Below are 576,716 nucleotides of genomic sequence, written 5' to 3'. Positions count from 1 at the left end.
ATGTGCCATTTTGAAGCAGGCACTTCGAGACCCTTCTGTGTTGCTCCACTGTTTCTCTTTTCCCCATGCTGTAAGACCTGCACGCCCAGGACTTGGCATGCTCCTGGATGCTCCTTCCACCTTGGTCCTGAAGTGAAGAGGTCGTGGAGCAGAGGGTGATGACCAACCTGTGATGGTCATGAAGGTGAGTAAGAAGTGAGCCTTTGCTGTTGGAAGCCTCTGAGGCTTGGGGTCCCCTCTCCCTGCAGCATCCTCAGCCTGCACTGTGACCCTCTATTTGCTTCTGTCTTCTGCCCTAGACTATGGGCAACTTGGTAGCAGGGACTGGGCCTTTCATTTATTCAACAGCTTCTTCTTTGGTGATCTCTATGTGATGAGCACTGTGCTAGACCTTGAGGATAAAGACATGAAGAGATTGGTCCATGACCTTGAACCTCCCAGTCCGATGGGAACCCAGGCACATGGCAGTGATAAGAGCCTAAAAGAAATGTGCCTCAGGGGCTGCAGGAGTCAGAGAAGGGGATCCTCACCTGCTGGGGATGGGAGGGCCAGGGCAGGTGGCACATAAAGGAGGTGAATATGTCTCTATTTGTCAATTAATATGTAAGTTTGGGCCATCCCTCATTCCAGAAAGGTCTTGAAGGCGAGGAAGCCTTTGGGTCTGTGCCTGTGGCCGTATTGTCAAAGAGAAAGGTGGCACGTTAAGTCCCTCTGGGCATGTTTGTCAAATGTCGAATGTCCCAGCTTTGTTCCTTTTCTGTTCTCTTCCTTCCTCTGTCGCAAACCCATCCTCCTGCCCTCGTCCTTCCTGTGTCCCAAGGATTTACGCTTCTTCCCCACCTCCCCAACCCCCACACCAAGCGGACGACTTTCCTCATACACATTAACACCTACAAGCAGAGTCACTGGCCTGGAATATAAAGAAGGTGCTGTTTGATGTAAATGGTATTCCGGAACACATATTTAGGATCTTCAGAAAATCCTCATCCACCTTTCAGCTTCAATACCTTAGATTGAAGGTGCAAGAAAAACAATGTGTAAACGGCATTTAGAGGTAAATTATTAACATTAAGACCCTCTTTATTAGACAGTCGTACACAAAGGAATTTTATTTCTGATCCTCTGACACATGACAAATGGCTGCTTCAGACAGAAGTAAACTGCGTTCTCTGGCAAGCAGAACCGAGGGCTGTATCAGCTGGGGGAAGAAAATCCAATTTGCTTTTAAATGCCATTTGCAGACTGCTTCTTTCATACTAACAACCTAAGTTATTGAAGTTGAGAATGTAAAAATTTAGACATTCAGAAACTTTACACAGATCCTGTCTGGGCAAGGAGGTCCCTTCTCAAACCTAGGTGGAGACAATGTCAGGGTATTTGGGCAAAGAGCAGCCCCATTTTTCATGCATGCTCTTTCCCCCTGTATGCCAGGGGTTTGTGGAATAAACTGCTTTGCCAGACAGTGAGCAGAACATGAAATCCACCGAATTACATCCTACTTAGGAGTTTCCAAAAGGCGGCTTTGAAACAAATTCCCGAGGATAAGTAGGATAGGCGATCGTGTAGCCAATATGTGTGCACACATACAGTGAGCAAAGCCTGTCTTCTAACTGTTTAAATAGCCAGATGTGGGAAGAGAAATGGAATTCGTAGTCAATAGCCCATTGTTCTGCTGGTTCTTTTTCGCCCCTCCTGCCCCTCCCTGTGGTGACTGGTGTGCTAGTTGCTGGGTCATAGGTGAGGTGGGGAGTGGGCTGGCAGAGGGGTGCCATGCTGGATGGAGGGCTATGTGGAGTGTGCAGGCTGGATGGGGAGTTGGAGCTGAGGGTGTCAAGGAAAGCCTGGGAGCAAGGTGGAGTGGCCACTGGAGAGGGCCAGAGGGACAAGGACCTGGGAGTCAGCAGGCAAGACACAGCTAGGGTGCTCTGAAGCCCAGGAGGGCTGATGGGGCTGGTGAACGCATAGCAGTGAGAGAGAGCAGGGTTTTGTAGGGGTGATGTGGTAATGGTGGGATTCAGTGGCAGGGATGGTGGTGGGCGCTGCTGGGGGAGGTGGACATAAAGGGGGGATAAATAGAACAGAGGTTTGGGGGCAATGTGAGACAAGACCCATAATAAAAAAAAAAACAGAGAGCACACAGACTCCTGACATCAGGGCATGGGCTCAAAAACCAGGCAGGCAGTCTCAGCAGTTGCCATAAGACCAGAAAATGGGCTCATGCCAGCTCAGCTTCAAAAGCACTGTCTGAATTCTGTTACTGGCAAGAATCAATATGAGGACATGTAAGCCTGGCTCTGCAAGTGGGAACAGGTTTAACACAATAACAGGTTGTGTCTGGTGACTGTGGTATTGGGGTCAGGAAGATCATGACAGGACAGGAAGGGAAATGGACAGAGATTCAACCAAGGTGGGTGAGAACTGAGTGGTCCAACTTGTGAGACCTGTGGAAAGGCATCTTGCTATATCAAGGCGAGGGAATTGCAAGGGGTTGATACGATGGTTGCTATAAAATATTCCCATTCCCCACTCAAACTCCTTCAGAGTCCAAATCCAAGAATTCAGTTTCTTCAAATCTGTCAGAAAATACTATGGCATGGATGAACTGGCCATGATCCCGATATGAGAGTGGGCAGTAGAGTTAGTGAAGAGGAGAGGTGGCACCCAGTCCTGCCCAGGACCCTCACAGAACTCTCTTCACCCCCAGTATGGTTGAGACTCTCTATGAAAGTCTTTGTTGCATGGGCTCAGGGAGTGGCCCCAGGCTCCACTTCCCAAGCCTTCTCTTTGTCTCTCTTGACTACTGTAGCTAAAGCATCAACTTGGATTAGGGTCTGCCTGTCTACCTGTGGCTAACCAACTATTAGGATGTGTGTGTGCGTGCGTGTGTGTGTATAAAACATACATCTTGATATATAAAACATGTAATATAACACATGTATGAAGAATTGGCTCACATTGATTATGGAGGCTGAAAAATCCCATGAGCTGCCATCTGCAAGCTGGAGACCCAGGAAAGCTGGTGATGTAGTTCCACTGGGAATCTGAAGGTCTGAGAATCGGAAGGGCTTGTGCCAACCCATGCCGGGGAGGGCAATCTGCTCAGTGTAGTCCACTGATTCAAATGATAATCTTGTCCAAAAGACTTCCACGGACACACCCAGAATTTTTTTTTTTTTTGAGACAGGGTCTCACTTTGTCATCAAGGATGGAGTGCAGTGGCATGATCTCAGCTCACTGCAACCTCCACCTCCTGAGCTCAAGCGATCCTCCCACCTCACCCTCCCAAGTAGCTGGGACTATAGGCATGAGCCACCATGCCCAGCTAAACACCCAGAAACATTTAACAAGATACCTGAACATCCTGTGGCCCAGCCAAGCTGATGTGTAAAATTAACTGTCACCCCAATTGCCCCTCATTTCCCAAAGCTGCTGTCACCAAAGATATGGACTCGAGTGCTCTGTCTTCCATTCCCACAGCAAAGAACCAGGCCCCGCTTCCCAGCATCCCAGCCTGTGCTGGAGTCTCTCTCCTTGCCTGCCTGGGTGAGAGATTAGTTGGCTGGACACAAGGGAAATGGAGACCCTGGTTGGTTGACATTTCTGGCCCTTGCACACCCAGATATCTACCTTTATTATGACAATGACCACACTCTGTGGCAATAATGATATTGTGGACAGGCATGCAGATACAATGTGGAGCCCTAGCATGCACTGACACATAATAACCATGGGGTGGGAAGGTAGCTGGACACCTTTGGGAGCTGGGAGTCATGTCATGGGAGCTGGGACTGAGGGTTAGGGGAATCTGGATAAACCCTCAAGGGCTGGAGCCATAGGTTCAGCACAACCTGACCCACATCTGTGCTAAGTTGTCCAGCCCCCATACACTCCATACCCTAGTCCCATCCTCTCGTGTCCTTGTCCCCTCCCAGTTCAGTTCAGTAAACATCTGTTATCTCCAATTGGACATCCATTTGAGACACGAAAGCAGTGATGAAGAAGGCATGGGGGCTTTCTATGGGCAACATCTCTGCCAGATTCTCAGCATTGGGTTTTCTGGAAGTCTCCATGCATGGGGACAAGGTGTGGATATGTTTTGGAGAAATGTACTGAGTGGCAGGGGTAAGTTGAGAGCATGTGGGTCACATTCCTTTCCATGGAGCTTCCCAGAGCCTCCGGGAGTCTTTGGTTGAGGTTGATTGGGCCTCTTTACCTTCACGTGTCCTCCTGCAAGTTTCTGTCCTGGGGTAATTTCGAACCTGTGATGCAAGATCTGGCTCTTTAGTGATTTGGGGGAGCTCTGGTCTTCCACAAAAGGTGAAAAGCCACTGGGGAGCAACACACCACTGGAGACTTGGCCTGGTTAGAAGGGGAGTCAACCAAGAATCCATGTGGTAATTTCTTTCTATTTCCAAGTGAGTCCAGGACTGCCTCCTCCAGGCAGCCACTCCTGCCTACAGGCCTCTCCTTCATTTCAAGCTCAGCCAGCATTTCCTTCACCTTTTCATTAGGAGATATTTGTGTGATGGCTTCAAGTCCCTTTCAAATGCCTCTGATTGTACTTTCATCTAGATTGTTAGTTCTCAGTGGACTTCAGAGTCCAAGATCCTTTCTTCTTTCCAGACTCTTACCAGTCACCCCAAAACTACTAATAATTACATGAGAATATTATAATTATACAATTATTATTATAATAAAGGACTTACCAAAGGGAAAAAACATCAAATGGTCCCACCCACTGCACAATCATTACTACGTGCTTTCATTTTTCTAGTTGCCATTTAATTTTTGTCCTATTCATGCTTACCTTTTGTAATTATAATCATCGTGGGGTCAAGGTTTATGTCCATTTTAAACATTGAAATATCCTTTAAATATGTCATTGAGAGTATTTTTTCCATATTGTGTCACGGAGGCCACCTCTATTCCCCTTCCTCAGTAACGCCAGAGATCCTGTCTTCTTCTTCCTCTTCCATGGCCACAGTCTGTAAAACTGATAGGGGCCGGGGAGTGGAATGTCTACTGGAGATGTGTGAAATCACTCAGTAAACTCTTGGAGGAGACAGGTACAGTGGCTGCACTTGGTTTCCCCTCTCCAGACCTCCCTCTCCCTCCCCCTTCCTCCCCTGTCTGTCCCCTACAAGCTGTTGTTTGGTTAAACACGGTTTTGCTTTGGTTGTTTCTTCCTGCATGCTAAGGCTTGGGGAATAACTACATTAGAAACTACCAAGCAGAGGCTGAAATCCACGCATTACATCCTACTTAGGAATTTCCAAAGGCGGCTTTGAGATAGATTTCCAGGGATAAATAAGATAAAAAATACGCTAGGTAATGTCTGTACACACACAGAGCGAGCAAAGCCTTCCAGACTCGTTAACAGGGGAAGGTGGGGAGGGGAGTGCTTGCTGTAGGCTGGGGCTTGCAGGGCCATCTCGCCCTGGCATGGAGTGAGGAGAAGCTGCTCTGGAATGGAGTTGGCCCTGGGCTCCTTCAGGACCTGGTTTGGCATTGGATGGTACCATTTCTTGGAGTCTATGGCCATGTTGCTGAAAAATGTGTTCCCTGGGGGTACTGTTGGAGGCTGGCTCTCATCAGCCGCTGAGGGGGTAAGGCTTAAAATTGAGGTCTGATGTCATGAGCTGCCTTGACACCTGCTGTAACCAGGAAGGCCTGAATGGCCTACAGGCATGTTCCCTTCCCCATTCTGCTCTCACGGACAAGGCCACCTAGCCAAAGAGACCTTCGCATCAGGGGGGCCAGGCACAGTTCTTTCTTATCCTCAAGCAGTGGGTTTCAGTTTGCTGCTAGCCACAGAAATGTTCAGACAAGCCAGCTGCATTCGCCTGTGGGACTCAGTGATCACTTCACCCTCTCGGTACTACAAAGCTGCATGCCATGTCCCTGGTTGTTCACTCTGTTCCTTTAACAACCCCATGTGGCCCTCTGTGGTGTGCTGGACGCTCTTCCCTGGAATGTGAGTCTATCTGACTCATACACTGCTGTTGATCTCATCTTTCCAGTGTCAGGCATCAAGTGTTTGGTCACCCCCATATCCCCAGGGGGGAATCCCACCCTCTCCGACAGGGTGAATAGGAGGTGATGAAAATAGCCTCAGAGACACCAAGGGGGCGGTAGAGGCTGAGAGTCTACATGCACAGGCGGTGTGACCTCAGACCAGGCACTGAGACCTTTAGGACCTCATTTTCCTCACCTGTCCATTGGGATAATAATTTCTGCCCTTCCTAAAGGGATCACCAGGAGTAGTCTGTGAAACTAAAGATGCCAGGGCAGAGTCAGCTGTGGGGTGCTTTTCAATGTAAAAGTGATGGAATTACTACTGCTGCCCTGACAAGGGGTCTGAGCCACTGGGCAGGAGGCATGATGAGGGCTGAGGGATGACAGGTGCTCGTGTGCATAAAGTATTATCATCACGGTGATCATTGCTCAGTTGGATTCCCTTCTCCTGCTTTATTTTCATTGTTTATCTTTTTCCACTGGAAGCAGCTAGAGACGTTGTGTTTGTAGGTTTCTTTGTCAAGGCTCCCAGCTTCTCCATCGAGGAGTCGATGATCTGTAAACAAACGTTTCGATGCACAGGCGAGCTCCCTTGTTTAAAGGCACCTTGGGGGGAACCCTTTTACAATGAGAATGATTGCCATGCAACGTCTGTATTTGTGAATTTGGAGTTTTGCTTAGCAAGTTACTTTAAAATGAATATCCTGGGCATGACAGACTAGGAACAGTGTGGAGAAGACTTTCAAGTCCTGTGAAATGGTGCCAGATACAGAGGCAGCCAGGCAGGGTTTGCTCCTGTTAGGAAGTTTGCTTTGAGGGACTCAGAGGCTGATGAAGGATGAAGCTGGGGGAAATGGTGCAATGCATCAGAAAAAGCCTCAGCCTCTGCACATTTCTAAGTATGTGATCATGGCAGCCTTCCTTAGTCTTCCCACCTGTTAAATGGAGATAGTAATGGTAGCTTAAGTGTTGTTCTGATGATGAAGTGAAATGTCGCATGTGACATACATGGGATCTGCAAACCCAGGGTGCTGTCCGGGCTCTGAGCACACCGTCTTTCCACCTCGACAATCCCCGACAGAGAGCAGGAAAGGCTGGTTGACTCTGCCATGGTCTCACCCTTTAGCCTAATTGTTGGTGGACTTTTGCAGGAGCCTCTGCTGTCATCCCTGAAGCTGGGGGTTGCAGTAGGAATGCCTTGCAGTTGTCAAAGTCCTTCCTGGGGTGAGTGCAAAGGACCTCACTTTTCGCCAATGGCTCTAATGCTTTTTCTTCTGAGTCCTCACTCTCATCTCCCTCATTTCTTGTCTCCTGCCCCCTAATTCAGGGGCCCCACCTCTCTCTTTCCTCCATCTATTTGCTTCTTCTTCCTTCTTTGCCGCTACCTTCCCTTTGTCCCCCCACCGTTCCCTTCCTCCCTCTCCTGCTTTGTGTCCCCCCATTTCCACCCTGAGCCCCACAATCTGTGTCACAAAGTTGGAGAGGCAGATCCGGTGGCCTCTACAGCCATAGCCCCCTCCCTCAGTGCCACCATACAGAATTGCCTGCGGTCCTGTCCCATTTTACCCTTCTCCTGTGGCTAGGATTTGCACAAATGAACCCGGGCCCAGCATAGGGGCCAGGGCCACTGAGCTCTGGAGGGCAGGCTCTCAGCCCAGCCCGGCTGCCCCCTGGAAACAAGCTGCTCCCTTGCCCAAGTGACCAAAATAAGAGAAAGAAAGGAGCAAAGGCCTGCACAGGCAGGCCCAGTAGCACTGAGTGAGACCACACCAGCCTGCGCAGGAGCCTCAGTGAGCTGGGCTAATTAGAGGGGCCTTGCAGTCCCCATGGTAATTTGCTTAAATGGAAGAAGTTGCTTTTCTTTCCTTTTTCTGTTCTCAGGAATTCCAGTTTTAGGCTCTGGCAGTCTCTAACCACCCTTGGCCCTCTGGGGAAGTGTTTGCTATGGAAATATGCAATTAATATTGCAGCGATCATAATTGCTAATTATTAAAACAATGCTACCCCCTTTTCCTGGCCTAGTTTCATGTTTAAAACCATTTAAATAACAGGGAGGAAGAAAAAAAAATGGAAAAAAGTTAAACACCAGTGCTGAACTTGTGCAGAGCCAAATGAGATGGTCCCTGGGCTACCCAAGATTTGTCCTGGTGTTCGGAAGGACAGAGTTCTCCAAAGCCTCCGGTCTAGGCTCCCCTGGAGCCATGTGCTAGATAAAAGCGAGGTACAAATTGCGTTTTTTGTCACTGGAATCCTATTTCCACAGTGACACGGAGCTATTTTCTTTTCTTTCTGATTGATCTCCAGTAGGATCCTAGACCATTAGGACTTACAGTGTCCTGTCTGTCTCAACCCATTCCTGTTCGCTTCCTTGGAGTCAGGGCAAGAATTTTCTGGAAATAAACAGTTCAGTGTACTGGTGCTTGGCCACTCTGAGGGTAAAGTGGAGGAATGTCTCTAATGAATGACTGTAGCCATTTCTAGGGGTTCTTTCAGCAAGGAGGTTTCAAAGCATCAGTAGCAATGGCTGCTTGGTCACTACCCCGTAAGTACAGTTTGCGTCATGCCTCCCCACAACAAGAACCTTTCAGTGTCATCTCCATGCTCAGCCTATAGGTTTGAGCCCTAATCCTAAACTTGGCATTCAAATCTTTCATGACCCAGGCTCAGCGCATTTGTCAGGCTTTATCTGCCACTACCTCCCACTCCAGCCAGTCTGGCCATTCCCGAGATGTGCCCCATGCTCCCATGCTTCTGTGGTTACATGGAATGTGCTTCTCAGCTTTACTAAGCAAAATCAATTCCATCCTTAAAGATCCACCCCAAATCTCCCACCTTCCCAGGACATCACCCTCTACCCTCTGAACTCTCCTACCAAGTACTTTATCTCCCTTAGGGCCTCATTACGCGCTTCTTTGTACTTGATCCATCTCCATACATACCCTCTAGTCATGAATAAATGCTAAACTTCTTGAGGATGTTGATTTGTAGTTACAGACTTCAGTCATCTTTGCCTGTCCAGGGCCTAGCCCTACACTTTGCCCATAGTAGGGGCTCAAAGATGATTGAGGAAATAATGGATAAAATCCAAGAAACGTTTCAAAAAAAAAAAAAAAAGGACATGGACATTATGTTCATTTCCTACAGCTACTGAACAAAGTGCCACAAACTCCGTGCCTTAAAACAACAGAAATGTACTTTCTTGCAGTTCTGGAGGCTAGGCATCTGAAACCAAGGTGTTGATGGGGCCACGTTCCCTCTGAAAGCTCTAGAGAGGATCCTTTCTTGCCTCTTCCAGCTTCTAGTAGTTGCTGGCAATTCTTGGCGTTCCTTGGCTTATAGATGTGTCACTCCAATCTGTCTCCATTGTCACATGGTGTTCTCTCTCCGTGTGTCTATGCCTAAATTTACCAGTTTCTAATAAGGACACTAGTCAGTGGATTAGGACACACCCAAATCCAGTATGACCTCATCTTAAGTAAATTACAACTGTAAAGGCCCTATTTCCAAATAAGGTCAGATTCTGAGGTTCTGCATGGACCTAAATCTTTGGGAACACGATTCAATTCAGGGCAGTCACCAACAGGTAATGGAGATGCATTTGAGGTCTTCGCATTTTTAAAGCCCAAGTAACTTGAATCACGATGGGGCCATAGACAAAGAATGGAACTTTTACAGGGTCCTCTGCTTTTTGCCTTGTGACAGGTAGGGGTATTTATCTCGAAGCTGGAGTTATACTGGGATAGAACTGACAAAGATAACCACTTGACAGTTATCAACATAGACGTTAGAGGTGACAATTTCAGCACAATCGAAGTTTCAGCAGAATCCAAGTTTTATACTTTATTCCACCAAACATTTTTCAATAAAACATATTTCTTCCAACTTAAAATATGCACTATGATGATAGCAGAGAAATTAAGAAGGTGTTGTCACAAGTGTGAAGAAAACAGGGGAGGAGACAGCAGGGCATGGAGGATTTTAACAATGTTTTGGGAGACGGAGAGGGAATTGAGGCATACGTTTGAGATAGTGGAGTGGCAGATATTACACTCTAAGGATCTGCAGAGGGGAAGGCTCAGGAGAAGTGAGCAGTTTGTCCTGCAGGACCTCTGAGGACCCTGGCATGGAGGCCCCAAGTTATCCCAAAGGATGAGAATGAGGCATGAGGCTGCATCTGGTGGACTGGTTGAACATTTGCTTAAAACTAGTTGGAATCTCCAGGCTCCTCCCCTCCTCATGCAAACAGACATCACTGTCTTTCCCCATGACTTCCCTTTCATAGAGGTATTTTGTTTTCTGGACAAAGGAGGCTCCGTGCTTCACTCTGTCAGTAGAGGGAGGGGTAAAGCACTCAGCTGAGTAACAGGGATTCTGCTTCCCCCTCACCCCACTTTTATCCAAGTCATATACATGTTGAGGGCTACTGGAAAATCTGTGCCAGATGTATGGGGAGAAGTCCTAGGCTTACATTTGACTTTGCCTCTTAATAACATGTCACACTATGCTAGCCAGTTGGCCTTCCTGAGCCTCTGTTTTTTTTCTCATCTGAAAAATGGGGCTATTTGATAATGCCTACCTCCACGGGAATGGGATGGGGGTGTGTTGTACATGAGAATGCTGCATCAGATGAGAGGGTTGCAAACTGTAGAAATGTGCATAGTCTAGCAAAGGCTGAGCCTCCAAGTCAGAGTGGGGCCAGGTCCTGGAGTCAGGGCAGGGTTGGGATGGACCAGACATTTTGAGCATAGGGTTCATGTTTCCAAAGCAACGGCATGCCTCCCCCACCCTCCAGTTTCCCAGGAAGTGTCTATCCCACCCTATTATTGCATCAGTTTCCAAACCTTCACTTTTTGATGAAGCATTCTTGGGTTCCTTTGCTCATGCAACAGTCGGATTCTGAGCACCTATCACATTCCAGGTGCTATGCTACTGAGGATATCATGAGTGGAACAGTCATGGTACTTGCCCTCATGGAGCTTACAGTCTATAGGAAGGTAGATTGTAACCAATCATCAAACAACGAAGTCAGATGACAGTGGTGGTGATTGTTACAAGGGCGAGGCAGGAGGCACTATGAGAGTGTGCAGAAGGGAGAACCGGCCTTTGTCTGGGGCTCAGAGAAAGCTTCCCTCAGGGGCATGTAACAGAGCTGTGACCTGAAGGCAAAAGTTAGGGTGTCACCCAGGAGCAGAGGGCAGGCAGGAACCAGATACAGGACAGAGCATGCTGTGGGAGGAACCAAAGGACCCTGGGTGGGGCTAGGGTCCCCTGAGCAAGGGTCCATGTGTATAAGGAGGCTGGAGGGGGCAGGGCCTTGCTATGCAGGACCTTATGGGCTGTGCAAGGATGATGGTCTTGATCCTGAGAGCCAGGGATCCACTGAAAGGCCTTCAGCAGAAAGATGTGGGATTGACTTTGTCTTCTGCAAGCCTGCTTTGGCTGCAGTGAAGGGAAAGCTCACTGCTCTCTTCTGCTTCTTCCAGTCTGGACACAGAACCAGTGGTGCCACTGTTCTTGATCTGGGTCCAATTCTGCATTATCCTTGTCCCCTCTCTCTAAGATGCTTCAGCTGCAGTTTTTATTTTTGGAGGCTCTTGTAGACAAGCCCAGTTCTTCACTTACCCTTGCTGGAAATACGACCCTGTTCTACTGAGAAGGTCATTTACTTAGTCCAGGCTCGTAGTTTCTGGAGGTACCAAGTGTGGTACTGGAGTAGCCAGCTAGCTGATTGGTCAGGGTGACTGGGGCTGATACATGGTCCTTTCAGGTCCCCCTGCTATTGGAGGCAGTGTGGTGATGTGAAAGGAGTTTGGGTTTCGGACACTGGGGTTTAAATTTCCCCTCGGCCACTTAGTAGTTGTGTCACTGGGGCAGGTGACGTGCCATGCAGGAGACCCAAGTATGAGCTTCAGAAGCTTTTGAAATGGATCATACATGATATGCAAAAAGGCAGGCCTTGCATACACCTATTGTTTCATAAAGGTTGAGCAGCTGCACTGCTGCCAATGTGATGAGGCTTACCAAGGGCCTCGCTTGTCATGGTGCAGGAGTGGGAGGCTGCAGGGACTGGCCCAGCTACAGAAGATGGCCCCTGAAAACCACCCAGCAGGAGCTGCAGTGCCCCAGCAGTTCTGCTCTGAAAATTCAAGTCTCATAAAGGCTTGAGCATGGAAGAAGCTTCCTGGCAGGGGCAATTCTCCACACCGAGTTTTGGAGGGAGCTGTCCAGCCGTGACAGGAACCTGGCTGGTGGTTGTGGCTGGGGGTGTGGTCTAGGGAGCAGGACAAAAGCTGGGCCTGGTGTCTCCTCTGAGCCTAGGCTGTAGTCCAACAGGGGTGGGAGGACACAGCAGGCAAGTGCAGTGCACAAGCCCCTCCTGCTCCTCTGGCTGGAGCAGAAGGACAGGAGCAGGCTGGAAATTCTGACACTCTTGGGCCCCTGGGGGGTGAAGGGTGTTTTAATCCCCAGTACGTGTCCGAGTTTGAGCAGGATGGTGGATTCCAGGCCACTGCCGGCCGGTGGGGTCAAGGCTGCCGGTCCTCTGCCAGCAGAGCTGTGGGTGGACTCCATGTCCAGGCTGGGAGAGGCAGGGGAAGATGGGGTGTGGGAGTGATGGGAGCCCTGATTTATGACTGCCTTTGCTGGTTTGTCCACTCTGAGACACTGGCCACACTGGGAATGTGTTGTGGGGGCTGCTCTGCTCTTGGGGTGGCAGCTAAGTGTACAAGCGTGGGGAGCAGGGGCTACATGGCTGTGTTCACACAGGGTCTCACCCTGGGCTGGATGTGATTGAGATCTTCATGTTTCTGGATGATACTGGGGGAGAGAAAGTGACCGCTGTCTTCTCCACCTTCCTTGAACCTGAATCCACAAACCCGAGGCAGGGGGTTTGCTTTCTACAAAGCTGCCCTTCAATAAGTAAAAGTGTGTCTGTGAATGCCCCTTCTAGAACCAAGGGTCCATTTTCTTCCCCACATAAAAGGAAATGAAATGTGCAGGGCTCTAATAAAACATGAAAGGCTTAGGTGTAAGCCGGGAAGCAGGGCTTTGAATGGGATTCGGTGGTCTCAGCTGCTTGGAGGTGTATCTATTATATGTCAAGCAATTAGAAACAGGTTTCTATTAACTGGCTGACTTTGTTTGCAGCTACCAGTGAAATGGACCGCTCTCCCAGTGGCATCTGCCAACCCTTGCACACCTTGGAATCAGTTACAGGTGTTCAGGGTTGTAGGTCTTATATCTATATGTTGAATATGCACATGGTTTTTGCAAAGGCACTGGGACCTTAGTTATAATACTGATACCAGATTGATTGATTTATTCATTCATTTATTCAGCCATGCATGTTCATAAATACCGCATGACCATGTGTGTGCAAATGACATCAAGTAATTCAATAATAGGAGGAAGTAGATAATAATTGTCACCTGTGTGGAACTGATAACTGCCATGGGAGTTTGAAACTGGAGGATTGTTTCTGGGGGGGCGCCATGGAGAAGGAGGATGGAGCTGGATGTTGGGGCTGAGTGAGATGGAGTGAGGCAGGTGGGTCAGAAAATGGCATGAGCCAAAGGGCAGACACAGTCTAGCGGGGACCATGAGGAGGCTGATCTGGCTGAAGGGACAAATGAGGGAGGGTGAGAGAAGGCAGTTTCCATGGGAGGCTGTGGAGGAAGAGCAAATCCAGAGATCCTAATACCTCCTGCTCTCTTCTTATGTTACTGCCACACCCTATTGTGCATGGCCTGACAATGGTTTCTGGCTGGCCTCACTGAAACCAGCCCTGGGGTCACACATGGGAGTGCGCAGTCCCCAAGCTAAGCCTCTGAAGCATATCCCAGGATCCTCCACACTGGTGCATTTGGAAGTCTGTTGAGGAGTCTGCAGGTGGCTGGAGCTCTAGAATCCTCGGTCCACCCCTGAAGAGCTAGGGCAGGGCCTGGTTGCTGAATGTCAGCTCAGCCTAGGAGGAGCTTCTCCATAGCAGAGTGGGTGTGTTTTTTGGTGTGCCCAGGTAGGAACTGGGAGATCCTCTCTTGTGTGGAGGCACTTGTCACGCTGGCTGGACAGTGAGACTAGAGGAAAATCTGGGTTTTCCTTGACTTTCCTGCCAGTGCCTTTGTCTTGTAGAAGAAGCACCATGAAAGGTGCTTGAATGCCAAGCAAAGGGAGGGAAGTTCTGGCAGAGACTGAGAACAGGGTTGCCCTATGCAGCTGCACAGGTTGTCTACTGCACAACCCCAGCAATGCCTTTCATGTAGAACAGAGCCCGTGGGGCTGTGCAGGATGTAATCCCAGCATCCTTGCATGGCAGCCCTGGCCTGGGCGAGGAAGGCTCAACTGGTGGAAGAAGAAATGCCCCTTTAAGAGCATACAGGCCCAAGGGGTAAACTCACCAGCTGTTCAGACACAACTCTCCCTCTTTAGGTTCCCCTTAATGGCATTTGGCATCCCATGGGTCATGGCCAGTCTGTTTCCAAGTTTTACTGAAAGAAAACTTGTGGCTTTGACTGGGATTATCTCTGAAACCCTTCCTCTACCTGCAGAGGTGTGATATCTGGCCTGGCCTGGGGAAGAGACAGTGATGGGGTTTGGGGGAACAGCAGATGGCCCAGCAAACTAGACAGTTAATCCAACCAAATTATGGCAACAGATGTTTGAAGATGTTTGCATTCAAATTCAAACTGTTAGGCCTCTTGGAAGAGCCAACCAGAATGGGGAAGTTTGATCTCCTTCTTAATTAAAGCAAAACAAAACTAAACAATAATTTTTAAAAACCAAGCCCTGATACCAAGTTGTCAGAGATCATCCACCAGCAATGGTGGAGACTCTGGCTGCCTGCCTGGGGGTTGGGGTCCCGCCCTCAGAAGAGAAGCTTGCTGCAGGAGGGGGACGTCGGAGGAGGGTGGTCAGCGGCCCGGCAGGTGGGGTGAAGGATTGGAGGACGGTAATGATGTGCGGCCGGGAATGCCCACCAGCAATGGCCGGCCCTGCATTGCTCGTTCAGCGTGGGGGACGCGCATCTCGAAGAGGGAGCATTATTGATGCTCTTGCCTCGGGGAGGGAGAGCCGATAATGGATGGTGGAAGGGGGATAAGCTTTGTCATCAAACAAGGGGCCTGAAAGATGGTCTGCTGGAATGTTATCAGTCATGCCTTGATCAAGATGTAAGACTCTCAAGGTCTTCTGTCTCCTCTCTCCTCCCTTCCTGCTGCTCCCCTCTGCTGTCCTTCCTCTTGCCCCTCCCCGAGCTCTCCGTCCTCATCTGCCAGGCCCCACACTCTCCTCTTCCTCCTCTCCCACCTCTTCTTTTCATCCTCTTTCCTTCCTTTTATTCTGTCTCTTCCTTGTCTTTCTCCTTTTCTCACTTTTCTCTCCCTCCCTCTCTCTCTCCCTCCCTCCCTTCCTTTTTCTCTCCTCTTCCCTTCCTTCTTTCCTTCCCTCCATCCTCCCTGTCTTCCTCCCTGTCTTCCTCCCTGTCCTCCTCTCTACCTCCTTCCTTCGCTTTTCCTTCTCTCTTTCTTTGTCTCTTTTACCCTTTTTTTCTCCTTCCCTGTTTTTCCTTTATTTTCGTCTCTTCTTTCTTCCTCTTCATCTCCTCCTCCTATTCTCCCTCATCACTCTCCTTTTGTCTTGTATTTTCTCTAATCCAGGGTCCATCTCCTTATCACTTCCCGGGCCTAGGCTGGCCCATGCGTTGCCTGGGTAAGATTTTTATTTCAAACCAAACTACTAAGTGATGCTTTTATTCTCAGTAGTTACTACCTGCTCTCCTGCCTCTCCCCTCCCCCATCGATGTTACTAAAAGTGATCTTTGAAGTGATGATATGAGTCTAGGAATTCAAACAAATCTTTTCTATTCTCAGCTTCCAGCAGCTCTGGGCCTTGGGGATGACCCAAACCAAGGCCTCTTTACAGGCCCTGCTGGTCTGGGCCTGGCTTCCAGCTGTGGAGGTCACTGCGTCCAGAGCCACTGCTGTCAACTGCCCCAGACTTGAGTGCTCCTCAAATAACAAAGGCATGGGGAGCTGCTGCCATCCCCTTCCATCCAGACCAGGGCTTGTCTGAGTAAAACCAGGACACCATTAGGTTTGTCCAGAGGCCTCCTTCTCCCTGGGCTCACCTTTCTGTGCACACTGCCCCTCATATTCAGTGCCCTCCTTTGGCCAGCAAGCGTCAGGTGACATTAGTCTCTTTCACCCGATGCTTTCATCTTGATGCTCACCCACTCTGAGGAAGGAGTGCATGATGACAGCCCAGTGTTGGGATGAAGCTGCCATGCTGGGATTTTAGGTGTCTTTGAGCAGGTGTGAAAGGTATTATTTGAGTCAAGAGATCTTCTTTGTGCCCCTAAAATCACAAAATGTAGAAGACTCTGTCTATATGTGGGGCTGATATTTTTGTGTTTGCAGATTAGACATAGCAGTACTTTTCCAACCTTAAGGCAAAGAACCGATCCCAGTCCAATTCTTAAGAAGCATGGAAAGGGCCAGGGACTGTGCCAGGTGCAGTGTCCCTGTCAGCATTTCCTTGAGGGTCCTCATATCTTAGAAGCATGCTCTCTGGGTCTCAGTCCCCACTGCTGGCTATGTGTATTGAGTGCTGATTCTGACCGGTGCTGTGCTAAGTGCCTCACATACAGGATCTCATGTAATCCTCATGTTTCTCATGTAAATGATATCAACCTCATTTTACCGATAAGGAGACTGAGGTCTGACAATGTTCAGCAACTTCCCCAAACCCATCTACCTTATTTCAATGACACAGCTGGGATTTCACCCCAGATCAGATTGACTCAAAAGGCCGTATCTTAACACTCCCCCTGGCTTGGAAGAGAGCCCTGCCTTCATGATAGGGGTGACACTGTAATGGAGGGAACAATGCCAGGCTGTGGAGAAGCCATGTTGGGGCAAGTGGGTCTCTTCAGCACTGTTTTTGTGGGGGCGTGCTGGAGCTGGCTCCATGGCACTCTTTAATCCATTAGTAACTTGAAATTGGCCACAGTGAGGGTATTTACACCATGGAAATTGGCAAACACTCCTATTCAGGGCTTCTCCCCTAGGAGCTGGTTGTTAAATATTTACACACCACTGATCCTGATCCATGCATGGGTGAAGTTTGGGTGGCTGCCTGGATCCATGTCCCAGCCTTTGCAAGGTGGGGAGTGGGAGAGTTGGAGTGGCCCATCAGTTCAGGAAATTCACTCTTTGGGAGAGGGCAGCAGGAGCCTGGTGTGGAAATGGAGTTGGAGAGGTGGTAGGGAGGGCCCAGGGAACTGGCTTCCAGAAAGAACAGGTGCATTAGCATTCCCCATGGAGCCACAAGGATGGCTAATGCCTGTACCTAATGCCTGATGGAGCAGCCGCCTAGGCCTCCTGGCCCTGGCTTACGTAGGTAGGATGAGAAGGAGCCAGGGGTATTGGTGATTACAAAATCAATGTGGACATGAGGGGGTAGGAGGTGGGTCAGATTAGCCAGAGGAGCTAAGGGAGGGACCAGGCTGGCCCCTTGCCCACCACCTCTCTACATCTGACCTTTCTGACTTTGAGCTGGCAAGTGCTGAGGTTGTATGGGCACCTGGTCTGCACTGTGCCCTGTGTGGAAAAGTGGTGCCTGGGAGCCCTCCTTCAAAAGGCACACCTACATGGACTTGGGTTGAGAGTGAGCACAGGGTGGTGTCTCATTGGGTGCAGGCTGTGTGGCCAGCAGGGGGAGGTGGCTGAGGGCTGGAGTCGGGCACCTGCCAGACCACTTCAACGGCCTCCTTCCCCTGAAATGCCCCAGCCCATGGCCCAGTCGTGTGGCCTTCCTCTGAACTTCCACAGCATCCCCCCATCCTTCCCTAAAAACTTGCCGGTTACTCACTGCTCCTCCCACTGTGACGAAAGTCCTAGGGTTTACTCCCTGTGTCCCCAGGTCCTGCTGCTGCACATCCTCATTGCCTAATGAGTACCTGGTGAGGAATGCTGAGCAGAGGAAGCAAGATGTGGATGAGGAGTGGTAGGGGGGCAGTGTGGCTCAGTGAGGTACCAAGGAGGGGTGAGCCTCTCCTGCAGGCCGTGAGGGAGGAGATGGCTGAGGCTGGGATGGTGTAGGAGGTGGGTGGGGAAAGGGAATGGCAGGTCCAGGCAGGAGAATTCCCTGCTCCCCAGTGAAAAAGACCTGACATCAGGGTGGGAGCAAGACTTCCTGGTCAGAGAGGTGGGTCTGGCTTGGAGTACAAAGCTGTGACTTTACTGCAGGGGGCCCTGGAACCTGCAGGCTCTTCTCAGGCCACCAGCCACATGTGGGCCACAAGACATCTCTGCAGCAGATGGAATAGTGGTCCCCCAGAGATGTCCATGCCCAAATCCCCAGGATCTGTGAATACTTTGCCTTCTATTGCAAAAGAGATTTTGCAGCTATGATAAAGTCAAGAGTCTTGAGATAAGATGTTTTTCTGGATTATCTGGGTCAGCCTGATGCAATCACAGGGTTCTTATAAGAGCGGGGCAGAAAGTCCAGGGTCCAAGAAGAAGGCAATGCCATGATGGAAGCAGGAATTGGAGTGGTTTGGCAGGAGCCAGGGAATGCTGGCAGCCTCTCGCAGCTGGAAGAGATTCTCCCCCATGCCCCCAGAAGGAACCAGCCCAGCCAGCACTTTGATATTAGCTCCTTAATACTCACAGGGGACTTCTGACATCTAAACTGGGAGAGAATACATTCTTGCTGTTTTAAGCCACTAGGTTTGTGGTGATTTGTTGCAGCAGCAACAGGGCACTACTACAATCACAAAGATCAGGTGAGAGCAGCACAATGCTGTGTGGTGCAGCAGGTGGACCTACTCCATCCCAACTCTAAGCCATTGGCTCAGGCCCTTCCTCTTTGTCTCCCACCACTTGGGCTCCTCTGCACTTTCGTGGACCTGCAGAACTCTCACCCACCTCAGGGACTTGCTGTTGCCTGGAACACCTCTTGTTTGACTATTTGCACATCTGGCTCCTTCTCAATCTTCAGTCCTTGCCTAAATGTCATTTCTAAGTGACATTCCCATCGTTCTCTGCCTTAGCACCCTATTTACACACACACACACACACACACACACACAATTTATCTGCTCGTGGTTCATTGTCCATTTCCTTGTCATTAGCGTGCAAGTCCCTTGAAAGCAGCATGTTCTCATCATGCTACCCCTGACTCCACTTTATCTTTCTTTATAGCCCATACACCCTCAACCTTATGCATGGATCACCTCCTTTTCTCACTAGCCTGTGAGCTCCAGCAGGCAGGGGCTTAGTGTTTGCTCATCACGATGGCCTGGCACAGTGCCTGGCACAGAGCAGGTGCTCATGCATGTCATTGGATGGATGATGGATAGATGGATGCTCTCAGAAAATGTCCTGAGAGCTATTGGTGACACCTGAGTATGGATGTCAGGGCTTGGGTTCTCTTTCAGGGGAAGTTGTACCTCCACTCTCCCGACACATCCAACGTCTTGAGCAGTTTCCTGGGGCCAGGTCCTCCCAACAAGCCAAACATGTGGGCATCATTATCTCTGTTTTACAGGATAAGGAAGCTGAGGTGTGGTGAGATGGGAGATTTGTTCAAGGTCACACAGTTGGAGGGCAGTAGGAGCTAGTTTCAGACCAAAAGGCAGCTACTGCCCTAGGCCACAGGCCTCAGGGTCAGAAAGCTAGGCCCATAGGAAAGGGATTTTAAACATCCTAGGACAGGATGATGGGGGGATCTCTGGGGTTTCTCAGGGGCCTTCGTAATCATACCTAGAGAGTTCCATCTTTTGAGGAGCTCTCCAAGCCTATGTCCAGAATCCAACATGCTCAGAAAGACTCCTTTACACACCTGCCCCTTCCCCCTGCAGCTGATCCATCATGTGCCTTAATTTGGAAGCCCCCCCGGACAAAGGGCTGGTGAATTCACTTCTATAACCCCTTTCCAGCACCTTGGTCAAACGGCTGTGTGGTTTTATGGTTTGATAAGCCATAAAACACCCTTGGTACAGCACATCTTTTATTGACTCTTCAAATTGCCTGTTGTCATCGAAGGTGGGGGATCATAAAATGCCAGCCTTATTAGTTTTCCTGCAGTGGAAGCTGCTCAGAGAGAGGTGTGGGTGTCAGCTGGGAAAAAAGGAGGCAGAGATCCCCACTCTCCACCCTCCCAGACTCAAGGAACACCTTCTGAGTGTGGGGTTAGAGACGGCTGGGTCTGTCTTCATCTTCCCATCTCGGCTGCTCAGTGAGGACAGGTGGCCAGACCCTTCAGGCCCCGAGTTCTCTGGGCTCTTTCTCTGAAAGGAAGAATGACAGAAATCACCCAATACACCCCCTTCTTTAGAGACTGGAGACAGGGGGTCAAACCAAGCATTTTGCCCAGGAACCCCCAGTGAGGAGATGGCAAAGGCAAGACTAGAACTCAGGTTTCCTCACTCCTAGGGCTTTTTTTTTTTTTTTTTTTTTTCTGGAAAGGCAGAACAACATATTAGCTAAGTCTAGAGGCTCTGGAGCCATACAGCCTGGCTTTGAAGGTTCGCTCTGCCACTCAAGAGCTGTGCAACTTCAGGTGAGTTACTCAGCTTTTCTGTGCTGCAGTTTCCTCATCTGAAAATGTCAAGTAATAATAATACCTACCTCCTGGGTTACTGTGAGCAGTAAGTGAAGTAATACATTCAAAGTGCGTGGAAGAGTGCCTGGTTCATATAGCTCACACTGGAAGGGCTAGAAAATATTTGTTGAGTGAACAAATAAATGAATGATCAAATGATTGAATGGTCAAGTGTGAGCTGAACCCTACAGCCTGATCAGGAGTAGGAACTGGCCTTTCAAAGATCTGGACCCTTCCAATATTCAGATCTGTTACTTACTCTCCCAGGCCTGAGTTTCTTCCTCTATATAATGGAGACCCACGGTCTGAGTCCCTGGACTTGCTCAATTCCAGCCCCCTACTGTGGCCTTACCTCTTGTCTTCTCCTTCCCATCACCTGTTCTCTCAACTCCCTCCTTGTCATCAGTTTTCCATTCTGTGCTAGCTCATGTGCAAGCCTCCCCTACCCAAAAGCAAAAAGCCCCTCCCTTAGCTCCAGTGCCCTGCAGTTCCTGCCTGATCTCTTCCCTTCTCTCCCATCCCACACTTCCTACTTCCTCTCCGCAACTTCCGTCCACTTCTGAACCATGCACTCTCCTCAGCTGTGCCTGCCCACAGCCATGGTTCAGTTCTCCAGTGACCTTCTCCCCCCCACTGTCAAGCCAATGAGCTTCTTCAGCTCAAATATATGGGGCCTTTCTTCACTGGACGCCATTGGCTCCAACTCTGCCTGGAAACCTTCCTTTGCCTTAAAGATCTGGTTTGGTGCCTCTTCTAACAGATATTCTTTAGACATTTGGATGACATTCATTAAGAGAAGGGGACTGAGTGGCTTGTGGGGGAAATGGGGGATGGAGGAAGGTCCTGGTGTGTTTCTCTGTGGATGCTCTGCTCTGGCCCCAGATTTTCAGACCCCACTCAGGTGCAGAGTCCCAGCAGTAACCAGCCCCACCAGCCTACAGTCAGCTTTGAGATCTGCTGTTGCTTCTCTAGGTTGGCCTCCTGTGGCTCCCAGCCCTCTCTAAGCATGCCTCTCCTAAAAAACTTGTTCTCATCTCTTTCATGTCAGTGATATTTTAGTGACCTGTGACCTAGTGGTTTGTCTCCTGCAGATGCCTGGCTGTTGACCCCACCCTGGAATCCTTGGTCTCTGTTATCTCACATGCTCTAGGCTTTTCCTAAACTTTTGGGACTGCCATTGCCATGTTCCTTGGTGAGTCTCTCTCCTTCTATCCGGTCCTTAACTGTTGGGGAATTCTCCGTATTTGACCACCTGCTCTTCTCATGCTATGACTCTCCAGGGATCTCAGCCACTCCCATGTGTCAACTCACACAGTGTACTGATGATACCCCATATGACTATCTCCAGCCCAGACCTCTGCTCAGACTCAGTTGTCCAACTTTCTGCCTGCAATCTTCACCAGATGTCTTGGATTCTTCAAACTCTATGCATACAACCGTATTCCCCAACCTGCTCTTCCTCTTGATGTCTCTCCAGCTAGCCAGAGGGTGGGGGCTCCTCCCTCAGCTCCACTGCTCCCATCAAGCTTTCATCAAGTTTTTCTTACTCCATAGCTAAGTAATGGTGATAGCTGACATATATTGGGCACTTGGTGTACATCAAGTACTTCTCTAAGCTCCCTGAAGACTTCGACTCCCATAATCTGGACAACACCCTTACAAAGTAGGGAACGTTAGTAGCATCCCCATTTCGCAGACAAGAAAGCTGAGGCCTGGAGCCACATAGGTAGGAAATAGCAGAACCAGGACATGAACCAGGTGCTCTGGTTTCAGAGTGTATGTGGTTATTTGCCACCCTCTCACCTGTCCAATAATCTCTCCAACTCACTCTTTTCATTCTGACCTACACTGTCACTTGCTTGGACTACAGTCTCTATGGAGTTCCCTGTTTCCACTGGGTCTTCCTCAAGGCCACTGCTGAGCAGCCACCATAGCAATCTATTAAAAATGCTCATCTACAAGTCTCCTCCACTGACAATGCCAAAATGCATTGCCACCTGACGTATTATGTATTTTGTATTTATTAGTGTATGTGTTTTAATATACTTTCTCTATCTATTAGAATGAAGGTTCCGGGAGGGCAGGCACTATCTGTTTTGGGCACTGCTGTATCCATCCCTGACATCAGGTATCTGACCCCTGCCTTCTACCTCAAGCTCAGCTCTCACCACTCCCTGCCTAGAAAGCCAAGCTCCAGCCAGTGGTCCCCCAATGTCATGGTGCTTCTCTTCTTCCTGGCTTGCTCCTGTACTGCTCCCTCTGCCTGGAAAACCCCATCCCTTATGACTGGGAAATTATAGTCTATATTTTAAGACTTAGCCCAGGTGTCTCCTCCTCTGAGAAGCCTTCCTGAGACTCCCTGTCTAGGGTATTCTCTTTCTTTGTTTCCTGCAGTCTGTCATAGCTCTCTCATGTCTCCAACACCCCTCCATACTGTGAGAGTGTTTTTTTTTTTTTTTTGAAACAGGATGTTGCTCTGATGCCCAGGCTGGAGGGCAGTGATGCCATTGTGGCTCACTGCAGCCTCTAACTCCTGGGCTCAAGTGATCCTCCCAGTTCAGCCTCCTGAGTAGCTGGGACTACAGGCACACACCACCACACTTGACTAATTTTTAAATTTTCGTGTAGAGACATGGGTCTCTGTTTGTTGCACAGACTGGTTTCAAACTTCTGGCCTTAAGCAATCCTCCTGCCTCAGTCTCTCTAAGTGCTGGGATTACAGGCATGAGCCATGGCACCTGGCCTCAGACTGAGTTCTTTTTTTTTTTTTTTTTTTTTGAGATGGATTTTCACTCTTGTCACCCAGGCTAGTGTGCAATGGCGAGATCTCGGCTTACTGCAACCTTCACCTCTCTGGTTCAAGTGATTCTCCTGTTTCAGCCTCCTGCATAGCTAGGATTACAGGTGCCTGCTAGCACACCTGGCTAATTTTTGTATTTTTAGTAGAGACGGGGTTTCACCATGTGGGCCAGGCTGGTCTCAAACTCCTGACCTCAGGTGATCCGCCTGCCTCAGCTTCCCAAAGTGCTGGGATTACAGGTGTGAGCCACTGCACCCGTCCCAGACTGAATTCTTTAAGGGAAGGCCTTTTGTCTTATTTATCTTGGTAACACAGTAGGTGCTCAAAGTTTGTCTCATGACAAACAGAGGCAACAAGTGCCTGGGGATGAGACTACCTACCAGGAAATACATAATCTAAGATGGGGAGGCTACCTTTAGAAACCATGGAAACAAAGCTTACATAGGATACAGACACTAGCACTCACACAGACATTGTGAAGACAGGGGCTGAGCAGGACATGAAAGGTGCTCAGTAAATATGGAGTGAGTGAATGAATGAATGGTGATGGGCTGGGTACAGCTCACTAGGGACTGTCTTCTGAAGGAGGAAATGTTGGTTGGTTCTAAGGGAGGAATGGAGCAAAGCTTATAAGAGTGGGAAAATGAGGCAGTCCAGGTCTCTCACATTTTCCCTTACAGCAATAATGGAGACTTCAACTTTCATTTGTGGCTGCCTTTTGTCTTGTTCAGTGCCTCAGTTTTCCTGAGCTGCAGAGTGGAAGCTCTTAGACCCGGTCCATGTTTAGTGAGGTTGCTGTAGAGTTGAAATAGGGAGAATGGCTGGCAGTCTGGAGTGGTGACAAGATGTCAGGCTAGTGTCTTAGATGCTATTCTTCCAGCACAGTGATGACCCAGTGGGCACTGGACACCATGGCGGGCCAAACTGACAAAGCTCAGTAGCATGCAGGCTTCAGCAGTCCTGTCCTCAGCAAGGTTGTTGGGCCAGGGAATATGTCCAAAACACCTCCTGCCCCCTCCTGTGCTCTTCCACAGCCCATCCAGGTCATCTGAGAGCTGCGACCCCAGCCAGGCTGTCATCTGGGTAGCAGTGAACAGGATGCAGAGGGGTGGAGATGGCTCCCTTCTGACCAAGACTAGACCGTGGTGGCCGCTGCCCCTTAGTGCTACATGGAGAGGGGACATTTTCCAAAAGGACTTTAAAAGCATCTTTGACATTTGAGTATTCCATCTTTGAGGGTATTCAAAGCTCCTTCCTTCCTAAGGTTCTTTGGGTCTCGAAGGTACAAAATCAGAAACTGATGACATTTCACTGCCCCTTGGGGCTGTGGCTTATGAACGTAAGAAATCTCTGTCTCCTGTTTGAATGGAAGAGCTTTACAATGAACTAGCCAGGCTGAAAAGTCTTCTTCCTCCGTCCAGAGCTTCATACCTAGGGATTTGGGAAGGAACCATGATGGGTTTTAGAAGACCTGTAAACCTTCTGAATCCATGTGATACTTTGTGTTTGTGGGCATTTGTGCACACGTGCAATAGTCTTGCCCAACAAGCAAAGAGTTTCTGTGGCCAAAGCAACAACAGAGAGTATGAGAACTGTCATTTTAAGCCTAACAGAGCACTTGTATGTGGCAGGTACTGCTGCTCACCAGGATCTCACAGTTCAGAGGAGGTGATGCCCCTAAGACATGGTTAATGGTGTAAAGTTATGGGCTGGAGAAGGCCACTAACAGGAAAGACCTGTGGCCTGGGGACCTGGGGAAGGCAGAGGTAGGAACCTGAAGGATGGGCAGAAGTCATCTATTTGGGGGCAATTACTCTACCAGGTAAGGTAGTGAGCCAAGACCAGGAGGTGAGAATGTATAAGCCACACTGTGGAGAATGGGTTGTGAGATTTAGGCAGCACTCATTTCAACTGCTGGTCTGTAAGGGGCTGTGGGAGGCTTTGTTTAAGCTTCTCCCTCAACATCCCTTCCCTGATCAGTTACAATGAAGCCCCACCAGACTCACTGTTTAAACCAGGCTGTGGGTGGTGGCAGAGAACACACCGAGGCCTTGGAAGCCTCTGTTTCATTCACTGCCTTCACTTGTTTAACTGACCCCACAAGTTCCCCATGACCTTCTTCCCCTCCCTTAGTCCACTCCTTGCTATCCCAGAGTATTAAAAGGATTTCAGAATGCCGAATGATTATTGATATCCTAATGAGTCTGTCCAATGGCCATTAGCCTGCAGACTACTTGGATATTTTTAAACTACTAAAATCAAATCTTACAACATCCATTATGCCCTGGATGGTGCATTGCTGTTGAGGCCCTAACATGCATAAACGCAACTGAGCCTGCATTATCAAACATTTAAGCCCTTAAAAATTGCCCAACCTCTAAAATCTCCTCTTAGGACCCCGTTCTGGCATTGCTTGGGCAGACACTAATCCCCATTAAGACCTCTCCACCTATTCGCTGCTCAGGGCCTGGGGTCTGCTTTAGACAGAAGCAACAGCTTTTAGGCACATTAAAGGATCAGGCTGGAGCAAAGATGATCTTCTTCTCTCTTTGAGGGGAGGCGGGCTGAGGGGGCAAACCAACCAATCACTTTTGAGGATAAGAACACTATTGAAAATAATTCTGAATATGTCTGTATGTATTTGAGGTGGGGTTGGGGGCGGGGTGTATTACAGAGCTATTGTGCCCAGGTCCAGGTGGTTGCTTCTCTAGCCCATGAAGAAGCTGGGAGATCTTCATGGAAAGCAGACAGGGTTTAGTCTAAGCAAGTTTGACCTCAGTGCCACCTAGGCCCTCTTCCCTTTGGTTAGTGAGCTGTCCACTTTGTAGGGGGAGCTGTTCTATAGTTCCTACCTGGGCCATAAAATAGCAACACCCACCATTTGGGAAGTATGGGGGGAAGGATCTCAGTGTGTGGGGCTGCTCTAGCTTGTGGCTCTGCTACTTCCTTGATGGGGCAGTCTAACCTGTTCCTCCATGTGGTGAATTTCTAGAGGCAGGCTCTGCTGCTGTGGGGGAGAGGCTATGTGTCTAATTCAGGAGTTAAGTATCAGGAAGCTCAAACCGTATTTCCCAAGGCAGCTTTATCAATACAGCTGTTACTTTGGCTTCCCTCTGTCTGACTCTTGCGTCTTATTTCTCAGTCAATTCAGAAATTGATGGGACAAATTGGGTATTTCCTATTGACTTTCTGACCTTGCAGTACCTTCCTAGGGCCCAACACCCTCTAGCTGCCTACTGAACAGCCTCTCATGTCTTCCCTTGAGTACTGACTGCATCATGATACAACTCTTCTTATACCTTCAAAAACCCCACCCGTCATCAGCCCCTTTCCCTAGATGCTAAAATCACAGCTAAGCTGACAAAGTGACTCCACTTTAGCCCTGTATTGGCTCCACCTCTGATGCTCATGTGGCTTTGAGCTAGCAATTTAATATTTAACTTATCCAAGCCTCATTTTTTTTTGTTCTTTTAGGGTTATAGTGAAGATAATCCACAAAAAGCACCTGGCACATAGTAGAGATTCAATAAATGTCGATTTCCTTCCTTTCTCCTCTCTTTACTAACTAGGTGACTTTGAGAAATGACATAGGCACTCTGAGTCTCAGTTACCATCTCTGTAGTCAGTAATGTTGAGATGAAGCAATGTTCACTGTACTGGTGATGGTTTTGAGATGATGGGATGGCAGAAGTCTGAGCTGCAGCAGACAGATGAGGCCAGGGAGTTCATTCAAGGCCACAGGGCCAATGGGACTGAGGTTGGGCTCAACCCCAGGTGTCCTGACTGCATTCTGCAATCTCACCTTTGCTTCCCTTCTGACACTAACTGTGAGGTTCAAGACAGGACACCTGGGAAGCCCAGCTCAGACGTGCTTGGCTCAGGACCGAGTTCTGCCCGCTCCTGGCTGGGGCCCAGACTTCCTGTCTGATGCCCCTGACTTCAATTTCTCCCTTCTCTTTGACACTCAGTCCCCTAGAAGGAGTGCTCTCTCGCCCTTGCTGCCTGATTGGTTAGAATTAATCTTTTCCACTGGGACCTCACTCTATGACTGATTCTCCCTGCAAGTTCTAGAGCCCTGAGTCCACATGACTGATGATAACTGCTGTTCCTCTGACTCCTCCATCCAGAGTTCCGCAGTCTCCTTCTCCTCTTTTCCGCCTGTCGAGTCTTTATACTGTGAAAGTCCTGACATAAAACTCTTGGTGTATCTTTGTTCATCTATAGACTTTCCTGTTCCTCTTCATCACTGTAGGGAGAGGAGGACTTCTTTGGTTGCTGATTTGAAATCCTTTTCAGGCCTGAAATGCAGACTTTTCTGCCCTTTCTTTTCCTGCTGCAACACTGAGTCATTTGCAGAGGGAGGATAGCAGCAGAGGAGGAAAGAAAGCAAGCAGGAGTTGAAAGTCCTGTCGTCTTGTCTACAGATACCCCGGATTTAGATAACCTGGGACGTGGGTAATTTGAAAGCGACAAATCTGCCTTTTGGAAGTGGGAAGTTGGCAGGGTGGAGTCCCTCTTCCTGTGGCTCTAGAATCCCACAGTTCTGTCCATTGCTACTCTGGACAGATGGGAGGCTGGGTACTCACTATTCTTATCTCAGTCAAGCCTGTCTGTTTGGTACATGCAAAACCCCTTTGATTTGCTCTTATCTAGACTAAGGGCAGGGGAGGGATTGGGGGCTAGATAAAGCAAAATCTGTGCTTGGTGGGAAGCAGCCCCCATGGACCTTAGGGGCAGACACTTTCCAGGGGGCATGGCATGCTCCCTGTCCCAGCTTCCTGCCAAGTTTTTCATCATCATTTTTCATTGCTCAGGCCTCAAGCTGGAGTTAAGCCGGGGCTGATACTCCCCACCACCTAGCAGTGTGACATCTGTGAATGGATTTCTAATTACACATATAAATCAGCATGATTGGAAATTCTTGAAATTTTATTGGGAAGGAAATTTATAGTGATTAAAACCAATTAATTTGGGCCTCCTATTAATCCATGTGGCAGGGTTGATGCTGCCATGCTGCTGTGCCTCCTGAAAGCCATTGGGTGGGGTTGGGCTCAGTCTGGGGGCCACTGGGGGCGTGTGCTCATTTTTCAGGTTACAAATGCTCATCCTATGTTTTAAATTACACCTCTGCCCCCGGCCACATATCTTGTTTTGTGGCTAAAAATAGAGTTCTGGGCTTTCACTAAAGATTCAGAAACACTAAAAGGAATCTTTTTAATCAAAATAAAGAACCCTTTTTAATTACTCAGCCTCTCTCACAGTTGGAGGTAATAATTGTCGAGTGCTCTTAAGTAGGGCTGTTATTAGATTTCCCTAGGGCTCCTCTATTTTCTAGAAGTTTGCAATGCTGGCTGTTGAATGCCAGAGAAGGAGTCAACTCTTGTCTCTTTAAGTCTTTAATGTCAAGGCTTAAAGACCTGGTCACATGTAAACAGGGAGAAAGGGAGTGAGCTATGGCAGATACCAGGTCCACGCGGGGAAGAGCCTCCCAGTGGCTTCACACTGCAGGTGAAATCAAGTTTAGATCCCTCTGTGTTAGGCAGGGTTATCCAGAGAAACACAATGAATAGGATATAGATACATATGTAGGGAGGAATTTATTATAAGGAATTGGTCCATGTGATTATGGAGGCTAAGAAGTCCCACAATGTACTGTATGTAAGTTGGAGGCCCAGAAAAGCAGCTCATGTAGTTCCAGTCCAAATCCGAAGGCCTGAGAGCTGGAAGAGCCAGTGGTGTAAGGTCCCATCTGTGTCTGAAGGCCCAAGAGCCAGGAGTGCCAATGTCCAAGGACAAGAGAAGATGGACAATCCAGCTCAAACAGAGAGGGCAAATTCTTCTTTCCTCTGCCTTTTTGTTCCATTCAAGCCCTCAGTGGATTGGATGATGACCACCCACGCTGGTGAGGGCAGATCTTCTTTACTCAGTCCACTGATTCAAATGCTGCTCTCTTCTGGTAACACCCTCACAGACACACCCAGAAACACACCCAGTATTACCAGCCTCTGGGCATCCCTTAGCCCACCCAAGTTGACACATAAAATTAACCATCACACTTCCTTATTGAATGTCTCCTTTCCAAGACTCTAACCAACATCACCTCCTGTTACATCCAGGCCAGGGGCTTTCCTGGCTTTTGTGTTTTTTGTTTTGTTTTGTTTTGAGACAGGGTCTCACTCTGACACCCAGGCTGGAGTGCACTGGTGTGATCATGGCTCACTGCAGCCTCAACTTCCCAGGCCCAAGTGATTCTTTCTCCTTAGCTTCCTGAGTAGTTGGGACAGGAGCATACCACCATACCCAGCTAAGTTTTGTATTTTTTGTAGAGATGGCATTTCACCACATTGCCCAGGCTGGTCTTGAACTCCTGAGCTCAAGCAATCCGCCTGTCTCGGCCTCCCAAAGTCTTGGGATTACAGGCATGAGCTGCCACACCCAGCCTTTCCTGGCCTTTATTCCTGCCAGCTTACCCTCAGTTCTGTGTAGGTGAGAATGCGCCTGGGTCCATGCCTTGGGGCTGCTGTGAGAAAGTGTCATGAACTGGGTAATGTAAAACAACACAAATGTATTGTCTCAAGTTCTGGAGGCCATTAGTCTGAAATCAAGGTGTTGGTAAGGTCATGCTCTTGCTGAAACCTGTATGAGAGAATTCTTTCAAGTCTTTTCTGGATTCTGGTGTTTGCTGGCAATCCTTGTCATTCTCTAGTTAATAGATACATCACTCTGATCTCTGCTTTTTTCATCACATGGCCATCTTCTCCATCTTCTCATACATCATTATGACCATATACTCTGCTGGGTCAAAGAGGGCCCAGGATTATGTTTCTCTTGGCTGGTGTTGAGATCACATGGATTCTCCATCAGTGCATTAAAATTGTGCTACATGTTATATCACTTCTTATTTGCAGCCTTACTGTCTGGTACAGTTTTCCCTGAAGTTTCTAATTACTGTCTTTCATTTTTATGATAAAACATGGCTTTCTCATATTCTTGACCACTAAAACTATTCTTAATTACACAATCTATGGCAACCTATTTCTCCACTTTACCCCCAGGTTTCCCTCCCAGGAGCTACTCTGACCTGAAAACTGGTCCTCTCAGTTGCTATTCAGCCATCTAGAGCTGGAGGGTTCCAATCCCTGTTCCCTGGACACCACACTTTTTCCTCTCTAGGTTTATTTCACTGTTGTGTTTGAATACAACCTCAAGCTACAACTTTTCATTTTTAAGGAACCTCTTTAGGAAGGATATTTGGGGGGCAGGTGATATAGTTGTGATATGTGTCCCTGCTCAAATCTCATGTTGAATTGTAATCCCCAGTGCTGGAGGCAGGGCCTGGTGGGAGGTGTTTGGGTCATGGGCGTGAATCCCTTATGGCTTGGTGCTGTTTTTTTTTTTTTTTTTTTTTTTTTTTTTTTTTTTTTATTATACTTTAAGTTTTAGGGTATATGTGCACATTGTGCAGGTTAGTTACATATGTATACATGTGCCATGCTGGGGTGCTGCACCCACTAACTCGTCATCTAGCATTAGGTATATCTCCCAGTGCTATCCCTCCCCCCCCCACCCCACAACAGTCCCCAGAGTGTGATATTCCCCTTCCTGTGTCCATGTGATCTCATTGTTCAATTCCCACCCATGAGTGAGAATATGCAGTGTTTGGTTTTTTGTTCTTGCGATAGTTTACTGAGAATGATGATTTCCAATTTCATCCATGTCCCTACAAAGGACATGAAGTGAATTCTTGTGAGATTTGGTCATTTAAAAGTGTATGGCATCTCTCTGTCTCTCTCTCTCCTGCCATGTGATGTGCCTGCTTCCCCCTTGCCTTCCACCATGATTAGAAGCTTCCTGAGGGCAGATGCCCACGTTATACTTTTTGTACAGCCTGCAGAACTGCAAGCCAATGAAACCTCTTTTCTTTATAAATTATCTAGTCCCAGGTGTTTCTTTGTCATAATGTAAGAACGGCCTAACACAGTAGGTTTTCTGAGTCCTTTCTTGTCTGGAAATGTCTTTATTCTGCCCTCACTATGAATTGATAGATGTTTGAGTATAAAACTCTAGATTTGAAATTATTTACCTTCTGAACATTGTCCACCTTGCTCTAATATCTCTCCACATACAGTGGCATTTGAGTCTACTGCTTTTGTTTTCTCTTTTCTGTAAGCTCTCAGAATGTTTTCTTGTCCTGGGTGTTCTGAAATTCCACATATATAAGTAGGTGTCTCTTTTCATTCAGTATTCTGAACAAGGGTGTTCTGTTTCAGTTCTGGAAAATAGTCTTGGATTATTTCTCTGATAATTTTCTCTCCTCCACATTCTGTGTTGTGTTTTTCTGAGATACTTATTAGGCAAATATTGGACCTCCTGGATTAGTCCTCTAAGTCTCTTATTATTTTGTTAATATTTTCTATCTCTGTGTTTCTTTTGAGGAGGGGGAGAATCTACATTCTGAGAAATTTCTTTAATGCGATTTATTTTGTGGCTGGCTTTCTACTTTTTAAAAAAACACAAATGACATTATTTATCTTTGTAAGACATCTTTTCTTTCTTTATTTTTTTAAAAAGTTCTTCCTTTTTTATAGCACTCTGTTCCTGTTAAATAAATACAGTGTTCTCTCAAATTCCCCGATCCTTTTTTAAATTGAAAAAGTTAAAAGCTTTCTGAATCATCTTGATTTTCTCAGGGAACCAGTGTTTTTGCTTTCTTTTCCTTATCCATACTGGTGATCCTTCTTGTTGGCCTGGTGCTTCTGGGCCATCCATTCATATTATAGAGGGAAGATTGGTATGGGATTCCTTTACTGGGCATAGGTCTCTTATTCTCACTCCCAACGTCTCTCCCTTGAGTGGGACATGTGCCTTGGAGCTCCTTGGTATGTCCACTCAGCTGACACACTTTAATTTAAAATGCATGAGATGCAACACATCAATCAGGCCACCCATCTCAGATATGTGCATGTGCGTGCACACACACACACACAGTGGCAGAACAGTTTTACCTTGTGGTCCTTACAAGCATGCCTGAAACCTTGGTAGTCTCCAGTCAGTTCATTCAATGCTTGTAGAAAGGAGCAGCTACTTTTTGTTGGCATAAGGGTTCTTACTGGGCCACCCATTCAGGAGGCAAGATGGAGGTGGTGGGGAATATAGAGAGAAGGGGTGCCAAGTGGTACTCCTTGGTATTTATTTTCTAGGTATAGACTTTCAATCAGTCTCCCAGTTTTCAACCCGAAGTCTCATTCCTGCTGTCACTGTCAGTCTTCCTAGGCCAGCTAGAATTTGCTCCTACAGTCTCTTTATACTATTATGACCTGTAAGTCAACATGCCGCATCCACTTTATGTCTTCTAAAAACCTATTGAACTTTCTCACTTGTCACCCCTGCCTCCACTCATCTTATTTCTTCATTGTTATAGGTTTGCTTCTTTTTATTCTTCTATACTTTAATTTCAGTGAGATTTCAGGTCGGCAGGGAAATAAATATATGTGCTCAGAATGCCATCTTAAATCAGAAGCAAAATATTTTCTTATGTGAATTAACAGAGTAGATGTGTTTCCTGAAAGCAAAAGAGCTTAGTAATTACCAAACCTCTTGCTTTACAGGTGAGAAAACAGAGGCCCAAGTGGGTGAACTGCTGAGGTCACACCTCTGCTTCCCATCTGGAATCCTGGTCTCCTGAGGCAGGGCTACATTGCAAGTGGAGGAAATGATCTGGATAAGAAAAACTTTGAATCAGAAAACAAGTTTGAAGGAAATGTAGTAGGACTATTTTCATCTGTGCCTTAGTTCACCTAAATCTATCTATCCATCTATCTGTCTGTCTGTCTATCTATCTATCTATCTATCTATCTATCTATCTATCTATCTATCTAGGTTAAAACACCTTTAATGAGAGGTAGAAAGACACTAATAGCTCCCCTGTCTGCTCTTGACATTTTACTATGTTAGGAAGCTCTGGAGCCTACAGCTTGAGGAGAAACCGTGATTCAAGTCAGTCAACAGCAAAGCCCTCATTCTGTCCTCCTCAGAACTCCTGTTCCAAATGATCCTATGTTACAAGTAAATACTGCATCTCATTACAAGATGGAGAGGCAGGGAGGACACTACCTGGAGCTGGCCTCCCAAAGCCTGGGACTCTAGGAACAAGACAATAGCAAAGACACAAGCCCCAGCCCATGGATAAACAAAATGGGGAGGACAGAGGCCTTGAAAGAGGAAGATGAGGAAAATACAAGGGCTCAGGGAATAAAGGAGGGAGTTATCTAAAACTAGAAGCATACTAATGCTAGGAAATCCCCTATGATCCCTGGTGCACCTGTGCACACACCTGTGTCACTATTAGCCCAAAGGAATATTTACCAGAATGTGCACATTCACAAGAATTTGAGGTCCTTTCCCTTACATCATGTCCCTTTCTTAGTCACATCAGTACCCAGCAAGCCCAAGCAAATCCATAAAGGGTTCTGATTCTTTGGGGGACCTGCCATGAGGCAAACCTGTAAAAACCAGAATAATGTGGAATAACTACCCATGCATTTCTGCAGGTATATAAAAGCTTTCGGTGTGCTTTAAGGCATTTCATTCTCTTAGCTCACTTAAACTGCCCCATACAATCTTGCTTATATCATTTCCTTAGCACAGTTGAACATAAGGTATCTTATCACCATCCTACCCAGACTTCCAATGGATGAATGTAGACCTGTGTTATTTCAGCCTATTTGTGAAACCCCAAGGTTAGCAAGGCAGGAAGAAGGCCATGGGTTTGCAGAAGTCTAAGACAGACTTCCCACTACAGCCCAAGAGAGCAGGGAAAGCAGAAATGGGGACAGCCTCCCATAAAGAGATGATTTTTCTTTCCATCATCTCCCATTTTAGTGCATTTCAGAAGCCCCCCTTTCCCAATCTCAGCCTCTTTCATCCTGTTGCCCTATAACTGGGATACATTTATTCACCCTGAAGTATTAAGGGCTATTGTCCTACCTTCCCTGCTCCCCCAGGGGATATGCAAGGAAAGTGTAATGTTTCACAGAAATGAGTTGAGGAAGGTGAAAATTTCAGGCCCCAGTGAGGGAGAGAATATGGATGTAGGTGGCTTCCCAAACCATGCATGCTGTATCCCCTGCCAGTGGGCAAAGCCTGTTCTCTTGCATATTTGAGTCTACTCTTGATTTCCCCCTAATTAGATGGTACCTTTCCTACCTCTGCACCCCTGACCAATTAGTAGTACATCTTTCATCAAACTCTTCTTGAATTCAGTCCTCTGGGTACTTGGCTTGGAAGGGTCCAGGAGGATGGGAGCCCTGTGTTCTTTATCCATGTATTCCCTACAGTGTGTGTATGAGAGGAGGAAAGAGCCTGTTCTGAAGCCCTCACTATGCCAGACTTTGTGCTGGGTACTCTATGTATGTTATTTAAACTTCCTGACAAGGAAGTGGATATTTTCCCATTTTCCAGATGATCACACTGAGGTTCAGAGTTAAATAAGTCATCCAAAGTCACAAAGGGCTCAGGATTTAAGTTCATTCTAGCTTCAAAGATAGTGCCTTGCCTTCCCTTGCCTTCCCTCACCTTGCCTTGCCTCATCTTCCTCATCTTACCTCATCTTACCTCGTCTTGCCTCGCCTTGCCACGCCTTGCCTCGCCTTGCCTCACTGTGCTTCACTTTGCTTTGCCTTGCCTCCCCTTCCCTCCCTGTTCCTTCCCTTCCCTTCCCTTCTTTTTTCTTTCTCTTTTCTTTTTTTTTTTTTTTTGAGGCAGAGTCTCACTCTGTCTCCCAGGCTGGAGTGCAATGGTGCCATTTGGCTCACTGCAACCTCTGCCTCCTGGGTTCAGCAGTTCTCCTGCCTCAGCCTCCTGAGTAGCTGGGATTACAGGTGTGCGCCACCACACCTGGTAAATTTTTGTATTATTAGTAGAGGTGAGGTTTCACCATGTTGGCCAGGCTGGTCTGGAATTCCTGGCCTCAAGCAATCCACTGACCTTGGCCTCCCAAAGATAATGCTCTTTCTAACATACCTTACACATAGTAGCTTCTCACGATAATTTTACTGAACTAAATCCAACCAACCATTTCACAAGCCCTTGTGAGTGAGGATCCCTCAATCCTGATTCCCTGGCATCCGAGTCCCTTTAAATCAGGCTGGTAATTGCTCTGGGCTCTCTGCGACGCAGTGCATTTAGCAAAACAAACATAGGTTCCATTTCATACGCAAGTAAATATTTTCCCAAAGCGATTAGCACCCAGACAGCTAATAATTACTGCACGTGACACTTTTAAAAGCTGACTATGCATATTTATGGAAAATGATTATTATCACAATATTAGGAGCTCATTAATCCACAAGAGCACATGTGAAAACATTCCAAAGTCAATGTGACATTTGTGTGCAGTAAATACCCATCTGCTTTGAAAACTGGTGTGGTAAGTGCTTGAGCATTCCAAAGGTAGGGAAGCCCTTTGAGTGAGGACTGAAACTGTGCACTCTTGTTTGGGGTATGGTTTTGAACACCCCAGTTCTTTCCAAACACAGCACCTGTGCACACGCATGCTCGCGCGCATGCACACACACACATCTCCCAGTAGGATTTAAGAAGGAGTAAAGAGTCTTACCTTTCTCCCAAATCTGCTTCCGGCAGCCAGTGTTCCTCATTTGGTCCATTGGGTGGGCTCTTTCTGCCCTTCCCGCTTGCAGTATCCCCTCCCCCATGCCGCTTCCCTGCATTGCCCCCGCAGTGTGGGGTTGTTTGATGGTTTGTTTTCAATTTAGAATTCTAATAATGAAGTCACTCCTTGCTGAAAATCTTTCTGTAATGGATTTCTATTTTGTTTTTGTTTTTGCCACTCTGCGTCACCTCAGCTTAAACAAATCACCTCATTTCACTCACCTGGCCACAGTGGTTGTCCAGGGATGGGTAATTCAAGCCCAGTCCAGCCCAAGGCTTTAGCTTGAATCACCTGAGAAAGGATTTGCTGTTTTTTTTTTTTTTGGAGTCTTGCTCTGTTGCCCAGGCTGGAGTGCAATGGTGCAATATCGGCTCACTGCAACCTTTGCCTCCTGGGTTCAAGTGATTCTCCTGCCTCAGCCTCCCAGGTAGCTGGGATTATAGGCACATGCCATCATGCCTGGCTAATTTTTGTTTTTTTTTTTCAGTAGAGACAGGGTTTCACCATGTTGGCCAGGCCTCGGCCTCCCAAAGTGTGGGATTATAGGCATAAGGCACTGCACCTGGCCCGATTTACTATTCTTGAACCTCAGAGGACGTGAGGCTGGAGCAGCTGTGGCCTCCACGTGGTGCTGAAGGAAAAAATCGGCTCCTGGAGGAGAGCAGAGCTGAGTTTAGAAATGGCAAGGCCGGATCCTGACGGCTTGGTCTGAGGCCCTAATTCTGTCGCTACCTAAAGCCAGCCTGACCACTGCAGTTTTCAATTCCAGGTACCAATAATTATCTCTTTGCTAAGCTAACAAGTTTGGGATTTCCTCCATTTGCTTTTGATATACATTCAGTGTTCCTCCATTGCTTTTGAGATAGAGTCCAAATTCCTTATCAAGGTTTGCAAGACCCTCTGGTGCCTGACTTTATTTCCCTTCAGCCTCATCTCTCCTCGCTATCTGCCTCACACACTTGATGTTCCAACTAAATGGAACTTCTTCCAGTTCCCTGAACGCACTTCACCACTTTATTGTAATTGCTTTTAATTGTCCATCTCCTCCGGGAGACTGTTGATGCCACAGAGATAGGGCTGGGTTTATTTTATTCACTGTTGTAGCCCCAGCACCTAGAAGGATGCATGGAATGTTGTTGCTGCTTCATAAATATTTGTCAGATCTATGAATGGATATTGGTTTGTACTTGCATGAGATGCCATTTGGTGGATTAATTTGTTCTTGGACTAAATCTCATTTTATGCACTCATTTGTTCAATAAATATTTAACTCAACAGCTACTGTGTCAGAAGCCAACAAAGATTAAAAAAAATAGTCTTGGACTTCAATCAGCTTATAGTCAGTGGGAAAAAAAGGTATAGAAACAATCATAATATATGATATGACAACTATATCTTTTTTTTTTTTTTGAGACGGAGTCATGCACTGTTGCCTGGGCTGGAGTGCAATGCCGCTATCTCGGCTCACTGCAACCTCTGCCTCCCGGGTTCACGCAATTCTCCTGCCTCAGCTTCCCAACAAATATATCTTTTGCTGTAATTGAGATGTGTACAATATATAAGGAAAGCAAGGGAAAAAGCTCTCTTAAAATTTCCTGGGGATGTCAAGGATGTTAGGAGAGACTTCAGAGGGGAGGTGATGCTTCAGAGGGGAGGCAATGCTGGAGATAACTGTGACAATAACAATACTGCCAACAATGGCAATGGCGTGGGACAGGCGCTGTGTTCACATTCGATAGTCATTCTTATCTCTTTTAATCCTCAAAACCACATGTGAGATTATTATCCTCATCTGCAGATGGGGAATATAAAGATCAAAGAAGTAAAGTGCCATTTGCAATGCCACTCGGCAAGTAGGTGAGATGTATCCGGTCAGGGGTGCTTTGCCAGGCAGAGAAGGTAGGGAGAGAGAGTGTCATAGGAGTGGCAAGATTCCACACAAAACTCAGAGAAGTGCTGGCCCTGTCTTTACTATTCTGATACTTTGTTCATCATGCATTGTATTTTGATTAATTTTGATTTTTTAAAATATTGCATTAAAATATTATCTATATTGATTACTGAGCTTTTTGGTGTCCCCTAAAATTTTGCTGATTACCTCACTTGCCTCACCTTATTCCTGACTTTGAGTGAGAGGTGCTGTGTGTTTGGGAAGCTGCAATTGTACAGGTGCATTGAGTTAGCCCAGGTGGTAGCGGGAACTGAGTGATGAGTGTAGATAGCGAGGTAGGCAAGGGCCAGGTGGTGGTAGCCTGTGCTCATGTTATGGTATAGAAATATTATCTTATAGGCCATAGGCCAGACATTCTCAACCTTAAACAATGTGTAAGCTCTTTTAAAGGAAAAAATAATTCCCAATGACCCCACTCCCCCATGTTTCTTTTATTATTTTTCCATATTTATTGTATATATTGACAAACAAATGTCAGTTATGCGTATGTATAAACTTAACACATTTACAAATAAAAACAAACAAAATGCAAAACTAACAACATTCAAATTAACAACTTAAATGGATGATGTTGGTTTGTTGAAACTGAGCTACTGCTTTGGTGTGAATAAGGCGTTGACCACCAGCACAATTTATTTCAAATGCTGCAATTACCTCTGCTAGGTAGGGTGCCCATCACTGTTCTTCATTTTAACTTTTGCAAAAGCTTCTTTCCTAATGTGGGTCTTCATTTGGCTGGGAATGAAGACTTGACATTTTACTTCGCCTCTATTTCTCATTAGTTGCTACAAGTAAAGTGGGTCATCTTTGTTCCAATGTGATGGTCAATACAAAAGCAAATGTAGGTGTGGAGTTAGAAGCCTTTTAGCCATCCAAATGATCTAAAATATGTAAGTAGAAATTTAAGCGTCCCATTGAGAAGACTCAAATTTTGGAGAATCTGTAGGTGGACCACGGTTTGAAAAATATTGCTGTAGACCAGGGGGTAAGGTGGGGAGGGATGTTGAGAGATTTTGAGCAGATCTGCATGTTGGAATGACTGCTCTTTTCGCAGCGTGGGTGGCTAGAGGCATGAATCCAGGTGAGCAATGACAAGGGTAAGGACCTGGGCAATGGAGAGGGGATAGGAATGGGGGCAGCCTGAGAATTGTTGAGGAGGACCTCAACAATTAAATTGTTTTGAATTGTTGATAGGACCTAGGGACTGAGGGAACGTGAGGGCTGAGGAGGAGGGAGGATTGTGAAAGACTGCCAGGTGTTTGCCTTGAATGCTTAGCAGATAATGATAGCATCATGAGGGGGAATTCCAGAAGAGGAGTGGGTTCTGTGGGGGCTAATGGCTTTAGCCTTGGACATTCTGAACTTAGATGTCCATGGGGTAACTAGGAGAAGCCTCCCGGTAAACTGTAGGATCTAGAAATCAGGAGGGGACATCAGATCTGGAGTGACCAGAGGAATTTGAGTGTGCACACACATAAACCAGATGTTCTTGGTTCCCCAAAGGTGAAAGCATGGGCCTTAGGAGGTTGTTGAATCCCTTGATATTTATGCAGAAATTTGAGTATGGTTAGTGTATTTTTCTGGGGAGAGGGTCCTCAGCTTTCATCCAATTCTCCAAATGGTGTATGGTCATTTGAAAGGAGGAAGGCTGAAGAAAGAGGCCTGGGGAACAGCAGCACATCTGGGGAAGAGCAGCAATTGGAGCCTCTGCAGATGGCAGGAGGGTGTGAGCAGTGGTTGGGGAGGTAGGCACTAGGAGAGCAACAGGAACCTTGCAGAGGAGAGGGCAGACAGGACACAGAGGTGAGGGTCAAGAGGAAGGGTGGGCAGGGAGCAGAGGAGAGGGCAGACAGGGCACAGAGAAGAGGGTGGGCAGGGCGCAGAGGAGAGGGCGGAGAGGGTGCAGAAGAGAGGGCACACAGAATGCAGAGGAGAGGGCAGGCAGGGCGCAGAGGAGAGGGCGGGCAGGGCACATAGGACAGGGCAGAGAGAGCGTAGAGGAAAGGGCAGACAGGACGCAGAGGAGAGGGCGGGCAGGACGCAGAGGAGGGGTGGGCAGGGTGCCGAGGAGAGGGTGGGCAGGGCACAGAGGAGAGGGCAGACAGGGCAAAGAGGAGGGGGTGGGTGGGGTGCTAAGGAGAGGGTGGGCAGGGTGCCAAGGAGAGGGTGGGCAGGGCACAGAGGAGACAGTGAAGAGGAGTGGGTGGACAGTGGTGTCATATGCAGTGGCCTGGTCCAGTGAGCTGGAGATGTGCCATATGGTTTAGCCATAAAGAATCAGTGCCTTTTGCCAGGACAGTTCTAGTGGAGCAGAGGTTGGAGGGGCTGGATGACTGAATGGAGGAGGAGGCAGACAGTACACACAAGCCTTTGGGAAACTTGATTGGAAAGGGCAGGGGAGATAGGAGTGAGCAGAGGTTAAAATGTTCTAAATGCAGGGGAGCAACCTGAGCATGTTTGTGTCCTGGGGAACAGCAGAGAGAGAGGCAGAACATACGCGTGGGGAGAAGGTACTGAGGCATCTGTCAGACAGGGAGGGGTGGTGGTGGTTTAAAATACAGTGTAGTAAGAGAAAATTTGAGGTGTAGTAAGGCCAACAGATCAGGAGGTGATTGTCATTGAGAAGACAATTTGTTACCCAATATTCCCAAGAGGAGAGGGGGCATGGCATGCCACAGAGGCCCCAGGGTTGGTCAGGAGGCAGAGGGAAAGAGGGAGTTGGGGGGACTGTGTGCAAGAGCCTTTGTTGCAGTTTCTGCAGGAACAAACAGGTGAGACAGGGTGTGCCCGGTTAGGATTGGGTAGTTTGAATCTCGGTGGGCTCTGGGACATTGACAATAACAGCTTTTTCAAAATGTAACAAGCAGGTGTCTTTTGAACACCCACTGCATGCTGGACGTTGTGTAGCGGGGTTTATGTTTGAATAAAATATAACCTCAGGAATCAAGAACAAAGATTCTCACATTCTATGTCTCACATTAAATCTCTGATAGGCTTAAGATGCACCTGGAGGAGTATTGTTATTGTTTTTGTTTTAATGCACTCTCCTGGGCCATATCTCAGGCATTCAGATTCTGAAAGTCTGGGATGAGACCCAGGAATCTGCATTTATCACAAGCATCCAGATAGGAAACATTTTAGACTTTGCTTGTGAGAGTCTCTAAAGCAGCTATTCAATTCTGCTATTGTAGCCTGAAAGCAGCTGTAGATGACTATTTGTAAAGGAATGGGTGTGGCTATGTTCCATTAAAACTTTATTTACAAAAATAAGTGCTGGACATTATTCATAGTAGCCAAGATATGACAAAAACCTAAATGTCCATGAATGGCTGAATGAGTAAATAAAATATACAAATATACTTTCAATGCAATATTATCTAGTCTTAAAAAAGAAGGCCGGGAGCAGTGGCTCACACCTGTAATCCCAGCACTTTGGGAGGCCAAGGCGGGTGGATGACATGAGGTTGGGAGTTCGAGACCATCCTGGCCAACATGGTGAAACCCATCTCTACCAAAAATATAAAAATTAGCTGGGCATGGTGGTGGGTGCCTATAATCCCAGCTACTCAGGAGGCTGAGGCAGGAGAATCGCTTGAACCCGGGAGGCGGAGGTTGCAGTGAGCACCACCCCCCCAACAAAAAAAAAAGAAGAAGAAAATCATGACATATGTGACAACATGGGGGGACTCTGGAGGACATTATGCTAAGTGAAATAAGCAGACTAGAAAAACAAGTACTGCATAATCCTACTTATGTTAGGTATCTAAAATAGCCAAATTCATAGAAGCAGAGAGTAGAATGGTGGTTACCACAGAATGGGGAAAGAGAAGCAAACAGCTGCTGTTCAATGGGTATAAAGTCTCAGTTATGCAAGATGAGTAAGTTCTAGGGATCTGCTGTAGAGCAATGTGCCTCTAGGTAACCAGACTATTGTGCACTTAAAAGATTAAGAGGGTAATCTCTTGATAAATGCTCTTACCACAAAAACAAAAACAACAATAAAGGGGCACAAGGAAACTTTTGGAGGTGCTGGATATGTTTATTACATTGATTGTGGTGATAGTTTCACGGCTGTATGCATGTACCCAACTCATCACATTGTATACATTAAATGTGTGCAATTTTTTTGTATGTCAAATGTACCCCAATCAAGCCTTTTTTTTTTTTTTTTTTTTTTTTTGTTGTTGTTGTGGCTGGAGGGATTTGGCCCCTGGCTGTAGTTCTCTTATTCCCAGTCTACATTCTGAGTCCTCAGTCTCTAGCTCTGGGTTCTGTGAAGGTTGTCATTCTCCAGTCCCTGAAGGAAGGACTTGCTCTTCTCCCTGAACAGGAATTCAGGGGATGCGAGGTTGCCAGTAATCTAAGAGGGTAAGGTGAAGTCCTGTGAAATGTACAGATCACAGACATTATCGGAGTTCCTGAACAACACTTTGTACATATGAGGCATGAACTCAACACCATGGATTAGAAAATGGCTATGACAAGGTCAGACACCTCTGACTAAGAAATCTCTAGTAACAACAATAGCTTCTGCTTATTGAATTACTTGCTGTGCTGTAGACACAGCACCAAATACTTTCATGCTGTATCTCAGTTCATCCTCTCACCAACCTTATCAGATAGATATTACTATTATCATCATTCTTAGATGAAAAAACTGGGGCTCAAAGAGATGAAATAACTTGCTCAAGATACACAGCTAGTAAGTGGTAGAGCTAAGACTCAAACCCAGGAGGACCAACTCCAGAATCCTGCCCCTACCATAGCATAACCATGTAGGATGCAAATCAACTAATGTTATAGTTAAACTACAGGCTACATATAGACTCCAGGAGGGCTAAGTGTACTCACCTCCTGTTGCTTTGGAAACTCATGATGACAAAGGTGACTGTGATGGAGGAGTGGTGTCTAAGGCTATTATAAATTATGCTTACCCATGGAAAGTCTTGGCTTGCTGGAATTACCAAGGTCCAATCAGAAAGTGCTTGTTAAAGTAATCAGAGAGGTAGAGATAGAAACAGGAATTCGAAGTTGCCCCTGGATCATTTGTCAAGAGATTGACTTATCATTTTCCAAGAACTTCTGGAGTCTTTGACTTTATACCTCTGCCTTCAACTGAGAGATGCTGCGGCTTTAATCTGAAAGAAAAAAAATTGATTCTGCCTCTGGGTTTTATTCTGCTGGCCAAGCTATCCAGGGGCAACTTCCAATCTGCATTTCTGTCTCTGCTTTGCTAAGCCTGATTAAGTTCATGAGTGTTCACTGGTTTTCAAAACTACCTCTAGCTTCTTATAATTTCAAATCAAACTTTGTTTTGGAAATAGTCATTTCTTGTTTCTCTGGGGACTTCTGAAAGCCTTTCTCTTTTTTTCTCCTGTGAGGTTTCAGGGAAATATTTAATTTTTCTTTCCAGATTTATTTGGCTTCGCTAAAGACATCAGAGGCAAGGCAAAAATGTCCACTTTTATCCCACCTCTTCCAAAGTACACTGACGGTTTGTTGAGTGTTCATACCACCTTCCTGGTTTAAGACGAAGGCTAATGGAGGCAGATATTAGAAACAAGCTTCTAGGAGTCAGGACTTAAGCTCTTTGTAGTTCTACTTTATATCCTTTGAATCTGTGGCAGAAGGCTAAGGTGTCCACCTGAAGTTTGAAGTCTTGTTTTTTAAATTACAAAAAGTTGTATCTCATTTTCTCTTCCAAGACACATCTGTTTTCTCTTTGTAGGAAAATGATTTCTCCTGCTGTCTGCCTTTCTGTGTCCATGTTTGAGCAGAGTTTACACTCTGGGAAGACACAGACATACCAGGTGTTTGTGGGTCCATGTTACCCCTAACATATCTGCCCTGTTTGAAAATTGCAGGAAAGGTAACCACCTAGTTATACTTAAGTGGGGAAATCCCACAATGACAGATTTCTCACAGCATGAGAAGTGATGGAATAAGTCTGTCCTAGGCCATTGGGTAGATCTTTGGAGTGGAGATGCCTCTTCTCTCAGAGAGTTTATAGCTGTCTCCTTGGATTCTAGTCCAGGAGTCATTAAGAATGCAGGCCTTGAGATCAGATCTACCTGAAGTTGAGTTTATGTCCTGCCTTAGCCAGCTACTAGCCGAGTGATCTGTAATATATCTGAGTGGGGAGGTCAGGTAGGCAGTTGTATATGTGATTCTGGCTGGAGCTCAGGGAGAGGTTTGGGTGGGAGAACTATATAAAGGCATTGGTAAATGCATGGTGTGTAAACCATGGGACTGCAGGAGCACACATGGATAGAGGGAAGAATGGGGCTTAGGACTGAGCCCTGGGGTGCACCAGTACTCGACAGAGTGGTAGAAGGAGAGGGCAGTGGGTGAACTATGGCAGGAGCAGCCAAAAAGAGGAGAAGATGCTGGCGGAGGAGGTGCCAAGGAAGCCCAGGGACCTTATGCTTCTAGGAGAGGCTCAGTACAAGAGACCGAAAAATGGCCTTTGTATCTTGCAACATGGGAGTTTTTGGTGACACTGACAAGAGTGGTTTTGGTGACATGTGCAGCCAATGCCCTAGTGGAGTGGACTGTGGAGAGAGTGTAAAGTGGGGAGGTACAGATGGTGATGACAAGTCAACTTGTCCCCAGGTTGGCTGGGAAAGGGGATTGATAACACAGGGCTGTGGGTGGAGGGGCGAGATGATGGAAGAGAGTGTTTGATGGTTGCCCAAATGCCAAAGTTAGCACTAAATGCTAAAAAAGCAGTAGTTACTATTATCACCTGGATTTCAGTCCTCAGAAATGCCCTCTGCATGGGAGTTTGCCTTTGAGGGAGCTCCCAGAGATCAGAAGGCCCCCACACACAAGAGAATGAATCACTAGAGGTTAAACTTAGGCGAACTGTGAAGTTTCTCTTTGGAGGCATGGGCTTGTTCTTTTCCCCGTTCTATGGACAGGGTTGCCCTTGAGAAATCTGCAAAATTCCTGAGAGCTTCTGGAATCCACAGGTCATCTGCCCTGGTGTGGAGTCCTGCACTCTCTGGCTTATGATCCTCACTTGAAAGTTGAATTTTCTGATGATCTGTCTGCAGGCTGGGGTTGCAGAAAACCAGAGAGAGAGAGAGACAGAGAGAGAGAGAGAGAGAGTTGAGGATGAGTGCATGATCTTTTTTAAAGAGCAGAGTAAATCTTACACAAATCTGATAATCGTCTCAGCAACTCTGGGCCTTGCCATTTACATTCCCCAACTTAGTCTCCCTTCAACATCAAGGACAAAAATAACGGCTTGTGAGGACTTAACGGCTTAAGGATGGAAAACTTAAAACTGGTCGGATTCTGCCCAAATCCTATCAGATTTTCTTGCTTCTCATAAACCTTTAATCAGCATCAATGGTGTGTGAGTGTGTGGGTGTGTGTGCACTCACATACACACGCACTCTGCTCCTCTCCCCTTAGTCAACTTAAATGACAAAGCAACAGTGTGAACGGGTGATACACACACCAACAACTGGAATTGTGGCAGAAATGGGATCCAATATTGGCTGCCACTGGTGTGTCTGAAGGCAGAACTTACCCTTGGGTCAGGGCTAGGGATGAAATAGAGGGTGCCAGGCACCCTGACTCTCACATGCCAAGGTCCCTGCGTAAGACAATTGAGGCAAATTTGAAACTTATTGCTAAAAATAATATTGTAAAGAGTTTTTAACCAATGATTTCTTGCAGTTGTCATATATGCTAGGTAGGCAATTGCTTCTGATTACTTTATTTTTTATTTTTATTTTTGAGACAGAGTCTCAGTCTGTCACCCAGTTTGGAGTGCAGTGGCACGACCTCGGCTCACTGCAATCTCCGCCTCCCGGGTTCAAGTGATTCTCGTGCCTCAGCCTCCTGAGTAGCTGAGATTACAGGCATGTGCCACCAGGACTGGCTGATTTTTTTTTTTTTTGTATTTTTAGTAGAGATGGGATTTTACCATGTTGGCCAGGCTGGTCTCAAACTGCTGACCTCAAGTGATCTGCCCACATCCCACTCCCAAAGTGCTGGGATTACAGGCATGAGCCACTGCACCTGGCCTGCTTCTGACTTATTGTGAGACATACAAGAAGACCCATTAAACAGGTATTCTGTTAACTTGCTGCTGAACGGAAGCCCATAATGATGCCCCAGTTTCTTGCTTTCATGGATGGGGCTACAGGCCTTCGGGAGTGGGGAGGTAAATACAACACAAAAATAAAATCCCATACATGACTCCACACTGTCAAAACTTTGATTTCATTTGAATGCATCCTATAGCACTGCAGGGTGCACATGCTCTGTCTGGTTGAGGCATGGCTGCATGTACTTGTCTTGTATTTAGTTTGCCTTTGCAGATGGCAAACGTTAATGGTAGGAAGAATTTCTGTGTAGGGACCTTGATCTTTATGATGATTAATGTCGAAAACAGAATTCCAATATGGAAAAATTCAGTTTGCTTTTTAGGAGAGTTGATTTTTATCTCACAATGCTGGAAACAGAGTGAACTGTCAGAGCTGCTCTTAGAGAATGGGGCAGGTGGTCACACTGAGCTGTGTGGTCCAGTGTCAGGCTAGCTTCTCATGTCCTAGGAGGAGCTGGGTGGTCCTAGCTGCATCCTCTGCCTCCTCTCTGAGGTTGTTATTGCTGTTAAAGTCAGGCTGGCCTCTTTCCCTTTTCCCTTCTCTTTTTTTTCAGTAATATTCACTGCTCTTCCTCTCCGTGTTGGCAACCAGGCTAGTACCAGGACATGACAGCACATCAAAACAGCCTCTGACTTTTCAGAGCCTACATTCTAATGGGAAGAGAGAAATGAAGCAAATATTTCTAAGAATCACTGTATAAGTATTAGCTGTGCTGAGGGAAGTTATACAAAGCTGGGAAAGATAAAGGAGGCAACTGGTCTAATCCAGGGGTTTGGCAAAGCTTATCATGGGGAGCAGTGCTCCTCACATGGCCAGGCGTCTCTTATTGTCCTCCTCCTTCAGAGGTTACTGTAGTGTCCCCCAGTTTGCTTAGGGGACTTTAAGTGGACTCTGTTCCTTGCAGCCAAGGACAAAGGTTAAAAAACAAAGCAAAAACTCTCCTTAATTCAAAGGAATCCAAATCTAATGGAGAAATTCCAGGCACCAGGAAGGGACATAGTAGGGGATGTTTTTGAGGGGGAGGGGGCCAGTCATTATTTTTCAGATAATATTGCCACATCTAAGGCTGTCTCTGAGTAAGGAGCTGCTGTGAAACTTGCGCAGTGGAGCAGTGGCCCCTTTGGTTGGCAGGAGGGCTGCCCATGGTGGAGGAGAGCCTTCCTGCAGTTTCCTGGCCCAGAAAAAAATGATGGCATTAATTCCAGGCCTGGAGAAGAACAGAAAGCCCTGGAGCCTAGGCACAGCCCTCTGATTTTCCTGGGAGTTTCCCTGAGTTAAAATGCATTGGCTGTGAGTCAACATTTTCCTCGCAGTGGGGGGCTCTGTGCCTGAGTTCCTTGGCCTCATTTCCTTACCAGGACCCGGATGACTGACAGGCAGCCGTGAATGACAAGCCCCCAAAATAAGGGAGGGGTGTTGGCAGGGGGAAAACAGCCCTGACTTGGCAACAAAGCTCTTTGCTTTGGGGCCTTGTGAATAGCATCCAGCCTCATCCAGAAAATGTATCTAGAAAGTGCATCTCTGGGTGGGTGCAGGAGTGCAGCTTGCAGGTCCAGGCAAAGTGGAGCTGGTGAAAGTGGCCATGAAAGCAGAGGGAGGCTCACACCATCCATGAGGAAGAGCAAGACTAGCCAATGTGTCCTGGAGGACTTTGAAGTATGCATTGACAGTTCTCTATCTCTCAGGACAGATGGGTGACCAGGATACCACCTCACAGTCTACTCTGCACATGAGCTCCTGTGAATTTACTCTGATCCCTGGGCTGGGAATTTGAAGAGCTGGGTCCCACTTCCAACTCTATGCCAATCTGCTGTGTGACCCTGAGCTCTCTAAGCCTCAGTCCCTTCAGAGAAAAAAAGAGGGTCAGGCCCAAGAAGTCAAAGGTCTCTTCCAGTTCTATTGGGATCTTACTAGAAGTTCTTTTTTCTTATGCGTTTTAACCACCATTGAATCACCTTCATCTGTGTCTTTATGATATCACATACGAGGTGGAAAACAAGCCCATTTGCTATGTGGTTGGCAGGCTTCCACGGAATGAGTTAGCTCTACATTTTGGGGTAGTTTATGATCATAGATTCAGATTCTTCTTTCTACCCTCTCATATGAAAACCAAAATGTAATTATAGCTTAGCGTCACAAGAGCCATCAGCCAGGTGGGCAGAATTTGCTAAACCATGGGGAAATGTAGTTGGGAACAAAGACTTCTATTCAGATTGGATTCTGTGACAGTTTGCTAAAAGCTTGTGAGATCTCCGCAGTTTCAATATTTTTTTGTGACATTTTGAAAATGTCGTTTTAAACCTTTTTATTTTCATAGAGCCCGAATAAACTAAAATGTTGTAAAGATAGTATGGAGGTATACCTTCACCCAATTTTATCCAGTGTTTTACCTAATGTTAACATCTTATGTAACTATAGAACATTTATCAAAACTGAGAAGAAATTAACATTTATGCAATACTATTAACTACACTGTGATCTTTATTTGGATTTCCCTAATTTTTCCACAAATAATCTTTTTCAGTCCTGAGATCCAACCAGGATGCCATTCGTGCCTTTAGTTGTCCTGTCTCCATAGTGTTCTCTGACCTGTGACAGTTCCTGTCTTTTATTTTTCTCCTCCATGATCTTGACACTTTTGAATAGTTCTGGTCAAGTATTTTGAAGAATGTTCCTCAGCTTGGATTTGTCTGGTACTTTCTCATGATTAGACTGGGGTTTTGAACTCAGAGGAAGAATGCCACAGAAATGAAGTACTCTTTCATCTTATGAGGTCAAGGGTACATGATATCAACATGACTTGCCACTGGTGATATTAACTTTGTTCACTTGGTGAAGGTTTTTCCATTGTAAAGTTATTAGTGTCCCCTTTCCTTTGTTAGAAGTGAGTATAAGTATTTTTATGCTCTAAATTTGTGTGGGGATATTATTTCCAAGTTCAGGCCCTAGTCAAAAAAGTCCTCCTGTCCCAATTAATATGATTCTCTGAGATTAAAATGTAATGCTTATAAAAGTGCTTTTGGTGGTACTGAGGAGGTATCAGCAGGTTAAATAAAAGTGGGTCTCTAGCTGAGGTTTCGGGTAAGTCAGACAGTGGGCTTGGGGCAGCAGGAGGTGAGGAGGAAGGAGCAAGAGGACAGAGTGGGCGATTGATAGAGAACAACTGCCCTTGGCTGGCACAGAGGAGCAGGCTTCGCAGGGAGCTAAAAGAGTGGCAGGTTAAATGCGACCTGTGGCAAATTAGGGGAAGAGGGAATGCTGTGTGAGTGGATGTTCTCCCACATAATTTCTCACCTAATTCCATGAGGCACTCACTCAGGTTAGGGACGTGGTCTGTGACCATGAAATGGAGGTTGACTGACTGGCCGGCATGGCTCTCAGACCCGTACCTTTGACCTCTAGGGTCAGCATCATGGCCCTAGATGGATGAGAACCCCATTTGGGCAACTGTCAAACTGTGAGGGGTCTGCTTAGGGGGATATGCATGTCTGGCCATGCTTGCCTGGGGTCTAGGAATATCAGCACTTGCCATTGATCAGAAGGTAATTTCACATCCTCAGCAAGCAAGGGGCCTGAGGACATCAAGTTCCCAGTGCCTGTCCCAATGCCTGCTGGGTATGGGTTTGTAGAATAATTTTTGGGGGGCTCATCCTGGTATTGCCCCACTCTGTTCACAAGGGACAAGTCATCAAGCTATTTTTTCAAGACTTTGGGCCATTTTTGCAGCCTTCTTCAAGTCACAATGACTTTTAACAGGCAACATCTGACAGTGCGGGAGCCCCTTGCAGCCCTGGGTGAAATTATGATAACAAGAGAAAAAAGCTATTACTGCCACCATGCTTTCATTATGCAAATTATATTAAGATAGGCTGTGTGGATCGCCCCTGGCTATGCTATAATCTCCATGCAGTGATTATAATGTGTCAAACTTAGTCATTTTGATTATGACATGTTAATTACATGCCATCCTCATGTAGACATGAATATTACTCCCAGTCAGACAAAACACAAATTGGGGCCATTGTTAGTGGGTTAGTTGTGTGTATGTGTCTTAACTTTTTTTTATTAAATGGATTAAAAGATTTAACAGATATGTAATATTGCAAACTAATTAAATACCAGCCAGGTCCTCTGTGTTCCAGTGGGTGGAGAGAGGGGATGAGACTCATTTGGGCTGCTTGGGTTGCATGTTTGTGCTCTGGGCACTGTTGGCAAAACAGGGTTTCCTGGGAAACAAGAAGCTGGGGTTGCTGGAGATGGAGGTGGGAGGGGGTGTGAGCTGGGGTGGGAGGGAGTGGGTAAAAGGTTGGTAGGGTGGGATGTAAGGGAGCATCTGAAAGTTCCAGGCCCGATGTAGATTGGGAGAGTGGAGAAGAGTGATAGGGATGGCTGAGCCAGAAGGGCCCCTGCCAATCCTGAAGCCTGCCTCTCCTTTCACAGAGGGGGAGACTCAGGACCCAGAGAGGTGAAGGAACTTGTCTAGGGTCACCTAGCTTGTCTGAGAAGGAGCTCTGACACAGCAGTGCATGACACCACTGTGACTTAAGACTGCCATTTCCCTGTGGCAGTGGAAGAGTTGACCTAAACTTAATGGAAACCCCCATGACACTTCCAAGGGATCACTGAGAGTCGGCTCATTGGTCCATACATTCATGAATCAGTCACACCCACACCTCTTAGCTTGGCATCCATGGTCTTCCATAATCAGGCTTGATTCTCTCAGTTTTTGGGGGTTGTCTGCTAGTCCTGTCTACTGTAACTCTTTTACTTCTATAAGAATGTTCTCTACTGCATTGTCCTCCAAATGCACCCTGAATCTTTAATCCTTTGGGCTTCCACAAAATCTGAAATAATAATAAGACCTGGTATTCATCTAGTATATTTTATAGGTATTTATTTACTATGTTCCGGGCACCATCCCCTCAAAATTTATTTGTATTAATTCATTTAGCTTCACAGCAACGCTGTCTAATATGTTTTATTCATATTCTCATATAACAGATGAGAAAACTGAGGGACAGAGAGCTTAATCCAGGCAGTCTGCTTCTGGAACCTGCACTTCTAATCATTAGAATATGCTGCCTTTCTGGACTGATGTTTTCTTTCAAATGTATTCATCTTGCAAGACCCATGTCACATTGTTTCTTCCCCAGGAAGCTTTCCCTGCTGTAGGAGATTGTATTATTATTCTCAGATACTTTCTGTTCTTTCCTGAGGATAATTATATCTCCCTGTTCCATCAATGGTTGGCTTGGGCATGTGACTTGCTTTGGTCATAACATGAGTGGAATGACACTCAGTGTGAATCTCATTCCATGAACTGTGAGGGGACATGACAAGTATTACAGTCCAAGGAGAAGCTTTACCAACTGGTTTTCTCTTTTCTCTCTATCATGACAAATAGAAATGTCCTGGATAGAGACTGCTCCATCAGCCTGGGTTCAAACGAAAACGATGGAACAGAGCATAGCTTGTTCATGTGCAGTGAGCTGGAAATCAATCTGATACAGACTGTTGCTGTTGTCAGCCACAGACAGTTTGGAGTCATTGGTTACTGCAGCATAACCTAGCCTATTCTGACTTACACACCTGCTCTTGTATCCCCATAGATCCCTTGCCCCAGCAGTCACTCCTGTTCCTGCTGGAAGTTCCTGACTTACATGATTTGCTAACTTGTCAAATCTTTTTCTCCCCTACAGGCTTGTCAATGCCTCCAGGGCAAGCTACATGCCTTACGCTTGTTTGCTTCCCCACTCCTTCCCCACACTTAGAACAGTCTAGGTACATAGTAGGCTCTTAGTATGTGAGTAACTATTGAGTTCTTGATATATATATATATAAAAATATATAAAATATATATAATATATATAAAATATATATATAAAATATATAATAGATAATATATATAAAATATATATAATAGATAATATATATAAAATATATATATAATATATTAAATATATATTATATATAAAATATATATTATATATAAAATATATATTTTATATATTATATATATAATATATATAATATATATAATATATATAAAATATATAAAATATATATAATATATAATATATATAAAATATATATAATATATATAATATATATAAAATATATATAATATATATAAAATATATATATATAAAATATATATATTATATATATTTTTTTTTTATGAAGGAGGACATTTCACAGAGATCCCATGGGGCCAGGCCACAGGTTCTGGTGACCCTTTCCCACTTCTCCTTATCGCTTTCTTTAACCAATCTTCTCTCAAAGCCATCCTCTGTGCTTTCCTCCCTTTGTCCATGTGCTGGAGACCTAGAAGAATAGTGAGGAGTCTTGCCTCACTATAGGTCTTCTCAGGGCTCTCTCTCTCTCTCTCTGTGTGTGTGTGTGTGTGTGTGTGTGTGTGTGTGTGTGTGTGTGTGTGTGGTGTGATCAAAGAGCAAAGAGCCCAGCCACCAATCCCATTCCTAAGTCCCCCATCTTCCTCCATGGCACCCCATCCAGGTCTAGGTCCAGCCTTAACACCTTGGGTCCTTGCTGCCTCACCTCTGAACACTGGGGGCTGAGTCAGAGGAGCTCTCCAAGTTCCTTGCAGGCCTAAGAGCCATGAGTTCAGGCTCATGTTTATGGCAGAGGAATAACTAGTGAGGAGAGGGAATGGGGCTGATATCTCTGCCACCTTCCTAGGGTGCAGATTTGAGAAGGAACTCACTGTCAGAGGCATGCAAATGCCAGCTCTACACTTTCTTCAATTTTGCTCCCTAGGAGCCTCACTCACCTCACCTAGTCACCCTAAATAAAACAGGATAATAGGAAATTGAGTATGAATTGAGGGATGAAGCTAGGCCTTCCTGTCCAAACTCCTCCCTCAGCACTGTGGTGAGTCACTGGCCACTTAACTTCAGCTCAACTTGTTTGGCTGATGCTGGTTTAAGAGTCTGTAGCCCCCTATGAGAATGCAAACATTCCAGGACTTATGTGTAGTAGCCATCAGCCAGCACTTCATGGAGTGTAGTCAACCAAGGGTTTTGAGTAATAGGGCACAGTCTTAGGCTCCTTAGAGGAGTTCTGTGGAATAAGAGAGATCCTGAAAGGTAGAGGTATTTGAAAGAACAAATATGATGACTTAGAAATTGGGGGCCAGGCTTGGGTTCCAGGTCATTGGCCACCTCTCTCCAGTATAGGTTTCCAAGGGGTACATCCTGATCTAGAGAGAGACAACAGAAGGCAGATCTCGCACAGTTACTAGGAGAACTCCTGACCCTAACAGCAGGCCACTCCTGGCCCCTGGGATGGTCATTTCTCAGTGTGCCACAGCCACTGGGAGTTAAGCTTTCTGGGAGCAGGTACTCACTCCACTCTTTCTGAGCTCTGCCTTCAGGGACTGACTCAGTCCTCTGCACTCAGACCAAGAGAGAGTAAACTTCCTCCAGCCCCCTCTGGAGCCCCTACACATCCATTTGTCTTATCAAGTTGAGACAGGGAAGGGAGAAGGAGAGAAAAGTTAATTTAAGGGGGGAAATTATCTCTGTTCTCTGCTAATGGAACCTGTAAATTAGGGCATTTAATTACCAAAGACAATTTGTTCATTTTGGATGCTAATATTTACATTAGCAACTGCTTTGAAAGCATGAAATCTGATGAATTGTCAAAACACTTTTACTCCTTTTCCCCAAATTAATCAAACGAGCTGCGATCGGGCTATTTATAAGTCTAGTTAAGTATATCTCCCTAGTGAGGAATTTTTCCTCCCACCTCTTTCACATTTGGTGAGCTCTCACAGCTACTCAGCTTCTCACCTAGATACTTGGTGCCAGAGGATCTCAGTGGGAAGGTGCTTGATCTATTTCTATATTTAATGACACATTTCATCATAGTGGAACAGAGCATTGTACCACCTTTGTTGAAATTATATTTCAGTGATAATCCCTTCCATCTGTATAACCCCTGGTGACTTCCAAAGTGTTCTTACAGAGAAGAGCTCACCTCCCATGCCTGCTGGCGAAAGCTTCAGACTCAGATGCTGACGGCTGACAGGTTTAGATGGGGCTCTTGCCCTAAAAGAGCCCAGGTCTATAAGAAAACATTAATTTGGGAGAGGAAGGTGCCAATGAATGGGCCCAGAATGGACACCTAAGACCATCTTCAGAGCAAGGACTCTCCAGAAGCCACCACCTCCTGTTGCTAGCCATTCTGATCTCAGATGAGATTCTTGCTCTTGCAATTGACCTTGATGGTAATCTGCCCTATTCTGACAACTACCCACACTCACTCAAATTCTCAAGGGATCTCTCTTCCACTGTCTAGTGGCATTGTGGCAGGTGGTAGAGATATCAGCCCCATTCCTCCTTCTCACTTGTTATTCCTCTGGTATAAACATGAGCCTGGACTCATGGATTTTAGGGCTGGAAGGAAACTGGAGAGCTCCTCTGGCTCAGCCCCCTGACATTTGGAGATGAGGCGGTGAAGGCCTAAGATGTTAAGACACTTGGTTAATTTCCTACATCTGAATGGGGCTGGGGGAAGGAGTCTGAGCTGTGGTGTCTGGCTCGCAGGAATACTACTAGCTCCCTTCACAACAATAAGCCTGTATCCTGTGAGATGAGCACAGGGAAAGGATGTCTATGCAGAGAGGGTGGCTGAGGCTTATTCCATGCTGTGGTCTGAATGTTTATGCCTCCTCAAAATTCATATGTTGAAATCCTAACCCCCAAAGGGATAGTGTTAGGAGGTGGGGTCTTTGGGAGGCCGTTAGGTCATGATGGTGGAGCCCATGAATGAGATTCATGCCCTATAAAAGAGGCCCCAGGAAGCTCATTCACCTCTTCTGCCATGTAAGAACACAGCAAAAAGACTACCATCAATGAATCAGGAAATCAACACCACATTTGCTGGCACCTTGGCCTTGGACTTCCCAGCCACCGGAATTGTGGGAAATAAATTTCTGTTGTTTATAAGTCAACCATCCTTTTTAAAGTATTTTTGTTATTGCAGCCTGAGAAGACTAAGACATTCCCCAAGGTTTACTTCCTCTTGGGAATCTTTCACTATAATTACTGCTGTCACCATCATGTTTCCCTTTTTATGCTTTGCCCCTAATTTGGCCATAAAAATCTCCTCTTAATTCCAGCTGAGTTCAGCTGAAATATTTAGATGAGATTTTATCAAAGGTGTGGGGATAGCAACAGGTAAAGAAGGAAACAGGAATGAGATCATGCAAATAAGACTTGGCTCATTCATCTTCAATTGGGATCCCCTAAAGAGGATCATTTGCTGTCCCCTCAGCCACCTCAATGGTACAGAAGTTATCTTTAACCTCTGTCATCTGGAAGCTCCTTTGAGCACATCTAGATTCCTCTAATTTTACATCTAGAAGAGAAAGAAGCTCAGCCATGGTGTTAGGAGCTTGCCCTCTGCCTTAGAAATGGTTAATCTGTATTAAGTATTAATCCAACCTCTTTGTAATGTGCCTTTCTGAATTTCAGAGTCTGGAAATCTAAAAGTTACTGACTCCCTGGCCTCTAGAGTTCTGGTTGAGAATGGAATTCTGTCCATTAAATATACTTGTGTGAGATTTGGAAGCTGGGACTAATGCCAGGGCAATTTTCCTGAGAGTTTGGCTAATGGCATGGACACCTTAGGCTGCTAAGCAGAGCTGCAGGTGCAAACACTAAGCTCTGAGGATATTGAAGGGAGCTGCTGCAAAAGCAGCAATGACCTCCCCAGATTGCAGATTACATCACTAGGTCCACTGGGGCCTCCTGATTTCCACCTTTCATGGTTGGTCAGTTGGGCATAGTGCATGCTCAGGATATCATTCCCAGAGATCCAGCCTAAAGGAAGCTCTTCCAGCCCTTTCACTAATTTTCTAAGCACCGGTTTCTCATATTAAATCATTTTCTGCTTAACACAAATTAAATGATTTGTTTCCTGCATGAAGAACTCTGGCTGATACTCTCATTTATTTGGCTAGCCTGCTTTCCTGTCTCAGGTCACTTGTCTCCTTGTATCTAGTTAAGGAAAATGTCATCTTCAGAAGAGCGCCTCTCCCATCTATAGGGTTTGCTTTACTTAATCTGAAATAGCAGCAAAAGACAGCAGTGGGTGGGGATCTTCCTTGCAGGGTTTCTGTTCCTTCTTGCCCCAACTCTAATTCTTCAGAGATGTGCACACAATGTCAAAGGCCCAGCAGCCTCACTGTGCTAAGAAGTGAGAGATCTTCTGGGCCCCAGGGTCTTTCCTGTTCAGACAGCTGAGGGCCTAAAAAGGCATCAGGTTTAAAGCTGCCATATGGGCTGGGCCCCCACAGCCTTAATGGGATAAACACCCACAAATAACACCAATGAAAAGCAAAGAGGCTAGCTTTGATAAGCTTCCTAGAAGCCTAAGCCCTGAGCAGAATTTTCAGGAAGAGGGGAGAAGTAGAGGTTAAAGGGTGTAATCGCTCTGAGATATGAGAGGGCAGAAATGACCCACTGTGACCATCCAATTATTCCTTATACCATGTCTGTACATTTGTGTTCCCATTCATATTTTACTATTCTGAATTATTTACAGATTGTTGTGTCACACAACACTTCAAAATTTAGTGGCTTATAATAACAAGCATTTTTACAGCACACAGTTCCTGATGGTGAGGAATCTAGGAACAGCTTAGTTGGGTGGTTCTAGCTCAGTGTTTCGTGAGGTTGAAGTCAAGGTATTAGCCAGGGTTGTAGCCATTGTACAGCCATTGACTGGGCTAGAAGATCTTCTAATTTCTAAGTTCACACATGTGGCTGTGGGCAGGAGGCTTCAGTTCCTCACCACATGGGCCTCTCATGCCTGCTGGCTTTCTCCAGAGCAAATGATCTGAGAAACAGAGAGGGAGAGGGGAGAGAGACAGAGACTGTAGTGTTTGTATAACCCAACCTCAAAAATACCATACCATCACTTCTGCCATATTCTGTTGGTCATGTAGAACAAATCTGATATAATATAGGAGGGGACTACACAGGGTACGAAGATCAGGAGGCGGGATCACTGGGGGCCATCTTGGAGGCTGGCGACACTTTATCTTTCTTCCCATGCTATTATACACATTTTACACATTGTAGATGCTAGTGGACAGTGCACCTTACCCAGAACTCTCCTGACCCCTAAGCTAACAGTGTGGACTGACCAATAGATCCAAATGTAGAATTTGTAGCTTGATGTCTAAAGAAGTTAGAGATATTTTTATTCCTTACAGATTATAAATTGGGTATTTTAATTGCATTGGTGATAGAAATTTTTTTTCTAAATCTGAGATAATATTTTAAATACATTCTTGAGCCCAGGGAGTGAACTGCTTACTCCTGGCTTGACCACGGTGGGTGCTGACTGTGACCTCTTTGTTCTGTGTCCTTGCATCTTTTTCAACCTGCTCATCAGATCAACTGTGCCCTCTCCTTTAGCTTCTCCGGGAGACAAAGCGCAAGCTATCAGCCCATTAAGATAACTTTGAAACCACTTAAGATGGGCTATTTCAAAAGGTACCAAATTCCCTGATCTTATAACTGAACCATTTAACTAGATCATCCTGTAAAGAGAAAATGCGTTAAAAATACCAGTTAATTACTTTTTTTTTAATTCCCAAGGCACAAATAAGTCCTAGTTAACTGTCTTTGCACATTTATATATTTAGACATCAGGATGTGACTCTATTGCAGTCACAGCAGCCAGCAGGCACAGGAGTCGAGGATGGCTGGCTCAAAAGTCGTGAGACTGGCTTTCTCAATTACATAGGGATGTACTCAACAGAATGTATTGCCTCATACCATCAGGTACTTATGGTGAAAAGCCCTAGGAATAAAATCCTTGAACCAAGGCCTTATTAGCAATTCTTTTTTTGGAGAATACCCATTGTTGGCCAAAGCAATATGGTGTACCTTAAGTATCAATACTGAGAAATGTTAATTAAGCCTCAGTCCTGCCTTGATGTGCCAGATGAGTAAAATTCAAAAGTGGGTTCAATTTACTCTTTGGAACCAATTAGCATAAAAAAATCTGAGGCCTAAAGACTTTAATAAAACCATACAATCTTTGAGCTAAAAAATTCATCTACATTTTAGAGCAGACAGTAGAATAAAGGACCTATATTGGAAAGGCCACTGAAAACCTATTCACGTCAGGTCAAGCATGTCAGAACTGGTTTTATGGGCTAGGCTAGCCCCCATTTCACTTTTTTGAAATCTAGCTATCTAGTGGTCCAAATGCTTGGAACCAAATAAGTATTGAATAAATGAATGAATGGTAAGTCCAAGTCAAAATAGGTTTCACCTCTTGATACACTGAAATTCAAGCCCTTTGCCAATGGGAGAGACTCTTTGGTGCTGTCTCAGAGTCTGGGTACCTTTACTTTTTGTACCACCTAAGGAAGATTGATTATCTGGTTTCTGGTTAATCAACATATTGGAATTGGTGAAATGAAAAGAGAAGTTGCTTCCATAGGCAGGCACAGAGAGTAGTAAATCATGGCAGGTGAAACCTCAGAGAAGGAAGAGACAGGACACTCACAGAAAGCAGACATCTGCTGAAGGAGTCATGGTCATCTGTGGTTGGAGAGAGGAGCAAATAGCCTTAACCACTTTCTTAGCTTTTAAAGGAATTAGTGTGTTACAGCTCAGTACTAATTCATTTACGCATTCTTTCATTCAAAGAACACTTGTTACCCAGGTGCCAGCAATGAGGAAATGAAACACTGTGTTGGGTGAAATCTAAGGTCTTCTAGCTCTAGGGTTCTGCAAAACTTGAGCATCTACGTGGAAAGCCGATTAATATGGTTTGAATGTGTCCCCTCCAAAATTCATGTTGAAACCTAATCCCTATTGTGGTAATATTAAGGGGTGGGGCCTTTAGGAGGTGATTAGGCCATGAAGGCTCTGCTCTTATGAATGGATTTGTCCCTTATAAAAGGGTTTGAAGGGACAAGTTCCACCCTTCTACCATGTGAGGACACAGGATTCATCTTCTTTTGACCCTTCTGCCTTCTACTAGGTGAAGATGGCACTGTGAGATGAGGCCCATTGATGGAGCAGGCCCTCACCAGACATTAAACCTGCTGGCACCTTAATCTTAGACTTTCTGGCCTCAAGGACTGTGAGAAAATAAATCTTGCTCGTGATAAGTTACCCAGTCTCAGATCTTTTGTTACAGCAGCACAAATGGACTAAGACATCTATGCTGGGCCTTCTACATTCTCTGAGTCTATTTCCAGGTGCCACTAAATAAAAAGCCTAACTCATATTCATACTACTCCGTAAAAAAGGCAAGGAAGCTTAATCTGCTTTAGGAAGATTTTCATCTCCATAGGTTTAACCAAGTGAGTGTTGGTGCTCATCTGGGCCCACAGCCTGGTGGAGCAGCATCTTCTCGGAGAGGCAGGAAATGAGGCATCACCGCCTATGTCTGTGGCACATGTCAAGGAGTAAAAGCTGAGGCATCGTGTTGCTGTTTTAGGATTGCGGCACAGGTAGACAGTGGGAGAGGCAGAGCCTCCTGGAAAGACTGGTGAGAGCATCCCAGAACTCCATTGGTCCCAAAGTCAAGCACTTGGTTACAGTTTTGGTGAAATCAAGAAAGGGGCAGCACGGCCGGGCACAGTGGCTCATGCCTATAACACCAGCACTTTGGGAGGCCTAGGCAGGTGGACCACTAGCAGTCAGGAGTTTGAAACCAGCCTGGCCAACATGGTGAAACTTTGTCTCTACTAAAAATACAAAAATCAGGTGGGCTTGGTGGTGGGAACCTGTGATCCCAGCTACTTGGGTTACTGAGGCAGAAGACTCACTTGAACCTGGTAGGTGGAGGTTGCAGTGAGCAGAGATTGCACCACTGCACTCCAACCTGGGTAACAGAGTGAGACTCCATCTCAAAAAACAAAACAAAACAAAAAAAAACGGGCAGCCTATGGGTATGGAAACATCAAAAGGGACACTCCCTTCTAGTGTTAGTGAGGGTGCAGGACCACTTTCTATGTAATAATCTAATTCTGTTATACCCTGTAGCATAATTGACCTGCAGAACCTTGTATAATTGTAAATCATGTGGTCCTGGTATTCTCTTAAAGTGTCTAGGTTACTGAATGCAATTTGGGTTTACTAAAAGATTTCTTTATGCCCCCTTCCTCGGGTCTTCCAAAAATGCCAGTCTTCTCCTAGATTTACAAAATCTGTAAATTGGAAGAGACTGCAATAAGTCCATTTCACCAAAAATGATTTGGGGCCCCTGTGTGTGCTAGTTGTTTAGAGTGCCTCCAAGGGCAGACACATGGGTACGGTGCCTTTCCTCTTAGCCAGGCATAATGAGACCTCAAGCTGCACCAAGTGATGGGCTGGACAATCTAGGGTGCTATGGCCAATGGCAATGTCAACACACAACATAAAGGAGGAGGAAACCAACAAGCCGAACAATGCCTTGTTTTTCTTCATTTCACACAAAATGGAGGGTGTTAGTATGGAGAGGACTATTGGAGGCCAAATGTCATCATTTTGAAGCTGAGGACAGGAGAACTGACAAAGTTCAAGAATGTTTCCTGGGCATATTGGCAGTCATAGGCAAAGCCAGACCCGGGTCTTGGATCTCCTCTTTCTTAAGCCACACTCTTCCCCACTGGCTGTCAGTCTAAGCCTGCTGACAACCACTCTTACATAGGGCAGGTAAGATGATTCTCATTTCCTGGGTTGGTAAGTAAGACTTAGAAAGGCTAATGACTCATCTAAGGACATACACATATGATGGATATTTAGTCTTCTAAAGAATAATTTTCTAGTGCTAAATGTGGAATCAAGAGCTGGTTCTTTTCCTCCAGTTAAATGAGCCCTTCCATAGAGAACCCAATTCACCTGGAAGTAAAAGCAAGTTTTGATGCCTTTTCTTATGAGTCTAGACCCTTTTAGAGGAGAAAGAGGCCATATCAGGTATAGTTCAGAGCACAGACGCTGGAACTAGATGGCCACTCATAAGCCACGTATCCTGGGATAAATTAATCTAATTTCTGTGTGCTTTAATTTTCTCAACCAGAGAACAGGACCAGTAATAGAATCAATTCCATGAAGGTGTTGAGAGGATTACATGAGTTAATACATGTAAAATGCTTTAATATAGTGCTTGGCACAGAGTTAAATGTTAGCTGTCAAGCTGTCACTCAGCCAAGGGGAGAGTAAGAGTTATTACATTCTTGGCCTTCTATGGAGGATATGGCGGCCTTTTTGCTTCTCACTGTAGGGTAGAAAAGGAAGCACAAATCCATCTCCATCTGGATGTCTACTGTCTAAAAATCTTCATAAAAGTCACTGAAAATTGAGAAATAAGCAGGACTAGCAAGCTGCTGTTAGTCACTTGAATTCAAGTTCAAAACAATTGACTTTACTTTGGCCAATGAATCAAGCCTTTAATGTCATCAGGTATTGACCTCATAGCTGAGTCCTGCTAACATAGGGTACATTTCTTCTAGTGGCACTGGTTTCATAGGCTACACTAATCTACACTTGACCATGGCAGAGATGAGTGTCAAATTAAGGAAAATGCATTTGAGAGCTCCATCTTGTTTGTTAAAGGCACAATATCTTCCCTCCAAGATGTAAAGCATATCCCAGGGCCAGGACCTGATTCATGATTCATATCCCATTCAGATGATTTGCTGGATGTTCTTTTTTTTAATTTCTTCACCAATTTTTACTCCTTTGCAAATCAATCTGCCTGTGATCAAATCTGTACTTAGTTCAGTTAAGCAAATATTTTCTGAGAGCTGCTGTATATCAGACACATTGCTAGACCTTGGGGACTCAGAGATGACTAAGATACACACTTCCTGCCTCCCAGGAGCTTGCAGCCTGCTTGGGAAGGCATACACACAAAGGTCAGGGTGTAAACCCAGAGGAGGGGCACCTAACCAGCCAGAGAAACAGAGGAGCTTCTGAGACCCCGACTCCTTCCACTTTCCCCTCCATCAACTGCCCCACCTCTCTCTTTCTCTTTTTAGCAAAACCCTTCAGAAGGCTTCTCTACATATGCTGTTTCCAATTTCTCTCCTCCCATTCTCACTTGAACTTGCCCGTTTAGGCTCTTGCCCTGTCCTCTCCACTGACTGTTCTTATCAAGTCATCATGTTTCTAGATCTAATTGCGAGTTCTTGGTCCTTATTTATTTGAACTATCAATAGCATTGGACACAGTCAATCACTCTTTCTCCTAAAAACACTTTCTTCACTTGGCTTCCGAGATATCCCATACTCCTATTTTTCCTCCTGCTTCACTGACTGCTGCTTCTCAGTCACCTCATCAACTTGACCACTTGATGTTGGTCCCCCACAGCTCAGTCCTTGGGATACTCCTTTTCTATTATTCTTGAGTGGTCTCAACTAGTCTCAACTACATGCTGATGACTCTAAAAACTTTAATCTGAACTGCTCTCCCAAATTCAAGATTCATATAGTCAACTACCTACTAGACATCTGTACTTGGATGTTTAATAAGCACTTAAATCCATGTTCCATACTGAGGCATTGATCTTCTTATCCTCAAACCTGCTTTCCCTGCCATCTTACTATTTATTTAGTTAATGGTAACATTATCCTTTCTGGAGCTTAGGTCAAATAACTTTTGAATCACCTTTAATTCTTCTCATTCTTTCATAATTTACATCCAATTCATTGGTATTTACACTTTACCTGAAAAAGTACATCTGGAACGTGACTTCTTCTTATCACCTGCACTACCATTACCAACCCATTGTCATTTCTTGCTCAGAATCTTTCTATAGCCTCTTCTCCATTGATGTCTCTGCTTCTATCCTTGCCCCTCGTTGATCTATTCATAACATAGAAGTCTATTAAAAGATGGTCAGATCATGTCACACCCCATTTCCTCACCTCCACGACTCCCATCCTAAAGTCTAAGTCAAAGTCCTTATGGTGGTCTACTGAACAGTATTCCATTGCATGGCTATACCACATTTTGTTTATTCATTCATCTATTGATGGGCACTTGAGTATTTCCATCTTTTGGCTATTATGAATAATGGTGCTAAGAATGTTGGTGTACAGGTATCTGTTTAAGTCCCTGATTTCAGTTCCTTTGGGTAGATACCTAGAAATGGAATTACTGGGTCATTTGGTAATTTTATGTTTAACTTTTTGAGGAGTTAGCAAACTTTTTTTCACAACAGCTTCCCATTTTACATTTCCACCAACAGTGCACAAAGGTTCCAAATCTCCAGATTTTTGCCAACATTTGTTATTTTCTGTTTTTGACAGCTGCTCTGCTTCTTGCTCTTCCTTGAAGGGGTCAACCATCCTCTGGTCTTGGTACCTTGCACTCCCTGTTCCCTTTACTTGGAATACTGTCACAAATCTGCATGGTTCACTCTCCCATTCCCTCCAAGTCCTTTCTCAAAGGCTTCATTAACCACTCTATTAAAATTGTACCTCTTCCCTGCTTTAATGTTTATCCATAGCACTGACAGCTTTCTAACTTATTTGATAACTTGCTATTTCTTTGTTATCTGTCCTTTCACCTTCCCCACTCTGTGATGGCAACGATTTTTTTTTTTTCAATCTGTTTTGTCGCTTCTATACCCCAGTGCCCAGAATAATGCCTGGTCTTTTAGGGATGGGCACTATTGTCAAAAGTTATTATAAAATGAAAAAATGATGCCTGATTTGAGACTTAATGGATGTACTGACTAAGGCAGACAGTGCAAGGGTAAGAAAGAGGTTTTCTATGCTGAGGGAGCACATGGATCACCATGAATTGGATCTGCTTAATGAAATGGATGAGAGTCTTCTGGAAGCAGAGACCCTATAGTTACCAAATGTATCATGAGATTGTCTTTGCTCACTGTCAGTTACCATTTTTCTCCCCTGCAAGCAATAAGATATGCTTATATGCTGATGAGTGACCACTAGATTCTGCTGAGTTATAACAATGTGGACGTCGACAGCCATACATACCCTAGCAATCTTGTGAGAGAGGAGAAAGTCTATGATCTATACCTAGAAATAGACCTGCAAGATCAGTACCTTGATATTGTTGTTGTTATTAATATTTTTGTGTGGTACTTGCAACGGTCATTCTCTGAGTCACCCATCACACATTCTATATTTGTCAGTACTTAATGCAGGAAGTTTTAACTCAAGGCTCTTACAAAATGCTGCTATCTCCTGCTGCCCTCTAGTCAAATTAAAGTGAGCTGGACCCCGCCCCCCGTCCCCATCTCCATCAGCACAGGAATTTCCACCAGACCATGATGGTGCCTGTCTGTGGCTAAGTCTACCCTGCTCAGCTGCTCCCAAGAAATGTAGAGCATCAGAAAGAGGCATGTGAAAATGCAATAATGTGAGTCAGGGTCAGAGTAAACTGGTGCTGATGCCAAGTGCTAAGTTTTCCTCCTCTCTCCTTATACCCTTTGCTTCCTGCACCACAAAGTAGCAGTCTGGGGACCTGGTCAAACTTCATGGCAAGTGGAAATTAGGAGAGGAAGGGAGAAAACAACTAATATCTCCTGTGTGTTTTCTAGATCCAAACCCTGCTGGAGGGGCCCTCTGGGCTCAAAAGCTGCTACCTGCCTGTGCTTTCTGCGGGTAGAGAAGGCGCTCTTCCTACCCCAAAGATAGCCCTTTGCTCGCTTCTCATACCTCCACAGACAGGGAAAACATGGATCTGAATGAGTTATTTTGCAGCAACCCACAGCCACCCCTACTTCTGGCCTGACCCATTTCTCCAACTATAATGTGACTCTAATAATCCCTGCTCTGCTCTCCATCTTGCCTAGAGGCTACGAGAGTTCATTAGATTAAAAAAATCTATAAGCTACTTTGAGCACCTTGGAGGTAAGTGCTCTATAAGTACAATGTAATAATAATAATGCTACAATAATTACCTTGACTAATTTATGCATAAGACAGAAAAAAAGATTCTTAATTAAGAAACATTTCAACAGTGTGAACACAGGCCCCATATATTGGAAAGTAATACTACCATCAGGGATTCTAACTCTGGGGCAGATCGACAAAGATAATGAGCCACCCATCCTCATTCTGAGTGCCCTCTGAGTGTTGTGGGTTATGGGGAGGATGACAATGCTCTGTGGCCAACATACTGGAAAGGCAGACGATGAAAGAGAGGAGTTTGGTATTGTAATTACATAAAACAGAAACTAAGTTAACCTGATGATACCCTTATCGGACTGCAAGTAATTAAGAACCATGGTAAGCTAGTCAGTGACATCAATACAATGAATCAGTTTAAAAAAAAAGAATTAAAAAGACACAGTCAAAACAAACAAATATGGAATCACCTGTGGGTGAGTATAGAGCTGGAAGCAAACTTTTGTGATCCTCCCTCTCTCTACCATTCAGGTTCTTAAGGGCTGCTAGGGAAGAGATGTGTGCCTCCAGTGTTACAGGTATACTGCAAGGTTACACTGAAATGTGGAGTGGATCAGGATATGTTCTCATCAGCCATAAAATTGTCCCAGGATGCAGCTCTTCTAAAACAAAGATGTGCAACATTTTTTATAGGGAAATGAAAAAGTAGGATAAGGACAACCACCACAAATCCTGTGACTCATCTTCTCTTTGTTCGGCCAACATTTAGTCTTCCCAAACAGAGGATTTTGGTGGCCAATTTGCAGCATTCAGTATGAAGTGCCTGTGCATGGTAGAATATAAGCCAGGTTACCTTAGTGGCACCCTGGTGTCTGGGTCATTTGTAGTTGCTTCAGGTTATGCACTGGACCTGGATTAGATTTGCTACGGCTGGAGTAGCACGGGTGATTTAACCAACAAAGCGCCCTGTAGGAGATCTAATGCCTTGTTTTGTGGGAAGAAACTGGCTGGTGGGCCACCTTTTTTGAAGGTGACCACGAATGTAGCAGGCTAAACTCCCTGTTATCCTGTACAATTTATAGACCCATTCTCTGGGGAAAGCTGGAGGATCATTAGGAGGTTAAGATAAGACGTGATATTCCTCTTCTAACTGCTAAGCAGAAATAGGAAAGTCTGTCTACAGTGGGTCAGACATGGCTGGAGCAGGGGAAAAGAAGTGTGCGTGTGTGTGTGTGTGTGTGTGTGTGTGTGTGTGTATGTATGTGTGCATGGTCTGGTAGGTGGGATGGGGAGAAGGTAAGCATAAAGCTGTAAGACTTTAAAGCTGTAAGTCAGCTGGCCTCCAGAGGAGCAGCCCCAGTTGAGACCAGAAGAATCATTCAACCAGGTCCAGCCTAAAATCTTTGACCTGCAGACTCAAGAGCTAAAGGAATGCTTGTTGTTTCAAGTCACTAAGTTTTGAGATGGTTTGTCACAGTATGTTCATGGCAATCGATACAAATATGAAAGGATACCTAAGGATACCCGTGAGTCTGTAAAAACTGCCAAAGATCACTGCACTACTAGAAAGAGGGAGCCGGTTCTGGTCCAGCTCTAACTTGATGACCTTGGGATTTTACTCTTCTGCTTTAGATCCTCTTCTCTGCAGAATGAAAGGATTGGGCTAGCTCTTACTAACTGGGGTTCAAGGATTGGTTCTGCAGTGGAGGGGAGTAGGAGAGGGTCTTTGAAGCTTGTGAAATTATATGTGTATTTCACAGGTGCATGTTTTTCATGGGAGAGGGTTGGTTCATACTTTTCACTAGATCCTTAAAGGAAGTATGACCTCAAAAATAAGAATTCCTGGAGGAGAAGCTTTCTGAAGTCTCTCAGGCTCTGACTGTCCATGCTGGGCTTCTGTGTTGATTAAACAGCACACGAGTTAGGACTGAGTTGCCCTGTGAATGGAGGAAGGCAGGGAATGCTTCCTACCCACTGGCCTGCGGTCTGGACTTTGGTCACTGTGGGTAGAGTCTGAGTCTTGGCCTATGACCCACATAACACTTTAACTCAGAAGGAGACCCTGTGACTGGTGGGATATTTTGGAGTAGCCTTGGTGAGCTGTGGGTCCTCTCCATTGTTCTCCTCACTGTTCCCTCTGCCCACCCCTGTCGGACCAGTCTTGGATGTCCTTTTCTCCAGTTGGCCTCTTCTCCCTAGAGCCTTTCCCACCAGTGCAGTTAGTCTGATTTCTTCTTTGAGTCTCCATGCTGCTCTGAGTCTCCATGCCCTTCGAGTTCCTACTGAATGTTGTAATGTCTCATAGCCTCAGCTGGACAATAAGCTCTGGAAAGCAGGAGTCATTTCTTCTGCTTCTCAGAGGCCCTCACAGCCCTGAGCAGAATACATCAGCTGACATGGCCCCTGGACAATGCTGGTGCCAAGGCCAGTCCTTGGAACACTCTGAGTGAAGTAAGCAACTTATTTTCAGGATTCCCCTCTCCACTGCCCAGACTTCCACTGACCCTAGTTGTCACTCCAGACTGGCGGCCCTTCCTTTCCTGAATGACAGCTGAGGTCTGTCTTATGCCTTTCTCCTCTTCTAGTGGAAATTTATGTATCTTTCCAGATCCTGTTAGATGACAAATGAATCGAACTGAATTCTAGCTAAAAGTGAAATTTAGCTAGAAATGAGTTCTAGCTAAAGAGTTAAGGCTAATAACAGCAATGTCTCCCTTGGGTATTAATTCTACATTTGAACTCAATTTTTTTTTAACATTCTTATCCATAGGAGCAATTTTACATCATGATTCCAGATACAAGCTGGTGGGGATGAAATTTTTAGAGCATGTAGTTCATGGCACTCCTCAGATCACACTGCCCATGCCATCTGGCATTCTGGGCTGTTCTACCAGTGGTCTTGGAGAGACTGACAGGACAGGCACATGGCTTTCTAGCAGGACCACCTCAGGCTATGGTTCATGTTTAGCCCTCACATTTTCTAAGTCACCTATAATAAGCAAGTCTGTTAAAGGGATCTTGACTTCAGAGCTGGTGTGTGTGTGTGTGCGTGTATGTGTGTGTGCGTGTATGTGTGTGTGCACATACTAAAACTGAATCACATTCTATGTCTTTAGCTTGCTGTCATGTTTGTTATAATGTAATATAATCAAATCATGTAGCCTGAGGAATCTCCCCAAATCATTTGCTCCGGGGGCCTGCCTTTGGTCTACAAGTTATTGTTATCACTCTCACCATTTTAAAGATGAGTGATGCTCAGCTTCCACCTTTGGTAAGCGAAAGAACTGGGACCAGAACCCAGGACTCCCACCTTCTGTCACAGGGCTCTTCTCTATCACAGATAAATTGTATGAAAGACCAACTCATTCTTTCTCCCTCTCAGCTTTAAATCATTAGTAGTTACCATTGTCCATGAATTATAATATACCAGCCATGTTGAAGCCTATCACTAGGCAGGCACACCCAGGTGTGGATGGTTTTACGCAGTAGGGTGTTGTAAAGAGAGTTATATACAAGCTGCATCTTTATAACCTGCATTTTATCTACACAACTGAGAGAAGACATCTAAAGAAATCCTTTGATGACAATGACAACCCTAGTATTCTCATGTCTGTACAGTTTGGAGTGGTTATAAGAAGCATATTGTACCTTAACCCACACGCGCAGTTTCAGGCAGACTCACCCGTGCAGCACGTGCACGAACACCAGGATGCACAGGGCACAGGAGCTAAGAGTCTGTTGGTGTCGGCTCCACCCTTGGCAAAGGGAGCATGGTGACCCAGGAATCAGAACTCCTGGGTTTTCATCGCACCTCTGACACTGATCTGTGATTTACCCCTTCCTGGGCCAGCGAAAGGGCAGCAGGGATTACTTTCTAGGTCTTAGTTCCCATTCTGACATCACAGGTCTCTATGCATATTCATGCGCACAAAATAGCCCTCAGCCACAGGGAAGTCCGACTCTGCCTGAGGAGATTTGCATGGAACAGAAATCAAAGCCTTAGGCCTCAGAGAGGAAGCTCCAGTGGTGGAATTTTCGGTGTTATCATTATGAGAAGGATGGGGACAGCGTTTGGGGGTCGAGAGAGCCAGGCCCTGGCGGGGATTACCCCCCAAGGGGTGCCGGATCTGCGCGGGGCTTAGGCACTCTGATTGCGCACATGGGCGTCTGCGCACCCGGGAAACCACAGTCGCCCAGCACCCACCTCGGGCTCCAGGTATAAACGTAGGGAGTCTGCGGGCTTGCTTTTCGTTGGCTACTTAGTTTTAATGCCCCAAACCAATTTTAAATAAAATAAAGGAATGCCCCTAAATATTCTATATGGGGTTTTCGTCTCTTTTTTAAGAGGGACATTTCAAGACTAGTTTCCCATAGGTTTAGCCAAAAGGGAAATTAAACTCCACATTTAAATGGAGATTACGCACAAAGGAATCCATTAGTTTCAATATTTTTCAGCAGGAGGGCGCAGAGTTATTTAAATAAGTTTAGATATTAAACCTAAAGTAGCCATTAAAGCAATGTGGATTTGTCTGTTTTTTTCCCCCAGAAATCTTTTTTTTTCCAGCTGACTGAAAAAATCTATTGCTTAACCGATATTTGAATGCATTAAACAAAAAATCCAGGGACTTATTAATATAGCACTTCCTTTGGATTTTTAAGTACCATATTACAGCGTACTTATTATAGCCAAGTGTCATCTTTTGGACAGATTAAACTCTCAGCGTTTTCCCTTCCCCGCCCCCGCCCCCGGCAGAGCAGCGCTAATATAAAGCCCGACATTAAACCGCATTGGCTATGGAAGAGTCTTTGATTGTCATTGAGATTATTTTAAAAGTTATTTAGGTCCCCCTGTTAACATCTCTGCAAACCACTGAGAAAATGTTGTGCTGGGTTTCTCTTTGCGACATTTCTTTGGGGATTCATAAATATTGATTGTACCGTAAAAAATTGATGGAATCTTGAAACAGACTGCAGTTGAGGCAGCTGGGGAATTTACTCAATTTTTCTCAATCGCTGCAGTCTATAAAAAGAGGAGATTTTGCAAATTGTTTCTCACCTTGTCTTTTTAGTATTTAATAGCTCTCAATTCTATAGCCTTCTGAACCACGCACTGGGCATGTTTTCTATCAAAATGGAATCAGGCCTATTCAATGGGAATTAAAAGGTGCGAGCAGGTTATGAAGGGGTTAAACTCTGTTCTGTTCACTCTCTCTTTTCCTCCTCTCTTCCCACTTTCCGTTTTCAGTGTCCTGCTGTTTTGGTCATATTAATTCTACACCTGTCCACAGCTGCCCATAGATGCCCAGGAGAACCGCTTTCCTCACTTCCCAGTGCCATGATGGAGAGAAGGTCAAAGAAATAAATGACAACATCCAGGATTTTTTTTTTTTTTTTTGACGGAGGCTTGCTCTGTTTCCCAGGTACTGCACTGTCCCTCGGCTCACTGAAACCTTCGCCTCCCAGATTCAAGGGATTCTGCTGCCTCAGCCTCCTGAGTAGCTGGGGCTACAGGTGTGCACCACCACGCCCAGCTAATTTTTGTATTTTTAGTAGAGACAGGGTTTCACCATATTGGGCAGGCTGGTCTCAAACTCTTTTTTTTTTTTTTTTTTTTTATTTATTTTTATTTTTTTTATTATACTCTAAGTTTTAGGGTACATGTGCACATTGTGCAGGTTAGTTACATATGTATACATGTGCCATGCTGGTGCGCTGCACCCACTAATGTGTCATCTAGCATTAGGTATATCTCCCAATGCTATCCCTCCCCCCTCCCCCGACCCCACCACAGTCCCCAGAGTGTGATATTCCCCTTCCTGTGTCCATGTGATCTCATTGTTCAATTCCCACCTATGAGTGAGAATATGCGGTGTTTGGTTTTTTGTTCTTGCGATAGTTTACTGAGAATGATGGTTTCCAATTTCATCCATGTCCCTACAAAGGATATGAACTCATCATTTTTTATGGCTGCATAGTATTCCATGGTGTATATGTGCCACATTTTCTTAATCCAGTCTATCATTGTTGGACATTTGGGTTGGTTCCAAGTCTTTGCTATTGTGAATAGTGCCGCAATAAACATACGTGTGCATGTGTCTTTATAGCAGCATGATTTATAGTCCTTTGGGTACATACCCAGTAATGGGATGGCTGGGTCAAATGGTATTTCTAGTTCTAGATCCCTGAGGAATCGCCACACTGACTTCCACAATGGTTGAACTAGTTTACAGTCCCACCAACAGTGTAAAAGTGTTCCTATTTCTCCACATCCTCTCCAGCACCTGTTGTTTCCTGACTTTTTAATGATTGCCATTCTAACTGGTGTGAGATGATATCTCATAGTGGTTTTGATTTGCATTTCTCTGATGGCCAGTGATGATGAGCATTTCTTCATGTGTTTTTTGGCTGCATAAATGTCTTCTTTTGAGAAGTGTCTGTTCATGTCCTTCGCCCACTTTTTGATGGGGTTGTTTGTTTTTTTCTTGTAAATTTGTTTGAGTTCATTGTAGATTCTGGATATTAGCCCTTTGTCAGATGAGTAGGTTGCAAAAATTTTCTCCCATGTTGTAGGTTGCCTGTTCACTCTGATGGTAGTTTCTTTTGCTGTGCAGAAGCTCTTTAGTTTAATTAGATCCCATTTGTCAATTTTGGCTTTTGTTGCCATTGCTTTTGGTGTTTTAGACCTGAAGTCCTTGCCCACGCCTATGTCCTGAATGGTAATGCCTAGGTTTTCTTCTAGGGTTTTTATGGTTTTAGGTCTAATGTTTAAATCTTTAATCCATCTTGAATTGATTTTTGTATAAGGTGTAAGGAAGGGATCCAGTTTCAGCTTTCTCCATATGGCTAGCCAGTTTTCCCAGCACCATTTATTAAATAGGGAATCCTTTCCCCATTGCTTGTTTTTCTCAGGTTTGTCAAAGATCAGATAGTTGTAGATATGCGGCATTATTTCTGAGGGCTCTGTTCTGTTGCATTGATCTATATCTCTGTTTTGGTACCAGTACCATGCTGTTTTGGTTACTGTAGCCTTGTAGTATAGTTTGAAGTCAGGTAGTGTGATGCCTCCAGCTTTGTTCTTTTGGCTTAGGATTGACTTGGCGATGTGGGCTCTTTTTTGGTTCCATATGAACTTTAAAGTAGTTTTTTCCAATTCTGTGAAGAAAGTCATTGGTAGCTTGATGGGGATGGCATTGAATCTCTAAATTACCTTGGGCAGTATGGCCATTTTCACGATATTGATTCTTCCTACCCATGAGCATGGAATGTTCTTCCATTTGTTTGTGTCCTCTTTTATTTCATTGAGCAGTGGTTTGTAGTTCTCCTTGAAGAGGTCCTTCACATCCCTTGTAAGTTGGATTCCTAGGTATTTTATTCTCTTTGAAGCAGTTGTGAATGGGAGTTCACCCATGATTTGGCTCTCTGTTTGTCTGTTGTTGGTGTATAAGAATGCTTGTGATTTTTGTACATTGATTTTGTATCCTGAGACTTTGCTGAAGTTGCTTATCAGCTTAAGGAGATTTTGGGCTGAGACGATGGGGTTTTCTAGATAAACAATCATGTCGTCTGCAAACAGGGACAATTTGACTTCCTCTTTTCCTAATTGAATACCCTTTATTTCCTTCTCCTGCCTGATTGCCCTGGCCAGAACTTCCAACACTATGTTGAATAGGAGCGGTGAGAGAGGGCATCCCTGTCTTGTGCCAGTTTTCAAAGGGAATGCTTCCAGTTTTTGCCCATTCAGTATGATATTGGCTGTGGGTTTGTCATAGATAGCTCTTATTATTTTGAGATACGTCCCATCAATACCTAATTTATTGAGAGTTTTTAGCATGAAGGGTTGTTGAATTTTGTCAAAGGCTTTTTCTGCATCTATTGAGATAATCATGTGGTTTTTGTCTTTGGCTCTGTTTATATGCTGGATTACATTTATTGATTTGCGTATATTGAACCAGCCTTGCATCCCAGGGATGAAGCCCACTTGATCATGGTGGATAAGCTTTTTGATGTGCTGCTGGATTCGGTTTGCCAGTATTTTATTGAGGATTTTTGCATCAATGTTCATCAAGGATATTGGTCTAAAATTCTCTTTTTTGGTTGTGTCTCTGCCCGGCTTTGGTATCAGAATGATGCTGGCCTCATAAAATGAGTTAGGGAGGATTCCCTCTTTTTCTATTGATTGGAATAGTTTCAGAAGGAATGGTACCAGTTCCTCCTTGTACCTCTGGTAGAATTCGGCTGTGAATCCATCTGGTCCTGGACTCTTTTTGGTTGGTAAACTATTGATTATTGCTACAATTTCAGAGCCTGTTATTGGTCTATTCAGAGATTCAACTTCTTCCTGGTTTAGTCTTGGGAGAGTGTATGTGTCCAGGAATTTATCCATTTCTTCTAGATTTTCTAGTTTATTTGCGTAGAGGTGTTTGTAGTATTCTCTGATGGTAGTTTGTATTTCTGTGGGATCGGTGGTGATATCCCCTTTATCATTTTTTATTGTGTCTATTTGATTCTTCTCTCTTTTTTTCTTTATTAGTCTTGCTAGCGGTCTATCAATTTTGTTGATCCTTTCAAAAAACCAGCTCCTGGATTCATTGATTTTTTGAAGGGTTTTTTGTGTCTCTATTTCCTTCAGTTCTGCTCTGATTTTAGTTATTTCTTGCCTTCTGCTAGCTTTTGAATGTGTTTGCTCTCACTTTTCTAGTTCTTCTAATTGTGATGTTAGGGTGTCAATTTTGGATCTTTCCTGCTTTCTCTTGTGGGCATTTAGTGCTATAAATTTCCCTGTACACACTGCTTTGAATGTGTCCCAGAGATTCTGGTATGTGGTGTCTTTGTTCTCGTTGGTTTCAAAGAACATCTTTATTTATGCCTTCATTTCGTTATGTACCCAGTAGTCATTCAGGAGCAGGTTGTTCAGTTTCCATGTAGTTGAGCGGCTTTGAGTGAGATTCTTAATCCTGAGTTCTAGTTTGATTGCACTGTGGTCTGAGAGATAGTTTGTTACAATTTCTGTTCTTTTACATTTGCTGAGGAGAGCTTTACTTCCAAGTATGTGGTCAATTTTGGAATAGGTGTGGTGTGGTGCTGAAAAAAATGTATATTCTGTTGATTTGGGGTGGAGAGTTCTGTAGATGTCTATTAGGTCTGCTTGGTGCAGAGCTGAGTTCAATTCCTGGGTATCCTTGTTGACTTTCTGTCTCGTTGATCTGTCTAATGTTGACAGTGGGGTGTTAAAGTCTCCCATTATTAATGTGTGGGAGTCTAAGTCTCTTTGTAGGTCACTGAGGACTTGCTTTATGAATCTGGGTGCTCCTGTATTGGGTGCATAAATATTTAGGATAGTTAGCTCCTCTTGTTGAATTGATCCCTTTACCATTATGTAATGGCCTTCTTTGTCTCTTTTGTTCTTTGTTGGTTTAAAGTCTGTTTTATCAGAGACTAGGATTGCAACCCCTGCCTTTTTTTGTTTTCCATTGGCTTGGTAGATCTTCCTCCATCCTTTTATTTTGAGCCTATGTGTGTCTCTGCACGTGAGATGGGTTTCCTGAATACAGCACACTGATGGGTCTTGACTCTTTATCCAACTTGCCAGTCTGTGTCTTTTAATTGCAGAATTTAGTCCATTTATATTTAAAGTTAATATTGTTATGTGTGAATTTGATCCTGTCATTATGATGTTAGCTGGTGATTTTGCTCATTAGTTGATGCAGTTTCTTCCTAGTCTCGATGGTCTTTACATTTTGGCATGATTTTGCAGCGGCTGGTACTGGTTGTTCCTTTCCATGTTTAGCGCTTCCTTCAGGAGCTCTTTTAGGGCAGGCCTGGTGGTGACAAAATCTCTCAGCATTTGCTTGTCTATAAAGTATTTTATTTCTCCTTCACTTATGAAGCTTAGTTTGGCTGGATATGAAATTCTGGGTTGAAAATTCTTTTCTTTAAGAATGTTGAATATTGGCCCCCACTCTCTTCTGGCTTGTAGGGTTTCTGCTGAGAGATCCGCTGTTAGTCTGATGGGCTTTCCTTTGAGGGTAACCCGACCTTTCTCTCTGGCTGCCCTTAACATTTTTTCCTTCATTTCAACTTTGGTGAATCTGACAATTATGTGTCTTGGAGTTGCTCTTCTCGAGGAGTATCTTTCTGGTGTTCTCTGTATTTCCTGAATCTGAACGTTGGCCTGCCTTGCTAGATTGGGGAAGTTCTCCTGGATAATATCCTGCAGAGTGTTTTCCAACTTGGTTCCATTCTCCACATCACTTTCAGGTACACCAATCAGACGTAGATTTGGTCTTTTCACATAGTCCCATATTTCTTGGAGGCTTTGCTCATTTCTTTTTATTCTTTTTTGTCTAAACTTCCCTTCTCGCTTCATTTCATTCATTTCATCTTCCATTGCTGATACCCTTTCTTCCAGTTGATCGCATCGGCTCCTGAGGCTTCTGCATTCTTCACGTAGTTCTCGAGCCTTGGTTTTCAGCTCCATCAGCTCCTTTAAGCACTTCTCTGTATTGGTTATTCTAGTTATACATTCTTCTAAATTTTTTTCAAAGTTTTCAACTTCTTTGCCTTTGGTTTGAATGTCCTCCCGTAGCTCAGAGTAATTTGATCGTCTGAAGCCTTCTTCTCTCAGCTCGTCAAAATCATTCTCCATCCAGCTTTGTTCCATTGCTGGTGAGGAACTGCGTTCCTTTGGACGAGGAGAGGCACTCTGCGTTTTAGAGTTTCCAGTTTTTCTGTTCTGTTTTTTCCCCATCTTTGTGGTTTTATCTACTTCTGGTCTTTGATGATGGTGATGTACAGATGGGTTTTCGGTGTAGATGTCCTTTCTGGTTGTTAGTTTTCCTTCTAACAGACAGGACCCTCAGCTGCAGGTCTGTTGGAATACCCTGCCGTGTGAGGTGTCAGTGTGCCCCTGCTGGGGGGTGCCTCCCAGTTAGGCTGCTCGGGGGTCAGGGGTCAGGGACCCACTTGAGGAGGCAGTCTGCCCATTCTCAGATCTCCAGCTGCGTGCTGGGAGAACCACTGCTCTCTTCAAAGCTGTCAGACAGGGACACTTAAGTCTGCAGAGGTTACTGCTGTCTTTTTGTTTGTCTGTGCCCTGCCCCCAGAGGTGGAGCCTACAGAGGCAGGCAGGCCTCCTTGAGCTGTGGTGGGCTCCACCCAGTTCGAGCTTCCTGGCTGCTTTGTTTACCTAAGCAAGCCTGGGCAATGGCGGGCGCCCCTCCCCCAGCCTGGTTGCCGCCTTGCAGTTTGATCTCAGACTGCTGTGCTAGCAATCAGCGAGATTCCGTGGGCGTAGGACCCTCTGAGCCAGGTGTGGGATATAGTCTCGTGGTGCGCCGTTTCTTAAGCCAGTCTGAAAAGCGCAATATTCGGGTGGGAGTGACCCGATTTTCCAGGTGCGTCAGTCACCCCTTTCTTTGACTCGGAAAGGGAACTCCCTGACCCCTTGCGCTTCCCAGGTGAGGCAATGCCTCGCCCTGCTTCGGCTCGCGCACGGTGCGCACACACACTGGCCTGCGCCCACTGTCTGGCACTCCCTAGTGAGATGAACCCGGTACCTCAGATGGAAATGCAGAAATCACCCGTCTTCTGCGTCGCTCACGCTGGGAGCTGTAGACCGGAGCTGTTCCTATTCGGCCATCTTGGCTCCTCCTCTGGTCTCGAACTCTTGACCTCATGATCTGCCCGCCTCAACCTCCCAAAGTGCTAGGATTACAGGCATGAGCCACCGCACCTGGCCCATCCAGGCAACTTTTATACCACAGTCCCAGCAAGGGACACCCTGTTTCCTCTTGTTTATACAACAGAGCCCTACACCATCCTGGCATTCAAAGCCCTTTGCCCACCATCTGACTCTAAACTATGTCTTCAGCCTTATTTTCATGATTCTCCTTCTGAAACTCTGATTTCTTCTTATGGACTTTGGCTCATACTTCTCTGTCATACTTCTCCTTCTTGTCTGGAAGGTTCTCCTTACTGTCTCCTTCTATGGTAGGCAGAATATCCACCTGCCCCCACTACACAGAGAGGTCTATGTTCTAACTGTCAGAACCTGTGAATATGTTAGGTTATATGGCAGAGGGGAATTAAGGTTGCTAGTCAGCTGATCTTAAGATAGGGAGATTCTTGGACATTGTCCTGTGGGCCCAGTGTAATCACCTGGGTCCTTAAAAGTGGAAAAGGGAATTGGAAGGGAGAATACAAGAGATGGCAGCATGAGAAGGACTTGGCCCAAGGATGGGGCCAACAGCCAAGGAAGACAGGTGGCCATTAGAAGCTGAAAAGGAAGCTGAAAAAGGCAGGAAACAGGCCCTCCCCTAGAGCCTCCCAAAGGAACTCAGACCTGCCAGCACCTTGACCTTACCCGGTGAGACCCATGTTGGATATCTGTCCTACAAAACTTTAAGGTAATGTATCTGTGTTGTTTGAAGCTACTAAGTTTGTGGTAATCACCCTCAAGGTAATCACACTTAATCACAACTGTTAAGCCCCTTTTGCCATATAAGGTAACATTCACAGGTTCCAGAAATTAGTACTTGGATATCTTTGGGGGCCATTATTCAGTCTAGCATACCTGGTAACAAGAAGGAGGTGGCCCTGCAAGATAGGGCCTCAGGCTGAGAGGGAATGAGCCCAGTGTCAACTGACATCAAAATCATTGTTAGAGTCAATGTTGGGATTTCTCTGTGGGGACAAAGAATATGGCATTGATCTTATTGATCTTGTATTGATCATCCATGGAATCAAGTGAAAACTTTTTGTCTTGGTCATCTAATTTTTTTTCTTTTTATAATGAGATTTTTTTTCTTTTGTAATGAGATAACTGAGGTCCCGTGACTTGCCCAAGATTATATATGGCCAGTTTATACATCACAAGTGGCTGGAAATCACATGAATAAGCTGGAAAAATGATCACATCACTTTGATTCTCTTTGGAGAGGAGTGTTTGTGGCCTCAGGTGCCCTCACAGATAGGAGCCAATCCTTGGTGACAATCTCCATCCCATTTCATTAGACCATTCAAAAGATCCACTGTATGGGTGATATAGTTTGGTACAGGGAGAAGTCCTTTTTTTTTTTTTTTTTTTTTTTTTAGAAAGAGAGAGGGTTTAGATTCCTAAAGGAGTCCGTATCCCAAAAGTCAAGTCTGAGGTCCAGGTCCTCTCTGAGGCTGGTGAAGATAAAGGAAGAGGTGGAAGAGGAGGAGGAAAAGGAGGAGGAGAAATCTTGACCAGTCCATTACAAAGATAACTGGAAAAATGGCTTCATTCAGTCATTCAACATGTACTTTAGTTTTTGAGACAGGGTCTCACTCTGTCATCCAGGCTGGAGTGCAGTGGCGCCATCTAGGCTCACTGCAGCCTCCACCTCCCAGGCTCAAGTGATCCTCCCACCTCAGCTTCCCAAGTAGCTGGGACTGCAAGTGTGCACCACCATGCCCAGCTAACTTTTTGTATTTTTGGTGGAGACAGGATTTCGCCATGTTGCCTAGGCTGCTCTCAAACTCCTATGCTCAAGTGATCCACCTGCCTTGGCCTCCCAAAGTGCTGGGATTGCAGGTGTGAGCCACTGCACCTGGTCTCAACATGTACTTTCTATGAGCAAGGCTCTAGGGAGTGAGGAGGCTGGAAGTTGGGAGATGAAAGAGAAGACAAGACCTCTGCCTTCAAGAACTGAGGATCTACATTTGCCCTGACCTTGAGTGCTCAGATATTTGCCTCTTGAGAATGCCACAGTCATTATCTCTCTCCTCACTCAAAGTATCATGTTCAGGTGTGTGTTAGGTGTAGACCCCTGTTCTGGTGCTGGCCTGTGCCCTCAAGGAGCTTACAGTCTGGTAGGGTAATTGGGAACTGTTCAAGATGGGATTGAGTGCCAATCATACAAGGGAGTTTGTGACCAATGGCAAGTGGTCTGAGGGTGTCAAGGAGGGAGGGCTCTGTGCAGATTCCTTCATGATAGTGGGTAGGGCTTGTAGGAGAAATAATGAATAGCTAGAGAGAGGAGAGGTGGTTTAAGAAGATATTCCAGGCAGGAAGAGAAGAATAATAAGCAAAGAAGCATGCTTATGGGAGAGGCCATGAGTTCAGTCTCAGGTAAGAGGTGGGGTTCCAGGTCTCTGGATTTTCCTTAATTGTGGTCTCCCAAAACTGGCTTAGGTGTGACCCATCTCTGCCCTCAACCCTTCTTTTGTGTTCCCAGCTCTGACTCTGACCCTGACCTTCACTCTCTCATTAAGCCAGTACAGCTACATAACTTCTGAGGCCATCCAGAACCAAAGTCATCCCCCTGAGCTCCATGGAAAGCTGGGCAGGACAGAGGGCAGGGATCCAGCCCCACTCTGACCCAGGCTGCAGCATCCAGCATTATCTCAAGCATCTGTTCTGCAGAGGAAGTGTAGCAGGGAGCTCTGGTGAAGGATTTGCTTGAGAGGAAAAGAGACCATGAGATCAAGACCTCCCTCGCCCACCCAAATTTCCATCAGAAGTCCTGCTGTATTCTCTGGTCCCAAGCAGCAGCCGTTGGTGCAAAGCCCCATTCTCAGACTCCTGCAGGCTGGGAAGTCAGCTGACCTCTCCAAATTCCCTCTCTTTCCAGAATCTGAGCCTCTCCAGTTCCCATTTCCTCAGCACATCTTCGATGACTTCAAATGAATGATTTCTCTATTTCATCTGGCCCTGCTAGTGTTTCTTGGCAGGGAGACTGGTGTGCCTTAAGCTACTGTATCCCACCAGGAAGCAGAAAACTCTTTTCCATCTTTGTTTTTGAAGGATATAGTCATTGTAGGAATTTTGTGTTGGCAGTTGTTTTCTTTGAGGACTTTGAATCTATCATTCTCTATCTTCTGGCTTCCATTATTTCTGTCGAGAAGTTGGCTATAAGTCTTACTGCTGCTCTTTGAAGGTAATATTTCTTCTTTTCTCTTGCTGCTTTAAAGATTTTCTGCGCTCTGGTATTCCAGTTACAGTGAAGTTAATTTTGTCACCATGTCCCAAGGGGCTCCTGCATGCTTCTCTGTATTTTCCATCCTTCTGTCTTTCTATGCTATCTTCTGACCTATAACCAGGCTCTTGGGCCTTCGCCTGCTCAGGTCCTCATGACCCTCAGTTGGATCACTGCTCAGCCCTTCCTCCTGTCTCCCTGCTTCAAAGCCTGCTTCCCTCTAATCCTTTCCCCCATCCTCTAGGCCTAAAGAGCTTTCTAACACCAAATCTGACCATGCCATTCCTCTGCTTAAAGTATGGAGCAATTCCCCATTTCCCATGAGTAAGTAAATTCCCAGCTTCTTAATATGTGACTTAGGACACTACTTAGCTTTGGACTGATCTGTCATTATTTTCTGCCTTTAACGTTAGGCTCTAAAAATTCTTGATGGGATTATAATTCTCTCATGTCCATGCACACACAAACATGCACTCCCCAAGTTGTTCCCCTCCCACAAGCCTCTGTTCATGCTGCTCCTTCTGTCTGGGGAGCTCTTCTATCCCCTTTTGTCTGACTAAGCCACATATATTTCCACCACATCTCAGTCATCTTCACCTCCAGGGAGACTTCCCATCTTGTCTCTGCTCCCCACCTCCCTCCTGTTTGCTCCCATAATGACTTTTGCATATGTCTATTATCACACAGACTCTCTTTAAGTGTCTACAGTCTCCCTTTTTAGATTGCAAGTTCTTTGAGTAACTGTGTCTTATTTATCTTCATAACCCTAGGTTCAATACTTTGTCTGGGGCATAGAAGATACTCAATAAATGTTTAAATGATTGAAAATGAATAAGTAAATTTGTATAATTTTTTTTTTGAGGTAGAGTCTTGCTCTGTCACCCAGGCTGGAATGCAGTGGCGTGATCTCAGCTCTCTGCAACCTCCGCCTCCTGGGTTCAAGTGATTCTCCTGTCTCAGCCTCCTGAATAGCTGAGATACAGGTATGCGCCATCACATCCCACTAATTTTTGTATTTTTAGCTAGAGACGGAGTTTTGTCATGTTGGCTAAGCTGGTCTCAAACCCCTGACCGCAGGTGATCCACCTGCCTTGGCCTCCCAAAGTGCTAGGATTACTGCGCCCGGCCAAAAATTTCTTTGGTTTCATATCCTCATACGAATCAATCATGTCAGTCCTATTTTAGGTAAGAAAAAGAAATAGACTAAATACCCTGTCTCTAATTGCACAGATAGTAAAAGCTAGAGCCCCAAAGATCTCTTAAACTGCATCTGTCCGATGAAGCCCACGCTGACTTTCCTCTTCCTTCTCTTAATTCTTTGCCTATCAGAGTCCTTTACACATGATCTAGCCTTCGATCGTATGTGACCTTCTATTGTTCTCTAATTGTAACAGAGGCGGAAAAAAATCAATGGGCCAAGTGTTTTCTATGACATTTTTCATTAGTTTAGTTCAATACTATAGACTTATTGATTGATGGCATAGAAATTGGTCATTAGAAAACACTGTTTTGACTAAATATTATTGCCCAGTTGGTCGTCTGGACTAGGTGGAGTCAGGAGTCAGGGAGGTTGAAACTTACATCTCCCTAGGGAGAGGCTCTGTGGGTGGGGATTGGACACCAGTTGCAGCCAATGAGAAGAAGACAGTGTCAAGAACACATAAGGAAGAGCAATAGGCCAGCCTGCACCAGGACAGCCAGGGGATGAGGGGAGGGAATGCTGGAGCTGGCTTACACAGCAGCTGAGCAACAGGAGATGCAGAAGGAGGCATTGACAGGAATCCCTCCTTATAAATAGCAGGGCCCTGAATGCTAACTGAGGTCCAGGCCCCACAGTGGAGCTGTCCTAGGGGCATCTGGACTTCTTAGTGAATGCATTACTGAGAGGACAGCCTTGCTTGAGGTTGAGCATGTGTGGCAGGAAAGGGAGGGGTGCTGTCAAGTGACTGAGCTAGAGGATCCAGGCAGGATGTGACTGCTCCTGGCAGACACTAACCACAGCAAATCCAGGGGCAGGAGGTTGTAAAAGCAGGTGAGAAGCCAGGAAAAAAAGAGATGGAAGAAGGCTGAAAGCCCAGAGTAGGAGGTCAAGATGAGAGTGAGATGGGGCTGGGAGGCTGGTAGCTGAGGCAGTGCTGAGGGCTTTGGACCAGGTGACTAGGAAGTGAGTCAGATTCCAGGCAGTCAAGCCAGGCACTAACGCCCATTGTAGACCATAAGACCAAGGTGCCAGGAGGTAGAGTGGGCATAAAGGCTCAGAGAGTCGTATGTCGTGAATGGACATCAGAAGGGGACTGAGTAGGGGTGGGATTTACATGCAGGCTGTGGTCAGGCTCCCAGGAATTCCTAGGGAGCAAGGGAGAGGCAGGTGAAAGTTGTATTTAGGGTTCAGGTAAAATGGGGGGTCAGGAAGCTCATAAGATGGTCAGATCCAGGGAAGCCACAGAAATCAAACAGGCAAGATAGTAACAGACAAATGGGCTTCGTAGAGGCACCTAGCCCTTACTAACAGAGGCAGCTCTGCCTCATGCCCAGAGCTCCCCATTTACCTCTAGAGTTGCAGAGACCAGGTCCAGGGTGGCTTTTCAAGGTCCTCCTTCCAGATGGCAGCAAGCAATCCGAAGCAAATGGCATCTGGATGAGGGGAAGCAGGACAGATCTCTGCTCCCTGCCTATGGCTCAGGGATACCCCAGTGCAGTCTCCTTGGAAATCTATAGCTGGTGTTGAAGTCTATAGTCTTCACTCTGGCTGGTTGGGGGCCGCAAGCCATCCTGCAGCCCAGGGATCAGGAAATCCAGTGCTTTGGGGGTAGTATCTCTTGCTGATGAACGATTAGAAGTGTGGCTTCTTGATTACATCTTAGTTGAAGTCATCCTGCACATCTGACCAATTTGCTAATTCCTGGCCTCCAATTGGAAAGCTTCCAGCTCATTTTCATGCTACACTGCACAGTTCTGCCTTCTTAATGTAGTTTTAAAGTTGTATTAAATAAACAATGGGAATAAAATAAAATTAATTATTGGACACTGCCTGCTACTTAATTTTAAGGCTCCCATTTTGCCAGTATTTCTTCTGAGGACAACAAGGTGTGGAGTGCCAGGCATCTGGACTGGCCCTTCTTGGGCATTCCTGTGTAGGAGAATGAAGAGGAAAAGGAATAGAATTAAGAAAACCCAAAGAGAAATGTTGGTGGAGAGAATCATGCTCTTTACTATGGGGAAATGGCTTTTGATCCAATTTCTTGGGTTCCCCCAATTATCTGGACAGCCAAGTGGGAAGAGGACAAATTGTTCAGGAAAAAAAAATCAGATGAATTATCAGGTATTCCCTCTCAAGAATCTTTGGATTGTATGTGCTAACATTTCTTTCCTAAACAGGCAAGATCTGGGCTCTTACCATTTGCATCCTATCCTAACTCTTCCCCAGTTCCCAGGTTCATTCTTTGGTCTTTTTCATTGATTGAGTGCCTCTCTGTGCTATGCTGGGCAGGCTCCCTGGGCAGACAGACCCAATCCCTGCTTTCTGACTCTCCAGACCAAGTTGGATATGCCCGTCAGAGCCTTGGCCCTCATCTTCATAGCACTGATCCTATTTGTGATTTCATGTTTATTTATCTGAGGATTTAATTAATGTCTGCCTCCGCCCACTGAGCTGCAGCTTTATGAGGGTAGAGGCCATTTCTCTTTTTACTCACTGTTGTGCTCCTGGCCCCTAGTATGTGGCCTGGAATGTAATGGACACATAGTAATTATTGGATGGGTGGAAGGAAGGGTGAATGAAGTCAATAGGGAAGAAGGGAAGAAAAGGGCCTTTCTCAGTTGCCCGGTGGGTTGTAGCCCTGGGGGACCTCAGCCTCATTAGAATCCCGAACTTGGCCTCTGGTATTCTATAGGAGCATAGCAAAGCTTTCCCCAGGAGGAGTCTGGAGAGCACTTGGGCCCCTCTCCCCATGGCCCACCATTTCCAGCATTTGCCTGTACGTGCCTGGTTTCCTGTGGACCCTGATCTGGCTCACTCCCTGCCTCCCTAATAGTGTCTCTGCACGCAGCATGGCTCCGTCTTTATTCCACAAGGTTCTAAGCTCCAGGGACAGGAATTGTACCTCATCTTACATCTGAAGCTCCCACAGGTGCGAATCTCTCTCGTGTATATTGCTCCTTCTGTTCTTCCACTTGGAGAGCCCTCTCTCTCCCCCATCCAAATCCTCCCATCCTCAAAGGCCCGGTTTAAGCTCCATCTCCCCCTTGAAGTTTTCCCAAGACACTACAGCCAACACTGCTCCTTTTTTTTTTTTTTTTTTTTTTTATAACTGCACAGAGAGCTTCAACAAGAGCTTTCTACTTCCTCTTACCTTTGATTTTAGGCCAATTACCTGTCTCTGCTTCCTGAAGTCAGGTGTCTTCCCTGTCTGAAGTGACCAACTCTTCCTAGTTTCCCTGGGACTTTCCCAACATGAGCATTGGAAATCTCACATCCTAAGAACTCTCCTAGTCCTGGGCAAACCAGGACAGCTGGTCACCCTAACACTTCCTCCAGCCTAGCCTGACTACTCAAAGCTATCAACTTGAAAGTCAACTTGAAAAGACTCAACTCAAGAATCACTTTCTCTGGAGCGATGCTCCCGGCTAGGTGCAGCACAGGTCCACTCCGCCAAAGCAATCACTGTCCTGCTGTGTTTTTCCACAACTGTGGGTCTCCCTGGGTCATGTGTTCATCATCCCAGTGCCCAGCATAGCATCTGACACAGCAGGTGCTCAAGAAGGAAGGGTTTATCAAATGAGCAGTAATACAAGGTGTTCTGGCTTGAATAATGTCCCCCAAAAGATGTTGAAGTCTTAACCCCAATACTTACGAATGTAATCTTATTTGGAAATGAAGCCTTTGCAGATGTAATCAAGTTAAAATGAGGACATTAGGGTGACCCCTACTATAATCTGACAGTATCTTTATGAAAAGGGCAAATTTAGACACAGAGAGACACATACAGAGGAAGATACTGTGAAGAGGCACAGAGAGAAGACATCCAGTCACAAGCCAGGGAACTCCTAAGGACTCCAGGAGCGAGGAGAGAGGCCTGGGTCAGATCCTTCCCTAGTGCTTTCAGAGGGCCATGGCCCTGTTTGCACCTTAATTTTGGACTTCCGGCCTCCAGAACTGTGAGACAGTGTTTCTTGCTTAAGCCCCCCAGTCTTAGGACTTTGTTACAGTAGCCCCAGGAAACAAGTTCACTAGGCTTCGACTAGGAAATAGCTGTATTCTCCAACCCAACCCATCAGAAGAGTAATCTCATGGGGTAATTAAAATGTCCAGGAAACGACTGTTTAAATACTCGATCCCGCTTCCCCTCCTATAGCCCAGGTGGCTTTGGCAGCCTGGACTGGCTGGGACACGTTGGGGGTTTGTGGTCAGCTGCTCTTCCCGGCCCCCCACCTGGTCCTAGAGGCACTTCCTGATCCCTAGAAGGCTGGAGAGGGAAGGGGAGGTCTTGCCTATCTGGAACCAGGGTAACCTGGCTTTGCTGTTTTGCTCTCGGGAAACCGTTTCATATGGACCGTCTCTGAGTTGGCCAATGTTCTGAACTCATTATTCCTTTCAGGGACACTTTCATGAAGGTCCCACAGGGAACCCTTGACTGCACTTCCTATGAAGGGTGATACATTTGATCAGGTGACCAAGTTGGCCGTGTACACCTTCCCCATGGTGCTAGGGGAAGGGTCTCCACAGCCCCTGCTCCCTGCTGGGCTGTCTCGTCCCTCTGGGCAGTCCCGTCCCTCTGGGCAGTCCTCTGGGGCATGAATAAAAAAGACCTCAGGGCTTCTCTCTCCTGCAGGGCCCACACCTGGCCCAGGAGAAAACTGCAGACAGGTGATCTTCTCACCTCCCCATTACCCTGGGCCAGAGCCTTCTCACCTCCCCATTACCCTGGCCTCTTGTCTGTGATTGCTCGAGCCCAGTGTGCCCCTAGCTCCTGGGGGCAGCACACCTCCCACCTGCCTGTGGGTGTAGGACTCATAGCACAGCCACAGCTCTCACTTTCCAGAAACATCCTTGGTCACTTTGACTTCAACCCCTTTACATCCTGTGGCATGTGAGGCTGAGTCCTACAGGCGATCCACATCTCACTCCTAAATGTGCAGTGACAGCTCCTATGCAAGTTGTTTTGCTTTTGACCCAGTAAAGGAGCCAGGGCTGGGGTGTGGAGGGAATGGATGTATCAGATAAGCCTGGAACATCTCGTTGTGCAGGGATGTAAGGTAAAGCTCCAAGAATCTAGGAGGCCTGTGAGGAGATGCAGGGGCCAGCTCAAGGCTCCCAGGGACCACCTCTGGGACAACGTGAACATCAAAATCATAGTGAGAAGAATCACTTATAACCCACACAGTAGAAAAAACTCTTGGTTCTATGCTTAAACTAAGAAAATAAAACAATTCTAGAAATCAGAAGTGTGTCTGCAGTATTTTACTCTTCCGCCAAATGCCTTCCCAGAGAGCAAGTCTCACTTGACCTCATTCTTCCCATTTTTCAGGTGGAGATATGGAAACCTGGAAAGATATAGTGACTTTTCTAGAATTGCTTAGTGGTCTGGTCAATGAGAAATCTAGGACCAGACCCCAGGTCTTTTGAGCCCAGTCCAGTGTTCATGATTCCCTTAAGCTGGGTGGGGGTGACAGCTGTGAGCAGCCTCCACTGCCCAGTGCTCCAGGGTTTGCCTCTGCCCTGCTAGGGTGGCCCCAGCTTCTCCCTTGAGTCTGACCAGCTCTTTATTCTCCTGGGTAGAATGAATGTCCTTGGATCGACCCTCAGAGGATCCGACCACTCTCCCAACTCCTGGCCCCGATGCCAAAAACTTATTAAGCGGCCGCCTGTCACCTCCACCTTAATAAATAAGAATCTCTTTTCAGTTTCTTTGTCTCCCTCACCTCGGGGCCTACCTCCTGTAACCACACTGTCAATTACACCTCATGTCTAGCAAGGCCAGAGCTAATGAAAAGCAATAGAGAATTCACTGCCTTTTAATGATGGAAACATGGCTTTTTACAGGGAACAATTTATTGGGCCAATTCCCCCCGTCCATCACCCAGGGGAGCTGCTGCCTTTTTGTACCCTGCGTTTGTTACTGTGTCAGGCACTGTGTAAAATTGCCAGCCAAGCACCGAGGCGAAGGCTCTGACTCAATTTACAGGGTGACATCTCTAATCTCCCTTCTCGGATCAGTAAGTGATCCTGGCAATGATATGCATAGAAATTAATTACTCTGTCCCTCCTACTCCCGTTGGGCAGCCAGGAGTGGGGCAACCTCCCTGGCCAGAACAGCTGGGCCAACTGTCCACTGATCTTCACCAGCCCTAGCTGCTTGCACTGGCAGGAGTATGCAGTGGGTCAGAGGACCATGCTGCCCAGAAAAGGCAGGGAAAAAATGCACGGGAGGAAAGCATCTTGTGCTGTTAAGCTCTATTGAAGGTCAAGGGCAAGTACCAGGTCCATCACCATTTTCGAGAGAGAGATGGAGGCAGGGGATACAGGAAGAACACCCTGGGAGATTCAGGAGATATCTCATTCTGCCACTAATTTTTTCTGTGGCCTTGGACATGGACCCGCATTACTAAAGTGTTTCAAACAGAGTGATTGTTTTGATGTTCTGCAAAAATAGAACTCCCCTCCATATCTTCCCCTGCCCACCACCCCATCTCATCTTCTCTGGATAATGTACTAAATACTTCAGTCACTTGATTTTAGGCTTGGTTGAAGTATGTGGGCTTAGGCAAGTCTCTTTAATTTTCTGTACTCTAGAGTCACATGGTTCACGATCTACCCACTTCCAAAGATAGCTATGGGAGTCAAATGAAATAAAGTTCTTTTAAAATATGAGAATATATCATTTAAACTCCAAACCTAGGGTTATCTTGGAGGAAGGATATTAATGGCTCAATTTACTGGGCCATTAGGGAAAATTGGACTTTCCGTTAGAGAAAATGACCATTACGAAGAGGACTGGTCAAGAGTTCCTGCCTCAAAGTATTTTCCAAACTTCTCATCACATCTGAAGCCCTGCCATTAGAGATTCGTCTATTTGAGTCTTCAGGTTTATTAATAATAAGTTACTGCTTACTTACTCAGTTTTAAGTACCATACTTAGATAGATAATCATGGCAAATCTGCAAGTAAATACTTATGGAATTGTCATCTTATGAAATTAAGATTCTGAGGGATAAATCAGCTGCTCTAGGCCTCTCTGTAAACAAAGAGGACAGAATTTTTAAAAATCAACTTCACTGTGATATAATTTGCAAAGAATAAAATGCACACATTTTAGATGTACAGTATGATGAGTTTTGAAAAATGCGTACATCCATGTAACTATCACCATAATCAAGATATTTACCCATGACTCCAAAGGTTTCCTGATGTTTCTATCCAGTTGATTTTCACTGCATCCTCAGGCAAATCCTGATCTGCTTTATTCACTGTTGATTAGGTTTGTCTTACTTAGTATTTCATAAAAGGAAAAGCATACAACATATTTTCTTCTGTCTCTAGTTTTTTTCACTCAGCATGTGGTCTTTAAAATTTTGTCTATGTTTTTGCATGTATCAATTATTTGTCTCTTTTTACTGTTTTGTTCGTCTTTTCACCCATTGATGGACATTTAGTTTTTTCAGTTTTTGGCAATTTTGAAAAAAGTTATCATAAACATTTGTGTACAAGTTTTTGTGTGGATGTATGTAGCTTTTAGATAGATTTCTTAGGATTTTCTAAGTCCATGGTCATGTTCTATGCACATAAAGGCACTTTTGCTTATTTGTTTCTTATTTTAACACTTTTATTTCTTTTTCTTGCCTTATTGCTCTAGCTTTGACCCCCAAATACAAGGTTAAATAGGGGTGATAAGAAAGAATATCTTTGCAATGTTTCCAATATTTGGAGAAAAGCATACGATATTTTACTATCAAGTATGATGTTAGTTCTAAATTTTTCACAGATGCTGTTTACCAGGTTAAGGTATTTCCCTTTTATTTCTAGTTTGCTGGTAATTTTTCTAAAAAATCATGAATTGGTGTTGAATTTTATCAAATGCATTTTCTGGATCTGTTTAGATAGACATATGGTATTCTTTATTCCGTTAATATGATAAATTATATTGATTTTTTTTTTTTTTGAGATGGAGTCTCGCTCTGTCACCCAGGCTGGAGTGCAGCGATGCGTTCTTGGCTCACTGCAACCTCTGCCTCCCGAGTTCAAGCAATTCTCCCTGCCTCAGCCTCCCAAGTAGCTGGAATTACAGATACCCACCACCACACCCAGCTAATTTTTGTATTTTTATTAGAGATGGGGTTTCACCATGTTGGCCAGGCTAGTCTTGAACTCCTGACCTCAGGTGATCTGCCCCCCTTGGCCTTCCAAAGTGCTGGGATTACAGGCATGAGCCACCGTGCCCAGCCTGATTTTTGAATATTAAGCCAACCTTGTATTTCTGATATAAACCCCACTTGGCCATGGTATATTAGCCTTTTTATATGTTGCTGTATGCTATTTACTAATTATTTGTTAAGGATTTTTGTGACTATTTTCATAAGAGATAGACTGCAGTTTTCTTATGTTTTTGGTTCAAGAGGTAATGTGCTCTCATAAAATGGTTTCAGAAGCATTACTTCCTCTTTATTTTCTGAAAGAGTTTTTGATGGACTGGTGTTATTTCTTTCTGGTATTTTCTTTGTGGCAAATTTTTGTTTGTTTATTACTAATTCCATTTCTTTAACAGATATAGGACTCTAGATTTTTCTCCCTCTTTTTCAGCCAGTTTTTGTTATTTGTGTCTTTTAGACAATCTGTATATTTCACCTAAGTTGTTGAATTTATTGATAAAGTTTCTTGTAATATTCTCTTATTATTCTATTGATATCTGTAGTATTGGAGTCAAGATTTTAATCCTGTCTGACTACAAAGTTATGCCCTTTCTCCTGTGTAGTCCTATTCTTTCTATGAAATGCAGTCTCTGGGAGGGGTCATAGATGAAGTCCTAAGGAAGAAATACCTTAACAGCAATTTAAAGCCAGGTGGGATCAGGTTTGCTAGAAGGAAGTTCATGTATATGTGCATAAACCTGGGGTCAAGGAGGCCAGGGAGTTGAGCTGAGGAGCTCAGGAAAGGCAGGAGGAAGAAGGCAGACACAATTTGTTTCTTTAAGGTGATTGAGTCATAGACTTGAACTGCCTAAGCATGCCAGGGTCTGACATGGCATCAAAGGGTGGGTCTGTGGGTTTGGGGACAGGGGTAAAGTAGAGGAGATGCTACTTTACTGAACCTATGCACAGTGTTTTGAGTTAGGTTTGCTTATAGCAACATGTCTTGAATGATGACTGAATTTCTTTCACCGTTTTCTCTACTTATTCCACTGCAAAACTGTCACTTTTTTTCAGTAGATATTGACAACACATAGCTTTAACTTAGGACAAATGCGTCATTTACTTACCCAGAAGTCATCCGTCTCTCCTTCTTTCAAGTGGGCAGAGTTCACCTTCTATCTTAGAGGCAAAGGATGCCAGACATTGGCTTTCCCAGCTTCCTTTGCATCTGGGAGTGGCCTTGTGACCTGTTTGAGTATAAAGAAAAGTCTGACTGGGAAACCTCTGGGCAGAGATTTCCTTTTTTCTTTCTGATGAGCTTTCTCACAGTCCTGTCCTGGCTTCTTGCCCTTTAACTTTCTTGTATGAGTATCGCATGCCTGGGACATGCACAGTTCTCTTGCAACTGTGAGGAAACAAAGCTGAGTTTGCAAAGCCAACATGCATCAGATGGCAGAACAGAAGGATAGAAAGAACCTGGGTCCTTGATGATATCATTGAATCACTGAACCAGCTCTGGAACCATCTACTTCCAGGATTATTGATATAAGATAGTAAGTGTCTTTTTTAAAAGCCACTGTTAGATGGGCATTCTGTTATTAGAGACTTAATATCTTAACTGATGAACCCATTAGGTCCATCTCTGTTCAGTGGTCTCACTTGGTACCAAGATGATTGTAAGATCAGAAATATAGGCAATCTAATAACACAGCAGTACTAAAAATGAGGATGGTCCAGAAAATGCTTAATATAATATAAATTTAAGATTATGAGCAAAATGAAAACACAAATTTAATTTTTCCCCTAGAGAACTTTAGAACCTTGTAAGAACATAACAATTGTTCTGGTCCAGAGATCCCAGTAGGGGAAACCTTCTCCAGAAGTGTAGGTTTTAAAAGTAAGAATTTTGTAAGATTGTGGGACACTCATAACATTCTTCTCTTTGTTATTTATATAATCTCTTGCCACTTTCTCCAGAGCAATTGGCAGCATAACCCTTAAGTCACAGGGGACTTGGCACTTGCAAAAGGGTAGTAAGAAAGAATAATAACCCTCTCTTGCAAAGGCAGCCTTCTTAAGAGAAGATGAGCCCAGAGGGATAGAGGATTCTTGAGATGAAAAGGGAGAACTGCTGCTATCTAGAGGAGAGAACTTGAGCAGCCAATCAACCTATGAAAAGAAGGTCAGTCTCTCTAGTAATCAGAGTAATCAAGGAAATACAGAGAAATAAAAATCCAAACTATAATATGATACTATTTTAAAATTTATTCAAGGTACTACTACCGAAAGAAATAAATCTGAACACACCATGGTTGGTAAGGATATGAAGCAATTCTAACTCACATACTGTGCTGGTGAGAGGGTAAATTGCTAAAACCATTCTGGAGAACAATAGCAATACCTGGTAAAGTTGAAGATATGCAAACACTTCTACCCAGCCACCCCACTTCTGGGTCTGTACTCTACATAAGAAGGTTCATAAGAGCACTGTTTGTAATTGCTCACAAACAGTGAGAAATATTCTCATTATTCATCAGGATGGGGGAATGGATCAATTAACTGCTGTGTATTCACACAGTGCAATACTACATAGCACTAAACATGAATGAGTCAGGGCTTCTCTGGTTGAGTGTGGGGAGTTGCAGAAGATTGTACACAGCATAACATCATTTATACAAGTTTAAAAGCCTGCTAAACCGGACTGTGTGCCCTTTGTGGGTACATCTAGCACCTTAGTAGTATGAAGAGTTACACAAAAATTACAAAACCTAGTTCAGGTAGTAGTTAGTTCCTACCTCTCTGGAGGTGGGAGGCAAATGGTATTGGGAAATGATATGCAGGGGACTGTGGATGAATTTGTCAAGCTGGATGGTGGTATATGGGCCTTCATGGTCTCTACATTTTTTCATATAAACATACCATCTGAAAATTTTCATTCATACTGTCTTAAAAGCAATGGGAAGCAGAGAAACAAAGGAGATTTGCATGGGATAAGTCTTGAGGGCTTGATGGTAGAAAGGTCAGTGGTGAAGGCGGGAGCCTCCAAATCAGAGACCTGCATCTGAATCCTAGCTCTCCTGCTCACCCACTGTGGTGTGGTTTGAGGGGCAAGTTAATTAACCTCTTGTGAACCTGATTTTCCCAGGTGCAAAATAAGAATAATGATATTTACTCTTACATGAACATGGTCAGTTCAGTAATTAAATAAAATATTGTAAGTTCCTAGCTGCCTTAGTCTGTTTGTGTTGCTATAAAGGAATACCCAAGGCTGAGTATTTAAAAAGAAAAAAAATTTATTTGGCTTATGATTCTGATGGCTGAAAAGTTCAAGATTGGGCATCTGTGTCTGATGAAAGCCTCAGGCTGTACATGCCATCTCCCCTTCGCCTTCCACCATGAGTGCACCTGCATCTCCCCTTCACCCTCCACCATGAGTACACCTGCATCTCCCCTTCACCTTCCACCATGAATACACCTGCAACTTCCCTTCACCTTCCACCATGAATGCACCAACCACCTTCCCTTCACCCTCCACCATGAGTGCACCTGCATCTCCCCTTCACCTTCCACCATGAGTGCACCTGCATCTCCCCTTACCTTCCACCGTGAGTACACCTGTCAACTCCCCTTCACCCTCCACCATGAGTGCACATGTCATCTCCCCTTCACCTTCCACCATGAGTGCATCTGCATCTGCCCTTCACCTTCCACCATGAGTGTACCTGCATCTCCCCTTCGCCTTCCACCATGAGCGCACCTGCCATCTCCCATCTCCCTTTTACCTTCTACTCATGGAGATGGCAAATGCAGAGATCACATAGTGAGAGAAGAAGCAAGACAGGGGAGGTGCCAGATCTTTTTCACAACCAGCTCTTGTGGGAACTAATAGAGTGAGAACTCACTTACCCTCAGGGAGGGTGCTAATCTATTCATGAGGGATCTACCCCCCATGACCCAAACACTTCCCATTAGGCCCCACCTCTAACATTGGGATCAAATTTCAACAAGAGGTTTGGAGGGGACAAACATCTAAGCCATGGCACAAGTACATTGCCTGAAACATTTTTAGGGAGACTATGCATTCTGGTTTATCTGGGACAGTCTTGGTTTATATCTTCCAATCCCAAAAGTGTCCTGATTGGAAGATAAATAATACACATTGAAAATACTCCATGTAATTAATGTTAATCCCTTTTTTGGTTTTCAAGTCCTTGGAAACAGTAAGCAACAGCCCTTCCTCTCTTTCCAAATGTATTTATTTTATTTTATTTTATTATTATTTAAGTTTTAGGGTACATGTGCACAATGTGCAGGTTAGTTACATATGTATACATGTGCCATACTGGTGTGCTGCACCCATTAACTCGTCATTTAGCATTAGGTATATCTCCTAATGCTATCCCTCCCCCCTCCCCCCACCCCACAACAGGCCCCAGAGTGTGATGTTCCCCTTCCTGTGTCCATGTGTTCTCATTGTTCAATTCCCACCTATGAGTGAGAATATGCGGTGTTTGGTTTTTTGTTCTTGCGATAGTTTACTGAGAATGATGATTTCCAATTTCATCCATGTCCCTACAAAGGACATGAACTCATCATTTTTTATGGCTGCATAGTTTTCCATGGTGTATATGTGCCACATTTTCTTAATCCAGTCTATCATTGTTGGACATTTGGGTTGGTTCCAAGTCTTTGCTATTGTGAATAGTGCTGCAATAAACATACGTGTGCATGTGTCTTTATAGCAGCATGATTTATAGTCCTTTGGGTATATACCCAGTAATGGGATGGCTGGGTCAAATGGTATTTCTAGTTCTAGATCCCTGAGGAATTGCCACACTGACTTCCACAATGGTTGAACTAGTTTACAGTCCCACCAACAGTGTAAAAGTGTTCCTATTTCTCCACATCCTCTCCAGCACCTGTTGTTTCCTGACTTTTTAATGATTGCCATTCTAACTGGTGTGAGATGGTATCTCATTGTGGTTTTGATTTGCATTTCTCTTACGGCCAGTGATGGTGAGCATTTTTTCATGTGTTTTTTGGCTGCATAAATGTCTTCTTTTGAGAAGTGTCTGTTCATGTCTTTCGCCCACTTTTTGATAGGGTTGTTTGTTTTTTTCTTGTAAATTTGTTTGAGTTCATTGTAGATTCTGGATATTAGCCCTTTGTCAGATGAGTAGGTTGCAAAAATTTTCTCCCATTTTGTAGGTTGCCTGTTCATTCTGATGGTAGTTTCTTTTGCTGTGCAGAAGCTCTTTAGTTTAATTAGATCCCATTTGTCAATTTTGGCTTTTGTTGCCATTGCTTTTGGTGTTTTAGACATGAAGTCCTTGCCCACGCCTATGTCCTGAATGGTAATGCCTAGGTTTTCTTCTAGGGTTTTTATGGTTTTAGGTCTAACATTTAAGTCTTTAATCCATCTTGAATTAATTTTTGTATAAGGTGTAAGGAAGGGATCCAGTTTCAGCTTTCTCCATATGGCTAGCCAGTTTTCCCAGCACCATTTATTAAATAGGGAATCCTTTCCCCATTGCTTGTTTTTCTCAGGTTTGTCAAAGGTCAGATATTTGTAGATATGCGGCATTATTTCTGAGGGCTCTGTTCTGTTCCATTGATCTATATCTCTGTTTTGGTACCAGTACCATGCTGTTTTGGTTACTGTAGCCTTGTAGTATAGTTTGAAGTCAGGTAGCGTGATGCCTCCAGCTTTGTTCTTTTGGCTTAGGATTGACTTGGCGATGCGGGCTCTTTTTTGGTTCCATATGAACTTTAAAGTAGTTTTTTCCAATTCTGTGAAGAAAGTCATTGGTAGCTTGATGGGGATGGCAATGAATCTATAAATTACCTTGGGCAGTATGGCCATTTTCATGATATTGATTCTTCCTACCCATGAGCATGGAATGTTCTTCCATTTGTTTGTACCTCTTTTATTTCATTGAGCAGTGGTTTGTAGTTCTCCTTGAAGAGGTCCTTCACGTCCCTTGTAAGTTGGATTCCTAGGTATTTTTTCTCTTTGAAGCAATTGTGAATGGGAGTTCACTCATGATTTGGCTCTCTGTTTGTCTGTTATTGGTATATAAGAATGCTTGTGATTTTTGTACATTAATTTTGTATCCTGAGACTTTGCTGAAGTTGCTTATCAGCTTAAGGAGATTTTGGGCTGAGACAATGGGGTTTTCTAGATTTACAATCATGTCATCTGCAAACAGGGACAATTTGACTCCCTCTTTTCCTGCTTGAATACCCTTTATTTCCTTCTCCTGCCTAATTGCCCTGGCCAGAACTTCCAACACTATGTTGAATAGGAGTGGTGAGAGAGGGCCTCCCTGTCTTGTGCCAGTTTTCAAAGGGAATGCTTCCAGTTTTTGCCCATTCAGTATGATATTGGCTGTGGGTTTGTTATAGATAGCTCTTATTATTTTGAGATACGTCCCATCAATACCTAATTTATTGAGAGTTTTTAGCATGAAGTGTTGTTGAATTTTGTCAAAGGCCTTTTCTGCATCTATTGAGATAGTCCTGTGGTTTTTGTCTTTGGTTCTGTTTATATGCTGGATTACATTTATTGATTTGCATATATTAAACTAGCCTTGCATCCCAGGGATGAAGCCCACTTGATCATGGTGGATAAGCTTTTTGATGTGCTGCTGGATTCGGTTTGCCAGTATTTTATTGAGGATTTTTGCATCAATGTTCATCAAGGATATTGGTCTAAAATTCTCTTTTTTGGTTGTGTCTCTGCCCGGCTTTGGTATCAGGATGATGCTGGCCTCATAAAATGAGTTAGGGAGGATTCCCTCTTTTTCTATTGATTGGAATAGTTTCAGAGGGAATGGTACCAGTTCCTCCTTGTACCTCTGGTGGAATTCGGCTGTGAATCCATCTGGTCCTGGACTCTTTTTGGTTGGTAAGCTATTGATTATTGCCACAATTTCAGAGCCCGTTATTGGTCTATTCAGAGATTCGACTTCTTCCTGGTTTAGTCTTGGGAGGGTGTATGTGTCGAGGAATTTATCCATTTCTTCTAGATTTTCTAGTTTATTTGCGTAGAGGTGTTTGTAGTATTCTCTGATGGTAATTTGTATTTCTGTGGGATCAGTGGTGATATCCCCTTTATAATTTTTTATTGCATCTCTTTAATTCTTCTCTCTTTTTTTCTTTATTAGTCTTGCTAGCAGTCTATCAATTTTGTTGATCCTTTCAAAAAACCAGCTCCTGGATTCATTAATTTTTTGAAGGGTTTTTTGTGTCTCTATTTCCTTCAGTTCTGCTCTGATTTTAGTTATTTCTTGCCTTCTGCTAGCTTTTGAATGTGTTTGCTCTCACTTTTCTAGTTCTTCTAATTGTGATGTTAGGGTGTCAATTTTGGATCTTTCCTGCTTTCTCTTGTGGGCATTTAGTGCTACAAATTTCCCTCTACACACTGCTTTGAATGTGTCCCAGAGATTCTGGTATGTTGTGTCTTTGTTCTCGTTGGTTTCAAAGAACATCTTTATTTCTGCCTTCATTTCGTTATGTACCCAGTAGTCATTCAGGAGCAGATTGTTCAGTTTCCATGTAGTTGAGCGATTTTGAGTGAGTTTCTTAATCCTGAGTTCTAGTTTGATTGCACTGTGGTCTGAGAGACAGTTTGTTATAATTTCTGTTCTTTTACATTTGCTGAGGAGAGCTTTACTTCCAAGTATGTGGTCAATTTTGGAATAGGTGTGGTGTGGTGCTGAAAAAAATGTATATTCTGTTGATTTGGGGTGGAGAGTTCTGTAGATGTCTATTAGGTCCGCTTGGTGCAGAGCTGAATTCAATTCCTGGGTATCCGTGTTAACTTTCTGTTTCATTGATCTGTCTAATGTTGACAGTGGGGTGTTAAAGTCTCCCATTATTATTGTGTGGGAGTCTAAGTCTCTTTGTAGGTCACTCAGGACTTGCTTTATGAATCTGGGTGCTCCTGTATTGGGTGCATATATATTTAGGATAGTTAGCTCTTCTTGTTGAATTGATCCCTTTACCATTATGTAATGGCCTCCTTTGTCTCTTTTGATTTTTGTTGGTTTAAAGTCTGTTTTATCAGGGACTAGGATTGCAACCCCTGCCTTTTTTTGTTTTCCATTTTCTTGGTAGATCTTCCTCCATCCTTTTATTTTGAGCCTATGTGTGTCTCTGCACGTGAGATGGGTTTCCTGAATACAGCACACTGATGGGTCTTGACTCTTTATCCAATTTGCCAGTCTGTGTCTTTTTATTGGAGCATTTAGTCCATTTACATTTAAAGTTAATATTGTTATGTGTGAATTTGATCCTGTGGTTATGATGTTAGCTGGTGATTTTGCTCATTAGTTGATGCAGTTTCTTCCCAGCCTCGATGGTCTTTACACTTTGGCATGATTTTTGCAGTGGCTGGTACTGGTTGTTCCTTTCCATGTTTAGTGCTTCCTTCAGGAGCTCTTTTAGGGCAGGCCTGGTGGTGACAAAATCTCTCAGCATTTGCCTGTCTGTAAAGTATTTTATTTCTCCTTCACTTATGAAGCTTAATTTGGCTGGATATGAAATTCTGGGTTGAAAATTCTTTTCTTTAAGAATGTCGAATATTGGCCCCCACTCTTCTGGCTTGTAGAGTTTCTGCCGAGAGATCAGCTGTTAGTCTGATGGGCTTCCCTTTGTGGGTAACCCGACCTTTCTCTCTGGCTGCCCTTAACATTTTTTCCTCATTTCAACTTTGGTGAATCTGACAATTATGTGTCTTGGAGTTGTTCTTCTCAAGGAGTATCTTTGTGGCATTCTCTGTATTTCCTGAATCTGAATGTTGGCCTGCCTTGCTACATTGGGGAAGTTCTCCTGGATAATATCCTGCAGAGTGTTTTCCAACTTGGTTCCATTCTCTCCGTCACTTTCAGGTACACCAATCAGACGTAGATTTGGTCTTTTCACATAGTCCCATATTTCTTGGAGGCTTTGTTTGTTTCTTTTTATTCTTTTTTGTCTAAACTTCCCTTCTCGCTTCATTTCATTCATTTCATCTTCCATCACTGATACCCTTTCTTCCATTTGATCGCATTGGCTCCTGAGGCTTCTGCATTCTTCATGTAGTTCTCAAGCCTTGGCTTTCAGCTCCATCAGCTCCTTTAAGCACTTCTCTGTATTGGTTATTCTAGTTATACATTCGTCTAAATTTTTTTCAAAGTTTTTAACTTCTTTGCCTTTGGTTTGAATTTCCTCCTGTAGCTTGGAGTAGTTTGATCGTCTGAAGGCTTCTTCTCTCAACTCGTCAAAGTCATTCTCCATCCAGCTTTGTTCCATTGCTGGTGAGGAACTGCGTTCCTTTGGAGGAGGAGAGGTGCTCTGCTTTTTAGAGTTTCCATTTTTTCTGCTCTGTTTTTTCCCCATCTTTGTGGTTTTATCTACTTTTGGTCTTTGATGATGGTGATGTACAGATGGGTTTTTGGTGTGGATGTCCTTTCTGTTTGTTAGTTTTCTTTCTAACAGACAGGACCCTCAGCTGCAGGTCTGTTGGAGTTTGCTAGAGGTCCACTCCAGACCCTGTTTGCCTGGGTATCAGCAGCAGTAGCTGCAGAAGAGCAGATTTTCGTGAACCGCAAATGCTGCTGTCTGGTCGTTCCTCTGGAAGTTTTGTCTAAGAGGAGTACCCAGCTGTGTGACGTGTCAGTCTGCCCCTACTGGGGGGTGCCTCCCAGTTAGGCTGTTTGGGGGTCAGGGGTCAGGGACCCACTTGAGGAGGCAGTCTGCCCGTTCTCAGATCTCCAGCTGCGTGCTGGGAGAACCACTGCTCTCTTCAAAGCTGTCAGACAGGGACATTTAAGTCTACAGAGGTTACTGCTGTCTTTTTGTTTGTCTGTGCCCTGCCCCCAGAGGTGGAGCCTACAGAGGCAGGCAGGCCTCCTTGAGCTGTGGTGGGCTCCACCCAGTTCGAGCTTCCTGGCTGCTTTGTTTACCTATGCCAGCCTGGGCAATGGCGGGCGCCCCTCCCCTAGCTTCGCTGCGGCCTTGCAGTTTGATCTCAGACTGCTGTGCTAGCAATCAGCAAGACTCCATGGGCGTAGGACCCTCCGAGCCAGGTGTGGGATATAATCTCCTGGTGCACTGTTTTTTTAAGCCCATGGGAACAGCGCAGTATTAGGGTGGGAGTGACCCGATTTTCCAGGGGCCGTCTGTCACCCCTTTCTTTGACTAGGTAAGGGAACTCCCTGACCCCTTGGGCATCCCGAGTGAGGCAATGCCTCGCCCTGCTTCGGCTTGTGCACGGTGAGCTGCACCCACTGTCCTGCGCCCACTGTCTGGCACTCCCTAGTGAGATGAACCCAGTACCTCAGATGGAAGTGCAGAAATCACCCTTCTTCTGCGTCGCTTATGCTGGGAGCTGTAGACCAGAGCTGTTCCTATTCGGCCATCTTGGCTTGACCTCCCCATTTCCAAATGTATTTCATACCCTATCTATGCAGTGAAAGGTTTACACATTTCTCCATGCTATAAGCTTGGAGTACCTAATCCAGTGGATTGAATAACTACAGGATTCTTGCTCAAATTTCATTAAGCTCTAGAACCAGAATAAGCTGAGGAGTTCAGAATTGTTAAGAGTATAATGGGACAAAAAGTGTTAATGACAAAGAGCAAAAAAGTTGCTGAAGACATATGATGAAAACTTGTGTTGAGTACTTAGTATGTGCCAGGTATTTTCTGAGTCCTTCATGTATAGTAACTCATTTAATCTGAATAGACGAGGAAACTGAGGTTGAAGAATTAGTAAGTGCTATGAACCAAGGCAAACTGACCCCAGACTCTATTAATTACCATTTTCTATTGCCAAAGAGTCTGCTATGAGGTAACAGGATTGAGTTTTAAAAACAATTAGTTCAAAACACCATGCTCAGATGAATGTTGTCTCTTCAGGAGAGACAACAAAGTCCTTCAAAGTAGCTTGTTGGAAGGCTGTCTGTGGGTTTTCACTATGTGGACTTTGCTGAGCATAACTAGAATCATCTTTGGGAATTTCCATCACAATCTTGGCATAAGCCCTCAAATATCTTCATATGTTTTTAATCGTTTAAGGTGGATGTAATTTTTCTAAAAGAGTCAAAAGTTGCTTAGAAATTGGGTGCAGTGGCTCATGCCTGTAATCCCAGCACTTTGGGAGGCTAAGGCAGGCGGGTCATGAGGTCAGGAGTTGGAGACCAGCCTGGCCAACATAGTGAAACCCTGTCTCTACTAAAAATACAAAAATTAGTCGGGCATGGTGGCGCATGCCTGTAGTCCCAGCTACTTGGGAGGCTAAGGCAGGAGAGTCACTTGAACCCAGGAGGTGGAGGTTGTGGTGAGCCGAGATTGTGCCACTGCACTCTAGCCTGGGTGACAGAGTGAGACTGTCTCAAAAAAAAAAAAAAAAAAAAAAAGAAAAGAAAAAGAAATGCAAATTAAAACCATAACAAGATCCACTACAAACACACTAGAATGGCTAAATTATACCAAGTATTGATGAGGATGTGCAGCTACCGAATCACTCATACATTACTGATTGGAATGCAGAATGGGCCAGGCTCTTTGGAAAACACTTTGACAGTTTCTTATTTAATTAAGTATACACTTGCCATATGACAGAAAAGGAAAATAAAAAAAGCATGTCCACACAAATGCCTGTATATGTTTATAGTAGCTTTACTGATAATAGCTTCAAACAGGAAATAACCCAAGTGTCCATCAACAGGTAAGAAAATAAATAATTTTTGATATATTCATACACTGGAATACTACTCAGCAATAAAAAGGAATGAATGACTTGTACATGCAACAACATGGATATGTCTCAAAAGTATTTGCCGAGTGAAGGAAGCCAGACACAGAAAGCTTCAAATTATCTCATTTGATCTTTCCCCACACTGTTATCATCCTTATTTTAAAGGTGAAGAAACTGAGCATAGAGCAGTTAAGTTTAAGTCACATAGGCAGTAAGTTTTATAGAGCCCGACATTGAAGGGTGTGTTCTTAGTCGTTGTGTTACTCTGAAGGCTTCTGCCAACCACAGCCCCTGTGATAAACACTCAGACACTTTCCCAACCAGCCCTGAGACACTTGGGCCGGTTGTAACAGAAATGGAATCAGCTGTCAGAAGGGTGTGACAACACCCCCAAAGTGTAGTGCCACTCTGATAAAGCCCATGCCAATTGCTAGGGACGCAGCCTGCCCTGCAGCTCAGCTCACCCAGGTTATACATCTCCACTTCTAAAAAATAAATTAGGCAGGTAATAAGGATTATCTCTTTTAAAATTTGAGTTCCCATTGAAAAGACAATTGGATACGAGTGGAGGCTTGGGTTCGAATCATTGTTGTCCTCCTGCCTCCAAGAAGCTTTCAATTCCAACGCCCCCAGGCCCAGGCCAGGTACCCTTCCCCATGACACCACAGTGTCCCACACTTGTCTCTGTCTCAACTTGTCTTTGACCTAGTGCTTCTTTATGTGTCTATTTTCCCCACAAGAGCATGAGTGGCTTGGTGGCAAAGAGGGCTCTTACCCCAGTGCCTGGCACATCACAAATGCTCAAGAAGTGTTTACAAAATAAAAGGAATTAATATTTACTTACTATGTAAATTGGCCACCCAGTTAATAAACAGACATTTATTGATTATTTATGATTGGGCAGTTCCGTGGAGGATACATGTAAGAAACTGTTCTTGTTCATGGAATTTACTCACAAATTTTATTATTAAGAAATAAAAACAAGTATGTGAGGCAGAGCATATAACAGGTACTAAAAGAGTGGCCCCGACAGTAAGTTCTGGCAAAGGAGGGAGGGACCATGCAGGTTGAGGGATCCAGGAGGTTTCTGATCTGTACATGTCTGTGTCCCAGGTACTTAGGGTGGGACATGGAAGTAATTGGGGGAGTAGTTTTGTCATTTCCATGGCTGGAAGAAGTCACCTCTAAGTAGAAGAAGGGAAGCTTGTGAGCATCTTCAGTTTCACTGAGCTCCCATAATAGTAGAAATTGCAAGTTCAGGACTCTGGTCAGACCACATGGGGAGTTTTATATCTTTGCCCAGGAAGATTTACAAATGCATGCAGTTTCAAAGTAGAGTGACCATGTATTAACCAGGGAAGCCCAGGCTGGGGTATCTGCCTACTCCTGTGGCCACCGATTATCCTCCAGCATTCCTCGTCCTGCATATAAGCCCCTCCCCTTCTCCTGGAGAGATAACCCAAAGTCCCCTCTAGTTACTGAATCTAGACCCAAGGCCAGCACCTTTGGGTGATGGACAGTCCTTGCCACATGTCTGGATATGATTATGTTGGGGCTGATAACAAGTCACCTCTTCTCCCCACTTTCACACACACTGGCAGTGTATAGAGATGAGCAGGACAAGGCAAGCAGAATAGTGACTTCTATGAGTGGCAAGGAGAATTGGCAGAACATGGCAGTCCTGGGTCTCTGGCAATGATGAATCCTGCTCAGCTGGCCTGGACAAGAGCCCCTGCCCCTGTCCTGAAGGAATTTCCCTGACTAGACCTTGATTTTTCTCCAAGGGAAGAGCCCTTTGTCCATTGACCTCCATGGCCCCTGACTTTACTTTGTAAGATGCTCCTCTGCATTCATTATCCTTCACACCCCCTCTGCCGTGGGCATGGCGGTGTGTGCATACTTTGGGTGCTGTCCAACTTTCATAGCTTTTTTTTTTTTCTGCTCATGCAAGTGTAGAGACCTGGAGTCATTTTAGGATTCATACAGTCAGTGGCCTTTCTAACTGTATAATTCTCTCAAAAATTTCTGGCCTGTTTACTTCTAGTCAACCTCCCATGCTCAGAATCACATCCAAACTTCTATGCTGGACATAGTTCTCAGAACTGGGTTCACGCCTCTCTTTTGCAAGTTGGTAGAGGCTACACTGAGGACATCTCAAACAACAGGCTGGAGCAGGATGGCAGAAGCCTCATCTCCTGCTTGTTCTGGCTCAGGAGCAATTTACTTTTCGAATGAGGTAAACTCTCTAACTTCTGGGCGTGTTCTCTTCCCTTTCATTCCTACTCTTGAATGCCAGAGCTCATATCTCTTATTACTTATATATATGAAACCCATCTTTCTGGCTCTTGTTCAGATTCTTTCCTTACAGCTGGACATTCTGTAAGTACTTTGTTGGCTTCCATGTTAGAGAATGTGACAGGTCTATCATAGATTTTGCAACTGCTTGACATGGATCTCCTTCTTTCCTGCCTCCAGTGTCTTTCTCTGCTGCTCATCACCAGACTCCTAAGCCAGTGCCACATATTTTAGATTTTTGAACCTACTTCAAAATGTCAAGCACAACGGAAGTTTATTTTTGCTTAAGTAACAGTGCAATTTTGATTTACTGACCACTGGGCAGCTCTTTTCTACATAGTGACTCAAGTATCCAGCTTCCTTCCCTCTTGAGAGTCTATGAAACCCTTGACCTTGGGTTATAAACTATACCAACTGGTATCAGAGGACAGAAGGCATGTTGGAGAGGAAGCATATCTTTTATCTTAAAAATCTACAAGTGGAATACATCAACATCCTCTCACATTTCATCAGATAAAAATTCCATATGGCCATACCTAATTACAAAGACTGGGAAATGTAATCAGCCATGTGCCTAAAAAGAAGACAGGGAAGGGGATTTGGGTGAATAGCTAGTGATTTCTGCCACAGGAAATGGTTGGGCCACATAGGAAGTTTCGTATTCTGGTCTGGTTGGGTCTTTTTGCAAGGGGGCATTGTGTGTACATGATACAAACAAGAGCATGTCCAGAGACATGTCTGGGACCAGAATACCATCAAGGTCATTGTGATTGAGCTTCCCATCTGGAATGGACTTCCTAAAGGGCTCCAAAGTTTATTATGCAAGCTTATTAAAACTTGCTGCTCATAGCTATGCCTTGCCCAAGATACTGTAGCGAATGCTGATTTTATGGGTCCTTTTCTTTCTTCCCTTTGGGTAATCCTGTTCTGATCCAAATGAGTAAGCTCCCAGCACTTGACACATGTTTTTTGTCCCCAGTTGTGGTCTGTATGCTCCTATTTAGCTCAGGCTGGCTTATTTCATTTTTAAAAAGTCTCATGCAAAATCTCTTGGAGACAGGACATTTTAAAATATAATATTGGGGGAGTTTGGAATCAAAGGCTTTATAACAATGATAATATCTACTATTTACTGACTGCTTACTATATGCCAGGCATTGAATAGACATCTAACTTAATACTTGAAATAATCTCATAAGGTAGATAAGCAATTAGATGAATGGTTGAAACAAAATAGAAAATATAAGTCTATCTGGCAACTGTTTTTAAATAACTAAAGGACTATCATGTGGGAGTGAGATAAATATTTATTCTGCATTGTGTCTCAAAACAAAACTGGGACCTCAGACATTATAAGCCACTGGCAGACTTAGGCTTAATGTAAGGAAGAACTTTCTAACAGTTACAGCTGACTGAACTGGTCCAGGCTAACACACAAGATACTAATCTCATTGCCTTCAAGAGTAAAAGATCCCATTTTGATACTTGGAGGGTGGAAGTTGAGGAAACTCAGCCATCTGTTCATCCATCTCTTCATCGATCTGTCAATCCATCCATCTACCTGTTTCTGTTTGCATGCATTCACCAGTTATTTATTAAGGCCCAGGAACTGTGCAGGGTGTTAGTTGGGGAAGTCCATCCCTGAGATCCTATGAGTCTCTGACTCTCGGCCTGTAATATGGCCCTCAACACGGGGATTCCCTGTCACAATCTTCAAAGTACATAATCTAGAAGTCTATTGTGAGCTATCTTCTTAAAGAAAGTCACAATTTAAGGCTCATCTGACTTAGAAAAAGTAAGTTCTGTTAACCAGTATACTTCATCCACTTGCAATAACTTGGAAAACAGTAATCTAAACAAAATCAGAAAAGCAAATTGTTTTTTTTTTGTTTTTTTGTTTGTTTGTTTTAAACTTAAAGAAAAATTTATTCTTAGAATTTGGGAATGTTTGTTCCATATAGATTGTTTAATTAAAATTTATTTGTTTCTTGATTCTGTTACAGATTGTTTAATTAAAATTTGTTTCTTGATTCTGTTACATATATGGAGAAACCATGTGAAAAGGGATGCTAGGATCTGAGTAAAAGACAAGGGTTTATAGTAAAAACTAATCTTTTATATAACTTTTGGGACCACCTTGAACCCTACTGAAGTGTTATATTTTTTTCAACAATTCTAAATTTCATAAAGAATGTCAGGCCAGGCACAGTGGCTCACGCCTGTAATCCCAGCACTTTGGGAGGCTGAGGTGGGTAGATCACCTGAGGTCTGGAGTTCGAGACCAGCCTGACCAACATGGTGAAACCCTGTCTCTACTAAAAATACAAAAAATTAGCTGGGCATGGTGGCGCACACCTGTAATCTCAGCTACTTGGGAGGCTGAGGCAGGAGAATCACTTGAACCTGGGAGGCAGAGGTTGCAGTGAGCTGAGATTGTGCCATTGCACTCCAGGTTGGGCAACGAGAACGAAACTCCATCTCAAAAAAATAAAATAAATGCCAGTTTTTCTGTGTGTATTATGTTTAATATGCATTGCATTTTAAAATATTTTTTTAATTGTACAGGTAACACACACTGATTGATAAAATATCTTGCAATCTGTAAGACACACAGGCATAATCTTTCACATCATAATCTCCTCTCCAAAGGAGCTACTTGAAAAGTTTAGTTACATCTTTTTCTCCTAAAACTTTTTTAGAAAAAGTAAACAGCTTTACTAAAAAGCCATTTTTAGTATAGATCTATCATGTGATTTATAAACAATTTAAAAAATTCATCCATTACATTTTCAGGCTTTAGCATAATTTTCAATTCCTCAAAAACATGTCAATGTGATTTTATCTATGTCTCATTTACTTTTCTGTAAGTAGATATAACTTTTCAGAAAGATAGTCAATCCCCCAATTTTTATGTCATTCTTCAAAAGCATCAACCTTCTCAAGACAATGTATATTGCATATTTTACCAAACAACCTTTCAATTTCAGCATGTGGAACATAAAATGGTGGACCTGGATGTTTAGTTGGATCGTAAGAAAGACACACAGGAGATATTGAAACTTCTTTCCCAGGAGGGATAACATTATATCCGCATAGCATTTGCGATCACCTGGATTAATGGCAACTAATGCTCCTCTATCCCAAATCATGTCAAATGTGCCAATATTTGTCCTGGGAAGATCAAAAATACTGCAACAGTATGATGAAATGTTCCCCGAAGAACTCTTAAATGCTTTGGTTCCAGGAATTTCGGTGATTGGTTCTTCTGAGTAAGATAGATTCTGCTCTGTAAAAAATTCTCGTATCCCAAGTTCACTGATTTCCACACCAACTACGCTGTGTCCCCGGTCTGCAAACCATTTCATCTCAACCTCTTTTCTGCAAAGAGGAAAAAATACCCTCAGTCCACTCTCTCCTTTAAGAAAAGTATCTAAATGTTTCTTTAATAGCTGAGGTCCTTGTTCCTGATGAAAAGCAGTGTTGCCGTTCACCCACTTGTCTTGCCATTCTTCCAGAGTTAGTACTTGGTTTTTCTGTACCTCAGTATTGGAGTACTCTTCAATGTCAAGTGAAGTTCTTGTACCATCCATAGTTTCATAGACACCTTTTTCTCACAAGCATATGTCTTCCATGCCTCGCTTACAGAGGGTTGCTGGCCATTGCCTCCGCCACTAGTGTCATCCCAAGCAAATTGTTTTTAAGGGCATTAATGGGACTAAAGATGATATCAAGTGGAGGTCCTCAGGGATCTGATTTAATAAATTTATAAAGTTCTTTGTAGCACTTCCTCACAATGGCCAATGCTGATTTATATATGGATGTCCCTGATAGGGGTGAGCACAGAGCAGATTCACAAACAGGCTTAGACAGCTCCAGTCCTATCTGTAGGATTTCCCTCATTCAGGAAACCAAGATTCTACAACAGTTTCTTTTTTGCCATGTCCTTGTACACTTGGGAGTGCCATGCATCCCTTCTGACCTGTTTCTCATCTGCAGTGTAAGGGGACTGAGGGAAAGGATCTCTAGAGACCTTTCCAGTTTGAGCAGTCCATGATCTTATGATTCTTTTTATTCATTCAGCAAATCCTGAAAACTATGGTTTATTCTGGGTCATAGTTTCTAGCTTTGGGGAGGTCTATAATCACATAAGCATATTATCTTAGAGACAGTCCCCTGAGAAGGATGATGTGCATTTTGAGGAAATGCATTGGAAGAAGCCAGTCTTTGGTCAAAGGTTTGCCTTGGGGGTCAGGCCATGGCTGGCCACCTCAGTCAGATTTAATGCCCCAAATGGACGTGCCTTAGACAACTTCTGTCTTTTTCAGCAAATGGCATTGCATGGAGAAGAGCAGAAATGGAAGATGCTCATGAGAACTTGAAAGAGATGCCATGAAAAAGCTGAACACATGGACAAGAAGAAAGGCTGAGACAGAAAGATGGGCTCTGGTTACTTCTTCTCTACCCCCTAGGAGCCTTCACTCTGGCTGTATAACAATCACACTATTTTTTAATTTGTTCTCCCAAAAGATCCACTGTCTGAGAGGAAATCTACAGCCCCATGTCCACTGGAGCGTCGCGTGTACATGATTCAATTAACCTTTAAGGTGGCTCGGGAAGTTTGTGCAATAGGAGAGCCATGCCTTAATTGGCAGCCTGACACAGACAATAAAGTTTGATCAGATGTAGAGGGCATCAGAGACATCATTAGCATCCTCTACTGAAGACTACGTGGGGTGTAAAAGTTGTTTAATTTCTGCTGGAGAAGTAAGGGAAGAGGAAACCTGGTTCACATTTCCTGCATGTTTTGTTTAGTAAAGATCACCTTTCCCTACTACAAATATCAAGCAGGCCCAGTATTTTGGTGTGTGTACAGCTTCCAACCTAGCTTTTACTGCTCTACAATCCACCAAATGATCATTTCTCTGTTATTAAAACTTTGCATTTCACAAGAGCTGTTTTGGAAAAACAAACATAAATAGAGGCAGATGGGGTGATTCCTTCTCAAGAGTTTCAAATGGAAGAAATGGATGGGGCAGAGGGTAAGTGAGACAGTGTGCTAGAGAAAGCCTGGAGGAGGGTGGCTGTGTGTGTGTGTGTGTCTGTGTGTGTGTTTTAACTTTCACAAGAGTAGCAGTTGGGGAGAGGGACTCTGGAAACCATGGAAATGAGTACAAGGTCAATGTCTGGATACTCTCTTATTATTCAGAAGAGTTATAAATCTTAGCCCTTCCAGGAAGTCTTGCCCAAATGAGAAGGGAAGAGAAGGGAAAACTAACATTTACAGAATGCCTTTTGTGTGCTAGGCACAGCCCAGATGCTCTCCCTGCTTCTCACAGGCAGCCCTAGGAATGAAGTTTTATTATGCTGCTTTTCTAGATGAGGAAATTGAGACAGAAAGTTTGCAAAAGTTGTTGAGAGGGCCAGCCAGTAGGTAACAGGGCATGAATTCCATTTCAACTCTGCCTTTCTCCCCTACCCCATTAGAAGGAAAAGTAATAGACTTCTTCAAATAGAATCTGACAAAAAATCTTCTCTCTACTAAGTGGATCATCTTCCCATTTTCCTGCAACAGATAAAAAATGCCTACCAACTGAATTTATTTACTAACTGATGTGCATTTAAAAGAGCTTTGAAATGTGCAATACTAAAAATGAGCAATTAATTTTCACTTATACAAAGACACTTAAAATTAAATAGAGCTAGACCAATGTAGGTATGATTGTCACTGCTTTGTTGTAAATTCTTTTGAAATCAACAAATTGTCATCAAACATAGAGCAAATGCTCACTCTGAACAAAATACTGAGGATAGTGGGGAAAAAAAAAGAAGTAGAAAAAGACTCGGTGCTTTTGAGGAAAGGAGGCAAGGAAAGAGAACCAAAGGTGGATACTACAAGTACCATGTTTACACCATGCACACACACACACATCCAAACATGCAATGTATACACTCACACACACATATACCACAGAATTACACATTACTCCAGGCACTAGGGATATATGCTAAACCAGATAGACACAATATCTGCACTTACGGAGCTTACAGACTTGAAGGGAAGAGATCCCCTGAATAAGTAATTACAAGTTTGAAGAGGAGGGAGAAGTCGGATCAGGAGGGCCTTATTGAAAGAGGAAGGACTTGGGAACACTTTAGAATCCTGGCTCTGTGTGTCCCTGGGCAACAACTCATTGGCTCCATTTAAGCCTCTAACACCAGGATCGAATTTGATGCTCTCCAAGGCCCTCTCTTGCAGCTCCATTACACACTGTGACTGTGAATGTCATGGGACGCCACTGTCCCAGACAGAAGGTGGGATGAGACAAACTTTATATGTAGAATGCTTTCCCCTGGGGGCCACCGTCCTATATCCTTCCCCTGCTTCACCACCCAGCACCCTTTGCCTGCTGGACCATGGTCCTGGCACTTTGGACAGCTCCCCCAGCACTCCTCTGACCTCATTGTCATCAGTGCGCCTTGGGTCACTTCTCCCCTTCAGTATCCCCTGCTACCCTGGGCCAGGCCTTTGGTGTCCCCCTGACACTTGTGCCAACAGGGCAGAAGGCTGAAGGTACTCTCACCTAATCTTTGACCATTTTAGCTGCAGCCTCTGGAGATAGTGCATTAGTGGAAAATACCCATGCTTGATGGAAAAGATGAGAATTTGAAGGCAGAAGGAGAAAGAACAGCATCAATGCAGGTGTCTGGGAATTTGGGGGAAGGGAGGGCATTGAAGGCTGGACTGGAAGGGAGGGGGACCTTTATCCCACTTTCATGTTAGGCCTCCCTCAGTGTTGAATAGACCCAGGGCAGAAATGGAAAGTTTGAGGGGCGATGTGATACTTAAGCATGGAAAGCTCCCACCCCATCCTTAGATGCATGTCTCTCCTAATTCCTTAATTTCCAGGTTTCATTCAGGCTGTTTCTCCCCTGATTGAAGATATAGGAGTAGTCTGATGAAGCAGTAACTCAGCAGAAATAATGATGATGGTGATGATGGTGATAATAACAATGATAATAACTGAGGAAAGAATCATTTATAGATCTTTTTATTTTCCATTTTTGTTTTTGTTCTGTCTCAGATGAGCATCAGCTAATTGATCTTTCTGGCATCTCTGTGGAGTAGGTAAGAATTAGAATTCCTTTCAAGAAATACCCAGCTTATTAATAACCAAGGAGGGGGTTGATACACTGTTTAACTGACTGGCTTGTCCCATCTGAAGCTTCGAAGCTCAGCTCTGTTCATGGAGCTTTCACGATCACCCATGAGCAAGCAAACAAAAAACGCTTCCAGAATGTTGAGATTGCTCCCAGCTGTTACAACTTCATAGACATTGACATTGGCAGACTAGGATCTTACTAAAGGTTAGTTCTTATTAGCTTTGAGGCCTTGAATATGTCCCTTAGTCTTTCTGGCTTCAGTTTCTCCATCAGTGAAATGGGAATATGAATACTATGTTGTAGGAATATTGTTTGAATCAATAACAAATGTGCAGTTTTGAGTTTTTGACAAGCCCATAAAAAGAACAAAAATAGAACCCAAGGTCTAGAGGAGAATAACAGGTAAAGTACAAGATCCTCAGAAGCTTGGAAAATCTTCAGGGTCTGCCCTACTTAGGAGGCACCTTATTCCAGACTGCCTCACCTCTCTTCTACCCTCATCAAATCTCAGCTGGACAATGCTCCTTTTCTCAAGAACCATCTTTTCTTTCAAATAATATGATTAACTAGTCATGGACTAAGCAATGAATGGCTATAAGCAATGTAAAATATGATATAGTTCTTCTAAGTAACCATTTATGTTTAAACACTGATTTTCCAAGCAGTCCGATTTTTAAAAAAAATTCTATATTTTCATAATGTTAGATACTGTTCTATTTGCATGTGTTAATTTTAATTTTACTTATTCTTACTTTACATAAAGTAAAATGCATTCTTCTTGGTGTATAGTTCTGAGGTTTTACAAATGCCTAGAGTTAGGTAACCACAACAAAGATAGAAAACATGGCTATCACATCTCCAAAATTTTCCTTTGGCGTCAACTGCTTTCCCACCTCCAGGCCCTGGCAACCTCCAGTCTGTTTTTACAGCCTGGTTTTCTCCAGAATGTCATATGAGTGGAATTGTAGAATATGCAGCCTTTTGAGTCTATCTTCCCTCACTTGACAGAGTGCATTTGAGCTTTATTCATGTTGATTCCTGTATTAATAATGTATTCCTCTTTACTGCTGAGTAGTATCCCATTGTATGGATGTTTCACAATTTGTTTATCCATTCATTACTTAAAGGCTTGCTTTTAGGTTTGGGTATTAATTATGAGCAAAGCCATTACAAACATTCACATACATGTTTTTCTGTGAACCAATGTTCCTATTTCTGTTGGATAAATAACTGATTGTTGAGTTGTATGATAAGTGTATGGCTAACTTTATTTTTTTTTAAGCTACCAAACTCTTTATCAGATGGGATATATCATTTTGCATTCTCATAAGCAATGGTTAAGAATTTCAGGAGTTCCACATCTTCACAAGCACTTAGTATTGCAAGTTCCCTTTATTTTAGCATATAATGGGTATATAGCAGTATCACCTTGTAGAGTTGCCCTTTATCAAGTTAAGAAAGTTCTCTTCTTTTGTCAGATGCTTTTCCTACACCTATTGGGATGATCATGTTTTTTTCTTTCATTTATTAATATGGTGAGTTACATTAATTGACTTTCAAATGTTGGCTTAGACTTGCATTCTAGGGATAAATACTACTTATTCATAATGTATTATTATTATCATTCTTTGAGACAGAGTCTCACTCTGTAGCCCAGGCTGGAGTGCAGTGGTGCGATATTGACTTGCTGCAACCTCCATCTCCTGGGTTCAAGTGATTTTCCTGCCTCAGCCTCCTGAGTAGCTGGGATTACAGGTGTGTGTCACCACATCTGGCTAATTTTTGTATTTTTAGTAGAATTTTGGGGTTTCACTATGTTGGCCAGGCTGGTCTTGAACTCCTGAACTCAAGTGATCCACCCGCCTCAACCTCCCAAAGTGCTGGAATTACAGGCGTGAGCCATCGTGCCCAGCCTTATTGCTGGACTTCGATTTGACAAATTTTGTTTAGAATTTTGGTTGTTTGTAGGCATTGGTCTATAGTTTTCTTGTCTTGTAGTGTCTTTGTCTGGTTTTGATATTAGGGTAATGCTGGCCTCTTAGAAATAAAGGAGCCATAGACAATAAGTAAGCGAATGGGCATAGCTATATTCCAGTAAAACTTTATTTATAAAAAGAGGTGATAGGTTGGAGCCCACAGGCTGTAGTTTGCCAACCACTGGCTTAGACTATTGATTTGAGACCCCTTTTTGTTTCTAAACATTTAATGATATACATTTTCCTCTAAGCACTGTCTAGCTGCACTTCACAAATTTTAAAATGTTGTATTTTCATTTCCTCCAGTTTGAAATAATTTCTAATTTTCCTTGACACCTCTGCTTTGACCCATGGGTTACTTTAAAGTGTGTTGTTTAATTTTTAAATATTTGGGGATTTTCCAGATATTTTCCTATGACTAATTTCTGGTTTAATTCCACTATGGTCAAAGAACATACTTTGTAGGATTTCAATTCTTTTAAATTTGTTAAAATTTATTTTACTATCCGAGGAACCATCAATATTGGAGAACGTTTCATGTACACTTGAAAAGAATGTATATTCTGTTATTTTTTTTTAATGAGCTGTTCTATTAATATCAACTAGGTCAAGTTGGTTAACAGAGTTCTTTAGTTCTTCCATATTGTTGATGACTTTCTATTTACTTGCTTGTAGATTACTGAAAGAAATATTAAAGTCTTCAAATATACCTTTGAATTTGTCTGCTTATTTTTAATCTCTGTCAGTTCTTGCTTCATGTATTTTGAAGCTCTGCCGTTAGGTGTACATACATTTAGGATATACATTTTCTTGACAATGGCCCTTTTGTAATTATGTAATATTCCTCTTCATCCCTGGAAATTTTACTATTCTGAAGTCTTTTTTAGTGTGATTCAAATGTAGCCACTCTATCTTTCTTTTGATTAGTATTCATATGGTATAGATTTTCCCATACTTTTATTTTTAACCTATTTATTTTTTTTGTTTAAATTGGTTTCTTTTGGACAGCATTTAGTTGTGTCTTCATTTTTTATCCAATTTGATGATGGCTGTCTTTTAATTCATTTACATTTCATCTAATTATTGAAGTGACTGACTTTAAGTCTACAGTTTATTATTTGTTCTCTCTCTTTGTTTCTTTGTTCCTTTCTTCTGCTTTTTCTACCTCCTTTGAAGTGATTTGAATATCTTTGGCATTCCATTTTGGCTTATCTATTGCCTTTTAGACTGTATCTCTTTGCATTCTTTTTGTTTAGTGTTGTCTTGGGGGTTACTATATTGATATCATTTCACAGTCTGTACAGAGTGAACATATTATAACATCAAATAAAATATAGAACTCTTACAACCACATAGATATTTTTACTTTTTCCACCTTTAACATATGCTTGTCATGTGCTACAGGTGCATATGTTGAAAACCTACCAGGCAATGTTATGCTCTGTGCTTAATAATCATACATATTTTAAATAACCTAAGGGAAATAAAATAATCTATTATATTTACCCAAACATTTTCCATTTCTGTTGCTCTTCCTTCATTTCTGAAGTTCCGTGTTTCCCTCTAGTATTATTTCCCTTCAGCCTGAACAACTTTCTTGTTTTTAAGCATTTCTTTTTGAGTAAGTCTGCTGATAATGAATTCACTTAACAGATTTCCCTTTGTCTGCAAATATATTTATTTCACCATCATTCCTGAAGGATGCTTTCAGTGAGAATTCTGAGTTGACAGTTCTTTTCTTTCGGTACTTTAAATATGTTGTTTCACTGTTTTCTGACTTCCATAGTTTCTAATGGAAATTTGTACTTATTCAAATTCTGCTTCCCCTACATGTAATGTACCATGATTCTGTGGCTGTTTTCAGAATTTTTGTTCTTTATCTCTGGTTTTCCATAGTTTGATTATGATATGTTTGGTGTGGTTATCTTTGATTTTATCCTGTTTGGGGGGTTCACTGAATTTGAATCTATAAATTTATGTCTTTCATCAAATTTGGGCAGTTTTCAAACATTATTTCTTCAAATAGTCTTTTTCTGCTACAATCTTGTTCTACTTCTTTTCTTGTAGGACTCTAATAACACAAATGTCAACAATTTGATAGTGTTCTGGAGGTTCCTGAGGCTTTGTTCATTTTTTTGTCAATTATTTTTCTTTCTGTTCTTCAGATTGGATAATTTCTATTCATTTGTCTTCAAGTTCTCTGATTCCTTCCTCTCTCATCTCTATTTTGCAATTGAACCCACACAGTGGGTTGTTCATTTCAGATATTGTGTTACACAGTCCTAAGATTTTCATTTGGCTTTTAAAAATAGTTTTCTGTATTGATAACTTTTCTCTTTCTATTCTTTCAAGAGCGTGATTATAATAGCTACTTTCAAGTTTCTGTCGGATAGTTCCAACATTTGTGTATCTTGTCATTGGTGTGTGTTAACTATCTTTCCCTTGAGAATTGATCACATTGTCCTGGTTTTCCCTATGTTAAGTAATTCTGGTTTTGGGTTTTTATGGTGTGACTCTGGGTCATGTTAAAAATCCTCTGGAGAACCTTGAGTTTTCTTGTCTTGGCAGTCAATCAAACCAGTTAGGTTCATTCCATAAGTTCTGTCTCACTTTCTGTGGGAGGAAGTGCTGATGTCAGTTTGGTTCTCACATCTGCCTTAGGTCTTCCTCATGTGTGAGCTTCTTGGGGGTTAGTCTGGGACTTGGTGTTGGCCTATATTCAGTTCTGACATTCTTTGTTATCTTGCTTTTGTTTTCTTCTGTACCTGTGCAGCTTATGGTGAAGTCCAAGACTTTTATCAGTTTAGACACATAATTGGTGGCGTTCTTTTATTCAGCTCTCTCTGCTGTGGAGCTTCCACCATATCCTCCTGCTTCCTCCAAGTGGCCACTTTTCCCACCCCTCTGGCTAGAGGGACACAGAATGTCTCAGAGCTTCATCTGCTCCATGATACTACACAGTTCTCTGAAACAAGATGCCCTTGGGGCAAGAAGAGATAAAGGAATGGGATTTTCTTTATGCTTTTTAGAATACAGGACCATAGTCTCCCTGTTCTCCTTACCAGAAGGATTTTCTTTTGGAATTTTAGATACTCAAGCTGCCACCACCTTGCAGTACAGTTCTGAGACAACGGCTGTCCTTAGGGTGAGGGGCCAGGAGAGGAAAAAAAGAAACAAAGGGAATTCTCCCATGCCCTCCAGCTCTCTGGGGCCCTTTTCCTAATCATCTGACCAGAAAGACAGTAGCACCTCTTCCAGAGTTCTGCTGCCTACACTGCAGTACAGCAGCACTGGAAACACCCACAGATCAAAGCCAGTTCATAAGACAGGGGAATAAATGGTATTCACCCCTGTTACAAGTCATTTATCAAGATTTGGTTCCTCCTTTTCCCAAGCCTCCTGATGTTGTGTTTCCAGAATTATCAGGTAGTAGTTGCTTTTTGTATTTTGTCCAGTGTTCTTGCTGCATTTAGTGGGAGAGATTGGCTGTAGTGGACTTCTTCCATCTTGGCTAGTGACAGAAGTGTTCCTATAATGTTTTAATTCAAACGGTTGCTTTTAGTGTTGGAAGCACCAGTGTAGTAATAGTTTGCAGATACTTTTTACCTTATCATGTTATACTAAGTCTACTCTACCTGTATCCTGAGCAGGCTGTGGAAATAGCCAGAAAGTCAGGCCAGGGCATATTAACCTGCTGTTCATGTAGTGTAAACACTTTGGGCTCTTCATCTCTCCCAGAATGGAAGTCTCATCAGTAAAGACAGAAATTAAATGTATGTTAAACCATGAAACATCTATTATGGGTTTAATTTTGTCCCCCACCAAGGATATGTTGAAGTCTTAGCCCCTAATACCTGTGAATGTCACTTTATTTGGAAATAGGATCATTGCAGTTGTCATTAAAGTTGCAATCTGGTTATACTGGAGTAGGGTGGGTCCTTAATCCTATATGACTGGTGTCCTGATAAGAAGAGGAGATTCAGACACAGAGAAACAGATGGAAGATGACCATGTGATAATGGAGGCAGAGGCTGGAGTTTTACTGCCACAGCTGAGGAATACCTGGGGCTACCAGAAGTGGAAGAGGTAAGGAAAGGTCCATCTCTAGAGCCTTTGGAGGGAGCATGGCCCTGCCAACACTTTGATTTCAGGCTGCTGGCCTCTAGACTGTGAGAGAGTAAATTTCTGTAGTTTTAAGCCACTCAGTTTTTGCTACTTATTATGGCAGCCCTTGGAAACTAGCACATCCCATCTGGGGAAAGTGTATTGTGCAAATGAATAACTGAGTAGAGTAAGCAGCCCCTGGGAGTTTCTAAGTGATTTGGGGCAGCCCTGGAGACTGGCAGAACCGGCGACATTCTCCAGAGAGTAGAGGACAGTGATTGGCGATTGCTCCAAAACAGGGCCTGTGCCTTTGGCTGGTTCCCTACTATGGCCAAGCATTTCTCACTGGAAAGGGCTGCCCAGCTGGCCTCTTGCACACTAGCACTACCCACCCCACTCTACTCACATAGGCACTCTGACTGCTGCCCTGGAGTTGGCTAAGGGACCACAGGGAAGCCACATCAGCTGTTTATGGCTAGACCACAGAATCTAAGGTCTCCCCTGCTCAAAAGCCTGCATGGGCTCCCTCTTGCCATCCTCATTCCCCTGCTGAATCCTGACTCTTCACTCAGCACTCAGGGCCTCCAAGACCTGGTACCACACTCCTGTCCCATCTACCATAGCTCCCCATAGCATCACCCTCCTCTCTAACAAGGGGTCTTGTGGAAGTCCTGAGGGCTGAAGCTCCCCAAACCTACTCTCATCTGAGACCCTTGGGAACAGATTACAAAAACAGATCTCCATAGCCACCACAAGACATTCTAATTCTTAAATGACAGCAAGGAACCTGTATTCTTAACAAGTTCCCGGAATGATTCAGATGGGACCTCCAGCATTGCCCCTCTTTATAGTAGTTTTCCCATAAACTTGTGGGAGGAGGGGTAGGGCAGCACCCCAAGGAAGGGTGCAACCAGGGCAGAAAGAAACAGTTTTGCAGGGGAAGGAAGACTTATGGGATTGGGATCTGAGGAAGAAGCTGCCCAGGGGGAGGGAGAAATGCAGGTGAAAGGAAGAAGATGGAAGTCATAGTTCTGCAGAAACAACAAGGGCACGGGAGGATGGCCTGCAAGGAGAGGAGGTGGGGCTCATCTGGGACTTGAGGGGAGGCAGGGAGGGTGGGAGAACTGGAGGCAAAGGTGTAGAACACCTCCTTTCTCTTGGCTATGGCTTGCATTAGAGTTAGTGGAGGAAAATTTCAACACATAGGTAACACGGAGCTGAATTGGTGGCCAGAGGAACACAAAATGGCCCTGGGGTGGGCATCTTATGGGACCAAATAAAAGGAAAATGCAAACTTGCCTGAGGGAGAAGCTGAGGGCTGCAGGAGGATCTGTGAGAAGATGAGGGTGATGGCCTTGGGCCTGGACTGACAAGGGGAACAAATGAGGCAGGGGAGAGATGGGCTGGGAAGGCCCGGGAAGGCCAAAGAGACAGAAAGTGCCGAAGGTGAGGGTCTGGCTGGGGGAGACCTGGGTTCCCTTGCAGAACCTATCACCCTCTTGTGGTGTGATTTTGGAAAAGCCACATAACGCTCTGGCCTAAGTCTTCTCATACTCTAAATGATAACTCAGCTGTATAGGTATCCCAAGAGGATCAGATAGGAAAATAGGTTAAAAAATGTTTTTTATTTTATTTTATTTATTTTTATTTTTAAAAAAGTCTACAGATAAAAAGGTTAATGACTGCTATCTTTATGATTAGTATTCCAAGAAATCAGATATTGTCTTCTAATGAACATGGCTATTCAACCACTCTAGGACAGTGAGAAATCATTGAGCCATCATGTCATAAGAATCAATTCAACATGTAGTCTTCCTAAGGCAGATTATATTGTGATAGAATTTAAGGGTATTTATCAGCGTTGAATAGACACTTCTTATAAACCCAGTTGGGAAAAACGTGCTGCAGAAACATCAGAGACTGAGTAATACCTCTCAATCAATGTCATGGTTTTCAATAATTGACATAAAGTTTCTGATTATTGTTTCATAGTACTTTGCATGCTACCCCCCATTACCAACTTGTTTTATGATGATGTTAATATACAGATGTTACTTTAACCTGTTTTTTAATTTATCTCCGCTATCCCACAAGTACATTTTCAAGTGATTTGTTTATTTAGTAGCACCTCATTTATTGTGAAAGTATTTTCATTTATCACTGTGAAAGTGCTAGTGAAATTTACATGTGGCTTCTCTTTCATTTCTAAATTCACCCAGAGCCAAAGAGTATTTGCTGTTCTTCTCCTCAGGGCCAAGATCACATTCCTATCTTTTGTGGTTGGATTGCCTGTTGTCATTCTGCACCAACCACATGCTGGAATGTGTCTCTCCTTTGTCTCTTCCTTTTTGTCAAAAGTATGAATACCGAGACCAGACTGGGTTCACTATCGGATGAGGGTCACCTCCTCATCACCCATCAAGCATTTTTCCAGTAAAACTTGACTCTACCTTTTAGTCCATCTCTACCTCTGAGAATGTTTGTTGAAAAATTGTGAAGTTGACTTTACACTGGAGTGCAGGTCTACATCTGGGATCAGAGTATTTTTGGTGTATCTATTCCTAAGGGGTCTTAGAGATTGGCTCAGGGAAGGCAGGGTGGGCTTCGTTCTAGACAGTCACTTCTGGCTCTGGTCCACTCCTCAGCTCCACGGTGAAATTTCCAGTTGTACCTGGGCATCTTCCCATAGTTCTCAGCCAGCTCAAGCTCATATATTCCAACAAGAAGGCATAATCTTTCTCCCAAACTGGCTTTTCCTCCAAGACTCCCAATAATCTTGATGACTGTCTTGGTCTGTTTTGTGCTGTTATAACTGAATACCATAGACTGGGTAATTTATAATGAACAAAAGTTTATTGTCTCACAATTATAGAGGCTGGAAAGTCCAAGATTGAGGGGTCAGCATCTGCTGAGGGCCTTCATGCTGTGTCATCTCATGGTGGAAGGCAGAGGAGCAAGGGACAGCAAGAGGGGCCCAAACTCATCCATTTATAAGGAACCTACTCCTGCAATAACAAACCAGCTTCTGTGATAACGGCATTAATCCATTTATGAGGGCAGAGCCATTGTGGCCTAATCACCTATCATTAGGCCCCATGTCCCAGCACTGTTGCACTGGGGATTAATTTTCCAATACATAATGTCTTGAGGAACACATTCAAGCCACAGCAATGGCCCTCCAGGCTTTCCCTCATCCTCCACATCCTGTCAGACACCATGCTCTGCAGACCCTTCCTGCTCAGTCTTGGCTATCTCATCTTTCAAGCCCATTTCTCCCGTCATCTCTGTCCAGGCCTCCTCCTTCCCCCTTGCATGACAGTGATAGCTTCCTACTACTCTAGCACCTCTAGCCACCAGCCTTGCTCCCTCTAATCCCTTTCACAGGCCAGGGTGCAGCTTTGATGGAACACTAGGTCCCTCTCTTGCTCAACAGACTGCAGCAACCCATTTTTCTTATAAGAAAGTAACAAATTCTTTAATCTTCCATTTCAGGCCCCTAAACAGAGCAGCCTTACCTTCTTTCTCCTCCAGCTTTATACTTTATCAAGATTGGTTCAGTGCTTCCACAAGCATAAAAGTTAGTAGCTTAGGCCAGTAAAAGCGTATTTGTTGTTCAGGTCACAGTGAGTCAGTAGGTGATGGTAGTGGGGAGGGAGAGATTTTCTGCTCTGCCCAGTCCTCAGGACTCTAGCTCATTCCACCTGTGGCTTCTTATTCCTCCAGGCTATCAGTCTTCTATTCAGCCTCCTGAAGAGGAAATAGAATGTGAATCACTTGGGAGATCAATGGTCCAGTCCTAGAAGTGGCAACTTATGCCTTCTGCCATATCCCATTGGTCAGGACCAGCCACATGACCACCCTAACACACCGTCCACTAGAAAGTGTAACCTAGGCCCAGGCTGACCAGGAGAATACAGACATGGTGAGCAGCGGTGCCTCAGCACACTTCCCATGCTTCCCTACTTAGGTCGCTCACCTGCTGTCTTCTATCTGGAGATTCTGGAGCTTTTCTGTTGCTAAGAAATGAACGCAGTGGGTTGACAGAGACTGAGAATAGACCCCTGAAGGCAGAAGAGCAAAATGAGACATGGAGAGCTGACCTCAGGCCTCTGGCAAGACCAGACAGGCTGAAGATGCTGGGTGCTCAGGCCTACTTCTATCCTCTCCTCATTTCTAGCTGTCTAACCAGTTCCCTGACACAGAATGAATGTCCCACAGGATGCATGGCCTCCCATATGAACCAAGGCAGAGCTCTTCAGAAAGGCACAGACTCATATCAGAGCAGCAAAGTGCCCAGTGCATCAGGCACAGTGCTTGATAGATGTCAATGGACTGAATGACATCCAGAGTTTAAAATAACAAAATGGCAAAGCCAAGCCAGAAATGGCTTTATAAGCCTGGACCAGGTTGGAAGTATTCAAAGTGAAAAATGCCACATTGGGGTCCCCACCTCACCCCTATTTTGGCTTCAGAAACCTTTAATGACATGCTTTCTCCAATGACCAGAGTGCTGACCTCATCTTTATCATTTCCTATTAATCTGGCTGCTCCAAGACAAACTCATGGTGGTTGCGGGGAGGGGGCATTTCTCTGCTCTGCCCAATCTTCAGAACTCTGGCTCATTCTCATCTGTATGCTACTTTCTTCCATGGTAGTTTGTTTGCTTCAAATTCTTCCGGCCTTCCTTTCCCCCTTGGGAAGGAAGAAAAATCATGAAAGCATGTGTGCAGCAGTGTTTATTTTTGCAAGTGTTATTTTTGCAACTCAGGTTCAAGCCACGCTATCCAACTCCTTTTTCTAACCCTCTTCCTTGTTAAGCAATACCTAAGTCATCAGGAATACCTCATGACTCTTCACATGTGGCCTAAAGATCCCCAGGGTCCTTTCCCTAATGACCACATTGGGGGTACCTTTAACAGGCACAGAGCAGTAGGCCAGAGGGTATGTGCTGTTGCTAACAAACGGTGTGTCTTCTTGGAACTTGTATTAGTATCTTCCTTTTGCAACCTCCCCCATGTCCCTATCCATTTCCTACTCTTCTCTGCCCTGTTCTGTGTTGTCGTGGGCTGTCTCTTACAGAAGGCATTACCCAGTTCACAGGTGGATTTGGACAATGGGGAGCATCTTCAGGAGATCAAGGGTGAGAGGAGAGAGAGGTTGGGGTATTTCCTCCCTTGCTCCCTCTGTGCCTCAGGGTCATATTTCGGCAGTGGGTGTAGCCCTCTACACTGCAGCCCCATAGGAAGTAGCCTCCACACCTCTGTAGGCTCCCATTAAACCATTTCTACCTCTTGTTCTGGCAGACCTAAAAGTGGTGGCAATGATTTCTTGATATTGCAAGTCTTTTGTTAGCCTTGGCATTCTTTGGTGATTGCTTTAACCCTGCTCATATTAATGTAAATAGTCTCTTCATTAAATTCCCCTCAAAATCCCAGCTGAGAGTCCCCTCTGTTTACTGCCAGGAACCTGACTAAGACAGTTTAAGATCTCTGGTGATGGAAGATGTAAAGAAATTGAAGTGTTTCAAATACTGTACTAGATTGGTTCCCTGAGAACAGGCTCTGAGAAAGAGTTTTCCTGGGGAGTGCGCTCAGGAGATACCTCTATAATGAAGTGAAGAAGGCAGGATTGGGGAGGAAAGTGGACCTGCTGTGTAGTTGCAACTGAGACATGGTGGGCTGAGCAATCAACCTCTGAAGTTCTTCTACTCTTAGGATTCATTCTGTGCTTGCTCCTCTGTTCTGTCTATGGGAGCTTTTGGATTCCTTAATGCTGCCCAGAAGGCCCTCTAGTTTTCACATTTTGCTTGAGGTTGGTGATTGATCACCCTGAGCCTGCCATTATCTCTCTTCGATAGGTCAATGGTGCTTAGCAATAGCCACCCAATTCCATAGTCCTTGTAGTTACGTTTATTCTCCCTCTCAAGCATCAGATGTTACTCTTGCCTATGTATCCCCTTCCAAGGGGATCTCATACCAATTCATCACTGCCACATGCTTTAGCAAAAATTGTGCTGTTACCTCTATCCAGACTCTACTGATCAGCAGTCACGGGATCCTTGTTGCCAGCCAGCCAGCCAGCCAATGACACATCCAGCTCCAAAACCCCATTTTAGAGTCTAAATCTGAGGATTATAGCTGCTACCCCATCTTAGAGTGGGGAACTATACTCTGAGACAGAGAGCAATGTGCAGAAGCTGACTGGGGAGTACTCTTGGGAGAAGTGGGAAAGGCAGGATGGGCAGAGGGAGAAGCTGGCCACAATGCAATGTGGTGGCAGTGAAGGAAGGTCTCAGCTTATGCTAGGAGACAGCCCTTTAGAGTTGTCCCAAGTTGGGGTGAGGGGGCTGGACTTCCATATTAGCCAGTCATTAGCCACAGGCCCTCTCCCAGGAGGAGGCTGATCCCTGGGCAGTTAACCTTAGGCATGGCAGTTCCCTGTGGCCTAGGTTGATACACAGTGAGTGCCACAGCTGTGACCATCAGCAGCTGCTATTCCTGACAGCTGGGTAATGGGTATGTTGGGCCTGTAAAGAGGATCCAGGTGAAACACCAAAGGGGACACTACAAACACTTTCATGTTAAAACAAACGTGGGTATATGATGAAATAGAGTCCAATATTTGCAGAAAATTTGAAGATAAAACATGAGACTTCATGGACATTTTCTACCTATTGCAGCCTCTCTGGGGAAGCCTGCAGACCCTGTGGAATGGGCTAATCCTTCCATGCTGCTGACAAAAGGCCACTTTGGTGAAATGTGTGAGGAGCACTACCTGCTCCCAGAAAGGCTCAGAGACACCCACTGAGACATCCAAGCCAATGTGAGACCTTGGGATTCCTCTCCCTAGAGAGTTTGCAACTTAAAGCTCATTTCCCAGTATGGAAAGAAAGACAGTACTACCTGACAAAGGGATTCCAAGCATCATTAAGCAGGTGTGTGAGGGTTGCAGGGGGATATAGGGGGTTGAGTGCCTTCCCAGTGCTTCTGAGATCACTCCGTCTGCACCACCTAAGCAGAAAGCCAGTCTAGCAGACAAGGCTGAAACAGGCCCAGGCTACATTCAGGGTTTGAAGCTCTGGGTATGTTAAAAAATGAAGGCATGCCAAAACATGGTTACAGAAACTCTTTGCATTAAACAAATTAGTCCCTTTCACACACACACACCTACAAACACAAATATGATGACTTTGTATATGATCACATTTGGAAATATTGTGAAAAGCCAAAATTTGAGTTTGTGTGAGAATATAAGTTCTAGGGTCAAACTAAGTCCTGTTCATATTCAAAGAAGTCAAAGATCAAGTCAGTGGCTTCAAGCTCAAATGGGACACAGAGAAGTCCCATTTAAGCACCACCATTTCTAGAATTGTTTTCTTCTTGCTGTACATATGTCCAACTCTTTCTCCTTCCCCTTTCCCACAAATAAACAAAAGCTTAGCCCTGTACATTTTTTATCATGGGAAGGCTGAATACAAGCCCTATTCCCTAATAAAAACAAAAGCCAGAGGGTTATTTGGTATGGCCTTGATCTCACTGTTGCTGATATCTTCCAAATGTATTTGCTATTTGCTCCCGTGTCCCTGAAAACCCCCACTGTTCTCAATTGTCCATTGCCTATTAGAAATGGTTCCAGCCAAGGTATTTTTTCCCTATTTATTTGCTTCTTTTTCCCTGGGAACTTTACTATGCATGAGTAACTGGCCTGTGATGCTGCTTTTGTTTGACATTTTGCATTCGTTAAAAACCAGTCATCTGCATGTTTTATAAACCCGTAGGGGTCTCTCTCCCCTTGATCAATGCTGGAAGTACTCATTAACATCTGGGGAAGTTATGGCCCCAGACAGGGGGGATACGCAACCTACTGAGTATGGTTTTAGGGAATTTGTCTTAAAAAATAAAGAAACACCAAAGCACTTTATATTCATTGCCACGGTTGTTCACTAATAGAAATGAGCCTGCCTGCCTTTAGGACCTCAGTGTATTCCCTTTCCCCAGCCTGGAATGTATTTTCCCCTCCACTCTGCTTGTCTAAGGTGATTTCTCCTCTGGGAAGCCCTTCCTGGTCATCTCAGCCAACTCAGATTCCCTCTTTCTCTGAAAACCACCAGTTAGTCCATTTAACCCACCTTCATTGGGCACCTCCTATGTGAAAAGTACATGCAAGGCATTTCTAGGATTTCATACAAATAAGAAAAGTCCTCCGCTCTCAGGTGCTAATGAGAAAAGCAGATACACAAATAAATGATCAGGACTAAATGCAGTGAGAATTTGGAGGACATTGTGCAGAAAGATTAGAGGCAGGAAGGCGGCAAGGGCCAACCTCTGCCCTCATTGTTAAGGGTTTCGAAGAGGAATCAGTCACATATGTCATGAAAGGACTTGTGGTCATTTAGGTGAAAATTAAATTCTGCCCTAATGGTCACCACGTATTCCACATGGACCAGCCACACCAGAATTGCACAAGCTGGTTATTAAAATGCAGTTTCCTGAGATGCACACCAGACCACTGTTTCATGGGGTATGCATTTTCTCCAGTATAATGGGTAATTTTAATGCACCCTGCAGTTTGAGAAACACTGTGGCAGGTGAAAGCCATTGAAGGGTTTGCTTTGACGTTTCAATGATATATGTTTATTGTTAATCTGTAATGCATGCACGTGATAAGTCTCTTTCAACTCTAGTTTCTCAGCCCATCAATCCTCCACCTCTTCCTATCCCAGAAGCAACCACAATAATGACTAGTTTCTTAGGTGTCTTTCCAAGTAGCCTAGTGTCCTGTCATTTGCTTACTTGGTCTCAGATTCACTCCCTGCCTTCCTCTGCTTTTCCCTGGTTCCCTTGGCCACTGACTCTCTGGTAAGTTTGGTCAATAGGAGGCATTGGAGAGTAGTGGAGGGCAGGAGGAGCAGAGAAGTCAGGCAATAGGGCTACACTCTCCATCCTCCACCTTTGAGCAGCATCCCGGGCACTCTGTGGCTTTGTGGTCCCAGCTTCTGCTGGGCAAGCTCCAGGCAGGTGGCCTTGGCCCCTGAGCCTTGATACTTCCTTTCCTTCCTCTGTTTCTCTAAATCTGAAGCTCTTGATCTCTAAATCTCCTCACTGCCCTCTCTTTGCTCTTTTAGCTCAATCAACACATTCGACGTGAGTTTCCTATAGTACGTTTTCTTTATTAAATTGTCTAGCTTGGGATGTTTTAACTGACTGGATTCTGCCTTTGCTTTTCTTTTTTCCACTTAAAAAATATCTGGAGGATGGGCACTAAGCTATTTTCAACTGACTTTTCCTCTGAGAACTAGAAAAGCCAAACAAAATTTAAAAAACAAAACAAAAACCAAAGCAAAAAAAATATTTTGAAGGTTTTGGAGTGATTTCAAGGTCCTGAGGAATTCCAAAGCCAAGATTTAGGAGATGAGGGAAGACCAGAGAAAGAGACTGAAGTAAGTGAAGCTGGAGGCCAAGAAGCTGACTGGAAAGGCAAGATAAACAACAGACACTAGAAATAGACCCAGGGGGTTCAGTTATCAAACTTGGACTTTAAATCACTATGGATAATATGTTCAAAGAATTAAAATAAAAGATTGATCATTTCAGTAGAGAACTAAAGAATCAAATAAAAATTCTAAAACTGAAAAAATATATATTAACTAAAATTAAGAACTCAGTGAATTATACATACTGAAGAGAACAACTAGTGAACTAGAAAATAGATTACATGTAAATATCCACATTGAAGCAGAGAGAAAAAAATCACAGCTATACATATGTATATATATGTGTATATATACACATATATATTCATAATGGACAAATTACTAAACTCTAATGTGCCTCAGTCTCCTCATCTATAACACGGGAATAATAATAATAATAATTCATATGTTATAAGGTTGTTGTAATCACTAAATGAGTTAAATATATAGAAATATGCTATTAATATAAAACTATACATAAATATATAAAGCTTCTAGAATAATGCCTGACATATAGTAGATGCTATATAATATTTCTTTTATTGCTAGTATTTTATCTTGGAGATTGTTCCATAGTAAGCATGTAGCACTACCTCATTCTTTTTTCCGCTTTATTCTTTTTAATAGTTATAGAGCATTCTATACTACACATAAACTATGATTATTTAATCAGTTCTCTGTTTGACATTTGAGATATTTTTAGTGAATGCTCTTACATGTAATTTTGTGCTCACATATATGTAACTATATCTGGGTTTATGAAATAATTTTATACATACATAATTTCAAACAATATGTTCTTTGAATATATTTGTCAAAGAATATATTTAATACAATATTTTAAAAAGACAGATATTTGCAGTTTCCAAATCCTAGTACATTCCCATCAATAGCATTTGAAAGTGTCTGTCTCTACAAACTTATCAATTAAGTGTATTATCAAATGTTTTGATGTGGTTAATCTGTTAGTTTCTAATTTTAGAAAAATTGGCATTGTTCTTATTGTGAGTTAGACTTTCTTTTTATATGTATAAAAACTATCTATATTTTATTTTCTCTTCATGTTCCCTTGCCAATTTTTGTATTGGATAGTTAAGTTTTTCTCTTATTGATCTGTAGACACCATCTATATATTTAGGTTATTAGCACCATGTCATTTATATTGCAAATATTTTTTTTCTTAGTTTGTTGTCTTTTGACTTTGTTTATGGCATTCTTTTCCGAGTAGAAAATTTTAATTTTAATGTATTCAAATTTATCATTCTTTTCTTTTATGGACTGTTTGTTTTACGTCCTGTTTAGAAAGGGCTTCCCTCCTATATTTAAAATGTTCTCTCTATGCTTTATTGAATTATTTGAAGTTGAGTAGTGTTAAGATGAGATTAAAGTTAGAGAAATGCTGCTCTCTGGCTATCATTTAAAGAACAGATGGAAGGGGAACAAGACCAGAGACAGGGAACTGGCTCGGAGGCTTTCATACTGATTAAAATGAGACTATGAAAGGCCGAGCTTAAGCAGGAGGAAAAGCAGAATCCAGAGTGTTTAGAAGATATCATCAAAAGGACTTAGTGATATGAAGGTAAGAGGCAAGGAGACATCTACACCACACCCAGGCTTCTGGCTTGGGCCAGACTGGCTTCTTCTTTGGCCCTTGTGTTATTGCATTTCTCTTGACTCTTGTGTCCTGGCTTCCCATGATACCTGGCATCTCTCAAGTTTAGGAGCACCTCAGAGATCTCTCTGGTTCTCTGTAGAACCTAGGCTAGTGAACACACCAAAGAGGGCTGTGAAACATTTGTGTCTGAGCCACACTAGAGTGTCTTCAGAGGAGGAGGTCATATTTGCTGTTGCCTGTGATAAACTGGTGAGTAACAATATGTTCTCCTGACTTCTTGAATGGGCAGGAAGGTATTCTTAGTCCAGCTTGCAATGCGCTTGGGAAGGGGGCAGGAGGTTCTAGTGCCCTAAGCTCATGACCTGCCTACAGGACTTCTTCACCCATGTAGCCCACTGGCACATAAAACTCTGTGTTATCACCCCTGCCCTATAAGTCTCCACTGAATTAATGGAACCATCATCCATCCAGGCTCCTAAGCTAGAAATCTCCACCATCCCTAACCTCTCCTTCTTCCTTATACACCTCAGCACAGAAATCTTCAAATCCTGGCAATTATTCCTCCAAAGTAGCTTCAAACCCTCTATTCATCTCCATGGTTGCTGCCTCAGTTCAGACTTTGTCTCCTACTTTGTGGACTCTAGTGGCCTCCTAATCAGTCTCCCTGCCTCACTTCCTTCTATTTCCTCTCTATCTCATTGGCTACAGTGATTGCTCAGAAAATGGAGGTGACAAGGTCACTCATCTACTTAAATGCCATAGTGATTAATGAATAAGTAATGTAGGCCAGGTGCAGTAGGTCACGCCCATAATCCTAGCACGCTGGGAGTCCAAGGTGGGTGGATCCCTTGAGCCCAGGAGTTTGAGACCAGCCTGGGCAACATGGCAAAATCCCATCTCTACAAAAAATACAAAAATTAACCAGGTGTGGTGGTGTGCACCTGTGGCCCCAGCTACTTGGGAGGCTAAGGTGGGAGGATCACCTGAGCCCAGGAGGCAAGGTTTTGGTGAGCCATGATTACACCACTGCACTGCAGCCTGGGTGACAGAGTGAGACCCTGTTTCAAAAAAAAAAAAAAAAAGAAAGAAAAAGAAGAATAAGTAATGTACTTGGTATACAAGAACTTTTATAACCTGGTTCTTCCTCTGTCAACACCCCATGTTGCCCCTGAACCCTTCTCTGTTCCCAGACAGAATAAGTCCTCACACATCTCTGTGCCTTTGACCTTGCTATAGGAGGAAGAATAATGGTTCCTCAAAGATGTTCATGTTTGAATTCCTGGAATCTGTGAATCTGCTACTTTTTATGGTAAAGGTGAATTAAGCTTGTTAATCAGTTGACCAGTTGAACATACAATAGGGAGATTATCCTGGAGTATCAAAGTGGGCCCAATGCCATCACAAGGTGCTTAAAGTTGGAGAAGGGAGACAGACGAGGAGGTCAGAGTGATGCCATGTGTGAAAGACTCAACTTGCTGTTGTTGGCTTTGAAGATGGGAAGAAGGGGCTGTGAACCAAGGAATGTGGGCAATCACTAGAAGCCAGAAAAAGTAGGGGAATGGATCCTCCTCCAGAGCCTCCAGAAAAGAATGCAGTCCTATTGACACCTTGACTTAAACTCAGTAAGACCCATGTGAGACTTCTGACCTACAGAACTGTGAGATAATACATTGCACTGCCTTCAGCCACTAAATTTGTGATAATTTGTTACAGCAGGAATAGAAAACTAACATGTTTGCTATATTCTCTGCCTGGAAGGCTTTTTTTAAATTGCTTTGTCCAATTTAATGTTGCCCCTTTCAGAAATTTTTGTTTCTGCAGCCAGCAGGAGTGGCTATGGTATCCACGGGTTTCCATATCATATATTTTTTGCTCAACTGTTTGCAGCAACAGACTGCCCTGTAATTTCTAGTATTCCACATCTATCTTTCCCACTAACTAGAAACTTGTTTATTAGGATTGGGATGGATTACCTTTGATTTATTTTTCTTTCCCCAGGAATTAAGACAAGACCTGGCACTTCATGTGAAAAGAATGACAGATGATAAGAAAATAGGCCAAGTGAGATTATTACTCACCCAAGGATCCACAGCTGGTGCTAGTACCAGAGCCCTGGCCAGCCTTACCATCATAGGTTGACTCAGGGAAAACAAGGTCCTTCATGGAATAAATAGCTTTGCAGTCAGGTCTTCCCGCATTTCTCTTGTATGCCTTCCTGGTCCCAGAGCCCATTTTTCTTTGGCCAACTGGAGAAATATGTCAGCTGTAAAATATTAGTCCCTGTCTGTTTGTTGCTTAGGTGTTTAGACCAAATTGCAAGCCCTGGGCTTGTCAGTGCATTGGCAAATATATGTTAAGCATCCATCTGTACTCAGCACAATTTTAGTCTGTGAAAGGGAGAGAGATAAAGTCTTGGCCTTTAGTGATAGACTTTGTTCTCCAGCTAGAGAAATGTAGTACAATCAGATGAAAAGCGTGTGGCAAAGCAGGAGGTAAATGACATCATGGGTCTATAAGACGGAGGTAGGAGTCAAACGAATGTTCCAGTCACATGAGATTAGAGTCCAGGGGAGGGGCTTCTGAGGGCTGGGACCCTCTAAGAGCTGGGCCTAGCCAAATTTTCCTGAGGGCTCAGTGGAGAGTGCCTTTGCTAGAGATCTTGAGCACTACGGATTTCATTTAGGCTATGGCTGGGGAGACAAGGTGTCTGATTCTGCAGCCAAGTGCATTCACCCCATCAAAAAAAAATTACAGGAGCCCCTACTGTGTCTAGGAATGGGCAGTGGATATAAAACGGGAGCACAAAGCTGAAAGGTACTGAATAGCCACTCTTGTGGCACTCACATTTGTAATCCAATCTGGTTATCATCGAAATCAAATTCTACCCTAGGTGTTTGATAAGTAAATGTCTATGGCTGGTTGAAGAGTGAGAGATTACTCCCAGCCAGGATGGATCAAGGAAAGGTTTCTTGGAACAAGAGACTTCCTAACTTGGCCTTAAAGGATAGTCAGGCTAGTGAGGACTAAGGTCTAATATTTTTATCTTGCCCAAATTCCTATCTAAGGGGTCTGGGGAGTCATGCCCTACAAACTACAAATTCTCATCAGATGGGTTTTATTTGACCCTGTATGTTGTGACTTACTTTCCAATCTGACTGGCATAACATTATAAGACAAGAAAAACAAATCAAAGTATTTAACCCCCAAATATATTTCCTTGCCACGCCTTGAAGTTGCCCTGCAAAGTCTCTTGTGGGAAAAATCCACATTCTATAGAGAATTCCCTTTCCCCTTTGTTTTCCTTCCTTCCTTTCCAGATTCAGGAGATAATCAACTAAGAGCCAGGCACCCTTTTAGGTCTGATAAGAAACATTTTACAACCTGCTCTCTCTCTGAAGTCTGCTATCTGAGAGCTTCCTCTGCACAATAAAACTTGGTCTCCACAATCTTAACCTGAACATTTCCTGTTCCTGTTATTGATCCCAGGTCTTCAGATAAACTCAACCAATTGTCAACCAGAAAATGTTTAAATTTACCTATAGCCTGGAAGCCCCCCTCCCCCCAGCTTTGAGTTGTCCTACCTTTCTGAACCAAACCAATGAATTTCTTAAATGTATTTGATGTCTCATGCCTCCCTAAAATATATAAAACCACGCTGTACCACGACCACCTTTGGCACATGTTCTCCTTGCTGGAATTTTATACTGTTTATCCTGAGGGCTGTGTCATGGGCCATGGTCACTCATATTTGGCTCAGAATAAATCCCTAAAAATACTTTACAGAGTTTGACTCTTTTAGTCAACACTAGTGACAGGCAGAGAAGGGGAGGAGCAGCTTGCAGTTCTCTGCAGTTTGGTTTGAGAACTCAGCACTTTAAGGTGCATATATTTTAATAGGGATTTATTTTCTGCATTGTTAAAGCTTAATGGTTCCATCAAATCATACTGACACAAAGGCAAGGCAGAGCAGTTCACCAAACAGCAGATTTTGCCCTGAGCAAGGCACTTCTTCATGCATGGAGCAGTCCCCCACTGTTTCCTGTAAGAGCCTGTGCCCGGCTTCAGAAATCAAACAGGAGCCCTTCAACAAAGTACTTCCTTTCCAGCAAAAGAATAGCTAAGAGCTGGGTTACCCCAGGACAACACTTGCAGGAATATTATGCTAATGGAAGCTCTGGGAAGCCAGCTTGGCTCCACTCAAGGTGAGCACTCAAGGCCAAGGTGGGTCTTAATTACATTTGTATTTCTCACCCAATATCCAGTAAGCCAAATATGTGCTTACTTACTTTCTTACTTGTGGGATGGAATAAACAGACTGTTTAAATAAAAAGATGGATTAACACCTTTCTGTGTGTTGCTAGTGAGTGACTGGAGTATCATAGGCTTCCTGAACGCTCAGTTCATCTTCTACTGGGGGAGGCGTGGCTGTGGTCGTCTTCACCACATGATATGTGGATGCTTGTGTAGGTCACTTGTTTGTCAGTCTCATGGGGAATTCTTAGGAGGACATGGAATACTAGAATGCTAGAGTGGTCTGAAGTTCGGGGTTCCTAAGTTCAACTCCCTCAGTTTGTGAATGGGAACGCCAATGTCAAGGAACATGCCCAAGGTGGCATGTGGCTCCTCTCCCGGAGGTTGATTTCTCAAAGGGCTACTGCCTGCCTTCAGGACTGGTGTTTGTTGATGTGCAACCTCTGCATTGTCTGTTTTGGTCAAAGGTCAGGTGGTTTGAGGCTCTTTCCAGTGAGGGCAGTAGACAGGCATCAGTTTAATGATAACTTATAAAACAAAACAATATGAACAGATTAACTTGAGAGCTCAAGTACTGTCACTGTGAAATAACATTGGCAGGAGTGTGAGGACTTAGAAATCCAAGCTCCCCTCACCTATACCAGTGACTCCAGAAGTCCTGCCTTCCCAGCCCTGAGGCTATAGGAAGGGGGAAGCCACCAGGATCTCTCTGCAGGGCTCTCAGTAGGAACAGTCTCATTTCCAAGCCTCCTCTGATCTAACCCTGGAGGGTTAGGGGTGCAGGGAGACAAAAAGGAGGCGGCTTTTCTGTTCTGAAGGATCCTCTAGCACTTCCCCAATGCAGGCGATGAGGTCCTGGCCCAGTTCCAATTTGGGTAATTGTATTTTCCCTATGCAAATTGCTCCCTTGCATTTGCATAGAGGAGCTGGTGGAGGCCCAAAGGCCTTGGCAGCCTCCGCAGGCTCATGCCAAGCCCACGTTCATTCTCCTTCTTGGCTGCTCTGAGGGAGGCCTAGTTCCCAGCTGGCATCACGAGCTACTTGCCCATCATGGCCCTAATGTTTGTGGTCTTTCTGCTCATTTAGGTAGGTTTTTAATCTGTTTAAGATCTTTCGATCAGGGTGAGATGGCATCAAAGAAAGACCAGAGTGTCTGCAAGGAGACCCAGGTCATGGCCACACACTAAGTCTCCCACCTGGAATGGATTCCTTCCTGTCATTCCACCTCTGCTTCTTCCTCTCTAAACTGTAGGATAGACTAAATCAGTGGTTTCCACATCCTTTTTAAGCAACACTTCCATGTTTTTTTCAATAAATGATTTTTGTTTTGTTTTAGAAAGCCACAGCTCTTCTTAGACAGTGATGCCTATGTCCCCTGCAGCCCCCTAGGAACCTCTGCAGGTGTCCCCTGGCTACGTGAGAACTTAGTAGTAGAATTTGAAGGCAGGATTCGTGGGTTCAAATTGTAGTCCCTCCATTTATCATCTGTGTGTTCTTGCAAAGGTTAATTAACCTGTCTGTCCCTCAGTTTCCTCATCTGTGAAATCGGTATATACCTATATCAAAAGGTTACAGTGGGGATTAAATAAATTCATACATCTAAAGTGACTTAGGACAGTAATAATGGCTAGCACTAGCTCTATGCCTGGCACTGTTCTATGTACTTTGTCTATAATCACTCATTTAAGCCTCACCACAACCCGAAGAGATAGGTGTAATTGCTATCCCCATTTAACAGAGGAGGAAACAGAACAGAGAGGTTAAGTAACTTTCTAACAGTCACACAGCTAACAGGGGGCAGAGCCACACTTAATTCCAGGCAATCTGGTGCCAGAGCTCAGGATGTCAATTATAACACTGCCTGCCCTGCCCCATCCTGTAATAATTGCTCAGAATAATTAAAAGTCCTTTTTCAGCATCAGCTTCCTGGAATTTTATACCATTTAAATGAAATTATAAAGGTAAAGTACTCAGTGTGGTGTCTGTCATAGGCAGGTGACTTAAAGAATTTAATCCTGTTCCCCCTTCTCATCTGTGCTCATCTTAGTCTCCATGAGTGTTCACCCCTGTCAAAGACAATCATGGCATACCTTTTCCAAAAAATACACATTGATAACCTAAAAGACATTATCTTAAAGATATATTTGCCTAGGAGCCATTTTTCCCTCCACCTACCTCTCTCAATTCTCCCCAACTCCATCTGGAAAATTTGAAAGATCACATTATGTTGGAATCACCGATTTTCCAGTCTGTGCCCCCCAAAGACTGTGTTTGTCTTGAGCACAGCCCCCGCTGCTGGGCCCTTGAGACCCAACGTGCACAGGATGCACCCTGTGGCCAGGCATAGGCCACCATCTTTCCAAGTCAGGAGCTGCAGGGGATGACCTCTTACTGCACAGGTGCCCGAGGTGGAGTGAACAGGGCACCACACCCATTAGAACGGGGCCCTGCCTACTGCTTCCGTCTCAGCTTCCTTCATTTGCCGTGGTACTGCCCTCCTTCTGTAAGTCCCACTGTGTCCCTGGATTTGGCCCTGCACTTCTTGGGTCTGGGGTGCCCTGGCCTGACTCCAATGACTGTTGGCTCCCTCAGGCCAAGTTCATAGCCCCGACTTCCTGACCCACTGCTCCCTGACTCCACCCTGAACCAGGAAGCTCCCAGGGAGCCAGAAGGCCTTGGCAGGGGATGCGGCAGCACCAGCCCAGGGTCTGGCCCACAGGGGCTGCTCCAAAATCAGACCGAGGCCAGGAATTCCTACCATGTGATGGTGCCCCACTGTCCTGCCCATGCCTGCTCAGCCTCACAAATGGCCCGTTTCCTCCCATTAGTAATGGGAGAAAATAATTGGGGAGATGACTCCTGCTCTCCTTGCAGAGGCTTTTGCATCCTAGCAGCAAGGCTACTCCAATGTCGCCCGTGTGTGGCTCGTGTGTATGTGGTGTGTCATTGTGCACGCGCGTGCCTATGCTTTCTGCATGAGCCAACCACTCAGAATCTGTTTATTTCCCTTTTATGATCACTTTCTCTCTCTCTGTAAAGCACCAGGACGGGCCTGGCATTCCAGGAATGGCTTGCAAGTGGTCCTCCAAGCCTCAAAGCCGGCCTCTGCTGTCCCCATGCAGTGTGCATAATGGGTCCTCCCAGGGACAATTTGCATAAAGGATAAATAAGAGAAACACAATGTGAAGTTTATTCATTTTTAAATCCTGCAGCGTTTGTGATTGAAGGCCCAAGCTCAGATGTTTGCAGGATGCGTCCCATTAAGACTTGGGGCTTTGTCTAATGTCTGCTCTGTTCCTGCAGGGGGGTGTAATGTGCACTCCTTCTCCACACTGGAGTGCTGTTTCCAGAGCCTCCTGCTCGACAAGGGACGGGGAACTGCGGGCTGTGTTCCCTTCCACCAGGCCCCCTTGCTTTAATTTGCTGTAACAGAGCCAGCACATTAAATACAAAACATATTGATGTTCTTGAGAACCCTGGAGGGTCTTTACCCTTCCTTGTCAGAGGAGCCTGGCATGCTGGGAGGGAGAGGAGATGGTATTTGGCACACACGTGGAGTGGTGCCTCTGGCAGGTCACAACCAATTGTCTGCCAAGAGCTGTGCCCTCCCAAAGGACAGAGCATAGGCAAAGGGGCAGAGGTGCCATTGTGCATGCCTCAGAGCGTGTAGACAGGGAGGGTACCCTCGAGTCCTAGGCCCTTGTGGACACAGCAGTGGTTTAGGGACTAATGACAAGGGATGGGAAGAGAAAGGGAAGGGAGGAGGGAGGAATAGAGGGAGGGAGGCAGAATGTCTCCCAACAATAGTGCTTGACTGGGCCTGGCCACTCCTAGGTCAATGTCAGTCAGCAAGTTCCCAAGATGGTACAAGAGTTAGAGGAAGCTAGATGGGATTCTAACTTTTGGCATCTCTTTATTCTAAATGACCTGGGATCCAGGAATTTGGCAGGGTAGATCTGGCTGTCATTTTATGCACATTTGCTACAACAAGTGATGCAAGAAGAATAGAGGCATCTCCTCTAGCAGATTCACCACTTTCTTAACAGTGTGTCTCCCAGGGTTGGAGAAAACAGAACCAGAGAGTAAACAAAGCAGTTGGCACACTCTAGGACAGGGTGCGGCTGAAGCTCCAGACCTCCTGACACACCAACTTCACACTCTTTTCTCAAGGTGGCAGAGAGTCCCCAGGACTCTGGGGTGAGAATTTTCCTCTTTTCCCTGAAATGACTAACTGTTGATCAATTAATTTAACCTTCTCTTGACAAATGTACCCTTTTAATAGTAGCTACCATAGATGTGGGAGCTGCTCTGTGCTTTTGTACATATATTGTTTCTAATCCACACATCTCTAGGAATGTTATTATCATGAATCTAAGATTCAGAGAATTTAAATAAGTTTTAGATAGTCGTAGGGCTAATAACTGACTGGACTCTAATTCAAACCCAGTCCTGGGTTCGGTGGTGGTGATTATGTTGTCATTGGTGGTGGTAGTGAAAGTGGTGCTGGTGATGGTTGTGGTGACAGTGGCAGTGGTGGTGTTGGTGGTCGTGGTGATAAGGGTGGTTGTGGTGATGGTGGTTTTGGTGCTTGTGCCGGTACTGATAGTGGTTGTAGTGATTATCTGAATGCTTCTGGAGAAAACAATAAGAACTTTAAAGTAGTTTGTTGTAAAATTCCCAGACTGTTAGCTTTAGCCCTTGCACCTGGCCTTTAAGGGGAGAGCAGGGAACTCATCATGCACTGGAAGGGAGTCAGGAGACCTGAGCTTGTTTTGGAATCCAGGTGAACTGGGAGTCTGGGCATTTGGGATGTGGTCATCTGCAGTGCCACTCAGGGGTTCTCAGAGCTTTGTGAGCAAGGTCTGGCCAAGCAGATGGCATCTTTCACTGAGGGACTTGAGAAGTGATAGGCGAGACCCTACCTCCTGAGTCTGGCCTTACCCAGGACCCAAGTGTTGTCTATCTGCTAAGGCTTCCTGGAAATCCACTGTTAGCTTCTCATTTTAGGTGCTTAAGCATTTCATTTTCCCTGTTTGAAGTGTGAATTTCCTACTTTTGAAAATTCTTTAGGGGGATTGATGATCCTGGGAGGCTCCTAGCAAATTCTCTGTTCCTGATCAAAGTCTGTGTCAATTCTGATTAGGAAAAGCCCCTAACTGGAGCAATCCTGATCCATATCTCTCAGAGGGGGCAGCGGATTAAGTCCTGCCCTCCTTTACATGGATGGATTCCTCACATCTGGTGAGATTAGGAAGATAGGACACATAGGGGTGCTGGGGACAGGGAGGAGAGATGAGGTGAAGACAGGGCAGGAGAGGAGTAGGTCCTGTAGACACGTCACCTGCCAAGGTGAGCCAACTGGGAGACTGCTGGACTACACACACACAGTGTCCAGGATGAAGCCTCCTGGCCTATTTCGTCTGCTTTGATTTCCTTACCTTGCTGCCTTAATTAGCCAAGGCCTTTGATATCAGAACCTCCTCCAGAAGAGCAGGCAGACCACCCCCCAGAAACCAGCAATACATAATAATAATCACAATCTTGTTACACACTACAAACAGGGGCTTTGTATTGCACTCCACAGTTCATAGGCACTTTCTTACCAATGCTTTGATTCAATTAATTTAATTTTTGCAAGAGTCCCGAAAATAAGGTATTATTATATTTCCCATTTTGCAGACTTGGAAATTGAGACTCTGGGCTTGCCCATGGTGATGCAGATAGTAAGTAGTAAAGCCAGAATTACACACTAAATGGTATATTTATTTATTCACCAGCGAATTAATGCTCACCTGCTCTGTCCCAGGCACCATGGTAGGCACTGAATAATACCAAAAGCAAGAAAAGATGTGACCTGGGTTCATGGTCTTTCTGGTCTGGGGATTCCTAAGGATTCTATTCTTTTTTTTAATGTCACTGTACTTCATAACAGCAAAAAGTAACAAGTGAAAGTGTGGCAGTAGGTAAAGAAATAGGATTATTTAGATCAGACCCAAGAACACTAGAATGTTAGCAGTCTGGGGCTATTCAGTATGTGGATAAATAGCTTCAAATACCTCAATATAATTTTTTTCTGACCCAGCACATTAATGCACAATCAAATTGATGATAATTGTAGTTAAAAAAAAGGTTAAATTATGCTTGGCAAATGTTATTTGTATGACAAAGGAATGCGTAATAAATTTTGAAAAGACTTTTTATCAATGATTATTGGAAAATATATCAGAGTTGAAATATCAGTCCTTGAGAAAACTCATTTGTGCACCTGAGGCATTGCTGTATGACTGGGGCCCAGCCCCACATACAGTCCAGGCACCTTCACTCTGGAAAATGATGCAGTTGGGCTGGCTGGTATATTCAGTTGTCCCCGCATCATCCTTCCGTGAGCCAACCCTTCCCAGACCTCCAGAGCCAGGGGCTGAAGGCACACAGATCATGCAGGAAGAGCTGGCTCTAAAGCTCCCTTCCTCCTGTCTCTGGGCCTCCACACAGTAAGTCAACCTGGGACATGGAAGAAGTGCAAATATGCCTCCTGTTGAAGGGGTCAGAGTGAGACCATTTTTCTTCCCTTGGTAAAAAGGTGTTTTTAACTCCCTATCAAGGGTAACTCATCAATCCTTGTATGAGATGAGAGAGCTTCATTAAAAATACAATTTCAATTAATTTTGTATGTATGCTTTTCTGACTCAGAACTGGGCTGGTTTTGACTTTTCATGGGCAAGGTGATGTGGGAATGGTCACACACATTGCTGGCCCGTCACCCAGGGTGAGCTGTTAAATTGAGTGTGTGTGTGGTTCCATCCCGAGGACTGGCAAGGGGGATTGCAAAGTTGATTGAAATACTAACATGAAAGCACTTAGAAAGATGAGCATCTGTGTCTTCCTAGGCACATTCCAAGTGATTTCTTTGAGCCTCTTCATTGACTCCCTCAGGCTCCTGAAACCATTTTCCTCATTGACAGCTGTAGGGATGGGAAAAGGAGAGTTGTGTATAGACTTGGGATATGCTAGCTGAGAGTCATGGAAGGTTCCATTGACCCTGACCAAGAGTCTTCTTTTCACACAACTTGCTAATTCTAGACATGAAATTCCTGGATTCCCTCATGAAGGGTGGGCAAGAATTTAGCCAATGATGACTCAATTTGACACTTCCCAGGAACTCTGCACCCTCAAATGAGCTTCTGGGAATGGGAAACACATCAAAGCAGAGGCGAGGGATGGGAATGAGTGGCACCAGACCACTACAAAGCCTTTTCTGAGACATATTGATGACTTGGTGTAGCACCTCTCAAATGCCTTGGCCGGGGTGAGATCTCCATCACAGCAGGTATTTAAGAAGAAGTGGAATGACCCACCAGCTATGTACAGTGAGATTTTCTATGCTATATGGACCACTGAATACATGACCTTGAAGACTTCATGACCCTCGTAATACATCACAAAAATACATATCTATAAGTATCTGAGAGATAGAAAATTAGATAGAGATTGAGTCAATACTTAAAGCCCACTGGACACTTAATGTCTGTTATTTAACAACAAACATTTGAAGATATCAGTTTCCACCCTGCTTTCCAAAAGTCTGGGCACCTGACTTCTAATCTCTGTTCTATCTCTAATAATCACATAACCTTAAACAAATTTCTTCACCCCTGGATCCTTGGCTTGCTCATCTTTAAAATGGAGACAATGGTACCTTTAGTGTTGGCTAGATTGCTGGGCTTATGGTCCTCTTGAGGTTAGGGACAAAGGCCGCTTGCTTCCCCACTTCTCCAGATTCTCATAGGGATGAAGGAACAGTGTGGATTCTTGATAGTGAGGACACCAACATAACTACCCATTGGTACCCATGGATTCTTGATAGTGAGCTGAAATATGGTCATGAATGGGAGTGTGCTGAAGAGAGGGGAACAATGAGAAAAGCTTCTACAGAAAGATGCTTCTGTAGGAAGGAAAAGCTTCTATAGGAAGATGGATCAATTATCAGGTCCCTTCTAGATTTAAAGACCTACAATGCTGCGTTGGAAGGGGAGTATGGGGGCAGGTATTGCAGTAAGACTGAGTTCATTTGCCTCATCATTGCCACCCTCAACTGTTACTGAGTAACCTTTGTTGAATCCTTGTGCTTGTTGGGACAAGATTTTGTGCTTTATCTACCTTCCAGAATGAATTAAAGAATCAAATGAAACTGTGTGCACAACACTTTTCAAATGCAGACATCAACAGTTGATTAATACTCTGAATTTAATCTCTGGGGTAGTTTTTTGGTTGACTGCAAAAGATTTACCAGTCTCCAAAATGATTTTCTTCAGCTGCTTTTTCTACACCCAGCAAGTCACACAGTCTGTATTAGCTATATCAGTGGTTCTCAAACTCGAACGTGCATCAGATTCTGGAGAGCTTGTTGAGAACAGATTGCTGGTTCCCATCCTCAGAGTTTCTGATTCAGTAGGTTGGGTGTGGGTCCCAGGAATTTGCATTTCTAAGTTCCCAGGTGATGCTGCTGTTCATGATGGCTCTAGGGCTATACTCTGAGAACTAATGGTCGAATTCTTTGATGCATTTAATATTTATATTGACTTTTCATGTCTTGATTACTTCCAAGATATCTCATAGTATGTCTGTGAAATGAGCAGAAGTCAGGCAGTCTTAGGGATATTCTATAACTATACAGACTAAGGCCCAAAGACTGGAAGTGATGAGGACTGGAGGACCTCACAGTGAATCAATAGTCAAGTGGTAATAAAACCAGGATTTTTCTGGACATCCATTTCAGCCTCCTTTCCCATTGGGCTGGACTGCCCCCTACTGGCCGGTCAATCGTGGTCACTAACTACCCCTCTAATCCCCCCCAAACTTAGGCTGGTGACAGGCTGCAAGGCTGCCCTTGCAGTTCAGTGTCATGAGTGTCTTCTGGTGCCTGGTGCTTGTGAGGCATCTGTTTCTTTTGGTGGAAGGTGTGAATTGAAGAATGAATTCTCACTTTCTCAGATTCTTCAGTTGGAAACTATCCCATCTGTCCCTCTGCAATCAGTAAGCACTGTGCTGGCAGCACTCTGCAGGGAAGACAGTGCCACCACCCACATGGCTTTTCCAGACCAAACTGGAGTCAGGCTCCTTTGAGTCCTTTTCTCCACTAAGCTTTATTCTTGGCCTGCAGAGCCAGCTTTAGCAAAGAATCCTGCTAAGCCAGTTTATCAAGAATTCCCCTACCCTTGATATCCAATCAAACTCTTCTTCCTCCATCCTTGTTCTCTAATCAGGTTCCTCTTCCCCCTCACCCTTGACACTCAACCAAGTCCCTCTTAGTAATTTTTCATCCTCTCTCACCCTGCCCGCTGGCTGTAAATCTCCACTGGTCCCTGTGTATGGGGAGTTGAGTTCAATCTCTCTCCTATTGCAATAGTCCTGAATAAAATGTTTTGCCGCTTTTAACACATGTCCAGTGAATTATTATTATTATTTCTAACACTAAGAATATACTTGAGGTTCCTCTTTCTGTGCCAAGGTATTCCTTTTTCTGGGTACCAATGGGTAGTTATATTGGTGTCCTCAAAATTGCCCTGAAAACGGAATGATTTGTCACTCCAGCTATGAAGCCTCAGCCCTTGAGTTGATAGGGAATTTATTCACATCCTTCTAAAACTGCTTTTGCCAACACCCACATCTGGAGGCCCTGCTGGCCGTGGGTAAGGGGACAGTAATGTTTCAACCTTCTGCCCATTTACCCCTTCTCACACTCTATGAAGACCCCCATTCTTTTCCACCTGCTGAGGCCAGGGGTCTTGTGGATCCCAGGTGAGGCTAGAGGGGGACTGGCAGTGCCGACAGCCTGGAGGAGGTGAGTTGGGATAGTGCTGAATCCTTCTAAGCTGCCCAGCCAAGAAGGGTAGGAGGTGTCAGGAATGAAAACCAACCAGTGAGCGCTAAAAACCCAACAACAAGCACTTAGTCCTGCGAAGCGGCAGAGAAAGGCTCAGTCTTTTGGCAGTATTTTTTTTCTTCCTCCCTTCTCCCTTTCCGGATTCACAGCAATCTTCTCTGGGCTGAGCAGGTTTGTCTGCTGCTGTTACTATGGCTGCTGCTGCTCTTGGATGCCCGTGTGTGTGTGCATGTGTGTGTGCGCGCACACGCGGGCGAGAGCGTGTGTATGAGAGCATGCGTGCGTGTTTTCTCCAGAGTGACTGGTTTGTGCTGTCATCAGCCGTTGTTTTGGTAAATGGCGAGTTAAACAGATATATCCAAGCGTAAAATCTAAAAAATGTTCCCTCTGGGCGCCTGGGGGGTGTTGTTTGAAATCAACTACATATCAATTGAGCGGCGGCGAGCGGATCCGATGATAAATTCCAGTCCACAGACGCCTTATAAATTACATTTTTTTGTTCGCGATCTTGCCTCATCTCAGCTCCCCAGAGGCCCTTAGACTGAGAACTATGATTGTGTTGGAGAAACGTTTGCTCAGCTTGAGTGAGGCCATTAGCATTGCATGTGCCAGTCCGTCCCTGCGCTCCCCCCACCTCCCCCTGGCCCCCCCACCCGCCCCTTTAACAAAATACAATATGTGCCTGGTAATTTTTCTGTTCATTATCTCATTGTTTTCTGTAAGTACAAGGTTAGATTGAATTACTGCGGGCTCCGCCGTCTATTTGTAATTCTCCTTCCATGCCGAGCTGCTAATGAATGGGCAATTTAGTCAATTCTTTGTAACGGCTTCTTCTGTGCGTCAGCCACTTAATTACTCTGAGCCTTTCTCACTGCTGCTTTATTGCACGGAAAGTCGGGGCTGCTTTGAGGGCTTGGCATAGGGATCTCCAGCTTCCAAAAAGGAAAAAAAAAAAAAAAAAAGAGGAAAAATTGTCAGAGGCAACCAGGATTCGGTATTCTTGCTGCTTCCTGCGGTGGCTGGAGAAACATTCTGTGCCCTCAGCCCACACAGCCCCCGTTCTGTCTGCACACAGGGTTTATCTTCCTCCTTCTTTGCTGACAGTTGGCTTAATCCTGGCTGTGGCAGTCACTGTCGGGTGGCAGAAAGGCTCAGGCTCCTGCACAGAGAACAGTATCCTAGGGGAAGGTCCTGGTGTTTTAAAACATTATTATTAGCCTGATTGGTATGCCACCTATCCCTCTTATCAGTATCTCCAAATCATAGCCAGAGGTCCCATTCTGTGACATCCAATGTTTCCTCTTTGCCTTAATACAGAGCACCTCACCCTTGTGACATCGGGAACTGGGCGGGGTGTTTATTATCCCCATTTAACAAAGGGAAATAGCAAGTCCGGGCAGGTGAAGGGACTTACTCGGGTCAATGAACCAGGAATGTCAGAACCAGGACTTGCATCCAGATAACCCAAGACACCTGTCCTCTTCCCATGCCATCCTGCTGCCCAAGGGAAGACTTAAGAATATTGTCCTGTCACTGAACTCAAGTGTCCCAAGGTGGAAATAGAGTAAGTTGGCTTTAAAGGGACCGGGACAATTCTGGAAAGGGAGGAGACTTTCCGGTAGTGGCTGAGGGGCTAAAAACCCCCAAGGAACTGGGAACTCATTAAATAGAACATCCGTTTTCAATGTGGCACGTTTGGATACATCTGTCATGCTACCAGGATATTTCTGTGTGGCCCAGAGTTATTACAGATGCACGTATAATTTATCGTCCAAACTGGGACATGTCTGAAAGTGAAATGAGGCAGGATCATGCTGGAGCCACAGGAGTGAACTGGGACTGTCCGGAGCAAGCTGGGTCGTATGGTCACCCGACCCAGGTAATGAGAATGTGTAAATGCTGTGCAGATAGCGTGTCTTCAGACCGGACTTACTCTGATGATAATACTTAGAGGGAGTCCCACCAGCTGGATCTACCCTGAGTTTACAGACATTCCCTGTGTTGCACATTGCAGTGATGTATATGAGCTACAGGGCATCTTTACCCAAATCCAGAAAGTGATGGATTCCACAAACACTGAGTGAGCACCCAGCTAGGTAATAGAGACATAAGAATGAGAAGACAAGGTTTCTGGCATTTTGATCCGACTGCTCTACCAGAAGGAAGGTAAATGGTTGTCTAAATGTCGCTAATCTCCCCAGATAGCCTCCTGAATGCGCCGGGCCTTGCTTAAAAAGCTATTGTTTTCCTCTGGATTCTGGCTCACTCCTCTTCATCCTTTGGATGTCAGCATAAATGTTGCCTCCTTCAGGAAGCCTTCCCTGATCTCCAAGATTATATTAGGACCCCTTTTATTCTATTTCATGGCATCGTATACTTTTTGTCTTCATTACTTACCACAACTGTAACTAAATTATTTATGTAGTTATGTGTTCAATGTCTTTCTTTCCCCTCCCCCACTCAACCTTGACCTGTCTGTAAAAGTACAGAGCCTGGCACATAGATCTAGAAAAGTGTGTTAAACTGAACAGAGCCAACCACTTTTCTGGGTCAAGCTCTAGTTGCTTCCTCTGCCGAAAGCCTTCCTGGGTTGCTGCAGCCTGTTCTAATCTCTCTCTTCTCTGAGTTCCATGTAGCTCACACAATCTGCAAAGCATCACGACATTCTCTATTCTATCCTGGCTGTGCCCATTTTCTATAACTTCAGGGTTCTGAAATCAATTTAGTAGGCTGAGACCAGGAGGATGAGGAGGAGTGGGGAGGAGAGGAATAGAAGCAAATGGTGGAAAATACTGGGATGCATCACGCTTGGTAAGGTGAAGGATTGTGTCAGGAAACTCATTTCAGTTATGTCTGTGTACACACATAACACACACATGCACACACACACATGCACACATACATATGTGAGGTTGGTCACAGTGTGAGAAGTGTGTCTTAAACTGAGGCGCAGTCCAGAAAGTTTTGCCAACCCTGCCCAAGGGTGGCGCCTGCTCAAGGGTTGCATTTGTGTGAGTTTGTCAGGAGGAGCTAAGTGGGCCTCTGATGCAGTGGTTGCTCATCCCTACCAGACTTTCCTTGCTCAAAGATCTAGGTGGAATAAGGTATTGTACCTGCCGCTCACCTGTGTACACCTCCAGAGAAACTGAGGGTTTTAAGTGCCAAGGTTCCCCAGGTGGCCTCTCATGCCTATTTCTCTGGTGCTTGTCCATGCCTTGAGTTTCCAGGGCAGATAGAGCTGCCACATCCTCTCCTGTGGGCTTCTTCAGTAGTGCAGGTCTCTGCTCCACCTCTGGCAGGGTCTCTCCTCCAGCAGGCAGCAGGTCCCCCACCTCTCCCTTTGGTTTCTGGTGTCCTGCTGTGGGCCAGACAAGCCATTTTCTCTTTCCTTCTCTCTCCTGTCTGCCGTAGGGGAGCACTTACTGACATATTAAGGCTTGCTGTTATTTCACCACCCTGAGCCTCAGTTTTCTCATCTGTCACTGCATCCTCGTAAGATCTTGGAGATAATTCAGTAGCAGAAAACACATGTGAAGGGACTGGCACAAAGAAAGCACTCAGCAAGTCCTCCCTGCCTCCACCCTGCTTCCTTCTCTCCCTTCCACCACAGCAGGGCTGGGGCAGGAAGTGGGCTGAAGGGTTAATGTGGGGCAGGGCTGGGGTTGCTCTAATGCCTTCTGCCATCACAGTCTAATTCTATGTGTGCTCAGTGTCCTCCTAGGACAGGGCCGTGGGCTCTGCATGGATGTGGTGGACTCTGAACACTGCTGGAGAAAATAACATAGGATCTTCGCTTTTAATACACATGGGTTCAATTTCTATTTCACAGGAAGTGGCACCAGGGGCTCTCCCAAGTCAAGGGGCTATCATATCCTGCCCTTGAGTGTTTATCATCTAAGCAGGCTCCATGACCATGGAAATGGAAGGTTGAGCACAAACCCCTGTCCTCTTGGAGATTTCATCCTGCAGGTAACAATGGTGATAGAGCACTCCTGTGCGCCGGGCTTTGTTCTAAGCCCTACTTATAAAATAACTCATTTCATCCTCACGACAAGTCTGCAAGGTGGGTGTTGCTTAATCTGAACTCATTTCAACCTCACAACAACTCTAAAAGTTGAATGTATTAGTCTGTTTTGTGACACTATAAAGAAATACCTGAGGCTGGGTAATTTATAAAGAAAAGATGTTTGATTGGCTCACAGTTCTGCAGGCTGTACAGGAAGCATGGTGCCAGCATCTGCTTGGCTTCTGGTGAGGCCTCAGGAAGCTTAAGATTATGGCAGGAGGTGAAGGGGGAGCCAGCGCATTAAATGGTGAGAAACGGAGCAGGAGAGCAGGGGGGGAGGCCCCAGACTCTTAACCAGATCTCTCTTGAGCTAATTGAGCAAGAACTCACTCATCACCAAGGGAATGGCTCTAAGCCATTCATAAGGGATCCATCCCCATGATCCAAACACCTCCTACCAGGCCCCACCTCCAACACTGGAGGTCACATTTCAACATGAAATTTGGAGGAGATAAACATCCCAACCATACAGTGAGTGTTGGTGAATGCCCATTTTACACATGAGGAAAGTTGTTATAGTTCAGAACTCCTGTAACTTTCCCACGGTCACCTAGGGAATAAGGCAGCAAAACTCAGGTTCAAACCTGGGCAGCCTGGCTCCAACACAGAGCCCAAAGGGAAGACACGAACTCCTTCACCTTTCAGACAGAATGCAACACTTCAGCGCAAGTTTTTTTGGAAAACACCCTGGCAAAAAGTAGCATGTATCCTGGTTTTTAAAAAGTTCATTCCCTTTGATGCAATATTGGGACTCTAAGAAGTTGAATCAAGACCACATATTATAGAGGGAAACAGAGAAAACTTATCTACCGGCAAAAAGGTGCTCAGGTGTCATTCTGAACACCAGTCAGCCTGAGGTGGCCCTTCTCCCAGGCCCTACCCACTTTGGATACGTTTCCTCTGTAATAATGAGTATACGGTCTGTCTGTCTGCCTCCCCACTAGATACTCTGATTAATGAGGGTGGGGACTCTGTTTTATCAACAACTGAATCCCTATAGTTAACAAGAGACCAGCTTAAATTGAACCCTTAATAAATATCTATAGAAAGAAGAGGTGATAATGGCTGAGTCTACATGGTGGATACATGGTGTTGCCTGTAAAATCCATTTTTTTTTTTTTGAGACAGAGTCTCACTCTGTCACCAGGCTGGAGTGCACTGGTGTCATCTCAGCTCACTGCAACCTCTGCCGCCTGGGTTCAAGTGGTTCTCCTGCCTCAGCCTCCCGAGTAGCTGGGACTACAGGTGCGCACCACCACGCCCAGCTAATTTTTGTATTTTTAGTAGAGATAAGGTTTCACTATGTTGGCCAGGATGGTCTCGATCTCTTGACCTCATGATCCACCCCCTCCTCAGCCTCCCAAAGTGCTGGGATTACAGGCGTGAGCCACCGTGACAGTCGCCTGTAAAATTCTTTTACCATTGCTGCATGTTTACAATTTTTCAAAGTAAAATGTTGGGGGAAAAAGACAGTAAACAAAAGAAATGTATAAGCATATTATAATAATTTAAAATATGTTTATGCATGTGACAAAATGGCAGGAAACTAAGATGACATCTGCAAAAATGTATGTGGAAAAAATGGTAGAAGAAAATATTAGGTTTTGCGAGTTTGCCGTAACTTTTAATTAGAGTCCCAATATTGCATCAAAGGGAATAAACTTTTAATTTGCCATTAAAAGTAATGGTAAAACTGCAGTTACTTTTGCACGAACATAACACATAGAATCTTAGTAAGAGTTTGGGATGGCACTGTGCATGATTTTAACATTTCACTTTTCTTGTATTTTCTATATCCTTTGCAATGGACATGTTTTACTTTGATAATGAAATAAGTTTATTTTTATCTGCTGTGAGTCCTTAGCCCAGGTTTCTATAACAAAACAATAGGTCCCACTTTTAGCAAACCCATTGCATGAAAACTTGGACAAACTTGGACTCCATGGCAGAAGTCTGTGCTTTACAGCAGGATTTCCAGCAGTGCTGCTTTCCAAGGCCAGTCCTCTGAAGACATGACAGAACAAACCGGTCCCCATGGCTGATGTCAGGTGGTGGCAGCCCCAGCCTCCTTGAATTAGAAGAAGTTGGTTCCTCACCAAGAGGGAGTCAGCCTTCCCCTCTTTGTCTCCCAGGTTTGGAGGCTGCAGAGGCCCTGTGGCCACTCAGCTGCCTCTCACACAAGGGCATAATGCCCTGAGCAAACAGGTGATGGATAGCCCAGGTCTTTCCCCACAGAGGTCAGCTCTCACATCCCCTAGGAGAGGTGCATGCCAAGAGACCTCATCCAAGTTGACCTGGCCCATCAACAATGCCACACACCTCTGCCCTGCCTGTCTAACCCAACCTCAAGCCACCCTCATCTCCCCAGCTTGGCCACAGTGATGGAGTCTGCTGAAGACTCCCAAAACAGTGATTTCTGTGACTACTCCCATGCAACTACCACTCTCCAAGTACTCTGCCCACCAGCCTCTCCACATTGCCCATATCCCTAGTACCCAGGCATGGGCCTCAGACATGTGTCAATGAATGAGACCAATGCTGATGTCCTGCCAGGAGGGACTTTGCAACGCTGCTAGAAGCTTCTGAACTGCTGTTTCTGACCCAGCTCTCACCAGCAGTGCTCTTGAGCAAGTTTTAAAATCTCCATGGGTGGCAACTTCTATCTTTCAAAAGGAACTAACATTTATTAAGCACCTATAATCAGTCAGAGGCTATGCTGTGAGCCCAGTTAATTCTCACCTGATATTTTGGGGTCTAATTATGATCTTCATTTTCCCAGTGAGGTAACTGAGGCTCAGGGAGGTTAAATAACTTTAATAAGGTCAAAGCTCCTAAGTGACTAAACCCAGATTTGAGCAAAACTTCTATAATTGTCAAACAAATGAAAGGAATTACGAACATTTTGAACCTCCAGGCACTCTCTTTGACGATACAATTGGAGAGCTAGTTGTCAGTGATTCACATCTTACTGGGAATTAATAAGAAGGATTTCTTCCTTGACCACTGTCCAGGACTCAGTTATCACAAGAGGGAACTTTGCAGTCATTTACATTATAGTATTAGTTAATCAGAAGGCTTTCCACTTGACAGCTGTCCAAGACCCAGGTACCTAGAGAAGGGGATTTTGGTTAATGGGAGGTGAATGATAGAAGGAATGATCTTGGACAGGTGACAGACATGAGGAGGGCAGGCCCTGTTTTCTCCTAAGGGAATGCAAAGGGCTGAACCTTTGGAGAGGATAACTAGGAACAAAACACACTTCCACTAACTTCTCTTTGTGACTAAGGAGTGGATTTCTGCATGTGATTTCAGATCACTGAGAGAACCAGGTGTGTTGACTTTCCATCCAGTGGGACTAGGAACTGGAAAATTGCCTGGAATTCAACCTTTAATTCCAGTATGGAGCAGAGAAAGCAGCCGTGGCTCCCTGCCAGGAGCCCTGGGCTGTGTGACTTTGGGCAGGCCTTTCTTCCACGCTGAACTCCAGTGTCCTCTCAAATGAAACCTGGGGGTTCCTCCAGTGTCAACTCTATGGTTCCATATGTTAGTGCTGGTACTGGGCTCATCTCAAAGGTAAGGGTTTCCACCATGCCCTTAAGAAGAATTTCAGATGTAGGATGGCGTTGCGGGGCAGAAGGGTAGGTCATCTCCTCACCCTGAACTTAGGGATGACCTGAAGGAGAGATTCAAAAGTGCTGTCACTCACTCATTACTGACATTGGTTACAGCCAGTCCCTCCTTGCTCTGAAATTAGCTATCTCCCTGTCTCCTGCATGAGACCCTGAGCTTTTGAAAGCAGAGACTGCATTTTGTCACCTCCAAACCCTCAGCTTCTTTCATCATGCCTGGCACCATGATGCTGCAGTTGCTCATTGCAGGTTTGGTGAATAAATGAACAAAATAATGGAATGTGTGCCTATGAGAATTAATTTCATAAGGCTTTATCTTAATAAGAAGATGACATTCTGGAAGCCAAAAGACACAACTTACATTTGACCCGGGCTCTCATTTTCTACCCCTTCCCTTCAATTATTTACAAGAGGCAACTCCCACTTAATAGACAGAAAAGCTGAGACCTAGATAGGACACATGACTTGGAATTTTACTTATGCAAAGCAGAGATTCTCTATCATCTTTTAGATTCCTTAATATTAGACATGAGGAAATTGAGGCCCAAGAAGTGAGGCAATGATGACATGAGGTCCCACAGCTCAGCAGTGGTAGGGTGGAGACAAGATTCCAGCTCCCAAATCATAGTCTAGAGCCACTTAACACAGAGCTCAGGCAGCCCTGGTATCCAGCTCCAGGTTCCCATGGCAACTATGTGGAACAAACCATCTTCTTTGGGTAGCATTGATTAATTCTTTATATTGCTTTTCTCTTTCTTTGAGGGGAAGTGTACTCTTCACTCTCCCTTCCTTTCATTTATGAAAGGAAGAGACTAGGATGCCTTCCAGAAACAGGTATCCAGACAATAAATGAAGATCCTGGCTGATATAGGCCTGAGAAGGTCTCAGGATTCGCCAGTGCCTGTAAGTAGAATTAATGACATGGAAAAAAACATTCTGGAATCTGTTTGGAATTCCTTGGCTTATCATTGACACCCATTTCTGCACATCTCTTTCTGAGTAGTAACAGCCTTTAACCACATGAAAATATGTGACAGGCCCCTGGCAATTCATGCTTTCCAAGAGGTTTTTATCGTATTTATTTCATTTGATTCTGTGGCATAGACAGGGCAGGTATTGCCATTTTACACATGAGGAAACTGAGGCCCAGAGAGGTTAAGTTCACAGCACTAGTGTAGAATTCCTCAGCAGATAGAATTCTCCTTGTCTGAAAAGAGGCCAAAGAGTCAGCACCTGTGAGGTGTCAGACACTTGCGAGATCCCTAGATACCTCAGCGAGGGCTCAGCCATGCAGAGATGGATAGGGGGCCTGTGAGGGGGCAGACAACAAACAACTCACTAAACTGAGATCCCCACACGTTGTTGTAACTTCCATGGAGGAAATACATGTAGGAACACCTTCAAGATGGCTGGGAATGTAACTCTCAGAGGCCAGCATGTCATTTGAAAACCAAGTGGTAGGAAAGGGGCAGTACAGGAGACGAGAAAGAGACATTGCTTGGTGGAAGCAGCAAGCCCTGAAGTATCAGCGTCCTGAGAGGACATGGTTTGTATCCTCAGGCAAGAGGAAGGAACCCAGTGAGGGACCAGCGTGGAGTAGGGAGGGGAGGAGAGACTGGTTGAGTAGACAGGGGCCAGAGTATTTCAGGCCTTCTAGGCCAGGTAAGATATATGCATACTATCAAATGCACCTTTACACCCATATACACAAACATGGGCATCTGCACACCCAACCACACATACGCACACATGTGTGTGCTTAACATGTTCACATGTGCACTGACACACATACATAAACTTACCTGAAAATGCATGTACACACAGAAGCACAAATACACAACTCTCTTACACACATTATCATCTGCACTTAAACACACTTGCTCACCTATCCACACTGATTGCACCCACATGCACATTCATATCTGCACAAAAGCACTCACACACACTCTCCTGCACATGTGTGCTTTGTTTCACAGATGCACACATTTCTACATGCATGCACACTTGCCCACTCACACATAGCTACTCACATGTGCATGTGTACAGCCTACAACAAGCCCAGCTCAGATAAGCTCTCAGCCACAGATAAACTTCTCTGCTGGTTGGTTATAATCTTTCATTGGAACTGACACGTTGATAGCCCCAGTTTTTCTAGGAAGTGACCTTCATGCCAGCTATTGATTTCTAGTGACTATCAGGCGCCTGCCACTGGAGTGACAGGCCCGGTCAGAGGTCAGCCCTTAAATAAAGCTTCTGGATTACTAAGCACCAGCCACTCTAATGAAAATGGAAATTGGCATCCCTGGCTCCCTTTTATGTGGAGTGTTTCCGCTGATGGGGTTTCAGCTCCGAGTGACCACCTGCACCCCCTCTCCCAGACCCAGGGTGCTGTGGGTGCCCACAGGTGTGTGTTTTACCAGGGAGCTGGACCAAAGGCTATAGGTGGTGACAGCTACCACGGCCTGAAGCTTCCTGGATTCTGCCTTCTAGCAACATCCGGGGCTGTCCCTATAAGCTTGACATTCAAGTAACAGACAATTGCTACAGGCCCCAAGACCCACAGGTGACCGGCTTTGTGGTCTTGGGCAGGTGGTGTCATCTCTCTGAGCTTTGGTTACTTCCACCCTTTCTGCCTCATCCACACATACTTGTTCATCTCCTCCCATTTCACAAGGCTGGGATCCAAATAAATGAAGAGGAAGTGTACCAAGTTGTATACAAAACAGCACAAGATGATGCTACTAGTATCCCTGTTTTAAAAACATCACAATTATGAATTATAAAATTCTACTTAATTAAATCACATGTTTATTTGATGATCCAGTAGCCTTTCTTGTTGCTGCAGCATCTTGGGGTCTTGTGGCAAGCAAAAGTTATGGGATGGGAAGGAGCTGAAGGAAGCTTTGCCTTTTGCTTCTCCTGCCAGGAACACAGAGTTCCCACTGCCTCACCTGGTATTCCGGACTTGTGACAGCCTTCCAGCTGATCACAATCAAACCTATCAGCCAAACACCATCTCTGAAACATGCCCTGTGTTTCTACTCCCATTAGTACCTACGCCCCCCACCAACACCGTCCACCCCCGTGGCTTCGCCCTGAATGCACCTTCTCTCCCCTCTATCTGTGTGAGCACACCACCCCCAGACTAGCCTACAATCCTCCTCCTCCTTGCAGCCTGCCCAGATCACATAGCTCATACAATCCAGGAATCCACGAATAGTCCTTTCTCCTCTTTGGCTTCAGGAAGTGCATTCAGCCTTCCTTCTGAATAATTTTCACCTCAAATATAGATTTACCACAACAAAAAACCTTGTCTTGAATAATGTGGATTGGAAAAAGCAGAAAAGGCTGCCAGCCGCCAGCTTCCTAGTATCCCTCCAGTGCAAACATCTGTCCCTTCCTGACTCTACCTGTACATCTAATGACCTTTCTGGCCTGTGTGTTCCTTTGGAACAGGGGTCATAAAATGAAGTTTGCATGTCCTGAAGGGAAGATAAGCAGAAATTAGAAATGTCATCAAATTAATTATTTGGCAAAGGAAGTGATTTGTTTAACAACATCAGGGAAGCAAGAGTTGCTGGTGGACCCTGAAACTCAGATAAATCACCCATGTTGAAGGGAAGAAGCCCAAGCAATCTAGGTGAGTCCATCGGCCAGACCCTTGGCCACAACTTGCACCAGACCAGAACCAACTGGGGACCTCCTGGCCTGCAAGACAGCAAGGGGGCATGCAATTCAGGGAAAGGGGTCAAGAAGAGTTCAGGCTGTACAATTTATATGTGTGGTTGGACCGCTTTACTGGCTTATATATAACTTAATGCCTACTCCAGATTCTATAAAACAAATCTGGGGACAGGCACTCTGGAAATAGGTTTGTTTTACTTAATAAGCACAAAAGATGTTCACAAATTTGCCACTTACTTCTAGAGAGGGTTTAAGGCAAGTTGTAATTAAAGACTTACATGCAATTGTTAAAATAGCAGTAGCAACCACTTGACCACTTTCCTATATTCTAAAATTCAAATATTTCATTTTTATAGAGATGGAATCTCCTAGCTTATAGACTGATTTAAAGGGCTCTACAATACCCTGCCCCGTGAGTTCTACACCAACCTAGTAAAGTGACTGAAATATCACAGAGTGCACTGCTTTGGTTTTTCTCCCCAGGGATCTTTTACAATGTAAGCATCCCTGGGAGGGGTTCTAACTTTCTCTCACCACCCTGGGTCCTGTGGGTCAAATGTTGTTATGGTGCAAAGGGGTTGCTCCAGGGCACAGAAAGGGGAGCTCTGGGGGAGATGGGCTGTGGGGAAAAAGAGGCCCTGTGTAACATAGTGGAAACAGCGCGAGGACACAAAATGAGCATCCTCTGCCGCAGGCCAAGTATGCAATCATAGAACATTCAGGGCCCCACATGCCATGTTTGCCAAGCCCTTACACTGAGAACAAGGACACAAGGCTGCAGCAATGTGCAGGAGGCTTCCAAAAAAAAACTGGATTTTAAACCCAGCTTAACTCTCACTTCTCAGGCCTCAAGAAAATCACTTTCCCTCTCTAAACTTCAGTTTCCTCATCTGCAAAGTGGGGTCAGGAATTCCAACGATACAATAAATGGTTGCAATGATTAGGCAACACGGTGTTCATAAAATATTTGCCATCTGTTTATGCTGTCCCAGAAATGGTTTTTGTTCGGGGAACATGCATGCCTGCCACGGTCATAGCTCAGTAACTCACTGCCCAATTTGTCTTACCTTTAGAGCTGCCCAGCAGTTCTCAAAGGGGTTGATTTTTCTCCTCCTCCAGGGGACAATTCAGCAATGTCTGACATCATTTTTGGTTGTCACATCTGGGACAGGGGTGCCACTGGCATCTAGAGGGAGGAGGCCAGGGATGCTGCTCAACATCTTACCATACATAGGACAGCCTCAGGCAACAAAGAATTATCTCGCCCCAAATGGCAGCAGTGCCAAGGGTGAGAAACCCTAAATACAGAGAAGCCCTAAATAATCTCTTGAAGAGATTATTTTCCAGTTCTGTCTTCCCCTTAGTAGATGAGCACAACAGTTCTGAAACACTTCCATGTCCTGAATGCCACAAAGACTTGGGGGCTGCATGAGGAGCTGCTGCCTGCCTCTCCTCACCCCGAGGCCACTCAGCCAGATGGCAGAGGGGTCAGTGGCAACCAAACATCTAATGATGTGTGACAAGTCTGGCCAGACAGCAGGCCCAGGCTGGGCCCCTTCGAGGCCACTCATTGGGCAAGGGGGACTCATAAATAACAGCACAGTGACAGCCCAAGTCTTGCTCAGTGGGAGGGATGAAGCTCTGCCTGGCTCCCAGCCCCTGGGGCAGGCCTTTGTGGGACAGGGCTCCAGCGGGAGGGACTGAGACAGGGCTGAGGATCCCATGCAGAGTGAATGTGCTGGTGAGACATTGAGTAGCCTGTCATTGGGGTGTCTGTCCTGACGGTGACTGCCTTGGCCACATTAGCTCTATTCCTGATGGTGAACTATTCCTAATTTCTGACCTGGTGCAATTTTGGGCTTCAAAGCATTTGCCCAACAAAGCATGTGTGATAAGAGGCAGAGTGGTAAGGTGGCAAGCTTGTTGAAAATCCAAATTTCAGTCCCAAGACCCCCTCATTTTGCTATATGCACTTGAGCCTCCATCTCCTCATCTGTTAAATGGGGATGCTTGAGCAGAAAATGTGCTAATTCATGAGACATTATGTGAGAAGCAATACATTAGTGGAAGGAATGATGATGATGATAATGACTATGATTATGCTTTTTCAACCATTTGGGAAAGAAGAATTTATACTGGGGAAAAAAAAGCATACCTTCTGATGCTCTAAAAATATTAATCAGTCTTAAGGTTTTCAGGCAGTTCCAAATAGGCTCTTTGCAATAATAATAGTAATAATGATACCCATATTAAACGGCGCTTTTATTTTCACATTTATTTTTCTCAAGCCTCATGTGGCTCAAAATGGGACCTGTTTCCAATGATGCGTATTCTTCTAAAATAAAAGTAAAAAAAAAATCGAAACAAGCGGCTGGTACACAGACCTACTTTGCTTTTTTGTTTATTGAAGTCCCGGTTTAGATGGCACGCTAGGGCGGGATGGCCACTGAACTGAGGCTGGTGCCTCTAAGCACAGCATTCAGCTGATTGGGTCTCAGTTTTGTCACAAAACAGGGATACTAATTTCTTCCCAACTGTCTCAGGGCTGCTGTATTAGTGTGACCATGTATGTGGGTGCTTCATGATAAAGTTAAAGCATCATCCCATAAGAAAGTCTTACTACCACGATCATTATCTTCATTATTATTGTTAATTATTCTTCATAATGATGTTTGCAAGATGGAGTTACTCCAAAGCACCATTTCTGTGAACAGTTTTTAGATACTTTCACAAAAAAGTCTCTGCATGCATATGATGAAGAAACTGACCCTTTAAGAACTCCTTCTGAAATCCAGGCTGATGTTTTTGAATTCTAAACAACTCCCCACCCCCTTCTTTTTATTTCTAGCTGGAAAACCGGACTCAAGAAAGGGACCTCCCTCCTGGCCCCTGCCTTATAACTCTTCTATAGAAATGGCTCTGTTGGCCCAAGACCTCGGATGCCAGTTTTCAGCCAGGAGCACATTTTTGCAGGGAGGGTTATAAATCAAAGCCTGGGTTCTAATGAAACCACTGACACAACTTTAACTGTAACAGAGCGCACCCAGGCACCACTCGAGAGAAATTAGAGGCGCAGAGCAAGTATTCCAGGCACTAGGGCACCTAGGGGGCCTTCCCCCTCCCTTTTTTCTCTCCTTCTCCTTTTCTTCCTCCTCTCTCCCACATTGCTGCTTTTTCCCTGTATAATTCCTATAGCGTCTCTAACTACCGGCTTATTCCGCAGCATCTTTGGGACTCAGCCTCATGGCCAAGCTGCAGACTCTGCCATCACAGCTCCCCCAGGGAGGCCCCCTTCCTGGCCCTCTCAGGGGGCAAGGGGGCAGAGCCTGCACTGCTGTAGGCAGCAGAGGATGGTGAAGGGCGAAGCCCTGGATTCAGGCAGGACACTGTCCTAGTCCTGGCTCAGACACTTACTGATCGATTATGCATGCTTTTGGGTGAGAGTTGTAACCTCTCTAAGACTCAGTATTTATAACTGTAAAATGGGGATAACAACAGCACCTCCCTCAAAAGGCTATTGAGAGGATTAAATGAGATAGGTAAGGAATGGGAGGAGAGGGGAACAAAGGGACAGTTGTGGCTTCAGCTGCTGAGGACCTTTCCGGTCACTTCTAGGAGCCAGCCCCTATCCAGACTGGTTTTTGTTTGTTTGTTTTTTGAGACAGAGTCTAGCTCACGCGATCTTGGCTCACTGCAACCTCTGCCTCCCGGATTCAAGTGATTCTCCTGCTTCAGCCTCCTGAGTAGCTGGGGTTACAGGCATGCGTCACCATACCTGGCTAATTTATTAATTTTTTTTTGTATTTTTAGTAGAGACGGAGTTTCACCATTTGACCAGGCTGGTCTCGAACTCCTGATCTCCAGTGATCCGTCTGCCTCGGCCTCCCAAAGTGCTGGGATTACAGGTGTGAGCCACTGCGCCCAATCAGACTGGTTTTATACAGAACCATAGACCGTTACTCCCACAATTTGATTTCAGAAGACTGAAAAGGGCACATCATCTATTTCAAATATCTATTACAATTGATGTCATCGATTCACCATTATCAAGTTATCTGAAAGAAAAGTTATTTAAGGCCTGGCACAATGCTAGGTGCATGGAATGTGCTCTCTCATTAGCTCACCCCTAAATGAGGGAATTAGAATTAAGAGCTTGAGGAATAGGCGGGGCTCGGTGGCTCACACCTGTAATCCCAGCACTTTGGGAGGCCGAGGTGGGCAGATCACTTGAGTCCAGGAATTCGAGACAAGCCTGGCCAACATGGCAAAACCCCGTCTCTACTAAAAATACAAAAATTAGCCAGGCTTGATGGTGCACGCCTGTAGTCCCAGCTACTCAGAAGGCTGAGGCAGGAGAATCGCCTTAACCTGGGTAGCGGAGGTTGCAGTGAGCCAAGATGTTGCCATTGCACTCCAGCCTGGGTGATACAGACTCTCAAAAAAAAAAAAAGAGCTTGAGGAATACCCAAGCTCTTAATCCCTCAACATGAAGAGCTGAGCCCACAACAGCAGGCCTGTCCTGCAGGTGGATGAAGTTTCTGAGTCTCATCCAGTTTGAGTTAATGCTCTAAAAGTTCTTCCTGAATCACCCAGCTCCTCCTCCTCTCCCTCCTTTGAGCTCCTGAAGCATTTACTATTTTCACCATGTTTTTGGCACTGGACAGGTTCTCCTCAATTAGACTGTAAGCTTCCTGAGGTCACACAGTGTGCTCAGAATTTCTTGAAATTTCCTGGAGAACCTTCTTTCATCAGCTTAGTCTAATTATGATGATCTGAGTGTTTCTAGTAACAGAGGTTTCACTGCTACTAAAACTCACTAATAACAGGTTTTTTTTGTTCATTTGTTTGTTTTTTGAGACAGTCTCACTCTGTCTCCCAGGCTGGAGTGCAGTGGTGTGATCACAGCTCATTGCAACCTCCGCCTCCTGCGTTCAAGCGATTCTCCTGCCTCTCCTGCCTCCTGAGTAGCTGCGATTACAGGCCGCACCACCACGCCCAGCTAATTTTTGTTGTTTTAGTAGAGTCAGGGTTTTGCATGTTAGCCAGGCTGGTCTTGAAATCCTGACCTCAAGTGATCCACCTCCCTCAGCCTCCCAAAGTGCTGGGATTACAGGCATGAGCCACCACACCTGACCTCTAATAACAGAGGTTTCTTACTCATGTGGGTGAGATGCCCATGGAATCTCAGCCATTGATCTGCACTTTGCCACTTCTGCTCACATTTCGTGGCCAGAGCAGGTCACATGGTCGACGGGGACAAGGACGTATAATCCTCCCACATAAGGCAGACTAACGGTGGGGAGGGGGGCGGCAGTAAATATTTTGAACAATAATATAACCTATCGCAGACCTAGAATATTATTTCTACAAAACTGTTACTCAGTAAATATTCAATCGGAATGATGAGACAAATATCCTAAGACACAAATATTTGAACACACTTTTCTGGTCTACGCTAACCAATGAAATGTTGGGGTACTGATTTTCATGGCTAAGTGATAAACTGAAACCAAATCAGCCCTCTGGCTGGAGTGTGGTTGAGGCAGATGAGACAGGCCCAAGGTCACCTAGGAAAATGCTGCCGTAAGGGGCTAGGACTCGGCTCACTCACTCTCCCTCTGGAAGGCAGGCTGGCATCCGAAGAGGAGCTGGGGTTCCAGGATGGAAAACTTGAGCTTAATAGATGAAGACATTTCCCAGGCTGAGAGACTCCCATATCTGCAGTACCTACTCTGGGTGAATTGAAGGCAGGGGCTGCTGTCTTTGGGGATGTTATGCAGGGGATTCCAGCAGTGAAGAGAAAATTGGTCTAGAGACCCCAGGACTGACTCTTCTAGCTTTAAAAGTCTGTCCCAAACCTCAAAGGAACCTGCGTTTCAATTGTGAGGCCAATACTCACTCTCCAGAACACGCAGGAGTAAGGAGAGATTAAACGTGTCAAAGATCCCAAATAACACGCTGTGAGGGACCAGGGAAACGGGACAGGCCACACGGCTTCCTGGGACTTAAGTGGGTCCCAAAGGCCAGGATTCATAGGAGTTACAGGTCAGATCAGAGGGCGGGAATTTGAATGTGCAAGACAAAAGCCTGGGTTAGTGCAGGGACACCTCAGGTGGTGCCCCTTCCCTTCTCTTCCCCCTCCCTCCAGTACACAGGGTCCCAGGAAGTGAAAGAAATACAATCTGCACGTGACTCAAAGGAGCTGCGGCTGCTGCCACCACCGCCTTTCAGGCACTTTCTCCAATTCAGGTTTGCATCTTATTGTCCTGCTAAGGCTTTTTTCCTTCCCTTTGCCACTCTGGCTTTTGTTGATATAACCTCAATTTCTTGCTGCCTTTCAAAGCCTTTATTCCCCAAATTGAGGGAAGGAATTTTTAATGTCACGCTAGGTCTCTAGCCAGGCCAGTTGTCTTTTTCCAAATCAGTCAGGTGCTCAGGGCAGCTAAGGTTAGAAAGAGGCTTGGCAGAGAGAGGGAGAGAATCAATAGCAAGGAGGAAAACAGCAACTGCGACTGATGAAGGTCCCCGAGGTGATTTGCAAATCTGCTGAAATCCTGAACAAGCTTTGATTTAACCCAAGCTTGAAATGGCTTTTATTTACTGTCTATTGTGGAATAAATGACATCTCATAAACAGGCTTTATCCATTACCCCAGAATGAAGAGCATGCTGTTAGGGACATTTTATCCTCTTGATATCAAAGGAGATATGCCAGGGTGTGTTATTACAAATAGAAAAATCAATGCTGAGACACACACATCTGAAATTTCATTTTCGTCCAACCACATTTTCAAAGCTAAAAAAAAAAAAAAAAAAAAAAGGCAATCGCTAATAAAAATGACTTCAGAACTGAGGATTTACCAAGCCTGAGCAAAGGACCGGCTGGGACCAAGCCCAGACAGTGAATAAATCTGGCTCTGCCATGGGGCCATTTCCTGCTCTGCCTCCCAGACAACCCAGCCTGCCCAGGGCCACCCAAAGCACAGCCTTCTCTCCCCGGTCCCCAGCCTCCTTGGTCTCCACTCTAGACCATGCGCAAACACTGTTTATGCCCTCCAGATGCCACCTCTCTAGCTGTACTCAGTCCGACCACACACTACATTTGGCAGCAGACCACATGGAACATGCCAGAAATGTCCAGAGGCCATTGCTATTTCTCCCAGGTCCCTCCTACCTGAAGGGCAGGGGCTCCTGAATCTTTCAGGTATGGTGTGAAAGTGAAAAGGCCCCCATGGAGTGAGGAGGGAAGGTTGGCCATTCTCCAAGAGGCTCAGTCCTGCCTCTCACTGACCTTAATGCCATTTCTGCCAACCACAACCCCTCTTTCCGAGATAAGTATGGGAGAGAAATACTTTTAGCTTTTCATAAAATTTTCTGAAAGCCACCATCCCAGGGCTCTATCACATTGTGTGACCTTGTGTTGGGGTGAATTTCTGGTTTAGAACCTTGTTTTTGCATGAGGCTGTAAGCTCAAGGAGTCCTGATGTTTTTCTCTATATTTCTAGTCCTGAGTACAGTGTGTGGCATAGAGTAGCTGCCTGATAAATGCTAGTTGAATCCAAGAGATGTGCAGGCTGGTTGTGGGGACAAGAATGGCTGGCTAGACACCATGGAGATGCTAGAAGCCAATCTCAGCCATCTGAAAAGGAGTACTCCAGCTCTTAGCAGCAGCTCTTGCCTTGAGGCCTGAACTATATGGAGTTTGCTGGTTTCACGCAGTCAGTCACATTTGACGCAGGAATGGCTTACTGAGTTACCTGAGGAAAATGGACCAGTAGAATTTGCTTGGTTTTAAGACCTCATACAAGAAATACTGACCTGCCTCCCTCCCGGAAAAAAAAAAAAAAAAAAAAAAGTATTGGTAAGATGGTGAATAGGAATGGACAGCTGGGCACAAACGTATGCCCACTCCTAGAGAAAGAACTTGGCATTTCAAAATAGGCAAAGCATCAGGGTTCATTTAATCTAATGCAGTCTCTTTAGAGGTGGGAAAACTGAGACCCAGAAAGGGGGGCTTGATTCATCCAAAGTCACACAGAAAACTGTGGCCATGTGTGGACCAGCGTTTGAAATCCCTGATCCCATTCCTGAGGCCTTTGCTATGCCTGAAAAGAATCCAGAGAGAGAACATAAGCACGAGGGGACCAACATAGCAATCATTGCAAAGGCAACCACAGTGTTGGTCTCTTTTATCACGGTGGTTGTTTCATTTAAATAGTCACATAATGATGAACGTGCTGAAAAGCATCCACACTGCACAAATGGTATTTTTGCTGTTTTAAAGAGGTACTGCTCTTGTTTTCTCTACAATCTTTACTTGTTTGAAGGCCACTGATCAGAACTGGGACAGGCTGACTACTGACGCATTTTGGGAAGAAAATTCCCTGAGAGGTGTGTCCCCTGCTCCCACAGAGACATGGTTATTTCTTTTTCGAGTGTTTATTTCATAAAGCTTTGAGAGAATAGCCTAAGCCAGCCAATACGATGGCAATTCTGCCCAAGATAGGCGGCAGTATTTAAATAAGGTTTCAATAGGAAGAACGGTCTCTTTGGACTCGGTCTGTGATGTAGTTATCAGGAGGGGAAATTTGTAGAACCCATTACCTGCCACTCCTTCCCCCAGGAAATCCCTTGTTTGCGGAGCATGAATCCCTCTGGCTTTGGCTGGCTTTTACTCTCTGGATTGTCCTGGGTAAACATCTGTCTCACAGTGTGTGTTTATAAAAAGAGGCATTTGTGCCTTTGATTGTTTCAAGGTTTCTGCAGCACAAGTGCGTTCTTTCTCTCCTCCTGTCTTCCCCTCCCCAGCCCACCCGCTCCTCCTGAGCAAACAACTCCCCATGTTGATTTTGGCCCTTTTGGTATCATAGTACTTTGCTTTGTCCAGAACAAGGAAAACACATACCACAACTCACCTGCTCCACCTTGGGATAGAGTTTTTCATACCGAGGGCAGTATATCTTAACTGGATTAGTATTATTATTTATCACACAAAAAATTTTCAAACACTTCCTCTAAGCAGAGCATTGAGGTAGATGTGATACACTGCACAGAGACCCAATTCCTTTCTCAAGGAGCTCACGGTCTTATTGAAGAGTCAGCTTGCAAACATTCAGCATGAGGACTCTACCTGCATAAGGACCACAGAGCTTGGGCCGGGCAGGGAATTTGTCACTGTTCTTGTTGTTAGTGAAACTGAGCCGCTCATCTTCAGTCCTGAGGTGGTTCAAACCCATCCATGAGCCAGGCCTCTCAATTGTCTGCTCCTGGAAAAGAATATGGCAAACAGTTTCCTTTTATTCTCACACCTGTCTTTGTAGGGCTTCCTTCCATGGCTGAGTCAGACCACTGGTGAGTATCATTCCAGTAGAAACTCTACAAACTAGAACTCAACAATATTCCTGATGGTTAGGAAAATATACGTATATATTTGCATCACTTCAATTTAGATCAGAAACAAATTACAAGAAAATAATGTCATCAAACACTTAGTAAGAATTTCTTTTTAAAAGAAGATGTAAACAAAGCTTGGCTCCGATGTAGTCGAAGCTCCTTCACCTCCAGTTACAGATTAGACAGTGAGCACTGCTGTCTTCAGAGAAATGGCTAGAAGCTCCATCATTAGCCAAGAAAGACGTGTGATGTCAAGCAGTAGGGACTTCCTGTCAAGGGAAGTGGACCCAGATATTTGAAAAATGTTTCTTAACAACCTGAAAGGGCTTTCTGCTTTACCTTCCACTCCTAGGAAGCTCAATCCCCAGTTCCACTCACTTATCCTGGAAAGTCTAGCGTGAAGCGTATCATGATTCAGATGATTCACACGGCTGGCAACTGAGCTCACCTTGAATTCAGTGCTTGATGGGAGACCCAGGTGCAGTCCAGGCTCTGACATACCTGGCTGGTGACTTCATATCAGTCACTCAGCCTCTCTGGCCTCCATTGTAACTGATTTCTAATGGCCTTTCCACAACTAAGGTCAATGATTCCATAAAGTAATTGGGCCATGCTAGATTGCAGCTACTTTTTTTTTTTTTTTTTTTTTTTGAGACGGAGTCTCGCTCTGTCGCCCAGGCTGGAGTGCAGTGGCGCGATCTCGACTCACTGCAAGCTCCGCCTCCCGGGTTCACGCCATTCTCCTGCCTCAGCCTCCTGTGTAGCTGGGACTACAGGCACGCGCCACCATGCCCGGCTAATTTTTGTATTTTTAGTAGAGATGGGGTTTCACCGTGTTAGCCAGGATGGTCTCGATCTCCTGACCTCGTGATCCGCCCGTCTCGGCCTCCCAAAGTGCTGGGATTACAGGCGTGAGCCACCGCGCCCGGCCTGCAGCTACTTTTTATATCTGCTTTTTCTTGGAGGTATGTGCTCATGAGAATCTCTGCTATACCCTCTGGGGCCTGGTGTCAGCTAAGTGGCTGACCTTATAGTTGTCATTTGAGGATACACTAATACCTTGCTGCAGAAATACAGCTGAGCACCTGGGAGTGGAGTGAGCTGGCCAGCAATTAAAAGACAGCTCTAGCTTTATCTGTAATGCCCTCATTACTTTATTTAATGAGAAACAAACAGGACAACTTGTTAACAATGATCAATGCTATACAACTGTACACAGGTGTTTGTTAGGAATTCTTGGTACTTTCTGAATTTTTATAATTTCTCAAAATAAAAATTATAATTTAATAAGGGCAGGGCAAATTCAGATGGCAATTGCCTCTGGTAAGGGATGGAGAGAGGTGTGGTCAGAGAGGGGAACACAGTCCTTCAAATATGTTGGGTTTTTCTGTTGCTTAAACTGGATGGTGGAAGGTGATCACTTCACTATATATTAAATTGCACTATATGTTATATATACTTCTTGTATTTATATATTTCATTATAAAACCATGTTAGAATGACAAGGTAGAAACATTGATCTTAGTTTGGTGTCTCCCCTTGAATAATGAAACGACCCATATGGTGTTCAATAGAAATATAATTTGAGCCATGTGTAATTTTAGATTTTCTTCATAGTCCCATTTTAAAAGGCAAAACAAAACAGATGAGATTTTAATACTGTATTTTATTTAACCCAATATATCCAACTTATTGTCATTTCAACATGTAATCAACATTTCAAAATTATTATTTTACTTTTTCTGCACTAAGTCTTGGAAACTCTCCATATGTATTTTACCTTTGCTGCACATCTCAATTCTGACTAGCCAGTGAACTAGGACAGGCAAACCCCTGGGTTCCAGACTCCCTTCCCTGGCAGGCCCCATGGGCTGAGAACACTGGGCTCTCTTACTGTACCACTTATGAAAGATAGCCCCAGAAAAACCTCACATTCTCCCCATCTGGGCTCTCCTTTCTACTCTGAGATGGGGACCCTAACTCACAGGGAGGAGCCACCCACCCCAACAGCAAAGAGCCAAGGAAGAAGAATGTAGAGCTGCCATTGTCTCCAAATTCCAGGCAGTGTATGCTTTCTGCAGGCAGAGAAACAGCCTTTGCTCATGGGATGCTTTGCCTTTTCCACCAAGGAAGACCCACAGGGCAGTTTGCTGTTAGAGGGATGAGGTGTTAACAGTCTGGGAGAAAATGACAAGCAATAAGAAACAGTGTTTGTGACAGAAAGAGCCAGCTCCATAAACCCCCTTGCTGGCTCTTTGGTTCAGAAGTGGCCTCATAAAACACTGGTGGACGGTGATTGATGCCCCGGGACCTGCTGGCCAACCAAGGCCCTGGGAAGCAGGGGGCCCTGGCCAGGGAGCAGAAGGTGGAGATCAAATCCCACCCAGGAAGGGGCTTGCTCCCTTGTCACGCTGACAAATCCATATCCTTGGAAGTGAAATCAAGTCCAGGAGAGGCTGGTTTCTTCTGGGCAGGGTCAGAAAAATATTCTTAATCAGATTTGAAATACATCACTCCTAGAGGAGGACTGGGACTCTTTGGACCCTGGAGAGGCACATATCTCAGGGGACTCAGGGGGACTCAGGGACTCAGGGGCAGGATCTGGACACCTCCTTCCCCCTGCTCCAGATCCTACCCTGCCCTAGCTATTTACAAGAGGTGATGTTTGTACAGGAGACTTGTGCCTTAAACCAAAACCACAGTGAAACCGGATGGCAAAAGTGCTGTTCGGGGTTTCTAAGGATGGACACTTTTCCTTTCTCCATATATATGTATGAAAGGGAACATGTGGCATATATATAGGATATATATGAATAGGATATATTTCTCCTGTTAGAAAGAAAGGTCAGGCTACATTTGCAACAAGCAAAGTTTCCCAGTCCACACAAGCATGAAGCCCTGCTTGGAGGCTGGTGGAAAAGATGTAATTTACCTTTGGGTGCTGAGGCTGGGATTCCCATTTAAAAGTCTAAGCTGGCTGATTATTTATTGATGTCTCTCTCTCCATAGCTGTCTGACTCTTACTGGTTGGAAGAAGCTCCTTTGTGCCTAAAGCATTTTTTGAATTAAGTTCTTTTCAGTCATTTCCCCTCAGGTGTTAACCAATGAGACTGTACTTTGACAAAAGTCCGCTTCCCCCCACCTCACTGCCCTCCTTATTTTATGTCGTGAAATGAAATTAAGTATCAGGAGAGAGGCCATCAAACAACTGGGCCTGATGTGGTTATTTGGCATGTATTTTTTATTTACAGAAACAGTGAGAACAATGTGCTGGAACCATTCATATTTTACAGTGTATCTGCCTCCAAATCCTACTGGGACAAAAATCCAGGCAATTTAATGAATAAACAGGGCTTGTTCTCTATGTCTCTGTCCAGTGCTCTGGCCGCTAGCCCAGAAGTGGTCCTTGAAGCTGCACGTTTTCCTCAATTCCCTGAGGTCAGGATGGTCTGGCCTCCCTACCTCAGTGGGTTCATCTGTGAAATGGAATGAGAGTGAAATGGAATGACACTCACCACAGAGCAGGGAACCGAGGTCTCTTCCGGTGGTAACAGTCATGGTTCCATGAGCTGAAACCTTCTTTTCAAAGAAAGTTTTCCCTTCTGGGAAGAGGGTACCCGGATCCTGACCCCAAGCCCAGATATGTGCCTCCCCAGGGTCCAAAGAATCCCAGTCCTCCTCTAGGAGTGATGTATTTCAAATCTGATTAAGAATATTTTTCAAAGATTTTCCTACAAGTAACCTCATCCAGAGCAGCCCAGTTGACTATTTTGGCAAGAACCACCCTCTCCTTCACATCTACCCTCACTTCTACCCAACCCCACCTAGGGAGAAACGGCTGCCAAATGCATCTTCTGGAAGTGAGAGACTGATGAATGGGGAGCGCTTGGAAAGGCTGGCTGAGCAGAACCGGGAGCCAGCAAGGACCTTCCTTGAGGGTCTTGGCGCCTCCTGAACTGAAGGCTGGCATGGAAGCCTAGCTGGAACAGCACTGAGAGGCAACCCCACAGAGTATACCCCAGCCAGGGGATCTGCTCCAGCCAGGCCACCCCAGGCAAGTTTGCGCAAGACTTATTACCGAGGATGGATTTAGGGTGACAGTGGAGAGGTGTCTGTTGCTGATAAGCATGACTTGATAGCATATTCTCACCCAGCCAGTCCTGTCCTGGACCCTTTTGTAGGTCTTGGAGTCTGGCAAAATGGGTTCAAATCCCAGCCCCTTGGGATGCTATTTAACCCCTCTGAGCCTTAGTTTCCTCATCTGAAAAATGGGATAATATTACTTACTCAAGCAGTTGTGAAGATTAAAAAGATAACATATGTGGAAAGCCAATGTCTGGTACACAGTAGGAGCCAGTATGACCTTTTTAGTTTAATAAAACAGGCCCTGCACTTAAAAAGCTGTTGGAGCTAAATCACATTCTCAGAAAAATTAATAACAGAAGCATGTGATTCAAAGTCACCCAAGGAAGTGTTTCGTGTAAGTTTTTGAAACTGAGTCGCACTGAGTCGTTCCTGTCTTAGCATGGCCACCCTCCAGATTCCCTGGGACCTTCCCTAATTTTAGCACATGGTCACCCTAGCCCCACACTCACAGGATGCTTTGCCCTCTGCCATCAGCCTGGCACACTGCCATATCCCAGGCCTCATCTCCCTGGCTTCCTCCACTTCCCCTGCCTCTCTTCTACCCAGCTCCCACCATTCAGATGGGTCATTCTGGATCAATAGTGTACATGCTAGGACCTATCCTTCTGGCAGTGAGGAGGGTTGATCCTATATCACCCCATTCTCTGGTAGGACTGTCTCCCCAGACAAGCAGAGATAGGCTTCTGTGGCAGAATTTCTGTATGGAGAGGCCTAAAAGTCACTGACCAGGAGACACTACTTTTCATTCAGTTGTGCTGGAGAAACAGAGGCAACCCTCACAGAACTTTCTGTCTAGCACAGGAGACAGATGCTGTCAACAATCACACACAAATCACATAGCTACGGCCCATGACAAGAGCTGCGAGGGGTGGGCACACTGTGGAACGGGTGTAAATGGCACCCTGCACTGGGGAGGGAAGCACAATGACTTCCCTCCCTAGTATGTGCCAGTGGCTGGGTGTTGATGGGGGCTGGAAGAGATCACAGGGAGGACTCACAACAGCTGAAGGAGGAGAAGGACTGGGAATTTCAGGGAGAGGATTTTAAAATCCAGTTTCTGGACTGGCCAATCTTTTTCTGGACTTTGGAGTAAAACCAACAAAAAAAAAATTGTTAAAACCTGAAACTAGTTCAAATCCCAAAACCCCAGGCAAGCTCCTTCACTTCTCTGTGCCCTTATCTTCTCATTTGAAAAATGGAGACACAGCTGACTGGTCATCTCCTGCCCTACTTTCTCTAATGGCCAAACAGCCTGACTCTAGGACACAGCTGGCCATGGCTAGAGCCTGGAAGGTCCAGGAACAGAGGTACTATGGCCTCAGAGCCCTGGGACTGTCTGCTAAGCCTGAGCCTGGAGGCTACATTCTCTCAGGGATCTATCCTCACATGTACAGCCCTTTCCCATCCAGGGTGTTTTCTTACCTCTCTCTCTCTCTCTCTCTCTCTGTGTGTGTGTGTGTGTCTGTGTATGTGTATGTGTGTCTAGGATATTTGCCAAAGTTACCGAGGTCAGTGCTTCTGGTAAAAAGGGTAGAATCAACTCCAACCGGGGATGGTGTTATGACCATTTTTGTGGGCAGGGAAGATAAAATATAATACCCGCTATTTGTAGAGCACTTTCAGTTGCTCTTTAAGGCAAACATCTTTTCCTTAGAATCCTCTGAAAAGTCCTCTATGATTTCCTCTTGCTGAAGCAATTTGTCCCTTCTTGGAACACTCTCCACGCTGCAGTGCATGCTGCTCTTAGGACACTTAACATGTTCTCCCTTGTGTTATGACTGTTTGTGCTCTTGTCCAACTAGACTTGCAGATCAAGCAATATTATTCCTTTTATATCCCTGCATAATCCCTAAAATTGGGTTAGAACATCCTAAGAATCAAATAAATGCTTGTTGGATGAATGAATGATGTGTGCTGGAATGAATGCACAACATAAATGCAAGAGGCTTTTCCCAGAGCCCTTTAACCCACTCTACTTAGCCCAGAACTCGTTTCACTACACAGACTTTTGACCCTAACCTCTCTCCCATCCCCTCTCTGCTTCCCAATCCTAACAGGTCCCTAGTCTTCACATCTTATTTGGCTGCTTCTATGGTTGAACAATAGTGATATTGTTATTGAAATAGCTTAGATGAGCCCAGTCACCTTGTATCAGTGACAATATTAATAGTGACAGGTTCCAGGGCCCACCTTATGTGCTGGATATGGCCATTTGGTTGCCAAAATGGAAGGTTAATAGGTAGACACCCACCCAGTTTGACCCTGTTACTGACACTACACACATCCTGAATCTCTTTAAGCCCCGTGAGATTAGTGCCTCCACTGAAAGGCTGAGGGATGTGTAGCTACACTTAGAAAAATACAACCAATAATTGAATTGGTGGCTCCACTGGAATATTAAGCAATGATTGTAACAATGCGTACTCAAAAGCAGCCATCTACATCCACTGAGACACTAGGACACATATTTTGTGCACTCCCAGAGAGTTGGATCAGCTGAGGAAGTCTCCTGCCCACCAATGAGGATGTTGAACACAGGAATCCACTGTGCCCTGGGTTCTAGGAAGGGAGAAAGACAGAAAATGCTCTGGGCTGACAATTCTTTATGCCCTTCACCCACAGTTGAAGTCTATGGACAATCAGGAGAATCAACTGAAGCCAGAGGTTCATTCCCCCAGAGGCTCTCAAGCCTTGTTCGTCCACAGCCTAGGACTCCCTGCTGCTCCACAGCCCCATGCACGTAAATCTTACAAACAAGTTGCTGTTCACAGTGAAGATGGGCTGAGAATGAGGATGGTTCACGAAAATGCAGCTTCACCATTGATAAATTCAACTGAAATTAATATACCCAGCAAAGTACCACTGTCTCTGGTGGGGATGAGGGGCACAGGGTGGTGGTAGTACAGAATTAGGCACACCAGTCTCTGTCTGCAGGAGGCTCACATTCAGGGGAAATGCAACCAAACATGAGACATGTTTTCCTGTTGGTAGGTCACAAGCATCATAGCTATATAGGACAGCAGAGCCGAAATCCTCCAGTCACCTTAAAGAATCAAAGTGTCTGTGCGTGCCGTGAACCTAGCAATAGAGGGCTCCTGGGACCACATGGTTCACAGGAAACAGCCTGGACTTTGGAGACAGACCCACCTGGTTTCAAATAGCAGCCTCACCACTGACTACGGAATATCCTTGGTCAGATTGCTTACTCTAAGTCTGTGTTCTCCCATCTATTAAACAGGGCTAAAAATGCCTTCTTTGATTTAATAACATAATAATTTAATAACAATTTATATATTAAAAATTTAAATATATAATTTAAATATATTATAAAATATAATAATAATTTATATTATATTATTATGTTACACAGAGAACTGAGCCTCTGTGTAAGAAGTTCCACTGCTCTGAGGCTGCCACATTGTAAGGAAGCCCAAATAATAAATAAACATCAAATAATGAACATCAAATGCCTAGTAAAGTAACTGACATTTAGATGATACTCAGTGAATCTCTTTACTGCTTAAGGTTCTCTTATTCACCTTCATATCCTCTGTATCTATAACTGGGCTCGGCAATATTGCATGCGTGGATGGATGGATGGATGGATGGATGGGTTGATGGGTGGCTAGATGGACAGATAGACAGATGGATTTCCACTATTGGGACACTTTTTTGCATCCCTATTTTACAATTAGGAAGCAAAAAGAGGTCAAACACTCTTGTAAGGTGCTGGTGTCCTTATTGTCTCAGGAACTTGTCACCTCATCCCAGTCTCTGTCTTCCTGTAGGTCAGTCTGTGTTACCCAGAAGTTCTGCCTCTTTCCCTCCTGTCTATCCTAAATCCTTCAAGATTCGATTCAAGTCCCACTTCCTCTGCAAAGCCTCCTCTGACCAGATAAGCTTACTCTCCTCTCTCCTTTTCCTGAACTTGCCAATAGTGAATCTCTGTCACATCATTTGACTTTTGGTTGATAACTATGTTATGTATGCATCTTATTTCCCCAGTCTGATAACAGAGAATGGGTTCTAGGCTTCCCTTACACCCCCAAGCATGAAGCTGGGCACATATGCCTACCATGCAAAGAATGCAGAAAATACTTTTTACTCCTAATGACAAACATTAGTTGCTAATGTTACTTCTAATAATAAAAGTTGAGATTTATTGAGTGGTGCCAGGCACTGCACTGAGCACTTGAAATACCTTATCTCATGTAAGCCTTATAATAACCTTAGAAGATAGGCATGATTATCTCCACTTTACAGATAAGAAAACTGAGTTTGAGAGGAGTTGCAATGCTTTTAAAACATAGACCCTAAATTCTTTAATGCTCCTCTCATTGACAGGTGGGGCTCTACATCCTCTCCCTTCGAATCTGGGTGGGCTTCTGACTGCATCTACTAATAGAGTATGGCAAAAAGTGATGCTCTGTGACTTCTGAGGCTGGGCTATAAAAGACCAGGCAACTTCTACTTTGTTCACTGGAACCCAAGGGCTTGGAGAACTGAGCCTCTGTGTAAGAAGTTCCACTGCTCTGAGGCTGCCATGTTGTAAGGAAGCCCAAGCCCCATGGAGAAGCCACAGACAGATGCTCTAGTCACAGATCATAGTCTTTGAGTCATTCTAGTCCAGGAGCCAGACATGTGAGTGAAAGAGCTTAGATGATTCCAGCCCCAGTCTTTGAGATATTCCCAGGTTTCAAGTCTTCCCAGTGAGGCCTCAGATGTATGGAGTAGACACAAACCATACCTACCACAACCTGTTCAAATTCCTAACTTGCAAAATTCATGAGTACAATACAGTAGTTATTTCAAGCTGCTAAATTTTGAGGTGATTTGCTATGCATCAATAATAACTAGAAGTTCATTTGACTTGCCCAAGGTTACCCAGCTAGTAAGTGGCAAAGGTGGGATTCAAGCTCATGTGGTCTGACTTCAGAGCTCATGTTCTGGAACTGCATAACAAGCCTCCCAATACATCCTTGAGTTAAGCTGGCATGCAGTGCCCCATGTGGCTGATCTCAGATTCTGGAAAGTGGAAGATGGCCCTGAAGAAATAAAGCTGGGGCAGGGGCCCCGGTGGGTCTCTGGAGAAGAAGAAGGTGGCATGTAGCAGGTGTGACATGAGGCTTTGCCTCAAATACAAGATTTTGTAAGTCCTGGGCATCAAAAGGCAACAAGAGGGCACCTGATTGGGAAAGAAAGTAAAAGCATCAATGCAGTATGTGCATGAGGTACGGGCATGGAGTGGAGAATGGTAACAGGGAGCTGGTGAGCCCTTGGGACTCATGGATTTGATGTAAGAGAGAAGGCTGGGCAGGACAGCTCCATGGCAAAGAGCTGAAGGAAAAGGATGTCTGAATGCAGACAACAGAGATGACCCCCTCTGTCCTCTGCCCATCAGGACCCTCCACAGAATCTGGCTGCTTCTTTGGGTGTGGGCTGAGCTTTCTCCAGCCTTAGATGAAGGCTCAGGCAGAGCCCCACTGCAATCCTGCAGATCTCCCATTCACTGACAACTCCCGTTCTCTGCCCAGCCTCCTTCCAACTTAGGGATAGCATCATCCTTTTATTCTTTCCTTCGTTCAACATTTAGGACCTGCTTCCTATAGGGTAGGCTCTGTTCTAGATGCTGGGAACAGAGACCAAAGTAAAAATAATGAGCTCTTTCCATTGAGTTACCAGGCAACAAGGTAAGGGCTGTGATGGAGGTGTTTTGTGGACAGGGAAACAGGGATTCCCCACCCCTGTGAAGCTGATGTCTTGACACCTTCTTCCAGCTACTGCCATTTTCATTTTCCAAGTACTTTCAATTTGATGATGCCTGTAGCCTTTTCTTTTCTTTTCTTTGGGCTTTTAGAATGACACGATGCAGAATTTCTGTAAAGTTGTCTTCAGTCAAAAGCTTAAAATATTAGCTCCACTCTCTTGGGTAGTGATGAAAAATCAGGGAGACATTTGCTCAGATACAAACACTATGACCCCTGGATCATAACCCACAGCCATGTGTTTCTACAGTCAATAATAGTACAAATGCAATAAAACTTCACATTTTACATATTGCTGTATAATTTTAAGGTTCTTCCACAATCATCATCATTATTTGATCCTGACTTCCCCAAATGAAAGGTGGAATAGGTGCTGTTTCCTGAGTGACTTAGTCCATTCAGGCTCCCGTAACAGAATACCATAGATTGGGTAGCTTTTAAACAATGGGAATTTATTGCTCACACTTCTGGAGGCTGGGTAGTCCAGATCAAGGTGTTGGCAGATTGAGTGCCCAGTGACCTGCTTCCTGGTTCATAGATGGCTGTCATCTTTTTGTGTCTTCACATGGCAGAAGGGGTGAGGGAGCACCCTGGAGTCTCTTTTATGGTACTAATCCCATTCATGAAGGCTTTACCCTCCCAAAGGCCCCAGCTCCAAATTCCATCACCTTGGGGCTTAGATTTCAACATGTGAATTTTGGAGGGACATAAATATTCAGTCCATAGCACTGGGTTTACAGCTTGTGAAACTCCGCATGCAGAAGTTAAGCAACCGATTCAAGGTTCACACACTGGGCAGTGGTGGAGACATGGTTGGGATCTGGCTGGAGACTGGACATCCTGAGTTTCTGCTGCACACACAGCCCTTCTGAACAGAATGATGGCTCCTTCCCCAGGCCGCTGTGCTTCATGCCTCTGGATCAGCTATCTCAGGCCAACAGATCTGCCAACTGTTCTTTCCATAGTGCAAGGCTGCAGCGGGAGGAAGCTAGCTTCCTGACAAGGGCGTTTATGAAGTTCACTGGTCAGTAACACACCTGGTAAAATGCCAAAGCCTGGGCACCGACATGAGATCAGAAGGGAACCTAGGGGAACTCTGCTGGGGTTACCCGAAAAAGGGCAATCCTATGCCTTCATGTATCTTGAACATAAATGAACATGAACAAGAGGCAGACAGAAGCAGGGTGAAGGGCACGGACTCTAAGCCTGGCTGCTGGATTCAAAGCCTGCTTTGCCACCTACCAGCTGTAAGGCCTTGGGCAATCACTTAAACCTCATCTGTTTCCTTATTTGTGAAACAGGGGTTGTGACAACATCCACCTCATAGAGTTGTTATGAGGATTAAGTGAGTTAATACTTATTAAATGCTGAGGGCAGTTCTTGGCATGTGGTAAGTTATTTATAAATGTTAAATAATGATGGACCCTCTAAGGCAGCGATCCCCAACCTTTTGGCACCAGGAGCCAGTTTCATGGAAGAGAGTTTTTCCATGGACAGAGGGTAGGGGATGGTTTCAGGATGAAGCTGTTCCACCTCAGATCATCAGGCATTAGATTCTCATAAGGATCACACAACCTAGATCCCTCACATGTGCAGTTCTCATAGGACTCCCATGAGAATCTATTGCCACCACCAATCTGCCAGGAGGCAGAGCTCAGGCTGTAATGCTGTCTTGCCCACCCCTCACCTCCTGCTTTGTGGCCCAGTTCCTGACAGGCCTAGACCAGTACCAGTCCATGGCCCAGGGGTTGGGGACCCCTGCTGTAAAGGCCAGGCACTGTACTGGTACCATGGCAAATGGAGGGCCAGGACATGCCACTGACCCCAGGGAGCCTACAACCTGCCCACTGCCTGTGTCCATGTGAGATCATGGCCATATCTTCCACTGGACTCTCCATGTCAAATATTTACTGTGACATCTCCTTTAACAACAAAGTATTTAACAACTGGTAGTATGAATGAGAGTTAAATAACCTTAATGTCAGGGATTAGGAGGATGGGAGTAAGGAAGGATAGGATGAGGTACCTATCTATGGATGTCAGCAATGAAACCCAGACTGAGCACTGTTAGTCTCTGTCTCTATCCCTTCCAGCAGGACAGCCACTAGGCACCTGTGGCTATTGAGTACTTGGAATGTGGCCAGTCCAAACTGAAATGTGCAGTAAGACTAGAACCAAAACAGAAAGCATGCCAAATATCTACTTAGTAAATTTTCATATGTATTCTATGTTGAAATGATAGTATTTTCAATACTTTGGGTTAAATAAAATATACTATTAAAATTAAGTTCACTTGCTTCTTTTTACTTTTTAAAATATGGCTACTAGAAAAGTTTAAATTGCATCTGTAGTTGTGTTTGCAGCTCATTTTATTAGCCAAGTGCTGAATGACATGGGTCGCAGCAGATGAGTGAGCTGGGAAAGGAAATATTCAACTTCCCTTAGGAAGACACTCACAGAGAAGGTGAGAGTTTGGTGCAGGTCCCAGGGAGATGCTCTTTCCTGTGTATCCAGTGCCTGACCAAGGTCCCATTCTTACTGGGTGCTCATCTTTGATTTGTTGAATTATTGCCAAAATGTGACCTGGCTGTGTGGTGGGAGAGAGAACAGGAAAGCAAGGAGGCCTAGGACAGATGCTCTGAATTTTAATTACATCCCTTATACACCTGAAGATACTAAAATAGCCAGCTGGAGCCCATTTCTTACCAGGTGCAGCCAATGGCTGTCCATCTGGGGCTTTCTATTTTGTTGAGTTGGCCTCCACTGAATCAAATTCTTTGAAGGACTCTGCTGATGCCAGCGTTGGTGCTTCCATTTTAAAGTGCTGCGTGAAGAAAGATTTGGACTTCATTGCCTCCTTTTCTTGGTGGCTGAATTGAGCCAGTTCCCACCTTCCCCGGACCACATCCCTACACCATCCGTGGGAGAAAATTTAGGAAAAGTTGAGTCTCTGCAAATGGCTTTAGGGGAGGGAGGGGGAGGATTCAGTAAGACCGGGCTGGTGGCCGACCTCGGAAAGCCAAGACTAATTCTGCAGTCCAGTCACTCCGTCAAACATTTAGTGTATCCGGGTGATTGTTCCCTGGTAGGCTGAGATGGTCTATCTGCTGGGCCTTTTGTCATGTTAACTGCAGCCGATCAATGGATTGAGGTCAGGACTTCTGATGTAGGTGCAAGCTTAGAGGGAAAAAAAGTCTCAAAGATTCATTTTTTCTCGTCTGGTAACACTCCGGTCACTTATTTTTTCTCAGTTAGCCTCTGCCGCTCTAAAGTGGATATTGATCAGTGCTTTAATGCAAACCTGTCAAATTAATTTTGCAGACCTGGGATATGACTGGCCTAAAATTGCTTCTGCATCTGTTCTCTGCAGCAAGCCTATGAATTTTAATCACGGCCAGAATGGGTTGGTGGCTTTTTTTGTTAGAAACTTGAATAGGAAAGGTTTAAACTGTAAATGCCAGGGAATGATGCTGTTTTGTTCTTTTCAGAAACTCATGTGGTGGAGGTCAAAGAAATTATTATGTCGGGTGTATTCTTGGCAGATGCTGTGGGAAGCTTTGTGGGCTGGCTTTCTCCAGAGCTGCTCCCGGGTAGCAGTGGTGACTCCGTAAACACATGCAGTTGCAGAGCCACAGCTCTGGGGGGCTGGCGGGCACTGGGATGCCTGCATAGTTTGCCACCCCAGCCTGTGGCGCTATCCCTGCCTTCTGTTTTTTGTTACCCAAGACAGCTTTACCTCCTGGGGGTGAAGGAGGCTTAGATTTCACTTTGTCTTGAAGATTTAGGTTCCAGACCTGGCTCTGCCTCACCCTCCCATGTACTGTGGGTAAGGTGGATGTCTTTTTGAGACTCAGGTAATCATAGAAAATATTTAATGTCAAGAAATATCCTAAGGCCAGGCTTCTCCAGACAGGGCCATGCTATGTCAGCTCCCTACGCCCAGGAGTCCTGCAAGGGCAGGGTGGTCCTTAGCCACTGCCAATGGAATTCTCACTGTGTCCCCTGCAGCTGCTGTCCTGAGTCCTTGTGGGAGGCTCCCCACCCCTCCACACCTCAGATCCTGGGCATGGAGACAGAGCTGACACCCCCACTGTCATGCCCACTTCTGGCCACCACTACCACTGCCACCAGAGTGTCTTCCTGCTGCTTGCACTCCCTGGGCACTTTCCCCAACTGGACTACTGCGGCCAGATGGCCCTTTTGCAGGGAAAGGTGTTCCTGGCATCCCCACTTCTCTGGAGAGGGTGGCACATCTGCCCCAGCCACCCAGGGGCTCTGTCCCTCCCTTCTGATGGCAGCTCCCCTCCCCACAGACAGTCATGGCAAGTTCACTCGGCACAGAATCAACCAACTACAACCCTAACCGTATTTGCCCTTCACTGCACATCATCATCATGTATGTATTGAGTAGCTGTTATGTGCCAAGATCTGTTCTCAGTGCTTTTCATACATTACCTAACTTAATGCTCACAAAAAAAGATGCGAGGGACTTGCTGTTATCACCCCTGTTACTGGGAAGGCGACTGAGGCACACAGGTGAGATGATCTCACCCAACTTGCACAGTTCACTCGTGGCAATGCTAGGCTTGAACTCAGGCCACCTGGCTCTAGCACCCACCTTGTGATCTGCACTGTCTGTCTATCTGCCATGTGCAGGGAAGCACACGATGCGGTGTCACCTTATCTGGGTACGTGATTGTTGTATCTGTGTTATTTTTACTTCCCCAATAAAACTCCAAACTTGAGGATGTCAACCCTCCTATTAATACTCAAATAGATAAATGAAGGTGAAGAACCACATGATCACAGAGAACAGGCCAGGGAAGTGTTTGGGGACAGCCTTGAAGGCAACTCTGATGAATTCAGCTTTACAAAGTAAGGGGGCGAGATGGGTGAGGGATAGAAAAGAGAGAAGTGAGAAAAAGGGGAGACAGGAGAAGGGGAAGGGGAAGGGGAAGAGGAAGGGGAAGGAGAAAGGGGAAGGGGAAGGGAAGGGAAGGGAATAATTTCATTTCACATGGGTGTATCTTGTCTCTCCAACTGTAAGGTCCCAGCAGTGGGAGGTTGGGAGGTGAACCCCCTCTTTCCTCTGGGAGTAACGAGCTGGAGGGGCTGGAAGACATGGAACTCAGAGCCAGCTGACACTCCCAGGTCAGAGAAATGGGCAGTGAGAGACCCCTCAGGAGCCCATGGGAACTCACATGAGGGCCCACGAGAGAGCAGCATCTGGAAGGTTGTGGCTGAGGCATTATCGGCCTGCCAGGGGTCAACAGAGAAACAGCAGAGCCAACAGAGAGAGGACTCCCCAGCACCTGTAGTACCCAAGGGACACTTGTCTCCCTCCCTGGGACCTTCCTGGAGGAGCTGGACACTGAGGAGGGAAGGGATCTGGGTTGTCTCAGAGCCTGGCCAGCCTCCTCCCCAATCCCATACCCCTATCATCCTTGCCCCAGACAACCCTCAAGAGAGTTGGGGACCCTCTCAGACTGCACTGGGGAGAAGCAAACAGATGCTGTTCAAACTGAACTTGAAGTTATACTTTGAACTGAACAGGATTGTCCTCACTGAAAGTGATCAGAAAGTTGTGGAATTTAAGTTGTCATTGAAGCATGGAGGTAGGAGACTGAGCATAGTAGGTTTGTAATCATGCTCCCTCCTTTTCAGTGAGCACAGCCACTCCCCAGCCCAGAAACAGAGCTCCCTGTCTCATATATGGGTTTTAAATCTGAGAAAGGATCCTGATTGCACAGGTTTGGGTCAATCTTCAGTCCCTCCCTGTGAACTGGCCACTGTGGGGGAAGTTCTGTAGGTAGAGAAGCTCAGTCCATCCCCAGAGGGCCGGGGAGTGGGGTATGGGAAGGGGTTCTCTTATTAGAGAAGACAGCAGCAGGGAGCTTGGGGGTAGTTACCTGCATGGAGGGAGTCAATCCCAGTGTGAGTGTTTTGTGGCTGTGCACAGCTTTGTGCTGAGTTCCTCCATTCATCTGAAAGGAGTCAATGCCTCTCCTGCCAGAATGGGGTCTCCAATCCTACCTCATCGCCTCTCATATGTGAGTTGGGTCTCCCATGTGTGAGAACAGGCTCCTGTGAGGCCCCTGCCTCCTTCTCTAGCATCCTCCTCTACGCCAAACAGAAAGCCAAGGAGGTGGGAGGTGCTCAGTGAATGCCTCGTGAATGAGTGTCTGCCTGAGTGAATGAATGACTCTGTGAATGAAAGGAAAGGAAATGAAGAGCAATTAGACACACACATACCCAGAGCTCACCTAACCACACAGCTTCCTGCCCTCCACTCATCTGCTAAAAGCTTTGTGCCCATAATATCAGGTTTGGGCTCCTCAGTCCCTGAGGGGAGGGCAAGAGGCTGCTGCTCTGTGGTCTGCAGGAGAAGGCACCAGGCTAGGGACCAGGGGAGTTGTCCTGCTGTTAATTACTTGTGTGACCTTGGGCAAGCCACTTAACCTGCCTTTGCTTCAGTTTCATCGTCCATCAAATGGGGCTAATGCTCTCTGTGTGTTTACCCCACAACAGGCATGAGGAAAACAGACAAGATGGCAAAGTTAACAGCACTTAGACAAATCTAAAAGAAAAACAGTGAGGGAGAAGGAAGGCATTCTTATGACCCTGGGCCTCCCTCGGGGGTGCATTTGATTACACAGCTGGATGTTAGCGTGGTGTGTGGGGAAGGCAGGAAGGCCCTCCACACCGAGAAGCTCGCACTTTCAGAGAAAATCCCCCAATATCCAGATGGGGTCCTGTCGTGTGCCCAGCCCTGAGAGGGGAGAATTTAAAAATGAAAGAATCCCGCCTGCCCTTAAGAAAAGATACACACCTGTAAACAATTGGATCTGCAAAAAGGGTTCAGTCATGTGTCACAGAAAATCAGTCAGTCCATAGATATTTGTTGAGCAACTACTATGTACTGGGTGCTGTTCTAGAAGTTCAGGATAGGAGGCGGACAGAGTCCTGCCCAAAGAGCTACACACCAGGGAGTGAATGAACAATAAACAAGCAGGCAGTAAATGAATGGGATGGCATCAGAGCCTGGTAAATGCTGTTTTAAAAAAATGAATAGGGTAACGCCATAAAGAGCAGCTGCGGTGGAGTAGGAGGCTGCTTTAGTGGAATGATCACAGAAAGGGTCTGGAAGGTGATGACATTAGAGCCGAGGCACACAGATGACAGCCAGAGGGCAGCGGAGGGAGGGCCCGGAAACGGGCAGGGTACCGCAAGCACAGGGAACACAGGATAAGGTGGGCTGGGCCTGGCAACATCCACCTTTACTGGCTATGAGGAGGAGGGCAAGGCAGTGGGAACCCACTGGAGGCTTAAGTAGGGGTGGACATGATCTGAGAGAGAGAGAGTGACCAAGCAAATGTGGCACAGTGTTGATGATGGATGGATATGGGTGATGAAGGCGTGACAATTCTCGTATTTTTCTTGCAGGTTTTCTACTTGGTTGAAATTATTTCAAAATAAGAAGATGAAAAACAAAAGACCACTTAGGCTTCTGGTGGACAGCTGATTGCAGGGATTGGGGGAGGAAGGACGCCTGAGGAGGCTCTTGCAGGAGTCTAGGTGACTTGGACTAGGGGGAAGATGGAAGAGAGAGGTCATTTCCAGGTCATATTTAAGGAAGTTGTGTTTGTTTTGTATTGCTCCTATAACAAGTTACCACAAACATGGTGGTTATCAAAAACACAAATTTGTCATCTTATAGTTCTGTAGGCTAGAAATCCAACACAAGTGTCACTGGGCTAAAATCACGATGTCGAGCTGTGCTCCTTTCTGGGGGCCCCAGGAGAGAATCCATTTTCTTGCCTCTCCAGCTTCCAGAGGCTTCTTTCCAGCTCTTGCACAGAACCTCCTGCTTACAGAACCAGAAAGGGTATTGAATCCTTCTCATGCTGTCATCTCTGTCTGACCACAGCCTAGAAAAGTCCTTGCTTTTAAGGACTTATGTGATTGCATCGGGCCCACCCAAGTAATCCAGAATAATCTTTCCATCTCAAGATACACAAATCTTAATCACATCTACAGAGACCCTTTTGCCATGTAAAGGAACATATTCACAGGTTCATGGAGATCAAAGCGTGGACATCTTTGGGGGCCACAATTCTGCCTATGAAAAGGTGGAACCATTAGAGTGAATTGGACTGGATTTGGGTGTGAGGGAAAGAAATGAACCAAGGATGACTGCAGGGTTTCTCACCTGAGCCACTGAGTGAAGGATGGAGCCATTGCTCCAGAGAGCAAGCCCTTTAGGAGGAGTGGGCTGGTGAGGTGGGGAGAGCCAGGGAATCAATTGCTCTGCTGGAAGTGTGCTAAGTTTGGGCTGGCACAGGGCAGAGTAATTGGGGGGGGCCTCATGCTGGTGCCAAAGGGAAGAGAGGAGCATAAGCAAAGATGGGGCCTGAGAGTGGCACTCATGGGGGTCACCATGCATACCTCCTCAGTACATAAGCAAGTACTGAGCCCCTGATAGTCACTGGGCCTGAAGATACAAATACCTTCATAAATAAAAGATGTTCCAGAAGGAAATGGAAGGCCAGACGCAGACATGGTTGGACAGACAGGTTGGGGTCTGGTTTACAAGGCCTTGGGTGCTAGGTCATCAGGTGTGGGCATGAGGCAGGAACAAGGGGCGGCCCCTGTAGGGCCTTAAGGAGACAAATGGCACAACACAGGAAAAAAGACATGACAACATATGCAGTCTCTAAACAGGCACCAAACTGGCTGAGTGTGGGCACATGCAGACAAGCTGGAGACATGGGGCAAGGCTGCTCTAGCCCAGCCAGGGAATCCTGGCTTGGGCCTGTCCCTTCCTGCCTCTCCTGGCTTGAAGGGATGTTCGTGGCACTGCAGGGTGGGGGATGTGTGGAAGGAAAGGGAGAGGCATCTCTTCCTCTTTCTGAACTGCCACTCTTAAATCAAACAATTCAATCCAGGTGGAAGAGGCTTGGCAGCTGGGAGGGAAGAAGAAGGAGAAGCAGACGATAAAAAAAAAAAAAAAAATCAATAACGCTTCCCCATAAAATAAATTGAGATTTGTGGAATTCACTTCCACTTGACATCGAAGATGCCGATTTGGTGAATTCGTTTAAGGCCAAATTGAAAACGTATCATTTTAATCCGGGTCCCCAGGCTGCCCCAGGCTCCATGGCAAGAGCCCTGGGGACTGAGTTTACTGCAGCTCCCGATGCTCATTTGGGGCAGATTGATCTCCATGGCTTTGGAGAAGCAGTGCTGTGGGTGGCAGGAGAGGTGGGTAGTTCCCCACCCCCTCCTCAGGCCAAGGTCCCTCCAGCTAGGATGCCGCCAGGAACCACTGATGTTGCCATGCTTGGCTGCCTGAGAAGTGGCTTTAAGAGGCAGACACAACGCTGGCTAGTCAGAACCTCAGGCATCATGCAGCTCTTTCCACCCCACCAGGCCTTCCTGTTTCCTCCTGTAACCTAGTGTGCAATAAACTACAAGATATGTCATAGAGTGGATCCACTGTGGTTCTGGATCCCCTGTCCCTAGGGCATGAGTATGACGTGAATGGTGGTGTGGAAGGTGAGGGAAGAGGGCCGCTAAATATTAAGAAAACAAGGCAAACACATGACAAATGAGCACCCCGAGGGTTTCCTTGGCCTGGGCTTCAAAGAAAAGAGGACAGCTCTAAAAAGCATTGGGTGAGGCTCTGGAACACATCTTCACTAAAGTTAAGATCCAGTATGAGGGGCTTCCCTCGTCCGAGATGTGGACACAAGGGCAGGAGAGTCTCCAGGCTGGCGGGTTAAGATGATGCCAGCCCTAGACTTTGAAGAAGCCATTTCTAACTAGACAGGAATGGCCAGGCTTGGGGTGGTGTGGCTAGGACAGCTCAGAAGTGTGGGCAGACAGTGTGGTCCAAAGTGCAGAGTGCTGGTCACCAATAAATATCCTAGGTGAGCATGTCCGGGCTGCACGAATTCGAGCAACTGAACCTCTCTGTGCCTCTGAGTTCTTATCTATAAAATGTAGGGGTGGGGGGTGGGCACGGTGGCTTACACCTGTAATCCCAGCACTTTGGGAGGCCGATGGGGGAGGATTGCTTGAGCCCAGGAGTTTAAGACCAGCCTGGGAAACATGGCAAAACCCTGTCTCTACAAAAACATATATGTATTAATAATAAAAATAATAATATAAAGTGAAAAAGGGTAATAATGGCCTTACCACAGAGGATTACCTCGGACCCTTCTTTTTTTTGGACAGAGTCTCACTCCGTCACCTAGGCTGGAGTGCTGTGGCACAATCTTGTCTCACTGCAACCTCTGCCTCTTGGATTCAAGCTATTCTCCTGCCTCAGCCTCTCGAGTAGCTGGGACTACAGGCATGCACCGCCACACGAGGCTGATTTTTGTATATTTAGTAGACATGGGGTTTCACTATGTTGGCCAGGTTGGTCTCGATCTCCTGACCTCAAGTAATCCACCCACCTCCCTTCCCAAAGTGCTGGGATTACAGGCGTGAGCCACCATGCCCAGCCTACCTAGGACCCTTCTATGAGAAAACATAAAGTACTCAGAATCATGCTTGGCAGATTGCTGACACTCCATAAATGTTACTATTTTGATGATTACAGTGACCAGTGGGGGGCCTTTGGTCACACCATTGAGCCCTTACCCAGTGTCCGCTCTGTAAAGTGAATGAGTGGAAAGAGATGCTCTCTGTGGTCCACAGCCTGGGCTTGCCTGAGTCTTTGCTTCTGTGGATCCTTCTTCTCACCCATCTGACTGCACAGCCAAGCAAGGGCTGTTCACCCCAGGGCTTCTAGTCTCAGCAGTTTCCAGCCCTAAACCCTTGGAAGCTTGGACAGAGACATTTGAGCATTTGCAAGAGCCCCAAGAAAGTCAGCCCAGAGGGAGGCCCAGGAAAGGTGGCAAGGACTAAAGCAAGACTAAATCCATGGTCAAATCCATCCCAGAGCCAACTTGGACTTGCTGCGACCAGGCTTTGGGCTTCAGGACTTGAGCTTGATTTGACCTCCTCAAATTGAATGCTCACTTTAGCCTAGATTTGCAAAGCAATTTGTTAATGCTTCTGTGCAGGGGCTGTTATCTCTAGGGTTTTAAAGAAAAAACTCATTTCAATGTAAAATTCATAGCACCAAATTGAAATGTATTCTGAGCAGAGTAAGCGGTTCAGAATTTCCAGACCCTGGCGATCAGCAGCACGTCACATTGTAATTACACCTTTCTTTGTGCGTCAGCTGCAGGCCTGGCGAGGAAAATAGAAGATAATGCTGCCACTTTTCAGCAGAGAAAGAACTTTTGTGACTGTTCCCTTTCAGAGAGAGCTCTCCCAAGATGACAGGAGAGAGGGACACCTGAATCAATCTATCAAGGGGAACAAAACCATTCGTATCTTTAGCCTCCCTAGCCAAGACAGATTCTGCTCAACAGTTGCTGGAGTTTGGCTCTTATTTCTTCACATGCATTAGGCAAAAAAATAATAATAAAGCATCTTCTTTCTGGCACATCTTGGTTCGTTTTGCTCAAACAGGATCCCTAGCATCTCCTTCCTCAATACACACATGCACACACACACATGCATGTACACATACAAGCACATGTACACATCACACATGTGGACACAAAACACTGCTCACACACATATATGCATGTATGCATTCATACTTATACACGTCACACACAAACATACATGAGCACTATACACACACACATTTCATAAGCTTAGTGACAGATATACACACACTTCTCTCCATTAAAAACAATACTAGCAGACCCATAATTGGATCATACTTCTAAAAATAGAGAAATCTGGATAAGGCCTGGTTTAGATGATACTAGGGAATTCTTGTTAATTTTCTTAGGCATAATGATGATCTCACGATTAAGTAGGAGAATGTCTTCATTCTCAGGAGATATAGGTTGAAGCTATATAGTGTCAACATATCTGCAACTTGTTTTCAAATGATTACCAGAAAGAGAGAGAGGAAGTAAATATGGTAACCTGTTAACAGTTGTTGGAACTGGGTATCTGGGTGTAGGGCAGAGGCGTATTCTTTGTATTATTCTTTCAATAGTTTGTGTGTTTGAAATTTTTGTCCTAATTAGAAATTAAGCAAATCAAAATCAGTGAGAACATTTCCAAATTGTATGCAGTTGTCAATTTCTTTGAAATCTTCCCTTTGTATCCCTTCTGTGTATGCTAATTGTACAAGGACTTCAAATTTTGATAACCCCCACACTGATCTAATTTTGCAAGCAAGCATTAGGGTTTTTTATAGTGTCTGGAAAACAGAGAAGCTCTGAAAGGGCAGGAAAGAAGGAGAGCAAAAGGTTTTCTTAGGTCAGGTGAAAATTTGCAACTCTCTTACTTTAATCTTGGTTAATCAGGTCTTTAGTCTTTAATAATATTTACTGTAGGGGTCATAGCTCTAATCACTTAAACTAATGAGCTTCTCTAATTAATATTAGTAGATTACCAATTAGATCTGTAGAGTTACCTACAAACTCAACTTTGTAGGTAAAAGGAAGGTCCATGAATGTCACTTGGCAGTTGAGGCAAAGATGGTATGTGGGCTAATTTTCAGGTAATTGGAAGCTGTGGGCCTTTTGCCTTCTATTTAGAAGCAACTGTCAGCTACAGTTTATGGGAAAAAAATTTAAATCCACACAACGAAATTGCCACTTGCTTCCTCATTAGAATCCTCATGATAATGCATCTCCACTCCCTTCTCAGCCCTTAACAACAATAACAGCTAACAATTACAGAGGGCTGTCCACATGCCAGCATGAATAACTTATTTAACCCTATGGAATATTTACAATTATTATCCCCACTTCACAGGTGAGAGAACTGAGGCAAGGTGAGCAGCAGAAAGCGAAGACAGGCCGTGTGTCCAGGCAGTCTGACCCCAGAGTCTGTGCTTTTAAGGATTCTGATAAACCACCAGTACCCATCACACTCAATGCCCCTGCCAAAGATGTCCCTCTGAGGCTAGCCACATCCCTCCAGCAGGCCCCCAAGGACATATTTTTGGTCACGGCATCTTGAAACATTTTCTGGACCTGATCTTTCTACAGTAATGCCTCCATTAACTGAGTGAGAAACTATGCCAATAATACCTTGCTTTGTCTGAACCTCTGGGTTAAAATAACGGCTGCTTGTTGCCTGGCAGCCAGGCCTTTCTCCACTGGTCCTGATCATCATTCAGGTTTCTCCTGTTTGCCCCCACCCAATGCACACCTGTGCTACAGCCACAGCAGCTTCTGTTTCTGTGCAAAGCAGCTCCCCACAGGGTTATTCGTGCTATTTCCTCCACTTAGAAGAAATGTCCTATTCCCTGCCCCCAAAAAGAAGTCAGAACATGTGCTCTCGGACAGGTCAAATCAGATCACCTCCCCTACTGACCCTGGCAGGGAGAATTCCATGTTCCTGCTCTGTGGGTTGGTGGAACAGCATTGCTGGTACTTTCCAGCATTTCATCCATACTCCCTGCCTTCTCTGGGCACATGTCTATTTTGTTCAGGTGGTCACTCCTCCCCCTTGGGACTTAGAGGTAAGTCTTGGTTGGTCTAAGCTAGTTCTGCTTATTACATTCTCTTCAGTTAGAAGCTGGTTCAGGGATGCATGCAGGACCCTACATGCCCATATCAGGCCAACAAGCCACGCTTGGGGACTTCTGAAGCAGGTTTCCTCACTGATAAACAGAGGCCCCACCTGGCAGGCAGTGATGTGCCTGCTTCTTTCCTGGACTTTGCTGGGAAGTGATGCCTGGAGCTGCTGTAGCCTTGAGGATCATCAAAACCCTGGCACATGGGTGGGGGGCAGGGGGCCAAGAAAAAGCACAAAAGTGGGTTCACACTGTGCCTGGAGCTGCCTGGCCTCAGGACTTCCCATTATGGGAGATTATAAATCCCCACTTTGAGTTACGTTTACTGTTACTTGCAACCAAAAGCACCCTGATCGATAAGATCCACATCACTTAGTACTTTGCAGTTTGGATTACAGGCAGCTGTGTAGGGTCCCTCTTCCTGCTTTTGTTCTGTTTAGGCTAGTTTTGTTCCCTGAGGACAGATATCTTGTTTTATTCATCCTGTACTTTTCACATCCAGGTCAGTGACTGACTAATACATAGTAAAAAGTAATTTGTTAACCAGGATGTTGATGGATCCCAGTGTTTCCTGGGGAGCTTCCTCTTAGAAATTATCCAAAGGGATTTATCCATCTCATATTCTTTCTGGAATAAGATAGGGTATAAATATGCAAGTGGGATGGAAGGAAGGAAAGAAGGAAGGAAGGGAGGTAGGCAGGAAGGAAGGAAGGGAGGGAGGGAGTGAGGGAGGGTTAAATGTGTTTATTAAGAATATTGTTACTTCTAGAAAGGGTTTCTGTGACAACCTCCATGGGAGAGGCCCCATCTCCAAGGGCAGTGTGAGATTAAGGTGTGGGAATAGTTATGTTTTTCAACCTTTTCTTCATCCATCTCTCCTTTGATACTTTAACATTCTCCTGTGTCCTCCAGAGAATTTTATAAGATCCCTGGGGGAGAAGGGCATCTTCTCTGGGAATTTCTGTCTTCAACAATTTCCCATCATTCAGAAAGATTTTTCTCAAGCATTAATTTCTGTAGTTTACATTTTTAGAAATTAGGTTTTAGCCGGGCGTGATGGCTCATGCCTGTAATCCCAACACTTTGGGAGGCCAAGGCAGGTGGATCACTTGAGGTCAGGAGTTTGAGACCAGCCTGACCAACACGGAGGAACACCATTTCTACTAAAAATACAAAAATTAGCCAGTCATGGTGGCAGGCTCCTGTAATCCCAGCTACTCAGGAGGCTGAGGCAGTGGAATCACTTGAACCGGGGGGACAGAGGTTGCAGTGAACCGAGATCATGCCACTTCACTCCAGCCTGGGCAAAAGAGCAAAACTCTGTCTCAAAAAAAAAAAAAAAAAAACGAAAAGAAAAGAAAAAGAAAAGATATTAGGTTTTAATAATATCCCCCAAATAAAATAAAATTATTTATTTTATTTATGGTTGTTTTCAAACATATATGTTTTATTTTATTTATGGTTATTTTATTTATGGTTGTTTTCAAACCTTTTCCCCCATCCCCAAGCCCCTAGAGATTCTAACATGGCCCTCCACCTGGAGACCACTAGTCCAAAGCCCCATATGGTCACATGCAAAGACCAGGCAAGGGCAAACCCCTGGCACTGGGCTTGTGTTGCTACATCAGCACTTGACTTAATTGCATACTTTGTTAACTGGTGATTATAAATAGTGAAACACCACACTGTGCCTGCCTTTTTTTTTTAATCTTTGGGGCCAAGGTTAATTGTGTTTGCGAGTTGTTTCAATGCCCTTTGATAGTTGAGAGGTGTTCATAATGGCCTCAGCCCTTAATTAAATGAACCAAATGTTAGGATAGAGAACTAAAACTTCACAGCAGCTTTACAGTCTGCCAAAAGCTGAGTGTCTCGCCAGTTCACAAATTATATGGAAGGTTTCTCTCAGGCAGGAAATATGGTTGGGCAAAGCTGGGAAACAGGAAGACAAAAAAGCCCAGGCCAAGAGCTCAGACAGAGGTGTACCTGCAGGGCAGAGGCAAACCCCAGATGGCCAGTAGTTCTCCAAACAGATCACTGTCCTTGCCATGGGGCACAGTTCAGAACTTTGTGGAGTCCTGTTTCTAGCCTCTCCTCTTTCAATCCACCCTGCTAGTTGGCAGACCCTCCAAAAATACTGTTCACTACATCACTCCCTGCTTAGAAATCTTTAGTTCACCATTCTACAAAAATTGACTGGACACTTTCTGCTAAATACACCCAGCACTGTGCAAGGTGCTTTGGGGATGCAAAGATGAAAAGCTAGTGTTTTCCCCTTGAAGGGGGAGATGAGGCATGAACGGTAACAGCATGTATGTATGCTCTGCTGTACAGCACCAGTGTACTTGGCTGTCATCATCAGAGATATACCCTAATGCACCGTAATGCATGCACACATAGAAAAGATACAAAGTACCATAACGGAGGCCCCACATTTGCCAGGAGAGATAAGAAAAAGGAGCCTCACTGTGCCTCAGTTTCTATATCTGCAAAATGAAGATAATGTTAGAATCCTCCTCAAAGAGCTATAGGGATGATTATATTAAGTGAATTAATACCTGTAAAGTGCTTTGGATGATGCCTGGAACTTAGGAAGTGCTATAGAAATTTTTGCTACTATTATTACTATTTACAGCTAACACAAAAAGTAGGGTGGGGTTTGTGGCCAAGTAGGTGTTTAAAAAAAACTAAAAAAAACTAATAGAAGTCATGAGGCTGAGACTGTCCCAATGCTAGGTAAGCAAAACAAAGCCCAACTCAGTGTAAACAGTAAAACAAAACTTAAGCTTAACCAATCAGAAACCACCAAAATAACCTCTAACTAGAAGCTTTCCACTTTAACCTATTGAATGTATTTTCTTTCTCTTGCTTCTGTGAACACCTTATAAAAGTTTCCCTTCCTGTCCCCCAGGTGAAGCCCAATCACTTGGAGTCCAGTGCTGCCCAATTCATGAATCACTGTCTGCTCAAATAAACTCATTACAATTTCAGTGTGCCTAAGTTTATCTTTTAACATAGGGAATAAGAAACCTAACAGAGTGTTTGGACACTTTAACCCGGTCTTCAATGTCCAGATCTCTGAGTTCACCCTTCTTGGTCACCACTTCCAGGTTGGGACCTGGTCACAGCCAACGAGGTTCATCTCCACCTTGCCCTCTAAACCCGCCAGGTGCACTCCCTTTTCTGCTCACGCTTTCACCTCTTCAGGTTACACATCCAAAACACACAGACAGTGCGGGTCTCCCAGGGCTAGAAGTTCTGGAGTGGCTGCACTCTGCCCACATGATGTGGAAGTGCATATATCACACCATGGGCATCTGGGGCCGGAAGTTCCCATTCCCCTGAATTAGTTCAGTGTCCAGATCATCTCATCTTCCCAAGGAGCTGCCCTTAGGAGGCTATGCATATAACCAGATGAGGGACACCGTTCCTTTTTCAATGTGCAGATGCCTATACAGGACATATTCTAAAATAACAGCCCACCTTACCAGGCATCCAGGTATGCAGCAGCTACACTGGAGGTGTAGAGAGACAGAGGCAGGTTGCATGTGGCAAACTTTTTTTTTTGAGACAGTCTCACTCCAGTTGCCCAGGCTACAGTGCAGCGGTGTGATCTCAGCTCACTGCAGCCTTGACTTCCTAGGCTCAGGTGATTCTCCCATCTCAGCCTCCCGAGTAGCTGGAACTATAGACCATCTTGCATCTAATTCCCCATTCTTCACCACACCTCCAGGAGGAGTAGTCACTGGCCACTTCAAGATTCTGGCCCCTCTCCCTACACTCTCCTCCTCCCTCCATGTTGCCCTCCAAATTCCTCTCCCTCTAGTATTCCTATTTCTCTAGGTCCTAGTCCCAAACCTAGTTTGCACGTCCAAATGCATTAAGACACTTAGTGAAACCAAAGGACTTTTCCTTAAGCAGGTTCCATTCTCCTTGGGAGGCAATGATGGCCATGAATAGCAATACTGTCCTCCTTTATGCATTTGAATCTCTTCCTCCTTCAAGGTGAATCCTCAGGCTACTTGAGGTGGCAGGTGGGCATCATTCCCTTAGTCTCCCCAGTTGCCCCTTTACTCAGGGACCACCCCTTCCTTCAGTCTGAATTTGAGGGGTCTGTTAAGTTGTCCTGACTCAGTAGGAAGGCCCTGACCCAGCCCGCCCCAGCACACCCCAGCACATGACTCACAGCCTCTCCTGTCCAGTTGGCAAGAGCTTTCTCTTCCGTTGCCGACTTCTTTTCACCCTTCCTCTCTCCATCATTCATTCTCACAGCTGGACCCCTGTCCTGGGCATTCACCTGTGCTTTAATCTAACTCTGTGGATGCGAGTGACCCTTGTCCCTCCTGGTTGGCCATGTGCTCCTCTGGTACCTCTGATGAGAGGTGTGACCTACACCTGGCCAATCCAATGCCTGCCTCTTCCAGCCAAGATTTGGGCTCTAGAGGGGCTAAACCATGGGTCGTTCTCAGTGGCTGTGGCAGAGCCAAGGTTTCGGTAGAGGGTGGTGATGACCATACTGGTCACAGGGTTCCAAGCAGACTGTCCTGCTGGCTTGATCTTTACTGAGCTGTGCCACCTTTTGTTCCCTAACCATTTCTTCCCCCACCCCCACCCCGAACCTTTTGAGCTACCTGTTGTCTTTCCAGAAAATTCTTTTCTCCTTTAGTCAATCAGAGTTTTTGCAGGAAAGAACCCAGACTTTCTCACTGCCGGCAGCCAACAGATGCCCCGTAAACACTGGGGGCTGGCCACAGGGCTGTCTGACTTAAGGCAAGTAGAGCTGCCAGGATCAGGCTTTTTCATTGATCCCTGTGTGCAGGCCTGGCCCAGAAGAGGGGCCCTGTCGTCTCACAGTGGATGAATATTAAGTAGGACTAGGCAGGCCCATTACCAAAGAGATCTCTTTAGGCGTAAACAACCTTAAGCTGACTTTGAAATAAAGATAGTGATGCCTGTTTAAGGGTAAAGGACTGCGCCAGGTGCATTTCTCAACACTAGTATCTAGGAATTGATGCTATGACCAGAGAAGAAGGGCTATTTCCTCACCAAGAGGACTAAACCTGAGCATGTAAGGAAGCTCCTCTGTGCCACCTGCTGTACTCCTTGCTCTTCCCATAGACACCCGACTTCACCTTGCTCCCTCCACTGGTAACACCACCTCTTTACATCCAACTCGCACTCAGCCATCAAGCCCAGCTCAAATACCACCTCTGCCAGGCAGCCATCCCTAATCAGCTCCACCCCATCTCAATCTCCCTCCTTGGTCCTTTACTCAAATCGCTTGGGTGGGTGGGCAAGAGTTACATAAGTGCATGGCTTCCTTCTTCTACCGTCAGCTCCTCGAGGGCAGAGTCTCTCCTCGGATTCCTCTGTGTACCACCAGTTCTCAGTGCAGGGAATAGGTGCTCAGTGAGAATCAATGAATGAATGAACTCTTGTCATCCAAATGAATGTATATGAATGCAGCATCTCTCTCAGGGTACACCTAGATTCTCCCACTGGGTTGTCAGCTTGGTGGAAGTAGACCTTTTCTGCTGGGATATGCTGCAGAGTAATCATTTGAAGAAGAGATAGACAATTGGTGATTAAACGCATACATCCTTTCTGATCTAGTGGATAAGAGTTAAAACTTTGGGCAGAATTGGCAGAGGATCAAATATTATTCAACATAAAGAACTTTGTGGCAATTAAACATGACTTACAATAGATCAGGCTTCCTTGTGATCTGTGTACTCCCTGTTTGGGGGATTCTTCCAGCAATGACTGTCAGGGATGCAGTGTTTCCCATATACGTGTCTTGTTTGTGGAGGACCTGCTCCAGAATTCTCCAGAAAACTTGTTTATAATACAGGTCTCCGAACACTACCCCCAGAAATCTGACTCAATAGGCAGAGGTGAGCCTGGAAACCTGAGTAGCTTGCACAATGCTCCCCAGCAGATTCCCTAGCACAGTCAAGTCTTGGAAGCCACATCTCGGGGGGTCTCCACCTGGAGTGGGATATGGGACCAGATGATGCCCAGGAATGCCTGCAGCTCAGAAGGAGTGTTCCTCCAGGTTGGATTAGGATACCATCCTGATTCCTGACCTTCCCTTCAGCTTTTAGTGTGTTTTGTCTTTGCGTTTTTTTTTTTTTCCAATAGGGTTATTTACCTACCTGTTGCTTTCTTTAGACAAATTCAGGAAGCATGATGCTATGGGCTAAATGTTTGTGTCTCCCCAAAATCCATATATTGAAGTCCTAACCCCTAGTGTGATGGTGTTTAGGAGATAGGGCCTTAGGGAGGTGGTGATTAAGTTTAGATGAGATCATGAGAGCTGAGCCCTGTGATGGAATCAGTGCTCTTTAAGAAAGATGCCAGAACACACACACACTCTCTCTCTCTCTCTCCCCTCCACCCCCAACATCTCTGCCATATGGGGAGACAGCAAGAATGGGGACATCTGCAAAGCAAGAAGAGGGCCCTCACCGGACACTGCATCTTGATCTTGGACTTCCAGTCTCCAGAACTGTGAGAAATAAATGTCTTGTTTAAGCCACCCAATCTATGATATTTTGTTATAGCAGCCCCAATTGACTGAGACACTTGCTCAGCACCAAAGAATACTCTCCAAGATGTCTTTGAGAGCAGGAGGCAATTGGCAACGATTCTGATAGAGTTACTCTAACTGTATTCAGAGAGCTTCATGATATCAGCAGCCTGGGCCATGAGGGGTCTCCCCACTCCTTCCTTCTTTAACAAGGTACTGCAGCATCACAGTCATTTGGGGCTCTTGGCCCTTGTAAATGGTCACATTCTGTTTCAAGTGACCTCATGATTGAATCTAAGAGACAAAGTGCAATGGGCACTGATGCACCTGCTGCAGCCTGTTGGACACTAACCTGTCTGATAAGTGGTTAAATGGCAATCAAATACATTTATGTGTACCCATCGTTTCACTGCAGACAAGTTGGTGTATGGCTGTCATTTGCACAGGACTATGCAGCAACTGATTTTACTCCTGAGGCCCAGGGCTCAGGAGAGGTTGTATGCAGGCAGGCAGGCAGGCAGGCTTGCTTAGGTCCGAGGCAGCCCAAACCAACTCCCACCCCTTCTTTCTCAAGTTTGAACTTTGAGAAGGAGACTTGAAACCTTGGAACACAAGTGAATTCTTGTTCTCTTTTCCTCCATATCTGGAAAGTTGGTTGAGGTAGGGGTGTGGTGGAAATGAACTTTCAATAGCTTGAATCAGGGTCAGCTCAGAGCAAAACCACAACACACAACAAATACAAAAACCTTGTCTTGACTTCTGTTCCACGTCCCTTCTCAGGGTCCCACTTTCCCCTAACTGTCTCTTCCCCCTCTCCTCTGCCCCAGTGCCACCCGCTGAGACCTTGCTCTCAGCTGCCAGATAAGCAGATCTCTGCTGATAGAATGTGCTGTGGTTTGCCCCCCATATGCTGAGATGCACAGCCAGCCACGAAAGAGCCCTCATGAAGAGTGGGCTCGAGACTCAGGGTTCCAGCTCTCCTGACACTCCTTAAGTCACCCTGGCTGGGTGGTCACAAGTACTCCCAACTCATGCAGTCCCTGGTATGGGCTTTGCCTGCTACAGAGTTGTTTTTTTCTTCTTCTGACAGTGCAATATTGCATATAATAACAATTACCAATGACCTCCAGTGGGTTGTCCAATCTCATTATTGCCGATGCATTTGGTACCTGCCACTGCCAATTTGCCTCAGCTGAGGTTTTATTCAGTGGGATATGATAGAGCTGTACAGCAATCTTTTTCCATTTAAATAGTTTAATTGAGGAAAGCTATCAGATGTTTCCAAATTTAATGTACACAACAATTTGCTTTTTCCTATCTCTTTTCAGAGTCGAGTTGGAAGAAAATGACATCTGATTCTTATAGAAGGAAAGCAATTACATTTTGGCGTCTGCCTTCCCCAGCTTGCATATGTTTTTAAACATAAAAAGAAATTCTTAATATGTAATTGTCAGGTAATAAAAAGGGAAAAATATTTTACTTTGTGTTTATGAAGTAATTTTTCAAAAGCATAAGGGAATTACATGTTAATGTTTTATGTTTATGATTGCACTCTAATACTGCACTGTTTCTTCAAGTTTGGAATCTTTTTTTCCCCTCTCCGAAGATAAGAGCTGAGATGATCAGGCCTAGCTTAAACCCTGCCTCCCTGCCAGAGCTGTGCTTCTGTACACAGAGCTTCCTTCTCAGAGCTCCCTCCTCATAGCTCCTGATCTCTGCACATGATTTAGCACTTGTATTCTACACTGAGTTATTACAATGTGAGACTGAATGGCCTTCCCGTCTACATTATAAGCTACTTGAGAATGAAGAGAATTCATTTTGCATTTGTATGTTCTCCACAATCCTCAGCAAAGGGCTGAGCTCAAAATAGTGGATGCTCAACAAACACTTGTTGAACAAATTTATTCACTGAATTGCCAAATAACTAATCATCGAAGAATGAGAATGCTGTTATTTTAACATCCAGTACATGATTTAGAAGAGTCCATTAAATGGAATGGGATGGAGGGATAGGTGGATGGGTGGGTAGGTGGATGGGTGGGTGGGTGGATAAACCCCACACAACTCATTTGAGATTGTGCTGATATTTTGACCAGTTGTATTAGATCTTATAGTTCCCCAAGCTTCTTCTTAGCTGCAAGACTTATTGACACCATGGATAATAAGATCATGGGTTTTAAAGCATTTTCCAGAAAGGATTGAGGGGTTACTCACAGAGTCATAGGGTATGAGGAGGGCCTGGGTCTTACTATCTCCGTTTCTCAGGAAAGAAATTGCTGGCCTCCAAGTTCATTACAGTATTTACTGAGATTTTATGATTACAAACTTCAACCCAACACTGCCCAGCAATTCTATTTCTCTTTAAGTACACTTACCTTCTCCTTTATATCCCATATAGCCCATATATTTATATCTCAAATATCCCATATCCCTTCTCAGCTGTTGAACTCATCTAATACGTGAAGGCGAAAAGCGAAGCAGGTGATGGGAATTCCCTCATCCTTCCTCCACCTAATCTTCAGTCTGACCTGCACCTGTGCCATCTTCTCTCTTTCCTCCTGTCTTCATGGAAGAACTGCCTCCCCCATTAAAGCTGTCACTCTTCTTGCACAGGCTGGAGAGCAGTGGTGCGATCTCGGCTCACTGCAACCTCCGCCTCCCAGGTTCAAGCGATTCTCCTGCCTCAACCGCCTGAGTAGCTGGGATTACAGGCATGTGCCACCACGCCTGGCTAATTTTGTATTTTTAGTAGAAACGGGGTTTCCCCATGTTGGTCAGGTTGTCTCAAACTCCTGAACTCAGGTGATCCACCCACCTTGGCCTCCCAAAGTGCTGGGATTACAGGCATGTGCCACCACTCCTGGCTAATTTTGTATTTTTAGTAGAAACGGGGTTTCCCCACGTTGGTCAGGCTGTCTCAAACTCCTGAACTCAGGTGATCCACCCACCTTGGCCTCCCAAAGTGCTGGGATTACAGGCATGAGCCACTGCGCCCGGCCAGAAAACACTGTTTTCTTAATGTTGCCTTCTTCTCCAGCCTCCACCTGATATTTCTGTTTTCTTTCCAGAAAAGCTTCTGAACTGTCTATGTGGACCATGGCCACTTCATTACCCCCTGTGTTTTCCACCGTGCACCCCAGTTGGCTTCTGTCCTCACATTGCCTTAAAATTGCTCTTGTTGAACATCGATGCAAAAATCCTCAATAAAATACTAGCAAACCGAATCCAGCAGCACATCAAAAAGCTTATCCACCACGATCAAGTCGGCTTCAACCCTGGGATGCAAGGCTGGTTCAACATAAGCAAATCAATAAATGTAATCCATCACATAAGCAGAACCAATGACAAAAACCACATGATTATCTCAATAGATACAGAAAAGAACTTTGACAAAATTCAACAGCCCTTCACGCTAAAAACTCTCAATAAACTAGGTATTGACGGAACGTATCTCAAAATAATAAGAGCTGTTTATGACAAACCCACAGCCAGTATCATACTGAATGGGCAAAAACTGGAAACATTCCCGTTGAAAACTGGCAAGACAGGGATGCCCTCTCTCACCACTCCTATTCAACATAGTGACGAAAGTTCTGGCCAGGGCAATCAGGCAAGAGAAATAAATAAAGGGTATTCAAGTAGGAAAAGAGGAAGTCAAATTGTCCCTGTTTGCAGATGACATGATTGTATATTTAGAAAACCCCATTGTCTCAGCCCAAAATCTCCTTAAGCTGATAAGCAACTTCAGCAAAGTCTCAGGATACAAAATGAATGTGCAAAAATCACAAGCATTCCTATACACCATTAACGGACAAACAGAGAGCCAAATTATGAGTGAACTCACATTCACAATTGTTACAAAGAGAATAAAATACCTAGGAATCCAACTTACAAGGGATGTGAAGGACCTCTTCAAGGAGAACTACAAACCGCTGCTCAAGGAAATAAAAGAGGACACAAACAAATGGAAGTATATTCCATGCTCATGGATAGGAAGAATCAATATCGTGAAAATGGCCGTGTTGCCCAAAGTAATTTATAGATTCAATGCCATCCCCATCAAGCTACCAATGACTTTCTTCACAGAATTGGAAAAAACTACTTTAAAGTTCGTATGGAACCAAAAAAGAGCCCGCACTGCCAAGATAATCCTAAGCAAAAAGAACAAAGCTGGAGGCATCACTCTACCTGACTTCAAACGATACTACAAGGCTACAGCAACCAAAACAACACGGTACTGGTACCAAAACAGAGAGATAGACCAATGGAACAGAACAGAGGCCTCAGAAATAACACCACACATCTACAACCAGCCAATCTTTGACAAACCTGACAAAAACAAGATATGGGGAAAGCATTCCTTATTTAATAAATTGTGCTGGGAAAACTGGCTAGCCATATGTAGAAAGCTGAAACTGGATCGCTTCCTTACACCTATACAAGAATTAATTCAAGCTGGATTAAAGACTTAAATGTTAGACCTAAAACCATAAAAACTCTAGAAGAAAACCTAGGCAATACCATTCAGGACATAGGCATGGGCAAGGACTTCATGACTAAAACACTAAAAGCAATGGAAACAAAAGCTGAAATAGACAAATGGGATCTAATTAAACTAAAGAGCTTCTGCACGGCAAAAGAAACTACCATCAGAGTGAACAGACAACCTACAAAATGGGAGAAAATTTTTGCAATCTACCCATCTGACAAAGGGCTAATATCTAGAATCTACAAAGAACTTAAATTTACAAGAAAAAAACAAACCCATCAAAAAGCTGGCAAAGGATATGAACAGACATTTCTCAAAAGAAGACTTCTATGCAGCCAACAGACACATGAAAAAATACTCATCATCTCTGGCCATTGGAGAAATGCAAATCAAAATCACAATGAGACACCACCTCATGCCAGTTAGAATGGCAATCATTAAAAAGTCAGGAAACAACAGATGCTGGAGAGGATGTGGAGAAATAGGAATGCTTTTACATTGTTTGTGGGAGTGTAAATTAGTTCAACCATTGTGGAAGACAGTGTGGCGATTCCTCAAGGATGTAGAACTAGAATTGCCATCTGACCCAGCAATCCCATTACTGGGTGTATACCCAAAGGATTATAAATCATGCTACTATAAAGACACATGCACACGTATGTTTATTGTGGCACTATTCACAATAGCAAAGACTTGGAACCAACCCAAATGTCCACCAATGATAGACTGGATTAAGAAACTGTGGCACATATACACTATGGAATACTATGCAGCCATAAAAAAGGATGAGTTCATGTCCTTTGCAGGGACATGGATGAAGCTGGAAACCATCATTCTCAGCAAACTATCACAAGGACAGAAAACCAAACAACGCATGTTCTCACTCATAGGTGGGAACTGAACAATGAGATCACTTGGACACGGGGCAGGGAACATCACACACTGTGGCCTGTCAGTGGGTAGGGGGCTGAGGGAGGGATAGCATTAGAAGAAACACCTAATGTGAATGATTAGTTGATGGGTGCAGCAAGCCAACATGGCACATGTATACCTATGTATCAAACCTATACATTGTGCACATGTACCCTAGAACTTAAAGTATTAAAAAAAAAACAAAACTGTTCTTCTCCAGGTCCCCAGTTTTACCTTCCTGCTGCCAAGTCTTACAGGGAATTTTTGGTTCTTATCCTGCCCTCTTAGCTAGAATTTAGCACAGGACATATTCTCAATCTGTTACATACTCATTTATTTATCTGTCTGTTGCCTGTCTCCCACCCTGAAATGTAAACTTCCCGTGGGTGGGATGTTTGTGTATTTAAATTACTGGTGTATCCCTGGTGCCCACTCTGGCACCTGCCACATGGTAGATGTTGGATAGATGTTGGCATTGCCCAATGCACTTCCCTCCAACAATCTCAAATCTACCCCACATCACTAAGACACACAGTCATAAAATTTCAGATTTGAGGGAAACCTTTGACATGGTTAGATCAGTGTTGCTGTCCTAAAGGTGATGTTACCAACCTGATGTTCCACTGCTGGAAGCTTCTGGAAGAGCTAGCACTTGAGCCAAGTCCTCTTGGTTTTCTGCTGAGGCTCTTTCCATAACCTGTGACCCTATGCTTGTGTGACTTAGCCTGGGTGCTATAGAGTCCACTCATGGCAGGAGCAGAGGTTTGAGAGTGTGACCTCTCAAGACCAAACTGGATTCAATAACCCAGCAGGGGAGAAAAGTGTGCACATGGCAATTTATGATCTTTTTTAAAAAAACTAATTTTGTGAAAGAGTATCTAGCTTTAGTTCAACTAGTTAAATGAACATATTTGTGTTTCTGAAATATATTTGGCTCTCTTTGTATATAAATTGCTTTATGATTTTCTGGATCATATTAAACAATACAGGTGTACTGTAAATCATTCAAGAAAGTAAAAGGTACCTGAAATCTCATCACCTAAAGTAAATGCCATTAAAATTATTTTTCCCTGTTTAGTGAAGTACAACACAAATACAGAAGGTTGCACAAATCATACACATGCAGCCCAAAGAATTATTAAAAAATGAATACCCAAGCATCCATCACCCAGGACAAGAAAGAGAATGTGAGCAGCTCCCTACAGGTCCTCCTGCCACCTCCCAGTGCCTCTCCCAGTCCTCCTCAGTCGTTATTACTGTCCTGGTTGTGTGTGTGTGTGTGTGTGTGTGTGTGTGTGTGTGTGTGTGTGACGGAGTCTCACTCTGTCGCCCAGGCTAGAGTGCAATAGCACAATCTCGGCTCACTGCAACCTCTGCCTCCCAGGTTCAAGTGATTCTCCTGCCTCAGCCTCCCAAGTAGCTGAGATTATAGGCTTGTGCCACCACACCCAGCTAATTTTTGTGTTTTTAGTAGAGATGGGGGTTTCACCATATTGGCCAAGCTGGTCTCGAACTCCTGACCTCGTGATCCACCCACATCGGCCTCCCAAAATGCTAGGATTACAGGCGTGAGCCACTGTGCCTGGCCTGTCCTGGCTTTTAACACCATAAATTAGTTTTACTTGCTCACCTTTATATAAATGAAATAATTCAGATTATTTCTTTATGTTTAGCTTTTTTTTTTGCTAAACATTATATGGAGATTCATTCATGTTGAGGTATATAGCTGTCATTTGTTCATTTTCACTCCTGTAAATATGCCATTGTAGGAATATACTATTATTTATTTATCCATTCTACTATTGTTGGGCATTTTGTGTTTTTGGTTTGGGATTATTACAAATTGCTTCCATGAACATTCTTGTACATGATTTTTACTTCACGTGTGCCCACACTCTAAGTGAACATCTAGCAATAGAATTGCTCCTTCATCATGTATATGTACATTGAACATTTAATTAGTTTTCCAAAGTGATTACATCAATTTATATTATCACCAGCAGTTTTTGAGCACTCCTTCCTTTCTACATCCTTACCTACACTTCTTCATTTTAGCCAAAGGGGATGTATATCTCATGAAATTTTAAAATTACTAATACAATTGAGCACATTTTCATATGTTTATTGGCCATTGGTATATCCTCTTTTGTAAAATTCCTGTTCAGCCCTCTTGTCATTTTTCTATTAGGTTGTTGGTCTTTGCTTACTGATTCCTAGTTCTTTGTGCATTCTGGGTGTGAATTCTTTGTTACTTTTTACATATTGCAAATTTCTTCTTTTAGTGGTTTCTTTTGATGAACTGAGGTTCATAATTTTGATGTAGCCCAATGTATTAATTTCTTCCTTTATGATTAGTGGGTTTTGTATCAGATTTAAGAATTATTTTCCTATTCCATGTTTGAGAAAAAAATTCTCCTATATTATCTTCTAGAAGCTTTATTGATCTACCTTTAACATTGACAGCCAAAATCCACTTGGAATTCATTTTTCTGTATGGTGTGAGATAGGAGTCAAATTTCATTTTTCTACATTCAGATATTCAATAGACTTAATATCATTTATTGAAAAGAAACCCTTCCCTAATACTCTGCAGTTCACCTTTGTCATAAATAAAGTTTCCACATGCCTGTTTCTGGACACTGATTCAACTGCATTGGGGTATTCATCTGTCTTTGCACCAATGTTGTATTGTCTTAGTTTCTGTAGCTTCATAAGTCTTAAGTACTGGCTGGGTAAGGTGGGTCATGCCTGTAATCCCAGCACTTTGGGAGACTGAGGCCAACATGGTAGAACCCTATCTCTACAAAAAAATACAAAAAAATTAGCTGGGTGTGGTGGCACGCACCTGTGCCTGTGGTCCCAGGTACCTGGGAAATTGAGGTGGGAGGATCACTGGAGCCCAGCAAGCTGAGGCTGCAGTGAGCCATGATCATACCACTACACTCCAGCCTGGGTGAATGAGCAAGACACTGTCTCAAAAAAATAAATAAATAAATGCTTTTTTAAAGTCTTGATATTTGATAGTGTAAGATACCCTCCTGCCCTCCTCTATGCATCTTGTTTTTCTTTTTCAAGAATGTCTTAGCCATTCTTTGCCCTTTGCATTTTTAATACATTTTATAATTAGCTTGTCAATGTACACATATGCATGTATACATTTGGATGCACATAAAAACCTGCTGAGATTTTTACTAGGATTGTATTGAATCTATAGATTAATTTGAGGATAACTGGTAGAGACCAATATTCAATCCGTGAATACATCATTAATATTTAGTGAATATTCTTTCAAATTTCTCTCTCCATGTATAGTTATATACATATAGTTTTACATAAATTCATATTGATTTTATCTTTTTTAACCTCTCTGATTCCCTGAACACACACACACCATACCTCACCCCCATCATTCCTCTCTCATGTTTGCTGGCATCACTTGTTTTGAAACTTTCCATAATATTTGTATGCTAATATAGTCATTTACATACATAAACATATGTATGTAATTTATGGAAGGTCATCACTATAAAACAGGTCATATACGTATACATTTCTCTGCATTTGGCTTTTCTCACTTAAAAATATATCATAATACCCCTCAAAGTTAACAGGAAGTTATATCTAATACAGTGTTTTTAAGAGCTGTGCAATATTCCATGGAATAATTGTCCTATAATTTATTCAATTATTCCTCTGCCAACGGGATTTATTTTGTTTCCAAATTTGTGCAGTTTTAAACAATGCTGATGTGAACATCCTTGACTTTGAACAGATACTTTCTTACTGGAATTTTGTTTTTAAAGAACAAATTCCTAGGAGTGAGATTGCTAGGTTGAAGGGTCTGTGTAACTCACATTTACCATAATCATTGAGCAGTTGCTTTCTAAAAACATATAATGACTGACATTTCCCCTAATCATATATAAGAGAAACCTTTTCCCCAACATTTCTGTCAGTGGGAGGGATTATCACTCTTTTTAACTTACCAACTTTGTGGTGGAAATGATGTCTCATTGTTACTTCCATTTGTGTTTATCTGACTACTAGAGAAGCTAAACATATTTTCATATATGTATTGACATTTGAGTTTGATCTTCTCTAAACTCTTTGTTCATATCCTTTGCCCATCTTCCTGTTTATTGTTTGCCATTTTAATTTGTTAGAATCTTTTTGTATATCTCAGATATTAACATTTTATCAATCGTCTGCATTGAAACTGTTCCTCAAGCTATTATTTGCCTTTGTTTATTGCATCCTTCACCATTCTAATATTATATTAACTTTTACATAATTGAATATGCCTATCATTTTCTTTATACATTCTAAGTTTTCTGACTTGGCAAAAACCATTTCTTTCCCTCAACCATGACCCTTTGGAGATCTATCTATCTATCTATCTATCTATCTATCTATCTATCTATCTCATATGTGTGTATGTGTGTAAGTGATTTTCTTATAATAAGATGATGGTTTTATTTACTTTACATTTAAACACTTACTCCAGATGGATTTTTAAAAATTTGATATGAGGCAGGGAATTCAACTTTATTTTCTACTAAATGGATTATTAATACCATTTATTAAACAGACCACCTTTGTCCACTGAGGTCTTTCTGGGTTTTCCTTTCTATTCCTATGTCAGTCCCATGCCTTATATGTTATATTTTTATATTTAGTAAGAAATCAAGCTACCCTCCCCAACTATTCTTTAAAAGTTTTTCTTGGCCTTTCTCAGACATTTACATCAATTTTTAGGTAATTTAATACCGTAAAAATCCATTTGAATTCCAATTATAATTTCATTATATTTATAAAGTAATTTTGGGGGAAATTGAAATATTATAAGTTCCCCCATCCAAGAATGTGGTATGTTTTTGACTTGTACAGATACTGTTTTATTTCTTTCAAAAATATATAAATATTTTTATATTGGTTGAATTCTATGTTTAAATTTCCATTTGTGTTGCCTTTACCATCAAAGGAGTTAGGCTCAGACAAGTATCACAGACTAAACTTGCTGACTAAGACAGAAGACCTTAATTAAATCAGCAATCTGTAAAAATAAAAACAAGCCCACTGGCAATTTTTTAGGGCCAGTATGTCCTACTGACTTTGTAGTCAAATAGATTCAGTTCAAATTTTGTTTACTGAATGAGCCCCAGCTGCTTCATCTATGTTAACCATAATATACCTACCTCACTGGGTAGGAGCAAGAATTAAGAAAGATATGGTTTGCCGAGCAGGTGACAGAGTTTTGGTGCATAGCAGGTGGTCACTAAGTGTGGTCACTAAGTGCTTAGGGAAGGTTTTCTCTCTCTCTCTCTCTGGTCATTTAAAAGAGGAAAAAGTCTCCATTCATTGCATATAACTCACCTGGATATATACAATTTCTATGCAATATATATCATCTCCATTCATATAAACCTCCATTCATTGCATATAACACACTTGGAAAACTGCACACGGCCTTTGGTCTTCCAACCTGGGCTCACAGTTATGCACCCCCAACCTCTACCCAAGGGGTCTTCTACCTCCCGGGCTCTATATCCCTCCACATTGGGACCTGGGGCCCCCTAGGGACTGTGATCAGCAAAGTTTCTCACTGCAGCTGCATCTTGGGCTATGAGTTATATGGATATAATTTTGTGTGACATTTTTGCTGTTTTTTAACATCTTATTGTTCCCACTTCGGGTCTTTTGCAGACACTGAGACCCAGAAAGGCAAAAACAATGGTTCTCAACTCTAAAAGACCTCAAACCCCTTTCAAAAAATCATCACAATTTCTTAGTATAATTATAAACAGAAATAAAACGAAAGCAATTTATAATAAAATAGTGTGCATTTCTCTATGTAAATTCAAGCATATTTTCACTAGAAGACAGTGAGTCTCATACCTACTCAGAATAAATAAGTTTGTATTTAAGATACACACAGGTGTGTGTAGCATGTGTATATGTAAGTATATTTATCCACATATGTCTAGGTGTGTGTATATATATGTATATAGATGTGTAGATAGGCAGACAGTGTTGGGGCTCAGAACATGATACCCCCAAAATATAGCACCTTCGCAACTGAGGAAAATCACTGAAACAAGGTCATTCCCTGACCTTCTCCCACGTTTTTGTGTGAAAGTTGGCAATAAAGGAATTCTCTGTCTACCTCCCCTGAATATAGGTCATAAGACATACATGTGACAGGTGTCTGGCCCATACCTAGAGGAAAGGAATGCTGCATGGAGAAGCCAGGAAGAATCTGAACAAATAAGCTGAGTTCCTCCCAGTTATACCATTAAATTATACCCTTTTTTGTCCAATCACATTTCTACATGACTGTCCATTCTTCTTCAAACCTAAGCATAAGAATATACAGTTTTCCCTGGGTATTTGGGTCTTCATTTCTGAATGCTCCTGTGCCATGTAAAACTTTGGTTAAATAAATTTATTATGCTTTTCTCTTGTTAATGCAATTTTGTATGAGGTGTCAGCCATGGACCTTGTGAGGAAACGTTAATACTTTTTCTCCCATACAATGGATCCATCGTTAGATAGATAGACAGACAGACAGACAGACAGACAGACAGACAGACAGATAGATAACAGACACAGAGAGATGTGTTATATTGCCATTGCTCAAGTATTATAATGTGCCTAAATGGTAAACATGTCTTAATGAGATGAACTGGAAAAAGAGCCCTGTCTCCTTTGATTTACGTGGTAGTTGCCTTCTTGGAAACACCAGAGTATATTATAACGGTGCAAAAATACTTCGATTTATATGTGAAACAGAGTCTCAGCTCAGATAATTGTAAGCAGGCTGTTCATCTCTGCAGGCCTGCTGGTCGTGCTGGGCAAATGAGGGCTTGTCCTGCACGGGGCAGGATGTCCCCGATCCCAGGCTTATCCCCACCCAACGCGCAGTAGCACCCCCATTTGTAGTGCCAATCAACAAGCCCCCCCACGAAATGTCCAAAATGCCCCTTAGGGGGCAGTGTCAGCCCCGCTGCGAGCTTCCAAGCAGCCGGTGATCCAGCAGGGCCGCCTTCCAGGGGGCTGCCCCGACGCCCACCCTGGCTGGGCACCTGGCGCGGCCAAGAGCGCGGGCGGCCGGAAGATGGATGCGGCGTGCGTGCAGCTCTGGTGCCCAGCCAGGATTTCCCCCGACCTCCGCAGCCCGAGTGTTGGCGCAGAGAGCAACAAGCTCCCAGGCTTACGGGGGAGGTCAGGGGAAAGTGATTTCAATTAGAAGGGGATCACCGGGGTCTCAAGCCAGCACAGACAAGTTGTGCAACACCAGCGGCGCGGAGACCGGAGTCATTTATCCTTCCCGGAGCCAGTCAGCCTGGGCTTTGCAGGAAGCCCCTGTGCCCCCTCCCACCCCCATCTTCCTTCTCTTTCTGGCTTTTGAAAGAAAAGGGAAAGAACAGGAAAACAGAAAGAGTGGCCTGCCGCTAAATTTCTCATCTCTGGCGGCTGAGGACAAAGACGACTACACGCAGAAGAGAAGGCACCCAAGGATTGCCAGAGGTTCCGCCTCTTGCCTCCAGGCCCAGACAGGTCTGGAAGGTTTCAAGGTTGGAAGCAGAAAAAGGAAAATGAGGAGAGGCAGGCTAGCAGCCTGGGAGCCTTCTGCTCTTCCTTTTCTTTTTGTCTGAACTCTTCCCATCCTCAGAGCCCATCTCCAGGCCTCCGCCTCCTCCATGCAGTGGCCCTGGCTTTGCCTTCTCTGGGTATTCAGAGCATTGTTCTATCCTGCCCTGCCTTGGTCTCCCAGTAGTTCTTGAGTTTGGTCTGTTTCTCCAACCACTGGTTTTGGCTACCGGTTTGTTTGGCCACTGGTTAGTTGGCTGCCTTTTGGCTTTGCTCCTTTCTAATTTCATGCTAATTTCTGGGTACCAAGGATAGACACTGGCAAGTGGGGCATGTGCAGCAAAAGTGAAGAAGGCAGGGGTATAGGGAAGCAGGATGGTTTGATGAACAGGTGAAAGGACCCGGGAAGCTGGTGCAGAAGAGAAGAGGCAGGGAGGCCAGGAAAGCTGACAGCAGGTCCTTGAAGCCTGCTCATGTCACTGGGATAGCAACACCTCCATGTAGGACTGTGGTGAGGGCCAAATGACCTTCTAGGGGCAGCCGTTCCAGCAGTGACTGGCATGTGATAGGTGTTTGGGAAAGTGGCAGCTAATCCATTCACATTTGTATCGACACACAGTAAGCAGGCCAATTTTGGAAGTCTGAACTAGGCTGATGAGTGGCAATTATGAGGCTTTGCCTTATAAATTTGTTTGATCCTAAAAAGTCCTCCACCTCTAATAGAAGGGGTTTCTGGAAATGCACAAGAGTCTTGGCAACCCTGGAAAGGAAGGAATAGACTCAACTTGACAAGTAACTATTTTTTTAATGGAGGATTCATAGAGGTGTAAAACACAGTCCTTGGCCTCAAGGATTTGCAATTAAGTTGAAGAGTAGCCTTGTGAAAAAATGCTATAAAATCCAAATTTTGCGTGTGTGTGTGTGTGTGCGCACGTGTGCGCGCATGCAGGTGCATGGGGGTGTGTGTGTGTGTGACACTGGCATCCAGAGGACCAGACTCTAGACTGGCCCTGCTGCTAAAATATAAAACCTCAGTAAAGCCATTTAACCTCTGGCAAATGGGGCCTCAATATCTTTCCAACTCACCTCACCCGGGTATTGTGAGGATCAACTGAGATAATGGATGTGGAAATACTTTGAAAGAGAAGAACGTGCCTCAGATGCCAGGAAGAGTATGATTTTGGGAAGGACTTCCCTCTGACAGGATGGATGGTTTGCAAACTTAAATAAAATAATCTCACCAGTTATATGCCCTCTACTGCTATTCAAGTTTCCACCCAGCTGTTTTAATTGTTTTAAAATTATGTGTACACCACAGAGAACAGTGGGTAGTGGAGATCTAAACTATGCCTGAAATTTTTTTTCTTTCACTTAGGAGAATGAATTCAGGGCTTGTCCAGCCATGTTGCCTGGAGCAGTGGTCTACACTCATCCCTTTAAGGGAAAGCCCTTTAGGTGTGCCCCTTCTTTGCCTCTGAGCACTACCCCTCTGCTGCAAGCCACAAGCAATACTCATCCTCAGCCTGGGTTTCTCAAGCTCAGTGCCTCCTGCAATGCCCATGCCTATCCAACTCCAGATACCCAGCTCTGGAACTACCTCCCACCTGCCCTCCCCTGCCCACTGCCCACCTCAGAAAATTACCCCATGTCCTATTTTATAGAAACTATTAATATCTTCTTTACAGAGAAATGACAAGTGAATTTATACTCAGATGGAAAGAAGATAACACTTTATTATCTTGCTCCTTCTGTGATTATGAAAGTTCTAATGCATAGGAGGGATTTCAGTAGTGGAACTCACATGATGATAGGTGTATCAGAAGACAACATTCACAAAGCACCAAACTCAGAAAAGCATAAAGGTGGCCCCATAACTACTATTTGCATGTATTGTGCCCATTAGAACTAAGCTATCTAGATGGTTTTGTTGAGATGCCCAAGCCATTCTCCGACCTTCACTATCAGTGAATGATACACTTGTGTAGTATGTGTGTGTACTGGATACATGGATATTCAATAAGGATGAGGCTGGCAAATTATAAACACACACACACACACACACACACACACACACACACACACACACACACATATGCCAAGGCCCAGAGTTAAAAAAGAAGGTTGGTCTGTGGTATACACATTTTTACAATAACCAAAGTCTAATGAACAGATTCTATCCATAGCTCAGACACAAGTCTACTATTCAAGAATTATTCTCTCATTTATCCTCCTTCTCCAAGATCAACAATTTAAAATTCTTCTTCTTGTAAACATTAGTAAATGAAAGTGGGTTTATATTTCTGATACGAAAGCCAGCGCACCAAAACCATGATATGTTTGTATCTCTGATTAAAGTAGGCTGCTTTGGTGCAGTACGCTTTGTAAACAGAGGTGTATATAGAAGCACAAATATAATCCATTCCACACTCAATGTGTTTTTAAAAGAAATTATCTAATTAAAATCAACCATTATGAGTAATATAAATTGATATAACCATAAATCTAAAACTATGCATTCCCTAGCATAGCATAATTCCTCTTAAACTCTCATACATGTGTGCAAGGAGTCATGTAGAAGATGTTTACTGCAACAGTATTATTGTAGAAAAAAAATGTGCAGTTTTCATGTGACAGAATGCCACATTGCAGGTAAAAAGAACACTATTCCACCAACACACAATTCAATACAAAATAAATAAACAAAAACAAACTTGCAGAGCAATACGTTCAATATGACACCATTTACATTCATTTAAACATACACACAAACACTGCTAGTATTTGTTCATAGGCACACAGTTCATTGTAAAAGTATATTAAAAGTATATACACCAAATCCATGATGATGGTAGCCTGGTCATGGGACACAGGAGGGATTGGCAAGACAGGAAGTGGGGAGAGAAAAAAAGGGGAAGTAAATTCCACTCAAACAACTCCATTTCTCTTACTCAACACAATGCTGGAGATTTGACACAATATTAATAACTGTCACTTCTGGGTGGTGGACACACCAGCCTCTGTTGTATTATTCTCTTTATATTTCCATATTTCTTAATTTCAGAAAATAAAAAAAGTGGATGAACACAAATAAATAATTACCTAGAAGCACATATGCCATTTGCTCATCTACCTATCCAATTACCACATATCCTTTAAGGATTAATCAAATCCTATCTTGCCCATAAACCCCATCCTGCTAACCCACCCACAGAGATTTCTCCTCTGAATGTCTATAATGCCGTCATTTGGCCCCTAGATTATACTGGGTTTGGCACCTGGTCATTCTTTCCCTCATGACATTTTTTCTGTTGTTAGCGTATTTGAGTCTTATCTCCTGGAGGTATGAACATCCTTTTTATCTCTCCTCTGAGCACAGGCAAGGCTCAGAGGACTCTCTCCAGAAACACTAAGGACCTTTTCATGTGGGGGGATGCCTTTTCATGTAAATTTCAAGGACTCCGCTTGAGAATAGCATCGATCAACTGAGAAAATTGAGAATGATCAAATTTTTTAAGAATGTGATAATGCCTTTAAATGCATTTGTATGTTTATCAATCACACACACCCATAAGTATGTGAAAAATGCTGTCTTCATGTGAAAAGACATTTTTCCTTTCAGGCTCCTGATAATGCTGGGCAACCAAATGGATCACCAACCCTCTTGCAGCCAATGCTCATATCCCTTACCTCAGGGCTTCTACTGGTGCTGCCCCCTGACCCAGGTCACCTGCCCCATCACCTTGGCACCTGCATTGTGGACCTTTTTCCAGTTACTGTCCACAATACATACTTGACTTTGTCCCAGCTTCTGCTTTGACTCACCTCTCTGCAAAAGTGTCTCCAGGCTCCGTTCCCAGAGCCCCATCTCCTCCACCTAAACCCAGCTCAGTCTCCTCCTCCATCAAACCTTCCCTGTGACCATCTCCTATTTCCATGGCCCATTGCCTGTACCTGTTAGGGCTCCAAAACTTTCCACCACCTCCTATAGTTATGGGCCTAGGTATTACATTTCTTTGAGGATATGAACTCCTTGAAGACAAAAGTTGCTTGGAGATAGCTGTTGGATAACCAGGAAGCCTAGAGTTTTCAGCTGTAGCCTATGCCAACTGTGACCCATGAAAAACTGCACATCGAGATGCAGAGTCACATTCTAGTGTCCCCTGCCAGGCAGAAATGGGTTCTCCCCAAAATACCAGACAGCACAGCCCTATTTATCAACGTAAGTCTTAAACTGAGCCTTCCTGCCTCTCACTGGCATGGCCCACACAGTGGAGGCTTCTGGACTAATCTTTACTGCTGTTATCTGATTTTAGATCCTCAGCTCCCCAGAGGATGCTGGGAGTTAATTTCTTTCCTGTTGAGCTGGTACCTGTGCCTCTAGGCTTTGGCAAACTACTGGAGAGTAGTTTGGAGGGTAGCTGGCTGACTCCCTCAATCTTCCATAATCTTGACCCTAGCTGCAATGCCAACCCTGAGCCAGGAGTCTGGGGGCCTGGGCTCTTTCCTCTCTGGGCAGGCCATCTATAAAATGGGCTGGTGACACTTTGTCAAGCCCCTTCTGAAGTTCCCTAGGTCCCTTTCACTCAGGATGGCAATTTGTAAAACAAACCAAAACAGCAACCACACCCCCCCCCCCCCCCGCGAAAAACAAACAAACAAAAAACACCCAACAAAACTGGCCACCAGTGATCATAAGAAAATTCCAAAATGGTTTTAGCACTCAGGCTATGGGATTATGGGTGAGTTTTTAAATGGGGCTGCTCTATTATCTTTTCTATTTAAAAGGGAGTGAAATGGTTTACAGAGGTGCCACCTCCAGATGTGCAGTTCCCAACCACTTGGAAATCCGGGTGGCTCCCATTAAGCTCCGTTGTGGGCGCCTCCCTCTCCCCGCGCAGTAGAGAGGCCCCTGTCACTGGTAGGTGCATTTTGATCCCATCCTGGGGGCAGCAGCCACCCAGGCCCCACGACCCGAAAAAACCAGCACCTTCCCCTCGGCCTGCTAACTGCCACCGCCTCCGCTCCCCGCTAGCCTGGGCTCCGCGTGGTTGAGGGCCGGCCTGCAGCGCGGGGACCCTCACCTCTAGGAACGCTGGGCCACGGCGGCCAAGGGGGCGGGGGACTGGGAGGGGTCGGGGCTCCATCACGCCGTCGAGAACATTAAGCCTTTGCACTCCCACCCCCCACAACATTGCTGATCAAAAAAAGGAGGCAAACAAAGGCGGGTGAATGGGAATCAAATTGAGTTGGGGCAGCGGACAGATGGGGCCTGCCAGGCGCCCACAGCCCGTCCTATTCATTAAAAAAAAAAAAAGAAAAAAGAAAAAAAAGATAATCCACCTCCTCCCCGCGGCTTTGCAAGAGGTGGGATGTACAGGATGGGGGTGGGGCGCTGGACCAGGGGGCCCAGATATTTTCTAAACCACAGGATCCCAGCCCGCCCTTGGTAACCTCGCCCCGCAGGTTAATTGTCTCGCTTGTGTTTGGGACTTCTGCTTTTGTATATTAGGTTTTCTTGAACGGGGCATCCCTGTACTGAAAGGCTGAGGGGAGGGGTGGGGCGGCGACTGTGGGTAGCCACAGGCAAGTGTGTGGCCCGAGGTTACATGCGAAAAGATTTGCAATCTAAGTAACATGTTGGTAGCTTTCCTGTAAAAAGAATGTTCCTTCCATGATCTCATTTATTCCCATCAACAAACATGCAAAATGCATAGGTTTGGTTAGCTGTACCAGTCTACAGATGAGGAAAATTAAGTGACTGCTTGGAGTCACATGGTTACGTGGTCACAGACTCTGGCAAAGCATTGTCTAGTACACATGCAAATGCACTAATTTGTGTCACACATGTAAACACATGCACCAACATTTATCTGCTCGTGCCTCTGCATACCCACCACTAGGCACATGGGCTACATATAGTGCCACGTATGTCCATGCAGAGAGAATCCTTCCCATTTGTGGCACATTTCACTGCTAACACACATCTCTACCTACACTCTCTTCTTGTACCCATGCTCACATGTGCTGGGCACACGCTGACCTTTGCTCTGCACCTACGTCCCATTCTTCAAGGGGCCAAACCAAATGAACCCTGAGATACTATCTTAATCTCCATAATATTTCTCAGAATCGGATTATAAATTTGTTCTTAGAAAGTTGTCTGCCAGGCAGGAGAAGGCTTCCCCATTAATGGGGAGGAGGAATCAAGAGAGTAGCCTGAGAACTCAGGTGTCAAGCTGACCTTTTGGAGAGAGCCAAGTACTCATTCTTACTATTGATTCCTTTCAAGGAAGACAGGAGGCACTTTATCTCCCAGCTGTTGAGCTAAAGGCAGGGCCAGTAACATGGGGAAGCAAACATAACCATCTTCTGTGCCTCAAAAACACAGGGCAAAGAGCCCTAGACCCATATCTTTTCAACATAAGTCACGGGACTTGCAATTGGACTACTGGAGATTTATTCCTTTAGGATAAGCATTGCCCATCATAATCTTTAGAAATGGAAAATCTTGCTTTATCCTACCTGGGAAATACATTAGATCTTATGCATAGTAGTTCTTGACTTTAGTTGCCGAATGTATTTTAAATACGGATTCCCAAACTCCACTCCCAGAGATAATCATGCATTCATTTATTCATTCATTGAACAAATATGCACTAAATACACAATTTCCACATGCCAGATGCTAATCTAGATATTAGGGATATGGCAGAAAATTATATAGACAAGGTCCCTGCCTCCTGGGAGCTTATATTCTAGTAAGGGGGATAGAGACAGTAAGTAAACATATGAATAAGCATAAAAAATGCCAGATAATCACAAGTGATATGCAGAGACTTGGGAAGATGCAAAAGACAATTTTAGTTTGATGGCCAGGGAAGGCATTTCAGAGAATATAACACTAAAGCAAAGCCCACCATGTGAAGGTCTGGAAGAATGGTCAAAGGTCCAGGTCAAAAATGGTTTGGCCCAAGTGAAAGACAAAGTCAAAGATGGAGGCAGAGGCTGGTTCAGGTCACCCATTGAAAACCATGCTAAGGATTGTGAATTTTATTCTAAGAGTTAAGGGATACCATGTTGTTAAGCAGAGAAGTGACTTGATCTGATTTGTAGTTGTGGGAAAATGGATTGGAAGGGCAAGAGAGGAAGCAGGAAGTCCAGTCTGGAGGATATTGAAGTGGAGGTGGAGGCTGAGAGTAAACTAGCACTAGATGAACTTGGAGGCCTTTCTGATGGTCAGGATGTGGAGATGAGGGAGAGCGAGGAATCAGACACAACTTCTAGGTCTTTGATGTGAAGCACGGAGTGGACAGTAATTTATGCACTGAGATGGGGAGGACTAGGGAGCAGCTTAAGGGAGAAAATCAAGGGTTCTTCTTTGGCCCATGTAAAATTCAAGATGACTGCTAGCTATTCATCTAGAAAGAAGGGGCCGGGCACAGTGGCTCACACCTGTAATCCCAGCACTTTGGGAGGCTGAGGCAGGGGGATCGCGAGGTCAGGAGTTCAAGACCAGCCTGGCCAACATGGTGAAACCCCGTGTCTACTAAAAATACAAAAATTAGCTGGGCATGGTGGCACGTGCCTGTAATCCCAGCTACTCGAGAGGCTGAGGGAGGAGAATTGCTTGAACTGGGACCCAAGAGGCGGAGGTTGCAGTGAGCTGAGGTTGTGCCACTGCACTCCAGCCTGGGCTACAGAGTGAGACTCCATCAAAAAAGAAAGAAAGAAAGAAAGAAAGAAAAAGAAAAGAAAAGAAGAAAAGAGAAGGTTGAGATGAAAGAGTGCAAGAGTCTGGGGTGAATTCTCCCACTGCAGATATAGATTCAGTAGCCATTGAGTACAGTAGGTACTTAAAGCCATCGAACTGAGTGAGAGAAAGTGGATAAAGGAGAGAAGAGGGCCAAGGACTGAGTCCCAAAGCACTCTAACTTTTGGAGTCAGTACAAAAGAGGAGGAGGAGTTAGCATAGAAAGGCGGCAGGGTAGACAGCAGGAACACCTGGAAGGTGTGATATTTGGGAAGCCAAGAGAAACAGATGTTTAAAGAAGGAAGAAGTGATTATATTTTAAACGCCACTGAAAAGTCAGGAAAGGTAAGAACAGAGCAAGGACTTTTGGATTTGGCCAGTGAAAGTAACTGGTGACTCTGGCAAGAATAGTCTCAGTCATGAGGTGGCACTGAAGAGAGAATATGGGGTGGGGAGGTAGAGACACAGGCTTCAACAACTCCTACAAAAAGTTTTCCTACCAAGAAAGGAAGGCAGGGTAGAGCTACAGAGAAATGGCAGTCAGTAGAGAATTTGGTGTCCTTTATTTGAAGATAAGGAAAGAAGACCCCTAAGACCAGAGAGACCCATTCTGCTCTAGAGCTGGGAGATATTGTCTACTCTTGCTCACTCATTTCAAAGGTGAGCAATTGAGGTCCAGAGACTCAGAGTCACTGCTGGAAGGCAGAGACTGGTCTGCATCCAAGACTAGACCACAGAATTCCTACTCCTCAAATGGAATTTGGAGAGGGTGGGCCGGCTCATGAGGCTCTCAGATGAGCCACCAGGGCAGCCTGCCCCTTATGCACTGGTGTCACACTCCTGTTTTTCTGCCCTGGTACACCTGCCCTTTCTCAGAAGCCTTTGTGGGTTCTGTAGGGGATAAAAAAAATATATCTTTTCACCCATCGCTAGGTTTATGACTGAGGCTTCTATAAAAAAAACACAGACTAACAAGAGAAAACCATACAGATTTACTTAATGTAAATTTTACATGGCATGGGAGCCTTCAGAAATGAAGACCCAAAGAAACAAGGAAACCTGTGTATTTTTATACAGTCATGCGTCACTCAAGGATGGGGCTATGTTCTGAGAAATGCATTATCAGGTGATTTCATCATTGTGCAAACATCAGAGTGTAGTTCCCCAAACCTGGATGGTACAGCCTACTACACATCTAGAATACAGGATAGGCCTATTGCTCCCAGGCTACAACCCTGTATAGCAAGTTGCATTACTAAATATTGTAGACAGTTGTAACAGTGGTATCTGTGTGTCTAAACATAGAAAAGGCACAGTAAAAATATAGCAGATTTTAAATGGTACACCTCTCTAGGGCTCCATTATAATCTTACAGGGCCACTATTGTATATGTGGTTCATCATTGACTGAAAAGTCATTACTCAGCCCATGACTCTACTTAGGTTTGATGACGAGCAGACAGTTGTGTAGAAGTGTGATTGGACAAAGCGGGTATGATCTTATGGTAATAAACTAAAAGGAATTTAGCAAGGCCTACTTGTTCAGATTCTTCTCTGCAACCTTGTGTCTTCAGATATTAGGATATTTCTTTTCTTTAGATACAGGGAGGGTGCCTCTCAAATGGGGGTCTTATGACCTACTTTGGAGGAGGGATTTCTTTTATGGCCTGCCTTAAGGAAGAAGGTTAGAGAGGCCTTCCTGCCTCTGCTGTTTTCTCAAATCCCGAGAAAAATTTTCTCAAAATACCTCATATTTTGGGGTAGTGTGTCCTGAATCCCATCAACTCCCTGTCAGGGCCTGAGCAGACAGGCCTCTGATGTTAACACTTTGGTGTTTTAGTTCACATCTTGCCCTTCCCTTCTTGGGGGTCCTCCAGGGGGTTACAACCAATGGCTGGTTACTTAGGACCAGAGAGGGTGTCTCCAGGTGAGAAGAGACAGGTGGCTCACTCCCCTCTACAGCTTAAATAGGTGGTATGGGCTGACACGACCTTGTGGAGTCACCCTGGCCCTGAATCATGAATGATCATATGGCAGGAGCCCTGGATGGGATTGAAGAGATCTGAATTGTAGTCCTGGCTCTGTTGGTACTGAGTCATGTGGCCTAAGTCTCTTTTCTCTCTGATCCTTAATTTATCCTTTGTATAAATAAAGGAGACCAGACTGCTTGTTTTCACTGCTTCCTTCCAGCAGGGTGGTTTTAGAATAAATGGGTACCCTCCTGTAAGTTCCCAAGGAAGGAATGCCTCCATCACAGCCCCCAAGACCAGGTAACCTGCACCTATGTGCAGGACCAGTTCCTCCATGATGCCACTGCCACTGCCACTGCCGCTGCCCACTGGAAATCATTGTATTATACTCCTGGATGATTCTTCCCAAGATACTTGTATTCCACTTCTCTCCCTTTGGAGTCTGTTTATCTTTCCAGTGTTCCCCCTTTCTTTTTTTTTTCTGAGACAGAGTCTCGCTCTGTCACCCAGCAGGCTGGAGTGCAGTGGTGCCACCTCGGCTCACTGCAACCTCTGCCTCCCGGGTTCAAGCGATTATCCTGCCTCAGCCTCTCAAGTAGTTGGGACTACAGGTGCCCGCCACCATGCCCAGCTAATTTTTGTATTTTTATTAGAGACAGGGTTTCACCATATTGGCCAGGCTGGTCTCAAACTCTTGACCTTATGATCCACCTGCCTCGGCCTCCCAAAGTGCTGGGATTACAGGCGTGAGCCACTGTGTCCTGCTTGTTTCCCCTCTTTCTAAGCAAAGCCACTTTCTAGCCCAGGGATTCACTTCCTTCTACTTGTGCTCGTGAGGTCTAGAGAAACCCTTGTCTTCTCTCCGGGCCTCTTGCTCTCATGGACCAATGGATTGGAGACCAAGACTCAGGATGATATGGTCGTTTAATTTCTCAAAAGTATTATCTGAACCCAGCACGCAGGCTCTTTCTTCTACTCCGACAGAACCTGCAATTGTTATTTTACTTGTTTTTGCTTTAGCTTTTTTTATATTTTATATATATATAGGGGAGGGCAAAGGTCTTTTCCATTTCTCCTCCTAAAGCAAACCAAATAATATAATCAATTTGGCTGGCGCAGGACTGATCCCAAGCGTTAAAGCAGGTATTTGTGGCTGATATGACAGGGGAATAAAGTGCATGTGAAAACCAACTGATTAGTTCAGCAGCTGGGAATGAATCTGCGTCCGTGTTCATCGATCTTTCCTAATCTTTGTCAACACCTATGTGTCCCACTTCTATGCCACTGCTGGGCAGCATTGGGCCCTGAGACAGGCAATGGAGTGGGCACTGCGGGGGGGGGGGGGGTTCTCTGAGGTGCTGGGCCAGGGGGCTGCTTACCACTTAAAGGGACAGGCCCAGTCAAAACGTGGGTGCAGTAGTCAAAACGTGGGTGCAGTAGGCAAACCGCCTTAGAGGAGAAATTCTACGGCCCAGGAGCGACTCCATGTTCCCCCAAATGCCTCTCCATCTGTTCCCAGACAGTGCCTACAAAGCAGGGACTCTCATCCAATATGCTGCCTCGGGCAACATGATGCCTTGGGCTGAATGAAGTGCTTTGCGAGAGCCTGTAAAATTATTTTTGCAAACTTGAAAAAAAAAGGTTCTAAAATAAGAAAATTGCAAAATCAAAATTAATTAAACTTCAATCAAATGTTTGCAGAGTGTATTGTTTTGCCAACTATTCAACCACAACTCAACTCAGATAGTTAAATATAAATGAGATTCCATGTATTTGTGTACCAATGAGTTCATTTGTAATCTTTGATATGATGTGGGATGCAGTCATCCAAAGTAAGGAGGCACTATGCCAGGGAGGAAAATACACTGGCTTAAACTGAGCCCCTCCCTGCAGTGTCACCCCACATCCAGAACCCTCAGGTCACCAGGGACATGTCAAGGAGCAGGTTGAGGAACCCCTGGAGCCCCTGAGAAAGAGCTATAGAAGGAAGATACACCAATAGAAATTGCCCCTACTTTATGGTTTTCACCACTTAACATTTAGACACATCTACCGTGTCCAAGTGACTGAGTTGACACATTGGGGCATAGTCCTTCCACTTAAAGACTTTATAATCAAAGAGAAAAAAAAAATGTGTGCTCAGATATTTGCAATACAGGCACAGTCAGTGATGTGTGCCTGTGAGTGGCTGAAATATAGAGGAACAGTTTGCTTTAGGCGACAGAGATCAGGAGGTCAGCCAAAGCTAGTCTAAACTCGCCAACCAGTGGCGGCCTGGACAATGCCCATCCCATGACCTCTCTATTGCTCCCAGGGAAGTCCAATGGCTAGAAAACTCTGAAGCTGATGCTGATTCTTTAGTACCAGCTGATTCTTTAGTACACAGCCTGTCAGATCTTTAGATACACTTTGCGCTGAACCCTCCACCCACCCACCCTAGTTCCTTTCTTGTCTTTTATATTCATTCATTTTTTGATTGGTATAACTCATTTATCATAAAAATCACCCCTTTAAAGTGTAGAATTCACTGGTTTTTAGTATGTTCAAGTAGTGCAACTATTAACACTATCTGATTTCAGAACATTTCCATCACTCCAAAAAGAAACCCTGTACCCACAGAATCATTCCTTTTGCCACACTGTCCTCAGTTCCTGGCAACCACTCGTCTACTTTCTGTCTCTATACATTCACCTATTTTGAATATTTTATATAAATGCAATCACATAATATGTGGTCTTTGTGAGCAGTGTCTTTCACTTTGCATAATGTTTTCAAGGTTCATCCATGTTGTGGCATGTATCAGAACCATATTCCCTTTTTATTGACAAATAATATTCCTTTATGTGCATATACTAAATTTTGTTTACCCACTCATCTATTGATAGAGTTTGGGTTGTTTCCAGTTTTTAGCTATTATAAATAATGCTGCTATAAACATTCATGTATAAGTTTTGTGTGGACATATGTTTTCAGTTCTCTTTGAGTGGAATTGCTGGGTCATATGGTAACTCCACATTTAATCTTTGAAGAACTGCCCAACTTTTCCAAAGTGGCTGCACTATTTTACATTCCCACCAGCAATGTATGAGGATTCCCAATTTCTCCACATTTTCACCAGTAATTGTTCGTATCCATTGCTTTTATTAGAGCTATTTAGTGGATGTGAAGTTAGACCTCATTGTAGTTTGACTTGCATTTTCCTAATGACTAATGATCCTGATCATCTTGTCATGTTTATTTACCATTTGAATATCTTCTTTGGATAAATGTCTATTCAGATTCTTTGTCCACTTTAAAATTTGATTATTTGTACTTTTATTGTTGAGTTGTAAGAGTTCTTTATATATATTACAGAATCAAATTCCTTATGAAATACACAATCTGTCAATATTTTCTTCCATTCTGTGGGTTGTATTTTTACTTTCATGATGGTGTTCTTTGAAGCACAAAATTTTTCAATTTTGATGAAGTCCAATGTATCTATTTTTCCTTTCGTTGTTGTACTTTTGGAGTTATATCTAAGAAGCCATTGACTAATACAAGGTCTGAAAGATTTGCACCTATATTTGCTTCTAAGAATTTTATGTTAATGGTTAGCTCTAACATTTAGGCCTTTCATCCCTTTTGAGCTGATTTTTGCCTACGATGTGAGGTAGGGGACTAACTTCATTCTTTTGCTTGTGGGTACCCATTTGTCCCAGCACTATTTTTAATTTTTATTTTAATTAATTAATTTATTTAATTTTGAGGCAGGGTCTCACTCCTGTCATCAAGGCTGGAGTGTATTGGCATGATCTTAGCTCACTGTAGGCTCTGCTTCTGGAGCTCAGGTGATCCTCCCACCTCAGCCTCCCAAGTAGTTGGGACCATAGGTGTGTGCCATCACGCTTGGCTAATTTTTTGTATTTTTAGTAGAGACGGAATTTCACCATGTTGCCCAGGCTGGTCTTGAACTCCTGGACTCAAGCAATCTGCCTGCTTCAACCTCCCAAATTGCTGGGATTGCAGGTGTGTGCCACTGCGTCAGGACATCCAGCACCATTTTTTAAAAGACTATTCTTTCCCCATTGAATCTTGCCACCCCTGTTGAAAATCAACTGACCATAAATGTAAAGGCTGATTTTTGAACTCTCAATTTTATTCTGTTGATACATAGAGCAATGGGCTAGTATCACAGTCTTGATTATCATAGCTTGTAATATGTTTTGAAATTAGAAAGTATGGGTTCTCCAACTTTGTTCTTTTTCATGCTTTGGTTATTCTGGGTCCCTTGCATTTCCATATAAGTTTTAGAATCAGATTGTTGATTTATGCAAAAATATAGCTAGTATTTGGATGGAGACTGTGCTGTATCTGTAGGTTAATGTGGAGAATACTGACATCTTAAAAAGAAGTCTCCTGATCTATGAATATTGGATCTTCCCATTGATTTAGATCTTCTTTAATTTTCTACATTTGTCTTTCACTTTTTTTGGTTAAATTTATTCCTGGGTATTTTATTCTTTTTGATGCTATTGCAAATGGAATTGTTTTCTCAGTATCATTTTTTGATTGTTTATTGCCAGTGTATAGAAATAGAATTTATTTTTATATATTGATTTTGTATTCTACAACTTTACTGAACTCTTTTATTAGTTCTCATAGGGGTTTTTGTAGTTTTATTTTTAGGATTATTATCTATGTACAAAATCATGTCACATGCAAACAGAGATAATTTTAATTCTTTCTTTTCAATCTGATAACTTTTACTTCTTTTCCTTGCCTAACTGCCCTAGCTAGAACCTCTGGTATAACGTGGAATAGAATTGGCAAGAGTAGACATTTTTACTGTATTCCTGATCAGTTTTTTACCATTAAATATAATGTTAACTGTGAGTATTTTGTAGATGCTGTTTATCAGGTTGAGGAAGTTCTAAGTATATTGAGTGTTTCTATCATGAAAGGGTGTTGGATTTTTTGTCAAATGCATCTTCTATAGCTATTGAGATGAGCATGTAGGTTTGGTCCTTTATTCTTTCAATATGGTATACTACATTGATATATTTTCATATGTTTAACCAATCTTGCATATCTGAGATAAATTCCACTTCCAAGTCTTTTTTTTTCCAATGAAATGCATACGGTTCCTTTACTACTTATTGCTAATTTGAGAGCTAGAGTCAGGTCAGGTGAAAAGTAGAGCTCTTTAAAAAATCCAAAGAGAGGTAGAGCCAATGGGAGAGTAGCCTCCTGGTTCTGAGATTTTATTTTGCAAAGGATTTTCACATTGCTAGCTTCTGCTCAGTGGCTCTTTGAATAGAAGTATTATACATATTTAGACAAATGTGCCCCTACTCGTGGATTATTCCTCCCTTATGACAGCAACAGACATACAGATTATATATATATTAATAATATATTTATATAATTTGTTTTTCAAAGTTACGTTGGAAAATCTGAAAATGGAGAAAAGAATCACCCATAATAATCTTACTGTTTCACCAGAACTATGGATAGCTTTCTGGGGTATGGCAGCCAGGTTAGGAGGTATAACTTATGTACAGAAAAACATCACCTTTTTCGAGGAATACGGTTCTATGAATTTTAATAAATTCAGAGTCATGTAGCCAACTCCACAATCAAGAGACAGAACAGCCTCGTCAAAAATGTTTCCTTTTGTGCTCCTTTGCAGTCAATCTTCTTTCTCCACATAAAGCTCCTGACAACACCTTATCTGTCCTCTGTCTCTATAATTTTGCATTTTCCAAAATGTCATATAAATATTTAGAATAATGTAGTATGTAGCCTCTCATGTCCGGCTTCTTTCACTTAGCATAATGCTTTTGGGGTTTATCTATGATGCACGTATCAGTAGTTCATTCCTTTTTATTGCTGACTAACATTCCACCGTATGGATGTACCACAGTTTGATTATCCATTCTTCAGTGGATGAACATTCGAGTTATTTTCATTTTTTGGCAATTATGATTAAGGTGCTATAAGCAGCTTTACACATACACATACAGCCTTTTGGTTGCATGTGAATATTCTCTTTGATAATATTCTCTTTCATGTCTCTTGGGTAAATACTCAGGAGTGGGACTGCTAGGTCATATGGTAAGTTTATGTTTAGCTTCATAGGAAACTGCCCAGTTGCTTTCTGAAGTGGCTGCACCACTTTGTCGTAGTAGCATCATCCCACCAGCAATGCATGGGGCTTCCAGTTGCTCACAAACTTGTGAGTACTTGGTGAGGTCAGTATGTTTCTTTGTTTTTAAAAATTGCATTCATTCTGGTAGATGCACAGTGATCTCAAAGTATTTTTGATGTGTTTCTATTTTTTTTCATATTTGCATGTTTTTCACTGGAAATCCAAGTTTACATCCAATTTTGTATACTAAATTTTCATCTAATAGTAAATGGAGCCCTTTTCCACATGGTCATCATTTTAAGATTGACTAATATTCCACTGAATGGATGTGAGACAAGCACCTCTTGTTGGTGTTGGGTTGTTTCTGATTTTTGTTGCTATAAGCCACACTGCAATAAAAACATTAACTTGTTTTTTTTTTTTTTTTTTTTTTTTATCTTTTAGAGTAGTTCCACAGATTAGAGTCCCAGAAGTGGGATTCCTGGGTCAAAGGGTATAAACATTTTTATGACTTTGGATTGCTTTCTGAAAGGGTCTTATCTTTTTACAAGATCACCAGGAATATTCAACAAATATTCAGGACACTCTTGTTAATATTAAGAATTTTCATTTAAAAAGATTTTTAAAAAAATACACAGAAGGATTACTTCTTTAAATTTTCATTTATTTGTTTAATTTACATTTATTTGATTTCTAGTGAAGCTGAACATCTTTCAATATTTTTGTTTACTGGTTGTGTTTTCTATAAATTATGTTGATGTTCTTAGCTTATTATTGGAACTTGATATTTTCTTGTAAATTAGTATGATCATCTTAAATAACAAAGATTTTAACTCTTTGTCATAGTAGCTACTAATATTTTTTCAATCTCTTGGTTGCCTTTTTTTTTAACATGCAGAAGTGTTTTGTTCTTCTATATTGTCAAATTTGTCACTCTTTTCCTCTGAGGGTTTCTATATTGCTTCTAAGCTTAGAAAAATCATTTTCATCCCTCTCCTGAGGCTTGATAAACGGTCAATTTAATTTTCTTCTAGATTTTCTTGAGGTTTAAAAATAATTATCTCTGTATCATATAGAGTTTATATTGATATATAATGGGATATAAGACCCTAAGAAATATATTTTTCAACATGATATCATAATTTTTTTTTTTTTGAGATGGAGTTTCACTCTTGTTGCCCAGGCTAGAGTGCAATGGTGCCATCTCGGCTCACTGCAATCTCTGCCTCCCAGGTTCAAGCGATTCTCCTGCCTCAGCCTCCCAAGTAGCTGGAATTACAGGCACCCGCCACCAAGCCCAGCTAATTTTTGTATTCTTAGTAGAGACGGAGGCTTCACCATGTTGGCCAGGCTGGTCTCAAACTGTTGACCTCAGGTGATCCACCTGCCTCGGCCTCCCAAAGTGCTGGGATCACAGGCGTGAGCCACTGTGCCTGGCCCATGATATCATAATTTAAGTAAAATAGTCTATAAAGGCACTAAAAGATTGAGCCTAAATTCATCTTAATGTGATGACATGTTAATTTTGTGTTGTTTCCTCTCTCTCAGATATTAGGTGTGCATTTAACAGGGCTTATTAATAAACAATGGCTGAACTCTAAACGTTGACACGGGGGAGGGATATGCAGGAGGCCGATGGGATAACCACAAACCAGGAGGCTAAACAGGTCCCCATTCCAAATCAGGGGCCAAGGGTCACATACTTCTTCCCCTCTCCCTGAGTGTCTATTCCATTTGGCCACATTTTCAAAGCTCCTATCCTCCTCAGTTGTGGACAATTGCAGGCCTGCATCAGCAACTTCTCAGGGAACAGAAAGTTGCTCCTTCTGCACCCAGCTGGAACTCACTTTGGGAACCCTAGTGTTCAGGTTCCCAGTCTGTTAGATCAACCCATAAGGCTGTCAGGGGCAGCCTCCCTGATCTGTTTGGCTCCATAATACACCATAATCTAATCCATTTTTTGATGATGTCAAAAACAGATTATAACTCTCCTGCCTCACATTAATCCAGCAGAGGTAAGCCTTTCCAAATACTGTGCAATTTTATAATTGACTATATCCTTCTTCCACTCTTTAGCAAGATATTGGCAAATAAAACAAATTTTTAAAAACAAAACAAAACAAAAAGCCCATTCCTCAGACAGAGGCCTTCTGAATGACGAGGAGCCTGGCTATTGCCCCCATTTTTGAACAGATAGAAAAAATGTTTCATTTTTCACAGTTATGCTGGGGCGAAGCCATCGAGCAGGAAATCCACTTGGAAGCCCCAGAGAGCATGGGAGTGAGACAGCAGCTCACTGAGCTGAAGCTTCTCTCACCCAGGTCCCAATCAATACGAACATTGGCGGGGCCTCGATCCATGGCTGATGCCCTCATCTCCTCCCTGAGGGTTGAGGCGTGGGCTATGAGGGCAGGGGTGGAAGAGGCCGGGCTCCTCTGTCTAAATGAGGCAGGCTGTCCTCAGGGTCTGTCAGAACACTCTGTGTTTAGTTAAAAACTCTCTCCAAAAGAAAGAGCGTTAAGACGGAGAGCTTGAAGTGGATCCCGAGTAATTAAGTGTATAAATTAATTCTTCCCCTAAGAAATGTTCCTCTTCTATTATTAGATTTGACTCTCAGAGGAGCTACATCCAAGTAGTGGTTTTCCAGTTGTGTGTGTGTGTGTGTGTGTAAGTGTGTGTGTGTGTGTGTGTGCACATGAGCGCACATTTCTGGGCTTTGCTGCCTGAAGCCTACAATTAAAATAAGTGACATGAATGTGTCTTTAAAAGAGAGATCTGTGGAAAACTAACGGATTGTCTGTCAGCAGAAGAAAAAAAATGAAATATGGCTGCCTCCACCAGTGAATGGATGAATAGGAAAGTACTTGTCCATCCAAGTACCCAAAGGGATAAAACCCAATGATAGCCTTCTCAACTGCTTAGCGCATAATGCATGTGCTGTTTGGATGCTAGTAATGTGTTTTTTACTTCTTCCTATCTAAAAGGAATGAATCAAATATGAGGAGATCTGGGACATGATTTTCAACCCATTGCTTTTGATTAAGTGCCCGAACAGGCAGGTCCTGGGACTTGCAGTAATACTAATGGGGCATAAAGTGCTATAAAAAGGACGGGCCCTACTTTTGTCCAAATGCCATTATACTGGAATCAGAGACCCTGGCTGTAATATGTCCACAGTTAACCTTTTTTCTGACAGGAAATTTTCTCCATCCACTCACACCATCAATTATGCTGCATTTGGCCAGAGTGGTGACTGATCACTTTATTTCAAACAAAAGAGGCACACGTGCCAGGCTCCCAAATCTGGAACGTTGACTGCCGACGGCACTGGCCAGGAGAGGGGCTGGCAAGAGGACAGTGTTGACTGCAGGCTGGCAGGGCTTGGACAAAATTGTTCTTTTGTTTTAGGCTGGCTTTTCCGTGTAATCACTCATTTGCTTATTTTTGAAGGAGAGACGAAGTAACTGAAAACAAACTAATTATTATTTTGATCCTAAAAATAGTTAACTGATTGAGACTTTGGCTACCCAAACAGAGCCAATAGCTAACCACTAACCTGGTGAATATGACTGGCAGAAAGAATCTCAGTTGTTGGGATCTGCAACACGCAAGGAGAAGAGCAAAGAGAAGTGGGTTTACCTTTTGGGCTGATCTACCCAGGGGAAGGCTATTTGTTCACTGTCCTCAGGAAGCCAGGCCCACGGCTCTTGTCCCAGCCCTGCTCCAAGGACACCATTTCCCCAGAGCTCCCCTAGCTGCCACTGCACCATTCCAAACATTGTGATACATTTTTTGCAATCAGCAAGTTGCAGATTGTCCAACTGTTCTGTCATTTATTGTAAATGGCTGCAAAAAGAAAAAAAAAAAAAAGAAAAGAAAAAGGAAAAGGAAAAGAAAAAAATTCCACGATGCTATAACATAGTCCTGAGTGTAAATCAAACATTCCCTGTCATGTTGATAGCTTGTGTTAGTCTAATGTATTTTATATTACTCAAAAGCTTTGAAACCCTGCAGCTTTCTTCATATAGGCCATTATGCGGTTATCATTAGATTGTCTTGCAAAGAACATTATCGGTAATTATAGCAGACACTAAAATCAAATGATCAGAGTGGGACCTTTAACACCAAGAGGAACCATTAGAAGTTAATCAAATAAAAGGATGAGAATAATTATGTTAGGATTAAGCAGTAATATGCCAGAAGTTATATAGTTTGCTGACTATATATCTTTACTCCCAGCTTCCTGAATTTCCTTTTCGTTGATGTGTTTTTATATAATACTTTGGCACAGAATGTAAACGACAATATTTTTGTCATGGCACAATTGGGCTTGAAGGTTCATAGGCGGTTCATATCTAAATGCCATCAGAGGCATGGAGGTAATGATGAAGATAGAAATAATAGTAATAAAAAAGTGCAAAGCTGGAAAAAAATCCATCGGTCAATGGAGCGTGGCAAAATGATAAAAATGGTTGCAACAGGCACAGGTGCAAGGAAAGTCGTTATTGGCTGGTTGCTCTGTCTTGGAGCATAAGGATTTCTCCTGCAGGCCTTGCTGCAAACCAGCATTAAAAAGCCAGCATCTTGCAGGCTCTCAAACTGCCCCTGCCAGAGCAGATATGTAGGATTATTCATGAGATGGGGACACTCACGGTGCCAGGCAGGAGAGGTGCTTGGTTCTCTCAGGCTGAGGGGGCCACTCCTGTCCCTCTCCAATCCCCCAAAACACACACCTCTGGCACCTTGCAGATATCCATGTGTACATTGCAATGGGTTGGCAGGAACACGTGGCCTAGAGGACTGAGAGTGGTGGCTCTAGCGGAAAAGAGGGTGACTCTCCCAAGGCGTGACTCATCTTATCTTCCAAATTAAACCTGAGCCACGGCTGGGCGCTGTGGCTCACACCTGTAATCTTAGCACTTTGGGAGGCCGAGGAGGGTGGATCACCTGAAGTCAGAAGTTTGAGACCAGCCTAGCCAACATGGCGAAACCCCATCTCTACTAAAAATACAAAAAAATTAGCCAGGTGTGGTGGTGATGCTTGCCTGTAATCCCAGCTACTCGGGAGGCTGAGGCAGGAGAATTGCTTGAACCCAGGAGGCAGAGGTTGCAGTGAGCCGAGATCGCACCACTGCACTCCAGCCTAGGCAACAAGAGCAAAACTCTGTCTCAAACAACAACAACAACAACAACAACAACAACAACAACAACAAAAACCTGAGCCACAGGACAAACGATGCCATTGTAAGAAGCTGGGAGGCAGAGAGAGTCTCTATGGTATGACCTTTTAAAAAAATTAAAATGTCCACTCCACTTTTTCCCCTTTCCCTTATAAATAAAGACCAGTTCAAAATAACAGGTTTGCCTTTGTGTCCCAGATTTGTGCTGGGGACTGGAGTACATGGATGAATAAGAACATAAAACTTTTTGCTTGAAATACTGCTCTTATGGCATACAAATACAAACAGCAAAATAATTTAAATGGTAGTACCTAGGCTAAACATTTCTATACTTTTCATGGTTTAATAATTTTGGGCACTTCATGATATTTAAAAATAAAGGCATTTCTCTGTTTCACTGAGGTCAAAACTGAGGCCCATCAGAAGTGAGGGAAGTTGAGGGGTAGAAGTCAGAACAGGCCTCTTTTGAATGTCCAGATGGCCTCCTCTGCTACTCTCACAGTGGCCCTGCTGGGGCATCAATTCCCATTGTCTTTCCCCTGGACTAACATGTTACCATCCATACCTCATAAGGAAACGAAGAAGCGATAAGGTCAAGGGTATGGAAAGGCTTTGAAAGGTTAAAAGTAGGCTTACAGAGCACAACTGGGGCTGCTTTTCCCCTGGCGAAAATTGTCTTTTATTGCTTCATGTGTTTTCAGATGGTAAAGACTTGCCTCCATTTGGGGACTTGGAAGGGGTCCCTCCAGGACAGAAGGCAGAGCCTGCGCTAAGTGATAAAGCAGAGGATAAACCTTGGGAGATGAATGGCTGGTGAACCCTAAACAGGCAGGGTTTGGGCTCAAAATATGTTAATTATTATCTGCTTGTCCAGTGAGCTCTAAACAGAAGGCCTCTCAGACCAGAAATAGGAACTTGAGAGAGATTTTGAAAGCAGAAGAGGCAGCTATCTGTTAGAGCTGGTTAAGAGCCCCAGGTCACATAGACAAGCCTGAGGAAGATGGCACACTCCCTCTCCCCCATCAGACCACATGGCTCCTAGAAAGACCAGGTCTAGAAGCCCATTTAGGTCCATGGGTCCAAAAAGCCAGGCTTCACCTACAGGTAGAAACAGTCCTAACAACAAGCTTGTTAATACACTTTAAATACAACTAAACCAACAAACCAACCAACCAAGCAAGCAAACAAACAAAAAAAACCAGTCTGGAGAGGATATCTTTTTCAGGGATTATAATTATGGGGCAAGAGGAAGAGTCTTGGGGGGACTGCACAAATACTAAATTGGACAGCAGGGCTCAGAAAAGACTGAGAATCTCTCCAGCCCTAGCAGCTATTCCAAACTAATTCCACCACTAACCTCAATCTGAGCATTGAATCTACTCAGAACTGAGAGGGCAGATCTGCGAGGCAAGAACATGAGAATTCACAGGCCCAGGGAAAGAGTGGCCAGGGAGGAGGCAATGAAAAGGTTGGCCTGGCCCCACTGAACAGATCCAAACAGATAAGGGACAATTTCAGCTAGGACATGTCATTTGAATTTTGTTGTTTGTTTTCGTCTTGTTTTTGTTGTGCTATTTTGTTGTTTTCTTGGTGACTCGCAATTAAATTCCCATTTCTGTGTTTGTTGAAGAGGATGCAAAGATGGTGACTGGGAAAATGGCAAGCACTTCTTGAAAGAAAGAAAAGAAACCCCAGAGAGGAAGTGAAGCCCACAGTGGGGCAGGATTGGGGGATGGGAACAAATAAGCAAGTTTCCTGGAACCTAGGGGACAAAAGAGAATCCTGCTTGAGGATTGGTTTTACATAAAGATCTGTGCCTTGGGACTTGGTTGGGAAAAACCAGTGTTTTCCCTCTCCACACTGTTAGTGAGTTCCTGTAACTGAAACCAGAAGAGAGGGAGGTAAAGATCAACCATAGTATCTTACAAAGCTCAATAAATGTTTGTGGATTGATTGATGTGGGCGTGTCCTTAAGATATTAGGAGAGAACATCTCAACTTCCATGTCATGATTTGGAACCTCCCCTTCTACTTGGCAGATGGGATGAACACAGTTGATATTCTCCCTATATACCTACTTTTACACTTACACAGTGTTTTACAAAAAAAAAGTTTCTGTTCCATTATTTCACCTGTGATTTCCAATAACCATGTTGGATAGAAACAGTGACATTTTTATCCCATTTTATTGATGAAGAAACCAAACTTAGTGAGGTAGGGGGTCTTTCTCAAGGTGACAGCTAATTGCAACAAAACAGGGACTGAATTCAGCCCTTCTAACCTGACTCTGACCACCAGCTCTGTCTTCAGTGTGCACACTCCTTTGGGGACAGTCCAAACAGGGACCAGCTTTGGGCATGTCATGAATTTTTGGAGTTTTTTCAAATGTAAAGCAGTCTTAAGCCTTTTTCTGATAATGAATGCATAGGTGTGGATGTGTGTGCCTTTGACCACCAAAGACAGAAGCAATCTTAGGAGACATTTGGCTAGCCACAAACCTCTGGCTATTTCCCAGGACTAATAGTGAGGTGACACGTAAGTCTGGTTGCGCAGTGAACATGTCACCCCCTCCTTGTGTTGTTTTCAAGGACAGACTGGATGAGTCTCGGAATAACTGCCCTGTTATTCAGCAGGCTTTAGAGGCAAGCAAGGTCTCCAGCAAATGTGGTCAAGCAGTGTCAGCCATGAGGGAGGGATGGAGCCAGAGGAATCCTTTCACACCCCCTCCCCACCCTCCTTCTATAGAGCTCTTAAATTAGCCCTGAAAACCCAGGTGTCAGCCATCCCCACCCCCGCCCTAAACAACCCAGATGAGCCACTAAAAATGCCAAGTAGAAATGAATGCCTAAATCACCCTGTCTCTCCGAAGGTAGAGTCTTGCCTAATCACACGTCAAATCATATTTTTTCTTCTGCAGACTTCTTTCAAAGTCTGATGGTCACAGAGACAAAGGTATCGCTTCAGCCTTAAGTAACTATTGAAGTTTTACCCCGATAGATTATTTGCTAGGAGTAACTAATGTAAAAAATGCCCTGTCAGACAACAGCTTGCTTTCATTTTTTTAAAGGGTAATATTTGGTTTCATCTTGCAACTACTTGGGAAAATTTAGCACTGAGTCAGAAAGGTTGGCCAACAAGTAGCACTTCATAAATTGCTGGAGCCCTAATCAATACATATTGTCATCCACTCTAGTCCTTCGGGCAGATTTCTCTCTGCCTTGAGTCGTTGGTGTATTTTATGAGGTTGTTACAGGCTGGGCTTGCATGGCCTGGGCCTAATGAACCTGTCACCGCTGCTATTGATTGACATGCCAGTGTAAGTGAGACAGGCGATTCCGATTGACTTCCTAATTACTGCTGCTGGGCTGCCTCGCCAACTGCTCAGGCTAGAGGTTAATAGTTTTGATGTTCAGCTGCTCCTAGCTGTGGAGGCCAGAGTGAAACTGGCTCCTCAGAAGTCAATACCTGAATCAAGTTCTCAAGGCTACTGCCGTGCCTGATCAATTAAGGCCTTCGTGTTCCTACTGGTGGTGGCTGACAAGAGGCTGATGAGTGGAGTTCAAAAGCAAATGGTTTAAGGGAGTTTAGGAGGCTCTAAAAGCACTACCCCATGGTCAAGGATTGTCAATGAAGAAGAATGGAATTGTGGGGGAGGAACACTGCACTAGGGTGTTGGCGATTGGTTTGGTTTTGGTTTTCTATCCTGACAATTGAAAATTGTTTCTTTTATTCCTCCAATGTCCAGAATTCTGCCACATGCTATGGACTCTGGAGAGTGTCTTAGTCTGTTTGGGCTTCTATAACAAAATACTCTAAACTAGGTAGCTTATAAGCAAGAGAAATCTATTTCTCACCGTTCTAGAAGCTGGGAAGTCCAAGATTAAGGCACTGTCAGATTCCTTGTCAGGTGAGGGCCTGCTTTCATTCATAGATGGTGCCTTCTAGCTGTGTCCTCATATGGTGGAAGGGGGAAGACAGCTCTGTGGAGACTCTTTTATAAGGGCACTAATCCCTTCCATGAGGGTGGAACCTAATAACCTAATGACCTAATAACCTCCCAAAGGCCCCATCTAACATTATGACATTGGTGATTAGGTTTCAACATATAGATTTTGGGAGTACAAAAACCATAGCAGAGAAAAGAATGAGATCACTTGCATTGATTTATCTATTCAGCGGAAACTAACAGAATGTTTACCTTATCCAAGGCATGGTATGAGTGTATGGATTTATGGTCATCTTTCATTGAGATTATGCCTTAAGAGTTGGGAATATTTTCACACCCATCATTTTATTTGAATCTCACAATACACTATGAAGTAGGTGGGGGATGATCACTATATCCATTCTCAATGAGAAAACTAAGGAGTACTCAACAAAGACAATTGACTCCCCTAATGCCATACAGCCAGGAAGTAGAGAAACAGAGCTTCAAAGACAGATGTTCTGGTTCTTAGTCTGATATTCTTGTCAGGATGCTGAGATGCCTGATGCTCGCAGTGCAAAAGCTTAAAAAGCAGTTGAGATAAGTAAGACCAGTATACCAATGTGTTAGGGATCTCTAAGAACACTGCCAGGCTCAGTGATTCACAAGGAGGACTCACAGGACCCAGGATGTAGTCATATTCATGGCTTATTACACTGAAAAGACACAAAGCAAAATCAGCAAAGGGAAAAGATGCATGGGGTCAAGGGCAAGGGAAACTGGATGCAAGCTTCCAAGAGTCCTTTCCCCAAGAGTGTCATACAGGACACACTTAATTCCTCCAGCAGTGAGTTGTGACAACACTTGTGAAATGTTGGCTATCAGGCAAGTGCAGTAGGGACTTAGTTCCCAAGGTTTTTTGGGGGGCTGGTCACATAGACATCCTCTGCCTGGCACATGCTGTAATTCCAGACCCAGAAGGAAAGCAGGTATTTAGTACAACCACATTATTTGTATAAACCATTTAGGCAGAGTTTAGGAATGGTTAAGAACACTCCTGAAATCCAAATTGCAAGACACCAGACAAGGGCTATTTTTACAGGCAAAAGATACAAGTCTCTGGCCTGCCATGTCAACTGTTTTATGAACAACCAAGAACACCAATGCAAGGCAAGAAATGGAAGAGCCTGTGAGGGGTGCAGAACAGCACATACAGTGCCAAGACAACTCAGAGGAGGAGGACTATGCTTCAGCAAAGACTTGAGATCCCGCCACTAAATCCACCATCCCAACTGCATTAATCATGCTTTTTATTTTCCGTATTTCTGATGCTTTGACATCTGAGGCCTTGCTGTGAGAACACAGCTGCCTAGCTGGGTCCTATTTTCTCAGCTAGTCCCTGCTATTCCCATTTCCCAAGGGCTCGACCCCATCTTCCTCCTTCTGTTAGTAGGAGGAGTTCCTGGGATGAGTAAGCATCTACCTGATTATGCTTTGGTCTCTGCTCTGCACTGTCTAAGTCATGCCCTCATATATCCTCCCCAGGTTGCAGACCCCATGAGTCCAAGTGGCCTGGCCTCAGATGGACTAGCATCATCATGGCCCTGTTTGGACTTCCTCTCTGAGAAAGGGGCTTCTTCTGCCTCTATTTTTCTCCTTGTCTGTCTTAGTTTTCTATTAAGTTCTCTTTTCCTGTGGCTCAATCCCTTTCTGTTCCTAGTGTGCACAATCACCTGGTCTGTTTCAAGCTCCTCTGGAGAATCAATGTTAAGGATTTTCCAACCGCAGTGGTGGAGGCCTGCTCACAGGCTTCCTTCCCTGAGTCAAAGAGGAAAGCTGCCAGATGGCCTGCAGGCTGCAAAGTGCTCATTTAGGAAGGCTAGATCCACAGTGACGGTGTAACATGTTCATCTCACTTGCATCATACCAAAATATGAAGCAGATGAAAAATTGAGGGCTGGAGAAGTTATTTGCTTCAGACCATCACTATAAAGCAGCCAGGCCAAAAGTGGGAAAACTAATTTATCCCAGTAGTAATTTGTTCATTTCCATTGCTGTATAATATTCTATGGTATGAATACATCACAGTGTATTCATTCTATTGTTGATGGACATTTGGGTTGTTTCCAGTATTTGGCTGATACACTGGAATGGTGCTACGAGCATGACTATAGATATTTCCCGAGGTGTATTTTCCTAAGAATGGAAGTACTGAGTGGCAGGATATGCATACCTTTAACTTTATTAGATGCCAAACTTTCTCCAAATAATTTGTAATATTTTATACTGTCACTGGGAATTTTTATCATTCTTTTTCCTTGCTTGCACTTTTTTCCACTTCACATTTTTAAATTTTTGCCAATTCTATGAATGTGTAGTGGTATTTTATTGTGGTTTTAATTTTCATTCCCTCAGCATCCTCTGGGTAATCACAGGGACATTATAAATCAGTCACAAGCAAAGGGAATGAAATTACGTGGATAGGATTTAGGGCAATGTTGATTTATTCCCCTGGGGCTGGGGAGGAGTTGTCCTCCTGAGGCACTTGGGAAGAGGCATACTGGATCAAGATGGTGCTTCCACCCCTAGAAAAGCAGGAGGAGGAGGAAATCATTGTAGATGGGTTCTCTCAGTGCCTGCCCTACCCAGGACTGACTTCAAGAGGGGGCAACCTGTGCAGTCACTCAGGCCTGCCCTCAGCTTGGTTTAATTCTCTGCTGCCACCATCTTAAATTATTTTATCTGTCTTTTATTTTATTTTTTTTTTTTGTGAGACAGGGTCTCACTCCATTATCCAGGCTGGAGTGCAATGATGCAATCTCTGCTTACTGCAACCTAGAATTCCTGGGCTCAAGCAATCTTCCTGCCTCAGCCTCCCGAGTAGCTGGGACCACAGGCGTGTGCCACCATGACTAGCATTTAAATTTCTTGGTAGCATTTGAAAAAGGAGCCCTGATTTTCATTTTTACACTTTGGCCATCACATACCTGGGCACGCCTGCCATGACCCTCACTCTGTGCTTGGCCACAGTGAATTTCCCATGGTCCTCAACACACAGCACAGCAAACACACTCGTCCCTCTGTCTAAGTCAGTGCTAACCAGTCTGACTCTGAAAATCAGTAGTGACTAGCTATTCAACACTTGAAATGTAGCTAGTCGAAATTGAGATGCACTATAAGGATAAAATCAAAACTGGATTTTGAAGGCTTAGTATGAAAAGTGTAAAATAGCTCATTAATGATTTGTATAGTGATTATATGTTGACATAATATTTTGGATATACCTGGTTAAAATCAAATAACGCTATTAAAATTAATTTTACCTTTTAGTTTTTAAAAATGGTGCTATGTGTATTAGAAAATGTCAAAAGATATATGTAGCTCCCTTATATTTTAGTGGCCAGCACTGGCCTAGAACACTCTGTGTTCACCCTGCCTCTCTTCCTCCTTTAGATTCTGGTTTCTCATCATAAATAATCAGGAACTTTTCTGTGCACCCTTGGCACCCTGTTGAGATCAGCTACTTGTATCCTCCAGGAAATGGTGACTCACTGTCTCATTCCAGCTGTAGCCCTAGTAGCACCTAGTCCAGTGCCTGGCACATAGTGGGTCTCAAAATCATGTTGAGAAAATTGCTTGCAGGGCTCTCCCCAGTCCTGACTTTTTTCTTCCTTATTCCCTTTCTTTGTACCCGCCTCAGTGAAGAAATTCAAGATCACTGTTTCCAAGTGAGTGATGATGAAACCCCTTCCCACTGTGGTGGCTCTTAACCTTAGCTGCATGTTGGAAACACTTGGGGAGCTGTAAAAATACTGACACCCAGGTCCCACCCTCAGAGATTCAGATGTAATTAATCTTGGGTGAAGCAAAAAGAGGTCGAAAAGATCCTCAGCTAACCCTAATGTGCAGCAAAAGCTGAGAACCACTTAGAGTCCGCCATGGACTTGTGGGTGTCACATCACCAAATCTTCCAGCAATTGTTGTTGGTCCTCACATCATGGAAAGTGGAAAGGAGGCAACACACTAGCAACATCACCTCTTAAAGGACACATTAGTTCAGGGCAAACTCTCCTCGCCATCAACGGAGCTAAGGAAGCTGTCTGTCTATGAGGTCTCTCCCAAGAACCCTCTCTCATCACATATTAAGAACTCCATTGGGTCCCACTTTAGTTCACAGATGCCACCAAGCAGCCATCAGCTGGTAATGATTTCTGGTCAGATGCAAACAATTAAGTCAGGGAGAAAAGAATCCACATTCCATTACCAATCCCCTATACGGCTCACTCCCTGGCCTAATTGCCTTCTGAGTTCCCCAGACAGCTGCGGCTAATAAGGCTAACGCCCTGAAGAGCCAAAACTTGAACCCAGAAGGAAAAGACTTGGGAGTAGATTCAAATGCTCAGCCCATCCCAGGGTCAGCCGTGAGAACTGCTGACCCAACAGCCAGGAAGCGATCGCCCATGTTACTGAAGCACCCTCTCTCCCCACCTCTCTGCCTCCCCTTTTTTGTAGACTCTTTCCAAAAATCTCAAGGCAACTGCAGCCTGATTTTTGATGGATTGGCCACTGTGTTTTATTCGACAATGTATATCACTCTGCCAATATGAATTTGCAAGATGGTAAAAATACAACCCCCCGAAAAGATTACATGAAAGGGGAAAAAAATCATTAGGCAATTAAGAATGGCAATAATTCACCCATATCTATGCTTTGGGAAGAAATATTGCCCTGGGGAATTAGTTCTGCTTATCACTTTGTCATCTGTCTGGAGTATGAGTGAGCAGAGGTTTCATGTGCATTGCTGATGATATCCCGCAGTATTTCTAAGCATGATCAAAACGAATGCCAGGCTTTTAATAGAACTGGGTCTCTCTTGGGGTAGCCGTAATTTGTACATAGGAAGCCAAGTTATGAAATTAACTAAACATATGCATTCCTTAAGCACCTTCACATAACTTCCTTTCAGAGAAACCATCTGACAATAGAATTTTTGAGCTCGATGTGACCTTAGAGGTCATTGGCCATTTTTATGAAGGAGGACATTTAAGGCCCAGAGAGGGAAAGTAATTTTTCTAAGGTAACACAGCTCATAGAGACAAAGATATACCTAAGATTCCAGGCTTCCCAATTCACAATCTGGCAGGACTCTTTCTACTCCACTATAGTGCCTACTCCTTGGCCAACTCATTATCCATCAAGGAGCTAGAGGAGAAGTTGGGACCTAGTCCCTCAAAACACTCACTTAGAAATCCCCCTTTCTGGGGCACCTTCCTTGGCCTCCATCCCACACTAGGCTGCAGTGAGTGCTCTATCTCCACCTTATGCCTGCCTCACCATCACACCCCTCACACTATGACATCATAGTGACAGCCCAACTTCTGCCATGCGTGACTCAGTAGACTAGAAGGTCTTTGAGGTCAGATCAGGGATATTTTACGTTCACTTTAATGTCCTCAGTGCCTAAAACATACTAGTGTATCTGTAAATGGGATTTGGATAAATAAATAAGGTATGGTTGCTCTTGTCTTGAGGAAGAAGGGAACTATTCTTTGTTCACTCCTTGTGCTTCAAGATGACAGACCGACTTCCCTTATCTCTTTGAAGGGACACAGAGAGAGGGTCTTTGGACATCTGATGCTATAAGAAATTTCTTATCTATAATCCTGCTGTCTCCACTGACCTCCTCCCCCTTCATCCTTGTTTCCCTGCTCCCCTAAAAGAGTGCACCATCTAATCAGCCCAGTTGCCTCCACGTCCATGAACACACCAAATTCATTCTCACTTCTATGCTGGGTTCCTGTTGAGACCCTTACCTGAAAGTCCTCCTTCTCCTTCCCCCCTCTGTACACTCCATGGAGCTGTCCCTGATTAGCCTCACGCCACACTGATTGTTACACTGTATTATCATCTATAGCACTTGATCCGCTTCACCCCTTCTAAAACCATGTTACTCACCATTGCATGTTGTTTGCTAATTGTGTTGTGTGTAAATACTGATATTCTAAGAAGACTGTAAATACTCTTAGGAGTCACAACTTCTTTTATACCTGTCACAAAACACTTTCTATATGTGAACAGATGAAATGTTAAGATGCATATCTAATGATCAGGACTTGAAAGCATCTTCACACCTTAGGATGCTCTCCTTTAAGTAGCCATCCATAATCTGCTGTAGGTGGTTTGAGAACCAGTAGCACTGTAGACCTCACACGGCAAACCAGAGACAGGTAGGAAAGTGTGAAGTGGTCACAGGGAACACATGGCAGTCATGCCTGCTCAGTCAGTGTTGGAATCCGCTGCATGCAACAGAAACCTGATAAGAGTGCTGTGGCAGATTGTGTTTTACAAAAATGGCCATAGCCACACTTCTGGTGATGGAGGCAACACTGCATGATGTACAAGACTAGGTAGTGAAGGATAACCCGTCTTGTGCCTGGATCTTACTCTCTTGGGATGTTTGACCTTGGAACCCAACCACTATGTTGTAAGGAAGCCCAAGCCACAAGGAGAAGCCACATGCAGGAATTCTAGCTGGAGTCCCAGCTTAGATCTCAGTCACCGGTCAATGTCACCCACCAGACATGAGAGGGAACAAGCCTTCAGATAACTCCAACCCCTCTAATCTCCCAACTGACCTCAGGTAGAGCAGAGATTGGTTGCCCTCACCTACCCAGACTGCAGGTTCATGAGCAAAATAACTGTTGTTGTTTCAAGTCATGAAGATGTGGGTGGTTGGTTACAGATTAGACAACCTGAATGAGTGCTTAACCAAATTAGATGTTACTTTTCTCTTGTAACAGAGTTTAGGAATAGGTAGCCCAGGTGCAGAATTCAAGGAACAGGCTCCTTCTCTCTTCCTGGTTCACCATCCTTAGCATGTGACTTTGGTTTTTAAACTTGCAAGGTGACTGCTCCACCAATGGGCACCAGATCCAAGTTCCAGGCCAGAAGAATGGGAGAGGGAATGGGGGAATAAAAAGTATAATGCCCTTTAGCAGCTGAGTCTGCCCTCTTTTACAAGCTCTCCTTAAACACTTCATCAGAAACTTCCTGGATCATCTCAAGTCTCATTGGCCTGGGGAAGCTGAGGATGTGTGAGTGTGCATGAGTATGTGTGTGTGTGTTTATGCGGATAACATCTAACTTACAGGATTCCATTAAAATGATATGAGATATGAGCATAGTGCCTTGTATAAAATGACTCAATAAATGCCAGTCATTTGTTGTTAATATTCTTACCTACCCAGTTGCTGTGTCACATTACTTTGTGTGGACTGTAGCAAACATTAAGCCATGACTGATAACAGCTCCATTCCTTCCAGGCACACCTCTGTTCCTTGCACACTAAAATAACAGGAGCACAGACCGTTCCTTGTTTTAAAACTTAGTGCATGATGTCAGATACACTCTCTAATAACTTTTTCTCAATTGTTTTATTCTGTTAGGTATTAATATGCCAATGTGTTCCTTTAGTCACATATTAAGCAATAAAACTTACATCTTAATATTCCTTATGCCCCATCTCTCTGAGACAAATAGAACAGTTATTTCCAAGATTTGGCTAGTGTTTATTGATTTGGAAATACTCTGATTGAGGTGAGTGTTTTTAACTAGACACATTGCCATGCTGAATAAATTTAAATTTGATAAATGATAAAGAATGGGAGGATGGACATTGAATAGGCACCAAGCAGGGTCTGCTGTAACCAGTGAGCTTAGCAGTAAGCTCCGGAAAATCTGAGCCATGTTCTTTCTTTTGGAAAACAGTCCCCAGTAGGGGACTTAATGTGGCTCCAAAACCATTTTCTACTTCTTCAGGGAGGTGGGATGTTTATGGACCTAGGTGATCTTTTTCTTTGTTTTGTTTTAGCATAAAATTCCTTTCCAATGCATCCACTTAGCAGCACTAACAATGTGCAGGAATAAAGTGACCCTTTTATAAATGCCAGTGAGAAGAATGTCTTGTGACCACACAGCAATACACAGGGCTGCCACAGCACTCCACTAAAATCAAATTTCACCACCTATGCTGCAGTTAAGGGCTGTTTTCCACTGTCTTCCCTCGTAGACTGTGAGATCTGCAAGGATTTGTGTGGCCGGTGCGCAGCACATAGAGGGCACTCAGTAAATGCTGGCTGAGTGAGTGAGTGAATAAACCTTACTGGAACAAACAGGTGTAGAAAAATTTCGAGGGCTATACCTCGCACTTAGACCAGAGGCTTGGTTTTTGAAGGAACTTTCCTCAGGATGACATGAATTTGTAATCTGAGTTTCCCCAGGCCTCGCCAGCCTGTGGGTGTAAATGGAGTAACATGAACAGCAATTACTCAAATTCCTCCTTCCACTGCATGATGCAGACACTCCGGCTGCCTTCAAAGTGGCTCCCAGATCTTTTTGGGATCTCCTGGGGTTGTCCCACATGAGCTCATGTTCTGTCATCCACTCCTTTTCTCGTCTCTGCATGTGCTCCCCAAGAAGCCATTAGAGGCAGAATCTCTGTGACATTTACTGCTGAAGCTCTGTGTTGGGTAGCTGGTACATCCATGCCCAAAGGGCTGTCTCTTAGGGCTTCCAGAGCTGCAGACCCTCAGGTAGGGTGACCAACTTATCTTGATTTTCTCAGGACTTTCCTGATTCTGGAACTGAGAGTCTTATTAGGCTGATGCAAAAGTAATGGCAGTTTTGCCATTACTTTAAATGGACAGTTGGTCACCCTGCAGGGAACCCACTGGTGCTGCATGCCACCCCCACCCGCCCCACCGAGAAAACTGGTCCTCTCAGTCTCACTCTGGGTTCCATGATGAAGTGGGAAAGGGCTGCTGCCCCCAATTCTGTGTCTCGGTTTGTCACTTGGGACACAGCAACACCGTGAGGTCTCATCAAGACCCTTATGCAAACAGCTCTTCATTTCCCTCCTTCCACAAAGCTCACACCTGCCTCAGTAAGGAGAGAGAGCTGCTGCTTTTCCCTTTCCAGGCTTTTCCATAACTCTTCTCTGGCCAAAGACCCTCATTCAATTCAAATTATAGTGGGCCCATTACAGGCATCACACGTGCTCAACCCTGTATGACTCTCCTGAGGCTAGAGCTGGGTCCCCTGCTCCAAACACATCCCCAATTAAAGGAAGTGAACCTCCCATATTATTCTAGTAGTTAATCTTATGTGTCAATTTGGCTACACCACAGCGCCCAGATATTTGGTCAAACATTATTCTGGATGTTCCTGTGAACATATTTTTCTTGACGAGATGAACTTTAAGATGGTGCTTCAAAGAAAACAGATTTACCCTCCATATTGCAGATGGGCCTTGTCCAATCAGTTGAAGTCCTGAGTAGAATAAAGACTGACCTCCTCTGAGCAAGGAGTTGGGCCAGCAGACAGCCTTTGGACATGAACTGCAGCCCTCCCCTGAGTCACCAGCCTACTGCCTATCCTGCAAATTTTGGATTTACCAAGACTTCCCAATCTTATGAGCCAATTACTTAAAATCTTTATCTCTCTCTCTCTCTCGTGTGTGTGTGTGTATGTGTGTGTGTGTGTGTGTGTGTGTGTGTGTGTGCACGTGCACATTTCCTTTTGGTTCTATTTCTCTGAAGAAATCTAATATATGTATCAAAACCTCTTAAAATCACCTCTTACTTGACATGCCCAAGGAAAATAGAAGTAATTTTCTTCCTTAATTTTGCTATTGCAGGGAACTGCATTAGAAGGACAGGGAACTGCCAAGGGGGAAAAGATGGACACAACCCAGGCCCTGCTCTTGAGGTGCACACGTGCTAGTTGGGTCACATGGCACGCCAGCATTTCTCAAACTGTGATTCACGTAATAGTACCCTGAGATATGCTCCTTGACAAAAGGATCCTTGGTCTGAGGAGTTTGGGAAACACCACTTGGAGAGATTTTAATTAGGGTAACAATATGTCCTAATTTACTTGGGGTAGTCCCAGTTTTCGTTGATCGTCCTGATATCACTTGTAGTGGCACCCCCTTCTAGATATGGTCACCTGGTAATAAGTGCAGATATGGGCATATTAAAGGCTCTGAGTCATCCTGCTTTAAAGAAGCCCATTTACCTTTGTTAAACCTGATGTTTTCCCAAATGCATCTGAGAATGGGGTATTTTACACTGATGTCTATTGACGCTTCCAAGGATCAGTGTTCAAAAGAACACTGACATAGACAGAAGTAACAATTGAGTAACAATCCACACACGCCCAGTAAATTAGAAGGGCGAGAGGGCCAGGAAAGTCCTCTTGACAGAGGGGACTTGCACTGGGCCTTGAACAATGAGCAAGATGTTGACAGGGAGAAAGGAGATAGGCGTTGACTTCATGTGGAGAAGCAGCATTGGCCCAAGTTTGCTGTTCTCAATTTGAGGAAGACAGGGCCTTGGAACAACAAATCAGCTAGAAGAAAAGGTTTCTCTCAATTATTTCCATTCTTTTTATTATTTCTTTTAAGGACAGGGTGTCACTCCCATCGCCCAGGCTGTAGTGCAGTGGTGCGACCACGGCTCACTGCAGCCTCGACTCCCTGAGCTCAGGTGTTCCAACCACCTCAGTCTCCCAAGTAGCTGGGACCACAGGCACGCCACCACACTCAGCTAATTTTTGGTAAGTTTAGTAGAGATGGGGCTTTTCCATGCTGCCCAGGCTGGTCTTAGACTCCTGGGCTCAAGCAATCTGCCCGCTTGGCCTCCCAAAGTGTTAGGATTACAAGCATGAGCCACCACACTCAGCCTAATTATTTCCATTCTAATGTTTCCATTCAAACTACCTGTTTGAATCACGGCTGTTAACACAGTCTCATCACCTCACCCTAGTGGACAACAGAGAGCCCTCCCCACGGAGTAGGAAGCCAACACATAGTCACCAATTGATAAGTTGACTAAGGAAAGAAACTGTGGTTGAATTAGTTAACATAGTTGTACAGAATTCATCAGCATCCCAGAAGTCAGGACCCATTAGTCTCAGCTTCTGAAATATCTCTATCTAATTGTAGGCTTATAGGCCACATTAAGCTAGGAATGGCCACGTCAGCAAGTAGTTGAATCTAGTGCAGTGGTTAAAAACCATCAACTTTACTCATTTGGGCATAGCAGAGGCTCCACTCTGGGGTTTGAAGGTAGCTGTTGTTGAGCACCTGATTCTTAGCGAACACAAGAAAAGGTACAGGCAGCAGGCTATGAGATTGACAGGTCCCCAAATGATGTCAGCAAGCCAGAGTGCACATTTGATTTTGCCCTAGCCCATTAGGCAGGATGTAAGGGCAGGGTCGGGGCATAAGTGCCTTAAAATGTCACTCACAGTCTAAGTCTAGCACCCCACAGGCACTTAGCAAAATATTCTGTAAGGTGAAAGAAATAAGTGTTGAATTTATACAGCTGCTCTGAGCACTATTTCCTCATCCACCAAGATAGGTTAATGAATCCTTTCTTCATGTGTTCAGTAACTGAGATATCATTTGAGGCCCCCATCTCTCTTAGGGTCATGGTAAGACTAACTCAGGTTTTCTTTCCATAGGCTAGGGAAAGGCCAACCCTTTCCCAAGATTTCTGCAAACCCCCATCTCTGAGCCCCAAATACTTTGAATTTGTTTCATTTGTAGAACACTTTGCTGTCCCAAGCCAGCTATCTCCATTGGATATAGAGTTTACCTGGCTCAGAACTCAGAATAAAATTTCCATTAATTTCCAGGCATACCCATGAACACAAGGCATTTAGCGTGTAGTAGACTTTACTGAGTATTTGAAGAGGTGGAAGGAATTCTACGAAAACAAGCTACTCGGAAATTAATACCAGACATCCTTCTACATTAAGAAGAAAATAGTAACTACAAAAGGACCTAGGCCATCTCTACAACTCAGGCTCCAGAGTAGCGCTGCACTCTTCCCCCTTCACCTTGTTCTTTCTATTGGCTTTCTCTCACCAGAGCAAAAAATCCATTTCTCTAACTTCTTTATGTAGAGATGCTCTGTTTGTTACCCCAAACTCCCACCCAGACCTGCTTTGCACAGTCAAGGATTCCCTTGAAGCCAGGAAAAGAAATCTTAGAGATCTTAACTACACTTTTCAGCCAAGGGTCAAGGCCTTTCTCTTCTCTAGTCTTCAGGAGATGGACAGGGTAGGTTGATCCCCAGTTTTCCTTACAACATTGAATCAGATAGCTAGCTTCAGTTACCTCCCAAATAACTACTTGCAAATAACTGTAAATTTGCTCTGACAAGTTAAACCTCAAATGGACATCCTTACTTCCCTTTCCCAGTCTTCCCCTTGACCTCAGCATCAGAGAATGTAAACTTGTTTTGATATAGGACTAAATTAATTCTGCTGTTTCCTCTCTTTTCCAACAATGCTTCTTCACCCCCTACACTTTTTGAGCAGATATATGCAATCCTTTTCCCTCTGAAGACTTGTTATTTTAGGAAGGGTTCTCCCAAAAGTACAGCCTGAGACAAAAACTTGGGTACAGGTTATTTATTTGGGAGGTGATCCAAGGAGTGAAGGATCAGGAAGAGTGGGACAGGAAAGGAGAAAAAGCCAGCGTAAGGGGTCATGGTCAAGGCTGCAGCCATAGGCAGTAGGCATTGTAGCCCACAAGTCTGCTGAGAATCATAGAGAATTCCATCTGAAGGATAGAAGGCTGGAATATTTATCTACTGGCTCCCATCATTGATTGAGTGTCATCTCAGAGATAACACCCCTGCATTTCTGTGATGCACTTTTTAATTGATTGAGAAAATTCCTGCTGGAGAAGGCCCAGGGGTGGAAACCATTGTGTGCTTGAGGTGTGTATTAGTCTGTTCTCAGCTGCTAATAAAGACATACCCGAGACTGGATACTTTATAAAGGAAAGAGGTTTAATGGACTCACAGTTCCACATGTCTGGGGAGGCCTCACAATCATGGCAGAAGGCAAAGGAGAAACAAAGGCACGTCTTACATGGTAGCAGGCAAAAGAGCTTGTATAGGGGAACTACCCCTTATAAAAGCATCAGACATCATAAGACTTATTCACTATCACGGGGCAGCACAGGAAAGACCCATCTCCATGATTCAATTACCTCCCACTAGGTCCCTCCCATGACATGTGGGAATTATGGGAGCTACAACTCACGATGGGATTAGGGTGGGGACATAGGAAAACCATATCAAGATGGAACTAGGCCAGCACGTGTCTGAGCTCACCTGGAACTGCCTCTCAAAGTAGCATCTGTATTGGAAATAAGCCAACAGGATCTGACATGAGGCACCCAAAGGGTCTTCTGCAAATAGTAAGACCTCTATTTGCCAAAAGTCAAAGGAAAGAAGCTTAATCATGGTTTACTCTTCTTCAGAGGCTCTGACCAAGATTTCAGAAATTTTACACAGTTGAAATTATGCTCCCAAGTGTAACCACTATGTACCTGGGTTCCAACAGTTGTCACTTGGTCTTATGTTTGTTCCTCTTGTCTTAAGTACATAGTAGAATAGCAGTTCTTTGCCACATGGACTTAGTCATGGTTGTATGACTTGCTTTGGCCAAGAAACTATAGGAGTAAGTAACACTTCTGGACAGTAGCTTTAACAGCTAGTATGTGATTCACTCTCTCTCTTTTCCCTGGCTCTGCAATCATGCAAACATGTGTTGAATTAGCGACTCCATCAGTCTGGGACCCGCCATGACTATGAAGCATAGAACCCGTTGTTCACCCCTGTTGAACACATGGCTGAGCAAGAAATAATAAACAGAGTTTGCAGGGGCTGTTTCTTAATGTAACATCACCAGGCCTACCCTGACTCACATGGTTTCTGTCTGAAAGCATGTATACAGTTTACCTCTTGTATAATTTAGAGATAAAATGTTTATAGATGGAGTGGTAATTATTAGAAAAGAAGTATTAAAAAGTAAATTTGCATATGGCTAGCCAGTTTTCCCAAAACCATTTATTAAATAGGAAATCCTTTCCCCATTGCTTGTTTTTGTCAGGTTTGTCAAAGATCAGACAGTTGTAGATGTATGGCGTTATTTCTGAGGCCTCTGTTCTGTTCCTTTGGTCTATATATCTGTTTTGGTACCGGAAGACAGTGAGGTGGTTCCTCAAGAATCTAGAACCAGAAATACCATTTGACCCAGGAATCCCATTACTGGGTATATACCCAAAGGATTATAAATCATGCTACTATAAAGACACATGCACACATATGCTTATTGCAGCACTGTTCACAATAGCACGGACTTGGAACCAACCCAAATGCCCATCAATGATAGACTAGATAAAGAAATTGCTGCACATACACACCATGGAATACTATGCAGCCATAAAAAAGGATGAGTTCATGTCCCTTTGCAGGGACATGGATAAAGCTGGAAACCATCATTCTCAGCAAACTAACACAGGAACAGAAAACTAAACACTGTATGTTCTCACTCATAAGTGGGAGTTGAACAATGAGAACACATGGACATAGGGAGGGGAACATTACACACCGGGGTCTGTCGGGGGTTGGGGGCTAGGGGAGGGATAGCATTAGGAGAAATACCTAATGTAGATGACGGGTTGATGGGTGCAGCAAACCACCATGGCACATGTATACCTACGTAACAAACCTGCACGTTCTGTACATGTATCCCAGAACTTAAAGTATAATAAAAAATAAAAATAAAAAAATTTAAAACGTGAATGTATCTCAATAAAAATAAAATAGCATTATGCAGCTGAAAGTTAGCTAAATTATTTTATCTACTGCTTTGGATCATCTGAGCCACTATTTTCTTCCATTACCATAAACATATATCCATCTTTCTCCTTACTCTTAGGAAAGCAATCCCGAAGAGAAGGACATCATACATGTGAAAAGTTATATATGCCAATCATCTGGGGAGGAGGAAAAAAAGAAAGAAAAGATTTACTATCATTACACTGTATATTTTGATATATAGCACCATTAGTCCACACAATCACCTCTGAAGCTTCACTATACAAATGAGAAAGTGGAGGCTCAGAAAGGCGACATGCCTTGCCCACAGCTAGTTGCAGAGACTTAAAGTCCAAGTCTTCTCTCCCAGTCTAGTACTTTTCCAACTGGACCACACTGCCTTTAAACATCTGGCTCAAAACTTATAATGGCTTGTTTTTCCTTTTTAAAACAGGATGTATGAATAGGACCAAGACCTCGTGGGCCCTGTGCCTCCTGCACCAAGTCTAAACTCCCCTCCCCTTCGTAGCTGTACACTCTTCACTATTATCTCCTCCAGCTCAAGATTGGCTGAAAAAGCCCCAGAGCTGCTTGTGCCTCTTACCTCCTTTATGCCATACCCGTTTCCTGGAATGCCTTTCCCAGGCCTCAATCTAGTCAGTGTCACTCATGTGTTAAAGTTGGCAGGAGCTCAGCTGAGCTGGGAGAGGGTGCTGAGCTGTCAGGTGTCAGAGAGGCTGATTAAAATGACAAGCCAAAAATGAAAGGGTTAAGCCTTGAATCACTTCCTGCAGTGGTAAAAGCAAGAGTCTAAAACTGGAGGAAATACCAGCTCTCTCTGTTCTGTTTTCCCTCGGAACGGCACAGACGTGGGGCTGATCTCACTGTTGAGGAGCCTCAGACCAAAAGCTCTGTTAGTTTTAGGGACGCTGGGGGTGGAGGATGTCAAGGGGGAAGGCTAGGAGTGGAAAATCCTGGGTAGTGGGGAAGTGTCTTCAAGGTTTCCTTCCCTTCCCTCCATAAGAAGTCTTAGCAGAGGTCTCTAAAGAAAACCTCAGCCCAAGGCCTCAAAAACCTAGGAAAGAAGGTGTCCATGCTAGGGATACAAATATGCCAAGAGCACAACCAACCAGGGGCCTGAGATCTTAAATGCAACTTCATCTTGAGTCTGCAATGCCCTGTCCATGCACTAAGTCCAGTGTGGAGGTCAGTGTTCTGGTCCCAGCCAGTGCTTCAAAGCAGGAACACATGAAAAACCAAGGATTGGGAACAGAGGTTAGAGACCTCCTTTTTACCTAGAGCCAGAAGTAAGACACAAACTGGTCAGCCAAGGGGTCAGTCAACACCAGGAGTTAATGCCAAGGATCCAGAAACCAAGAAGCCAAATGGTCAGCATCCCACACGCACTGTAGGACAAGAACCAAGGCTGAGCCTACTCCGAGGATGAACATCATTTGGATGAGGGGTGGGTGTCTGCATGAGGACTACTCTGGGTCTATTGAGGAATTTAGAGATTTGCACTGGTGGAGTAATGAGAAGACTGTGACTGCCGGCATGCCCTTATTCAGGTTCAGAGGAGGGTTCGGGGTGGGGGTTTTGGAGATGCTGGAATGAGCTTCTCTAACAGCAGTAAAGTCAAAGGAAAGCCAACCTCCATAGTGACCTAGCACATCCATTATAGACTAAATGGCCAAATGTGAGAAACAAACTTAACCAAAACCAGCCAATTGCCACCTCTCATTGTGCTCTGCCCCTCTAGTGCCAATATCTTCCCAGCAAACAGAGGCCATTGGATACCGTCAACTTTGCTGGGTGCTATTTGTGTGTCAGCTTCCGGTCCTTGCACACCAGGTTCTTGTATCTTTCCTCCCAAGTGGAGCTCCACCCACCGGCTCTGGATGGCGGCTCAGCTGGAAAACAGCTGCCCAGCCCTGGTTCCATTGAAGGTAGGAGAGCCCAACAGCCTGCCTGTGGTGACCCCACACGTTGCTGGTCTGGGCTGAGTACCACAGTGAAAGAGATCTAAGCCTCCCCTCTTCTGTGACCTCACCCTCCCCCCTTTTCTCCATCCCCCCCAAAAAGAGGGGAAAATCAATTTCAATCAACGTGGAATGTAATATTATCAAATGTCAGCTGCTGAGGTCATGTGCTTTGAAAATTATCTTTGACAGCTTCTGGTCGACTTAATTAAGTGCTCCCCAAAAAGGGGGGAGGGAGGCAAAAATACCCTGATTGCTAGCTGCTATGCCTTTGTGCTTTAGAGCTTCTATTGACAACTCTAAGCAAGATTGCCTTGGGGGTTTTATTGATAGATTCTCGCGTGATATTGGAATGATTCTTGCACAGATAAATCACATTTAGATTTGTTGGTAATTGAGGAGAATTGATTGGAGCAGGAGGGGAGCCCCCAAGGGGTGGTCTCCTTGTCCTCATTGTAGGAAGCTTGAGGGGAAAGAGGGGAGGGGTGTCCTCAAAGAGCTGAGAGCCTGCAGGGGGATCCAGGCTCTATTGTTTACCTGTCAATTCTACTTTCCTCTGAACCCCGATCCACCTCATCACCTCCCAAAGGAGAGGCATGGAGAGAAAGATGGAGGCAGAGGCTAGGGAAAAGTTTGTTCCAGATACATTTTGGAGGCGCTGTTTCAGGAGTGTCCTGGGCCATGTGACCATACCTCAGGCTTGATCTTTCTTAGTTCCAAATCTGACTGTGCCTCCTTGTTTAAAACACTTCAAAGACTTCCTGATCAAGATACAGTTCAAACTCCACCATGTGGCCTGTGTTTGCTGCCTGTGTCTCCAACTGTCTCCCCTGCTACTTCTGTAAACTCTAAACTTCTGACATCTCTCTCACTTCCTTTGGGTCACCTTCCTGGGGGTCAAGATGGTAGGAGCTCTTTCTCTGTTAGGACTTTCCCATAAACTTTCCCACATGGGAGCCAAGAGAGCACCAACCAGATAGAATGGTGGCCAAACTTGTCCAAGCAATAGAACCCTTTGCCAAAGCAAATCTCCTTTGGCAGCCCAATGCACAAAATGCAGAAAAGTAAGGCTGTTCTGGTTGAAACAACTTGGGCAACCACCTCCCTGTCACCTGGGCCTTTCTCCTTCCCTCACCTCCTGCCTATGGTGGGGCTCCGGGATTGTCAGTGAACACAGTTTGAAAACCACTGATGCCCTTGCACTCCATGAGTGGGAAAGTGATTTGTCCAACACCTCACAGCCAAGAGCAAGGTTAGCATCAGAACCAGTAGCCAGGACTTCTGGCTCCAGGCTTGTCCTTTATCACCACACATTTTTGCCTCTCTCTTGGAGTTGTGGGTGGTAGGACCAATTCTTAGCACCACTGTGAATGAGGCCACGTTGGTCTTTAATTGCCTCAAGCTCCTGTTTTCTTCCTCTCTCTCTAATATCCTGGCAACTGACTATTCATGCCTGACTTTCAGGGAGTGACTGGAGTAGGAACATTTTAGAGAAAAGGACTGGTGGCCTGTAGTAAATTTAAAACTGTGGAACAATGAGCTATGTTATTATGGCTTTTTGGTAGTCTGCATTATGTGGTTCTCCTGCCTGTAGGAGGGCTATAAATCCCATGAGCTCAGGCTTGGCCATATGGCTTGCACCAGCCACTAATATGAGAGGGGACATAATGAGTGTTGCTTCTGGGCTGACATTTCAAGAACCAGTGTGTGGTGTGCCATGCTTCCTTTCTCCTGCCCCTGCCAGGGGACCATGGATTTGTGTGTCAAGATGAAGCCTCTGTCAGTCTGGGTCCCTGAGTAATTAAGAGGAGTAGAGACACAGACACTAACTTTGTTGTTTTAAGAACACTTGTTACAGCAGCATAGCCTAGCCTGGCTTGACTGTTAGCAGGTAGCTGTTCTTTTTGAGGACGGAAAGCATAACTTTACTCCTGAACTCCAAAGGCATTCATTACAGACATGGCAAATTCTGAAGACTCCAGAAGCCAACAGATACATGAATATGCTACTATACATGGATAGAGCAGGTCTGCAGTGAAGGTGCATGCAGGTTGGGGCACACAGGAGGCCACAGCTTCCTTCCGCAAGGAAGCCCCTCCTGAACCCAGCCAGTTTTCAATACATGGAGTGTAGGCCCATTGTCACTGTATTATATATCTTAATTTTCCAAGAAATCTACAATTTTTAACACTATGTCCCCCTCTGTTAAATGTTGACTCAAATTTTCTTTAAGACACTGTATAAACTACAGAAAAAGCACATCTATAGGTTGTCCCCAGATCCAGGCTGTATCTAGACTGGATCTGTAGGCTGTATCCAGACCTACATAAGCAAACTCTGGTTTTTGGTCCTGCCTCTGACATGGTACATATCAACTACGCCTGATGGGGTTGGGACTAACAGCAGCAACAATAGTAATAACAATAATAACAGTTAATGTACAAGATGCTTCTCCTGCATCATTTCGTTGAGTCCTAACTCCAACCCCGTGAAGGAACTGGGATGATGACTCTCACTTTATAGATGAGAAGTTTTCTAGACATCTCTCCAACTCAACCATAAGATCTGGGGAGACCTTGATCACCACTTCTCGAAGCACCTCACAAAGCATATTTATTTCTCTTTGATCTCTTCTCCTCTAGTCATTTGCTTTTTATTCATGCCATGCCATCCCTCATTTTAAAATTGAGAAAATTGAGGTTCAAAGGCATGAAGTGATATGTTCAAGGTCACACAGAAAGGCATGGATATAAGCAGAAGTCAGACTGATGCCTAAGTCCTGGCTGAAGATGTGAAGAATGAGCCAATATCCCACTTGGTCCTATTCCTATGGATGTAGCCCAACCACTGCCTTCTGGGTTAATGCCTTGAAATGCTGAGGCTCTCTTCTCTCCACTGACCCCTGCCCTCCCTCTGCCATCACAGTGGACTGTAGCATTTGGCTTTTCAGACTCTCTCATGTTCAACTTTTTTTTTTTTTTTTCTTTGAGACAGAGTCTTGCTCTGTCACCCAGGCTGGAATGCAGTGGCATGATCTCAGCTCACTGCAACCTCCGCCTCCCAGGTTGAAGTGATTTTCCTGCCTCAGCCTGCCTAGTAGCTGGGGTTATAGGTGACTGCCATCATGCCCAGCTAAGTTTTGTATTTTTAGTAGAGACAGCGTTTCACCATGTTGGCCCAGCTGGTCTCCAACTCCTGATCTCGAGTGATCCGCCTCCCTTGGCATTCCAAAGTGCTGAGATTACAGGTGTGAGCCACTGCGCCCAGCCTCTAATGCTCATCTTTATGCTGCCTGCTGTGTTCTTAAATTTCTCACTCCTCACCAGTCTCTGTCTCAACTGCAACAGGGAATTGTAGCAAACAAAAAAAGTGCTCAAAGAAACTGGGCACAGAAGCACAAGCACCTGTACCTGGAAAAGTCTCATAGCCGCAGGGTCCCTGCAGAGGAAACAAGGGGATGGCTTGAGCACCAGGAAGAGGTTTGGAGCTGAGTCCAGGGTGATGGGCAATGACTGCCAGAGGACCTGAAGGTGCAGAGAGGTAGGGATCTTTGTGAAAGACTGTGCAGTGGTGGCTACAGACCTCTTTTCTCTTTTTCAAATTTGACTGTCTTTAGTCAGGATGTGCTTCCCTAGTATGCCATGACCCCCTCCACTCCCTCCTGTGACACTCAGTGCCCACCTGCATGGTTCCTGTAGCCATGTGAGTTGATGATGCCTGGAGAGGGGATGCAGTGCAGGTTCCCAAAGGGAACACACCTTTTGTCTGTATGCAAGGGAGCTGTCCGTGGGTATTGATGAGGCAGCTCTTTTGTTTAAGGGTGAATTAGTACCCTCTATTGATTTGCATTTTGCCACTTTAAAGTTCTGGAGGGGGTCATTATCTCCTTGGAAGTGGGAGTAGCTTAGGCTCAGAGGTAGACTGGCTTGCCAGAGGTCATGGAGCTCATCAGTACTTGCTCAAGCTTGGACTCCAGGCTCCTGGTTGATTGGCCCTTTTCACACCTCTAAGCCTCAAGAGAATTGTTTACTATCAGTCCCAGAACATCAGAATGGCTGGGCTGGAAAGAGGTCTCAATCACCCCAATCAGTCAGTCCCTGAAGAAAACAGTGACACAGGTTGTCCATCCCAGGACAACAATCCCAGAGTCACTGCAATGACCAGGCAGATGGCCAGTCTCCCAGGGATGCAGCCAGGAGTGGAGGAGGTGACAGCTGGAAGCTGATACTGAAGGACCCAAAGCTCAGACACACACTTGGCCCAGGACCCAAAGGCCTTCCTTAGTATCACCTCCTCCCTCCCCATGCTGTGCAGTAACGCCATTCCGCTAGCCCCCAAACAAGGTTATTTGCTGTTTGCAGGGTTGGAGTTTCAGAAGAGATACAGGATGAGATACCTGAGCTGGCCCTGCAGAGGGCTGTGTTTTCCCTTTTCCTATTCTGCCTCCAAGCTCTCCAGGGCAGCAGTCTAGGGTTACCCGGATGGTGCCATGAACTAGGGCACCTGGTGAGGGAGCCCAAATGGGGCTGAAATCAGTGCATGCTCTGCTGCTCAACGGAGTCTCCTGGGCTCAGGATATGTCAGTTCAGGGCAACGGGCCACTTTTCCAATGAGTCTGCCTTGGTGGGGTGGGAGGGGGTGCTTTTATCACAAAACCTTCCTATGAGTTAGCTTTGGTCCTGATTTGACACAGATCTTCTTCCATATCCTCAAAGAAGAGTCCCCCTCCAGAGGGGTAGCGCTCAGCCTCCTGGACTCTGCCCGCTTCCTACCTGCCTGCCTGCCTGCCTGCCGGCCCTCCACCTGGAAGCCGGTTCCTCCTCTTTGCCATGCTGCTCTTGCATGGCTCTCTGAGCTAGACTGTTGGTAAAAATGCACATGTGAAAATGTCTTAATATTAAATTAGATATTATACCACATGCAGGGCTGTATGATTAGTGAAATATATGATCATTAGTTATTAGATTAATGTGTCTACTAGTGTAACTGAAAGCCATTTGCAAGCCGAAATGAAATAGCTCAATTGGCTGTAATTGACTGATCTCCCAGAGAGAGAGAGTTGTACATTTGCTTATGTACAAGGCGATTTCTTCAGATGTCGCCCCAGATGCAAGACAAAGAACAGTCTCTCTCTACATCCTGAACCATGGGGCTAGCTCTGAACTAACTAACTGGATGGCAGTAGCCAGGTCACCTGCAGGTACATTTAGGTGTTCCCACTGAATAGAGATCCCCAAGTTGGGTTCCAGATTTTCTTCTGGCCAAAGAAAATTTTACCTTACCTTAGTCTAACTTCTCCAAGTGCCCCCAAGGGAACATTGGCATCCTGCTGGTCAAAGACAAATTGAGCTGCCTGGTAGACACTTTACCCTAACCCCCACCCCATTTTTCTTTCTGTTTGTGTGTATATTGGTTTCTAGGACAACTGAACTGCAACTAACTAACAAAAATGATTGCAAAGCACTCTGCAAATAGAAGACACAAGTGGAATACTTATTATTGTGGTTATGGTCTAATAATAACCAGATGCTAATGAGGACGGCATGAGATTAAATTAAAAATAGGCAAGCTGTTAGGCAGAGTTGGTTCACAGGGAGAATGCCTTCTCCCCGACCTCCCTTCTCCCTGATAGCAGGTACTTCCTGACTGCACAGGGGAGGCAAGTCTTCATTTTCCAACAGGGAAGGAGGCAGATGAGTGTGAGGGAATGTGTTCTGTGGACCAGGAGCCCTCTGTCCCTGCAGCAACAAAGGGAGAAGTCACAACCAGGAAATGAACAATTACACTAAGCTGAAGTCTTTCCTTTAAAAATCCCTCCACTTCTCACTTGACCCTCAGAATATCTTTTGAAATAAATGATCTAGGTGGTACTTCACCCCATTTTACAGATAAGAACATCGAGTCAGCAAAAAGCCTTACTGTAGGCATGGCCAAATTATTTTCCTCTTGGGTGAACTGTTTTCCTCTCTAGATCCTGGTTTCCTTGGGGAAAAGATGGTGTGTTCATGTTTCTGATTTTATCATCAGACCCAGAATAGTTAGTACCCTAATTTCTCTTCTAAAGATGTTTTCCCCTTTGTAAAATGTTTAGTAATCAGTGCCTTGAAAAAACTCCTTAAGAGACTTTAACTGGAGGTTTCACTTGCAATTTATGAATCATGCAATCAATCAAATTAACAAGTATTTATTGAATATTTAATAGGAGCTGAGCATGAAGCTGCAAGAGAGCAGGAAATAGAAGTCTGGAATGTGGGCCCTGTCCGCAGGGAGCTTCTGACTGAGCATAGGAGACTCTCCTACACACCAGAGGAACCGTGCAATGACGCAAAGCGGTGTGTGACCACTGTCAAGTGGACAGCCAGGGCCTTCAGTGCCCTGCAGTCTCTTTAAATTAGAGCAAAGACAACGTAGGCAAGAGAGGACAGAAAAGGCTTCGGGGAAAGCCACGGTGGGTGGGAGGCTTGAAGGGGTTTGTATAACAGTTCACTGAGCCGTGCACTTGAGCTCTGGGCAGCACGCCTGCTTTCCCTGCCCCAACTTCTCCACAGCACTTAGCACCATCTGACAGGCTATACATTTTATTTATCCATCTCGTTGTTCTCCTCAACTAAAAATGTCACCTCCACGGGGTAGAGATTTGAGGCTGTTTTGTTCACTGATGTGTGCTCAGAGCCTGATACATAGTAGGTGTTTTATCAATGGTTGCTGGATGATTGAGGAAATAGAATTTCCCCAGTGTCTTTCTTTGCAATCCCAGATCTGGTCCTCACCATTTCTTGCCCAGATAACTACATAAATCTCCTAACAGATCTCTCTGTTCAGAAATCCTAGACCCATTCACGTGCCCCTGGCTTGTATTTTTATTTATTATATTTCATATTGTATTTCTCAATTTTATTCCAAATTCCTTGAGAGTAAGGCTTAGTCTTCTCACTCAACTAACATTTGTTAGATACTTAGTAGGTATCAGGTGCTGAGCCAGGTACTGGACACCAAAAATGTGGTGTTTAAGAATAGCCACAGCCAGGTGTGGTAGCTCACACCTGCCTGTAATCCCAGCACTTTGGGAGGCTGAGGCGGGTGGATCACAAGGTCAAGAGATGGAGACCATCCTGGGCAACATGGTGAAACCCCGTCTCTACTAAAAATACAAAAATTAGCTGAGCGTGGTGGCACATGCCTGCAGTCCCAGCTACTTGGGAGGCTGAGGCAGGAGAATCACTTGAACCCAGGAGGCAGAGGCTGCAGTGAGCTGAGATCATGCCACTGCACTCCAGCCTGGTGACAGAGCGAGACTCCGTCTCAAAAAAAAAAAAAAAAGAATAGCGACTGACTGCCCTCCAACCAGTCAAGTTTAGTGATGGGGAAAGCAAATGAAAAGACAACTGCCCCACAAAATAAGAAATGTGGAAGTACGTGGGGCTGAGATAAGATGTCACAGAGAAGTGGCACCTGAACTGAGGTATAAAGGTGAGTGAAAATTAGGAAAAATTGTAATTAGGAATTTAGGGACAAAATGATCCACTCTGGGAGACCATCATGAGCAGAGACCATCATGAGCTACACCCAGCAGGGCTGCAGTGTACTTCAAGAGCAGGAGCCCAAAGGCCAGGAAGGAGGTGAGAGCTGAGCCTGCAGAGGTAGACAGGTGTGCCAGGTCTGACCTGGGCTTTGGGAGGGGAGGGAAAGGGAGAACCTTGACTGTGAAGGGGAGGAGATCACCAGGTGAAGAAGGAAGTAAGTCATGGGGTCAGGAGAGGAAACATTTTTATGGCTCCTTGTTTTGTTGGGAAAGGATGAAGCCCTTCATATTGCTGAAGCGGGAGCGATGTGGCCAGGGCCAGGGTCTGATACATGTTTGCCTCTTCCCTGCTTAGCACAGTGCCTAGCAGTGGTGCCACAGCTCCACTCCCCATTCCTACCTCACCACAAGCGTGTCCTTGACCCGGAAGGGAAAGGAACGCACCCCAGTCCCATATGAAGCCTTTGGCCTGTCTGCCTAAATGGGTGTTTCTGCCTAGGTGAAGGGAGAGCAGTCTCAAGCCCTCCTCTCTACTCAAATGTTCTTCAGCCCCAGGAGCTCAAGAAGCAGCAGAGAAAACAGCACAAGCTATTCTGCAGGTTATCTTTGAAAACTAACTCCACAGAGAAGATATTTGGGGTAATAGAGAACCCAATTAATTGTTTTTCAGAGTGAAAAACTGTCCCCAGAAGTGTCCCATCTGACTCCCACCTTGGCCAGACTGGCCCACACAGCCATCCCCAACATAAAAGAGACTGGGAAGGCAGAGGTGGGCTGTGGCTGGCTTAGCTAAGCACAATCTGCCACGGGAGAACTGAGGTTCTGCTTAGCAAGGAAGGAAGAGTGAAATGGCTCTTCACAGGGCTTTGTTGCCCAACTATATAGAGATATGTTAACCAATATAAAAAAAATTTGAGTTAATTAACAAGCATATGAATGGGAACGATTTTGAACCGTCTTCCCTCATTGCAATTCCACACTAGAAAAGTGGTAGTGACAGAGGCAGCACCAAGCCCTAAGCCGCCGGTTTCCTGGCTGTCCCACTGACAAGTGGTGGGGCCCTGAGCAAGTTAGTCAGCCTCTCTGCACCTCAATGTCCTCATCTGAAAACAGGGATAATAATAGTGTCTTCCTGAAAGGGTTACTGTGAGAATTAATTGAGTTCAGTCACGTAAAGCATTTAGCACAGAACATGGTACACAGAAGGATTTGCAAAATGTTAGGCACTTTTTACCTTTTGTTGAGCTCCTGTAATGAACTAGGCACTTTACATGCATGGATTATACTTCTTAAAATAACCCTGAAAGGTAGATAGTCTTAGATCCATTTTACACATGAGAAAACTGAGGTTCAGAGAGGTCGAGTAACTCATCAAAGTTCATGAAGCCAGGAAGCAGCAGAGCAGAGATTTGAACCTGTCTGAATCCCAAACCCCACTCTTTCTCAGACGCTGTGTTCTCCTGTCATCAAACAGTGACAAGTTCAGCTACAGGCTTCAGCCCCACAGAACATCCTTCTGACTCTGAGTTCACAGCTAATGAGAAGAGTTGGCAGCCCCAGAAGCCACAACTACCTCGAATGGACCTTGAGAGTCCGACATGATCTTTACCCCAGTCCTCATTCTTTGCCTCATGTGGCGTAGTTTCCAGCCCTGCACTGTCCTAGCCAACCCCTGTGCACACAGTGGACAGCATTTGCTGTCTCTGCCAGCATCCTCTTTTGTGGAAAGGTTCTTTATGAGCTATGGATGTGGGTGTCATGTTGACCTCTTTGGTCTCAGAATCTAATTATCCTCAGATTGTGTGTGTCTGTACGTATGTGTGTGCACACAAGCCTCGCTCATGTCCAAAAAAGATCTCAGGTGACTTGTCAGAGATCCACAGGTACTCCTGGCACCCCCACGTCCCCCACCCCACATCCACTGCAGCCCCATCACCTCCCCTCCACCTACCCAAACAACCATGGAAGTTCAGCCCCAATCCTACCTGGTCTAGCAATGGTCTTGAGCCATTCCAGATCAGGCCCCTTCTGTCTCATCCTGTCCCCCAACATGGGCAGAGACCATGCTGGATTCCTCTGCCTTGGACTGGAAAGCACGGCTTTCTTCCAGGCCCCCCTCTAGAAGCAACTGTTGCTAAAACACTGCATTTCTCTCGCACCTTCTCTAGATGCAGAGTAAGTAGAGGGAATTGATATGTCAAAAACAAAAGTCTGTAATACATAAAATAATCTTTTATATAATGGGTACTGATTATAATGTAAACTGAACAAGATGTGATATTCTGAAGCCACAGCCAGGACTTTCACTGAGCAGGCCCAGCAAATGCCTCCAAGCCAAGCCAGGGGGCTTCATTTCCAGGGAAAGGCAAGGAAGAGCCTCTTCTCTCCTCGTGAAATCCAGCTCCAGTTCATCTCTAATAGGCTGGGCTCAATACCTGACAATTATGGGTGGAGGGCTTCCAGTGTTAACCATCCCTACCATGTGGTGACAGTTTATACTCTTCTGAAAACTACACATCCCACACCTTGGAGTGATTAGTTTAACAGCCCTGGAGGTGGGTGGGAAGCATTTCCATCTCAGATTTACTCATGGAATGCTCACAGCCAGGGAGGCAAAGGGAACCATATACGCACACACTGCAAATGTATAATAACAACACATATCGGGCATCCTCTGCCTGCCAAGCATGGTGCCAAGCACTTCATTCATCCTGACAGGGATATTATTATCCCCAATTCACAGATGAGGAGAATGAGGAAACTGAGGCACAGGATATTTAAGTAACTACCTCAAGGTCAAACAGCTAGAAAGGGTGAAGGAGAGAACCAAATCCTTATAGTCTGACCCTAGAGGCCCCACTCAACTGCGATGGTGGTAAAGGCACCTCTAACCCAGGATTCTGAATTGCTGTTGAGTATCGTTCACAGCATTTTCTTCTGCAACAGACATATTTCAGTGTTTGCTAAATTATGAAGGTTTGGTTCCTAAAGAACTATTTGGTTCATAAAGAACTGGATGTGATCAAATCATCCCTTTTCTACAAAGATGGTCCTTGTTGCCGTCCTGCCTCTCTCGCTCTCTATACATCCTGGTGCCTGCCTTTCCTGCCTGTCGCCATTGTGCATTCCATACTCATTCTGCCCACAAACTCTCCTTGACATCGACAGGAACAAATGCAGCATACCCAATAAGCATCCGCAGTGCAGCACCCTCTACCAGTGAAGGGAGGCCTGGGTGGGTATGAGGATGCAGGAAGCTTGCGCAGGGCCACGGTGGCTTCCAGCAGGCCCCAGCCGACCCTGAGCCTTAAAAACTTTACTTGCAGCACAATTTCTGGTGGCTTTTCATTTTTCTGAAGAAAAAGATATCTGTGTGAGTACACCCATCTATACGTATATATACATGTTAGCCATGGCAACTAAGAAAGCCATTCAAATTGCAGCACCGAAATGAACAGAGCTGAACAATAAGCTAAAACATGCCTAGAACAAGTTGAGCAATAAACAGGTTTTTAATTTTTTCCCCTTCCGTCTCTTGAGTGTCTGTCTCTGATGGATGATGTGACAGAGGAAGGCGGCTCCATAAATTCTGAATTCTGAATACTAAATCAGCAAATGGCAGCCGGGTGCTGGGAGCTGGTTCCCCTCTTCCTGGAGCTGCTATTTTATGGGGACTCTGTGACCCAGCCCTGTTCCTCCCGAGGTCCAGCTCCTAACACAACCTACCGACAGGCAGTAGGTTCACATGCTATCATACTAGCTCACAAGGGGCAGCATCTGAACCCACAACTCTGGGAAATAGAATTCAGAAGGGCAAGGTCACATACAGATGCAGAAATGAGTTTGCAGTACCAGCGTGGGTCTTTGGGTCTTAGTCCAATCCTGGAAGTCGAGGTCATTTCCCATTTTGCAGATGAGAAAACTGAGGTTCAGGTCAGTTAAGTGGCTTAAAGTTACACAGCCAGCACGTGGCGGAGATGGGATTTGAGCCCTAGCTGGTTTGCCTCCAGAATTCACATTCCTTGCAGCAGAGCAGTGTTTCCCAAACCTCTTTCCATTGTGGCACATACACAAAATAATGAAACTGTGCTGCACATTGGAATAAAACTGAAAGAGATTTGGGAGTCTTCCTATGGGACTTGATGGAAATTTTTTATTACCTTTTCTTTACATTATATAATGACAATAAGGAAAACAAGTATTGGGGAAGATACTAAATATTGAATATGTATAAAATTTTCTAATTTTTTTGAAATTTGTAATGAAAAACGTGAACTTGCTTCCATGAACAAAATGTTTTATGTTTGAAATGACTACACACCTATTCCTTATCAATACTTTATAAAAAATGGTTTCCTCAAATTCTCAATAACCACCACCCACAAGAAACTTTGTTCACACAAGTAGGTAGTAAAAAATTTAAATCATTTTTTAACAGAGAGTTAAAAATATATAACAGTTGAAATTCTATTTTAAGACTCTAACAGCGTTGCCTTTTTTTCACTGACAATTGTACTGTTGAGTTTTCTGTACTGTTGAATTGTACTGTTGAAATTTCTTGTGATATTACATTTGGACTTCTAATTGAGCTGAAATTTTAGATGTCAAATGTTTCAGCATAATGATGAAGTTTGATTGAGGGATGCATATGCAACATTAGAGTAGTCACCCACTCAGCAGTCAGCTTACACCTCCCTAAAAGAGCTATCGGTTGCAAATGGAAGGGAGAATCAATAAATGTAAAGCAGAGACTTAGGGATCTCCCTCAAAGCTGAGGCTTCATCCTGTGCTCCCTGGGTGCCTGGAGAAGTCCTCCAGCAGCTCCCCATGCCCCTTGCATACAAAAGGTGACTGCCTGCAAAAATTGACAGGCAGGTAGCAGAGCACCTCTTGCTGCACTCAGCATAACCTAGAGGGATAGAGCATCATTCCTGTGCTTGCTGCAAGTGAGGACCTGTGGCAGGTCCTTTGAAACCTATTCCCTTTTGGCTACTTTCAGCCAATGCTGATAGCTCCAAGGGCTCTGGGTATCTCAGGAGCCTCCAGAGCTGAAGGCATCACTATGTCTCTGCCTACTTATAAACCATTTGTAGCTGGAGACCTGTTGAGAAGCTGTGTTCCAGATTATGCTTCCTACTACAATGATTGAATATGGTAGATAATACTTTGAGGCAACAACTGAGGGCTCCTTTCTTGGTGCTTTCTTCATGTTACCTTTCTTTACCACTTAGGCAGCTCTCCAGGTGCCCTGCCCTCCCGGGTCAGTGGTAGGGGCGGGGTGGGGGGAGGGCATGGATATAGCCAGGAACATGGTGCCTTGCCCAGTTTGGAATTTCAGAGCAAGACTTTAAAAGTCCTTAGCAAAAATGAAGGCATGAAAGCAAGGTGTTTTGCAAGAGAAAATTCTGTGGCACTTTAAGGAGGCTTGGGGGTCTCAGAGCATAGGTCTTAAACACAGAGTAGAGAACAATACAAGGTGAAAGCCATTTTCTTACCCACCTGCTCTTCCCAAATGCCAGGGTCAGACACAGGGAAGCAAGTGAGAAAGAAAATCAGTGGAAATGGGCCTGGGATTTAAATGAGTAGGTCCCAGACATGGAGCCCAATAGGACTGCCCCATTAGAGCTGGGAGGTAGCGGGTAGGTAAAAGGGGACTTCAGGATGACTGAAACCCTGATGAGAGATCTCAGATGGACATAGGAGATCTGAAAGCTGAAGGGAACAGGGAATATTGTTCACCTTCTGAAGGGTAGCTAGGAGACCAGGGGTCTCTTGCCCAACATGGTACCTAAGCAGAAGACCTGCAATGGCAGAGAGTACATGTCTAGGTGGCCAGATCAGCCTGGGGAGACTGTTCACCCTGGCATGCAGAGAAGAAATGTAGGTGTAGCCCAGAGGGCAGCTGGAAAAGAGGCAAAGAGGCTTTGCAGGTGGGACAAGGTGAAAGCAAAAAGCATTGACCTTGCAACTGCAAGCCCCAGTGGAGACCAAGGTCACTTCCTACTAGTGCAGCAGGGCAGAGTCAATAGTCCAGAACTCACAGGACAAGAGACACCTCAACAGAGTCAACAAGGTGCCCCTCCCATAGGGCCAGAGGTACCCAAGACCTAGAAATTAGATTATTCCCAACGAAGAGAGCAAGACAGAGGTCAAATCTGAACTGACTATGTTTAAATGAAAAGTGGCTTGTTATCTCAAACTGGGAAGTTTGTTTTCCACATTTGGAGGAAATGAGGGGTAGAGAATAAAGGTGAATTCTGTTCTACAGAAACATAGAAAGTTATAGTTTTACACATCTAAAATCACAACTGCATAAATAACTTATACCTATTGCAGAATTTATAAACAAATTCATAACTGTTTACTTTTGAATCTAACCAAGATGTGTAACAGGCAAATCTTCCATTTATGAAGCAAACCACTGCTAAATCTCAATGGGTAAAAGAGGTGATTATTCACCTCATGAAATGGTTCCTTCATTTTATAAAACATTGCCTCTAAAATCCTTTAATTGGTCAGACAGCTCAATGTAGTTAAAATATATCTGATTTTGTACAACTCATGTTTCTAGACAATCACCCAGTATTGTGTTGAAATGTGCCCTGATTTGCTTTAATACAAACCTTAGCCTGCTGCATTCATGCTAAAACTCTGAAGAGGGTGCAAGGATTGGCATGGATAAACAGGGGGAAGTGGGACTATGGTGACACAAAGTCACATGACTTGAGTTTCAGCCTCTGCTGTACACCTAACCAGCTTTGGGGCCCTTCACAAAGTCCTCTCCTCTCGGGGCTTCTTCTAGAAATGAAGGATCAGATTCACATGGCTCTGTGGCTTCTTCTAACACTAATCCTATGGCTTTGTATTAAGGAATGAGCTTGGTTTACAAGCTGACCTGTTTGTGTTCTTGTAGGTAAGACCAGGGAACTTAGAAGTATAATACATAATGTGACCATATCTGGGACTATGGTTACATGCTAAGTAGCATCTAATGAGGTATGGGTTAAGTGCCCACTGTATACCAACCCCTAGCTAGACACTATTAGAGAAACACAGGAATGCCTCTATTTCCTGCCCTGGGAAGAGAGGACCCCTTCAATGAAGCAAGACAAGGGCCAAACAAGACACCACAAAGTTGACGGACCATGGGTCCAGGTGGGACAGGGCTTCGTATGAGCTGCAGCAGTCAGGAGCAGATAACTAAGCTGGACCTCCCAGCACAGATAGAATTTCCAGAAAGAAGAGGAGCCACTCTAGGAGAGGCAGGAGTGAGGACAGAGCTTCTCAGACTTCAACACAGCCAATAAAGACCATAGCAGTGTGAAAAGCAAAGTGAGGGATACAGTTGCTTGACTAGTGACTGAATGACAGGCGTTGACAGAGGGGGAAAGGGGAATAGAGTGGGTTGTGGAAAATGTCAATTATCAAACATATGCAAGGCTTTTTCTCTGTTTCTGTGTTTTCTCCTTTCTCACCCAGCCATGGTGGTGTGAATATCGCCACAGTACAGACACAGGTGGCAAATCCCCTAAATTTTATTTAATAAAGGAAAAAAACTGAAACCAGGTTCTTACCATTAAGCAAAACTCTTTCACTCCCTTAGACAAGATCACTCCCTTAGCAGATTTCAGACTCCTAATGGTTTGGTTTTACGTATAATTTTCACCTTGCTATTTCAAAAAATATATATGAGAAACTGAAAAATAAAAGTCAAAAATAAAATAAAAACATTAAAGCTGAAATAGCAAATTAGGAGCCATAGAGAGATTAGAGGAAATAAGGAAAGCCAAACCAAAGTTAGTTTTTGCCACTGAACTGCATTTAGCTGAGCTTCCTGAAAGCCAAAGAGAAGAGGAAAAGTCATTCTACTGTATAGCTAATAAAAGTATATAAAAATCGACTATTTAGAATAGACACACTCTTCCCAAATACTCAGAGAATGTGACAGGATTTTGAGGGTGCTGTGGAAGGTTTGCCAGAAACTTCCTTTAATTGCCCCAGTAAATGGAATATATAGTGAAGTAATTTATATATTTATCAAGCACTCACAGCTATATGGACACTTTGCTAAGCACTGGAGGGTATGAGCAGAAATAGGACACAATCCTTGCCCACTTTGAGCTATTAGCCTAGTAAGGAAGATGAAACATGTAGTCAGATAAGTATTTACTCCACAACAAATATTTAAAGTCTTCTTTGTGCTGGTCACATAGCAGACTGATAATTTCCATAAGGGAGGCAGATTTTTAAAAATTTGAAAGAAATTTGAATGAAGGGTCTGAACAGAACCTGGATGTATCATTTTTAAAAATCCAGAGCTTAGCTTGTATCTCTTTTTCAAGAAAATGTAGAAGAGAGGTTAGGTTAGGAATGTGGTTAGCTGTAAGCAACAGAAACCTTGACTAGACAGTGCTTCTCAAACTTCAATGTGAGTGTAACTCACCAGGGGATGGTTGTTAAAGTGCAGGTTCTTACACAGTAGGTCTGGGGTGGGACCTGACAGTCCTCATTTCTAACAAGCTCCCTGGTGAGACTGATGCTGCTAGTTCACAGGCAGCACTTGGAGTAGGTAGGGACTCTAGGGATAGTGACAAAGACTTTGTTGAATTGTCACACTCTCTTGTAACAAGCATCCCAGGCAAAGGCAGTGGGGCTGTGTGGAAGCCCATTGATGCCACTAGGAAACCATTCTTTTCCCATCTCTCCACTCTATTTTTTTTCTTTTATTTTAATCCTCATGCTTATTGCCCCATGTTGCAATAGGGCTATTTCTGTATGGTGTTTGTTTCAGATCCAGAAGAGGGAGTGGCCCCTATGTTGGGAAAGCATAGGTTTCCCAAAAATTACCCCAACCTCATCCCCTTCCAAAAACAGCTTAAATCTAATTGGACAGAATGTGGGTAATTTATAAAGAAAAGAAATTTATTTCTAACATTTCTGGAGGCTGGGAAGTCCAAAGTCAAGGAGATGCATCTTGTCAGGGCCTTCTCGCTGTGTTATAACATGGCAAAAGGCCTCTCATGGTAAGAAAGAGGAGACATGCCAACTCAGGTCTCTCTTCTTATAAAGCCACTAATCCCATCATGAGGGCCCTACCTTTATGACCTCAACTAGCCCTAATTACCTCCCAAAGGCCCTACCTCCAAATATTACCAACGTATGAATTTGAGAATTAAGTTTCCAACACATCAGTTTGGGGGGAACACATCCAACCATAGCAGTGTTCCATGGCCACTTCTAGCTGCAAGGGACCATGGAAGGAGTGTAGCTCTAGCTGGGCATGACCCTGAACAAAATCAGGCCTTGTTTAGTAATACTTGTATTTTTTTTGCATAAACATTCATTTAGCGCCTAATATGTACCAAGTCCTCCAGTAGGCCCTCATGCAGTGAGACGTGTTAGATGTGTCTTATTACTTCCATGTTAACAGATGGGAAAATGAGGCTCCAAAGACTTAGACATTCATTTTGGCATCAAGTGTCTAGTCAAGGATGGAGGGAGGCCTGGGATCCCCGGATCCCAGCCATTTTGTGAGCATGCATGTATATGTTTAAAAATAGTGCTGCAAAAAAAGAAAAGAAAAGAAAGCAGATTTAAATGCAAGTGAATGAGAGACACTGATTAAGTGAGGCAAGTTGGGCCACCCATGTGCCACTTTAGCACTGGCTTCCTTGCAAGAGTTTTATTGTTTATGTTGTTGTTTTCTCATTGTCACTATAGTTTAGGTTTGTCAGCATTTGTTGAGTGTAAACATAGAGTAAATGGCAATTTGGAATCACCTTTAAAAAAATTAAAACATAAAAATAAAAATAATGATGCATTTAGTTGAGTCCATTGAGGCCTGTGCATCACCTTTTCCAAAAACTTAAAATGGAAGTTACCTCCCAGGCAAGCCAAGGATGCAGCATTAAGAAGAACTCTTTGTAGTCTGAGGACAGACTCACAGTCAGTAAATAGCAGGACTTGATGTGGTGCAAGTCATGCCAGACAAACTTAATTGCTTTTTTTTTCTAATTTATAGAAATGCCAGATGAGGAGATAAAAGGAAGGGGTGAATATCATGCTCTCAATTTTAGGAAAGTGCTTGAGGATAGTAACTTGGGCAAGGTTCTGAGTAAAAACTAAATAATAACCATTCAAATGGGCCTGGTCGGGGGTCCTGGCCTGGAGACCCCCACTGCAGGGGTGCCCCCACATTGCCCAGAGCCCAATTTTTAATGAGGTTTCAGTAAAGTCTGCTAAAAACCTTCCACTCTGAATGGTTCAGACAGCAGCAGCATGGGCAAGGCTGGGAGCTTGCCAGAAATGCAGAATTTCAAGCCCCACCCCAGATGTCCTGTATCTACATCTGCTAGTGACAAGACCTCCAGGGAAGTCATATACACATTCCAGAACTAGATTCTGATGTCCCAGAAACAGCTCCAAAACCCTGCAAAGTTGGAGGGTCTCCCGCAACCCTCTAATCAGGTGCTGTCTCTCCCTCACCTTTACCCTGTTCCCCAGCAACACTGTCATCCAGGAAGGACTGTGGTCCCCCAAAATACTGTGCTCCAAAATTCATAAACTATTTGAATCCCCATCATAAACTATTACTGTTACCAGAAAGGGGTCCCAATGCAGACCTCAAGAGTGAGAGGAGGTTGGACCTCGCGTAAGAAGGAATTTGAGGCAAATCCATAGGGTAAAATAAAAGCGAATTTACTTAAAAAGTAAAGGAATAAAGAATTATGCTTCTCCATAGGCAAAGCAGCAGAATGGGCTGCTTGACTGAGTATACTTATAGTTATTTCTTGATTATATACTGAACAAAGGATGGATTATTCATAAGTTTTCCAGGAAATGGGCAAGGATTTCCCAGAACTGAGGATTCCTCCCCTTTTTAGGTTATATAAGGTAACTTTCTGACATTGTCGTGGCATTTATAAACTCATAATGCTGGTGGGATTGTCTTTCAGCATGCTAATGCATTACAATTAGTGTATAATGAGCAGTGAGAATGACCAGAGGTCACTTTCATCACCATCTTGGTTTTGGTGGGTTTTGGCAGGCTTCTTTACCGCATCCTGTTTTATCAGCAGGATCTTTGTGACCTTAATCTTGTGCCTATCTCCAATCTCATCCCATGACTAGGAATGCCTAACCTCCTGGGAATGCAGTCTAGTAAGTCTCAGCCTTATTTTACCCAGCCCCTATTTACTGGAGTCACACTGCTTCAAACGGCTCTGACATTACCTTGATACCCTACTGACAGCTTGTTCTTCCAGGGAGTCTCAGCCAGACTGAGGTATAAATACCAAAGGGATGTTTTGTCTGACAGTAAAAGTCAATGAGACTGTAACTGTGGAATTTAAGGCCATACAAGATCCAGGGGGACATATCTATGGGCAGGGGACACCTCTAAGAAACCAAGGATAGAAAGTTGAATGGAGCACCCCCACCCTTACCTTGGACATCAGGTACTGTGATCGACCCTTTTCTGTACTTTGTTTTGTTTGTTTCTCACAACCCTGGAAAGTTTCATTATTCACTTCTTTTTGGTGAAGAGTCCCAAACTCAGAAAGGTTAATTGGTCTGAAGTTACAGAACCAGAAGGAACAGAATTGAGCCTGATGCTGACACCTGCTATCTCCCAAAGTCAGGATCTTTTCCCCCTCATTACCCCACTTCCTCCATCTACCTGTGCAGATCACCTACTGCGTCCCTTATCAAGGCCACTGACAAATAACTGTCATTGAGGGTGATGGTGAGGGGCAGGGAGGCAACCCAGACTCAGAAGCTCATCCACACTATCTTCTACTCATGGTCAGAAGGCCAAGGAAAAGGGACTAGGGATAAAAAGAGGAAAGAAAAAAAAAGTATATGAACTGCCCAGTTAATAAATGTATTCTTTAGACTCTACTTATTTCCAAAAATATTTAAACTTAAAACGTCTTTATATTTCACAAACTTATGAACAAACCCATATATGTTAGTCTCTTTATAGTAATAATTTATGAAAGAATGCCACATAATAAGAGGAAAATTGAATTTCACAGAGTCTCGAGAGAAAGACACTTGCTGCCACCAAAAGTAAAACTTAGCTTTAAGTTTTCTGATAGTTGAGGCCAAAAAGTATGCTGAGATTGTGTAATAGAAGCAAGTATGATTGGGAGAGACCCATTTTTTTCTTAGCGTTTATAAGAAACTGTCTCATGAAACTGACAGCCACTCCTGTCTGGGAAGGGGTAAAGAAAAATATCCTGTGACCTGGAGAAGAGATGAGTTTGGGTAAGATGCCCTAAATGAGACTCTGCTTGGAAAGGCATAAGCATTAGCACAGGAAGGAAAAAAATAACCATAAAGACACAGATGAATTCAATAAGTGGGGGGAACCCCAAAAGTGGGCACCCACAGAGAACGACACAGCCCCAGAGCAAAGTGCAAATTGGATGAGTTTGCAATGGGAAGTTGCAGTGAAATAAATTTTTCAAAAAAGTCAAGTTGATTTGGATGTGCATATGCAGGGGCCAGGACACAAAGCCAGGAGGAAATCATCTCTGGGGGTGGTGAGAGGGAGCCTGGGATATTGCAGCCAGCTGTGGACATCTCATTACCCGACAGGGGTAGGCAAAGTAGAGAGTGTTCAGAAAAGGGCACCAGGCATGATTAGGTAGCAAGAGAGATTAATTTATGAGGAAAGATTAAAAGCTGAAGTAGGAATGCCAGGCTAAGGAAAAGCTGGCTCCCTGTCATGTGGAGGGAACTTGAGAGGCACTCGGGCAGGCAAGAAGGGAGGAAGGAGGAGGCCTGGCCTGGCCTGGCCCAGGCCCATTAAGGGGGTGAAATGGACTGGGCAAGAGGGGATGGTGGAAACATCCACCTAAGGAGACCTGAAGGGTCAAAATTAGAAACTAATAGCAAAGCTGCCATCACCTCTGCCATATATAGAAGCTGAAGTGCCAAGAGCTCTGCAACAGAGTTCTTCTCAGAGGTGGGAATGGTTTGCAAGAGCCATCAACATGTCCTCTCCAGCCCACTCCTCACTGTGGTCATTGAGGCACAGTAGGGGCTTATGCTCATTCATTCAACACATACCGGGCATCTACTAAGTGCTATGCGTTGTGCTAAGGATTGAGGGGACAGTCATATAAGACACAGTCCCTGACCCCAAGGGGCTTGAGAGCACAGATAAATCAACTCATAAGTCAGTGTCATACATGCTTCTATCTGGAAAAATATTAACAGAGATAACAGGGATCTAGAAAGGAAGGCCAAGGGAAGGCTTCTCCTAAGAGGGGCATATGAGCCAAGATTGGAAGGATGATAGACATCAGCTAGCTAAGGATGTGGGTAGATGGGGTACCAGGCAGAGGGAACAGAAAATGCAAATATATGGAGGTTTAAAGCATCATGCCATGTTCAAGGAAATTGAAAAATTCCAATTTGGCTGGAGAAAAGTGGGCAGAAGAGTGAAGAGATAAGGTTAATGAGCTGGTCAAGGGGCAGACCACAAAAGACCTTGTAGCATGAAGCTCAGGAATTTGAACTTCAAGTTGAAAGCTTTTGGAGTTAGCAATTGAAGGCTTTTAAGAAAAGGCATGACAAAATCTGGTGTGGAATTTTAAAAGATTACAGATGGCCCCTGATGGTTCAACTTACACAAACATTATACACATTCAGTAGAAACCATACTCTTAAGTACCTACCCATCCACCATTCTTTATTTCACTTTCAGTACAGTATTCAACAAATTGCATGAGATATTCAAAACTTTATTGTAAAATAGGCTTTGCGTTAGATGGTTTTGCCCAACGGTAGGCTAATGTAAGTGTTCTGAGCACACTTAAGGTACGCTAGACTAAGCTATGATGTTTGTAGATTAGGTGTATTCAATGCATTTTTTGTTTGAAATATGTTCAACTTACAATGGGTTTATTGGGACATGACCACATCATAAGTCAAGGAGCATCTGTACTTCGGTGGCAGTGGAAATAAGAATTAAAGGGAAAGTATAGTCTGGAGACAAAGTAATCAGTTGACAATTATTGCCATGATCCAGGTACAAGAGCCTGAACTAAGGTAGTGATCACAGAGAAATAGAGGCTGCAGACTTTTCTGAATGCTTAGCAAGGGGAGCTGAAAAGGAAGGTAGAGTCTAGCAAAAAAAAGGTCCTGGGCTTAGATTCTTCACTGGATGGTGGTGTTCAGGTAGGCAAGGGTCAGACAGGCTTCAGGGAGAAGTGAGAATCCTGTTTGGACAAGTTGGGCTTGATAGGCTTGGGGTACATCTGCAGGCAGGTGAGTGATAGGTTGGTGCTCAGTTTGGACTCAGAGATTCAGGACCTATTCAACATATCTGTGATAACTAAGGCCACAATGTGAAAGAGATAACCAAAGGTTACATGGAAAATGGTGCACAGAGCACCAAGAACAAGTCTTGGGGAACGCCAACAGCTCAGGTGTGAGTGGAGGAAGCAAGGCTGCAAAGGAAGATGAGAATGAGCTGCCTGAGAGGTAGTTGGGAAACAGAGAGATCGTGGAATCACACAAATTAAGAGAGGAAGAGTTTCAAAAAGGATGGAATGCTTAAAAGGGTAGGATGACAACAGAATTCAAGCAAGTAAAGTAAGAACAAATATCTCCACTGGATTCAATGGTGACCAGCAAGGAGAGGCTCAATGGATTAGATGGGGTATAAGACAGACTGCAATAAGTTGCGAGGAATTTGGGCAGTGATGAGGGGATGAGGGAAAGAGATCTTGCAAATCCTCGGCTGTGGAGGGCAAGAGTGAGATAGCATAAAACCTAGAAGGAGGATGTGTGGTTGAGTGAGGGTTTGGTTCAGTCTGGTTGGTTGTTAAATGAGAATGACATGAACATGTCTTCCAACTGTGGAGGTGAAGAGGTAGAAGATTTGGGGGAAATGAGAGAGAGAGAGAGAGAGAGCTATACAGAGATTGTAGTCTGAGAATGGGCTGTAGGCACCTGAGATTTCAGAGCGGGATCAGTATGGGTCATTCCAAGCCCCAGGTAAGTGGACTTTGCTGTATTCACACTGGGCTCAGACCTGCTGATTTGAATAATCACAGATGAGGCCAATTAAACCATCAGCAAACTCTAGGTCCACCATTTTGCCAAGAAACATGACAGGCAAGAGCAAGTATAGCCTCCTGCCTCCTCCAAAGAGATTATCCTCTAGTTAGGCAAAAAGACACGTGCCTTGTAAAAGATCACTAAACAAATCTTATATTAAGACTCTTGCCTTAGCCAGAGTAATCTAGAAAACAGAACTGGAGGCAAAGGCTTGATTGCTACGGTTTTACTGGAGGGTGCAATCCCAGGGAAGGGCAAGTGAGGGAGAGCCAAGTGAAGTGGGAGCAGGGAGTATAAAATGAGAGGGGCGTGACTGAGCCAGCCACTCCAGGCATACAACAAGCAGTTTGCTGCTCGGTCTCGCAAGACATTTCCAGAGAAGCCATATGAAACAACTGCCTCTAGGAACATCCAAGAGAATGTGAGAAAAGAAAGAGCAGGTGCCCTATCTTGTCTTCTTTGTCTCTGTCTGTCTTGTCTCTTTTCTCTCTGTCATCCAAGCCCACCCCATGAGGCATGACCTTGTCGTGTCCCCTGGCCAGAACCTCTGCGGGTCCTGCTGGTCAGTGCAGATGCTGTGGTCTCTCCTCATCACTTGGCACTGCGTGCAGAAGCTCCTTGGGCTATGGCAAAGGAAGTAGTTGGGGCTTTTCAACCACAGGAATAGTGTAAAGCTTCCCCAGGGTCACCATGGTCAGGAAAGAAGGCAAGTGGCCAACACCTGGGTTGTAGGGAGGCAGGCGTTAGGTGAGTGTTGAGGTCAGGTCTGGGGCAGATTCAGTGTCCCCTCTCATAATAATAACATTAAGCACTGCTCCTTGCACCTGTGTGAATGAACTCTCAGTACACCCATTTAGAGACGGGAAAACTGAAGCAGAGAAGGCTTTAGGAACTTGCCTAACACCACACAGCTAGCAAGTGGCAGAGCAAGGATCGAAACCCATGGATTCAGACTCCAGAGCCTGTGTGCCCAACCATTCTGCCACAGCACCAACTCCAGAACCACGGGAGGAAGAAGCTCCCAAAGTAAACATCTCAGAGTAGAAGGAGAACCTGAGATGGATCCAATGCACACAGTATAGCAAGGTGAACATTCTCACTGGGAGGAACAGAATGAACAAAACCGAGAGTTGGAAAATATTAATGACCCAGAACGTGGCCCAGCCAAGCAGGAGCTGCATACATGATGGCTTTTGGCCACACACGGGAATGCACTAAGAACCTGGGGCAACGCCCCGCCTCAACAAATCCTGCCGACTGCACCCATACACTTGTGAGCCAGGTCTGGGGCAGGTTCATCGTGTCCCCTCTAATAATAATAATATTAAGCACCAACCCTCCACACAGGGGAAGCAGGACTGGAGGACAGAAAACAGCCTCAGCCCTGGAGAGCCAGGGCACCCTCAGGCCTGCAGCAGCCTCCCACTCTCTGTCCCCTGGAGCCCACTAGCCTAGCCCCTTGGGGCCTAATGGGTCCCTTCCTCACCCATTCCAACTCTGAGCTCACCCAGAATCTCTTCCAAATCCTTCTAGGGGGGAAGTATTCAATATTTATGGAGTGCCTGCTGTGAGAGAGACTCATCTTTCTCATTTAATTCCAGGTGCCCCACAAAGTGAAGGACAGCCCCCTGCCTGTTGATGAGGGCACCCCTTGCCCTTGCTCTGGCCCAGTGTTGGAGGAAGGAGCTGGGTGAGGCTCCATATTGTTGAGCATTGACAGTTGCTTTCTAATCACTTTATGACTTCTGTGAAAGCCCCTGTGAGGGATAGAGGGGATAGCTCATTTCATTTTCTAGAGGAGAAAACTGAGGCCTGTACAAAGCCCCAGAGGTTACCCAATGGCTGCTTCTCCAAGTAACCACATATGGCAGCTATGGCAATAAGCCTTAGCTCCTGGAAGGTGGGATGGGGGTGAGAAGTAAAAAGAAACACCACAGGAAACCAGGCAATGGGTGGAGGATGCAATTCATCTCCATAGGACTCCACTTTCTAGACAGTTTATTTGGTTTTCATTTTGTTTATGCCCTGACATGCCAAGGATGCAGTTTCAGGGGCCATAGTTAACTGTTCCTGAAGAGGCGCCTCTGTCTTGCCTGACTCAGGTCCTAGCAGCCTTCCAGCCCACATGGCTAGAGCCTCTTGCTCCCAACCCATCTCTGCTTCCGCTGACCCTTTTGGGTTCTAAAGTCAACTCTGCCCTGGGTCTAGGGGAATCGGTGCAGGCGAACATCAGGCAATGCCCACTTTCTGCTCCTCTGACCCTGTGCCCCACTTTCCATAACGGTGTCCTTGCCTCATACTGCAGGCCCACAGCTGTTCCCTGCTTGTCCTCTGAGCCTGTGCCTGAGCATTCAGCAGGTACCTGTTCCTCCGAGGCTGGGTCCTCCCTTGCTCCTGCCATCCTCCGAGGAATTGAAGACAAGCTCAGTGAACTCTGACCTTCAGACTGGGGGGATTCTTGAAATCCCATGTGTGGACAATGTTTATGGATGTGATGTGTCACATTCCATCACTAGGAGCAGGACCCCAGGCAGGGAGGTGCTAAAAATTGATCCCAACTATGTTCTTGTTCTCTTTGCCCACCTCCTCAAAATGCCAAGAAGTTCAGATGGCCCACAGGCCACCCAATCGATGCTCTCTGGTCCCTTGGGGATCCCCGCCATGAGCAAGAGCCAGAAAGGGAGTTAGAATCATTCCTGCTGCCCTCGCATTTCGACTACCTGCACTCTCCAGGAATGACCAACACCAGCTTTCCCAACTTGGATACCACCAGGCACTTCAGCCAAAGTCAGCGGGGACTACTAACTCAGGACCTTTGAAAACGGGCAGAGATTGTGTTCCCTTTGCTCTCAGACCCTCAAACACTAGCATATAGTGGGTGCTCAATAAAAGGAGACCCAGAAGTTTGAAATAATTGGCAGATCCATGAAGGCCTTACTAAGCATCAGTGTGCACCAAATCCACACTGAGCCTGAACACAATAACTCTCCCAATCGCCTGAGCCAAACCTAGTTCCATTCCAGTCATCTCTTTCTGAGTCATGATGCTACCATCCACCTTATTGTATGAGGCAGCAACCTAGCATCATTCATTCTTTCATTCATTCCTTTTTCAGAAGCTGCCATGTGCCAGGCAACATTCCAGGCATGGGGGGCACAGATTCATGACCTCATGATGTTCACATTCCACCAGAGAGAACAGGCAACAAACAAATCAATATTTAATAGAATGTCTTCAAAATTCCCATGAAAATAACTAAGCAGAATCAGGAGAGGGAGAGTGGCAGGGAAAGACGGTTGAGTAGAGCTCAAATCGAGTGCAAGTGTGGGCCACGGGGTGACAACAGAAGAGCAGCCAGACAGCAGCACCACTGGAGGGAGTTTCATCAGTGAACTTGGTGGGAGTTTGATCAGTGAACTTGCTGGAGGCCATTTTTGACATCTCTCTTCCCTTGCTGCCTTTCATCTCCAATCCTTCATCCATTCTTTGTTATGATTACTCAATTCTGTGAGAGTAGGTACTGTATCCGTTTTTAATCACTCTGGTAACTACAGCATCTAACACAGTGCTGGCATACGGTAGGCACTCCATTCATAGTTACTGGTGAATGAATAAATGAATGGATAGATGGCAGTTGTTTATGAGGGAAGGAAGGCACATAGCCTCTCCCCTTACGGTGAGACAGAACGAGCCTGTGGATCTGGAAATGGCAAGTATTGTGAGTAAATGAGCTCTAGGTCCCAGCCCAGAGACAAGAATGGCAGAGCTACCCACAACCTCAGACTACACAGAGAAAGGGGCACTCTTCTGAGAGCAATTCAGCCAGGCACCAGAAGCCAACTTCATTTAAAGAGGCATAACACTTTAATTATTGTGGCACTCCAAAGGGCTAATACAGCTGAGAACTAATTGCTGGTAAAGGCTGCCTGGGTGAGGTCAGTAAGCGCTCAGGAGAGCTAACCTGCGAGTACAAGGAGACAATGACACTTTGAATTAGTATGCTGGAAGCATCCGAAACATATTTGTTGTGTTAATAGAAATGCCTAAGTATATTAGACATTTTGGGCTTATTATTCATATTAGTTATAATGCGGAAATCAAATTTTATTTCTAAATTGCAATCAAATGATATTTTCTATTAAAACTTTCATAGCAAGCCAAATTAAGCAATGCTACAGATTACATACTAGTAATCCAGTTTGGTTATAACTTATTTTTTTATTTTGTTATGAATCATAATGAGAATGAAGTAAAATAAGATATTTTACAAAATGAACTGAAAAGACTTTGCTTTGGTGGAACACAGAAGCTGCTTAAGAGTTCAAATTATTAATACTGTCTTAGTGAAATAAACAAAGATAAGCAAAGCTGGCAAAGCTTCACATTCATGAAAATAATTTACCTTCCTCTCCTATCACACTGTACTGCAGAACAAACAGCTGGAAGAGTCCTTAAGAGGTCAATTAATCAAGTCTTTTTTGTCAAGACAAAACTGCATAAAATCCTTCTTTGAAGGCTGACACCCCATTTAGAACCAACCTTGCCTTATTTCTTTGTTTACATTGCAATGGGCTTCTCTTAAAATGTATTTGGATTCCCCACTACCTCTTGCACATAGCAGGTGCTCAATAAATGCTTGACAATTTTAAAAAATAAATCAACCACAAGTTAACCACTCAAAAATGTCTGTTGATAGTATGTAAACATGTAAATCACCCAAACAATGCTTGACATAGAAGGCGCTTAATTAACATGAGGTCTTTCCTAATAGGTACAGTTCAGGATTGCAGTAATTTCCCTGGCCTTCATTGTATTGATGAAAAGTAGTATTGATTGAGTGATCAACATGCGCCAAGATCTTTACATATATTATCACATTTATTGCTTACAGCAATCATGGAAGCAAGTGCTATTATTGCCCCCATTTTATAGATACAGAAAATGAGGCACTGAAAGGAAAGTAATTTGCCCAAGGCTACAAAGCTTCTAATGGTAGAGTCAGACTGAGCCCAGCAGGTGGACACCAGCACTGGTGCTCTAACCGCTGGTTCTCTAACCACTGGGCAACATTGCCTCACACACAAGAAAGGCTTTAGCAGCACCTTGGCCTTCCCTCTAGCACTCTGCCCAAGGCCCTTCTGGACACTCTGGGTATGAAGAGTGATGGGTTTTGCTTCAGGCTCCACTTGCTCACTCTTCTCTGTATCCTCAGAAGCTGTGAGAGAGAACGCCCTGGGTACCACAGGGATTCCCTTCTTGCCCCTGTAAATAGCTTCCTCAGGCCACCAGGGCCCAGGGGCATAAAGATGGCCACGATCAAAGTCAGCCAGCCAGGACTCCCTTGCCCTGTAGGGATCCAGGAATAATTAATTGGCCTAGACCTTTTCCAAATCCCATGTCCAAAGCCATCCCCTGATTTATGCCATGTCATGGTGCTTCCAGCATCTGAGTCTGTGTGTGCTGTCTGTATTGAGTTGAATAGTAATCCCCCATCCCTGCCCCCTGCCAAGATTCTTGTTCACTTGGAACCTCAGAACGTGACCTCATTTGAAAATAAGGTCTTTGCAGATGTAATCAAATGACGATGAGGTCATATTGGATTAGGGTGGGTCCTAAATCTAATGACTGGTGTCCTCATAAGGAGAGGGAGATTTGAGGACACGCAGACACAGAGAGAGATGACAGCCATGTGAAGATGAAGTGAGAGACTGGAGTCATGTGGCCGATGATTGCCTGAGGCCACCAGAAGATAGGAAGGGACATGGGAAGAGTCTCCCTGGAGCCTTCAGCAAGAGCACGGCCCTGCTGATACCTTAATTTGGGACTTCTGGTCTTCAGAACTGTGAGAGAATATATTTCTGTTGCTTCAAGCCACTCAGTGTGGCAACCATAGGACATTAACACAGTCTTCCCACTTCCTTAGTCTTGAGGCAGATAGCCCTTAACTGCTGATCCCAACATCAGTGTCTCCATGAGATCAGATCCCATGTGACTCACAGTGATTGATCCTAGATTGATCAGGGCAGGCCCTGAACTTTTGATACCAGTCCATGAAGAAATAAGTCCAGAAATTGAGATTAGGCATTTACAAACTCACAGCAGTTTGATGGGGTAATTTTATGTCTGTGGATTCTAATAATTTGAAAAATTGGGGCTTGTAGTTTGTACATTTTTTTAATTTCATGTTTCTAATGATTCATTTTTGTTGATTCTCCAAAAGTATCAGTATATGACAAATTGAAAAATTTTTTAAATAAAACTACTCCTTCAGCACCAAGAGCTTGAGAAACTTCACAGGAGTTAACTGGCCTTTTCTGAAATAGGCCCCCCATCTCCTTAGACGGCAGGTGCCATCATAAACAGCATTTTAGGTTTTTCCTTTTATTACAACAAGCTCACCTTTTTTCTAGGATTGATCCTACTCACTCTACGGCAACTGCTGCCACCTCCAATTTTTGCCAAGGAGTCCTGGGGATGTCTCCCAGTTACCACGAGATTTGGTCTTTAGTCTTCTCTTCTGCCCAGCTCAGGCCTCGGGGTACAGCGTCAGGCGCAGTTGCTCAGACTCTCCCTGCAGGTTTTCCCCATGCTCACTTCTACTGACCCTGAGCAGAGGCTGCTGCCTGGTGTTCTCTGTGCCTTACACAAATGCTTGTTGTCAGCTCCTATCAATTTTGCTTGTTCGTTCCTTCCCTGCAGCCTCTAGCCTCTCTAGGAACCAGGCCTGGGTCTTGAGGACCAGGAGGGGGTCAGTCTGAAAACCAGTCATTGTACAGAATCACACTCCTTTGACAGACCTGGACCTACAATACATGCTCTACCTCAGAAGGGCTTCATCCCCAGGAGTTCCTCAGTGCCCATGCAGGTAGACTAAGGACAGCCCCTGTCTTCCATGCATGCATCAACAGACCTGAACTCACATTGCATACCAGCTTAGGCCAGCCCAAGCCCCACTGCACTCAGAGACAAAAAGCTACAATTTCGTCAACTCTCCTAATGGCTAATGAACATATAGCATGTTCCATGTGCCAGCTGATGTTCTAAGTGCATGTACCCTTTTGACTCCTTTAATGCTTACAACATCCCTGTGAGGTGGATGCTACTATTACTCCCACCTTACAGACGAGAAAACTGATGTCCAAAGTGCTTGAGTAACTTGCCCAAGGTTACTAGAAAGCAAGTGACAAAACTGTAATTCAAATCTGGGCCCTCTGCCTCCAGCGCCCACCTATGTGACCACCCAAGTCATCCTGTAGTTCTGTCTCTCCAGGGGCAGAAACTGTCCAAATCCTGCCAATGCAGAGCAGGCACTCATTTCGGGTAGAATGTTTCTTCCACAGCTTTGTAGAATTCACATCTGTCACAGTTAAGAAGCCATAGCTGCTCTTTGTCTTGCGGGGAGACTTTCAATCCCTCGCAAAAATCCAGATTCTACAAGGGCTTCAGGAGGCGTTTCTTGGCTCTCTCCCCATTTGCCCCACCCAGTTTACTTCCCCCTTCTCTGGCCTTGTTGACCAACCTCCTGTCTTCACAGGTCAGCCCAGGAGCAGCTCCCATGCCAGGCAGGTGACTTCAGAGGGTTGGGACTGTCAAGGAGAAGAATGGCTAACTGCCTCTGGCTGATGCCTTAAATGTCCTCTTTAGGCTGCTTGTTCATCTACTTGAGATAGGAGACCATGATAATAAAAATCATGCATCTTCACTGGAAAAAATGTCAAACTATACAAAGACATAGAAAGGAAATAACTAAAGCTCCTTCCCATTCCTTCTTCCTTCCCGGTTCTAGGCCCCAAAAGTAAGTTGTTTGATTATACAAGTTGATCTCTGTTGAGGTACAAATACCCCTGAAAAAAGAAGCCCTGTTGCATTGCCCTGGGTCATTTACCCTCATGTGAATGAAATAAATCATGTGACCCCTGCAAACACACACATGCACACATGCATGCACATACATGCACGCACACATTTCCTGAGATGAGGTTTTGAAGGGAGTGGGGAAGATAATCATGGGCCTGGTTGGAGATAATGGGGTCTCAGATGGAGGAGATGGTAAAGCAGGGAGGCAGGAGCACTGTAGATGAAATATGCAAACTTTACACTTTGGCTCAGGTCCGGGCCCAGGAAGGAAAAGGGGAGGGAAGGAAGCTTGCTAGAAGTCCAGGTATGGTCAGAACTGGAAGGAAACTCAGAGGGTGCCCAGGGGGCTAGAATCTGGCTGATAAATACATACGGAACAGCTGGAAGTCCCAACAAATAGCCCTTTCCATGTGTCCTCTCTCCTGGAGTAACCACAGTGGTAACAATATACACTGAAAATCAATCTCTCTCTCTCTCCTTCCCTCTCCCTCTCTTTACCTCTCTAATCCATCCCTCTTTCCTCTCTCCCTCTTTCTTTTCCCTCTGTCATTTCTCTCTTCCTCTTCCTCTCTTCCCTCTCATCTCATTCTTCTCCCCCTCTCTTTCCTCTCTCCCTTTTCCTGTCTTCCCTCTTCATTTCTCATTTTTCTCTCCCTCTCCTCCTTTCCTCTCTCTTTCCTCTCTTTTCTCCCTTTCCTCTCTCCTCCTCTCATCCCTCTCTTCTCTCTCTCTCCCTCTTTCCCCTCTCATCCCTCTTCTCTCTCTTTCTCATCCCTCTCTCTTTTCTTTCCTACTCTTTCCTCTCTTCCTCTCATCCCTCTCTCTCCTTCTCTTTTCTCTGTCTCCCTCTTTCCTTTCCTCTCTCTCCCTCTTTCCTGACTCTCCCTGTCTCTTCTCTCTCTCCTTGCTCTCCCTCTCTCTTCTGTCTCCCCTTCTCTCTTCTCTCTTCCTCCATCTCTCTCTAATACTGATGACTTCCTAGTCCTAAAACCAGATTGCAATTGGAATCTAAAAATCATTCTGTCTTTGCAGCTGTCCACCTTTGCACTTTCATGGGTGAACAATACTGGCTGAGGCAGCACTGCAGAGCAGTGGAAAGAATGCTTGGCTAATTCTCTATTAGCCTACCAGTGAAAAATCCCATATAATAACCTCCCCTTCTCTTCTACTCCCCTCAAACAAATAAAAAAAAAAACCTTGTCATTTTCTCCTCCCCTGGGGTCCCCTGTGTTTCCCCTTCAGAATCAGGAGTAAATTTTCTCCAAAGAAGTGTTCATTAAGAATAAATAATAATTTGCACTTCTAGTGCACCTTTTGTCTAAGCATCTCAAAGCGCTTTACTTAATTAATTAAGAGAATTAATTTGGGAAACACTCCTGGAGGGAGGGAAGGCATACTTAATGACACCCGATTTCCAGATGAGTAAACTGAGGCCCAAAGCAATGGGCTCAAGGTCCCAACAGGAAAAGTGGCCACATGGGATTGGGGGATGGGGGTGAGACTAACTTCAATCCAACATATTGAGGCTCAGGCAACAAAAGGGCAGGGCAGGGCAGGCCCAGGAGGAAGGAAGCAGGAAGTTGGTGAGAGAGAAGCTGAAGTAGGGTGAGAGGAGCCCAAGATGCAGGAATTAAACTAAGGCTGTAGGCACAAGTCCTTCCCTTCCAAGACCAAGAGGTCAGGTGCTAAGACCAAGAGGTCAGGCACCCTAGATCCAGAAAAGGCTGGGTAGGCTTCTGACAGAGGGTCTGAGCCCCTCACAGGACAGGCACCCACACTGGAGTCTGCTGGGTTTGAATGACAGGCACTCAGCTGTCAACTGATCAGCTGGTGGTCGGCACACAATGAAATGCCCCTGAGCCATCAGCACTTACTGGGTGCTCCCTATTGGAACCACAGCTAATCAGAACATGGGGCTCTTTGTCTGCAGGTGGGGACAGGAAGGCTCACCTGGCCAAACACAGTGAGTGAGACGCAGACAACTGGGCACTCCCTGAGCCCAACCCCTGGGCTGCCCCTCATCCCCCCACCACCCAGATCCTGATCTGGGACTCAAGCCCCAACACTGCCTGGCTTACCTTTGGCCAAGCAGAAAACAGGGCTGCAGGTACTTCCCAACAGTCCCCAATCCCTCTCCATGCCCCTTTGGGACAGGCTATTCCAATCCATTGCCTCAAACCCTCTAGCCCTTGGTCCCTGCTACTCCCTGCAAAGCTAATGAAGCCACATGTACCTCACACCCACATGTATGCATGCATACAGACCCCCATAAACACACACAGTGCTACAAATTAACAGCCCAAGCTTGTCATTTTCATTGTGTTTTTATTATGATGCTCCTCAATGATGTTTTTAAATGAATTCTGAATAGTCTCCGTAATTTGGTTTGTTCTACATTTTGATGCAAGTGTGAAGGCCCCGCAGGAATTGCTGCGAGGAATACAATATTATGTGAGCATGGCTTCTGCTTGCCTTCCTTTCTCATAATTAAGTTTTATTGAGTTGTAAAATGAATAACAATTTTAAAAACCTGTTTATTGATCCAGGTGCCTCATGCAGATATATAAGAAAACTTTCTCCAACTCCTGGACCTCACCAAGTAGTACTAGACTCAGTAACACTGGTCTCTCTCCTTTCTATTTTGACTATGAGCAATGGGCCATTGAGCTACAGGTGGAGCTTTATTTGACACCACGAAGCAAACTGATGGTGTCTGCACTGGGAAGGAAACACTAACTAGGACTTGTCTGAAAGGCATAAAACGTCTGCCAAGATTCTAGGGACTCCTGACTTACCACTTCTTAATGCCTAAAATTCTGTTACTTGGGAAGTCTGCCTTTTTGGTTAAGACCTTGCCCCTATCAATATGTAATTAACCACAGGAAGGAATTGCATGTTACAACCTCATAAAATTTTACAGCATAACAGGACTTATGTTTCTTAGGTTCTTTCAAAGATAAGTCCAGCTGGAAGTTCTCTGTAGAAGTTAAACTCTAGTAATCTGGGACATTGATGGTAAAGGTGTGGTTCAGAGTGTGCGAAACAAACTTACCCATCCAAACCCAAAGAATGGACTTAGAGACCTGGAGAACAGTGAAAGTGAGACTTTTAATGATGGTCTTGCAAGTTCGGGGGTCTGATGGGCAGGCACACCCAGCATGGCCACAACAAGCAATTTATCCCCTAGTGCGCAGGTCCCTCCCTCGGTTCCTCATAGGCTGAGTACTACTGGGTTACAATCTTTCCTACTGATTGTTAGGTAGGGGCTTTATGTGTTTTTCTTAGGGTTATCTTGCTGCATTTTATTGCAGTCCACAATGCATTGCAATCCCAGTTAACTTAGGGGCTCTTCAAGTATTTGACTTATGACCTAAGTAGCTAAGCAGGCTGATAAGAACAGAAAAAACGAGCTATTTTGCAGGCTAGTAAACTTTCATTTTAGACTAAACTTCTTTGCTTCAGGTGAGAGCAACTAAGTTGGGGGCAGAGTGGTGGGGCAGGGGAGGTCGACAAGTAGGCATCTGCTATCCAAGCAGGGGCCTAGTACATCCTGTTTCTTCTCCAGTTTACTGACCTAAGCTGATTCAAGGTGCTTTGTCTTGGAAATGAACCACTGTATACATTATTTCCTTCAAGAGCACAGGACTAAGATCAGACTTCAGGGGATCTGACAAGCAGGAGGGCAAAAAAAAGAAAAAAGAAAAAGGCAGGGGGGCGGCAAACCCACTAAAGGGCTGCAAAGAGAAGTGGGAAGGGTCCAAGGTACACCTCACTTGTTCTGTCTTCTTTCTTGTCAATGGTTTCCATGAACGCCAACCAGCTCAGTCAGTTGGGGGATCCAGATAGAGATTTCTGTTATTACAGGGCTAGAAACTAGTTGTCCTAATCCCCAAGTCTAAACTAAGTTTCCAGACTGGCCTCAACACAACAACTACCTTGTTAATAAGCAACAGCAGATTTCAGGGGCTTCTGCCAGTGAAACTCCATGGAAGAAAGAGCTCCTGTTTATAAGGGCAGGAAGCACTCCCACAGACCTCTCACACCTGCGCAATTAGAGATGGATGTGGCCGGGCACAGAGGCAAGGGCTCAGCCTACTATAATATCACATCAACAAGTCCTGGCCAGGAAGAGAAGTCTTCTTCTATGCCATATGGCTCTGGGCAGTCCCCATCTGTGCAATGGGATCCAAATCTTTGTCCCCTGACCACCCTCCAAAGGCAAAGCTGCCTACACTGAGGGCTGAAGGCTTTGCTCCAGGTTCGGTTCCCACCTGCTCTTGGGATATTTTGGAGGCTCTCTCCAGACGACAATGCTTTGAGCAGACACTCTGGGCCAGAGATTGCTGCTTTGAGGCTTGTGGGCCCTTGGTTGCTGAAAGACAAAGCTTCTGACAGAGGAGCGAGAGGCTCGAAGAGAAGGTTGCAGCTAGTGCTGGCCATGGCTGATGTATATACACACCTGTCTTAGTCATCTCGGGCTATAACAGAATAGCATAGACCAGGGATCCCCAATCACCAGCCCATGGACCTGTAGCGGTCTGTGGCTTGTTAGGAACTGGGCCACACAGCAGGAGGTGAGTGCCATGCAAGAGAGCATTACCACATTACCACCTGAGCCCTGCCTGCCGTCAGATCAGCGGTGGCATTAGATTCTCACAGGAGCATGCACCCTATTGTGAACTATGCATTTGAGGGATCTAGGTTGTGCACTCCTTATGAAAATCTAATGCCTAATAATGAGGTGGAACAGTTTCATCCCAAAACCATCCCTCCCACCACCTCCACCACCCCTGACTGGAAAAATTGACTTCTATGAAACCAGTCCCTGGTGCCAAAAATGTTGGGGACTGCTGCCATAGACTGGGTGGTCAAAACAACAAACAAACATTTGTTTGTCACACTTCTAGAAGCTGGAGGTCTGAGATGAGGGTGCCAGCATGGTTAGGTTCTGGTGAGAGCCCTCTTCTTGGCCTGCAGATGATACCTTCTCACTGTATCTTCATGTGGCAGACTGAGAAGTGCTGATCCCTTCATCTCCTTATAAGGAAACTAATCCCATCATGGGGGCCCCACCCTCATGACCTCTTCTAACCCTAATTACCTCCCAAAGGCCCCACACCTCCAAATACCATCACACTGGGGTCTAGGGTTGCAACATAGAAATTTAGGGGGAAACAAACATTCAATTCATAGCAACTCCCATTGTCAGCCCAGGAGCACATCCCCCAAGTCTCTGCCCTGTCATTTCTCATCACCAAGACAAGCTGTTGGAGTAGGTTCGGGACAGGGAGTGGTGGGGAGGGAGATACTGCTTCTCTCCCTCCTCCAATTCTTTCAGAGTGGCCTTTTGCACTTTATGTGCCCCTTGAAGGCTGTCAACGATGTTCATTGTACCCTAAGTAGCAATGTTGGGGTGTGCAGAGAGGTTCACATGGTATGATTAGAGACCCAAGCACTCCCTCCCTAGTGGCCCTGGTCCTGTGTTCTGTAAACTCCCCAGCATTTGCCTTGCTGTGTGAGGTCTGGCTGTGCTCCACTCTGTCATTTTGCTTTTTGGTTGGCTGGCTGGACAGTCTGCCTGTTTAGTAACAAGTTTGACTTTTTGGTCAAGGTCTTGGGTGCTTTTCCCTGGGTTTCACCAAATCCCTATCATCCATCCAAAGCTAGGATTGAGAGTGGAAAAACACAAACTGTACTTTCCTCTGCTCTCACACCACAACAATCAACACAAAAGCCTTGTGTGACCAAATGTGTGTGGTTTTTCTCACCCACACACCAAGCAAGCAACCAGTTCTGCAGGAGATACCAGCTAGGTGCCCTCCAATTCAATTCTGACACTGTCTACCTGCAGATAGTGTCAGATCCCAAAGGTTGAGGGTTTGTTACCAGTGAAAGGTATCTGAGTTCCCGGCAGTGAATCTGTACAGGTCTGCCGCAACTTCAGTTCTCAGAAGAAATAATTTGACTGCGGGGCATAATGCAGAAAACGAGACCAAGGCAAGTTTCAGAGCAGGAGTGGAAGTTTACTAAAAAGCTTTAGAACAGTAAGGAAAGGAAAGAAAGGAAGGAAAGTTCTCTTGGAAGAGAGCCAAGCAGGCAGCTTCAGAAACCAAGTGTGTTGACCACTTGACTTGGGGTTTCATACATTGGCATACTTCTGGGATCTTGCGTAACTTCTCCCCACTCTTGAGATCTTATTGGGAAGCTGCTGATCAGTTTCAGGTGTTTTCTATCTCTAGCTATTAGGAGACTGCCTTTCCCTGGTGCCAGCTGTGATCAATTATTACTTTAGAGGAACAATTAACAATCGCCTGACCATCACCTGATGGCTGCCCAACACTTCCGGTGTGTGTTGGTTGGAGAGCCTTCTCCTGCCCTGCTTATACCTGACTAGCTACCTACTGTAACAGGTTTGGTCCCAAAGACTGCCCCTACTTCAGACACCAGTCTCAAGCCCGGGCCTCCCAGTTTTCTGACCAACTGGCTTCATGATTAATTTGCTAAAGAGGCTCACAGAACTCAAGGAAACACTTACATTTGCTAGTTCATTATAAAGGATATCACAAAGGATACAGATGATGGGATGCATAGGGCGAGGTATCAGGGGAGGGTCAAAGAGTTTCAACGAAGAGTTGCCACGGTCTGGGAACCTCTGCATGTTCGGCTATCCCAGAAACTCTCCAAATCCTGTCCTTTGGGGTTTTTATGAAGGCTTCATTATATAGGCTTGATTGATTGAGTCATTGGCCATTGGTAATCAACTTAACTTTCAGACTCTCACCCGTCCCCTGAAGTTATGGGACGGAGCTGAAAGTCCCAATCCTCTAATCCTGCCTTGGTCTTTCCACTGGCCAACTCCCATCCTGAAACTACTTGAAGGCTGCCAGCCATTAGTGAGCTTATTAGCATACAAAGAATCACTTTGGAGATTCTAAGGATTTTAGGAGTTGTCTGCCAGGAAATGATGTGACAGGCCAAATATATATTTTCCAATATTACAAGTATAAACCTCCCTCAGCATTTTATTCCACATTCTTACAGAGATGGGGAAACTAAGGCAAATTACACTTCCCCAAGTGGACAAATGATGGAAAAATAGGCCTGGAGACCTGTCCTAATGCATGTGGCCTTCGCAGCACCAACAACTCCACTGTTTATCGATGTAGGGAAGGAGGCCTTCGGAGAAGGTTCTAGAAGTCACAGTGGTCTCCAGCTATGATAGCACCCTCCACTGAGGCCTCCCAGCCCAAGGAAATGCCACCAAAGACTTACAAAGTTGTTCCACAGTGAAGACCTTATAACTCAGCCAAAAGAGTAGTCCTTTCAGAAGCCAGTGGGCTGTGGCTAGTACCAGTAAGGGAAGCAGAGAGAGAGAGGCCAAGATCAAGTTGAAGCAACTCGAGAATGCACCAGCTTCTCCCTGCCCTGTAAGGAGTTCACTTGCTCCCTTCTACCTTCTGTGCAGACAGCATATTTTGTGTGTATACTCCATCTGGTAATAATAGCTAACAGTTCTATTAGGCACTTACACCGTGACAGGCCCTCTGCTAACACTTAGCTTATCCTCTTTTGGTCCTCACAACAACACTATGAAGAAGGGCCATCATTGACTCATTTCATAGATGAGGAAACTGAGGCTTGGCAAGGTTGATATGAGCTTGTCCAAGGTCACCGAACTAATCATTACCATTTGACTCAGTCCGACTGCAGAGCTGTGCACTGTCTTGTTGCTATAGTCATGGGTATGCTTGTCTCTCCAGGGGCAGAAAGTGCTTCTTTACCCCTGGCCGCCTCTGATGGCCGAGGCCAGTGTTCAGCTAAGTGGTCAAGCCAAGGACCTGGGCACTTATCACCAACACGCAGTCCTGCAACATTTAGATCTTGGACAGCAGGGCTCCGGATTCAAATTGAAGTTTTATTTTAGCACAAAAGTCCAGGCTTATCTGTAAATACATGCAACAAACGCAAATTGCTGTAAGCAGCCACCTGCAATGCCAGTAATAAAGGAAGGGGTGTGAAAGAGAGTGAAGAAAGGTGGTGTATAAGCTCAGGGTGTGCATACGCATGCACAAGTGCACATCCTCACTCATTGTATCCCACACAGCATGGAGCAAAGTGCCTTACACGTGGAGTCCTGCAGATGTCTAAAGACTGGTGTCTATCTCATGTTTTCCATGATTTTAGGGTGCGTATGCTCATGTGTATGTTGTGTATGTGTGTGCCTATATGTGTATAAAATGTGTGCACACCTGAAGTTTATGGTTGCACAAGCATGTGTTGATTTTACGGGCAATATTTGCAAGCCTTATGTATGTATCAGTGCATGTGTGTTGCAAACGCAGATTCATGTGCATCTGCCTGCCTGTGTGTGTGTGTGTGTGTGTGTGCATGTGTGTGTGTGAATAAGGATAATGTGGCTGTCAGTGAGCAGATAGGTAACCCTTAGAATCGCTGACAGAACGTGAAGACCTGTGTGTCCAGGCAAGTTCCCTTCTGGGAAGGGGAGGTGGTGGAGACTATAGGGGTGCTGCTGGCATCTAGCACTAAAGTAAAAGCCCCAAGGGCACAACAGTGATGGGGACTGACGTCAAGGCCATAGAGGCCCATAACCCTGGAGGAATGGGGCAGCTGGGCTGGGCCCAAGGCAGCTCCCCAGAGGAGCAGAGTCACCGGCATTAAGCACGAGCTGACCCAGGGTTGGAACAGGAGGGAAAGTCAATGCACAAATAGACTTGAGGGTGTGAAGCCCCTGGAGACCCTTTCCCTGCTCACGCTCCAGATTTGCCCCCTGGGAGCTTAAAGGAGGCAGACCCATGGATTTATGTCAGATCTGGAGGAACAACCCAGATGATGTTTCTAAAGCCAGCAATGTAATATTTAATTCATTCTGCTCATGGGGAAACTGAGGCCTCAGAAGGACTTGTCTGAAGTCACACCAGGAACTGATTTAGCGCAGCACATAGTATTCAATGAATATCTAATGAATGAATGTCTAATGAATGAAGAAATAAATGAAATAGATGAATGAAATGGAGGGAAGGAATAGAAGGGATTAATTGAATGAATAATAGGGACCATCTTGAATTTTTACTGTCTACTTATTCCAAAGAGGCGAAACTTAAGAGAAAGCTAGTAAAGATTAAATCATAAGAAATGGGGAACTTGATCTATTTTCTGAGGGTGGAGAGGAGGTATTGAAGGAGAGTATGCGTGAAGTGCATATACAATTATTTTGGGATGTGTGCATTCACATAAAGGGGAGTTTTATACGGATGTGTATTTGGATATATGATTAATACCCTGAGTAAAGATGGATCAAAAAATATTTGCTGTAGTCACAGACCGTCTGAGATAATAGGAGAGATTTAACATAATCATAGATAACCACAATTGATTCATTCACTCCACAAGCATAGTCAACATTGAGCTGGGAGCTATGACGGATGCCACAACGGATCAGACGCAGACTATACCCTGAAGGGACTGAGGGTAAGAAGGCACATTTACCAACATTAGAATCAGGAGAGATTGCAGTGAGCCAAGAGGGAGATACAGGTGAAATGCAAGAGGAGATTGGAGATGGAAGAGTGTGTGTGTGTGTGTGTGTGTGTGCGCACGCGTGCGTGTATGTGGGGGGGGGGGGTGAAGGGCTCCTGGGGTTGAGTGTAGGATTTTGAACGCCTGTATATGGCTGCATTTGGGGTATATGCTATAAGGAGTGTGCTGCTATCATCCCCTCCCCACTTTCTCCATCATTCTAATGCATGTTATTAGAAAGGTGGGGTGACCGTACAATTATAGGTGGGGTGACCCATATTATAGGTGGGGTGACCATACAATTTATCACCCAAATTGGAACACATGAAAGTGAAAGGGGGCACTGTCCACCACTATGCTGGACAAATGGCATAACATGCAACTGTCCTGTGCAAACGGGCTTGCAGCTGCCCTGGCTCTAGAAGTTAGCAGTGGGCTGTCCTTGAGGCCCCACAGCAGCAGCAGTGTAGGCATCCCAATCTACCTTACTGATCCCTCAGTGCCAGCTCCACTCCCATGTTTTCCCCCACTCCAGAATATGGGCCCAACCCCATCTGGCTCAGCAGGGATGCTGACTGTGGGAGCAGGGGCATGCGCTCAGGTAGGCCAAGTGGGAGGAAGGGCTTCCTCAGCCTGAAATTTCTGGTCTATCGACAGCCGGGCTTGGTGCTTAGGGCCCTCTGTGGTCAGGGAGCCTGCCGCTCAGCCTGGGATTTCAGCATTTACTCCATCCACTTTAGCACCCCCATTTTCCCCGGTGCCAGCCCAGGCAGGCGGCTCTAATGGATTACTTGCATTATCTCCCTCATCACTGCTTAAATATTTATCAGACCATTATGTATTTAGTGGCCAGGAGCAGGGAAGAGAAGGGACAGAAGGCAGTACTGCTCTGGCCAGATGCAAGGGTTAATTACAGATGGGATAAATCCCCCTGATTTAAAAATTAAACAAATAAACGGGGTTGGGAGATTAGAAGGGGACCGTTACTTACATGGAAGGAAGTCCAGCACAGCCTAGTCCAGGTTTTAGTATCTTCCAGCGCCTCATTTTATGATCTCTGTTCCCTTCCCCTACCTGCAAACCTGTGGGCTGCCTGAGCCTTAAACCAGCTTCTAATTAAAAACCATACTTACGTTTCTGCTCCTCAAGCAACAACTGCTCCTCAAGTGTGTGGGGAAATTCAAACTCTCCTAGAGCTGGAGTCAACATCGGCCTCATAAAAGAAGTTCTGAAGGTAACTTCAGAGCTGGCACTATGAAATATTGTTCATCATAACGAAGCAGCTGAGATAATGCTGTTTTCTAATTTCCCTTTCTCAGTCAGAAATTAAATAAAAAGTCATGTCTAAATTACAATACTGGATTGAGATCAGACGAGGGCCCCATGCAGCGAGCTCATGATCTATCCTTCCTACATTTTACAGCCATTAAAAAAGATTATTGTCATTCCCCCCACTTTTCTTTGAGGCCATTTACATTTGTTCTGAACTCTGTGTTTTATTCTAATCTGTTAAAAGTGCCAGTGCACATAAGTCAATCACAAACTTAAATTAAGAAAAAATCAAAACAGGCACTCAAGCAACCTAGGATTCTGAACTCCAAGTTCAACTCCTAGAGGGTCCCTAAGGTGGCTGTTAACCATCTCCTTCCTGGTCCTGCAGTTGTACCCCCTTCCTAGTTGGTGAAGTCTTTTCCAGGGAGAGTCAGAGTGGGAGGGCTCCTTTGGTGCAAAAATAGCCTGCATTTTTATAGCCCTCCCTTTTAGCAGAAATGCCTCTTGGAAAAAGTGAAAATGATGAACTAGCTGGTTAAAAAAGTTTTTTAAAAAAATGCCAATGAGCCTGTAATGTTATATTTAATAGCGCATTTGTTTGATATTCCATTAATAAGGGGAGAAGAGAAACATTAGTACATTTTGCCAGTCAGAATTCAAACATTCTTTGCTCTGAGGAGTTGTTGGTATTCCCAGAATCTTGCACAAAACATTGGTGGTAAACATTATTTTTGAAAGAATATATTAAACAGCATCATTATTGTATTAGTTTGTTTTCACACTGCTGATAAAGACATACCTGAGACTTGGTAATTTACAAAAGAAAGAGGTATAATTTGACTCACAGTTCCATGTGGCTGGGGAGGCCTCACAATCATGGTGGAAGGTGAAAGGCATGTCTTACATCACAGCAAGCAAGAGAAAGAATGAGAGTCAAGCAAAACTGGTTTCCCCTTACCAAATCATCAGATCTTTTGAGACTTATTCACTACCACAAGAACAGTATGAGAGAAACTGCCACCATGATTCAATTATCTCCCACCAGGTCCCTCCCATCACACATGGGAATTATGGGAGTACAATTCAAGATGAGATTTGAGTGGAGACATAGAGCCAAACCATGTAATTCCACCCCTGGCCCCTGCCAAATCTCATATTCTCACATTTCAAAACCAATCATGCCTTCCCAACAGTCCCCCAAAGTCTTAACTTATTTCAGCATTAACTCAAAAGTCCACAGTCCAAAGTCTTATCTGAGACAAGGCAAATCCCTTCCACCTATGAGCCTGTAAAAATCAAAAGCAAGTTAGTTACTTCCTAAATACAATGGGAGTATAAGCATGGGGTAAAATAGAGCCATTCCAAATGGGGGAAATTGACCAAAACCAAGGGGCTACAGGTCCATGCAAGTCCAAAATCCAATAGGGCAGTCAAATCTTAAAACTCCAAAATGATCTCCCTTTGACTCCATGTCTTGCATCTGGGTCACGCTGATGCAAGATGTGGGTTCTCATGGTCTTGGGCAGCTCCACCCCTGTGGGTCGGCAGAGTACAGCCTCCCTCTTGGATGCTTTCACGGGCTTGTGCTGAGTGTCTGCAGCTTTTCCAGGCACACGGTGCAAGCTGTTGGTGTATCTACCATTCTGGGGTCTGGAGGATGGTGACCCTCTTCTCACAGCTCCACTAGGTGGTGCCCCAGTAGTGACTTTGTGTGCGGGCTCTGACCCCACATTTCCCTTCCACACTGCCCTAGCAGAGGTTCTCCATGAGAGTCCCACCCCTGCAGAAAACTTCTGCCTGGACATCCAGGCATTTTCATACATCTTCTGAAATCTAGGCAGAGGTTCCCAAACCCCAATTCTTGACTTCTGAGCACTTGTAGGCTCAACACCACATGGAAGCTGCCAAGGCTTAGGGCTCGCACCCTCTGAAGCCATAGCCTGAGCTCTATATTGGCCCCTTTCAGCCACAGCTGGAGCATCTGGGACATAGGGCAACAAGTCCCTAGGCTGCACACAGCACAGGGACCCAGGGCCTGGCCCATGAAACCACTTTTTCCTCCTGGGCCTTCAGGCCTGTGATGGGAGGGGCTGCCATGAAGACCTCTGACATGCCCTGGAGACATTTTCCCCATTGTCTTGGGGATTAACATTCGGGCATTACTTATGCAAATTTCTGTGGCTGGCTTGGATTTCTCCTCAGAAAATGGGATTTTCTTTTCTATTGCATTATCAGGCTGCAAATTTTCCAAGTTTTTATGCTCTGCTTCCCTTTTAGAACTGAATGCCTTTAACAGCACCCATGTCACATTTTGAAAGCTTTGCTGCTAAGAAATTTCTTCCACCAGATACCCTAAATCATCTCTCTCAAGTTCAAAGTTCCACAAAACTCTAGGTCAGGGGCAAAATGCTGCCAGTCTCTTGGCTAAAACCTAACAAGAGTCACCTTTGCTCCAGTTCCCAACAAGTTCCTCATCTCCATCTAAGACCACGTCAGCCTGGACTTCATTGTGCATATCACTATTAGCATTTTGGTCAAAGTCATTCAACAAGTCTCTAGGGAGTTCCAAACTTTCCCACATTTTCCTGTCTTCTTCCGAGCCCTCCAAACTGTGCCAACCTTTGACTGTTCCTCAACTCCAAAGTCGCTTCCACATTTCTGGGTATCTCTTCAGCAGCACCCCACTCTACTGGTACCACTTTACTGTATTAGTTCATTGTCGTGCTGCTGATAAAGACATACCTGCGTTTTCATGCTGCTGATACGGACATACCTGAGACCAGGTAATTTACAAAAGAAAAAGTTTAATGGACTCACATTTCCACATGGCTGGGGAGGCCTCACAATCGTGGTGGAAGCTGAAAGGCACACCTTACATCGCAGCAGGCAAGAGAGAGAATGAGAGTCAAGCAAAACAGGTTTCCCCTTATCAAACCATCAGATCTCATGAGACTTATTCACTACGATGAGAATAGTATGGGGAAACCGCCCCCCAATTCAATTGTCTCCCACCAGGTCCCTCCACACATGGGAATTATGTAAGTACAATTCAAGATGAGATTTGGGTGGGGACATAGAGCCAAACCATATCATTTATGTATGTTTACTGTGTACAAGTTGCTTCCTGTCAATTATTCAGATGATATGAACTGAGCACCTACTATATGCAAGGCACTATGCAGGACTAAGCAAGAGATAAGTCTCTTCCAGAGTCCTGTGAGACAGGGCCCCTGAGGTACTAGCTGCACTTGGGTGCTCACTCTTCAGCCTGGACAAGAGCATATTAGGTTCAAAAATGTATCACAAATCACTGATGTCAGTGCTGCCTGAGGGCTCAGACTCTAGGAGTTCAAGGGAGGCAGGTCTTTTGAGACCACATTAGTCAGATAGAACTTGGCAGAGAAGGTGAGCTGGGCCTTGCAGGCCAGGTAGGACTTAATGATGAGGACAGAAGTTGGGGACACACTCTAGGAAGGAGCAAAGGACTGGGCATAGAATGCACAGGGTGTTTAAGGGCACAGCAAGCCAACAGGGTTGGTGAGAGCCAGGGCCATGTACAGTGGGGGGAAAAGAAGAAAGAGACCGAGGCGTGATTTATCCATCCATTCATTCACTCACTTAACATCAGTTGAAAACCTACTGTGTGTCAGCTACTCTTTCAGGATTCAGTTGAAGCTAGATTACAGAGACTTTGAATGTCTGCCTGAGTTTGAGCTTTTACAAACAGTACGGCAGTGAAAAGGGGGCCAGAAATGAAGAGACAGAGAGAGACCCTATAAAGGAAGAGGCAGCAGGTCCTGGCCACTGTAAATGATTCATGGGATCTCTTTAGGTTTAGATCTTTGAATAGTTGGAACGTTTTAAAAAGTGAAAGACAACATCTCCTCCTCTTAAATATCCTCAAAGAACACGGCACACAGAATAAAACAGGGCCTCCAAAAAACAAGTATATGTCCAATTGCAGGCACCACTTTCATATTGGCCTGGAGTCCTGGCTTTGCCCCTTCATAGCTCTGTGGCTTTGGACAATTTAAATAACATCTCTAAGCCTCAGTGTTCAAATCTGTTAAGTGAAAATAGTACCCACTTTATCAGGAGTTGTGAGGATTCATTAGTTATTAACAATATATATAAATACATGATCACACTACCTGGCACCTAATAGTAGTCAATAAACATGAGTTATGGTGATGTGCAGTTCTCTGCCAACCTCTGCATTGCTCCTGGCTCTTTTCCAACTTTATCCCACTTGGTCCTCTCTTTCTATGATTTCCAGAATCTATTTCTGCTACTTTTTGAAACAATTTAGCCTGTTCCTACCAGCTCCAGGACACTATCCTATGCTTGCTGGGCTGGTATTCCTACCAGGTTTACCAGAACACCCACCACAAAGCTCGTGCCCCCTAGGAAGGGGCCTAGAGATATGATGGTCTTACCCTTGCTCCCTTTTAACACAACTCTATGGACCCCTCCCTGCCTAGCAACTTCCAGACAAGGGCCAAGAACACTTATCTAAATTACTCATTTGTTTACCTAGTTATATTCAACCATATCTGATTTTCTATGTCATGACAGTATTTCTCACTGGAAGCAACCAGTGAAGTCACAGGTGAGAAAATGCAGCTCAGAGAGGAGAAGGGACTTGTCTAACATGTGCTTCCCAGCCAGCATGCCACAAATGAATTACAGTTATGTAAAATCTGACCCTCTCAGCTCCAGAACATTGAGGCAGGACCTGGGGCAGACCGAGTACCTAGGAATGGTCTCCTGCAGCCACAAGTAACCCTATCGGTGGCTCCTCAGAAGGCCACCCAAGGTGAGCAGGGTCTCATGGCATATACTATGGTCCCCAGGGACAGTGTGCATGACTAGTAGTGCCTGATCCATGCTGCTCTGCAGAGCTGCAATAAGAATAACCAAGGAGACCTCTAGACACCTACTCTAGCAGACAGCTGCAAGCCCCACTTGTCACCATGATAGGGACAGGAAGTCTGATGAACTGTTGGAGATGTTCATGTGCCAAGGGTACTGTGTGCAGCTCCAAGTGCACCTATCAGAGGAGAAAAGTGGCAGAAAGACAGGTGGGGTTTAACAGTGGGCATAGTAGAAATGGCTCTAGATTGAGCTTCATATATGCTATATACTTTTATCTGCTTGCAGTGGTTGTACCCTTCAAGTGTCATCCAAGCCAGCTGCAGAGTGAACGTTCCAGCAACACATCCACCAAGTTCCGCAAATGACAGTGCCATCATTCTTCTGATTCCTTGACATGAATAAGTTCTATTGGATTTGAAACCCATCTGCACCATCACAAAAACTTTCAACACTACATTTGTCAATGAAATAAAAGGAAGAGCTGTTAAATTCTTTAAATATAATTTCAACTGTTATGAATCTTTAATGGTTATAAAAGTTGCTTTAAATTTTTTATCACCCACTTGTGCAAAGTTTCTTATCAAGGGTGACTACCAAGAATTTGTAGAGATCATCATTTTAAAAGTCATCGTCAGGCACTATGTATAACCATTTTGAGCATAAACCCTGATATGAAACACTTATATTCATGGAAGGAAGCAAACTCAAGTTTCTCATTAGAACTAGAAAAATGTTTTATACTAATTTAATGTATAATGTTTTTCCTAATATACTGCATTTTAATTTTGTATAATATAAAGAAAATGGAAAGACTTTTTTCCCAAGCCCTGTATAAATGCCTCAAGTCCTCTGCAGTTTACTATAGTGTGCAATATGAATATTCTTATTTTCATGTGTATCATGACTTTAAAAGGCTGGGAAGCTATCCTCTCAAATACTATGCTTGATCTTCAGGGACCTGTGGAGGTGTATGAATCTGACTGGCACCCAGTTGTCCCTTTGCCATTGTATGTATATCAGTGTGGCCATGAGCTTACCCCAGACTCAAGGGAAGGGCCTGGAGAGGCCAAAGATGGCACTGTTATGTCCCTGAAGAGGTTCCCCTTGGAGTTGTTCCACTGGCACCCTCCTTTTGTGAGTGCTTTCCAGGACTGAATTCCCAATGGTAGCAAAAAACCTGTCATTGTGAAGAAGGAAAGAATGTGTGTGGTGTGGGGGTAGGCACAGTTCTCAAATAGCAAAGACATGCCCCCTGTCTTACTCAATTCTACTCTTCATGTTTGGTTCTTCTAGGAGGCTATCTTCTCCAACTCTTGATTTTAAATAACTTCCTGAACTATAAATGCAAAGAGTTTCAAATGAAAACTGACTGATAGCCTTGTATAATTATATAATAAAAACACACTGATATGCATATACATTATGTGTGGGCTCGTATGTCTATATGCATCTGTATCTATTCCAGAGGGAGGAATATGCAGTGATGTCTTCTGAAACAAATTGTCAAGGTGTCAATAAGGAATCTCATAATGAATGTGTGGGTGTGATCTGGGGTAATTTCACAGCAATTACGTTGCTCAGGCTGATTTCCCAAGGCAGGTCTTAAAGGCACAAGCCCCTTTCCCAAGCGGAAAGCCGGCTGTTTTGCTTTCTATGGAGTCTTGAAAGCATCACATTTTCAGGGCAAAATGCCTTCCCTGGAGCAGGCCAGACCCACTGGAGGAAATTAGGTAACTAAGGAGAGTGTTAAGAGCTTCAGGCTACAGCTACCAGCTTTTTAAACCTGTGAACGTTTTCTGGTCTGCCCCTCAAGAATCTTAGCAAACGTTTGTGGTGAAGAAATAAACAACAGCATTGCCCCACCAAAGAAGTTAGAAGTCCCAGTTGTGAGTACTAACTGTATCAAACACTTTCAAAATGCTGAGAGATGAGGAAGAGCAAAGATGGGATGTGCTGGAGGGGGAAAGCAGACTGTGTTTGTCCCTTGCCCCTAAGGAATTTCCAGCCTAGCAGAAGGAATAGATGTATGAAGAAATACTGATAATTTGATGTGAAATTGAATGGAATAGAGGGTTAAACCATGGGAACCCAGGGTTGCAGGGGGATGAGGAGTCTTAAGAAAGACTTTGTAGGACAGGTGCCATGTAAGCTGGATCTTGAAAGCAGAATAAAAAATACAATCAGTATCTAAGAGATTGTTTTTGCATAGCACCCTGCTCTATGCTGAGCACAAAGCAGGCCCTCCCTCAACAACATTTTGTTAAATGAAGTATAAACTCCATTCAGGAAGCTTCTCAGCTGGGTCAAATGTCTGTAGTTGCCCATTCCTGAGACTACGCTGCAGAACTTGCTGTCAGGAAACCCATTTGTGGGCCAGGAAATTGTGGGGATGCTGGGCCGTGGCCACAGGGCTGTGTTTGAGCCATGAGCTGAAGCTACTTCCGAAGAGCTCCAGGAGACAGACTAGAAGAGAAAAGGAAACAGAGGAGAGCTGAATGCTGAGGTGGGCTTCCATAGGAAATGGGGAAAGAGTGGAAATAATTTTCTCTGCCTTCCCCCAGAACTTCTAGATCTAGACTGGCCAGCTCATGCCAAGAACCTATGAGTTTCTGCAGAAGCCTCCTTGGGGCTGATGCCTCCTTGCTCCCCATTCCTGCAATGACCCCATTACCCTCCCCACCCCACACACTCCTGACCAGTCCCTGGGTCCTGACAACTTGGCCTTGGTAACATCTCTTGACTCTATTCCCTCTCCTTTGCCCCCATATCTTATTCCAGCTCCTTGTTGGGATAATTATCACTTCTCATCTGTATCACTGCAGTCATGTCCCAACTGGCCTTAAGCTTCCAATCCATCCATCTCCCTGATTGTACTCTGATTTTTCAAAAATACTTAAATCTTTTCTCCCTTAAACCTTTCAATGCCCCCGAACTTGCCTCTCAGATAGAGCTTGGACTCCTAGGAATGACCAATAAGAACTTCACCCCCTGCCCCACTCTGCCCTTCAAGGCTCTTATTTTTCCCTTGACCCCTCAAACTCCACAGTCATGTGGAACTGTATACATTTCCTCTAACGCTGCATGCTTCCTCTCAATCTTGGGTCTTTAAACATCTCTCTCTCCTCTCTCTCTCTCATCCTCCCTCCCTCACTCTCCTTCTTCTCTCTCTCTCTCTCTCTTTCAGTAAAATACCTTATGCCCCTTTCCCCTTATTCCTAGGTTAACTCACAGTTAAGTCTGAAAACCCTTCTCAGGTTCTACCTCCAGAATCCACCATCTGAGGGGAGTACACCCCCTCCCTTACCCCATGCTCCAGATTCTGTGTGTTGACCTCTAGAAGAAACAGTTAACTGCCTCTTTACTAGTCCATCATGCCCCTGAACTGTGAGTAATTTTGTGGTAGGGAACATGCCTATTACTTGTGCAAATCTAGCACCCAACACTCAGCACAGTCTCTGGCATATAGCATGTGCTCAATCACTACTGGGTGGGAAAGAGGGAGAGATGTTTGAATGGATGTTTGGATGGATGGATGGATGGATGGATGGACATTTGGATAGATGGATGGGTGGATGGATGGATGGATGGATGAATGGGTTCACAGTGCTTAAATAACCTGAGGAGCAATAAAGCATGGTTCCTTCTTCCAGTGTGTACCTCACTGGCTGGTTCAGTCTCTTGCATAGTGTATCAAGCTCTCCAAAGACATTCAGGATCTGAGAGGTGAGCAGAATAATGATAGAAGCTGCAGCATGGTATGGGAAACAGAGGTCTTCATAGAAGAAGCTTAGATTAAAATAAAAGATCACAGGTGGAGGTCCATCGGGTAAGGTAGAGCATCCCCTACCAATGGAAAGAAATCTACTTACCACATTCCAGCAGGCATCAAATCAATTATCAACCTGTAAGTCAGGCAAGTGAGAAGGAGCTGTATAAATCTCACTTCTCTTTATGGGCTGCCTTCTAGACACTGAATAAGTGAGAATTAGCCAGTTAATTCACCACCATACTAAGATATGCGTCCTCATATGTAATCTATGTGTGAAGCTTTGATAACTTTCTTAGGATAAAAGCCTAGAAGCAGAATTACAGATTTTAAAAGTTTGAACATTTTAAAGACTTAATAAAAATTGCCAAATTTATCATCAGGAAAGTTGTACCCATGTGCTGTCCCACCTTGTATCATATGAGTAGCTGTTTCACCATTGTCTTACTAACACTACAGAATCTATTTTTCAATCTTACCCAATTTGATAAGCAACAGTTTAATAAAATTGTTTTAATTTGCATCTCTTTGATAACTGCTAAAGTTGATCTTTTGATAAGTATGGGTTGTTCAGTGAATTTCATGTTAATTTTCTTGGCCTACTTCCCAATTGGATTTCTTGTCCTTTATTATTGATTTGTAAAGCCTTATTTTACTATATTAACATTAATAATCCTTTACTATATATTGTAAATACTTTTTCCATCTCTTAAGAAATATAACTCTCCTACCCCAAGATTGGAAGTGAATTAATGAAACTGTATTAAGAACTTAGTTCAAGGTCCTGAGCCAAATGCTCCTGGGTATGCAAGGATGTATAAAGCATGCCACCTGTTCTCAAGAAATCTGCAACCTAGTATATCTAATTGAGATGATTAGGTACTTTTTTAGCCCATTCTCACATTGCTATAAATAAATACCCAAGGCTGGGTAATGTATAAAGAAAAGAGGTTTAATTGGATCATGGTTCTGCAGGCTGACAAGAAAGTATGGTGCTGGCATCTGCTCAGCTTCTGAGGAGGCCTCAAGAAACTTACAATCATGGAAGAAGGCAAAGGGCGAGCAGGCACATCATATGGCAAAAGCAGGAGCAGGAGAGTGAGGCAGGAGGTCCACACGCTTTTAAATGACCAGATCTTGTGAGAAGTTACCATCATGAGGATAGCACCAAGAGGATGGTGCTAAATCATTCATAAGAAACCTCCCCCATGATCCAATCACCTCCCACCAGGCCCCACCTCCAACACTGGGAATTGCATTTCAACATGAGATTTGGGCAGGGACACGCACTCAAACTATATCAGTCACAAACACATCCATGGAGCATTAACAACACTCCAAGTCTTTAGGAAGAGGGGGGACTTGAGCTGGACCTTGAGGATTGGGTCCAAAAGAAGGGAGGGGATAGGGTAGCCCAGGAAGAAGGGAGGAAGTGAGCAGAGGTACAGAGGTGGGAAAGCTCAAGGAGTCTAATGTAGCCTGAAGAGTTCAGTGTGAGTGGTGCAGAGATCTGTGTGGGTGAGTGGTGGAAGGTAAGGTCAGCCAGAGAGGGTCTGGGATGCCCAGACATTCCCACACCATTGTCTCAAAGAGGCTGTTTCTCTCTCCTGGTTAGGCCAAGCAAGAGGCTTTTTCTCTGAGCTGCTCAGATGAGTGTGCATGCTGGGTATGTTCCACTCTTTTATGATGGCTGTTGTATGTCTGAATTGATTAGCCTTTCTGTGTGGGAGCCATCTGCTGTCTGTCAGGCTCCTTGTCTCACCAGCATGTTGATTTCAGTAAAATATTATGGCACTTGGAGTCTGCTGGGGAGTTTGATACTGTGAATCCCACACATTCAAATTAGAATTAGATTGAAAGCCACTTAATGTTCTTCCCCCATTGCTTTCTCTCTTGGTCAATACCATCTAAAGTGAAGCATTATAGGTATTATCTTGGGCTGCCCAGTGCATTCTGCCCCACCTCCTTTCTTCTGACCACAGCATTTAGTATTTGATTCTGGCTTGGCCACCATAATATCTCATCTCCCTGGTTACAGGGATTGGTCTAGAATGAACCTACGATTCAAGCAGGCTTATGGGTAAGAAAAGTTGCCTTTCCACTCCAATGATTGGGGATGCATATTTAAAGTTATTGGTGGTCATCGTTGCTGGCATACAGAAAACGCCAAGCAGATATAAGCAAAGACGAGAGACAAATAACTCCCTACAAGTCTTGGGACCTTGGTTCCTACATCTCTTCCTTCAGCTCTAGGAGCTACCTCAAGACAACTTTCTTTTTGATTAAGCCAATTCACGAATATACTGTACCATAATCCACCCAGTTGCTCAATCCAGGCATGTGGGAGTCATCTTCAAATCTTTTTCTTTCACCCCAAAATCTAATCAATCTACCAAATTCTCTTGATTCTAGCTCCAAAAAGGTCTCCTGTCTCTCACCTGGATCGTACAACAGCTTTCTAACTGGCCTCCCCAGGATCTTGAATCCTTCAAATTCATCTTCCAAAATGCTACCAAGGTGGTCTTTGCTTTGAAAACTTTGCTTCAAAGACAAGTCTAAACTTCTAAACACAAGGTACTAGCCTATCTCCATCTGGCCCCACCCCACATTTTCAGTCCCAACTCTTAATGTATTCCATCTTCCAGCTCTTTTAGGCTCTGAGCTTTTGCACATGTTCTTCCCTGTGGCTAGGTCTTTCACACTCTGTTCATCTGGTTACTCCTCCAACCCTCCAAACTGCAGCTTACACTGCACTTGTTTTGCAGAATGGTCATAGCCCTACCCTTGACAACATGAGCATAACCCTCCTCTGGGGATTCGTGGCACTTTGGTGTTTGAGTCAACAACAAAGAGATGACATAGCAAAGCAGTGATGAGCATGGGCTCTGAGTCAGCAGACCTTAGATTGAGTCCTAGCTCTCACACTTACTAGCCATGAGAACTTGAACAAGGCACCTAATCCTTCTGAGGCTCACTTCACTCAATGGCAAATGGGAGAAATCAGGGTAACTGTAAAAATTAAATGTAAAACTAGGTAAAGTTCTGAGGTATAATATAGCAGATACTCAATAAATGACAGCTTTAATTGTTATATTTATAATTATATATTATCAGTGTATCTATTTATCCTTTCACCTATCTCCTCACCTCAACCTTCGTTGTGAACTCTTTGGGGGCAACAGGTGAGTACTGTATCTTATTCTGCTCTATATCCATGGCACCTAGCACTATGTCTGACACATCATAGGCATGCAATGAATATTTATGTAGTAACTATTCATCTCCCTTCACCCACTGTTTTACTAGGGAAGAGTGAGGAGGGTACTGCTATCTATGACCCCTCAAATACTGCTGGAACACTACATGGTTCAAAACTGATTAATGATAAGATCTCCATATGAAATAATTTAGAAGTGACCATGCATGAATCAACTAGCCTCACAGGAAACACAAATAATAAATCTCTAATATAAAAAATGCAATTGATTATGTATCCAACATCCCTTTCCCCATTTTTCTTTGCTTATCTATGATTTTGATCAGTTCCAATGCTCAGGGAAGGTGAGCCTATTTTCAATCCATAAATAAGTCCTAAAACATCTCAGCCAGTCATGGTAATGCCATCGCCCTCTCTGGAGCTCGCTTTGGGGCTAAGCCTGTGACTCAGCAAGTGCTGAGAAGCAGAATGTCCTCTGAGGAGCTTTTGGGAAAGGTTTCTTTGCTCTTGAAAAGAGACATAAGGAAGAGGAAGTCCCTTTTGTTCCACCCGACATTGTTCTGTCTACAAAAGATGCCTTGCACAGTGGTACTGCCATCTGGTAACCATGAAGGAAGCCCCATAGGATGACAAGGCAGAAAAATGGAAAGAACCTGGATCCTAAATGCCATTGTCAAGCCATAGAGTTAGCCGACCCTGGAGCAGCTCAACTTCTGAACTTCTTGCTTAATGAGATAACAAGTTTGTCTTATTATTTAAATTAGTTGAGTCAGAGTTTTCTACTTTTCAAAGCCAAAAACAGTCTAACAGATTCATTTAAGTGTATAGCCTTTCTCCCAACATGTCACTGCTGAGCCCTTTCTTTGAGGTCACGTAACACTGTCAGTTCATGACCACTTTACACATGCTGTTCTCTCTCCTTGAGTGCACAACCCATCTTTTACTCCTTTTCCCCATAGCTAACTTTTACTTACCATCTGAGGCTTGATTCATCCTCTTTGAGGGTTGGCTATCTGAACATAAGCATGGTTCCTTTTAGAAGCATTCCATGTTCTTACAAGGACAACTTGGATAAACCTCCCTTATGCTCCTTTTATGAACCCCATAACACTTTGTGCACATTTAAAGTCACATTTAGTTATAATCATTGATCTTTTTTGCTCTCTCCAACTACAATGAAAACCCCTTGAGGATCAGCACTGCATATTTTTCTCCTGTATGCCTTTGCCCTAGCACAGTGCCTGGACGAAAACATAATAAGCACTCAATAAATGATGGACAGATGGATATATACATGGATGATTCACAGTCTCTACCACTGATAGGCTTACAAACCCATCAGGGAAAACAGAATAATATGAGCATACTATAGAATCACAAATAGTGTTGTCACATTATGCAATGCGCAGACTTCCTAACAATTAAAGAAATGCATATTAACACAACCATAGGGTATCATTGCACAATATTAAATTGACCAAAATAAATAAAACATAGAAAATCCAACTGGGTCAACTGTGGGAAAATAGCATGCGTAGGTACTGTCAGTAGCATTGTAAATTGGCTCAATCTGTCTGGAGAGCAATAGGGCAATATGTAACAAAAGCTATAAAATTGTTTGTACCTTTTGACATAATAATTCCATTTTAAGGAAATACACCCTAAGGAAATAACCCAAACCAAAAAAAAAAAAAAGCAATTTCTCTAAAGACATTTATAGCAACAGTATTTAGAATACAGAAAAACCAGTAACAACCCAAGCTCTAATGGGGCAGCAAAGCTAAGCAGATGATGGCATTTTAGGTAGAGGTGAAAACTCACAATGTTCACACATAAATATATATATATAATTATTGTAAGTGAAAAAACATAAAATAGAAACAACAAATTATAACTATATAAAATTTTATTTAGAAATCTATGCTTGTATATTGCAAAATACCAAACAGAAATAAGAAATTGTTTAATGACCATTAGGTGCCTGTATTTTCATATAATTCAACCTCTATCCTCTGCCATTGATGTATCTTATTCAGATATCTATAGTACATCTATCTCCTGCTCTCCAAGTCCTTTCAGCATGTTATCAATATGCTAAACCAGCCTGATTTCTTGTAGGTTAAAGAGATGATTAAATATCTCTGTGGACTAAATTATGACATAGAGATGGGGAGCCAGAGCAATAAAGTATATTGCAATCCTTGCCAGGTGAAAGCAAATTGTCTTTCTATTGAAACTATATTTTTAAAAAAACCACTTGCCATATAAATAGCTGCAGCGTAAGTGTCAAGAGCTGAGTTATTTGCTCCAGTAAAGTGGCTATATCTGGAGTAGCTGTCATTGGAGGCCACTTCATCACATTTATAATAATCTACTACCATTTTTCAGGATATCTCCACTTTCTGCAAGGGACAAATAAGTGATCAAAATGGGGTTGTGATAAAAATCACAATATCTGCACCTTCCAAGTCTCTGATGGCTTCAGTGATATCCCCTGGAGACAAGGTATTGCCTTTGGTTTACTACTTTAAGTCTTTCATTTGGCACTTTCTAACATAGAAATCTTTTAGAAAATCAGGGAGACAATTCTGCCTTGTACTGAACATATCCATTCCAACCATATAGTCAGGAACTGAGAAAAATAACATAGAATGGCTTGGAGACTACTAGGCCAACTATGATTTCAAAATTTATCATCTGACCCCTACAAGGTTCCCCTCCTGATCAGTGAACCAAAGTGGTATACTGGATCCAACCAAAGTCAATGAAAGATCTAAAAGGTATAGATCCTATTTCCCCCAAGCCATTGTTACCTTGGTAAATTGCCCCAGATCTCTTTAAAGACAGTCAGGAGTAGGATTTGCAGTATATACATTTGATTTAATTTCAGGGTTCTTCCCCAAAAGTATCTAGCCTCTCCTTTTTCCTGTGGGCTCTGGGTCTATGGCTTCAGTTTAGAAATTGAACAAGGAGCAATTATTCTCTATACTTGGTGACTCAAAGACGGCTTTGTCCTCTAGGTCTAGTGTTTGTTGTTTGTTTGTTTGTTTTGACTCTATGGACCAAGAATGATCTTAGGAGACTGTCCATATATTTCAGTGCAAAGACCTCATAATCAATTAGCCATCCCTAAGATCCCTATGGATCCAGACCATTCTAATTAGCAAACTAGTCTGCTGCTTATTATGGAACCATGAAGTATTGGGCATTCTTAGCTGCTTACCCAATGGCCATTCCCCACTTTTTCCTTGTTAACCGAAATGCATTTTTTTTTGTAGTGCAGTAAAATGCCTAGCTAAAAGTTCTCATATTCCCTTGCAATTAGGTTATAGGTATGTGACTTAGATTCTGAAAAATCAGACACATCTATGTGAAAATCAGACTTGGAAGTGAGCAAGATGAAGAGGAAGCTAAACGCAGTGGAACTGATACCTAGCAAGCACAGTGGTAGAGACCGCCAGCTATGTAAGGGGGAGAGTGCAGAGCTCAGGCATCCAGTCCTGAGTGTTACCAGTGCCAGGGGGTGGCAGCGTCTCACTAAAGCTGCCCCACAGCCACGGGCTTTGTTCAAAGGCATCTTGTGTACTACCTCATATCCTTTTATAAAATCTCTTTTCTGTTTAGCCAGCATGGATTCTGATGCAATTAAGAACATTAAATAATGCATGTACCACCTTGCCTCTGGAGGTTTTACAATTGTCACTCCTTGGTTTCTTCCCTGAGGATCCTGGCATCCCCTGTGAAATCAGGGATCCCATTTCAGCCACAGCACTCTCAGCATAAAGTCACAGCCCTTATGGCACTCATCAAAGATGTTGGCCCTCCCCATTGTAGTATTTCTCAGTGCTTTGGTAAAGGAAGCATCTTCAGATACCTCTTAGGTAATACAGTTAAGGGTGTGTGAGCAGGTTATACATGGATAAATTACACAGGTTACACAGGATAAACCCATGTTAACCTTCCTAGCTTTTTTTGGTTCTTTACATTATATCAAGAGTTTTCTGGCATCTTGATTCCTTATGAGCCATTAGCAGGTTTCAGTAAGCCATCTGAGAAGATACTTAGAAATCTCAGATACTTGAGCCAGCATGTTGAATCTAATATCTCTGATAAATGTACCCATATCCATAAATTCGGCTTCACTTAAAATTATATTTCCCCAAAATGAAAAGCCAGTTTAGATTCTGGGTCACCAAAATGAATAACACTTGTCCCCTACAGTCACCAATGTGGTTCTCAAAGTGTTCTCCAAGAAGCTCTAGGAGATTCTCAGAGCCCCTCTAGAAGCTAAGAATATAAGGTTCTGGGCCCTATGCTCCACTTTAATCAGAGAAACTTCAAATTCAACTTACAGCTTTCATTTGAGGATAAGATCTACAGCTTTAACAAAAAAATGGTTAGGAAGCCACTAAAATCAATCAACTTTGAAGTCCACCTGGAAGACTCCATGATTTTCTAGTTACCATGGGTTGGTTTGATGTCCCTCATGGGATTCTAGGGGAGCCCCCAGAAATGACTGCATTCCTGCTTCAAGGTTTATTTTTTCCTAAATCCACCGAGCCTGTCAGGAAGCCACATCTCTTTCCAAGAGCATACTGTGACATATACTTCTCTTGATGAAAAGCACAGCACCTTAGAGGCCATACCAGGACCTGTGTGGCACTCTCCATCATATCTAGGTACTGGAAGGTTGCCTTAAAGTAATTTTTTAAAAAGAATTTATTTGTGCAGGGTCAGTATTATCAATGAACCACCATGTATCCATCAGGTGCTCAGTCCTGTGCTAGGCTCAATGCGGAATTCAAGGGAAGACATACTTTCTCTCCATTCATTCATTTCTTAAACCAGCCAATATTTACTGAGTATTGTGTTTCAGGCACTAAGCTGGTGAACACAACCCCATTTCTCAAAGCACTCACCATCCTAGATACCTAGTAGAAACAAAACTCTTACACATAAAACAATTAGAGAACACCAAAAGAATACAATAATGTGGGTGTCTACAGATTATAAGTGCCCCTTGCATTCAAAGGAAAAGGAAACAAGTGAGGGCTAAAATAGACAAAAGATCTCATGAAAAAGAATAAGATCTGGTTTAGACAGCAAAAGGAGAAAGACAAAGGTTTCCTAAGCAAGAGTGAAGGAGCCACACACGGCAGGCATGTAAGTGCCTTTGCTCTGCTGGTGTTTGTTTTTGCTGTCTTCCTCACATGGCCCGTTCAGCTCAGTTAGTCGAAATGCTGATGAGATCAAAGACTCTTCCAGCTCCATAATTCTGTGATCCTGTAATCCTCAGGGAATTATCGTTGTACCTGGAAGCCAGTTAGTTTCACATGAAAAGAGAAACCCTCTGATCGCTGGCTCCAGACTGTGTCTCTGATGCATCCTATAAATGTATGCAAGCCCCCAGTTAAGGGGGAGTCGAGAGAATGTGGATGTCCCAACACAAACCCCAATGCAACCCTCCTTTAAGCCCTAGTGATGATGAGTCAGCAGCATCTTTTCTAACAGAGACTACATCAGTACCTGGCCCACAGGTATATACTAAATGTTTTTGAGTGGTAAGTGTGTAGAGGAAAGGGACCACATGTATTCTACAACTGCAAGGTGAATTTGGAGCCAGGGCCAGGCTGAAAGCATCACAATCTCAGAAACATTTGTAAAGGGTGTATCACCTAGGTACAGCTCTAGATTCAGACTGTCTGGTTTCAAATTCAGTGCCACCACTTCCCAACTGTGTGACTTCAAGCCTTTGTTTCTGCAATTGCAACGTAAGGATGATAGTTATTGTGAGCAGGGGTTAAATGACAAAGTATTTTGCCTCATGGCTAACAAACATTAATTAATGGTAATATCGAGAGGTTGATTGATGGTATTTGTAAGTTACCTGTTACTCAGGGAAAAGTCAGATTTGGAAACATTTGCCTCAGACAGCTAATGAAAACAATCCAAAGAACCCACTATGCAAAGAATAAGACTGGCCCAGAAACCTACAGAAACATGGTCCTCCTAAAGATTATTCTGTCCTTGCTGTAGGCTTTCTTTTCCTTCTTGACACCTCCTTCCTATGTCTCTAGACACATCATGTGTGCCCCCTTCCTACAAGGTCCCCATCACCCTAAGATACTTAATAGAATTAGAAAAGCCCAGCATTGACATGGACCATGGAAGGCATCTGGTCTACATTGCATGCTGCTGGACTTATAACACTGTTGGAAGATAAAGGCCTCATATGCAATCTGTTCCCCCCAGGTGTCTGAGTTTTAAATTCTCAGTGGAATGAGTCTCTGCAAGAGGAATCTCAGACCTGTGATGAAGATGATGATGGTAACTACCACGTCATGCACACAGAATCTGTGCCATGTACCAAGCCCTTTCCAGGCATTGTCTCACAGAATCCTCATGTTAAGCCAGAGGTGGGTACTCTTATTTGTCTCCCACCCCTTCTTCCATGAGGAAACTGAGGCTTAAAGAGGATAAGTTGTACAAGGTCACACAGCTAGTAAGAAGATATGACCTAAACCCATGTCAGCTGTCTTTTTAGGGCTAGATTTGTTGAGTTTTAATAAAGCTATAATTAATAGCTTATAGATTCTTTCATAGTTAAGCCAGGCTGAAGGTGTCCATGAGGGCTAGCAGTGGGTGTCAAAGGGTCTGGGCCAGAGAGAAAATCCTTCTTGAGATGACGATACCTTTGTGTATGTACTTGAAACCTTCAGATAGAGACAGAGAAAAGATAGGGGAGAGACAGAAAGAGAGAAAGAGAGAGAGAGAGGCTATCAATGAGAGCCTGACTTCCCTGAGCTCTATGTGTCAAGCAGAGATAATAATACCTAGCTCTAGCTCTCAGGATGCTTGTGTGGTGTCTCAATATATAGTAGCTATCATTATCAAAGTTTGAAAAATAATGAGATCAAGGAATTGTTGTTATTAGCTTCTGAGAAAATACATGTACTGCCAATTCATATTCTTGTGTGTGCTATGGGCACCATGCAATGTGAAAAGCCAGGCTTGGCTGGACAAGTGCTGCTCTCCTCCTGGACTATGGGGAGTACCCTGAAAGCAAAGAACATTCTGTGGCTAGGCTTCCTTTCCCCTGCATACAGGCTGTCTGTCTGTCTGTCTACCCCTCATGCTATATTCTCTTCCCTACAGCTAGGGCCTGGAACCCTAGGAGGTGTGGAGTCTTCCTTTCCTCCCCCACCCCAACATCTCTGTGTCATAAAGAAGGTTGTTTGGAGTTTTCAGATCCCTCTGTGCAGGCAGAGACTTGCTCTACCTTCTCAAAGGCCTCCGCACCTGAGGGTTCCCACAGAAGTTATGGGGTCTACTTCCCTTGGGGTTTCCCTAACTCTGAAAGAGGCAGCCAGAAGCCTGGAAGTGGGGAAGGGAGTCAGTGATCAGGGATAGGATCATTTCCTTCTTTTCCTTTATCTGGAGGCAGAACGAAGTCAGAGAAGCTCTGAAGGGTGTAAAGCAGAACCGCTATCAAATACAAGTAAAAATAGAAATAATACTAACATCACATTCTATAGTACCCTTCTTCCCAAGTGTACCTAGATCTATTATTCCATTAATGATCAGACTTCCCAGGAATTTTATTCCCATTTGACAGATGTGTAAAAAGCGGGAAAGTAAGAACATGGCTAAGCTGAAGCCAGAACTCAAGGCCCCGGAGGTTTTGTCCATCATCCTCCCTGTGTCCTGCTGACTTGATGTCTCCAGCCACCTTACAAGAGTCCACTCCCCCATTCCCAATATAAAGATGCACCAGGGCCAGTCCTGGGAAAGACACCATCTAACTTGATTTCAGAATATGACCCTTCTCCCACCAGAGCAGCCGTCTCTTTTATCCAGGAGACTTCATTCACTCCTTATAAGAACTTGGAGCTAATTGCCCCCTGTGAAGAATCAGCTGCCCCAAATGCAGCTCTGAGAAACACTGCCCAGCGAGCCAAGGGGTCCCACGTGTCTGGTTCTAAGAGGGTTATGTGTAACTGAGACTTGAACGGAATGGGTAAATAAAGACTTCGTCAGTTCTGTGTCAGTCCCTTAAAATCCTTGAGGAGTGGGGGAAATGGGCTACCATCATGAGGGAGTCCCACCCATCAAAGTTGTTCGAGTCTTTAACTAACTCCTCTTCTGTGAGTTATAAGGCAACCTCATTAAATTGGTCTGTGAGGAGCATTCCACCACAAACGGGCAGCCCTGCTTCATCTGGCTTCAATCTGCCGAGGACATAGGCTCTACTTCTTAAGTGGACTCAGCTGTATTACAGGCTTCTGTGGTGATATGGGGCTGCAGCGAAGCTCCATTTTATGTTCTTAAATATTCATAAGGAGCTTTGCAACATTAATATCTTAGATGGCTTACAAGAACACTTAAATACTGGGTCTTCACTCCCCTCCCTCCTCCCAAAAAGTCCCAGCCTGTTCTAATTTGTGTAATGCATTGGGCCATTTTAATAATTGTCCAGGGATTTATTTGGTGGTTGTGCTGCCCCATCGCATAGGGTGTAATTATGACCCCAGCTTCTCTTATCACGCGCTAATCCTGCTTGTTTCACCAGCAGAGAAGCCAAGATTGGAAAGGGCGAATACAGGGCAGGGCTAATGCACAGGAATTAAGTTATGGGCCTCAGCCATTTCCCCAACCCTTCCCTCTCCTCCTCCAGCTTTGCAGCTGCTGAATGGAGAATGAACAGCCGTCTCGGTGTCTGGAGGATGTTTTTAATTGAAGAGCTTGTTTTATCAAAAGGAGAAGATTCAAGAATGGGAGACCAGGGCCATCAATGAGTACCCAAACAATAAACTTTTGGCACACACTGCTCAGAGACATGAGGCTTAGAGACATGGCTTATCCTAAGGTGCCCTGAAACTCTGTTGGTATGGTATTGCATAAAAGCAAAATAGAATAGAAGCTGCCAGTTATAACTGAGAAAATAGGGATAGGGGAAGACTCTGCATCATAAAACTCACTGAAATTTTCTGATAGGATTCAAATACCAGGGTCTCAGGAAAAAGTGAAATTAAACTGCTCTAAAACCAGGTACTTCTAGCCCAGATGTGGTGGCCCACAGCCCGTAATTCCAGCACTTTGGGAGGCCAAGACAGGAGGATCTCTTGAACCCGGGAGTTCAAGATCGGCCTGGGCAACATGGCGAAACCCCATCAAAAAAAAAAAAATTAGCCGGGTGTGATGGTATGTGCCTACAGTCCCAGCTACTCAGGAGGCTGAGGTGGAAGGATCAGTTGAGCCCAGGAGATCAAGCCTACATTAAGCCATGATTGTGCCACTGCACTCCAGCCTGGGTAACAGAATGAGACCCTGCCTCTGAAAAAACAAAAATAAAACCAGATACTTCTAAAAAGACACAGATATGGTAGGGTATGCATGGCATTATTTTGCATAGGGTGAGGTCATCTTGCATCACTGATGCTGTCTAATCACTTCTTGCTTCTAGCCCTAACCTCAGAGCAGGCTGAAAGAGAGAAGACTGAGCTGGAATAGCATGGCATGCAGAATCCATGTCAATACACAAAAAATTCTGAACACCAGCATTCTGGACCAAACCCATGAAGCTTACAGAACCCCAACTCTGAATAATTTCAATAGGGAGATAGGCCAAACACACATAAAAGCATATGAAATCCCTTAGAGGTGAACATATAAAAATGCATGCCAGGGCCAGGCACAGTGGCTCACGCCTGTAATCCCAGCACTTTGGGAGGCCTAGGCGGGTGGATCACGAGGTCAGGAGATCAAGACCATCCTGGCTAGTATGGTGAAACTCCGTCTCCACTAAAAATACAAAAGTTAGCCAGGCATGGTGGCGGGCACCTGTAGTCCCAGCTACCCAGGAGGCTGAGGCAGGAGAATGGCATGAACCCAGGAGGTGGAGCTTGCAGTGAGCCAAGATCGCACCACTGCACTCCAGCCTGGGTGACAGAGCGAGACTCCATCTCAAAAAAAAAAAAAAAAAATGCATGCCAATAAGTAGCACAAAGCTGATTTAAGAATATCTATGCTCTAGAAATAAGCCTGTTGTCACCAGCTGCCATCTTTTCAAGGCAACACACCTATAGTTCTAATTCAAGTTCAAATGTCTGAAGCTGGCAAAGTTGTATGCTGGCCTAGAAACTGTAGGCCAACCCTAAGCCTTGCCTTTCCCATCCCCATTTGTTCCCATTCCTTTCCTCATGCGTAACTTCCCAGATGGCCTTTCCCTGGCTGGTGGTTCCAGTGGTACCGCTATGCTGACCTAGAGTAAAACTGGCCTGGCAGTGGAGGCAATAAAGTCCACCCCATTTTGTGACTGGGAAGGTGAAGTCTTACCCTCCAGGTTCCTGGAGTTCCTTCCACAAAAGCACTTGGTAGAGAAGGCCTCATGGCAGAGATGAGCTTTGAACTGGACTTGTGAACTGGGCTGGTGAGCAGGAGTATTTCAAAAACAGAGTAATGACAGGGATGGCCAAAAAAGGCAAGCTATGCTCTCAGATGGCAAATTGTTTTGTTTGTCAGGACAATTTTTACCAAGAAGTTGTAGGAGTTAAGGCTGAGAGAAAGACCAAGGCCAGAACCTCATCTTTAGGCCTCACATCTGAGAGCTCATAGTTTTCTTACCGTACTTGTAACACAGCATCACCTTGTAGACAAATGCCTCACACAGACTGCAAAGATGGCTTTATAACCAAGGCCCAATTAACATTTAATTAATAACAGCGTTCATCTCCATCTCATTCCTGTAAGATTCTGAAATAGAGAGGAGGCCAACTGCTTCCACAACAGGCTCCTTGATATCTTACTACCGGGATCATGGACTTTTCTTGTCAGAATATGATTTATGACATTAGGAACAGTCACATAAATTTCCATAAACATCTGCAAATGCCCCAAACATCACATTCCATGAACATGAGAGAGGGGAAGCAGGGAGGGGGTGCTGGAGAGTGGGGGACACCAAGGCAGCTCCCCCAACTTCAGGACATTCAAGCAAAATTTGACTAATCGTGAGTGGTTCTTCCTCTGCTGAGCACCTGAGCGCTAATTACATTCCTGGTTAATTCAGTAATGTATGTACATTGCATAGCTGCACTCGCTCTCTTCCTCCCTCCTCCTCACGAGATTAATGAAGGGAAGAAAGAGGACATTGTTACAGACCTGTTTGTGTGGTTGTTCTTTACACCTCCCGTGATGATGACCAAAGTCAATCCAAGCCACTTGGCATCTGCCTTGCCCACCACTGCAGGGGGTACATAGTCATCATTTAGCACTGAGCACGTCTCCCTAGCAGTGCTGGAAGGAGGGGTGCCATCAACAGCCTCCAATGCAGCTGAACTCGGAGGGGTGGCAAGCCTGGGAGAAAGACCAGGACAAGGGTGCCGCTCTCCACAGAACTTTGACAACCCGTTCCTCCATGGTGTCCTGATATCACATCTTCTGTAACCACTGTTTCCAAATGGCCTTCCTAGGGGATGTTGACTTCTAGCATTTTCAATATCAGAAACTTCCTTGTCTCCCCACACTTCCCTCCGTATGCTATTGGGCCTGTCTTGTAGGGACTGAACTAGGTGTGCATTCCAGGGTCAGAGTTGCCCCTTATGGCAAGAGCCTGAAATGCTGAGGCCTCTTGGGCCCACATGCAGGGCAGCAGCTAAAGAGGACAGCGAGAGGTGGAAGGAGGCTTTGCCAAGTGGAACAAGGGGGAAAGCTGGGAATCCTCTAGACATCGCGATATCCAACAAGCCTGTAAACTTAGCCCTGCCATCCCTGCTGCAGTCCTCAGGATAGAAGAGGAGAGATGGCCCCTCCTTCTGCCCCACACACCAAGGGCTGTTCTTTTATGTTCTTCTTCCCCAATAAAACTCACCTTGGTGTTTATAGCCTCATTCCATCCTTCAGAAAATGCTTGCAGAGAGATGGGCCTGGCCTTCTAGAAACAGCCAGTGGAGAAGGAGAAGAAGGGAGAAGGGAGGGAGAAATGGGGAGAGGAAAGGAGGGGAGAGGTAGGAAAAGGGAGCCACCCCCAAACTGCCCTGGCCACTTTCATATTTCCATGCCTTTCCATATCTGTTCTGGGCCCTTCCTGCTGCCACATTTCCCTGTCTGTTTAGAAAACTCCTGGTCTTCTTTCAGGCGTCTTCTCTGCTGTGGAGGTGTTCCTGAATGTTCCCTCCACCCCCCAGCACTAACAATCCCTTCTCTGCACCCCCACAGGGCCTCGGCCATGGCCTTCTAGGAACAGCCCAGCCCCTTCCTTCACTCTCTCTCAGAAACTCCCCTCAATTCTGGCCTCCCTGGGTGTGATCTGCTCACCCAGGTCTGGCTGGGCATCCATGGAATGGAATGAGCCCAGCATCTGGCTGTCCACTTGCATTCAATTCAACACTTAAGCACCTTTCTTGGGGAACCCATATACTGAGCATACCAGAGGCACCAAGGTGAAAAGACAGGTTCTTCCTTCCAACCAAGTATGGAGTGGAACAAACTCATTGGTACAGTTTAGTCTGGTACATCCATGTACAGGGCACTGTGGGAGTGTAGAGAGTGGATTGTTAATGCTGGGGGGTGTGGAGGGAACACTTGGGAACCCCTCCACAGCAGAGGGAAGGCCTGAAAGACCAGGAGTTTTCTAAATGGACAGCAGGGAAATGGGGCAGAAGGATGGGCCTGGGAACAGCATGCACAGAGGCGTGGAGGTTTGAGAATGGTCAAGGCAATTTAGGGGCAGCTCCCTTTTCTTACCTCTCCCCTCCTTTCCTCTCCCTCTTTCTCTCTCTTTCCTCCTTTCTCCCTCTCCACTTCCCTCACTCATTCCCAGAGGAACTTTGCCAGAGGCTCAGGGCCAGTGCAAACCCCTCAACGGACCCTCAAGTTTGAAGAGCGGCCCCTGTCCACACCAAGGAATAGAAGCCAGCTAATCTGTCATTTCTCCCTCCTTTTCCGGACCACTTATCACCAGATTAACCACCGACACTGAACTGGTAGACCACTCACCTGCAGGGCATATTTAGATCTTAAAAGAAAGAGAATGTGAAGCTTCATGAAATGAATGTGTCTCAAAGGGTGGACTTTTAGTCACCAAGAACAGGCCACCTGAGAGGTTATTTTGAGGATGGGACTCCCTTCTCCATTGCCCCTCAAATAATAACAGGGACTGAACCAACTCTGGTGTACTGAGTTGAGTGGACATTTTTTAACATACCTCACTAGGTCAAAAAATCTCAAAGCCTTTTTCCTCTCAGGATGAAAAATGGAAACTCTGGGACCTGGTGTCTCTGGCCTTTGGAGTCTGTTGGCCATTTGGTCATAAGGTGGAAGTGATCAGAAGGCAGATCCACTTCCCGATCCGGTTCCCAATCTGGTTCCAGGCCAGGAGCCAGGTTGGTTCCCCATGCACTCCCAGTGTAGGAAGAGAATTTGAGGTTATGTGGGGGCCATCCTTAGCGACTCAACACACCTTCACTTTACACTTTCTCTGAGCCAAATGTCCCATTCTACCCCTTCTACTGCCCCTCCCCCCAAACCTTGGTCTCTCTCAGTTCTACAAAGAGACCCAGGGATACCCATGGGCAAAGTTTTCTGCTTTCAGCTGCAGAACCACCCAGTGATTTGGGGGATCCCTGCTTGTTAACAAGTTGTATGTGGCCAAGCCCCTGGAACAGACCAGCAGTGAGGTCACGTCCCCTTGGTCTGCACCCTCCTCTAAGCCTGCCCAGCTCCCTTTCAGGCCAGGTGATTAACAGTGCTGGCTGGGCCTGTTTCCACTTCCCAGAAAAGGAGAAGCTCTCTGCACAAACCACATTAATGGGGTTCCACCACAGCTGCCCATTGACAACCAAGAGCTTCGACAATCACTTGGTCTTTTTTTTTTAAAAAAAAAAAAAAAAAAAAAAAAAAAAAAAAAAACGCCAGTCATCCCAGAGACTGCCTTGATTACATCATGGGCTGTTACCCAGCCAGGCTTTTACACAGACCTATGGGATAACTCCCTCTGCAGCCAGCCCGGGCTGCCGCTGGGTGGCCACTAGCCATAGATCGCATCTGTAAGTCTTGGAGTTCATTATCCCTCTAATGCTGCCTTCTTTCTTAGATCATTAGAAAGAAACTTGACCTGACCTGTGAACTCTGAAATTGATTGTTGCCTTGAAATGGTCAACAGCCCATTTTCTAATCGATACATGGAATAATTTTATACATATTTAAATTATATATTAACTTTAATGCTTGTTAAATTTATCTACCACTTTCCTCCTGTACTTTTATATTCGCTCGAAGTCAGGTGAGTATATTTACCATTGGGTGGGAGAAAAAGAGAGTGGGAGGAGGATCTAGGCCAACACCAAGTGAAGGAGAAAAGGGAAGGTCCCAGGACTGAGCCTGAGGCAGTAGAGGACTGGGTCCTAGGGCTGTGTGTGTGTGTGCACACACGTGTATGCATGTGTGCATGTGAGAAGGGACATATGTATGTGTGCTTGTATGTCAAAGCATGTGTGTCTCTAGGAATATATATGTGTGTGAGTGTGTGTGTGTCTAGGTATGAGAGAATGATGCATGTGAGAGTGTGTGTACCTGTGCGAGAGTCTGTGTGTCTCTGGGAATATATGTGTGTGAATGTGTGTATGTTTTCTCTCCCATGAACTCTCTCCCAGCTTGTTAAGCCATCCAGACACCTTGTCTAACCCCTACTATTGAGAATTAGAGTTTTTCCCCCAATAGGCTTTAAGAAGTTATTGATGCAGGAGTTTTGTCTGAAAAGGCCAGACTCTGGCCCTTACAGTTATCCTGAATGTGGCTTGAAATTTCTAGTATGTAAAAGGGTCCCCAAGGTGCTAAGCTATCTGGAAAGAAGGCCCCAACTGCTAATGGTCTCTAAAGCCGATGTTCTTAACAGTGTTCATCAACCCTGAGACCCCTGTGGATCAATGAGTCCCTTGAAATCGAAGGGTGTGTGTGTGTGTGTGTGTGTGTGTGTGTGTGTGTGTGTGTCTGTGTCCAGGGAGGGACAGGCTTCCTCGAATTCATTAGATTTTTCAGGTTTATGACTATGGAAGAAAGAGCTGCTACAGTGATGGTACATTTGTCAGGGTGAGGTGGCTTTCTCGGTTTGCCACTCCCCCACCCCCACCCCATGTTTAGACTTGCAAACACAGCCCCAGCACCCCTGTTTTGACTTCCAGCTGGGGCAGGACTCACCATGGGTCTCTAACCTTGTGCTCAGAACAAACACCTGATAGAGAGCCCCTCATAACCAGAGCAGAACAACCAGCAAATAGCCTCTGCACAGGTTCCAAGTTCACAGTCCCAATGAGCCTGCTGGGCTGTCCTTCCTGACCCTGACCTCCCAGAATCTGGGCCCTCCTGAGGCTTGCACTCTCTGCCTGCCCCTGTGGGTGGGATGTAAATGGACACAAGCAATCCTTCTAGAAAGCAATCTTTAAAGTAGTCACACTTTTCACCCCAGTGATTTTGCTTCTAATTACCTATCTTAAGGAAATAATCAAACTGCAAGCAAAGGTCTGTGCATGAAGATGTTCCTCAGGCCATTAACACCAAAGAAAATCACCAGAAACAACCTGCTGTCCATCATTAGGGGAATAGCTAAATAAACACAGTGGATCCATATGAAGGATTGCTCGACAGCAATTAAGAAGCAGGTTTACATAGAGGAAACATGTGACCAAATTAAATACCAGTAATTTTAATTACTTATCCCTATTTTTAATATATATGTTTAATAGAAGTTTGTAATAACATGGGGAAAATCCTTGTAATACAATTATACAGTAAAAGCTTGACGTGGTGGAATTTCAACTTTTAATGCATAGAAAAGACACTAAAAGAAAAATCACAAAATATCAATCATAATTTTCTGAAGTGGTTTTTCTCTCCTTTTCCTACATTTCAGTACTTTCCAAGTTTTTGTCATCACCATACATTAATTTGATTTTTTTAAAGCTAAGTTTAAAAAGATCTCTGCTTTCCAATCCATCCACAACAAAAGTCTCCTCTAGCTCCAGACCCCAAGCTCGTGGACTCCACGTTACTGTTTCCCTTCTCCTCGGGAGCAGTGCAACTCACCTCTCATGGCTCACCGAGATTTGCATTCCACCTCAATCCTGGTAATAAAATCAAAACAGTGCTTACCTCTTCTATTCCTTCACATGTCCACAGCCATTGTTAACTCCCAGAATCCTTCTTCAAGCAATCTCTTTTAACTTATCCCCTGTTTATTCAACAACAGCCCAATCCCTCATTTACAAATAAATGTCCAGTTTAGATGAAAGAGTATAACCTGGGTTGTTTCTTCTGTGTTAAAGCAAGAAGAGGGGTTGGGCAAGAAAGAAAAAAGAGGAAGTGAGAAAGAGGACAGCTTTACTTATGTGGGTTGCTCACGACTTTCCTGTGAAGACCAAGGTCATGTAATATGCACTGCCTTGACTTTCTTCCCTCCGCCCCAGAGACTCCGTGAATTATTATCATCCATCCTTTCATCCGCCCTCCTGTCTCAAAGGAAGACATATTCTTTTACTTTGCCAAGGTGCATCCCTCCACCTGGACTATTGATCCCATCCCTTTCCATCTCTTCCAGAACTTTGCTAGATCAATCATCCCCAAGCTCTCTAGTACTTGCCATCTCTCCCTCCCTACTTGCTCTTTCCCCTTCTGTAGAGTCACACTGCACAGATTTAAACCCTGCTCTATTGCTTAGTAGCTGGGCAGGCTATTAAACTCTCAGAGCCTCCATTTCCACTTCTGAAAACTGGAATAATAGCACCTGCTTCACACAGTTTTTAGGAAGAAATGAAATACTCCCTATAAAACACTTAGACTAGGGACATCAAATGGCCAATGTGAGCTGCTTTAGTTACTGTTATAATCCCAAAGCATGCTCAGTGGGCTTCCAGTTTGAAAATACCTTTCCCAGCACCTTCTCCATCTAGTGCCAAAAATCACTTTTTTCTGTCAGGGGAAATATTTTTCACACCTGCAATTTTTCAGCTTCCATCAAATCTTAATTTCTTGTCATCTGGGTGCCACCTCTTCACACTGTTCAGCCCTTTCCCCGAGTAATCCTCTCCAAGCCCACAGCTCCAACCATTATCTGGACAATGACCACTCCCATATTGGAATACCTTTTTTTTTAAGCAGGTATGAAATGGATTTTTTTTTTTTTAGCACGGATGAAATAGAATAGCTGCTGGAAAGGCAACAGACAGTGTCTCCCAGAGGAAGAAAAGGAGAAGGGAAAAGAAAGGGAAGAGAGGGTCTAACGCCCACTTTACTTACAGGTTGAAATGTGGAATTATTTCTGGGGTTTCAGATTGTTCTCCACCCCCACCTGCCATCAGGGTTATCATCTGAGAGTCCTTCCTTTAGCCTAAGGTTTGGATTCCTGTTTTGTTCCCCCTCCTCCTTCCCCCTATCTCCTCTTCATCCTCCTCCTTCTCTTTTTCATATAGCTTACACATGTGGCTCCCACAGCGTGACAGAAAGAAAGAAAAGTACGCAAAGGATTCCAGAGGCCTGTTCAAATCTCAGCTGTGCCACCAACTGTGGTATGCGCTTCCTCTTACTGGCTTTGCATTGGTAAAATCGGAAAGTAATGCCAATTCCAGAGGGCTGTTGGGAATATTGAGCCAATTATTTATTTTCCCCAACTGGGTCTCAGTTTCTTTATCTGTGAAATGGGGGTGATTTGTAAATTCACTATGAGTAACACTACTTTGAAAGGGTTTGGCTCTTGTCCTCTGCTTTACTTAGGAAGTGACTCCTAACGAGATTTTAGAGGTCAATAAATAATACTTCTCTTCTGAGACAGATGACTCAGAAGCAGCTGAGCCCAGCAGAGGGAGAATGGGCTTCATCATTGCCAGACTGGAAGATGCAGCCTTAGATCTGTGACAACAGGGGATTTTCTGACATTACATCCCAGAAATTCAACCTCCCCTCCCCTTCAGGAGACCACTCCCTCTCCCTGGCATGTGGGAGGCTGCATTTTCTACTTCTCTCTCCAACGAGGAAAGTTTAATGGGAGCACAGGAGAGTCCTAGAGTTTTCCAGCTGGGGAGGGAAGGTGTCAGAGTTAAGATTCAAACCAACCTCCTGAATTCCTTGCCTACTTTTCTTGCCACTGAATCATGAAAGCCACGTGTGACACTGAGAAATGCCTATTACTCCAGCAACCCCAAAGGGGCAGAGCATTCAAGGACTATTTCTGGAGGAGATTAACGTTTCCATAAGTAAATTCTGGGAAAAGCAGGTTGCCCTCCCTACTGTAGGTGTGCCTCATTCAATCAACTGAAGACCTGAACAGAAGAGAAAGGCTGGGTAAGAGGGAACCTCAGCTGCCTGTGTGAGCTGGGATACTGACCTTTTCCAGCCTTCAGGCTTGGACTGAAACATTGGCTCTTCATGGGTCTCGAGCCTGCTGGCTTTCACACTGGAACTTACAAAGTCTGCTCTCCTGGGTCTGTAGTTTGCCAAGTGCAGATCTTGGGACTACTCAATCTCCATAATTGCATGAGCCAATTCCTGAAAATAAATACACACACACACACATACCACATACACATGCACACACACACACACACCACATACAAATGCACACACACACACACCACATACACATGCACACACACACACACATACCACACACACATGCACACACACACACACACACGATTGGTTCTGTTTCTCAGGAGAATGCTTACTAATACACCCACTTCAGCTAAAGTTTCCTGGTTTACAGTTTGACTCATCTGGCGATGCTAAGAGGTGGTTCTAGCCAGAGCTGCCCTGGTACTCAGTATCAGAGCATCAGAACAGGACAGCAATGAACACTGGCCACAAAAGAGTGAGAAAAAATACAGAAGGCCACCAAAAAGAGGTGCCAGAGGAAAAGAGAAAAGAAAGTCACGGGGCTTTCTGTGGGGAGCACAGAAAAGGTACACTTTGCCCCTCAAGTTGGAGGAACCCATGGGTTCGCAGGTCTGCTGGTAAGAAGGAAAGGGGATATCCGGGAGAAGAGAAGAGGGAATGAGAAGTCCCCTGTTCTGCACTGCCTCCTGTAAGTAACGCCACTCCCTCCCCTGGGCCCAGTGTCCTCCCAGCACACTGTGCCATTGCTGCCTCTTGGCTCCTTACTCGTGCATGAAATCCCCAGGGAAGGAGCCTATCTTCCTCATCTTGGCATCCCTAGCACTTGGCACAAGTAGGTGCCCAATATCAGTAGAAGTGGGTGTCTGTTGGTCAGATCCCCAAATGATAAGTCATTCAGTTTATTGTGTGAGGTGGGTCTGCTTGGAGAATGAAGAAAAAACCAGAGAGGATGAGTGAGAATGAGGGGTGGGAATTGGTTCCCAACAGCAGCCGCCTAAATCCTTGCAAGACAGTAAAGCACCATGGGAGACCAGTGCTCTGAAGCCAGACTGTGGGATTCAGATTCAATTATAGGGCTGACTACCTGTGTAGCCTTGGGCAAGTTTCTTAACCTTGCCGGTCGGTCCTCAGTTTCCTCCTCTGCAAAATGAGAGTAACAGTAGCACTCACTTCAGAGGATTGCTGGGAGGATTAGGTGAATTAAGGCAAGTAAAGTGCTTAGCACCGTGTCTGGCACATAAGCAGCACTAAATGTGTTTCATCAGTATCACCATCATCAGCATTTTGTGTAAGTCCATCAAGTGGCTCAAATTAGTTTTGTGACTAACCTGAACTGTGCAAGTTCTTTTGTAATATCCCACATGGAGATTCAACCTCCTATGGAGGCCACAGATCTGTCACCTGATTCTGACCCAGGGTCCATCCTCAAAGGACAGGTTAGACCCAAATGAGGACTGTAATCACAGCATGTCTCCAAAATCCCAAAAAATCCACAAATAAAGCTCCATGTATCAAAAAACTGGGAAGAGAAATATGAAGTCACCGAAAACATTCAGCCTTATTCAAGGATGGGGGTGGGGGGAGGATTATTTGTTTGTTTTTGCAAATATTAAACTTTTCAATTTTCTTATAACAGTGATGTTTTCATCAGAAAGCTGGAATTGGATGCCCAGATTATTATGAGACAGGCTGTGGCTTAATCTTCTCGATGTTTTTATATTTGAGAATAAAGAGGCATTTGGCACTTATCTAAAATTACAGCGGCAGAGAAGGAAAAAAGCCCTCACAGGTACGTGGCTGTGATGGCATACGTACATGTTTTTGAGTTCATTATGGAATCACAAAATCAAGACATCTCAGAGTTAGAAGAAGCCTCAGCATTTCTCTCTTCTAACACCTTCCTCTTACAGATGAGGGAAACTAAGGCCCACAGGAAGGCTATTAATCACCCGACCTCACTCAGTTATGGCAGCATAGCCAAGCTTTCTGGGTAGAGAGCTGTGAAATCCTTAAGCAGCGAGAAGGTATACCTCTTGTTTTCACAGGAAAATTCTCTCCACTTTGTGTCTCTGGACAGGAATGTTCCTCAGTCTTAATTTTGAGCCCCTGCATCGTCTGGTTCTGTCTAACCTCGCTCTCCATCTCTGCCTCCCATCCAGCCAGCAGTGTCTCCTCCGTCCTCCCTCAAGTTGCCTCCCACTTGAGTGGTTCACACACCCCCACTGCCAGCACTATCAGAAACTCTCCCATCCGCCCACCATGCTGATGCAAATTCTTCCTATCCTTCAAAGCCAAGTAGGAGGCAACTTCTTCTTTGAAGTTGCTTCCTATCACCATAGCACTCTGAGCACTGTCAATTCCTGAAACTGAAGAGCAAGTTCACAGTGCAGACCCAAGGCTGGGAGAACTAGGGTGGACAAAAAGAAGCCCCAAGGAATCCAACAACCCCAAGCCTCCCTCCCAGTTCTCCTCTGGGACTTCAGAAAAAGTATTTCCTCCCCAAGCCTCAGGTTTCACTATAAAAATGCTTAGCCTGCAGAGTTGTTTGAGAATTAAATAAAATTACACATGATAGCATACTAGGTACTCAGGTAATTGGAAGTTGTAAGTTAAAATGCATTATTTAGTTCACCAACATACAATATGCCTTTTTGTTCTACAGTTGGCTCTTACGCATGTGGGTTTTGTCATCTCAACTAGATCATAAGGAAATATAATCAAATTCCGTGGGAGCAGGAATTTTGTCCCTTTTACTCCCTCAAATACCCCAACTGTTTTGCCCAATGGCTGGCACATAGTAGGCACTCAGAATATATTTGTTGAATAACGTTTTAATGAAATAATGACCAAACTTTTCTTTCACCCCCTAAAGAATTTAGATGACAATAATAATAGTAAACGTTGTGTTTATATAGTGATGTATACTTTTTGGAGCATTTTCACGTGGAGAAATGTGTTTGCTACTCAGACGCTCCTGTGAAGGAAGAAGACCAGGTGTTATTATCTGTCCTGCTTCACAGGTGAGGCAAGTGAGATACAGAGCTGGGAAGTGGTGGAGATAAGGGGACACCCATTTCACAAATCCAGGTTCAGTCCATTTCCACGCTGCCACACCCAATGAGTGTTCATGGATGGACTGATTAATTTGGGTTCTGATTTTGATCAACCTGGTGAAGCATTTGATGACTGCATGAGTTCCCAGCTTCTAGAAGAAAGACATCTCTGAGAGTGGTGGCTGGATAAAGGGATGCCCAAGCAAAGAAGCTGGGCATTGGAAGGAAAGTGAATTAGAGAAACTCTTCCTTCAGCAAGACACATTTGTGCAGGGAAATCATGCTTGTCTGGGGAAGCCAATTGGAAAAGAATGATAGAGGGCCAGTTCCTGAGGTTCATCAAAGTCATTTGTTGCAGGTAAGCTCATTTTTCACAGGCCAAGGGGATATTTACCTGGAGTACACCTTTAAGGAATAGCCGACAGATTGAATGGTACAATGCTTTATTATATTTCACACCCTGGTGATTCAATATGTTGGAGGCAGAAGGCGGGGGGTGGGGATGGTGCTCAGGAGGGAGAGCAAAAGAGAAAGGCAGAAGAAAGAGATATGAAAATGTCCAGCCTTAGTGTGTACTTCTCAAGCACCCAGGGCCAGCCTCAACTGTGGCAGAAGGCACTGGAGGTGCACAAGCAGCTGTGCTCTGTGGAGGAGGCTGACCAGGGAGTGGGCATCTGACATAGGTTGACCTCATCCTTTTTCCCAACCACTTGCCCATGTCCCATGAGTCCTATTCAGTCCTGTCACCATTTCAGAAATGTTTTCACACAGTTCTGCAGACCTGCATTCTAGCCCTGGTTCTAGCACTATTTCAGCTGGGTGAGCTGAAGCGACACATTTCACTCCTGGGCTCCAGTTTCCTCATCTGTAAATGAGACTCTTCCCTAATGGTCCTTAGGCTCCTCCCAGTTACCTTACATTCTAGGATTCCAAATCAGCCCCAGTGACCGGCCTTTACCTGAACACGGCTGGCCCCCGTGGCAGCCCTCCTTCTCCAACCTCCACACCACTTGGCAATCCAGAACTCTGCCACAGGCATCCTCAGAAAGGCCAGTCTTGGCCCAGGCTCTGAAGGCAGGAGGGGTTATCCCCTTGACAGTCAGCATCTTTCAATAATTCCCATCCAGGAATTCATCTCAGCTCTCTGGGAAGCTATATTTTTAGCCCTTTCCACCATCTACAAAGTGACATCCCTTGAGCATGCCAGAGATCTTTGTGATTTCCACCATCCTCAAGTCTTCAAAGTGTCTATGGAGCCTATCTCATTTCTCATTGCATCTCATCTTCTCACTTAAGATTTCACCATTGCTCTTTGCCCCTTGTACCAAGGACGTACACTAAGGATGGAGGGCGCTCAGGGATGAATCAACCATCACCTCTGCCCTGGTACAAGTCGCAGTCTAGAGGGCCTAAAAGGGTTTATGCAAATATCTAGCATATGATGTCGTTTCCAGTGCCCACAAAGGTGAATAAGTCAAGGGTTATGGGAGTACCTGGGAATGAAGAAATGAATTCTGCCTGGAATTGAGAAGAAGGTTTCTCAGAGGAAGTGGCCTGGTGGGCTGAGGAGACCTCAGGCAGGCATGGATGTGTGTGCATGAGGGAGTGGGGAATAACCCAGCAAAAGGAACAGCATGGGCCAGGGAGGGGAGTGTCCAGAGGAGGAGCAGTTGGATGAGTATTTTGAGAAACCAGCCTCCTCAGAGAACACCCGCAGCTTTACTGCCCAGGATATGGTTAGTTCTCTATAGAGATGGGCATGGAGCCCAGGAACTCCAAGTACATGACATTTCCTGGGAATTAGTCCAGCAGTGGAAACAGCTTTGTTGAAACTCAGGTGGCCAGTGAGGTCGGCAGGCCAAGTGCACCAGGGCATCCCTGACTGTCCCCTGGATGCCACACCTGTGGAATCCAGCCTGCACCTAATTGCCTCTGGACATTCTGGAAACACAGGCTAATTACTAAATGCTTTAGTGATACTGGAACCCAAGCCAGTCTCCAGGGAAGAATCCCGGGGATGTCAGAGGTAGTGTATGCTTTTCTTTTCTTTTCTTTTCTTTTCTTTTCTTTTCTTTTCTTTAGGCATTGTGTAGCTCTGAGAGCTTTCTATATATCTGGCTTCTATGGTGACACAGTGACAGGAAAGAGACATGTCCAGCCCTCTCAAGCTCACAGCACAGTTACAAGGCAAGAAGCTCACATGAGAGATGACAAGAGAGTACACTCATAAAAAAAGGCAGAGTCAATGAGAGTTAGAGAGGCATGGAGCAGATTAAGAAAGAGAGATTTAGGCATGACCAATCTGGGAGGACCTCCTGAAGGAAGCAACTTTGGCCCCTAAGTAATGAGAAAAGGAGAATTTCTGCACCAGTGGTTGTACCAGTCATCTATTACCACATTAATGCTGCATAACAAACCATCACAAAACTCAGAGGCTTAAAACAGCAATCACCTACTCTCATTGATCCAGGCTGGACCCTTGGCTCAAAGCTGCAGGTCGGGTCCAGGTGCCCACATTGGTTTCTCATCCTCCTTGCACCAGCTGGCCAGTTGAAACAAGTTCTTATGACCACAGCAAAACACAAGGGGCATGTTAACGTCTTATCTGCTAACGTCCCATTGGCCAAAGCAAATCAGATGGCCACGCATTTAATAAAGGAAGGAAGGGAGGTGAGGTACACACTTTGTCCACCGTGAAGTCAAAGCAAGTCACATAGACAAGCCTAACATCATTCAGGCAAGGAAGTGTGTATGGAGGGCGCAGGGGTGTGTGGGAAGAAGGCAAATTTTTAAAAATCTACTACAGTTATTAGAGAACGGAAAGATATCCCACCTGGAAGAACCAGATAAGCAAAGATACAGAGGCAAATCTGAATCTGGTGTAGAAATGGAGCCAGGAGGAAATGTGCCACCCAAATTGAGCTACAAAAAAAAAAAGGTGTAAAATACAGTCCCAGGGTGGGCAGTAAAGACGGTGGAGACCCACCTGCCTCTGGAAAAGAGGGTGGGCATGAGGCTGGGGGAATAAGTGGGTGGCAAACCCGCTAACACTGTCTTCCTGTGCCCTTGTCTCTTCTTGATGAACTAAGAAATTATGAATTGGAAGCAAGAGAGTTCAAGCCTGCAGGATCTACTTCCTGGGAAAATATTACAACTCACTGAGCTCCTACCTCCTCCTCCATGAAGATTTCCAAGGTTTACCCAGCCCTGGGCTCTCTCCCTTCTCTGAGCAGGGAACAAACACACATATGGGCAGTGCACCTGGGCATCCAAAAGGCACTCCGTTGCCTGCTTAGATCATTCCCATGTGAGCATCTGTCTTGACTTCCCAGCTAGACTCTCAGCTACCAGAGGCCTGGGACTGTATTTTACACCTTTTTTTCTTTTCTTTTTTTTTTTTTTTTTTGTAGTCTCTAAACAGCAAGAGCTATATAACCACATGTGGAATAAATGACTGAAGAGTAGACGGTGCTAAGAGAGTCAGGCAGCACCATTCTGGAATAGGAAACTGGAGAAAGGTCAGCTGGACCAGTCACAATCAAGACAGTCCTATTAATAGAAAAAGCAAACATTATTTAGGGACAGGAGCGTGAAATGGGAAAGGGGAAGAACACTTGCAGGTGGATGGAAACTCAGCCTAGTGTGAAAGCACAACCTTGAGCAGAAATGAAATTGCTGGGGAGGTTGTTCCTAAAGAAATGTGGTTGCAGGTAATGGCCCCAGGGAAAGCTTCCATGGCAAATCAGTCTATCAGCCACCTCCTGCAGAGGCCAGAGAGGTGTGGCTGGCAGTACAGACACATGGGACATGCTTGTGCAAAATCTTACCAGCTACACCAGGATGGCTGTCCAGCAGTCACACCTGCCCCGTGCCAGGATTTGCCCTGCCTTGTGCTTAAACTTCCTCCCACTGAAATGAAAGCCTTCCCACTTCACCTCCTCCAGGAAGCCCTCCAGGATAGATAAGACCACAACACTGACTTAATTTCAAATAAAGCACACAAGTTCTCCTTCATTGATAATTCACTTAATATGTTTTACTCAACTCCTGATAACAGTTTTTAATATTGTTTCTCATGTATCAGCCTTGTACCTTAATGAAAGTAGATACCATAGTTTCTCTTTCCTACAGCCCACTCCTCCAGGCTGGGCACATGCCTAGTTCTTGTTGAATTCCCTTCAGCAGAATATGGGGTAAATATGTGACAATATTGATGAAGACCAAAGACACCAAACAGAAACCCAGAACCTTCAGATTGAAGCAAGAGATTTGACATGAACAGTGTTATCTTAATGGGAGCACCTATGAGAAGGAAAGCACTGTCAGTGACAGAGCTCCCACCAACTTCGTACCTGGGCACGACCCCAACCCCCTCCTGTCTGTGTGGGGCCCGGGGCAGTAAGCTAGCCTGCAGAGAGGAAAGGGAAGAGACAGGGAGGTTCCTGTGATGCTGCTTCACCCCTGGGCTCTTTACCAGGCTTCCATCTTTCCTCATAAACGTGGCCTCCGCTCAGGTTCTTTCTGCCCCACACAAGCCCTTGAAACTGTCCTGACTACAGCAAATCCGTCCCATCTCTCCTCTAATGCAGGGGGACGAGGATGGCTTGTGTCCCCCTATGCTCTTTTCTTTTTAGTGCAAGTTCCTCTTGCAAACTCCCAGGACTTTTCTCCCACCTTGGTCAGGACAGAGCAAGGCCAGGCTGCTCAGACCGCCAGCCTCCCCTCCTAGGGGAGCTGTGGAGCTGGGTCAAAAAAGGGACCCCAAGGCTGGAGTCTCTGGTCCACGTGCAGTCATCATAAGGCTTTCAAAGGCCCGGTCCCAACACTGTGTCTTCCAGGAAGTGATCCTTGGGTACCAGGCCCCATGCCAGTATCTCACAATACCACCCAGGCACAGGCTCCAGCCCATGAGGGATTACAGGTGTTAATTCATGTTCTCCCCACACTGGCCAATCAGTTCCTGAAAGGCCTCCTCTCTTGGCTCCTCCAGGGGCCTGGCCCAGTCCTCCAAGCAAGAGGTCATGTCCATTTGACCCGACATCTCTGCCCAGAGAGACCCCCAGGCACTGCTATCCCAGGGTCTGTATCTACCTACAACCTGGATGAAAACAGCCCACAGGGCCGGGCGCGGTGGCTCACTTCCTGTAATCCCAGCACTTTGGGAGGCAGAGGCGGGCAGATCACCTGAGGTCAGGAGTTCAAGACCAGCCTGGCCAATATGGTGAAACCCCATCTCTACTAAAAATACAAAAATTAGCTGGTCATGGTGGCAGATGCCTGTATTCCCAGCTACTCAGGAGGCTGAGGCAGAAGAATCACTTGAACCTGGGAGGCAAAGGTTGCAGTGAGCTGAGATAGCGCCACTGAACTCCAGCCTGGGCAACAGAGCGAGACTCCTTCTCAAAAAAAAAAAAAAAAATTAGGCCTCCAGCCTGGCCTGGCCCCTGCAAAGGCAGGTGTCCTAAATGTCCCCTGCAGGGGCTTAATTGCCCCTTATTGAAAACCATTGTTTTGCATCACCCTCCACAGCCCAGGGCCCCTGTTGGCTGGCTGATGGGATTGTTGGTTTTCTTGGCAAAATGACCTCGCTTTGGGGTTGAAGAAGTCATAGGCGAGTGGAAGTCAGTACGTCGGGGTCCTGGTGAAGCTGTGGGTGGCTGTGTGCTGCATTCCAAGCACACTGGAAGCTGCACCTCCTTTTCGGAGGTTGATTCTTAGGCCACAAATGGTTACACTAGGGATTAATGAGAGGAAGCTGGAACAGACCCTTCACGCCCACCCTGGTGTCTTCACCTACCAGGTATAGAGTTTCTTACTGTGTATCAATTTGGTGGAAGAGTTTCTTATTCCTTAGGGAGAAGTGATTATTCACACGCACACACACTCACACTTACACAACCATTCTCTGCCATTTTCTCTGGCATAAAGTGGAATCAGGGATTCCTGGTTTTTTGTTTAAAAAAGGCCCGCATTTCTATCCTGCCTTTATCTTTGCAAATGATTTTCATAACTAGTATTTGTAAACCTTCTATTTTTTTAACTCCCTTTCTAAGGTAGGCAGGTAGTTATTGTTAGTGCCATTGAAAACACTAGGCCCCATGAGATTAAGTAGCTCTCTGCAGCCAGGAAACATTGCTGGTCAGAAGCAGTGCTCGGGGTGAACATCCTATAATGTGCAGGATAGTCCCCCCCCAGCCAAGAACTATTCGGCTCCAAATGTCAACAGAGTAAAGAAGGAGTGTGAAGCCAGGGTTGTAGGCCCAGGTCCTCCACTAACTTGCTGTGTGATGTAGGCCAAGTTCCCTCACCTCTCTGGAGTCCATGCTCTCTGTGGTCTCTTGTGGCTCTGGTATCAGGACAAGCACTGCTTGGTCTGCTAATCCCTCCTCCCTCTTGTTATGAATGCTCCTCCTATGCCCCACCTCTAACCTGTACATCCAGTGGGGGCATCATGACCCCACCACCACTTGACCACAGACACCCTCCTCTGGCCAGGGTTGAATGGCCCATGGGTAGCCACAGAACCCAGGTCAGGCCAGAGACCCTCCCTGAGATTTTCAGCTTGGAATTAGAGACAAAGACCTCTCTCTGGAAGCCATGGCAGACTATGTTTCCACTAGATAGAAGAGGAAGCCTACCTGAGAGGCACAAGCCAACTTACAGAGAAATGCAAAGCTGAGCTCTGGAGTGTGTGAGAACCAGCCCTGGCAGCACGTGAGGCCCAGCCACACCCTGGCTTTCCTGACATTTAGTTATAGGAGCCAAGTGATTTCTCTTTTGGTTTTATCACTTGCAACAAACTATTCCTGCCTAACCTCCACCCCCTTCCCCTTCCCCTTCTCAGGTACCCACCCACAGCATCAAGCTTTCTTGCCTCCTTTGCAACTAGCAATCACAAGACCTGGTCTAGACACTGAGACATCAGCAGATGCCTACTGGGGACGCCTCTTTCTTCCTGTCTTGAATAGTCAGCACTCTGGCCCAAGCTGTTAATTCTAGTTGCCAATGTATTTTTTATTTTAAGAAAAAAAAAACTTGTATATTTTCAAGACTTAAGTCATTGCGTTTCTGTGTTGTGCAGCCCAAAGCACTCCAGCTACGCTGGTGAAGGAGTCTCCTTTAACAGGGATGGAGGAGCAAGTGGACGGGGGCAGGAACTCCAACCCACTGTGCCTTTCCCTCTGTTGGCGCCTACCTGCTTGCAAAGATTTGAAACACTGACATCAAAAATTTGGGGCATCAGAACAGTCCAGCTGTGCCACTGTTTGACTTGGGAGAAAGCCTGGCAGTCCTCAGGCCAAGGGGGGGCCAGTGAAGGGAAGTGTCACAGCATAATACTGACAAAGTAAAGCATCTAGTCTGGATAATCCTCTTAAGTCAAAAAAGAAAATAACCAGTGCAATTGATGATCCCAGGACTGAGCCAGGGAGCACACAGAATATTTCTACCCAGTGAGCAGGGGGTTTGAAGGATCAGGTGAGGCTTGGAGGTCTGGAGGTCAGGCCAGAGGTCATCTGGAAGGGCCTGGCCTCTCTTCTGACTGGGTCTCTTGCCCTGCTCCAGGCCAAATATGCTGATCAGGCTGGGCCCCTCAGGCCTCCCAGGGATCCTGAAGAAGAGGGAGGCAGGAGGTCTCTGCTAGGCATGTCCTGTCAGGAAATTTAGACCCCTCTCATCTGCAAAATGAGAGTCCACCAGAAAGCATTTCACAAAACTTCACCTGGAAGTTTTGTTAAAGCTGGAAGTCATGTTAGAGATTGTCTAGTCCAACCACTTATCCAAAAGTGGCGGGACTGAGGTTTAGAGAGGGAAAGGGTCTTGATCTCAGGCACCCAGCACAGGGATGACAGAACTGGGTCAGGGACCTGAACCTCCTGGCTTCTCCTCTCAGGCATTTCTCACTGCAAAACTCTCCCTCTCATTTGTTGAATTATTTGTTAGGCTCAAGAAATTGCACTAGGATGCACTAGAGTGAGAAGCATCCTAGTCAGGGAAGAATGTAAAAGCATATCAGCTACCTACTGCTGTGTAACAAATTAACCCACAACTTCGTGGTTGACAGCAACAAACATTTATTATCTCACGGTTTCTGTGGATCAGGAACCTGGGGGCTACTGAGCTGGGTGGTCCTGGCTCAGGGTCTCTCATGAGGTTGCAATCCAGCTGGAGACTGAAGCCTGGTAAGGATTCTCAGCATGGAGAAAGTGGGGAACAGCAGGGATCCAATGAAAGGGGATGATGAATCTGGGATTAGAAGGAGTTGAGTGAGGCCAAAGTGAAGAAGTGCTGAGAGGTGAGGCCAGGGAAGCTGCAATTTCCATTTCCTCATCACTTCTCTCAGGAAGACTTCTCCCCGCTTTCAAACTACTCTACTTGCACCCTGGCTCCCTAAGCTTCCCACTCTACCGACAGCATAGCTGTGTTGTCTCTCAGTGTCCCTCCCTTGCTCTTATACGTTGCAAGATCAGCAATATAAAATAATGGTGATCATGACAATAGGTAACAATTACTCAGCTCTTACCAAGTAGATGCCAGGCCATAGGCTAAGCACTGATGTAAGCAGGACAGTATTTTCAGATAAAAACTGGCTTTTGCTTTCCCCCATGTGTCTGTCTTCCTCCGATGTCTCTAGCCCCGTGAATCAGGCTAATAGGACCAGCTTAGAACAAGGTCAGTGGAGTGGCCAAATGGATGTTTTAACTCACTGAAGAAATACTAGTCCTGAAAGTATTTCATGTTAAGGAATTAGAAGCTTGACTAAGACACAAGGCTTTTTAGGCCAAAAGCCTGACTTTGGCTTCTCACTATCCACGGGGCTGGAGGGCTCTGTGCCCAGAGGCTACACTGGACCCTCAGTGCAGGGAAGAACGATGCTGACAGACAGTTCTCACTCAAAGGAAAAATATTGAGCAGCCGGCAGGAGGAGGAAGAGAGCATGACTATGGCTTAGCAATCACTGCCAAAGTCACTGAGACGGGGTTCAGCACCCAACAGGCCCCGAATATCAGGGCAGACCAGACAAGAGAGACCAGAGAAGGCGGAGTGTCCTGGCATCCTGGAGTGTGGAGCAGGAGCCCCTAAGCCTGGTCTGCACCTCACCTGGCACCTGTTTGTCCAGGTAGCAAAGGTTGGAGGGGGTATCTGGGCTGACCGGCCTGAGGGTGCCTCACAGCACTCAGTGTGTGTTGGGAGAGGGGTGTACACACACCTGCGTGTGCTGGACAAGCCACACACACACAGATACACAAGCACACTGCTGCCCCTTCCTCTAGACTAAAATGGCTCTCAGAAAAAAAGGGAAAGAGAAGGAGAAGAGGGAGAATCCTGGATTTACTAGTATTTCCCCCAAAGAGACTGCATTTAAAATGGGCAGAGATGACTTTGAGTTGGCAGAATTACTTTCCTCCCTATGGATACAGAGCTCACGAGGTAAGCTAAATTTGGAAAAATGAAGTTAGTTTTGCCTACCTTCCCACTTACCCTCCCTGCCTCACCTTCTCCCTATCTCCCCAGGCCATGTGGACCCATGAATTCCCCTCAGCCCTCTCACTGCACCACTGGCCTCTGGCCAGGTTCTCCACTCCCACTGCCCTCATCCTCTGGGCTGGCAACTTTCTCCTAAGCCTGACCCTCCCCACGCACCTGGGCACCTGCAGTTCAGCAGGCGGGTGGAGAATATGCTGGACGCACAGAGAACAGCCTGGGTTCCAGATGGCTCCAACATCAACAGGCCACAAGACCACAGGCAGGTCATTAGACATCTCAAGCTCAGTCTCCGTGTCATAAAAATGGAAACACTGGTGATTAAAAAAACAAACAAACCAAAAAAAAAAAAAAAAAACCCTCTTCATGCACAGTTGCTGTGAGGCATGAAATGATGGAAGTATTGGATGAAGTCAGAGAGCTTGCCACCTTCCCAGACACGGTTCTAAGCACCTTCTATGAATTAGCTCATCCAGAGCTCACAAACCAATAATGTGGATTCTTCTAGTCACCTCAGTTCACAGACGGGGCAACGGAGTTGTAGAGAGTGTTCAGTGACTTGCTTCAGGCCACACAACTTCAGTTAGTGGCGGAGCCAAGGTCTGAGCCCAGGCTGTCAGCGGCTGTTGCTCACCCACCTGCCTCTCTCCAGGGAGCCTCCCATCTCCTCACATCCAGGAGACTCTGCTAGCCTCCTGCTAGCCTCCGCCAGCTGCCCCTACCCATCCTAGTGGTTTGCTAGTGGTAATGGGCCAGCTTGCATTTTTACCCCCAGGCACCCAGTAGAGCTCTATGGTCCTCCTGCATTGTAATGTAGACAAGCTGGGGGCATTGACACAAAGGACCAAAGCAGGAGAAGGGTCCCTGATGCCCCCATGTGTGACAGGTGTTAACCCTTTGGTTGCTGGATTGGGAAGAGATGGTGGATGAAGAAGTCACAGGCAGGAGAGGAACCAGAGCCATGGAGAGGGCACCCCAGGGGTTTGGGCAGCCAATATAAACTTACTTTAATGTCACAACCTGTAGGGCTCTCTGGGACTTGCCAGCTGATTATTGATACTGGAGCTTGTATCCAGTGAAGTGCAAAGCTGGGGCTAGAAGGCTGGCCTCCTGGTGCTTTTTACTATCCCAGGCAGCCCCTAAACTGGGCCCTTGAGAAACACGGCTTCACATGTGCACGGCATCTCTTCCTTAGTCATTGGCTCTCCTGTTGTCCTCAGCTGCCTCTCGACCTCACCCAACAGCTCACAGACCCAAGTGTGATTCTCCAGCAGCACAACTTCCAAGGGTGCAACCTGCCAGACACTCACCCTTCCTTGGCTGGACCCCAAATCCCTGGACCCACCCCTGCTCTTAGCAGCATGTTAGTAAATGACTCTCCAGGGGCCTGATAGAGAGCGTTTGCTGGTTCCCATGGTGTGAATACTCCCACCATGGCCAGTTTCAAGCTACTAATGTTTAAATGTTTGTTTGTTGTAAACAAACACCACTGTTTGTCGCATAGTTCATTGTATAGTTAACCATCAGCTCTTGTAAGCTGGCAGAGGCAGTTCCAACACACCCTCCCCAACCTGCTCAGAGACCAGCAGGCCTAGAGAGTAAGTGGGAGGCTCTGCGGGGGATGCCGTGCCCACCACTGGGTCAGGGCAGGACATGCTCTCTTCATTCCACTACCCACCTCCAAGCCCACATACCCTGAAGTTAAAGCAATGAAGAATCTTTATTCCCATTTCCCTACACCCATGGGTGGAGAGAACAAGCTGCCACTGATCTCAACCATTAGTAGATATAATTGTAGACATAGATATATAGACATAAATATTTCTTTTGTGTCTCATGTATTTTGCAACCTAATGAGAATAAAAAATGGATATATATAATTATAATTACTATATTTAAGATTATCCCTGATAGAAGCATCTAGATTATACTCCCCAACTGTGAGAAGGCTTCTGCTGCAGCCAGCATCATCTTCCAGGGTTCATGGTTTTCCCTCCCTTCTGGGGGGCTCCCATTCCCCAGGCCCATTAGCAGACAGTGAGCCCTCGTAAGCAGCCACTGACGCATACAAACAGTTGCTGGTGGGCCCACCGTTTGTTTGCTTTTCAAAAGCGTGAAGGTTGAGTTGAGTCATTTTGCACCCAATTACTTTGCAGTAAATTTGCCAGATGGTTCTTGTCCTCTGGTATTGATCCAGCATCTCACCTTGAGCTTGTTTATTGACACATCAAATTCAGGAGTCAGGCCCGCTCGATTGACCACTTCCCAATTAGGGCATTTATATGATGTCACCAAGGCTCCCTGTCATGTTCCGATGAGAGACATTTGTCCCCCCAACCACGGTCCCTGCCCAATCACCTGCAACTGAGTTGCCACTTTTCTCTGACCTTTCCAGAGACAGATGGCAGTCCATAAAATACATCATTAGCAAAGTGTCATTTCGTCTTGCTGCTTTTTCTTCACGTGAAAGGTGTTTCATTCAACAAAAGATTCTGCAGTTGCATTCACCCCAGCTCACACTACTTCTTTGCTGGAGGTGTAGATGTTGGAAACCAATGCTTCCTCTCTCCTCGGGGGTGTCCCTGAGCCCTCTTGGAATAGAGGCATTTGAGCAGTGACATAGAGCAGACTGCAGGTAGGGAAGAGCTGAGATGAGGGTGCAAGTATCAAAAACACATCAGATGTCAAAAAGACAGGGCCAGGGAGTGCAGGGATGCGTTCAGACCCAGGCAGTCTCCTGGGTGACTTTCCTCAGTCTGTGTTGGGTGGTTATCTCAGCATGTCCTGAGTGTGTGTGGTGGTGGGAAGATGATTGTGGAAAGGCACAGTGCGGTGGCCCCGGTGGGAGGATGATTGTGGAAAGGCACAGTGTGGTGGCCCCAGTGGGAGGATGATTGTGGAAAGGCACAGTGCGGTGGCCCCAGGTGGGAGGATGATTGTGGAAAGGCACAGTGCGGTGGCCCCGGTGGGAGGATGACTGTGGAAAGGCACAGTGTGGTGGCCCTGGGTAGAAGGATGATTGTGGAAAGGCACAGTGTGGTGGCCCCGGGTGGGAAGATGATTGTGGAAAGGCACAGTGCGGTGGCCCCGGCTGGGAAGATGACTGTGGAAAGGCACAGTGCGGTGGCCCCGGCTGGGAGGATGATTGTGGAAAGGCACAGTGCGGTGGCCCCGGGTGGGAGGATGATTGTGGAAAGTCACAGTGCGGTGGCCCCGGGTGGGAGGATGATTGTGGAAAGTCACAGTGCGGTGGCCCCGGGTGGGAGGATGATTGTGGAAAGGCACAGTGTGGTGGCCCTGGGTGGGAGGGTGATTTTGGAAAGGCACAGTGTGGTGGCCCTGGGTGGGAGGATGATTGTCGAAAGGCACAGTGTGGTGGCCCTGGGTGGGAGGGTGATTTTGGAAAGGCACAGTGCGGTGGCCCCGGGTGGGAGGATGATTGTGGAAAGGCACAGTGCGGTGGCCCCGGTGGGAGGATGACTGTGGAAAGGCACAGTGTGGTGGCCCTGGGTGGGAGGGTGATTTTGGAAAGGCACAGTGTGGTGGCCCCAGTGGGAGGATGACTGTGGAAAGGCACAGTGTGGTGGCCCCGGGTGGGAAGATGATTGTGGAAAGGCACAGTGCGGTGGCCCCGGGTGGGAAGATGATTGTGGAAAGTCACAGTGCGGTGGCCCCGGGTGGGAAGATGATTGTGGAAAGTCACAGTGCGGTGGCCCCGGGTGGGAGGATGATTGTGGAAAGGCACAGTGCGGTGGCCCCGGGTGGGAAGATGATTGTGGAAAGTCACAGTGCGGTGGCCCCGGGTGGGAGGATGATTGTGGAAAGGCACAGTGTGGTGGCCCTGGGTGGGAGGATGATTGTGAAAAGGCACAGTGCAGTGGCCCCGGGTGGGAAGATGATTGTGGAAAGGCACAGTGCGGTGGCCCCGGGTGGGAGGATGATTGTGGAAAGGCACAGTGTGGTGGCCCCAGTGGGAGGATGATTGTGGAAAGGCACAGTGTGGTGGCGCTGGGTGGGAGGATGATTGTGGAAAGGCACAGTGCGGTGGCCCCGGGTGGGAGGATGGTTGTGGAAAGGCACAGTGCGGTGGCCCCGGGTGGGAGGATGATTGTGGAAAGTCACAGTGCGGTGGCCCCGGGTGGGAGGATGATTGCGGAAAGGCACAGTGTGGTGGCCCCAGTGGGAGGATGATTGTGGAAAGGCACAGTGTGGTGGCCCTGGGTGGGAGGATGATTGTGAAAAGGCAGTGTGGTGGCCCCGGTGGGAGGATGATTGTGGAAAGGCACAGTGCGGTGGCCCTGGGTGGGAGGATGATTGTGGAAAGGCACAGTGTGGTGGCCCCGGGTGGGAGGATGGTTGTGGAAAGACAAAGTGTGGTAGCCCTGGGTGGGAGGATGATTGTGGAAAGGCACAGTGTGGTGGCCCCAATGGGAGGATGGTTGTGGAAAGGCACAGTGTGGTAGCCCTGGGTGGGAGGATGGTTGTGGAAAGGCACAGTGTGGTGGCACTGGGTGGGAGGATGATTGTGGAAAGGCACAGTGTGGTGGCCCTGGGTGGGAGGGTGATTGTGGAAAGGCACAGTGCGGTGGCCCCGGTGGGAGGATGACTGTGGAAAGGCACAGTGTGGTGGCCCTGGGTAGAAGGATGATTGTGGAGAGGCACAGTGTGGTGGCCCCGGGTGGGAAGATGATTGTGGAAAGGCACAGTGTGGTGGCCCCAGTGGGAGGATGATTGTGGAAAGGCACAGTGTGGTGGACCCAGTGGGAGGATGATTGTGGAAAGGCACAGTGTGGTGGCCCTGGGTGGGAGGATGATTGTGGAAAGGCACAGTGTGGTGGCCCCGGGTGGGAGGATGGTTGTGGAAAGACAAAGTGTGGTAGCCCTGGGTGGGAGGATGATTGTGGAAAGGCACAGTGTGGTGGCCCCAATGGGAGGATGGTTGTGGAAAGGCACAGTGTGGTAGCCCTGGGTGGGAGGATGGTTGTGGAAAGGCACAGTGTGGTGGCACTGGGTGGGAGGATGATTGTGGAAAGGCACAGTGTGGTGGCCCTGGGTGGGAGGGTGATTGTGGAAAGGCACAGTGTGGTGGCCCTGGGTGGGAGGATGATTGTGGAAAGTCACAGTGTGGTGGCCCCGGGTGGGAGGATGACTGTGGAAAGGCACAGTGTGATGGCCCTGGGTGGGAAGATGATTGTGGAAAGGCACAGTGTGGTGGCCCCGGGTGGGAGGATGATTGTGGGAAGGCACAGTGTGGTGGCCTCGGGTGGGAAGATGACTGTGGAAAGGCACAGTGTGGTGGCCCTGGGTGGGAGGATGATTGTGGAAAGGCACAGTGCTGCTGAATGCATGCTGTTGGGACTGCACTCAAGATTCAGCCCTTCACACAGTTGGGTAGCATTGTTACCCCATTTCAAGGAAAAACTCACAAGTGAAGGATGGGGTTGGGCATAGGCTTCCTCCTTCCTAACAGAAGGCTAGAAACAGCTAGAATGTGGGGTCCACTAGGGCAGTTTTCTTACCATTGTATCCCTAGGACTATCAAGCCTGGCCCAGAGAAGGCTCCCCCAAAAATGTCTGTGGAATATTGACTGAGAGCAGTTCAATTCAACAGAGAATACTACATGTTAAACAAGAATGTCAAATATTCTTTCCACCAGCATCAGTAATTGGCATGGACTTTTGGTGGTTATTCATATAATATAGCTAAGAAATAGTCCAGTCTAGGCCACTCTTGCTGGTAGGAAGCAGTGCCAGGACTGGAACCCAGTCTCTGGATGGCAGGTCAGACCCACTTTGCTATAGTGTGTTTGGGGAATTATACAGACAGCTGATGGTCCCATGAGTGTGGCGTAAGACAGTCTCCTTGCCTTTTTCAAGTCAATGCAGACAGAACATGAAACTGACCCATGCTGAGGTAGGGGGAGGTTCCTAGAGGTCAGAGGTGCCCAACCTGGGGATCTTGCCTGCCACAGAGCCAACTTGGCTGCCCAGATGGCTGAAAGGGTCAATAGCTCAGCAAACCATCACCCAGTCATGGCACTCAGATGGGAAAGTCTGGTGCATGAAGACAATGTGGAATTGGGAGAACTTGACTCCAACCCAGACACTCCAACTTGCACTGTGGCCATGCAAGAGCAAGTGGCGGTCAGAGCTGTCCCTGGGGTGACTCCCCTGCCCTTCCACTGGCCACTCCCACTTGCTCTCATTGTCTTCTCAAGAAGCCACCAAGTCTCAGGTTAGAATGGGGTCTAAAGAAGCCACTCACAGCATTCTACATCTTGAAAAACAGGGTTGCCCTTCTTAAAGGCCTATGGCAATGATCTCCAATTTTGTCCTCCAAAATTAAGTGTCTCTGATAAATCACTCAACATGGAGGTCCATTCTTTATCTTACTTTCATCTGTCTTGCCATAATCTGTGTCTGATCCAATTTCGAGCAATTTATGTGCTCCTGAGAATGGAGAATGGGTGAGCAGGGTCTTTACTGATCCTAGGCAACCAGGAATTATGGTGGGAGAGAATATTTTAACATACAATCAGCCCCTCACTAGAAGGCCCACTTTGGTTGAAACACATCAATTCAATATGTCTTTTTTTTTCTTTTAGCATGCCTGTTAAAAGAGGAACACACAAATTGCATAGGGCATGGTATCTGCCCACAGGAGGGCTTAGTGTCTACTTAGGAAAATGAGGAACACCCAGGAAATAAAAAAGAAGAGTCACAGTCAAAACAGGGTGAAAGAGACTGTCATGAGAGATCATTATTTCACTTTATCCTCTTCATTCATCAGAAGAGATCTATGTCCATCCAAATCTTTGGCCCAGTTTAATGCAATTCAATACAATAAACGCTTTATTGGGCACCTGCCATGTCCCATGCCTGCAAGGGGTGCACATCCAAGTTATACATCGTGCCTGCCCCTTATCATTGAGGAATTAGTCTGTATTCAGCACTCAACACTTACTCTGGGCCATGCACTGTGCTGTGTGCTGGGAGCTCAGCCTTGAGTGGGAGACCCTTGAGCCAATGCCTGGGAGCTCATGGTCTAGCAGGAAGCAGACAGGTGAGCAGATAAATTAGCACAGATGGAGACTGCAGTGCAAGGGGGAGTGGGGATACCTGGTGCAGGCTGTAGGGAGAGGGGTAATCAAGGCAGATTTGTCTAAGCTGTGACCCGAAGGGTGCGGGAGTGGTGAGCCAGGCCAAGGGAAGGCATTCCAGGTAGGCAGCGTGGCCCACAGATAAGCAGGTTGAACAATGTGTCCTGGTTTGCCCAGGACTTTCTTCTTTGTAGCACTCAAAGTTCCACATTCTAGGAAAGCCCTAAGTACCAGGCAATCGAGGATGATTGATCACCATCAAGAGAAAGTGTGGTATATTCTGAAAACTGAAATTGGTTCAAGTTTAAGACAAGTGTATAAGAGAGTTATCAAAGAATCTTAGATTTTTGTCTACTTGAAAGTTGATCCTAAGGAAGTGCAGACCTTGGTTGCCACCTAAGTTCAGATGCTTTAACTTTTTTAAAGCTATGCTATTTAAATTTTTTAATTAATATTCTCTCTAGCTCAAATATGCCTAAAGCTTAAACAGGGGCTTTGGGAAGCAGACGGGTAATGTAAATGAGTGGCTGCCAGCCAGGTGAGGACAGTGGCCACAGGAGGCTGCACATCCTGCCCCAAGGCGGCAGTCCCTACTCAGCACCAGCTGGCTGTCTGCTGGAGGGAATGTTGCTAGATATCCTGATATTTCAAAAGAAGCCCCAAATCGGAATTTTTATGGGCAGGCTCCTACTGTTAAAATATTTGTGACGAATTCAAGATTTTTAAAAAGGCACTGCCAAACTGAACACTACAGCTGCTAGTTTTCTCCTCTCACGTTACCATTCTTAGTACCTGGTCAATGGAACTATCGCCCCCTTATGGCAGCATAGCCAAATTGCAGGATATTCTCTGAGGGGTAACACCTCTGGAATCAGTGTACTCCAGGGCAAAAGGGTAATCGATGAACCCCTTAACATGGAAAATAGTTGCCCGGGGAGCAGGGTTGGGGCCAAGAAAAGAACGAAGGGCTGAGTTGAAAGCATCAAAAGTCAAGATTTGACTATGTCCCAGTTGGGGCAAGACTGGCCCAGGCTCCATGACAGAGAATCAAAGTCAGCCAGCAATTGATCTTGGGTTGAGGCCTTCAATATGACATCTCAGCTTGAAATTGGCTGTCTTGCTGGCTGATTTATAAAACTTCAAAGAAAAATCCTCAGAGCAGAAATCTTGGCCCACCCTTAACCAAGGCAGCCTTCATCCCATCAGCAGCAAGGCCAGGACCCAGGAGGAGCTGCCATGTTGGTCTGTGCATCTGCAGGTCTAAGTCCATTCTGATTCCAATGCAGCTGGAGGCAAAGTTAAGCTGCCCTGAGCTCTTGTCTCTGCCTTAAGGACTAAACATTTGTAATAGAGTAGAAAGCTCTGCACCTGAATTTTCTGAACCTTATGTCAACAGGTTCCCCTAACCAGCCGCCCTGGCTCCAGATCTATTCTTCATTTTCTCTACAGCTGTGGGTCTTTCTATCTGCCTCCTTTTCACTGATTGTCAAGAGACTTCAATCTCTGACTAGGTAGAGTAGGCATCCACCTCTATGTTAAGAGATCAGGACTATACCCTGCTGTCAGTTTTTCCCCATGTGTTCCCTGAAGTCTCTATTCCTTAGCAGGAGGGGATGTCTTCAATTGCACCGTGCAAAATGAAATTTAAAATGCAAACAGGAAATAGACACATGCACACACACACACATGCACGTGCACCCACACCCAGTGCACACATTGTACACATATGCACACACTAGACTAGGAGTCAGGAGTCCTAGGCTCCCTTTCCAGCCTGCCACTGACTTTCTGTATATAGTTTGGAGGTAGATTTCTCCTCTCTGCACCTCAATTTTCTTTTCTGTCAAATAAAAGGGAATGGGGGTAAATTCCATATCCTCAGTTGTCCCTCCATGATTTTCTATAAAGTCATGTTATGATGCAAGCTAACTGGTAGAAGGCCTTTCCATGAGATTGGGATTACATTAAGCAGATAAGGACATAGGGCGCAGTGGGCAGCTGAAAGGAGAGTGGGAGTCCAGTGAGGGGGAAACGGGCCTGGGCAAGGGTGGCAGACCAAGGGTGCCAGAGATCACCATCTCCAACTTCTCTTCTGCTCAAGGCTGGCACCGGCTGCTAGGCATCTGTCATATTTGTCTCCTCGTGGAATTCTATATGTGACCCTACCCTCTTAGAGTCCTCTTTCTGTGCCTCCTACTTCCCTCCCCTCATAGTGAATGAGGTCCCCTATATGCAAAGCCCTGTGTCATGTGCCAGGCATATATGGGGTCCCCTATATGCAAAGCCCTGTGTCATGTGCCAGGCATATATGGGGTCCCCTATATGCAAAGCCTGGTGTCACATGCCAGGCAAGGGATCTTTCTGCCAGTTTCTCCCCCTGCTTTGGAATGTCTCCGATCACCCCTCATGAGGAGATTGAGGTTCTAGGAAGCTGTTGTCAGATGCAAGGCAGGAAAAGATTTCCTACCAGAGAGGTAGGATGGCACAGTGGCTAAGAGTAAGGCTTGGGCCGTGTGTGGTGGTTCACACCTGTAAGCCCAGCACATTTTGGGAGGCCAAGGCAAGAGGATCACTTAAGCCCAAGAGTTCAAGACCAACCTGGGCAACACAGCAAGACCCCATCTGAATAAAACTTTTTTTTTTTAAATTAGCTGAGCACGCTGATGCTGGCTGCTAGCCTATAGTCCTAGCTACTCAAGTGGCTGAGGTGAGAGGATTGCTTGAGCCCAGGAGTTCAAGGCTGCAGCCAGCCATGATCACACCACTGCACTCAAGCCTGGGCAACAGAGCAAAACTCTGTCTCTGAAAAAAAAAAAAAAAAAAAAAAAGAGTGAGGCTTTTGATGCCACACAGTCCCTACATTTAAGCCTCAACTCTATTCCTTGAGCAGATTAATCTCTCTAGGCCTCAGTTTTTTTATCTGAAAAATGGGAACAATAATACTCATCTATCCTATAGGGTTGCTGTAAGAAATAAAATAATCAGGCATGACAGAGACTTTCAGTTGCATATCCAGTCTCTCCTACCTTTCTAATGGAGCCCCAATTTTGTTGGGAGTTCATTAAACCCAGCTAAACAAATTATATTTTCCAGCCTCACTGCAGCCTGGATTGCCAGAAGGTAGTGTCTTGCCCAAGAGATGTAACTGGCAGCCCCATGGGGAGGAAATATTTGCTTGCCTGATACAGGTCTTATCCTTTTTAACTGACTTTGCCCTTCCTCCTGCTGGGAACACAGATGATGGCTGGAGCTGCAGCCATTTTTCAACGATGAGGGAAAGGCCAAGGCAGTAGAGAAAGGCCAATAGTAGAGATCTCACCTATAGCTCACATAAACAGCCACCTACACCCAGACTTCCTGTTCATAACCACTATTTCATTTTAGCCACTCTTATTTGGATTTTCTGTTTTATCTATCTAAACTTAATCTTCAGTTGGCTCAAGTGTTTATGTCATGCACTCAGTAAGCACTTAATACCTTTTTTCCACTGCATGGGATGGATCCCTGGTGGCCCATTGTAAGGTGCCCCATGGAGGGAGAAACACCATACAGGACTTTAGCCCAACGTAGTAGGTCTAGGACTTTGCCACTCTTCTGCTGCATGGGCTTCAGTGGATCCTTTAGCCTCTTGGATCTTCAGTTTATTCATTTGGGAAGACGTAATAAGTTCCTTCCACCTCTGGCCATCCATAGATCCATGACAGTCTCCCAAGGACATCCAGGTCCACAATATGGCTCCATATGTTCCATGCTCCATGCCCCAGACTCTCCTCTAATCCCTCCATCTCTACCCTGCAAAGTTTCCTGAAATCCAGAGAATTTGCCAAAGAAAGGAACTGTTTAAATCAAAGGCCACACTGTCTTAGTTAATTGTCACCAAAGAATACCAAGAGTAACATAAAACCCAATGGAATCAATAAGTCACTAAATAATTTTGGTAACATTTCACATTAAGGTAGCATGAATACTTTATTAAGAGCTGGTAAGTAAATTTCCCTTTTTCTTAAATTATGCTAGAATTTGCAGAAGCATAAATAACTGCTTGGGCTGCTGCTCCGAAGTGCTTCCTCGCAAGTTGCAACAACATCATCTATTAACTAGTTTACAATCATTCCGACAGGTCTCTGTGTGTCTCGGAATAATTTACTTTGCAAAGCAACTTTGATGAATCATTTATTCATCATTATTATTTATAAATGCTACTTTAATTTAGCCCCATTTCCTTTGCTCCCTCGCAGCATATTGACCAAAAATAGGAATGCTTAGGGCAGAACTTCTGCTTGGCTTTGTGGTGTTACTTTAAACAAAAGAGTGCCATTGAAGCACATGGCTTCTCCACCTACATTATAAACGCACTCTCCATCCTTCCCAGTCCTGAGCATCACGGTTTCTCCACCTACCTACCTGCCTGGTGCTATGCATATGTTGGGTAAGTGAAGGAAGGACAGGGCCCCCACTCCACACACCTGGGACAGGGGAGAAAGAGAATTAATGTTTAATGAAGACCCACTCTGTTCCAGGTGCCTCAGCAAATAGTTATTGAGGGTTTCGCATGTACCAGACACCATTTAAGCAACCTTGCCTGTATCATTCACTCAACTTTTTCAATGATAATTTCCTTTTTGAGACAGAGTTTCACTCTGTTGCCCAGGCTGGAGTGCAGTGGCGCAATCTTGGCTCACTGCAACCTCTGCCTGAGCCTTCCAAGTAGCTGGGACTAAAGGCACCTAACACCATGTCCGGCTAATTTTTGTATTTTTAGTAGAGACAGGGTTTCACCATATTGGCCAGGCTGGCCTCGAACTCCTGACCTTGTGATCCGCCTGCCTTGCCTCCCAAAGTGCTGGGATTACAGGTGTGAGCCACTGCGCCCGGCCCATTGATAATTTCTAAAACTTATATAGCACTTTTAAGATGCCAGTATGTGCTCTAAGTGGTTTGTCTATATTAATTCAATCATTACAATAACCCTGCATAACGGTACTATTATGCTCCTCATTGTAAAGATGCTGGAAATGAAGCACAGAGAGGTTAAGTGAATTACCCAAGGCCACAGAGCTAGGAAATGACAGAGCTGAGATTCAGATCCAGATAGTCTCATTTCGAAGGCTACACCCTTAACCACCATCTGCCTCTTGATAATCTCATGAGCTAAGCACTATTTTTCATCCATTTTACAGAGGATAAACCTGCAACATAAAAAGAGTCAGTGATGTTTCCAAATTTTCAAAGCTAAAGAGTAGCAGAACAAGGATTACCAGATGGTTTGACTGCTCTTAGCCACAACACATAATGCTTTATATATAATCTCCCCACGGTTTATAAATTAGGTGCTATTCCTATCTCACAGGTAAGGAAATGGAACATGAGAGGTGATGTAATTTGCCAAAGGGTCACATGGTTATTAAGTGTCAGGACTGAGATTTAAACCCCAATTTACCTAGCTATTTTTTTTAACTTTTATTTTAGGTTCGGGGGTACATGTGCAGGTTTGTTATATAGGTAAACTCAAATGGGGTGGGGTTGTTGTACAGATTATTTCACCAACCAGGTACTAAGCATAGTACCCAATATTTATTTTTCTGATCGTCTCCCTCCACCCATTCCCTCCCTCAGGTAGGTCTCAGTGTCTGTTGCTCCCCTCTGTGTGTCCATTTGTTCTCATTATTAGTGGTATTTAGTTTTCTGTACCTGAGTTATTTTGCTAAGGATAATGTCCTTAATCACAGCATAATAGGAAGAGAAGAACACCTTTCATTTCAGGAAGGTTTGGTTGAGGACTGCACTCCATTTTCCTCATTTCTTTCACTCAAGTCTCAGGTGCCAGCCCAAGTGCTCAAAGCCCTGACAGCCTCCAACATCTCTGCCCTCATGGAGGGGAACAAGGCAAAGGAGGCTTCTGGATACTGTGGGGAGGATGAAACAGGAACCAGGGACACCCCAATTGGAGAACTTCTTGATGTGGCTCCCTTCACACATGTCCACCTCCCATCTCCCCAGGGCTCTATCCCAGCCACCACTTTCTCCAGACCCCAAGGACGGAATGAAAGCAAACTATTTTGATACACAGAGAAAGCCTTTTGGGTGAATTTCAGCTGGAAAATAAGGAATTAGAAAATTAGATGAATATTTAAACCAACAGGGGTCTGAGGCCAAGGAAGACAGACCCCCAGAAGACTGAGGAATCTTCTTAAAGAATCTTGAGGACTTTAAATGATATAATAAAATTCAACACTGATGAAAGAGAATGAGCTGAAAGTCTTTGCAAGGTCCTTCCAGCTCTCTATGTTTCAAGGACAGTTGGCTTTAATAAGAAGTTGCACTAAAAATGTTAAAATTGAGTCCTTGAATGAAGCATGCTTTCAAGAGCAAGAGTGCATACTGACACTCCCAGGACCAGCCACGCTGACCTCCGTAATGTGCTACTTATCTGAGGAGTGACCTTTCAGTGCATTCTCTGATTGCACAGAAGAGAAAAGGAAAAGGAAAATCTTAGAAACTTTCTTCTGAGCTGGACTCTTCCTTAGTACAATGTTGCTGTATTAGTCTGTTCTCAAACTGCTACAAAGAAATACCTGAGGTTGAGTAATTTATTAAAAAAAAAAAAAAAAAAAAAGGTTTAATTGGTTCACAGTTCCACAGGCTCTACAGGAAGCATGATGCTGGTATCTGCTCAGCTTCTGGGGAGTCCTCAAGAAACTCAATCACAGCAGAAGGCAAAGGGTAAGCAGCACCTCACATGGTTGGAGCAGGAGGAAGGGAGAGAGCAGGCTGGTGCTACACTCTTTTAAAACAACCAGATCTCATGATATCATGAGAACAGCACTGGGAGGGTGGTGCTGAACCATTAATGAGAAACCGCCCCTATTATCCAATCACCTCCCACCAGGCCCCACCTCCAGCATTGGGGATTACATTTCAATATGAGAGTTGGGTGGGAACACATATCCAAACCATATCAGTTGCTCATGCTATCAAAAGAAAACATTAGGCCCCATACAAAACCTAGAGCTGATTTACAGTCCTTGGATTCTAAAACAAGACGTTTTTGTTAGTTACTGAAAAATGAAGAGGCACAAATGAAACGGAGACTCTTGATATGCACGAGGTATTGGACTAAGGGGGAAAGTCCAAGCAGACAAGGAGGCCAAGAATGAGATGTTGGACACAGGAAAGTCCTCTTTTTTTTTTTTTTTAAATTGAGACAGAGTCTCACTCGATCACCCAGGCTCAAGTAAGTGGTGCAATCTCGGCTCACTGCAACCTCCGCCTCCCAGTTTCAAGTGATTCTCCCGCCTCAGCCTCCTGAGTAGCTGGGATTACAGGAGCCCGCCACCACATCTGGCTAATTTTTTTTTATTTTTAGTAGAGACAGGGTTTCACCATGTTGGCCAGACTGGTCTCAAACTGACCTCAAGTGATCCACCCACCTCGGCCTCCCAAAGTGCTGGGATTACAGGTGTGAGCCACCACACCTGACCAGGAAGGTCTTTTAGAGCTCCTCAAATTATTAAGTCAACACTGCACTTAAATGACTGCTAAATCCAATACAGACTGACGACATCTGCCCCATGGAAAGCTCTGGTGCAGCCCCAACTTTTCCATCCATTTCATCCATTTAACAAATATGATCTAGACAAACACCAACTGTCTCATGCTGTGGTCACACTGAGGACAAAGGCATGAACAAGACATGGTCCTGTCCCCAAGGAGCTAAGTAAAAGATAGCTGATTATACACAGATGGAAACCACGAAGTTTTATTACAGCTTAGAAACACATACACTAATTCCCCTGAAGTAAGGGTTGTTCTGGGAGGTAGGGGGATGCCCTGATCCTAAGCCAGAGTCAGGCAGATGCCATCTAGACACAGTAGGCTGGATGCCCTAAATCACACAGTGGCCCCCAAGCCTGCATCTTAGGGTCCCCAGGTCCAGCCCCCGAGTCCCTCAGACTGAGTGGTTTGCAGTGCCTACCACTTTCACATGCTAACATCATTTCCTGCAGCCGTGCAAATAAAAGTGGACAGCAAGCCAGTGCCCTTCTGTTTGCTGCTATTGGATTTATGACATGTCAAGTTTAAATAGCACATGCAAGGCTCACAATGGAGGCAACACAGAATTCATTTTCAAGCCCATCAAGGCTCTGAGGCCACCTCCTTCTCCCTGCTGTGGCTGGGAGTAAAATTTCATGAAATCCTAATACCAAGAAAAGGCCTCTCTGGATTTCCACATTCAACTTTGCTTCTGTCTCTATCTCCTTTCTTTTTTCCCTCAAGTCCCAAAAAAATACCAAAATAGCATAAATGCCTCATACCAGTACCCAATAGATACCAATTAATCTTTGTGCAAGTTTGCTTCTGCTGTGCATAAACCCTAATCTTATTCCCAGGTTGAATTCTTAATCCCTTACAACCAACCACCATCGCGTCACTGCTGCCCAGCTGAGGTAACTAGCTCTAATTTAGGGCTGCTCTGCCTACCTTTTGTGCTTTTCTTTATTTGCATGTGAGAACCTTCCCCTCCCTACCCCGCCTGCCATCTTCCCTTCCCCCTAACTAGCAAATTAAACTGTGCAGTTGCCCCCAGCTCTTCCCAATAAAGGAGGCAACTTGGACTTGACCCATTAAAGGAGAAAGCCCGGAAAGACTTGCTACAGTATCCAGCAAGTCTCATTTTGATAATTGACTGGTAGGAGAAGCATTTGGGTTGCAAAGCAACCTTAGTAGTCAGGTTTCCATTTTGCAGCAAAACCCCCAAATTAAAAATCACCTCCAGGGGATAATTCTTTTGGAAATAATATGAGCTGGGCTATTTCTGTTTTTGTCAGGCACACTGTCACTCCAGGCTGGTGTCTCACATGTTATTCTGGCTGCATGAGAGAGGCCCAGAATAATAGCACTGGTAACAGAAATGATGGCAAAAATGGGAAGGTCAATTTACAAACATAAAACAAGGAGAAAGCCATACTCCTCCACAAAAAGTTGGTGTCCACTTTAGACAAGGGAAAATTACAAAATAGAGCCCCTAAATACACATGGTTTAGTCAATGACAAGGCAGGCAGCATTTGGGATGCCGTGTTTGGCTGTGGTCAAATCTGAGTTAGGCTAGAAACACCCAGGAAGCAGGGGCCTTTTAAAAACGAACAAATGTCATTTGGTTGACTAATTATTTTATGTTCATGTCACAGTGAACTGTGGCTGAGTACCTTAGATTTCTGCCTTTGCTCATGATGTTTCTTCTGAATATTACACCTTCTCCACCCTTGGCAAATGAATCACACTTCCTCACTCTTAAAGGCTCAAGTGTCTCCTCTATCAGAAAGCCTTCCTGATTTTTTAGCAGATTTTATCTCCTCCTGTCTCCCATTACATACTGTTTAATAGCACGTTCATACCATTACTGGTTGACTTTTCAGTCTCTCTCACTACACTTTAAGCTCCTTGAGAGCAGGAAACACATCTTACTCCTCTCTTTTAATCTCTAGCAGCTGACACAGTGCCAGGAACATGATAGGTATTCAGTAAATGTTTGTTGAATGAAGGGATATGTCTAAATATAGAAACCTATATGAGATGAAACAAAGAGCTGAATTTAAAAGAACTGATTATTATAGAATCAATCTGTTGAATTAACTGATTTATTTTTAGCAATGTCTTCCTGAGTGCCTGCCAGATATTCGGCCTTGCACTAAGTAAGTACATAGAGGTGGCAGGAGAAAAGGACAGAATCCCCACTTTCAAGACATTTATAATCATATTTATGGATTTCTATATTAGGATAGTAGAAAATAGTCCAAGATAAAATTTTGTAACACAGTAGTATCGTTGTGTGGGCGCACTGGGTTGGGAGTTAAGAAAACTTTGTTCCCTGTCACAATCTCACCACAAAGTCATTGTGTGACCGTAAGCAAGTCCCTCCACCTCTCTGGACCTCTGTTTTGTCATATGTAATGTCAAAGAGTTGAAACAGTACTGAGACAATTGGCCAGTCAAATGGAAGAAGATGAAATTAAATTTCTGCTGCATATCATACAGAAAAATAAATTCCACGTGAACACCTAAATGTAAAATAGCAAAACTCTAAAAGCTTTCCAAAAAAAGAAAGAAAAACTATAGAAGTATATCTGTATGGGTTTAGTTTAGGAAGAACTTTCTTAACAAAATGTGAAAAGCAAAAACCATAAAGGAAACATCTGACAAACTGAAGCACCTTAAAACCCACACACACACACCCTAACAAAGTGAAAAATGAAGCTACGACCTGGAAGAAGATATCTACAGCCCTCATGATGAAAAATGAAAGAGTAGCCAGAATATCTAAGAATTTTACAAATATATTAGAAAGACAAATACATTAAATACATTAAATGCAATCCACAAAAGAGGAGAATGATTGACAAACTTATGAGATGTTCAACCTCATTAATAATTAGAGAGGCCTCAATTTAAAATGGCAATAAGATACCAGTTTATACCCAGCAGATTAGAAAAAATTGAAAAGCCTTATAATACCTAGTTTTATCCAAGGTGTAATGGCATGGAGACTCTCACATGCTTCAAATAGGTATGTAAATGGACACAGCTATTTGAACAATAACTGGTAAAGCTGAAACTGTTAATATCTCATGACTCAGCAATTTCTCTCTCTATACAAGGAGATCTAGACAAATATATTCCTTGCAGCATCATTTGTTACAATCAGACATTGATAATTCTTGTTGTCAACTGGATCACCAGTAGACTGGAAAAGCATAGTATAGTAACATAGCATACTATATGACACTATAGTATAGTACTGCTATAGTATAGTATAGGAGTATAATCATACAATGGAACCCTATACAGCAGTAAAAACTAATTCACTAGATCTACAAGTAACACCACAGTTAATCTCAAAAATGTAATACTGAGGAAAAGCAGAAAGTTGGAGGATTATGTGAACTGGATGGTGGCATTCACGTAAAATTCACACAAAGCAACCCTACATTGTTATGGATGAAAACTTATCAATGTGGCAAAGTATAAAAACTGGGCAGGAAAGATGCTCTCTGAATTCAAAATTGGAGTTACCTCCAGAAAGGAGAAAATGGTGGCAGTGTGGAGTGGGAAACAAAGGAAGCCTCAATTATATTACGTTTCATTTAGTAAAATGAGTAGCAAATAAAACATCCTGTCACACCTCAGTAGTGGACATATGAGTGTCTTCTATATTATCCCCTGTACTGTCATAATTTCAAGTAAAATATTTCATTTTTTAAAGGGTGAAAAGAATATAGACCAAAACATTTATCAGAATTATCTCTGGAGGAGGTAGGATTACGAGTAGTTGTGTTTATTTATTTATTTTGCTTACCTTATGTTTTCTGAGCTTTCTCTAATGTGAGTTGTCACTTTTGAAGAAAAGTACAATAAAGCTTGCTTGCGAAAAGAAAACAACATGAGAGTGTTTGAAGTACACTGTTTTAAAGAACCTTTCTGACATTTAAATTCCATGATTAGGACTGGCTGTCAGGACAAATATGGGCTCTGCCCTTAGCCAACAGTTGTTCTAGGTCCCTGTGAGAAACTTGCAGAGACAACACCAGCCAATGTCTAAACAAATACAAATGGGTTTTGGTGTCTGCTCCAGGCAGTCAGAAGACTAGACAGCAGAACTGCAGAATGACTGCAAGGCCTCAGGACGAGATATCTGCTGCATATCATATGGAAAAATAAATTCCATGTGGATTAAACACCTAAATGTAAAATAGCAAAACTCTAAAACCTTTCCAAAAAATAAAAAATAAAACCTAGCAGGAACACCACCAGCCAAGAGCTAAACAGAGCAAGCTGCAATGCCATCTTGGGCTGGGGTCAAGTACTAGAAAACCATTAAAAAGAGTCTGGGATTGGGCTCTTTTTTGGTTCCATATGAATTTTGGAATAGTTTTTATTTCTGTGAAAAATGATGCTGGTAATTAGATAGGAATAGTGTTGAATCTGTAGATCACCCTGGGCAGTATGGTCATTTTTATGATATTGATTCTTCCAATCCATGAGCATGGGATGTGTTTCCATTTGTTTGTGTCATCTATGATTTCTTTCAATAGTGTTTTGTAATTCTCCTTGTAGAGATCTTTCACCTCTTTAGTTAGACATATTCCTAGGTATTTTAGTTTTGGTCGCTATTGTAAATGTGATTGCCTTCTTGGTTGGCTCTCAGCTTGAACATTATTGGTGTATAGAAATGCTACTGATTTTTATACATTGACCTTGTATTCTAAAAATTTACTGAAGTCGTTTATCAATTCCAGGAGCTTTTTGATGGAGCCTTTATGGTTTTCTAGGTATAGAATCATATCATCAGCAAAGAGAGATAGTTGACTTCTTCTTTTCCTATTTAGGTGCCTTTTATTTCCTTCTCTTGCCTAATTGCTCTGGCTAAGACTTTCAATACCATGTTGAATAGGATTGGTGAGAGTGGGCATCTATGTCTTGTTCCAGTTCTCAAGGGGAATGCTTCCAGCTTTTGCCCATTCAGTATGATATTGGCTTTGGATTTATCATAGATAGCTCTCACTATTTAGAGGTATGTTCCTTGATGCCTAGTTTGTTGAGAGTTTTTATCATGAATGGACGTTGGATTTTATTGAAGGCTTATACTGTGTATATTAAGATGATAATATGGTTTTTATTTTTAATTCTGAGAACAAGCCTGAAGGCATCATACTATCTGACTTCAAACTATACTATAAAGCTACAATAACCAAAACAGCATGGTACTAGTATAAGAAGAGACACATAGGCCAATGGAACAGAATAGAGAACCAAGGCATAAGGCTCCACACCTATAGCCATCTGCTCTTCAACAAGGTCAACAAAAATAAGCAATGGTGAAAGGACTCCCTATTCCATCAATGCTGCTGGAATAGCTGGCTAGCTATATGCAGAAGAATGAAACTGGACCGCTACATATCACCATATACAAAATTAACTCAAGATGAATTAAATATTGGAATATAAGACCACAGACTGTAAGAATCCTAGAAGAAAACCTAGGAAACACCATTCTGTACCTCAGCCTTGGGAAATAATTTCTGACTAAGTCCTCAAAAGCAATTGCAACAAAAATAAAAATTGACAAGCTGGACCTAATTAAACTAAAGAACTTTCTGCACAGCAAAAGAAACTATCAACAGAGTAAACAGACAACCTACAAAATGGGAGAAAATATTCACAAACTATGTATCTGACAGAGGCCTAATATCCAGAATCTGTAAGGAACTTAAACAATTCAAGAAGCAAAAACAAACTCCATTAAAAAGTGAACAGAAGACATGAACAGACACTTCCCAAAAAAAGACATACAAGGGCCCAGCAAACATATGAAAAAATGCCCAACATCACTAATCGTCAGAGAAATGCAAATCAAAACCACAATGAGATACCATCTCATACACATTCAGAATGGCTACTATTAAATAGTCAAAAAGCAACAGATGCTAGTGAGGCTACAGAGAAAAGGGAATGCTTATACACTGTTGGTGGGAATGTAAAACAGTTCAGCCCCTGTGGAAAGTAGTTCAGAGATTTCTCAAATAACTGAAAATAGAACTACCATTCAACCCAGCAATCCTATTACTGTGTATATACCCAAAGGAAAAGAAATCCTTCTGCCAAAAGGACACCTGCACTTGCATGTTTACTGCAGCACTATTCACAATAGCAAAGACATGGAATCAACCTAGGTGCCTATCAGCAGTGGATTGGATAAAGAAGATGTGGCATATACACACCCCAGAATACTATGCAGCCATAAGAAAGAACAAAATTATTTCCTTTGCAGAAAATGGATGCAGCTGGAGGCCATAATTCTAAATGAATTAATGCAGGAGCAGAAAACCAAATACAGCATATTCTCACTTATAAGCGGGAGGTAAATACTGGGTACTCATAAACATAAAGATGGCAACAATAGACACTGGGGGCTACTAGAGGGATGGAGGTGGTTAAGGGTTGGAAAACTCATGTTGGGTACTAGGCTCACTACATGGGTAATGGGATTATTTGTACCCCAACACATAGCATCACACAATATACCCATGCAACAAACTTTCACATATACTCCCTGAATCTAAAAATAAAAGTTGAAATTATGAATAAATAAGTACAAAAAATAAAAAAGAGGCTGGAGAATAGCATAAATTGATATGTTGGTTCTACCACCTACTAACACTCATTTACAGCATGCTCTTGAACAGATTACATTAAAACTCTTTATGCCTTGATTTTTACACTTGTAAATTATAAAAAATAATATTATTATTAGAGGGTCATTGGAGAATTAAATAAAATTATCCACTATGAACATGTACAGCCCAGAGCCTGTGGCAGGCTGGAACAGGGCCTGTTCCAGATTGCAGTTGAGCCTGTGAGCTAGAGGGAGGCTTGGTGTGCACTCCAGGCTGGAAAGGCTGGGGAAGCAGGGCAGTCACATAGGGAGGAGGGCAGAGGACCCACATCAAAGTCTGCACTTCAGCAAGGCTGCTTGACTCCAGAAGGAAATAAATACTCAGCCCTCAGAAGCAGAGTCTGCTCAAACCTAGAGAGTCAGAGGGAATCCAGGGGAAATTAGCCATTTCCCTGCTAATGGGGCACTTTACCCAAGGGCCCTCACTGTCAGTCTATAGGCACTTAGGGAAAACTGGAATCTCTGGAGAATCATGGGTAGAGAGGACAGATAAACGCCCTGGCTGTGTGGCCTTAGGTAAGTCACTCAACCCCTCTGGGCTGCTGTTTTCTCATTTATGAAATGAGGAACTTGATATCCTGGAAAGATACTTACAGGAGGAAAGAGACCTTGGTTCTATTCAGCCCTACCTGTAACTGGCCATGTGGCTTTGGGGAAATCTTCCACCTTCCCAATCCTCAGTTTATTCTACAAAATGATGGATATAAGTGCAGTGTTCTCCAAAAGCCTACCAAGCTTCGGGGTAAGTCACATGCAAACACGTGCACACATGCATGGGCAGTTGGAGTTCAGTTTAACCCAGATTGGGTTTTAGGACAACTACCTGGCATATTAATATCACATATCCAAGATAAAAGAGAGAGAGAAAAGAAGGAAGAAAAGGAGGAAGAGAGGGAGGGAAGGAAGGGAGGGAAGGAAGGAAATGGTGGAGGAGGGAGAGAGAGAAGGAGGAAAGCAAACAGGTAAAATAGCTACAGGCATCCAAGCATGGGCATGCCTGAAGATCAGCTGCCTATAAGGTATGATTAGGGAGGCATTGAACAGGCTCTTCCCTAGAAAAACCCAGCTTGCCCCAACTGTACCTACCACAAGGTCTGGAATGCCACTGTTAGCATGCCAGCCTATCAGGCCTCCAAGGATTTTTCAGTCTTCCAGATCTCCCTTGAAAATGCCATGTGCAGAACAAGGCTCACCCTGAAGGCATTATCTTGTCAGCTTGGTCCCCAATCTCACAACTGGCTATAAGAAAAATTCTAGGAGAAGGTTACAGATGGAGCTGTATTGGGGGATCATGAAAAAGGCTGGAAGTTCCAAAAGCAGACCACCTCTTCCCACAGGCAGTGGAAGGGCCTTTCCAAGTCATCGCATCACCAATGCCCCCTTGCTTCCTACTTGTCCCTTATGTAGGACCCCTCTCTGTTGCTGGGCTTATGGGAAGGAATTACTGTCCCCCTCATACAGCAATGGCTGAGAGGGCTTGGGGAGCTTATGCAGCCAACGTTAGGCCTACAGAGATGAGAGCCTCTTGACCAAGGTCTCCATGGTGGGTTAAGGGTACAGCCTCAACCAAAGTAACAACAGTGATAATAGCAGCTACCCTTTATCAAATCCCTCCTAAGGCCAAGTCCCATTCTAAGTCATTTAGCCCTCATAATGCCCTATAAGGCAGAGACTATTAATATTTCCCTTCTACAGATGAGGAAACTAAGGCACAGAGAGGTGAAGTTTCCCAGTGCCTTTTATATGGGCGCCTAGCTTATGGGCGCCCAGGCTGGAGCTCAGGCTTTGGCTGCAGGACCACTGTGAAGAACTCTGAGGCAACACTGCTAGGACACCCAGGTCTTTGGCCTCCTGGGCCCAGGTGTTGCCCCTTCACTAATTTTTCTAAGGCTGGCCCAGATCCCTGGTCCTAAATCTAAGCCTCATCCCCATGTCACCAACCCCTCAGGCCCTGAAGGCTCTGGAAGTTTCCCCTCCTTACCTTCCCCTCCTCCTACCTTCCCTTTCACCGAAAGAGAGAAGCTGCAGCAGAAAGGTGTCAGAGAAAGTGATGAATGGAGGCTGACCCCAGGGCAGAGCTCACGTGGCCCGCCTCTCTACCCCCATCGAATCAGCCCATCTCCCTCATACTCACCTGACAGGCAGGAAGCAGAGCCCCGGGGTAGGAGCAGGGGCAAGGCACGTCTCCTGGGGCCACCCCCACATCACTAGGGCAACTGGGCAGACTTCCTTGCCCCACCTACTCCTGGCCCCAGGTCACGGTCCCCACCCCTGCCAGAGCCCCTCGACTGGCTAAGCCATCCTTCAGGCCCAGCTGACACGTGCTTCCCGAGTGCTGGTGACAGGCGCCCAGCTGGAAAATAACGAACTGTGGAGATGGGGCAAAGTGCAGGTTCTCCTGCATCAGAAATGACAGCCTCGGCTAAAGCTGCAGGCAGGGTACCCTCACACAGGCGTGTATACACACATGCTTATACACACATGCACATTTGCTCACACACTCACTCCATCTTGGCTGCATGAATGGGACCCAGGAAGATGAAGTAGGTCTCAGCTTATAAGGGGTGGTGCCAACTGCCACTGCTCTCTCTGAAAGACGAGCACTAACAGCAGCAATTCCTTCCACATAGATTACATCCTACAGTTTGCAAAGCACTTCCACACCTGCTGGATCAACAGATAAGTAGGGGTGAAAAATGAACTGGACAGTCACTTTGAGGCTAAGGGGTCACACGCAAGCTGCTGAACCTCTTTGTGCTTCTGCTTTACCATCTGTACAAAAGGGTTACTAATAGCACCCGATAAAAGCCACAGGGACTGGGGAGTTAGGGCGGCTTCATTAAAAACCCAGAAGAGACCATTCAGTTCTGCCCCCGTCTGCTTCAGCTGCTGATGGCTGCAGCTTCCCAACTTCCTGGTGCTCTAAATTTATCACGTTCCACAGCAGCCACCCTTCTGAGCCGCCTGGGTGAACTCCTGGGCAGAGTGACACCAGCCCCGGAGAGACAGAAGAGGAGAAACCATGAATGCATACGCATGCACCACACAGGCGCGGCCACTGCAGGTCCAGCCTGTTTCCGATGTCTGCTGTCTCTGCTATGGGCTTGGTGCTGGGCAGAATTTCCAGCCTGCCACAAAGACTCCTGGCGTAAGAATGGGAAGAAATAAGGCCACAACTACAGAACTGCCAAGAAACAAACCCACAGCTCATTTGAGACAGCCAGTGAGAGCACTTAATGTACAAAAGTTAGTATGGAGATGCCAGCATGGGCTCATTCAGCCCATGTTCATTCAGCATATCCAGTCAACATCCCCTAAATACCTGCTACCTACCCAGCTCTGGGATGGGTAGCACAGGGTGGGCAGGAAATAAGAGGACGCCACTCAGGCAGGCCTGAGACATAGACAAAGGAGACAGAGATCTTCTCCAGCACCTGCCACCATGCCTGAAATTCCACCATCAGGAATGAAGGCTATGACCATCGATGCCCATGTTTGCCTATGTGCACATGATAGGGAGATCCGCCTCCTCTTTATGGAATTCTTTCCTTTTATAATGGTTATACATATGGACAGATGTTTAGAATGTCAGAAATGGATGGGACTTGGGAGAGCTTCTAGTCCTTCCATCTTCAAACAAACTCTAAGTCAACAGGTAAAATACACAGAAGTGGCACAGACACAATTGGGTTGGGATGGCAGTGAGTGAGGAGGGCTAACTCAGCCTCTTTAAACTCTCTTTGCTCATGATGTCTCCTGACTTCCCTCAGAGAATTTGGAAAGCACTTCTCAAGATATATCCTTATGATTAGGCTCAATTGCAAGCAACAAAGATTCTAAACATGGTGGCTTAAACAGAGTAGTGGTGTTTGTTCTTTTTGTTCCCGGAGAAGTCAGATGTAGGCAGCACAGAGCTGATGTGGATCTTGGATTCACAGTCATCTCTTTGCAGACCACTTCTGGCCTCTGCTTCACATCTTCATGGTCCAAGATAGTAGGCTTATGATTCCAGGCAGCTGGCTGGAGGAAATGACAGAAAAGAAAGTCTCCCAGAAGGTGCTGAGGACCCATTCACATCCCACTAGCCATGATGTACAGTCACATGGCCACATACAGCTGCACAGCCTGCTGGAAAATGTAGTTTTACTTCCAGGAGGCCATGGGCTCAGCTAAGAGCTCTATGACATGAAGTAGAGGGAGAACGACTATGAAGTTAAGCAATTGGTGATTACTGCTCTATCAGTTCAATCCTCTACTTTATAAGTAATTAAAATGAGGTGGTAGGATGATTATAATAAGATCATTGGTTAAGGTTGTAATGCCCAAGAGATTTTCCCCAATACCCAACATAAGGCTTGACTTAGACAAAAACAAAAAGATAAGCCCTTGTCTTCCCAGTGGGAAGGGAGATATGCCAGCCAACATTAACATGATAAATGATGTGACAAAACTAAGTGCAAAATAGAATGGGAATAACAACACAGAGCACCCAAATCTCTCTGTGAGGGTCCAAGGGGTCACTGAGAGAGAGTGCTTTGCAGCTGAGGCTGGATTAGTGTGAGAATTGGTGTCTGTTGAGTGGACAAGAATGGGGAAAGATAAGTCTGGCAAAAGGAACAGTGTGTGCAAAGGCCCAGAGGCAGGATAGTGGACCATTTTTGGAAGCTAAAAAGAGGTGCAATATTGCCAGAACATACAGGGCAAAGGGGGTGTGATGGTTAATTTCACGTGTTCACTTGGAAGGTGTTTTCAGATAAGATTAACATTTAACTTGTTGAACTTTGGGTAAAGCAGAGTGCCCCCAAGGCTTCAACATACATGCATATCCTATCGGTTCTGTTTATCTGGAGAAGCCTGACTAATGCAGGAGATGAGGTTGGACAGATAGGCAGGGACCAAATCCTGAATGGCCTATGTGCCATTCAAGGCCATTTCCATCTTACACCATAGAAAAGGGGGATTCATTGGAGACTTCTGAGCAAGATAGGGGTCAGACTTGGATGTAAATCATGGCTTAGGGGTGTGGTGGGGACTATGATAGACCAACATGTACTGTTCGTCTACCGTACGTGATAAGCACTGTTCTAGAAGCTTTAGAGGAGAGTGGTCAAGGCCAGTGGCAGGGAGACAGAAGATAACTGGATGTGCTAGTGGAAAGGTAGCAGAGGCAAAGGAGACTCCCAGGTTTCCAACTTTCACAGCTCCACAAGGACAGAGCCTGACTCTCTTGCCCATCCCTGCACCCCCGGCACTAGCACAGTGTCTGGGACTAGGCCTGCATAATTCTTTTTGGAATCCAGAATGAATAGCTAAAGAGATAAAGACTCTAACAAAGAAGGGTTGTAGGTCCAGCGTAACATTGTAAACAAATGGGTTCTCACTTCAATTCAAACACTTGTTGACTAACTGAATGAAGGGCCCAAGGATGTGAGATGCAGCCATGCCACCCGCATTGGCCCTATATGCCCTCCAATCTGATGAAGGTGCTACCAGGAAAGCAGAGGTGGAGGGTAACATTCAGATTTCAGAGAATGCTGCATTTCTGCTTTTCCTCCAAAACATCCTTTCTCCACTGAGGGATGTATGAAACTCCACTGTTTAGAGCTTAACATCCTTAATCCTGACGTCCTAGTAAAGGCAAAATCCCATAGGCGAGGATCCCCCTCTACAGCCTAAGAAGACATTCACACCCAAGTGTTGACGGTGGCTCTCAGCGCAGGAATGGGTGAGGAGGAGAGAAGTAGGAGTGGGACATATCTGAGGGGAAACAGAGGAGATGAAGGGAGGCTGAGAGCCGCTGAGGCCAGCCTCATCCCTTGATAGTTTTGCAGAAGTTGAGCTGTCTTTGGAGAGGGAGAGGAGGACTGAGAGCAGCAGGCTGGAGTCCATCAAAATCTTTGCTGCTTCCTTGAAGAGGACCCAAATGCTAAGGATTGGAAGATTAATCCAGTGACTAAACTTGGTGGCAGGCTCTTACTGTTGACACATGGGGACCTTTTCATACCACATTTTAAATATATTTCTGCCCAGAAGAGGCAGTTGACAGGCTTGGAGAGACCTAATGGAAAACAGCAGCTAATACTGCAAGTCAGCAAAGCTTGTCAACCTGGACGACATCATCCCTCACCTCCTCTTTCATTTTTATAGGAATGGCTCAGAAACAGAGAAGAGAAATTTCAAAAGCCAAACAAAAAATCAATACTGTAGGAGATAACCCAGCATTAATATGAAAACCAGAGAGGGCTTCTTTGTCTCAAGCCTCAGCAGCACTATCAATCACACTTCTTGGATAGATTTGGGAGGCTACTTTTGCTCACAGCAGGCAGGATCCGTTTTAGTTAAAATGCCTGTGGAGAGTGGGATTTAGGTAGAGTGAAGCCTGATTCAGGGCGTAGGGGGATGCATCGTCCCCCCCTCCCAGGTGGCCCCTCTAGGACTCCTAGCCAGTCTCCAGGCCAAGGCTCACAAGACAGGAGGACGATGAGGATAGGAAAAGACAGCTTTGACTGAAAAGCTGGATTGACAAAGTAGAAAGTGCATTTAATACTTAAAGGAGCTGCCTCCTGGGTGCTTGGGCTCAAATCAATGCCCACATTCACAGGATCATGTATTTCAAGGCCAGCGGGGACCAAACTCAGTCAGCCAGTTCTAACCAGATGTGTTCATGGGGTCCTGGAGGCAGCCCATACACAGGCAGGACACAGAGCAGGCACCTCTGGGGAAAAGCCGAGGACCTCTCAGAAGGCTTTGGCCTGCCCTCACCTTCCTGACACTCACCCCATGTTCTCAGGACTCTCCTGAGCTGGATGAAGAGGACTCCGCAAAGCCTTAAGCAGGATCTAGGACAGAAGGAGGTGCTCCTCCTCACTGCTCTTCTCAGCTTTGTTGCCTTTTCCTCAAGCCCCCAGTCTAGATCCTCAAGCCCCCCAAGTCTAAATCAGGGCTCTGTCATATGCCTCATTCCCTGGCCACCCCCTGTTTTCCCTTCTAAGCTGATATGGTTTGGCTGTGTCCCCATCCAAATCTCATCTTGAATTGTAGTTCCCATAATCCCGTGTCATAGGAGGGACCCAGTGGGAGGTAATTGAATCATGTGGGGGGTTACCTCCATGCTGTTCTCATGATAATGAGTTCTCACAGGATTTGATGATTTTATAAGGGGCTTTTCCCCCTTTTGCTAGGCACTTCTCTTTCCAGCCATTGTGTGAAGAAGGACGTGTTTGCTTCCTCTTCCACCATAATTCTAAGTTTCCTGAGGCCTCCCCAGCCATGCTGAACTTTGAGTCAATAAAACCTCTTTCCTTTATAAATTACCCAGTCTCAGGTATGTCTTTATTAGCAGCATGGGAACAGGCCAATACACAAGCCCTCATTATTATGTGTGATTATCATTCTTGGATATTGCTATTTTTCTCTACCAATTAACACTTCACAGAACAATTCCCAGTACCAACCCAAATAGAAATGTGTTCCATCAACAGAAGCCTCACTAACATTCACACAGTCCACCTAGGATAGCTTCTCCATCCCAGTCTCTTTGTTTAAACCGACTTTTTCCAGCAAAACCACAGGCTCTCCTTGTTCTGTACCGATCTTTCCCTTCTCTGGTCTCCCAGAGTTAAACAATCTTAGAGTTCTGTGGGCACAGTCTAAGAGTCACAGAACCTCAAGCTGGGACGGACCTTAAGCAGCATCTCATAATCTCTGGGGAGCAAAGAAACAACCCTTCTTTCCATCTATCTATCCAGGAAAAAAAGGAAAAACGAAAACAGTACCAAGGCCCAGGTCTCATCCTAGGACAATTATGTCAGAATCACAGGGGGCAGGGGCAGGTATCGACATTTTTAAATCTTAGCAGATGATGGTATTGTGCAGCCAGGGTTGGCAACCACTGTCTAATCCAGCCCTTTCAAGAACTCTGCATACATTTGGTGAGGTTGTGTACCACACAACTCTAGAGGATGCCATTCACCTGTAGCCCATATTGGTGTGCCCGTCGGGGAGTTGTGCAGGGCACCAGCTGCCCAAAGAGACCTCTGGTTTATGTCAAAGAAAGTTGAGGTTCAAGATGAAGCAATTTGGCCAAGTTTGCACAGGTGGTGAGTGTCAGAAGAGCTTTACCGACAGCCCACACCTCCCAGCTTTTCATCATGGCAATCTGTAGTCTCCCACCTGGCTACTCAACATATGTAGTCCTAGGCTGGTTGAGGTGGCTCATGCCTATAATCCCAGTACTTTGGGACGCCAAAGCGGAAGGATCACTTGAGGAGTTCAAGATCAGACTGGGCAGCATAGGAAGACCTCGTCTTTACAAAAAAAAAAAAAAAATTTACAAAATTAGCTGAGCATGGTGGTGTACACTTTTAGTCCCAGCTACTCCAGAGGCTAAGGTAGGAGGATCCCTTGAGCCTAGGAGGTCGAGGCTGCAGTGAGCTGTGATTGAGCCACTGCACTCCAGCCTGAGCAATAGAATAAGAACCTGCCAAAAACAAAAAAACAAAAAAAAACAAAGTGTGTCAAGTGTGTAGTCCTTGCTCCAGTTTGTTAGGAATACAGATTCTTGGGCCCCACCTCAGACCTCTTGAATCAGAATCTGCATTTTAATCTGCACATTAAAGTCAGGGAAGCACTGCCTGTCACACTGCATTGCAAGAAAGCTTCCTGGAGGCTGGGCTGTACTCCACATCTACTTCTCATGAATCTTCTCTGTACCATGCACATAGTAGGCAATCGATCAATACATATCTGCTGATCAATTGATTGAAAAACCTGTGGTTTGCATTAGATACAGGCCCCCTGAGTATTGCTGTATTGGAAATGACTGACTTTTCTAGTTCCTATAATCAGCGATTACTGAAATAAGGGGAATCCCTCCTCACCACACCGGAGGCATCCCTTTGCAACTATAAAAACAATGACACTTATAACAAAATAATGTCTTGCTAAGCACACACAGGGTCCAGTGGATGATTTCATGCCCTGTCTGTAAATAACATCTAATCATCTTACCCAGCCTCATTTAGATAATGGCTCCTTTTTCATCTCTACTAGGAAAAAAAATTAATCCAAAAAAGAGAGACAGCATGAGAGTTCTCCAGGGTTTAGGGCATCTTTTGATTAGAGTTTATTTACTGACTCCTATTAATCAACCTGATTAAAGGCAACCCAGATCAGGGGAATGCTTCCTTTCAGAGCTTCCATATTCCTTCCCTTCTCTGTTGGCTCCAGCTCTGTGTCTTCAGGTGTTGACTGAGTCTGCAGTACTCCACAGTCAATGGCTTGGATGGCTGCTTGGTTGTTCTGGCCCTTGTCACTTTTATGAAGTGTTGTCCTTTCTGTTTATTTCTTCTATAAACACTTAGTGCAACAGCTCTGGCCTTGGGTTCAAACATGCATGTTCATTGAGCAGCTAAACTTTCACTGGGAGTCATAAACTCTAGCCCAATGCAATTGACCATCTTAACCTGCAGCATCAAGTATCTGATTCCATGTATATGGATTTCATTAAATAGCATAGCCCCAAACTCCTGACCAAGCAACATGGAGCAGAAGATTGATAGGTAAGAAATAGTCTAAGCAGATCTAGCCCAGCTATTTCACTAATTTAGTGGTTTGGAACTTTGAGGGAGAAATTATGGACTGTCACCCCAGAAGAATGTACATAAACATGTGCTCAAAAATTTGCATGCTGTATCAAGAGTTCATAGGCTTCATATAAGGATCAATTTAAGGACCTTGTTCCAAATATTATAAAATGTTTACTGAACTGATCTGAATCATCAGAGACCTGGGTGCATAGATATCACATTTTAATGTCATTGTGGAAGCACTCTTACTAGAATGAACTGTGGTATTGGCTATCAGCTATCATTTAGAGCCATTCCAAGATTTGTCCCCATTGTTTTATTGAAAAGATATGGCTGAGATTATCATCCATCGTGTTACCTGACTTCTTCTTTAAAAGAATCCACAGGAGAAGTCTCTTTCTGGCCTCAGTACCAAGAAACCTTGTCTTCTCCTCCCCAGTTGACTTATTTTCATTTGATGGACATCATAAAGCCTATAACCCATCACATTTCCTTCTCTGCATGGCCTGCCAGGTACCTCAGAGCCAATTCATTGCCCAAGTGTACACACCTCTTTTGGGGTATTAACCTCATTTAGAGTAATAATCTTATCCAGAAGCCAAATTTTCTCCCTTATTGATCATTTTTAAAAATTTTATGTATTTTTTTGAATAAATCCTTTTTGAAACACGGTAGAGTAGAAATACAAAAATTTCTTAGTTGTTTTAATTGTTACTGATCTTGGTCCAGAAGCTGGCTCCATGCTGAACTACTCTGGGACCTGGCTGGGCATTTCTCCAAGACCTGCAGAGCACAAAGATGCTAGCTCCATCCTTCCCTGCTACCAGCACACAGAACCTCACTCATGCTCAGAAGTTCCATTCTTGTCTCCATTCCTTTTTTTCATCAAACTTACTGAGTTACTTCTATGGGCCAGGCACCATGACAGGACATGGGGAGGATAAAGAAATGGACAACTAGAGTCTGTGCCCTGGCAGATCCCACAGTCCTGGAAGGAAGACAAGTAATTACATTACAATACAAGAGTGTAAGGGCTATGGGGGAGGTCAGCAAAGGCTCTGCCAAGGAAATAAAAGCTAAGCAGAGACAGTCAAGTGGTCAGGTTGGGGTGTGGAGGAGGGTGTGTGTGTGCACGGGCATACACTTAAAGAGGGAGCAGACACCTGAGAGATGAGGCTAGAGAAACAAGCAGGAGTAAGATTGCAATGTGAAAGCTTTGGGGCTTTATTCTAAGGTCAACAAGAAACCACAGAGCAGGAGGGAAGGGTGACCAGATTTTCACTTTAGAAATCTCGTCAGTGTGTGGTGTGGGGAACGGATGCAGGGAGACAAGGATGGCTGCTGGGAGAGCAGGTGAGAGGTGGTAATTCAGGTAAGAGGTAATGAACTGTAGGCAGAGGAGTGAGGATGGGGACACAATAATGCTTCAAGAAAGATATTAGGATGTAGAATTGTCCAGGGCATCTCCAGGGAAGGGAGACAGAAGAATGAAGAATGATGCATAGGCTTTTGGCTTAGGAAATGTCCCCAAACATTTAACTCACCATATATTCAGGGTCTCATTAGCTCCACTCATCATTCTGTGAAAGAATTTGCCCCACAGCCTAGTAAAGACACAGCTTGCCTGAGTGTATTCCTTTGACAACAGATCTCAGAAGGAAACCTGACTGACATGAAGCCATGGTACTGATGCAGTATTGTGCTTGTAAATGGAGGACTCAGGAAGTGTTTGTGAATGAATGAATGAATTGGTGAATAAATGCAGAATAGAGATTAGTCCTGTCCTTCTGACTAGTGTGAACTCCTGAGAGTTATCTCTTAATGACAGCTAGCTCAGGACCCATCTCTATCTCCAGCTCTGCAGCTGTGACACACACTTCTTCACATGTTCTCAATGCCACAAGTTTTCAGGGCGCTGAGTAGACACACATGCACAAAAGACATAAGCCAAATCACTCCTGAAATTGCCATTGACGAGAACAGGATATAGATCATTCAGGTGGTGCTATAAAGCAAGTGTTCCCATAGTTAAAGTTAGAGGCATCTGCAAGAGCTGTTACCTTATTGCAATGAGCCCCTTCAGGTGGAGGCATGAAAGTCATTATGCCTGTTAAGGTGGTTTATAGCCTGTGGGCCGTATGTAATGCTCACCACCCGAGAACCTGAATTGCCCTGGGGGCTGGGTCGAAGTTCCCTGCCTTGTTAACTTTCTCCTCTTATGGGGAGGCATTCCTGGGGCCAACCTGATGCAAAGGATGATGGTGTGACTGTTATCCGATGTCCCTTTAGTCTAAAGCTTGTCCCATTTTGGGTCTCAGATGTCTACACAGTGTACATATAGTTAGCACTGGGGTTTTAGGCAAAGCTAGCCAAAAACAAAATTTGAAAGTCCTTGAAGGTCAAAGGAAGCTAGAAAAGGGTTATAGACAAACCACCCTATGTACCACCACCAACTCTGAGCCGTTTCTTGACCCCCAAACTCCACCCCAGGCAGAGTTCATTAGACAACCTTTCCCTTTACTGCCCTAGTAAACACCAGTACACTGAACTACAGTGTTTTTTGTTTTGTTTTGTTTTTTAACATGGCTGGGCTACCAGGAGAAAGGTTATGGCTTATAAATTTATCTGCCTTCAGAACCTAGGTAAGACCTTGTAATAAAAATGATATTAAATATGCATTGAATAGATAAATAAATGAAACATGAGGATATATCCTTCCTGAGATTGACTGCATCCCTGAATTCTGAAAGGTTTTGCAGACATAATTGGAAAATGATGGATCAAGTCTTTCAGGGATCATGGTGAGTGAGGAAGCATTCGGGGAACATAGTGAGTGAGGCAGGAATTGGAAAACTGAACTCAAACATCCCACTTTTTCAGGCACAGGGAAAGAATGTATCCTGGAAAGCACAAACCAGGAAACCTTTGTGCTGTTTCTTGGCAAAGTTTTAGAGTAGGTTAAAAGTGACTTGTGCTGAGAAAATCTAGAAAATACTACCTCACCCAGGTTACTGAGGTCAACATCATCAGTGATAAGTCATGTTGACAGCATGTGCCCTTGACATGATGCAATGAGCATGGCATTTCACCTCTGTGGTCTTTCCCTCACCAAAAAAACCATAATCCCAGTACCACAAGATAAACTCAGACAAGTTCAAATTGAGGGTCAATCTACAAAATCCCTGATCAGTACTCCTTAAAATTGTCAAGGTCATCAGAATAAAGGAAACTGAGAAAATGTCACAGACCAGGAGAGCCTAAGGAGACGCAACAACGAAATGTAACATGATGTCTTTGATGGGATTCTGGAACAGAAAAAGGACATTAGGACAGAACTTGCAAAATCAAAACTGTGGAGTTTAATTAATGGTAATGTGTCAATGTTGGTTTCTTAGCTGTGGCAAATGAACCATCATAATGTAAGATGTTAATAGGGACATCCAGGCACAAGATATACGAGACCTCTCTGTACTACCTTTCCAAGTTCTCTGTAAATCTAAAAATATATACAATTAAAGTATTTTTTTTAATAGAGACAAGGTCTGTCTGTCACCCAGGCTGGAGTGCAGTGGGGTGATCTTGGCTCACTGCAACCTAGACCTCCCAGGCTCAATTAATCCTCCCACCTCAGCCTCCCAAGTAGCTGGGTCTACAGTCATGCACCACCACACCCAGCTAATTTTTGTACCTTTTGTAGAGACACAGTTTTCCATGTTGCCCAGGCTGGTCTTGAACTCCTGGGGTCAAGCAATTCACCTTCTTCAGCCTCACAAAGTGCTGGGATCAGAAAGTGCTCTTTAAAGTGAGTTATGCACATTAAGGAGACAAAGCTATAGTTGTAAGAATCTTTCATGGGCTCAACGATAATTAAGCCTGAGCAGCTAGGCTCACCTGTTCCTATGATAGGGTAGAGTACCTGACAAGTCTCTAGAGAAATGCCCTTGTAAACCTGGATGGGTGTGGCCTGGATGGCCCTGTGCTACTGATCCCTTAGCTCAGAGAACAACTGCCCCAGGAAGAGTGTTACCAGGTCTGTACCACCTGGAATGTGGGATGTGTATATAGTGTCAGGTCACAGAATCTCCCCTTCACCCTGAAAATTTAGACTCCTGCTGATCAGGATGGATAGACACATTAAATTTTATAATTGGGATACCAAGAATATATAAACAGAACTGAAACTAACAAAATGAAAATTAAGAGGTGTAATGAAAATACAGTTGACCCTTGAACAACACGGGTTTGAATTGTGTGGGTCTACCTATATGTGTATTTTTTCCAGTGAATATACTGAAAAAAATTTTGGAGATTTGTGATAATTTGAAAAAACTCACAGGTAAAATGTGTAGCCTAAAAATATTTTTAAAAATTAAGAAAAAGCCAGATGTGTCATGAATTCATATAATATATGTAGATACTAGTCTATTTTATTATTTACACCTATATAATATACACGAATCTGTTATAAAAAGTTAAAATTTATCAAAACTTACAAACACTTATAGACTGTACAGGGTGCCATTCTCAGTTAAGAGAAATGTAAACAAACATTAAGATCTAATATTAAATCATAACTGCATAAAACCATAGTACATACTGTACCACTGTAATAATTTTGTGGTCACCTGTTGCAATCTCAGTGAGCTCAAGTGTTGCAAGTATCTACTTAAAATGCTGTGTGACACTAAACCTCCACGTGAGCAGTTTGTCTCTCCAGTAAGTTGTGTATTACAGTAAAAAGTGCTCTTTCACAGTTCTTACATGTTTTTCATTATGATTAGTACAATACTGTAAACCTTGGATAATACCATGGGACCCATGCTAAAGTGCCACTAGTGATGCTGGAAGTGTTCCAAGAAACAAAGTCATGACATTACAAGAAAAAGTTGAATTGCTTGATCTGTACCACACATTGAGGTCTGCTGCTGCAGGTGTCGACCATTTCAAGATAAATGAATTCAGGTAAGAACCATTGTAAAAAAAAAAAAAAAAAAGAAAGAAAGAAAGAAAGAAAAGAAAAAAAAAAGGAAAGGAAATTTGTGAAGCCATCACTACAGCTACACCAGCAAGTGTGAAAACCTTGCACTTTTTGCATAATATCTCATTATCTTGTATTGAAAATGTAGCTTTTATGTGAGTACAGGATTGCTATAAGACAGGCATCCCTATAGACTCAAATATGATTCAAGAAAGAGCAAAGTCATTATATGACAAAGCAAAAAGAAAGTGAAAAATCTAAAGCTGGAGAATGGAGAATTTCATGCCAGAAAAGAATAGTTTGTTTATTTTAGAAAGAGGTTTTGCTTAAAAAATGTCAAGATAACAGAAGAAGCAGCATTTGTCAACCAGGAGGCAAAAGACAAGTTCCCAAATGCCATTAAGAAAATCATTGAGGAGAAAGGATATCTGCCTGAACAGGTTTTTAACACAGTTGAAAGTGCCCTATTCTGGGAAAAAAAATGCCACAAAGGACATTTATTAATAAGGAAGAGAATTGAGTACCAGGATTTAAAGCAGGAGAGATAGGCTAACTCTACTGTTTTACGCAAATGCAGTTGAGTTTCTGATTAGGACTGCCCTGTTAAAGCTGCTAACGCCTGAGCCTTGAAAAGAAAAGATAAACACCAGTTGCCAGTCTTCGGTTGTACAACAAGAAGGTCTGGACAATCGTGACCCTTTTTTTTTTATATTGGTTCCATCAATGTTTTGTTCCTGAAGTCTGGAAGTACTTTGCTAGTAAGGGACTGCCTTCTAAAATTCTTTTGATGTTGGACAATGCCCCTGGCCACCTAGAACTGCATGAGTTCAATACCAAGGGCATTGAAGTTGTCTACTAGCTCCCAAACACAATGTCTCTAAGTCAGCCTCTAAATCAGGGGGTCATAAAGACCATTAAGGCAGCTCATTACCTATGGCACTCTATGGAACGGATCGTCAATGCTATGGAAGAGAATCCCAATAGAGAGAACATCATGAAAGTCTGGGAGGATTACACCACTGAAAATGCCATGAAACCCATGAGGTTATAGAAAAAGCCATGAATCTCATGGGGTTCTGGGTGGCTGGGGCATTGTCCAGAACAATAAATTCCTGCTGGAGAAAACTGTGCCCCTGACTTCACAGGATTTATAACAGTGCCAATCAAAGAAATCATGAAAGAGATTGTGGATATAGAGAAAAAAAAGATGGGGAAATGAACAGTTTCAGGATATAAATCTTAGAGAAATTGAAGAGTTAACAGATGCCACATCGGAGAAATTAGGAGAAGACAACTTGATAGAGAGGAGTGCTTCTAAACCAATGTTAGATGATGAGGAAGAAGATGTGGAAGAAACAGTACTAGAAAACAAATTAACATTAGACAATCTGGCACAAAGGCCTAACTATTCAAGACTGCTTTTGACTTCTTTTATGACATAGACCCTTCTATGATACAGGCACTGAAACTAGAGCAAACAGTGGAAGAAGGATTGGTACTTCAAAGAAACATTTTTAGAGAAATGAAAATGCAAAGAAGTCAGGCAGAAATTATGATGTATTTCCCTAAAGTTACACTGAATGTGCCTGCCTCCCCTTCTACCTCCTCCATCTCTGCCATTTGTGAGACAGTAAGACCAACCCTTCCTCTTCCTCTTCCTCCTCCTCCTCAGCCTACTCAGGGCAAAGATCATGAGAATTAAGACCTTTATGATGATCTACTTCCACTTAGTGAATAGCAAATATATTTTCTCTTCCTTATGATTTTCTTAACAGCATTTTCTTTCTCTAGCTTACTTTATTATAAGAATACAGTATATAATACATGTAAAATACAAAATACGTGTTAATCAACTGTTTATGTTATCAGAAAGGCTTCCAATGAACAGTATGCTATTAATAATTAAGTTTTTGGGAAGTTAAAAATTGTGTGGATTTTGGACTATGTGGGGGATAACCCCTAACCCTCTTGTTGTTCAAGGGTCAACTGTACTTATTTACTATATAAAGGGTAGGAGACATAGTTAAATAGTTATTTCATTTTGTTAAATAAAAGTTATGCGGCACAGTGGCTCACGTCTGTAATCCCAGAACTTTGGGAGGCTGAGGTAGGCAGATCATGAGGTCAGGAGATCAAGACCATCCTGGCCAACATGGTGAAACCCCATCTCTACTAAAAATACAAAAAAATTAGCCAGGTATGGTGACATGCATCTGTAGTCCCAGCTACTCAGGAGGCTGAGGCAACAGAATTTCTTGAACCCAGGAGGAGGAGGCTGCAGTGAGCCGAGATCACGCCATTGCACTCCAGCCTGGTGACAGAGCAAGACTCTGTCTCAAAAAAAAAAAAAAAAATTGGCCCACCCAAGTCTTATTGCCACCACCACCAGTGTCCATGTGTGCCACCACCTGGGGGTCCAAAAACCAGCCTGTTCAGCCCACTGCCACTGCTGCCAGCACCCATGCTGCCCCCCACCAGGGGCCCAAGGATCAGTGCACATGGCCTTATAAGAAAAAAAAAAAAAAGCCTGCCTAACAAGAACACTATACTCAGCAAAGCTATTCTTCAGAAATGAAGGATAAATAAAATATTTCCCAGACATACAAAAACTGAGGGAATTCATCACTTCCAGACCAGCCCTATAAGAAATGCTTGGCCAGGCGCAGTGGCTCATGCCTGTAATCCCAGCACTTTGGGAGGCCGAGGCAGGTGGATCACCTGAGGTCGGGAACTTGAGACCAGACTGACCAACATGGAGAAACCCCGTCTCTAACTAAAAGTACAAAATTAGCCAGGCATGGTGGTGCATGCCTGTAATCCCAGCTACTCAGGAGGCTGAGGCAGGAGAATCACTTGAACCTGAGAGGCAGAGGTTGCAGTGAGCCGAGATTGTGCCATTGCACTCCAGCCTGGGCAATAAGAGCAAAACTCCATCTCAAAAAAAAAAAAAAAAAAAAAAAAAAAAAGAGAAAGAAAGAAAGAAATGCTTAAGGGAATCCTACTATATCTGGAAGCAAATGGATGATATCTACCATCATGAAAACTCAAAAAAGTATAAAGCTCACTGACAAAGCAGATACACAAATGAGAAAGAAAAAAGAATCAAGTATTATCACTACAGAAAACCACCAAAGATAAATGAAAGAAAGGAAGAAAGGAACAAAAAATATAGAAAACAATCAGCAACCAGTTAACAAAATGACAAGAATAAGTCCCCACCTATCAGTAAACCTTGAATGTAAATAGTTTACATTCCCCAATTAAAGAATATACACTGGTTGAAATGATAAACAAACAATACCCAGTTATATGCTGCCTACAAGAAACTCACTTCACATGTAAAGGCTGAAAGAATGGAAAAAAATATTCCATACAGACAGAAACCAAAAGCATGCAGGAGTAACTATATTTATATCAGACAAAATGGACTTTAAGTCAAAAAACATAAAAAGACAAGGTCATTATAAGGGTCAACTCAGCAAAAAAATTTAACAATTATAAATATATATGCACACAACACCAGAGCACACATATATATAATGTAAATTTATCAGAGCTAAAAAGAGATAAACCACAATACAATGATAGGTGGAAACTTCAACACCCCGCTTTAAGCATTGGACAGATCATCTACACAGAAAATCAACAAAGAAACATCTGACTTAAGCTACACTATAAACCAAATGGACCTAACAGACATTTACAGACCATTCCATCCAACAGCTGTAGCACACACATTCTTCTCATCAGTACATGGAACATTCTCCAGGACAAACCATATGTTAGGCCACAAAACAAATCCGAACAAATAATTAAAAATCAAAATCATATTAAGTATCTTCTCAGACCACAGTGGAATAAAATTAGAAAACAATAATGAGAGGAACTCTGGAAACGGTACAAGATACATGGAAATTAAACAGCAGGCTCCTGAATTGAGTCAAAAAAAATTAGAAAGAAAATCAACAATTTCCTGAAACAAACGAAAATCAAAGCACAACATATCAAAACCTATAGGATACAGCAAAAGCAGTACTAACAGAGAAGTTTATAGTAATAAATACCTACATCAAAAACGTAGAAAGATGGCAAATAAAAAAACCTAACAATACACCTCAAGGAGAAAAGCAAGAACAAATAAAACCCAAAATTAGTAGAAAGAAATAATAAAAATCAGAACAATTAAACAAAATAGAGACTAAGGCTGAGCATGGTAGCTCAAATCTGTAATCTCAGCAGTTTGGGAGGCTGAGGCAGGCAGATTGCTTGAGCCCAGGATTTCAGCCTGGCCAACACTGATGAAACCCCATCTCTACTAAAAATACAAAAATTAGCTGGGCATGGTGGTGTGCACCTGTAATCCCAGTTACTCAGGAAGCTGAGACATGAGAACCACTTGAACCCAGGAGGTGAAGGTTGCAGTGAACCAAGATCATACCACTGCACTCCAGCCTGGGCAACAGAGAGAAATTCTGTCCCCCCCAAAAAAAAGAGAGAGAGACTAAGAAAACAATACAAAAGATCAATGAAATGAAAATTTTTTTAAATAATGTAAACAAAATTGGCAAACTACTAGCTAGATTAAGAAAAAAGATTCAAATAAAATCAGAAAGAAACAAAAAAAGAGATTACAACTGATACCACGGAAATATAAAGGATCATTGGTGACTATTCTGACCAACTATGCGCCAACCAATAGAAAATCTAGAGGAAATGGATAAATTCCAAAATTTTCCTGATTCAGTCTTCCTACCAAGATTGAATCAGGAAGAAACAGAAAATCTGAACAGATGAGTAATGAGTAAGGAGATTGAATCAGTAATGAAAAGTCTCCCAACAACAAAAAAAAGCCCATGACCAGATGGCTGTACCACGGAATTCTACCAAACTTATAAAGAAGAACTAAACCAAGTTTTCTCCAACTATCCCAAAACATTGAACGGTAGGGAATTTTTCCTAACTCATTCTATAAGACCACCATTACCCTGATATCAAAACCAGACAAGGACGTAATTTAAAAAGAAAAATATAAGCCTATATCCCTGATGAACTTAGATGCAAATATTCTCAACAAAATACTAGCAAACTGAATCCAATAATACATCAAAAAATAATACACCATAATCAAGTGGGATTTATTCTGGGAATGAAAGGATGGCTCAACATAGCAAATCACTAAATGTGATACATCAAATGAACAGCATGAAGGACAAAAATTATATCATCTCAATACATGCATGAAAATTATAATATTCAACATCCTTTTACGATAAAAAACTCTCAACAAACTCTCTCCTTTCTTAGGTATAGAAAGAAGACACCATGACACAAGAAAAATCATATAAGATAATTCCACAGCTAACATCACACAGGATGGGGAAGCCTATAAACTTTCCTTTAAGAACTGGAACAAGATAAGAATGCCCACTTTCACCACTCTTATTCAACATAGTTCTGGAGGTCATAGTCAGAGTAATTAGTCAAGAGAAAGAAATAAAGGGCCTCTAAATTGGAAAGGAAGAATTCAAATTGTCCCTCATTGCAGACAATATGAAAGAAATATATAGAAAAACCTAAAAACTTTACCAAAATATGGCTGGGCACAGTGGCTCATGCCTGTAATCACAGCACTTTGGGAGGATAAGGCAGGTGGATCACCTGAGGTTAGGAGTTCGAGACCAGTCTGGTCAACATCACAGTGAAATTCTATCTCAACTTAAAGTACAAAAATTAGCTGGGCGTGGTGGTGGGCACCGGCAATCCCAAGCTACTTGGGAGGCTGAGGCAGGAGGGTCACTTGAACCCAGCAGATGGAGGCTGCATGAGCCGAGACTGCACCATTGCACTCCAGCCTGGGCAACAAGAATGAAACTCCATCTCAAAAAAAAAAAAAAGTTTATCAAAATACTCTTAGAACTGATAAATAAACTGATAAATAAACTGATTTTGCAGGATACAAAATCAACATACAAAAATCAGTAGCATTTCTATACACCAATAATGAACCAGCCACTAAATAAATAAATAAGCAATTCCATTTACAATAGCTATTTAAAAAGATACCTAGGAATAAATTTAACCAAGGACATGAAAGACTTCTATAAGGAAAACAACACACTGATGAAAGAAATTAAAGAGGACACCAAAAAATGGGAACATTTCTCATGCTCATGGACTGCAAGAATTAATATTATTAAAATGACCCTACTACTCAAAGCAATCTACAGATTTAATACAATCCCTATCAAAATACCAATGATATTCTTCACAGAAACAGTAAAAAATAATCTTAAAATTCATATGGAACCACAAAAGACCCTGAATAGTCAAAGTAATCCTGAGCAAAAAGAATGAAGCTGAAAGCATCATGCTACCTGACTTCAAAATATAGCACAATTCTGTAATAACCAAAACAGCATGGTGTTGGTATAAAATCAGACATATAGACCAATGAAACAGAAGACAGAGCCCAGAAATAAATCACATATTTACAGCCAACTGATTTTAAGTAAAAATGCCAAGAACATACATTGGGTAAAAGACACCCTTTTTAATAAATGGTTCTGGTACTACTGGATATCCATATTTAGAAGAATGAAACTAGACACCTATCTATCTCTCACCAAATACAAAAATCAATTCAAAATGGATTAAAAGCTTAAACAAGAAAACATAAACTATAAACCTACTAGAAGAAAACATGGGGGAAACACTTCAGGACATTGGTCTAGGCAAATATTTTATGAGTAAAATTTCAAAAGCACAGACAACAAAACCAAAAATTGACAAATTGAACTATATAAACCTAAAAAACTTCTGCAGCCAACAACAACAACAAAAAAATCAACAAAGTGAAGAGACAATGTGTGGAATGGGAGAAAATGTTTGCAGAGTATTTATCCAACAAGGAACTAATATCCAAATATACAAGGAACGGAAACAACTCAACAGATAAAAAACAAATACTCTGATTTAAAAAAGGGCAAAGGACCTGAATAGACAGTTCTCAAAAGAAGACATACAAATAGCCAGTAAATATATGAAAAAATGCTCAACGTCACTAATTATCAGCGAAATGCAAATCTAAAGCAAGAAGAAATATCATCTTACTCTAGTTAAAATGGCTGTCATCAAAAAGACAAAAAAAAATGCTGGTGAGGATAGGGAGAAAAGAGAAGTCTTATACACTGCTGATGGGAATGTAAATTAGTACCTTATGAAAAACAATATGGAGGTTTCTCACAGAAACTAAAAATGGAATGACCACATGATCCAGTAATCTCACTACTATTTATCCAAAGGAAAGGAAATCAGTATATCTAAGAGATTTCTGCATTCCTGTTAATAGCAGCTCTAGTCACAATAGCCAAGATATGGAATCAACCTAAGTGTCCATCAGTAGATGAATGGATGCAGAAAATGTGTTATATAAACACAATGGAATACTATTCAACCATAACGAATGAAATCCTGTCATTCACAGCAACACGGATGAGCCTGAAGGACAGTCTGTTAAGGGAAATAAATCAGACACAAAAATACCATGTGTTCTCACTCATATGTGGGAGCTATATAAAAAAATTCAGATTATAAAAGTAGAGAGTAAAATTGTGGTCATTAGAGCCCAGATCATTAGAGGGGCAGAGGAGGCTAGGGAGAGGTTGGTTAATAGATACAGCTAATGGGAGAAAGAAGTTCTAGTGTTTTGTAGCACTGTAGGATGATTATGGTTAACAATAATTCAGTGTATATTTTTAAAAAGCAAGAAGTGAGGATTTTGAAAGTTCACAACACAAAGAAGAGATAAATGCTCCAGGTGATGGATGTACTAATTACTCTAATTTGATCATTACATATTATATACACATATCAAATTAGCACTCTGTATCCCATAAATATGTACAATTACGTGTCCACTAAAACGGAAAAGAGGAAATGCAGACATTAAGCAAAGAAAAAATCCCATTTACAATAGAATCAAAAGAAAAAAAACACTTAGGAATAAATCTAACCAAAGAGATGAAAGATCTGAACACAGAAAACAATAAAATAATGACAAAAGAAATTGAGGGGCTGGGCACAGTGGCTCGCACCTGTAATCCCAGCACTTTGGGAGGCCGAGGGAGGTGGTTCACTTGAGGTCAGGAATTTGAGACCAGCAAGGCCAACATGGTGAAACCCTGTCTCTACTAAAAATACAAAAATTAGCCAGGCATGGTAGCAGGCACCTGTAATCCCAGCTACTTGGGAGGCTAAGGCAGGAGAATCTCTTGAACCCGAAAGGCAGAAGTTGCAGTGAGCTGAAAGGTGGAGGTTGCAGTGAGCCAAAATCATACCACTGTACTCCAGCCTGGGCAACAGAGTGAGTAAGACTCTGTCTCAAAAAAAAAAAAAAAAAAAAAAAAAAGGAAAAGAAATTGAGGAAGACACAAATAAATGGAAAGATAGCCCATGTCATGTTCATGGATAGGAAGAAATATTGTTAAAATGTTTGTACTACCCAAAGTGATCTACAGATTCAATGCAACCCCTATCAAAATTCCAATGACATTTTTCAAAGAAATAGAAAAAACAATCCTAAAATTCCTGTGAAACCACAGAAGTCCCTGATTAGGCAAAGCAGTCTTAAGAAAAAAGAACACAATTGGAGGCATCACACAACCCGATTTGAAAATCTACTACAAAGCTATAGTATCAAAACAGCATGGTACTGGCATAAAAACGATATATAGACCAATGGTACAGAATAGAGAGCCCAGAAATAAATCCATCCATTTATGGCCAACTGTTCTTCTACAAAGATGCCAAGAACACAAATGAGGAAAGGACAGTCTCTTCAACAAATATTGGGAAAACTAGCTATCCACATGTAAAGGAATAAAATTGGATTTTTATCTCACACTACATTCAAAAATCAACACAAAAGGGATTAAAGTCTTAAATGTAACACCTGAAAGTATAAAACTACTAGAAGAAAACATAGGGTGAAAATCTTTTTTTTTTTTTTTTTTTTTTTTGAGATGGAGTTTCACTCTTGTTGCCCAGGCTGGAGTGCAGTGGCACAATCTTGGCTCACTGCAACCTCCGCCTCCCAGGTTCAAGTGATTCTCCTGACTCAGCCTCCCAAGTAGCTGGGATTACAGGTGCGTGTCACCACACCCAGTTAATTTTTGTACTTTTAGTAGACATGGGGTTTCACCATGTTGGCCAGGCTGATCTAGAACTCCTGACCTCAGGTGATCTACCCACCTTGGCCTCCCAAAGTGCTGGGATTACAGGCATGAGCCACTGTGCTCAGCTGGGAAAATCTTCTTGACACTGGTTTTGGCAATGACTTTTTTGATATGGCCCGAAATGCACAGGCTACAAAAGGAAAAATAGACAAATGGGATTACATTGAACTAAAAAACTCTACAGAGCAAAGGAAATAATCAACAGATTGAAGAGACAATCTACAAAATAGAAAATATTTGCAAACCATATATCTGATAAGGGGTTAATACCCAAAATATTTTTTTGAAAACTCAAACAACTCAATAGCAAGAAAACAAATAACCCAAATAAAACATTGGCAAAGTGTTCCCACTCATGGCAAAAAAGTTGATCTTATGGAGGCAGAGAGTAGAATGGTAGTTATAAGAGGCTGGGAAGGGTTCTGGGAAATGGGGGGATGAAGAGAGGTTGGTTAATGGGTACAAACGTACAGTTAGATAGAAGAACTAATTTCTAATGTTCAATAACAGAGTAGGTGACTAGTTAACAATAATGCATTGCATATTTCAAAACAGCTAGAAGAAAGGATTTGAAATGTTTTCAACACATAGAAATGACTACTCGAGGTGATGGATATCCCAAAAACCCTGACTTGATCATTACACCTTCTAAGCATGAACAAAATATCATTTGTGCCTCATAAACATGTACAAATATGTATCAATAAAAACGTTTGTAAATAATTTTTAATGAGCAAAGACCCTGAATAGACATTTCTCAAAAGAAGATAAACAAATGGCCAAGAGGTACATGAAAAAGTGCTCATCATGTGAATTAGAAAAATTCAAACTAAAACCACAAAATGAGATATTACCTCACACCTGTTAGAATGGCTACTATGAAAAAGACAAGGCCAGGCATGGTGGTTCATGACTGTAATCCCAGCACTTTGGAAGGCTGAGGCAGGTGGATCACTTGAGGCCAGGAGTTTGAGACAAGCCTGGCTAACTGGCAAAACCTCAACTTTACTAAAAATACAAAAATTAGCTGGGTGCACCTGTAATCCCAGCTACTCAGGAATGGCTACTATAAAAAAGACAAGGCTAGGCATGGTGGCTTGTGACTGTAATCCTAGCACTTTGAAAGGCTGAGGCAGGTGGATCACTTGAGGCCAGGAGTTTGAGACAAGCCTGGCTAACTGGCAAAACCCCACCTTTACTAAAAATACAAAAATTAGCCAGGTTTGTTGGCACACCTGTAATCCCAGCTACTTGGGAGGCTGAGGCAGGAGAATCGTTTGAACCTGGGAGGCAGAAGTTGCAGTGAGCCAAGATCACGCCACTGCACTCCAGCCTGGGCCACAGAACAAGACTCTGTCTCAAAAAAAATAATAAAAATAAATAAAATTTTAAAAAGACAAAAGTAACAAGTGTTGGTGAGGATGTGAAGAAAAAAGAACACTTGTACATTGAATGTGGGAATGTACATTAGTACCATCATTAGGGAAAAGAGTATGGAAGTTCCTCAAAAAACTAAAAATAAAACTACCATATGATCCAGCAAACCCACTACTGGGTATATAGCCAAAGGAAATGAAATTAGTCTGTCAAGGAGATATTCTGCACTCCTGTGTTCATTACAGCATTATTCACAATAGCTAAGATATGAAATCATCCAACCCACTGATGGATTAATGAATAAAGAAAATGTGGTGTGTGTGTGTGTGTGTGTGTGTGTGTGTGTGTGTGTGTGTAATGAAATACTCAGCCTTTTAAAAGAAATAAATTCTGTTATTTGCAACATGAATGAACCTGGACAACATTATGCTAATGAAGCAAGCCAGGCACAGAAAGACAAATACTGCATGATCTCATTTATATGCAGAATCTTAGAAACTCCAGAATCTCTGCTTCATGGAAGCAGAGAATAGAATGGTGGTTACTAGGGACTGGGAGTGTGGGGTGGAGTGCGGAGGAAAAGGGGTGATGTTGGTCAAATAGTAAGAAATTTCAAATAGGGTAAATAAGTTTTGGAGATCTATTACACAGCATGGCTGCTGTAGTTAATAACAATGTATTATATTCTTGAAAACTGCCAAGAAAGTAGATCTCAAATGTTCTCCCATAAAAAAATGATAAGCATGTGAGATGATGGATATGTAAATTTGCTTGGTTTAGGTAGTTCACAATGTATACATATATCAAAGCATCATGTTGTACACCATAAACATATACAATTTTTATTTGTCAATTATACAAAAATGGCAAATTCTGAAGAGGAACTCAACTGAGAACCACAGTCAGCAACACTCCCAGCCATTGGGGAAGCAAGTGCTTCAGTACTGAGAGCAAAGCCCACCACAGTATCCACGACAGGTAGCCACCCTGGAAGAGAGGGAATGAGAGACCAGTTGGAAAAGAAAGTGGCTAAGCCAGCTGAAAGGAGACATCTAAAGGAAAGCAAAGCACATTAGGCTGCTAGAAATTGAACATCAACTCATTTTACTCGCCAACAACTTTTACAAAATGTTTTTAATCTTCAATTCAAATTAATATGGTTTTGGCCACCTGATATGGATCAATAGTGTACTAAATATGGATTTACACACAAATAGCTCTACAGGCCTACCTGGTCAATAATATGTGTTATTAAAGCTCCCTAAATGCATATTTATAGAACTGGACCAAGAATTCAGCCTTTCAAGGATCCCCCAATACCATGTGGGTCTCAGGAGTCCCCAGCCACCCCATACAGCAGGACTAAAAGAAATGGGACTTGAAGCAGCTAAGAGAGAAATATCAAGTGATTTTCCCCAGGCCAGCTGAAGAGGACTTCATACCTTCATTTCCTGTTTGTTAATAGAGTTGACCCATTGATAGAACATACGATTAACCTTATCTTGTGCAGATGAGGGATCTGAAGATATGAGATGTAAAGGGACCTGCCCAAATTCACAGAATAGGTGAAGCTCAGACCAGAGCCCTGACCAGAGCCCAGAACAGTCTTCCTGTTCAGAACAGTGTAGTAGAGTTAGAAGAAAGAGTCTGTCTCCTCCTAGCTGTGTGAACTAAGGCACATTGCTAAACTTCTTCATATCTCAGTTTTCTCTTCTGCAAAATGGAAGTAATAAATAGTGCCTACTTGGTGGGTTTGTAAAGATTAAATGAGAGAATTACCTGAAAGTATTCAGTCACTTGCCTGCCTTAACCATTCAGTAAATGTAAGCCATCCATGTTACTCTCACAGTACTCCTTTACAGTGGGTTTGTGCTATAGTCTGAATATTTGTTTCCACTCAAAATTTATATATTGAAGTTTAATCCCCAATGTGATTATATTGGGAGGTGAGGACTTTGGAAGGTAATTATATCATGAGGGTAGAGCCTTTATTAATGCAATCAGCGCTCTTACAAGAAGAGACATGAGAGGTATGATTTCTCTCTCTTGGCCATGTGAGGATACAGCAAGAAGGCAGCCATCTGCACACCAGGCAGAGAGTCTTCATCAGACACTGGATCTGCCAGTGCCTTGATCTTGGACTTCCCAGCCTCCAGAACAGTGAGAAGTAAATGTTTGTTGTTTAAGCCACCCAGTCTATGGTATTCTATTAAAGCTGTCCTAATGGACTAAGACAGCTTGATCAAGTTTTTCTCACCATGACTCCACTTAGTATTTCAAACAGGGAGATATCTTCAATATCCAAAGACCGTGAAGGGTAGGAAATATCTCCCTGTCCCATCTCCACAGTTGGAAGCTGGGACATCAGTATTTTCTCTGCTTTGGAAACAACCTTCTTTGAAGTTTCTGTGCTCAACCATTCTCAATGGCAGAATGCGGCCCTTCCCTGACCAGAGGACTGGAAGTGGGAAGTAGGAGTGGGGGCTTCTTTTTCTGTATCCATGAGCCATAACAAGGCTGCAACTGCTTAGGAGGTATTCATACCCATGTTCAGTCACACCACTCTTACAGGATCACTTGAGCAGCTGCAAAGACCCCAAATATCTCCTGCTATCCTGAGTCCAAGTGTCCCAAATGTCTTCGTTTGACATTCATACCTTTGAGTATCCTCCAGCTTTTTCTTCATTAAAATAGAACTACTTTGTGTTAATACTATTGTCAGCTCGAAAGCATATGTGGTCCTGAAATTGTGAGGCCTTTCTTGGTGTTAAAGAAATCCCTCACAGATTGATAATTCATTTATGTTAATATTTTTAGATTTTTATCCAACCAAAGGCACTAAGACTTTAAAATTCCCATAGAGTCCAATTTATAAAACCATAGTTTACCACATGACTGCCTCCTCCAAAGAGGCCGGTGGCTCTGAGAAAGTGACTACTGGTGTTAGTAGCTTGGCAGGGGTGAGTTTGGCATGACCCCTGCAGAGCTGAGAGCAAAACTCTTTGCTGGAAAAAAAAAAAACAGGAAGGGTTTTGAAGCAGCAACACTGGCCTGGGTGGTCAGACCTGGAGACCCAGAGCTCACCGAGGAGCGAGGGAGCAGTATGAGAATATATAAGAGTAGCAGCTGCGGGGAGCAGGTTGGGAAAGGGAAAGGAGGAGGAGCTCCCCAGACTGGACCTGTTGGCCCAAGGGCCCCTCGCAGGCCAAGCCCACTAGGCCATGGGGCACATCGCTGCACAACCACCCTGTGAAAATGGCCCTCTCACAGTGTCCTCATCGGCCTCAAGATAGAGCAGGGGAGCTGAACCCTGAATGGAATCTGTCTTGATTAGAAACCATTCTCATCACAGCCCAGCCTCACCAGCCCGGCAACAACCAGGGCACCGATTTCTCTCCCCAAAAGGTCAATCGATAGGATGGATGTCTGCATCGAGGGCATCTGGCAGCCAGTCCATCACCTCCCATGGCTCTGTGCCCTGTCAGCTCCCTAATGGTTTCTCCCCACTCTCAGGGCCACCCCTCACCTGAGGTGGCCAAGCATGGCCAGATCATCACAAATGATAAAGAGTGTCAGAAGCAATTAGGACACTCGGAGCACAGCAGCCCCCTGTTTTCCTAGTGCTCAAGACTCAGGTGAGAATGTCACATTTTCATTATCATGCAGCAAAAACCTCCCCTTCTCACTCGTACAGGCCCACATGAGGAGGTGGCCCAGAGCAGTGGCATTCGAGCCACATCTCACCTCGGAGGAGACAGCCAATGTGAGCCAAAGTGTCTCCAACCACATCAGTTGGAATGGCAACCTCCCCAGCTGAAGGGGATCTGGGCCAGAGAATCAAAGACCACCATAACCCTTTATCCTTCTCAACTTCAGTCTCCCCACATGTGAAACTGGGGTAAATAACCTCACTGGATCTATTTCATTGAAATGCTATCAGGCGCAAATCAGACAAGAGAAAATTAAGTATTTACAAACATACAATGTTTCTGAAAGGGAAAAGTCTAGGAGTCAGAAGACTGCAGGTTTGGTCCAAATGTTGGCATTAACTGGCAAGACAGCCATCAGCAAGTCACTTGGGCTCTGTGGGCCTTAGTTTACTGACCTGTAAAATGAGATCTCTGGTCCAAATCTTGCAAGTCCTCCCAGCTCTCAATGGGCAAAGGAAGGGACATGACATTTCAGGCCTCATATCTGGGGCAAGATTTAAATGTTTGACATTGGTCCAGATTGGTAGTCTAGACCCCACCCTCTGCTGATGCCCACAGTGTGTGCCCAGGGCCTGGTTTCACCAACCTGGAGCTATCAGACCAGCTGCTCTCCTTCCTAAGACACTTACAGCTTCACTTACCCCTCAATTACCTGGCTCCTGCCCCACAGGTCTCCTTTTCATTTCCTCAGACTCTCCCACTCCCTTTTGCATGTTCTGTTCTTGCTGCCTGCCTGGTTCTCTCTTGCCTTGCTGCCCAGTGGATCTGACTACCTGCATGTGTATGTGAGGACAGAGGTTTAGTCTGTTTTGTCCCCCTTTGTATTCCTAGTGCACAACCAGCACCCCCACATAGTGAACGTTCTGTGACTATTTGCAGGATGGATAAATGAATGCATGAATGAGCATATAAACTATATAAAGAGATTTCCAAATTAGAACCTCTATTTGTTTATATCTAAATAATCATTTTTTGCTTTAAAATATTTGTGGGAGATGATGCATATTATCTACTAATATGCATCCCGAGCTTTCTGACCAGAAGAACCTGGTTTTATTCAGGGCTACTCTTCAGACCTCCTCACAGCTAAGGGTGACCTGTGACTCACTTCAGGCCAATGAATTGCAAGCAGAAGTCTAGTGGGAGGGCATTCAGGAACCCATTGTTTTCCTGATAAAAGGTAAAGACTCTGCCAAAACACCATGCCTTTTGCCATTTGCAAAAGTCGCTGCCTGGAACTTGGACCTGGTCTCTGGAGGCAGAGCAGCCATCATGGGAGTATGAGGACAAAGGCCACATGCTAAGAATGACAGAAGAAGATCAAGGAGCCAAGATGGCCGAATAGGAACAGCTCCGGTCTACAGCTCCCAGCATGAACGACGCAGAAGACGGGTGATTTCTGCATTTCCATCTGAGGTACCGGGTTCATCTCACTAGGGAGTGCCAGACAGTTGGCGCAGGCCAGTGGGTGCGCGCACCGTGCGCGAGCCGAAGCAGGGCGAGGCACTGCCTCACTCGGGAAGCGCAAGGGGTCAGGGAGTTCCCTTTCCGAGTCAAAGAAAGGGGTGACGGACAGCACCTGGAAAATCGGGTCACTCCCACCTGAATACTGCACTTTTCCGACCGGCTTAAAAAACGGCACACCACAAGATAATATCCCGCACCTGGCTCGGAGTGTCCTACGCCCACGGAGTCTCGCTGATTGCTAGCACAGCACTCTGAGATCAAACTGCAAGGCGGCAGCGAGGCTGGGGGAGGGGCGCCCGCCATTGCCTAGGCTTGATTAGGTAAACGAAGCAGCCAGGAAGCTCGAACTGGGTGGAGCCCACCACAGCTCCAGGAGGCCTGCCTGCCTCTGTAGGCTCCACCTCTGGGGGCAGGGCACAGATAAACAAAAAGACAGCAGTAACTTCTGCAGACTTAAATGTCCCTGTCTGACAGCTTTGAAGAGAGCAGTGGTTCTCCCAGCACACAGCTGGAGATCTGAGAATGGGCAGACTGCCTCCTCAAGTGGGTCCCTGACCTCTGACCCCCAAGCAGCCTAACTGGGAGGCACCCTCCAGCAGGGGCACACTGACACCTCACACGGCAGGGTATTGCAACAGACCTGCAGCTGAGGGTCCTGTCTGTTAGAAGGAAAACTAACAAACAGAAAGGACATCCACACCAAAAACCCATCTGTACATCACCATCATCAAAGACCAAAAGTAGATAAAACCACAAAGATGGGGAAAAAACAGAACAGAAAAACTGGAAACTCTAAAAAGCAGAGCGCCTCTCCTCCTCCAAAGGAATGCAGTTCCTCACCAGCAATGGAACAAAGCTAGATGGAGAATGACTTTGATGAGCTGAGAGAAGGCGGCTTCAGAAGATCGAATTATTCTGAGCTACGGGAGGACATTCAAACCAAAGGCAAAGAAGTTGAAAACTTTGAAAAAAATTTAGAAGAATGTATAACTAGAATAACCAATACAGAGAAGTGCTTAAAGGAGCTGATGGAGCTGAAAACCAAGGCTCAAGAACTACGTGAAGAATGCAGAAGCCTCAAGAGCCAATGCAATCAACTGGAAGAAAGTGTATCAGCAATGGAAGATGAAATGAATGAAATGAAGCGAGAAGGGAAGTTTAGAGAAAAAAGAATAAAAAGAAATGACCAAAGCCTCCAAGAAATATGGGACTATGTGAAAAGACCAAATCTACGTCTGATTGGTGTACCTGAAAGTGATGGGGAGAATGGAACCAAGTTGGAAAACACGCTGCAGGATATTATCCAGGAGAACTTCCCCAATCTAGCAACGCAGGCCAACGTTCAGATTCAGGAAATACAGAAAACGCCACAAAGATACTCCTCGAGAAGAGCAACTCCAAGACACATAATGGTCAGATTCACCAAAGCTGAAATGAAGGAAAAAATGTTAAGGGCAGACAGAGAGAAAAGTCGGGTTACCCTCAAAGGGAAGCCCATCAGACTAACAGCTGATCTCTCGGCAGAAACCCTACAAACCAGAAGAGAGTAGGGGCCAATATTCAACATTCTTAAAGAAAAGAATTTTCAACCCAGAATTTCACATCCAGCCAAACTAAGCTTCATAAGTGAAGGAGAAATAAAATACTTTACAGACAAGCAAATGCTGAGAGATTTTGTCACCACCAGGCCTGTCCTAAAAGAGCTCCTGAAGGAAGCACTAAACATGGAAAGGAACAACCGGTACCAGCTGCTGCAAAATCATGCCAAAATGTAAAGACCATCGAGACTAGGAAGAAACTGCACCAACTAACGAGCAAAATAACCAGCTAACATCATAAGGACAGGATCAAATTCACACATAACAATATTAACTTTAAATGTAAATGGACTAAATGCTCCAATTAAAAGACACAGACTGGCAAATTGGATAAAGAGTCAAGACCCATCAGTGTGCTGTATTCAGGAAACCCATCTCATGTGCAGAGACACACATAGGCTCAAAATAAAAGGATGGAGGAAGATCTACCAAGCCAATGGAAAACAAAAAAAGGCAGGGGTTGCAATCCTAGTCTCTGATAAAACAGACTTTAAACCAACAAAGATCAAAAGAGACAAAGAAGGCCATTACATAATGGTAAAGGGATCAATTCAACAAGAAGAGCTAACTATCCTAAATATATATGCACCCAATACAGGAGCACCCAGATTCATAAAGCAAGTCCTGAGTGACCTACAAAGAGACTTAGACTCCCACATATTAATAATGGGAGACTTTAACACCCCACTGTCAACATTAGACAGATCAACAAGACAGAAAGTCAAAAAGGATACCCAGGAAATGAACTCAGCTCTGCACCAAGCGGACCTAATAGACATCTACAGAACTCTCCACCCCAAATCAACAGAATATACATTTTTTTCAGCACACCACACCTATTCCAAAATTGACCACATACTTGGAAGTAAAGCTCTCCTCAGCAAATGTAAAAGAACAGAAATTATAACAAACTATCTCTCAGACCACAGTGCAATCAAACTAGAACTCAGGATTAAGAATCTCACTCAAAACCGCTCAACTACATGGAAACTCAACAACCTGCTCCTGAATGACTACTGGGTACATAACGAAATGAAGGCAGAAATAAAGATGTTCTTTGAAACCAACGAGAACAAAGACACAAAATACCAGAATCTCTGGGACACATTCAAAGCAGTGTGTAGAGGGAAATTTATAGCACTAAATGCCCACAAGAGAAAGCAGGAAATATCCAAAATTGACACCCTAACATCACAATTAAAAGAACTAGAAAAGCAAGAGCAAACACATTCAAAAGCTAGCAGAAGGCAAGAAATAACTAAAATCAGAGCAGAACTGAAGGAAATAGAGACACAAAAAAGCCTTCAAAAAATTAATGAATCCAGGAGCTGGTTTTCTGAAAGGATCAACAAAATTGATAGACCGCTAGCAAGACTAATAAAGAAAAAAAGAGAGAAGAATCAAATAGATGCAATAAAAAATGATAAAGGGGATATCACCACCGATCCCACAGAAATACAAACTACCATCAGAGAATACTACAAACACCTCTACGCAAATAAACTAGAAAATCTAGAAGAAATGGATAAATTCCTCGACACATACACTCTCCCAAGACTAAACCAGGAAGAAGTTGAATCTCTGAATAGACCAATAACAGGAGCTGAAATTGTGGCAATAATCAATAGCTTACCAACCAAAAAAGAGTCCAGGACCAGATGGATCCACAGCCGAATTCTACCAGAGGTACAAGGAGGAACTGGTACCATTCCTTCTGAAACTATTCCAATCAATAGAAAAAGAGGGAATCCTCCCTAACTCATTTTATGAAGCCAGCATCATTCTGATACCAAAGCCAGGCAGAGACACAACAAAAAAAGAGAATTTTAGACCAATATCCTTGATGAACATTGATGCAAAAATCCCCAATAAAATACTGGCAAAACGAATCCAGCAGCACATCAAAAAGCTTATCCACCATGATCAAGTGGGCTTCATCCCTGGGATGCAAGGCTGGTTCAATATACACAAATCAATAAATGTAATCCAGCATATAAACAGAGCCAAAGACAAAAACCACATGATTATCTCAATAGATGCAGAAAAAGCCTTTGACAAAATTCAACAACACTTCATGCTAAAAACTCTCAATAAATTAGTTATTGATGGGACGTATTTCAAAATAATAAGAGCTATCTATGACAAACCCACAGCCAATATCATACTGAATGGGCAAAAACTGGAAGCATTCCCTTTGAAAACTGGCACAAGACAGGGAGGCCCTCCCTCACCACTCCTATTCAACATAGTGTTGGAAGTTCTGGCCAGGGCAATTAGGCAGGAGAAAGAAATAAAGGGTATTCAATTAGGAAAAGAGGAAGTCAAATTGTCCCTGTTTGCAGATGACATGATTGTATATCTAGAAAACCCCATCGTCTCAGCCCAAAATCTCCTTAAGCTGATAAGCAACTTCAGCAAAGTCTCAGGATACAAAATCAATGTACAAAAATCACAAGCATTCTTATACACCAACAACAGACAAACAGAGAGCCAAATCATGAGTGAACTCCCATTCACAATTGCTTCAAAGAGAATAAAATACCTAGGAATCCAACTTACAAGGGATGTGAAGGACCTCTTCAAGGAGAACTACAAACCACTGCTCAAGGAAATAAAAGAGGATACAAACAAATGGAAGAACATTCCATGCTCATGGGTAGGAAGAATCAATACTATGAAAATGGCCATACTGCCCAAGGTAATTTACAGATTCAATGCCATCCCCATCAAGCTACCAATGCCTTTCTTCACAGAATTGGAAAAAACTACTTTAAAGTTCATATGGAACCAAAAAAGAGCCCGCATCGCCAAGGCAATCCCAAGCCAAAAGAACAAAGCTGGAGGCATCACACTACCTGACTTCAAACTATACTACAAGGGTACAGTAACCAAAACAGCATGGTACTGATACCAAAACAGAGATATAGATCAATGGAACAGAACAGAGCCCTCAGAAATAACACTGCATATCTACAGCTATCTGATCTTTGACAAACCTGGAAAAACAAGCAATGGGGAAAGGATTCCCTATTTAATAAATGATGCTGGGAAAACTGGCTAGCCATATGTAGAAAGCTGAAACTGGATCCCTTCCTTACACCTTATACAAAAATCAATTCAAGATGGATTAAAGACTTAAACGTTAGACCTAAAACCATAAAAACCCTAGAAGAAAACCTAGGCATTACCATTCAGGACATAGGCATGGGCAAGGACTTCAGGTCTAAAACACCAAAAGCAATGGCAACAAAAGACAAAATTGACAAATGGGATCTAATTCAACTAAAGAGCTTCTGCACAGTGAAAGAAACTACCATCAGAGTGAACAGGCAACCTACAAAATGGGAGAAAATTTTTGCAACCTACTCATCTGACAAAGGGCTAATATCCAGAATCTACAATGAACTCAAACAAATTTACAAGAAAAAAACCAACAACCCCATCAAAAAGTGGGCAAAGGACATGAACAGACACTTCTCAAAAGAAGACATTTATGCAGCCAAAAAACACATGAAAAAATGCTCATCATCACTGGCCATCAGAGAAATGCAAATCAAAATCACGATGAGATACCATCTCACACCAGTTAGAATGGCGATCATTAAAAAGTCAGGAAACAACAGGTGCTGGAGAGGATGTGGAGAAATAGGAACACTTTTACACTGTTGGTGGGACTGTAAACTAGTTCAACCATTGTGGAAGTCAGTGTGGCAATTCCTCAGTGATCTAGAACTGGAAATACCATTTGACCCAGCCATCCCATTACTGGGTATATACCCAAAGGACTATAAATCATGCTGCTATAAAGACACATGCACACGTATGTTTATTGCAGCATTATTCACAATAGCAAAGACTTGGAACCAACCCAAATGTCCAACAATGATAGACTGGATTAAGAAAATGTGGCACATATACACCATGGAATACTATGCAGCCATAAAAAATGATGAGTTCATGTCCTTTGTAGGGACATGGATGAAATTGGAAATCATCATTCTCAGTAAACTATCGCAAGAACAAAAAACCAAACACCGCATATTCTCACTCATAGGTGGGAATTGAACAATGAGATCACATGGACACAGGAAGGGGAATATCACACTCTGGGGACTGTGGTGGGGTGGGGGGAGGGGGGAGGGATAGCATTGGGAGATATACCTAATGCTAGATGACGAGTTAGTGGGTGCAGCGCACCAGCATGGCACATGTATACATATGTAACTAACCTGCACAATGTGCACATGTACCCTAAAACTTAAAGTATAATAATAAAAAAAAAAGAAAGAGAAAGTGAAAAAAAAATAATAAAGTGGATGAGTTTAAAAAAAAAAAAAAAAAAAGAATGACAGAAGAAACAGCCTGGCCCCTGATGACTTGCCTGAATAGCTACATTAGCTCTGGACACGCTGTTCCTGGTCTATTTTTCATGAAAGAAAACTAAAGCCACTAATTATTTAGTCACTGGGGTCAGATTCTGCTACAAACAGCAAAATGGAATCCTGAGTCAACAGCTAATCAGAAATGAGCAATGTGACTGTTCAAGAATTATTCACTGAGCACCTACTATGTGTCAGGGACTAGGATAAATGTTTTTAATATTTTGGAGTACAAATCTGAACATGACTGCTGTTTCCCTCAAACTAAGTGAAAATCCTCTAATTGATAAATGTCTGGTGGCAGCTTTTCAGTAATATTCTTGAAGTTTTCTTTAACTGCTTCTGTTGCTCATCTTCTGGGGAGGTCTCTTCATACATGTTTTGCCTCCCCAACTAGCAGGTTAAACCATATGAAACTGCTGTCTCTATAACTCAAAAATATATGTACATTCACTGTGATTTAACTTAAATGTCACATCTGACTCCTTAATGTGAACCATAGACTTTTCTCTGTGGTCTTGATTCAACCCCTGCAACACATGCAATTCATAAGGGAATATTCTCCTTAGAAAAGGAAAGGGAAGTCTCTTCCTGTCCCAGAGCCTCAACTTCCTCATCTTTATAATGGGAAGGGCGGGCTACAATCTCTCTAGGATTGCTGACACCAACTGATATAGTTTGGAGATGTGTCCCCACCCAAACTTCATGTTGAATTATAATCCCCAGTATTGGAGGTAGGGCCTGGTGGGAGGTAATTGGATCATGTGGGTGGATTTCTTATGAATGGTTTAGCACCATCCTCTTGGTGCTGTGCTCGTGATAGTGAGTGACTTCTCACGCGATCTGGCTGTTGAAAGGTATGGCGCATATCCCTCTCTTTCTTGCTCCCACTTTCACCATATGATGTGCCTGCTCCCCGCTTTTGCCTTCTACCAAAAGGCTTCCCTGAAACCTCCCCAGAAGCCAAGCAGATGTCAGCACCATGCTCCCTGTCAAGCCTGCACAATTGTGAGCCAATTAAACCTCTTTTCTTTATAAATTACCCAGCCTTGGGTATTTCATTATAGCAATGCGAAGATGGACTAACACACCAGACTAACACAGTGGTCTAGAAAGTGAAAGCAACACCCCCAGGGGCCTCACTGCTCAGTGAAGATGCCAACCAGGCTCTGAGCACTGCTGCCGATGAGAATTCCATAGAGATCCCAGAATCAGATGTGGCTGGTAACCCAGCAGTCCCCTGGAGATTTTCTTGCCCATTCCTCTGCCCGTAACACTGGCCCTGCCTTCAAGTGTTCCCAGTAAGAGCAGCTCAGTGCAGTTAGAAGCTATATCTCTGGGGCAGTCTCTCTGGGTGGGCAGACAGTATCATAGCCTTGCACCTGTTTCCTTTTCTTACCAAAATAATAATAATAATAATAATAATGATGATGAGAGAATACAAAATGACAACAGCACCTTGACTATCAACTACAAAAAATTAAAATACGTATGCATGTGAACTGGATGTCCATGCTACCATATAAATATGAAATTCTTGGTGATGGTGGCATCAAAGGTCACTTAAGAATTCTTTCCTCATTACATTATATTTTCAATAATAATTCAAAAAGCTGTTGTGATGAAAAATGAGCTGTGGAGCATGGAAGAAAGAGTTCAAAGTTCCAAAGAGACACATTACTACTTAAATTCCAATGCTGCCCATTTAGAGTGAGGATTTCTATATGGAGATGGAGCCAGCTCCTGACATCTCTCTCCCATCTTTGGAAACAGCTGCTCCCTCCCCAGCCTGTCAACCACCCTTCCCTGACAAATCCATCCTTCCTGGTGAGAGCAGTCAGGCCAACAGCCCTCCATCCCTGCTGCCAAGTTTCTCTGGGTGAACTCCAGGGTAAGGTGCATTGAGGGAGTTAATTGCACCAGCCCCCATGCCACCCCCAGCCCAGCACACTGACAATTTGGCAATGGCACTACTGGTACAAGAGCAATATGCCAAGCAGCTGGTGGCAGAGAACTCTGATTTATTAACAGGAATCCTGGGATGGCAGCCAAAGTGCCCCTCTTTCCCAAGGAGCAGCAGGGCCCAGCAGTCGGTGGATGTGCACCCTTAACCAGGGCCCAGCACATATGTAGGTGACAGAAATTCCACAATTAAAGCTTCATCTCTTCATTCCCTTTAGAGTTAAGTAGTTTCTACACGACCTGCAACCACTCCCCTACCCACAAAGGGGGGTAACACATTAAAACTTTGTTAGTCATTTACACCTCTGTGTGAATGACTGTCAGCTCCTTTCTTTGCTCAGCAGCCAAGGTGTGTGTTGGCCTGGAACCCAGCACAGGTATATTTTTATGGCTTTTTAGAGCCTGGGAATGGTGTCCAAGGAAAGAACTTGGGTCGTCTAGAGCAATGAGTATGCCCATTGGAATGAGAGGGAGAGCCCCAAGAGGAGAGGTGGCTGGTTCGAAATGCAAACAGCACCAGCATCATGGTATTATCCAGGGCAGTACTAAGGCCATGACTCTCCCCACCACCTCTCCCACACATCCATTGGCCTCTCCCACAGACCAATAGCCAGTGCCCCACTGACCTCCAGTGGCCACCACAATGCTGGGCAACCAATAGACAAGAGGCCCAGGCTGAGGGAACCTGCCCACCCTCGCTTATTCAGTCATTCATCCACCCTCTCACCCATTTTTCATACTTCCACCCAAACGTCATTCAAAAAGTATTTATTGAATCCACACTATGCCAGTCACTATAAGCACAAGGGATGCAACAGTGACCCAGTGACACAAGTCCCTGCTCTTATGAAGCTCTCGTTCTAGCTGGGAAAGCAAGCAAGTCAACAGCAATCACAGTAGCATGCAGCTAAGTGCTGTGTAAGAGATGGGCAGGGAACTATGGGAGCTTCTAGGAGGGTCACTGAACTCAGATGTGGGACTGGAGAAGCTTCAGTCTCCCCACCTTTAAAATGGCAGCATCACTGCTTGCCCAGCCAACCTTATAGGGTTGCTGGGAGAATGAGCTGAGATAATGCTTGTGAAAGAACTTTATAAACTGTAAAGCACCATGCAGATGTATAGAAGTGTTGTTATCACTGCCAATATGTTCATCTTGTTCATCCAGGCTTCTTCCAAAAGACAAGGGAAAGGACCACCAGGCCCTTTCTAGGCATTCCAGGGCTGAAGCCTGCAGGCCAATGCTCCCTCAAAACAGGACAATCACCTAACATGGAAGTGCTTGAATGCTGGCTCACTACAAGCAGTCTTACTGGTTTATCCAACAATGGGGGCAGTTGCATAAAATCATTCACAGTCTAGGAATTCTTCAGTTTTGCCCCTTATTCATTTTTGTATTGGTGTGAGGGTCTGTATGAGTATACAGGAGGAGTTGATGGGCATAAGAGGACCAGGCTAAAGATTCACTCTGTGCATGGAGCATAGGGAAGTTCACAGGCTGAAACCATGGTTGCAGGAGCACACTGTGTTTGCCAAGTGCATTAACCAGAAATTCACATTAACCTCAAAGGACAAGAAGGAAACTCCATCCTATGACAGGCTCTTTGGATGAAGGCTGTTTTCAATACAGAGTGAGGTCATTGAAGCCAGAGAATATGTCTGCTCCATGGGATCTGGCATGAAGCAAGCCCCTCACCCAAAGCTATAAGCAACAGAGAAGCCAACAATTGTTTGCTGACTGTTGGAAATAATGTACCATCCTGTGTTCACAGATAGAAGAAGAGCAGGAATTGCATCTTCATCTTCTAGAGATGGGAATTGAGACACAGTGAGGATGAAAGACATCCCCAAAGGAAGTAAGGACAGAGAGGATACCAGAGCCTGGTGTCATGACTATGTATTTTGGGGCTCATTCCTCTCTCTGGAAAGACAGCACTCTGTCGGGGTGGATTACATTTCCAATCGTTCACTACTAGCAATCCACTTAACTTCTATAATCTTCACTAGCCTATATCTGTAAAATTGACCATGGGTGTTAGTCCATCTCATAGACTTGCTGTGAGACTCAAATAGGATAGTGTATTTAATAAGCATTGTGTAAACTCTCTGGTTCAAGACATATCAAAGAGATCATCATTATTGTATGGATTCCAAGGATGGTAACTAGGGTGATGCAATCTCGGAGGGCATAAAGAAACACCTTCAAAACACTGAGAACTAAACTTCAAGCCCTTGGAAACTGTAGCCATCAGCCATTAGCTGGAGCCAGGGGAGCCTGGGTTTATGTGGTCCTTGAGGGAGGGATGAGAGGGGGCTGCCTTGGGCTCTAAGGTCACTAGGAATGTCCAAAGCAAAAAGCCACCTGCAATGACTTCCTTTGCAAGTGACAGCTACAACCCACCAGAGGACAGTACTGTATATTCCAACAACAGGAAAGCCTGTGTTCTAGATCTGTCTCCACCACAAATGTGTATGGTGACTTGGGCTTTGTAACTCATCCCCCAGGACCCAATTTCATTTATAAAGTCCACAACACATGCCCAACTCACTCATGAGTTATTGGGAGACGTTGCTATTATAAAATAAATACCAAAAATCTGCATCAGTATTTAATCCACTGTGACATAAGAACAAATATATTGTCGGTCTCTGCATCTGGTTTCTGACACAGAGTCCTAAAATTCTTGGAATTTCCTGACTGATGAGGATAATAGAGGCATCTTACAAAGAGCTCCTAAATCCCTTGGAACTTCCTGGGTGAGAGGAACGTCTTTTGTTCTAATGAGGCAACTCTTTGGTGGGCTCCTACATAGCTTCGGGATGGGAGCTGGTCACCAGAAAGGCCAAGCCATGATTAGAAGCTTGAAATTTTCAGCCCCATCCTCATCCTCTGGGGAAGGGAGAGGGGATAGAGATTGAGTTACTAATCCATCATTCCTGTATGATGAGGCCTCCATAAAAAATCCTGAACTCTAGGATTCAGAGAACTTCCAGGTTGAACACTTTCATGTGCTGGGAAGATGGTGTACCCCAACTCTACAAGGACAGAAGCTCCTGCTCTCAGGACTCTTTGGGACCTTGTCCTATGCACCTCTTCCTTAGGCATATTATTCCTTATGCATTTGTGTCCTTTATAATATCCTTTATAATAAACTGGTAAACTAAGTAAAGTGTTTCCATAAGTTCTATGAGCTATTATATAGCAAGTTACAGAAACTGAGGAGAAGGTTGCAGGAACTCTACACCCAAGTTGGACGGAAATGGGAATACCCTGGGCACCCAATACTTGTAACCAGCATCTCAAGTGGGGGACATTCTTGTGGGACTTAGCCCTTAACCTGTGAGGTCTGCACTAACTCAGGGTATTTAGTGTGGTTCCAGAATTGAATTAAATTGCTGGACACCCAGATGGTGTCCACAGAGAACTGGTGTGGAAAACCCACATATTTGTGGTCAGAAGTGTTATGAGTAGAAAAATATTTTTTCTTGTATCCTCCAAGTGTGTATTACATGCCCAAATGTCTGCTTTCTCTTAATTGATGAAATGTTATAAGCTGTGTTCCAGTAGGAAGGCATCACAAAGAACAACTAGTGAAATACAAAATTCAAAATTGCCAGAATTAAACGGGTAAATTACAGCCAATATTTATCAGGCATAATGGTTTCTTCCCCCCGCCCCATCTTTTCTCCATCAAATTATTCAGATGGGCACCCCCATTTTGTTCCATATCATGGTTTGGGCTCTACAGTGTAACCAATATGTTGAGGTCCTATCAAAGGCAAGGTACAGGGCAAGTCATCCTTGAAAATCACATCAAGTGAGCTTTTAGTCTATAGCATTTGTTCATTTTTAATATAGGTGATTAAACAAGTGATTTTTTTTTAAAAAAAAAAAGGAGCTCCGATGCCTTTGGTTAAACACATTAATATAAATGATTTTAAAAAAGCTAATCTCCTAATGAGTTGAGAATTTTATATTGATTCAGTAATTACAAAGCGTATTGCAAAATCAATGACAAATACTCCTGAAATTCATATTGATTGGCTAACTCCAATAAGATTGTATTGAACAGAGACGATATATTTAAGAGTGTAAATGTGTGTTCTTGTTAACACATTCAGCGACAAATAAAAGCACGAGGGTAGACCTCAGGCCCGCTTGGAAGGGACTCTGTATACTGCTCATGCTCTTTCTACATGCTTGGTTCTGGCTTTCGAAGCTGCTGGTTAATGAAACATAAGATTATTACTCCCTTGTGCATTTAAGTTTTCGGGTCTTTATACAATAATTAATTAGGATTATGTGACAAGAAGAGAATTTCCACTAGGAAAAGAAAAACTAATAGTACTGCTTTAACAAATGATGCTTAAACTCCTATTGACTCAACTTAATTTATTTAATCTTTCTACCTAGACCACCCTGAAGGTAATTATTCACTTTAAATACTTTTAAACCAGTATCTTTTAAGTCTGGGATTTCTCACGTAGCCACTTAGTGTCTAATAAAGTAGGCTTCCTGGGAATGAAGTGTTTCAAATTATATTAGAAATGGATAGATCCTTGAAACATACATCTCAGCGGTTCTCAAAGTGTGATCCCTGGATCAGCAGCCTCAGCATCACTGGAGAATTTGTTAGAAATGCAAATTCCCAGGGCCCCACCACCGACCTACTAAGCCAGAAACTCTGGGGGTTGGGCCTGGAGACCTGTGTTTTCACAAGGTGATTCCAATGCATGCTCAAGTTTGAGAACCACTGCTGTCGATCATTAAGATTTTCCTGAGCAATTTACTACATACTTAGAACTATGCTACATGTTATGGGAGAATATGTGGTACTTGCTCTTAGGGAGCCTACAATCTGGTTAGGGTGTTAAGATTTACATAAAGATGCTCCTTGACTTATGAGGGGGTTAAGTCCTAATAAACCCACCATAAGCTGAAAATATCCTAAGCAGAAAATGTATTGAATACACCTAACCTACCGAACATTGTAGCTTCATCTAGTCTACCTTAAACATGCTCAGAACACTTACAGTTGAGCAAAATCTTCTAACATAAATGCTATTTTATAATAAAGTATTGAATAGCTCATGTAATTTGTTGCATACTGTGCTGAAAGTGAAAGTGAATGGTTGTATGGGTACTTGAGTACAGTTTATATGAATGTGTATCACCTTTGCACAGCGGTAAAGTGGAAAACTCATAAGTTGAACCATCATAAGACCATCATGTCAGGGACCGTTTGTACTTGATTCTGTCACCAGCTAGCTTTAAAATGTTAGCAAGACCTCTGGACCTGCTTCTTCATTCATAAGAAGATAAAGTTGCCCTAGATGATCTCTTAAAGTTGTATCAAACTCCAGATATCATTCTTTTGGCCTACAGATTTGAGAAAAAAATGACTTTGTTCACAGTTCTATACTGGCAAGCTATACGATTTGAAACACAAGAGGTCTCATCACTTTCCTAGCTAACTCCCCACTGGAATGACATATTAGTGTTCTCCAGAGAAACAATAGGAGACTACACACACACACACACACACATACACACACACACACACACAGATTTATTATAAGGAACTGGCTCTCACAATTATGGATGCTGAAAATTCCCTGATCTTCCATATGCAAGCTGGAAATTCAGGAAAGTCAGGGATGTTCCAGTCCAAGTCAAAAGCCTGAGAACCAGGGTGCTGATGGTAAGTCCCCCAATATTGCAGCTCAAGCAATCCACTAGAGAAAGGAAAGTCTTCTTCTGCCTTTCTGTTATTTTCTGGGCCTCGATGGATTGGATCATGCCCAGCTACGTTAGGGGAAATGTACTGTAGTCAGTCTACCAATTCCAATGTTAATCTCATCCAGAAACACCCTCAGAGACACACTCAGAAATGTTTAGCCAAATATCTGGGCACCCTGTGGTCCGGTCAAGTTGATGCATAAAATTAACCATTGTGAATGGATGGTCTCTGATTTTCCTTGTAAGAGGCACACCTCTGGGTCCTACCACAGGGACAAAACCATCTCTGGAAAGAAGAATGTCATAGAGAGGGGAAGGGAAATACCTCCCCCTCCTGTGGGATTCCAATGTGCCCCACCTGGTGAGAACCACTGCTCCAGCCCATTCCTACATTGGGGATCTCTGAGCCTGGGCCCCCAACAGACAAGATATAGGGTTAAAAGGTTTTCCTGGGATGAAGGAAGAGAGAACTGCATGACCAAATCTTGGGTGGTGAGAAATTTTATTTATTTGGCCATATCAAGAAAATCCTGAACTAAGGAAGGCAAGTTCTGTGTGATAAAGGAACCAGGTGAAAGAGTAAGCCTTGAAATAAAAATCCCTACAACTCCACAGCTGTGTCTAAGGCTGCCTCTACCTGACCCTTCCTGAACCCCTGACCTACCCATCTTCCCACATCTCCCAGCACACATTGTGCTTAGGAGGTATGACTGTTTTTAATGAAATGATTACTTATTCATGGTTCATTACTGGCCCTGAAGGTAATCCTCCAGGAAAAGTTTCTAACATGGTTTACATGAAGACACTATCACTGAAAACATTATTAGGGATTGCCAAGGGGAAATGGGCAAACTTATTTAGGAATGTGGCACATAACTTGGACACAGGAAGGAGAACATCATGCACCAGGGCCTGTTGGGGGGAGGGGGGAGGGATAGCATTAGGAGATATACCTAATGTAAATGACGAATTAATGGGTGCAGCACACCAACATGGCACACATATACATATGTAACAAACCTGCACACTGTGCACATGTACGCTAGAACTTAAAGTATAATTTAAAAAAAGCCTTAACATGATGTCATATTTAAAACAATGCACCTTTTTAATAGTGATGGCATGTTAGAGCTGGAAGGGTCTTCAGAGGTCATAGAATCCCCTTGTTTTACAGTCTATGTAGCAAACTTTAGCACTTAATTGTATACTCTTTCATAGGACAATAAATGATTTGTTCATTATTCTTGTACTCCTTTTGGTTAGGCTGAGAACCAAGACTTGAATCCAGAGCTTTTGCCCTCTGAAGCCAGATCTCTCTGCATCACTGAATGAGGTGTCTTTTATAGCAGAAAGAGAAAACAGAGAACAAAACAAGACATTTCTTTATGCTGCCAATTGTGCATTCTCCTTCCTGAAAATATGCTTTGATGAAAAACACCTTTCATTCAATCTTCAAGTAAAATGGGCATTGCAAAATATGCAATATCATTCCCAAGGCTTTGCCTGCCCCATGTCACACCACCATGTATCCCCAAAAGTGTTTGTATGTCTGTTTGAGATCTTCTCTTCTGGGTTCCCAGACACAGCCAACCCCAAGAAAATGTTCAAGATCCCTCCAACTCAGTCCTGCTCTTCTCATTTATATCCTTTGGGAAACATCTACATAACTAATTTATACTAAGGAATTACATATTGAAAATAGGTTCCTGTCTCACAGATATGTGAATCTTAACAAAAGGCATGGCCCTTACCCAAAAAGTGGTGCAATTTAAAGCATCAGTGGTCAACAAGTTGGAGAATATTTTCAGCCACAGAAGAGAGGAAGATGTCACTGCTGCCCCTTAGTCACTCCACACAGCTGATTTTGATTCTGTGGGGTGGCTGTCCCCCTTTTGGCAAGGTTTCCCTTTTAAATGGCCCAATCGATATTCATTAGGCATTGCCAGCTCCTTGTCTCTCCCTAACTGATTTATCCACCATGCTATAAAACCCATTAAAAATTAATTCTCTAATAGACAAGGGCTCAGATTGGCTGCTCGGAGGTTTCAGATACAGGGCAGATGTGCATTGCCTCTAGGAGGGAGAGACTCAAAGGCAGGGGCTATCCAGGAGTAGAACATCCCCTCCCTAGGTCCATGTGCCCAGAAGATTCCATGAGCAGCTCTGGTGACACTCATCTGCCCCAAGAAAATTGTGTCCCAAAGCCTTCCAAATGGGAAGGGAACATTGATCTGGTCTTCCTAATCAAGGACTGGAAAATAGTGGACCTGGGTGATCTCCTGACCCAAATGGGCCCATCTGGGAGGGAGGAGGGAAGGTAATATTTCTTGTGCAGAAAACCCATCCCTGGCCAGATGGCTAGCCCTTTCTGGTCCTCTTGGGCTTCGGTTTTGTTGAATTTTGCTGGCCTCCTGCCTCTCAGGGAGTGTTTCCCTCTAGTGCTTCTTTTTCTCTCTGACCTTTGGGTGTAAATATTCCTCAAGATCCTCCTCCTCCCTCCACTTCCCTTCTTTCTTAGCAGTCTCATAATTCTAGCTATCATCTTTTATGCGCTCTTTCATTCAGCAAGTAAATATATTGAACAGTGCTATATGACAGGCACTATAACCAGAGCTAGAGATGCACGGCCATTCCTGCCCTCCGATGTCTCCAGTTCTAATAGGAGAAAGAGGCACCTAAGACAAGCAATCCCAGTGACATAAGCAGAGCTTCAGAACATGGAGGAGGCACAGGCAAGAGGCCCCAACCCACGGGGACAGGGAGGTTTTCCAGAGGAGGGCGTGAGGTCTGGCTGGAGAACAGAATGGCCCCATGGGGAGCAGCCAAGCAGACACACTGGTGAGGGTAAGGCCCAGAGAGAGGAAAGAGCTGGGATGTTTCTAGGCCACGGAGGAAATCAAGGTGAGTGTGAGGCAGGAGTGGTGAGGGCTAGGGTGGAAGAGGTGAGCAGACGTGGATTGCCATGAGCTTTGAAGGCAAGAAAGGGTTTTACCTAAGAGAGATGGGTGGTCAGATTTCTTTTTTGAGAGAGATCACTGGAGCTGCAGTGTGGAAAACAACAAGAGGGGGTGGAAGATTGAATTAGGGGAACCCAAAAGGCAATATTCCAGGTAAGAGATGATGGTAGCCTGGCCCGGAGCCGTGACAGTGGCAGTACCTAGACGTAAGCTATAACAAGAAATAAGATCTAGCGAGAATAACTGAGGGAAGTGGGAACTTGTTCACTGTTAGACCCCTCAGGCTGAGAACAGAGCCTGGCATGAAAGAATGAATGGGTGGATGTAAGAAGGGAAAAACTCAGAAGACAAGCCCTGGGTCAACCTAAAATGTGATTAATACCAATTGGTAGATTTAGTAATAAACTGACAAATTTGAACCTAAGAATAGATTTTCTTTTTTGTAATGTTCCATAATGTATCTTCATCGTAAAAAAAACAGCACATGCTTATTCATTAATTTATTTCACAAATACTTATTAAGCAACTACTATGTACCAGGCACTATGCTAGATGCTGGGGATATAATAATAAAATAGGTATGGTCCAGGCCCTCAAGGAACTTACACTTCATACTATCCATATTGACACAATGTTGCGTTCTAGAAAAAGTAAGTGGGAGGAGGGAGCACATGCTGTTCCCACTTCCCTCCCTGTCCACACATGGGAACTGTCTGTCCAGCACATCACTAACAGGCCTTCTCTTCCTGCACTGTGTGCCTAGGAAAAATACCCAGGCCCTCAGCTCCAGCAGTAATGCCAAGCCTCCCACACAATGGCCAATAGCATCATGTTGAAGATCAGCATTTCTCTTTGCACAGCCTGACCTAGAGTTTGACCCAGTTGGCAGGACATGGCAGTCTCTCTGAAGGATGAGTGAGGGGCCTCCCACTTGTAGAACAGATTTCACGAACTTTGCCACACCCTGGCTGCAAGACCAACTTCCCTATGCTCTGTGAAATGTCTTGTGCACTGGTAGGCAAACGGGGAGGCAATTAAGTGGCCCAGGGATAAGGAGGAGGCCTGAGGAGACTTTTCAAAGGATGGAGACTGGAGACTCGAGGGCTGAGATTGTGGCTGAAAGTTATGAGAGGCATGAAAACAGACATGGTGTTACATCCAGGTGGCAGAATTTGTTCAGCAGCTGCCCCCAATCTTAAAAGATGTAAGAAGTAGTCCTGATAAATAAAACTTCCTAAAAGAGGTAAAAATTACAAGGCAGCAGACAGCAATGCAGGTGGATTCAAGGAGGATTTAGATAAACTTATGAAAATATTCCTAATGGTTAAAGGACATTTGGAGGATTGGGGGAAATCCCAAAGTTGTTGAAGCCCCATCAACTGCCCTTTTTCAGGAGTAGACACCAAGACTGGATGAACCAATGGATGGTCCATGGTGGCATTTCTGATCCCCATAGTACAATGATGCCCAAAGCAGGCCTGAAGCACATCCAAAGGCCTCAACTCAGCCTGTTCTAGCCCTCAAGGACATGGTTGGCTTTTTCCTATCATTAACTTGAAATTTATAATCACCATCCCTGTCCTGAAGTCTGTGTATTTCCAGATCTGTGAGCATTGCTGCCTTCCTCCAAGAAACTTCACTCTTATTATGGCATCTCACCCCATCGTTCCTCAGAACCTGGGATTAGGCAAGTCCTACCTCAGAGCCAGGGCCCAAAAGAGACGAATTGGATTGCTACTCACTCTCTGGCTGGGAGGCCAGTGTGAAGTCCTCTGGGAAACTGACAGTGGTCCTTCCTGTCTCTCTCCCAGCTCAGAGGGCTTGCTCAATACCATTGCCAGGGGAAGCTGTTCTATTTACAGGCTCCCAGGAAAAATGGTTCCCAAGAGCCCAGGCTAGAGAACCTGACTCCCTTCACATCCCTCCTTCTCCACCCAGCATTAGATTCCAACCACCTGCCCCTAGCTCCCCTGGTGCATTTCCTTGCCCAAGTCCCTGACCATAAAGTAGATTGGCTGCCTGGTCAATTTCCTGATTGCCCTACTCTGCACATCTTTTCCAATGAGTTGGGAAGATACATCAGTCAGAGTCACCCCCATTTCCCCAACAGGCAGTTTTCTTTCTTGCCCCATTGGACAGCTTCTGTGCTGAGCCCATCAATGGGAGAGGCCCAGAGCCTGGGTTCTGGATTTCCTTCCCAGACAGCAGTGTTCCTGGTCCTCACTGGCTGATTGCAAATTGCTGCTTTCACTTTGTTTCTGGCAGAGAGATTTTGTCCAGTTTCCATTGCAACATACTGACCACAAAAAGCAGGCAGGCTAGTCCAGGGAAGATGGACTCTGACACCTTACACCCATTCCCAATGGGAACTCCAATGTCCAGGCTCTGCTGGCTCCAAGAACAGGAATACAGATGATTTGAGCCTTCAGGGTCTTTTCCCATCCATTCCCAATATTCTTACATTGTCCTCCATCTCTCCTATCCATACATTTATTCATTCAACAAATACTTTTTAAGGACCTACTATGTATTAGGTCCTGGGAATACCAGATGAAGTAGACAGATCTAGCCCCAACTTCACCAAATTTACAGGGAAAAAAAAAGAACAACCTTATTTGTATTTTGATGTTCTGTGTATTGGCAGAGAACATGGTGCTTATATGCAAGTGTGTATCCACCAAAATGTTTTGTCCCCGCTGCGGGGTATATTTTGAGTAAAGGAGTCTATCCGATACTCTCTCAAATCTCATTCCACAAGTAATATTGTGTTCTGGCTCCACTGTTGTTCAGTTCTGCCTGAACCCTGATGTCTGCCCTCCTGGACTATGCCAACCCCTCCCTCCTCTAACTGTCACAGCCCCTCCCCACCTCTCCTGCCACTCTGCCCCGCTCAGCACACTTTCCGTTTAATGCAGCCCTAGCTGGAAGCAAGAGCAGCAAGACTAATTTCATTTCTCTTCTTTTCCTTTGGTGAGTCGATCTGTGACAACCCTTTTTATGCATTTAATTCATTCTCGATTTCTCATAATCAGGGAGAAGGTATCCCCTAAGGTTAGGCAAGAGCTTGTCAGAAAAAAAAAAAAAAGAAAGAAAGAAAAGACAGTGTAAATTCACAGAGGTAATCATAGTCTATCTCCACTTCCCACTGCCCGTGGAACTATTAACTAATATCATTCTCTAATCTTTTTTTGTACTTATTTATTTTGTAGTGAGAAACTAGCGTTATAAACACCCCTACTGTCAAAACTTGTCATCCCCATTACCTCTAGGCGGGCTTCATCTCTGTTATTCTAATTTCAGAGTTTCTCAAATTCACAGCCGCTGGAAATTGAGTACAAAATCCATTATCATTTGTATATTTTAATTATGCAAATGAGGCAGCTCAGCTGCGATGTCCGGGACCTGCAGGGATGCCTGACTTGATTCTGGGTGATTACAATTTATCCAGTCGAGTCACTTTAATTGTAACAAGCTAATTACATTGTTTCATTTGGCTTTAACAAAAGAAAAACAGACAGGAAGCTGGATGTGGCTTGGGGCCCCCGGAATAGACCGCTGCCTCTCCCCAGGCTAGGATGGACGTGGCCAAGGGAGTGGGTGCAGGCTTCCCTGCCCAATCAAGGGGCCACTGGAGGACCCCAGAAGAAGGGCGGGCAGTGGCGAGGTAGTGGAGGCAGCTGCCCCTCTGGGCAGAAGACAGCCCACCCATAGTCTCTGTCAGGGGTGGCAGGAGAACTTTCACAGTGGCCAGGAGTTTATCCAATGGTAAGCCTGACCTTGAAGAAATCAGACCATCTTTCAGAAGGGCCCTTTCCACATAAGCTTTTCTTGGCTACAAGCTAATGTATTTGAGGACCCACCTAATTTCCACTGTTGTATATGTACAATGTTTCTGACTAAACCTAGGTCCCCCCTGCACTGAATGTTGAAGCCAGTGAGAATCTTGTGGAAGTGTTTCCTATGGTCAGAATAGAGAGGATGCAGAAGTGGGCAGGGGAGCAGAGGGCAGACAAATGATGGAGAGAATTCGGACAAATTCCATAAAGTGGGGAGGATGCTTTATGAACTCATTCATTAGGGTTGTGTTTTTATTTCTGTGATCAATGAAAAACAGTTATGCATTTGAACTGAAAGTAGCTGTTTTGTCTTACAGTCATTACTGCCTGCCAGCAAGAGAGAGAAGGTGCTTAGGTTTACAAGTGTGTTCAATATTTTAGCAGAATGAGAGTCCCAGGAAGCACAATCCTCACTTACATTAACAAATGGCCATGCCTTATAACAGAGTTACAGCAGGACCAAAATTAAAGTGTTTGCTACAAGGGATAACTCAAGTCTGGCCACGCAGTCTGCCAAACACATTTTTTTTTTTTTGAGACTGAGTCTGTTGCCCAGGCTGGAGTGCAGTGGCATGATCTCAACTCACTGCAACCTCCACCTCGTGGGCTCAAGCGATTCTCGTGCCTCAGCCTCCCAAGTAGCTGGGACTACAGGCATGCACCACCACACCCAGCTAATTTTTATATTTTAAATAGAGATGGGGTTTTGCCATGCTGGCCAGGCTGGCCTCAAACTCCTGGCCTCATGTGATCCACTTGCCTCAGCCTCCCAAAGTGCTGAGATTACAGGCATGAGCCACTACGCCCAGCCCACTTTTTTTTCTAGTAATTATTTTGGTTCACCTCCTCCCAGCACCAGAGTCCATGACCTTTCCACCTCTCAGCCTGGACTAGACAAAACCTGTGAGGAGGCTCACTTGCCTAACAGATGGCAATAAACACGGCAACAAAGTCCAGAAACCAGATTCCGGCCCAGTAATGTCAGTAAATCAATCAACCAACAAATATTTATTGGGGTTTACCGAGATGCTATTATAATCACAGTCTCTACTTTCAAGGTGATTATACTCCAAAGACAGAAATAAGGCTTATGGGTTTTCAAAGGAGCAAAGCTAGAGGGCTCAGAGGAGGTGTGACGGGAAAGAGATCTGTGGGGACCAAGATAGTCAGTATTTATAACATTACCTTCACTGTTGAAGGGGCTGCATTCCAGGTGAGGTAGACACTAAGCTGGGTCAGAGCTATGGTTGGATTTTATTCTGTTACAAAGAGTGGCCATTTGTTATCATAAGGGGTTACAAGTAGGATGGAAACAACATGGCCAGAGGCTGGAGTTCCTGTGGGGGAAGAGATGGCTGGAAAGACAGCGACAACGGTGGAAACAGGCTCTAATTAGCCAGGAACAAAGGCAGAGCAAAGGGGTTTGCTGCCAGCCTCGTGGTGCTAAGTACGTGATACAAAGGGTATGGCTTTCCCCATCAAGTCCACCCTGTGAAAACAGCATGTCTACCTGCAATACCAGCCTGGACACAGTGAGACAAAAGAGTCTGGGGGTGGACAGAGGAATGGCTGGCTGTGATGGTCGGATGTCTGCAGGATTCAGGATGACAAGTTGCTTGGTGAGTGTGGTGACACTGGGGTGTGAGTTGACAGGTTTTTTTTTTTAAAGAAGGTTGTATCTCCATGGATGAGCAGGAAGGAGATTTGTGGAAGGAGGAACCACATGGGCAAAGATGCAGAGGGAAGAGCAGCACAAAGCAGACTCAGAAGCTGGAAGGAGGTGGGTGGAGAAACGGCTGGTGGGTGCAGTGAAAGCAAGGATTCCACAAGCTATTTATGGAACCACCTGGCTCTGAGTTCCAGGTTGGCAGTTTCTTCTTCTCCTGCTGTCTAGACACCCAAAAGAGGAACCTGGTGTCATATCCAGCATGTGGTCACACCAAAGGAGGTACCCCAATAAATACACATGGCAGAAAAGAAGGGACAGAGGGAGGGAGGGAAGAACACAACACATGGTTGGAATTAGAAGATAAAGTTTCTCCTCCCAGACCCACTAACCAACCAGCTTGGCAGTTGAATTATGACACTTAAGGGCTCAGAACATGTTTCCAATCCATCAAAGGGGAAAGGGTGGGGTGTGGGGACAACAGGATATCTGTAATGAATCTTCCTGACACAGGTCTCATGAATTGAGAATTTGGTGTCTTTAAATCTCACTAGGTGGTGTCAGTTTGTGCTTAGAAATTCTGCTCTGCATTGGGGTGAGTGGTTGGTACAAAAAGAAAAAAAAATTGAGGCTGCCGCTTCTGCCTGAATTCTCCAGCTCTAAGTAAATTAGAGCCAGATGCCCAGTTCCTCATCGCTCCATCAGATGACTCCATGGAGTCATTATAATACTTTATGGGCATTAACTCACTGATTCTCATCATGCCCTGGGAGGGAAGCGCTCAGGATCATTATCCTCCTTGTGCCCAGGGAAGGGGGGAGCATCTCATTCTCTCCATGTGTGCATCCCGACAGCACCTGTCCCCCGAATGCACTGGAAGGGGAACGCCAGGATCAGCCGCACTCTGGAAAGATGGATGAGCTGGAGTCAAGGTTCTGGGAAGGGAAAGCAGTGATGGTGGGGGAGGAAGGGCCAGCAGCAGAGGGATGAAAGAGATGCATCAAAAGGGAGGAAAATTGGCTGAGATCGACTCGGCGATGTCTAAGGGATGCAGAGAACCAATTACAAATACTGGAACAATCTAGGCTTGGAAGAGGGAAGGAGGGAGGGAAAAAGCAGTGAGGCCAACCTGGGGAGGTGGTGTGGAACAAAGTGGGAGCGATGGTGAGATGGGGCCAATGGGCAGCCCTGGGGGTGCTGAATGGGAACTTCCAGAAAGTATTTACCAACTCTTTTGTTTCCCCATTCAAAGACTTCCTCATCTGGGGGCAAATTTTACATGTTTCTTCATCCCAGGAGGTCTTACAATTATTAAATTTTAGAGTTGAAGGCAACATTCGAGTTTAGATTAACTCCCTTATTTTACTGATGAGGGAACTGAAGCACAGAGACGGGAAGTAAGTGGCCAAGGTCACACAGCAAGTGTGACCACTCTGGGACAGGCTTGCACATCTCCTAACTCCCACTGGCCTGATGTCACCTTCTTGTCTCTGAATTTCTTCTCACACTTAACAGGAACCGTATCACCTGACACTTGATTTTATGCTCTCATATAATTCATTTCTCCTCTTTTCAAGCAATCAGAAATCTATTAGGTGCCAAAACCATGCCTTGGGCATCCCTGTGGCACCCTCAGAGCATAACCCAAGATATGGCACAGAGAACGGGAAAGGCTGGTATCTGGCTGGATGGGGGCATGTGCAACAGTCTGTGTCAGAGCTCCCACCAGAGATGCCAAACCTCCAAGAAGGAAGTTTGGAAATATAAGTTGGGAAGGCACTGGGAATCCACCAGAGAACAAGCCAGAAGGAAGGGGATAAAACCATGAACTATTGCCATCACTGAAAACACCAGCCAAGCAGCCCAAAGACATCAGAGCTTATGTGTAGCTGTGAACAAACGAGGTCTCTGGACACCAGAGAGCAAGTGATACCCCAGTTGGTAAAAGATACAGCAGTCTGTTCCAGCATTTTTGTGGCCTCAGCATTATATTTAAGCCACTGGACACTCTGTGTTCACTCATAACATCTCCCAGCTTTCAGATGCTTGCTGAAGGTGAAGCGCATCCTCATATCTAAATAGCATGATGATTAAGCACGCAGACTCAGGGGCCAGACTGCCCTTAGCACAACTCTCAGTCTTACCACTTACTAGCTATATAGACTTGGGCAAGTTCCTGAACTACTCTGTGCCTCTAATTCTTCATCAGTAAAACGGGAGTAATAAATGCATCTGCCTCATAGAATTATTATAAGAGTAAAGGAATTAATACATAAAAACACACTCAGGGCTGGGTGTGGTGGCTCATGCCTGTAGTCCCAACACTTTGGGAGGCTGAGGTGGGAGGATTGCTTGAAGCCAGGACTTCAAGACCAGCCTGGTAAACACAGTGAGACCCCGTGATGGGTAATATTGAGTGTCAACCTGATTGCATTGAAGGATGCAAAGTATTGTTCCTGGGTGTCTGTGAGGGTGTTGCCAAAGCAGATTAACATTTGAGTCAGCAGACTGGGAGAGACAGACCCACCCTCAATCTGGGTGGGCACCATCTAATCAGCTGCCAGCGCAGCTAGAAATAAAGCAGGCAGGGGAAGACGGAGGAGCAGACTTGCTGGGTCTCCCAGCCTTCCTCTTTCTCCCGTGCTGGATGCATCTTGCCCTCAAACATCAGACTCCAACTTCTTCAGCTTTTGGACTCTTGGATTTACACCAGTGGTTTGCCAGGGGCTCTCAGGCCCTTCAGCCACAGACTGAAGACTGCACTGTTGGCTTCCCTACTTTTGAGGTTTGAGGACTCAGACTGGCTTCTTTACTCCTCAGCTTGCAGATGGCCTATTGTGGGACTTTATCTTGTGATCATGTGAGTCAATACTCCTTAATTAACTCCCCTTCACCCCTTCATATGTAGATCTATCCTAGTAAGCTCTGTCCCTCTAGAGAACCCTAATATAGACCCCCATCTCTACAAAACATTTTAAAAATTAGTCAGGTGTGGTAACATGCCCCTGTATTCCTAGCTACTAGGGTAGAAGGGTTCCTTGAGCCCAGGAGATGGAGGTTGCGTGAGCTAGGATCATGCCACTGCACTCCAGCCTGGGCAACAGAGTGAGACCCTGTCTCTCAAGTACACACACACACACACACACACACACACACACACACACAGAGAGAGAGAGAGAGAGAGAGAGAGAGAGAGAGATTGAGAATTCCTGACATTTCCTAAGCACTCAGTAAATATCAGATAGTCCTACTACTTTGTTTCCTCACTGTGTGAGTACATTGAGTTGCAAAGACCATCCTTTTATTCGTTCTCTAACAAACATTTGTTAAGCACCCATTCTGTGTCTGATACTGCAACAGGCGCTGGTACACACAGGTCAAAAGAGCCAAATCCCCACAACACGGGGACTGAAATCTAGTGAAAGAAATCTGCTAGCACACTAAAAGTGTTACATCCAGATGGGGAGGGTTCTTGGCAAGAGATTTGCTTCTACACGTCTGTAGACCCTTGGCTTGGAACGGGGCTGCATCTGCAGTTGGTGTTCCTTGGGTACTTGGAAGCTCCACAGCTTGCTGCTAAACACTAAGATCGGCCCCATACAACAGCAGACAGGCTGTGTACTCAACGGGCTTCTGTTCCAACATGGAGCATAAAGGCATGGTTCGAATAGATGCGCAGAGACTGTTCGGGCATTTGAATTGGAAACATCGGAAGCATAACCAGACAAGATTAAATATGCACACTCCACACGGCCACAAATAAGTACATTGGTGAGATGATGAACCAGGAAGAGAGACCTTCCTTTCTCTTCCTAGAAGTTTGTAAAGGATCCAGGGAAGAGATGCAATTTGAAGAGGAAACAAAACCAAACCCACACAAGAAATATAAATACAGACCCCTCCTAATTGCAAGATATGTAAATATAGACCCGCCTCCTACCTATAAAATTCAGCCTCACTCATCACTGCTGCCCCTGGTTTCAAGGAACATTGTGGATTTTTCACTTCAGTTCCATGGAATCTTCAAATAGCCAACCACCTACGTGACTGTTAAAGTTGGCAAGTGTGAACTCATCCACCTCTCTCATTTGAAAGATGAATATACCGAGACACAGGAGGAAATGCAAGGCATTCAGGATCACACAGACAGTCAGCTCCAGAGCCAGGGCCAGAAGCAGGTCTCCAGCTGCCTGGAGCCAGTGGTCTGTCTGCTCACCAGGTGCCTTGCTAGGTGGATGCCTTGTTTGTTTGCTTTTCCCAATGTTAAAATTCCTTCCAAGGGCAACAGGTTCAGTCCCAGGTGAGAATGGAATTGGACTGGCCCAAGGAAAGGAGGCTGCAGGCTCAGCTGGTCTGGGTGGCTCCCTCCCAGGGGGACCAGGAAGGCCTCCGCCCCCAGTCACTTCACCAGCTCTCAATATCTAACGTTTCTTTACCAGGTGACAGAATTTTCTCCAGGTAAGGCCTTTAGATGAGGAAAGCGCTTGCCACCACTTCCCTTGGAGGACCATTACCTGAACTTGGTGGTCACCCAAGCAGGGCACACATGAACAGCCACCACGTCCACATGCTGCCCTGTGCTGGGCACTTCATAAGCATCATCTCTTTGAGTCCTCACAGGAGCTACTAGTTCTAGCCCAACTTTACAGATGAGAAAGCTGAGGCTCAGCAAGATTAATGAATTTGCCCAATTTGCCCCGCTCTCCAACGGCAGGCCAAGAATATTTCATTCCAGCCCCACTCAGCCAGCCACCACCATGCTGCCTCCACTCTGTGACTGTTCTTTCTACTAAGATCTTTTTATTTTATTTTCTCCTCAACCCTTTTTTTTTTCGAGACAAAGTCTTACTCTGTGGCCCAGGCTGGAGTGCAGTGGTGCCATCTTGGCTCACTGCCACCTCTGCCTCCCGGGTTCAAGCAATTCTCCTGCCTCAGCCTCCTGAGTAGCTGGGAACACAGGCGTGTACGACCATGCCCCACTAATTTTTGTATTTTTAGTACAGGTGGAGTTTCACCATGTTGGACAGGTTGGTCTTGAACTCCTGACCTCAAGCGATCCTCCTGCCTTGGCCTCCCAAAGTGCTGGGATTACAGGCATGAGCCACTGCACCCTGCCTCTCCTCAACACCTTCTTCTCTGGTCCTTCTCTGACAACAGTTTCGTTCAACCCAAGGAAAAAAAAAAAAAACAAAATATCTCTCCAGCTACTAATGTGCCTGACTCGGTGTTAGGGAGGCCTCTTCCTTGAACTGGGCAGATGAGACATGCTGTCATGAACAAGGAGAGGCCAAAGGACTCCGTGCAAAACCCAAGGCCAAGCTGTGCAGCCCTCCAGTGCTCCAGCTGGGGACAGAACACCTGCCAGGTAGGCCGGCTAATGCTGGACACAGAGAGATGGTTAGACTTGACTTGGGGGAGAGAGATATTTCAGAAAAAGGCAAGAGCCAGAGAGGAAGTTTCTCTTTCTCAGCTCTATTTACTTCTATTTACTCTGCTTGAACAGATAGCTTTAGCCTGCCTGAGCATGATTGTGTTTTAAGTTGTATTCTTGGGGGAGATTTTTCTCTCTGCCTTCTACCTAGTACAGAGCCCATGTGTCAGTTCCACCAGCATAGAATGCCAGAAATCTCAAAGGTGGAGAGACTTGCTTAGCTAGTCCTACCCTTCCAGGAACTGCCATACTGAAGTCACCCCCAGACTCACCCTCCTAAGACTGATCCAAGACGACCCCACCCTTCCCTCTTTCAGTGGCTCAGAGAAAAAGGCAGGCATCCCATCCTAGCTGTCCACACCTGCCATACAATAGATGGCGGGCTCTGAATAATTAACGAGAATCATTTTGTAATGCGCTGACCCCTGAACATTGCACATCACTCATTCTGATACTCCTGCTCTCCCCTGCTCCCTCTCCATCTCTCTCATTCCGACAGCTCAACCTTCCCTCCTGGGCTTCCACAGAATACCACATCCACTGGCCCCCGCATGCCTTACAAGCTGCATCATACCTGCAATGAAGCCTGGCCTATGATACTCCTTAGATGAGACAAGTGGAATGGGGTAAATGGCTGGTTGGAGAAGCTCTTGCTTCAGGGGCTGGCCCCTGTGTAACCCAGGGAATGTCCAAAAGCTCCAGCCTAGGGAGAGGCAAGCCAGAGAGTCATAGGCCTGGAAGGGGTCTGAACACAGGCTGGGTGGCCTGTCCTCCGGAGGCTTACGCTCTAAATGGGCAGGAAGCTTCACACAGGTAATGCTACCAGATCTGTACAAGGTCCCCAAAGAGTTTTCTCAGTCCCTGAATTTGATGTCAGTCTATTAGTACGGGTCACCCCTGTGTGCCCAGGCCTGTGAAGGGTGATATGGAGGGACGTGGGAGAAAACTGAGTCCCCCTCCCATGGTGCTTTCAACCCAACTGGGAGAAGGGGACTCATACACAAAACCATTAGAGAAAAATGCGAAGGCTTGGTACATTTCTGGAAGAGACACACAAGACACTGGTATTCCCAGTTACCTCTGGAGACTGGAAATACAAGAAGGGAGCAGGAGAACAAAGTTTTGTTTTTGCTTTTCACTTTATACACTGCGTTCTATGGGAATTTCTTACAACAGTGTATTGTTTTTCAGTTTGTTAAGCTTTTTACTTGCTGTTAGGACACAGTGGCAACCTCTAAGCTCCTTACATGCAGAACCAAAAGCTGAAAGTTTCTCTTTTTATAATTTTCCTTTATTTTTTCTTTTTAAAGACAGGGTCTCACTTTGTCACCTAGGCTGGAGTGGAATGGTGCAATCATGGCTTACTACAGCCCCAAACTCCTGGGCTCAAGTGATCCTCCTGCCTCAGGCTCTTAAGTAACTGGGACTACAGGTGCAAACCACCACACCTGGCCAATATATTTTAGAGACAGGGTCTTGCTATGTTTCCCAGGCTGGTATAATTTTTTTAAACACCTTTGTAAAAAGAGACCAAACCAAGACTGAACTGGAAGCTGCTCTGAGGGTCTGTGATGTATGTCTTTGTTTGTGTTCCCAGAATCTAGAACTTTCCCTGAGCAGCAGAGATGCTCAATCAAGAGTTGCTGAATGTGGAATAAAGATGATGCTATTAAGGTGTTCAAGATAAGAGTGGGAAAGAATCAGAGGACAGGGTTGTGGGTGGGTGGGACAATGACCATTTAAAAAGCTTCAAAAAGGAGCTAGGCAGGATTTAAATAAGCAGAGACACAAAGAAAGGATGGTAAAGGCAAGAGAGAAAGTTGTCAGCCTTCAGTAAGCAGTTTTGGATGGATGGATGGATGGATGGATGGATGGATGGATGGATGGATGGATGGATGGATATCATGATCTAAGGAAAGAAGGTACAGATGTGGAAAAGAGGCAGGACCAGTGAACAAAGCAGCATGGAGATAAAACTAGGGAGGCAGCGTGGAGCCTTGACTCTGACCTAAAGGCTGGAAGGACACGCCATCTCAGATCTGAGGTAGTCAGCAGGCACCACGAAGCAGAGTGACCAGTCACTGCAGACCACAGCCAGAGCTGAGATCTGGCCTCCTCACCTGCCCTCACTGTTCTCTCTACCATACTCTGCTACTCCTGCACCAGCAGCTCCCAGCCCCAAACAGTGTGAAGATGGCTTCATCTGAACCACCTAAGGGGAGGAGGGTATTGGTAAACCATGCATTCTTAGGCTCCGTTCCCTGAGATCCTGACTTAGTAAGTGCTATCCAGGAATCTGCATTTTTATTTTATTTTATTTTAGAGACAGAGTCTCCCAGGCTGTCACCCAGGCTGGAGTGCAGTGGCATGACCTCATCTCACTGCAACCTTCAGCGCCCGGGTTCAAGCAATTCTCGTGCCTCAACCTCCCAAGTAGCTGGGATTACAGGAGTGCACCATCATGCCCAGCTAATTTTTATATTTTCAGTAGAGACAGGGTTTTGCCATGTTGGCCAGGCTGGTCTCAAGCTCCTAGCCTCAAGTGATCCTCCCTCTCGGCCTCTCAAAGTACTGGAATTACAGGCATGAATCACCATGCCCGGCTCAGGAATATGCATTTTAATTGAGAAATAATTTCTATGTTTATGGAGTAAAATCATTCCATAATGTATACATATCGTGTGTGTGTGTGTGTATGTATATATATACACACACACACACATTATGGAATGATTAAATCAAAGTAATTAAAATACCTATTACCTCACATACTTATGTTTTTGCATGGTACGAACATTTAAAATCTCTTAGCAATTTTCAAATATACATCACAGTATTATTAACTATAGTCACCATTCTATGCCATAGATCTCAAAAACATATTCCTCCTGTCTAACTGAAATTTTGTACCCCTTAACCAACATTGTTGCTACAATGCCTGGAGCTGCTGCATCCAGTTTGGGACTATGAGGCAACAAATATGAGGACCAAAAAAATATTCCAAGGATGATGTCACTGAAAGGAGGCAGGAGCCTATGTCCTTGATGACAGTGCTGGGCTCAGAACCAGCCCTGGACAATGTGTACCTGAACCTCCTCTCAGAATCCTTCACCTCTTGGCCTTACACGACTGGAGATAACTAAAGGAGTGCTTTTCATGCCACCATGAGTCATATTTCCTATTCTTTGCAGCAGAAGACATCCTCCCTTAATACAGTGACTCATTTACACAGCTTCAAAATTAGCAAGTGCTGACTCCAACTCCTTCACATCAGCTTGGTGGATGCAGCTGGTATGAGTGACCATCCACTGACAAGAATCGCAGTGGAAACAAACCCACAGCGTTCACTTTTGTCCATCAGGTGATTTTAATTTCCTCCTTTAAATTCCCTAAAGGAAAGAGAGAAGATCTAATATGTACATATGCTTGGGCTGTCTGTGATTTTAACTAACTTACCAATGGTTGGGGTTTTGCAAGGGGCTTTGAGAGAGGGGAGGGTGGGTGGGGAGCAGTGCAGTTTCTCAGGGAGAGACCCCTTCTCTCTGCTGCAAAGACACAATTATTTGTCTGCTAGCTGTTTTCCAAAATCCTTTAACCAAAGAATATAGTCTTTCTTCCTTCTTAGGAAAAAAATTTAGAGTAGTGGGCAGGTTGAAAGGATGTGGACTTCAGAGGTGAGTGAGGGCTAAGTTTGATGCTTACTGTCCCACTTATAAGCTCTATGTATTCAGCCTTGTTTACCTTTGCTGAGGCTCAACTTCACTCTTTAGCAAAAGGAGAAAACAATTAAAGCAAATGGGCTATTATAAGAGTTAAATGAGGTAATGTATCAGGGAGGGTTCTAGGAAGAATTTAAGTATACATGTGAGGTTCTGTTTTTTTGTTTGTTTGTTTTAAAGAAAGATCTAAAACCAATATGACCAAATACTAGCACGTGTTAATTCTGGGTAGATAGAGTTTATACCCTCTGCACTTTTCTGCACCTTTGAAATATTTTATAATTTGAGGACAAAAATCCTGGCATAGTGAGTGACCCAGAATTGGGGTTCTATATTTGTGGTCACTCCCAAAGAAGGTCTGTTTGAAGCTGCAAATGATGTGGAAAGGGGAACCCAGCAATTCACACATGCACTCACATGCCAAGGGATGGCCTGCTGGCCTGGATTACATGTAACTAAAGCCCTCCTGGGCACCTGGGAACAGGTGAAAGGGAGAAGACAGCTCACAAGGACAAGAGGGTAGCCCTGGAGACCGAATACCAATTGCATAGTTTCATCACAACTAGTTTCTTCTAGCACAATTTCATGCATGCAACTGGTGCTCAATAAATTCTTGCTATGGGGCTAATTAGCTAAGACAGGACCTGGTTCAGCGTAAGTTCCCGACAAACAGGGAGTATCTCTTCTATTTCTTTGATGTCACCTTCGGTACCTGGCACAACACTCTGCCCACAGAAGCCTCATGTCTTGGTGTTGCTGTGAGCTTTATATCCCTTGTATGGTTCTTACAGGAAGCAGGAAGTCACTGTCTCAATCCTGTACCTGTCCCCTCCTTCCAGGAAGTGGGGCCTATAAAACACAAGGCTCCTTAGGGTGCAGCTCAAGTGTGATTATGAACCCCATTCAGTAGTTTTTGAGTAAAACAACAGGAAAAACAAATTGCACTTCCCCCAGTTTGAGCCCAAATAATGCCATCCCTGGGACTTCAAAACTCCAGGCCTTGGTAAGAGGCTGGGATAATTACACTGATGAGCTTCCAAAAGATTGCACAGAAATAATGAAGCTGTAAACAACACAACCATCATCCGTTTCTCTTGGGCCCTGGTTGATTTTGGTGAGGTTCTTAGTTCCATTTCTGCAGATCCCACCCTTGGCAAGACTGTGGTGCCCAATAGCTTGGACTTCAACATTCAATTTGGCCTTTATAGCCCCTCTGGATTCTCCCACCCACCACCCTTCCCTTAGGACCCAGTGCAATTCTCCTGCTTCTGCCTCTCCTGTCATGTGAGAGTAAGCATAGAGCTGATAACATTTAAGTTTCGATTCAATTCAGTATTTGCCCAGCATGGAAGTCTCTGTGCTCATCATTACTGCAAGGGTGGTAAAGCTGAGGAAGATCTGATTCCTATCCTCAAACAGTTGTCTGTTCAGATCTGATTCCTGTCCTCATAGACCTAGTGGAAGGGACACACCAATCCATACGGGAAAGTAAAACAATAGTCATTTGTGAAGCAATACAGCTCTTGGGACAGGAAACTGGAAGATGGCACGTGAGTCTGGGGAAATCTGGACAGATTTATAGAGAAGATCTGCTATTTGAATTTAGCCCTGAAGGGTAGATTTAATGTTGATCAGTGGAGAGACAGCAGTGTAGAAGGGAGTACAAGGGAGAAGGGAGACTAGAGAGGGTGTTCCAGGAGGAGGAAGCAGTAGGAGAAAAGGCATAGAGATGCAAAAGCCAAAAAGATGTTCGGAGAGTAAAGAGTTGCCCTGTCTATCTGGCATGTTGGCAGACTGCAGAGTAAAGCATTTTAATTGATCCCATAGGCAATGAGGAGCCATTTGAGGTGTTGAGAGCTTAGAATATCAACATCTTTTAAAGTCTCTGCAAGTCAAAAGAGTGGTAAGGTTATTTAATGGGGAGAGAAAAATGATTGACCTATTTAAATGTGTCATTACTGATGGAATTTCAGGTGGCTCAAGGGAAATTGGGGAAAGATACTCATACTTTAAATCAGAGCATTTTAAAAAAAAAAACTCAGCTTACATTTCTTTAGTGCACGCCAAGAGCCTGGCACTCTGATGGGTATTTAATACACATTATTTCACTGAATCCTAAAAGATTGGACTCTCTTCCATCATTTTACAGAAGAAACTGAGGTTTCTTTAAATGGTCCAAGGTCACATGACAGTGGAGCTGGAATCTGTAACCACCTAACTCCAACACCTATGATTTTCCTATCAGCCCTTACTGCTCTGGGAACCTCTTCTGTCTTGCATGCACATGCCCAGTCTGTCCTTCCGCAGCAGATGCTAACCAGGAGCCATGCACTGTTCAGAAGGCAGCTTTTAGGTGGGGGCAAGAACAAGAGCAGTGGAAAGTGGCTGGCCTGCATGGGAGTCATAGCCTGAGGTGGAGGGTCTCCGTGATAGTACCAGCTGTGACCTTGGCCAAGTTACTTCGCCTCCCTGATTTTCTCATCTGAAATATTAGAACTAGAGCTGTCCTTGGAAAATTATTTTGAGCAACAGAACACTTTTTCTCAAAATTATATAATAAATGAACCACAATAAGATAATAATGGGAGTAACCTGGTTGAAGCTATTGTGGAGGATGGTGAGAATCTAAGATCCAGATGCTGCAGACAGTTGAAAAAAGGAGGTACAAAGAACTGAGCTAATGGGCAGTTTCCATAGACAGAACTCAGATAGACAGAACTCTGTCTCAGAGACAGAACTGAGATGCCAAGCCCAGGCAATCTCGCTCAAAGCCTGGGAACCCAATATTGCACCCTTCTATCTTCCTTGCAGGAGCCAGGCTAATGCTTCAATTAAGACAGCACATTTACAACAAGCCATCAGACACAAAAGTTAAGGTTAAATTGGCAATAATCTCCCACATTGGCCCGTGCTGAATGAGAGACTGCTAGGTAGGCAGATATAAATATAGACTTTATTATACCACATCACAAGGCAGGGGAGTTAATGTTGCTGGGAGAACATTCATTTCCACATTTTCTTACTTTTACGTGTCTTAATTTGCAACTTAATGTGGTATTATCATAATTTTTTGCATTATGTAATGATTAAAGTGAGGCGTATCATATTTATTGATTTATTTGATTTATTTAAAATGTAACCATTGCCCCAGGGCAGGTGCATGTATAAAATACAAATGCAACAGTTAAACTGGATCCAGCAGATAAATTCCCCATTAAGAAAAGACATTTCAGGACTGTCAAGACAATGAGAAATGTCTTCCCAGCATCATCAGGAGAGAAGGAATCCTGAGGGGTCATCTGGTCCAACCCCCTGCCTTAGGCAGAATTGCTCCTAATCCCCCAAGACTGAGAACCAACTGAGATTTCTGACAATTTTCTAGGGAGAGCCACATTCTACCATATTCTCCCACTTCTGTTTTCAATCCCAAGACCAATATATCTTCTCTGGGTCAATCTCTTTGTCCCTGGAATCCATTTCCCCAACATCTCACTCCTTTAGTTTATAGTCACCCCACTCTCAAAGTCTATACCTCATTCCATTTCTTATTTATTCATTTTTCATTCCACACTCTCACCTCCTAAAAGACTCATGTTAGAACATCAGGTTCTCAGACAATCTCAGCCTTCCAGTGAGGTGAACTGACCCAGCATGCCACTCACAGCAGGAACTGCTAGGCATCAAGTCTTGGCTAGAGCCTTCCAAAACTGAGGCACCCACTGTTGATGGAAGGCTTTCATTCTGAGTCTGACACTGTGGGGACACCCATTCCCTGTAACTCTCTTCTAGCCCAGTCTTGAACCCCATTCTTTTCTCCATTCTTTTATGAGGGCTTAGAATCTTGGATTGAATTACATTGAGATTGTGTTTCAAAGTCCTCCCTCCACTTAGCAGCCCAAACAGCCAAAACATCCTGAGCAGCGAAGACCCCATGTGCCCTCCTCACCCTTCCCTATCCACAGTCTCGCTATTCCTCCTGTGTGCTTCCATAGTGAGGCCACCAAGCCTTGTCCCAAACAATATCTACACTTCAGTTTCCACTCTACAAAATGGTCTTTCCTTTTTTTTCTTTGGTACAGAGTCTAGCTCTGTCACCCAGGTTGATGTGCAGTGGCACAATCTCATCTCACTGCAACCTCCACCTCCCAGGTTCAAGCAATTCTCCTATCTCAGCCTCCTCAGTAGCTGGGATTACAGGTACCCGCCACCAAGCCTAGCTAATTTTTTTTTTTTTTGTATTTTTAGTAGAGAAGGGATTTCGCCATGTTGGCCAGGCTGGTTTTGAACTCCTGACCTCAGGTGATCTGCCCGCCTCAGCCTCCCAAAGTGTTGGGATTATAGGCATGAGCCACCATGCCTGGCCTCTTTCATTTTAATAATAGTAAGATTATCACTAATAGTATGATTACTATCATTGGAGGTAACACTTAGGGAATGGCTACTACACAGAAACCAGAGTCAGTCACAGGCCTATCAACTGATGATGTCTGTCTTACCCAAGTCAACCTTTGAATTTATAGAGTGGATGTGTCAGACTGGATAAGAGGCTCTCAAATGTTTACTTTTGGTCTTTCTTTCAATAAAAGCTTACCTTATCAAAATCAGGTGGTAAAACAGCGCAACAGGAGCTGCTTGTCCTTCAGAACTCAGCTTCAATATCCCTTTCTCCAAGATTTCTCTAGCATTTCCAGACTAGGTCAAGGCTCCCAGCTCTATGCTCTTATTGCACCCTGTACATCTCTTTCAGTTCCTTGTCACAACTGTCTTTACATAACTCATCAAGCAACTTGTTTAGTTTCTGAATCTCACTTTACACTGTCAGCCCACAAGGGCTGGTGTCATGACTGTCTCATTCACTGCCATGTTCTTAGGGTTTAGCAAAGTACAAGACTCTTACTGAGTTTTCAATAAATATGGAAGGAAAGGAAGGGGGAAGGAAGGGAGGAAGGGAAGGAGAGAAGGAGGGAAGGATATTTTCCAATTATGTACTCCCACTGCTTCCCAAGAGAAACCCTACTTTGGTGATCTCTTCAGCTGGATTGTAAGCAGTATGAGGGCTTTCTCCATATTCATAGTTAGTGCTTTTCTTCAAAGCCCCTTCAATATGACAGCCAGCATTTTATTCTCCATAGGACTGTCTCACCAGAGGAAGCATAGGCTCAGCATGAGGAGACTTTTAGGCATGCACCTCAAGTGCCAAACTCCTTTCTTCCTGTTCTACTGGTGCATCTGGGGATGGGAAGGAGAGCTGGGGGCCCACCTTGTCTCCCCAGCTATGCTGATGCCCACGAAGTGCTCCTTACCTGCTGGGGGTCCACCAAGAGTCTATGATGACATGTCCTGGATTTCAGCTCACCTGCCTTCCCAAGGATCACAGTCCTTGGCTGCAGGGATATAGAAGGGGAAGTTCTTCCAGAGCAAGCAAAGGTAGGAATTACCTAGGCTAAGGCTGGGGTGGGGCTGTAGAGAGGAGAAGAGTCTTCCAGGTGAGGGAGCAGGCAAAGACAGCATTGCCAAGAAATAGGAGGATTTGAGAAGTTAAGAGGAGAAAGTAACAGGACTTGCTACCTTAACTTGAAGGTCAGACTAAGGCCCCAGGTCACAACCTGCAAGATGAAATTAAAGATAAACAAAAAGTATTGCAATTAACTTAAACAAAACAGTGACTGTTACACAGGTGCTAACAGGGAAGGACAGTGGTTTTCACTGAAAACGTGGGTGTGGGCGAGTTTGTCAACTCACCACAAACTTTTTTTTTTTTTTTTTTGAGATGGAGTTTCACTCTTGTTGCCCAGGCTGGAGTGCAATGGCATGATCTCAGCTCACCGCAACCTGTGCCTTCCAGGTTCCAGCGATTCTCCTGCCTCAGCCTCCCTAGTAGCTGGGATTATAGGCATGTGCCATCACGCCAGGCTAATTTTGTATTTTTAGTAGAGACGGGGTTTCTCCATGTTGGTCAGGCTGGTCTCGAGCTCCCTATCTCAGGTGATCCGCCCGCCTCGGCCTCCCAAAGTGCTGGGATTACAGGCATGAGCCACCGCGCCCGGCCTAACTCACCACAAACTTAATATGAATTAACAATGTAATATAATTACTAAAAAAGAGAGCAAATTAAAATCTTAATGTGGTGTTAACAAAATTTTAACATCCCTATCTGGGAAAGTGTTAGCCCCAGCAGTGCTTGCAGCCCCTTCCTCTGGCCTCCACATTTTAAAAGGAGCATTGAACCTGGTGAGTATCCAGAGAAGTGGAGTGGGAAGGTGCTGGGAGCTTCCTTCTATGAGGAATGGTGGAATCAGAAATTCCCTGGGGCTCCTTGCAAGAACTTCAATATTCTTTGATGGAACTGATTTCTTTTTAAATCACTAGGAGTTCCCAATGGCCTCATCACTTATATGAACTCCAGGGCTTCTGAATTCCAGGGTCTTTGCTGAGGTGCGAATCAAAGATGTAAAAGATGTAGCATGTGCAAGTGGTGAGAGTTGGTGGAGACCACGGGGCCTCCTCCTGTCTGCCATTCCTCCCCTTCTCCCAAAGTGGCCCTCTGATGGGGTAGAAGTCCTTTACAGCTCTCCTTAATCCATCTTCCTCTGACCACAGCTTCCAAAGCTGCATGATTGACTCTTATTTGCCTCTAACTTCCAACTTTCTGGCTTCTTGTGCAGAAATATCTGATGAGAGGAAAGAGCCAGGCTCTGCATGCTGACAATGCCAAGGGCCTCCTCCAAATGAATTTCCACTGCAGATATTTAATGAAGTAATGGGGAAACCAGGAAGGTAGTGATCGGGCCAAACCTCCACAACCAGGACTCAAAATAAAAAACTTTTTTTTTTCAACATCTACGGAGAGTTTCTGAACATTCAGATTACCAAGGACACTAAGGTCAGATTAACCCCACCTATTTCATTCACACATGGATCCTTGGGTCCACTGATACGTGAACACCAAGAAAGTCCTCGTTCTACTCATTCAGCAGACATTTCTGAATAACTTATATTCATTCCTCCCTATGCCAGAGGCTTAAAAGAGAATAAGAAATAGCTCTTCTCACACATGGCTAGTAAAGGCAGTTTGATTACTTTGGAAAAGTGTTTGGCAGTATCCACTAAAGCTGAGCATATGCATGCCCTGTTACCTGGCAATCCCACTGTTAGGCATAGGCCCTATAGAAGCACATACAAAGGTTTACCAAAAGACCCATGCTAGAATATTCATAGCAACACTATTTGTAATGGCTAAAACTGTAAACTACCCAAATGCCCATCAGCAGTAGAGTAAATAACTAGATTGTGGTATATTTCCACAGTGGATTATTGTACAGCAATGAGAATGAATAACCTACAGCCACACACAAGAGTATGGATGAATTTCATAAATGGAAAGCCAGACACAAACAAGTTCATACTTTATGATTCCATTTACATAAAGTGCAAAACTAGGCAAAACTCATCTATACTTGGGAGTCAGAGTGGTAGCTGCCTTTGTGGCTAGAGGAGGCTAGAAGGCGGCATGGCAGGGGCATCAAGGCACTGGTGATGTGCATTCCTTGGTCTGGGCACTGGTCACATAGGTGTGTTCAGTTTGTAAACATTCAGCAAGCTATATACTTAGAATATGAGTATCTTTCTGATGCATGTTAAGCATAAGTTAAAATTTTTAAAAACCCACAAATTTGGTCTAGGAGCACAGAGTTTATTGGGCAGATAAGACATAGAAGTGACAATAGATATCATCTTAGCTCCAGCTGCCATAACACAATACCATAGACTGGGTGGCTTAAACAGCAGCAATTTATCTCGTGGTTCAAGACCATGAGAAATGTCTTCCCAGCATCATCAGAGAGAAGGAATCCAAGAGGTCATCTGGTTCAACCCTCTGCCTCCAGCAGAATTGCTCCTAATCCCCCAAAACTGAGAACCAACTGAGCTTTCTGACAATTGTCTAGGGAGAGCCACATTCCACCATATTCTCTCCTTTCTGTCTTTTTCAGTGGTAGTTGGAAGTCTGAGATCAGGGTGCTGACACTGCTGGGTTCTGGTAAGGGCCCTCTTTCTGGCTTGCAGATGGTCACCTTCTCACTGTGTACTCACATGGCCTTTCCTCAGGGGTGGAGTGGGGGAGAGAGGGAGAGGGAGAGGAAGAAACAGAAAGGAAGAGAGAGAGAGAGGAAGAGAGAGGAAGAGGAAAAGAGAGAGAGAGGAAGAGAGAGGGAGAGAGAGGGAGAGAGGGGGGGGAGAGAGAGAGAGGAAGAGAGAGAGAGAGGAAGAAAGAGAGAGGAAGAGAGAGAGAGGGAGAAAGAGAGAGAGAGAGATCTTCCTCTTATAAGGCCACCAATCCTATCAGGTTAAAACCCCATCCTTAAGAACTCATTTAACCTTAATTACCTGCTAAATTCCTGTCTCCAAATATAGTCACTTTGGAGCTAGGGCTTCAACATATGAATTGAAGGGGTCCCTAGCAAGTATCATGCAATAGCAGCAGTCAATGAAATACAGAAGCTATCACTAGACAGCATGGGATACAGGCCATGTGGAAGTTATAGAGAATAAGTGCAAAGATGAGCTTACCAAGGGCTGATGTAGTAAGGATCCTCTTCCTGGAAGGGGAAAAACTTGGGAGTCTTGTTGGAAGAGCAGAGAGAGGAGCTGTTCACATGAGAGGCTAAGGAACTGGAGGGAGAAGCACAGTATGTTCAGGCTGCAGGAAGATGTGCTGGACAATAGCAGCTTTTTGCAAAACGAGTCATCTTATGCCAGCTGGGTATGGAAGAGTGAACAAAGCAGAGGCTGGAGAAGAGGCCAGGAACTGGAAGTCCCGTTGAAGTGGAGGCAGGCGGTCAGCAGGCAGGCAGTCAGGGATGTCCTGTGCCAGGGGCTGGATGATGGGCAGGCAGAGAGCATGAGGGGAGACGTGTCCAGCAGTGAATATGAGGATGGGGGTGGGAAGAGACTGCAGCAACAGCACACAACAGAGGCAGGTTGGGGCCAGACTGAAGTGGGGCTTGCATGCCACACCAAAGGATCTGATCCTCATCTCATGGGTACTTTTAGGGAAAGGCTACATAGATGATTAGCTCACAAAAAGGAGGCCTGTCCATGCATTGGCTGGCAGCCATGCTCATACTATTTGAATGATATAGCAAAAACTGCCTCTGCTGAATAAGAAATCTTGTGCCTCAGCTGCATTTATGAAAGCTTATCCCATCATCACTCAATCATTTTAATGAAGAATTTGTCCTAGGATCACAGACTCCTCAGGTTGTAAGGGCCTCAGAGTCCCTAGTCCAGCATCCCCTGACTTAGTCCTGCCATTCACTAAGGGGTTAAATGAGTTAAATCTGCACTTAGATCCCTGTAGAAACACTTACAATTACATTTGACACGATTTTCAGAATGTCCTGTTGGTAGTGTTAGCAGCTCTGTTGGAGGAGCAGATGTCTGGCTTGTTAGATCCCAACCTAACAGGTAGCTTGAGACAATGGCAAGTGTCCACTCAGAAGCAATGTGGTGCTACAGAATGATGTTGCCTTCCATCCTGAAACAAAAGGAATGTCTCTCTAAACAGCCATATCACAGGCTGAGTTTAATTTTTAAGTGCTTACAACATGGTGTCTTGATCTCCTCCCTGCCAACAGTCTTCAGCCTCCTGGCTCTACCTCCAACAGGATAACCTCAAAAAGGTTATAAATTGACATCACTAAGGCCCAAAGACATGGCAGGGAAAACCCTCCCTGCAATACTGCGTTAATAATACTGAACTCTTGCTTAAGGGTTTGATTTCTCTCAAAAACACTCATTCCAGGAGACTTTACATTGCCGAAGGAATTTATTTGCCAGCAGTCCTCCTTTCAGGGAGACAGGACAGGTGAACCTTGACCGCTCTGCATTCTTGAAATGCGTTCTTCCCTCTTGGTTTTCCTCCTACCTCCCAGGCCTCTTCTTCTCTGTCCGTTCATTGGTACCTGCTCCTCTGCTTGCCATCTCAGTATTGGCCAACTCAGATCTCAGCCTGGGGGTCTTTTCTCATCTCCATTTATACTGTTTGGATGAGCTTATTCAGACCCAAATCTAACTATTTCCAGTGCCCCTATGACTGCCAGGCATGTGTCTTCAGGCTCCTGAGGAGAGACTCATGCATCCTCTGGCTCCCTGGCATGTGCACCTGCTGTTGGCAGCACCTGGGGCAAACCCCAGCTAATATCACTTCCCAGCTTCTTTAGATTAAAAGCAATGTCCTGAAGTTGCCCTTCAATGCTGTACATGAGCTGGCCCTTTTCTGTGTCTCCAATGTCACCTCTGGCCACCCCCTCTCTCACTTCTGTTAACTCTCCAGCTCCTTCCTCCATAGGGCCTTAGTGCTCATTAACACCCCTGCTGGAATGTTCTACCCCAAGACTTCAAGTACCAGGCTGCTGCTTGTCATTCTGACTCACCTAAATGTCACCTTGCTAAGAAGTCTTCCCTGCCCTTCCCATCTCCACTCACCGACTTCCTATCTCATGGCCCTGTTCGGTATCTTCACAGCATTCCCCACTGTCTGAAATGAGCTTGTTTGTATATTTGCTCACTAGTTTATCCCACTGCCTCTTCCTCTAAACTACAGTCTCTGGGAGTGCACAGATCTCACCTGTCTCATTCAACACCCTATCCCCAGTACCAGAAACAGGACCTGCATGTAGACAAAGCTGAATATATGTTTGTGAAGGAATAAATAAAATCATCTGAAGAGAGTAGAGAAAAAGCATCACAAAGGGAGGAAGACACTGAAGACCAACCTCCCTCACTTTCCAATGTCCCTAGGGACCAGCTTTGTTCTACAACATGAGTGGAGGACACAGGTGCAGACTGTGAAAGGCCAGGAACTAGAGACCTCCAGTGCAGCCACAGAGCCCACAGCCATAAGAGCACCCTCCAAAGAATCAGCAAAGACAGATGCAGGCCCATCCAGGGCAAATGAAGATTTAGAAGAATTGTGCCATTTCTTCACATGGCCAGAGGCCATGGACTCTGGGAAGAGAGAGTTTGCAGAGTTCCCTGTGCCTTGCACATGCGCATTCCCTCCTGAATACTTTCCTTTCCTTCCTCAGCAGGCTGTTTCCGCTCTTCTGCTACAGGCTGATCAATGACCACTCAAAAGATATCAAAAACTAATCCCTGGGACCTATGAATGTTATTTTTACAGGAAAAAAAAAAGTCTTTGCAGATGTAAGGATCTTAAAAAAGGGGAGATGATCCTGGATGATCCAGGTGGGCCCTAAGTACAATCACGTGTTCTTACACAAAAGACACAGAGGGAGACTTTACTCAAACCAAAGAGGAGAAGGCAATGTGAAGGCTGGGGCCAAGAGTGGAGCCACAAGCCAAGGAATGCCAGCAGCCACCAGACACCAGAAGAGGCAAGAAATGGACTGTTTCCTGGAGCCTCCAGAGGAAACATGGCCGGGCCAACACCATGATTTCAGCCCCACGAAACTGATTTCAGACTTCTGGCCTCCAGAATTGTGAGAATAAATTTCTGTTGTTTAAAGCCACCAAGAGGGTGGTAACTAGTGAAAGCAGCCACAGAAAATGAATACAGATTGTTAATATGCAGCTGAATACCTCCTCCTCTTGAGTGTCACCCTCATACTGCCCCCTAGGCTAGGCAGGGACCCTGCCACAAGGCTCCCGGTGCATTAGGGTTAATCCATGTATCTGCCATCCTCATCAAGCTGTTAATTCCCTGGGGACAAGGGCTGTGCCCTCTCACCACTCAGTGAGTGCATAAGACCCAGTAGCTACTCCATCAACATTGAATGCAACTGAATTAAACCCCTACAGTTGTCCAACAAAGAAGTGGACTGGCACAGGAAGTGGTGGGCTCCTCTTCACTGAGGAACCAGACCAGGCCAGGCCGTCCATCTCTGTGAACAAAAAAAAAAAAACCCAAAGTGAAATCCTTTATGTACCAATGTAAAAAGAAATCTAAAATGCATTAAGTGAAAGAAGTGGCATGTGGAGCAATATGCCTAGAATGCTTCATTTTGTACAGAAAGTGGGTGAGAGGAAAGAAGAATCTCTATCAATATTTGCTTTCATGAGACACTCTGAGAGGGTACCACAGACCCCATAACAGCGGTAACACAGTGGAGGGGAATGCACTAATGAGGTATGGGAAGATTTGTCACTGTAGTGCTTTTTACATTTTTATATTAAATAAAATTAATTTTTAAGCACTCTCCAGGTAATTCTAGTGAGCACTTTCAGGAAGCAATGATTTGGGGCAAACGTGGGAATGTTTGCCCCAAATCATTCATGGTGTCCATTCTGGTTGGTGGATACCAGGGAACTGACACTTGCATCTTCATGTAATCAATACCCCAGGATGAAGTTCATGCTAAAATATGACTGGACTTACCAAAGTCCTATATAAATTCCTGGCCAATGTGTCTAGCATAGCTAACCAGGAGAAGCGCTGCCTGAGCCTGACGTCACAGCTAGCTGGTGCCAGAACCAGGAGAGGTCCACACAGAAAACCTCAAGGAGGAACCCTGGGCCTCAGTGATGGCCAGTGTGGTCTTTCCGGTATTCTAATGAAAATCCCTTTTCCCATCTAGTGTCATGGGCATCTCTCCCAGGTGATTACTGAATATCCACTTTCTCCTGGAGATACACAAAGACATCATCCCATCACTGTTTCTGCCATTATCTTGTGTGAGTCATCCTCTCCCACCTACCCCATCTGCCACGCCTTCCTGTCCCCATCCCAGCTCCAAGCCACAAAGAGATACCCAGTCACAGAGCTGGTCACCTGGGACTTGGACTGAGCAAATTACATGTTTTTTTTAAAAAAAAAAGTCAGAATGAAGCCCTAAGGGTTCAATCTTTCCTTACCATTGTTGGAACAGATGGGGAAGGACTGCCTCATGAAAGGCAGATTAGCCTGCACTGGGATCAGCAGGGCTGGGCGAGGAAGGATCTGGGCCGGAAGGGGCCAGGAGGAGGCAGGATGGATGTAGGGAGAGGCAGACAATGGTTATGGGCTCCTCCAAGGTGGGAGGTGGTCAGCTGAGGCACAGCTCCCTCTAACTGCTGCTTTCATTTGCTCCAGCCCAGCTTCACCTGCCCCCACATGCAAGGACCCCACGTGCTAACACATGCGCACACTCATACACACACAGGCACACATTAACAAAGCATTCACTAGCACAAGCACATGTCCATGAACCAACAAGCACATCAAACACAAGGGAAGCAACGTTCAGGCCCAGAAGTCAGTTTTGTTCCAGGCTATTCTCGTCCTAGTCTGCCACTAGCTGTACCACTTCAAGTAGATCATTCCTTTCTGGCCCAAATCACTCTCTGGACCAGTATCCTCATCTGTCATTAAATTTTCCAATATTGGCTTCATGATGCTTCCAGAACCCAACTGCTTCTCATCACCTCCACTGATATGCCCCCATCCAAGCCACCCTCCCTCTTGCCTGGATTACTACAACAGACACCTTACTGATCTCCTTGCTCCACCCTTTGCCTCCTACAGTCTATTTACTCACCAGCCAGAGACACCATTTTAAATCCATGCCAGATCATGCCACCCTTAGCTCAGAACCCTGCAGTGACTCCTGTCTCACTCAGAGCAGAAGCCAGAGTCCTTGCAAAGACCTGCAAGATCCTTTGTGGTGCTCCACTGTCAGTGCCTATCGTCTCTCTGATCATCTCCTACCTGCCACTCTCCCCGGCCCCACCAGCTATACCTCAAATTTGCCAGGCCAGGATCCATCTCAGGGCCTTTGCACATGCTGCTCACACCCCCAGAAATGAATGTTCTTCCCTCAGAAGAACCTCAAACCAGTGTGTAAGTCCCATGAGGCCAGGGATTTTAATCTGTTTTGTTCAATGTTAATCTCCCCTCCCTTTCACAGGGCCTGGCATGTTTAAGGTGCTCCAAAAATGTTTTTTGACTATTAAATTGGTAGGGGAGGGGAGAGAAAAGGCAAGAATTGCAAGAAATTATCATTAAAGTCTCTGTCAGTGCATCCCACGAGTCTAAGCCCAATATCTGCCACAGGGCAGCTCTGACCCCATGCCCATCTCCCAGCATCTCTGGCCACCTGCCAGGCACCCATGCCGGCTCCTCTCAATTGTGGGCCACAGTCTGGGAACGCCTCTGCTGCCCAAAGCCCTGTCTGTCTCTGAATTTGGGAGGCTCTGGATGGGAAAAAGAAGGGAGATAATTCCAAGAGCTGATCCTCTTACCCATGTTACACACCGAACCAAGACTTTCAGAAGAGCAGGTTGGTAAGTGTGACAGGAGTAAACACAAGGCAAATAGATCAGAAAAGTGATCCATCACTAACCAATAGAGAGGTGAGATTCAAGCTGGGTCTTCTAGGGAAAAGGATCTGGTTCTTCTGCAGAGAAAACTGATGCACAGAGAACCACTAGGCCAAAGTCAAATGCTTTGCATTTGGCATCTGTCTTTTCTAGGATGCAGCCAAGGCATATGAAGTATTGTTTCCATGCAGTTCAGCAGCCACTTCTGATAATAACCGACATGATAGTGGCACTGTTTCACAATTCTGTAGGCTTTTTATTTTCATATTTGTTACTATATTTGCTTTCACAATAGTCTTCTACCACAAAAAGAAGATATTATCTGTGTTCTATAAATGGGGAAAAAGAGACAAAGTCAGGCTTTGCAACTAACTTGCATCACAGACTGGGGTTGGGTCCCACTTCTGGCCCCAGCAAGAGCCAGTCAGTAAAATATATATTATGCTACATAGTGATAACAGCACTGACTCTAACCATCCATCCATAAAGGGCCAGAACCACTTCCCAGCCTGATAGGCCCTTCTGAAGCCAAGAGGTGGCCTCTAAGACTTAAGGTGGGCTGCTAGTTGCTGAGCATCGCATTGCCACCAGGGTTCACAGCAGACATGAGGCATAAACCTAGATAGTGCAACAGTCTCCTGTTCAAGAAGCCCCACTCCTATGACAGCACCATGGCTGGGCAAGGAGGTGGAGTCACAGTCCCCAGAACTCCCACAAAAATACACATTTGGGCAATACAGACTAAGTTACCATACAGTAGTTACTGTATGACATGAGATTCAAGGCAGTGTTACCTTGAATCTAAGGAGGCAAATCCAAAATGAGAAATTCTCAGTGAGTAGTTGGTAGGGAAAGGTATGATAAACACAGATGCACCACCCAGATCCCCTTTCAAGAATGACTAGTGACACAGCTGCCAGGAACACAGTTATAGGTCAGCCCTCTGCTGTCAGCCCCTCCAGGATCACTTCGGCTGCAGAGAGCCACGGGGCCCCAAGTCACATCCTTCCAAGGGCAGCCCATATCTAATGACAAATGAAGGTAGGACTGTAAAGGCCAGGCTATTTCCACCTAATATGGAACAACTCTGATGAGCCATTTTAGCCCCAGAGCTCCCCCTGGGATCAGCCAGGTTACAGCTGGTGTGCATCACAGACCAACTTCTATGCCACGGGAATTCTACCAGTGAGCTCCTTTCTGAAACTAACAGTGTCATAGATGGAGTGGTGTGGCCCTCAGAACAACCTCACAATGGCTCCAGCTGCTGGGTCTACCCGAGCCTGACTTTTCCCCATGACCAACCTCAGAGGTGCCTGTTACCATGGCTCCTTAGTCTATGCCCCTTCTCCACCCTGCTCCCTCCCTCTTAGTGGGGGAACCCTCATCCTTTGTTTTATAAGTTGCCCCCAGGAAGCAGAAGATATTGTTTACCAGCACAATTCATTGGAATCAATTGTTCCTACTGCAGAGCCAGTTAGACAAAGAAAGGGCAGGGTAATAATTATCTACGACCAGATGGCAGCCAGCAGCCAACCCAGAAGGAATTAGATTTCCCATCCAGACCCTATTGGTGCCCTAGGAAACATTTCACCCTTCCCCTCCGACTCCCCAGAGCACCTCAAGATAACTTTTGCTTGATAAGAAGTCCCCCATGATAGGAGGGAATTGGGTAGAAAAAAAAAAAAAAGCCACCTCAGGGTCAAAAGACTTAGCTTCCAGTTATCCAACACTCTGTTGGGTATAGGACCCGAGGCAGCTCACTTCCTTTCTCTTGTTCAGTTTCTTCATTTGTAAAAGAAAATAACTGATTCCTGTTTCAATAAGGATGCTCTCAGCTGCAAGTAGCCAAAATCCTCAATTCAAGTTGACTTAAGTCATAAGGAAAACTGTCATCTTACTCAGCAAGATCAAAGGTGGAGACCCCAGCTTCAGCTCAATGATGCTGCTGAGGCCCTAGTGTCTTTCCCTTGCTCAGCTCTGTCTTCCTCTTGTCAGATATAATATCTGTCCCCTCGTGTTCACAAGATGGTTTCCAGGGACAGTAGAGCTGGGTGCTTCCTCGTTCCCACACAGCAGGAGCGGGGAAAAGAATCTTCCCCTGGTGCAACAGCAGTCCTTTCCTTCAATCTGATTGGGCCAACTTGCCCATCTCCAGACCCATTACCACAGCCAAGGGGATGCCAGGCTCTGATTAGCCAGGAGTCATGAGGATCCTCCTCTGAAGCTGGAGATGGTGTCAACTGGGCCCATTTGAAAGAAGGAGTAGAGAATGGAGACTCCATACTTCCCCTGTATATCACAAAATAGTGTGTGGTTTGTTTACAGATTTACCATCTGACACCTCCAGGTGATGTGCAGAATAAAGTTGTGAAAGCCATCTCTCATTGCAAGGTATTATAAAGAGCAAAATGAGAAGAGCTGAATAAAAACCAAAGTTATATTGGAGATATGCCTTACTTATTGTGGTTTTCTTCTGGGGCAATTTAATCTTTGTTCCTATGGACCTGACAGGATTTTCTTGGTTCCTGCCGTTCAGGGACTTTGTGTGATTTGCCCAGAGCAGACACTGTTGACTACCCACTCCACAAAAAAAAAAAAAAAAAAAAATTTCCTCTAACCCTGCACATATACACTCATCTACTTTTTGTGACTGACAGTTTCCATTTTGTTTCGGTGTCACTTCCTACCAGGCCATATGTTCAGGAAAGGTGGCCCTTCTCCTCAGACCACCAAGGAATCAATCATAATAGGTCTAGACCAATCACAGTTGTCTCAGTCCCTTCAACAATTATTAGTTTAGGGCAAACATGTGATCCAATCTTGGGCAGTAGGACCTGAGAAAATGTCAGCTGAGAAACTTCAGCCAATAAAGAAGCAAATGGGAGGAAACATCTTTTTTCTGGGAGTCACTTAATGTATATGTGATGTCTGGTACCACAGCAGTCATCTGTGGCCATGGGGGAACCTGGTAAGGTGGGTAGGTCAAACAGATTGCAGAGGCTGAGATGGCATTGAGCTGCTGAACCACACACCTCTGGAACTGCCATAACTCTGGATACCTTGTTCCATAAGCTTAAAAAAAAAAAAAACAAACAAAAAAAAAAAAAAAAACCTCATTAGGTGTTAAGTTTAATTTAGTTTATTTTCATTTACTTGCAGTTACTTGCAGCAAAAAGCTCCCTAGTGATAAAAACTGGCATTGGGTGTCAGGCTCCCTGGTCCTAAGTTGTGTGATATTCTCAGTCACACCACATATTAGCTGCCTCAAATGGAGTCCCAAAGAAAACCCTAACACACTCAAAGTGTTAACTCATAAAGGAAGTTAGAAGGCCCAGTTTGGCCCCTGTATCATATCATGGGGTATTAGTGAGGAGAAGTAGATTGATCATTTTACCAAGTTGGGGAAAGTGTAAATTGAAAATCAAGGGGAAAGAAATACATTCACTCAAGAGAAGCCTCTGCTTTTGCCAGATGAGAGTTGAGTTCTCAGACCAAGGAAGCTAAAAGAAAGGCAAGATTTTTCCATGCAAGTGTGGACACTAGGAATCCTCTGAACAAATACTACTGGCCTTGTCTGCAGGGACATTGCCTCTCACACTAAGGATGAGAGTCAGGGGACACAGGTTTTAGTTCCAGCCTTACCACTACTTTTTTTTTTTTTTTTTTTTTTTTTTTTGAGATAGAATCTTGCTCTGTAACCCAGGCTGAAGTGGCTGAAGTGCAGTTGTGTGATATCTTGGCTCACTGTAACCTCCACCTCCTGGGTTCAAGCAATTCTCCTGCCTCAGCCTCCCAAGTAGCGGAGATTACAGGCAGGCACCACCATGCCCAGCTAATTTTCATATTTTTAGTAGAGATGGGGTTTCACCATGTTGGCTAGGCTGGTCTCAAACTCCTGTCCTCAGGTGATCTGCCTGCCTCAGCCTCCCAAAGTGCTGGGATTACAGGTATGAGCCACCACGACTGGCCCCAACCTTACCACTACACTACTTAAATTGTTGTCCAGAAGCAAGATGTTCACTACAGTGGGACTCAGTTGTCTCACCCAACAAAGGAGTTTAGTATTCCACCCTAGTGTATCCCCAGGGCTGTTTTGAGATCACATTAGTTTATAACGAAAACAGCTCTCTCCCCACATTTTTTGATGTGTCCAATGTATCAGGCAGTGTTCTCAGCATCCATATCTTTGTTAACTCACTGAATCCTGACAACAACCCCATAATGTAGGACTATCATTATCCCCACTTTACAGGAGGAGACTGAGGCATAGAAAAGCTAAGTAACTTGCCCGAGATCACAGAGCTAAGTGGTAAAACTAAGACTGGAACTCAGGCAGAGGCTGTGCTCTATGGCATGATGCTGTATGATACAATCACCATATTAAAAAATCCCCAAGAAAAGAAGGTCACCCATGACCCTCAATGGCAATAAATCATTGCTCCCATGGTAGCTTGTCAAGGGGAGAGGTCAGCTGATGGTTCTCTCTAGTAACAAGCCCCTGGGATGCTGCATCTTCAGAGGATTCAACTCCCACAGGTTTCTCTGCCATTCTTCCTCTGCCCATCCCTTCTCAGAGGCCAAGGAACCTGGGATCAAGTCTCAGGCCCCTTCCCTGAAACCAGGGTCCACCCCTGTGTTTTCAGATTCTCCCTCCCTCCTCCCACATGTCTTAGCCCATGTTGCTTCCTCTTTACCTTTAACCCGAAGTATGAGTGGGAGAGAAGCAAAGATGATGGAAGTAGAGTTTGTTCTAAGTAAATGATGTTCTCAAAAGCTGAGAACTAACTATTAGACATCCCAGGCAAGTTGCCTGAAAGACATCCACCAAGGTCTAATGTTCCTATAAAAAAGTGCAAGGTACATTCTGGACCATTTAACACTCTAGCTTCTAAGGAAACAAAAAGACGTAATCACCTAATAAGGACTGGTTTTGTAGACACTGATCAAATGCCTCGTGTCTTCATTCTCTGGATTCCTGCTCTCTAGGCCAAATCCAACCCCTGGAACTTTCTGGGCCCAGCAGGCTGTAATGAGCCCAACTGAACTTAATGAGCTTGTCATTATTCATCTCTGCTACAGCCAAAAAGGAGCACTGCATGGCAAAAATTTTACACAAACGCTTATGTATATTACCTAAATAATATAGTATTTCTTGACTCAAGTGTTGCCAAAATCAATCAATCCATAGAAGAGAAACCCTCCCAGAAGCCTCTGACAGGAACAAGATAGGAAAAGGGCAATGGCTTCCCCACTCCCAAAAAGGGGGATGCAGTTGGAAATATTCCATGTTCCCGGGCTCGGATTACCAGCCCTAATTTATCATCAACCTCATATATTCTTATATAAGTAGTAATACAGATCACCCCAGCCAATTAATCAATCTGTAATTAGGAACTGACATGAACATTTACTACCATCAGGCATAATTTATATGATTACAGGTGATTAAATAAAATGTACTTGAGTGAACAGGCAATTTGTTAAGCACATCTAGACGCAGCCATATCACCTAAGGCTGGGAGCGCCCTGACTCCCCTCCGACAGTGGGTCAGGAGGCATGGTCCTGGGAGCGGAGCCCTCAGGGTGGCTCAAGGTAGGGTAAGATGATTCAGACTTCCAAGGGGGCCCAGGTTTGGAGTGTGGTGGGAAACCAAGCCATACAGATTTGTGGGGCGGGGGTAGGGGGTGGGGGGTGCACTTCAGTGCCCAAGTGTTTTCTGCAAAAGAAATACCTGGATTTTCAGAACTCCTGAGACAACAAGGAAGAAAGAAGGAACATTTACATGACATGCCCTGGAGCAAAACTATGCACAATATTTTCCTTCTGGTCCCCTGGCCCCGAAACTACACCCACTGCTCACATGGAAGGACTCCTTCATTTCTTTCCAGGAGCATTTCTAACCATGAAGGGAGACTTATTTAAAGACAAAGTTTATTCTTGCCAGGAAATGCCATCACCGCTGAAAGGAAAATTTTCAATAATATCAAGCACCAAATTCTGCCTTTTCTATTTTATTGCTCCTCTTCAGATTTTATCTCTCAGTTTTATCCCTTCTCTTCTATTCCAGAGGAGAACAGCTTAAAGTTAAATTTAACATATATCTTTTTGGGTGCCAACTATGTATCAGGTACTGTGCTGAGTGCCATCACGTTAGGCTTGCCAGATCTAGCAAATAAAAATACAAGATGCCCAGTTAAACTTGAATTTCATATAAACAATACGTACTTTTTTTAGTATTAATATGTCTCAAACAGTGCAACCTTACGCCACGTTTGTTAGCTCATAATGTTCTCACAACAACTCCATGAAGTGTAATTTGTTTGTTTCCATCAAGGAAACTCACTTCAGTTCCTCGGCTCTTGCTGCTGTCCCCACCAGGGAATCCCTGTCTCATCTACCTTTGCCTGGCTAACCCTTCTCATCCACTGAAATTCAAGGTGAGCTTCACCTCTATCAGGAAGCCATTCCCCACCCTCTCTGATCCCTTAACCACCTATTCATATTTCTGTCACAGCATTTGGATCATTGTTTAATAATTACTTTTTCCATACCCCCTACACACGAGTGGGGCCCCTCAAGACCTGCCTGAGCTGCATTCACCTTTATGACCTCTTTCCTAGCCTCATGCCAGGCATACAGTAGCCCCTACGTGCATTCTAAGACTTGCTCAGGTTTACACAGCTGGCAAGTGATAGCACCTGCTTTCAATCCTGGTTCCACCAGACCCCAAAACATATTTCATTAGCACTACTCTATCTGCTTCTTTACATAAAATATGTGACCCTTGCCCGAGAAACTTTCAGTCCAATTGAAGAAACAATGAGTCCACAAAAAATAAAAAGTACATAACAGAAGATGGAAATGATGAGTGTCTACCCCCAGTACATAACATGCTATGGGAGAACTGGGAGAGGTTAGTTTTTGACTGAGGGGGCTAGGGAAAAAAATAACCTTGACCCCTATCTCACACCATACACAGAAATTAATTTGAGATGGATCATTGAACTAAATATAAAAAGTTAAAACAAAGTTTCAGGAAGAAAGCATAGAAAAATCTCTTCTATGGTGGACAGTCAGTTTTCTTACACATAGCACAGAAAACAATAACTATCAAATTTAAGAACTGACAAATTGGAACTTACCAAAATTTAGCATTTCTGCTTACCAAGAATACCACTAAAAAAGAATAGGCAAATCACACTCTGAAATAAAATATTCATCAGACACATGTCTGATGAAAGGCTGGCATCCAGAATATATACCCACTCCTACAACTCAATAAGATGACAAACAACCAAATTAAAATGGGACTGTAAGGCCTACATACCATTTGATTTCATTTGTATGACATTCTGGAAAAGGCACAACTTTAGGGACAGAAAATAGATCAGTGGTTACAAGTGGAAAGGGGTGAGTATAGACTATATAGGGTGCAAGGACACTGTTGCAGTGACAGAAATGTCCTATATCTTGATTGTGGTAATTGTATGACTATAGATATTTGCAAAATTCTTAGAAAATATACCTACAAGAGATGATTTTTTACTGTATGTAAATTATGCCTCATTAAAACTGACTTTCAAAAATAGGCAAAATATTTCAACAGAGACTTCACAAAAGAAGGTATACCAATGGCTAATAAGCACGTGAAGAAATTCTCAACATCATTTGGTCATCAGGGAAACAAATTAAAGCCACAATATGATACTACTTATATACTCACCAGAATAGTTAGAATTAGAGACTGACAACACCAAATGTTGACAATGATATGGAACAGCCAAAACTCTCACATGTCATTGGTGAGAATGGAGGATGGTACAACCACTTTGGAAAACAGTTTGGCAGTTACAAAACAAAACAATCCTATCACATGCCCCAGAAATTCACTCCCAGATACCTACCCAAGAGAAATGGAAACATGTCCACAAAAAGACTTGTACAAGAATTTATTCATAGTAGTCAAAAACTAGAAAGAGCCCAGATGTCCACCAAGAGGAGAATGAATAGCCAACTGTGCTGTAGTCATACAATGGAAAACAACAACAAAGGAAAAAACAAGTAACAATAACAAAAAAAAACATATTGATGCATGCAGCAACATGGATGAATCTCAATAACATTATATAGAGGGAAATAAAAAGATCTTAATAAAAGAATGAAGTTCCAGAACACACAAAACTAATTTAATCCATGGAGGAAAAAAATCAGAAAAACCGTTGTCCATGGTTGGCCTGGGAGTTGCTGGAGGCAGTGCAGGAAGTGGTCTGAGAACACTTTCTGGGTTAGTAACAATGCTATAGCTCTTGATAGGGGTTTGGAATACCCAGTTGTAAGCATTGGTAACAGTCATAAGATGATACATTTAAGATTTGTTCATTTTATTGTATGTAAATTCTATCTAAAAACATAAATAAGTGGCATGCATGCTGCAATGGTTAGGTTAGAAGTATACTGAAGTCTGAAACTTGCTTTGAAATACACTCCCCAAGCAAGTATGAATTAATGAATGGATAGGCCAGGTGTAGTGGCTTACACATGTAATCTCAATGTTTTGGGAGGCCTAGGCAGGAGGATTGCTTGAGGCCAGGAGTTCTAGACTAGCCTGGGCAACATAGCAAGACCCTGTTTCTATAAAAGAAAAAAGAAGAGCCAGGTGTCATAGTGCCTGCCTTTAGTTTCCACTACTTGGGAGACTGGGGCAGAGGGATTGCTTGAAACCAGGAGTTTGAGGCTGTATCAGCCATGATCATACCACTGCACTCCAGTGTGGGTGACAGTGAGATGCTGCCTCAAAAAAAAAAAAAAAAAAAGATAGATGTAATACACATGTTAAGTCAAATAAAATACTAATTGTAGCATGTAGATAGTGAAGAATAGGAATCAACTAGTATCCTTTCCATTTTTTATGTGCTTGAAAACTGTCATAATCAAATGTTAGGGAGAAAATTGTAAATGAAGAGGGACATCCCATCAGAAGAATAACAGGAACAAAGGCACAGAGGCTACACGTTGCCAGACACATTAAGTTAAAAAAAAAAAAGGAATATTCAATGGGGTGGGAATAATACCACTAATGATAATAATAAGCACTGGGTATCTATGTACCAAATATTGTGCTAAATGCTGGGGACACATTGAAGAAGAGGACAGACTCTTGCTCTGACCTGGGGAAGAGAGGCAATTTAGCAGGCAATGATAACCAAATGTGATAAGTACTGTCATGGGGGCATCTGGGGTGCTTTATGAAGGAGGTCATAGAAAAGTAGAGGGACCTCTTCTATTGCAAAGCCACAGATGAGCAAGAAAGACAATTTGGTAATTTCTTACAAAACAGTACAAACAGAGCTTTCTACGCAAAGCCTTGTAGAGAGAGACTCAGAGACATGTTCTAGATTTTCAGAGGGAGAATAACAAGAAATGAGGCTGGAAGGGTAGAGGTATATAGAAGGCAAATTACGGAGGCCCTTAAAAGCCATGTACAGGAATTCAAAACTTACTGAAAAGAATTGGAGATCAACTGAATGCCTTTGAGCAGAGTAGTGACAGAACAGCAACATGATAGATTTGATATTCTGTTTTGGTGTGGAGAATGGATTCAAGGAAGAGAGACAATAGGTAAGAACAGAGGACTGGTGGAGGAAAGGAGAGATGATTGCTGTTGGACATCAACAACAGCATCCAGGATGCACCAGGAGGGTAGAATCAGCAATGATTTGGAGGAGAAAAAGAAGTAACATCTATAACAAATCTATAATAAAAAGACAAGAAACTATGAAACAAAAAACAGTAACTCCTACAACTCAACAAAAAGACAATCTAATTTCAAAGTGGGCCATTTGGGCTGACATTCCTTCAAAGAAATATACAAATAGCCAATAAGCTCATGAAAAGATGCTCCATGTTAGTCATTGGGAAAATGCAAATTGTATTCATCTGTTAGGGGTAACATAATAAAATATCACAAACTGGGTGCCTTATACAACAGAAATATGTTTTCTCACGGTTCTGGAAGCTGGAAGTCTGAGATCAGGGTACAGCAGGGCTGGGCTCTGGTGAGGGCCCTCTTCCTGGCTCATAGATGGCTGTCTTTTCTGTGTCCTCACCTGGCGTTTCCTCCATGCATGCATGGAGAGAGATAAAAATGAGCTCTCTGGTATCCCTTCTTATAAGGACACTAATCCTAGAGGAGCAGGGCCTCACCCTTACAGCCCTACTTAGCCTTAATCATTTCCTTAGAGGCCCTATTTCCAAATGCCACCACACTGAGGGTTAGGGCTTGAGGGGTCAGAGGTGGTGGGGAGGTGGGGTGCAGTGCTCACAAACATCCGGTTAATAACAAATCAAAACCACACTGAGATACCAATTCATACCTACTAGGATAGCTGGATTTTTTTTTTTTAGTGGAAAATAACAAGTATTGACAAAGATGTGGAAAAATGGGAATCTTCAAGCAATGCTGATGGGAATATAAAATGGCGTAACCACTATGGAAAGCAGTTTGGTGGGTCCTCAAAAGTCTAAACATAGAATTAACATATGACCCAGAAATCCTACCCCTAGGTATATACCGGAAGGAATTGAGAGCAGATACTGGAGCACATGTTTGTATACCACTATTCACTGCAGCATTATTCACCATAACCCAAGTGTCCATCAACATATGAGTGGTTAAGCAAAATATGATAGATACATACAATGGAATATTCTTCAGCATAAAACAGGAATGATGATGCATGCTCCAATATGAATAAGCCTTAAATTATGCTAAGTGAAATAAGCCAGACACAAAAGAACAAATGTGTATGACTCCATTTATAAGACATATCTAGAATAGGCAAATTAGTAGAGACAAAAAATAGATGAAAGGTTTTCAGGAGCAGGAGGAAAAGGAGAATGAGGAGTTATTTAACGTGTACAAAGTTTCTGTTTGGGGTAATGAAAAAGTTTTGGAAATAGATGGTGGTGATGGGCACATAACATTGTAAACATAATGCCACTGGATTGTACATTTAATGACAATGAAAATGTATTAATGGTCAAAATAGTGAATTTTGTGGCATGTAAGTAATGTATAATACATTTTTAATGTATTATATATAGATATATATTTAATACATAAATATATTTAATATATTATGTAAATATATAAATGTAAAGAATATGTATTTAATATAACTTGCGTTATCATTTGTTAGGTAAATATAAAAGTATAAATCACATATATGATATATAAATTTGTGTGTGTGTATATATGTATGTGGACACATACGTATATACACACATATTTACCGCAATGAAAAACTCCCATATTGAAGTTCTAACCCACAGACTTTAGAATGTGACTGTGTTTGGAGATGGGTCTTTAAAAAGGGGATTCAGGTAAAATGAGGTCCTATGGGTGGGCCCTGATCCAACAGGACTGGTATCCCTGTGTCCTGTGATTAGGACACTGACACACACAGAGAGATGTGCACGTGAGGACACACGAAGAAGATGGCTGTCCACAAGCCAAGGAGAAAGTAAGGCCTCAGGAGAAACCAACACTGACCTTAGACTTCTAGCCTCCAGAACTATAAGAAAATTAATTTATATTGTATAAGCCACTCAGTCTGTGGTATTTTGTTATGGCAGCTCTGGCAAACTGGTACAACTACAGCCTGCATTTGTTCTTGTGGGGACTCCTTTGGGTTCAACTTCCAGACCTAGAATCCGACCACTCACCATCTCACTGAGACCTCCTCAGTTCAAATCAACACCATCCATCATTGCCTTCTAAAAGATCTATGCTCCTGACAGTCTGGCAACAGTCTGGCTGCCAACAGACACCAAAGACAGCCCTTGGAACCCACAGGATATCCTGTCAACCACCAAAGACTTTACACTGCCTCCTCCATGGACTAAAGTCTACCCAGCCCTGCAGGGCCTGGCCACCAGGAGCCTCTCAACCTCCATTTCTCTCCTTGCACTGTTGACTCCAGCCACAGTGACCTCCTGAGAGTTTCTGGAAGATGTGAGGCAGACTCTGAGCCTTTCTTCTGCCCAGTGGTTCCCAAAGCTCATCCAGAACCAATGGCATCAACATCCCTGTGTTTACATAGCCCTTCATGGGATACCAATGGTGCTCAAAGTGGAAAATGGCTGTCCCACACATTCTTCTGCCCATGGTCTTATTTTTTGGGATCTCCATAGCTAACTCCACCATCTTCTTCTGGGATTTGACCCAACCTTTTCTTCTGGGAAAGGCATAGCCCTGAATCCTCTTTTAAATGTTGGCATGCTCTTGCCCCCCAACTCTTTACTTTCTGTCACCCCTACAAGGGAAATTTTTGTGCTATGCATATTTTACCACACTTTTTTAAAAATTATGTATTATACCAATATCCATTGAATTATGCACCTTAAATGAGTGGACTGCATGGTATGTGAATTATATCTCAGTAAAGCTGTTAAAAATAGATTATGAAACAAAAATATCAAGAAGCAGTGCTGGAGAAAAAAGACAGTCACTGAAATTAACCCAAGAATCAGGATAATTCTAAACAGGACACTGTCAAATAAAGAATTAGTGAACTGAAAAGTTGCACTAAGGTATTCACCCAACATAAAACAATAAAGATAATTTTAGTGTGAAAAAGAGGAGTTCCAAACACAGATAATTAATGGTGAAGGGAAAAATGTTCAAAGAAATAGTGGTTTACAATGTCTCCCTGATTGAAGAAAGATATTGGTCTTCAGATAAGTAAATACCAAGCAGAATAAATAAAAACAAATTCATTCACTATATACATTGTAGCTAATCTACAAACCATCAAGGAAAAAGAGGAAATCTTAAAAGCTATCAGAAAACAAAAACTGATTACTGAAAAAGAAATGACAATTAGATTAAGAGCAGACTTCTCATTAGCAACAAGAGATACCAGAGGGCATTACAGTAATAGAAACAAGTCCAAACATATCAATAATAAATGACACAAATAGTAGGAAAACATTTTCGTCGATTGGTCCAAAAGCACACAAGACCATACCATATATTATTCACATGTATATAATAAAGTATGAAACCATGGACTTGAAGGATACATGCCAAATTCAATGTTTGCCTGCCTCTGGGGAGGAAGAAAGGAAGGTGAAGGGGTGGGGGTGGTAAGGACAGAATAATAATAAAGATTAGCAAATATTAAAACTTCATTCTGGTGTTGGACACGTTGTTTTATTCATCCCCACTTTCTATTTTTTTTTAAATAAAAGAAATGGCAGAGACTTGAGCAGGTTGTTCACTTGTTGGTGAGAAGGAACCAGTAGAGGGAGAGGAGAATGTGAGGGTGTGCAGAAAGAGGGAGATGGGCAGTGGGGAACAAATGAATGAGGCCCTGAAAAGCAAGAGGCTGAGTTGCACTCATTTGATGGGTTGGATGTGTCTTCCACTGGAGGAGGATGGGTGCAGACACATGGGTAAGCGTGCAGATTTGCTGGTCATTGGTGTGGTCCTGTTGGATTCCACCATGGACTGTGCAGCAGAGCCCATTTTCAACCTGACCTTGTGCTGTCGGCAAAGCAGAAGATGAAGCCCCACCCGCATGCTCCTAATGGCCACTCTGCTTATGTTTATGGAGAGGTCCTGGACATACTGGTGTAGCCTAGATTTCATAGAATCATAGAATTAGATTGGGAAAAAATGATTCACCCTCACTTTTACATTATGAGAAAACAGAAGTTCTGCAAAGGAAAGGAATTGCTCCAAAAGCACACTGCTGACTAGTGGCCAGGACTTCTGAAGAAGTAATCTGCTACAGTGTCCCAGAACTTTCACTTCAGCAAAGTGTGGCTCACCTATTTTGAGTCATGGCTTGACTTATAATTTTGTGAAAATGCCAGCCCTGCCTCTCTCAAGGATTATTGTCATAATAGTATAAGACAGTGCAGATGAAAGCACTTAGGAACTGTAAATCTCTGTGACAAAGCCAGTGTTTGGGTCTGGCTGGCCACACCAAGAAACTGTCTCATTACCTTGTCTCTGGCCTAACATGCCCTTCCCCAGCTTGATCACACATCTTATTCACCAGATTTGGTTCCAAATAGGCTTTGACTGTTTCCAAGTTCTTCCCTTTTGAGAATATGTAAAAGGATATTTTACCTGCCCTGAGTATGCTTGCTGAGAAAACAAAACACTTCACTTGAAAGCAAAATTTGCAACTGATTTGTTTATAATAGGCACAGAGTTACTATGTCTGTCCAATGAATAAAAAGTAACTCATAACTGACAGGAAGGCTGAGCTTGCTTCCTATGTTCTCTGGATCACAGCTGTGTACTCCTGCGGAGATGGTTTAAGTTTATTAATTAACAGCCGCCCTCTTTTTTCCTCCTACATCCAGGGTGGCAGGTTTCTAAGAGCCTTTGAGAGATTTATTTTTATCCTTCGAACGGATAAAATACATTAATGAAACCATTGGAGACTTTAGGGACTGGGTTCCACCCACAGAAGCCAAGTGTGAGTGACCGTTGATTATTAAGTGTCCTCTTAGCAAAGGAATATCATCAGACTGGCCTGATGAGCATTTAAGTGTGCAGAAAGTCAGGGGAGGATCACATATGCATTACGTATAAAGAGACACCCCAGCTTTCTTACACAGAAAAATAAAATCACTTTGCAAAATATATAGACCTCCCCCTCCCCCACTCCACTACCAGCTGGTCCAGTCCTTGAACATAGAGCCCCATGTTATGATGGCTCCAACAATTTGGGTCAGCACGATGTTTAAACTCTTAAGTGGAATCACTAATCTCCATTAATCTGACTGTAAAGATGAAACATAATGCTTAATACAAAAGCATAAGAGTTAGTAATGCATGTTCCTGACAGGCTGCCTTAATACACACCAACTCCTGTCCAAAGGGCAGGGTCTTTGGGATTGCATATGACCATTCAAAATCTATTCCTGAACCTTCCTGGAAATTTCTTCATGTGCAGGGACAAGGACCCAAGGGGAGCATCCACCATGATGCTCACAAAGACATTCCTCCCATGGGACTTCTGGCCTCCACTCCTCACGAGTGATTAGGTACTTAGTTTGGGGCTTGGCAGAGCTGTGACTTTGTCACTGGCACCCATGGCCATAGGCTGAGTGGACCAGTGGGCATGGTAAGCACCTCACACCTATGTGGCACTCACCCCAAAGGGAGAGCACCTGGCTGACCCATGAGGGAAACATCGGGGAGCCCTCTTCCTGGCTGGGGACACTTTGGGACTTTGAAAAGTAATTGAGTAGCTCCCTATCTCTGTGAACCCAGCTACAGAATAAGCACCGCTCATTTTCCTAATCTCACCTCTTCCCTTCCCTACTTCTCCTTCCTCTGGGCCAGTGTTTCTCAAACCATGGTCTCTGGAACCACTTGCAGGAGAGGAGAACCACTGAACACATCCACATTCCTGGGCCGCTCACCCTGACCTACTGACTCAGAATCTCTCAGGAGGAGATTGGGGAAAACCCTCTTTCACAGGCTTTAGCAGTGAGCATTCAGCACAGAATGTTACAATCACAATCTAAATTTTGCAAAGCTGTTATAGGAACTCAGGTGAAAAATGGTCATACCTAGATAACCCCGCCCCAGCACAGTGGTTTTGGACTAGAAATTCCCATAGTCTGGTTCCCAAGCAAGTTCTTAAAGTAAAAGTTACATGTGTCAAGTGAAATATGGATGCAGACTCAGGGGATGCAGACGTCAGAAGAGGTTGTGACATCTTTTTTTGGTAGCCACTGTGTTCATAGTCTCCCTCTTGTCTTACCATGATGATAATAGCTAAAACTTACTGAGTGCTTAGAGTGTGCAGTGCCATTCTAAGGGCTTCATGTGTATTAGCTCACTGAATTCTCATAAGAGTTCTATGAATAGGACTTTAACTATTAGTCCTTGTGGGGGGAAAGAAGAGCATTTAATCAGGCTATGGAGGATTGGTGGGAATATTTCAAATTCCTCACCTATTAATTCAACTGCCATCAGGAAGGATCCCCATTGCCTTTTCATGTCTATAATCTCCACTGCTAATTTCCCAAAAATAAGAGAGAACAATATTTGGACTAGAGCTGGTTGCTACTGGCTCTATTGAGGACTCTCATTCTACCCCCAAAGAATGACTTCTTTCATAGAATTTCAAGAGGCTGGCTGTCCACTCTATGAGCAGGTAAAGCTGCCTCTGCTCCAGGTTTTCTGATGAACCTAAGCTATATCAGGAGCCAGAAAAATCGAGGCTCAATCTATGAACATTGCAACCCATATTACCTGGTCTCTGTTCCTGCAGAATTCATACTTTATGGTGGCCACTGTCTTTAACTGCCTGGGACTTTTCCCCAACTCCAGATGCCAGCCTACCCTTCTGATAATAGACTCTAGCCTCAGAAGCTTTGGGATTGACTAGTGATGGCTCTATCCCCTTGGCCACAGTGGGAATAGCAGACACAGTGACCAGCAATGAGACTGTGGCCCAAATAAGAGTCAATCAGAATTCCTCCTGAAGGTTTTCCTGGCAAGAAAGACTAAAAAATTGTGAATCTGGGGCTCTGTATGCACACTTTTTCTTTTTCTACCTCATGGAGAAATCTCTCTGCATTAAAGAGTGAAGGCAAGCAAGAATGAGAGAGTCAGAGACAGAGGATAAAAGGCAGAGAGAAATTGGCTGCCATCTTTGGAGCACCTGTAGCCAACTCCAGCCCTGCCCTTCCTATAGTTAGGCTACAGGGACTAATAAACTCCCCTTTAATATTTAAACTAGTTCAACACGAGTTTCTTACCACCCCACAACTTCCAGCTCATTAGATACATCTTATCTCTCCACTTAATTTGGTGTCCCGTGAACACAAGCATGAAAATAACTTGGATTTGTACTGGCATTGGGTGTTTAATCATTCATTCATGTATGTGGCCATCCTGTTCTCTTTCTACTATGTGACAAGCACTTTGTCAAGGCACTGAGGGTACAGGGGTAAACAAAGTGGTCAGTTTTTTACCTCATGGAGCTTACAGTCCAAATAATTCCACAACTAAATATTTGAAATATAGTTTCAACAAATGCTACAGAATACAGTGATGAGAGGAATCCATGTTACTGGAGAATGCGAGTGAAAGAAAGAAGTCTCCTCTTAGCATTTGGTATCTCTCCTGAAGTCCGAAAGATTAGTCATCCAGGCAACGACGGGATGAATGAGCCTCCCACAGAGGAAGTGTCTGTGTGAAGGCTCCGGGTCTTAAAAGCAGCATAGAAGGAACAGAAGAGGGTGGTGTGGCTGGAATGGACTGGGGTGAAATTGAGACTGAAGGGGAAGGTAGGGACAAGACTGTCATGGCCTGATGAGCCATGTACCCAGTCTGAGACAGCCAATAGACAGCCATAATTAAGAGAGGGATGCAAGTGGCTTTACATTTTAAAAGAATAGCTCTGGCTGCTGTGTGGGGTGGGGATGGTACACAAACTAGAGGAGACAATGGTGGGTGTGGCAGAAGAGTAAGAAGGTAACTGTCTTCATTCAGGCAAGAGATGAAATGGCTTGGACTAGGCTGCTCAGTGGAGGGAATAGATTTGAGAGTTACTTAAAAGACAGAATAGAATGTGTTATTGATTCACTACAATGGGTTGGGGGATGATTCCAGTTTCCAGCATAAGCACCTGAGTAGTTTGTGATGCCATGACTGACCTGAGAATGCTAGAGAAGGACTAGGTTTGCAGGGGGAGATTCTATGTTCAATATGGGAAAGTTTCATTTTAAGATGGCTGGGAGATATCGAATGGAAACAGCAAGTAGATAAATGCATTACTTCACTTGAAACAACAGATTGATGTGTCCTTTTTTCTATACCTATTTTACAGGTGAGGAAGATGGGTACAATAATTTAATGGGACTAATAGGAGTAGCACTAAATTTCCTACATCCTGGTACAAGTGTTTTCAGTGAACCATGCTGAATCCTACTACATTTGACTGATTAAACAAACCAGCCAAAAACAATGTTATATAATAGAAGACTTTGCTATAAGAGGCATAATGTCAATTCAAAGTTGTGTTCTGTGAAATCAATGTTACATTGTCTAACATTTGGTATCAGTTTAGTAACTTAACAAGACATAGAAATCCATCCTTATACTTCATACAACTGACAGTCAACCTTCCATTGAGAAAATAGTCCAATTCTACTGTGGTTTAAGTTTCATCTGTGCTCAGCATTTGTACCAAACATTGAAACAATTATTGGTAAAAACTGTCAAAATACATTCATTCTAATTTTGAAGAGGAAACTATTTCTCACATTGGTTGCTTTACCAACAATACCTACCAGCTATATATCCAGATGAAAGAGACAAGTGGAGTTTTGTTTAAAAAAAAAATCAATAGATTGGCTCTGATGGAAGTCATTAACGCAAACTGTTTAGCAAGAGAGGCTGATTTTTCATTCCTGGTTGGCATTCCATAAAGAAAAAAAAAGTTGCACTGAGTTTCTGAACAAACTCATGATTAAGAATCATATCCATCTTGTCTGTAGACTGTGCCCTGCTCCACTGATTCAAAAGAAAGGATGTGTTTGGTTTTAAGGGGAAGCAACCTGGCCATGCAGAGGAGAGCCTGCCTGGGCGGGACCCAGATGTAGTGGGAACCACTGAATTCTTGAGCAGTAGTATGAGATAATTAAAGTGATATTTGCAAAAATACTCAGCCAGATACTGCATTTGGTTTTCTGACACAGCCCTAAAGTCAAATTGCTAGCTGGAGGAAGAGTACCTTGGGGATAGTGACACTTGCTATACATCTTCATGGCATCCCTCCCCACCACAACCTGTAATTCGGTGGCTTGTGCACAGGAAAGGCTTGATAGAAGCATGTGGGATGTGGGCAGTAAGGGCTGGAGGCTGAGAAGGGTATTGTGGAAGACACCGACTTCTTTGCCCTGATCTACCATTATAAAACACAGTAGGGTTTTTCCAGATCCATGAAGACAGCTTTTATAGATTTTACTTTATGCAGGGGAGGTCACCTTGATTTCATTTGTAAATGGAACTTGTCAACTGAAAATCCCAACTGGTACTTGTGGGGAGGAAACAGGTTTGAATTTCTGAGTTGGTCTCAGATAATGAGGCTGGGGTTTCCCACCACACAGAAACAGATGTTTCCCAGGACTCTGTGCTTAACCTGGCTTTGGTTTTATTAGCACAGTCTTGCCATGCTTGGGACTGAGCAGGCTTTCAAGCCTGTACCACTTCTGAAGGAAGTCAGTGGGGTGTTCCCTGGCTCTACCTGGAAAAGTCACATCACACTGGTACAGGGGTACCATGAAAAGAGTTCGTGGACCAGGACTCAGGGTATCCAGTGTCCAGTGCTAACTCTGCCACTCCCTCAGTATTTGACCTTGGACAAGTTGCTTCACCTCTCTGTGCCTCAGTTTCCTCATCTGGAAGGAGTGGGGACTGGCCTAGAAAATCTCCAAGGTCCATTCCAGAAGCTTAACAGTGCAGATCACTTACCAATTAAAAAGCAGTCCCCCCACTCACTTTCCAATAGGGGTTCTACATTAAATGTCACAGAGACAAGTTAGAGAAAGATGCCTCTCCAGAAATTAAAATGCACCTTAGAAAGGTGGGGAGAGGTGGGGCTGCTTGCAAGAGACCTCTGGGCCATAGTCAACCATCTTCACCTGCATTTAACTCAAGTCTGAAAGGATGTGAGGCAGGTTCTGAGGAAGCAGCTGGTCACAGCTCACCAAGCCATGTGACTCCCTCATGGGTCTTCTCAAGGTTGAGTTAAGGATTCTCCAGGTAGGGAATTCTCCTGAGAGCCTCTGCTTAAGTTTAAAAGTTTCCCCTGTGGAAGCCATGCTCCAGGAAACAGACAGTCAGAAGGGGAGTCCAGCTGACTATGAAGGGACTTTGTTCTGTCCAGCCTCCATGTTCCCCTGAATCCCATCCCCACGTGGACACTCCCCCAAGAACAGGAGTCCCCAAAGGACAGAGGCTCCTTTTGTTTAAAAAAAAAAAAAAAAAAAAAAAGAAGTCCTGTTCTCTGGGCCATTAATCATGGCTGTAAGAGCGTTTATTAATGCCCTGTCAATTGTTCAGAGTGAAGGCAGCCTGTTAGCTGTCCTCCCTCCCTGTTAGCTGTGTACAAACACTGGTGATTAAGCACCAGATTTAACATCCTCATGAATATTTAAGAGCCTGTTTTTGAAAGTTTCCTGTCCTTTTACACTAATAGCCCCATTAAAACCTGTTTACAAGCCAGTCAAGAGAGTAACTGCATGCACTTAAAACACGAGAGTGCTCCCCCAAGAGGGGCACCAGGACCACGTGAGGATCAATACCCTGCTTAAAGTAAGACTGTCTGCCCACCCCCAGTGGAGCCCAGCCCCGCTGGAACCGCCAGAAGGAGCTGGAAAGGACCCAACTTGTTAATTAGGCTCATGAGGGGGGTTGTAGGGGAGCAAACCCTTGCTACTGGGCTCCCTGCTGCCCCATGTAGGGTGACCCCAGCTCAGAGACTTCATAGAAGTTACCCAAATGATATCAACAGCATACAGCCCGGGGCCAGCACAGGAAAGAAAGTTTGTCTTTGTGCTTCTCATCTCCTGGCAATTGCTCCCCTTAGAGCACCTTAACCCTGGACCTGGCTTCTGTGCCACAGCTCATCACATGAGTCTCCTCAAGGAGTTAATAAGGGCTTAAGGAAGTGTAATGAGGCCTCCCTCACTAGACCTGAGAATTCCCAAAAGCTCGAAGGCTCCAAAGAAACGAGAGGTGAATTTGTGAGGGAGATATTGGAACTACAGTGGGGAGTCCTTTTTCTGCATGGAAGAGGCTGATTCCTCCATCAGCACTGAGGCTGCTTTCCTGCAGCTGGAGAAGACAACAGAAGCATGGAAAACCACTGCTTTGAAATCAGTTGGACAATGCCCTAACGTCTCTTTCTCAGTTATATGCAAAGGAATGACCGGGCTGGTGAAACAAGGGTAGGGGGCTGTATTAGTCCGTTCTCACACTGCTATAAAGAAATACCTGAGACTGGGTAATTTATAAAGAAAACAGGTTTAATTGGCTCACAGTTCTGCAGGCTGTACAGTTCTGCAAGGCTGTACAGTTCTGCAAGGCTGCATGGCTTGGGGAGGCGGCCTCAGGAAACTTTCAATCATGGTGGGAGGTGAAAGGGAAGCAGGCAAGTCTAACATGGCTGGAGCAGGAGGAAGAGAGAGAAAGGGGAGGTGCTACGCACTTTCAAACAACCAGATCTATGAGAAGTCACTCACTATCACAAGAACAGCAAGGCGGAAATCCACCCCACATGATCTAATCAACTCCCACAAGTCCCCTCCTCCAACACTGGGGATTACAATTCAATATGGGCAGGGACACAAATCCAAATCATACCAAGAACCTTTCTGGTGGTCCCAATGTCACAGAGAAGGGCAGAGCCAGGTTGCCAGGTGCAATCTACTTCCTTTCTCAGCCCCAGCAAGCAGCACTCCCAGGATGGGCAGATGTGTGGAGGGACCTCCCTGCCTCCAGCAGGGGAAAACTCTCAATCACTGGATCTCCCTTCCCCATCCATTGCCTGTGTCTGTGTTTAAGGAGACGAAGCACCACCATTTTTAGAGCAAGGAGGCATGCCCCAAACTTGACCATTTAAGTCTTACTGTATTTTGCAAAGTTCACCATATGGACCACTTCATGTTCCAGTAGTGTTACTGGGTTCCTCAAAATACAGTCCAGGACTGCTCTACTTTTTACATGACATATTTCCTGGCCCAGAGATGAATTTTCCTCTTATAATGGAATTCATGCATGGTGATATAGTATATAATTATATATAACAACATTACTGTAGCAATACTCACTGATCTGAAACACAGTAATCTAGTAATATCACCTCTCCAGAAATTCTACAAAAACCAGAAGTTATTGCAAAAGGTATCTGAGCATCCAAAATAAATATCGCAAGATCCATGCACTAAAATTTACATGTTTTTCTCAATAGGCCTGTATTGCAACAGATTACTGACATTTTTAAATGATTCTAATAAGTCTAGTTCTCTAGTCAATTAGAAAGAGGAGGGAAAAGATAGAGGCAGACACACTGACAGTAAAAAGAAGTCAGAGCTTCTGGAAAGTGAGCAAGAAAAAAAACTCTAAAAAGCAAAACTCTAAAAAGCAAGTCCAAAGGCCCCAACAGCCTAGCAGTTTGAGGTCATGTATTCCAAGGGAAAATAGATTTGCACACTTCAACATGTCCTGGGTTCTTCATAAAAAAGTAATAAGCCATAATGTCTCACGTGTAATGAGGTAGGAAAGAATGCAACACAACTCTTTTCAAAGTTCATCAATAAAAGTTAAAACCATCATAGCTTCGGAGCTTACAGAGCTAAGACTTCCACTACACAGAAAGTTTATCTCCAGAATAACTCATTTATCTTTTGCCCCTCTTTTCCACTATATTCATATTTTATGTTTCCACCAAAGAGTATGCAGAAGAATCAGGACAAGTTTATAAACTAGGAAGGCGGGTTGCTACACCGAGAAGCTGGCTTCATTCCTTTATAGCCAATGTTGTCTTGGGGCTGACTCGCATAAGCTCAGGAGAGCTGAGTATTCACGTATTAGTCCGTTTTCACACTGCTATAAAGAACTGTTCAAGACTGGGTAATTTTTAAAGAAAAGAGGTTTAATTGACTCACAGTTCTGCATGGTTGGGGAGGCCTCAGGAAACTTACAATCACGGCACAAGGCAAAGGAGAAGCAAGTACCTTCCTCACAAGGCAGCAGGAAAGAGCGAGAACAGGGGAAACCACCACTTATAAAGCCAACAGATCTCGTGAGAACTCATTCACAATCATGAGAACATCGTGGGGGAATCCCCCCCTCCCCGATCCAATCACCTCCCACCAGATACCTCCCCAACACGTGGAGATTATAATTCAGATTACAATTTGAGATGAGATTTGGTTTGGACACAGCCAAACCGTATCAGTTCAATTTTCAGGAATTTCATGAGTGATTGTTAAACATTGCCCTTATTAGACATTAAATTATGTAAGCTTACAAATAAGTTACACTAAAACCAAAAGTAATAAACACTCAAAACTCATCACTTCCTAATCCTTTTAGCAGACCTTGCGGTTGTCCGTGCCCTTGCAGTTACTTATGCCAATTGCATCTGTTTGGTGGAAATGCCTCTGATTGGTGGCCCTCTGCTGCCCTGCTCCCACTACTTCACGTTCAGTGACAGCACTTTGGCAGCTTGAAATTGGCCATATGCTACAAATAAGGCTTGTTTATCCACACCCCACCCCACCCCAGGTGATTGTTAAAGATTTGCCAGCGCACCACTGTTTGTAGTTTTTTCTCAACAACACCTCAGGTTGTTAAGACTTAAAGTGTGGATTCCTGGGTGCGCAGGTGAAAGTTGCTGTGTGCAGAAAAGTGGAAAGGGCAAGGAGAGGTAGGAGATGAACAGGACTTGTTTTCATGACACTGCTGATCAAAACAGGATGTAGCAAAGGAACCAGCCAAAAGCAGTTAGGACTAGGAATTATAATACATTTGCATGCTGTAAAACACTTCCCACCAGCACCATGACAGTTGATGTCATGGCAAAACCCAGAAGTTACCTTACATGGTTTAAAGAGGAAGGAACCATCAGTTCTGGAAATTCCCCACACCTTTTCTAGAAAATCTGTGAATAACCCACCGCTTATTTAGCATATAATTAGGAGCAGCTATAAATAGAGCTAGCCAGCAATGCACAAGTGCTACTCTGCCTATGGGATGGCCCTGCTCTGTCTGTGGAGCAGCCATTTTGCTGTACACTATTGCTCTAAAAACTTGCTTTCTTTAACTGTCAGCTCACTCTTGAATTCCTTCCTGAGCAAAGCTAAGAACCCTCTTGAGCTGAGCCCCAATGTGGGGGTTCACCTGCATCAAAGAGACTGGTTTTCAGAAAGCCTGGGTGCCCATCCTGCTCTCCTTCCAGCTGTGTGACCTCAGGCAACTGTCTTCCTCTCTCTGGGCCTCCATTTTCTCATCTATAAAATGGGAGGACTAGACTAAATGGTCTGTAAGGCCCATTCTGGTTATAACACTATCTGATTCTATGATTCCTCTTTTACTTTCTAGTCAGGCATGGTGGTACTACATTTTGGCCCATGGCAGACTGGAGGAAAGGAGTTCAGATATCCAGCACTTTCTCTTCTTTTTTAAATACTTCCCAAAATAATGTAATAGCAACTGTGGTAAAGCAGTCAAAAGGGACCCAAAACAGGTTGAATCAGAGAATAGAACATGAGATGCCCATTCGCTTTCATTCTTTCTTCTGCCTGCAACTTGCCAGTAGCACCAGTAAGCCATTTCTGAAATTCATTATGTAAATAACAAAAGCCTCAAGAAATCTTTTTATTAGTGCTCCATATTATGATCCAGAGACTTAGAGGGTGGTGCCCTGGAAAATAAAATTGACCTGAAGTTACAAGGCCTGGATTTGGGTCCTGGATGTCCTAATTCACTTTTACTCCTTATGTGAGCTTGAGCAAGTTACTTAACATCTCCAAGACCCAGTTTCCAGTTAAATGTGAATAATTTCTAGTAGAATGGACTAGTGCAGGCTTTGTGGAGAGCCACTGGGTGGCACTTATTCAAATTAAGTGTGCATTTTATGACCCAGCCACCATGCTTTTTAGTCGGCATCCCAGAGAAATTCCCACCCAGGTCCATCAGCAGTCACATTTCACCAGCGGTTCTTGTTTGAAACTATTTGTGTGCAGAGTTGGAGGCCATCATGGTTTCCACTAGGGGGCAAAGATGAGTAAAACATGATCGACAAACACCGTGGAGTATTATGCAGCATTTAAAGGCAATGGAGTAGATACACATAGCAACATGGATCACTTCTAAAAACAGAGCAGAATGAAAAAAGTACAAAACAGAATGAGATTCACAGAATATTACAATTTATGCAAACGAAACTGCATACACACTAAACAAAATATTCACTTTATAAATACGCATACAAATAAGATAAACATTGGACATATTTAGAATGATTGCCTATGTGGAGGAAAAAGTGTGAGTGGGAGATGGCAATAAAAGAGAATGGATCGATTAGTTAATTATTAAAACAAGAGAGGAGCCAAGCAAAAACAATAGATGCCAGTATTCCACGCACTAAGTAGTAGGATTTGCTCATCCTTCTAATCCTAAGTCCAATAAAAATTAATGAAAAGTGGCCAGGAGCAGTGGCTCATGCCTGTAACCCCAGCACTTTGGGAGGCCGAGGCACGTGGATCACCTGAGGTCAGGAGTTCTAGACCAGCCTGGCCAACATGGTGAAACCCTGTCTCTACTAAAAAATTACAAAAACTAGCCAGGCATGGTGGCACTTGCCTGTAATCCCAGCTACTTGGAGGCTGAGGCAGGAGAATCACTTGAACCTGGGAGGTGGAGGTTGCAGTGAGCCCAGATCGCACCACTGCACTCTAGCCTGGGTGACAGAACGAGACTGTGTCTCAAAAAAAAAAAAATTAATGAAAAGTACAATCGTACCTTACCTACCCCACACAGTTATGGTGAGGGTCAAATGGATAATGTATGTGAAAATTATCTGTGCACCATAAAATGTTATTCAGATATGTTATTATCTTTATGTTTACAGCACAGCTGGGAAAAGGTCAAGAGAGACTGCAGAGAATATTTAAGAAATGTGGCAAGATGCCTTGTCTTTTTGTCTTGATAAGTTTAACAGGGAAGTTTAAATGTCCCTTAATCAGATATGCCTCTGTAAAATAGAAATCTTTAAATAAAAATTATGGCCATCCTCGATTCTTCTTCTGAGTAACATATTTGTGGTAGATGCTGTCAGTTGCCTAGCCACAGCCATTCTCCCTGCTTGCCAGGAGTACAGCACCCCACAGTTGTTCAGGTGGCAACATGTCTCTATCCTCAGAGGATCAAATGTGATTGGTCCAAGACAGGCATGGTAACACCATTTCTAATGGCCAGTGGTTGTTTTAGATGGGAGCATGTGACCCAGTTCTGGTAAGAGATGTAAGGGGAAGTTTGCTTGGAGGAGCCTCTCCTGGAAGAATGGTTTTTTTCCTGTTAAAAAAAGGAGACAGAGATAAGAATGAAGGCTTCCATTTCTTCCTACCTTAATCCATAGTATGTAAGGATTTTCTATTTAGAACTGAGGCAGCTACTTGTGACCATGAGGCAGTAAGTTTAAGAATTAAAAGACAACAAGCTAGGGTCACATAGAAAGAGCCTGGTTCCTGGATGGCACCACTGAGCCCCAACACCAAAGCTAAAACAGTCCAGCTCTTGGTTATGTGAGCTCGTTAAATGTCTTTATTACTCTAGACATTGTTACTTGCAGCCGCACACATCTTAGCAGATATGACATGTAACCCGGCATTCCCTTGAAAGATCTCTTTTCTTGTGTATATCCTGCAGGAAAGATCATCCCCTTACTAGTTTGTGATTTCCCCAAACGTATCTGAAAGACTGTCAAGGAGCAGAAAACTGTGTTTAAAGTAGGTGGGACCTGTCCATATTTTGAGTGAGCCAAGGAAACCGGCATAGGTGAAGTAATCCAGGCATCTGTTTAGGATATCAAGGATTCTGAAAAGGTACCACACACCAAATTTCACCTCTGAAGCCAGTGGTAGTGAGAAGTTTCTGGTAAGGAGTGGTCAAAACCAAATGTGTGGGCTGGAGAGAAGACTTGACATAAAATACCAGAATGGCTATGTGTGGCTTGTGTGTGTGTTGTCCCACTGGACCAAGGGTAAAATTAAGGGGGTCAATTTTAGCTTGATACCTCTAATTAGAGTTGCCCTACCCTCAGGACAGTTTACATTGTACTGCTATGAGCTTCTAGGCCCTGGATGTGTCCAAATCAAAGCATACCTCCATTGAGTAGCAAGTCTCTAAAGTCCCATCTAAGCTCCAAATTCTAAAATTACGTATTCCTCTGGATGAAATGCAAATTATCTTCAGGGTCATAATTTAGTGAATACAGGGGAGAGCAGAGGCCTTTGATGGAAATAACCATGCAGAGTGGAGAATCTGAGGTCACCAAAGATTCTCATCCAACTCCATCTTTGGAGAATAAAGGGATATGGTCATTTTCTCAAAGAATTGAAAGTAGATTGCCATATGATCCAGTAATTCCACTTCTGGGTATACGCTCAAAAGAATTGAAAGCAGGGTCTCAAAAAGATATTTGTACACCCATGTTTATAACAGTATTATTCACAATAGCCAAAAGAGGGAGGCAATCCAAGTGTTCATCAATGGATAAATGGATAAGCAAAAAGTGGTATATACACACAATAGAATATTACTCAGCCTTAAAAAGGAAGGAAGTTCTGACACATGCTACAACATGTGTGAACCTTAAAGATATTGTGCTAAGTGAAGCAAACCATTGATTCCATCCATATGAGGAATCTAGAGGAGTCAAACTCAGAGATAGAAGTAGAATGGTGTTGCCAGGGGCTTGGGGAGAGAGAAATGGGAAGTTGTAGTTGAATAGATATAAAGTTTCCATTTTGCAAGATGAAAAGGGTTCTGGGCCAGCACAGTGGCTCATGCCTGTAATCCCAGCACTTTGGGAGGTCGAGGCGGGTGGATCATCTGAGGTCAGGAGTTTGGGAGTAGCCTGGTCAACATGGCAAAACCCCATCTCTACTAAAAGCACAAAAATTAGCCAGGCATGGTGGCATGTGCCTGTAGTCCCAGCTACTCGAGAGGCTGAGGCAGAAGAATTCATTAAACCCAGAAAGCGGAGGTTGCAGTGAGCCAAGATAGCACCATTGCACTCCAGCCTGGGCAACAGAGCAAGACTTCATCTCTTAAAAAAAAAAAAAAGGAGAAAAAGAAAAGAGTCCTGGAGATTGGTTGCACAACAACATGGAGTTACTTAAAGCTACTGAAATGTACACTTCAAAGGGTTAAAATGATGGATTTTATGTTACATGTATTTACCACAACATTTTTTAAAGGAATATGGTTGTAAAGTATTTTCTAGCACTCAGATCCAACAGATCTTTTGGCCACAGTCCTGGGGGCAAGGACTCCCACCCCTACCCTAGAGAAAAGGCAAGCCTGTTCTCAGTGACACAAAGGAGGGAGAGGAAGCAGGTGCAGCCACTGCTTGGAATCTCTGCCCAACAGCTGGCATTGCTTTAGAGACGTCATCATGCCCTCCCACAAATGACTGCTCTGACTCCAGCTGTAGTCATTTCTCCATCTAAATAAAGAACCCTAAAAAGTGGCACTAAATTAAGAGATGCCTTTGACGTCATCCATTCTGACCCGTCTGTTCTGAGACCTGGAAGGGAAAGTGATTTTGCCTAGATCACACTCTGCATTAGTGACAGCCAAGACTAGGGCCATGAGAGCCTCAAGAACCAGCCCCTCTACTCACAGGTAGCTTGGTGGAAGTATTATTTAGCATTGCTAAAGAACTGCATATTTGTAAAGTGCTTTATGCTCATCTATTATTAATGCACTAATGAGAATACTTAGATTGTGCCTTTTCTCCTAGGAGCTCAGAGCACTTTGTAAATGTTAACTCATTCACCCCCTACGTCCCAATGGGAGACAGAAATCCTCAGCCCTTGGCTCTGCACTTGGTAAAGAGTAGGCCCAGCAAAGGCAACAGGCGGGATGGGAGGCAGGCTCAGAACCGGAAACTTCCAAGTTCCTGTTCCCTCACTGTCTCCTGTCTAACTACACAATGTCCCTGGGACTGATATACAAGCCCTAGGAACCAATGAGATATTTCTGTGAAGCTAATGGCATGTATGGCACCAGAGGAAAGGGGCTTAAGTTCTAGGGAGGGGGAGAAGAAAGGGAGTAAAGTTAGAAGGAATAGCAATATCATAACAGCCAACATTTACTGAACGTTCATGATGCAGCAGACCCACAACTTCTGCATCATCTTATTGAATCCTCATCCATCCCCATGACTGAATAGTGATCATCTCCCTTTTTCATATAAGAAAACTGAGGCTTGGGAACGTTAAGAAACTTTCCCAAGGCCACACCTAGACAATATCAGCACCATGCCCAGAACACAGATGTAACTCCAGAGCCTGTGCTCTAAAGCCACATGGGGAACTGCTTCTCCCCAGAGTTAAGGGATAATCATAGCAGAAACCACCATTAAATTATGTTAGAAAATCCCATTCTTGGAAAAAGTTACTCACTGAAGTCAGTAAGGAGGCAAAAGGATAAAGGAATCCTCCCCGCAAGAGGACTTTCCCACCCTTTCCTCTGGCATCCCATCATCTGTGACTTCCTTCTAACACATCATTGGTCATGTCATAACATACCATACACTCATCAGATGCCTCTGCTCCACCAGACACAAGCTCCAGGTCTTCATCATTTTGCATCCCTAGTGCTGACATCACACTTGCTACTTAGCAGGTGCCCAGTATGTATATGTGGGAAAGGATGGGAACAAGGCAAGGTTTTGAGACAGACATTAATACATGTATGGCCCAAATGTCAACAATTTTATAATTCTACATTTAAAGCAGTTGACATAGGTCATAAATTTTGTTTTTAAATTTTGCTCTGTACCCCTCATTCCCCACAAATAGGGAACAATCAATCAAGAAGTGATAATTGAGTATCTGCAGCATTACAGTGCTGTGGGGTGTACTGAAGATACCCATGAGGTGATCTTTACCCTCCCAGAGTTTACGTTCCAGTTAGGGGCATGATGGTAACACACACAGGCAATTAATGAATGACACAGGATAAATTTGCAAGCTAATCAGGGGTTTAGACTGGGAATTCTGGGGAGTTTGGGACTAGGGAAGGCTTAATGGAGAAAGTGACATCTGAGCAAGCATAGCTGGGCACAAAAGAAGACATTCCTGCCAAGAGTGTACATGGAGCCAGTAAGAGCTAAGAGCATAGTGTGTGGGCAGGACAGGAAGAGGACCAGCCTGTCAGGAGAAGTGGGCACATTACACAGGTAATTCTTTACCAGTCACAGAAATTCCCTCGGCTCCTTGAAAATCAGCCATTGGCATGGGATGTGCAACAAGCTACTCAACATTAACCCCAGTTCTAAGGAAACATTTTTTTACGTCTTTGTTCGTTAATAAAAGAGAAGGGTTGTTCAAACCAGCGTGTGCTCCTCTAATGAATACTGACTCACCAAGGTTCACAACCAGAGTTGGAAAAGCTGGGAGTCAATAAAGAAGCAATACATTCTAACAATATTAAAACTTCCTGGTACTGCAGTAATTAGAATTTCAAACACTAATAAAAGACTGTACAGTTAATTAGCAGCAGTCGTAAAAGTCTAAGAACAAATATACTATGTATTAAATACAACAACTAATGTAATTGCTACACACCGATTGAAAAATTAAAGAGGGAGAGGTTAGGGAAAGTGCTTGCCACAAGAGCAGCAACACTGTTTCTCTTGGTCTTTGTGGCCACAATTCCTTATTATAGTCATATTAGTATTACAGTCTTTACTATTAATATCAGAATGTTTTATTTCTCATTAATAGATTCCACTTCCTTAAGAAGCCAGGAAATTTGGCATACCCTAACTAAGCTACAATCTGAACTACACATTATTTTCTCATTCTGGGGACAAAACTCATACATAAAGACACATAGACACATGTGTGTACACACACACACACGTTTACTGAACGTTCTGATTTTGTACAGGTGTGATTTTGTACAGGCATGAAGCTAATAGCCACTTTTCTAGTCAATAGCACCTTTCTAGACTTTGGGAACATCCCTCCCCAAATCACCCAAAATGATCTCCCTCATTAAGCTTACAACACTCCATCTTCAGGACTCCTTTATGAAAAGTCTCCTGGAAGAACACAAAACCTCCCATACAATAATCTTACCAAAAAAAATCCAATTTGAATCTGATCACACTTCTAGATTTAATGACCAGTTTATAGGGAATAGAGCAGACAGAAGAAACAAGGTAAACAACACCACAGGAATGCAGATAGAAAACCTCAAACTGTGAAAAATTCTATAGGACAAATAATCCAGTTTTTCAACAAATAAATGTCAAGGATAAAAAGAGATGGGATGGGAAACTATAGATTGAAAGTTAAAAGACATTCAGTGATCATGCCCTTTGTTATTTACCCAAAGGAGTTGAAAACATGTCCACACAAAAACCTGCACACAGATGTTCATAGCAGCTTTATGCATAATTGGCAAAACTTGGAAGCAATCAAGATGTCCCTGAATAGGTGAATGGATAAACTGTGGTACATCCAGAAAATGGAATATTATTCAGTGTTAAAAAGAAATTAGCCATCAAGCCATAAAAGGAATGAAGAAAACTTAAATGCATATTACTAAGTGAAAGAAGCCAATCTGAAAAGGCTACATACTGTGTTATTCCAACTATACAGCATTCTGAAAAAGGCAAAACTATGGAGACAAAAAAACTACTCCATATGATACTATAATGCTGAATACATGTCATTATTCGTTTGTTCAAATCTATAAAATGTATAACACCAAGAGTGAACCCTAATGTAAACTATGGTCTTTAGGTGATAATGATGTGTCAATGTAGGTTCGTCAGTTGTAGCAAATGGACCAAATGGAACAAATCACAATGGTGGAATGTCATCAGTTAAGTCAGGAACTGGCTATTTTCACTTCTTTTGTGGATCTTCAGTTGCTTCAGGCCATCTGGATGTACACGTGCAGGTCACAGGGCATATGATGGCTTAGCTTGGGCTCAGAGGCCTGACAGTAGGGGCTGGGGGAGTACCAGCTTGGGAGTCAGGACCACTGGCTGCTAGTCTAATTTCTGTAACCATTTGGCTGTGTAATTTGAGTTTCTATTTCTTCTGTGAAATGCACCACTGGAAAGGTGATTTCTGCACCCTCAGCTTTAACATGCTTTGAATGATGGCCAAATCAGAAAGACAAAGAATTAGATGTCACAAATAGATTTCAGTTAAAAGAAGATATTTCCTATGTCTTGGTTAAATTCTCCCAGGAACACACTCTGAGACTAAAGATTTGAATGCAAATACCTTATTTGGGAAATGATTCCAGGAAGCACCAGAAGGGAAGTGGAAACAGAAGACAGGGAAGGGAAGGAAGCCAGCAACGAGGGAACTATTGATCAGGTGACCACTGTGGGCATCTGAAGCTCAGTCATGCTGGCAGATAGTATGGAACATGCCACAGAGTGGTCTTATCAAGGGGCAGATAGGCAGGATATGTATACACCTACTTCCACCAACCACTGGCTGGGGGCTACTCCCCAGAGCATGAAGTCCCCAACAATTCCTGCCTGCAAGGAGATTCATAAGCGCTTGCAGTCAGAAGTCATGGGTATGTATTGGAACAGTCAGTGACAAGAAAATATAGGCAGAGCATCAATTGCCTCAGGGACCACCTAGGAACTTAAACTGGGCACATCTCTACCTCTTGCTTTTTACTATTTCCAAGGGAGTCAAGTGCAAACAAAATCAGGTTCAAAGATTTGGCAACAGCTCAAATTATTCATTGTGATTTTTATTGCTGCACCTATGTTCATTTGTGCATTCTTGTTTATATAAGGCAGAAAAAAGTGCTAATTCAGCACTGCCTTGGTAGGGTGGCCTTGAAGGCTGCTGTAGAAACCTCCTGCAAGTGCTCAGAGCAGCAGTTTCAAATCTTTGTCGCCTGAAGAACATTCATCATGTTTCCAGGCCCTGCTTTTTCTTTTACAGCTTCGGGGAAAGACTCGAATTCCATCCAATTAGATGTACACAACTTCAGCTGTTTTGAATCTACCTACATGCAAATGAGACCCTAAGGAGCTGGTTCTTTAGGATGAAGAAAGGGGTGTAAGTATTGCCTTGGATTTTTTTAACCAATGCAGGCATCATTTTTAAAAACAAAGACTCTGATTTTCCCTGAAAGTAGTCCTGGAAAAACAATCAGAAACTGAAATGGAATTTCACTGAATTTTTTTATTGCCCTCCCCCCACCTTTTTTTTTAACTATTGAATTCAGTTCAACAGCTGGCTTTTTTATTGTAATTTTTCCTGCTATAGTGATTATTTGTCTTCATGACTCAGATGACCATACTGGCTAGTTTTTTTGTTTGTTTGTTTGTTTGTTTTTTCACTCACGAGTGCATCGTTTGGGCACTATGCAGGCACAGCTTGAGGCAGTTTGGATGCAGTGACTGATAACTGCACCAGAAGCAAATCTGCAGATTCTGTTTGGGGCTCATCTCAGTTTCAAATACGGGTGACTAAATGACATCTGCCTGCCTCTCCCTCCTCCTTCCTCAACAAGGAAGAGGCCTCGTCGCCAACACGCGCACATAGTTGTGGGCTTCAGCCAACTCCGTATAGTGCAGCATTCAAATGAAACTCATCAGAACACTTGGAAATGACAGAGTGAACACCAGGAGCTTATTTCTAATGATATTTTCAATCACCGAGGATTTCACTCTAAGCCATGTTTGTCTTTTTTTTCAAATTGCTAGAAAGGGCATTAATAACATTATCTTTCCCCCAAAATGAGGTAAGAAACTCATCAAAAAGGGGCTGATATACTGGGATAAAGACTCTGGGCTCCTCCCTCATTTTCCTCCAGTTAAAGGGCCAAACCAATGGGCCATCTCTAACATTCTGAGAAGTCAGAAATTTCTGGGCAAAATGATCCACATTGTTCAAAAACAGAAACATTAAACAGCAAGTTTGTTTGCTTGTTTGTTTGTTTGTTTTCCTTAACTACTACTCTCACTTAACAATGGGCAATGGAAACAGAGAAATCCAAGATAAAATAAAATTCAGACTTTTCTAAAACTTTACCTTAATGAATGCACCAGTGCTGCACTCTCTCACTCCATTTTTCTCTGTCATCAACAAGGGGCAGGATGTTGTGATGGAAAGAACATTGTAAGTCAGTGGGTCTGAGTTCAAGTTCCAGCTCTCTGTGGTATTAGGCGAGTTGTTTTGCCTCTCCTGGTCTCAGTTTCCTCATTTCCAATCCCTGCCCTTTCCACTTCAACTATAAAAAACTGACATGGTTTAAGCTGAACAGAGACCTTAGCAATTCCCAATGCAGTCCGAGAAATGGCTGCTTTCACTGACCCACCAGAGGTGAAAAAAGTGTACGAGGTAATTAGTATGCAGGGGTGACCGCAGACTACTGCTAAACAAAGTAGACTCAAAAATAAGACTCCTCATTAGATGATTTAGGTAAGCTAAGATTGGGAGAGACCGCAGGCAGGGACTGGGATGGCCTCTTACTCAGAACGTTAATATTTTTCCCTTATTATTCACCTATCTGAGATCCAAACAGGTGAGCAAATGACTCTTGTAAAAGGCTCTTGTCAGCCTTCTCTTTCCGGGAGTATGGCAGACAAAACACCCTGAAGGGTCCTTGCCATGAAAACATCTAAAATACTGGGGAAAAAATGAAATTTATATTTATAAAAGTATTGTCAAACTAGCACAATTATTTAAAACACACACACACACACACACACACACACACACACACACAGGCAAAAGATAAAGTGAAAGCAAGAATTCTGGGGCTGAATGACTGCCAAGGCTGGCTTTTCCCTGAGGGTCTCTTCTGAAATCTGAAGGCCCTGACGTTCTACTATGGGGCTGCATTGGAGATAAGGTAGGGGGTCTATTAGGGAACCTTGACATAAAAGTAATGTCACAAAGAGCTACACCCTCTGTAAAAGAGCAAATGATAAAGAAATCTGCTGCTCAGAAACAGTCAATAAGAAAACTTGTCTATTTCAGCCTTAGCATCGGGTGGGAAAAAAATTCTACCTGTAAACTGGCCTTTGCACAGGACTGTGGTTGAATTCATGCTACTTCTGTGGTCCAATAAATTTGCAAGCTTAGACTTTAACCTAAAATGATCCTGGAAACATGGATGAATCTTCAAAACATTGTGCTATGTGAAAGAGGCCAGATATAAAGGACTACATATTGTATGATTTTGTTTATGTGAAATATTCAGAATTGACAAATCCATAGAGGAAGAAAGTAGACTATTGCATTGGGCTAAGGGGTAAGAATACTGACTAACTGTAAACAGGGAAAGGGATCTTTGGAGAATTTGTCTTTTAAGTTTAAAACTGGATGATAATAATTGCACAATACTGTAAACTTACCAAAACTCATTGAATTGTATGTTTAAAATGGGTAAGTTTTATGGCATGTGCAGAATACCTCAATAACAGTGTTTTTTAAGCTGGTCTTGGGTTATTGCTGGAAAAGTAACTAGCAGAAGGAATGCAAGTCCTCTCCGGAGGAATATAACTTCACTAAGAATTCCCATAGACAAACTTACACATAAAATGAGCAGCTCACAGTAAAAAATCACAAAACACACAAGAAATCAAGACATTATGAGTGAGAACTAGCAGAAATGTAGACAGCAGATCAGTCCAGGAAAGGCTTCAAATAATGGAATTAGTTCACATAAAATAAATAATAACTACATTACTAACTATATTAATTATAACTATGAAGTAAAAGGTATACTTGGAAATATGTGCAAGCAACTAAAGGGTCTAAATACAACCAGCATATTTAGAAGAATCAGAGAGATATTCCAGAAATAAAATGTACATATAATAACTGAAATTGAAATTTTAATTGATTGCTCTAAATAGTAAATTAAATATAGCTGAGGACAGAATTAGAAAACTGGAAGGTATAGCTAAAGAAATTAATGAAAAGTTGGGGCAGAAAAAAAAGTTTACAAGATATGTAAGATAGGTTGAAGCAGCCTTCCACATGACTAATCAGAATTTCTGAAAGAGACAATAAGGAGAATATGAAATAAATCATATTTGAAAAGATAATGACTGAGAATTTTCACAACCATTGAAAAGCATCAGTCCTCAAAAATCAGGAACCCAAAGCAATATTAACCAAGATTTTAAAATCTAGATACTTCATGGTGTAACTGGAAAACACCAAAGACAAAAAGAATATATTGAAAATAGCCAGGAAGAAGAAAGAGTGGCAGTTAGAATGATGGCAATTTCTCAGTGCAACAGTGAGAGATCACAGCAGACTAATAGTATCAATATGCTGAGAGAAGGTAACACTCAATGTAGTATTCTATTAGCCAGAAAAACAATCTTTCAAAAATTAAGTGAAACTAAAATAATTTTTAGACAAAGTAAGGAAAAGGAAGAAAAAGCTTGACCACATTACCAACAAATTCTCACTAAAGGAAATTCCAAAGAATATACTTCAAACAGACATAAATTAATTCCCAAAGACAAAAAGGAATTATAAATAATATTGATAAATAAGTGAATAACTAATAGACAAAAGATATTGACATATGTATGAGTAAATATAACTATATGACCATCCTGAGCAATCTAGTAAGGCTCCATCTCTACAAAAAATTAAAAACTTCCCTGGGTATACTGGCGCATGCCTGTAGTCCCAGCATCTTGGGAAGCTGGGCGGGGAGGATTGCTTGAGCCCTGGAGGCAGAGGTTGCAGGGAGCTGAGATCACAACACTGCATTCCAGCCTCAGTGGCAGAGCGAGACCCTGTCTCAATAAAATAAAATAAATGTATGAATAAGTGTGTGAGTAAATATAAATAAGCATTTACTAGATAAACAATATTAATAATATACAACTTGTATGACTAAAAAAAAAGGCTAAAATACCACAGAACTAAATATAAAGCAACATAGCTGATAAGCTGGGCAAGAGGTGATCAGAGTTAAACCACTGTAAAATCATTGCAGTGTTCAGGAGGATAATAATATTAGGCTGTGTTAAGTTAATTGGGCAATTAAAAATGACCTAGGTAACCATAAAAGAAGTATAAAGGATATAAATGATAAACTAAAAGAAGTGTGAAATAGGCCGGGCGCAGTGGCTTACGCCTGTTATCCCAGCACTTTGGGAGGCAGAGGCGGGTGAATCACAAGGTCAGGAGATCGAGACCATCCTGGCTAACACGGTGAAACCCCATCTCCACTAAAAATACAAAAAATTAGCTGGGTGTAGTGGCGGGCGCCTGTAGTCCCAGCTACTCGGGAGGCTGAGGTAAGAGAATGGTGTGAACCCGGGAGGCGGAGCTTGCAGTGAGCCAATACCGCACCACTGCACTCCAGCCTGGGCGACAGAGCGAGACTCTGTCTCAAAAAAAAAAAAAAAAAAAAAAAAAAAAGAAGTGTGAAATAAAATGAGAACATTAGTTTAAAAAAAAAAAAAAAATCCAGGCCGGCCCGGTGGCTCATGCCTGCATTCCTAGCACTTTGGGAGGTCAAGACAGACAGTTCACTTGAGGTCAGGAGTTCGAGACCAGCCTGACCAACATGGTGAAACCCCATCTCTGCTAAAAATAAAAAAATTAGCCAGGCATGGTGGCACATGCCTGTAATCCCAGCTACTCAGGAAGCTGAGGCAGGAGAATCACTTGAACCTGGGAGGCAGAGGTTGCAGTGAGCCGAGATTTTGCCACTGCACTCTCCTAGCCTAGGCGACCGAGTGAGACTCTGTCTCAAAAAAATAAATAAATAAATATCCAAAAGAAAGAAGGGAAGAAAGAAGGGAAAAGCAGAACAAATGACACAAAACAAAATGATAGAAATAAATTAAAATGTATCACTAATGAAAATAAATCCATATCTATAAATCAAAATAAATGGTTAAAAACACATTGATAACTTTTTCAGTTAGTATAGGGCAAGTTATGCTGAGGTTAAAAATAAGTGATCCCAGGGCCGGGCATGGTGGCCCACGTCCATAATCCCAGCACTTTGGGAGGCCAAGGTGGGAGGATCGCTTGAACTCAGGAGTTTGAGACCAGCCTGGGCAACACAGGGAGACCCGACTCTACCGAAAATACAAAACTTGGCCGGATGTGGTAGTGCGCACCTATGGTCCCACCTACTGGGGAGGCTGAGGTGGGAGCGATCACTTGAACCTGAGAGATCAAGGCTGCAGTGAGCTGTGATCATGCCACTGCACTCCAGCCTGCAAAACAGAGGGAGACCCTGTCTCAAAAAAAAAAAAAAAAAAAAAAAAAGATCCCGAAATCTTAGAAGCTTACAACAACAGAGATCTCTGTTTCAGTTATTTAAAGCTTCAAATAAAACACCTAAATCTTAATGACTTAAAATAACAATTTATTGTTGCTCAGCATGTCGTGGTTTGGTTGGGCAGTTCCGCACATGCTCCTGCAGTTGCATTCGCCTGCTGCTTCAGTGAAAGCTGCAAAGACAAAGCGGGCCTCACTGTAGTAGGGAAGGCTAGAAGTCTAAAACCTCTGTTTCTATGAAGTTTCATATCTTTCAGTTATCTAACCCAAGCTTCTTTACTTGGCAGCTAGGTCCCAAGAGAGTAAAAGTGGAAACTGCAAAATATCTTGAGGCCTAGACTCCAGAACTCATTCAACATCTCTTCTACTACAATCTTATGATAGTGTGAATCATGTCAAAGTAAATCACAGGCCAAGCCCAGGTTCAAGGGAGTGGGAAATAGACTACATCTGTTGATGGGAAGGGCGGACATGGCATGGGCAGTCAACCCCCATTTATGTCTCAGTCATGCAATGTGTTCACTGCAGGTCAGCTCCATGTTGTTTTCACTCCAAAACCCAGGCTGATAAAGGGATCTCAAAATATTTTTAGTGTCATGGCAAAGGGATCATGATGAAGCATGTGCTGGCCCTTAAAGCTTCCAGCCAGAAGTGCTCTTTGCTCATAATTCATTGGCCAAAGCAAATTACATGGTAAAGCCTGTCTTATAAAGCCCTGGGACTATAAGGGTACCTAAAAAGAGAGTGTTATTAGAAATCCTACTGAAGTGTGAACTACTTGAGTGAGGACAGAGGAGGAAACCACAAAATATCTGGATGATATACAATGTTAAGAATTAGCTTCCAAGAAAATTTCAGAGAATATTTTATGTTATGCTAACAAGGTTCACTGATATTGACAGTTATGGAATATTATAGAGCCCATGCTTAAGAGGCGAAGTTGTTAGGAAAAGTTTCAAAGGGGTTAGACCACTTCTGTGCTCAATATACACACCAAGTCCCCCACTGTCATCTAAAGATTTCTTCTCTGGTTATAAAACTAACACTAGAATCATAAAAATTTTCATCAAGTCCAACCTATTCCACATACAAAGACAACTGATAGTCATAGGTACGGGGAAATGTTAGGATATATATCTTGAAATAAGTCAAACTGTCAGCAGGCCTTCACTGACCATTCTTTACATGCTCATCTCTTTGCTATGTGCCGTAGTGAATGCCAAGTATAAAATAACCTCAAAGGTCAGGAAAACAGGAAAACATTTTTAAATAAACAAAGACCAACATAAGATAACTATGGTCTTTCCCTGTTCTCCAAGAGGCAGACAATGGCTGCTGAGATATTTGTACTTCAGTTGGCAGTTTAAGATACAGTTAAGGCATAGGAAAAAATAGCAAGCAAAGCAGTAGGTAAATAATAAAGCAGGTGGTAGAAAGTCCCAGTGCTGGAAGAGATTAGAGGAAGGAAAAATCACTAAGGACTGAAATAGACATATTCAAGGAGGAGAAACTAGAGCTGAACTTCAAATGATAACACAAGATTATTCTTAGAGACAGAAAACTTTTACAATATATGAGAACATGGACAAAGCCACCTTCCCATGAGGTTCCCAAAGAACATAATTATAGAAGAAAAGAAGAAAATGTCCCACAGAGTAATAATTTACCACTACCTCAGTATAGACACCAAATCCCAACATTAAAAAGTCTAGGCCAGGTGACCCACTCTTTGTCCTAAATTGGTCAGGCTTCCAACTAAAGTAAGCTGGGAAGCCTCCTGCTCAGTTCTACCTTTGCCAGTGTCCATACACAAATGCCAAATCGTACTACTCTATATTCCTAATGACAAGAGATAAAGCAATGCCCACCAACCCAGCACTGACCTGTTACAATACAGCATCTTCTGCTAGCAAATATGGTCCTATCAGCTTCCTAAAGTCCAACCAATTAGATTGGCATTCATGTTTCTTAATAAGAGAGAAGTATAAAGATGAACTCCTGAGCACTAAGTACCAACGGGGCCGTACATCATTAAGTGCAACCAGAGCGGCAGGGAGTTTCCAATGAAAGATGAATCAGGACCGGCAGCAAAAAGGGACTGAGGAGTCTCTGATTTCAGCAGTTCTTGATGGTAGGTGAAATGATTGCTAATGTTTTCACTTTGCCTGTGCATTACTCTTCTCCACATTTCTTTCTCATTTCTTTCTATGCCACTGTGAGAAGACTCATTTCAACAGATTTCTGAACCAGGAAATGTGGAATCCATAAAATGTTGGTTTGGTGTTTGATTTGGGGGTTTCTTAGTATCTCCTGTGTTCTACAGGCACCACAAGAGTCCTCCAACTCTCACAAAGTAACACTGCAACGCAAAGACCTTCAACACAAAGAAGGCTTGTCTTCTCTGTGCCCCAATATTGCTTTTATTATGAATCACACAAGTTAGACTTTATTGCACCTTGTTCTGTTATGTCACTATTAATCTTGTCTCCCCAAGTAGAATGTAAGGGGCCTTGCTGGCACTGTGCGTGCACCCTTATAGTACCTCACCCAGCGCTGGGCAGCGTTAACTCTCGGCAAAATTTTAAAGCAGTTCTCCCTCTAGGGCCTTTTTCTTTTGCTCTCTTTGCCCGTAGTGGATGGTGCCATTTCCTTCCTAATCACAGAAGCGTGGCATCTGCACACTTTTTACACCTTCAAGCCCATCAAAATAAAATCTTAGGAAAAAATGTGATAAACTAATCCACCCTAAATGATAAATGATTGCTTGAGTTTAAAGAGATGTCAAAGACACAAATCACCACTAGAAGAATTCCAAGTATTAGCAAGATGGTAGGGAAATTCTTTTGAGGAGCAGAGGGCCTTGCTAGAGCCTCTGAAATTCCAGAATATCTACTGGATCCTGTGTCCTTCATTTTGGGCCTATACAAAATCCTATATATCAATTAATTTCTTACTTCCCACTTCCTGCTCATAGCAGGCTTAAAAAACAATTTATGGGATCTTTATTGTCTTCAGACCAGAAAAAAGAAATAGAAACTAAGGCAGCAGCCCTTCCTTCCAGTGCCTTGCAGCAGTGGACTAGCTTGACTTTCAAATAAGTTCACATCATACAATATAATAACAGGAGAGTGTTCACAAATCTGGCCTTTTCTGGATATTAAATACATTTCTGCTGCTGGACTAGCCAGATAAATACAGAATGTATGTCATCCAAAAAGCAGGGCAGAAAAGTACTCCACTTAGAGTTAACAATGTGCTATTAAAACTACATATGTCAAATTATTTCATGCATAATGCAAACATATGATCTATCACAGTTAGGACAGTCTTGAAATGTCTAAGGGCCAAGCTCAATTAGGGCTCTAAAATATTTTGGTTTCTGCCATAACCTTCCTGGAATGGCTTAGCAAGTAAGAATCTCCTACTGTTTGCTTTAGTAAATCCCATTTTTCAAGGGTTAAAAGAGTGATGTGATTTAATCTTGATGATAAACATTTGCATTGGCCTAAAAACAGAGATAAACAGTGGAATTGCTCCTGGGAGGCTTCTGTTAAAATGTTCACAGAGTTTAACCTGATAGAAACCATCAATCAACAGGTTTATTGGTGCCCAGCAGGGCTAGAGCCTGTCTTCTTCCTTGCATATAGCTCTGGGTGCAGTTCAAGCCCCACACACACCTAGAGGGAAAGGTGAGACCTTCCAGGATGGACCAAGTCAAATACACATTCCAGCAGCACCTGATTTAGAGCTTCACTTAAATTGTATGTGTCAGTTGGGTCCGGACATTTGTCTTCTTTGACCTTGCTTCCCACCCTCTTCCAAGGGAGAACACAACTACATGTCTGTGGTTCATTGCTCTCCATTCTATATTTCCTCTGGACCATGTAGCTGAGTCCCAGCAGTAGGGTGGCCCTCACTCTTTGGTGTGCCTGAGTCTGCTTCCCCAGGTAAACTGGGTATGTGTGATTTTAAGAAACTTCAGGACGCTGACTTCCATGAAGCCTAGGTTAGTGGCTTCTGGGAGGTCAAGGGGAGATGCAATCTGCTACCATAGCCAGAACCTACTTTCCCCACCCCCACCCCGGCCTCTGGGTTCTAATTATATGATTGCAATAAAGAAGTCACTGAGGCCAGATGTGGTGGCTCATGCCTGTAATTCTAGCGCTTTAGTAAGCTGAGGCAGGAGGATCCCTTGACCTCAAAAGTTTGAGACCAGCCTGGGCAACATGGTGAAACCCTGTCTCTACCAAAAATACAAAAATTAGCTGGGCATGGTGGCACGCACCTGTGGTCCCAGCTACTGAGGAGACTGAGGTGGGAGGATCACTGGAGCCCAGGAAGTCAAAGTTACAGTGAGCCATGGTTGCGCCACTGCACTCCAGCCTGGGTGACAGAGCAAGACCCTGTCTCAATCAACCAATCAATCAATCAATGAAAGAAGTCACTGAGATCTTGATGCAAAGGAAAGGAAAACAAGGGGTCTGGTATGAGTTTGGCCCAATCCTAATGGCCTGGAGCAAGTTACCTTTCTCTATGGTGATGTTTGTCAAAATACACTCCCCAAATACCAGTTTCAGAATCACCTGCCAGAGATCTGGGTCCCATGCCAAGCTGGCTGATGGAATCAAAGTCTCTAAGGGTGGGGACACATTCATGTTTGAGGACCATGGTCTAAAGACTCTGTGTTTGTTATCCATCAAATGAACTAACATAGGCCATAGCTACTTAATGAGGCTATTGTAAGGACCAAAATGGTATAGTGTATGTAAAGTAGTATACAGTCTGGTTTATCAGTTAAGAGCATATTTGGGATCCAAACAGATCTGAACTTGAAACCAGATTTTGCCACTTACCAGCTGTGTGGTCTTGAGAAAAGTACATCCTCTCTGAGCCCCTGTTTTCATAAGCTGTAAAATGTGGACAGTAATACCTAACTCATGGAAGTCACACAAGGATTAAATGAAAGGTTACATGAAAAATGCTTAACACATACTTGGCACAAGGTAAGTATTCCAGTCATGAACACATTTTTTCCCCTTCCCAGAAAAGTACTTCAAACATGAGTCAGAGTACACTTCCTGTTTTACTACTACTGTGAGACTTACGATGCTTTTCCTACAGAACTTCCCAACTTAGTCTTGAGTTTTGTCTTTCATAAGTAATTGCCCAGGCTCTTCCAGTCCCTGTTAAGACAGGCTTATAAACTGTTACTATCTTGCTTATCTGGGACTAATAAATTGGCATCTTGGCTTTCTGTGCCTTTCCAAATATTTGATTCCCTTCTATTTCCCCCACCCCACATCGCTCAATTTAGAATCCTAAACTATGGGGTAATAGCCCTATCCCCATAGTCACTATTCAAGAAAGCGAAAAATATTTTTACCATATTAACAGACGGTTCGTTTCTAAGGGTATATCTTCACAGCAGCTGGTGCTATGGAGGGTTGAAAAAGAAATAAAAGGAAGGCAAGTTGCAGGAAACCAAAAGATTGGCTTAAGCTGACCCTGGGAAATCCCTGGCAGCTGTACCCCCCAAAATCGACCTCGTTCAGCCCTGTTCTCAATATCCCATGCCAGGAAAGAAGGGCATAGTGGCTATTTGGGGTGAAGCTTGGATTAAAGCTCCTGACAAACAAGGCCACTTCCTTGTCCCAGGGCCAATTCTAAAGGTTCCATCTGATACTGTGGGGAAGCTATCTTCCCCTAGCAGTCAACTCTTAGTAATCCAAAAATGTATTTATTTATCCTACTGTCAACAGGAATAAATTATATTCTACCTCCCTGTCCTTGCATTAGGAGAAAAAAAGTGAAGGAAGACAATCTATTTCAGTTGTAATTAACATCGGGCCCGAGGGACCTTTCCGAAATGTCTGCCCTGGCAACATCTCCCCCAGAGTGGATAAAAATGCCTTCATGGAATGAGAGCCTTGGAGATCCCCCGCAGACATCTAACTGGATTCCAAACACGGAAACCCTGAGCAAGAGATGAGTTCCCTGCGAGACTCTCAACTTGCACGCATTTCCGACCCCATCGCTGCCCCCTTCATTTTAGGCCTCCCCTATTGCCTGGGGCAGGGGCCCGATTTTCTTACTTTCATCACACCGCGCTGGAGAGAGGCCCTGCTCCAAGCAGGCTCGGGGCGGTCAATCCTCGGGGCTCGAGAAGGCGCTGTTGCCTCAGGGCCCAGTCGCCCGAGGAGGAGGCCAGCGCAGACCCCGTAGAAAGCAACAGGGAGCAACACACACGAAACCCTGGGCTAAATCTTCGGTCCAGGACCCGGGTCCGCGCACTTTGCGCCACACCCCGCACACTTTGCGCCACACCCGCCAGGAAGCTGCCTCGCCCCCGCCCTCTGCCCTCCTCCCGCTGATCCGCCGCGAATTATGGAGGAGTGAGTGCGGGGACCCAGTTCTGGCAATGCCAGGGTTTCTCCGGAACGGACTCCGGGACACCCAGGAAGGGCGAAGCCCGGCATGGCCCTCCGCCTTGGTGCACCCAGTCTGATTCCGCAGCATCCCCTGCCTCTAGGCTGAGAGAGGGAAGAGGGGGACGGTAGACAGAAGGTTAAAGACATCCCTTCCCCCACCCCAGCTAAGGTTTCGAACCGCACACCCACAAGCCGGAGACACCCCGACGCGCGCCCTGCACTCCTGCTGGGCGATCCGGCTGGGCTATGCGATCTACTACCCTACGTGGAGAGGAAATCCCGTCCTTCCCCTGGCTTCCTGGAGGAGTTGCCGCTTACGCAAAGGAAGGGAAGAGGGACGCCAGCAGAGGCAGCCGGCAACCCCGAGCAGGAGCTCCGGGATGAAGCCGTAGCAAACAGCCCCCGGCATGTCCTAGATGTCCTGGGGCCCGGCCTAGGGACCCCCAGCAACTACCCTCCCCGCCCGCCTTCCGGAGGCGGAGCCCGGCCCGCGCTGCCCTGCAGGAGAAGTTTCCTGCCGCTCCTAGGGGGCGCCATGAGCCGCGGCGAGCGCCCCATTCATCCTCCCAGCGAAAGAAGATTCCCCAGAGCGACGGCACTAAGGGGGCGCGAGGCCCTTTTCTTCACCAAAACCTCGCTCCATAGCACTAGCGCTTCCCTTCTCCTTGGGAACTCCAAGCTGGAGCTTGGGGACCTACGAGGTCTGTCCTATCCAAGCCCTAGGACGCTCAAACATGCGGGAACTTTCTTCTCAGATCCCGCCAAGTTAGGGGTGGGAGGAAGCGAACCGGTCGAGTCTGACCTGCTTGCGCTGTCTCCCTCGATTATGAAATGGAAAGACCATGAGTGATTCGCTCTGCAACGCTGTCTCCATTTCTTTTCCTGACAGAGGGCTGGTCTCAACTGACATAGTTACAGATGTGGCCTTAACCCCAGCCCCGCTCCCAAGCAGAGGAGAAGAGTGAGAAAGAGGGAAAAGCAGAGGTCTGTGCTCTCCCTTCAGATATTCACCTCTCTAGCCAACAGTTTTCTTCTCCCCTCACCTCCCCACCACGCAAAAAATCAGTCTCATTTGAACAGAAGCTTCTCCCGGGTACAGGGTCGGGGAGCGTGCAGAGGGTAGCCGGAGCTGAGAGCTAAGGCCGAACTTAGATTTTTCATGAGACTGTCGCAAAATGAAAGAAGAACCAGGGAAGGAGGGTGGATACGTGCCACACCGGGCGACTGGATCTGGCCTTAGGCAAGAGAAGCTCTTTTAACCCGGGGATTTGCTTCTCAACTGTGGCCCGGCCCCACACCACCGCCACCCCACCCAACAGGTTTGCTAAACCACGTTTCAAGCCCGAGGGACTCAAGCCGGGAAAGGTTATCCCGGGAGCTTGGACCTGCAAAGCCCAGTGTGTCTGGCAGAGCGGGGGTTCTAGTCTTGTTGGACTAGAACAACGTCACTGGGTCGCAAACCTGACTCGCTCACGCGCAAGGCGAGGGCCGGCGGCGGTCTGCGCGCGTGTGGACTTCGTGCACAGTCGGTCTGCGGTGCCTTCCACCAGCCAGCACGGGGCTGTTCTCTTAATGAATTACTAATGAGTTAAAATTGGGCAGCAGGCTTAATTAAAGCGTAGAGGCAATGTGTTTACCACATTGTAATTGAACTCATTAGGGCTATGGCTTTTTGTTTTTTAAGCAGCCGCCTTCCTTCTCTGTGTCGAATAATCTATGGGAAGCGTTTATGAGAGAAGGAGGGAGCAGGGCAGAAACAGTCCATCAGTTCTTTCAATGAAAAAGACAGGACGAGGATGGGGAGGGGGATGGAACGCCTCCATTTCGCCGAAGTCTTGGTGGACCCAAGGCTAAACCGAGGCTTCCCAAGAAGTTCCAAGGGTAGGATGATCCAGTGAGGGTTGCCGGCACTTGCAAAGTTGCCAAGGAAGGAGCTAGGCCGGAGCCTGAAAGGCAAACTTTGTAATACCACGCTGTTTTACCGAACTCGGTCTTCATCCCCTCCTGGAACGCTGGGCTCCAACTGGAACCCCTGGCCCGCGGTCTCCCTGACACGCAGTCTGACACTTCGTTATGAGACGGATTCGACTAACTTTTTTTTTTTTTTTTTTTTTTTAAAGCAGCCTATGTTTGGCCCTAAAGCTTTCCTTCCTGGAGATGCTGAGAAGGGCTCAGTCTTCCGTATCCAATCTTCCCAGCTCCCCTCCTGGAGACGCACAATAGGTTCTCATCTCACCTCAGGTGGTCGTTCCCCGGGAAAGTGTGGAAATGGTGCCCCCTCCTAGTGGACTGCCCTAGGGCGGCACAGGAGAAGCGCACCTGCGCGTCCTGGGACAACCCTTCTGGCAAGGGAGTTCAAGCTGCCGGCCCAGGCTGCGCGCCCCCAGGGCGGATTGCTCCCTCCTGCCCCTGGTCCTACTTCAATTACTAGGCCTCCAGCCCTCGCCTCATATCTGTCCTCCTTCGACCACTGGGCATGGAGGGGTGAAGGGTGGGGTGATGGGGCTGGGGCTGGCGCTGCGCTCCTCGCCCTGCCCTGCCTGACCAACAGGCGGCGTCAGAGAGGTCTGAGGTGGGGAGTGGGGGGGTGCGGATCTGAGCAAGCTAAGCCGAGAAGCAGGGCGCGAGGAGAGACCGACCCTCACCCTAAACTTACAAACTTGCCCAGGAGGAGAGTAGGAAGAGCTGAGCCGCTGCAGGAACCGCCGAGAAGGGGAGGGGTGGGACAGGACAGGGTCGCGGCGAAGGGCCGGATCGCGAGCAGGAACGCAGAGGACGGCGGGCGGCGGGCGGCGGCGGCTGATCCGCGCAGGGGAGGCGGCAGGCGCCGCGGGAGGCAGAGCGCGGAGGAGCCGTGGAGCGCGAGGCAGGAGGGAGGACCTCGCGCAGGGGGCCGGAGACCGCGCGGGCGGCGCGGACAGGTAAGTGGCTTCGTCCTCCGCCCTCGGCCTCCCTTCCTTTGGAGAATACGGGGACCAAAGGGACTCCAGGAATTTCTAGCCCCCGGCACAGCCCAGCAGCTGACCTCGACCTCCTCCCTCCCCTCCACTTCAAACGCACACCCATTCCGAAGTCCCCATTCCGCACCATTTGTAAATTTTGTCAGAGTCTCCCACCCTGACCATCCCCCACCCCATCCCACCTATCTCCGCCTGACCCGGGAGGTTGAGGTAAATTGTCTCTAATTTGTTGCTAAAAGATTAATTGCAGAAGGTGGGTCGATTTGATTAAGGCAATTAATTTTTGGTTACAACGTTCTGGTGTCACTTGTGGGCGGGGGGTTGGGGGGGATATGAAGAGAGCTAGGGAGAGAAGGCAAACTAGACTTTTTGGAGACGCTGTGGAAAGCGGCTCCCTAGCTTAGGACAGCATCCAGATTTTTGCCCCTGAACCTCCGCAGCCCGCAGCTCCCTAGCTCACGCCGGCGGTTTCAGCACTGCCAAGCTCGGACAGCGACTCCCGCGGGCGAGCCTAGTAACTTCCCGGTCCTGGCAGGTGAAGGAACGTAGGCAGCCGCAAGAGCTGACCGGGACGAAGGGTGCACCCCTAGCCCCGTCTCCGGCCCAACCACTGGGCTTCCCTTTCCCCACTGCTTCAAAGCAGGATCCGGCCAAATAGACTCCCCGAAGACCCCAATTCTCAAACCGCCATAGGGGTGGGAAAGAGAGAAACCCCCCAAACGTCTCCTAGAAAAGTTCCCAAAGCTGGAGTTTTCTCTTTTCGTGAATAATTAACGCTGCTCATAAATAACTGATAGAGGCAGTGGAGAAGGGAAGAGGGAGGAGGCGAGCGAGAGCCAGAGCGGCCAAAGAGAGATCGAAGAGTTTGTTAAAGGACCATTAAGGACGGCTTGCTGGGAACGGCATTCCTCCCAGATCACCCAGAGCGGTTCCACCCTGGCGAGGGGTAAAAGCAGAGAAGCGATGCGCCCAGGAGAGCGAAGATTGTGCTGACCAAGCCCAGGGCAGCCTTTCTGGACCCAATCTTGTACTCTCACCATCCTCTCACACCAACCCAGGGCTCTTCCCAGAGCCCCCTGGGACCTTGGGTCATCACCCCATCCCCATGTCTACCCCCAAAGTGCAGAAGTTCTAGGCTAGATAGTAGAGGCCCAGGGCTGAATCTGGGTTTTGAGCTCTGACGGTGCTGCTTAGGACTGTGGCAAGACTTGCCCAATTCCAACTAATTTGCATGCACCTCCCCAAAGCTCTCCTCACCCCATCTCAGACCATACCATTTCATTCTTTTCACACTGGTCCAACGCCTTGAGACTTCAGTTTCCATCGTATTCATTCCCACCTGCTCACATCAGAACCTTCAAGAACACAGTCTTTACAGTGTCCCCCACCACCCCCCCAAACTGCTTCACCCTCTCCCACTGCCCTTCTACCATCTCCAATTTCTAACTTCGTCTAAGGGTCTGGAGCATGCTGAACTCACATCTTATATCCATCCCAGCTCTGAACTGGGACTCGTGAGCAGGGATCTCAGAACTTGGAAGAAAGCCCAAGAAGAAACCCTTCCTCCTAGGCTGCAGGCCTATGCCAGGGCCTTTTGGCTTCTCTAGGAAACACTGGCCTCCCACCAAATAGACCGCCTCAGATGGCCAGTACATGTTTTTAGAGTGAAACTCCTGAGAGCCCCTTGGCCAAGCAGCCAACACAGTCCTTCACAGGGGCTCATGGAGGCCATCCCACAGCAAAGCGATGTCTTTTCCTAGTGCAACTGGGCATAGGGCCGTATCTTCCCAGGGCATTGGCCCAGGGAAGAAGATATTGTAGACTGCACCAACCACCAATAGCTCTGAGATGAGGTTCTGACTTAGGGGATAGGAAGGAGCCTCTTTCTGAGCTTGACCATTGGTCAACAGCATCCACCATGTCCACTTCCAAAATGACCATCTCCTAACCTCTGGGTATACCAAAGGCCAGACTGACTTCTGATATTTCTGGGCTAAGAGCTGAGAGTAGCTTCCAAAGAGAAAAATTTGTGGCCAAACAGTTTTATTTTCTCGCCTACCTCCTCCCCACCTCAACACTTCCATACTCTGAACTCTACCTTTTAAGAACAAGGAAGTTCTGAATGGGAAAAGAAAATGGAGGGAGAAGAGGAAATTCTTAGGGAATTGTCTCTCTGCCTCAGTAGGGACATACCAACCCAGGAGGATTGTTGTGAAACTAGACAAAGGGGTAGGAGGAAATCAGATGAGGAGGAGGCTAGCCCTGGAGCCATAGGTTGTTTACTTCTCATATAAAATATAACTCCCCCAAGCAGGAAGTTACTGCAAACAAGCATCAATAATGAATGAATCTCCTGTAATAAAATACTTACATAATTAGCACAAGTCAAGTGGCTGCATTATGTTAACCTTTTGCAACTCTGAGCTGGAAAATTTTGCTCCAGAAATCCTCAGAATACTGTTTTCATTCTCAAGAGAGGGTGAGAACCAAGTGCTCACCCAGCCTTCCACTCTGTTATGATATGGTTTTCCATTTCTGAACCAGGACGTAAGTACTTCTGAAATATAACAGAAAACTCTCTTTGGTGAATTCAGAACAGTCATTAACATTCAGTTTTAAGTGAATGTTAACAGTAAATAAAGAAATCTCTTGATTGTAATAGTAGTAACAAAGCAATAATTACCCAGTAGGTGGTCATCAGTAATGATAAATGTATCATTATTACTGTGTGAGTCTGGGAACTCAGTTTTGGAAACTACTTCAGACTTTTTAGTAGCATGGCTGGTTACAAAGCATTTCTTAGCCTGCAAAAGCCATATAATTTTATACACAATTTAGGTGAAAATAAATTTAAATCTGTATATTACATTTTTAATTTCAAGTTAGTAATTAAAGTTGGTTCATTATATCTCTTCTGAAACCCTCAGTGCTCATCTCCATGGTTTGTTTGTACAATTTGTTTCTAAGACACCCAAGGTTACACAGTTCTAAAAGATAGAAAATTTAATTATTTGCCAACATTAAGAGTTTGCTGATGATATCATAATGTGTCTTGAAGAAGTTTGGGATGGTATTGTCTTTGGTCTGTTTAGCTGCACTTTCACTTGGAACCCCTTAAGCTCCATGACAGAAAGCCTTTTTTTTTAATTTTTTTTTGCTTAAAAAATAACTTTTAAATACACCAAAATAGAAAATGTCTCCCAACATTCTCTCTGCATATTGACTGGTTGCTGTATTTTCAAGAAAAAAAAAAAAATCAATGACTCAGATTTCTATCACCCTCTTCCCTGGGATTTATTTTGCTAACATCTAATTTTATCTTTTGCTACCACTGAGTTAAAGTGTGCAGGCAGGAGAGAAGCAGAAGGCATTATGCTTATTGGGCAGTCAGAGAACACAAGATAGTTTAATAGTGCATTAGGTAATGGGATCAAGCTTGATGGAAAAGTAGAAATTTTTCAGATGAGTTGAATGATGGGGGAGGGTAAGATAGAGAAAACAGTAGGAAAGGGAAAAAGAAAGCCTTTATTTCCTTAGGAAATAAAATCCAATGTTCCTTCCACCAGTGTCAGCTGGGGAGATGGTAAATGTACATCTCTCTCGTGACATGTCAACTACAATCTACAACCCCTCCCCCTACTCCCACTCCTTTGCTTCCCCTCCCCAAGCTTTAAAGGGTCCTGCTCTCCACACCCTCTCTGCATCCTCAGTTTTATTTACTTCTTAAACTGGTTGTTTGAAACAAAATAGCCAGTTGTAAAATAAAATAAGCCCTAGGCCTCATGTCTCATACTTAGTGGTAGTTGGAGTCTTTGTATGATTAAAGACTCTTTTGCAGAAATGCAACCAAATACTTGCTGTGGTTTCATCTTCCCCAATCCAATTTCCTACTCCACTTTCTCCCTCTTCCCTTCTCCTTTTTTCTCCTCTCCCTTCTTTAGGAGTGTCAATCAGAAAAGGCAAGCATCTTGCCTTGTTATTCATTATTATAGCAGCATCTTTGAGATGCATCTTTGCCAATGAAAACTCCATGTAGATGCCTTATCCTTTTGTTGTAGCAGCCTAGGTTATTCAGGAGCAGAGACAAAAGCCTGAAGTGATGTGATCTAAATGAGCTCCGGGGTTTTCCAGCTGGGACCACCTCCATTTCAAAGGACCCCCTCCTTCCCTATATGGGGAGGAGGTGGGTGGAGAGGGCGGGTACATATGTGTATACGTGCAAAGAGACAGAGAGAGTGAGAGAGAGAGAGAAAGGAGAAAAGAGAAAAGCGAGAGAGCCTAGTGGGCTTATTCCCTGTGCCAGTGTTTTTCTTAGATGCATATTCACAGGTGTGTTCAGGGAGTGTGCATCCATGGGTCTGTGTGTATCCTCAGGTATTTTGTGTGCCTTTGAATTTTATCTTGTTCAACTAATATTTGCTAAGTGACCACCAAGTTCACCAACTTCATCTTCCATTCTGAATATTATTACTTCATGGAAACGATGTGCACATGTGTGCCTTGCTGTGTTTACAGGTTTGGGAGGACTTATAGGTGTTCTCTCTTACAATAAAGAAAGGCCAATAGCAACTGTTTCAGTTAGTCCCTGTGAACTAAGGGTAAGGAGGTTAAGACTCTTCTCTGCCACTTACCCAAAAGCAAGCTTTTTTGTGACAAAGATTTCCTCTGATTAAGGACAATCGAGTCTCAGTTTCTCCTCCCACCATCACTATTTCTTTAAAAGGTGCTTGTTTGAAGTGTAAGAGCTCACTGATTCCCATAGTCACTGGTGCATGAAGAACTCAAGGGATCACTGGGGCAGGAATACCGGTCCTGCAAAGTATGCTCAGTTTCCCTTCCCAATTCCAGTTTAGAATATTTGGTCTGTGCTCTCGCTGTACTTCTCTTGGACTGGGCCCTTGTTTATAAACAATATTTCAGAGAAGATTCAAAGATTGAGTTAGCCCCAGGATGCTCGGAGCCCTTTCTAGTTCATCCTGTGACTTCCGCCATGAATAAATCTTTAGTTTGCTCCTAGTCCCTGGTTTGTTCCATGCAACCACAGCTGGGGCAATAAACGGAAAACCAGGGAGTCTGAGCCCGGCTGCAGAAAGGTTTTTAGGGTAGAAAGTGAGAGCTGAGGGTTATCAGCAATCGTTATCATTATGGCCATTATCATTGCTAATCTTTATTGTCAATCTACTTACAATGGGTTAAACAAATGCTAGCTGGGGTTCTGGCCAACTGTATATAAAATAAAGACTAGACCAATTAAAGGCCAGATAAAATTTTAACAAAAGGACTAATGTTCCTCCAGAGAACTTGGTTCCCTCTCTGCTCACCACTAAGGTAAAGTGCCTTTGATATCTTTTATTCTGGAGCTATTAAAGATTTCTAATGTATCTTGTAACAGGACAGTACTAGCTCTTGTCCCCATTCTCTGAGGAAAATGCTTTTAAAACTACCGTGTATTAAATGACTACTGTGTGCCATGCACTTTGCATATATGATCTTACTTAATTCTCACGACACCCCTGTGGGCTACCTATCAATCTCCTCATTTTGCAAATGAAGAAACAGGGGCTTGGGGAGGTGAGGTATCTGAGCAAGATTCCACAGCTAGTCAGTGATTGAGGAGAAATTTGTACTCAGTTTCATCTGATTCTGAATCTCCGGTTCTTTCTAATATACCAGAATTCTTCTGCCCCTTCCAGTACTGCCAGTCTCCCAGTTTCTTTCTGGGCCATATGGGTCAACTTTTGCAGGCTTGGGACTAACAGAGAAATCATTTCTTGCCCTATTTGATGCAGAAATACCAATGCCAGGGACACTTCTATCAGGGAGATGGGAGCAGTAAGATTTCTGCCTAAGAGCTGAGAATGGGGTAAGAGGGAGTGGGAGAGAAGGATAGAGGCTGTTTTTCTGATCTGTAACGGTCATGCGTTCCTTAACATCCAAACTGGGAGTGGGAAGAGAGGGCATATCTGGTGTTTCAGATTGTAATGATTTTTTGTCCAGGCTTTTATTTTCTTTGCTGTCAATGCAAGGAAGGGGGTGGGGTTGAGAGATCTGGATTGCTCAGTCCTTGGAGATGGGGCAAGTGTGGGAGAAGTAGGGGGTGTGGTTCTGTGTTGCACCTTGCCCGCCTCTTAAGACTATGAGGCTCTGCTCGAGCCCGCCCAGAGCCGAATCTAGGGCTCAATTACATGCTGGGAGGCTTCTTCCCGACTTGAACACAGTAGGATTCGCTGTGCTTTGGAACGATGCATCTCGTCAGCACCGCGGACAGTTCCCACCCGGGTTTTGTTGTGGCCTCCTATACCGCGGAGTTCAACGCCGGCTCGGAAACCGACTGTGTCCCAGGTGGAGGAAACTGGGCCCAGGCCCGGCTGAGCGTGGGTTCTCTTCAACCAGTTTAAATTTGTAGCTGGAAGCCCATATGCGCTGCTGTGCCGGCCTCCTCCTCTTACTTCCAGACGTCGCCTCTCCAGTTATGAGGAGGCCAGCTCGGTTTGTGGTTTTCCTCTGGGTCCCGCGTCTGGGCTCCTTTACCTGTCCTTGGCCTGGGTGAACCGCAGCCGCCCGGAACGGAGATGGGAGTGGAAATGCTCTCCTCCATGTGGTGATAGATCATGAAAATGGGTGACACCAGTTTAACCAATAAAACAATTTGAATCAATTAGCCGGCTGAGGAGAGTCCTGACGTGTAAAATGCATGTCAGCTCGAAGAGGAAAGCATTGATTAACTCGGGCTCGACCAGCCTCCTCTCGCCACCGTCGACTCCTCCCTGAGCCTGCCAGTGTCCCAGGGGCCAGAACAGGGACTGACAAGGACTCCACAGAGGACCAGCAGGAGACTTGTTCAAACTGAGGAGAAAACAAAGGGTCACAGAGACAGTGGGTGGCAGAAGGTTGCTCGCAGACTCAAAATATACCAACAGGCTGTGATTCTGCAGTCCAGCTCTGGTCTCAAGATGAGGATTCACTGGGGGCAAGTGTGAAGTCTTTGAATAACTGTTATCCACTTTTACCTTCCAAAAATATATAATTGACCTGACTTTTTAAACAGGCACCCTAGACTCATAGGGGAAATAAAACACTGAACTATTCTTAGAATTGTGTAAAATTATTTAACCTAATACCACTCATTTTTCCTTCCAATGAAACCTTTTTCTATTAAAGTTGTGTATCCTGTTTGTCCTGTAGGGTGGGAGGGCACTGGGGAAGAAAGTTAAGGCTTGTAGGCAGTAAGCCCAAAAGTAATTTGTAAATGTTTCTGTTTTAAAATTCAGGTAAGGAAGTGGCTACAGGTGCCACCCAGATGTGGATTCAGTCCTCAGGGTAACCTGGAATGGGAGGGAAGGCAAAGATTCAGCCCATTTCTCTTGTCAAATAAATCTGTTTTTGAAGACACTCTTTTTTAAAAGATAGGGATCTGTAAGAGGAAGAGGAGCTTTGTGGGGTAACAATGGGAACTGTACAATCAAAAGTGAAGACCTCGTAGTTCTCCCTCCCCGGCAGCAACCAGATATTTCCCTGTGGTAGTTAGAGAGGTGATAGGACTTCTCCTTTCTTCCCGCTCTCAGTCGTAAAATCAGCCCCATTTCCAGGGTTCGTTTCCACGTGGCTCAAGATTTCTTCCTGGCAGTCTGGGAACTGGGAACGTTTCCCTTTGTGGGAGCCCCTGACCCCAGAGAGGAGGCAGAGGAGGGGAAAAGAACCAGCTTAGCCCTGAAACCTTCTAAAGAGCACTGAGCCTTCGGCCTCAGAGAGAAGGGATTTGTGAATGACAATGGCGCGCTTTTGGCCAATGGGCTGGGTAGGCAGAAAGTGTGAGTTTTCCTTCTTTTTAGGATGGGAGGCTTTGGGGTATTGGCGGGGGAGCACTAGGTTGATTTCAGCCCCTTAGGATAAAGCCCAATTTGTGCCTTGAATGTCTTTAGAAACTAGAAGATGGGTGAAAAATTCTTTCATTGCCCGTTGAAACTTATGCCCAAACGTTTCGATTTTCATGTCTCTGTAACTGTGTTTTCAGGATATTAATTTAAAATAGACACAACTCCTGAGCAACAAGCCCCTCACGTTTCTGTTCAATTGACTTTCCTTGGGTTTATTAACCTTTGATGAAGGTTAAGATTTCACATTTTTGCTCTTGTATTTAGGAGTGGTATGTTGTTGGTGCTATGACACAATCTGGGTGGGCTTTCAGCTTGGTAGATGTTTTTCCATCATTTCCACAATGCTAGGACTGTTTCACTAGGCAGCAATTGAAAATTCAGCTATGGTAGTAAAGGAAAAACTTAAAGGATTTCCCAGCCCCACCCCAGCCGGCATCCTTCTTAGAACATACTCCAAATAAGTGGTTTCTTTCCTTTCCGATAAACTAGCCAGTGGTCGTTTTGACTCTTAACAGCTGGTCAATTGGGACGCACTATATTGACACTTCATTAATACACTAGGGTGCGCCTCATTTAGGGAAACTGTGAGGAAATGTTTTCTCATCCTAGTCTTTATTTTAGGGGAGGAGATCATGCTTCTACATGTTTTCCTGATTAAATTTATTTATTTCTCCAGGAAAATTGGCAACTTGCTGAAGGACTCTTCCATGTGGGGGACCTCCCTGCTTCCCTGCCCCACCCTTTCCTTGTGTAGAGGTAGCCTTACGGATCTTGTAAAATGGGTTAGAGGACGATTCTGAATGAAGTTTGATAAATCGATGTGCATATGCACATATTGGGGTCCTCACCTAATTGTACACTCCATAAAATAGAGAAGGCTGCAGTGACTCTGCATCTTGTCCTATAAAGCAAATGTATATGCAAAAGTCGGGGCACTCCAAGTTTTCTGATTGGGCACCCTATGTGGAAACTTCTCTCCTTTTTCTCATTTCATAGCGTTTCAAAGGAGTCACTGAAGCTAATTTATTCTCCAGCTGACTGTGGATTCTGTCTTCAGACACAGAGCAGCTTTGCATCCTGTACCAGAGGGATCATTCATGAAGGAGGGTGACTCAGAAATGAGGGGAGGAGACAATAACGGTCAGGGATATAGTTAATTTGGAGGCGTCCTTCTAGAATCCGGGGCCTCCAGGATCTAGGTCCCGGGATGCAGGCAGACTGTTCGCTTTCCACTCCTAAATCAGATCTGCGGCTCCAGCACCATTGCTGCAGTTTACTCCGGGGCTGAGGAGGTTGTTGTCAATTGCGAGTTGGTTAGGTTGGTAGCTTTCGTGCCTGCTGAGAAAGGATCTCTCTGTTGCTCGCGCTGGCTTTCGCTCTCCCCCTCCCTCCCTGTAACATGCCAGCCCTTTAATGTGGAGTGTCAGGGAGACGGTGACGTCACCCTGCCCGCTGGGTGGCGTCCCCTCGGTCCGACACGAGTTCAGAGACAGACGCTGTCAGACTGCGCTCCACTTGGGGCTCTCCTGCCGCGGGTTTCTGCGTACCCACACTTTCTGCGGTGGAGGGGACGCCCCGCCGCAATTCAGGCCGTCATTCTCCCCAGGCCGGGGTTTGAGCGCCATTCGCTCGGGCCAGAGCCCGGATCTTCGCGCGGAGCCCGCCAGAGTCCCGCCCGCTGGATACGAGGACCCGCTTGGATGCTTCGCCTCCGAGCGCCCTCGGAAGATGGGCCGGCAGCCACACGCCTAAAGACACCCAGAGGTTACCAGGTATTGCCGGAACCGGCCGCCCCAATCCGGCACACAGCTTGCTGGGCACCTATTTGAGATCCCCAGCGGTAGGATTTTCCGCGTTAGGTTGAGGGGCAGCGGTGGGCTTCCGTGGTGACTGGTTTGGGAGTCGGGAGAACTAAGTTGGGGGTGGGGGGGTCTTTGGCTGTTGGGCAGGATAGGGAAGTTCACCAGGTTCCTTTCTCAGTTCAACTAACTTTTAATTGTCTCTTCTCCCCTCCCCACCCACCCAAAAAATAATGCCCCAACCAAAACCTTGTGTCTGCTCTGACGGCAGTTTCTGGGAGGGCTTGGGGTAAAAGTGAGGAGACACTTCTGCCTGGTCTACTGCTGCTAAGGCTGCGAGTCCTTAACGCAGAGCCAGCTTCCCGCCCCGGCTGGCCAGCCGCGCGCCTTGCTGGGGAGCGAGAGTTGGAATTATCCCAGGGTCTTATTAAGCGGATATGAATCTTGTTTGGTAGGGAAATGAGCATCGAAGGGCCACCTGACGAAGCTAGTGTTGGTTGTATCAGACTCGGGTGTCACTGCGCCTTGAACTGCCATGTAACGCCCTGTCCCCTGGAAATATTGTCTCTGATCCACCCAAAGTGACAAGCAGGCTTTCCTCTCCTTTGATCGCGTCGAGGTTTGTTCAAGCTTCCTGGAGGCCGCCAAATGTAATGAGAACTGAGGATCCAGGGGGCAGCAGGACAGAGGCTGCTGTATAGATGCCACAGGGGCCCAGAGAGAGGACACGGATAAGAAATTGGGTGAGGGAGTAAGATCGTGTACCCTCTGAAAGCACTGTAATAGCGAACTCGCTGTACGTGGCCGAAAGGGGCCACGCTATGGCCTCTGGTGATTTTTCAGGGCAAAGCATGCCTTGGCCAATGCGCTTGAGATGTAGCTGTGGAAAGATCAGTGTTTGTTTTCCTAGGGAGTGAGCCACTTTCCTTCTTTCCACTTAGTGGCATTGTCACTAAAATTTCTTTCCGCTTCCTTGTTCTGTATTTTCAACTTACTGAATATTTTCCCTCATTGTGGCATTCTGTTGACTGGAGGTGAAGTTAGAAATTTTACCACAGACCCAACCTGGGATTTCGACTTTCAACACTCCCATAGATTACCTAGTCCACCGATTGGCTGTATGGTGGGGCAGCTTTTCCCCATAAAGATATAGAGATATCAAAATAAATTAGGGGAAAAGAGTCACAGAAGGTGGTTCACATCAAGCTAAAAAATTTGCCTTTTGAAGTCTGCCAATGAAGATCCCCAAGAATTGTTCATTCCTGTGTACTGTTTCTGGGTTTAACACCCTTGCCTCTACTTACTTTCTTATCGTCATGGAAATGACAGTAAAACAGTTTTTAAATGACTACCATCTTCAACTTCATGTTTTTAAGCTACCTAACCATCTGAGACCAGAACCACTCAGTTCAGCAAGTAGGTTTTTTAAAAACTGAAACATTCTATTTTGGTGCAACGGTGTATATGACTTTGTACATTTTTCACCTTTTCAAAAAAATAATTCTAATTACAGTAACAAAATATCTAATGGCAAGGGTGAGGGAGAAGGCTGATTTCGTTTTGCTTTAATGACCTGTGTTTCAACCAATAATGAATTTCCCCAAGGAAACCATAGACACCAAGAAAATCACTTTTTAAAGGGTTTTGGGGGTTACTTTTTAACCAAAATCAATCTATCTCCAAGCAAATGAGAATGACAGCTCTTTAAATTTGGGTTTCAATGGCCAAGCCCCAGTTTTCCGTAACTTTTATTATCTGTACTAGTTACAACTATCGTTACTATTTAATTTCTAGAAGCAAGCCATTTTATTCCAACGGCTCCTATAAATCCGGGATAAGGTCTTAGGTTTCTTAGGAATTCACTGCTTTTGAGGAAAATACATAGTTAATTCACTTTAAATGTTAAGAAGTGCAAATTCCTGCATTTCTAAAGGATGGCCTTGAAGGAAATTAAGAGATGACTTTCTTGTGTTCAAAACTTGGTCACTTTTTCCAGTAATAATCGTGTCTTAACCAAAGCAAGAAAGTTATTCTAATTCTTTGGTTAGCGATTCATCCCACCCCTCTGTTTTAGTCTGAAAAGGCTCAAGTCAACGCTTTCTCCTTTCCCTTCCAGTGTCCAAGGCAGACCTGTAGGGCTCGGCCCGGGGTTCTGCGGCGGAGATGGCTTCCAGTCCGCTGCCAGGGCCCAACGACATCCTGCTGGCGTCGCCGTCGAGCGCCTTCCAGCCCGACACGCTGAGCCAGCCGCGGCCAGGGCACGCCAACCTCAAACCCAACCAGGTGGGCCAGGTGATCCTCTACGGCATTCCCATCGTGTCGTTGGTGATCGACGGGCAAGAGCGCCTGTGCCTGGCGCAGATCTCCAACACTCTGCTCAAGAACTTCAGCTACAACGAGATCCACAACCGTCGCGTGGCACTGGGCATCACGTGTGTGCAGTGCACGCCGGTGCAACTGGAGATCCTGCGGCGTGCCGGGGCCATGCCCATCTCATCGCGCCGCTGCGGCATGATCACCAAACGCGAGGCCGAGCGTCTGTGCAAGTCGTTCCTGGGCGAAAACAGGCCGCCCAAGCTGCCAGACAATTTCGCCTTCGACGTGTCACACGAGTGCGCCTGGGGCTGCCGCGGCAGCTTCATTCCCGCGCGCTACAACAGCTCGCGCGCCAAGTGCATCAAATGCAGCTACTGCAACATGTACTTCTCGCCCAACAAGTTCATTTTCCACTCCCACCGCACGCCCGACGCCAAGTACACTCAGCCAGACGCAGCCAACTTCAACTCGTGGCGCCGTCATCTCAAGCTCACCGACAAGAGTCCCCAGGACGAGCTGGTCTTCGCCTGGGAGGACGTCAAGGCCATGTTCAACGGCGGCAGCCGCAAGCGCGCACTGCCCCAGCCGGGCGCGCACCCCGCCTGCCACCCGCTCAGCTCTGTGAAGGCGGCCGCCGTGGCCGCCGCGGCCGCGGTGGCCGGAGGCGGGGGTCTGCTGGGCCCCCACCTGCTGGGTGCGCCCCCGCCGCCGCCGCCGCCACCGCCGCCCTTGGCAGAGCTGGCTGGTGCCCCGCACGCCCATCACAAGCGGCCGCGCTTCGACGACGACGACGACTCCTTGCAGGAGGCCGCCGTAGTGGCCGCCGCCAGCCTCTCGGCCGCAGCCGCCAGCCTCTCTGTGGCTGCTGCTTCGGGCGGCGCGGGGACTGGTGGGGGCGGCGCTGGGGGTGGCTGTGTGGCCGGCGTGGGCGTGGGCGCGGGCGCGGGGGCGGGTGCCGGGGCAGGGGCCAAAGGCCCGCGCAGCTACCCAGTCATCCCGGTGCCCAGCAAGGGCTCGTTCGGGGGCGTCCTGCAGAAGTTCCCGGGCTGCGGCGGGCTCTTCCCGCACCCCTACACCTTCCCTGCCGCGGCCGCCGCCTTCAGCTTGTGCCATAAGAAAGAGGATGCGGGTGCCGCCGCTGAGGCCCTGGGGGGCGCGGGCGCAGGCGGCGCGGGCGCGGCGCCCAAGGCCGGCTTGTCCGGCCTCTTCTGGCCCGCGGGCCGCAAGGACGCCTTCTATCCGCCCTTCTGCATGTTCTGGCCGCCGCGGACCCCTGGCGGGCTCCCGGTGCCCACCTACCTGCAGCCCCCGCCTCAGCCGCCCTCGGCGCTAGGCTGCGCGCTAGGCGAAAGCCCGGCCCTGCTGCGCCAGGCCTTCCTGGACCTGGCTGAGCCAGGCGGTGCTGCTGGGAGCGCCGAGGCCGCGCCCCCGCCGGGGCAGCCCCCGCAGGTAGTGGCCAACGGCCCGGGCTCCGGCCCACCTCCTCCTGCCGGGGGCGCCGGCTCTCGCGACGCGCTCTTCGAGTCGCCCCCGGGCGGCAGCGGCGGGGACTGCAGCGCGGGCTCCACGCCGCCCGCGGACTCTGTGGCAGCTGCCGGGGCAGGGGCCGCGGCCGCCGGGTCTGGCCCCGCGGGCTCCCGGGTTCCGGCGCCCCACCATCCGCACCTTCTGGAGGGGCGCAAAGCGGGCGGTGGCAGCTACCACCATTCCAGCGCCTTCCGGCCAGTGGGCGGCAAGGACGACGCGGAGAGCCTGGCCAAGCTGCACGGGGCGTCGGCGGGCGCGCCCCACTCGGCCCAGACGCATCCCCACCACCATCACCACCCTCACCACCACCACCACCACCACCACCCCCCGCAGCCGCCGTCGCCGCTTCTGCTGCTGCCCCCGCAGCCCGACGAGCCGGGTTCCGAGCGCCACCACCCGGCCCCGCCGCCGCCGCCGCCGCCGCCCCCGCCGCCCCCTCTGGCCCAGCACCCGCACCACCGAGGCCTTCTGTCTCCCGGGGGAACCAGCTGCTGCTACCCCAGCGAGGACAGCTCCGAGGACGAGGACGACGAGGAAGAAGAGCAGGAGGTGGACGTGGAGGGCCACAAGCCCCCCGAGGGCGAGGAAGAGGAGGAAGGTCGAGACCCTGACGACGACGAGGAAGAGGACGAGGAGACGGAGGTCCTACTCGGCGACCCCTTAGTCGGGGGCGGCCGGTTCCTCCAGGGCCGAGGGCCGTCGGAGAAGGGGAGCAGCCGGGACCGCGCGCCGGCCGTCGCGGGCGCGTTCCCGCTCGGCCTGAACTCCTCCAGGCTGCTGCAGGAAGACGGGAAACTCGGGGACCCCGGCTCGGACCTGCCCCCGCCCCCGCCGCCGCCCCTGGCCCCCCAGAAGGCGAGTGGCGGCGGCAGCAGCAGCCCGGGCAGCCCAGTTCACCATCCATCACTGGAGGAGCAGCCCTCCTACAAAGATGTAAATATCCCCTTTAGGCTCCTTCAAGCTAATTATTATTATTTAAATGCACCTTTAGGCTGAATCGGTTACATATGCGCAGGAAAGATGAATCACCAGATTTCCCCACAGAAATGAAATATTCAGTGTGTTTAGGAGGGCTTCTTTCCTGCCAGTGGTCCTCCGTAAAAATGTGGTTTCTGGTCCCTTTCTTGATAACGCCTTTCAAAGGCTTTGGGGCCGCCTTTCCCTCTTATATTTCAGCTGGCTGCTTGTGGAAGTTGGAAAAGACCCTTTAATTGACCTGGTCCTTCCTCTAATCCAACAATCCCCTTTGCCCTCCAACTGAGCACATTTGTTCCCCTAAAAGGAGCAAGACCACAACACCGGAGCAGCCTGAATCACCCTACCCCTTTTCTTCTCTATAGTTCAGTACCTCCCCTCCACCATGACCAAAAGTAAAAAATGCATTGGCTTCAAAAGTTAAATGCAGTTTTAACTGCTTTAATCAGTTTTAGCCAGAATGGACACAACTGTTGTGTCCAGTGAAACAAAAGACAGGATCTTCAGTATAGACCCTCTTCTCGGAAAAGTACCAACTGAAAAGTACTACCTGGGACCCCTAAAAGACCAAAGTTAAATTTAAATGACTGAACATTCAGTGTTCACTCACGTGTGCACAGAAAACACTCTGGAGGACTTTAGGGCGAAGTGAATCTGTCCTAATGAAGTGTAGATTTGACAGATAACATGGTGTGTTTATTTACAGAAGCATATGCCTATGCTTCTGTAAATAACATAGCATATATCTGATTAATCTGTATTACTTCTTAAAGGATAATAGTGTAGATATACGTAGTCATACACATGTATTTAAGTAAAAAAGTATTCAAAGAATAATCGTCAAAAAATGATGTCTCCTGAGGCTCCATGGAGTCACTTTTATTGATGCTTCTTCCTGCTGACTGTTGACATTAGCATATGGTTTGATCCGGGCATTGATTTGTATGTCTAATTCTTTTCCACACAGAGTCAGAAAACTAAGGAAAATAACCAAGTAATTGTATCTACAAAGGATGACAACAGCTTTTCAGGTAAAAAAAAAAAAAAAAATCAGCTGCCACTTTTCTTGCCTGCATTTAACCATTTCTGTGAGACTTATGCCCAGCCTCCTCACCTACCCACTACCACCATTCTGTTTTTAACCATTGATTTGTGGGCTCTTTTTTGGTTTTGTTTTTGAATATCAGAGTTTATATTTCAAAGATCAACATTTCTATAGTTTGCCAACGATGACAGTTTCCCAAATAACAGTGCCATTTCTCACAATCTCAGCATACTTCTTTGCATTTGAATGATGTCTGCCCTCTAAACATACACAGTTACATAAATATATGCTAAAATTCTTAGATATCTTTGTCCTCTCTGAATAGTTGCCACATTTTTGGAGAATACCTAGAGCCTTCTGATTGTTTCTCCTTGGAGTTAATAGCTCTCAAACTTAGATATAATAAGTAGCATCCTCCCTGCAAAAAAAAAAAAATTGGATCTTTGTGTGCCTCTTGTCAGTTGGATCACTTGCAGATTTTGTGTTTTGTTTTGGTTCTAGATAAGAACAAGGAGCATAGCTTTTTCATCACAGACTCTGATGCTTCTGGAGGAGATTTTTGGAGAGAAAGATCAGGTAGGCTGGGAACAAATAAGAGGAATGAATAGTCAGATGACAGGGAGAGGGGCTGAAATTCATAATCAAAAGACTGAATATTTAGTACAAGGGTAAAAATAAAAAACAATTCCTAGTAGATATAACTAAGAAAAACACAAATGGGGAAGCAGTGACATTAATAGCAATAAGATTATTAATTGCTGGGCATATTTCAGAAGAAAATTCAGAAATATATCAGGTTACACAATGAAACAGGCTGGAAAAGCATAAAATGACAATAATTGAAATGTTCTCTTAGAAACCTTCCATTAAAAAGGATCACAGCTTATTGCTTTTAATATCTGTCAGAAAGACATTAAAGGTGTTTTATGACATCTATGCCAACATTTATATTATCTCCATGATAATGATCTCTACACAAAATGTATAATACATTTACAAAAATTACATTATACAAATTAAATGAAACCACCTTTTACTGATTGCTAAATGTCTCCAAGGGGTTTGGGAAAGACGTGATTAGAAGTTTTGATACTAAGTTGTCTATTGCAGTGTCTTAAGGAGAGGGTTTTGTTTCTTGGGAAAAAGGAATCTAATTTTCCATTTATGTAATGCAAACTGCCTTGGCTTTGACTATTCACGGTTAATTGACTGTCAAACGAGGTTGTTATCCTGAGGCAATGTCTGCAAATTTGCCTGTCAAATGAGACAGAGAGAGCAAGCTAGGAAGTGAGGGAGAGAGAGAGAGTGGTGTAGAGAGCAGAAATAAAGAAAATAGGATCTTAAAGGAATCTTATATAACGGCAAAGTACAATGAAAAAGGTCTCCAAACCTTTGTTTTTATTTTCTCATAAGGAAACTTCTCAATATTTTTAATGGCAAAAGGCAAATACCTACTTTAATGAAATAAAATGTTTTATGTATCATGGGAAGAAAGCTTTATATATCATCAGATATTTCCAAATTATTTCATGAATATGGTATAAGTGTTGATCAATATTCGATTTTGGTTGATGATGCTGAGGAGTTATTAATAATAATTTTGTAGCATATCATTGGTTAGTGGCCACAAGTCTACATATAATACACAATACTATCATTTTGTGCATTATGGCATTACCTGTTTGTTAGCACATTTTGAATGTTTTTATTATTATCACTTCCACATATTAAAGCCTTATATCCTTTGAAAATTCATAAAATTATCTTTTGCAAATTTGCCCTAAGTGTCTAATGTGGTAAAATTATTAAATGTAGATTTTCCTGTTACACTCTAAAGTCACAAAGGCAATGATATTTTCCAGGAACTACCTCCTCCCTAGTATGATATTTCACAAAATTGAGGCCTGAAATGGAAAGCATTGCTACCAAGGAATTTCTAATGGATTTGCATGCACTCACACAAAAAAGGGTTTATAATTCTATTCAATTGATTCTGTAATATCTTGCCATTTCCCAGACATTTCTAGATAGTCAGTTGCTTTTGTTTGTTTGATATGTGTAGAAATTAATAGCCACTGGAAACAACACATTCATGAATATGAAAAAACAATTTTAGAAACATTCCTTAGTCCCAGATCAAATGATATTTAGCAGCTCTGTATATCTAAAAATAGATTTAAAAGTAGCCCAATTTCTCCCATGCCTGGAAACCACAGATGGGAAGTCTATATGTACTCCAGTGAATGCAAATCACCTCCGGCCGTTTCAGCTGCTGAAGTGGATTGGAGACCTTTGCTAGGTCTGTCTTGTACGACCAATGAGCACTTAGAGAATTCCCATTCCTCTCTACCAAGACAGACAAAGCTCAGAAAGAAAGTTTAAAAGCAATGTCACATCTCAGTGGCACTGTCAAGAACTTAATTTGGAAGGATTATTATTTTGTTTTGTTTTATCTTATGTATGACCCCATTTTGAAAGCAAGCCCCCGTAAAGCCTAAAGTTGAATAAAATAAGAAAACTTTCATGTAGCAATGGCTGTGTATTTTTTAAATAACATGACCCATTCAGAGGCAGGATGTGAAACCTGCTTTCCATTCACCAGTATTAAGACAAGCTTTAGAGTCGCTTGTTAAAATTAGTGCATTGTAATTTACACACATTAGTTTTAATTTGTTTTTGACTTCCTACATTTGGAGATTTTTACCTTGGAGTCGGCTATTGGTAATATTAAAGTTCAAATTATTATATACATGTATTTAATACAAAATAACACATTTAGACAGACATCAAACTTTACCCCAACCCTGAATTTCGTTTATCTACTAGATAAATATCAATCTTCATAAGTCTACTTCTGCTGAACTCTATTTGGGTAAAAATTTTTGTAAATATGCTATAAAAGATGGAACATGTGCAATAGCTTTTCAAGGGGTAACAATGATTCATACAAAATTATGGGATAATTTAATGTTTAAAATATTTTCTATAAATTTAATGAGAAAATCCAAATTTCACAGTCTGAAATTTACTTTTAGGAACTTTAATTTCCTACACTGCATTTAACAGCTAACATTCATAATTTTTTTAAGAAGTTTTCAGTTAACATTTCAACAACCATGCATACCCATACCCACAAGCAATCTATTAATAAATATATTTGAACAAACTAAGTCCTTCACAGAGCTATATTCTCTTCATTTCATGTATATTAATAGTCTCTGTATATTTGTTAAAAACTGAATTTCTCTCTTTCATCTTCCTCTGATTTGGATGGAATTTGAAAACAAATTCCTGGCTTTAAGAGGGGTTTGTTTTCCCCATGCTTATTGACCTAGTAAACCCTAACAAGCCATCAGAACCTTAAGAATGATAGCCAAGCAGATAAAAACCATGGTATCTACTGTTGTTTGATATTAAGATGGAAATATAAATGCTAAAAGGAAGTAAGTAAAAGTACAGTCAGGATCGGTGTTCATATAAAAATTCCACAGTGCCTGGAGCTCAGGGCAGTGCGGTCAATAGTTATATTGGTAATAACACGTAGTGATACTATTGAAATATTGCTAGTCCCTACCTCACAATAATTAATTTGATACAGATTCCCAGAGAAACTTGTTCCACATTGATTTTTCCATATCACAGTTTCATTCTCACATTATTCTGGGAAGTATGTAGTAGGAGGTTATACAATCTTATTATCCTGTATTGAATGGGAGACAGGTGAAACATGGAAGGGATAAAAATATATTATCAAAATAAGCAAATTTCAGGTGAAGGCTATACTTTGTTAACTTTATCTTGGAATCTTGGGTCACAAGAACTTCATCGTTATGGGTTTTTTTTTTGTTTGTTTGTTTGTTTTTTGTTTTTTGCTTAGCACGTGGAAATGTTTTAAACACCAGTAAGTGTTTAAAGGGTTTGGACTGTGTGGGACTTAACTTGGTGCACCGTCAGCTGCCATTGCTTTTAGAAAAGATTAGCTTGTGGTCCTCAGATTGAAATACACATTTGAGAAAATCCCAGACTGGGGCCCAAGTGACCTATGTTTTGGTATTAATGTATTTACTTGTGGTCAGATCCTGAGAATCCATTTATTTGGCAAAGTGTCAGAAATTCAGATGAGCCAAAGAGATTATGAGCGCTTGTGATTAGCTGCTTTGGAGTGGTAGCAGCCAAATGTTTTATCCAGTATTCTTTACTCATTAATGAAGATATTTTCCCCCATGTAACAACCGTTATCTACATGATAGCATTCATTTGTTTATTTACTTATTTACTCCACAAATATCTTTGAATGCCTACTGTATAATAAGTACTTTCCTAGACTCTGGGAATTCAGAAATAGAAATCAATACGAGTCCCTGCCCTCACATTGCTTCCAATCAAGAGGAGGAGACAGATTACCTAAGAAGGCAGTATGAGTACTATAATCGTAGTCTACACAAAAAACCATCTGATAAGATTTATATAACCCTGTGTCCCTTTAGCCAATCCAATGTTTAATTCAACCATTATTATTGGAAAATATCAATATTTTATTTCTATGCTTATATAGCTATAACAAAAAAAGAACGAAATGTCTTTTCAAACTGCCTGATAAGTCGGTATGCAATTTTTGATTTTTATAGGAATTTTTCACTCCCGTGGCAACCATAAATATAGTTAACCAGAAAATCTCTATGACCTTTCTCTGAACAAAGATATAGACCTATATTTAATTGATCCCTTTAAAAAATTCAGTTTAGCAACAATACTTTGTTCCAGTTGATATTTTAGTTCATCATTTTAATTAAGTTTAGCCTTTCTTTAATCTGTCAGCCTTATCAGTAACTATTACTTTTCATTAATTTTGAAGAGATTACATTTTTAAATGATTTTTTTAAAACCTCCCTGTTAATGGTCATTAACCTTACATACAGCAGATATAATTCTGTATAATTGAGGGACCAAACATGAAGTTCTCAAGCAGCCAAAATTACCCAAAAGCCAGGAGAACTTTTATCTATAGATCCTTTAAAATTAGACCCAAGTCAGATAGATAAGGGGGATGGTAGTTTCATCAAAATATTACCTACTCAAAAATATAAATGACAGTATTTCCAATTGCAATCCCAGAGTAAGGTTTTGCATTTCCATTTTGAATAACTTTAGTGAAGTTAAGTGATTTGAAATTGAATGCAGTGGGGTAAGCTGGTAAGACAGCTCAAAGCTATTGCAGGTCAAGGAAATCAGGTAAAGTGGAGTCATCCCCACTTTTCAGTCCCCTTCACTGGAGAAACGCTGGTGCCATTGCAGTGTGAGCATGGCTGCATCTTTTTATATGTATAGAAGTTTTAAAATCAATTTGATTTTCACTGGTATGATTCTCTAGTGTACTTAATATGCTATGGACAGATTTCTGAGAATAGTAAGAAGCAATTACACTTCTCATGAATATATAGCAGATGAAGCACTCTGATTCATTATTCCATTCTATTTTTGAACATGCTTATGATTTTTTTAAAAAAAAGCAAAAAATAAGAAAAATTCTTTGAAGTATAGACTAGTAGATCTGAGTTTTAATTCCCTCACTAGGTGACATTAGGTAAACCCTTAAACTATTTTGTTTCTCAGTTAATGTACCTATAAAATTTGATAAAACCTCCTGTCTCTAGTTTACTAGCAACATTTAGTTATGTACAATGTATTTTGAAGTCTTTCAATACATGGATTCAAAATTAAATAGTTTCCTTATTTCAGATATTTGTTTATTTTTATTTATGAACGTTTCCTTCTTACTAATGATTGTTAAAAATATAGAACTCAAGGAGATAGAGAAGGGCAATGAAAAAATGTCCAGGAAAAAAAATTAAACAGCATTAACTCACAAGACCAGTTCTAAAACTCAAGAGCTTTCTAAATGAACTCGAGACGCACTAATCAAAGATATTTAATTTACTGATTCAAGATGCAACGTGTATGCACCTTGCAATAAATTTTGATCATGAATTGTAAAGTTTGCCATAACTCTTAGTTTACTATAATCCCACTGGTATTAGTTAATCTTGCACTTGCTCCTTTTTTTTTCACTAATGGAGTTAATATTTAGTTAGTTCATTCTGTAGCATATGCTTTCCAGTGATATTGATTTTTTTTTCTTTTCTGTTCTGTGACCTCACTGAAGTGCCAAACATCACAGGGGAAGTCATTCAATGTAGAATTTAACACCAAGAAATTAGAAGTCTATATCCCACTGATAGAGGAGAAAATTATTTAACCTTGCTTTTTTATATAATTGATTTTTTAATGACTTAATGCAAAGTGTTTTTAAAAACCTCTCTATGCCATATGTTGTGCTGTATTTTGGTTATTCTTAAGTGTACTAGTTACACTAACTGTAGGTTAACTTTGACCCTATCCAAATTATACCTCTAAGAGTATCAGAGACAGAGAAAATAAAAAATCCAGAAAATCTCACTTAGAAGCAGATTATAAGACTAAGATCAATTTTAAAATTCAGAGTTTATTTGGAAGTTAAACATGCATACGTGGAGCTTTTGTTCAACAGTGGCCAGGCCCTGTGCCTGCTGTTGAGCAACAGGAGGACAGAGCCTCAGCCCAGCATAAAAGGGCAAGAAGGTGCATTGGGAGCAGCATGCAAAGATTGTTTGCAGCTTTGCATGCAGGAGATGGCTTCTCTTCTAGGGTGTGCTCCCCTGCAGCAGAACACAGACACAGCTAGCACATGAGTCTGCACAAACTATGGAAACATCTGGACACTTGACCGAAATTATAATACCTTTCTTCATCCAGATGTTAGAGTGCATGTGTATCTCATGTATAGACACAGTCTTAAACTAAAATAATTTTATTTACTAAATTGGCCAAGCGCAGTGGCTCATGCCTGTAATCCCAGCACTTTGGGAGGCTGAGGCAGGTGGATTGCCTGAGGTCAGGAGTTCAAGACCAGCCTGGCCAACAAGGTAAAACCCTGTCTATATTAAAAATACAAAAATTAGCCAGGTGTGGTGGCAGCCACCTGTAATCCCAGCTACTCGGGAGGCTGAGGCAGGAGAATCGCTTGAATCCAGGAGACGAAGATAACAGTGAGCTGAAACTGTACCACTGCACTCCAGCCTGGGTGACAGAGCAAGACTCCCTCTCAAAAAAAAAAAAAAAAAAAAGAAAAGAAAAGAAAAAAATTATTTACTAAATTTACCTGTGAGTGTGCAATTAAATAACACACTTTCTTTCTTTTTTTCTGCAGACTTCCTCTGTGGACAGACATTTTCCTTCTATTAAAAAAAATCAAAACAAAACATTTTCTCCAAATATTTTTCATGAAGTGTCAACAATAGTACTGGGAGGACATAATAGCCCTTTCAGTGATAAGCAACCACTTAGTCCCTGGGGCTGCTGGCTGGGGCCATGCTTCTAAGTGCCAGTTGTTGGCTCAAGGGAGAATTTAAAAGGGAGACAGCCAAGACAAGGAGTAGGAAACCAAGTAGGGATGAAATGACTGGGGGCAGCCTGGTACAGTGGCTCATGCTTATAATCCCAGTACTTTGGAAGAATGAAACAGGAGGATTCCCTGAGCCCAGGAGTTCGAGACCAGACTGGGCAACATAGGTAGACCTACAAAATATTTTTAAAAATTAGCCTGGCATAGTGGCACAGCTACTCTGGAGGCTGAAGTGGGAGGATCGCATGAGCCCAGAAGGACAGGCTGCAGTAAGCCATGTTCACACCACTGCACTCCAGCCTGGGCAACAGAGCAAGACCCTGTCTCAAAAAAAAAAAAAAAAGAAAAAGAAAAGAAAATGGTGGGGAGGAGAAAGAATGTATTTCCATAGAAGGGATGGGTGAATGCCACATTTTTTGATCTTTATTCAAATGGCAAAAGTTTCATATTGTACCCCATATACATGGTATACCCTACATGTGTACAGGACACAATATTTAAATGCTCTTATTTATTGAATTCAGAGTTCAGCTTGAGAAGAGTGATAACTGTTTAATCAGCTTCTCCTCTCTCATGTCCACCAACGGAACAGGTCACCTGACCATTCGTTTGGCTCTTATAGTTAAATGAGCTCTAAAAATGTACAATATTTTTGCTGTTGGAGGCTACAGTAGACATATACGCTAATTAATATTTTCAGGTCATGGTTAAAATTTAGTGCTGTGGTTTTGTTTGTTCCTGAAAGAAATTTTCAAAATGTCAGATGAGAACAAAACTTATTTTCTATTGGAGCATCACAAATTTCCCCAGTAAACTGAATATATAATTAGCCTAATTTAGTCAGAATATACAAATGGATCAAAATGTGCTTTTCACATATAGGAACAAGTTAGTGCTTTAAAACTCGTCATGACAACTAAGGATTTAGAATAGCGTTAGTTGGTATTTCTCTTACAAAGCAGAATGAATTAAAAAGTACAACAAGTATTTGTGGAATGTATTTGTACCCTTTCCTAAGGTAGGGGTGATCGGGATTACCTGTAGGGTAGGATCTCTCTGCCCTCAGAAAGTATATTTTCTAGCTGAGGAAGACCAGACTAATATTGTAAAACACTAGAACATCAGGTACAAAGGGGCAGAATAAAGACAATAAGCACTTAGAACTTCAGCCCAGGAAGGGATAAATCAGTAAGATTTGCAGAAGTTGAAAAAGCCTTATGGAAGAAAAATGTCTTAGTCTGGCCAGGCTGCTATAAAAAAAAAATAATACCATCGACTGGGTGGCTTAGACAATATCTGTTTTTCTCAGTTCTGGATGCTGGGAAGTCCAAGATCAAGGCACTGGCAGATTCAGTGATTGGTGAGGGAGCTCTCTTCCTGGTTCATAGATGGCCATTTTCTTGCTGTGTCCTCACATGGTGGAAAAGTAGGAAGGGAGCTCCCTGGGGTTTCTTTTATAAGGGCATTAATCCCATTCATAAGTGGTCTGCCCTCCTGGCCTAATCACCTCCCAAAGCCCCCCACCCCCTTCTCTAATACCACCACCTTGGGGGTTAGGATTTAAATATGTTAATTTGGGGATAAGGGGGACACAGGCATTCAATCCTTAACAAGAAAAGACTTGGATGGCATTCTGATTTTGGTTGCACAAGAAAGAGAGGAGAGGGCACCTTAGGACAGAGAAATGACATAAGGCAGTTGTAGGCAGCAGATGTGAAAAATAAATGCCTGTTAGGCAATAAACACAGGATGGGCCAGGTGCAGTGACTCAGGCGTATAATTCCAGCATTTTGCGAGGGCGAGATGGATGGATCACATGAGCTCAGGGGTTCAAGACCAGCCTGGGCAACATGGTGAAACCCCGTCTCTACAAAAAAAATACAGAAAAAAACTAGCCAGACATGATGGTGTGCACCTGTAGTCCCAGCTACCTGGGAGGCTGAGGTGAGAGGATTACCTGAGCCCAGGAGGTTGAGGCTGCAGTGAGCCTGGATTGTGTGAGTGCGCTCCAGCCTGGGTGGCAGAGCGAGAACTTGTCTCAAAAAGGGAGACAGGATGGCTCAGCAGGTTGGACAAGAATGGGAGAACCTAGAGACTTTGTGGGGAGAACTTTAGAATGGAGTCTTTGATGGAGACCATAGGGAGCCATTGCAGGTTCTTGAGCAGAGGCTTGCCATGATATTTAAGAGAAAGTAATTATTCTAGTACCTTGAAAGCTAGTGCTATTGAATCTGTTGGCTGTTTTTTTTTTTTTTTTTTTTTGCTTGTTTGTGTTGTTCATATAGTCCATCTCCTCCTCATTTGCTATTTACTGCTCATATCTGCTTCAGCATGTTACTTCTCTCACCCATCTTTCTCATACTTCCAGTTTCTAATGACATGTGAGGGCAGAACCAAGAGTGGGTTGGAATATTCACCTAGAATGTGGAACCACTGCTGTTGGAGGTCCTTGGAGAGACCAGGAAAGCCGACTCCTGACATTCCAGGCTCTCTGGTCTCCAGTTGCACTCAGCAGTGATGTAGTTTCCCTGATATGGCACGATGCTGCCTCCACCCTCCTGGATGAGCAGGATTCTCAGAAACCATGCAGATCACAATGTCCTGCAAATGTGCACTTGGAAAGTCCTGGTGTGGACACCTTCCTAAGCAGCAGCTTTTTCTTTTCTTCTTCTTTTTTGTATTTAAGTCAGGGTCTCACTCTGTCACCCAGGCTGGAGTGCAGTGGCCAGTGGTGCAATGATGACTCACCTCAGCCTTGACCTCCAGGGCTCAAGTGATCTTCCCACTCAGATTAGCCGGAACTAGAAGAGTGCACCACCACTCCCAGCTAATTTTTGTCTTTTTTGTACAGACAGAGTTTCGCCATGTTGCGCAGTCTGGTATCAAACTCCTGGGTTCAAGCACTCTCCCTCGGCCTCCCAGAGTTCTGGGATTACAGGTGTGAGCCATGGCACTGGGCCTTTAGCAGCAGCTTTTAGTCACTTCCATCCACAGGAGACGTTTTATGCCCTAGTTACCCGTTACTCTCCAACTTCAAACCAGTTTTTTTCTACAGTCTTAGATATGTTTGAGGCTGGGCTTCCAAGAAATATGCTTCTTCCATGTATAATTTTCTCTCCTACAACTCTACACTGTTAGAATTGCTGTGCTTCCCCCCACCCCCTCTCTTTTTTTTTTTCCCTGAGATGGAGTTTTGCTCTGTCACCCAGACTAGAATGCAGTGGCGTGATCTCGGTTTACTGCAATCTCTGCCTCCTGGGTTCAAGCGATTCTCCTACCTCAGCCTCCCAAGTAGCTGGGATTACAGGTGCCTGCCACCATGCCCAGCTAGTTTTTGTATTTTTAGTAGAGATGGGGTTTCACCATGTTGGCCAGGCTGGTCTTGAACTCCTGACCTTAGGTGATCCACCTGCCTCAGCCTCCCAAAGTGCTGGGATTATACACATGAGCCACCACATCTGGCTCACCAACCCCTTTTTCAAAAGAGGAATCCATTGCTCACTTTGGCAGCACATATACTAAAATTGGAACAATACAGAGAAGATTAGCATGGCCCCTGTGCAAGGATAACATACAAATTTCTGAAGCAGTCCATATTTAAAAACAAAAGGGGTGAGGGAAATATAGGGGATAAAAAAGTAAGCACTTTAGGGATGTTTCCAAACCCATTCATTAATTCTGAAAAAGTAAAATGTAGCCAACCTGAAGGAATTTTTAGAAAAATTGGGAGCTCACTGTCAACTAAATCACGTTTATTTAATCTAGTATTAGACTGCCTTTTTTTTTAACCAGATGGAAACCATTAGCAGTAATAGTGAACAAATATATCCAGGCTCCCAGAGGTCATTTTTAACCACCATTAACAATCTGGTTTTCACAGATTAGTAATATACGAAAGGCAACAGTCCAGTAAAAGATACACAAAAGGCAGCGGAAGCTTCTGTGCTTTTTATTTACCTAACATTTAGCCATTTTAAAAACCCTTTGTAAGTGAGGCATTCGAATCCTCTAAGCTCAAAATTGGCAGATTTTACCCAGAAGATGCAGCAAAATATCTGTTTGAAATAGATGCCAATGCAAATTGTTAATAAAACCTCTACAAAGCTGATGAAAAGACAAGCTTTTTATTAACATCATCAGTAGATTTGCCTGTGTTTAATATAGTTTCCATTTACTAGCTGCTTGTTTAGTGGTTTCATACCAATGTAAAGCTACTAATTATGAAGTAGGAAAGAAATGCATTTTACATATCATATTTTAATTTTTAAATTCAACTATCTAACTGAAACATAATATAAGATAAACAGTCCACAAAATATACTAATGAGTCAAAAGGAATCTGGTCTATAATTTGATAAGACTATGGTTTCTAGAATTGCCTATTCAGGAATAAAGATCTCATTTAAATCATGCTTTGAGTGGTTGAGAAAGTTGTAGAATGATAGTGTCATTATGCCCTGCAGATAAATGCAGAGATACATGCATGCTTCTTTCTTCTCTTGTTCAGATTCAATATTGTATGCCAGTATTTTTGAAACTTCTACACCTTTAACTGGTTAACTGAGACTGCACATAATATGCATGTATCTTCATCTCAAAATACTATTTTTCTTGGTTTACCCATTAATAATTTGTTATCAACCTTCATGTTACTCTTGTTTTAGATAACAGTGTTTTTCTAGGAATTGCATTGAGGTCTATATTTAAAATGCTTCACAGATATTTCCTCTCTATTTTCTTTTTATATGGAGAAGAAAGCCAAGGTATCAAGGTTCAAGAGTACATCTGAGCCTATAGAGAGGTCATGTCCAAGATGAGAATGAGAATGAGGCTATAGGAATCTGATCTGGATATTAGAGAAGATGCTTGCTATTAAGGAACTTAGGGATGCCAAGGATATTATTAGGCTCCTTCCTCTAATGATGCATATGTCCTGGAATATTTGTGTATATTTTCACAGATGTATTTACCTACACACACACACACATGCACAAACACACACAAACATACTCCTCACAGTCATCAAGTAAAATGCACTTGAATTGCCATTGATAATATCATGTTGAAAATTTCCCTGTCTGTCCATGATACTGTTATAGGTCAGCACTTCAGGGAGAAATTCTGTTTCCCTCTTTGCAGAAATTTTTACCTCAGCAAAGAAATCTCCCCGTACTTCTACAAGTGCCCAGGGCCATTACATTTTGGTTTTTGCTGAGGGAAATAAATAGTAAGGAGATCTTTGATGAATTCTGGCCCCCGCTTACTGTAATTTAGAATTTACGACCTCCTGGGGTCCTTTTCAGAAACAACTGCAGACCCTTTATTGAGTGCTTATTGTATGTTCAGCGCTGTGCTAGGCACTGGCCATACCTAACCTCTGCCGCCAAGTAACACATGGCCCACTGACTGAGGAAGGGGAGTAAGGAAACAGCACCATGCCTGAGGCCTGTGCAGGGAACTCTGGGGACACAGAGGAGGGATGGGGTGAAAGGGAGGGGGATCCATGAGGCCTCAGAGCCCCTTTGTTTGTTCTACCACACCTCTTCAGACAGAAATGAAAAGCTTGATTAAATTATGTGAGCATTGAGGATAGGGGGTTGAATTTTTTAAAAATTCTGATTGCCTGAATGATTGGATTCTGGTTTATTTAGACCAGATTTGTAGACTCAATTCATGACTGTGGATAAAGACATTTTCTTAACTTGCCATCCTAGTCAGCATGTAAGCGAAATAGGAATAACGATCTAACCTTTATGCGCAATATAGTTTTCTTTGGTCGAGGAAGAGCAGTTAAGAGATATCAGCAAGCAAGTCACTGTTTACAAACTAATATAAGTTAACTTATTTTGTCTCTGTTTTAAGTTGATTTTTAATTTTTTTTTACTTTTTATTTTATTTATTTATTTGTTTTTTTGAGACAGGGTCACCCAGGCTGGAGTGCAGTAGTGCAATCACAGCTCACTACAGCCTCAATCTCCTGGGCTCAAGTGATCCTCCCACCTTAGCCTCCAAGTTGCTGGAACTACAGGTGCACATCACCACATTCAGCTAATTTTTCTATTTTTGTAGGGACAAGGTTTTGCCATGTTACCCAGGTTGGTCTCGAACTCCTGGCCTCAAGCAATCCTCCCGCCTCAGCCTCCCAATTACAGATGTGAGTCACCACACCTAGCTTTAAGTTGATTTTTTTTTTTTTTTTGAGATGGAGTTTCGCTCTTGTTGCCCAGGCTGGAGTGCAAAGGTGTGATCTCAGCTCACCGCAACCTCCGCCTCCCGGGTTCAAGTGATTCTTCTGCCTCAGCCTCTCGAGTAGCTAGGATTACAGGCATGCACCACCACGCCCAGCTAATTTTGTATTTTTCATAGAGACGGGGTTTCTCCATGTTGGTCAGGCTGGTCTTGAACTCCTGACGTCAAGTGATCTGCCCGCCTCGGCATCCCAAAGTGCTGGGATTATAGGCGTGAGCCACCGCGCCCGGCCCAAGTTGTTTTTTTTAAAAAAAAACAAACTATCAATTATTAGGGAACCCCTCCAGGCTTATCATTTACAACTCAAAGCCTCCTCACATTTCTTTTTCAGTGTCCCAAATTTTGATGGCCCGAGAAGGCTGGGCACCTGCCTCTAGTCTTGAGAACCTTTCCATTCAAACCAAGCTTCCTCCCTTCAAGGAGCAGTGGGACTCCAATCAGATTTCTACCAGAAATCTTGACTATCCAGACTCCTCTTTTGCCCATTCTAGCAATTTCCTTCCTTGTAAAGATGGATGGCGGTAGGGGGTTGGAGAGGGAATAACTTCAAGAATCTGCTTTTCGGGAGCTGCCATCACAGGCCAGGCAGGCTCTGCCCTCCTTTTCTGCACCTCCCCTCCGTGTTTCAGGAGGATTATATGCGAATAAATGAGGACAACATTTGGTTATGAGGACTTCCAATTTCAGGTTATATTAAATAAACTGTTTTGCAGATATTAAAAGAAAATGTAAAGGAAAACTTACAGAACTAGCCTACACAAAACTAATAGTATTTTTCCTGCTTTTTTAAAAGGTGAACATACACAAGAAACCAACTCACCTCATTCACTGAAAAAGGATGTAGAAAATATGGGGAAAGGTAAATGAAAGTTTCAATTCTGTAGAACTTCTCTTAGCTTTAAACGACTGTGGAGATAATAGGAGGATATTTTTGTTCTCCACCATATTTTTAGCTTGACAAGCAACATATGAATAATATATGGACCATTGGGTGGATATAATTGAGATTAATGCATACATATCAATCAATACATGACACTGTAATATAATACTTTAAAATAATATATTACATTGATTTATATTCATGGATTTCTGCACAAAATCTATCCTATGTCTATGCAACACTTTTTAAACTGGTAAAATATTTTGTCTTATAATAATAAATTGCCATATATAACAGTTCTCTGGAGAGTTATTTGTAAAGATTAGTAAAATGACTCTTCTTTTTTTTATTAGAAGAACTTCAGAAGGTTTTATTTGAACAAATAGATTTACGGAGACGACTGGAACAAGAATTCCAGGTGTTAAAAGGAAACACATCTTTCCCAGTATTCAGTAAGAAATCACTTTTATTTCATTGTATTTATGATAATTGATTACGTTTCTATTATTAGGCTTAAGAATGTGATTCTAAGTATTAAGCGATTGTGCAAAACACACACAGTCTTCCCATGGTCTGCCTAAATATTCATAAATTTTAGTTTTATTTAGGCTTTGAATTGACTCACAGATAAAATTTCTTCCAAGAACCTTTTGGTATTTGTGTATGGATATATGTGTATCTGTATGTGCATGTTGTACGTATTTTAAAATGTGTGTAAATATATAATTAAATATGTAAATATATTTAAATATTTAGATATAGTTCGATTATAGATTTTAAAACAAAAGAACTACTTTGTATTTACATTCTCTAAAGTAGGGAAAACAAGAAAAAGTTAACTTTCATTCTCAGATTGTTCCTGATAGCTTCCTGATGCTTGAGATATGTATAAATATGAAAATCTAAACTTTAAAGGCTCAGTATACACAATCTATTTTATTAAATGAAATTGTTATAATTTTAGTAGTTTTAGATTTCCCATCCATATTTAATGTTAAAATTCCATTCTGAATTTAGAGGCAGGAGATATTGTAGCCTAAAAACTGTTAGTTCTACTCCCAGAGTCTTGGAATTTCCTAAAACTTTATGGTAGGTGTCCAGATTTTTAAAATTCACCTGCCCTGGTCTGGGTCACATCTGGACAAATACATCCCAGTAGTGTTTTTCAAGCTTTCCGGACTTTGATTTAGTCATATTACCTCTCCAGAGAAAGGAAAGTGGGAAAATAGTATGCAAACTTATTTTTTTTTTCTTTTTGAGATGGAGTCTTGCTCTGTCACCCAGGCTGGAGTGCAGTGGCACAATCTCAGCTCACTGCAACCTCTGCCACCTGGGTTCAAGCAATTCTCCTGTCTCAGCCTCCGGAGTAGCTGGTACTACAGGCACACACCACTACACCTGGCTAATTTTTGCATTTTTAGTAGAGGCAGAGTTTCACCATATTGGTCAGGCAGGTCTCGAACTCCTGACCTCAGGTGATCCGCCCACCTCGGCCTCCCAAAGTGCTGGGATTACAGGCATGAGCCACTGTGCCTGGCCTGCAAACTTATTTTTCTAATTATATATATTTAAAATTAATTTTTTCCAGGGCACTTTTTTAGAATGTCAGCATGCTTCTTGTTATTAATCCAGAAATCACAAAACTCAAGTTGGCAATTCCTGTGCCAGATGATTCCTGTATCAGCATCTGGAAGATTTTTAAATAATTATGATAATTTCAATAATGTCAGCCTGAAGGTCTTCATTCATTAGGGCTTCCTAAATGTAATCACTGGCACAACTGAATGACACACTTAGGTAGCATTTTTGAATAGCACCAGGTTCCTGGTAACATGTCAAACTAAATTTGACCAGAACATTTAGTGAGGATTCAAAATGTAGAGGTAACTGCATGATGGAAGAGAACTCTGACCACAAGGAATGGGAGGGTCTGCAAAGTGTGTCCTCTCTGCATACTCCAAAGGAGGCTGGAGCTCATGGTACTTCAGTTATTTTGAATTCAGAGAATGCCTGCAGGGCTTTAGAATGAGACTGAAAGAAGGAGAATGGCCAATAGCTTTTGATAGCATAATTAGGAATATTGTGATACTTATAGCTTTGAGAAAAGGAGAAACATTTAAAATATCTTTGAAACCATAAGAAACAGGTGCTTTGAAAGGATCTAGGATTCTCTAACTTTTGAAACTGTATCTTAAGAAAGACTGCACAGTTCCTTGCCCCCAATGAGAGGCATTGAATACGTTTTCCCAATAGCTGATGTTTATCTAATTGTTGAGTTTGCAAGTCCCTGCTTTTAGATCTAGCAGAGTGGGTCCAAGTCCCATTGAATCCCTAACATGCCCTTCTAACTCCCTATGAAACCTCTGTAGTCATAATTCATCCCATTAATAAAAGCCAATTCATATTCATTCTAAGGAATTAAGTAATCCATAATAATTTATATTTTTCATAGTAACTGCTCTGTAGTACATGTTTCCGTTAAACAAAATGTTAGAATGTTACAGTACTGGCCAGTTTCAATTCAGACCTCTCATTCATCATTTTGATGTGCACTAATATGTATCCTCTGTGATTGCCACATGTATGAAACACTTCAATTAAACAGTAACAAAAAAAATTTTCCTCTTTTTCATCTGCAACATACTCCACTGACCAAGGAAGTGGCATGTGTGTGCCCAAGTTTAAATAATGCGTGGTTTAGATACACCACAAAGAGGCAGTCAATTTCACACGGATGAAAATAGCAAATGCACATTATGTGCTTGTTAACTAAATGTGAGGGGCCGTGAGGCTAGGGGACAGATTTAGATTCACTCAGATGAAAAGGGGAAAACCAAGATTTGCAAAGCCTCATCGGAAAGAAGCATAGAGGAATTCTCGTGAGAGTTTTGCAAAGCTTTTTACTAGGAGGTGAACAGATGCTCACAGTCACCACACTTAAAATCCAGTTCACTTAGAGCACTGTGGACCTAGGCTAGGAGCTGTAGCATGTGAGAATTAAGAATCTAGGCTCAAAAATCGACCAGACCTGAGTTCACTTTCAGGCTCTGCTACTTGCTGGTTGTATGACCTTGGAAACTGTAAAATGGGGCAAATAATTCCTGTCGCTTAGAAGAATGAGAGGACTGAATGAGAGACCTATGTGAAGTGCTGTGCACATGCTGGGCACAGGATAAGTACAATTATGATGGTGATTATGAAGCAGAAAGAAGAAAAGGAGAGGAACAGCACTGAGCTCTAGAAAAGCATTTCTAAACTTGGGTCCAAATTTTTGGCTTCTGGCCAGGCACAGTGGCTTACGCCTGTAATCCTAGCACTTTGGGAGGCTGAGCCAGGCAGATCACTTGAGGTCAGGAGTTTGAGACCAGCCTGGCCAACATGGTGAAACCTCGTCTGTACCAGAAATATAAAAAATTAGCTGGTGTGGTGGTATGAATCCCAGCTACTCAGGAGGCTGAAGCAGGAGAATCACTTGAACCCGGGAGGCAGAGGTTGCAGTGAGCCGAGATCACGCCACTGCCCTCCAGCCTGGACAACACAGGGAGACTCCGTCTCCAAAAAAAAAAAAAAAAAAAAAAAAAAAATTGGCTTCTTGTCGTGGTTCCAAGGGTTAATGAGGACCACAGGAATGGTCGTAAGAATGGAGAGGGTACAAATAAAGATAACAGAGAGGAGGGGCAGGTGGAGGAGGAGGAGGAGGAAGGGTAGAGGGAAAAAGGAGAAGGAGGAGGAAGAGGCAGGAAAGGAGGAAGAAGGAGGAAGATGGAGGAGAAGAAACAAGTCTCCACATTTGGGGAGCAGCAGTTGGGAGGAGGAAGAGAAACAAGCAAGTCTCTGCGCTTGCTGGAACAGAGGCTTCCAGAGCTGCTCTCCACTGATACTTATGCATAGCCCTGATGGGGAAATCTGGGGAGGAGAAAGCAAGGCAAGGCAGGCATTTGCCATTACAGCAGAGGCAGAGAAGTATGGCAGGTCATAGAGAGGGTTCCAGGTGTGGATGCTGACTGCTCTACTCACTGGCTGAGTAACCTTAGGAAAATTCCCTGATCTCTTTTCAACACTATAACAATACTACTACCTACCTCTTGGGGTTGTGGAGAGGATTAAATGAGTGAAAGGCATGAAGTGCTTAGCATAGTGACAAATGAATAGTAATTACTATTAAATGTGAGTTGTTGCTACTATATACTGTTTTAAAGTTTGATGCTGACATTCTTGTAGTGACTGTATAGTAAACCAGCTAATGTAAGAAACCAGAACTTGTAAAGGTTTATTGAGCTGTCACTATAGAGGGAGGAACAGGGAGTGAAACTTGTTTTAATACTAAACAATAAGTTTAATCAACGAACCGGGTAGGACACAACAGAGAGGTAGGGAGGATATACTAAGGAAAAAGGAGAAGCTGGAATTGAGTGGGAGTAGGTGTTTGGGGAAATGGATTAGGAGGGGCCCCACCATTATCAAGGTTACTTTGAGATGACAATAGGATGGCTGGTCAAACATGTTTTGCAATGAAAATCATGTTCAGTTGGACAGGTTAAATTATTAAAGGTAACTCCCAATTCCACCATTCCAAACTCCCTCACTCACACTGGTCTGATCATTTTTGCAGCTGTAAATCCAGAAGTTATGTTTGCCACTGCATTATGTACACCTTCCCCAGCAATTGTATCTCTTCTTCCTCTCTTTTCCTCCAGCACCCTATGCCTTCCTTTATTACAGCATTCATCGTTTTGCTGTAGTTTTTATTCATTTTTATTTCTTCCCATTAGCCATCTTAAAACCTCAGAGCCTAGCCCCAAACCTGGGACCTGCTAAAGGTGGCAATGAATGGAGAAGGCCGTCACCAGCAGGGTGGCCTGCATCCTCACCTCCCTTCTCCACTCCAGCCCTTTCTGCCTGCTGCTCTTAGCCCTGTCTTCCTAAAACTCTAGATTTGGCACAAAATCTTCACCTCAAGAAGCTAGAACGATTTGCACTGTGTATCATGGTATATCTAAGTTAACTGACTCTCAAAACCTGTCATAATTGTGTGCCCCTCCCCCAACCTCTCCACCCTTATTTCTGCTTCTCCCCCGGCTCAGCTCCAGTTACCTGGCAGACCACTCTCACCCCTCTCCCTCCACCTCTGCACACCGTGTTCCTCTAGTCCAGAGCGCCTCCCCTCATCCAAGTCCTCCTTCTTATCTGGAGCACAGCTAAAGTTTTGCCACATCCAAGAAGCCTTTCCACTCTTGCAGTAGGCACGATTTTCTGAAGTCCTGTTGTGTTCATTTCTAGTACCATGAGTTTTCTGTGTTGACTCCTCCTCTGTTTCACTCGTGTTACTCTCCACTCCCCCAACCCACATTGTAAATAGATTCAGGGAAGAGCTACCCAGAATGTTCTTCTGTTGCCACCTGCAGCACCTGGCATATTGTGGGTATGTAGCATACTCTCAATAAATGATTGATAGGAACATTGGGGTTATACCCAAAGAGATTAAAACTGACAATGGAGGATGGAATTGGATCACTGAAGACTTGTATAAAGGTGAGTATCCAGGGCTCATGAGTTGAATCCTTAGATTTGCAGATCTAGTGACAAATTCATGGCACTTACAAGAACTGAGTGGAAAGGCCAGTTGGTTATTACAGGAAAGCACTAATGAATGGGGCTTTATGAAAAATGTTAGATTTCATCTAAAATGTCATCATTTTAGATTCTTATAAAAAATTGCTCTTCCAAATTACTGTTAAGAGTCCTTGTTATTAAAAACAAACTACATCTCATCTCCCTGAATATGGTTGTCTGCATCTTTCATCTGTGGCCATTATTGAATTCATTTTATGTTCAGTGGTTCCCTTCCTTCCTTCCTTCTTCTTTCTTTTTGTAGCATACTCTGGGAGATGAAGTGCAGGGTCGGGGTGGCAGGGCAGATTCCAAAATACTGTACAGATTAAACTCCTTTCAGTAGAAGATGGCTATGAAAAAAATTTTTTTTTAAGTTTTGGCTGGGCACAGTGGCTCAGGTCTGTAATCTCAGCACTTTGGGAAGTCGAGGCAGGAGGATTGCTTGAGCCCAGAAGTTTGAGATCAGCCTGGGCAACATACTGGGACCCTGTCTCTACACAAACACATACACACAAATTAGCCAAGTGTGGTGGCATGCACAGGTAGTCCCAGCTACTAAGGAGGCAGAGATGGGAGGATCACTTGAACCCAGGAGGTCAAGGCTGCAGTGAGCTCTGGTCACACCAGTGCACTCAAGCCTGGGTGACAGAGCAAGACCCTGTCTCAAAAAAAAAAAAGTTCAATGGTTCTTTAAAAATAGAGATAACAAAATGAAGACATTTGTAAACAAATTGAACCCCAAAGCCCACTGCTTGCTTAGAACATTCCAGGTGAACCAGATGTGAACCAGATGTACCCTATGGGTTTGTCTTCTTACTTATGGTTCTAGGAATGTAGGCTAGATACTTTTTATTGCTGTTTGGAAAACCCTTTGGCTTTTCCAGCTGTCTGAGTTTGCAGTGTGCAGCCTTGCTGTTGTGTTGGCTGACATGCTGCACTTCAGTGCTCTTCTTTGCTACTTCCTTTCGTATTATCATTTTCCAAAAATAGTTGGGTTATAAGTGATTCTCATTACAGAAGTTGGCTTAATGATTTTTTCCATCTCCAATTAAACTCTGTCTTCATCAACCTTTAGAACATAGAAAAAATATGGTCGGGCGTGGTGGCTCATCCTGTAGTCCCAGTACTTTGGGAGGCCAAGGCAGGTGGATCACTTGAGGTCAGGAGTTTGAGAGCACCCTGGCCAATATGGTGAAACCCCATCTCTACCAAAAATACAAAAAAAGTAGCCAGGCATGGTGGTGCATGCCTGTAACCCCAGCTACTCGGGAGGCTGAGGCAGGAGAATCGCTTGAACCCAGGAGGCAGAGGTTGTAGCAAGCTGAGATCATGCCACGGCACTCCAGCCTGGGCGACAGAGTGAGACTCTGCCTCAAATTTAAAAAAAAAAAAAAGAACATAGAAAAAATTTTAGATTTTTGTATGTTTGCCAATTAACAATCTTTATATCTCAAAAGCTATACACATCCTTGTTGTGGAAAATTTTAAGTATGCAGAAATAAAAAGGAAAGGAAACAAAAATCACCCATAATCTTGCCACCTAGAGATAACCAATGTTAACATTTTGGAGTTTCAGCCTTTTTAAATGCTTGTTAAATGCTTTTATAAAACAAAATGAAATGTAATACACAACATTTTTTACTTCCTTTTTGTTTTAGCTAAAATGTGCCTCGTTCTGTTACTACACAGCAGTGTATAAATATACTGTTATGTTGGACATTAAGGTTTGTCCAAGTTTTAGATAATGGACACCCTTGTAACTAAGTCTTTGCATGTATCCACTATTATTTCCTTAGGTTAAACTCCTAAAAGTGTTGTTGTGTTAAAGGGTATGAACTTTTTAAAAGTCTTAACATATAATTTCAAGTTGCTTTCCAGAAAGTTTCAACTAATTTCTGCTCCCATCTTTGGAACAGCATGTATCATCTCTTCATTTAATCTTTGCCAACTTAAGAGGAAATTTTGGTATTTCATATTATTTCCTTTTCTTTCATTGCTGGTGATGTTGAACATTTTTCATGTGTCTAGCATCCTTTCATATGTTTTGTGAATGCCCATTTATATTCTCTCCCCATATTTCTGTTGATGTGTTCATTTTCTTATTGATTTGTATAAACCCTCTTATACTAAAATGTTAATTCTTTGACATGTTGCAAGTATTTTTTGGTTTGTATCAATTACCTTTAAATGTTGACTATGGTGTTTTATGTTTGGGGAGTTTAATCTGTTTGTAATTTATTGGCATACCAAAGTTTTAAATTTCTGTCTGATCAAATCAACCAGTCTTTTCCTTTTCAGTTTTTGCCTTTTATGCTCTTCCCCACTCCAATCTTAAAAAAAAATTTGCCATTATTTCGAATACTTTAATGGCTTCTTTTTTGTTTTTCATTTTAACTTAAGGAATTATATTAAGTGTACTATCATAGAAAAATGAGCATGAGTTAAGTTAGGACTAGTTTTCATCATTCCACTCTGAATTGCCCTTAGCTGTTCCCTCCTCTAAAATTAGAATCTTCTGTGATCCCAGGGAAGTGCTCCAGCCTGGTCGGCTTCAGGCAGCCCCTCCTTCCTAATTCATCTTAGTTTACCACCCTGGTCAAAGGCATCTTGGATCCCTAGAGGCTCAGAGGAAAGTTTTCTTCTTCACAAAGGGAGCCATGCTTGCCATGTGCTCCAGTGTCTGGAACCACACTGATCTTCCTGGAGGCCTGCGGGCCACAGCGCAGGACCAAGTGTTGGAACCAGGGCAGTTTGTGGAGGGCTGGTTCCCCTGTTGCCCTGTACCCTTAGACCCACCTCTAGAGCATCCTGACCTGGTGAGGTGGATGCTAGCTCCTCACATGGTACCTTTCGCCTAATTGTTACTGGTGTAAATCAAAATCTTTCCCTCACTTCCCCTGCACAGGAAAGACAAGTGGGTGCATGAAGCCCAATCAAATCAATTTATTTTGTCACCAAAAATTTTTTCTTTTTTTTTTTTTTGAGGCAGAGTCTCACTTTGTCACTCAGACTGGAGTGCAGTGGTGCAATCTCAGCTCACTGCAGCCTCGACTTCCCAGGTGATTCTCCTACCTCAGCCTCCTGTGTAGCTGGGACTACAGTTGTGCACCTCCATGCTCAGATAATTTTTTGTATTTTTAGTAGAGACAGAGTTTTTCCATGTTTCCCAGGCTGGTCTCAAACTCCTGGGCTCAAGCAATTTTCCTGCTTCAGCCTCCCAAAGGGCTGGGATTATTGGCTTGAGCCACCACACTCGGCCTGTCATCAAAGCTTAAAATGCTAGAGCAAGAAAACACCTGAAAGAGCACATTATTTCACACCTTTGTTTCTTTAGATAAAGGTCTGAGGCTCCAGAGTGGGGTAGTTACTATAGATGGCAGAATCTCAACCTGCTGGTGGATAATTCTGTGTGTTTTTACTCCTCGTTTATTAGCTAGCCCCTGCCGTGTGCCAGGCACTGTGGTAGGCCTTAAAAATTTTTAAAGTGTCTAAACGTATCTTCCTGCCCTCTAAGAACTCAACTGTTTAGCAGGGAGACAGATGGATAACAACTAATCATAGCATGTATTATGGATGCATTAATACAGGTATGGACAGGGTGCTGGAGAAGTACAAAAAAAAATGGGTAAATAATTCTGGCAGGAGGGGCTGCAGAATTGGAGAAGACTTCCTGGAGGAGGTAGCATCTGGACTGGACTTTAAAGAAAAGGCAGTTGTTTGCTGCAAGGGCAAGACCACAGCAGGGGCAAAGGCACAGAGGCTGGAAGTATAATGCATAGTTGAGGACTGGAGAGTGGTTTGGTGGCTGGTGTGGTGCAGGGGATTTCCTCCGTGCCCTCGGCTGCAGCCAGCTGAGCCATATGCAGTTCCCCTCTCCTCCTTCCATGTCTTTATGTAGAATGCTGTTCTCCACGTGTCTGCTCAAGCAGCTCTCCCCTCTAATGTTCCCAGAATGAATGACAGCTCTTCTCTCAATCTTTGCATGGCACCACATACTTCCCTCTATTACAGTGACTTTGACATCAAAATCAGAGGTGACAGTAGGGATTGGGTCTTTTTAAAAAAATTAATTAGAACACATGTTTGGGGTTGGATAAGAAATTCAAATAGTATGAAAAGGTAGAAGTTGAAAAAAATAAAAAGAACAAAGCCTTTTCATCTCTAAGTACCCAGAGTCTCATGAGTGGTAAAGGATTTACTATCCTGAAAGTGTTGGAAAGCCATTGGAGATTTTTAAGCAGGGAATTAAAGGTATTTGGAGAGAAAGGGACTGGTGGCAGGTGGTCAGTCGGAAAATGATTCAGGGATGAGGTGCCTGCACGTGGGAGGTAACAATGGCAAAGAGGGGAGAATATGATGGTGGAACACATAGAACTCACACACCAGTTGGCTGTGAAGATGAAAGGAAAAGGAGAAGAAAAGATAATGATGAAGTTTCTGGTTTCCTCAAGCTGCTGCCCTATCAACCACAAATTCAATAAGAAATCGTGCTCATTTCTCCTTCAGTGCAGAAAAAGGCAAAGTTAGCCACGTCCACACTTTTAAAAGGATCACGTGGAGAAGATGTAACACTAAACTGTACATTTGGAAGTCATTTTTTCCCTAATGCAATAAATATGGTCAATATGTAGAATAGCAAAAATATTTTGCATGACAATATCTCTTAAAGTTCTCTTCTTCTCAGATTAAGGTAAGGTCTGTAGAAAGGCACCAGGACAAAGCAGGAACATAAAATAAGGCTGATCCCAGGGTGAGAGAGTTTGCTGCACAGGGGAGTCAGGCCGAAGTATTCTCTCTTAGGAGTGAGATGAGCTGCAGTGAAGCCAGGCAGGCATTTTTCACAGACTCACATCTTATTTACCCGGAAGGTATTATGTGCAGGAGGGGCAGCATTTCCCATGCTCAGCTCTATCTGAGGCCTGCCCTACTGACTCTTGCTGGACTTCTGAAGACAGTGGAAGCTCCCAATACCTGTGATTTGCACAAGTGTGCAAAGGTTAAAGAACATGATTGTGTGGGATATTTCTGTGTAATCATATGCAAGAGATTATACTAGATGGAATATGAGATACTGTAAAATATAAGACACACTCAGAATTTACTGTCTAGTCTGATTAAATTATAGAGTGTTGAAAACATTCTTCAAACAAGCATATAATTTGCCTATGAAAAAAATACTTAAAAGTAGGGGGGCTGTCCATGGGACTGTCAATAATGTTTTTACTAGCTAAACTAAAAGTAGATTTTACACTTTAGTTAATCTTTCTCTATCTCTCTCTCCTACCAGATAATTTTCAGGATCAGATGAAAAGGGAGCTAGCCTACCGAGAAGAAATGGTGCAACAGTTACAAATTGTAAGCTGCATTTCTACTTAAAAATAAATGCAACTTAATTGGTTTGTTTTCAGACTACCCAATATGTATGAAACTGTTCACGTTTTTGCATGAAATCCTTTGGTCCACTTACCTCTCAGCTGGCTTAGATGCTAATTACCAAGAGATTTACTTAGACACAGGATAAACAGATGTGGCAGTATGTTTCCTCTAAATGTAACTACCTACCATGTGTTAATAGACAGATGTGTAAATTATCTCTGTGGGTAAACCAAAGGTACCTGCATTTTCTTCCATTATGCAAACTTCCCAAACACAGTGCTGGGCTATGCTACGAGCTCAGTGAAGGGCAACTGTCTTCCATCCTCTCTTCCTTTCACTACCCACACTTGAGCCAGGCCCTCCACTACCAATAAAACACAATTAATGAGCACAATTAATCAACTAAATTCACTTGAAGGATGATGAAAAGAAACAAATGATTTCCAAATGAAATGTATTACTCTATCCTAATCATTTCTAAAAATGGACACTCACTAAGATCTATTTATATGGAAAAAAAAAACAGGAAGATGTCTGATAAGTAAATGTAGTGGTTTTGTTTTGGGTTTTTGTTTGCTTTCTGAATTTCTTGCCCTTTGTCCCCATGTAGATACATCTAGTACTATTCATTAGGGCTTTTAAAGGAGTCTCCCAAGCCTCCTCATTTTTGTGAGTACAATGGAGAAAATTATTTCTGCTCAATATTTTCAAGATATATTTAATCACCTGGATAAAAACACATATTGATCCTTAGTGCTATTCTCAGCATAATTATTATACTTTGGGTTTCTTGACATTTCTGTACTGATCCGTGCTACCTTTCAACCATTAATCATGGATCCATGCATATGTGCCTGTCTTGTCTACAGAGCCAGATATCTAGTTCCTTTGTCAGGATTATTTAAGAAAGATAGTTATTAATGTTTCCATTCATTGGAGAAATCATGCCAGTGTTAGTGGAGATTCCTAAGGGTCATTTTTGCAGCAATTGGTTTTCCTTGATCTCAAGTGATCGTTAACAACTCTCAGTTCTGAAAACCACTACATAAGATGCTGCTTAAACAAGATTTTCTTCTCATGTTGGTTTTGTTTGCACCTGAATTCACTTGGGAGCAGAGGATTTTCATAATTGATTTAATAACAAATTCCCATTCTTAGCTTTTGATTCCTTGATAATAAGAGCTATAATTACTGCTGTGAATGTATTTATTGTATTCTCTGTTTAAAGGAAAAATTTAAATAAAAGATTCGATGTAGGGGAATATAAAATTTTAACACCTTCCTTATTTTACAAAGGACATCATTTTCAGATTTTTTTTTTTTTTTTTTTTTGAGACAGGGTCTCACTCTGCTGCACAGGCTGGAGTGCAGTGGTACAATCATAGCTCACTGCAGCCTCCAACTCCTGGGCTCAAGCAATCCTCCCACCTCAGCCTCCCAAATAGCTGGAACTGCAGGTGTGCACCACCACACCCGATTAATTTTTTAATTTTTTGTTGAGACAGGGTCTTTCTGTGTTGCCCAGGGTGGTCTTAAACTTCTGGCCTCCAGCAATCCTCCCACCTGGGCCTCCTAAAGTGCTGGGATTACAGGCATGAACCACTGCACCCAGCCCATTTTCATACTCTTAAAACAAAAGAAAATAATTGCCACACTTGCAACAAAAAAATTGTGATTTCAGGGGGTGGTGGTGAGTATAGCAAAATGGGCATTAGGAAAGGAAACAGTATTTCTTTTAGTGCCCTTATTTAAGGCCAGTTATGTGACCTTAATGTCTTAATTTTCTTTGGCATTTGGTTTCTTTAGTAAAAGAGGAAATTATATTGTCTCCATGTACTAAGCAGATAGGATTGATAGAACAAAAAAATATCTCATGTCTTTTGAGATATTTGGTACATGGAAGATTAAAACTGGTATTACCAAATCATTTTATTATGCTGTCTTATAAAATATTTTACAACATGTATTCATCTATCTAGACAAATGTTGTTAATTCACATTCCTATAGATAGTAAACTATTCCTGGTAGCAAATTAAATAATTTGGGAAAAGCTTGAATTTCCCACCCCCACCCTCCTGCCCTTGTAGGTATCATATAATTCCTGAAATACACAAAGCTGCTTCCAGGGTAACAACATGAAAATTGGTGAAATCGACATGATTTGTCCCTCCTGCTTCTTCCCCTTTTTGTGTGTCCCCTACCATTAGATGCCCAAGGTTTTCCTGCTGACTCCAGTACCTATCACAGTGTGCAGCATCAAACAGCTGTTCATAAACATTTGTTGAATGAATCACCACCCATGATGATCCTGACCCAGCTCTGATACTCTCATATAGCAGTCCTCTTAATTCTTTTCCAAATTTCCCTGGCTTGGTCCTGGTTTCCTCAAATGTTATTTTACACTAAGCAAATACTACTACCACAACTCCTAAAGGAAGGAATACTAGCAAATTTTGGGGAGCTTCTGTATTACTGCTCTGTCTGCACCTAACAGAGATGAGCTTTAACATCTGTAACTTGGGATTGAGACCCATCCCATATAGTTCATTAAGTGTCAGTTCCTCAACCAAAATGAACGGCTATAAGGTTTAACCTAGGGCCTTGGTAGGAATATTATAAGGTGCAAGTGAGTAATAAACATGAAATGTACATACAAGCCATAATATGCTATGCCAATGTGAGTAATCAATTTAATGGTGTGGCCCTTCTCAAAGTAGTACCTACAATAGTGGAACTATTACAGGTGTAAGCCACCATGCCCATCCGGCTAGATATATTTTTGTGCAGGAAGGACCTATGTTTACATGGTACTATCTGCTTTAGAATTGAGGCTGCAGATTCAGTGTTACTTGAACAGAAATGTGTCTAATTCCTTATTCAGCCTGATGTATCTGTCAAAGTACCTGGGGGAAAATGTCTTTAGAAAATTCTATCTAAAGATTATCAAGAAATTGTAAAATATCACAATTACTGGCTTTCTGAATATTTTAGTTGGATGATCTTATTCATCAGTCAATATGGTTGCATGCTTTGCTTCCTGAAAACAGAACAGTTCACTCAAATTATTTTATATTTAAAGTTTACAGAGCATATATTACAAAACAGGCTTTTTTTTTCTTGAGATGACATAAAAGCCCACTCTATCTTGCAGTCAAGGAGAATTCAAATATATTAAAACCATCATATTTTGTAATGATTCCCAAAGACCCACAATGCATTTATCCTATGTTGTTAAAAAGTGTTTCTATTCAAAAAACTTATATTGAAAGCGTCTTGGGTATCATTGCCATAGAAAGAAAACTTATGAATTTCTTTGGCTCCTGCATTTTTAGATTCTCTGTTGACTGTCATTTCTGCACCATTGCTTCTTTTTCCCGTGTTAAATGTAAAGTTGTGATGACTACAGAGTCAAATGATTGACTCTCTTTGTGTCTTTATAAATGAATGTGTACTTATCTCAATGTGAGATTTAAAACAGTGAGGAATTAGTTAACATTTATACATGGTATAAGCTACCTTTTTAAAAAATAGCTCAAAATTTGGGTATTTTAGTATTTAACGTGGTTTGTGTTAAAGTCCCCCACCCCTGCCCTGGGTTTTTAAGTGCTTATAGCATTTGTATTACTAAGCCACATTTAGTTATGCAAAACAAAGAAATATTTTTCTATCCCTATGAACCAATACAAAAGTTTTTTAATTTAGCATGTTTATAAAAATGTAAATGTTTAGTGTAATAAAGGGTAAAGGATTTCTCATTCACAAATGAATTATGATTCTAGGACAAGTTTATTCAATTTTAAAAGCAAAACTTAACAGTCCTTAGGCTGAAGAAGCTGACTGAAGATTTTTATTCAGTGAATAGCTTTTTGATTAAAGTTTTTCCAAGGACTGGAATATAAAAACTTACAACATGAGCTGAGACTGTGATGATGCCTTGATAACCTTTTTTTATTATGAATTTGGCAATAATTTTATAAGCAAGTGCATCTGTGTATAAGCTACTACTGTAGATTTGTTGAAGACATGCTTTTTTATTTTTTAGTCATAGTTCTTGGAGAACGTTGTGATGCTGCAACACAGAGCACATGATAAATGGCTAGACCCAGATTCACATCCTTTGAACTTGTCAGATCACTACCACAAGGCGTGTTGATGGGGAAAATGTGCTAGTCTTTAAGTGCCCTCTGCTGTTTTTCCAGAATTCTGCAGTCACACGCAGCTAGGGGGAATTGGTCTCAAAGTTCTTCATTAAAAGCCTCAATTAAAATAATGTTCAATCAATAGATTAAGGACTAATGTTTTGTTCACGGTGGACTTGTAAAACAGCAGTTTACAACTTCCTGATGATGGGAGTGCAGTGCATCGTCACAGGGAAAGGAGTGAGAGGTCGTTATCTTTGCTGGAGGAGTGCTTGTTCTTTGGCAAGGACACAGCTCTTCAGTAAGATGGTCTTTTCTTGGAGGTTCTCCAATATTCATTAGGATGGGAACTTGCCCAGATTTCTACTGTATAACCTACAGAGTTTGTAAAAATATGTCTTACATCTTTTTTTTAAAAAAAGGTAGATAGGACCATTACTATTTTGCATTATATTTTTAGAAGAAGATCCCTGGGCCACTAGAAGATTTTGGTTCTGTGTCTAAATATGCATCAAAAGGAGATCCCTGCAAGTCAGAAGACTTAATGCAAGCCTGAACTTCTGTGGAGGCTGCCTTAAAATTCTCTAGCAGTAGACAGACTTTGGCTACTGTGTGTCCATTTCCAATTATTGATCTACTGTTGTGCACCTTGACAGTGCAATCAGTTGTTCCTTAGTTATGTAGCATTTTTCTTCTCATCTTTCTCTTTTTGAGATGTTGACTGACCTGAATGTGTGAGCTCAGGTTAACTCTTTTGGCACAAACTAGGAAGTCACTTTTTTTTTTTAAACTCCAGTACTTTTGATCTACTATAACCAAGTAGGTAATTTAGAAGTTACATAATACTTTGAATTTTTTTTCTCCATGCCAATCTCGGTAATTTCTAAGCTGGTCAAGATGAAAAGAAAGCTTTTGTAAGTCCTATTGTAGGAGATTTGCATGGAATAACTAACTAGTTTAAATTGAGCCTCTAAAATCCTGAGCTTCCAAGTTGGGGAGAATTTGCTGAAGTGTCTGCAAGTCCAATGTTGCATTTTATGGAATCTGAAGCACCATCAATTGTAAGAGGCACCACTATTTGATGAATCATAAAGTAAAAGGTTTCAACTGTAATTCTAATACATCTGATTTCAGAAATGTTAAAATGTGAGGGGATAAAGTGCATCCTGGAATCAGTGAAATAATGTTGTTTCCAGGAACAACTGGCCATGCTACTATAATCTTTATTTACCATTCATGATTTAGGACTTAGAATGGAAAAATACATGATTCTCAGCTCATTACTTTTTGCTTTTTATCTTTGTTGTTTTTTGGCTTTTATTTCATTTTGTTTTAATGAAATAAATGAAAAAATCAACATTCTAGTAGGGATAATTCTTCACCCCAGTTTAAATTCCAATCTGGACCCTTGGGACTCAAATATGCTTATTTGGAAATGTCCTTTTTTTCTTGAGTCCTTTTTTTGCTTTTCTTTTCCTTCTCAACTTTCTACCTTAATGAAATGCTGTGTTATTGCTTCTGAAAAAAAGAAAGAGGAAGCCATTTTGACTTAGCTCTGAAAGTAGAATCCTTCAGGCGGGTTTCTTTGGATTAGGTTGAGCAGTTTACTCCTCTAATGAGATGGCCCATGGTGATTTAACTTATCTCTCCTGGTGGCTGCCATAGAACAGACACTGGCTAAACCTTTGTGGTGTCTAATGTTGATGTTGAGGGCTCTTCTTAAATGTGAGAGTGGCACAAACCATTTTATTGGAACTCCTTGTGCCCAAAAGTTTACATTGTTTGTTATCCTAAATAATGGAATTCCATTCCAGGCTCTGTCATGTCATGCATCTAGAGAAGTGATCCATATGCTTTGGCACATTGCAGCATATACCATAATGGAAAACCAATATTCAAAGGGGTCTGTGTTAATAGCAGCTATAGCATAACCTAGAGTGAAAAGAAGAGGTAACTGGAGTAGGTCCCTGTGTAACTGTCCTTGTCATAGTTATCTAGCTGATCTCAGCCTGCATCCTAAAATACGAGATTAGGACACTGAACTTTTAATGTTACTATATGAATCATTAATTTCAGTGATGCTATCTATGCCCTTTATCAGATATATGCCTATCTGACATGTTTATGTTGTGGTTATATATCAAAATAGCGAGATGATTATTTTATTATTGTCCTTTTTTTTCCTGTTAAAAAGACTGTTTGATTCAGCTGACTAATTATTACAGTAAAATGGTCCAACTCTTTTTAGCCACTAGCATCATTGTAGATTTATAACTCTTTCTCATTAATAATAAAGGTTCACATGTGTGGACTGTGGATCATGAGAGGAAAACATACAGTATACTGGTAATGTGGGAAATATTATATATATATAATATTTATATGATATATATAAATATATATATAAATAAATATATATATATCATTGCCTAATTGAATGAAAGTGATTTTATTTCCCTCACTGCTTTTACTTAACAGCCATATTTCACATTACATTCTAGAAGGGTGAATATTCATTCTTTACATGTAGAATAAAGTCTTTAGAGCCCTGAGTTTAGCCTTGTAATGATGAAGGTCGGTAACATAAGGATAGAGCACCTTAACGGGGGTTAGTGGAGAGGCAAATCTAAATAATACCTTGAGTCCAATTTCAACCATTGGAATTTTATAATGAAAAGTAGCATACCAACTGTGATCAGCTTTTATTCAAAACCCCAGTATTCGAAAGTACTTTTCAAGTTTATCAAGGTAGAATTCTCAAGGTCATATTTTCCATTCAGTGCAGTTATTTCTGATGCTTCTTTGTGTGTGTAAGAGAGAGAAGGGGTCTTGCTCTGTCACCCAGGCTGGAGTGCAGTGGTGCAATCATGGCTCACTGCCGCCTTGACCTTCTGGGCTCAAGCGTTCTTCCCACCTCAGCCTCCCAAGTAGCAGGTGTGTGCCACCACACTTGGCTAATTTTTTAATTTTTTATAGAGACAGAGCCTTCCTATGTTGCCCAAGCTGGTCTTGAACTCCTGGGCTCAAGTGATCCTCCCACCTCAGCCTCCCAAAGTGCTGAGATTACAGGTGTGAGCCACCGCACCCAGCCTCTGATGCATCTTATCAATTATTGGGAATCTAATCAGAGTAATAGTTTGGGTTTAGTTAGTCTTATTTGTGATTTATAAGGATAGCATATGTTATAAAGAAATTACGTCTGTTATAAAGAAATCATTCTAATAAACTAAACAATTACATTAAACTAGTTTGTAAGCATGTTCTTGTTTTATGACCTTGAACATACATTAGAACATCGTAACTCAGTTTTTGTACCTAAATAAATATGATACCATATTATTAAATGCAAATTTTTAAAAACTTTAAAAAGTGAAACATCACATGTTAACCTCAAGGACTAGCTGTAGCAGCAATCCAGTGTGATCACCTGTTCTGTCCTCACTGTACTTGTTAACAGGCCTTAAGGATGCTATACCCCAGAAACCTCATACCGCTGAGCAGATGGAGACCTCTTTTTTTCAGGGAGGATCTATTGGCATTCAAATTGTTAGGCATGATGAAGGGTCTCCATTACATATCTGTCTCCAAATCTAGCTTACCTGGATGGTGTTGCTTGTTTTTGTCTTACAGATCCCCTATGCAGCAAGTTTGATCAGGAAAGAAAAGCTTGGCGCCCATCTCAGCAAAAGCTAAAAGGTAAGATCACCAGAGGAAAGAGATTTTCTTAACTCTCTGTATTGTTGTGTGCTTGAACATATTCTTTATTGATGTGTTTGAAATAGCCCAAGGGATTGGTAAAGTTGCATCCTGTGTTTGAGTCAATATACCAATAAACTTCATTATGTCTGGGGATGGGACTTCCTAAATGAATGACCAAGTACTTCTTATAAATTCCATGGAAAATTCCTATAACTAAAAATTCTGTATTCAGTCTGCAAAAGTGATCTTCTTTCCGTTTTAAGATTTTCTGCTCTTTATGGTTCTGACACCCCAGTTACTGCCCCAAGGAAACCAAAGTGTCAGCAGTCATCCTCAGGGTGTCTCATCTCTGTCTCTCCTTCGCTTCCAAAAAGCCTGCCTGAAATCTGACTTTCAGAGAGTTACTGCAGGTGGTAATATGAACAACTGGGGACAATACAGACCTTTGAGACCTTCTGCTCTAGGAATAGTAACTAATCTTTTCCCTAAACCAATAATAGTTTCTCTACAGCTGAAGCCAGATTCAAGGTCATATCAGTTTAAAAGAAAATTGAAAAGACAATTATTTTGGACTCTTAAGGAAAAGCAGACAGTGAAAATTCAATGGCTATATTCAGAACATACCGAAGTATTTGAAAAGAAACTTTTTCAGCCCATGGAAGAAGACACATGTAATTATTAGAATTGTGGGAATGCAAAAACTAGGACATTGTTTCTGTAACAATATATTGGGATGACCTAACAACTAGGATTGCTAAATCAGGGGAAAAAACCACAGACGCAAAAGGTAGCATTTGTTAGTGCTCATGGCCAGCTAGGACCGCAGCCATTTATCAGTTTGATCCATTCCCATCAGAATGACTCTTCCCACTCCTCCCCTCTGGAACATATTTTCAACTCAATAGAATTTGTTGGCAAAAAGAACTGTGCAGGCTCATGGTTCCTTTTGTTCCTTCACCTCTCTTCTGCCTATCACAAATTTCCTCTATCAGGTACAAATGACTTTTCTTGCCATTATCTTTATTAGTAGTAGTCTTCAGTATTTGTCTTAAATAATAATAATTATGTTACATTTCATCAGGTGCTTAAAACCCTTTACAAAACAGTCTTTCATCCATGTGCTTTCCCTTAATTTTACACATGGGGAACTGAGGTTTACAGATAAGAGATGTGACATTTTATGTTCATGTTGCAAAGCCAAGAAGAGATTCTGGGGGCCCTGATTTTGGATCTAGTGCCTGCCTCTTCCTAATGCATGGACTTATTGTTCTTGGTGAGCAGATGATACTGCAACAGAGGTGCTCAGAGAGTAAGTCATTCTGTTTCCATCTCTATGAAGTTATTCACAAATGCACCCGTGAGGTTGGCTCTGTTCTATATATTAAAGTATTTTTATTAAGTCTGAAGTTGACTTTGGGCAATTTCTTTCTCAGTGTAGTAGACCAGGTTTGCACGAGCAGTGTGAAATGAAAATTTTAGAACATTTAGATTCCACTGAATTTTAACTTAGAATATCAAGATAATTAAGGCAAGAATGGTCCAAATTAATTCTGATAAACTCCATATGTATAATGGTTGAAAATGTCAAACTAATTTTCTTTCAAGAGAAAATATTAGGATGTTTTTAAAAATAACCTTCTTATTCAAAGTTTATAAATCATAAAGTCATACAAATCATGAGGTTTACGAATCAAAACTCAGTGAATTGCACTCACTCAGGGACACACACAAACACACACATACACAAACACGCAATGAAAACAAAAACAAAAAGGAAACTCAGTAAATGTTCACGATGAGCTCACTTAGCTTTCCAGCCCCTGATAACAACCTTGTGCTCTTGCCCAGCTTCTCCCACTCCCTACCCCCAACGATGGTAAAAACTTTGTCTGTTTTTGAACTTTATGTAAATGACGTTGCATAGAACATTCTCTTGTGTCTGGCTTGTTTTACTCAGCACTTGTGAGATTCATACATTAGAATGGGGTTTTTGTTGTTTTGTTTTGAGACAGGGTCTCACTCTTCTACCCAGACTGGAGTTGCAGTGATGCGATCACAGCTCAATACAGCCTTGACTGCCCTGGCTCGAGCCATCCTCCTATCTCAGCATTATAGGCGTGCACGCCACCATGCCCAGCAAATTTTTTTTATTTTGTAAAGACAAGGTCTCCCTATATTTCGCAGGCTGGTCTCAAGCTCCTGGGTTCAAGCAGTCCTCCTGCTTTGGTCTCCCAAAGTGCTGAGATTACAGCCATGCCCAGCCTTAGAATGTGGTTTGATTTATACTTAAGAGCTTCAGTAAACTCTCTTTTTACTCCTTACACTTCCCCAACCCATCTTCCCTGTTTGTCAGACCTGAGCCCATTTTGCACCTACAAATTAAGACTCACTGCCCAGAAACTACACCTCTGATAGTGACCTAGCATATGGCTAGGTGGGAAAAAGAAAAAAAAAGATTGATTTGTGTTTAGTAACTAATGCTTCCTCCATGCTGATTTTGTTTCCATCCTTGCAGACAACAGGGATTTCTCTAAGTAGACCCTGGTGCTTTCAGAAGATTAGTGGTTACTTAAATGCTTAGCTAAATCAGCCAAGCAGAGAATCATGACTGTATTGTTAGAGGCAGTCTCTGATTCTCAACATGCCAAGTCTGCAAGGAGTTACCCCAAGAGAGATTACAAAATAAAAATCATTACACCAAGGGAGAGAGACACATTCTGTCTTGCAGAGTGACCACAGGTTTCCAAATTAGGTACTGATGCATTAATGTCTTATGCAAGAGTGACCCTTAAGGTAGTATGCAGTGTTCTTGCCACCCAGTGGATTCCAATATGACTATTAAGAGGAGGAAGCTTTTCAAAACCACAGGCAATCCACTTAATAAGCTGAGCGAGTACTGCCACATATCACTGATCTGCACATTTTTTTTTTGTCCTACATTAGAACATAAGAAATTCCACGTTGCGTCAAAATAAAGATCCATGCAGGCCAAGATACTTTAAGAGCAAAATTGTTGTTCTTAACGATATCAACCTCAAAATTTAGGCATATACACTGAATACTCTTAGCTTTCCCTTGATAACGCCATAAAGATCCATTACCCTGGATTTATCTGCACCTTTCTTCAACCTAAGCATAGTCCCCATTGGGACAATGAATTCTATTTGTTTAGCTACCAGCTGTTAAAGTGTAGTTTATTTTATTTACCTTCAAACTACCTCCTAAAACAAGCCCTATTAGATTAGACATTGTACCGCTCTTCGTATTTGTCTCATTATAAGCTCATGAGTACAATGGAAAGGATTTGAAAAATACTTCAAAATGTTGCAGGCATTATCCTTTCACCTGGGCCCATTTTTAACACCAGAATTATTCCCGACGGCCTTCCTTACATCTAGTTATTTCTGTGACGCACTTCCTGCACAGATAACCCAGTGTAATCTGTGTGAAATCTGTCCCCAAATAAAAATAGTATGATGTTAACACTAATTTAATTATTACTTTACATTCATTTTCTCCCAAACACATTTAAACATTTTGCAGTTATCATTGATGTAACTGGTTGAAACACCCACACCTTTCACAGACAAGAAGTAAACCATTTTACATAAGTAGGAAGCGAATCAGGGAAATGTCTCATTCATAGTCATGCAGAAACTCATTGGCCAAACTGGAAATGATAGTAATGATCATTTATTGAGCACTAACTATGCCAGATACTGGCTAAATACTTACTGTGTTATCTTTACAATGCTGTAAGGCAGATCCTGTTATTACCTCCATTTCATACTTAGAAACTGAGGCTCAGAGGAGTCACATAGCTCTTAAGTGACAGATACAGGATTCAATCCAGGTCTATTTGACCCTAAAGCCTTCTCCCTGTCTTCCTTGGGTCCTTAGCTGGTGGTGAGGGAGACTGGGTGCCAGATCTGATGCCATTTCTCTGTGTTATCTTGAGTAACATCATTTAATCTCTTTGAGTCTCACTCTTATCTATAAAATGTGGATGGCCAAACCTGATCAAAATCTCTACTAGCTCTAAAATTTTGGCTGTCACTTTTGTGTGCCAATTTTCTGCTATATTCTCTCTTTTTTCCCAGAAAGGGGCCACGTTCATGAAAGCCAGCCCAAGACCACATGTAACACCCAAGGGCATGACCCACCTATTTTTGCCTTATGTCTGCATTTTCTTAATCACTAATTGCTACGTTGCATCTTTCTGGAGAGTCTGGAATATTATTTTTTGTTGGTATTTTAACTATATCTACCTCTTTGGTAAACTCATTTTTGTTTCACTTCTGGAATAATTACTACGAAAGTAACAACAAGAGTCTTTTAAAAAAGGATATTGGATTTTAAAGGAACATTCTGTGTCTTCCTTTTTGTATAGATCAAAGATAAAGAGGGGGAGTGGTACATTCATTTCTCTCATCTTTAGTCAGACATAAGAGGTTCTTTTAAGAATCTCCTTAGAGAATAATGGTGTGCCCCCACTGTTCTAAGGACTTTATGTCGATTATCTTATTTAATCTTTGGACCAACACACTGAGGTAAGTATTACTGCTTTCACCCCCCTACAGCTGAGAAGGCTAAAGAGACAAGAGATGAGTAAGTTGCCTGTGGTCTCACTGCTAGGAAGTGGCAGGATTTGAGCCAGGCTGGGGCTGGCTCTGCATTCCATACATTGTCTGCTCTCCTCTGGTTTGTCACCTAAAATCATGGCCTAATTCACATCTTGTATTATCAGTTATAAATATGCAGTTAATAACCAATCCAATCATTTTATTGATTTTGAATCACAAAACCTCCACTCATACTTCTATGTTGCCCTGACACCACAGAACAAGAAAAATAAACGTAACTTGGGCCATCCAATCAAAACCAGCAGAGCACCAGAGCATGAAATTCTGTCTGCCCCTTTCACTGCAGGCTGCTTTTGTCTTTGCCCTACAACAAACCCCAGCTTCTAAACCCATCTAAATGGCTTTACTGTGAAAAGCACACAGCAAACCAGCACACTCTTGTTTAGTATTTCTGGTTTGGCTTGATATCATCAGAGATATATAACCTAGGGTAGCAGACAAAATGTCTTCTCCTAAGGAGGGTATACTAAATATTACTTTAAATGTTTTAAAATTATCTGATTATATTAGGTTCAGCTTGTCATTCTATGCTTTTGTCTTATCCCAGGTGCACAGAACTACTTACTCTTGTTCTCTTGTAAGATACAGCCTGCCATGGAGCACTTCTGACCCGTGTTAAAGACTGCAGATCGAAAGGGCTTGGGAATTAAATACAAAATCAGGTTCAGGAGAACCTAAGGACAAGTGACCTCAAAACAGCATGGACAACCATGTAAAATAGACTGTAGCAGCCATTCATTAGTGGGGGGAGGGGGGAGCCAACCAGAGCAGTCAATGCTTGTTGCATCTTTTGGTGGAACCAAAGTTCGAGTCTTTGTGTTTTTAAAGGATAGCTGAACCCAGAGCATGGGAAGTGCTGTTAGCCAGTTGGGATGGGAAATCAGCGGATGGTCCCAGGCAGTCTCAGTCCTGCACACATGGAGAAAGCAACTCTACAAAACTGTCTTCTCTTTTTGAAGAAGTGATTCTTGGTGGAAGAAAACACAAGACCCATCCTAGGAGTGGGGATAGCGTTTCAATGGATGGGAAGGCACCAGCCGTACAAACCTGCTTTTCATAGCAAACTGGACAGACTTACATGTGGCCCCTTCCTCTCTGTACTTTGCCTGCTGTATGAATGAGGATTGTATTCCTTTGGAAATATTTTACAGTTTAATATTGAGTGTAATTAAGAATATAATCATGTTATCAAAAATGGCATTTAACTCTGTTGTAGTTTCTTTAACATTCATGTGGATAAAAAAGTCTATAATAAAAAAACTATGAAGTAATGGTTGTGTTCATGTAGTTAAATGCACATTTGCTTGAGGACAACTAAGAGAAATTCATACTTTTAAAATTTTTTTGGTATAAAAATATTTGAATAAATTATTTTTGAAAACAGAATTCCTTCAAAAATGATTATTAAAGGCTAGCCCAGCGTTTGGTCATTGTCAGCATCTGGACAACTCCTCCATTGTTTTAGGATCTTTGTATAGGTAAAGGAATGTTCTAAATTCCTGCTAGGTCTTCCAGTAGTGTTGCTGATAGAGCCCATCGTAGGCCTTCCTACTTACTGTGATGTTAAATCCAAGTCCACAAGATCATATTATGCCCCAAATTCTGCTTTTCAGATGAGAGAGTTAAATAGTGAACACTTTGCAGCCAAGATTTCTAAGGTAATGTGGGTTGCACAGAAGTCCACCATGGATGACCTCCCAACCTGAGGTTGCCAAAGCCCATCCTAACTGAAAAAACATCTCACCATTGGCATCCCTCAACAGATTTCAAAACAGCCTTCAGATGCATCGCCATGAGATTTAATACTTTTTCCCCACCAGCTTTATTACCATGAACTATCCCAAAAAGCTTCACAACTTACCCTTGAGATAAATGCTCTTATCTTGGCTGTGACAATAAAAAACCAAAGGAGGGATACTCATTTGTGATCTTCCTAGCCTATGAAGGATGAGAAGCTGCATTCGAGAAGGAATGTAAACCAAGTCCCAGAGTCTGGAAACAGGTTCTCAGTGACCACTAGCAGAAACTAATATGAAGATGCTGTGACAAAAAATGTTCTCTTTGAGCTGTTCTTCCAGGAGGGGCCTGGGTGCAGGTATGAGTCTCACACAGTCCTTTGGACATGATACATGTTTCTAAAACTGGTAATTGTACCTAGGTGTGTAATTTGAGCAGTCAGGTAAGTGGAGAATTTTCTCCGATATAAGCATGAAATTTCACAAAGGGATGGAAGCCCTGTGGCTCTTAGCTTTGTACTTTAAGCCAAGGATATCAGAGGTGGCAGAAAATCATCTGGGAGGTCACAAACCTGGCTTCATGACTAGCCACCAGGGGACAGCAGAGGTCATTTTCTATAGAATCCAATGCAAACTCTAGGACCAGATAGCTTCTCAGAGCAAGAGCAGCTTGGCCCAGGAGTTTGGAGGGAGAATAACAGATTTACAGATAAATTTAAGGTCTTTGTCCTGCAGCTGCATCAACTGGCAGTGTAAACCGGCCTGAAATGTCATTCTTTCCTTTCCAATTGCAACTTTAAATATCTATGAGTTATTAGTGGTAAAATATCAGCAAATGATCTTGTAGCAAAAGAGAGATAACCCAATAACTTGACCAGTATGTCTGCAGCACTCTGGACATATTAACCATGGCATAACTCTGCATTGAGTTCATGGCCAAGTTCAGTACAGAAAACCATTTGCCTCTGCTGCTAAGAATGTTAAAACTATCGCTTCTCGGCCTTTTGGCTAAGATCAAGTGAAGAATGTTAAAACTGCATTGGTGCCTTCCAGTTCTCCACCTAAATTCCAGATTCCAAAGAAGCCCAGCTATACATGTCTCTGAGTGCCAGGGGACTCCTGTTGACCTTACTCCCATGCCTTAGAGTCTCCATTCATTACAAGCACTAGAGCCTAACAATCCTCCGAGTAACCATAAAGCTACACGCCAAAAACCCAAAGCTTCAGAGAAAAAGAGTCAAGGAAATCACATATGTGATGTGGAAACATGTCATTTACCCCATGTGTTTTCTCATTAAGAAGAGTGAACATCTTTTTCCTGTTCTAGTAATGTTTATTGCTTTTAAGTTGGAGCAAAAGAATTCTTCCCTAAAACTGGATATAATTGTGTTATCTGAGCTGCCTTGTGGAAACAGACAGGACATCCATCTCAAGTGCTGCATGGGGCTAAAAATAAAGCTACTCCTCAGAAAGACATGTAAAAATTCTTGGTGTACAAAATGACAGCAGAAAAAAAATGCTGTGCTCTTTTCTTTGTTTTATCATGTCAAAATTCCAAGGTCAATCCAAATACTAGCTAATAAAGCATGCAGGCAATGCAAATACAATTCTCTATTTTAATTCCAAATTAAATTATAAAATCAGAAAAAGCATCAGCAAATCAAAGCAAAAATCCAGGCCCGAACAATAAAGTATTTCCTGTTGGGGCAGACCAGACATTTCAGACTGATGCTTTCCATCCTCAGAATGCCTGAGTAATTGCTTGTCTGTTTGCCACAGGCAAGGAGAGAGGGACATCACATCCCAATTTCCTTAGATTGAACAATGAGTGTGGCCTCTGCTCTGTGGGAAATAGAGAGAACTCTCTCCTAGCTACAGGGGATATGATCAAACTGATAGGAGCTCTTTCATTTAAGAGTTAAGAGTTAAGACGGTGTTGGGGTGGTCAGCAGTGAGAGAGGTTAGAGAAAAGGAACACTGTCTGAGTGGTAAGGATGTGTAACCACTGTCATTTAACTCCCAGCACTCTCCATGCTACGGGCAGAGGGCCTTTGTCTCTCTCTACAGAGTTGAGCACACAAAGTCTGACCATCTTACAAGATTCCTTATAGGCAACCCAAACCATGTTTGTAATAACAGACTCTTGTGGGGGAGATGTGTACTGTAAACTTTAGGAGGACAGAAGATGTTTGTTTCAGCTCACTACCCTCTCCCTAGTGCTTAGCATAGTCCCTGGCAGGTAGCAGCAGCACAAAACAGTTTTGTTAAATGAGTGATTCTATCTCCTTTATTTTATTTGAGCCAATCACAGAAGCAAATCAGTTCACTGTTATCGATTTAAGCTCTCTCAAAGGTTGACTTCTCATCTGATTTCAAATGATCATAATGTGGCAAATGCTAGTTGCCATCCTGTAATACTCATTCTCAGGTGGTAATACACCTAATTGAAAGATTACCTTCTCCAGGTTTACTTGCAGTTAGACATGGCCATGTGACTATATCCTGGCCAATGGGATGCAGGTAGAAACATGTGGAACTTTCAGAAAGGTAGCTTCAAAAGAGCTTTGACTTAAATATTTATTTTTTTCCTTTCCTTTTCTCTCTTTTCTGATGTCTGTAAGATGGATGGAGGCCCAGCAGCCATCTCAGGCCATGAGGTGATTTTGAAGATGAAAACCATATACTGTTAATACTATGGCATAAAAAAAATAATAAAAGCCAGGGTCCTTGGCAACTACTGAACCACCACTCCAACTCCAGACTGCCCATTTCCAAATTTATTTTATGTTGGAAGAAAATGAGGTTCTATCTTATTTAACCACATTACTTTAGATTTTCTATTAACTCTGATTATAAAACCTTTTGCTCTATTTGAGGGCCCCCATCAGCCAACAATTGCATGATTTCTTATTTATGTGACAACTTTCCAATGCATATTTATGCTGTTTATTTCATTTTATGAGCTCATTGGCCCTTTGATTTAGCTAAGGGTATTTGATATGGAGGCTAACTAGTTGCAGAGTCAACCCTAAATCCAGTTCTTCTTACTGCCATGGCAAGCTATTCTTGTCTATTTCTTGACCTCACCATCACACTAAGCCAACTGTGTAACATCTCTGATATCTCCCATTGCAGTATACGCAGGTGAAGATACGGAAAGGGGATGAACCTGAACTTGGCTGGCTTTCCAGGGTAGGATAGGAGACGGACTAGAAAAGTAAACTGTCCAAAAGGCCTCATAGGTTCTCATATGACACAAAGAAAGATGTGAGCAGGTATGTAGCCAGACCCCAACATGGGAATAGATCTCAGCAGCACAGGCAAGTTCAAAAGTAGGAGGTTGTCAATCACCATCATCCATGATACAGGGCCCTGCCACTCACATTTCACTTACGGGCAGGTTCTGTCCTTGGGGAAACACACCATTGAGAATAAATAGGTGGCAAGAAGCAAACCGAGTCCTAGACTCAAAGACATGATGGGCAGACAGCTCTTTGGCTCAGGAGCCCATGTGGGCATTGGCTCTCCCACTCAGAGGGGCAGCAAGGTAAGCTTGGGAACCCAGGAGAGGGCTCTGGGACTTCCAGATTTGAGCCTGTAACTACCACACAGGACTGGGAGGAAAAAAAGCAAAGTCTTTCTAAACGTAGCATGACTCCAGTCTTGATTTGGGACCTGAAGCAGTGTTGGAGCTTTAGGAAGAGGGATGAGAAGGGGGCTGGTTTTGAGCTAAGAAAGGTGCTGAAAAACACTGAGAGCTGACAAGACTTCTCTGCAGATGGCCACTTATTTCCATACCAAGATGAATATACATATAATTTAGAAAAAATAAAGTTACCTAAAGTAAACAATCATTCAGAAAAGCCATGACTCTGTGCTGAATTAAGAACTTCTCTAAAAGCATTGTTAACACCTGGAGTTTTCAAATAATAAAATTCATTCTTCACATCCAACTTTTACATCATCTCACTATTAAGGACAGTGGCTTCCTGGATGATTGTTAATGACAGTTTTCTTTACTATATTTTAGACCATTTAGCAAAGTTTATTGATTTATACTTCCTTGTAATTAGTTACAGTGATTGAAATAGCTTTTATGGCCCTCTAGGGATTGACTTTTTAAAGAATCAACATTTCCCCCAAATTGTGTGTTTTAAAACACGGTTAAATACTGTTTGAATTCAGTACTAAACTATCATTGGTGAAACTGTAATTTTATGTGTAGTTGCTTTTTCATCCCTCTGCTTATATGGCACTATCATCCAATTACTTGGCAGCCAATAATAATACCAGCAGCCAACTTTCATTGAGTGATTACAGTAAGATGAACATTGTGCTAAGTTTATGCACAATGCTTAATGCATTATTTCATTTAATCCTCTCAACAACCCTATGAAGTAGGGACTATTTAATTGAAATTTAAAGGAGTTAAGCTACTCAGCTGATTAAGTAGAAAAGTAGGAGTTTGAAACTAGGGCGATTGTGACTTCAAAAATCTCTGCTTTTAACCATTACATTGCTCCCTACACAGGTGAGTTGGCAGTGCCCAGACTTTCACAATCTGAAGGGTGCTGGAAGACCCCTCTTAAACAAAAATATCTCCCCTCGCTAATCTCACTTGAAGCTGAAATTTCACAACTAGCATGATTTCTTTGACTAAGTATTATATGTTTCTAGTAAGATAAACACTCCAAGACAGTGCTATTCAAAGTGTCTTCTGTCAAAGAGCTAACACTATAAAGCTCTTAGAAGAAAATATAAAAGTAGATCTTCATAACCTTGGGTCAAACAATGTTTTCACGCATACAAGACCAAAAACACTAGTGACAAAAGAAAAAATAAATTTGACTTCCTTAAAGTTACAAACTTTTGTGCTACAAATGATAACATCAAGAAGGTAAAAGAAGACCAGCTCACAGTAAAGGGAAATGTTTGCAGATAATATATCTGATAAGGGACTTGCTTTCAGAACACATAAAGAGCACTTACAACATGATAATAAAAAGACAAATAACCAAATTTTAAAAATGAACAGAAGACTTGAATAGATATTTCCCCAAAGAAGTTATATGAACACTGAATACATGAAAAGATGTTCAACACTATGAGTTATCAGGCAAATGCAAATCAAAACCACAATGAAATACCATTTCACATCCACTAGAATGGCCAATATCAAAAAACAAAAACAAGTATTGGTGAAGATGTAGGAAAATTGGAACTATTATACATTGCTAGTGAGAATGCAAACTGGTGTGCAGCCACTCCATAAGCAGTTTGACGGTTCCTCAGAAAAGTAAACAGAATTACCATATTACCCAGCAACTCCCCTCCTGGGTATATACACAAAAGTTTTGAAAACAAGTACTCAAATACTTGCATAAAAATATTCACAGCAGCACTATTTGCAATAGTCACAAGGTGAAAACAACCCAAATGTGGTTTATCCATAAAATGGAATATTACTCAATCATGAAAAGAAATGAAGTATTGACACATGCTACAACATGAATGAAACTTAAAAATATATCCTAAGTGAAAGAAGTCAGACATAAAACGTCACATATTGCATGATTCTATTTTTATGTAATATTTATAATAGGTAAATCCATAGAGACAGAAAGCAAACTGGTGGTTTCCAGTGTCTGTTTAGGGATAAGGAGACAATTGAGAGAGCTTGCTTAATGGGTACAGAGTTTTCTTTTGGAGTGATTAAAATGTTTTGGAGCTAGACAGAGGTGGTAGTTTTACAATATTGTGAGTATATTAAATGCCACTGACTAGTACACCTTAGAATGGTTCCACATAAATTTTATGATTGCTTTTTCTATTTCTTTGAAGAATGTCATTGGTATTTTGACAGAGATTGCATTGAGTCTGTAAATTGCTTTGGGTAGTATTGATATTTTAACAATTTTAATTCTTCTAATCCATGAATGTAGAATATCTTTCCATTTCCTGGGGTCCGCTTCAATTTCTTTCATCAGTGTGTTATAGTTTTCCTTCTATAGATCTTTCATTTCTTTGATTAAATTAATTCCTAGGTATTTTATATATTTTGTAGCTATTGTACATGAGATTGCTCTCTTGATTTTTTTCAGATTGTTTGCTATTGATGTGTATAAATGCTACTGATTTTTGTATATTGATTTTGTATCCTGCAATCTTAGTGAATTTGTTATTCAGTTCTAAGTTTTTTTGGTAGAGTCTTTAGATTTTTCTAAATAAAAGATTATGTCATCTGTGAACAAGGTTAATTTGATTTCTTTCTTTCCAATTTGAATGTCCTTTATTTTTTTCTCTTGCCTAATTTCTTTGGCCATAACTTCCAGTATTACGTTGAATTAAAGTGATGAATCTGGACATACTTGTCTTGTTCCAGATTTTAAAGGAAAGGCTTTCAATTTGTCCCCGTTAATGTTAGCTGTGGTTTGTCATATGCGGCCTTCATTATCTTGAGATATGTTTCTTCCTTTCTTTCTTTCTTTTTTCTTTTTTTTTTTTTAGGCAGGGTGTTACTCCCATTGCCCAAGCTGGAGTGCAGTGGTGCAATCTCAGCTCACTGCAGCCTTAACTTCCCAGGCTCAAGTGATTCTCCCACCTCAGTCTCCCAAGTAGCTGGGACTACAGGCACGCACCACCATGCCCAGCTAACTTTTTGTATTTCTAGTAGAAATGAGGTTTTGTCATGTTACCCAGGCTCGAGGTATCTTCCTTCTCTACCCAGTTTTTTGAGAGTTTTTTTTTTAAATCATAAAGGGATGTTGAATTTTACTGAATGCTTTCTCAATATCTATTGAAGTGATCATATGAGTTTTGTTCTTAGTTCTGTTAATGTGATGTATCACATTTATTGATATGTGTATGTTGAACCATCCTTGCCTCCCTGGGATGAATCCCACTTGATCATGGTAAACTATCTTTTTAACATGTTGTTCAATTCAGTTTGCTAATATTCTATTGAGGATTTTTGCATCTATGTTCATCAGTGATACTGCCTTGTAGTTTCTTTGTTGTTGTTGTGTCCTTGTCTGGTTTTGGCATCAGGGTAATACTGGCCTCGTATAATGAGTATGGAAATATTCCCCCTTCTTCAGTTTTTCTCTCTCTCTCTCTCTTTTTTTTTTTTTTTTTTTTTTTGACATCTGGCTCTGTCACCCAGGCTGGAGTGCAGTGGCACAATCTCGGCTCACTGCAACCTCCACCTCCTAGGCTCAAACCATCCTACCCCCTCCGTCTCCTGAGTAGCTGGCACCATAGGCACATGCCACCACACCTAGCTAATTTTTGTATTTTTGGTAGAGACAGGGTTTCACCCTGTTGGCTAGGCTGGTCTTGAACTCATGAGCTCAAGCAATCCACCCATCTCAACCTCCCAAAGTGCTGGGAGCCACCCTGCCTGACCTCCTCTTCAATTTTTTTTGAAGGATTTAAGTATAATTGATATTAGTTCTTCAAATGTTTAGTAGAATTCAGCAGTGAACCATCAGGTCCTGGGCTTTGATGGGAGACTTTTTATTATGGCTTCAATCTTGTTACTCATTATTGGTTTGTGGAGGTTTTCTGTTTCTTCGTGGTTCAATTTTGGTAGGTTGTATATGTCCAGGAATTTACCCATTTCTTCTAGGATTTTTATTGGTGTATAGTTGTTCATAATAGTCTCTAATGATTCCTTGTATTTCTGTGCTCTCAGTTATTATGTCTTCTTTTTCATTTCTGATTTTATTTGAGTCTTCTTTCTTTTTTGCTTAGTCTAGCTAAATATTTTTAAATTTTGTTTATCTTTTCAAGAAACCAACTTTTTGTTTTGTTGATCTTCATATTGATTGACTTTTTAGTCTCAATTTTATTTATTTCAGCTCTGATCTTTACTATTTCTTTACTTCAACTAATTTTGGATTTAGCTTGCCCTTGCTTTTCTAGGTCCTTATATTTAAAGTCTTTCCACTTTTTTGATATAGGTATTTATTGCTATAAGCTTCCCTCTTAGTACTGCTTTTCCTGTATCCCATAGATTTTGGTATATTGTATTTTTATTTTCATTTCTTTCAATAATTTTTTAAAGTTTTCTTCTTAATTTTTTCATTGACCCATTGATCATTCAAGAGCATGTTGTTTAATTTCCATGTGTTTGTGGAGTTTCCAAGGTTCCTCTTATTATTGAGTTCTAGTTTTATACCACTGAGGTCAGAAAAGATACTTAATATGATTTCTGCTTTTTAAAATTTGTTGAGACTTCTTTTGTGGCCTAAGATATAGTCTATTCAGAGAATCTTCCATGTGCCGATGAAAAGAATATGTATTCTGCAGTAGCTGGATGACATGTTCTGTAAATGTCCATTATGCCTATTTGGTCTAGTATGTAATGTGTCTTTGATGATTTTCTGTCTGGATGATCTGTCTTACTACTGAGAATGGGGTGTTGAAGTCCTCCACTATTACTGTACTGCAGTCTGTCTCTCCCTTTAAATCTATTAATGTTTGCTTTATATACTTGGATACTCTGGTGTTAGGTGCATACATATTTATAATTGTTATATACTCTTACTGAAATGACCCCTTTATCATTACATTGTTATATCCTCTTGCTGAAATGACCCCTTTATCATTACATTGTTATATCCTCTTGCTGAAATGACCCCATTTATTATTACACAGCAGTCTTCTTTGAGTTCTTATAGTCTACTCTTTTTTTTTTTTTTTAATTGAGGCTAAGTCTTGCTCTGTCACCCAGGCTGGAGTGCAGTGGCATGATCTCGGCTCACTGTAATCTCCACCTCCTGGGTTCAGGTGATTCTCCTGCCTCAGCCTCCAGAGTAGCTGGGATTACAGGCATGTGCCACCACACCCAGCTAATTTTTGTATTTTTAGTAGAGATGGGGCTTCACCATGTTGGTCAGCTGGTCTCGAATTCCTGACCTCAAGTGATCCACCCACCTCAGCCTCCCAAAGTGCTGGGATTACAGACGTGAGCTACTGCGCCCAGCCAGACTTGTAGTCTGTTTTATCTGAGTTAAGCATGGCTTCTCCTGCTCTTTATGCTTTCCACTTGCATAGGATATCTTTTTTCATCATTTCACTGTAACTCTATACTTTGCACTCTGCACTTTAACTCCATCCCCACAACACTTTGATTTTTGGTTGTCTCAATCTACATATTTTTACATTGTCTATTTCTTAACAGGTTGCTGCATCTACTACTGTTTTTGATAGATTTAGGCTTCATACTAGAGTTATGAGTGGATTGCACACCACAATTACAGTATTAGAATATTTTGAATGTGTTTGTGTACTCACTTTTACCAGTAAGTTTTATACCTTCAAATGTTTTCTTAGTGCACATTAGTGGGTGATATGGTTTGGCTCTGTGTCTCCACCTAAATCTCATGTTGAATTGTAATATCTAATGTTCGGGGAGGGATCTAGTGGGAGGTAATTGGATCACGGCGGCAGATTTCCTCCTTGCTGTTCTCATGGTAGTGAGTTCTCATGAGATCTGGTTGTTTGAAAGTGTGTAGCACTTCCCCCTTCACTCTCTCTCTCTCCTGCCATCTATGTAAACATGTGCCTGCTTCCTCTTCACTTTCTGCAATGATTTTAAGTTTTCTGAGGCCTCTGCAGCCATGCTTCCTGTACAGCCTGTGGAACTGTGAATCAATTAAACCTCTTTTGTTTATAAATTACTCAGTCTTGGGTATGTCTTTATAGCAGTGTGACAATGGACTAATACAGTGGATTATTTTTTCATGTTGAAGAATTCTCTTTAGCATTTCTTGTAAGACAGGTCTGGTGGTAGTAAATTCTTTCAGCTTTTGCTTGGGAAAGAATTAATCTTTTATATTGAAAAGATAGCTTTGCTGGATATGGTATTCTTAAATGGCAATTTTTTATGTTTAAGCACTTTGAAAATGCCAAGCCACTCCCTCCAGGCCTATGTGGCTTCCATTGAGAAGTCTGCTGCCAGATGAAATAGAGCTCCTTTACATGTTATTTGCTTCTTTTCAATCATTGCTTTTGGCATCCTCCTTTGTCCTTGACTTTTGAGACTTTGATTATTACATTGGGATAGTCTTACTTGGGTCAAAACTGTTTGTTATTCTCTGACCTTCCTGTGCCTGGACATTTATATCTTTCTCAAGTTTTGAAAAGTTTTCTATTACTATTTCCTTGGGTAAACTTTCTGCTCCCTGCTCTTGCACAACTCCCTCTGGAACACCAATCATTCTTACATTTGAAGTCTTTTGAGGTAATTTTCTATATCTTGTAGGCAATCTTCATTTCTTTTCATTCTTTTTTCACCTCTATGTATTTTCATATGGCCTATTTTTGAGCTCACTGATTCTTTCCTCTGCTTGATCAATTCTGCTGTTTCCTCCTACACCTTCCTCTTTTGTTTTTCTGCCTCCTCTTTGTCTTCCTCTTCAACTTCCTCTCCTTCTTCTGCAACCCCCTCTCCTCTTTGTCTTCTTCATCTGGAACATTGAAGCTAATCCATTCTGGAAAGAGCTACTCCCCTTAGTTCCCCTTCATGATCCATAAAGGAAAGCTTAGAGCCTCTCATTCTATGAATTTAGGGGTCTTTGTATCTTTCAGCCACAAAGATGACCTCATGATGATGGCTTCTTCCTCTGAGGGTCCCAGGGCTCTTCACTAAACGTCATCTCCATTTCTGCACATTCCCGCACAATAGTATCATGTGAAGTGGGTTGTTAGAAGCAGCAAATGGGAAATGATTAGGTTATCAATTTTTTCAAGCCACAAGAGCCCAAAATGGAGCTGTCAGCACTAGTAAAGAATAGTTGGCTGAGCATGGTGGCTCACACCTGTAATCCCAGCACTTTGGGAGGCCGAGGCGGGTGGATCACGAGGTCAAGAGATCAAGACCATCCTGACTAACATGGTGAAACCTCATCTCTACTAAAAATACAATAACAAAATTAGCGTGGCTGCGGGTGCCTGTAGTCCCAGCTACTCGGGAGGCTGAGGTAAGAGAACAGCATGAACCCAGGAGGCGGAGCTTGCAGTGAGCTGAGATTGCGCCACTGCACTCCAGCCTGGGCGACAGAGCAAGACTCCATCTTAAAACAAAACAAAACAAAACAAAACAAAACAAAACAAATAAAAAAACAGAATAGTTGTTTTGCTACAAAGAGAAAGACCTTCCTCAAAGCAGATACTAAAGAAATCCAGATAAATGCCCCTAAAGTGTCACCTCTTCAACTAATGACAATCCTCAAGCAAACCCAGACTTGTAGTCATTCACCATGCATTAGGAAAGATTTTCAATGAGTAAGATTCTGAAACTGTGCCATCTTACCAATAACCCTTCTCTGAAATGCTAAAGGCAGCTCTACAGGATGGCATAACTGTGGTTCTGCTTAGGGTCATGGAACAGACAGACCTCCCTACAGATCCTTTCAGGAAGAATCACGAATAATAACTACCATTTATTAAGAACTTACCAAGTATCAAGTACTAAATACTTTATTATATAATACAATAACCCCATAAGATAGGGATTCTTACAACCATTTTACAGATCAGGAAAGTGGGTATCAGAGGGTTCAAGTGATGTGTTCAATAAATAAAATGAATAGTCCACCTGGGATTTGAACCTAAGGCTCTTTGATTCCCAAACTCATGCTGTGAATCAGTAAGCCAGGCAATAAAGAAGCCTAAGTGAGTGAGTACAACAGAGTGAGTGAGTGTCGGATAGCACTAGTAGGCAATGCTTCATGGAGGAGGTGAGATTTAATCTGTACCAATAAGACTTTGATTAGCAAGGAGGAGGGTAAAACCATTCATGAGTATTCATCTCTTCCGTTACTACACAAAGTGTATTTTTAGGTATGGATACTGTGGTCATTGTCATGTTATACTATTGGCAAGGCTATTTCTCTGTAAGTGAAGGAGCAAGATTTCATCTGAAGTGTAAAATATTGGATTATTTCTTCAATAAACAACTGAATGACAGCTAGGTGCCAGGAATGGTGCAAGGTACTGGGCTTAGGAAAGCTTACATTCAAGATACATGCTGTGCAGTGAAGAATACAAATATTTATGATGCAGCAGGAGTGCTGTGGTAGAGATAGACAGAAGATGCTTTGGAAACATAAAGAACATCTGACGTGGACTGGAGGATGAGGAAAGGCTTCTTTCTAACATCTTATTTTCATCCTTCTTGGTACACTTTGGCTAGAGGGGGTGATACATGGACTGAACATTTGGTCAAATAAAGTGTGAGTGCAGGGGAATGGGTGGCAAAGATGGGGGAAGGAGGCTCTAGCCAAAGGAAGCTATATCACATTAGGGTACTCCCATGGGATTTAGTTAACTATTGCTGAAATAAATCACTGTAAACCTTAGTGGCTTAAAACAATGATGTATTAATTTTCATGAGTCTGTAGGCAGATTGGGCAGTTCTGTTGGTCCCACTGGGCTCACTCCTGGCAGGTGGGTGGGAAGTGGGCTACGCTGAGACAACTGGGATAACTGGGACTCTCTTTCCATGGTCTTTCATTCTGGGTTTTCTCATGTCATGGGGGTGCCAGGGCAGCATTCCAAGAGCAAAGGCAGATGCTATAAGGCCTCTTGAGGTTTAGGTTCCAGAATTTGCACAACATCACTGCATCTGCATTCTATTGATGAAAACAAGTGCCAAGGCCAGCTCAGATTCAGAGTGGAAAGAGGAGCTGCAAAGAAGTTGTGGCCATATTTAATCTCCCATACATGTCACACCATGTCATCACCTCTGAAATGCTACATTCAAATATCCTACTTTCTAATCCCAATCACCCATTCTTTCTGCATTTTCATCCACCTCTTCAAGACTTCCAGTCCCCGATCTCTCCCTCTTCTCAGCTTCTTTCTAACTTTTCTTTTCTGCCAATGCAAGTAGTTGATCTTCTGAGCTCTCCTCTTACCTGACCCCATCATTCCTACCCAGGGGGTGGGGGTGGAGGTTAGGCAGGACTGAAATCACACAGTCAAGAAGAAATCACACAAGCTACATGAATTGGCAGATTGGTCTCATCTACTCTCACACCTCAGCTCTCAGCTTCACCTGTCAATGTTTTCACCTGTTTCAGGTCAGTTCTTCTCCATCTAAAGCTAGTCCAAAACAGTGCTCTACAATCTCCTTTCTCAAGCCTAGGCCCTCATTCTCAGCAGACAGTGCTATCCCCTACTTGACTACTGAGACAAAAGTTATCAGACTTGACCTCTGAACTTCTTGTTCTCACCTACAGAAGTATCTACCTCACCTTTTCCCTTCAGTCTCAAAAGATGACTTTTCTCCTTGTCCGATTGAAATATTAAACCCTCTGCTGTGCCCTTGGCCCTAGACCTGCATTTGAATTCAGGGAATCTGAATTGAAGACATATAGAGTGAGTAACTGGTGGCGGGAGGGCAGAAACCAAGACACAAAGAGAAAGAAGCAATAGGCAGAAGCCATGAGGCAAGAAGAGTAACTAATAAGCAGCAACTGAGAGGAAGCAGAGGCTGTGAGTCATCTGAAGCAACAAGGCAAACAGGAGTCAAGAGAAGGTGATTGCCAGAGCCTGGCCTAGTCAAAACAGAGACAAGCAACACCAAAGTCAGTAGAAATGGCATACACAACCAGAGGGAGCTACAGACCCATGGCCGGGCTGGAAGCTCACTGGCTATGTCACTTCCCAAGCTCCATTCCTGCTTTGTGAGCCCCATTCTGTGGTGTTCCTGGGTCCTTGTGAGGTCTGGATATACAGGCAAGATTTCTGTTTTTATTGTTGTCATAAATATTTTTGAATCAACTCCCATTGCTTGAAGTAACCTGAATAGACCTTTACAAATAAATGCTTAACACACCATCTGTGGTCTCACTTTTTTTTTTTTTTTGAGAGGGGGTCTCGCTCTGTTGCCCAGGCTGGAATACAGTGGTGCGATCTCGGCTCACTGCAAGCTCCACCTCCCAGGTTCATGCCATTCTCCTGCCTCAGCCTCCCGAGTAGCTGGGACTACAGGCGCCCGCCACCCCGCCTGGCTAATTTTTTGTATTTTTAGTAGAGATGGGGTTTCACCATGTTAGCCAGGATGGTCTCCATCTCCTGACCTCGTGATTCACGCCTCTGCCTCCCAAAGTGCTAGGATTACAGGCGTGAGCCACCGTGCCTGGCCTGTGGTCTCACTTTTACTTAGGCTATGTCTGAAGCCAGAAGAGAAAAAAATCTGTGTTTCCTGCTCAGGGAAAAGTATATTAGAAGAAAATCGTGTGGTTTTTCTATTACTTAGAAAATACAAAGCTCTTCCATAATATAACAGGTTTTCAGGGTCCTCAGAGTCCCCAAATTCTAACATCTATAAACATCCTTCTTAATATGCTTTGGTTTCTTCCTCTACTCTCAAACCCCAACTATTTTTCCTGAGTGCATACATGGTTACCTCAACAAAGATGAATAAGGTGATATTTATAAAGAAAGATCTTTTCCTTAATAAGCTACATAAATAACAACAGACGTAAGAAAGCCCCTAGGAGATACTGATTAATTCTCAGAACTCCTAAGAGGTTTCCTTCTTTAACATTAAGTAACAGGGAACAGAAATCTTGGCAACAACAGATGGGTGTTCCATCTTCAGGAACAGAACTTTTTATTCCAAACTCTCAATAAGCCAAAGCTAATTGACCCATGTAGCTGGTCCAGAACCAAATTGAATTAGGATAACATTCTCAAGCAGCATAGCCAAAAGCTTAAAGTTAATACTACAAAGAAATATATGGCCTAATGTTTCATACCACCACTTTTATCTTGAAAATTTTTGATGCTACCTATTGTCTACAAAATAAAACTCAAATCTTTACCTGTCGTTCAATGTCTTATATAATGTGGATCCAATCTACATTGCCATTTCATATCAGGACTTTTTCCATATGTTGGCCCCCTTTCCTGATGTTCTTGCCTTTGGTGACACCATTTCCCCGCTAAGAAGGCCCTCCTTCCTTCCTCTCTTTGAAACTGGCCCAACTGCCCCATAGAAATAATATTTACAAGTTTTTAAGTAAACATAGAAATTGACCCTCCATCTTAAAACTTGAAACTTACTTTAACTGAGTTCCTTCCTCAGGAAACTGACCCTCAGAAAAGCAACTGAAACTTACTAGATCATTGCATCCAGACAATGAGATGCCAGACCCCTCATTCATTGTGATTGCTTCCTTACCCCTCCTTAGTTCCTGTTTTCCTGTCTCCTTCAATATATACACATCCCAATTTTGGTCAGTCTGGAAGATAGATTTGGAACTTTATCTCCCATTCTCCTTGGCTATAGCTACAGTACCTGATTAAAGCCTTCTTCCTTGGCAATACTTGTTGATTCAGTGATTAGCATTCTGTGCATTGAGCAGCAAGACCTAGACCATATCCCTGGCATTTCAGTAACATCTTAAGTTGTGCCCAACCCTCAAGATACAGCTCAAGTCCACCCCAGCCCTGGTTCTCCAAACCCTTATATTTTCTTCCTTCTCTGAATCTTGTAAGGGTACTTGGTTTTCTGCACTTGGGCCTTCTTATGCACCACCTTGGGTTTTTGGGGTTTTTTTAATTGCTATTTCTGTCTTATGCATGTCCAGTGAGACTGCAAACTCCTTTAGGGCAGGAACAAATAGTCTCTATCCTAAATTGTACTCTTCTTGGCTCAAGAAATGCAGCTGCCTCTGTTAAGTGTTTTCTAATGTAGATGATTTGGATGCCTGAAATGTTCTAAAATTGTATGCAAGTTTGTAGAGAACTATCAGAATACTCAATATACAGAAATGCAGCCAAACAAACTAATCTTTCCTGAGCTTTGTTCTATTCATTATCACTCCCCCCTCAACCCTCTGCCTTCACAGTCTGCATCCACTCTGCTTATACAAACAGATGCTTTTTGACTTTCAATCTCCCATATATTATGTAGCTTTGCTCCAGATCCAAGGTATATTAGCTCCACCAATACCAACAGATAACTCTGCCAGTTATTTGTATGGTGCCACTGGGTTTAAGAATAAATGAACCTACCAGTCTTTCTTGTTGTATTACTATTACCTAAGATAATGCCAAAATAGGTACTTAATAAATAGTTGACAATTAAATAAAAATTTGATGAGTCTTCCACATGCTTAAAATCCTTTTTGGCCACGCACAGTGGCTCACGCCTGTAAACCCAGCACTTTGGAAGGACAAGGTGAGAGGATCCCTTTGGCTCAGGAGTTCAAAACCAGCCCGGGCAACATGGCGAAACCCCTTCTCTAAAAAAAAAAAAAAAAAAAAAAAAAAAATTAGCCAGGCGTGGTAGTGTGTGCCTGCAGTCCCAGCTACTATGGAGGCTGAGAGGTGGGAGGATCACTTGAACCTGGGAGGTGGAGGTTGCAGTGAGCTGAGCTTGCATGCCACTGCACTCCAGCCTGGGTGACAGAGTGAGACCCTGTCTCAAAAGAAAAAAAAAATTGAATAATTTTTGTTTCGAAAATGTTAGTTTTGCTTTTGTTTTTAAAATCTTTAGTAGATAATTTGGCTATAAAATTTTATTTAGTAGATAATTTGGCTATAGAATTTTATTTATTTTAAAATTTGTTTTTATTTTTTTAAGACAAGGTCTCGCTCTGTAGTCCGAGCTGGAGTGCAGTGGCATGATCACGGCTCAATGTGCCTCAGTCTCCTGGGTCAAATGATCCTCCCATGTCAGCCTCCCAAAGTGCTAGGATTACAATCATGAGCCACCGCACCCAGCTGGCTGTAGAATTTTAAATTCAAATTATTTTCCCTCAAAATTTGGGAAGAAGTGTGCCGTTGTCTACGTTTGGGGCGAGTTGATTTCTTATTTCTTTATAGATAACATTTTTCCCCCTTTGAAGCTTTCAGCATCTTCTCTTTAATAAGATGCTTTGAAATTTCATGATGATGGGTCCAGGTAAAGAAAATTTAAAAAATGATTTAGCCTACTTGGCACCTAGTAGGTCTTTTCAGTTTGAACACTCATGCTCTTTTCATCTCTGGAAATTTTTATTATTATTTTCTGTCTTGCATTCTGTCCTTATAAAACTCTCATTTTTACTGTTTTCTATCTTTTTATCCCATATTTGCTGTCTGTATGCTTTTTTTTCCATATTTTTAGAGATTTCCTCAGCTTCCAATGAACCTCTCTGGTGGGCTATCAAGCTTTTAATTTTGAGAGAATTCTTTCCTTTTTTTGGTTGTTCTTTTATAAAAATTTCTGGGGGAAAACCCTTTGCTTAAATGCCACTTAAATAACTTTTATTATCACTAATTAGACATTTTTCTGAATTATCTCTTCCCCCTTCTGAAGTTAGTTTTACTTATTTTTTTAATTTTAAATTATTTTTAAAATTTTGTGTAGAGACGGGGTTTTGCCATGTTGCCCAGGGTGCTCTTGAACTCCTGGGCTTGAGTGATCTGCCCGTCTGCCTCCCAAAGTGCTGGGATTACAGATATGAGCCACTGCACCTGGCCAATTTCACTTATTTTTCATTCTAGTCTTCTTGTTCTTGTGCTGGTTTTCATTACATGTCCTGATTGCCTATTTGTATTTAATAATAAGGAGCGTGAGTTCTGGAAGCTCTGTGAACTTGTGAAAGCATGAAACCAGCAGTTTAGCGGTGGATTGACCTAGTAGGGAATCCGTAGTCAAGCTAACAGCCTCCCAAATGCCACAATAAGAACAACCCTAGCTCTCCTCGATAGTTTAATTTCCTAAGAGGAAAGTACTTTCTATCTTGCGCAGTAGCAAATGCCATACTGTTTGTTATCTTGTCCAAGCGGGTTGGGAGTCAGTGCCGAGAAGGCTGACTATTGCATATACAGATCCCCAATTGATCCATCTGTTTTCAGCTCAGCTTCTCTGCTGGATCTCTGTTGTACCTGCCAACTCTGAATTGGGAGCTTTTGTGAAATTTTTCAGGGCAATGACTTCCACCTCCACTGCAACCCCTTCCGGGCTCATTCTGGGCTATAGCTTTCTCTACTGTGTATCGTCTATTGATATACTTCCTGCCACTTTTTGTCTTCCAGAGATTGTTCAAATTGCTTATGTTTCTCCATATCTTTGCTATTACAAATATGTTTCTCTTTATTTCTAATTTAATGGAAGCTCAGGAAAGAGTGAAGAGAAATACATGCATTTGGTGCACCATCTTAAACTGGAAAACAATTATGTGTATTAAAAAATCCCTAGATGATTCTGATGATCAGTCAAGTTTGGAAGACACTGACCTAAACTCTCTTTTCTTCTCACTTTCCCTTTGTTAAGCACTGAGCATTTACTGCTTTCTAACTCCTTGCATTCTATGGCACATTTTTCTTACTATTTGATCATTTTCATCAGAGCAGGAACGTATCTGATTATTATTTGTGCTTAGCCTACTGCACCTCATCCAACCCCTTGCATGATGTAACACCGTCTTAGAAGTTCAATAAATTCTCATTGAATGAAAGAATGAACAAATGAATGAAGAAATGATAAGCATTAAAGTAAGTAGTTTCTCTAGTTTTTATTCTGACTTTATTTACTTAGATGGTTTTTTTTAAAACTAAGACTAGTCACCTATATGTAGCCATTTGAGATTAATCCCCTTTTAAAATAGATGCAGTGACTCATTTTTACTTTTTAAAGAAACTTTCCATTTCCAAGAGCCCTATTTCCAGAAACACTTCATAATGTACAAGCTTTCAGCTTGCAAATGGTTTCATTTGAGCCTCATACCAGGAATAGCTTGTATGAATCCATAAACATGAATGAGGCTCTTCTTGTAGGATTTTCCTATTTTGGTCCAATGCTTACCTCAAATAGAATCCATTTGGGTGAATTCTGCTGCCATAAACCCATTTAATCTCAAGGCTGCTATTGTAAATAACAGGATTAAAAACAAACATACCTCAGTCATCATTGATTCATATCTCAGACACAGACAATAAAATATATATCTATTAAAATATATTACCAGGATAAAAATGTTAAAAACCATAATCCATTTTTGTCAGTCTTCAAGGTTTTAAATTTTTAATAAAATGAATCAGCCTTATCTTGATGAACTATTTTATAATGAATGCAGGAATAGAGATACTGAAATTTAAAAATAGGAAGAGAAAGAAAGCAAAGCCAGCAGATTTTTTGAAGAATTATTCTAATATCTGGCTTGTGAAACATTTTTCTTTACCCCATACCTGATTTTTAAAATTGAGTTAGTAAAAGCTTTTAGTCATTTCAATTAGTGACTATTTTCTTCTTCAATCAGCAAGTGCTTTTATTATTATTTTTTTAACCAATGATTCAGGTATTGTGGATGGCATTTAAATTAGTCAGGGTTATGCAGATACAATCAGCAAAATCCAGAATGTGAAAATTTCTAAAGGACAAAAGACACAGTTCTCATAACAAAAAAATTGCTTTCATTACTTGACTTTAAAAGAAATATTCGGGCTGCTCTGGGGAGAATAAATTGTAGAGAGGCAAAAGGGGATGTGCAGAGACCTGTTAGGAGTCTATTGCACTACCTACACAAGAGTGATGGTGACTTAGTCCAGGATTTTAGTGGATGAGAAATGGTCAGATTTGAAAATATATTGATGTTAAATCAACAGCATTTGCAGATGGGCTGTATGTGGTGACTGCAGGAGAAGTAGGTTTCAGAAGGAAAATCAGGAGTTCAGTTTGGGACAAGGTAAGTTTGAGATGTTAATTAAATACCCAGGTGGTAGTCAGCTGCAAATATCAGCCAAGAGTTCATGGGTAAGTTCTGGGTAGGGGATATAAATTTGGTAGTCTTTAGGGTAATGACATGTTTTAAACCATTAGAATAAATTAGATTACCAAGTGAGTGTAGATACAGTAAAGAGATATCTGTTGTTTCAAAATATTATGGAACAAACAACCTCAAAATGTAGTGACTTAAAACAATAATCATCTATTCTCACAGATCTGTGGTTGGGTGACAGTTGGTCAGTCTAGATTGGGCTTGACTGTGGTGATTTGGTTCTGTTCTACATGTCTCTCATGCTTCCCCTGGAGTTGAGGCAGGACAGGTAGTCAAGGAAGTGACCATGTCCTCAGAACACAGCCACCGTGGTGACCATACAGTCAACATAGGCCCCAGCATTTGCACTGTAGTCCAGCTCATTCAAACAAGCTATCTCCAGAAGGGAATTTCCCCTGTAAAGAGCATATGCATTTTGATTTTTACCTGTCTTCAGACTGACCCTTTGCTCATTATAATACTATAAAACACACTCCTGGGTGGAGATTTAAAATGCTAATGAGACATGCAATGTATGAACAAGCATGTATGGCTACTGTACATGGGCACCCAGAGGACCACTCACCATGCTTACTAGTAACACCTCTTCCCACATCTTTACGAATAATCATGGAAGACTCCCAGAAAGGGAATTCCCTAGTGCCAGTCTTCACTATCTCATCCTTACGAGCAACCTGCCCTGAACTCTGTCTCTCAGGGTATACTGTCTATTCTGCACTTAACTTTCAAAATATTATTTTGCCTTTGCAATACATTGTTCTATGCTGTGTCTCCTTTGCTGTGTGTCTCTTGTTTAAATTATTATAAGTGAAGAAGACGAGGACTGAGGTGTCAGGTTTGAGCCCAAGCTGAGGTCTGAGGGGAATTGGTAGATGGTGGCAGGTAGCTGGAAAAACACTTGAGGAATTGTAGGCAGCTGCAACATGGCTTTATTCTTTCTCTGGGCACAAGCCATATGGACAGCACCAGCAGGGTAGTTATACCTTTTACAGATAATAGTGGCTCCGAGCCAAGCACGAACTCATGTGAGTGGTTATCTAATGCATCTCACTCACATGGTGTGGTTTCATAATGTGTGCAGTTGTGCGCCTGCTCTCCAAACCTGCTGAGTCATGCTGCACCAGAAGGCCACTTCAGCCTACTCCAGACTAAAGCACAGCTATTACCCTTACATGAGATATCACAGCAGCCATCAACAGAACCAGTGGACCAGTCCAGGAATATTTTATTCATGGCAGTGCCAGAGATACAAGTAAAAGTAAAAACATATAAGGCCTTTAGAGTCTTGGCTCAGAGCTGGTATAGCATCACTTCCTCTTTGTTCTGTTGGCCATTTATAGCTGAATTCCAAGTCAAGCGTCAGCAAAATTATAAGGCTAAGGCATTGATACGGGGAAGGGTGAAAAATTTGAGTTCAACAGTGCAATCTTTCATATGTAAAAGGCTAAGTCCTGGTGCATTTTAACTTTAAAAGTTCAAGTTTGAATCCTACATCTACCCTGCTCCCATTTCTAATCAGGAGCCAAATGCAGACTATGCTAGACATAATCTTAACCATTGCTCTCCCTTGACTAAGAAAGTCTGTAGCAAGATGGTCCAGCATACCAAAGTGTGCTATCTGTGGGTCCAAGGAGAAAACAAAACAAAAAACACCTTGAGGAAGAAAAGAAGGAGACATCTCCACCTGAAACTGGAAAAATAAAGTTTCATCTCCAATAGTAGCGTCTGATGAGGCAACTAATGTGAGCACATGACACCATATCAAACAGACATCAGAAGCTCAGCACAAGCAGCAAGTTCTAATTTTAAATAGACAATAACCAGGAATTTTTTAAGCTGCTAAGATGCACAATATGCATTTTTATTCTGTTTTTTTGTTGGGAACAGACTTTATTTTTAACCATGACAACTATTTTATAAATATATAGTAAAATTGCCAGGCTTTTGAGTTTCTTTAGAAGTAAGGACATCAAAGAAACAATTATTTTAAAGGATATAATCTGCTATTACCAGCATAGGCTACAAGCTTGGATTTTTGAAAAATAATAAATTACATGGTACTAGTACCTGTATACTATGTTGTATTTTAAGCTGCTTTTACTGGATCTAGAGATTTTTGGAGCTCAAGGGGCCTCAGAGATGATAATCACCTAATTTTATAGATAAAGTAACAGACGTCCAGAGAAGTTAAACTGATTCTTTGATCGTAAAAGAATTGGATTGTGTGACTTGTAACCTAGTGGCAGAAAAAAGGGGTAGCTGAGGGAGGCTCTACCCAGACCTCCACTCCATCCATGACATTATCTCCAGTCATTCCCTTGCACCTGTCTTCCTTTAGTAACCAATCCAGTAAAACATGTGATTCACTGAGCAACCAAAGCTCCTGACCATGTTTCCCCAGGTGCCCCTTCCCCACGCCCAGCGTGTATTAGTCCCTTTTCAAGCTGCTGATAAAGATATACCCAAAACTGGGAAGAAAAAGGGTTTAATTGGACTTACTATTCCACATGGCTGGGGAGGCCTCAGAATCATGGTAGGAGGCAAAAGACACTTCTTACATAGTGGCGGCAAGAGAAAAATAAGGAAGAAGCAAAAGTGGAAACCTCTGATAAACCCATCAGATCTCGTGAGACTTATAAACTACCATGAGAATAGCAAGGGAAAAACTGGCCCCTGTGATTCAATTACCTCCCCCTGGGTCCCTCCCACAACACATGGGAATTCTGGGAGATACAATTCAAGTTGAGATTTGAGTGGGGACACAGCCAAACCATATCATTCTGCCCCTAGCCCCTTCAAATCTCATGTCCGCACATTTCAAAACCAACCATGCCTTCCCAACAGTCCCTCAAAGTCTTAACTCATTTCAGCATTAACCCAGAAGTCCACAGTCCAAAGTCTCATCTGAGACAAGGTAAGTCCCTTCCACCTATGAGCCTGTAAAATCAAAAGAAAGCTAGTTACTTCCTAGATACAATGGGGGTACAGGCATTGGGTAAATACAGCTGTTCCAAATGGGAAAAGTTGGCCAAAACAAAGGGGTTACAGGCCCCATGCAACTCTGAAATCCAGCGGGGCAATCAAATTTTAAAGCTCCAAAATGATCTCCTTTGACTCTAGGTCTCACATCCAGGTCACACTGATGCAAGAGGTGGGTTCCCATGGTCTTGGGTAGCTTCGCCCCTGTGGCTTTGTAGGGTACAGCCTCCCTCCCGGCTGCTTTCACAGGCTGTCATTGAGTGTCTGCAGCTTTTCCGGGTGCGTGATGCAAGCTGTAAGTGGATCTACCATTCTGGGGTCTGGAGGACAGTGACCCTCTTTTCACAGCCCCGCTAGGCAGTGCCCCAGGAGGGACTCTGTGTGGGGGTTCCAACACCACATTTCCCTTCCGCACTGCCCTAGCAGAGGTTCTTCATGAGGGCCCTGCCCCTGCAGCAAACTTTTGCCTGGTCATCCAGGCATTTCCATACATCTGAAATCTAGGTGGAAGTTCCCAAACCTCAATTCTTGACTTCTGTGTCCTTGCAGACTCAACGCCATGTGGAAGCTGCCAGGGCTTGGGGCTTTCCCCCTCTGAAGCCACACCCTGAGCTCTACGTTGGCCGCTTTCAGACATGGCTGGGGCGGCTGGGACACAGGGCACCAAGTCCCTAGGCTGCACACAGGAAAGGAACCCTGGGTCCTGCCCACAAAACCACTTTTTCCTCCTACACCTCTATGCCTGTGATGGGAGGGGCTGCCATGAAGGTCTCTGACATGGCCTGGACGCATTTTCCCCATGGTCTTGGGGATTAACATTAGGCCCCTTTCTACTTATATAAATTTCTGCAGCCGGCTTGAATTTCTTCTCAGAAAATGGGTTTTTCTTTTTTACTGCATCGTCCGGCTGCAAATTTTCTAAACTTTTATGCTCTGTTTCCCTTTTAAAATGGAGTGCTTTTAATAGGACCCAAGTCATCTTTTGAATGCTCTGCTGCTTAGAAATTTCTTCTGCCACATACCCTAAATCATCTCTCCCAAGTTTAAAGTTCCACAGATCTCTAGGGCAGGGGCAAAATGCCACCAGTCTCTTTGCTAAAACATAACAAGAGTTACTTTTGCCCCAGTTCCCAACAAGTTCCTCATCTTTATCTGAGACCACCTCAGCCTGGATTTCATTGTCCATATCATTATCAGTATTTTTGTCAAAGCCATTCAACAAGTCTCTAGGAGGTTCCAAACCTTCCCACATTTTCCTGTCTTCTTCTGAGCCTTCCAAACTGTTCCAACCTCTGCCTGCTACCCAGTTCCAAAGTCGCTTCCACATTTTCAGGTATATTTTCAGCAACGCCCCACTCTACTGGTACCAATTTACTGTATTAGTCCATTTTCATGCTGCTGATAAAGACACACCCAAAACTGGGAAGAAAAAGAGATTTAATGGACTCACAATTCCACATGGCTCCAGAGGCCTCAGAATCATGGCAGGAGGCAAAGGCACTTCTTACATGGTGGTGGCAAGAGAAAAATGAGGAAGAAGCAAAAGTGGAAACCCCTGACAAACCCATCAGATCTCGTGAAACTGATTAACTACCACAAGAATAGCATGGGAAAGACCTGCCCCCATGATTCAATTACCTTCCCCTGGGTCCCTCGAACAACATGTGGGAATTCTGGGAGATACAATTCAAGTTGAGATTTGGGTGAGGATGCAGCCAAACCATATCACAGCCCAATGTAGAAATCCTAAAATAGCCACTCTCCACTCTCAGAAATAACTTTTCTTCACTGTTTTATAGACAGAATGCTTGTGTTTTCCCAAAATTCGTATGTTGAAACCCTTCCTACTAATGTGAATTATGAGGTGGGATCTTTAGGAGTCAATTAGGATTAGATTAGGTCATGAGGGTAGAGCCCTCATGTATGGGATTAGTGTATCAGAGTCCTGAGAGAGTTCGCTTCCTCTTTCTCCGCCAGGTAAGAATACAAGAAGCAGCAATTTGCATCCCTCACCAGAATCTCATCATTCTGGCACTCTGATCTCAGGCTGCCAGCATCCACAACTGCAAGCAATAAATTTGTGTTATAAGCCACCCAGTCTATGGCATTTTGTTATAGTAGCTTGAACAGGCTAAGATATTTACCATCACCAGTGTCTAGAGTTTTATGGGCCTTGAAGAACAGGAGGATTTTTTGGTATCCTGTTGTTTCCTTTATTCCCTTTATTTTATCTTTATGTGTCTTTCTCTACCTGACTTGCACTTAGGGCTAGATTTTGGAGATAGTGTTTGTGCACATCTGTGGGAAATAATACAGCTTTTCTTCCCTGTAGGCACAAACTAGTTGGCCTATTTAGGCTTAATATTTTCTTGGGAGTTTAATTATTCTTTTCTTTTGGCCAGTGTCTTTTCCAGCAGTAGCAACTTAGGGCCTTCCAAAGTCCTTTCTGGGACTTAATGTGGTGCTTTTCCCTTTTAGGGTACTCTGTGAAGTTCAGGAAGTGATTACTTTGCATACTTGCTCTGAAATAACATCTAAAATTCAACGTGTTCTAACTCAGCCTTTTATTAATGCTGTGAAAGATAAAGCCAGATACTACTTAAACTGGTAAGGACATATTTTAATCAGTAATATACTGTTGCAATAGGAAAGAGGATCTAGCATGAACTGAACTCAGCTTCAATTTGTACACAGGTGGCAGAGCTGAGTAGCTTGGTACCACAAGCACGTGCCACCACTCCTGGGCTCAAGCAGTCCTCTCACCTGAGCCTCCCAAAGTGCTGGGATTACAGGCATGAGCCCGGCTGACAGGGTGTTTCAAAGGGAGAATGAAGGAGTAGGGAGGAAGATGAGTGGTGTCTCAGTAGAGACAGGGAAGTTAAACTTCCAGGATATAAAGCAGGCAAAAAAAAGTGAAAAGGGTAGACTGGCTTAGCCTCCCAGCCTACATATTCCTCCCATGCTGGATGCTTCTACCCTTGAACATTGGACTCCAAGTTCTTCAGCTTTGAGACTTGGACTGGCTTCCTTGCTCCTCAGCTTGCAGACGGCATATTGCGGGACCTTGTGTGAGTTAATATCCTATAAACGACAAAGGATTGGTTGATGCAGTTAGGCCAGCTGTGTCTGTTGGCTGCCTTCCCATAGAGATTGGAAGACAGAGGCTCTTAACCTTCCTGATGATTGATTACATTTTAAAGGGATGGCTTTCAGGTCCTTGAGAAAGATGCTCCTGAGTTGTAGGAGAAACATGTACATCTCAAAGGGACAGGAGAAGGATTCACAATTGTAAGCCCTCTTGAGTAAACGCTCTAAGAAAGGAAGGTTGGGGCCTATTGTAAGGTGTTGGCTAAAACAAACAGTAAATTTTTTGGCAGCCTGAAGCTTTTTCAGGCAAGTAGCAACAGTAGCAACTGAATGCAACAGCGAGCTGTTAGAAACTATGTTAGTATTCAGCCAAACACAGCGGCTCACGCCTGTAATCCCAGCACTGTGGGAGGCTGAGGTGGATGGAATCACGAAGTCAGGAGATCAAGACCATCCTGGCTAACACGGTGAAACCCTGTCTCTACTAAAAATACAAAAAATTAGCTGGGCGTAGTGGCACGCGCTTATAGTCCCAGCTACTCAGAAGGCTGAGGCAGAAGAATCGCTTGAACCCAGGAGGCGGAGATTGCAGTGAGCTGAGATGGCACCACTGCCACTGCACTCCAGCCTGGTGACAAAGCAAGACTTTGTCTTAAAATAAATAAATACAATTAAAAAAAGAAACTATGTTAGTATTCAAGTGTTTTAGTGTTGGGTAAAGGAGATACACAATATGCATATCATTTGTGTGGAGAATCTGTAGTGTTTTTTTTTTTTTTTTTTTTTTTTTTTTGAGATGGAATCTCACTCTGTAACCCAGGCTGGAGTGCAGTGGCGTGATCTCGGCTCACTGCAAGCTCCGACTCCCGGGTTCATGCCGTTCTCCAGCCTCAGCCTCCCGGGTAGCTGGGAATATAGGTGCCCGCCACCATGCCCGGCTAATTTATTTGTATTTTTAAAAAATAGAGATGGGGTTTCATTGTGTTAGCCAGGATGGTCTAGATCTCCTGACCTTGTGATCCACCCGCCTCGGCCTTCCAAAGTGCTGGGATTACAGGTGTGAGCCACCGCGCCCAGCCTGTTTTGTTTTTTAGACAGGGTCTTGTTCTGTCACCCAAGCTGGAGTGCAATGGCTCAATCTCAGCTCACTGCAACCTCCGTTCCCTGGGTGCAAGTGATCCTCCCACCTCAGCCTCCTTAGTAGCTGGGACCACAGGTGTATACCACTAAGCTGAGGCATTTTTTTTTTTTTTTTGTATTTTTGGTAGAGACAGGGTCTTGCCATGTTCCCCAGGCTGAGAATCTGTAGTTTTTAAGTGGCCAATATTGAGGTGTTGTCAAGAAGAGGGCTCAGCCTGGCGGGATGACCCATTCCTGTAATAGAGTGTATTAGTCAGTATTCTCTAGAGGGACAGAACTAATAGGAGATATATATACAAAGAGGGAGCTTATTCGGTACTATTAACTCACACGATCACAAGATCCCACAATAAGCCGTCTGCAAGCTGAGGAAGCCAGTCTGAGTCCCAAAGCTGAAGAACTTGAAGTCCAACGTTCAAGGGTAGGAAGCATCCAGCATGGGAGAAAGATGTAGGCTGGGAGGCTAAGCCAGTCTACCCTTGTTGAGAGCAAGCCCCCAACAGTCTGGCCATAAACTAGCCCCAAAACTGGCCATAAATAAAATCTCTGCAGCACTATAACATGTCCATAATGGCCCTAACGCCCAAGCTGGAAGGTTGTGGGTTTACGGGAATGAGGGCAAGGAATACCTGGCCCACCCAGGTTGGAAAACTGCTTAAAGGCATTCTTAAGCCACAAACAAAAGCCTGAGAGATCTGTGTCTTAAGGATGTGTTCCTGCTGCAATTAATTCGGCCCATCCCTTCATTTCCCATAAGGGATACTTTTAGTTAATTTAACATCTATAGAAACAATGCTAATGACTGGTTTGCTGTTAATAAATACGTGGGTAAATCTTTGTTCGGGGATCTCAGCTCTGAAGGCTATAAGACCCCTGATTTCCCACTTCACACCTCTGTGTGTGTCTTTAATTCCTCTAGCACCGCTGGGTTAGGGTCTCCCCAACCGAGCTGGTCTTGGCATACCCTTTTCATTGGTTTTTTGCCTGCTTTATATCCTGGCCACTCCAGCAGCTGATTAGATGGTGCCCACTTGGATTAAGAGTGGACCTGTCTTTCCCAGCCCACTGACTCAAATGTTAATCTCCTTTGGCAACACCCTCACAGACACACCCAGGATCAATACTTTGCATCCTTCAATCCAATCAAGTTGACACTCAGTCTTAACCATCACATACAGCTAAGCAGGAGGCTAAGGCAGGAGGACTGCTCGAGCCAGGAGCTGAAGGCTGCATTGAGCTATGATGGTGCCACTGCACTCCAGCCTGGGCAACAGAGCAAGACCCTGTTCCTGGGGGGGGAAAAAAAAAAAGAAGAGGCTCAGAGGATCTTGGTTGGAGTTTGGTCAAGGAGGGGATGTTTCTCACTGAGTAATTTTAAAACAGTTATTTTGTTTTAGCATTCTGAAATCTGAAATGGGAATATTAGTATCTCCTGTATCTCCTGGGAGCATCAAGTGCAGTACTGAGCAATAGAAATATAATGCAAGCGTCACATGTCATTTACAGTATCTTCATAACCACATTAAATAAAATAATTAAAAATAAACAAGAAACCTTCCTCCCTTCCTTCCTTCTTTCCTCTTGCTCTGTCACCCAGGCTGGATCTCGGCTCACTGCAGTCTCTGCCTCCCGGGTTCAAGTGATTCTCTTCTCTCAGCCTCCTGAGTAGCTGGGATTACAGGAGCCCACCATCACACCCAGCTAATTTTTGTATTTTCAGTAGAGACAGGGTTTTGCCATGTTGGCCAGACTGGTCTCGAACTCTTGACCTTAGGTGATTTGCCCGCCTCGGTTTCCCAAAGTGCTAGAATTACAGGCGTGAGCCACTGCGCCCGGCCTCAAAATATTTTCATTTCAACATGTTATCAACATTTAAAAATTATTGGGAGGCCGAGGAGGGGGGAATCACGAGGTCAGGAGATTGAGACCATCCTGGCTAACACGGTGAAACCCCGTCTCTACTAAAAATACAAAAAATTAGCCGGGCGTGGTGGCGGGCACCTGTAGTCCCAGCTACTTGGGAGGCTGAGGCAGGAGAATGGCGTGAACCCGGGAGTCGGAGCTTGCAGTGAGCCGAGATCGTGCCACTGCACTCCAGTTTGGGCGACAGGGCCAGACTCCATCTCAAAAAAAAAAAAATTATTGGGATATTCTTCATCCTTGTTCCAGTTCCAAGTGTGTGAAATCCGGTGTGTATTTTGCACCTGCAGCACTGGCCACATCAGAGCATTGATTGCACATCACCGGTCTAGACAAGCGGCAGGACTTGCAGTCTTCAGCGAGGGGCGGTTCTTAGCCAGATGGAGGCGGGGCTTCCCGGAGAGTTCGTTTTGGGCCCCATCGGCTTCCGTAGGAAGGCGCCGGCCGTGGAGGCGCCACGTCCCTTGCGGCGGCGGGAGAGAAATCGCTTGGACTTCGGGGCGGCCTCGGACGGCCATGGCCTTTACCCTGTACTCACTGCTGCAGGCAGCCCTGCTCTGCGTCAACGCCATCGCAGTGCTGCACGAGGAGCGATTCCTCAAGAACAGTGAGTGGGACCGCGGGGCGCGGGCTGGGGCGGCGGCGGAGTCCCCGGGGGCGCGTAACCTAATGGGGCCGCGTGAGGGGACACCAAGGGCCGGGACAGAAGAACAGCGGAAGGCTCGGCTTGGAGTGGAAGCCGAGCCTTTCCTCTCATCAGGTTTGGGCTCAACAGCCGGGAGAATATTCAACAGACACCCGCTGTGCAGGGCCCAGGGGGTTGGGGTGGAGGGATATAGAAGTCAGTCAGGGACGCCTCTGCTTGCGATTACTTCAGGTCAGTAATTTAATTCAGTTTTCTGTGACTACTTTTTTTTTTGAGGGGGAGTCTCGCTCTTTTGCCCAGGCTGAAGTGCAGTGTCGCGGTCCTGTGACTACTTTTAATAGTCGAAAACCCGGGGTCTGAGTTTCGGGCTAAGAGTTGGGGGTGTGGGGCCGGGCGCGGTGGCTCCCGCCTGTAATCCCAGCACTTTGGCAGGCCGAGGCCGGCGGATCATGATGTCAGGAGTTTGGGACCAGCCTGGCCAACATGGTAAAACCCCGTCTCTACTAAAAATACAAAGATTAGCCGGACGTGGTGGTGGAAATACAAAAATTAGCCGGGCGGGAGGCTGAGGCAGGAGAATCACTTAAACCTGGGAGGCAGAGGTTGCAGTGAGCCGAGATTGCGCCATTGCACTCCAGCCTGGGCAATAGAGTGAGACTCCGTCTAACAAAACAAAACAAACAAAACAAAACGAGTTGGGTGTGGAGGGGAAGGAGGCGTGACCCATTTTGGAGCATCAGTAGTTCACTAACTGATGGAAGGCAATAAGTGTTCCTGGGCTTTAGGAATTACAGGAAGGGAACGTGTTGGAGTTATCAGGACATTCAGACACTCATGTTCCAAGAAAAGTTTATTCAGATAGCTTATTGGGTGCATAGAGTGTGCCAAAAACTCTGCTAGAATTTAGAAATTCAAAAATGAAAACACAAGTTATACCTTCCAGGACCTCACGTTGTGTACCAAGTATGCCCGTTTGAATCACTGAAACGTAAACCCAGGAGCAAGATTGATTCATTTCATTTACTTCAGAAGATATTTATTGAGTGCAAAGTATGTGCCAGGCCCATTTATAGTAACTGAAGTTACAGCAGCTACTCTGCCCTTCTGATGGAAGTTAATCTAAATAAAAACTAAACAAATGACAATAACAAGTATAGAGAGTATTATGTAAGAGAAGTACGGGCAGATACTAACTTGTGTATCTGCGAAAGCTTCTTGGAGGAAGCGTGTCTAACCTGAAATCTGATACATGAGTAAACATTAACTCGGTGAAGGTGAAGGGTTGGGAGGAGCTGGAAGGGTGAGGAGAGCTTTAAGCAGTGTAGACCTGGTGTGAAAACTGAGGCAGGTGAGAAGAGGGTCTTAAGACAGCGACATGACCAGATTTGTGTTATTTGCAAGATCCTTGAGGCTACAATACGGAGGAAAGATTGGAAGGGAAAGCAGTGGATGTGGGAAGACCCATTTTTTTTTTTTTTTGAGACGGAGTCTCACCCTGTCCCCCCGGCTGGAGTGCAGTGGCGCAATCTCGGTTCACTGCATCCTCCGCCTCCCAGGTTCAAGCGATTCTCCTGCCTCAGCTTCCCGAATGGCTGGGATTACAGGCACGCACCACCAAGCCTGGCTAATTTTTGTATTTGTAGTAGAAATGGGGTTTCACCATGTTGGTCAGGCTGGTCTCGAACTCCTGACCTCGTGATCTGCCCACCTCGGCCTCCCAAGGAAGAACAATTCTAAATAGGGCAAGTAGATACAAGTGGGTATGACAACAATAATAATAGCTAATACTTACGTAGCACTTACGTACAGGATCTGTATCAAGTGCCTTACATATATTAACTGGTGTAGCCTTCACAGCAACTCTATGAGAGAGTTTCTGTTTTCCAGTGGAAAACTAGAATCACAAAGAGAGTAGGTGGCTTTTGTAAGAACACACAGGTAGAAAGTAGAAAGTGGTGGAGCTAGGATTCAAATGTCATCTTCCAGAGTTCATCTGTTCACCGCTATCCAGAAAAGTAGAAGGGATCAAGTTGGGGTTTGAATTGTGTCCCTCAAAAAGATGTGTTGAAGTCCCAACCCTTGATACCTATGAAGGTGACCTTGTTTGGAAACAGAGTCTTTGCAGATATAATCAAGTTAAGATGAGATCATACTGGGTTAGATTGAGGGCTTTAGAGCCAATGACTGGTGCCCTTATAAGAAAAGAGAGATTTGGAGACACACAGATGCACACGCAGAAGATCATGTGACAACTGAGGCAGAGATTGGAGTGATGCATATATAAGACAAGGTATACCAAGGATTTCCAGCAACTACTGGATGTTAAGAGAGAGGCATGGATGAGATTATCCCTCAGAGCCCCCCAGAAGGAACCAACCCTGCTTACGCCTTGATTTCAGACTTTTAGCCTCCAAAATTATGAAAAAATTTCTGTTAAGCCACCCAGTTTGTGCTGCTTTGTTATGGCAGCCCTAGGAATTTTATGTGGATCAAAAGATATTTTAAAAGTAGAGGCTGGGCATGGTGGCTCATGCCTAGCACTTTAGGAGGCCAAGGTGGGCAGATCACTTGAGGTCATGAGTTTGAGACCACTCTGGACAACATGGTGAAACCTGTCTCTACTAAAAATACAGAAATTAGCAGGGTGTGGTGGTGGGCGCCTGTAATCCCAGCTACTCTGGAGGCTTAGGCAGGAGAGTCACTTGCCTGGGAAGCAGAGGTTGCATTGAGCTGAGATCACGCCACTGCACTCCAACCTGGGTGACAGAGCAAGACTATGTCTCGAAGGAAGAAAAAAAAGGTATAAAAGGCAGAATTTACTCTTGGACTTTGGGAATAAGAGTGGATGAAGTCAAAGATCTCTTGGCCCTCTGGGTTAAGCCACTGAGTGAAGGGTAATACCTTTACTGAGTTAAACAGTATTGGAGGAAAATTTGGGGTGATGGTGCTAGGTAAGAAGGTGAAGATATAATGAAATAAATTTTAGTCATGCTCAGTTTGAGATTTCTATGAGATACGCAAGTGGAGATGTAAAATAGCCAGTTGCATTTAAATCCATAGAACAGCAGCACGAATTAGGGCGGAGATTGAAATTTGAGTTTGTCAAGCATAGATAATAAATGAAGTCATGTGAGAAGATGAAATTATGAAAGAAAACAGTAGAGTACAAAAAGAATTGGTGCCCCAGACAGCCCTAGAATCTCCTCTAGTATTTATTGTTTAGGTAGAGATGGAAGAACTGACAGGAGAACTTGACAAGTGAGCAAAACAGAGAGATGGAAAAACCTAGACAGTGGGATTTCACCAGAGTCAGGAAGTGTTTGAAGAGATACTACAACAGTGGGATGTTACTGAGTAGCTTAGTACAGTAGTCCCCCCTCATCTGTGGTTTGTCTTTCCACACTTTTCAGTTGTAGCCTGCCATCTGAAAGTACTAATTGGAAAATTGCAGAAATAAGCAATTCATGTTTTAAATTGCAAGCTGTTCTGAGTAGCGTGATGAATCCTGTATCATGAGGACATGAATCTTCCCTTTGTCCAGCATATGCACATTGTATATGCTACCCACCTATTAGTCACTTGGTTATCAGATTGAAAAAAATACACTACATATACGGTTGGGTACTATCTTCTGTTTCAGGCATCTACTGTGGAATCTTGAAGTGTATCTCCAAGATTAAGGGGGAGGACTACTGTAAGTTAAGGACTGAAAAGAATCCTGATTCAGGGTAGTGGAGGTCATTGGTGATTTTATAAGAGCAATTACAGCAGTGGGTAAAATCCAGATTGGAATGGATTGGGAAGTGAGTAGAAAGTTATAAAATGGAGACAGTAATATTATCCAATGTTATCTTTAAGTTGGAGGAAAAGAAGAAAAGGTAGCTTGAAGGGATATGGGGGTGTGTTTTATGGTGGTGGTTTTGTTTTTAGAGCTTGAGGTATCTCAGCAGTGACAGTGAAAACTAGCCCTGTCTCTTCAACAAGTCAGCACTATGAAGAGAGTGGAGGAGGGGATGATCAGTGAGGCATATACACAAAATGTTTTCTAAGAAAGACCAAAACAGAAGGCCCAGCACCGTGGCTCATGCCTGTAATCCCAGCACTTTGGGAGGCCAAGGTGGGCGGATCACTTGAGGTCAGGAGTTCGAGACCAGCCTGGCCAACGTGGAGAAACCCCGTCTCTACTAAAAATACAAAAAATTAGCTGGGTGTGGTGGCACCCAGCTACTGGGGAGGCTGAGGCAGGAGAATGGCTTGAACCCAGGAAGCGGAGGTTGGAGTGAGCTGAGATCCCACCACCACCCTACAGCCTGGGCGACACAGTGAGACCCTGTCTCAAAAAAAAAGACCAAAAAAGAGAAATGTCAGTCTGCTAAATCTCAGAACAGTAATAGTCTCTGTCATTTGAGCCACAACCTGCTCTCGCAGCCTCCACAAAAAAAAAGCAAAAGGAAGGAAGTAATAAAGATTACAGTGAAAGTTAATGAAATACATAGTAGAAAAATACTAGAATTAACAAAACCAAAAGCTGATTCCTTGACAAAATTGACAAGTCTTTAGCTAGACTGACTAGACTCAAGTAAATGGGAAATCCGAATAGACCTATAACATACAAAGAGAGATAATGAATAATTTAAAAACTTCTCATGAAGTCAAGCCTTCAGCATTGCTTTCTACCAAACATTTAAAGAAGACTTAATACCAATTTCTCACAAACTCTTCCAAAAGATGGAGGGGATAGGACACTTTTCAATTCATGCCATGATGTCAGTATTAACCTAATATGAAAACCAGACAGCGACATCACAAGAAAAGAGACTATCGACCTATATCTCTTTTGAATATAGCTGCAAAAATTCTCAACGAAATACTGGCAGACTAAATCTAGCAACCTATAAAAGAGATTATATACCATGAACAAGTGGGATTTGATTTATCTTGGGAGTACAGGATTGGTTTAACATTTGAAAATCAGTTATGTAATCAGTGATATTAATAAAAATCACACAGTCTTCACAAAAAATGCAGAAAGGCATTTGACAAAAATCCAGTACCCTTTCATGATAAAAAAAAAATACTCAACAAACTAACAATAGGAGGGAACTTTCTTAATCTGATAAGGAGCATGTATGAAAATTCCCTAGTTAACATCATACTTAATGCTGGAACACTAAATTCGTTCCCTGATGTGGAATAAGACAAGGATGTCCTCTCTTGCCATTTTTATTTAACATCATAATGGGGATTCTAACCAGGACAGTTAGACAAGAAAAAAGAAAAGACATCCAGATTATGAGGTTGAAAAAATAAAACTGTGTTTATAGATGACATAATTTTGTATATATAGAAAATCCTAAAGAGTCCACTACAAGGCTATTAGGACAAATGAATGAGTTTAATAAGATTGCAGGATTTAGGAACACTATATAAAAATCATTTGTTTTTCTGTGCACAATGAACAATTGTAAATGAAATAAAGGAAATAATTTTATTTACAATATTAAGAAGGATGAAATACTTAGGAATAAATTTAACAGTACAAGTTTCATGCTATGAGAACTATAAGGCATTGTTGAAAGAAAGAAGATTAAAGATCTTTTTAAAGATAAAGACTTCCCATATTCACAGATCAGAATACTTAATATTATTAAGATGATAGTACTTAATATTGATTTATAGGTTTAATGTGGTGTCTATCAAAATCCCAGTTAGCTTTTTTGAAGAAACTGATGAGTTGATCCTAGAGAAAATGCAAGGAATCCAGAATAGTCAAGACAATCTTGAAAGAGAAGAACAAAATTGGAGGAGTTGTGCTTTCCAATTTTAAAACTTAGTGCAAAGGTCCAATAATCAAAACAGGATGATGCTGGCATAAGGGGAGACATAGATCAATGAAATAGAATTTAAAGTCCATTAAAAAATCCTTACATTTATATCAATTGATTTTCAATAAGGGTGCCAAATAGCCTTTTCAACAAATTGTGCTATAATAACTGAATAGCCATATAAAAAAAAGTAAAATTGGACTCCTACCTCACACCATCTTCAAAAATTAACTCATAATCATAGACTTACAAACTGTAAGATAAAAAGCTATACAACCCTTAGAAGAACATACAGACAAAAAGCTCTGTGAGTTTTGGTTGGGTAAAACCATCTCAGATACGATACCAGAAGCACAAGTGCCAAAGAAAAAATAGATAAATTGGATTTCATCAAAATTTTAAAAAGTTCATGCTTTAAAAGACAACCACAGACTGTGATAAAATATTTACAACTCAGGTATCTAATGAGTGATTTCTATCCAAAATATATAAAGAACTATTTGAACTAAATAATAAAAGATAAATAACTCAATTAAAACATTTACAAAGGAACTGAATAGAATTTTTTCCAAAGAACATAAGCAAATGATCAATAAGCACATGAATAGATGGTCAACATTATTAATCATTAGAGAAGTGCAAACCGAAACCATAATGAGATACCACTTCACACCAACCAGGATGGCTATAATAAAAAAGTTAATAAATAATAAATATAATAAATAAAAAAGTTAAAAACACTAAATAATAACAAGTATAGGTGAGGTGGTGAAGAAATTGGAATTGTCGTATATTGTTAAAGAGAATGTAAAATGGTTCAGCCACTTCGGAAAACAGTCTGGCTGTTCCTCAAAATGTTAAACATGGTTACTATATGACACAGTGATTCTACTCCTAGGTATACCAAGAGTATTGAAAACAAACATGGAATGTTCAAAATAGCATTATTCATAAAAGCCAAAAAATGGAAACAACCCAGATGTCCATCAGCTGATGACTAAACTGTAGATATCTATACTGTAGAATACTATTTGGCAAAAAAGTAATGAAGTATTATTACACACTACAATATGGATGAACCTTGAAATCATTATATTAAGTGAAAGAAGCTAGTCGTAAAAGACCACATATCATATGATACTGTTTATAAGAAAGACCACATAGCATGTGATACTCTTTATGCTAGGCAATTTTATATAGACAGAAAGTAGATTAGTGGTTGCTTGGTGCTGGAGGGCCTGAGGTTGTGGGAAGTGGTTGCCAATGTGTACAGGGTTTCTTTTGGGGTGGTAAAAATACTCTAAAATTGAATGTGGTGATAGTTGCACAACTCTGAATGTACTTCAAACCATTTAATTATATGTATGAATTGTAAGGTATCCAGAAAGCTGGAGGGTCTTTGTTTGTTTTTTGAATTACACATTCTTACCTGAAAATAGGAAGTTTTGATAAGGTTATAGAACAGTGTGAACTCATACTCTGCTGATGGAAGTATAAATTGGCACAACCACTTTGAAAAACTTTTTGGCAGAAGTAACTAAAGCTCATCATACACATCTTCTATGGTCCTACAGTTTCACTCTTATACAAATGCTCATAAATATGTGCACCAAAAGACATGTATGAGAATGTTCATAGCAGCATAATCATAATGAAAATTAGAAATGGTAGAATGACTAAATTGTATTCATATAATGGAATGCTGCATAACAATGAAAAAGAATGAACTGTGGTCCTACAAAGCAATATGGATGACTGTGACACAATTTGAGCAAAAGACAGGCACAAAAGAATATATATTGGATAATTCCTTTACCTAAAGTTTAAAAATAGACATAACTAATCTATATTGCTATCTTCCTTCATGGTTTTGAAATCTAATGAGCTTTTAATACTCACTAATGCTACAGGCTGAATAATGTTCATTTCATCTTGTTAGTTATGTTTAATAACAAGTCTTTGATTATTCTACCCTTAGGTGAAACTTAAGGGATTTTTTTTGTCTTTTTTTTTTTTTTTTTGTGATGGAGTCTTGCACTGTGGCCCAGGCTGGAGTGCAATGGCATGATCTCTGCTCACTGCATCCTCTGCCTCCCAGGTTCAAGCAATTCTGCCTCAGCCTGCCGAATAGCTGGGATTACAGGAACCCACCACCACCTAGCTAAAATTTTTTTTTTTTTTTTTTTTTTTTTTTTTTGAGACGGAGTCTTGCTCTGTCACCCAGGCTGGAGTGCAGTGGCACGATCCCGGCTCACTGCAACCTCTGCTTCCCAGGTTCAAGTGATTCTTCTGCCTCAGCCTCCTGAGTAGCTGGGACTACAGGTGCTGCCGCCACCACGCCTGGCTCATTTTTGTATTTTTAGTAGAGACTGTGTTTCACCATGTTGGCCAGGCTGGTCTTGAACTCCTGACCTCAGGTGATCCACCCGCGTCGGCTTCCTAAAGTGCTGGGATTACAGGTTTAAGCCACCACGCACAACTGGGATATGTTTTAGAACACCTGCAATGTGTCTAACATTGTTTCAGACATTTTGGGTTTATAAGAGAAATACTTGGTTCTTGCCTTCAAGGAATGTAATTTATTTAAATAAACTATATGAGCTAATTGGAGAATAATAAGTGACAGTTAACTTCACATTATTGATTGGGGTAATATAAAATATACTGTAATTCCATTCCATCTCCACAGCTAATTTAGGAAAGCATAGATTTGTATGATGTCTGTAGCATCTCAGAATTTGTAGAATGGTCTCAATTTTGTGTATTTAAAGCCATTGTTCCAATAAACCAGTAATTCTCACTTGAAAGTATATTTCAGAATTATTAAAAGAGCATTTAAAAAATATAATGCCCAAACCCTACTCTAGATCTATATTCAGATTTTTAAAGTGAAGTTCAGTAGTGTGTATTTTCCAAAATTTGTGCAGGTGATTGAGATTTGTGCCCTTACATTAAAAACTCCTGGTACAGGGGGCCGGGTGCATTGGCTCATGCCTGTAATCCCAGCCTTTTGGGAGGCTGAGGCGGGCAGATCATCTGAGGTCAGGAGTTCGAGACCAGCCTGGCCAACATGGTGAAACCCTGTCTCTCCTCAAGTACAAAAATTAGCCGGGCTTGGTGACACTCTGCCTGTAATCCCAGCTGCTTGAAAGGCTGAGGCAAGAGAATGGCTTGAGCCCAGGATGCAGAGGTTGCAGTGAGCTGACACTGCGCCACTGGACTCCAGCCTGGGTGACAGAGTGAAACTCCATCTCAGAAAAAAAAAAAAACTGCTACAAACTATTAGAATGGCCCAGAAATATTAATACTTTGCCGTCTGGAACTTTGTCTTCCACATTTTGTCTTCTCTACAGAGGTAGCCTAGAAATATTTTGCCTGAGAATGTGTTTTGAATGTGGTCTCCAAATTAAGGGAACACACTACATTGGCTTGTCTAAGTGGATAAGGTTGTTTAAAAATATCTAAATATGTTTTAAAATAGAAGTTTAAAATATTTTAAATACTTACTAAATATTGTTTATATAGGTGCTTTCTTGTTGCCTAGGTTTTTTTATTTTATTTGTTTTTAATTTGGGTTTTTAGATAAGCAAGCATAGATTTTTGTAGCAAACTCCTTACTGGTCATCCTGCCTCCAGTTTCGCTTCTCTCAGGTGAAGCTGAGCTTGTTCTTCAGTGGTTTGAAATTCTTCAGTTCTTCAGTATCTGTAGCCTTCAATATAAACTTCAACACTCTCATGTGATTTACAAGCCTACCATAAGGTGCCCCTTCCTCCTCCCCCTCCTCTTTTATCCTTCCCCAGTATTTGTCCTGTGTACCATTTTTACCACTGCTGAGCCTTTACTCATTAGTGACCTTGACTTAACCCCTTTAAGTGGTTAACTCCTCAGCCTGTCAGTTAAGACCTACCTCTGGCATTGCCCTTTCCCACAAACTGTCTGTGACCCATCTCCATGGGTCATAGCATCACTGTAGTTTCTTTTCTGTCGAGGCCAGTAGACTGAGAAGGATCCTCTTATCTTTACAGTTCTGTCAATCAACGAATGTTTTCTAAATAATTAAATAACTTTATCATTATATTCTTGCAATTCCTGATATGAGGGATATGTGTATTCTTATAAATAATTTAGCCAATATTTTGACAGTGATACAGGGAATATGTGGTTTCTTCCAGTTTTCCACAATGATGTTAATTTCCTTTTAGTGCAAGAAAAAAAAAATGCCACATAATGAAGTGGATTTTGATACCTGCAAAAAATTGTTCTTACTAGAGTTTTTGTTTGCTTTATCCAGTACCAGTTTGACAAGTATTTATCATATCCAGTACTAGGTATATGTTATGAACACCACAATAGAAACATCCCTCACATAAATCAGTGTATTAGTCAGCTCAGGCTGCCATAACAAAATACTATAGACTGGGTAGCTTAAACAATTTTCTCACTGTTCTGGAGCCTGGAAGTCCAGGATCAGGGTACTGGCATGGCTTGGTTCTGGTGAGGGCCCTCTTTCTGGCTTGCAGATGGCCAGGCTTCAGGCCATAGCAAACAGTTAACATACCACACACTATTACTTGATTTAGGGTTTATTAATAAATGATGGCTCTAGACCAATATATTATTTTAGATTTTAAAATAGTGAGTGAGCTATTGTTGAATTTTAAAAAGCTTTTGTTGAATTTTATCAGGGATTAAATGGAAATAATATAGAACTAAGAAAAAGCAGTATACCAGATAATTTACTTCTGCATGTATCTTTTTTTTTTTTTTTTGAGACAGAGTCTTGTTCTGTCCCCCAGGCTGGAGTGCAGTGGCACTATCTCAGCTCACTGCAACCTCCATCTCCTGGGTTCAAGCGATTCTCATGCCTCAGCCTCCCATGTAGCTGAGATTACAGGCACATGCTACCACGCCCAGATAATTTTAGTAGTTTTAGTAGAGGTGGTTTTTTGCCATGTTGGCCAGGCTGGTCTTGAACTTCTGGCCTCAAGTGATCTGCCCGCCTTGGCCTCCCGAAGTGCTGAGATTACAGGCGTGAGCCATCACACCTGGCCACCATTGATCTTTCTGATAAAGGTACTTTTTAAAAACTTACATTAGCAGAGTTCTTTGTGTAGTTTATTAGGCACTTTCATGTTTATGATAGCATTTGATCACATGTAAACTTGGTAACATTGACAAAATCACTTTCATTTTCTTTTACAGATATGGAAATTGATCTCAGAGAGGCTGAGATCTGCTCAGGGTCAGCAAGCTCTCAAAACTGTTACTAGTACTTTTTCTTCAAAATATGTGTGTCGAGCGTTTTTGGCTGAGCCTGGATGGATTGCCATTTTGTATGTGACTTTTTGAAGTCTGGACAGCAGAAGAATGTGTTTGGTGGTTGCAGTCAGTAACTTTTTCTATTCAACTTTATTTCTGAAATTAAGGCAGCAAGTACTGCTGACTGGTCTTATCATTTATTCTCTGCCAGGCCCTCTAGCTGTGGAAGTGACAAGAAAGCCAGAGAATTAAATCTCTCTCTCTCTCTCTTGTTTTTTTTTTTTGGAAAGAGGGTCTCTGGCACCCAGGCTGGAGTGCAGTAGCATGATCACAGCTCACTGCAGCTTTGGCCTTCCAGGCTCAAGCAGTGCTCCCACCTCAGCCTCCTGAGTAGCTGGGACTACAGGAGCATAACACCACACCTGGCTAACTTTTTAACTTTTTGTCAGGCTGGTCTCGAACTCCTGGGCTCAAGCAATCTTCCCACCTCAACTTCCCAAAGTGCTGGAATTGTAGGTGTGAACCACCACACCCGGCCAAATCTTTCTCTTAAAAAGAAAAAAAAAAAACGAAAAACAGCAATGCTTCTTAAAGCTTTGGCTAGGTTCCTGAGAAAAACAACTGAGACTCCCTATATAGCAGTTGGAGGGTAAACTATTTGTTTTAGTAAAAGATAATCCCTGGCCCCTGATCTTTTACTTGTCACATTTTTATTTGTATGTGGAATATCTAGACTAATTATTTACTCTCTCCATCCAAAAATTCTCCATCCATTTTTTTTTTTCATTCTGGTGGCATAAGAATAGAGACTGGGCTGCAATTAACTAACTTACTATATGTTTAAATTACTTCAGTGGTGATGCTTAAATTATGTTAATTCCGGTATTGTAGAGTTTTATCTTGTTTTGTTGAAGAGCAATTTTTTTTTTCTGGGAGTCACTCATCTCACATGTGAAAAAATATGTTTAAGCAATTTTTTGGAACAGATCTAAAAGAAAAAAAGATTGCTGGGAAGTATGGTTTCCAATAAAAATTGAGTGCATAATCCATATAGTACTTAAGACAAATCCTTTTTACCATATGCGAAATTGTGGCTGTGGATGGAAAGGATTGATAATTTTACCAATGATACATTTTAAAACAAGTAAAGAAAATGAAACTATCAATACCATGTAAAGGTGGTTTTAAAACATAATTTTAAATAACATGATGCCACAGAACTCATCCTAGCCCTCAGGATATTCATGTTGTGGGGAGGAAGACCTAATTGCAGAGGGCTTTCTTTTTAAATTTTGTTTTTACTTTTATCAAAGTAATATGTGTATGATTTTCAAAGTCAAAAAGCTCATCAGTTTATAAAGAAAGATAGAAGCCATTTGCCTCATTCCTCCTCGACCTGAGCCCCATTCCTTAGAAGCAAACTATTGACTTATGCTATGGAAGGGTTTCACACAATTATACCACCAGCAGCACACTCAGGCTTGAGCGAGCACAAGTATACTAGTCCTCCCTTATTTCACAGTTTCGCTTTCCACAGTTTCAGTTACATGCAGTCAATCACAGTCTGAAAATACTGAAATGGGAAATTCCAGAAATAAGTAATTTATACACTTTAAATTGTGGGCTGTTATGAGTAGCATGATGAAGTCTTGCACCGTCCTATTCCATTCCACCTGGGACATGAATTACTCATTTGTCCAGCATCTCCGTGCTATGTATGCTGCCTGCCTCAGCTAGCTGTTAGTCACTTAGCAGTTGTCTTGGTTATCAGAGTAAATGTTGTAATATCGCAGTGCTTATGTTTAACCCTTATTTTACTTAATAATGACCCTAAAGTGTAAGAGCAGTGATGTTGGCATATTGTTATAATTACTCTATTTTATTATGAGTTACTGTTATTAATCTCTTACTATGTCTAATTTATAAATTAAACTTTACCAGAGGTGTGCATATATAGGAAAAATATATATAGTATATATAGGGTTTGGTACTATCTATGGTTTCAGGCATCCCCTGGGGATCTTGGAGTATATGCCCCATAGATAAGGGGGGATTACTGTACACATACTTCTCAAACTCTCCCTTCTCCAACCAATTATTGGTTATATCAGCATTCCATATTTACATTATCACTATGAATATTGCTCATAGCTGAATGGTAAAAAAAAATGACTTTTATTCTTATAGTTGATTTGTGATGTAGATATAGCATTCTAGATTGAAACTAATTTTTCTGCAGAGTTTTGAAGACATTGTACCTTTTAATTTTCTCATTCATTGGGCTGTTTTCTGATTGGACCCTTTTGGCTAAAAAGGCTCATGTCCTTCGTTTGGGGATCTTTTCACTTATTATTTCTTCAATAATTGCCTCTTTTTTTTTCTTTCTTTTTGGAACTGATTATTTTGACAGATTTATACTCCAATTTTCTTTTTTCTTCAATTGTGTTTGGTAGGTGTTCTTAATTTCATCTTTCAACCCCTGTTTTTGAACTTTTAATCCTAATGTAGCAAGAGCTGCTTGATCCCTGGATGGGATCTGTTCTTAGGGTATTCTGTTTTTGTTTCATAGCTACAATGGCTTTTATCTAAGGATGTTCATTTAAAAAATGCATTTTTCTACTTCTTGCATCTTCTCTTCCTTAGAGTCTCCATTTCTATTTGATATGTCTTTCCATATTAAGAATTGTTCTTTCTTGACTATTTGTTTAATTGTAAGGGACTGAGAAGCTCTTTGGAAGTTCCATGTGTGTAGTCAGGGCTTGTTTACTGGTGTCTCAGTGTTAAGTGAATGAAGAAATTGGCTATTTCATTGAGGTGAGGCCCCCAAATGTCAGTATTGGGAGGAAGTCTTTCTTCCGACAACTGGCCAATTTCCAGAATAATTTTCCTAATAGGTCTGTGGCCTGGGGGTTGGGGACCCCTAAATTACTCTCACGGACCTATTAGGAACTGGGCCACCCAGCAGGAGGTGAGTGGCAGATGAGTGAACTAAGTATCATCTGTATTTACAGCCACTCCCCATGGCCCACATTAGTGCCTGAGCTCTGCCTCTTGTTAGGTCAGTGATGGCATTAGATTCTCATAGGAACATGAACCCTGTTGTGAACTGTGCATGCTAGGGATCTAGGTTGTGTACTCCTTGTAAGAATCTAATGCCTGATGATCTATCACTGTCTCCCATCATCCCCAGTTGGGGCCATCTAGTTGCAGGAAAACAAACTTAGGGCTCTCACTGATTCTACATTATGGTGAGTTGTATAATTATTACAGTATGTATTACAATGTAATAATAATAGAAATAAAGTACACAATAAATGTAATGCACTGGAATCATCCTGAAACCACCACCACCCCCCAACCCATCTGTGGAAAAATTGTCTTCCATGAAACCAGTCCCTGGTGCCACAAAGGTTGGGGACTGCTGGAGTAACTGACTGCAAATAGGAATACTTGGAAGGGTGTGGTAGGATATAAAACTAGAATGTCAATTTAAGGAGTTTGGTCCTTATTCAGTAGGCAATGGGAATCGAGGTAGCAAGATCTAACCCTTTAAGGGAGAAAACTCAAAGGGTTGAGACATCAAGATTACAAGGTTATCTATTGAAAGAGTCTTGCAAGAGATAGCAAAGGCTGCGATAGTGACAACTGTGATGGTAGTTGTACTATGGGAATTCAAAAAAGAACGAAACCCCTGTGGACTGGAAGCGCTATAAGCAGAACCTGAGCTAGGTTCTGTGAAGAGTGAGTAGGAGTCAACAACAGCCCTGTTGTAAACTTGAATTTTAAATTAGTTTTATACCACAGCATATCTCAGTGACAAAAAAGCAAACAACCATTATTTAGCATTTTATTTCAACCAAATAAAAGTTGATTAAAAGTGAAGTCTTATTTCCTGATATTTGAGTCTTTCAGGTATATCTATTTAAAAAAACTGTTCTCTTCAAGTTTAAGGGTTAGCGTGTCAGGAATTAATTAAGCCCTGTAGTCATATGAGATAGGAAAAAGTGGACCTGAAATGAGGACAAGAGAAGGACAAATTGCAGAAATGAGGACATGTAAGTCTTCAGAAGAATGTGTCACACAATAGAATTAATGCGTAAGGGTGAAGAAATAATGATTTGTAGTATCATAGGAGAATAACAAAAGAATGTAAAAGACTCACAGAGAATAAGAGGGGTAGTGGGCTAAATTCCTCAACTCAAAATTAATAAATGAAGAGGAATGATCAAGGAAAAAGGGGAAAAAAGATATGTCCTCCTGGCAGGCTAGAGCATGTTTTGGAAGCCTAACCAAGCTATTACAGGTTTGGATCATAATCTCAAAAGTCCTGGATGCCATAATTCCTAATGTTTTGAACCCCAAAAGATTAAAATCCTGAATGTTGAAATCTTGAAAGCTGAATTTTGGGGAAGGGATTAGTGTGTTTTTGGGTATAAACAGGATAGTTATATCATGTTAGGTGCATCATGTTAGGCGGAACTATTACCATGTTCTTGTCTTTATTTGCATTTGGTGGGAAATTCAGGTGAGTGGATTGGCTACCAGATGCTGCAGTGGTGAAAACTTCAGTTTAAAAATGTGTCATTTGCCTGCGTTAGCATTCCTTCCAGCCGATGGCATTCCAGGAACTTTTAGTGAATTGAACCCGCATTTGCCTGAAGAAGCCAGCGAAGTTACTGACTGGTTCAAAAATAATTATGTGCATAGTAGGGTAAGAAGACAGTGATGCAGCAGTATTG

At 43.8% G+C, this 576,716-nt stretch overlaps 2 protein-coding genes, 3 long non-coding RNA genes, 1 other non-coding gene and 2 pseudogenes across 12 annotated transcripts in view, besides 13 other annotated features; 3 read left to right on the top strand and 5 right to left on the bottom strand.

The window, feature by feature from the left end:
* Positions 1-42,192: 42,192 nt before the first annotated feature.
* Positions 42,193-68,945, bottom strand: LOC105372100 (uncharacterized). Of its 5 annotated transcripts, XR_935438.3 has the most exons (7): positions 68,699-68,945; positions 65,487-65,678; positions 62,860-62,998; positions 56,785-57,020; positions 44,783-45,093; positions 42,972-43,175; positions 42,199-42,418 (listed from the first exon to the last, which is right to left on the bottom strand). It is a non-coding gene; the product is annotated as an uncharacterized LOC105372100 (long non-coding RNA). The 5 variants fall into 5 exon arrangements; XR_935434.4 differs by having other exon boundaries at positions 42,193-42,418; positions 42,972-45,093; positions 68,699-68,897; XR_935436.4 differs by lacking the exon at positions 65,487-65,678 and having other exon boundaries at positions 42,972-45,093; positions 68,699-68,941.
* Positions 58,784-58,833: a silencer, noted in NCBI's record as "silent region_9425". NCBI's record gives its function as "represses an Ori minimal core promoter by ATAC-STARR-seq in GM12878 lymphoblastoid cells {active_cell/tissue: GM12878}" and the evidence as "EXISTENCE:reporter gene assay evidence [ECO:0000049][PMID:35858748]".
* Positions 75,773-76,395: an enhancer, noted in NCBI's record as "OCT4-NANOG-H3K27ac-H3K4me1 hESC enhancer chr18:45187016-45187638 (GRCh37/hg19 assembly coordinates)". NCBI's record gives its function as "activates a minimal SCP1, AML or CMV promoter by ChIP-STARR-seq in naive and primed H9 embryonic stem cells {active_cell/tissue: H9 hESC(naive and primed)}" and the evidence as "EXISTENCE:reporter gene assay evidence [ECO:0000049][PMID:30033119]".
* Positions 76,396-77,019: an enhancer, noted in NCBI's record as "OCT4-H3K27ac-H3K4me1 hESC enhancer chr18:45186392-45187015 (GRCh37/hg19 assembly coordinates)". NCBI's record gives its function as "activates a minimal SCP1, AML or CMV promoter by ChIP-STARR-seq in primed H9 embryonic stem cells {active_cell/tissue: H9 hESC(primed)}" and the evidence as "EXISTENCE:reporter gene assay evidence [ECO:0000049][PMID:30033119]".
* On the bottom strand, positions 105,248-107,025 carry TPMTP1 (thiopurine S-methyltransferase pseudogene 1; annotated as a pseudogene).
* On the bottom strand, positions 142,490-451,316 carry MIR4527HG (MIR4527 host gene). Its single transcript, NR_147192.1, has 3 exons — positions 451,279-451,316; positions 162,309-162,444; positions 142,490-142,991 (listed from the first exon to the last, which is right to left on the bottom strand). It is a non-coding gene; the product is annotated as an MIR4527 host gene (long non-coding RNA).
* Positions 154,214-154,714: an enhancer, noted in NCBI's record as "H3K4me1 hESC enhancer chr18:45108697-45109197 (GRCh37/hg19 assembly coordinates)". NCBI's record gives its function as "activates a minimal SCP1, AML or CMV promoter by ChIP-STARR-seq in naive H9 embryonic stem cells {active_cell/tissue: H9 hESC(naive)}" and the evidence as "EXISTENCE:reporter gene assay evidence [ECO:0000049][PMID:30033119]".
* Positions 175,337-176,121: an enhancer, noted in NCBI's record as "VISTA enhancer hs679". NCBI's record gives its function as "enhancer in: hindbrain (rhombencephalon)[5/7]" and the evidence as "EXISTENCE:transgenic organism evidence [ECO:0001131][PMID:17130149]".
* Positions 175,347-175,928: an enhancer, noted in NCBI's record as "OCT4-NANOG-H3K27ac hESC enhancer chr18:45087483-45088064 (GRCh37/hg19 assembly coordinates)". NCBI's record gives its function as "activates a minimal SCP1, AML or CMV promoter by ChIP-STARR-seq in naive and primed H9 embryonic stem cells {active_cell/tissue: H9 hESC(naive and primed)}" and the evidence as "EXISTENCE:reporter gene assay evidence [ECO:0000049][PMID:30033119]".
* Positions 326,802-327,302: an enhancer, noted in NCBI's record as "OCT4-NANOG-H3K4me1 hESC enhancer chr18:44936109-44936609 (GRCh37/hg19 assembly coordinates)". NCBI's record gives its function as "activates a minimal SCP1, AML or CMV promoter by ChIP-STARR-seq in primed H9 embryonic stem cells {active_cell/tissue: H9 hESC(primed)}" and the evidence as "EXISTENCE:reporter gene assay evidence [ECO:0000049][PMID:30033119]".
* Positions 327,303-327,803: an enhancer, noted in NCBI's record as "OCT4-NANOG-H3K4me1 hESC enhancer chr18:44935608-44936108 (GRCh37/hg19 assembly coordinates)". NCBI's record gives its function as "activates a minimal SCP1, AML or CMV promoter by ChIP-STARR-seq in primed H9 embryonic stem cells {active_cell/tissue: H9 hESC(primed)}" and the evidence as "EXISTENCE:reporter gene assay evidence [ECO:0000049][PMID:30033119]".
* On the bottom strand, positions 356,475-356,544 carry MIR4527 (microRNA 4527). Its single transcript, NR_039753.1, has one exon. It is a non-coding gene; the product is annotated as a microRNA 4527 (primary transcript).
* Positions 383,083-383,729: an enhancer, noted in NCBI's record as "H3K4me1 hESC enhancer chr18:44879682-44880328 (GRCh37/hg19 assembly coordinates)". NCBI's record gives its function as "activates a minimal SCP1, AML or CMV promoter by ChIP-STARR-seq in primed H9 embryonic stem cells {active_cell/tissue: H9 hESC(primed)}" and the evidence as "EXISTENCE:reporter gene assay evidence [ECO:0000049][PMID:30033119]".
* Positions 451,317-453,007: 1,691 nt separating the features above from the next.
* Positions 453,008-472,925, bottom strand: LOC124904295 (uncharacterized). Its single transcript, XR_007066359.1, has 3 exons — positions 472,722-472,925; positions 471,483-472,063; positions 453,008-454,654 (listed from the first exon to the last, which is right to left on the bottom strand). It is a non-coding gene; the product is annotated as an uncharacterized LOC124904295 (long non-coding RNA).
* Positions 484,996-485,512: an enhancer, noted in NCBI's record as "H3K4me1 hESC enhancer chr18:44777899-44778415 (GRCh37/hg19 assembly coordinates)". NCBI's record gives its function as "activates a minimal SCP1, AML or CMV promoter by ChIP-STARR-seq in naive H9 embryonic stem cells {active_cell/tissue: H9 hESC(naive)}" and the evidence as "EXISTENCE:reporter gene assay evidence [ECO:0000049][PMID:30033119]".
* On the top strand, positions 485,380-530,871 carry SKOR2 (SKI family transcriptional corepressor 2). 3 transcript variants are annotated; one of them, NM_001278063.4, is made up of 9 exons: positions 485,380-485,666; positions 487,810-490,469; positions 491,479-491,542; positions 492,058-492,132; positions 506,040-506,105; positions 506,483-506,581; positions 517,030-517,097; positions 524,889-524,954; positions 530,148-530,871. In NM_001278063.4, exons 2-8 carry the CDS (start codon positions 487,857-487,859, stop codon positions 524,949-524,951), a joined length of 3,048 nt encoding a protein of 1,015 aa, NP_001264992.1. In that variant the 5' UTR covers positions 485,380-485,666; positions 487,810-487,856; the 3' UTR covers positions 524,952-524,954; positions 530,148-530,871. The 3 variants fall into 3 exon arrangements, with proteins under 3 accessions (NP_001264992.1, NP_001032891.1, XP_047293713.1); XM_047437757.1 differs by lacking the exon at positions 485,380-485,666 and having other exon boundaries at positions 487,516-490,469; NM_001037802.3 differs by lacking the exons at positions 491,479-491,542; positions 506,040-506,105; positions 506,483-506,581; ... (1 more) ...; positions 524,889-524,954; positions 530,148-530,871 and adding an exon at positions 505,876-505,917 and having other exon boundaries at positions 487,810-488,630.
* RNU6-1131P (RNA, U6 small nuclear 1131, pseudogene) lies at positions 502,492-502,598 on the top strand (annotated as a pseudogene).
* Positions 544,728-545,022: an enhancer, noted in NCBI's record as "tiled region #3693; K562 Activating non-DNase unmatched - State 13:Ctcf". NCBI's record gives its function as "activates a minimal TATA promoter and a strong SV40 promoter by Sharpr-MPRA in K562 cells {active_cell/tissue: K562}" and the evidence as "EXISTENCE:reporter gene assay evidence [ECO:0000049][PMID:27701403]".
* Positions 560,508-560,637: an enhancer, noted in NCBI's record as "active region_13286". NCBI's record gives its function as "activates an Ori minimal core promoter by ATAC-STARR-seq in GM12878 lymphoblastoid cells {active_cell/tissue: GM12878}" and the evidence as "EXISTENCE:reporter gene assay evidence [ECO:0000049][PMID:35858748]".
* Positions 560,648-560,767: an enhancer, noted in NCBI's record as "active region_13285". NCBI's record gives its function as "activates an Ori minimal core promoter by ATAC-STARR-seq in GM12878 lymphoblastoid cells {active_cell/tissue: GM12878}" and the evidence as "EXISTENCE:reporter gene assay evidence [ECO:0000049][PMID:35858748]".
* The window catches only part of IER3IP1 (immediate early response 3 interacting protein 1), a 23,531-nt gene continuing 7,490 nt past the window's right edge, over positions 560,676-576,716 (top strand). The window contains exon 1 of the mRNA NM_016097.5: positions 560,676-560,853. Within this exon, the coding sequence (NP_057181.1) occupies positions 560,763-560,853 (91 nt within the window). The 5' untranslated portion in view covers positions 560,676-560,762. The remainder of the gene's footprint in view (positions 560,854-576,716) is intronic.

The sequence above is a fragment of the Homo sapiens genome, chromosome 18 (assembly GCF_000001405.40).
Source record: "Homo sapiens chromosome 18, GRCh38.p14 Primary Assembly".
Lineage (NCBI taxonomy): Eukaryota > Metazoa > Chordata > Mammalia > Primates > Hominidae > Homo > Homo sapiens.
This window is presented reverse-complemented; position numbering and strand designations above follow the sequence as displayed.

Coding starts and splice junctions, on each gene's coding strand:
- SKOR2 (NM_001278063.4), top strand. CDS start 487,857: ATGGCTTCCAGTCCGCTGCCAGGGCCCAACGACATCCTGCTGGCGTCG. Junction 491,543..492,057: donor GGATGACAACAGCTTTTCAG/GTAAAAAAAAAA, acceptor TTTTGGTTCTAG/ATAAGAACAAGGAGCATAGC. Junction 506,106..506,482: donor TGTAGAAAATATGGGGAAAG/GTAAATGAAAGT, acceptor TTTTTTTATTAG/AAGAACTTCAGAAGGTTTTA.